The following is a 502,945-nucleotide window of genomic DNA, read 5'->3' on the forward strand; positions in this document are numbered from 1 at the left end:
CTGGTGTAAGATCAAGTGTCTGTTTCAAAAATAAGTTGGTTTTTAGTTAGTTACGTGATGCGGTGGTGTAACGTTATGATTGACAGCTGTGATTGACAGGTTCTCTGAGTGAAGTAGTCACCGAAGCACCAACGGACATTTTGTCTGGATCTTCGGAGGACTGAGGAGATTGTATACTTTATTTTAACAAGCCTCTTGTCGTACTGCAATCAATTTTTAAAAAAGTGTGCAGAATCCACTCTCCCTCAGTGCATTCGGCGAGAGTGAGGGCGGAGCGTTGATTACTTCCTGCTCACGACTGCGCAGGTCTGGTCCCGAGATCGCTACTGCGCAAACTCAAGCCCCAAGATGTCAGCGCCATATCGGGCTTCAGTTCTCATCAATGGAAGAGAGCGAAGGGGCGTCGTCCATCTTTTTTTACAGTCTATGGCTGAAACACAGCAACTAATCCCAAAGAATTTACAACGTTTTTAATGCAATATTTTGCTCATTATAATGTATGTATATATGGCAGTCCCAATCATAGTTATTAATGTTCTGCATTGAAGCTAATGATCATCACATATTGAGACTTTTAATTCGAAATCAAAGCTACAGCTAACACTGTCTGTAAAAGACAGACTTACAATCGGTTAAATGTACTGTTATGTTGATGAAATATTGAAAAAAATCAACTTTAGAAAACATGGGTGGTGATGAAGTAAAAAGATCCAGCACATTTAGATGGTACAAACTTTTGAACTGACTATGCATATTCCACACAGCCTCATTTTTGATTCACTTGGAATTAAATATGGCATCTACCCAGACTAAAGTTGCTTGACACGTGCTGAAAGGTTCCACACAAATTGTTAAGATCTCACTGAAATGACTAGATATCTTTGTAGGAAAATAATACAGCTTCTTATTTGTAATATTGAGATCTTTAAAAAAAATGCAGCTCTGATGTGGTAGCAAAAGTAGGAGTAACGTCACAACATTTATAGCTACCAACTGGAATATATTCTGTATAAGTTTATTTTTTCTGTAGAACATAAAAGAAGATATTTTGAAGAGTGTTTTTTTTTCATACAATTGAAGCTCATTTATGTTTTGTCTTGAAGATCCACATACAAACACTTTAAAGAGCAGAAGTGTGTCAGGAAAGGAGTGTCCCACGAATAAACACTCTGCAAAGCCTCCCCTGACACCATCCAAGCTGCAAGTTTTGAGAGGTAATCTGTTATTTCATTTATTCATTCATTCATTCATTCATTCATATACTTTATGTAGCCGTAGCCAATTTAGTAAAACGGTTTTACATTAGTTGATTACCTTTCTAAGTTTTACTAGTTGAAAAGTGACAAATTAATAATCTAAATTATTTATCTTTCAAGTCTGCTTCAGTGACTGGCTCAAACAAAAAGAACCCGAAAAAGGAGAAAGAGAAGCGGGAGAAGCAAGTGGGGAATTACATACCCCAAAAAATACAAGATGTCATAAAAAAAGAAAAGAAAAATGTAATGTAAAATGTATCTCTATAATTCTGTTATTGTTCTCCTTTAGTTACTATTATAGTTTTTAGCATTTTAATCATTTCAATTAATAATTTTGTACATTACTGTTAGCATATCAATGGGTTGTTTTAAGGGGCTGCAATATCAAATAAAAGGAATTTGTTTGAATTGTTTCCTGTGCTCCTGAAGATTATTTTAAGTATACTTGGAATTGTTTACATTATTTGTCACAACACACAGTGGCAGGAAAAATAGAGAAGACATAGAGTCAGCCAGTCTGACCAGCTAAAAACAGCCTGACCAGCTAAGCCCAACAATGACCAGCTAAAACCAGCTAAGCCCAACAATGACAAGCTAAGACCAGCCTGACCAGCTAAGCCCAACAATGACCAGCTAAAACCAGCTAAGCCCAACAATGACAAGCTAAGACCAGCCTGACCAGCTGAGACCAGCCTGACCAGCTAAAACCAGCCTGACCAGCTAAGACCAGCCTGACCAGCTAAGACCAGCCTGACCAGCTAAGACCAGCCTGACCAGCTAAGACCAGCTAAAACCAGCTAAGACCAGCCTGGCCAGCTAAAACCAGCTAAGCCCAACAATGACCAGCTAAAACCAGCTAAGCCCAACAATGACCAGCTAAAACCAGCTAAGCCCAACAATGACCAGCTAAGACCAGCCAGGCTGACCAGCTAAAACCAGCTAAGACCAGCCTGACCAGCTAAGACCAGCCAGGCTGACCAGCTTAGACCAGCCTGACCAGCTAAAAAAGTGTTCAAAACCCCTCTAAAACCAGCCTGATAAACCAGCTATGACCAGGCTGGGAGACCAGCCAAAACCAGCCTGACCAGCTTAGGCTGGTTTTAGCTGGATTTTTCAGCAGAGCTCTACCTGGCTCGACGTTCGTGGGATCTGAGGTACTCTTGTCACGTTCACATCACCCTGCATAGACCCAAAATGGATGTCAAACCTGCTCAACCGAGACTGCGTATCCGTAGTGGTGGTGTAAACTCGCTGAATATTCGCTCTTTGGAATACTCTCACCGCCCTAAGGCTGCGGTTTACTCAAATGCAAAAATGTCTCTGGTCAATAGTAGGTCAGTGTCTAACAAGACTTTCATTCTCAATGACTTTTTTTCTCGTCATAATTTGGACTTCCTGTTTTTAACCGAGACATGGATTAGTGCTGGAGTTGGCCAGTCGTCTGTTTTTAGTGAACTTTGTCCAACTAATTGTTCATTTATTAGCACGCCGAGGTGCGTTGGAAGAGGAGGTGGTGTGGCTCTTGTTTTTAGGAACACTTTTAAATTACAGACACTATCTGCAGGGAGTTTTTCCTCCTTTGAACTGCAATGTGTAATTGTAGAATCTACTATGTCATCATTGGTCTGTGCACTGATCTATAGGCCCCCTAAGCCAGACAAAGAGTTTATTACAGAATTCTCTGATTTTCTATCCCATTTTGTGTCACTGTATGATCGTCTCCTTATACTTGGTGACTTCAATATTCATGTCTGCTGTCCAGATAGACCTATGGTTAGCGAATTCTGTGATCTAATAGATGCCTTTGGCCTTACGCAACATATAGATAAAGCTACTCACAAGCTGGGACATACTCTTGATCTAATTTTATCTTATGGTTTTACTGTTGATAATATTATGATTGAGGAGGCCACTTTCTCTGATCATAAGACCATTATATTTGACATTACACTTTTTAGTCCTTTGCAAACTGTCAGAGTTCAGGACTGTTACTCTCGCCAGATACATCCTCTCACTGCAGTTCAGTTTTCTGATAGTTTTTTGAGTGAAAATGTTGCTTCTACTATTGCAACAGCGGCATCGTTCTCCTCTAGCACGGATGAATTAGTTACCCTTTTTCACTCATCTTGCTCTTCCATACTTGACTCTGTAGCACCTTTTATATACACTCGCCCCAAATTAAAATCTCATTACTGGTTAGATGAGGATACACGCTCTCTTAGGCGGGCTTGCCGTATAGCTGAACGGAAATGGAAAAAGGATCATCTTAATGTTTCATTTCAAATTTTTACATCTGCATTAGCTTCTTTTCAGGCAGCTGCAAAAATAGCCAGAGCAAAGCATCTTTCTGATTTGATCAGTAAACACACAAACAGACCAAAAATTGTATTCAGTACTATAAACTCTGTGATCAGCCCCTCAAATTCCCCAGTTGCTGATGCATCCACTGATGCTTGTGAGAAATTTCTTAAGTTTTTTACTAATAAAATTGAGAACTTTAGATCAGTGTTTACCCTCACCTCATCTGTTACTCCGCCTGGTTGCTCTGGTGCATTAGCTATTTTTAACCAATTTCAGCCCATCTCTCTCACTGAATTGAGAAATTTAGTTTCACATATGAAACTTACTACTTCATCTTGTGATTCTATTCCATCTTTTATTATAAAGGATGTTTTTGATGTTGTAGCGACAATGGCATCTGCTTTTCAAATTAGCGGATCATGTGATAAAAAGAAACACATCGTCTTTGTCCTTGCTGGTTAATAATTGCCCCACGAGGACCAATTTGCCAGCACCGACCTTCTCCCCAACTTTTACAGCCTCCTGGCATTCCAGAAGACACACACACACACACACACACACACACACACACACACACACACACACACTCGTGGACTTTCAACCAGAAACCCACCACGAGATGCAACTGAAGCACATTGCCATATATGGACTTCCACATAGTAAAATTTCATTTTACCATTCATTACAAATTTATAATTGAGGTGTGGTTTGCTAGAGTAAAATCTTTAATTCCGAAGATTCATTGAAAGAAAATCACTCCATAGTGTCTTGTAACTCGAACCTGGTCATAAACTTTTATGACCTCAAGACGGCATCTCATCCAGTTCCTCTTGTAAAGCCAACATTCCAAAACCTTAACATACATGGAACATTTCAGAGAAAACTCTTCAAATGTTTGATATGTATTCCTGTGTTTCTCAAGTGTCTTCACATACCATAACGGAAATACTGACCATTTTATTGTATGTTTAATCAAGCTTTATTCGTGTGTAATGATGCATATGAACATAATGTTATGTGTGTCCAATATCTACCTGTAATTCTTGGTATCTGTCTGACCGTCCTGTTTTAATTCAACCAGTCCCGCACATAGTAACACTGTATTGTAAGATGTATTGTTCCAAGTGTACAATCTTAAGAAGAAATATGAATTCTTTCTCTCATAAGACATATGGTGAAAGTAGGCGTTTTCTTCTTCACACAAAGAGAATTTTCCCGCGTCAGAAAAGACAATCTGATTCGCTGTCGTTCCAAAACAGGGCGTAAAACAGATGTCTGTTAAAAGGACGAGACCCCCACTTCTCGCTCTCTTCCCTCTCTGACTCCTCTCTTCCTTCTTCGATCTCCCTCTTCTCTCATCGATCCCGCTTGACCTCCTCCTCCTCCTTCTCCACGTGCAGCGCAGCGCTGCTCCGGTTGGACAGGCCCTCGCCTCGGCCTCTGGGACACATGGCCCGCGTCATGTAAAAGCCTGCCGTCTTAGAAACCAAGATTTCTAGCCTCTTCCGCACGGAAGACGAACTTCCTCGGTAATGTACATCCAGTGAGCCTTTAAACTTCGCGGCACCTGAAGACGCAACAGAAACAGGACACCATCCGCGCTGTCCTGCCAGTTTCAGCATCACCCGAACAAAAGACAAAATCGCAAGTATATTGAGTTGATAAAACTGCTTTCCAGGTTGTCTCGTGAATCTAGGTTTCTGTATGTAATAACTACTAGCTTTTCTTTCTTTCTTTCTTTCTTTCTTTCTTTCTTTCTTTCATTTCATGTTATCCTGATCACGTATTTTCTTGTTTGGTTAAATGTGTGTTTGTTTTATTGTTTGCATTTTTTTTTTACGTACGTTTATATTCGTAGCTCATATAATCTCTAGTTTTGCATTTATTAAAATTCATAAATACTCTTCACTGTCTCTGTATTTGAAAGCCCACCATTCTAAAGTCACTGAAACAAAAGATCTTAAGCTACAAGCTCGATATTAGACTACATTCAGTAGTTTTAATTAATAAACTCAGAAGGTTTGATGTCCGTGGCCAGGAGATAAAATTTTCTTGGAGTTTGTAAAGAGATACCCCTTCTTAACTGTGATAATCTCACCGTTATTCGCTGGACGAATAACGATTAGATCAGTTACAGAACGAGTTAATCTCAATAATTGATAAATTAAGTGTACATGCGACTTATGAATTATGACCATGAGTCATAAATATTAATATTCCCAAGATTCCCCATATTCTTGAGCTAATTCATATTTACCCAGAGTCGTATTCGTTACAATGTAGTTGGCCCATCCATTCAGGTCATTTTAAATTCATGTCTTGCATCTGGCACTGTCCCTACATGTTTTAAGCATGCGATTGTCCAACCCCTGCTTAAAAAACACAATCTTGATGGTAAATGTCTAAATAACTACCGTCCCATTTCTAAGCTTCCTTTTATTTCTAAAATTTTGGAAAAAGCTGTTTTGTCACAGCTGCTTCCCTTTTTGACCACCCATAACATACCTGAACCTTTCCAGTCAGGTTTTAGATCATTTCATAGCACTGAATCAGCTTTACTCAAAGTAACTAATGATTTGTTTCTCACACTAGATTCAGGTGATAATGCCATCTTGATATTACTGGATCTTAGTGCTGCTTTCGACACCGTTGATCACAACATCCTCCTTACTCGCCTTGATCAGCAGGTGGGCATTAGGGAGACCGCATTACTTTGGTTCAGTTCCTATCTCAAGGATAGGACTTTCTCAGTATCGATTGGCAAGTTCTCCTCATCCTCTGCTTCCGTTTCATACGGTGTCCCTCAGGGGTCCATCTTGGGTCCTATGCTTTTTAACCTGTATATGCTACCACTGGGTGATATCATAAGGAAGCACAACATCTCTTTTCACCTCTATGCGGATGACACACAGCTGTACCTGCCTTTAAAATCTCGGGATTCCATACATTCTCTCCTAGTCTGTCTTGATGACATTAAAAATTGGATGGCTAACAATTTTCTCCAGCTAAATGATGATAAGACAGAAGTCATCATTTTTGGTTCTCGCAAGGCAAGATGCACTGTGGAGCAAAATTTAGGCCACCTCACTCCATTCATCAAACCTTATGTCAGAAACTTGGGTGTCATCCTTGACTCAGAACTCTGCCTTAACAAACAGATTAGCTCAGTTGTCAAAAATAGTTTTTATCAGCTTAGAATGATTTCACGGATAAAGTCTTTTCTATCTTATAATGACCTTGAGAAAGTTATCCATGCCTTTATAACATCACGGCTGGATTATTGTAATTCTCTCTACCTCGGCCTCCCACAATCATCTCTTAGACGCTTGCAGCTGGTGCAAAACGCAGCAGCGCGCCTTTTAACTGGCACTAGGAAGCGTGAGCACATCACCCCAGTTCTGGCCTCCTTGCATTGGCTACCAGTTCACTTTAGGATTCAGTTTAAAGTTTTACTGTTTGTTTTAAAGGCACTTAATGGGCTCGCACCAACTTATGTCACTAACCTTGTACAGCCACATTCAGTACAAAGGTCATTACGATCGTCAAATAAAGGGCTCCTGTTTGTGCCGCGCTCACGGCTTAAACAGAAGGGTGATAGAGCTTTTGCAGTCACTGCTCCGCGTTTGTGGAACCAGCTCCCCCAGGATATTAGATCTGCCACCTCCATTGTTGCATTCAAATCTAAGTTAAAAACTCATTTTTATTCCCTGGCCTTTTTTGCTCCTTAAATTTGGCACTCCTGTTTGTTATCTGTATTTTCTGTGTTGTGTGCTTTTTTACTTTTTTATTTTTATGTTTCATACAATTGTGATTATTGGTGCTATGTGTTTTTATTCTAACTGTGCTTTTCTGGTCACTGATTGTACAGCACTTTGGTCAGCTTGCGCTGTGTGTAAATGTGCTTTATAAATTAAAATTACTTACTTACTTACTTACAAACAAAGCAAATGGATGTATAAACAAGCAGGTATTGTGTATTTGCATTTTTAATGAAAACTGACAAACTACAATGTAGAACACAAGTTTCTTATTTCAATATCATTTTTAAAAGGCTGTTTTTAAGTCGCAAAAAATTGTTAAATTCCATAACTAATCATAGACAATAATGTCTATGAAGCTGAATATGTGTATGCAACTTATTGTGCATAAACTGCAATAATCCCCTTTAATGTTCAAACTTACTTCTTGATTGTTATACAGTGGTCAAATGCGTACAGGCGTCATACTATTCCTGTGTGCATGGTTGCTGTTTTAATTAAATGCTTTTAAATAACACCAAATGAGTTATAAACAAATTTCAAGTGTTCTATTAATGGAACTGTGGACGGGAGCAGGACGAGGTCGAGGGACGTGAGAGACCAGTGCGTCGCGCATGTGCCGCTCATCAGTAATCACTCCACCGGTCTCATGCCGTCCTCTCACGTCCCTCGACCTCGTTCTGCTTGCCACAGGAACTTATATTTAAGCCCCGATTAAATTCTTGATCGAGACAAACGTGCTATGGAGGCTTGATGATAACATTAAATAATCTGCCATATTTAGCTTCCATAATGTGCACTATTACCAAACCACACAACCAATTCAAAGCAAATTGTACTTCAGATGGTCTAATTTCAGTTCATTTTTAGGGTTTCAGGTGGCCAGCCCATTGCAAGGATTTATGCATTCTATTTATTAAGAATTGCTTACCGAACTGTTAATATGTCATGAGTGTAAACGTTTCCTGATTATATATTATATCCTTTTATATTTTTCTGTTGTAGAATGCCAAGTACATCCCAGATTAAAAACATTTCCATATGACAAGATCATAAGGAATAGGATGTCAAAGGAAGTAAGATTGAACTCATTTTGAAAATGTTTGTCAGAAATGTATTACTTAGTAAAAGATTGAAACATAAGAATTTTTTTTTACATAATGTACATTTATTTGAAATGAGAATGAATCTGTGGCCTAGTAAGGGCATGGTACAGGCACGTTTATTTTTATTTTTTATTTTTTTTAGCATGATATTTAATTTAATGTGTGTGTGTGTGTGTGTGTGTGTGTGTGTGTGTGTGTGTGTGTGTGTGTGTGTGTGTGTGTGTGATGTTGCTTATGTTTCTTAAAGGGTGTCAAAGAGGTCAAAGTGAGATGGAAGCCGTGTTCAGGATGGTATGTATCACATATAACCTGTATAAGGGTGCACTATGGTAATTATACAAATGAGGTAAACCTGTTGTAAAAATCTAGGATATTTGTGTTTACATGTATTATAATAAACTTTTACTTATTCATTTTGATTGCCTAATACATCTTTCTTGCTTACATTTATGTATTTAAATGTCTTAACTGATTGCAAAAATATTTTTGCCCTTCAAAAAGTCAATCTTTTTTCAATAGTTACATGTCATAGCCTGTTCTGTAAATTTTTATATGATCTTTAATTTTTATTTTTACTGATTTGCAGTGGGATGAAATGGATGGACACCTGGGAGCCCTACAATCTTTTCTTCCAAGACTAAAATTTAGTTTAAATTTTATGTACCTAAGTTACTGTTTTAGTTTGCTGTTCTTGTTTTCTTATCTACATTTATTGCATGTAACTGTTTCTTTGCTGTTTTCTAATAAATCTAATAATCAATTGATTACTTTTCACTTTTTTACAAATCACTTTTATGGTAATTAATGTTGAATAAATTATCAAAACATTGGTACTGTGAGCCACCCCCCAATATATATATTTCCAATAAGTTCCTGTCGCCCGAAAAAGGGCGAAAACTTGAACGTTTCGAATTGTTTAATTTTTTTGCTTCATCGGATGGGGGTGAAACTTGGTGACTTTTGTTTTATTACCTATATGAACACACAAAAAAATCAAGGAGATGATTCTGATATGTTAAAGGGTCGTAAAAAAAAAAGTCACACTTAGCTTCCTCCCGCCCGAAAACGGGCGACATAGGAAATGAATGGGAAATACGAAAAAATAGGAAAACTCAGAGAAACTTTTGGTGGTACAAGCTACAGATCAGCAACTGTGCTGAAAAAAAGTGTACAGCAATGAAGGGGTGACACTCTAGAACATCAAGAGTGCAAATAAGACACCCTCCCCCCCCCACACACACACCTACACACACAAACACACACACACACAGAGAGAAATGAACTGGTAAGACTGAAACAGCAAATTTTGCCCCAAACTATATAAAAATGATATAATCATAATAACTCCAAAACTATAGCAAGGAGAGTCAAAAGGTAGGTATCGTTTGAAACTCTTTTTAAATTTTTTGAAAATATAAATTACATTACATTTGGACATTGTCCTGCCAAGAAACAGCGGATAAAAGACAATATATATATATAATTTTTATTATGATTTTGCATATCTTTCTTATTTGTCATGGAATAACTCAGGAAGGAAATAAGGTAGGAGGAAAATTCATTTTTAGTGAAGTCCCCCTACATGTTAGCTGCATCTGGATAAAAAGATAATTTTTGGACAAAGGAATCAAAAGTTACAGCATTTGCAAAAGAGATAGCCTTTTTGTACAGTCTTTGACACCCCCTCATGGGCAATTTTTTCTTCATGAAGAATATCTTGTCATAAAAGCAATAGATTATGTTAATTTTGGGCTCATTTTAATTGTAATAATATGCTGTAAAAAATGAAGTGCCATTTTCAATTATCTGAGAATGTTTCATGAGCTGTATGATGTTTTTGACACATTGCAGTACATTATTTTATAGATTATGAAAAAAAATTATATTTATCAGCAAATAACTCAGCAATACTTAAGAGTTTTTCAAAGTGGATACATTCACTATAAAGTTCAGACTCTAAGCTTTCAAATGACATCAACTTTGTGTTAATCAAGGCAAGATTTTTTAAAAATATGGTGAAGAATATTTTCGCAGCTAGGTGGCGCCTGCTGGCGGTACACTCGGTTTTAGAGGGATTACTCAGCACTCGTTAGGAGTTAATAAATGTAATTAGATGCATTAAAAAGCTGAGATCCTAAGCTTTAAAATGATATATAATTTGTGTTGTTCCATTCAGTGGTTGCTTAGTAATATTTTTTTTTCTTTCCGAATGGGAATAAATCAAATAAATAAATAAAAAAGCTATAGGCCGCCTATAGGCGGTTATAGGACATGACACAAATTAATACATTTTGAAGCCACTAGGTGGCGCTCTTCTCACTTGAAATTTTTTTTTTTTAAGGCCTGCACTCTATTTTGATGTGAAATGTTGCATTTATTGAAAAATAAAAAAAAATAAAAAAAATAAAAAATAATATATTAATTCTAATGGAAAAAATAGCTCATAAAAATTATATAATTAATGCAAAATATCATAAAAAATTCCAAAAATTCTAAATAATAATCAGAAAACATTATAGAACAAAAATATATTTGATTGGTTATCCTGGGAAAAAGTAAAGTAAGATTTTAAGGCTTCGCCCGTTTTCGGGCGGGAGGAAGCTAAGTGTGACTATAATACGAAGAAGCCCAGAAGGTTAAAACAGTCAAGTGAAAAAATAGTAATAAAATGTACAAATTGGCATGTCTAGAAGACAATATACTGCAGAGACTTCATGCACAGATCTATTTTGACATAACAGATTTTTTGTTGTTGTTTTTTGCCCTGCTCTTCACTGTCAATTCTCTTTAAAAAAAATAATAAGGCAGTGTGTACGTACAGCAGTAACAATACACCTTTTTTGTTACAATTGTTTTGTATTGAAGACAACATGTAGCGAACATGGCAGGGCATAAAATAGTACAATAAAAAAGTGTGGCATTATTGGTAACGGGATTAGAAAATTATATCATAATATTGAATTTGAATTTCGGATGAATTTACATATTTTTGTTTTATGTATTCAACATCTTGCCAGCAGTATTTCATAAATTAACTATAAGTAGTTATAACCCTATACCACCTGTCAAAATGATTGATGACTTCCGGTCCCGCCCCCTAGATATGACATCTGGTCCCCGCCCTTCCGGTTGTCCGTTGAGCTGTCCCGCCCTTTCTGGCTTGTATAGATATGGATATGTATTGTCATATCGAGCGTTCGATCACGCGTTTTGACAGTTTTATCTACCGCATATGTTGTTTTTATCTATTATCTTTCCGGCATATGTTGTTGTTATGGTTTGCCCTATTGTCCTAGTTAGTCGTAGATCATGTGGTTTTGACAGAAAGTTTTTGACCCTATTTGACCCTTTTTATCCTTAGATCATGTGGTTTTGACAGAAAGTTTGAAGACTGTGTCACACAACCATTATCTCTTGTGGACACAAGCTGGGTGTATTTTCTGTGTTTGTGTACTGGTCATTTTAGCAGTCCGTTTGACTTTACGATCTGTATTCGCTGAATCGGACATAAACACTGATATCTCTGCTACACAGACGTCCACCCTCACATTCCTGAGGTAACAGCAAAAGTGAGAAAAAAGAGAGTTGTCCCTAATCATGTTTTATATTTCACACAAATGATATACAATAATATCTTAGCAAAAATCTACTGAAACCATTTAATTCAGTTTTAGATAAACAAAAGAATAAAAAATCATATTACATAAACATTCCGTTCTTTAGGCCTATAAGTGTATAAAATAAAATAGCTATCTTGTTAATTTAACTAAAGTTGAAAACCATTCAGTTCTTTATAAAAGTATATAATGAAATGCTTATAAAATAAATATCTTATTGATCCAATTGTTTTTGATAAACAAAAGAATAAAAATCATATTACATAAAACATTCCGTTCTTTATATACATTAAAATGGTTATCTTGCTAATTTAACTAAAGTTGAAAAACATTCTGTTCTTTAAAAGTATATAAAAAAATAATAAAAAAAAAAATCTACTGAAATTTCAGTTTTAGATAAAAAAATAAAATTAATCTAAGTCTGCTGACTGAAGATTTCATGAAGCACCAGACAAATGGTATGTGTGTGTGTGTGTGTGTGTGTGTGTGTGTGTACGTGTGTCTGTGACAGGTTCCGGTAAATTAGTGTGCCGTCATCTTTCTGAATTTATTTCAAAACATAATCGTAAAAGTTTAAATATGATCTTTTAAAATTAAAAGACTGTTTAAATAAAATCTTTGAAGTTTGAATACATTCATATCTTCTATTTATCTTTTAGAAGATTACTGTAGTGATTTTGTTTAACGGTGACGGGTGACCAAAAGTATAATTGTTATTAAACAATGTCTGTCTGTTCAAAAACTTTAGATTGTAGAAAAACTGTACTTTTTAGTCGTCTTAAATCTCATTTATATGAAAAGATTCAATCAGCATTTTTTTGTCCATGCGGGGTTTCAATTTTTATGGTGGGGGCTTTCCATAGCTATAATTAATTTTGTACCGTACACCTAAACACAGAAAACTACATTTGTACATTTTCAAAATGAAATAAATAAACAAATCATTTAATATAATTTTGTGCACACACACGGTTCTAAAAAATGAACTAATCTCTATTTTAAATTAAATTATTATTAATAACATATGTTACTAAAATGTAAACAAAGTTTTAGCTAAATAAATATATAAACAAAAACACCTTACAGCCCCAGATCCTTCAGAGATAAACCACAGTGTGAACTGAAGCTTCAAGAAACAGGGTATCAGACCAGATGAGTCTCGGGGGACAATGTCACAATGTCAGTAAATCTAGTCTGCTAACGCCTTTCCAGAGTACATCCAGAGTTTATACTAAATTCATTTAAAAGCATAACCTTAAAAGTTTAAATCAAATCTTTAAAGTTTTATTAAAATCATATCTTATATTTATCTTCTAAGAAGACGTATGTATTATTTTTAATAAACAACGTCTGTTCAAAAACATTAGATTGTTGAAAAACTGTGCTTGGGCATCTTAGATCTTTTGTCCATACAACATGTTGTCAAAGTTTTGTTGTTGTGTTGTTTTTAAGAAATCCGAGGACTCCACATTGCTCTTATTTAGACTAAGTTGTATCATTTGCAAAATCACTGACACGGCATAAGTAAAGTTGGTCTTGAGCGAATATTTAATTTTACTCGTCTTAATTCAAAGTAAAAGATCATATCATTTTTACTTGCATCTCCCGAACTATCCTTAATCAGTGTGGAAACACACAGGGTGAAACCCTTTTCTGAGAATATCGGTTATCTACTCAAAATATATGTAGAAGTGTAAATCTGGTGTTTAAAATCTGTCTGGTGGCCGCATGAATAGACTTTGGGGAGAGCTGATGATACTATCTATAGCAGGAAGCATGCCCTTTGACCTCCTCGATTGTGGAGGCTTTTTTGTTTGTTTGTTTGTTTTTTGTTAAAGACCCAACTACAAGTTAGTTCTCCCAAAAGAATTTCTCCCATCTAGTGGTTCTCCCATCTACTCGCTTTTTCAAATGCGTGTTGCAACTGCGGTAGCCGTAATGTGTCAAGAAGCTATGACAACATGGCTTCCAATAGCACATCATTGAGTTTAACGATACATGTTCTACTGTTATGGCAGCTATATAATGATTTACACAACCAAGCAATGAAAAAAGCTTGTAATTTAGACCATACCTTTGACTTACCTGTCGAGAAGAAATCAGGCAACTTCCCTTTCAAAGTCTTTCTCCTTCATTAGCTCTTTCCACATGGGGAAAAGCTATCCCGATATTTATTTACATACCGATAAATTAAGTTTTAGCTTTTAGGCGATGAGGATTCCTTCTCCTGCATAACTATGATCCAGAATTATAATGTACTGTGCAGCCTTTTCAAATTTGTCTGGGGCAGTATCAACGTCTCTCATATGGTCTAGCGGTTAGGATTCCTGGTTTTCATCCAGGTGGCCCGGGTTTCGACTCCCGGTATGGGAAGACAATTTTTTTTACATTGTCAACAAAATTCAAGTTCATCAATAATCATTTTTAGTTATCCATAGTCTTGGAGGCCTACACGAACTGCAGAAACAAGCAGAAGATATGTAAAAACTCATAAATGCTGTTTCAGTACTGAATCATTTTCACAAATACAATTATATAGAATTCAGAAAATTTCACTATGGAATATTTACTTTATCATTTAGTACATCATCATTTAAACTTTTCATCTCATAATTATGACGCATAGTCATAATTTTAATTTAAACTTTTTGTCATAATTATTACTTAATTCAGAATTACAATTTTTGTCAATTACGCCTTTTTAACGTAACACTATTTTGATGGTCCTTTTGAATGTGCTGTTGACTATAGTAGTGTTGATGATGAAACGTCTTGAGTTAGGCTAGCGCTTTTTGTCCCTCTCTGTTATTATAGTGTTTCAAGATGGCGGAACGGCACGGAAGCCTCCTTGGACTTACCCGCCCCATGTAAATAAAGATAAGAAATGTTTCGCTTACGAGGATAAGTCAGATCATTGGCAGAGGTCATTTTACACCCATGAGGACATATTTTATGAATACAGACAATGATTTTAGCTAATAAAATACCATTTTTTTCAACGAGCGAATCTACACATGAGAGGCCTTCAGAAGTCATAACTTCAGGGGTCAACAGCTTAGGCCCGTTGGTTTAGGTATTTGTAAAAATCAAATACTGTATTACACTTTTCAAAGTTACAATAAAAAGACCTGTTGTGTTCTGACACAAGGCCATTAACTTGTTTTTATAAATGTATTTTGCTTATTTCTACAAATATCGGCCTGAAAATTGAAAAATCAGAAAAAGAAGAAAAAAACAGTGTTTTAAAATACAACTAAACCATGATAATGTTTAGTTTAGATGTTGATGACTAAGCTTCTGGCATATAGTGCAACCACGCAACAAGAAATCTAATATTGGTGTAATCTTTGCTAGGTCTCACTCACGACACACAACTTTGTAAATAAAACAAAATATCATTGTAGTCATTGTACTGTAATTTAACCATATTTTATTGATTAATATTATGGCTTCATGTTGATTTAAAGTTTTTAATTGTTATTAACTAATACCTTTATCTTTTAACATCCGGCACAAAATGAAAGAGATGTATTATTTGAAAAAAAAAAAAATAAAAAAAAAATGGAATGTTCACAATCACTATGTGTCAAAAACAGTATGCGTGTAAATAGTTGTGCTAAGTTCCACACCCTATGGACTAACTTTAAAAAACAAAACAAAAATACACATACATATATATATATATATATATATATATATATATATATATATATATATATATATATATATATATATATATAACATACACAAATCATTTCTTAACTAAGCAACTGCTTCTTAAATTATCAGACACTCACCGCACTGATGTTAACATCACCATATATTGTGTTTTCTACCATGATTGTAGTAACTATTGTCCCACCATTCTTCTGGGCAATTGTTAAGTTAAGCTGATTAGGGTTCTGAATTAATGGCTGTCCCAATGATGTAGAAATATTATGCTTTCGTCATTGTGGAAGGTTGTTAGGCTGTTGAACGTCACCATCTGTTAAAAAATGAACAATTAAATACACAACCAAAAACCATGTAAACATTATAGTAAAGCTTATTGAAGATTGAGAAACATATTGATTACTAACAAAGTAAATTATACAACTTTTCCTACGTTTGATATTCTTTTTTCTGATTTTTTTCACTATGGACTTGATCCTTTTTAATGCTGTTTTCTCTCCATATTTATTCTGTAGTTCCTCTACTGTGTCTTCCAACCTCCCTGTTGTTCCTCTCCAGCTGTGTTAACCAAAGACAAACAGTTAGAAGAATAAAATGTATGTACAATAGCAAAAATAAAGTTGGTCATTAGTTGTTAGGGTTAGATACACCTGTAGACACATTCATACACCCGTCCGCCTGTTTTCATTTAGCATACACCAGAGTTCAAACATTCACTTTTTCACTTTTTATTTATTACATCGAGAAAACATGAATACGACACACTGCACTTGGATGAATACATTTATTAGATTTATTTAATAATATTACCAGTTCCATATTATCTTTATTAAAAAATAAGGCAATAAATGATTTTATTTTTTAAATTTGACTGCATTCTTTACTTTTTGATTTATAAATTATAATAGACTGATGGGAAAAACATTATTTTGCAGTTACTTTTTTAAAATTTGTTTTATTATTCAACTATCTCTTTCTTTTTGTTAGATTTTATTAGTTGTAATTTTATATATAAACATTTAACTTTTAAAATAAATGTTTTACAACAACATCACCATCTTCCGCTATATTTGGGCCTCCATGCTCATCTATTTACAGTATATGATATTGGTGAAGGGGGCCAGCATGAATATATTTTTTAGGGGGCCCCCGAATTCTCTACGGCCCCGTTCACATCGCATCGTAAGCGCATAATATCACCTGCTCAAGTACGTCTTGACGAGTTTCTTCTGTATTAAACAGCGAATCTTCTCAGTCAGATCGTCGCAAGATCTCAGGAATCCTCTCACACTGCTTGTGTTCACGCGCTCCATCGCTAACGATTCAAACTTCCATAAAGCGCGCCAAAACAGCAGCGCGGAGATGTGACGTCATGTGTCGAGCGGGCGCTCGTAAAAAGCACATCTTTGCATTTCTTCTGAAACAACAATTTTTAACATCACTATCGCAACACTTATCGTATTGCCGGCTGGGATTGTAATGTTTTGTATGCCGTTTTCTTTACACTCACCCCGGATATCTGTTTCCTGCAGTTAGCTGTAATGTTAGTGAACTCTAGGTCTTCTCTTTGTTCATATACGACAGTATTCGCATGAATTGGCTTGATTTGATAAAATTATGTTTTAAACCATCATCTTCACTTGAGACATTTACATTATACCGTCCTAGTTTTTAAATAGCGCTAAAATGTATATTTTAACCCTTTATGCGGATATGCCGCACAAGGTTCTCTGTTCTCTGGTTCTGTGTTTTTAAAAATAAAGACAAGGATACCTCTTTCTATAAGCGACCCTTAAAATCTGTGCATACAACAAAACACGTGTAGGTGTACGATGATTTATCAGAAAATTACTTTTGTTTGAAGAAAAACTTAAATCAGCTGGTGCTTGATAACTATTGAAGTTATGATGATGCGATATTTATCACGTTTTCATTTTAACTCAATACTCTATGAACTTTAACATCTTGTTGGTCAAATTAACTAAAGCCTGCGCAAAATGTTTGTTGCGAACAATTCACCTATGCTGAGGCGAGAGGCGGACCCCAGTCGTTGTCATGATAAATATTTCAGGACATCGCACGATCTAGCTCTACTAGCCACAGACTGCTGTGCTACTGCAACAAAAGTTGAAAGTCCTGTTTGCCTGAACCTGACGCAAACTTCCGACCCAAAAACACAAGGCTTGGATAATTGTGCCGCAAGGACTCAGGAGATTCAAGGAACAGTCGGGACTATTCTGCACGAATTAAAAGACAAACCATTCATCGCCGCTAAGCTAGAAGAAATCAGCGCGAGACTTCTGGACAAACCCTGCGAGGAAATAGTGCACGACGTCGTTGATCTCTGGGAAGGTCTCTCGATCGTGAATGGAGAGTGACCAAGACCCCACCAGTATGGGTGCTGCCTGTAGCCTAAAGAGCTGTATGGAATTCATGTTTAAAGACCATTACAGACACCAGATGACCGAACTGATGAATAAGATTATTGCGGATGCATCCCACCCTGATACACCGTGTTATGAAACTGTGCGTGAGGCAAATCTCAAGAAAAATATGATACATATAAGAGGACTGGCTAATTCATGGGACGATTTGACGGACAAATGCGCTTATGGTACCGATCCGCCTGATGTAATGATAAAACAGGTTCTAGATATGATGTGTGAATCACAATCCCTACTAGGGTTCACCGATGTGCTGTGTACTTGTACGTATGTGGCGGATGTCTGTACCGAGCTGGTAAAGAATTCAAAAGAATATGACTCCGATGATGAGGATGATGCTGTTCAAATTGTCGAAGTGATTAAAAACGTTGAAAAAATTATCGAAATGTATGTCGATTACATCCTAGATCGTAACATGATGGCCTGCCGTGACTTTCTTTTCTGGTTAGACTATCAGTGATCCATTTTACTTAGACTATGCATGTAACATCGTTATATCTAATTTTACTATATTCCGTTTTGTACTAACATCATTATATTCAATTTTACTTAGATTTTGTTGTACTAACATTATTATTATTATATCCATGTATATTGTATTATAATCATTTTTACTATCTTCTATTATATCCATGTATATTGTATTATAATCATTTTTACTATCTTCTATTATATCCATTTTTACTTGTGTTATATTAACATCATTTATCCATGTTTACTTATATCATGTATCCTGTAACTTTTTTAATAAAAGATTGATTCAAACCACATGTACGCGTTATTCTTTTGCAGCGGTTGAAACGGCAGCATGTCGGAGCTCATGAAAAAGGCTTATTATACACCCTCCAACCCCGGCTCTTTAGGGGGTAAAAAACGATTAAAGGACGCCGTCTTAAAAGAAAGTGGGGTCCGTTTAAGCGATAAAAAGGTTTCAGAATGGCTGGCTGGTGAGGATGCTTACACATTACACAAAACAGCCCCTATAAAATACAAACGAAATAGAGTGGTTGTGTACGGGGTCGATACGCAGTTCCAGGCCGATCTAGTCGACATGATCGCCTACACCTAGGATAACGACGGTAATAAATATCTACTGACGTGCATAGACGTATTTAGCAAGTACGCGTGGACTCGCGAGGTCGCTAGAGCGTTCGAGTCTATACTCGAAGAGGGTCGTGTGCCACAGAAATTGCAGACGGATCAGGGGAAAGAATTTTTTAACAAACAATTTCAAGATGTAATGAAAAGGTACGACATTAATCATTTCGCTACCGCTACCGATTTGAAAACCAGCGTCGTAGAACGATTTAATAGAACGTTAAAGAGTCGTATGTGGAGATTTTTAACGGCTACAAATTCCCGACGATACATAGATGTTTTACAAGACATTATGCAGGGGTACAACACCAGCCATCACCGAAGTATCAGAATGAGACCCGGTTACATGGATATGTCTCACCAGCGCCCTCCGGCTTGTCACAATCTTGGCATGCGTCGGGAACAGGAACGCCTTGACACCTTTAAGAAATGGACTCCTGCTGCATTATCTCCGGCCGAGCTTGCCAAAGCTGGTTTCTACTACCTTGGCCAGGGCGACAGAGTGGCTTGCTTCAGTTGTGGAGGCCAGCTTAGCAACTGGGAACCGGGAGATCGTGCAGTATCAGAGCACCAGAGACATTACCCCAGCTGCCGTTTCGTTCGAGGTGACCGTGCAGATAATGTACCTTTATCTAGCCCTTTCAATGTATCAGCAATGCAACGGTGTGAAGAAAGGTTGCTCACATTTGTCTACTGGCCCTCAAGAATAACTGTTCGACCAGAACAATTGGCTAAGGCTGGTTTTTACTATGTTGGTCGTAATGTTGACGTGAAGTGCTTTTGTTGCGATGGTGTACTCGGATGTTGGGAGTCTGGTGATGATCCATGGGTAGAACATGCCAAGTGGTTTCCAAGATGTGAATACCTCTTGCAAGAAAAGGGCCAAGAGTTTGTTCATCAGATTCAAGTAAGATTGCCAAGACTATTTGAGCAGCTATTGACTAATGGAGACAGCGACTCAAGAGAATTTGTGAGAGAACAAGAGAACAATCCTGTGGTGAAGTCTGCTTTAGAGATGGAATTTGAGTGTGGCCCGACGCCCCAGACAAATGAAGCTGCATCCCCTAGTCAAGATCTTTCAGACTTGCCTATGGAGGAACAGTTAAAAAGACTTCAAGAGGAGCGCACATGCAAAGTTTGCATGGATAAGGAACTGAACATTGTCTTCATCCCCTGTGGTCACCTAGTTGTGTGCAAAGAATGTGCACCTTCTCTGCGCAAGTGCCCCATATGTAGAGGATTGGTCAAAGGCGCTGTACGTACTTTCCTATCCTAAAGTTTTCCTATCATTTGCATTTAACTTAATAAATAATAAAAACAAAGGAGAAGTTTATTATTTTCACTCAGTCCAGTAACAAAATTTGTTTAAACATTACACGTTTAAAACATATGGCTAAATTGTTCACCATAAGTTCTGTTACACACATTTAGAAAGTAGCTAGGATGCGCAGGCTTTAGTTAATTTGACCAACAAGATGTTAAAGTTCATAGAGTATTGAGTTAAAATGAAAACGTGATAAATATCGCATCATCATAACTTCAATAGTTATCAAGCACCAGCTGATTTAAGTTTTTCTTCAAACAAAAGTAATTTTCTGATAAATCATCGTACACCTACACGTGTTTTGTTGTATGCACAGATTTTAAGGGTCGCTTATAGAAAGAGGTATCCTTGTCTTTATTTTTAAAAACACAGAACCAGAGAACAGAGAACCTTGTGCGGCATATCCGCATAAAGGGTTAAAATATACATTTTAGCGCTATTTAAAAACTAGGACGGTATAATGTAAATGTCTCAAGTGAAGATGATGGTTTAAAACATAATTTTATCAAATCAAGCCAATTCATGCGAATACTGTCGTATATGAACAAAGAGAAGACCTAGAGTTCACTAACATTACAGCTAACTGCAGGAAACAGATATCCGGGGTGAGTGTAAAGAAAACGGCATACAAAACATTACAATCCCAGCCGGCAATACGATAAGTGTTGCGATAGTGATGTTAAAAATTGTTGTTTCAGAAGAAATGCAAAGATGTGCTTTTTACGAGCGCCCGCTCGACACATGACGTCACATCTCCGCGCTGCTGTTTTGGCGCGCTTTATGGAAGTTTGAATCGTTAGCGATGGAGCGCGTGAACACAAGCAGTGTGAGAGGATTCCTGAGATCTTGCGACGATCTGACTGAGAAGATTCGCTGTTTAATACAGAAGAAACTCGTCAAGACGTACTTGAGCAGGTGATATTATGCGCTTACGATGCGATGTGAACGGGGCCGTAGAGAATTCGGGGGCCCCCTAAAAAATATATTCATGCTGGCCCCCTTCACCAATATCATATACTGTAAATAGATGAGCATGGAGGCCCAAATATAGCGGAAGATGGTGATGTTGTTGTAAAACATTTATTTTAAAAGTTAAATGTTTATATATAAAATTACAACTAATAAAATCTAACAAAAAGAAAGAGATAGTTGAATAATAAAACAAATTTTAAAAAAGTAACTGCAAAATAATGTTTTTCCCATCAGTCTATTATAATTTATAAATCAAAAAGTAAAGAATGCAGTCAAATTTAAAAAATAAAATCATTTATTGCCTTATTTTTTAATAAAGATAATATGGAACTGGTAATATTATTAAATAAATCTAATAAATGTATTCATCCAAGTGCAGTGTGTCGTATTCATGTTTTCTCGATGTAATAAATAAAAAGTGAAAAAGTGAATGTTTGAACTCTGGTGTATGCTAAATGAAAACAGGCGGACGGGTGTATGAATGTGTCTACAGGTGTATCTAACCCTAACAACTAATGACCAACTTTATTTTTGCTATTGTACATACATTTTATTCTTCTAACTGTTTGTCTTTGGTTAACACAGCTGGAGAGGAACAACAGGGAGGTTGGAAGACACAGTAGAGGAACTACAGAATAAATATGGAGAGAAAACAGCATTAAAAAGGATCAAGTCCATAGTGAAAAAAATCAGAAAAAAGAATATCAAACGTAGGAAAAGTTGTATAATTTACTTTGTTAGTAATCAATATGTTTCTCAATCTTCAATAAGCTTTACTATAATGTTTACATGGTTTTTGGTTGTGTATTTAATTGTTCATTTTTTAACAGATGGTGACGTTCAACAGCCTAACAACCTTCCACAATGACGAAAGCATAATATTTCTACATCATTGGGACAGCCATTAATTCAGAACCCTAATCAGCTTAACTTAACAATTGCCCAGAAGAATGGTGGGACAATAGTTACTACAATCATGGTAGAAAACACAATATATGGTGATGTTAACATCAGTGCGGTGAGTGTCTGATAATTTAAGAAGCAGTTGCTTAGTTAAGAAATGATTTGTGTATGTTATATATATATATATATATATATATATATATATATATATATATATATATATATATATATATATATATATATATGTATGTGTATTTTTGTTTTGTTTTTTAAAGTTAGTCCATAGGGTGTGGAACTTAGCACAACTATTTACACGCATACTGTTTTTGACACATAGTGATTGTGAACATTCCATTTTTTTTTTATTTTTTTTTTTTTCAAATAATACATCTCTTTCATTTTGTGCCGGATGTTAAAAGATAAAGGTATTAGTTAATAACAATTAAAAACTTTAAATCAACATGAAGCCATAATATTAATCAATAAAATATGGTTAAATTACAGTACAATGACTACAATGATATTTTGTTTTATTTACAAAGTTGTGTGTCGTGAGTGAGACCTAGCAAAGATTACACCAATATTAGATTTCTTGTTGCGTGGTTGCACTATATGCCAGAAGCTTAGTCATCAACATCTAAACTAAACATTATCATGGTTTAGTTGTATTTTAAAACACTGTTTTTTTCTTCTTTTTCTGATTTTTCAATTTTCAGGCCGATATTTGTAGAAATAAGCAAAATACATTTATAAAAACAAGTTAATGGCCTTGTGTCAGAACACAACAGGTCTTTTTATTGTAACTTTGAAAAGTGTAATACAGTATTTGATTTTTACAAATACCTAAACCAACGGGCCTAAGCTGTTGACCCCTGAAGTTATGACTTCTGAAGGCCTCTCATGTGTAGATTCGCTCGTTGAAAAAAATGGTATTTTATTAGCTAAAATCATTGTCTGTATTCATAAAATATGTCCTCATGGGTGTAAAATGACCTCTGCCAATGATCTGACTTATCCTCGTAAGCGAAACATTTCTTATCTTTATTTACATGGGGCGGGTAAGTCCAAGGAGGCTTCCGTGCCGTTCCGCCATCTTGAAACACTATAATAACAGAGAGGGACAAAAAGCGCTAGCCTAACTCAAGACGTTTCATCATCAACACTACTATAGTCAACAGCACATTCAAAAGGACCATCAAAATAGTGTTACGTTAAAAAGGCGTAATTGACAAAAATTGTAATTCTGAATTAAGTAATAATTATGACAAAAAGTTTAAATTAAAATTATGACTATGCGTCATAATTATGAGATGAAAAGTTTAAATGATGATGTACTAAATGATAAAGTAAATATTCCATAGTGAAATTTTCTGAATTCTATATAATTGTATTTGTGAAAATGATTCAGTACTGAAACAGCATTTATGAGTTTTTACATATCTTCTGCTTGTTTCTGCAGTTCGTGTAGGCCTCCAAGACTATGGATAACTAAAAATGATTATTGATGAACTTGAATTTTGTTGACAATGTAAAAAAAATTGTCTTCCCATACCGGGAGTCGAAACCCGGGCCACCTGGATGAAAACCAGGAATCCTAACCGCTAGACCATATGAGAGACGTTGATACTGCCCCAGACAAATTTGAAAAGGCTGCACAGTACATTATAATTCTGGATCATAGTTATGCAGGAGAAGGAATCCTCATCGCCTAAAAGCTAAAACTTAATTTATCGGTATGTAAATAAATATCGGGATAGCTTTTCCCCATGTGGAAAGAGCTAATGAAGGAGAAAGACTTTGAAAGGGAAGTTGCCTGATTTCTTCTCGACAGGTAAGTCAAAGGTATGGTCTAAATTACAAGCTTTTTTCATTGCTTGGTTGTGTAAATCATTATATAGCTGCCATAACAGTAGAACATGTATCGTTAAACTCAATGATGTGCTATTGGAAGCCATGTTGTCATAGCTTCTTGACACATTACGGCTACCGCAGTTGCAACACGCATTTGAAAAAGCGAGTAGATGGGAGAACCACTAGATGGGAGAAATTCTTTTGGGAGAACTAACTTGTAGTTGGGTCTTTAACAAAAAACAAACAAACAAACAAAAAAGCCTCCACAATCGAGGAGGTCAAAGGGCATGCTTCCTGCTATAGATAGTATCATCAGCTCTCCCCAAAGTCTATTCATGCGGCCACCAGACAGATTTTAAACACCAGATTTACACTTCTACATATATTTTGAGTAGATAACCGATATTCTCAGAAAAGGGTTTCACCCTGTGTGTTTCCACACTGATTAAGGATAGTTCGGGAGATGCAAGTAAAAATGATATGATCTTTTACTTTGAATTAAGACGAGTAAAATTAAATATTCGCTCAAGACCAACTTTACTTATGCCGTGTCAGTGATTTTGCAAATGATACAACTTAGTCTAAATAAGAGCAATGTGGAGTCCTCGGATTTCTTAAAAACAACACAACAACAAAACTTTGACAACATGTTGTATGGACAAAAGATCTAAGATGCCCAAGCACAGTTTTTCAACAATCTAATGTTTTTGAACAGACGTTGTTTATTAAAAATAATACATACGTCTTCTTAGAAGATAAATATAAGATATGATTTTAATAAAACTTTAAAGATTTGATTTAAACTTTTAAGGTTATGCTTTTAAATGAATTTAGTATAAACTCTGGATGTACTCTGGAAAGGCGTTAGCAGACTAGATTTACTGACATTGTGACATTGTCCCCCGAGACTCATCTGGTCTGATACCCTGTTTCTTGAAGCTTCAGTTCACACTGTGGTTTATCTCTGAAGGATCTGGGGCTGTAAGGTGTTTTTGTTTATATATTTATTTAGCTAAAACTTTGTTTACATTTTAGTAACATATGTTATTAATAATAATTTAATTTAAAATAGAGATTAGTTCATTTTTTAGAACCGTGTGTGTGCACAAAATTATATTAAATGATTTGTTTATTTATTTCATTTTGAAAATGTACAAATGTAGTTTTCTGTGTTTAGGTGTACGGTACAAAATTAATTATAGCTATGGAAAGCCCCCACCATAAAAATTGAAACCCCGCATGGACAAAAAAATGCTGATTGAATCTTTTCATATAAATGAGATTTAAGACGACTAAAAAGTACAGTTTTTCTACAATCTAAAGTTTTTGAACAGACAGACATTGTTTAATAACAATTATACTTTTGGTCACCCGTCACCGTTAAACAAAATCACTACAGTAATCTTCTAAAAGATAAATAGAAGATATGAATGTATTCAAACTTCAAAGATTTTATTTAAACAGTCTTTTAATTTTAAAAGATCATATTTAAACTTTTACGATTATGTTTTGAAATAAATTCAGAAAGATGACGGCACACTAATTTACCGGAACCTGTCACAGACACACGTACACACACACACACACACACACACACACACACATACCATTTGTCTGGTGCTTCATGAAATCTTCAGTCAGCAGACTTAGATTAATTTTATTTTTTTATCTAAAACTGAAATTTCAGTAGATTTTTTTTTTTATTATTTTTTTATATACTTTTAAAGAACAGAATGTTTTTCAACTTTAGTTAAATTAGCAAGATAACCATTTTAATGTATATAAAGAACGGAATGTTTTATGTAATATGATTTTTATTCTTTTGTTTATCAAAAACAATTGGATCAATAAGATATTTATTTTATAAGCATTTCATTATATACTTTTATAAAGAACTGAATGGTTTTCAACTTTAGTTAAATTAACAAGATAGCTATTTTATTTTATACACTTATAGGCCTAAAGAACGGAATGTTTATGTAATATGATTTTTTATTCTTTTGTTTATCTAAAACTGAATTAAATGGTTTCAGTAGATTTTTGCTAAGATATTATTGTATATCATTTGTGTGAAATATAAAACATGATTAGGGACAACTCTCTTTTTTCTCACTTTTGCTGTTACCTCAGGAATGTGAGGGTGGACGTCTGTGTAGCAGAGATATCAGTGTTTATGTCCGATTCAGCGAATACAGATCGTAAAGTCAAACGGACTGCTAAAATGACCAGTACACAAACACAGAAAATACACCCAGCTTGTGTCCACAAGAGATAATGGTTGTGTGACACAGTCTTCAAACTTTCTGTCAAAACCACATGATCTAAGGATAAAAAGGGTCAAATAGGGTCAAAAACTTTCTGTCAAAACCACATGATCTACGACTAACTAGGACAATAGGGCAAACCATAACAACAACATATGCCGGAAAGATAATAGATAAAAACAACATATGCGGTAGATAAAACTGTCAAAACGCGTGATCGAACGCTCGATATGACAATACATATCCATATCTATACAAGCCAGAAAGGGCGGGACAGCTCAACGGACAACCGGAAGGGCGGGGACCAGATGTCATATCTAGGGGGCGGGACCGGAAGTCATCAATCATTTTGACAGGTGGTATAGGGTTATAACTACTACTATATATTCGAGATGTTTGTTAACAAACGTCTCGAACGTGATTCCGAGGTGTCACACGTAAAAACCTCTGATTGGCCATTGCGGTGATGGGCACAACATATATGTCTGTGATTGGCTACAATGTTCAACGCTGTAAAAAAACACACACACACACACACACACACACACACACACACACACACACACACACACACACACACACTCACGGTGTGGTGAGGTAAGGTGCGGGAGCCAATGCCAGCATATTGGGCTTAATGAATGGAAACAACCCGAACGGATGGCCAGTCTATTGCATGACAACACAGACAGACAAATAAACATTCACACTCTACATGGACAATTTAGTGTCTCCAGTGTCAAATGCAGGCCTACTACCCATGGTGGTACACCCTGCTACATATTTTCTGTCAGATATGCTACGTTTTTAAATATTTTTTTTCACTGTGTTATCGTAAATTTACATTCCAGCAGCTTTATCATGTTTTGATTTCAATCTTGCCACCTCTTACTCAATGGATAATTTCTTTTTAAATCTGGGTTTTCACTGCCTTTGAGGTTTCATTGGAATCCACAGGACCTGTTGAGGTCTTAAAGGGATACTCCACTTTAAAATGAAAATTCTGTCATCTGTCATACTCACCCTCAAGTTGTTTCAAACCTGTATGAATTTCTTTCTTCTGCTGAACAGAAAGGAAGATATTTAGAAGAGCATCAGTAACCAGACAGTTTCTGGTCTCATTGACTTCCATAGTAGGAAAAAAAATATACTATGGAAGTCAATGAGACCAGAAACTGTCTTGTTACTGATGCTCTTCTAAATATCTTCCTTTCTGTTCAGCAGAAGAAAGAAATTCATACAGGTTTGAAACAACATGAGGGTGAGTATATGATGACAGAATTTTCATTTTAAAGTGGAGTATCCCTTTAAAGCCATATTAAAATAAATTTTTGTTACAAAGTATGTTTTGCTGTTATTATTACGTCAGTAATACATTAAATTAACAATGGGGTGTAGCAATGTTGAGAGAAATTACTAATTTACAGAGATCCTAACCCTAACCCTAACCCTAAGCGTGACTGATTACACACTTCTATGAACTACAAATAGCAGCACCCTGTTTTCCTGTTCCATCTACGACTTAGGCGTATGGGTAATGTAGTTTAAAAGTTTAGTAATTAAATTAAATAAGTAGTATCTTTAATGAACAAAGGCGTGTTTAAGTATGTTCATTGTGCAAACCTCAATTACATATTTTAGAGGCAGGCCGGAATTTGTTATTTTACTGTGAGCACTTTTTAAAATGCCTTTATACCACCTTTCCATGTCTGAAAACTTTGACCAAATTTATTTAGTAAACATAGCATACATAGTTAGACTTGATTTACAGTCGTTTGAAATATGCCCTTTTTTTGCTCTTTCGGGGAGCGCTATGGGCCCCTGGGGTGTAAGGACAGTAAAACATGTGCATAAACATACACACATATTATCTTACATACATACATGCATAAATGCAGCCTTAATCATGGACAACGAACTGTGCTGAATCACATTTATATTGAATACTGTATTTTCTCTTTCCACCCTTTTCTATGCTTACATCAGGCTTGTATTAGTTGTTGATGGTGTTAGATTTTGGTGTATTTGGCCGAGCAGTGGTTTGGGTGGCTCACCAATGTATTCGATTTCTCCAATACATAAAATATGTAAGCTTGACCAGAGTTCTTGTGGGGCAGAAGAATTTATTGAAGGTTTGTAGTGTAGCAGTCCTTTAGCAGCGATGTTAGCATGTCGCCCTTCAACAATCTTAACCCAAAGTTCTGTCTGTTGAGACAGAACTTTATACATGAAGATAAAAGGGCTACAAACAAAAGAAAACTGTTAGGACCTCCCACAGGAGATCGATCTACACTGCAATGTACCTGAGCAATGTTGTTTCACACCTATCAGATTCTATGGGCCACTTGGTTCACACCTTTACAGACACTGTTTTCAGTTGATTAAATCTAAGTCACAATGTAGATGAATCTGATGACTGAAAATACAAAATCTTCCAATGGGTATAATGGGACTATCTGATGAAATACAGAAATATTTCACAAAAATGTTGTAAAAATAATAATACTAGTCTATAGACTAGCCAACAAATTATTATACAATTCATAGTTATAGCAGAAGGACGAATGAAATAAGCTTCTCCATTTATTTCTCAAGCAATGACTTTGGCCTGTGGAACAAGTGTTGGGCATCACTACTTTGCATCAGAAATCTTGCTTATATGCACTTTTCAGCCATTTGTCACTGTAACACATCACTAATTATGAGCAATGATAATATTTTGGGGTTTTGTCCCAAATGTCATTGATCTGACTAATAAAAAGATGGTCTCAGTAAGAGTCATGGTAAGGATTTGTTTGTAGTTTTTTTTATTAAATCAATAAAAAATTGGGGGGAAAAAAGAGCTCAGACAATCAATCCACATTTATTTATGTAACACATTTTAAAACACATGTCGGCCAAAGTGCTTTACATACCAGGACACATTCATACAATCTAGAATTATAAAACCAAATATAAGACAAATTAAAAAAAAATCACAAAATTAAGTGCAGTCAAATGTAATTTGTGTGTGAATATCCCAGTTTGTTTTGAGTATTGTATATATGTTCTGGAATACATTTTATTTCGTTTGGACAAGTAAAATAAGTGCCTTGAGTAACTATTAAGTGTCAAAATATGCACACTGAATGTAAACTCCATTACAGAATCTTAGACAGCTCCATTGATCTTACAGTTTTTCTCGATTGTTAACATAAATTTTCTGAAAGCATGCCTCATATTCTCAGAACTCTACACACAAATCCAAAAACACACACACAATGGGCAAAACCCCTCAATTCTCCTGCAAAATGAAACTTTACATTCAAAACAATGTTATTTCTTCTCAAAATGGTATTTTGTTTTCAAATGACACACACAAACCATCACATGAATAGACATTTATAAGAACCAGTTGAACACTGATGTGCTCAATGTAAAACACTATGATGAATGGAAAACACTTATTCTCCATTCATCATAATGACTTAGGCCTTTTTTTGTTCAGTGTTACACTTACTACAGACAGTACATACATAAGTGTGTTGTAAAATATCTGAGAATATTGTTTTTATACTCAGAACACACAAATACACGGTAACAAATATATTTAATTTTTTCCACAAAAACAATGTACACAGTGTACATCCCCAACCAACACGAAGTTGTACATACAGTGGACTACATGGTCTACAAAACAACAGAAGAATTTACTGTATACAGTTACAGTAAAAAAATTAAAAAAATCCGGGTGTTTGCCCATGTGATGAGTCAGTGTGCATATTTGAATGGCAGTGTGTTCCTTGTGAAAACAAGAGATTTTCTGCATGAAAATTGTGCCAAAAGCAGAGAATTGTGTGTAGTGTTTTGAAAAAAGTGTGTTTTAGAACTGAAATTTGAGTGTAAAGCAGGAACTGAGCTTGTAGTTCAGCAGAATTGGTTCAGGGGGTTGGCGAATGAGTTACATGTTGTGGTCATTGTGTCTCAAGTACCAGAAAATGTGTGTAAACAATCGAGAAAAACTGTAATCATCAAAGTAGTTTTTTTAGATGTAATATTAGCCGTATGGAATTTATAAGGTAATTGTTCAAAGACAACCCGGTCTGTTCCCAGACAAATCGTGATAGTGCCTTATTAAAGGTGGGGTATGTGATTCTCTTTTTTGGCCATTTTTTCAAAATCACTTGAAATCCTATTCCTAACCCACTTACAGCCACTGAGTTAGAAGCACTGAAATGAAAATTTTTGATTTTGCAAATCACATACCCCACCTTTAAGGAAAATCCTGTTCATCATCTGAGCTGTTGTCGCTTTCTGAGAACCCTTCCTCTTGCAAGTCATCTTCCTGGTCAAGCTTCTCTTCTTCAGACATCAAATCTTGTTGGCTGAAAATTTTTACATAGCCTGCCTTTACCAACTGCATTAAATGCCTAAGTTCATAATGTTTCTTTCGAACAATGCAGAGGAGACCTTTGCATGCAGTGTCAGACAGTGTTGGAAAAAGAGCTGAAAAACAAAAGGATACATTAAGAAAAAATACAATGCTATATACTGTATACACAAGCGCAAATAAATGTTTAAAGACTTTCTTACATTTTGAACTAATCTCATTAATCAGTGCTTCAAATTTGGACATCTTTTGTGTCAGGACTGTCCAGTGCTGTTTCATCTCCTTACAAATTAGACCTCTCTCTTCCTGAAGGCGTCTCACTGCCATCACCTTGTCAAACACCTTCCTTTTGGTGAGAAATGGAGCCAATTCTGAAATAAGGTTAACAAAAGAGTCATTATATACAGTGCCTGCTCATAAAAACAATGACATAGACTTGTCTTACAGAATAGTGCTATTCAATTTTGTTCCTGGTCAAGGTCTTCAGGATTGCTTGATTATTGCAGGCAGATGTGTTTGATTAGGGTTGGAACTGAACTCTGCTGGTTGTGGCTCTCTGGGAACATAACTGAATTGCCCTGTTATATAGAACATACCAGTACTGCAAGGGATTTGCCAAGGCCAAGCAACAGTCTCAGCTGTAAAAAAGTTTTCGACTGAGCCAAGCTGCTGGGATGGATCCGCTATGCTGTTGTATTCTTCCACTGCAGCAGCTAGCTTCTTCTTTTCCTCACTCCTTCTGAGTCGCAAAGAATGGCGTCGCTTGTTGCTATCTGAATTAAATAAAAAATAAAAAACATTACAGCATTACAGCACTTTTTTAGCTACAAAGAAATAAATGTATATACAATGTGACATCCAATGACATAATAGTTAAAAAATAACATGGTAAACTCCCAATGTTTGCGTTTCACTGTTTGACTGTACAGACGCTGTGTACGCCTTTTGATGCTGACTGTTAGTGCCTCTATTTCTTCTTGCAACCTTCTCGTATCACCACTCCCGTGTCGGTCATTTTCTACACAAGAAATTGCATAAAAGCAGCTTAATGTGTTACCTGCCAATAATAAGAATAATAACAAAGCAAATCAAAACAATACCTTCTGCCCATTGCTGTACATCTGAAACCCACTGATGAACAGTATCATCTTGAAGTGTTAGCTCTGTCTTCAATGCCTCCAAGGTGTGTTGCTGCACTTGAAGAGCCTTCTGAGTCTACAAAATACAAAGTCAACTTGAAAAAGTCCTGCATTTCATTTACAGGTGCAGTAAACAATTTCTATGAAACACTGGATATTTAAAATCAACTCAAACAAACACACCCCTCCCTTGATTGCTCTTTTTCCAGTAATATTCCCCTCTTTTGTAATGTTTCCCTCCCTCTTTTTCTCCCTCTCTTCTCCCCTATCATGAGTAGACACGGCCCCTACTACTGATTGACTTTGATTTACTTTTTACACCTTTAATTAAGATAGGAATAAATGAGTAAAACCTAAAAATCCCAACTGCAATATGTGACTGAGAAGAAAGTTATACCTTTGTATATCTGTTAACTAGAGCTTGTCCCAAATTGAGAACCTTACGCTTATTCCAGGACATGGCTTGCGTTGTAATCATGTCTGTTCTGCCTATAACATAAATATAAGAAAATGTAATGAGAGGTACGTATATAACAAAAGTCATTCTATATTATTCATACTTAATTCAACAAACCTGATTTTGACATGTATTTGCTTGTAACAGCAATTCTAGATAGGAAGCTGTTCACCTGCTCCACTTCCTCACCAATAGTTGACCCAGCTCCTTCCTGGTAGGCCCCACTGTACTTGACCTAACAAGTTTTTAAATCCGACAAAATCAACGCATTTAAAATTTGTGAATTTCTTCTTATTATTACATGTTTGAAACGCATGGCAATATACCTCACATTTCCAAGAGTGTGCTTTGGCATGCATCACAGACAGAAAAGGATGCATGTCCAGTAAAGACTGCAGCTCAGGGCACTGTTTAGACACACGTTGGAGATATGGGAAGTATTTGCAGGCTACATCTGAACAGAAAAATGTAATGCTCCCTTGTGACATATCTGCAAGTTTTTTCTGAAGAAAGAGTGGGTAAGCAAAAATTTCCCCTCGGAACATGTTTAAGGCCATAAGGAGAATGCCATGGCGACAGACAGCAATCTCTAATCCCTCCTCATCCAGTTTGCTGCTTGATTTCTTGGCCAATTCTTTTGCTGCTGTCCATTGTGATGCACCACACAGTCCTCTTCCCGACACCTAGATTATATAAATTATAAACATTTTAAAAAAGCTTAAAAGAGATGCTAAATAGACCACTCTAAATGTGACAGGACTTTACACATGATCAACAAAAAAGATTCAATATTTACAGAACATTCACATTAGCTTTTGTAAGATGAGTTTACAGATTTCTCAAAAATGATTAATGCTTTGAACAAACAAATCCATCTCACCATGTATTGTACATATTGACTGAGTTAACTGTTATATTATGGCCTTTAAAAAACTACACATTGACTGCTTCAATCCAAGCTAATTTTAAAACAATGAACACAAATATCTGAAGTAGTCATAATGTAAAAATGCACATAGCATGTTGTCAGAGGGCATCATATTTTATCTTCTGGATCTGTTTAATTATTTTCTAAGCAATACATTTAGTTTAAGGAATGTGTAAAATTGTTTGTGAAAAGCTGTAAAAGAAATTATCTAGTAATATCTGCCAACATAAATAAAAATGCTTACGTGATCATGCTAACATAAATAAAAATGCTTACGTGATCATTGTTGTTGCGGACAAAGTCCACAAAGTCAGACACCTCCACATCACTTTGTATAAAAATATGGTCAAATAATCCTCTTTTCTCTGTGCTATCGTGAAACACATCAAGAACGTATATTAACACATCATTCAAAATGAAGAAAATCACTTTATTTAAAAAAAGTACCTTGCTGTGTTTTTAAACCGATAGTGTTTGCGATTTCCGTCAACACATACAGCTAGCATGTCTGGAGTGCATGCTGGACAAGTGAAAAACTCCTCCTGGCACATCTTTTCCACTGCATATCTTGCTGCAACCCATTCATTAAAACTGCAGCTAAAGACATTGGCTGATATTTTTCCACTCTGCAAAATTAAGCACATGTAATACTGGTGTTTTACTGGGTAGAACATGTTTGATTATATGTAGCATTGAAAGCACTCATATTCTTTTAAATTAATCTCCAAAAGGTTAAAAGGATAATCATAAAGGATAGTTTAACTTTAACATCAGTTAAGGCTAGTGTACATAGCTGAATTGAGAATCATATTGTATATAATTTTCACTATATTCATTATCTTAGTTGTTAAATCTATACATGAAAAGGTTTCTACTACTTTCAAAGAAAATAGTCATTTTACTTGCCAGTGGTTAATGATAAATCAAATTTAAAAACAAATAAAATACTTACTCTACCAAAGAGAATTGTTTTCTCATCAAGCATTTTAACAAATGCTTGAAAAGACATCCCTGGTGATGCCATTTTCATCTCTTGAAATGAGACGAGCACATCTGTTGTGAACAGCATACTTGCAGGGATGTTGCCAGGCCAGTAACCACTCCTCTGAAGTTCTGACAAAGACGTCTCTCGTGAATGTCCACACGAAGCACAGGACAAGTGAGGCATGCTAAGGTTGTAACGGCCTACAGGAGTAATACAAGCTACATATAATTATTAGACAATAAGGAAATGGTAATAAATATTAGAAAAAATGTGATGCAAAAATCTTCCTTTCCATTCATAGTGATGAGGGTCATGGGCCTGCCTGAAGAAACAAGGACTGTCCCATTACTGCAATCACAAATATGGGCAGGTATTTCTACAGGCAGCAGTCGAACTGTGCAAAAAATAAGATATATTTAAAAACATCATATATTAAGAGCACAATAAAACAACAATACAACTAAGCATAACATTATCTTACCAAGATGTTTAACAGAAATTTGACCAGCTTCCTGGCAGAATCCTGTGGATGGAGGTAAGGGTTGTACAAAACCTGAGACAAGAGAATCCCGATTATGGAGAACAAAGAAGCTACCATGTCTTCTCTCATCACAATCGGCACAGAGGAAAGGGTAAGGGAGACAGTCCCTACAGCGCACAATAGCTGCATTTGATCTACACTGTTGGCAGGATGAGGAACTTGCATCCTCTCCTTTCAAAATGTTCTCCACAAGTGAAGATCTAGCTTCTTTCCATCTCTCCTCCCTCATTTCAGTTCTAATGGTCCAGTCATTGGATGCAGACCGAGGTTGATGATCTTGCATTGGCATAACATTATTATCAACTTCCTTAGTGTCCAACAGCCTCTTTAGCTCTTCAAGAATGGTATCTAAGTCAAATTAATAAACATATATTTAAAAAAAAATCAAGATTTACATCTAAAAGTATATAACTGTGTATGCACTTAAAAGTCTAATGATGGAATTATTCACATCTATATAAAAAAGTTAATTTTTAAATATGAAACACTAATCTATATTTTGCTTCAGTGTATACCAGCTGTCTCAGAGGCATTTGCAGGGCCACCCGTCAAGTCATCTTCTACAACAAGTGGACCTGCTAAAAAGAATTGTGAGAAAGAAATAAACAAAAAGAGATACACATACACTCAACATAATTTTGATGTAGCTAAACATTACCAGAAAGGTTGTTGTGGTCACTTCCTAGTCCTATTTACAAAACAGAAGCACAATTTCACATAATGTATATATATACAATTGCTTCTTAATATATACAGTATATATATGGAGTATGGATTCTGGACTCACATATGGAGAATTATATAGTATATATATCATTTTTATGAGCATATACAGTGAGTACCTTATACTTACGTTCTACAGTTGCCCTTCTGGCTCTTGGATATTTGTAAATTATTTCACCTTGGCTGTCCCTCTTTCTCCATTGAACAGTAGGGGGTGGGGGTAGAGGCTGCACATTGCTTTTGGACAGTCTTTCCTAAGAGCATAACAAAAGACTAGCCAAAAATTCAAGAAATATAATATCACTTAATGTCTTGTTAGGGTTAATAAATGCATACTATTGACCAATAAAGTAACAGTCATTGTGAAATTAATATTGTGACTTAATATAAAATCAACAGGACAATTTTAAGAAAATATACTAAACTCAATGCTTGTACAATAACTTTATTTTACCTCTCGAGCTTGTAAGTTTTCAAGGAGCTCATCAGTATTTCTCAACTCTTCTTCTAACTCAAAGTCCATCATGTGATTGTATATAGACACTTGACAGATAGAGAGATATTGATACACAGATCAAAACAGAGATAGACAGATAGAAAAGACACACAGACAGACAGACAGACAGACAGACAGATAGATAGATAAGCTCTTAAAAGTGCTGTTGGGTTCGTTATATAGCTGATAGATAGATAGATAGATAGATAGATAGATAGATAGATAGATAGATAGATAGATAGATAGATAGATAGATAGATAGATAGATAGATAGATAGATAGATAGATAGATAGATAGATAGATAAGCTCTTAAAAGTGCTGTTGGGATAGATAGATAGATAGATAGATAGATAGATAGATAGATAGATAGATAGATAGATAGATAGATAGATAGATAGATAGATAGATAGATAGATAGATAGATAGATAGATAGATAGAGTTCTTAAAAGTGATGTTGGGTTCGTTATAACCTATGGAAAAACATAGAAAGATATTACAAAAATAAAAAGATTTAATGTTCACATGCCATTGATTGTAAATAGTACTGATATATTATATAAGATAATACAGGTTATCTAAATTAATAAAAAATGTTAATGACAAGTTATTAGAGTTTTAACCAAATCTTCTTTTCATCTTAGTCGAAGTTTTAACATTCTTATTCATTTGAGTTAATTAGTCTATTATGGCAGTCTAACACAAATCCCAGGTCATAAAGTATCTGATAAACCCCAAATTATAAAGTATAAGCTAACATGCTAATGGACGTAGGCCACTATAGCAGCATATCATCAGGTATCATTAGCACCCGTCAATAGGTTTTAGGTATGGCTTTTATTCTTAATAAAAAATAAAATAAAATGAAATAATCACCTTAATCACCTTAAAGCTTGCCCCATGTTCTGTATTGTCTTTTCATCAGATTTTTAACACTCATAAAACATACAATGCTGTCACGCCAAACACACAGACACGCATTCCTGACTATGAACCGCTCATATTCTCATATTCATATCTTTTGGTGTTTACTCTAAACATATATAAATTTTAAGCCTCAGATGGTCCTCGGTCACTTCTGACCAAATAATTTTCTGTTTTGAATTTTTAGAAATCACAGCTTCATCAGAAGGTTATGATACTTGGTGACTTTAATGGCATTAGGTATGTGAATACAAAAAAAAAAAAAAATTGAGGTCATGATCCGAGCATGCTAAGTGGTCATAATTTTTTTTTTTGAAAATGATGTTGAGAGTCAGACACAAACGGTGTCAGTAAACAATGCTTTTGAATCAAATTGAAAACCAATATCTGAGAGAAGATCTGTTTCTTGTTAGAACAGTTCCTTAATTGCAAATGCATTCTCACTGTTTTGGAGCAAAGCTATTATTTCAGACATTTATAGTGGTTTATTCGTAAAATTTTCTTTAGAATTTTAACTATTTGAAAAATCTGTTAAAACTTTTTATATCTTGGTGCTGAGACAGAAAATAAAAAAAAGGTGTCCGTGACGGAGGGAAATTCTGTCACGCTGAAAACCGGTGCAACTGAAATCCAGAGAGAGGATGAAGTACTCTGGACATTTGGACCACAGGACATGGTCATCGCTCAAATACACAAAAAGGCCGGTAACATTTCGTATGCCGACGACGAGCGGTTCAGCAACAAACTGCAGCTGGACCAGCAGACTGGAGATCTGACCATCAGCGACATCAGGATCCGAATCTCTGGAGATTATCAGATGCAGATCACCGGCAGCAGAGCCAAAATCAAGAGATTCAAGGTTATTGTACGAGGTGTGTGTGAAATACTTCAAATACCCTACAGTGTTGTCTGTAAACGTGTTAATTTATTCATTTTACACTTCATTGGCATCTAAAGTGGGTTTTGATTTGTTCATCTGCACATATCAACATGCTTTGTTTCTATTTCTTATGAAATGAAGTGGACACACTGAAATTCACGGAGGGAGAGTCTGTCCATCTGCAGACTGGTATTACTGAAATACAGAAAGATGATCTTATTCTGAGGAAGTTTGAACCTAAAAACACCCTCATAGCCAAAGTAGATGGGCAAACCAATGAGACCAGCGTCTACGATGTTGAGGACGAGAGATTCAAAGACAGACTGGAGCTGGACAATCGAACTGGAGATCTCACCATCACAAACACCAAAAGCAGCGACTCTGGAGTTTACGAAGTACAGATGAAGAGCAGCAATAAAGCTTCATACAAGAAATTCAACATTCTTGTTTGGCGTGAGTAGCTCAAGATAATCACAGTATTGATAGTGCGGTTTACTTTCACATTCACATGTTTCTTTTATATGTTTCTCTCTCTTTGGCAGTGAATACGCTGAAATATACAGTTGGAGATTCTGTGACTCTACAAACTGGTGTTTCCGAACTGAAGAATGATGAGCGGATACTGTGGAAGTTTAGCGATAAAGAAACGTTCATAGCTGAACTCAACGCAGCCACCAATCAGGCCTTATTCTATGAAGGTCCTGATGGGAGATTCAGAGACAGATTACAGTTAAACCAGCGAACTGGAGATCTGACCATCAGGAACATCAGCAGAGCACATTCAGACGTTTATACACTACAAATCACCAGCAGCAAAAAGATCACATGCAAGAGATTCATGGTGATTGCCCACGGTGAGTGACACAATCATATTTAGCACTGTTTTGATGCTTTTAATGGTCTTAACACAGATTATTAATAGTTAAAGACACAAACAACTGAAAAAAACCAACCTGATCTCACGGGAAAACATAACTTTGTTACAAGGTGGCACATTTGTATGAATTCGTACAGTGTAAATCATACAAAAACATAAGCATGAAGGTCCACCCCTAACCCCATATCTTAACACTTGGGTGTAAGCAGATTGTACAAAAACGAACAAATTATATTGTATGTATTTATATGAATTAGCCACCAATTTGCCCAAAACGTAAAATAGTTACAAATTGTCATGAGTGTGTTGAAAAGACACACCCATGTTGAGAATTTGAAGATATTTGGGCTATAATTTAATCTGGTGGATAAAGCAAGGAATATAAGAAAATAAAGTCCACTACTAGAAGATGATCGACAGGCCATGTCTTCCCCCTCTTTACCCTTCTTTACTCAAACATCAGACTTTTTAACGCAGGAAAGAGGTGGCAACAGTTTACACAGGAATCTTGTGTAAAGAATAAAATGTTGGCTGAAATGTTGTTCCAGCTGACAGGAACGTTCTTAGAACTTTAGCTAACGTTCTGGCAAGGTTCTCTCAAAGTTCTTCCAGTAACATTAATAGAATGTTCGTTCAAATTGATCTGTTCTTCAATAATGTTCTCAAAATGTTAACATAAAAGCATTAATTATATATCATTCCATGGAATGTTTTTTTTTTTCTTAAGTTTTAGTTAGATGTTCATCTAACTTTTGTTAAAAATTATTTTACTTTGTTTCAGAATGTTTTAGAGAACATGCTCAAGTAACTCCCATAATGTTTGCAAAATTCTAAAATGGAATGTTCACTTAACTTTCACATTACCAAGAACAAATTACCTGAAGCCCTAAAATTATACTTTCTTTTCTGTTTTTGTCCAGAAAGCTTATATCATTTCATTTTTATAATATTTTCTATTTTCTTATGCAATTTTTTTTGGGAGATTTAAAAACTAGACATTATAAAATCATCTTTTGGTAAAGTTTGATCATTTTTAGTTTTAATTTTGAGCATTTGTTAGGTTTTTACATGTATACTGAAGCATTCCTCGCAATCCATTCATTCCTAAGGGGGTCATGGGAAGGATTTGTTACTTTTATTGTATAACAAACACATAAACTCCTCGAATCCAGTCACTTTTGTGTGTGTGTGTGTGTGTGTATTGGTGGTTCAAGTGCGACAAAAGTCCTAAGGGCTTGGACCACTGCGATGAACACTCAATTTTTTTTATTAATGAAGGAAAGATGAGGGTTTGAGAATATTAGCAAAACATTTCTAGAACATTTTTTTCTTTTTTATTATAGAAATACTGATTTTGATCATCCATGTTTGCTTAGATAAACAATTGAAATGTCGTTCCAAATCCAAACCAGTAAAGATTATTTATGTGGAACGCAGAAATCCATCACAATATTGAAGAAAATGTAAATATTGAAGAAAATGTATCCTCTTGACCTCCTAATTAATCAGCCATCAGTTCGTTTCAATGTTACTGTGGCTGTGAGGTCAGATCACCTGTTATAATGTCCATGTTTTTCTCTGTTATCTGGTGCTGCGACAAAATAAAGAGAAGACTGTGTTAGCGACAGAGGGAGATTCGGTCACGCTACACAACGAAACTGAAACACAAGATGATGATCTGATTCTGTGGCTGTTTGGAGCTGAAGACAGACTCATAGCTAAAAGAGAAACAAATAAAAGTGCCTGTACATATTATGGTGCTGAAGAGAAATTCAAGAACATATTGAATCTGTATCATCAAACTGGATCTCTGATCATAAGAAACAGCACAACTGAACATGCCGGAGTCTATAAACTACTGATCATCAGCAGCCGAGAGACTAAATACAAGAGATATAAAGTTACAATCTGTGGTGAGTAACATGGTGATCTTTTCTATTTTGGCTCTGTGTACAGACGCTCTGAAATGAACATATTGCTGTCACGTCTTGTTTTGGTTTTGTTTCGTGTCAGTCATGTTTCATGTCTTTGTCATGTGATTCCCTGTTAGTCATGTGATCCTGCCATGTGTTCCCTTGTCTGATGTGTCATGCTGTCATTGGTCCATTGTTTCATTGTTTCATTGTTCATAGGTATTGAGTGTTTTTGATCGGGTAAGTGTTAGGAATGCTTGGTTTTTAAACATGTTTATTGGCTGAACATTGACACTAAAGTAGCTGAGACATCAACCTTTTTAACCAGTATTCTTTGTTTTCTTACAGAGAGAGAAAGAAATACAGACAGTGTGGATGAGCAGGAGGGGATACGCTTAATATAAATATAACTGTGAATTTTTTGCACATTTTGTATGACATTATGTAAACAATTTTAGAGAATTTATAATTGACTATTTTAATTAGGTGCTTGTGAACATAACAAATGTGATCATAACTGAACTTGGTTCAAATGGTTAATCTATTTATTTTTTTATGTTATATATTTATGAATTTATTTTACTACAGTCCTTAACTTGTTAGTGTATGGACCTTATATGTACTAGCAGTGATTTGTTACTGTGTTATGTATTAGACAGTGCTATATTTCATATTGGCTGAATGCATGCATACTGACTGACTCTTGTCATTGGACAATGATTTATAATTGGTAATAGTATACGTTTTGATATTAATGAGGTTCTAATGAGTCTGGTTCGAGGTTTATTCCATGTCTGTTTTTTTTATGGTCTTGCTTTTTGTATTCCACTGCTTTTGTGTGTGTTCCTTGGATGAATGGCTTTTGTTTTATTCTCATTTCCAAGTCATTTGTATAAAATTCTGCTCAATTAATAAAAGTTCATATAATATATAGATACATACTGCTGGTATTAATATATTCATATCTGTTTGTAAACCACAATCTGATGAAGTCTTTTCTGGAAAGATAGCAAAAACTAAAATATTCTCTAGTTTAATTCAATAAAATAGTCAATAAATCCACCTTAAGGTACTGTCTAAATAACCATTATTTGTCCCTATTGACAGTGGATCTTTTTTGCCCACAAAATTTCCCCAAAATGTTGTTATTCCCTACAGACCTTTTTTTTAACCACTGAGCAAAACAATTTTGCCTACTTGATATTTTGCTCTCCTTAAATGTAAAAATTAATCTAAAAAACTAAATTTTTTGCGAACTCATTAATTAATAGAGGATTCCACTACGATGGACAGCATATTTTTATTGTTGTTGGTTTCTCAGAGAGCAATCAGTGACCAGACATTACTCATATTAGAAAAATAAATTTGTTTCAAATGGTCTGAAGGAGTTAATATGTCAAGGCCATAACGTATAAACAATTAAAATTTCCACTTAAAAAAATAACTTCAAATAGTTAAGTGCTGTAAAGTTTAAGTAAAGTTTATTGTAAATATTGTTTGCCATTGCAGATGTTAAAAGCTGATAAATGGAGGATGTTTTTCTTTCATCTTCTCAGTTTTCCACTTATCCAATGATCTGAAATGAACGAAATGGCACAAGAAATATGAAATAAAAACAGTATTATGAGATACAGTCATGACATTGATTGCTTGTTAGTTCCTTATGTAAAGTTTTATTATAATGATGATATAATTGCACTTACTCCATTAATCCAGCTGATGTAGGCAGACACACGAGTGAAGACTGTTGGCTTCTGGTAGGCATTACAGCCCTCTGATGACACAAAGCTGGTCACACCATGGACGACGTACTGACGGTTGACCTGACAGTTCAGAGGACCGCCAGAGTCACCCTAAAAACAACACAACAGGAGATTAGATAGACATTTTCCTGCAGTATGAAGCAGTTCATGGTATGTTTTCAGTCTTTTCTTACCTGGCATCCAGACAAGTTGCCGCCACCAGCGCACACCATGGAGTTCTTCACGGTGCTTCCCCACCAGTCACTACGAGTGCAGGTATTGTGGTCCATCACGTGCAGGAGGGCCTGTTTCAGATGAGAGGAGAATGGCCCACCAGCTAAATGAAGATCACATCCATGAGAGGAAAGAATCAGGAATGAGTTACATGCAAATGATTTCAGGCAATGTCAAAGCTATCTGAAGTGAAGTAAGTGAAAGCTGACTCTCAACGCGGCCCCAGCCGGTGATGTAACAGATGCTGTTGTGGGGCAGAACCTGTCCAGAGGGTGGAAGGGCGGCCACCTGTATGTATGGGTTCATATAGACACCAGAGGACAGACGCATAAGAGCGATATCATATCTGAAAAACAAAGAACACACATCACAGACTTTTTTTTTCACATTTCAAGAACATTTTATTCCGTGCTATAACTTTAGAATATATTTAATATGATCATGGATGTTGTGTTGATGATGTAAGTCCAGTTGGACTTGTTTAACAGTTCATGTAATGGACGAAGTCTGCTGGAAAGGTTTGGCATGAACTTTGCATGGTATGTTAACAGTCCTAGGAATTATCGCACCTGGCTTACGGTATTTGGAGATGGCGCATCCACGATAGCTTTTACCTTTGATGGTGCTTTTGTGAAGACCAGCACTGCCAATTACATGTCCTAGATACTCAATGGTGGGCTGGAAGAAGTCACATTTGTCTTTCATCACCCGAATGCCTTACTCTATTAGCCTTTATAGTGTAGCATTCAGGTTACCAAGATGATCCTCATCATCTTTTCCTGTGATTAACATATCATCGAGATAACACTGTACTCCATTCAATCCACTCAGAATCTGGTCCATGGCACGCTGGAGCCGAAGTTATGCCGAAAGGAAGCCTCTGATATCTGTACAGGCCCTTATGTGGCACGATGGTCAGCAGCCCTTGGGAAGCAGGATCGACATGCAGTTGGAGGTAAGCTTGACATAAGTCTGTCTTGCTGAATTTCTGGCGCCTGCTAATCCAGCAAAAAGATCTTCAATTAGTGGAAAGGGGTATTGTTCTACAGTTAAAACAGGGTTGACAGTAACCTTGAAATCGCCACAAATTCTGACTGATCCATCCTTCTTCAGTACAGGAACAATTGGCATGGCCCACTCTCTAACATTCACTTTCTTCAGTACGCCAGTTTTCTCCAGACGGTCTAGATCAGTTTCTACCTTAGGCATTATCGCGTAAGGAACTTTTAAGCACTTAGGTTCACTATCAGACTTAATGGCCAACATTACAGTGATGTCTTTCATGTTTCCCAATTCATCTCCAAACACCTCTGCATGCTTCCTCAGGATATGTTGTAGACTGGTAGACTCTTTCACCACTACATGTCCTTCCTGACAATTTAGCTTTATTTTCTCTAGCCATGATCGGCCCATCAGAGCTGTGTGACTGTGTGAAGTTTACCTTCTGTTTGTTTAGCTCTACAGCCACACCCATGACTCCTGAAAGAGGTACAACCTCACCTGTGTCAGCTTTGGTTCCTCGAGACAGAGATATGGCCACTTCTCTTGGCAAGTTGACTCCGCCATGAGTGATACAGGGGCTCCAGTGTCCACTAGGGGTGTGCAATTTCATACCGTCCATGATAATACTGGTATAAATTTTTACATGATAAAAAGGTGTCATTTGGCGATATCAATGATATAGGGACGCAATAACGTATGGCGCCTTTACATTCCCTAGCTCGCACAACGAAAACACATCTGAGAGTAAGAGCAGCATGTCAGCCTCGATGACGATTTAGGACCTAAAAAGGGTTCTACTTCAATAGAAAGGAAGTGGTTTGGTTCAAAGAGGTCAGACCTAACAAAGCATAATTTTATATACAGTATATTATACATTATATATTATATACATGTTGTAGTATATAAATATGGTATTTTTATAAATGTAAAATAACACTTGTTTAGTCCTGAGTCCTGACTAAATTAAACACATAGCCTATGTTTCTCTAGTATTTTTTAATACTAGTGTTAGACCTACCCAGAAACTATTTATTCCTCTTCATTTGTATGTTTATTATTTTGTAAAAAAAAAATTGCTACTTTTTTCAATTTAATTCAAAGATTGAAATCAAGCTTCCTTGTGTTGTGTAAACTCTTAACCAAAAAAACGTAAAAACACAATGAGTAAGCAAACATTTAGGTGAGATAAATGTAATAATAATAAAAAAATGTCTATATCGTCATAAATAGGCCTTGAAATATCCTGATATAAATTTGGAGGCTATATCACCCACCCCTAGTGTCCACTTGTATGGTAACAGCCTTTCCATCTAGCAGTGGCGTCACCCAGTAGCCATCATAATTTAAAGACACAGACATTACATATGAGTAGCCTATTCATTTTCATCAGATTCATCCTCTTGTTGTTTCCCTGTATATTCCACCTGATTTATGTTTTTCTTTTTGAATTTTCTTATATAGCTTTTCTTAAACTCCACAGGTTTAGCTGGATTTAATTTCTCATCTTGCTTTTTGTTTTGGCATGCACATTCAATATTACCTTTTTTTCCACAGTTTCTGCAGTCTTTGTCTTTGAACCAGCAATCTCAGGACAGTTAGTTTTTCTTCGTTTCTGATGTCGCAATACATCATACATTCATGAAATCATGCCTACCTTGTCTGTGGACATCGTTCATTCCAAAGCCGGTGCTAGATAAACAGCAAATTATTATTTACAACGGCGGTAATGGACAATTCGCTTCCAACCTGTAGGGGGATCGCAGAGGAATAGTTCTTATAGTGTTGCTTTAGCGAGTCGCTGTCAGCTGAATAACATGTACTTTTACAAGTTTCGCAGAGAGAGAAGAAAGTGTTAATCCTCGTCGCCAGTTTTGTTACATCTTTAAACGATGATCGTGCACTGCTTGAGTGATCACACTGACACAAGCATTTTCACATGGCAGCTTTACTGACTCGTTCACTATACAGGTGACACACTGAGTTGTTCTGCACATGTAAGCCTACAACAGGGAACCAATACGGAGTGTCATAAGGACAAAACATGCGACTTTAAGAATGCAATGCACAACACTTATACACCCTAAAAGTATTTACTCTTTTTGTGAAGAAAAAGTAGACACTTTTGAGTGTGTAGCATAAAGTAGACAAGCTTTGGGACATACTATCACGTCGTCATGGTTTGGATTCTCTCTGTCGCATCCTTTCACAGTGAACTGGCCTGTCAATCATCTTGTCAAAGATAAAATCCTTCACATTTCATTTAATTTCATTTCCAACCGTATCTGAGAGAAATGCAGTAGCGTGTTGATCTGCAGTCACGGGTCTTTCATGCAGGGACTCTACTCATATTAGTGCATAATGATGCATTTAAAAGTTAATGGCCACACAAATAAAAGTCTACATTGTTATTGCAGATGAAATATAACACGAATAGCATTACATAAATATTATTTTATCAGGTTAAACTTATTTTAGTCACTCAAACCTTTATCTTAACCTCCCACCGTCGTCGGATCTGCCATGTTTGATAGTTTTTAACACTTTTTACTCATGTTGTAGTTCCTCCTCCAAATCGCAATGGGTTGTGGGCAATATTAGCCTTCAGAGTGAACACAGATACACACTTCCAAAATCCACCAGAAATAGTAGACCGTCCAGGGACTTCTGGCATACTCTTTTTAACATACTATATGCTTTGGGACACACTTATTTTAATCTCACAAACTGTTTAGGATGGATAGTATGGACACTGAGATGCAGGGTTAGTTTTTAAATCAGGGGTGGTTCTAGGGTGAGTGGATATCCAGGGCTTAGCCCAGAGAAATCCATATGTGGGTATGGTATATGGGTAAAGGGATAAAACTTTAAAGGTGCAGTGTGGTGTCTAGTGGCGAGGACAGTTACGGTGGCCGACAGGAAAATATGTCGTCGTCTGAGACAGCAGAAAGTAGGCAGTTAAGCAATGAGGTTTCTTTACAAAGATAAATTAAGAAATTATGTTTACTTAATTATACAGTAAAACGATATGGTGAATATTATTGTAACTTGGTCATCATTGTTTCAGTGTTTTATTCACTGACTTTAGCTAGCTTCTTTGCACAAAGAACAACATAGTGACGAAACGCATTTGTCCATTTAGGGCCACTGTAGAAACATGTCAATGTAATGGGACCCGTGGTGTATGTAGATAGAAATGGCTCATTCTAAGGTAATAAAAACATAATGGTTCATTAAGATATTTATACACCACTGAAAGCATAGTTATGTATATGATGTTGCATTTCTGTCAACAAATTCTCCTAAATATTACACACAATGCACCTTTAAATAAAATGTTTTGAATTTGTTTGTTTTTACTTGTTTTTTTAAACAAGGTCAAATTTCCATCACCATTTTCGTCAGCAAAATATATGTATATTTTATTATAATCTTGTTTATTGAATTGTTGACACGGAAAGTCTGCCACAGACCATGCTAAGTACCAAAAATATAAAAGCTCTAAATGCAGTGGCGTCATGCCCATTCAAAGTGAGGGGGCACGTGCCCCCTCAGATTTTTCCTCGCTAATATTTTTTTTGTCACAACTTTATTCCTATTATGCTCCATAATATACCAGAGCCTATAACGACTCAAATGTATTCTTCTGGATGTGTAATAAATCGGTCAGCATCAGCCCGCCCCTTTTTCCTATGGTGTCTGTGTATCAAATAGCGCTACGCGCGTAGCGCTCTAGAATCTTTGCTGTGTATGTTCAAGCAACTCACTCGTCTCGCACGTTGAGCTGGCAATGTTTTACAGATGGTCTTGAAGTGGTAAGTGGGCAAAGCAACAAATCGGCATTGAATTAGTTATCGGATGATATTAAAAGGTAGTGGGATTATTTGTGGTTGGCCTGGAAATTTTAACTTGATCAAAAAGTTATGGATTTGATATTAGCTGCGAATTCAGAGCATTAACATAAGTTGTGTCAGTGTAACGTTATCGATAGCTAGCCTAGTCTAACCGTAAACTAGTTGGCTAACGTTACTGCCATACAAAGCCATAGTAACGTCATCTGATCGGTTTTGAAACATCTGTTCTGTTTTGTCTTGTCAAAGTCTCCAGCTGGTTCAATTGTTTTCAGCACTGAAATCTGTCAAACTTCTTTCAAAGTCCTTCATCACATATTAATATTAAAATAACTTAATTTCAGAGCACCACAAAGTCAGACCTCAGCACCTTTATGTACCTTTAATGTAAGATCGTTCTTAGGTCACATACCAATTTAAAATCATAACATAAAAACTGCAATGGTACTGTTTTTAAAATCATGTGTAGTAGGCCTAAGTGTACAGTAAGTGTGTGTGTAAACATGCTTTAATGAAGTAGACTTCAAAAGCTTTTGAATTTGAGCTTACAGTTCTTTCATCAACCTGTCTTTTACATAAACTTACAAAATAGATACTTTAACTTAGTCCTCAGATAGAGGAGGGTTGCTGCTAGCTCCGTTAAGGTATTTCTGTCCCTCCCAAACTGCATTGAAATGGTATGTTTAGCAGCCAGAATTTAAAAATTTTCAGGGGGAGAAACCCCCTGACCCCTCCTAACATGATCCATATCACCCGTCAGAAAACAATTGCAACGTCTCAGATTGTGCCCCCCCAGAATTTTGGCTTGCATGACGCCCCTGTCTAAATGCGTGTGTGTGTGTGTCCTATATAGACTGTGTTGCGCAACCGTTAACTGTTAGATGCTCAAAAACACAAATCAGACACAATTTAAAACCGAATAAGAAATATAATATTAAAAGTTTTAATATAAGATTAAAAGTTACAGATACCTGAAGCTGTTGTATATCTTGGCGTTTAAGTGATGGCTGGGGGTGTTTTACTTCCTTTTTTATATATAATTTTGAAATATCCATTTTAAATCTAGTAAAATACTATACACAAACTATAACAAACTGCCTGGCTCCAAAAGATCTAATCTCATTTGCAGGATCGTAAAGACGCTTAAAGGAGAACTCTGGTCAATTTTAACATTGAGCTCATTTTTTTGTAAATTTGGAGTGCTGTCAGTACAGAGAACAACGACAAAAATCGTTTTCATTTTTGTCTAGATTAACCCATGTTCACGCTGAAGGAATCACTCACATTGGCTGTGCACTTTTAATGACACATCAAGGATGTTAAGAGGCTAAAAGCAGGTTTAAAACTTGCCCCATTAAAGTCAACAGAGTGCAAATTTTAAAAAGAGGATAACATGGTGTAGGCAACACCGATTTTTGTCGTTGTTCTCTGTATTGACAGCACTCCAAATTTACAAAAAATTAGCTCAATGTTAAAATTGACCAGAGTTCTCCTTTAACTTCTCATCGATGGTTGGCCAGTTTACATGTCAGTCAGAAGGACTAGCCTCAGTGGGCGGTTCTTGTCGGGTTTGAATGACAACGTAATTTGACACTGTAGATGTGAGGTTGTAATATAAATTATTTTCATAAACTTGAAAACTCAGTGATGGTGCGTACAAGGCTTGGTAATAAAAACATTCAGGGCTTTATTAAATACATTCGGGGCTCTAGCAGCCCCCTTAACCCACCCCTATAGCACCGTCCCTGGTTTCAATAAAATCAGTTTTTGGAAAAACACGGAAGTTTTGAGTTTTGAAACGTACAGGGTATTTTTCGAACTATTAACTGTCAAAAGATCAAGGAAAATTGGAATTCTCAGTTTATGACCCCTTTAAATCTTCAGCTAATAAAAAAATGTCCATTACAAAGTAGAAAAAACTGCAATAATATACAGCTATACTATTTAAGTCCTCTAAAGTTATTTTGACTACAAAAACTCTAATTCAAGATGTCGCTAGTTACCGCTAGTGGAATGATACGAGAGATAGGCCTACGAAAATAGCACTGCAAATCAACGGAATAATATACAACGTTGCTATGGGTGAACAGGTGACAGTTGTTAATAGTAAATCTGTGACAGCTAAATGCTACGGTTGACCAATCACAATCAAGCATTTCAGTAAGCCGCAAAGAATTATCAATAAAGTTGACTGTGATGCTCACGTTAAATGGTCGAGACAGTAATATACATTAAAGTAACAATGTAACTTTTCAACCTTCATAATATATTTCCAAGACCCTTGTGATAGTACATCGACTTACAATAGGTTGAATGAGACGTCTGCCAGAGCCTGACGGGGTCTGTATCGCTTTTACTGGCACTATGTAACTTCGGGGTGCGGGTAGTAACCAGCGCTCAAAAAGAACTACAAAATTCGACTGCTTTACGGCATACGTCACTTTGCCCACCACTTCCTCAAATGTGGCCAACCAGCGCGTTTGTTTTCGTACGTCTGTTTTCGTCATGGCTGAAGCAGCAGCGAAACGTAAGAAGTCCAAGGTTTTGTCGGAGTAGAGTCGGAAGAGGAAAAGGGAGAGTGATAAACTGAAAGGCAGGACGAGGATCAATAGTGGTCGAGCGTTTGCTCGCTGGCGTTAGCTTATGGAGGAGGAGAGTTACCAGACCGATGCTGACTTGGCCGTCATGCTGTTGAACTAGTAAGTAACTGTAAATTGCTTGCATACTATCTTTAGTTTTTCTAATCTGTTGTCTGCCTGGCTACGTTACGGAAACTATCTGGTCCTCCATTTATTTATCTTCATGAATCAGCTAGTAGATGAGCGAATTATCAATCTGGTAGCTAGTAAACACTAACATGGTAGTTTTAGATGGTTAGGATGCTATCGCTATCATTCTCGTTCAGATTTGAGCACTGCAATCAACATGCAAATCGCAAATGTTTGAGTTAAAATGTTTAGTCTACTAAACATGTATAAATTATGAAAGGGGGAAGATTAATAATATTATCATTGCCCATATGAAAAAAACCTGCATGCTTCATATACAGTAACCGTAAATCATTTTACGACAGCGGTAATGGACAATTCCGCTTCCAACCTGTAGGGCGACCGCAGAGGAAAAGTTCCATGTTGTTGCTTTAAAGGTACTTACCTTAATATTAAAATAGTTTTTGTTGTTTGTGTTTCATTGTTTAATCAATACAGTCTAGTTTGTTGAGTTAAAAAATATAAGTGTATTGTAGATGTAGTCGTGTATAAATTGTGTATAATTGTCGCCAAAGTCATGTAACGTTACGTGTTGTATGTTATATACGCACCCAGAAGCCACATTGTTTCTGTTCCAGTTGGGGTGGATGACGATTTCACTGACCTCCAAGGACTTGGAGTACTGGTCAACGTTGTTGATGTTGTGGGCACCCAGGACAACACGCCAAGTTCTCGGGCTGCATAGAAAACAAGTTCAGAAACACATAGGTAAGAGTAAGAACAAATTACAACCAAAAATGTTTTGCAAACACACTGAATGTGTACTACATCTGCCGTCAAGAGGGCGACTTGTGCCAGCCATATGAACAGCTGCGCTTCAGATCAAGAATAGACCTTATTCACAGCAGCGCCATCTTTGATTTTTAATGGGAATGAAAGCGAGGCTTTGAGGGATAGACATTTATCTCTTAAGTCAGTGGGTTGTACTGTTATTTAATGTGTTTTTGGATTGTTCCGCTGATGAAACACTGGTGAAAAAATATTTTTCCAAGAAAATAACTGCAGTTCTTAAAGGGCTGGTGAATTACTGTCTCATGAATACTGAGTTGTTTACACTGTTAAAGAGTTGGATTCCCATGCTAAACATGGACAAAGTTTCAAAAATTAAATTGTACGTTTGAAGGAGTATTTCTGTGCCAAAAATTGTCCTTCCGGTTTGTCACAAGTTTCGGAACGTTTTTTTCGAGTATTGCTCTGTCTCACGTAAGAGAGGGTGGAATTTCCTTATATGGGTCCTAAGGGCACTTCTCCCGGGAGAACGCGGGCGCGCGCGCACTCGTAGACCAGACAGACAGTGCTCTGCCTACTCCGGTTATCTCTCTGTGTATATTTTAGGCAACGAAATATGTTATAAAACACCATACTAACTCTTTTCGGTTTCATTTAAAGAAATCTTAAACATTATAGCCACACAAATGTGGTTCAGGCAATGCGTATTGATCACTGCACATATCGTTTGCCTATTTATATATATATATATATATATATATATATATATATATATATATATATATATATATATATATAAAAAACACAAAACTGCCTCTTTTCGTTTTAAATATAATATAAAAATATTAAACATTTTAATATGGTCCAGGCAATATGTGCATTTGTACTGAACAACAGATGTTGCAGTAAACAACATTACAGATCATATTCGTTGTATTAAAATTTAAAATGACAAAACTCAACCCAGTCTCTTTTTGTTAAATTTCAGTTTTATAAATATTAGCTGTTATAAAAGTATAAGTAAAAGGTAAAGTTACAAGAAGCTATACAAATAAAGCTAATTCGGTCAAGCATACAAAGTCAGCGCTCGATCTAGTCTAACCATACAACATATGTTACAAGTCAAATATAGCTTAAAGTTATGAAACTTCCCCTCAGCCAAAACGATCGGCCAGGGAACAATTTATAGATTCACGAGACCAAAAATCGCCCGTTAGATATAGACAGGAGGAATTATATCTCATGTTTAACCACTACAGAGACGCCAGAGTCCGCGGCAAACCTAGCCAATGAAAGGCTGTTCCAGGCGGGGTGCATCGCGCTGAGAGCCGGGTCATCGCTGGATCTCACAAATGGATACAATTTTCATAAATCTTTATAAATAAACCACAGATTTGAGCTTTAAACAACTACATTCTCGCCTGAAAAACTCTTAAAACTACATTTCATGATACAGAAACAGTAGTATTATATGTCAAAAAAAATGGCGCTTCTTATGTTGTCATTCTCCGTGGCGCTGCACTGTCAGCTGTCAATCAAGCTGTCACCCAAAGTTAACCACGCCCTTATTGTCATATATTTTATATCTAAATACGATCTAAACCAGGGATAGCCAACTCCGGTCCTGGAGGGCCACTGTCCTGCAGAGTTTAGCTTCAGCCCTGATAAAAACTCACCTGCCTGTATCTATCTAGTAATCCTGAAAACACTGATTGCCTTGTTCAGGTGTGTTTAATTAGGGTTGGAGCTAAACTCTGCAGGACAGTGGCCCTCCAGGACCGGAGTTGGCTGAGTTAGAAAAAAATTCACCCCCCTCACAGTTGTCAGGCACTCGGACGCTATCGAAAAATACAATAAAAGTCCATGGGACCCACTTGTAAAAACATGAATTTATGCTGTGAAAACGGACATTTTAACATGGGGGCTATGGACATTTGCTCCCTTTTGGGACCTCCTTCTAGCGGATTTTCGATGTATTGCAGTTTTTCGCACTTCCGGGTAGGCTTCATTTTTCAGATCAGAATGTTGCCGCTTGTCATACTCATCGTGTGATCAGTCTCAGTTTATCAGATGTTTGTGTTGTTTCTTAACCATTTAGATGCAAAAACGTGATTTAATTACGTGTCAACGCAGTGGGCGGCGGTCATCACCCAATTCTTGCTAATCAGAGTCCCACCACAGGTATGATAGTAGTTGTTGGACAGGTACTGGAGAGAGACCTGAGAAAGGGACAGTGACTTAGTTAGAATTTGAAAATATGAAAGGATTATGAAATTCACTGGTATTTTAATATCTTAACGGGCGGATTGGATATTATTGATGTTGGAAAATCCAGTTATAATCAGCTTCAAGTTTTACTAGGTATAAAGCTATACATTTATGGCCATTATTGTGTTGCCAAGGTCAACCTGCTTTGTAGAGCACCATCTTGATCTTGTTAGTGGGATACCAACAAACCTTCTACCATATTTAGAAAAATAGCTTGACCACCTTAAGCAACCATGTCCATTTAGTTGTGGAAAACCACCGAAAAAAAACACCAAAAAACATTATTGAGTTTTTAAAGGATTTCTATTGAGTTAATGTAAAAACTGTCGTACCTGCCAGGGCCAGGAGTTGGGTTGTGCCACCTCTCCACCCACAACCCGCTCCTCAATGCTCTGATCCTCCATGTATCTGGGCTCAGCCAGCGCTGGACACACACAAAAAAAACACACTTAGACATAATAGGAGTGTAGTAATTTTGTAGTTTGAGGCCATATAGAGTGAGCTGAGTACATTCACATTTGTTAACTTGGTAAAATCAAAGTGATTTAGTGGTTTTAGAAAGAGAAAGGGCGTCTTACCCAGGGCGGCCAGCACACTCAACATCAAGATCCTCAGCATGTTTGCAGTCTGTCTGGTCTTTCTGCACTCTGAACTGTTCCATCGTCCATATATATGCCCACAGAAATTTGCAGCGCTGTACATAACAAGTGTTTACTCATGGCTGATGCCCACAGGTGTGTGAATCCCACAGATATCACCACTGCCAAGGCCAATGTTCCAGTTGCAGAATAAACTTGTTTAAAGGCTTGACCTGAGTTAGCTTTGAGTTAACATCTCAGCATCTCACAGTATCTCACTTTTGCACCTGATATAAAGTTCATGCATGGTTTAATGTGCATTTCTACATGTCATGTATTTTTTAAAAATAATCAAAAATAGACATTTAATTAGACATAATTTATAAAATTGTATTTGTATTTATTAATACAATTATTCATGTAAGTTTATTATTATAAATTCAGATTTTTCAATTTAATTAATAGAAGTTTAAGTTAAAGTCGACATGAACTCAAAATTGACCCTATTTACTTTGTTAGCACATATTACTAGCCTTGTGGTGAACAATTAATCCGTGCAAGTTAATACACCGAAAAAAAATTGTTTGCCGTGGCAATCTTTAATCAAAATCTGAAAAGTTACTTCCAGTCTGGAATGGCGTTTCTTTTCTGATGATGTCAGTTTGGCGGCTTGGGTTGAGATACACTTAACCACTCCTCAAACCGTTAGTCTGCTATGAGCAGAGATGGAGAGGAGGAGTGCTAGAGTAAAACCCTGCCCTCTGTTAAATTTGTGTAAAACCCTGCCCTCTGTTTCACTTGGAAATACGTCACAACAATGGAGAAAAGTCGTTTGCAACTTCCGGTTCATGGGGACTTTAAGCACTAAAAACAGATTTACCAAAAAAAAAAAAGGAAGAATTTTAACACTGAATGTTACAGTGTATAAAAGTAATTTGTCCTCAATTTATCCAATATTATGCAGGACATTACTGCACAGATTTATAAATAATGTCCTGCATAATATTGGATAAATTGAGGACAAATGAAAAACTCAATAATGTTTTTATATTTTTAAGTAAAGAATGTTGCATGAACTTAAATATTTAAGTACATATAACAAAGGTTTTCTTATTAACTTTAAGTAAAATTATTCCAAGTTGGGATTACTTAAAAAGTGTGATGCAAAAATGGTGCACATACATTTTAAGTAAATCCAACACGTATACATTTTAAGTAAATCCAACACGTATACATTTTAAGTAAATCCAACACATATACATTTTAAGTAAATCCAACACAGTGCAGGCCATGTGAGATCAAAATAAATCTTAGTTGTGTTAACTTAACATTTAAGCTCATTTATAAAAATAAGACAATTAAATGAATTAACATTTTTACTTAACATTTTTAACTTATTTTAGATCTTCAGCTATTGGTCTGCTTACTGCACTGCTTTCATTGTCTTAAAATAAATAAAACATGCAAATCACACACAATAAAGCATTTCACTTTATTTTTTTTGCCACAGGCTGCAAAGCCTGAAACCACACCATGAAATATACAACAACATATGGCAAATTGACATGGAAGTTCACTTACAACAGGTCACTTTTTCACCCTTTGCAACACTTAAAACATTTTCTGTTGAGCCACCTTTCATGATGATCCTCAATGTGAGCTGTTCCAGTTCCTCTTCGTTCCACGAGTATCCTTAAAACAAAAAAAAAACAGCAAATCTGCATTTACTTGCAACATCACCTGCTATTGTTCAGATTGTCGCGAAAAATACATTGCATTGAAAATACATTGTATTGAATCACAAAATTATTGAATCACATTAAGCAACTTTTCATGTTAAAAATACCCGTTTTCTAACCCATACATGCTTAAACAATTGCCTGATGGGCTGAATGAGCCCTTCTCTGATCACTGAGATTGTCTCTATAATCCTGTAAAGTAAAATAAATAAGAGGGATTCGGGCCGGAATTTTAGACTGGGCGTGACGTCATGCGCGTTCACGGCACGCTCACATAGCTATGTCTGGCAGGTTTGTGTATTCACCGGCATTCTCCATAGAAGATGGATTGTAAGAGACCTGCTTATAGTTCATTTCAAACACCAACGCAAACTCCACGTAAGATAAAAAAAGAAAACTTTTGTCCGTGAGCGTGCACACCTCTGGTTGCAGTTTCGCTTGCCGCCAGAGGGGGCATAGTTCTGCAAAAACTCAGAGACTTGCTTAATGCACCTTTAAATTGTAAAAGAAATTCACAATATTACAGTTTTTGCTGTATTTTGGATCAAATAAATTAAGCCTTGCGAACAGATGGAACTTCTTTTATAAACATTAAAAAAATCTTACTGGTTGTGTGTGTGTGTGTATATATATATCTATATAATTATTATTTTGTCTGTTGATCAAAAATCTATATAAAAATAAAAAAATAATAATTAAATGTTACAAATTAGTCCATTATTAAATGCCTATAAATATAAAAAATGAGTCTATTCAATAATATTGATTAAAATATATATATATATATATATATATATATATATATATATATATAAATAACTATAAGTTAATTAATGAAGACTTTTGTCCAGAGGTTTTGAATGAATCTCATTGAAAACATTTTAACAGTAACTACTGGAATAGCCTAACAATGTAATAGATCTTTACAATCTTTATTTGCATTTACTTATTTTGATAATAATTTCAAAGGTTTAATAGACAGTCGTCGTTGTCATTTAGGAATAATATTGTGCTTGAATCAAGATCGCCATTTTTTAATGATAAATAGTGCACACTATGGAGCTGTAGCCAATGTGTTTTCGAATTTTATATTTATACAGTACGTTAACGTTACCAAAAGTAACCCGCGCAAGGCCACAGGCCGCCCCCATTTCCCGCGATCCATAGAGAATATGGGAATATGTAAACATGCAAAGAACAACTTATATGCATATAAAATAAATGACAACTACATTTACTTAAAAAATACTGAAGTATAAGCTACGTGACAACTCGTTAATGTAAAGTACGAATTTCTCCGTGCGGGAGAGCGAGCCTCCCAATAACACCGTCTGAATAGTCATCTTAATGCAATCTTAATGCATACGTGCCAATGCAATGCATGGTCATATCCCACGAAATAAACAATAAATACTCTGACTACTATACACACTTATCCCTACATTCGATGGAAGCTCACTCGCTTAATAATTCAAATAAAATATAGCCTATAGCCTATGTTTTTGAATACTCGCACACAGTCACTCATTTCATAGGCTACATCAACTAATATGTCTACAAACGTTTTCATAAGTATTCGTAAGTAACACGTTTCTTGTTGAAAATTCATAGAAATTCTGAAATTCAGTTTAAAAGTTAATTTCTTGACCAAAAATGCAATAAACGAGTGTAGCCTACCTTAAGTGAAAAAAGTTAAGCTTACCTCTTTTCAGTGTCTTCATCACGTTGCGTTTCAGAAAATCTTCACCCACTAACACAATAAACAAGTGTTTAGCCTATTAATGTTAAAACGTCAAAATCTAATATTTTACTAAGTTTATAGAAAGTTAAGCTTACCTTTTCACCATCTTCATGTGCTTCACAAAATGGCTCCAATTTTTTGGCTGGAAAGGCATCACGGGAAATTGCATATCACGTGGCTCGTATAGTTACTTAAAATGTTATGCTAGATTTACTTAATTTTGACGCAGTTGTTATCGTAGTTGATTTGACTTGTGTTTTTTCATTTTATTTATGCATACATTTAAGTTCACCTGGTAACTTAAATTTTTGTGTTACACACACTATATATGTTAAGTAGAGGTTGAAAAGTTATGAATACTACGTTTTTTGTGTTTAATCTAATTACTTTTATAAGTAATGGTTGTTCAGCCAACGAAGCGTTTTTTAGAGTGTATAAATGTTGTATTTGTTAAAACCTATTGTTTTGTTTTAATATGTTACAGTATAGTATCACATAATTTAGGTGCATATCATCCTCTGTATAAAAAAAGATACTCTCTGGGCCCTATCTTACACCTGGCGCAATACAGCGCCAAGTGCGACACAAGTGTTTTTTGCTAGTTTCAGCTCACCGAGTTATCATTTTCACGTCCTGCGGCACGTTGTTTAAAGGGTAACTAAACCCTAAACCAACTTTTTTAAGTTAATGATCTGTAAGAATGGGGCTTTATTAGTGCTGTTCATTGATTCGAGTAACTTTTCTGACATTTGCGTATAAAGTGTTTTAATTCTACAATATATGGTGCTGCCCTCTTAAGGTTGAACGGTGGCTACTGCAGTTGAATTTTCCTTTTGGATGTTGCGGTGGCAGGTGACGTAAGCAGTGGCACGTGACGTAAGCAGGTTCCAGCTCACCACGCCCTTGGCACGAGCTTACCACGCCCTTGGCAGTATAAAAACCGTCATGTTTCTTCAGAACCACTGTAGCGAGTCAGGAGTTGGAATTGCGAGTATTGAAAACAATCAGGATAGTGTATTTTAGCATCTATTTAGCATAGCATTTATATAGTTATTTAGATTATTTCGTGTAGCCTAGGTAGTTAAGTAGCATAGTTGTTAGTGTAGTATTGTTAGAAGCATCCCAGCTAACACAAATACGTGACTGTTATGTAACTGCAACGTATAATCTGGTGACCAAACTTTCGTCGTGGCAAGTGAAATTCCTGGATTCGTTTCCACGACGTAACTTTGTAACATTGTCAGTAAAGGTGACATCGTGGCAACGTTGTGGATGGACAGTTGTGTTGGTAACCAGTTGGTCATTTTAGTTTTTAATAATATGGGCGGATACGCAGTGGTCTAATTTAACTTGTCCTCATTGGCCCAAAACTATTTTAGAGACTTTTTCAACGACATACAGTATGAACGATACAGACTCAGAATTAGGTTAATTCAGTTAATTTACTATAGAACAAAGCACAAACAGCAAAAACAGAATGCAAACAGGTTAAACATTTAAATGAACAAAAAAATCCTGTTGTTTTTACGGAAAAAAAACTGGCAGCTGTGGTTACCAGAACAATACTGTAAAAATCACATCAAACCGTAAACATACTTACGGAGTTACATGTAAATTTAACATTTTAAACATGTATATTTAACATTGGATTTCAGTAATATGATATAATGTTATACGACCTATTGAAGTATTAATATATGTTTTGTACCATAGTATTACACTTACAAACCAACAATCCCAACAGTAATGAGAGTTACATGATTAATCAAAGCTCATCACAAGTAGTACTTCCACAAGAAAGTTAATATTAATATGCAGAAGCTGCACAGTGTCATTCACACAAACATTAAACACCATAATGGTAACACACATGAAATTTAAAAAATACAATGAACATTAATTTAACAACATTAAATGTAACATAAACCCCTAATGTACATAACTGATTATAAAAAAACTAAGAAAACTATGATGAAATAGTTATTTCAACAAAAATACGTCAAATGTGAAGTGTCACGCAGGGAATTGTGGGAATGTCAATTTACGATTTTTCACTGTAAATTATACAATACTTGTTTTTTAAATTTAACGGTATTTTACAGTAAAATTACATTAAATGTACCATTAGATCTATCACAGTTATTTACCGTATATAGTACGGAAACTTTCTGTTAACCAATTAACAGTTTTTCACTGTAGCATTTTTACAGACGTTTACTGTTAAAATCACGATCATTTTTTACAGTGAAGATTTTCCCCAAAAGCTTGAACATCTAACTACTCCTACACGTCTTCATTTTGGTGGCCCTAATAACAAAGCAAGAATAAGAAAAGAAAAATGCAAGAAAAAAGAACAGTTGAGTGGTTTCCCATTTAACATTTAAATACACAAAGCAATTAGCACTGAAAGATAGAATCTGTATAAGCAGACAGTTTTGTTTAAAAATTGCTTGTATATTTTTCTAAACATTGTCACAAAGTTATGTTGTGGCAAGTGCATTATTTCCTTTTAAAATAATTTGATAACTTCATGACATGAATCACTATATTCTATAAAACCTCTTCTTTAAAAATCAAAATAAAATTCAAAATCTTTTTTTTTGTGTGTACATTTAATAATAATACATATTATTTTGTTTTTCTTCTTCTGCAGTCGTGATTACGATTTTCATTTTCTTTAAACTAGGAAACTAGGCCTATTTATGATGATTCCTGAAGGCAGCATTATACCCCAAAATGTCAGGTGATGGTGCAACTGTCCGAACAAATAAACAGATTAAGAAAACAATTTAAAATGGTGTCTTAATAATAACAAAATAAAAACTATGCCATCATTTTAGGTTTGAAGCCTTTCATATAATTGTTTTTAATAAATATCAGTAGTTTAAAAGCTGTTGAGATAATTGAGAAACTTTTGTCCAGCAATTTGTATATTCTCAAATGTTATTATGAATTTACCAGGTAATAACCGTAAACATGATAATGCATCGTCCAGAGGAGCCTAACTAAACTCTTTGGCAGAGTGAAAAAGTTTGTAGAGCTCTCTCAAATACAGATAAAAACTGCTAATTTCAAGTATACGGGTAGGTTGGTTGTACACTTTCCATGTCAGGTGGTACAACTAAAATACATAATTTTTTGTTGTACCACCTGACATGAAAACTTAAATTAGTTTAAACACTTTAAAATATCATTTAACATCTGAAAATTGTTTAAACACATTGTCTTCAAGAGTGTTGATGTCATTAGAAGTCTTCCCAAGTGAGGAACCGAACTGGAGCTGCTGTAATCTCTAGTGAACCTGCTGAGCATCCTAAGATAGAAACAAGGAGACAACAGGAGAAACATTAGCATTGCTGCTGTTCATATTATTTCAGGGAAAAGATGTTCATTTGCACTTTTTACTATTTCATCACATATAGTGCAAGATTATGAGATGTGCTAATTGAATGCTTGGCTAAAGAGATGTCTTTAATCTAGATTTAAATTAGGATAGTGTTTCTGGGTCCCAAACATTATCAGGAAGGATATTCTTACATTCTATTGAATTAATAAGAAATCATCTGATTTAAAAACATGGCCTAACAAGTCAGCATTTTAATATTTGCAATGAAAAAAAAAAAAAAAACTTACAATGCAAACATCCTAAACATTTCTGAGTATTATCAATGTTGAAAACAGTTGTGCTGATTAATCTTTTTGTGTAAACCAATGTAAAAGTTTAATCCATTTTCTTTTTTCTCTCTCCAGGATTCATTGTTAAATAGACCCAACGTATACACTACTGTTCAAAAGTTTGGGTTCAATAGATAAAAAAAAAAAAAAAAAAATCATATTTTTTTTTGTTCTTCCACTGTTTAAAGGCGGAGATCCTACACACCCAAATAATTACCGGCCCATTTCCAAGCTGTCAGTCTTGGCCAAAGTCCTTGAAACATTGGTCAGCAATCAATTAAAATAATTTCTGTCTGTTAATAATACCCTGTCTGATTTTCAATCTGGTTTTAGAAAACAACAACTACGGCAGCCCTAAAGGTACTAAATGATTTTATTGAATCTGTTGATAACAAGAAACACTGTGCAGCCTTATTCATTGATCTATCATAAAGCATTTGATACTGTTGATCATACTTTACTGATACAACGACTTGTCAGCATTGGATTATCTAAACATACAATCGGTTGGTTTAATAACTATCTTTCAAACAGAACTCAATGTGTACAGGCAGAAGGTTTTATCTCTGGTTCACTCAATGTCACTAAAGGTGTGCCACAGGGGTCAGTCCTTGGACCACTCCTATTTACTCTGTCTGTATATAAATAATATTGATCATAATGTAAAGTTTCACTATTACGCTGATGATACAGTCATATATAGTTCAGCATCCACACCCAATCTGGCTCTCTCTCAGTTACAGCTTGCATTTGATATTGTTCAGCGTAACTTATTTGAATTAAAATTTGTTTTAAATGTTGATAAAACAAAATTCATGTTGTTTTCTAAATCCAAATCAATCCCTCATATTAATCTTATGCCTGTTACTACATCCCAAGGTTCACAAATTGAGTTTGTGTCTCAGTATAGGTATCTGGGGATTTTAATTGATGATGCTCTCTCCTTTGGCCCTCATGTCCAGCAATTGGTGAAAAGATTGAAAGTAAAACTGGGTTTTTACTTTAGAATTAAATCATGTCTTTCCTTTGAGGCAAAAAGAGGCTTGTTGCAGCGACTTTTATGTCTGTACTGGACTACGGTGATGTTATATATATGCATGCATCTTCACAGTGTTTACATGCTTTAGACACTGTTTATTATGGTGCACTGAGGTTCATAACAAATCTTAAAACCCTCACTCATCATTGTGTGTTGTATGCTCGGGTTGGATGGTCTGCGTTGTCCATCCGAAGACAAAAACACTGGCATGTTTTTATTTACAAATCTATTCTCGGTTTTCTTCCTTCATATCTTTGTACATACATTTGTAAAAAGTATGCTTGTAGCTATAGCCTCCGGTCACAGGAATTATTATTACTGTCTGTTCCAGTGGCACGTGCAGAATTTGGAAAAAAGGCATTTAAATTTGCTGCTCCCTCTGCCTGGAATTGTTAACAAAGTACATTGAAACTGAAGAAACTGGTTTCGTTGGACACTTTTAAAGTATTTTTAAATGATTTGGAGAAGGAAACATCGGGCTGTAGATGTTTTAGCTAGCTATGTAGTGATATTGAAATTTGATTGGATTTGCTTGTGTGTGTATATGTGTATGTATTGTTGGATGTTTGTTAAACTCAAACGTGCTGTGTCTGTCAGTCTTGGCCAGGATGCTCTTGTAAAAGAGATTCTTAATCTCAATGTGCTTCTTTCCTGGTAAAATAAAGGTTATAATAATTTTATTCAGCAAGGATGCATTAAATTGACCAGAAGAGAGAGTAAAGAGCAGATAAATGCTGCTTTTTTCCTTTCATCCATCAAATAACCCTGAAAAACACAAACATATGAAGCAGCGCAGCTGTTTTCAACACTGATAATAATCATAAATGTTTCATCTATGTTTTTAGTTTTACTTATTCACTTATTCATATTGCTCATACAGTGTCACTTAAGTTTGGATGTCAAAACTTTCTTAAAATAAATAAAAAAAATAAATGTAAATGTAAATATGAGAATTAAAAAAATAAGAAAATAACAGCTGCATGGTGATATACAGTAGGTGACAAAATATTGTGATAAAATGGATATGAAGTTATTTAATGAGCTTCCTCACTTCACCTGTTTCCAACTTCTCTGGCAGCAGCTTTCTTCGGAAATGTTGAAGTCGTGGAGCTTCCCCTCTATTGCAGAAGGATTATTGTGTTGCTGCTGAAATCACAGAACTAGTTTTATCAGTTTGTGTTTACCATTGAGCTAGTTGCAGCCAATTTTCACACTCCATGTAAGTGACGTCATCGAGTACGTTTATGTTAAATAAATTAGCTCACTTCCAAACTAACTTATTTTTTACAAAACTATCAACACCTCTCATCTACCCATAAAATGTGATTAAAAAGCCTAAACTTTCATATCAAAGCTCCAGCTATGAAGTTAGCATAACGTTAACAGTTAACGTTACCTCTTCTGGAAACGGTTGAGATGCTAACGGACTTTTTCCTAAGACATTAACCATTCTATACCATTCTATTCTAAACCATTCTATAAAGAAAATATTCAACTGAAGCGTGTCAATTACAAGTAAGTGAAGTGTCAAGAACAGTTGTGTGTATTATTTGTGTGATTTTAGAGACTAATATCACCTGAAAGCAGTGAAAACAACAGCGAGAGACGGAGTTCTGCTGCTTTGTCAGTTGCAGTCAGTCGGTCGGTCGGTGACGTGCCGTTTCCATGGCAACTCATCTCCGCTCCAGCCTGCTGAAAAATCCAGCTAAAACCAGCCTAAGCTGGTTGGCTGGTTTTAGCTGGTTTAACCCTTGTATGGTGTTCGGGTCTGTTGGACCCGTTTTCATTTTTTATCACAAGAAAAATGATACAATTAATTATTTTTTCAAACTGAGACTCATTGGCCTTGGCTCATTTTCTGTGAGGAATATATATCAGAACACATTTTCAATAAAAACACACTGTACACCCCCCCTACACATTTATATTACACACATGATGTTCGGGTCCACTGGACCTGGGGCTGATAAAAGTGTGGAAATTGTAGGTCCTGTGTACCTTTACTCTGTCCTCCTCCTGTCAGGGCCTGCTGTTAGTGTGTGTGTGTTCTTGTATATGGTTTATGAGGACACAAATGTGTATAATGACATGGGTATTACAACGTAAACATGGTTTATGACGACATCTGTGTCCTCGTACTAAAACATACTAAATGGTGTTTTTTGAAATTCAAAAAATGCCAAAAGTTGTCTGTGATTGGTAGGTTTAGGGGTCGGGTTAGTGTAGGGGGATAGATTATCCAGTTTGTACAATAGAAAAACCATTATGCCTATGGAGAGTGACGGTACACCACATATCCGAGTGTGTGTGTGTGTGTGTGTGTGTGGGTGGGTGGGTGGGTGTTTTGTGTGTGTCTGTGTTGTGGGTGTGTGTATGTGTGTGCATGAGTGTGTGTGTGCATGTGTGTGAGAGAGAGATTGTGTGTAAGTGTGAAAGAGTGCAAGAGTGAGTTTTGTGTTTCTACTCCTGCCATTCCCACACGAGGTTGCAATTCTTAAATGTGATCTAACAAAGGTAAAGAGAAAATATTAACCATATATGCTGTTTATATTGCTTGTAATTGGGATGAAGTAAACATCTGTTGAGTATTTTTGATTGTGTTGAATTAAAAACTCAAAAACGCAGCGGGTCCACCAGACCCACGAACACTGGCTGCGTAACAAAAATATGAACACCACACAAGGGTTAAGCTGGAAGTAGCTGGTTTTAGCTGGTCTCTCAGCCTGACCAGCTAAAAAAAGTGTTCAAAACCCCTCTAAAACCAGCCTGATAAACCAGCTATGACCAGGCTGGGAGACCAGCCAAAACCAGCCTGACCAGCCTAGGCTGGTTTTAGCTGGATTTTTCAGCAGGGGTTTGAGGGCGACTCGAAGGTTCACGCGCACGCCCATTAAAACGTCAAAGCCACGCAACATTTACAAACATAAACATCTAGAATTATAACCTTACTTGAATAAAATGAACGTCTTTCAAACGTATGGAATACTAAACAAACAAACAATTGAAACAAATAAAATATTTCATAGAAATGCAGTCTGATAGATGGTAATGAAATTACGGTCCCGTTACGTTGCAGTTCCGTTGCCTACTAGTCATGAAATTACCAAGTTATTACGAATAGAGTACGTATCTGGAACGTTGTTGGTTATCTTTTAATGTACTTAGGACGTACTGACGATGTTGTGGTTTGGTAATATGATGGTAATGAAATTCCGAGCATACGACGTTGTAGTTACGTTGTCAGTTAGTAAAGTCATGACGTGACCAAAAAGTACGAATACATTAAGTAACTGTTACGTCGTGTGTTAGCTGGGATAACGTTAGTTAGTTATAGTATTGCATCAGTTAGGATAGCTTCAATTTAGCGTAGATTTATTTGTATTTACAGTGGTCAGGATGATACGCAGGTGTTGCTGGTTGCAACAGCACTGCTGGACTGCATAGCTTTCAATTTGGAAATTAGGCGCCAGTGCTGCATGCACTTGGCCTGGAAGACCGCGAGTTCCCGTCTAGAGCTGGAGTGTGCAAACTGCATTTTAGGCGGGATTGCTTCTCCAACGCGATAGAGGTGGAAATGGGCTTCTCCACACAGCTCGCACTGAAAAGCGACGCAGTGCCAAACGCTACTCCACCACCACAGTGGCGTCTTGAGGTGAGTAATCACAATTTATGGTTAGGCTAAAGTTAATCCTCTGGGGTCGACAAACGCTCCGGCGCATTTTGCTGGATTTTTTCACATAGCGGCAAAATATGAATATGCCTACTGGGGGCGCGCGCTATTGACATCAGCTCGATAAAACTCATCAGATGCATGTACTTTACGTCGTCTTGCGACCGTGTGAGGAATAATAATAACGTAATAGTAATAATCCAGAAATTTGTGAGTTAATTAACTAATTTATAAACATTTTAAAATCTCCTAAAATGACTGAATATAAGACTGTTATTGTAAACCATAAAACACACACACATATATATGTGTTTCTTGTTAGAACAGCTCCTTCATTGCAAATACATTCTCACTGTTTTGGAGCAAAGCTATTATTTCTGATGGGACTTCAAACATTTATAGTGGTTTATTCGTTAATTTTTCTTTAGAATTTTAACTATTTGAAAAATCTGTTAAAACTTTTTTTTATCTTGGTGCTGAGACAGAAAATAAAAAAACGGTGTCAGTGACGGAGGGAAATTCTGTCACGCTGAAAACCGGTGCAACTGAAATCCAGAGAGAGGATGAAGTACTCTGGACATTTGGACCGCAGGACATGGTCATCGCTCAAATACTCAAAAAGGCAGGTAACATGTCCTACGCCGCCGACGAGCAGTTCAGCGACAAACTGCAGCTGGACCAGCAGACTGGTGATCTGACCATCAGCAACATCAGGATCCGAATCTCTGGAGATTATCAGATGCAGATCACCGGCAGCAGAGCCAAAATCAAGAGATTCAAGGTTATTGTGCGAGGTGTGTGGGTATATTACTTCAAACACCCTACAGTGTTGTCTGTACACGTTCATTTTACACTTCATTGAGGTCTAAAGTGGGCTTTGAGTTGTTCATCTGCACATATCAACATGCTTTGTTTCTATATCTTTATTAAATGAAGTGGACAAACTGAAATTCACGGAGGGAGAGTCTGTCCATCTGCAGACTGGTATTACCGAAATACAGATTCTGTGGAAGTTTGAACCTAAAAACACCGTCATAGCCAAAGTAGATGGGCAAACCAATGAGACCAGCGTCTACGATGTTGAGGACGAGAGATTCAAAGACAGACTGGAGCTGGACAATCGAACTGGAGATCTCACCATCACAAACACCAAAAGCAGCGACTCTGGAGTTCACGAAGTACAGATGAAGAGCAGCAATAAAGCTTCATACAAACCAGCGAACTGGAGATCTGACCATCAGGAACATCAGCAGAGCACATTCAGACGTTTATACACTACAAATCACCATCGGCAAAAAGATCACATGCAAGAGATTCATGGTGATTGCCCACGGTGAGTAACGCAATCATATTTAGCACTGTTTTGACTTTTAATGGTCTTAACACAGATTATTAATAGTTAAAGACATAAACAACTGAAAAAAAACAACCTGATTGGGAAATATCACGGGATAACATAACGTTGTTACAAGGTGGCACATTTATATGAATTTGTACAGTGTAAATCATACAAAAACGTAAGCATGAAGGTCCACCCCTAACCCCATATCTTAACACTTGGGTGTAAACAGATTGTACAAAAAGGAACAAATTATATTGTATGTATTTATATGAATTAGCCACCAATTTGCCCAAAACGTAAAATAGTTACAAATTGTCATGAGTGTGTTGAAAAGACACACCCATGTTGAAAATTTGAAGATATTTGGGCTATAATTTAATTTGGTGGATAAAGCAAGGAATATAAGAAAATAAAGTGTACTACTAGAAGATGATCGACAGGCCATGTCTTCCCCCTCTTCCCCCTCTTTACTCAAACATCAGACTTTTTAACGCAGGAAAGAGGTGGCAACAGTTTACACAGGAATCTTTTGAAAAGAATAAAATGTTGGCTGAAATGTCGTTCCAGCTGACAGGAACGTTCTTAGAACTTTAGCTAACATTCTGGCAAAGTTCTCTCAAATTTCTTCCAGTAACATTAATAGAATGTTTGTTCATATTTATCTGTTCTTCAATAATGTTCTTAAAACGTTAACATAAAAGCATTAATTATATATCATTCATGGAATGTTTTTTTTTCTCAAGTTTTAGGTAGATGTTCGTCTAACTTTTAAAAAAAATTATTTTACTTTGTTTCAGAATGTTTTAGAGAACATTCTAAAGTAACTCCCATAATGTTTGCAAAATTCTAAAATGGAATGTTCCGTTAACTTTCACATTACCAAGAAAAAATTACCTGAAGCTCTTTCTTTTCTGTTTTTATCCAGAAAGCTTATATCATTTAATTTTTATAATATTTTCTATTTTCTCATGCAATTTTTTGGGGAGATTTAAAAATATATATATATTTAACTTTAAAGGTCCCATTCCATGGATTATTTTTATTATTTTATCATGTTTCCAGGGGTGCCCTTATAATGTTAGTATGTTTTTTAGATCAAATTTTTTTATAATTTAGAAATAAAAGGCATATTTCCTAGCCTGATTTCATTCCCTGGTTTGAACACTCTGTTTGAAGGGGCGTGTCTGCTGTGAGACTTCAGTGTAAACGCCCACTGCTGTTATTGGCTGACATGCTTGCATATGAAATATCTGCCATTACATGTGAAACTATCTGGAAAACTTTTACTATTACAGCTATTATACGTTTTTACTATTACAACTATCGGGATTAACGAATCGTGAGAAGTTTTTTAAGTATTTAGATCTATTTCAATCACATAAAAAATTGCAGTGAGCATTGAGCAGATGACAGCCTGTTGATCGTGTGAAAAAAGATCTTATCATTGCAACGCAGTTTCTGCACTCAATAATGATTTCACCAATGCAAACATGAGGCATATAAATACAGTAAGAGCTTCGTTGTGCAGTGTAACATTTCATAACGAGTTTTGGCAAGTGTCCAGATAAACTCGCGCTGTGTGATTGATTGACAGCTTGGACGACTGAGATCTTTGATCGCTTTCTGTATATTAATCACAGTTTAAGTAAGATTATTTTCATCCTACTAAGAGAAACGATGTTAAGTTGATCGCTACTTCCATAGTAAATCACTACTTACCGCTTGCTGGAATATATAGTTGAAATTGCCCCCTTCATCAGTATGAAACGCTGAGAGAAGCCTGCTTGATATTATCCCAGGTTAGAAAAACAGTCCGTGGTGATATGGACAGAGCAAACTAACAACTTCGAATTAAACTTTTGCGGTATCCGATTATAGATAAACATCAACCGTCTGTTGACATTTCGCCATCAATACGCCTGTGTTCCTGTGGGCGGAGCTTAGTCTAAACACGGTTCTGGTGATGTCACTAATGAAGGAAGTAGAGGGGTGTAGTCCAATCGAGCCGTTTTTTGTAGTCAACTTCTGTTAAATAAAATATCTCGCTTGGCATTGAACTTTGAGCGTTATAATTTTACAGATATTTATACTCTAACAACAACATTACACACTAACTAAACTTTGAAACATGGAATCGCATGCAACGGGACCTTTAAATTACTAGACATTATAAAATCATCTTTTGGTAAAGTTTGATCATTTTTAGTTTTAATTTTGAGCATTTGTTAGGTTTTTACATGTATACTGAAGCATTCCTCGCAATCCATTCATTCCTAAGGGGGTCATGGGAAGGATTTGTTTCTTTTTATTTTATTACAAGCACATAAACTACTCGAATCCAGTCACTTTTGTGTGTGTGTGTGTGTGTGTGTGTGTGTGTGTGTGTGTGTGTGTGTGTGTGTATTGGTGGTTCAAGTGCGACAAAGGTCCTAAGGGCTTGGACCACTGCGATGAACACTAATTTTTTTTTTTTTTTTTTTTTTTTTAATGAAGGAAAGATGAGGGTTTGGGAATATTAGCAAAACATTCCTAGAACATTTTTTTATTTTTCATTATAGAAACACTGATTTTGATCATCCAGGTTTGCTTAGATAAACAATTGAAATGTTGTTCCAAATCCAAACCTGTATAGATTTTTCATGTGGAACACAGAAATCCATCACAATATTGAAGAAAATGTAACCTCTTGACCTCCTAATTAATCAGCCATCAGTTTGTTTCAATGTTACTGTGGCAGTGAGGTCAGATCACCTGTTATAATTTCCATGTTTTTCTCTGTTATCTGGTGCTGCGACAAAATAAAGATAAAACTGTGTCAGCGGCAGAGGGAGATTCGGTCACACTACACAGCGAAACTGAAATACAAGATGATGATCTGATTCTGTGGCTGTTTGGAGCTGAAGACAGACTCATAGCTAAAAGAGAAACAAATGAAAGTGCCTGTACATATTATGGTGCCGAAGAGAAATTCAAAAACATATTTAGGGCCCTATCTTGCACCCAGCGCAATTGACTTTGTACACTGACGCATGTTTCATTCCTATTTTGCACCCGCGCAAAGCGCGCTTTTCCCTCCACAGAAGCACGTCGCTAAACTAGGGAATGAACTTGCACTCCCTGGGCGGTTCAGCGCAAAAAAGGAGGCGTGTTCAGGCGCAAACAATCCCTGGTGCTATTTTACTGTTCCATAAAACAATTGCGCCACTGGCCAGAAAAAACCTAGTCTAAAGTCAGTGGCGCGTTGCGCGTTGTTCATTATGCTATTTTAAGGGCGCATGCTTGACCATAATGTATAGCGTGCACAACGCGCATACACTTTGATTCTCTAATCTTCACAGAAGCAGCAGTTTTCATTTTTGCAAATCATATTATTACAAACGATAGATAGATAGATAGATAGATAGATAGATAGATAGATAGATAGATAGATAGATAGTCAGACAGACAGACAATTTATTATAAAAGCATACATCTAGCTTACACATTTACCCACATTATTATATGCCTGTTTAACCGAAGCTAATTTGGGTGCGTTTCTCCATCCCCAATGTCACTTCTCTCTCTTTTACGGCCGTGACGAGAGCGTTGCTCTGATCGGCTGTGAACCGCTCCTGGCAAATCCGCCGTTATAATAGCAATACGCCAAGGTAAAAGTGCATCTGCTCTTAAAGGGAATGTGAGATGATGCTCTGATTGGTTTATTTCACGTTACGCCCAAACCACACCTATGAATAATGAAGCTCTTCAGACCAACCCCTTTTAGATTTGCGTCAAGCGCAAGAGTCATTTATCCCGCCGGGAAAATAGCAACAGCGCCGAGACCCGCACACAAAGTTACTTGCGCTTTGCGCTTTGACACTTGCGTTTCAGATCGTTAAAATAGGGCCCTCTATCTGGATCATCAAACTGGATCTCTGATCATAAGAAACATCACAACTGAACATGCCGGAGTCTATAAACTACTGATCATCAGCAGCCGAGAGACTAAATACAAGAGATATAAAGTTACAATCGGTGGTGAGTAACATGGTGATCTTTTCTATTTCGGCTCTGTGTACAGACGCTCTGAAATGAACATATTGCTGTCACGTCTTATTTTTGGTTTTGTTTCATGCCAGTCATGTTTCATGTCTTTGTCATGTGATTCCCTGTTAGTCATGTGATCCTGCCATGTGTTCCCTTGTCTGATGTGTCATGCTGTCATTGGTCCATTGTTTCATTGTTCATAGGTGTCCTTTGTCTAGTCATTAGTCTGTATTTAAGCCCTCATGTTTGCCATGTGTCTTTGTCAAGTATTGTTTCCTGTAACCACTGTTTGGTAAGTGCCGTGTCCGTGCTTTTGTTTTCAGTTTGATCACGTTTTTGTAAATAAACTGCATTTGGGTTCTCAACAAGCTCACCTTCAGTGGACTACTTTACAATTGCAAGATTTAATTTTCTAAATTGTACACAAATGTGTCAATGTTCTCAATTCTTTACGGTTTGACACTCAACACTGTATTATTTTGAGTGTTTTTGATCGGGTAAGTGGTAGAAATGCTTGTTTTTTAAACATGTTTATTGGCTGAACATTGACACTAAAGTAGCTGTATATCAACCTTTTTAACCAGTCTTCTTTGTTTTCTTACAGAAAGAGAAAGAAATACAGACAGTGAGGATGAGCAGGAGGGTATACACTTAATATAAATATAACTGAATTTTTGCACATTTTGTATGACATTATGTAAACAATTTAAGAGAATTTATAATTATTTTAATTTGGTGCTTGTGAACTTAACACATGTGATCATAACTGAACTTGGTTCAAATGGTTAATCTATATATTTTTATGTTATATATTTATGAATTTATTTTACTACAGTCCTTAACTTGTTAGTGTATGGACCTTATATGTACTGTATAGCAGTGATTTGTTATTGTGTTATGTATTAGACAGTGCTATATTTCATATTGGCTGAATGCATTCATACTGCCTGACTCCTGACATTGGACAATGATTTATAATTGATAATAGTATACATTTTGATATTAATGAGGTTCTAATGAGTCTGATTCAAGGTTTATTCCATCTCTGTTTTTTATGGTCTTGCTTTTTCTGTATTCCACTGCTTTTTTGTGTGTGTCTTGGATGAATGGCTTTTGCTTAATTCTCATTTCCAAGTCATTTGTATAAAATTCTGCTCAATCAATAAAAGTTAATATAAGATATAGATATAAAATGCTAGTATTAATATCTTAATATCTGTTTGTAAACCACAATCTGATGAAGTCTTTTCTTTGAAGATAGCAAAAACTTAAATATTCTCTATTAATGAATTCAATCAAATTAAGTCACCTTAAGGTACAGTCAAAATAACCATTATTTGTCCTTATTGACAGTGGATCTTTTTTGTCCACAAAATTTCCCCAAAATGTTATTCCCTACAGACCCTACTTGATATTTTGCTCTTCTTAAATGTAAAAATGAATCTAAAAAACTACATTTTTGCAAACTCATTAATTAATAGATGTTTCCACTACGATGGACGGCATATTTTCATTGTTGTTGGTTTCTCAGGGACCAATCAGTGACCAGACATTACTCATATTAGAAAAATAAATTTGTTTCCAGTTGTCTGAAGGAGTTAATATGTCAAGACCATTACGTATAAACTATTTAAATTTCCACCTAAAAAAAAATTCAAATAGTCAAGTGCTCTACTAAATGTATGTATTGTTTTTTGATTAAACTGGATTAAACAAATCTTAACAATGTTTGAAAAGCAGCCCAAGATTAGATGTAAAGTTTATTGTAAATATTGTTTGCCATTGCAGATGTTAAAAGCTGATAAATGGAGGATGCTTTTCTTTCATCTTCTCAGTTTTTCCACTTATCCAATGATCTGAAATGAACGAAATGGCACAAGAAATATGAAATAAAAACAGTATTATAAGATACAGTCATGACATTGACTGCTTGTTAGATCCTTATGTAAAGCTTTATTTTAATGATGATATAATTGCACTTACTCCATTAATCCAGCTGATGTAGGCAGACACACGAGTGAAGACTGTTGGCTTCTGGTAGGCATTACAAGCCTCTGATGACACAAAGCTGGTCACACCATGGACGACGTACTGACGGTTGACCTGACAGTTCAGAGGACCGCCAGAGTCACCCTAAAAACAACACAACAGGAGATTAGATTAGACATTTTCCTGCAGTATGAAGCAGTTCATGATCTGTTTGACAGCCAGACTTTCTCACCTGGCATCCAGAAAAGCTGCCGCCACCAGCGCACACCATGGAGCTCTTCACGGTGCTTCCCCACCAGTCGCTACGAGTGCAGGTATTGTAGTCCATCACATGCAGGAGGGCCTGTTTCAGATGAGAGGAGAATGGCCCACCAGCTAAATGAAGATCACATCCATGAGAGGAAAGAATCAGGAATGAGTTACATGCAAATGATTTCAGGCAATGTCAAAGCTATCTGAAGTGAAGTAAGTGAAAGCTGACTCTCAACGCGGCCCCAGCCGGTGATGTAACAGATGCTGTTGTGGGGCAGAACCTGTCCAGAGGGTGGAAGGGCGGCCACCTGCGTGAATGGGGCCTGAGAGGCATCAGAGGACAGACGCATAAGAGCGATATCATATCTGAAAAGCAAAGAACACACATAACAGACTACAAGCACATTTAATTTCTTATACTAGGGGGCGCTATAACTTTAGTATATCTTTAATATGATCATGGATGTTGTGTTGATGATGTAAGTCCAGTTGGACTTGTTTAACAGTTCATGTAATGGACAAAGTCTGCTGGAAAGGTTTGGCATGAACTTTGCATGGTATGTTAACAGTCCAGGAATGATCGCACCTGGCTTACGTTATTTGGAGATGGCGCATCCACGATAGCATTTACCTTTGATGGTGCTTTTGTGAAGACCAGCATTGACAATTACATGTCCTAGATACTCAATGGTGGGCTGGAAGAAGTCACGTTTGTATTTCTTCTCCTGAATGCCTTACTCTTAGTCTTTGTAGTATTGCATGCAGGTTCCCGAGATTATCATCATCATCTTGATCATCGAGATAACACTGTACATGGAGATAAAAAATTTTGAGGCTATATCGCCCACCCCTAGTGTCCACGTGCATGGTAACAGCCTTTCCATCTAGCAGTGGCATCACCCAATCAGAATTTGAAGACACAGACATTACATATGAGTATTAATTTTCATCAGATTCATCCTCTTGTTGTTTCCCAGATTCATCCTCTTGTTGTTTCCCTGTATATTCCACCTGATTTATGTTTTTCTTTTTGAATTTTCTGACATAGCTTTTCTTAAACTTCACAGGTTTAGCTGGATTTAATCTTGCTTTTTGTTTTGGCACATTCAATATTCCCTTTTTTCCCATAGTTTCTGCAGTCTTTGTCTTTGAAGTTTGAACCAGCAATCTCAGGACATTTACCGAGGTGTCGAGATCGTGGGGGAAACCCATGTCATACAGAGTGTACACACCACAGACATCACACTACTCCTCCATTTATAAATATAAAGAGTATGGTTATGGGGAGATGCCGAAGGTGGAGGAGATGCTTGCGAGCTATCTCTCTCCAGCAACGGCATCTTCCTTGAAGGCTCCTTCACTTCCCTCTAAGCCAGTTAAATTTACATCATCACTGGTTCATAAATCGTATGCAGCTGCTGGTCAAGCTGCAGCGTGTCTGCATACGATGTCCCTTATGCAGGCTTATCAGGCTGAATTATTGGGTGATTTAGAGGAGGGCGGGGGAATTGGTCCTGACACGGTGGCCGAACTACGCAGAGCCACAGATCTGTCTCTCAGGGCCACCAAGGAGACCGCTAAATCAATCGGGCGGTCTATGCCCTGGTGGCCACTGAGAGGCATCTGTGGCTCAATCTGAGTGACATAAAGGATAAAGAAAAACACGTTCTCTTAGATGCTCCGGTCTCCACTGTTGGTTTGTTTGGTGATGCAGTTAACAGTGCGGTAGCTAAATCTCAAGAAGCTTCTAAACAGGCAGCTGCACTTAAAAAACTTCTCCCCTGCCGTTCTTTCTTTGAGGCTGCTGAGCGGGAGCAGCCTCACTCCTCTAAAAAGAGCACTGAACATCGTGCCACTCAAAAACAGAGAGTGTCCTCCCGTGCTCCCCCACAAAAATCTCGGGGACACGGAGGGCGCTCTCAAACCTAGCAGCCCTCGAGGGGTAAAACGGATCTGCGGACCGTTCTTACCGCCAAGAAGGCTGCTGGGAAAAAGTCCTGACGTCCGAGGGCTCAGGACAAATGAGGGTAGTCCCCCCCCCCCGAAGCAGAGCGGTCAACACCTCTTTTTACGGTGCCCGTCTCTCTTCGGTACCCTCAGGGGACCGTTCTGCCAACCCTGCCGCCTCCGGTGTTACAGGGCGCAGCGGTCTCCGGCGAGCACATATCTCAAGGACCACCCGGAAACGTAGTGGCCTCGGGATGCCCGCCCCCTCTGAGGAGGGTGTTAGAGCAGTCTGTTCGGTCGTTCCCTGCCGGTGCGCCGTTACAGGGCGACGAATTGACTACTCAACAACAAAATCCAGAAACCAGTCTCGAGAGGCTGGTACCTCTAGTAGAATATTTGACAACGTGGAAGCTACTGTCAAATGATTCTCGTTGGGTCCTGCAGACCGTGGAAAAAGGGTATCAGATACAATTCAAGAAACGCCCACCCCAGTTTATGGGGGTCCTGCCCACAGTGGTGGGCCCCGAGCAGGTTCTGGTTATGGAACAGGAAGTAAACACTCTGTTAGAGAAAGGGGCCATAGAATATGTACCTCCCTCCAACAGGGAAACCGGGTTTTACAGCCGGTACTTCATAGTTCCGAAAAAGGACGGGGGATTGCGTCCCATTTTAGATCTTCGAGTTCTGAACGAGTCAGTCATGCAGCTCAAGTTCAAAATGTTAACATTGAGACAGATCGTGCCACAGATCAGGTCCGAGGACTGGTTTGTCACGATAGACCTCAAGGTCGCATATTTCCATATTTCCATTCATCTGTGTCATTGGAAGTTCCTGAGGTTTGCTTTCGGGGGCAAAGCATACCAATATCTAGTACTTCCATTCGGCCTAGCTTTATCACCCCGCACTTTCACCAAATGTATGGATGCAGCTCTGGCGCCCCTGCGCCTCCAGGGTATTCGCATCATGAACTACATCGACGATTGGTTGATTTTGGTTGATTTGATCAGTTGGCGGATCAACATCGAGATGTTGTTCTCGCCCACATGAGAGAGTTGGGGTTATGGCTGAACGCCAAGAAGAGTGTGCTTTCTCCACTCCAGAGGACCACTTTCTTAGGCGTGGTTTGGGATTCAGTGTCGATGCAGGCGCGCCTGTCACCGCCACGTATATAGTCCATCCTTGCAGCTGTGAAAAGTGTAAAGCTAGGCCAGCTACTCACTGTCAAACAGTTCCAGAGACTGTTGGGTCTCATGGCAGCACCTTCCAACGTGATACCTTTTGGACTACTGCACATGAGGCCCCTGCAGTGGTGGCTCAGGACCAGAGGGTTTTCCCCGAGGGGCAACCCATTTCGCACAATCAAGGTCACGCGGCGATGCTTACGTGCCCTGGTTATGTGGAAGAAACCTTGGTTCCTGTCCCAGGGCCCAGTGTTGGGAGCTCCTTGTCGTCGCAAACTGCTAACGACGGATGCTTCCCTCACGGGTTGGGGAGCGATCCTGGAGGGTCGCTCATCTCAAGGTCTGTGGGAAGACTATCATCGTTCCTGGCATATCAATCGCCTAGAGATGTTAGCTGTCTTCCGGGCTCTGAGGAGCTTCATCACAGATCTCAGGGGACACCATGTGTTAGTGCATACGGACAACACGTCGGTAGTCGCCTATATCAACCACCAAGGGGGTTTGTATCCAATCTGGCACGCCATATCCTCTTGTGGTCCCAGGGGAAGTTGCTGTCACTCAGGGTAGCTTACATCCCCGGGGTCCAGAATATAGGAGCAGACACTCTGTCGAGACAGGGGCCGAGGCCCGGGGAATGGAGGCTCCACCCCGAGGTGGTGGAGCTGATATGGAGGGAGTTTGGCCAAGCACAAGTGGATCTGTTTGCGTCTCGAGAGACGTCTCACTGTCCACTTTGGTTCTCCCTCACGGATCCAGCTCCTCTGGGACTGGATGCTATGGTACAGGCGTGGCCGAGGCTACGTCTGTACGCCTTTCCCCCAGTTGCTCTGCTCCCGGGAGTTCTGGAGAGAGTTCGCAGGGACCGGGTTTGCCTGCTTCTTATAGCCCCGCGCTGGCCGGGCAGAGTATGGTTTCCCGATCTTGTGTCCCTCCTTGACGGGCATCCTCTGGAGCTTCCTGTCAGGAGGGACCTTCTGTCCCAAGCAGGGGGCTCAATATTTCACCCCCGCCCAGAACTGTGGAACCTGTGGGCTTGGCCTCTGAGGGGGCCCAGCTCATAGAGTCAGGTCTCTCAACTGAGGTTGTTGAGACCATTCTACAGTCCAGAGCTCCCTCCACGAGGAAACTTTATGCCCTGAAGTGGAGAGTCTTCACTTCTTGGTGTAGTGACCGTCGGTTGTCCCAGTTAACTGCCCAATTGGTACAGTGCTGGAGTTCCTGCAGGACTGGTTCACGGCAGGTCTGACCCCGTCCACTTTAAAGGTTTATGTGGCGGCCATAGGTGCTTACCACATTCCTTTGGGTGGAATGTCTGTGGGGAAAGACCCTTTGATATCTCGTTTCCTTCGTGGCACTTGGAGGCTGAGGCCTGCAGTTCGCTCTAGGGTGCCACCATAGGACTTGTCCATTGCGCTACAAGGCTTGTCCCTGGCCCCCTTTGAGCCCATTGAGGAGGTTCCTGAGAAGTTTCTAACTCTGAAAGCTCTTTTCCTTCTGGCTATTTCTTCTCTTAAGAGAATAGGGGATCTTCAAGCATTGTCGGTTGCTCCGTCATGCTTAGAATTTGCACCGGGTATGGTTAAAGCTTTTCTACATCCGAGACCGGGTTATATCCCCAAGGTCCCCACTAATGTGGTCAGACCTATTGTTCTGCAGGCCTTTTGTCCTCCTCCTTTTCAGAATGCGGACCAGGAGGCTAATAATTTGCTTTGCCCAGTTCGGGCGTTAGACGCTTATGTCCACAGAGCTGCCCTGTGGCGTAAAAGTGATCAGTTATTTGTATGCTTTGGGTCCCCTAACAAGGGAGGTCCGGTGTCTAAGCAAAGAATGAGCAAGTGGGTGGTCGAGGCTATCTCACTTACTTATGAGGCGGCTGGGCAGCCTTCTCCTTTGGCTGTCCGGTCGCACTCTACGAGGAGTATGGCGGCCTCTAAGGCCCTTATATCAGGAGTATTGTTACAGGACGTCTGTGATGCGGCAGGCTGGTCCTCACCGCACACGTTCGTCAGGTTCTACTCTCTGGATCTAGACTCTGCTCCAGGGTCTCATGTTTTGTCTTCCTAGTGCTGCTCACCAGATTTCACACAGGACAGACATTTGTAGCTATGGAGGCGTTGGTATAGACGTTCCCCATAGCGACAATCTCGACGCAACGCAAGTTCCCTTGAAAGGGAACGCCTCGGTTACGACTGTAACCTCGGTTCCCTGAAGAGGGAACGAGCGTTGCGTCGCCTTGCCATATCTCCTTCATGCCTGTCAGCACGACTTCAGACTTTATGAAGCTTTCGTTTTCTGTTTCGGGCCGGCTTTTATAGCTTCCTGGTACGTGATGTCACCCGCCTCTGACGTTCCGCCACACCATTGGACTGATTTTACATGTGCTTCAAGACATCATCACGCAAAGCGTTCCCCATAGCATCAATCTCGACGCAACGCTCGTTCCCTCTTCAGGGAACCGAGGTTACAGTCGTAACCGAGGTGTTTTTCTTCGTTTCTGATGTCGCAATCTTACATTCATGAAATCATGCAACATACTCTACCTTGTCTGTGGACATTGTTCATTCCAAAGCCAGTGCTAGATAAACAGCGAATGTGTGTGTGACAGTAGGCTGCAGGTGGCAATTATTTACAATGGCTGTAATGGACAATTCCGCTTCCATCCTGTAGGGGGATCGCAGAGGAAAAGTTCTTATAGTGTTGCTTTAACGAGTCGCTGTCAGCTGAATAACATGTACTTTTACAAGTTTTGCAGAGAGAGAAGAGAGTGTTAATCCTTACTATCTTAAGTAGGACTACACTGCAATGCATTCTGGGTAAAATAAGACACTTTTCAAAACAAAAAACATGGCGGATCGAGTAAGCGCATTCAACCGCTCAGTGCAGTTTACCCCAGCGGAAAATATGTGTTTGTTGGAGGACTATGAATGACGGAGTATGTTTTTATGCTTCCACTGTTCGATCGCACCTGTGCCATCTCTCTCTCTGACATACACACACACACATTCCAGCATTGCTATCTTGACATCGCAGCCTGTTATTATGCAGCGTTCACACCAAACACGAATAGAGTGTCAAATTCGCGTCTATCGCCTAGTTCGACGCTTGAACATTTTGAATCCATTCGCGCGTCCAAGGCGAATAGGACACGCGTATAAAGTGAGCGTTTGAAGCGAAATAGACTGGTGAACAGTCACGGTGTATTGCATTTCACGCAACGCCCGTGATGCTTGCCGCTTGCGTATGAAAGGGAGCGCGTCGATCGTTGCTCGCGTTGACCATATGTAACGGTCCTAACAGATACAAGGACATTTTACTTGGGAATGTAGTAACAAGAAGAAATGTTTAAATTATGAGCAATTTTCCCTTTTCTTTTGGCAGTTTGTAATGTAACTCATTGTTACTGCTGGTTGCCAAGGTAACAGAGTCTTAGACCTAAGTTAGCCTGGGGGTAAGGTGTCTAATTTTTTTGGTCTAAATTAAGTCAGTCTTTATTTTTGTGAAACAGTCTAACTTGCATTAGACTGTCTATGAGCAAATTTTAGACTTGTCTAACACTTATAGACCGGTCTAAAATAACTTGAAAAACCGGCCCCAGAGTACGGATTGTCATTAGGAGGACAAAACATGCAACTTTAAGAACGCAATACACAACACTTATACTACACCCTAAAAGTATTTACTCTTTTTGTGAAGATAAAGTAGATACTTTTGAGTGTGAAGATAAAGTAGTACTTTTGAGTGTGTATCAGAAAGTAGACAAGCTTTGGGACGTACTATCACGTTATCATAGCTTCTCTCTGTCGCATCCTTTCACAGAGTGAACTGGCCTGTCAATCATATTGTCAGAGATAAAATCCTCCACATTTCATTTAATTTCATTTCCAACTGTATCAGAGAGAAATGCAGTAGCGTGTTGATCTGCAGTCACGGGTCTTTCATGTAGAGACTTTCCTCATATTAATGCATAATGATGCATTTAAAAGTTAATGGCCACACAAATAAAAGTCCACATTGTTATTGCAGATGAAATATAACACGAATAGCATTACATAAATATTATTTTATCAGGATAAACTTATTATAGTCACTCAAACCTTTATCTTAACCTCCCACCGTCGTCGGATCTGCCATTTGATAGTTATTAACACTTTTTACTCATGTTGTAGTTCCTCCTCCAAATCACAATGGGTTGTGGGCAATATCAGAGAATGTCTAATATGAAGAGAATTGGCACTCTCTGGTTACTTCCGGTTTCTGGACTGGCTGCAGTAACACGTCTCTGTCCATGCGGGGGCGCTCGCAGGTGAGTGTCTATGGCGCTATACCCATCAAAATCCACCTTTCTCAGGATATAATTTTTTGTCTAGTAATTTGAATGTTGTATTCGAAAGGAGATGCAAAGAAATTACACATTGCTGGGTGTTCGATTTTTTAGATTCACTTATTTGCTTTACAAAGTCTTTTAAACTGTCAATGACGTCATACACATCGTATGACCAGAGATTCTGCTTTATGGCAATCCTTCAGTCACTTTGGTGCTTTCGTGCTCTGCACTTTCTTTTCTCTCGGGGGATCGACAACACAGCTGACACAGGTAAACACACGTGCTAGAAGAGTTTTTGTTTTGTTTGTTTCTGGTCCCACTTCGGATGCCACGATGCCACCAAGCGGTATCTCTGGTCGTAATCAGTCCTTCACTGACCAATCAGCATTCATTAGCAGAATGCTAGCTTGTTATGGGCAACGACAACTACACCTGTAAGAAATCGAAAGGACATAAGTACTCGTTCATTCAACTTTCAACCTATAATCCATGCTGAACTTGCAAAACCTACAATCAAATCTGAGATTTCTCAACGGCAATCGGGTGAAAGAGACAAATTTAGCCGTCTAGCCCTATAGACTACAATTCAGTCTGCCCTCGCCTGTGAGCGCCCCCAGTGGAACTCTGGTGGAACTACAACCACAATTCGGTACAATAGGACTTAACAGGAAGTACCAAGGCTCTCCGTAGATTTATCTTCAGGCCAACACTCCGTTCAGTGTTTTATTCGCTGACTTTAGCTAGCTTCTTTGCACGAAGAACAAAACAGTGACGAAACGCGTTTGTCCATTTAGGGCCACTGTAGAAACATGTCAATGTAAGGATACCCGTGGTGTATGATAGAAATGGCTCATTCTAAGGTAATTTCAAACATTAAGGTCTTTATAGACCACTGAAAGCATAGTTATGTGAAATTGTATTTCTGTCAACAAATGCTTCTAAATATTACACACAATGCACCTTTGAATAAAATGTTTTGAATTTGTTTGTTTTTAATTGTTTTTTAAATAAGGTAAAATTTAATTTGATTTTATTATTATCTTGTTTATTACCGTATATACCCGAATATAAGACGCCCTGAATATAAGACGACCCCTTGTCTTAATGGGTCACGTTTCAGTCACTAGTTCATATTAATTCCGTTGTTCTTTCTCCCTTTCCCCCGTGATTCTGTCTATATCGCGAATATAAGATGACCCCCCCCCCACACACACACACATTTTTCAGCCTATTTTTAGGACAAAAACCTTGTCTTATATTCGGGTATATACGGTAATTTATTGACATGAAAAGTCTGCCACAGTACTAAAAATATTGCGCAACCGTTAACTGTTAGATGCTCAAAAACACAAATCAGACATAATTTAAAACTGAATAAGAAACATTTTATTAAAAGGTTTAATATAAGATTAAAAGTTACAGAAACCTGAAGCTGTTGTATTTTTGGCGTTTAATTGCTGACTGGGGGTGTTTTACTTATATATATATATATATATATATATATATATATATATATATATATGTTTTATATAATTAAAACACCCCCAGCCAGCAATTAAACGCCAAAAATACAACAGCTTCAGGTTTCTGTAACTTTTAATCTTATATTTAAGCTTTTAATAAAATATTTCTTTTATATATATAATTTTTAAATATTAGTATTAGTATTATCAGAAAACACTCATTTTACCTGGTCAAAAACAGCTCTGTTTTCAGCACGCCGTTTAAGTGCATGTAATGAGCTTTGCTCACCCCACCCCTCTGTTCTGTGGGGCGTTTTGACACAACAACACACGTGGAGCGTTGCCTTGACAACAGTTGAGGGTATATTTTGAAGAATGGCAGCGGGAGTCTCTGAGGACACTGTGGAACCGTACCAATTTGAACCGAGGACACTGTGCCACCGTATCAATTTGAAACGGAGTCGGACACGGAACAAGATGACAGCCCCAAAGAAGTTTGATAATATAATTCCAGTAAACTATGGAGTGCCGCAGGGATCTGTGTTGGGCCCTCTGTTATTCTCAATATATTTGCTGCCACTTGGAAATATTATAAGGAAACATGGAATTAGTTTCCATTGTTATGCTGATGACACTCAAATATATATTTCATCACGGCCGGATGAAAACACTAAATTATCCAAATTGACAGAGTGTGTTAAAGATATAAAAGATTGGATGACGCGTAATTTTCTTTTATTAAATCCAGACAAGACAGAGGTAATACTTATCGGTTCAAAAAACCGCCCACAGAACCTCTCACAATACAACTTTGACATCGTAGGATGTCCTGTTACTTTATCCTCTACAGTAAAAGACCTAGGTGTTATACTCGACGGTAACCTGTCTTTTGAAAATCATATTTCGTATGTTACAAAAACAGCCTTTTTCCACCTTAGAAACATTGCTAAGCTACGTAATATGCTATCAGTTTCTGATGCAGAAAAGTTAGTTCATGCATTCATGACCTCGAGACTAGATTACTGTAATGCTTTATTAGCCGGTTGTCCTGCATCCTCAATAAACAAGCTACAGTTAGTCCAAAATGCAGCCGCTAGAGTTCTTACTAGATCAAGAAAATATGATCATATAACACCGATTTTATCATCACTTCATTGGCTACCTATAAAGTTCCGTATTAATTATAAGGTATTGCTACTGACTTATAAAGCCCTAAACGGCTTAGCTCCAGTCTATTTAACGGATCTTCTATCACCCTATAATCCATCGCGCTCTTTAAGATCAATAAATTCGAGGCTTTTGGTCATACCTAGGATATCCAGATCAACCAAAGGAGGGAGAGCATTTTCACATTTGGCTCCAAAACTCTGGAATAGCCTTCCTGATACTGTTCGTTGCTCGGACTCGCTCTCCCAGTTTAAAACTAGATTAAAGACGCATCTTTTCAGCCAGGCATTCATATAATATTGTTAATCTCACAGTTTCAAACTACAATCCGGCCTCTAGTTCATAAATGCCAGAGGAGAACTGGCCCCCGACTGAGCCTGGGTTCTCCCAAGGTTTTTTTTTCTCCATTAGGTCACCTGATGGAGTTTTAGGACACCATTAGGTCACTTGATGGAGTTTTTCGGTTCCTTGCCACTGTTGCCTTTGGCTTGCTCAGTTGGGGATATTTTGGGGATATTTAATTTTATTCTATCAATCAATAAATTCCACTAGAAACAAACTTTGTTGTATTATTTTATTATACTGTGAAGCTGCTTTGATACAATCTGTATTGTGAAAAGCGCTATACAAATATACTTGATTTGATTTGATTTGATAATTAAAGGGCACCTATTATGCCCCTTTTTACAAGATGTAATATTGGTCTTGGGTGTCCCTAGAATGTATTTGTGAAGTTTCAGCATAAAATACCCCACAGTTAATTTAATATAATTACGCCCTGCTTTAATCCGCCCTGCTGGACCCAGTTGATGAAGAGACTCCGGCAGAATACACAAATGAGAATGGACCAAGGCATCTCGGAATGGTTATTTGATACATTTATGTACATATAGAGTTTTAATCGCGTCCCCTTTGCAATTATGGAAGTGCAACACACACACACACACACACACATTGTGATAAGTTTCATGCAATTTTTTTAAACTATAAACACACAAATACTGTGATAACGTTTGCTAAGTAGAAACGAAATTATATTTAGGCGAGGGGTCCTGTTGCGTCATGTTGACATTACTTTTCGTACAGGTGCTTATGTGGAAAATGTGAGAAGATGGCTACAGAACCAGACAACAAATGCTGCAGGGAGATAGACATTTATATAGCCTACTGTCTATGGAGATAGAGCTGTATTAATTTATTTACATTTGTAATTGCTGCAAAAAATAATACGTGACATAAAACTGTCTGATGTTGTTTGTTGAGACATCCTATGCCGACGGCAATAAATAGCTTTAGACGCATTTGTTGTTGAACTGGCTGACATCGACTGAAATGACTATTTGCTCATAAATCATAAAATACACTTACTTCTTCTGGAGGTGACATTGGATGGTGAACAGTAGGCAACGATCCACACTTGAGGATTAACTGTTTGACCGTCGTTCGCTAAACGGTCAGTCAGAAAATGATTTGCGCAAACATAAACGTATTTACAGTAGGAAGTTTAAGTGGCGCCTTTTCTTCATAAATAAAATCCATCTGCTGTGTTTTCAGTGGCTCTGATGTCAGTGATCTAGAAGATCTCGCAAGTCAAGCGGAAGAGGCAGCTAGGAAAGGGGAGCAAGGAAAAGTCTACAAGATCACCAAAATAGTGAGTGGCAAACACAGACGAACAACCGAGGCACCAATAGTAGACAAAAAGGGTCAGCTATTGACAACTGAGTCGCAACAAGAAGCTCGATGGGCAGAGCACTTTCAGGAAGTGCTAAATTGACCACCACCCACAATAGAACCAGATGTCCAGCATGCAGAGAATGACCTGGAAATTAGCATTGAACCACCATCAAAGGAAGAAATTGTCTCAGCCATTAAATCCTTAAAAAAATGGAAAAGCCCCTGGCCAAGATAACCTGAATGCAGAGCTTTTCAAAGCAGACCCAGACCTCAACTCCAAAATACTTCAACCACTCTTCAAAACTATCTGGGAGGAAAAGGAAATACCTGATGACTCATTAAAAGGAATTATCATAAAGATACCAAAGAAGGGCAACTTGAGAGATTGTAACAAATGGCGCGGAATCACACTCCTATCGATACCAAGCAAAATCATGGCAAAAATCATTGAGCGGCGTCTTACAGAGGCAGTAGATAAGAAACTCAGGAATGAACAGGCAGGATTCTGTAAGGGGAGAGGGTGCATTGGCCAGATATTTGCACTTCGTAATATCATAGAACAATGCACAGAATGGCAGAGGCAAATGTACATCAATTTTATAGACTTTGAAAAGGCATTCGATAGTATACACCGATACGGCCTCTGGAACATCTTAAGGATGTATGGAATTCCACAACACATAGTGGACCTCATCAAGACCTTTTATGCCAACTTCAAGTGCCGGGTGGGAAACAGTAGCCTGGCATTCCAGGTAAAGACAGGAGTCAGACAAGGATGTGTAATGTCAGCATTGCTCTTCAACATTGTTATCGACTGGGTGATGCGCCGCACAACAGAAGACAAATCAAGAGGTATACGATGGACCATCTTCTAAACATTGGAAGACCTTGATTTTGCTGATGATCTGGCTCTAGTTTCACACACTCACCAACACATGCAAGAGAAAACATCATGTCTCAGCTACTTTGCACAGCAAGTTGGCCTGAAGATAAATCAGAGGAAATCTGAAGTAATGGTGCTAAACATCTGAATGGAGAAGCTCTACTAACAACAAATGAGTTCACCTATCTTGGGAGTACTGTAAGATATGATGGGGGTGCACACAATGACATTAAAAACAGAATCAACAAAGCCAGAAATGCATCCAGAATGCTAAACAACATATGGAAGTCTCAGCAGTATAGAACCAAGACAAAACTCAAATTATATCAGAGCTGCGTTCTATCCACCCTACTGTATGGCGCAGAATGCTGGAGAATGACAGCAAGTGACATATGCCAACTGTCAATCTTCCACACAAGGAGTCTGAGAAGAATCTGTCAGATTTTTTGGCCAAGCAAGATATCAAATGAGGATCTATTACAGTAACAAGTTGTCAACAAGACAGCATGGGTAGCATTGTAACAAAGCGGCGCTGGAACTGGATTGGCCATAGAGAGCAATACAGCATCCCAAGAGTAGCCCTTCATTGGACACCCGAAGGTATAGAAAGAGAGGACGACCAAAGATCACCTGGCGTTGTACAGTAGAGGAAGTAATGAAATCTATGAACCTGACATGGGGAGATGTCCAGAAAATAGCCCAGAATCGACCAGAGTGGAGGACCTTCGTTGCTGCCCTACATGCCAGAGGCATAATGGGCAGTAAGTATAAGTAAGATGTCAGTGAAGACTACTATGTCCATTCTTACATCCCAAAACAGAACACCTACATTTCTTATAGGAGATATTACCGGCTGTTGTTGAAACAATGGCGATGGTGTACAGATCACCAAGGGCGGGGTAACCACAGTGTCAAACAAACCACTTCGGTGCAACCACATTGCACCTAATCTGAGAACAGCTCATTCTGAGACAGTGCTTATGATTTATTGAGATTGTAAAAAAAACACTGGGTGGATTTTTATCATTCTAGGGTGGTTTTGCTCACACACTGCCAACACACATTTATGTTCAAACACCATGTAAAAGTGAATTTTGCATAATAGGTGCCCTTTAAGGCTTGAACAGGACGTTTCTGAATTGTTGGTTAATGTAATGCCACTTTGATCTATCTTTGTGTGTACTGGCAGGGTAGAGTAGTGAGATACGAACGCTAGCTGCTATGTGTTTACTGATGTATATGTTACTTCATTGACAGATTGATGTTACAGCTAATGGTCATGAAAACCTTTTTTCGGTAAATGTAGGCTTGTCAGTGATGCGTAACGTTATCTATGCAGTGTTAGGAACAACTGTCAGGGCTGAAGCACTGACATGAGGTCACGGCAGGAATGTTTCTAACAGTAGTTGAAGGACACCTAAGAATTTTGTGTTACCATTCATCTTCATGCAGTTATAACTGTTTTTTGACATCTTCTTAATCAGTAACAGGCACCGTTATAAACCATCTACAAAAGTAAGCTTAGTGTAGTATTACCACGTTAAATTTAACACCTGCGTACACAGTTTGTAATAACAAAATAACCATAACGCATTGTTCATTATAAACGTGGGATTATGAATTATATTGAGAACATCGTACATAGAAAACATGCCGTAATGTACCCTGAGTGTAAGCCTTAGCCGCATTCATTGTGAAGCGTGCAAGCGATTTGCAAAGATTAATATAAATATTAATATAAAGGTTAATAAAACGTTACACTCACTTCTTCTTCTGGAGGTGCAGCAGGAACACAAATAGTTGGTACCGATCCTTTTTTCAGGAGCAGCTTCTTAACAAAACCAGCTTTATACTGACCCTTGTTTATAAAGCAGTCTGGTGATAAATGATTCGCGCAAACATGAAAGCTTGATCGTGGGGAATATTCCCTTCAAAAACAAAACTCAGCCAATGCTTCTTCAGCGGATCGGATTTAGGAGCATCAAAATGACTGCTGTGTTCATTATTACACCCAAGAACAGAACACCACAATCGCTTAGACGCCATTCTGCTCCAGGGTATCAACAATGGCTGACTATGATGACAGCTCGCTCAGGGCTAGGGTGACCACCATCAAACCAACCAAATGTGGAATGATTATAAGTTTGTGTGGGACAATGTGGGACATGTTACCAACACTTAAACATAACCTGAAACTGTTATATAATGTTTATCTAACTTAATAAAAAAAACTATTATGCCTTTCAGCTGATAAAAATGCTTTGTTCTTCCAGAAAACACCATTACATCACAATGTAACATAACATGTCTTTATTTTACATGTCATTCAGGAGGCATCATGCAGATAACTATTTTTGAAACAGTTCTGACCAAGTCCAACTAAAATCCAACAAAATAAATAATGAACAAATAAAATATAAAACAAAATGAAATTAGACAATTGACAGTCTTATATATTAAGAATATATTAAACCAAAAACGTTCATATTTTTAGAAAGGATGTGAATCAAAACAACCACATCAGGCAACAAGTTGCTAAATTCTGTTCAATTAAAAAAAAATTATTTACCGAATTATCCATTTGTTTTCTGAAAGGGGACACATGGAACGAATCACGGTCCACATTTTTGATTGACAGCCGTCACAACCAACTAGTGACAGTGTTTACTCCTTTCCTTTCAACCATACATACAGTCGGCATCTAGTCATAGTTGGGGGCGTGGCGAGGGTGGAATCAGCGTGGGGGAAAACCATAGACTGTAAAAAATATGGACGTAGTGTCCGTGACGTCACCCGTAGGTTTCTGAAGAGCATTTTTGAAGCCTAAAGTGGGCGGAGCCGGCCGTCGCCATCTTGGCCTTGCGTCACTCTCGGATTACAGAAAATGGGCAGAGGGGGGGCATGAATGGAGCTGCCTGGCTGTCTGAAATCACCTAGCTGGACGTGATTGAGTTTTTAGTTCAGGCTGGGCATAGATATCATATATGTTTATATCTATGCAGGCTGGGGAGGTAATTCTATAACGTTATATGCAACTGACAGTACCAAGTCTGCGACTGTACAGGGCCTTGCGGTAAAGTGACAGTTGATGATGTAAAGCCAATTAAAAGTTCCTATTTTTGCCCTTCGAAATATTATAATAGTTAAAAGATATGGCTACATGTGAGACGGTATCGTGATTCTGTACTATTCTGCTAGTTGAAAATGTATAATGCAGGAACTCTTAATATTACTCTGAGAGAGTGTGTGAGACAGTGATTTATGTGCATACATGTCAGTCACTCTTTTTTATGGTCCGTCAGCGCGGCATCGCTCGTCAAGTTCTTAGAGAGATTATTCAGTCCATTTTAAATTCTGATTTTGGCCGCCTCTCAAATGGGTTAAACCATAGATATAACGTTATTGCCTATGAAGTTCAAGTAAATGCGCTAGAAAATCCGCGCTCATTCATGGATGTGCATTTATTGCATGGACGGAGAAAGCGCCGACACCTGCAGGATCTGACGGTAGCCTACATAAGCATAACCTATCTGTTCCGTGAGAGCAGTCGAACGAGCCTTTATTGACGTTTTTAAATCTGAAAACTCCAAAAAGCAACGAAATTGTCAGACATCCATTAGTGCATGTTCACAGAGGAAAACAACTGAAATACAGCGCTGGTTGTTCTCTCGAACGATACTCGACGACAACCTAATCCTAAGCCGTGGGCGAAGTAATGGGTGTATTAAATTGTATGAAATAATCCAGAAAAAACACGGCAGAGATGGCAAGTTCAGCAGCTAACATTTGCTGAGGTGAAGTGACGGCTAGTAAACAGACAAACAGCTAGCATTGACATCAGCGACAACCCACCTGTCACTCAAGTGGCCACACCCTTACAGTAATTATGCAGTACTTTAAATATTAATCAACTAAACGGATGAGTTATAAAAAATATGTCAAAATTCCACATGAATGGCAAAATTAGCTGTATAGACCAAAGCCAAATACAGACACCAGGCTGTAAACACGTTTTTTTCTGCTGTAAAATTTGGCATTTTAAAGTCTGCGTGAACCGGAAGTTGCAAACGACTTTTCTCCAGTGTTGTGACGTATATTTCCCAGTGAAAAGGAATATTGAACAGAGGGCAGGGTTTTACTCTAGCGCTCCTCCTCTCCATCTCTCGCTCATAACAGACTAACGGTTTGAGGGGAGTGGTTAAGCGTTTCCCAAACCAAGTCGTCAAACCTATGTCATCGGAGAAGGAACGCCATTCCAGACCGGAAGTAACTTTTCAGACTTTGATTAAAGATTACAACGGCAAACAATTTTTGTTCTGTGTATTAACTTGCACGGATTAATTGTTCACCACAAGACTAGTAATATGCGCTAACAAAGTAAATAGGGTTAATTTTGATTTCAGTTGGACTTTAACATGGGGGAGATACAGATTTGACTCACTTTTGACATCAGCCTCTAGCGGCCAGTCAACGAATTGCAGTTTAACTCACTTCCGTGTTGGTTTCAAGAGAGACGGGGATGTTGCCACTTGGGGAAAACACTGCGAACATCGTGTGCCGACCGGCAACGGTACATTGTAAAATGAACTGCAATAGGTTATGATAGCCCTCACTGATTCTTGGGAATTTGGATAAAACATGTCCCACGAAGAAAAGTGCTAATTCTGTTGGAAATTAATAACATTTTCATGATTAAAAAGAATCAAGGTTATAATCAGGGGGTCCTTTGCACATATGTAAGGTTATTTTATAGGTTTATTTTTAATTTGTATTAATTTAATGATTATATGCTGGCCCATTGCCTACAAAATCAGTTGTCCTCGGATAGGAGATAATCATTTCAACTTGATTAAAAAAAACAAAACATAATAATTAAATTGAAAAATACCTTCACCACATATAAGAGTACATAGTAAATATTGTTCAAACCTCACTGTTTGTAGTTTTTAATACATATTACAATTATTTTGTGGTTGCTCAAAATGTGTCCCACATATTCGTCACCACCGTCAGATATTTATAAAAAGCAATAAAATCAGGCAACTACAAGGTCAACTTAATTCCTGGGGACCCCATTTTCAAACCTTCAACTCTTCTGCATGCTTCAAGATCACTCAAGCTCCTGTAAGTTTGCTAATTTCTCTTAGACTTGTTCATATTTTTGGACACTGCTACTGTCACAACCATAACATGTCAACACCGTCTCTTTTGTATAAAACAATATTAGATTAGATTATGACATAAATGTATACTTTTTAAGAAGAGGTCTGAAGTAGATAGCAACAGAGGGAAAAAAAGATGGCTAATGTGAACAACTCATGCATATCATGTAAAAGAGTAGATTTTGTCACCACCGTCATACGTCACCACCATCAGGTTTTCTGTCTGACGGTGGTGACGTACAGTCTGACGGTGGTGACAAAAACCTCCAAATGGTCCTCAACGAAGGCTAGAATATAATTGTTGATCACAATAAATACCAATATGGCCTGTAATGTTTCATTAACCTTTTTTATATTTGTATTTATGTAATTCTCCCTATATTTCTTCCATACAGGCCTACACCGCATGCTACTATTAAGCAATATAGCACGAGTGAGAGTGAGGATGTTCGTGGATTTCCATGAACATCCTCACGAACGCGAGTTTCTCTAAAACGCCTTGGGAGTTTGCTTATGGTAGAGAAATGAACATTAAATTCACGTGAAACAGCTCTGCTGGACATTCCTGCAGTCAGCATGCCAATTGCAGGCTCCCACAAAACTTGCGACATCTGTTGGAATGTACTGTGTGATGAAACTGCCTTTTAGAGTGGCCTTTTATTGTGGCCAGCCTAAGGCACACCTGTGCAATAATCATGCTGTCTAATCAGCATCATGATATGCCACACCTGTGAGGTGGATGGATTATCTCGGCAAAGGAGAAGTGCTCACTAACACAGATTTAGACAGATTTGTGAACAATATTTGAGAGAAATAGGCTTTTTGTGTACATAGAAAAAGTCTGAGATCTTTGAGTTCAGCTCATGAAAAATGGGGGCAAAAACAAAAGTGTTGCGTTTATAATTTTGTTCAGTGTAATTATACCGGACCTAACTGCGGTATAACCATTGGTAACCTTCCCTCTCTCTCAATTCACTATTATGCCATGTTCATTTGGCTTACGTCATTTGGGATGCACATAGTGCACCTACTACCTACCTATATAGCACATACAATATCCCTTGTAGGCTATGCATCTCCCATGACTAAAACCAAATGAAAATGGCATGACAACATTTAACCAAATCTAACATTCACTGTAATCCCCCCCCCCAATTTCATAGTCATTACTTTAGGTCAACTTTGACTTTAAGTATTTTAGGAAGTTATGGCTAGGTAGCAGCTATCTGTGGAGGAGAAGAAACAGGGAATATTAAAAGAAGCGGAAGAATAGTAGAAGAATAATACACAGTGAATAATACACAGTGAGGAAGAGTTAAAGCAGAACTCAGCAACTCTAGTAATTTCTTCGCTGATCTTCACTTTTGTTGTTGCGTGTTTTCTCAAAGAGCTCCCCCTACAGCTGTGGGCCGTATATTTCACAACACAGTCGTAAAAAAAACTCACTTGAGGCACCCTCCTCCCCCTTTCTACCACTGCTCATGTGCATATGTTATTATCGTAGCCGGACAACTTTGTCGTGTGGAGCTATGTCTACCGAGGTGGGTAATACATCATACACAGTATCATATGGCATGTGTTTATGTCGAATTGCCGTAAAGCAGTTCGTGTTTCTCGCTTCTCGTTCTCGCTTCTCACAAGACTTCCAATTTCTATCTTGCCGGGACGGTAGTCCCCAAGTTGCAAGGTTGGTTTTCCGCATGGGAACGCTGGGGGGAGCGGGGAAAGTCACCAATATCACCAGAACAGGTTGTTTAACCATTCAAATTATTTCTAGACAGTTTTATTAAGTTAAAAGAGTTGCCAAGTTCTCCTTTAAAGGAGGAATACCTCAGAATGGAAAGGCAAAGATGGAAGAAGAGGGTGGAGGAAGGGAAGCTAAAAAAAAATAGCAATGACTTGAATGAAAGGGAAAAGAGAAGTCAGAGAAAGGCTTGGAAACATAGACAAAAAGTATCAAGAGAACGTAAGAGAAAGGGCTCAGATCACCTAGAAACTCCCCCAAACAGTCCGGTGGATCAGGCCATACACGATCCAACTCGGAGTAGGCAGGCTAAATGTTTATCACAGTGCTCAGGATTGCTATTTTTTGGACCAAATAGTTAAAAAGCAAGAAGCCATTGACTTGAGTTGTATAAATTTTGGAATTGTATGTTGTAATGAGGCCACTGTCACCACCGTCAGATTAGTGTCACCACCCTCAGTTCTAAAGTCACCACCGTCAGAGGGAGTTTTATTTGTTTTAAATGAATATGCTTACAATATGTTTCTTCAGTGCTGTTGAGTTATTAAAGTAATGGTATCTTTTAATACAAAAAATATGTTTGTTAAATAAAAAAACATAACTTTTTCTATTTAGGCTTAAAGTAAACGTTGTATGATGTTAGATCTTTTAAAGGAGTACACGTGAAACAGTATAAAACATGAAAAAAAGTGAATATTTAACACTTAACAGCAAATATGTGTACTAAGAATGCCAGATAATGATGTAAAAACTCTAAATACATATTAGACCAAATAAGTAAAAAATTATTTGCTTTTTATTGTGTCTGACGGTGTTGACAAAAACAAAGTAATAACTGGAAAAACGCCTATTTTATGAAAAAAATACAAAATGAGGAGGTTGCACCGATATATTGCTGAACAGCCAAGACCTTGGTCAATAATAATATATATTTAGATTTTGTAATTTTACTAACTTTTTATTTTCAAAATTAAAATCTGTTTTAGCCAAATTCCCAAGAATCAGTGCCCTTATTTAATTAAAAACTGGGTCAATGACCCAACCAAATGGCCGGAGGTGTCGTTTCCAGACATATTTTGTTATCTGGTTGAAACTCCAGGTAAGACATCGCAGCAGCTGTAGCGGTAACATTAGCCTATAACTCAATCAACTTATGTTGGATACTATAACTCCATAAAACCTTGTCACTTACCAGTTGTATGTATGCTTCACTCCAAACTATTAATCCTTTTGTAAAACGGTGATCAGTAGTATGAAGTTGCCGAAAGGGCTGTGCTGACAGTTACTGCAGTCTATCCATAGGTTCACAGCTCGTGTCATGAGCCTTCAGCTGATAACGCTAATGTAAATGAGACATCCCTTATGAAAAACAACTATAGGAATCTTGTAGTATTCTGGGACAAAATATTATAGTAATCCTATAGGAATACTATAGTATTTTGGGACATACTATAGAAGTACCATTGAGGTATTACAGAACATCAAAGAAGTATTATACACTACTATAGAAATCTTATTGGTTTACTATAGTTCTTTTTCATAAGGGATGTAGACAAAACTAGCCAACCACTGCCTAATACAAGTTTAACACCCACTACTATATCACACAGGGATCTGTGGCATGCAGAGGTGTAAACACAACTTCATTGATAAAATTATCCCACCATGCGCTGGTTCTTCCCGGGTTAACCCAAAACTGGCGCTCCATGTACGGTCGATACCGCCGCTGGACACGGGAATTATCACAGATTGCTCGAATGATAGCTTGCCTCCGGCACACGTATAGGCAGTTATAGCATTGTAAAATGCAGAATTTACTTGCACAAAAGCTGCTAGCAAAGATATACGCCATGACTGACGACACCCAATCATAGAGCCGAGCGTGAGCCTCTTCTACATCATCGTTTCTAAAGTCCTCCGTTTTGACCCGTCCACACTAACGCTAAATGCCCTCCGGAGACTCAAAATGAAAAACGGGTCGGCAGCGTTTCTAAACTTCTCCGTTTTGGGTCTGCGTTTTTGCCATTGTAGTGTGGACGGGAGGTGCAAACGTAGCAAAAGGTCTCCGTTTTTAAACGAAAACGCAGTAGTGTGGACGGGGCCTTAGATGCCATATAATTCATGTAATTGTTATAACTATTAGATGTGTGAATGAAACTGTGTACTGTTTCATATCAATGCTATCTTACGTACACAACTAGCAAGATGGCTGGAATTAAATCTGTGTAAAATGTTTCGTATTCTGATAATTAGAAAGCATGCCTAAACTGTTGCATCTGATCTCTAATTAAAGCTAGAGAAACGACACCCCCAGGGAAGACATGATTTACGACTTTGAAAACAAAGCAGCAGTCAGAACTCCCATTTCAGGTCGTCTCGTTCAGGTTATGTCTTATAAGTGCATAGAATCTTGAGATTTCATTATCTCACTCTTAAACTCATTCTTTCCAAACTCTTTCTTTCTTTCTTTCTTTCTTTCTTTCTTTCTTTCTTTCTTTCTTTCTTTCTTTCATTCTTTCTTTCTTTCTTTCTTTCTTTCTTTCTTTCTTTCTTTCTTTCTTTCTTTCTTTCTTTCGGCAACTTGTATGAATGTGTGCGTGTGTTTGTGTTAGATATTAGTTTTTTTTTGTGTTAGTAGCCTATATAATCAATAAAGTATTGTTTGCATTTGAAAAGAGAAGTATTACTTGTGTTATGTGCTAACGAATTTATTGTCTTGAACTTCAATCTAAGTTACATATGCTTTTACCATTGATTAATTTCTTAAGTTACAGTACTGTTAGCTGGATTTTTTTCATTTTATGACGGTTGTGTACAGACACTGCCAACACACATTTCAGTACAATCAACTTGTAAAAGTGCATGTACCATTATATGACCCCTTTAACTTCTCATTGATGGTTGGCCAGTTTACATGTCAGTCAGAAGGACTATATAGCCTCTGTGGGTGGTTTTTGTTGGGTTTGAATGACAACGTGAGTTGACACAGTAGATGTGAGAGAGCAAATCTGCGGTTCTAATATAAATTATTTTCATTAGCATTCGGGGCTCCAGTAGCCCCCTTAACCCACCCCTAGCACAGCCCCTGGTTTCAATAAAATCAGTTTTTGGAAAAAGGAAAAAGGACGTTTTGAGTTTTGAAACTTACAGGGTGTTTTTATGGTGTGAACTATTACCTGTCAAAAGATCAAGGAAAAAAATTATTCTCAGTTCATGACCCCTTTAAATCTTCAGCTAATAAAAGATTGTCCATTACAAAGTAAAAAAAAACTGCAATAATATACAGCTTTACTACTATTAAAGTGTTCTAAAGTTATTTTGACTACAAAAACTCTTACCCCTGGTTTCACAGACAGGGCTTAAGACTAGTCCTAGACTAAAATGTAAGTCTGAGCTGTTTCCACTGAAATAAACTTGCACTGACTGATCTTAAAAATATATCAGTGCCTTTTTAGTTTTAAGATGCACATCGGTAATGTTTTTTTCTAAGCATGTTTATAAAAATTACTTAAATGTCCTAATTGATCTATGGTCTAATCCTGGCTTAGTCTAAGCCCTGTCTGTGAAACCGGGCCTTATTCAAGATGTCGCTAGTTAGCGCTAGCGGAATGATACAAGAGATAGGCCTACGAAAATAGCACTGAAAACTGGGTGACAGTTATTAATAGTAAATCTGTGACTGCTAAATGCTGCGGTTGACCAATCACAATCAAGCATTTCAGAAAGCCGCAAAGAATTATCAATACAGTTGCGTGTGATGCACATGTTAAATGGTCGAGACAGTCATATACATTAAAGGTACTTACTTTATATAGTATTAAAATAGTATTGTTGTTTGTGTGTCATTGTATAATCGATACAGTCTAGTTTGTTGAGTAAAAAAATATAATTGTATTGTAGATGTAGTCGTGTATAAATTGTGTATAATTGACCAAAGTCATGTAACGTTACTTGTTGTATGTTATATATACGCACCCAGAAGCCACATCGTTTCTGTTCCAGCTGGGGTGGATGATGATTTCACTGACGTCCGAGTACCTGTGGTACTGTTCAATGTTGTTGAGGTCGTGGGCATTCAGGACAACACGCCAAGTTTTTGGGCTGCATATAAAACAAGTTCAGAAACACATAGGTAGAGTAAGAACAAATTACAACCAAAAATGTTTTGCAAACACACTGAATGTGTATTACATCTGCCGTCAGAGGGCGAATTGTGCCAGCCCTATGAACAGCTGCGCTTCAGATCAAGAATAGACCTTATTCACAGCAGCGCCATCTTTGATTTTTAATGGGAATGAAAGCGAGGCTTTGAGGGATAGACATTCATTTCTTCAGTCAGTGGGTTTTACTGTTATTTAATGTGTTTTTGGATTGTTCTGCTAAATATAAAAATATATTTCCAAGAAACTTAAAAAAAAACTCCACAGTCCAGACAACATGAACTGCATGTGGAAAATTATAAGTGATCTAAGTAGGAGCTTTATACAGATTTTTTACAGCAGATGCTATTGAAAACATGGTCTATTGCTCAGAGCCTTGCTTTTATACCTGTCATGGCGCTGCTTTGAATAAGGTCAACAGGTCTCAGCAGGACAGTAATGGGAGTTAGCCAATGGAGGGGTGTTTTATACCACGTTACCTGATTTGCCCCTGTCACAGTGACGGTAGGGTTTAGGGGTAAAGCGGATCATTTTTATTTCATGATTTTGAAACACCCACCAGTTTGAAAACAGCCACAAATTTAGAAACACACTTTTGTTCTGCAGAGACCTAAAACTCCTTCAGATTCATACTCATCATGTGATTAGTCTCAGTTTATCAGATGTTTGTGTTGTTTCGTAACCATTTAGATGCAAAAAACTTGGATTAATTACGTGTCAGCGCAGTGGGCAGCGGTCATCACCCAATACTTGCTAATCAGAGTCCCACCACAGGTATGATAGTAGTTGTTGCCGGACAGGTACTGGAGAGAGACCTGAGAAAGGGACAGTGATTTAGTTAGAATTTGAAAATATGAAAGGATTATGAAATTCACTAGTGGTATTTTAATATTTCCACATTAACGGGCGGATTGGATATTATTGATGTTGGAAAATCCAGTTATAATCAGCTTCAAGTTTTACTAGGTATAAAGCTATACATTTATGGCCATTATTGTGTTGCCTGGGTCAACTTGCTTTGTAGAGCACCATCTTGATCTTGTTAGTGGGACACCACCAACCTTTACTATATTTAGGAAAATAGCTCGACCACCTTAAGCTTAAGCAACCATGTCCATTTAGTTGTGGAAAACCACCACCAAAAAAACAAACAAAAACAAAACATAGTTATTGAGTTTTTAAAGGATTTGTATTGAGTTAATGTTAAAAAATGTCATACCTGCCAGGGCCAGGAGTGGGGTTCTGCCACCTCTCCACCCACAACCCGCTCCTCAGTGCTCTGATCCTCCATGTATCTGGGCTCAGCCAGCGCTGGACACACAAAAAAACACACTTAGACATATAGGAGTGTAGTAATTTTGTAGTTTGAGCCCAAATAGACTGAGCTGAGTACATTTACATTTGTTAACTTGGTAAATCGAAGTGATTTAGTGGTTTTCTCAACAGAAAAAGAGAGGCGTCTTACCCAGGGCGGCCAGCACACTCAACAACAAGATCCTCAGCATGTTTGCAGTCTGTCTGGTCTTTCTGCACTCTGAACTGTTCCATCGTCCATATATATGCCCACAGAAATTTGCAGCGCTGTACATAACAAGTGTTTACTCATGGCTGATGCCCACAGGTGTGTGAATCCCACAGATATCACCACTGCCAATGCCAATGTTCCAGTTGCAGAATAAACTTGTTTATCTAGTTTGGCCCAAAGGCTTGACCTGAGTTAGCTTTGAGTTAATGTCTCAGCATCTCACAGTATCTCTCTTTTGCAGCTGATATAAAGTTCATGCATGGTTTAATGTGCATTTCTACATGTCATGTATTTTTTTTAAAATTAATCAAAAATAGACATTTAATTAGACATAATTTATAAAATTGTATTTGTATTCATTAATATAATTATTCATGTTAATATATTATTATAAATTCAGATTTTTCAATTTAATTAATAGAAGTTTAAAGGTATAGCGGAGGATGTTTTACTTCCTGGTGGGTAGTGTATACTATTGGTCCTCCTAATTGTCAATCATTCTGGTGAATCAATCAAACTTTTCAAAAAGTGGAGAGGGCGGGTCTTATCTAAAATTTGGAAAGATCCTCCGCTATACCTTTAAGTTTAAACACTAAAAACAGATTTACAAAAAAAGGAAGAATTTTTATAATTAACACTGAATGTTACAGTGTATAATAGTAATTTGTCCTCAATTTATCCAATACTATGCAGGACATTTCTGCACAGAATCATAAATAATGTACATGAATAGTATAAATGTTGTATTTGTTAAAACCTATTGTTTTGTTTTAATGTTACAGTATCACATTGTTTAGGTGCATGTCATCCTCTGTATAAATACAGGATTACAATGTAAAAGATTAAAGATATGGTGGAATCTGGCTTGTCCGAGGAGATCCGCCCATCCGGCGAGATCCGCCCACAAAGTTACTTGCGTTTCGCATAAGATACTTGCGTTTCAGATCGTTAAAATAGGGCCCTCTATCTCTTTGTCCGTTGTAGCTTTACTGACTCTCATGTTGTAATCTACTTGTTTCTATGTGTTACTGTGACATGAAGTGAAGAAAGTGTCGGTGCTAGAGGGAGATGATGTTACCTTTGAGACTGAAAAACAGAAAAACGATCAGATACTGTGGCTGTCTGGAGATAAGGATGCTATCATAGCTTAAATCAAAAGAAGGACTGATGAGATCATTACATATGATGATCCTCTCCGGGGGATTGCCACTTTGTTGTGGTGGAGAGGCTTGTGTGCCCAGGTGAAAAAGAATTCTATTAAAAATATACTTTAATAAAGTGTACTAAGTATATTTTCTACATTTTGTACTATTTTCGTCAAATCCAAGTATAAGTGTATTCAATTATGTATTAACTTCAACTTAACATCTATTTGACTACACTTCAAGTGTAAATAGTATACTAAAATGGAACAACTTTTTTTAAACTTCAAGTGCACTAAAATACACTAATGAAAATTCATGAGCAATTAAGCACTTACAGTACAATTGCATTGTATCGCCATTCTAATGGAAATACACTTAAAAAGGCATTGCAGCGCAAATTATAGTTGTGTTTAAGTAAATTTTGTGCATACTGCTATCATACTTATAATTACTATAGCCTATGTTAATTTAGTATGCCTCTGTATTATTTCAAGTGATCCACAAATGCACTTCCTAACTATATTTAGTGCTTTTAAAGTGTCCCACTTTGACAATAATAATGTTTTTGAAGTGAAGTTCAATTACAACCTAAACATCATAGACACGTACTTACAGTGCAATGTTATTATAAGGTAGAAACAAATTTGTTTACAGTGTACTAAGATTACACTACAGATGAAGTGAAATCAGTGTACACTTTCAAAAATTATACTAACTCTGTATTACAAATAAACGTACACTAAATTACCACTATACATTTTTGTATTTTAACATATTTTATGAAAGTACTCACTAAAAATACACTCATTTTAGAGTGTACTGTATAAAGTGTACAGAAGTCACACTTCTAATGAAGTGAGATCATAGTACACTTTAAAAAAAGTATACTAACAATTAATTTCCAACAAATATACTTCCCATAAGTACACCGAATTGCCACTCTAAGTATGTCAAATGTAATATACTTAAAAATAAAAAACTTCTATACAATTTAAAAACTATTAACAACAAAGTACAGTACACTTACAAAAAAGTACATTTAAAAAATAATTTGTTTACTGGTAAATTAGTATACTTACTTTTTGGACTCTTAAGTTGAATTTAATTACATCTTTTTTGAAGTATACTTTTAAAAAAGTACTATTAAATACTTTATAAATAAAGCACAACAAGTAGAAGGATACTTGTTTTATACTTCATGTACTTCATTCATATTTCTAATACACTAAAGTATACTACTTTTTTTCCTGGGTGGTCCTGTGATCCCAAGAGCAATGCTGTCTGGAGCTATGCTCCTGGTAGGGCCAACCATGGTGGTAAGGTGAAGGGGAGGTCCCTAACAAAGAGCAATCCAACCAACCAAGAACTCAATGGTGGAACAGGCGAATTGTGATGGTTGGCCATATATTTTGGGTCCTGTTTTATTCAGTATCTATATGCTGCCTCTCGGGCAGATCATTCAGAAGTATGGCCTAAGCTATCATTGTTACGCAGACGACACCCAGATTTATATCAGCTCTCAACCTGATCTTAATTCTTCCTCTTCGATACTGTCTGATTGTTTGCTGGAAATCAAAGGGTGGATGAAACTCAATTTTTTAAAACTAAACTGCTCTAAAACGGAAGTCTTATTAATTGGAACTTCAGTGAATGTTGGTAAATGTAAGAATTTTAGAATCTCAGTTGACAATACCCAGCTGTCCCCTTCTGACCAGGTCCGTAATCTGGGTGTGATCTTTGATGCCCAGCTTACTTTTAATTCACATTTTAAAAATATAACGAAGGTGGCTTTTTTTCACCTGAGGAACATAGCACGTATCAGACCGTTTCTCTCTAGGCCTGATGCAGAGAGGCTTATCCATGCCTTTATCACATCGAGACATGATTATTGTAATTCTCTTTTTGTGGGTCTACCAGCAAACTCTATTAAGAGGTTGCAATATATCCAGAACTCGGCCGCACGCGTCTTGCACAGGCATCCTCTTTGGGAAACCCTAACATCCCGGCAGTGGCGGACTGGGACAATAATTCAGGCCGGGAATTTGACTCCACTGCCAGGCCACCTCTGCTGCTGCAGTCACCACCACCCTATTCATGTAATCTACTGGACTGATAAACTTGTAGGCTAACCCTATTAATGTAACAGGTAGACTACCAGATGCAATATAAATGAATAAAAAAATAACCCTTAAAAACTCACTAGGAATACACCATTTATACTAACAAACCAATGACAAATAGAAAATTGGCTTTTTAAAAGAGATAATAAGAGACACATTCACATGTTGAAATATTTACATTTTATGTATTTTCAGTGCTCAAAAGGGGTGGGCGATATGGCAAAAATATAATATCACGATTTTTTTCAGAAAAATCACGATTCACGATTTTATCACGATTCTTTTTTTAATGTTGGTTTTACTATTTTGTGACTGAGCATTACAGCCAAACTAATGTCCATATTTTAAAAACAAAGCCTTAGGTAACAAAATATAAAATAAAAAAGAATAGCAGACAGGGGCAAAGATATTTTTTTGTCATTTTCTTTGTTATTAAATATTAAGATCAAAGATACACATTACTCATACACAACTTAATATACAAATTAAATAAACAGTGCTTTATGTTTTCAGCTACAGTAGGTGTATTTAACAGTAGCATTGAAGAAAGTAATTAAAATAACAAAAATAACAAATATGAAAATAAAACAAAACATAGACTTCACTGTATAAATTATACATTAATACTTATTAAAGCTACTATTAAAAGTTATCAGTCAGGAGCAGTGAGTGATTTTCTCTTTGCATTTTGTTGTTTTATTAACATTAAAGGGATAGTTCTCCTAAAAATGCTATTTGTCATAACAAGTTGTTTTAAACTCGAATAAGTTTCTTTCTTTTGTTGAAAATAAAAGTTATTTGGAAGAATGTGGGTAACCAAACAGTTGATGTACCCCAGTGACTTCCATAGTATATTTTTCTCCTATGGAAGTCAATGGGGACCAGCTACTGTTTGGATAGCCACATTCTTCAAAATATTAATATTAGAAAAATATTAGAAAATATTAAAAGGAAATTAATACAGGTTTGTAATAACATTAGAGTGCGTAAATAATGAGATAATTTTTATTTTGGGGTGAACTATCCCTTTAAGGAGAATCGGCATCGTGTTTACTATTACTACTGTCTCTTTAAGAGTTGCGCGCGACGCGTCTATTATACACGCATTTGACAAGCAGATTTTCTCTCAATTTTCTCAAGTTTGCGTTCACTTTAGACATAACCGACTTTGTTTATGTAAACCTTGTGTGTATTTGACAGTGAACTTCACATGTACGCGCTGAGAAACGCACACGTTAGAACAGCGCATCAGCACGCAAATTAAATGTTTAACCAACAAGGCATTAAAGCACATGCAAATTATGAACTTTTGTAAACTGCAGTGTCCCGTTCCGCAGCGTGTACGTCGCGTTGTTCAGGATGTTGGGACAGAGGCGCCAGAACAGCAACTGATAGAATGCACGATTCTACGATATTTCTTCAAAAGCAGATCATGGAGACATTTTAATCGTCCACGATCAAAAATCGTCATATCGCACACCCCAATGCCAAATTATTATAAATATAATGTAAATGTAATCTTGACTGACCTGTTCCTTTACTGGCGAACATGGCTGGGATTTTGCAGCAGCTTGCTGCGTCTGCATTCGTAGTTGCACACCAGCCTATCACATGCCAGGGCAGCCAGGCTGATGGTCTGCACAGCGGCAGCCGGCAGGCCAGAACGACCGTCAGGCCACCGGGAAATGTCCCGGTGCTCCCGATGGCCAGTCCGCCCCTGCATCCCGGGTTTAAGTCCTATGGCGACCAGAAAGTGGCGATGGGGGCAGGATTGAGAGATCTGGAAGCCCCTAGTCATAAACTGGCACATTAGGTGGTGAGTGCTAGACTCAGTCGCTGGGCTCTTGGAACAAGGCAGAAAGAGCCATTTGGTAGCTGTACCCATGACTGAGCAGCCCTCTTTAGGATCCACTGTGCACACACCACATGGGGAAAGGGCTAGGAAAGGTGTGACACCTTTTGACCTTATTCAGAGGTCAACCTGCTTTGTAGACCACCATCTTGATCTTGTTAGTGGGACACCACCAACCTTTGACATATTTAGAAAAATAGCTTGACCACCTTAAGCTGGTACAACCATGTCCATTTAGTTGTGGAAAACCACCAAAAAAAGCATAGTTATTGAGTTTTTAAAGGATTTGTATTGAGTTAATGTTAAAAAAATGTCATACCTGACAGCTAGTGAGTCACTGTATTTGTTATAGCCTTCGAGTTGGACAAATCCAGAAAGTAAAGCTTGGCATTCTTACCCGTTCAATCTAAGAAATAATCAACTGGTAAAAAAAATGAATCGGTTATCAAAATAATTGTAAGTTGGTGCTCTAGTTATAACAAAAAAAAAAAATTTAGTTTTCATTATTGGTGTGTCAATTTTTTACATTTAAAATCGAAAGAACATGGGTTTTCAAATTGGGATCCAGGGGATCAATTAAGCCGATATAATTTTAGAAACCCCATGATGTCTTTATAACATCACATTTAATATGTATAAAGATGCATTAATACTATATAAGAGTAAAAGTAGACATGACATGAGTTGCATCGGTTACTGAACGTGCATTATCAGTTTTAGCTGAGTATATTAATGAGCTGATCTGAATCAGATGGTTTTGATTGAGGAGACATGCAGAATATACAGAACAGACAGAGAAACCCATAAAAATTACGTTTAACAGGTAGCCTAAGTTAAAATCAGTCAATGACCGTTTCTTTTATTTTTGATTTACCTAAACAGTAATATCACCTTTAAACATACACAAAAAAGATCAATGACAAACATTTTCCACTTTATATGCATATACGTATAAATGAGATATATTACTGATAGCGTCTGTCTACACTATTGTACAACCCATAAAAACATGAAAACAGTGTATGTTCTGATCATATCCAAAATTAAAAGGGTACAATTGTTAAGATAACAGAATTTAGCCTACATATTTGATATCCACACTTATGTTATCCAGGTGTATATCCACACGTACGTTATGCAGATGCAAAGTAAAGAATATTCTTTCTCAGCTACGTCGACATTTTCTCAGACAATGACATCTGACGCCTGAATACTATGGGATTTTGGCCAGACAGGTGGCAAGCGTATACACGTTAGTACACCACTCAGTTTGCTTAGCGATTTCAATGCTGTAAAAACAGTGGAAATGGTGGTAGACTTCAGGAAGAACCCACCACCATATACCCCCCACCATACTGCGTGACTCCCCAATCAATATACTGTGGACTCTTTCTGCTTCCTGGGAACTATCATCACCTAGGACCTCAAGTGGGCGCTGAACATTAACTCTCTGATCAACAAAGCTCATCAGCGGATGTACTTCTTGCGGCAGTTGAAGAAGTTTAACCTGCCGAAGACAACAATTGTGCACTTCTACACTTCCATCATCGAATCCATACTCACCTCCTCCCTCACCATCTGATACGCTGCCTGCCACCACTGCCTAAGATAAAAGTAGACTGAACCGTGTCATTCGCTCTGCTGAGAAGGTCATTTGCTGTAATTTGCCATCTCTTCAGGACCCGTACAATTCCTGGATTCTAAAGCGGGCAGTGAAGATTGTGGCTGATCTCTCTCACCCTGGACACAAACTTTTTGAGGCACTCCCTTCAGGCAGGAGACTGCGGTCCATCAAGACTAAAACCTCACGCCACAAAAAAACAGTTTCTTTCCATCGGCGAGCAACGACTGGCCTCATCAACACTGTTTCACACACATTACATTAATCGCAGACTACTCAGTCTGCTATGTTGTATATTCTTCAAAGTTCAAACTGTGACTTTTTGCACACATTACAGTAATGTACAATTAAATGCACAGTTAAATTGTAAAATAGATATCTATTTTTATTAATAATATTTATAGTCTTTGTTTTATTTATTTATTTTTATTATTATTATTATTATTATTATTATTATGCACCTCTGCACCAGGACAAATTCATACATGTTTGGCAATAAAATGATTCTGATTCTGAGTTGTTCATCTGCACATATCAACACGTTTTGTTTCTATTTCTTTATGAAATAAAGTGGACACACTGAAATTCACGGAGGGAGAGTCTGTCCATCTGCAGACTGGTATTGCTGAAATACAGAAAGATGATCTGAATCTGTGGAAGTTTGAACCTAAAAAGGCCCTCATAGCCAAAGTTGATGGGCAAACCAATGAGACCAGCGTCTACTATTTTGACGACGAGAGATTCAAAGACAGACTGGAGCTGGACAGTCGAACTGGAGATCTCACCATCACAAACACCAAAAGCAGCGACTCTGGAGTTTACGAAGGACAGATGAAGAGCAGCAATAAAGTTTCATACTAGAAATTCAACGTTCTTGTCTGGCGTGAGTAGCTCAGGATAATCACAGTATTGATAGTGTGGTTTACTTTCACATTCACATGTTTCTTCTATATGTTTCTCTCTCTTTGGTAGTGAATACACTGAAATATACAGTTGGAGATTCTGTGACTCTACAAACTGGTGTTTCCGAACTGAAGAATGATGAGCGGATACTGTGGAAGTTTAGCCATAAAGAAACGTTCATAGCTGAACTCAACGCAGCCACCAATCAGGCCTTATTCTATGAAGGTCCTGATGGGAGATTCAGAGACAGATTACAGTTAAACCAGCGAACTGGAGATCTGACTATCAGGAATATCAGCAGAGCACATTCAGATGTTTATACACTACAAAATCACCAGCGGCAAAAAGATCACATGCAAGAGATTCATCGTGATTGCCCACGGTGAGTAACGCAATCATATTTAGCACTGTTTTGATGCTTTTAAAAGATCACATGCAGGACTCGTTTATCGGACGATCGGAGCCTGTGGTTGTGCGTGAGGTTCAGAGATTCCGACTAGAGATAGTTGGGATCACCTCTACGCACGGCTTGGGCTCTGGAACCACACTCCTCAAGAGAGTATGGACTCTTCACCACTCTGGAGTTGCCCATGGTGAGAGGCGGCGGGCTGGTGTGGGTTTGCTTATAGCCCCCCAGCTCAGCCGCCATGTGTTGGAGTTCACCCCGGTGAACGAGAGGGTCGCTTCCCTACGCCTTCGGGTTGGGGATAGGTCTCTCACTGTCGTTTGTGTTTACGGGCCGAACGGCAGTGCAGAGTACCCGGCCTTCTTGGAGTCTCTGGGAGGGGTGCTGGAAAGTGCTCCGACTGGGGACTCTGTCGTTCTACTGGGGGACTTCAACACCCACGTGGGCAGCGACAGTGATACCTGGAGGGGCGTGATTGGGAGGAACGGCCCCCCTGATCTGAACCCGAGTGCTGTTCTGTTATTGGACTTCTGTGCTAGTTACAGCTTGTCCATAACGAACACCATGTTCAAGCATAAGGGTGTCCATAAGTGCACATGGCACCAGGACACCCTAGGCCGGAGGTTGATGATCGACTTTGTGGTCGTTTCATCCGACCTCTGGCCGTATGTCTTGGACACTCGGGTGAAGAGAGGGGCGGAGCTGTCAACTGATCACCACCTGGTGGTGAGTTGGATCCGATGGCGGGGGAGGAAGCTGGACAGACTCGGCAGACCCAAACGTACTGTGAGGGTCTGTTGGGAACGTTTGGCCGAATCTCCTGTCAGAGAGATCTTCAACTCCCACATCCGGCAGAGCTTCGAACAGATCACGAGGTAGTCTGGAGATATTGAGTCCGAGTGGACCATGTTCTCCACCTCCATTGTCAACGCAGCCACTCGGAGCTGTGGCCGTAAGGTCTCCGGTGCCTGTCGAGGCGGCAATCCCCGAACCCGGTGGTGGAAACCGGAAGTAAGGGATGCCGTCAAGCTGAAGAAGGAGTCCTATCGGGCCTGGCTGGCTTGTGGGACTCCTGAGGCAGCTGATGGGTACCGACGGGCGAAGCGGACTGCAGCCCGGGTGGTTGTGGAGGCAAAAACTCGGGCCTGGGAGGAGTTCAGTAAGACCATGTAGAAGGACTATCGGTTGGCCTCGAAGAGATTCTGGCAAACTGTCTGGCGCCTCAGGAGGGGGAAGCAGTGCCCTACCAACGCTGTTTACAGTGGAGGTGGGCAGCTGTTGACCTCGACTGGGGATATCACCGGACAGTGGAAGGAATACTTCGAGGATCTCCTGAATCCTGCCGTCACGTCTTCCATTGAGGAAGCAGAGGCTGAGGGCTCGGAGCCATCGGAGGCGGAATCGTCCTACGGAGGCGGACTCGTCCATCACCCAAGCTGAAGTCACTGAGGTAGTCAAGAAACTCCTCGGTGGCAAGGCACCGGGGGTGGATGAGATCCGCCCTGAGTACCTCAAGTCTCTGGATGTTGTGGGGCTGTCTTGGCTGACACGCCTCTGCAACATTGCGTGGCGGTCAGGGACAGTACCTTTGGACTGGCAGACCAGGGTGGTGGTCCCTCTTTTCAAGAAGGGGGATCGGAGGGTGTGCTCCAACTATAGGGGGATCACACTTCTCAGCCTCCCTGGGAAAGTCTATGCCAGGTTACTGGAGAGGACAATCCGGCCGATAGTAGAACCTCGGATTCAGGAGGAACAGTGTGGTTTTCGTCCCGGTCGTGTAACACTGGACCAGCTCTATACCCTCTACAGGGTGCTGGAGGGCTCATGGGAGTTTGCCCAACCAATCCACATGTGCTTTGTGGATTTGGAGAAGGCATTCGACTGTGTCCCTCGCGGCATCTTGTGGAGGGTGCTCTGGTAGTATGGGGTCCGGGGCCCTTTCCTAAGGGCTATCCGGTCCCTGTACGACCGGAGCAGGAGCTTGGTTCGTATTGCCAGCAGTAAGTCAGACTTGTTCCCGGTGCGTGTTGGACTCCGGCAGGGCTGCCCTTTGTCGCTGGTTCTGTTCATAATTTTTATGGACATAATTTCTAGGCACAGCCAGGGGCCGGAGGGGGTCAGGTTTGGGGACCACACGATTTCATCTCTGCTCTTTGCGGATGATGTTGTCGTGTTGGCCTCATCAAACCAGGACCTCCAGCATGCACAGTTTGCAGCCGAGTGTGAAGCGGCTGGGATGAGAATCAGTACCTCCAAATCCGAGGCCATGGTTCTCAGTCGGAAAAGGGTGGTTTGCCCGCTTCAGGTTGGTGGAGAGCTCCTGCCTCAAGTGGAGGAGTTCAAGTATCTTGGGGTCTTGTTCACGAGTGAGGGAAGGATGGAACGTGAGATTGACAGGCAGATCGGTGCAGCTTCTGCAGCAATGCGGTCCCTGTACCGGTCTGTCTTGGTGAAAAAGGAGCTGAGCCGCAAGGCGAAGCTCTTGATTTACCAGTCAATCTACGTTCCTACTTTTACCTATGGTCATGAGCTGTGGGTCATGACCGAAAGGACGAGATCCCGGATACAAGCGGCCGAAATGAGCTTTCTCCGCAGGGTGGCTGCGATCCCTTAGAGATAGGGTGAGAAGCTCGGTCACTCGGTAGGAGCTCAGAGTAGAGCCGCTGCTCCTCCACATCTAGAGGGGTCAGTTGAGGTCTTTTCCGGATGCCTCCTGGACGCCTTCCCGGGAATGTCCCACCGGGAGGAGACCCCGGGGAAGACCTAGGACAAGCTGGAGAGACTACGTCTCCCGGCTGGCCTGGGAACGCCTCGGTGTCCCCCCGGAAGAGCTGGAGGAAGTGTCTAGGGAGAGGGAAGTCTGGGCATCCCTGCTTAGACTGCTGCCCCCGCGACCCGGCCCCAGATAAGCGGTAGAAGATGGATGAATGGATGGATTGATGCTTTTAATATAAGAGATATAAAGTTTCAACCCATGTTGAGTAACATGGTGATCTTTTTTTCTTTATCTCTGTGTGCAGACACTCTGAAATGAACATATTGCAGTTTATTCAAATTAATTTAAATTGTTCAAGTTTAAAGTTAAAATATGTAACTCTTTTTGTTATAAAACACTTTATCCTTTCTCATCTTTATAGAGACAACGCCTACCAAGAGTCAATTTTAACTTTACGGTTTGACACTCAACACTGTATTATTTTGAGTGTTCTTTTGATCAGGTTTTTAAACATGGTTATTGGTTGCACAATTTTACATTTTACTACAGTCATGAACTTGTTAGTGTATGGACCTGTACTGTATTTGTTACTGTGTGTTTTGTATTAGACAGTGCTATATTTCTTATTGGCTGAAATCTGCCCGACTCTTGTCGATTGGACAACGATTTATAATTGGTAATAATTATTATCAGTTTAAATATTAATGAGGTTCTAATGAGTCTGCTTTGAGGTTTATTGCCTGTTTTTCTTTTTTTCTCTTTTTAGGGCCCAAGCCCTGAAAGGGCGAAGGCCCTATTGTTTTCGTAAGGATTATTTATTTTATTTTTTTCATTATTTTTTTTTTGCCTTTTTGCCACTTTTGGGGCCCTTAACATGCTCAAAAACTCTTGAAATTTTGCACACACGTCAGAACCTGCGGCCATCAGGGCCGGGCTGAAGCTGGTACCGGGGCGTGGCAGGGGGGCTCGACAGCGCCCCCTGGAATGGGGTCCGAAAACTTGGTCCATAAATCAAACACGCTTGCATGTAATAATATGAAACTCAGTACACATATAGATTTCATCGGGCCAAACAACTTACGTGCTCTAAGTTTTACAAAAGCCCAACAGGAAGTCGGTTATTATACGTTGTTTGGAAAACGCATACAATGGAATGTGAAATACTCCTCCTAGGGATTTCATCCGATCGCCACCAAACTCGGTGAGAATAAAGTCAAGACATTGAGGATCAATTCTTGCGAACAGATTTTTGATATCTCGAACGGTTTGGCCGTGGCGAGGAAACGAATTTATGGCGAATAATGGGACACAGGAAGTGTGTTATAACTTCTGCATACATTGACTGATCTTGATGAAACTTCAGCAGTGTATTCGTTGTAAAAGGCCGATCACATGGATGTGACTATTGTGAGTCAAAGTTATAGCGCCACCAACTGGCAGCAGGAAGTGTGTCACTTTCAAAATGCTTTGAAGTCACCCTCTTACTTTTACCCGATTTGCTTCAAACTTTATGTGTATAATGTAAACACACGGCAGATGTAGACCTGTGAAAGGATTATTGATATCTTAGATACTGTTGCCGTGGCAACGCATCAAATTTTAATATTCTTTTCGGATGCGTTTGAGACTCTTAGCATGCTTGAAATTGGATGAAACTCGACAGACACATAACACTTATTAGCCAGTAGACATGTGAAAAGTTTCAGAAACGGGCGTGGCAGGGGGGCTCAACAGCACCCTCTTGAACAGGGTCTGAAAACTTGGTCCATATATCAAACACGCTTGCATGAATTAATATGAAACTCGGTACACATATAGATTTCATCGGGCCGAACAACTTTCCCTCTGTCAAGTTTCACGCCAGCCCAACAGGAAGTCGGCTATTATGGGTTGTTTGGAAAACGCTTGCTGTGGAATGTGATGTACTCCTCCTAGAGAATTCATTCAATCACCTCCAAACTCAGTCAGCATGAAGTCAAGACATTGAGAATGCTAAATTGCGGACGGATTTTTGATATCTCGAACGGTTTGGCCGTGGCGAGGAAACAAATTTATGGCGAGAAAAGAGAGGAGACGAAGTGTTATAACTTCTGCATACATTAACTGATCTTGATGAAACTTTAGCAGTATGTTCGTGGTAAGAGGCCGATCAGATGGATGTAACTATTGTGAGTCAAAGTTATAGCGCCACCAACTGGCAGCAGGAAGTGTGTCATTTTCAACATGCGTTTGACAAAAGTGGGTGGGTTAGTTTTACCAACAGTTACAAAAATCAGTATATATATTGGTCTCACCGAGCCAGACAACTTTCTAATTTACAGTTATTAGCTCAGAGCAAAAGGAAGTCAGATATTTTGGTCTGAATGTGGATTTTTTGGATATTTCAGACTCTGAGTTTTTAGCTACTCTTCCTAACTGGTTTATTTTATTCACACCAAACTTTTTCAAAATGATAAAGATACATTAAAGATGCTAAATTGTGAACGGATATTAAACATCTCAAACGGTTTTGCTATAGTGATGGACTAAAGTAAAGTAACACTTAAAGCCTCATCTTCTAAAAATGTAATTAAACACCATTTATTTCTATATAAAAGTATAAAAATATCACAACTAAACCCATTTTATTCTTTTTTTTTTTTCAATTTAATAAATATTTATAAGTTTAAAAATAGTAATTGTACTATTCAGTCCCATAAAAGTCAAGTCATACATAGGGCTATACTGCCCTCTTGTGTTCAAAATCAGGTAGGCCTATTGTATCTACATAAAAATATACTAGGTTTGTGACGGTGAGAATATTTTACCACCGGTTAATCGACGTGTGACACCGCTGGAGGCTTTTGAATCGCCAACTTAAAAACGAAAGTAAAATATGTTCGTCCACACTGACATTGATAGTGGTTGAGCGAGCGTTTCAAATGAATTCCTATGGAAGTAGGAATTAACTGAAAAACGTTCACTCTGTTCTGCTCGTTCCTCGCCGTGGATGCGCACCGTTATGAATGCCCGTGCAGCCATGAGCATTTTAGTTTAATTTTAAAATTAGCGCCTTTCGGGGGGTGGATTGCTTGAAATTATTTTACAAAAGCACAATGTTGTGTTTTATTGCAACTGTACACAAATATAAGTTAACACTTTGCAGTTTGAATGTCGTCCTGTATAATGACGGAGTATGTTTTTATGTGTCCACTGTTCAATCGCGCCCACACCACACACACACACACCCACCCACACACACACTGTTTACTATCTTTGTGGGGACTCTCCATAGATTTAATGATTTTTATACTGTACAAACTGTATATTTTATCTCCTTACACTAACCCTACCCCTAAACCTACCCATCACTGAAAACTTTCTGCATTTTTACATTTCCAAAAAAAACTCATTCTGTATGATTTATAAGCTTGTTTACCCATGGGGACCTCTATTTAGGTCCCCACTGTGATACGAGTCCCCATGAGTCTGTGTGCATTCAGGTTAAAGTCCCCACCGGGATAGAAAAACATGAACACACACACACACACACACACACACACACACACTCCAGCATTGCAATCTTGACATTGCAGCCTGTTCATTATAGTCTTAATAAAATATAATAATAAAATGGTCAACCTAACATATAAAGATTACACTGCTCTAAATAGTCAGTAGTACAATTCGTACAATCACAGTAAGCACCGCTCCACTGTGAATTTTCCAAGCACATTTTTGCGCATGTGAAGAGGATAATTTTTCCCTTCGATATTGGAACGTGAGTGAAGTACAAAGCATATAATAAACAATAGTTTAGCATCCAAAAAAAGGTAATTATATATATATATATATATATATAAAATAGGGGGAAAAAGAATATATATATATATATATATATATATATATATATATATATATATATATATATATATATATATATTTATTTATTTATTTATTTTAAGTGACAAGACAAAGAATATTACTTGTCAGATATATATATATATTAGTGTAACTAAAGGCACTAGGGTGGCGGTGCCACCGGCTTGGGCCCGCAATCGCTGCTCGCAGCTATATTTTTATTTGTAATGGTCTTGCTTTTTGTATTCCACTGCTTTTTTTGTGTGGTCCTTGGCTTTTGTTTTATTCTCATTTCAAAATAATTTGTGAAAAGCCGCTCCTTAGGAGGGGGGCTATGTAATGATCACTAGTGAGAGTGCCCGGGATTACCATCAGAGGGTACTCCACCAGGACAATAACACACATCCACAGACTCCATTCCCCATAATCCTTAGTTCAGACTATCATTCATTATCACATTCACCTGTGTCTCATTACATTGTTTACCCTATAATAGCCTAGTTTTCACATTCATTCACTGCGAAGTCTTGATTAGTGCTTACTGCGATTCTGAGCGTTCTGTCTGTTATTCCCATGCTCTTGGTTTTGATCTCTGCCTGTCCTTGGATTTTCCTTTTTAGGCCTTTTTAGGCTTTCTGATTACCCGATGTTTTTGACATATTGCCCGTTTTCTGGCTTACGTCTTTGGATTACCCTCTGTTCAATAAAACTGCATTTGGATCCTCAACCTTCGTGTCTCAGAGCAGTATGTGACATAGGACACACATCTTTAAAATGATTCAAAAGCAGCCCAACATTAGATGTAAAGTTTATTGTAAATATTGTTTGCCATTGCAGATGTTAAGCAATGATAAATGGAGGATGTTTTTCTTTCATCTTCTCAGTTTTTCCCACTTATCCAATGATCTGAAATGAACAAAATGGCACAAGAAATATGAAATGAAAACAGAGTATTATAAGATCATGAAATTGATTGATTGTTAGTTCGTTATGTAAAGTTTTATTATAATCATGATATAATTGCACTTACTCCACTAATCCAGCTGCTGTAGGCAGACACACGAGTGAAGACTGTTGGTTTCTGGTAGGCATTACAACCCAATGATGACACAAAGCTGGCCACACCATGGATGACGTACTGACCGCTGACCTGACAGTTCAGAGGACCGCCAGAGTCACCCTAAAAACAGCACAACAGGAGACAAAATTAGACATTTTACTGCAGTATGAAATAGTTCATGATCTGTTTGCCAGCCAGTCTTTCTCACATTGCATCCAGACAAGCTGCCGCCACCAGCGCACACCATAGTGTTCTTCACGGTGCTTCCCCACCAGTCGCTACGAGAGCAGGTATTGTAGTCCACCACGGGCAGGTAGGCCTGTTTCAGCTGAGCGGAGAGTGACCCGCCAGCTAAATGATCACATCCATGAGAGGAAGGAATCAGGAATCAGTACATGCACATGATTTTAGGCAACGTCAAAGCTATCTGAAGTGAAACTGACTCTGAGTGAGGCCCCAGCCAGTGATGTAACAGTTGTTGTTGTGGGGCAGAACCTGTCCAGAGGGTGGAAGGGCGGCCAGCTGCACATACGTGTTCAGAGAGGCATCAGAGGAAAGACGCATAAGAGCGATGTCATATCTGGAAAATAAAGAACACACATCACAGTCTACAAGGCGCACTTCATTTCTCATACTAGGGGGCGCTATAACTTTAGAAAATCTTTAATATGATCATGGATGTTGTGTTGATGATGTAAGTCTGGGTAGTTATGCATGAAACTTATGTCAAAAACTCAATAGAGTCAAGTATGCTGCTTTGATATTATCTGTAATTGTAGATATACAGTAGTTGCATACGTAGCATTAAAGTTAAATGCGTAATTGTTGATAATATGATGTGTTTACTGTCATTAGTGCAAAAAATAAGGTAACACTTTATTTTAAGGTGACGTAATTACATGTTACTACATGTACTTTTATATTACTACTATATAATATAGTCCATATAGTAACTGTAAATTATGCATAATTACAAGTAACTAGGCCTAAACCAAACCCAGTAACGCTATATTTTACAGTGTCCTTGTTACATAATACATGTACTTGGTAATACTAACCCTAACAGTAAATTATGCATAATTACAAGCAAATAACCCTCAAACAAATCCTAATCCTACCCTAACCCTATAGTAAGTACATGTATGATGTAGTTGCTTAATATTACTCAGGACTTAAACATAATTTCACTGTATCAATCACGACTTGAAATATAGTCTAACCCCAAACCCTAACCCTAAGTAGTTAGTATAGTAGGCTACTTGTTTAAGTGAGTATGTACCATATGTGTGCTAATAATACTTGAGAAGATTATAAACCTTCATATATCAGGTCAATCGATCAGAAAATTCTAATAAACGACTCTGGGAGAGAGTTGACAAATTGAGATCAAGAAAACCATATAGGATATAATACATATATTTTCAAACTACAACCAAACAAAACAACCAAACAAACAAACAATAAAACATTAAATTGGAATGGCCATTCATAAACAAATGCGCAAAAAGACAATAAATTCATGTACGTCACAATGTCAACATGATCAGGCAATCATCTAATAACTACGACCAATATCAATGTAAGTACATAAGGTGTACATAACTACACCTTAAAGGACAAGTTCGGTATTTTACACTTAAAGCCCTGTTTACAGATCGTATCTGATGAAATAGAACGGTTAAGATTAAATTTTGGACAAATGCTCCTGTCCCGAGAATTTTAGGTTTATTTCGCTTTCCCCCCACCCCCACAATGGTTGTCTATGTGCACTGGAACATTCCTTCCTAAAACACATTAAACTTTCGTTTACAAAGACTTGAAACTCACCGAGTGGTCAGGGGTGTTCACTGATATGCTCACACAAAAATCGCTGAAAAAGATGCTTTCCAACAGGTGTTTTACCATTTGTTGTAAAACTGTGGACCTATTTTTCCCAACGTCTCACACCCGTAGATTCTTCCATTGAGAGCTTGAATAATAGACACTCCAGCCCAGTTGGTGGCGATAATGCACCTTTGCCAATTGCAAGCAAACCACTGGCATTTCATTGAATGCACAGAAGAAGCAGAAGAAGAAGCGGCGGAGTAATACCGTACCTCACACAGCTCTTTCAATACAACTCAATGGAGTTGGACAAAAACTACGATAAAACCTGTTGGAAAGCATCTTTTGCAGCGATTTTTGTGTGAGCATATCAGTGAACACCCCTGACCACTCGGTGAGTTTCACGTCTTTGTAAACGAAAGTTTAATGTGTTTTAGGAAGGAATGTTCCAGTGCACATAGACAACCATTGTGGGGGTGGGGGGGAAAGCGAAATAAACCTAAAATTCTCGGGACAGCAGCATTTGTCCAAAATTTAATCTTAACCGTTCTATTTCATCAGAAACGATCTGTAAACAGGGCTTTAAGTGTAAAATACCGAACTTGTCCTTTAAATAAAGTGTAACCAAAAATAAATAAATAATAAATAGAGAAGGTGGTCTGAATGAACTTTTAGTGGAGAACATAAAATATTGATCTGAGTTTTTTTTTTATCATTTTACCTGTGTTACTGTGTTAGGGTGGAATGGTGTTGGGTGTTGCCCAACGGTGTTAGGGTGTTGCCTTTGGCTTGCTCAGTTGGGGATATTTTGGGGATATTTAATTTTATTCTATCAATCAATAAATTCCACTAGAAACAAACTTTGTTGTATTTTTTTTATTTTAATACTGTGAAGCTGCTTTGATACAATCTGTATTGTGAAAAGCGCTATACAAATATACTTGATTTGATTTGATTTACTATTATCTTTAAATCTTCTGCTAATAAAAAGCAATACTATATTATACTACTACTACTTAAGTCCTCTAAATGTATTTTGAGTACAAAAACTTATGTCGCTTGTTAGCTAGTAGACCAATCACAATCGAGAATTACAGAAAGCCGCGAAGAATTATCAACACAGTTGAGTGTGCTGCGTACTGTGGTGGATTTTAATTAATCAACTTTAAATTAATCTAACTAATCTAAAATTAACTAACATTTGTTTTTCTTGCAGGAATAACAATCATATGCTTTTAGTGTGTCAAAACTCTTTGAGGAAAAACTTGTGACTTTGAGTATGTGTCTATGGGTAAAAATAACATAGTTTTGGGAAGTTAAACTAGACAGTCTGTTAGAACAAATTAAGTCATCGTTAAAACCTTGTGATAAGTAATCACAAGATCAGAGTTTGCTTTACCTAGTAACAGAGGGGTTTGCATATGAAGAACCAATCAAATAGTGGGGAAATTATGTAATGCAGCCTGACATTTATGCCATACCTCTATTCTATAAAAACTGTTGTATATGTGTTTTTCGGTGGGATTCTCAATGGAATTTGTCTGAGATCCTCCGGCCTTGCTTCTTGGGAGAGATTCCCTGAGAACTGCTCGGGAAGATCTCCTGGCCGTGATTAAAGCATTTAAAGGACATTTGCAGGTCTGTTTGTCAATTTATTCCTGCGCAGGAAGCTAGTTTAGGCAGGAAGCTAGTTTAGGTAGGAAGCTAGTTTAGGTAGGAAGCTAGTTTAGGGAGGAAAACTAGTTAGGAAATCGAGTCAGAAAAGCTGGTGATCTATAAAGTGGGGACGTCGGGGACGGGAACCAAAAGATAGAGCCAGGTAGTCCGGTGATCTATAAAGTGGGGACGTCAGGAACGAGACCCAAAAGATAGAGCCAGGTAGTCAGTTACAGGTGATCTATAAAGTGGGGACGTTGAGGACGAGACCCAAAAGATAGAGCCAGGTAAAAAGTATTTTAGGGAAAAATCCACGACAGTACTTTAAATGGTAGAGACAGTCATATATTACACTAAATGTATTTACTTTTTACATTCGTGTAAGATATGTTGAATCGGCTTGGCAATAGTATTGTTGTTTGTTTTTCTGTAAGTGTCGCCACAGTCGTGTATATGTTGTAAGTTATATACGCACCCAGAAGCCACATTGTTTCTGTTCCAGTTGGGGTGGATGATGACTTGACTGACGGTCATGTACTGCTCGCGACCCTCTTGGTTGTAGATGTCGTGGTCACCCAGGACAATACGCCAAGTTCTCGAGCTGCAGGAAACACGTTCAGAAACACACAAGTAGAGTGAGGAACAAGTGAACACTTTTTTATTGACGTCTTAAAGGCACGAAATTTCCATTGGCTAGTCAATGTTGGTCCTGATTAAATGCGAAAAATTGGCAAAATTAGAAGGGTTTTGATGGTCAACACACAGCTGTCTGAATACGAGTACAACCAAAAATGTTTTGCAAACACGTTGAAAGTGTATTACACCGACCGCCAGAGGGCGAACTGCACCAGTTCTATGAGGCGCGCTTCAGATCAAAACCTTATTCACAGCAGCGCTCTTTTGCTCTTTGAACAATCTTTGATTTTCAACGGGAATGAAAGCGAGGCAGTGAGGAATAGACATTCATCTCTTCAGTCAGAGGGTTGTACTGTTATTAAATGTGTGTTTGGATTGTTCTGCTGATGAACACAGCTTATATATATATATATATATATATATATATATATATATATATATATATATATATATATATATAAGCTAATATATATATTTAAAAGAGAAGAAAAAACTCTGGACAACAAGAACTGTGGAAAATTATAAGTGATCAAGGAACTTTATACATTTTTTTTACAGCGGATGCTATTGAAAACACGGTCTATTGCTCAGAGCCTTGCTTTTATACCTGTCATGGCGCTGCTTTGAACAAGGTTGACAGGTCTCAGCAGGACAGTAATGGGAGTTAGCCAATGGAGGGGTGTTTTCGACCTCGTTACCTGATTTGCCCCCGTCACAGTGACGGTAGGGTTTAGGGGTAAAGTGGATAATTTTCATTCCATGATTTAGAATCACCCACCAGTGACCAGTTTGAAAATGGCCACAAATTTAGAAACGCCCACTATTGTTCTGCAGAGACCTCAAACTCATTCAGATTCATACTCATCATGTGATCTGTCTCAGTTTATCAGATGTTTGTGTTGTTTCTTAACCATTTAGATACAAAAAAACGTGAATTCATTACGTATCAACGCAGTGGGCAGCGGTCATCACCCAATTCCTTCTGACCAGAGACCCACCACAGGTATGATGGTAGCTGCCGCCGGACAGGTACTGTAGAGAGATCTGAGAAAGGGACAGTGACTTAGTTATATGACAGGATTATGAATTTCAATATGAGTGGTATATAATTTAACTTGCTGATTGGATATTATTGATGTTGGAAAATCCAGTTATAACCAGCTTCAAGTTTTACTAGAAGCTATAAATCTATGGCCAATATTGTGGTGCCAAGGTCAAGCTGCTTTGTGGACCACCATCTTGATTGATTTTGTTAGTGGATCACCAACAAACCTTCTACCATATTTAGAAAAATAGCTTGACCACCTTAAGCTGGTACAACCATGTCCATTTAGTGGTGCAAAACCACCAAAAAAAACATAGTTAATCAGGGCTGCCAACTTTTGAGTTTAGCTTGGAGTAAGATTTATTTATTTTTTTGGCGAGGGGGGGGTATGTAAAAACAAATATTGCATCACAATAAGTGTAATTGTGATTGTCAAAACATTTGGTAACTAAATAGAATTTTATGTGACAACATGTTACAATGTTTACATTGTACAATGACTGGTAGGATACAGTTTTTATTATTGCTTGACAAAAATTAATCTAAAATTAATTAAAAAAAAAAATCTCACCTAATGCTGTAAACATAGAGGGCCCAATCTGCTGGTATTATTAAAGGTTAAAAATAACAAATTAAATTAAATATAATGACATTAAATATAATGAAATATAATTATTTAATGACATAAGTAAAAATATAATAAATATGTAATATAGTGCTCAGCAAAATCTCCTCTCTAGCTATTTTTTTCTATTCAATTAACATGCTATGGTCATTAAATGGCTTTCTGAGCTAAATGTAACGTTATGTGACATAATTCTTCTCCTGCTGTTATACTAACCTCTTTCCGTGGTTGAAAAACACTAATTGGTCGATATTATGTATACTTTCGGTAAGTTGTACTGCATCTTTAAATAAAAAAGTAACAGATGATCGAACCGAGCACTTGACTTCAACGTGCACTTGAACTGAGGCGCTCAGCGATCTGTCACGTCACATTTACAAGCGCCAAACGTATTTTTGTCTGAATTTCGTAATAAAATTGACGGAATCTAAGAGTTGAGAATTAGTTTAATATTAAAAGTACCTCTTTGCTCCGCAATTTTTCTGTGCGTGAGAAAATGGATGTGTGGCGTGAGAGCGTGTGAAAAGTGTCAATTGCTAAGTCTCACGCTCAATGCGTGAGAGTTGGCAGCCCTGAGTTAATAATAATAATAATAATAATAATAATGTGTTTATTTTATATAGCGCCTTTCAGGAAACTCAAGGTCGCTTTACAATAAAGTACAAGACCATGGAGTAGTTGCTGAGATTTCAAAGGATTTGTATTGAGTTAATGTTAAAAATGTCGTACCTGCCAGGGCCAGGAGTTGGGTGTTGCCACCTCTCCACCCACAACCCGCTCCTCAATGCTCTGATCCTCCATGTATCTGGGCTCAGCCACCGCTGGACACACACAAAAAAACACACTTAGACATAATAGGAGTGTAGTAATTTTGTAGTTTGAGCCCATATAGACTGAACTGAGTACATTCGCATTTGTTAACTTGGTAAAATCAAAGTGATTTAGTGGTTTTCTCAACAGAAAAAGAGAGGCGTCTTACCCAGGGCGGCCAGCACACTCAACAACAAGATCCTCAGCATGTTTGCAGTCTGTCTGGTCTTTCTGCACTCTGAACTGTTCCATCGTCCATATATATGCCCACAGAAATTTGCAGCGCTGTACATAACAAGTGTTTACTCATGGCTGATGCCCACAGGTGTGTGAATCCCACAGATATCACAACTACCAAGGCCAATGTTCCAGCTGCAGACTAAACTTTGTTAGGCACAAAGGCTTGACCTGAGTTAGCTTTTGAGTTAACATCTCAGCATCTCACAGTATCTCACTTTTGCACCTGATATAAAGTTCATGAATGGTTTAATGCGCTACATGTCATGTATTTTTTTTAAATGAATCAAAAATAGACATTTAATTAGACATAATTTATCAAATTTAATTTGTATTCATTATTAAAATTATTCATGTTAATATATTATTATAAATTCTGATTTTTCAATTTAATTAATAGAAGAAGTTTAAGTTTAAGCACTAAAAACAGATTTACAAAAAAAGGAAGAATTTTAATAGTTAACATTGAATGTTACAGTGTATAATAATAATTTGTCCTCAATTTATCCAATATTATGCAGGACATTACTGCACAGAATCATAAATAATGTACATGAATAGTATAAATGTTGTATTTGTTAAAACCTATTGTTTTGTTTTAATGTGTTACAGTATAGTATCACATAATATAGGTGCATATCATTCTCTCTCTGGGCCCTATCTTACACCTGGCGCAGTACAGCGGCAAGTGCGACACAAGTGTTTTTTGCTAGTTTTAGCTTACTCATTTTCTCGTCCTGCGCCACGTTGTTTAAACAGCAAATGCATTTGCGCCCATGGGCGTGCTGGTCTGAAAACGAGGTGTGTTAAGGCGCATTGTTGGTGCTTTGCTATTTTGAGGCAACTTAAATAGACTGCGGCATTGACCAACTGAAACCTGGTCTAAAGTCAATGGCGCAATATTTTTTTTGTTATTTAAAGAGCGCGTTAGTAATATGCACCTATAGACAGGTGAAAAACACACATACACTAATAATAATATGATAATAATAATCTACTTATTTCTATGCGTTACTGTGACATGAAGTGAAGAAAGTGTCAGTACTAGAGCGAGATGATGTACCCTCGAGACTGATTATGAAAAACAGAAAAACAATCAGATACTGTGGCTGTTTGGAGATAAAGATGCTCTCATAGCTGAAATCAAAAGAGGGACTGAAAAGATCATTACATATGATGATCCTCTCTGGGGTTTGCCACCTTGTTGTGGTGGAGAGGCTTGTGTGGTCCTGTGATCCCAAGAGCAATGCTGTCTGGAGCTATGCTCCTGGTAGGGCCAACCATGGTGGTAAGGTCAAGGGGAGGTCCCTAACAAAGAGCAATCCAACCAATCAAGACCTCAATGGTGGAACAAGTGTATTATGATGGCTGGCCATAGGGGAGCATCACAACGACTGGGAAGGAGGATGAAGGCTGCAGCAGAAAAGGGCCTCCAGTCATCTTGGACTCCACTGGATATGCCACATGCCACGGGATTCCGACCCAGATCTGTCAAAGACCATGTGGTGGATGTGTGAACCAGTCTCCGCACGTTAAACAAAATCACGCACAGGCATCCTCTTTGGGAAACCACCCTAACATCCCGGGTTTAAGTCCTATGGCGACCAGAAAGTGGCGATGGGGGCAGGATTGTGAGATCTGGAAGCCCCTAGTCAAAAACTGCCACATAAGGCGGTGAGTGCTAGATGCAGTTGCTGGGCTCTTGGAACAAGGCAGAAAGAGCCATTCGGTAGCTGTACCAACGACTGAGCAGCCCTCTTTAGGTTCCACTCTGCTCACCCCATGTTGCGACCGCAGCAATAACACAAGAGGGGACATAGACAACACAGCTCGTACAATAGGGGATTTATTACCAAAATGATATGGACATAATAATAGGAAAGTGAACCGGGGTAAGACACAACAAGAGAGCACACAGAACTGCCGCCGAACACCCAGCCCGCCACACAGATTTGGCCGCCTGGACCTCTTATGCCAAACATACAGGATCCACAGGTGCCGGCAATCAGTCCCTAATAAAACAAAAACACAACCTACTCACCCCATAGAGGACAAACAGATCATAACATAGAACAAACGAATCACAAATACCTGAATATGTAACACCCCACATGGGGAAGGGGCTAGAAAAGGTGCCCTAAAAATAACCTGCCTTAAACCTCCCGACTGGATTACCACGTCCACACCATTTGCGGTCAGAAACACAAAACTATGAACTTTGGAGCCTGGAATGGTCAAACACTGATGGATAGTACAAAACAGCATGAACCATGAACATGACAGACATAGGGGAAGAAAAATTTAAAACTGAAAATTAAAACAAACAACATTCATAAAAATAATAATTAAAAAAAAACCATACAAATTACTGATTATTAAAAGCAAGTGATAAAAATAGGTTTTCAGCCGTGACTTGAAAATTGAAAAGTCAGGTGTAGATCTAACATGAAAAGGCAAACTATTCCATAATGTAGGGGCGCAATAGCAAAGGTACAATGACCTCTTTGTTTTAGTCTGAACCGTGGGATAGAAAAAAAGGTTCCTGTGTCCCTGATCTAAGGCCTCTGGAAGGATTGTATTGCACTAAAAGTATCCAGGTATCCAGGGGGGAGCCAGGTTATTTAGGCACTTGTAAACAAATAAGAGAATTTTAAAATCAACCCTAAAGCGAACTGGCAGCCAGTGAAGTGATGCTAGAATTGGTTAATATGATCACGTTTGCTGAGACCTTTTAAAAGTCTCGCTGCAGCATTTTGGACTACCTGAAGACGTGCTAAAGTAGTGGAATTTATTCCATAGTATAAGGAATTACAATAATCTAATTGAGATGATAAAAATGCATGGATCACCCATTCAAAGGCTTGAGGACAAAGAAAAAAGGCTTTGACTTTACCTTTGGTCAGCAGACGAAGATGGAAAAAACACGATCTGACAACAGAATTTACTTGCTTATCAAGTTTCAAGTCACTATAGAAAAATACCAAGATTTTTCACACAGGTGTTCACAGGACAAAAAAGAGTAGGGTCCGAAATGGAGCCCAGAGGGACCCCCCAATGAAGGTGGGCAGCAGATGAGCCAAAACAGACAGAAAAGTTTCAATCTTTCAAATAAGAACTAAACCAATTTGGGACTGTTCCTTTCAGCTCAACATCATGTTCAGGTCTAGATAAAAGAATATCATGATCCACCATGTCAAAAGCCGAGCTAAGATCTAAAAGCATTAAAATAACAGAATCTCCAGCATCTGTTGTCAGATAGATGTCATTGAGAACCTTCAGTAGAGCTGATTCAGTGCTGTGGAGGGCTCGAAAACCAGACTGAAACTTCTCATATATAGAATGGAGGTTTAAATAAGAGTGGAGTTGATTTGATTAAACTTTTTCTAAAACTTTTGAAATAAAAGGGAAGTTAGAGATGGGCCTGTAATTATTAAGAACAGCAGGATCGAGATCTGGTTTCTTGATTGGAGGGACTACCAGAGCATGTTTGAGGTCAGCTGGAAAAATCCCCAGACTAGGTGATTTATTGACAATGGTAAGTAAGCTTTAGCCTGGCTCCACCCTCCATTTCCCTTCAGTACTACGTCTGGGATTCTGGTGTATTCTTTGGTTTTCTCTGGCCAAATTTTTGGTGGTCCAATCAGCGAACAGAGGGAGTGGCTGAGAACGATGACGTTGAGGTCGTGCGCTAGTTTGAGTTGTAGGGTTACGTCAGGATTTCAATAGTATCAAAAAGTAGCTTTGGCTTTTGCCTATACAGTATTTATCAGTGATTTGTGAAAAATACTGACATTTTGCTTTGTTAACTGCTTTTAACTTAACTTCTTAACTGCTCTCAGGACTTCATAGTGCACCTAATACACCTACGCTGCATAGTGCAAAAAATTTCCTTGTCAAACTGATAAATTGGCATCTGAATGATCTTTGTTGCAATTTCAAACCCTGATGTTTAAATTCACACAATTTTTCTAATCAAAGATCTTTTGTGTTATTTGTTGTGCTGTCACAAATGAAGCAAGGATGATTTTGGGGTAGGAGGAAAAGAATGTGACTCTAAACCCTGATACTAAAGTACAGAAAGATGATCCGATCATGTGGATGTTTGGAGATCAAGACAATCTCATCGCTCAACTGAGGCTGAACAAGAACTCTGGATCTCTGACCATCAGTAACATCACATCTGGACCTTATAATCTACAGATCATCAGCAGTGGGACATTGTACAAGAAATTCAGAGTTTTCAAGTGTTGTGAGTTGTCCTTCAGTTTAATTTTTCTAATAAAGATGAGGTCTTCGCAAATAATGCATTATTGCTAAAAAAAAAAAGATGCAAGATGTTGCCCTTACTACTCTAACAACAAACGTAATGAACACACAATGTATTAGGCCTGCAACAACTAGGCCTAATTGATGATAATCATAAACAAATTTGATATCAATTAATCGCATCTTCGGAATGTGCAGAAAACATCAGTCTGTCAAGTCACTTTACAGTAATGAATAATGCATTTCTATGGTCAAAACACATCTGAAATGCAACATGAAAATTATTTATATTCTATGCTTTAAACTAATGAAATAAGCATATCATTTGGTGTGGCTAGTCCCATCAGGCATTTTTACAGATACGTGTGTTGTTTAATGCATAAAGCATTTCCATTCTGCATAAAGGCTCGTCCTGACAGCTAGCTGTATTTGTTATTATAGCCTTCGAGTTGCACAATTTGTGCAAATCTTTGTTACAACCTTTGTTACACAAACTGAAGAATGACGATTGGATACTGTGGAAGTTTAGTGATAAAGAAACGTTCATACAGTAGCTGAACTCAACGCAGCCACCAATCAGGCCTTATTCTATGAAGGTCCTGATGGGAGATTCAGAGACAGATTACAGTTAAACCAGAGAACTGGAGATCTGACCATCAGGAATATCAGCAGAGCACATTCAGACGTTTATACACTACAAATCACCAGCGGCAAAAAGACCACATGCAAGAGATTCATGATTGCCCACTGTGAGTAACACAATCATATTTAGCACTGTTTTGATGCTTTTAATATAAGAGATTAATATAAATTGTTCAAGTTTTAAGTTAAATATGTAAATCTTTTTGTTATAAAACACTTTATCCTTTCTCAGCTTGCAACCTTTGTATGTAGAGACAACTATTAGTAAGCTTACCAGAGTCATTTTTAACTTTACGGTTTGACACGCAACACTGTATTATTTTGAGTGTTCTTTTGATCAGGTAGAAATGCTTGTAATTGGTTGCACATTGACAAGGAAGATATTTAGAAGAATATCAGTAACCAGACAGTTTCTGGTCTCATTGACTTCCATAGTATATTTTTTTCCTACTATGGAAGTCAATGGGATCAGAAACTGTCTGGTTACTGATATACTTCTAAATATCTTCCTTTCTGTTCAGCAGAAGAAAGAAATTCATACAGGTTTGAAACAACATGAGGGTGAGTATATGATGACAGAATTTTCATTTTAAAGTGGAGTATCCCTTTAATAGTAGATGTGACATCAAACTTTTTCTCCTATTCTTTGTTTTCTTACAGAGAGAGAAAGAAATACAGACAGAGGGGATGAGCAGGAGGGTAAAAGCTTAAATATATTATTTTTTCAACATATATTGAACATATAAAAATTCCAATTTTTTTATGAAGTTATGTAAACAATTTTAGAGAATTTATAATTATTTTAATTTGGTGCTGTGCACATAACAAATGTGATCATAACTGAACTTGGTTCAACTGGTTAATCTATATATTTTTTTATATTATATTTATGAATTTATTTTATTAGTCATTAACTTGATAGTGTATGGACCATAAATGTACTGTACTTATTACTGTGTGTTTTGTATTAGAGAGTGCAATATTTCTTATTGGCTGAAATCTGCCTGACTCTTGTCGATTGGACAATGATTTATAATTGGTAATATTAGGGCTGCACGATTAATCGTATTTTAATCGCGATAACGATATCTGCCTCTCTCGATTAATTTTTAAAAATCGTTGCGATATTTGCCCGCTCGTTTTTTATCCTGAAAACGCTTTTTTAATAGACATTTGCATTATCTTGCATTGTAAACAAGTCCCCACTAGCACTGATGTTTGTGGTTGCCAGATCTGAATAGCTTAAATCTCCCGAATTATCCAAACAGAGCTTTTCTCTTACATTTTATGCCCTCCGTGTTTTACTTAGTCGGTGCAATCTGGCAACCCTGCGCGCGCGCTCTACACTGCGGGAAAAGCACTGATCTCCACAGCGATATTCTGTTTGCTTGAAATTGTTATACAGCCAGTCTGTTTCTTCACAAGCCACTTGTGCTGTTTGTGTGACTAAATCTGTTTCTAAATGAGTTTCACTGTTCTATTTTTTGAAGTTTAAGTTTTTACCAGTTTTCAAGATGTGTCGTGAATCAGTTGAAAACAACAGCCACTGCCCGTTTTCAGTGTGTATCAACAAGTAAGTTAACGTTAGACTATTTTTCTCTGCAGTACGAATTTGCTGAGCGATCTGGATCTTTACTTTGTCTCATTTTCACCCGAAATGTGTCGCTTAGAAGATCTAATTTGAAGACGCATCACAAAACGCTTTAACGTTAAATCATGCCATTTGTATTGACTTGCTGTCTAAGGAAGTTATAGCAGTTGATTAAATAAAGTCTGATGGTTTGAAATTAACACCCGCCAAATGCGGCTAAAAATTAACTTTGGCGGGTATCTCTGTCAAATCACTGGCCAATTTGGCATGTTATTATGTTTAACGTTACTCACTTTGCTGGGGAAATTCGTGTAAACCAAATTTGCTTGGATTTTGCGCAAATACTTGTGCAAAACCGTTAACTGACTCTTCTCTTTCTATGTAGATTCTCAAATGAGAATAATCGTGAATAATTATCGCGATTATAATTTTGAGCAAAATAATCGTGATTATCATTTTAGCCATTATTGTGCAGCCCTAGGTAATATTATCAGTTTGAATATTAATGAGGTTCTAATGAGTCTGCTTCAAGGTTTATTGCCAGTCTGATTTTTTGTAATGGTCTTGCTTTTTGTATTCCACTGCTTTTTTGTGTGCTCCATGGATGAATGGCTTTTGTTTATCCTCATTTCAAAGTAATTTGTAAAAAAATATCTGTTCAATTAATAAATATTCATATAAGATAGATGTAATGCTGGTATTAATATCTTATATCTGTTTGTAAACCACAATCTGATGAAGTCTGTTCTGGAAAGATACAACTAAAATACTCTCAAGTTTAATTCAATAAAATACATTTTTAAGGTACAGTCAACATAACCACGATGATTGTTTTATAAGCAAAGCCCAGATCGACGGATTTGCAGATCGTAAGACACGAAACGAGCGGTTTGTGTGAGAAAACAAACATTATTTATATCGTTTTTACCTCTTATAACACAACCACGTCCAAGTCTAACATCTGAGGGCGCGGGCGCTTCCTGCTGTGTGACGTGTACGCAGACTGGTGCATAGATATATACACTAGATGTCGCATTAAAGACATTCGTTCCAATGAATTGCCGTAGCAAAGGCGACATCTAGTGTATATATCTATGCACCAGTCTTTTTCTGACCAAACATGCAGAAAAACACCTTTTACAAATCTATTGCAATTTTTTTTATTGAAAGTAAAATCTTTAAATGCAATTATCAAATCGTCTATTAAGATGATCAAGTGTCTATATGTTCTTTTATCAAATGTCAGGGTTGGTTTTGTTTGTTATATGGCTCAGCTAACAGTCCAGTAAGAGACTATTCATTTTAATTATACTGTGTAATTAAAATGTCTACAAATTAATTAAACTGATCAGATATCAGGTAAAACCCACAGACACTTGTTCATTGGTTCTCAGTGACTCCTCATGATTCATGGGTTGACAGCATAGACGGTTGACAGAGATCATCGCCCCCCAGTGGTGAACCATTGAAATTTCAAAGTGTTTCGAAACAGTTATGACATAATGAAGCCTTGTTTACTGAAATCATGTGACTTTGGCAGTTTGATACACGCACAAACCATTGATTCGGAACAAAAGATCTGTAAAGGTTTCGATGCTTCATGAAGCAGTGTTTTGAAATTGCCTTCACTACTGTTTACCTATGGAGGAATTATTGGGTCAGATTTAAAACTGAAAGTCTAAAACTAAAAGTCTTAAACGAAAACTAAAAGTCTAAATTTGAAACTAAAAGTCTAAGTCGAAAACTAAAAGTCTAAGTCGAAAATGAATTTGGTATTTAGGATTGGGCATTTGGTATTTAGGATTGGGCATTTGGTATTTAGGATAGGGCATTTTGTATTTAGGATTGGGCATTTGGTCATTTAGGATTTAGGATTGGGCATTTAGGGTCTTGGGGATGGCGAAATTGGGGATTTAGGATTGGGCATTTGAGGATTGAGGAGTGTATGCAAATAAGGAGGCGTGGCCCAAACAGGAGGCTGGTTTTGAAATGGCTGGTCCGCAGAGGCACCTTATGGACAGCAGAGGGAGCTCCCAGTGCTAAGGAGAATGAAACCAAACAGAGCGAGTGAGCAGGGCTGGAGCGAGGACTGTACTGTAAAAAGCTTCCCCGTACTTTTTGACAAGCATCCTCCTTGACAGGGCAGCCAGAGTTTCTTTGCAGCTCAAGTCGGCGGCGTTGGGAACGTACAGTTTTCTGATGCGTTGCATATTTTTTACTTGGTTGGTTGAATTCCAATGTAGAATGCGGTCTGTTATTTCTTGATAACAGACCGCTGCGTAGTATAACGTTAACACACCGTTGCCATGAAAAACAGAGCATGGCTATGGACGCGGAACAGACTATTTTCGTTAGCGGAAGCAATACAATCTTTTTAAATCAATAAACTCCTGTTTAAATCAATATTTTGTGTCAAATTATTTATGTATTTTGTAGGTAGCCATGTAATAAGGGAGATAATGTATAGCGAGGTGGTTGTTATAGCGAATAACAACCCCGACGACTGGCTGATTCAAGTTCAGCCTGTCGGGGTTGTTATTCGCTATACATTATCCCTTACATAAAGTACAGTCCTCGCTCCAGCCCTGCTCACTCGCTCTGTTTGGTTTCATTACAGTGCTCCTTAGCACTGGGAGCTCCCTCTGCTGTCCATAAGGTGCCTCTGCGCACCAGCCATTTCAAACCCAGCCTCCAGTATTTGGGCCACGCCTCCTTATTTGCATACATTCCTCAATCCTCAATCCTCAAATGCCCAATCCTAAATCCCCAAATTCCCAATCCTAAATCCTAAATGGCTAAATAATTAAATGCCCAATCCTAAATACCAAATTCCCAATCCTAAATCCCTAAATGCCCAATCCTAAATCCTAAATGACCAAATGCCCAATCCTAAATACAAAATGCCCTATCCTAAATACCAAATGCCCAATCCTAAATACCAAATGCCCAATCCTAAATACCAAATTAATTTTCAACTTAGACTTTTAGTTTTCGACTTAGACTTTTAGTTTCAAATTTAGACTTTTAGTTTTCGTTTAAGACTTTTAGTTTTAGACTTTTAGTTTTAAATCTGACCCAATAATCTCTCCATATTTACCCAGTGTTTTGACCTCTTGCCTGTTTTCAGATTATGTTTTTGGATTACCCTCTGTTCAATAAAACTGCATTTGGATGCCTCAACCTTCGTGTCTCAGAGCAGTATGACAGAAGACTTTGTCTCCAATGGATCCAGCAGTGCAAATCATTTGTTTGTGTCAAGGTAATCAGACCCTTGAGGACCACATCCAGGACTTCTTAAACATTGCAAATTTATCTGGCCTTCCTGAGAATGCTTTAGTTGACTTCTTTTGTTAAGGATTCAATGATTTTTACCTTACTAAGCTTATCTGTGATGGTCCTCGAGGATCACTGAGCAAGTTCGTGTAGGTTCCCTTCATTTGACTGGTTCCTCCTTCACTGTTGGGGAGGACATGTCCCCTAAACGTTTTTTTGGGGAGGGGCACCACACTCCAAGATCTAGTGTCCACGGAGCTTGGCCCACCACAGTCACCAACATGCCCAGGTCTGATGATTGCTAGTACTGTGTTTAGTGTACCTCACTGTCCTTTGGTTCCCACACCAGAACCTCTACGTCGTCTCTGCCAAGACTAAGTTTCTTCATGTTATGACTACCAAGCCTGGGCCTGTTCACAAGACGGCCACCCTTCCAGAGTCTCGTCCCGTCATGGCCGCCATTCCAGAGTCTCGTCCTGTCATGGCTGCCCCTACTCCTGTGTCTTCGGACAAGATGCCACGCCTAAGCCTTTGGAGAAAAAAGGCCACTGCTACGCCTGAGCCCTCAACCAAGATGGCTGCCGCCACTTCTGAGTCCTTGGAGGTTGCAGTGTTGACCATATGGGCCGCGACTGTCTTGTGTGTTTGGGCTGCACACACATTGGTTCCAACCTCTGACCGGCTTTCTGACCATCAGAGATGGTTCCGGCCCCAGAAGCTCTGCCCAATGCTGGCTCCAGCACAGCCTGCTCTGCCCCTGCGCCACGCCTAAGCCTTTGGAGAAAAAAGGCCACTGCTACGCCTGAGCCCTCAACCAAGATGGCTGCCGCCACTTCTGAGTCCTTGGAGGTTGCAGTGTTGACCATATGGGCTGCGACTGTCTTGTGTGTTTGGGCTGCACACACATTGGTTCCAACCTCTGACCGGCTTTCTGACCATCAGAGATGGTTCCGGCCCCAGAAGCTCTGCCCAATGCTGGCTCCAGCACAGCCTGCTCCGCCCCTGCGCCACCCTAGCCCCTGTACTACCTCCTCCTCTCCACAGACCTAGCCCTTCACCCTTCCCCCTGGTCCGCCTCCGCTCCACCTCCCTCCTGGACTTCTATTATTTTATTAGGAGCGTCTGGAAGCCGCTCCTTAGGAGGGGGGCTATGTAATGATCACCAGTGAGAGTGCCCGGGATTACCATCAGAGGGTACTCCACCAGGACAATACCACACATCCACAGACTCCATTCCCCATAATCCTTAGTTCAGACTATCATCCATTATCACATTCACCTGTGTCTCATTACATTGTTTAACTCACCCTATAATAGCCTGGTTTTCACATTCATTCCCTGTGAAGTCTTGTTTAGTGCTTGTTTAGTCTCTGAGTGTTCTGTCTGTTATTCCCATGTTCTTGGTTTTGATCTCTGCCTGTCCTTGGATTTTCCTTTTTAGGCCTTTTTAGGCTTTCTGATTACCCGATGTTTTTGACATATTGCCCGTTTTCTGGCTTACGTCTTTGGATTACCCTCTGTTCAATAAAACTGCATTTGGATCCTCAACCTTCATGTCTCAGAGCAGTATGTGACATAGGACACACATCTTTAAAATCATTCAAAAGCAGCCCAACATTAGATGTAAAGTTTATTGTAAATATTGTTTGCCATTGCAGATGTTAAGCGCTGATAAATGGAGGATGTTTTTCTTTCATCTTCTCAGTTTTTCCACTTATCCAATGATCTGAAATGAACAAAATGGCACAAGAAATATGAAATGAAAACAGAGTATTATAAGATACAGTCATGACATTGATTGCATGTTAGTTACTTATGCAAAATTGTATTATAATCATGATATAATTGCACTTACTCCACTAATCCAGCTGATGTAGGCAGACACACGAGTGAAGACGGTTGGCTTCTGGTAGGCATTACAACCCGATGATGACACAAAGCTGGTCACACCATGGACGACGTATTGACCACTGACCTGACAGTTCAGAGGACCGCCAGAGTCACCCTAAAAACAGCACAACAGGAGACAAAATTAGACATTTTCCTGCATTATGAAGCAGTTCATGATCTGTTTGACAGCCAGTCTTTCTCACCTGGCATCCAGACAAGCTGCCGCCACCAGCGCACACCATAGTGTTCTTCACGGTGCTTCCCCACCAGTCACTACGAGAGCAGGTACTGTGGTCCACCACGGGCAGGTAGGCCTGTTTCAGCTGAGCGGAGAGTGACCCACCAGCTAAATGAAGATCACATCCATGAGAGGAAGGAATCAGGAATGAGTACATGCAAATGATTTCAGGCAACGTCAAAGCTATCTGAAGTGAAACTGACTCTGAGTGCGGCCCCAGCCGGTGATGTAACAGTTGTTGTTGTGGGGCAGAACCTGTCCAGAGGGTGGGAGGGCGGCCAGCTGCACATACGTGTTCAGAGAGGCATCAGAGGACAGACGCATAAGAGCGATGTCATATCTGAAAAACAAAGAACACACATCACAGTCTACAAGGCGCACTTCATTTCTCATACTAGGGGGCGCTATAACTTTAGAAGATCTTTAAAGTCTGCGTAAACCGGAAGTTGCAAACGACTTTTCTCCAGTGTTGTGACGTATTTCCCAGTGAAACGGAATATTGAACAGAGGGCAGGGTTTTACTCTAGCACTCCTCCTCTCCATCTCTGCTCATAGCAGACTAACGGTTTGAGGGGAGTGGTTAAGCGTTTCCCAACCCAAGCCGTCAAACCTACATCATCAAAGAAGGAACGCCATTCCAGACCGGAAGTAACTTTTCAGACTTTGATTAAAGATTACGACGGCAAACAATTTTTTTCTGTGTATTAACTTGCACGGATTAATTGTTCACCACAAGACTAGTAATATGCGCTAACAAAGTAAATAGGGTCAATTTTGATTTCAGTTGGACTTTAATATGATCATGGATGTTGTGCTGATGATGTAAGTCCGGGTAGTTATGCATGAAACTGCATGAATGTCAAAAACTCATTAAAGTCAAGTATGCTGCTTTGATATTATCTGTAATTTTAAATATACAGTAGTTGCATGTGTAGCATTAAAGTTAAATGCATAATTGTTGATATATGATGTGTTTACTGTCATTAGTGCAAAAAATAAGTTAACACTTTATTTTAAGGTGACGTAATAACATGTTACTACATGTACTTTTATATTACTACTATATAATGTAGTCCATATAGTAAGAGTAAATTATGCATGTACAAGTACCTATACAAGTACCTAAACCAAACCCAGTAACGCTATATTTTACAGTGTCCTTGTTACATATAATACATGCACTTAGTAATACTAACCCTAACAGTAAATTATGCATAATTACAAGCAAATCCTAATCCTACCCTAACCCTATAGTAAGTAGGCTAAATGCAGTTGCTTAATATTACTCAGGACTTAAACATAATTACACTGTATCAATCACACCTTAAAATAAAGTGTTACCCCAAACCCTAACTAGTTAGTATAGTAGACTACTTGTTTAAGTGAGTACAATGTAACTACATCACCTTAAATAAAGTGTAACCAAAAATAAATAAATAAATAATAAATAAATAGAGAAGGTGGTCTGACTGAACCCTGAGTGGAGAATATAAAATATTGATCTGAGTTTTTTTTTTTTTTATAATTTTACCTGTATTACTATTATCCTTTAAATGTTCGCTAATAAAAAGCAATAAATTACTTAAGTCCTCTAAATGTATTTTGAGTACAAAAACTGATGACGCTTGTTAGCTAGTGGAGTGATACGAGAGAAAAGAAAATAGCACCAAAAATCAGCAGAATAATACACAACGTTGCTATGGTTGAACAGGTGACAGTTATTATTAGAAAATTTGTGACGCTAAATGCTGCCGTTGACCAATCACAATCGAGAATTTCAGAAAGCTGCGAAGAATTATCAATACAGTTGAGTGTGTTGCGTAGGCTACGTTAAATGGTCGAGACAGTCATATATAGCAGTAAATGTATTTACTTTTTAGTTTTACATTCGTGTAAGATATGTTTAATCGGCTTGGGAATAGTAGGCCTATGGTTGTTTGTTTTTCTGTAACTGTCGCCACAGTCGTGTATTTGTGTATGTTATACGCACCCAGAAGCCACACTGTTGCTGTTCCAGTTGGGGTGAATGTAGACTTGACTGACGGTCATGTACTGCTCGCGACCCTCGTGGTTGTAGATGTCGTGATCGCCCAGGACAACACGCCAAGTTCTCGAGCTGCAGGAAACACGTTCAGAAACACATAGGTAGAGTGAGGAACAAGCGAATACTTTTTATTGACGTCTTAAAGGCGCGAAATATTCATTGGCTAGTCAATGTCGGTCCTGATTAAATGCGAAAAATTGACAAAATTAGCAGAGATTTGATGAATCTCTTCATCTCTTCATTTGATGAATCTCTTCATCAGCTGTGATGAATCACAGCAGTCTGAATCGATACTACAACCAAAAATGTTTTGCAACCACGTTGAAAGTGTATTAGGCCTACATCTTCCGCCAGAGGGTGAATAGACATAACACTGCTAAAAACGTGGATTAATTACGTGTCAACGCAGTGGGCAGCGGTCATAACCCAATTCCTTCTGATCAGAGACCCACCACAGGTATGATAGTAGCTGCCGCCGGACAGGTACTGGAGAGAGATCTGAGAAAGGGACAGTGACTTAGTTATATGACAGGATTATGAATTTCAATATGAGTGGTATATAATTTAACTTGCTGATTGGATATTATTGATGTTGGAAAATCCAGTTATAACCAGCTTCAAGTTTTACTAGAAGCTATAAATGTATGGCCAATATTGTGGTGCCAAGGTCAAGCTGCTTTGTGGACCACCATCTTGGTTGATTTTGTTAGTGGATCACCAACAAACCTTCTACCATATTTAGAAAAATAGCTTGACCACCTTAAGCTGGCAACCATGTCATTTAGTTGTGGAAAACCACCAAAAAAAGACCATGGAGTAGTTATTGAGATTTCAAAGGATTTGTATATTGCGTTAATGTTAAAAATGTCGTACCTGCCAGGGCCAGGAGTTGGGTCTTGCCACCTCTCCACCCACAACCCGCTCCTCAATGCTCTGATCCTCCATGTATCTGGGCTCAGCCACCGCTGGACACACACACAAAAAAAACACACTTAGACATACTAGGAGTGTAGTAACTTTGTAGTTTGAGCCCATATAGACTGAGTACATTCACATTTGTTAACTTGGTAAATCGAAGTGATTTAGTGGTTTTCTCAACAGAAAGAGAGAGGCGTCTTACCCAGGGCGGCCAGCACACTCAACAACAAGATCCTCAGCATGTTTGCAGTCTGTCTGGTCTTTCTGCACTCTGAACTGTTCCATCGTCCATATATATGCCCACAGAAATTTGCAGCGCTGTACGGAACAGGTGTTTACTCATGGCTGATGCCCACAGGTGTGTGAATCCCACAGATATCACCACTGCCAAGGCCAATGTTCCAGCTGCAGAATAAACTTGTTTATCTTGTTAGGCACAAAGGCTTGACCTGCGTTAGCTTTGAGTTAACATCTCAGCATCTAACAGTATCTCTCTTTTGCAGCTGATATAAAGTTTATGCATGGTTTAATGTGCTACATGTCATGTATTATTTGAATTCATAAAAAATAGACATTTAATTAGATGTAATTTATTAAATTCATTAATACAATTATTAATGTTTAATATAAATTAATATTTGTTAATTTAATTAAAATGTATTTATATATATTTTTTGTCAACATCAGTATATTAATGTACTATTTATGTGAACCTATAAGGAACATATATATTTTAAGTAAGTTTCGAAAAGTATGAAATTCCAAATATATACAAAAACAAACCTACTATATGCAAAGTTCTATAATTGCATGCATAATAATTATTAAAGAATTATAAAAATGCTGTTTAAAGTTGTTTTAGTCGTTTAGCTTGTGTAGTTGTAGATGCAGCATGTTACACTTCAGAACTTGCAAATGAAAGTATTTCATGTCAACTGTTTATTTATTTATATAAAATATATTAAAACAAGTAAAAATTATAAAATATTTATAAAACAATAATTATTACTTTCTATAATTGTGTGTTTTTTTATATATTTTATTGCCATTTTATGTACTAGACATTTTTATCATGTAGCGTGGAAATATTTAAAATAATTTATAAGTAAATCTAAATAAGCTGTTTAAGTGATCAAGTTTTAATAAACTAGCGCTCTTAATATATGCTGACGGATCTGTTTTTTTTGTGAATCGTAGGGAGCGTGTTTGTAGGTTTAGTGCTGATATTGATAAGGAAATTGTGACCTCAGCATGATAAGACTTATATTTGTCTTTTCCAGGAGTTTTAGTCACAAATGTCACCTGTTGATTAGAATGAGGCGTTATATACACACGATCTCTTTTGCAAGATTTCTGCGCTCTATACCAAACTCTAAACACATTTACAGAGATACTATGATTTGATCTTCTTGAACATGTCACTATATCAGTGCTGAACTACTGTAAATAGGATTGATAACTTCATCTGTGTGAATGGTGTGCAGTGACAGTTTTCCTGTTGAACACTAGAGGGAGGCAGTGCACAGCAAACTGAAACCTGCAGACTGAACCAACTCTTCTAGAAACTTCCATGGTGTCACTCACTCTTCTGTTAACTTCTTTTCTTTTTCCATACTGAAGCAAACAGATAGATGGATGGATGGATGGATGGATGGATGGATGGATGGATGGATGGATGGATGGATGGATGGATAGATAGATAGATCTAGTATACAGGTACGCTACACTGATAGTGTTTTTTTAGTTGCTGACCTCAATGTGATGACGTGACCTTTCACCACGACTGAAAACATTTATTCTTCTCACCTCTAGTCTTCCTCTGAAAGGTCACACGCTGGTCACTGAAGTGCCTTCAAGAATAATCTGATCAGGTCGGACTGAATTGTTTATCTTATGTGTGTGTGTGTGTGTGTGTGTGTGTGTGTGTGTGTGACATACTTGTATGTAAACATGATTAAATAAATAAATATATGCATAAATACATTTATTGTACAACATTATGTAAATGTATATAACATGTAATACTTAAATATATAATTTATATATAAGTATATTAATAAAAAAAATAATATATAATAAATAAATATTAATGTCTGTGTATATATATAAGATTTATTCTATACATTTGTCTATGGTACGTTATGTAAATTTATAATATGTAAATTTGAATAAAAAATTAATAGATTTGTATTATTTAATATTTAATTTTCAAATATGTACATAATTGTGCATAAATATATTTTTATACAAATACAAAATGTTATAATAATTTTATAAAATGTTTATAATATTTAAATATATTACATATAATATTTAATATATAATCTTATTACATATATAGCCTATATACACATACATTTCTATAGATAGATATGGTGGATATAGATATGGTAAGATTTGTAATTTTATAATATGTAATATGAATTATTTTAATAACATATACATAATTGTGTATAAATATAACTTTAACATTATTGTTAATATATACACAATGCAATATTATATATATATATATATATATATATATATATATATATTCAGACACCTTGCTATCCTCACTTACATAAATTAACTATAGTGTCCTGCACCCATAGTAAAAAATATATCTGAATAATTTTTGGTTTGACTAATATATATGACATAACTTGAAAATATGATACAAATTATGACTTTGAACACTGTAACAATGGTTTTTGAACTATCTGATTCAACACATGACTTTCTCTTGTTGTTTCTTGCATGAATGTCTAACTCTTTGACATTGGCCCTGACTTTGGTTGTAGGTTAATTCAGTTCATTCCCAGCTCAGTCTTCATCCCAGAGCTCATAAAAACTCCTTTCACACCACTTCACCATGCAAACAGCGGCCGTTCAAACACGTGATCGCTCGCACAAAAGACCCGAGCACAATAGAAACACCAAATCACCTTTTATACTGTCACTAATTAAAGCAGAAGTCATTAAAGCGCCTGCGTTTGGATTATTCTCTTATCAGAGTCCATTAGAAAGATAGCCGTCCCGACTGGTAATTGATGCCAACATCAGGGCCTCTGGGCTGAGAGCAGGAGCGTCCCGTCCACGACTCCACACGATCATCCGTCGCTCTCACGACACCTCTGAGAGTCAAACGTGCGGATCTGATGCTTTAATTAAAGATGTTTGTTCACGATAGAATGTCATCACTTAATGAAGGGAGGATTTGAGCTCCCGCAAATGAGTTTGTGGGGTTTGAAAGTTAATGACTTGTTCTGATGAAATTCATGGGGGGGGCGTTCAGAACATTTCCAAGAGTTTACCATGTACGGAGAATGAAAAGAGTCTAGATTTAGTGAGAAGTTTGGTTCACATCAGATCCCAAGAAGTTTAAGTACATGAGTTGAGAGTTCTGCAGGAAAACGCAGATTCCTTTCATACTTTCAGTGTACGCCGTGTGAAACATCATGTTCAGATGTGGCTCTGATACTGGTGGGATTGAGATGATATTTTATTGGCGTTCTGGAAATGTATTTTGTAATCTCTTTGGTTCGTCTGCTGAAACATTTTTAAAGCTAAAACTTAAACTTAAAACTTAAAGGCTAAAAATAAAAGTCTCTTTTAAGAGAGTAGATGATTTGATTTGCTGTAGATATTTCAGAATTTTAGATGAAGAGAGATAGTAAATACCAGAGTGTAAATATCATGAATGTCTATTTGCAGATAGCTTCAAACCAGCTGGGAAAATGTGCTTTAACTTTTGAGTTATATCCAAGTTCTTTGTAGAGTATACAGATTATTAATAAAAAGCTGAATAAATATGAATGTATGTTATGCAAAATATATATTATTTTGCATAACATACATTCATATTTATTCAGCTTTTTATTTATATATTGATTATAAAATACATTTTGATCATATATTTTATAAAATTAAATATATTTATAAAACAAACCTTTATTATTGAATATTAAGTTGAAAGTTTTTGATAAAACGTGTATATATATATAGGAGGGACAGGAGGGACCTGTCTCTCTTTCAACCTGTCTCTCTCTCGGCCTGTCTTTCTTTCAACCTGTCTCTCTCTGAACTACTCTCTCTCGGCCTGTCTTTCTCTCAACCTGTCTCTCTCTCAACCTGTCTCTCTCTCGGCCTGTCTTTCTCTCAACCTGTCTCTCTCTGAACTACTCTCTCTTCCACCTCTCTCTCTACCTTTCTCTTTTTCAACCTCTCTCTCTCGGCCTGTCTCTCAACCTGTCTCTCTCTCAACCTCTATCTCTCGGCCTCTCTCTCTCTTCCACCTGTCTCTCTCTCAACCTTTCTCTGTCTCAGCCTGTCTCTCTCTCTGCCTTTCTCTCTCTCAACCTGTCTCTCTCTCAACTTCTCTCTCAGCCTCTCTCTCTTCCCACCTGTCTCTCTCTCTCTCTCTGCCTTTCTCTCTCTCAACCTGTCTCTCTCTCAACTTCTCTCTCTCAGCCTCTCTCTCTTCCACCTGTCTCTCTCTCTGCCTTTCTCTTTTTCAACCTGTGTCTCTCTCTCAGCCTGTCTCTCTTCCGCTGTGTCCTGTCGTCATGAGAGTGTCACCAGAGGCTGCTGTGTACCGGCACATCATCCAGTTTTCCATCAGATAACTGGAAACTTGACGCCACATCAGGAGCTTTTTTCATCACTGATAGCGCCTCGCTGTCTGGCGAGCTGCTAAGAACGCTGCAGGTCCCGCGGGGTTCGAGGATTCGCTCTCCATCTCACACACTCGCCGTGACCCCCGCGGACAGCGTCCCCTGTGCGCTCTGATGCAGGTACAGGTGAAAGCTCTCAGAGTGGACACACTCGTCACTGCGCGTCATGTCAACAGACGCGTGTTCCCCGAGAGACACGCCACATTCACAGAGGTCAAACACACTTCATGCTGCTTTATCCACAAACATATTTAATAATCCACCAAAGAATATATGGATTTATTTAAGGGGTATAACAATATATCGTGTCACAATATATTGCAATACAAAAATGCAACAAAACGTATAATGTGTATAAGTACACCCAAAATGAAAGTTTAAATTTAGCATCAAATATGGTAAACCCAGAAGGTCACACATTTGAGCTTCAAGCATTGCATATGTGTTTACCATAACTTTGCCTAAGCCTATTCAAGTCACATTTTAATGAACATACTTTTTGTTTATTATAAGAAGTAATGATTAGAAAAACCCTGCCATTTTAACTCTATTTGGCTTTGTATAAATTATTGTGAGAGGACTGTATTGTGAGATCAGAATTGTGTATTTGTGTGTTATTCATTGATTTAGAAACATTGCATTTAGGGTGATTTGAACAAATCCACAAGTATTAAACTTCTGCAACCAGCCAGAGCACCCTAGCAACCGCATAGCAACACTATAAAAACACTCAATACTCCTTAGCAACTGTAAAACGATGCCAGCAACTACTTGCAATGCTAGAGTGTGAGTTTGTAAACATCTAGTTATACATACAAATATTCAAGATTTTGACTCGCATCCAATTTGTGTGCAGTGCAGACAATCACACAGATTAGAGGCAACTCTTCATCAGAGGAATGTATCCACACTTTGGATGTGTGGATTTCAGAATGTGAGCTAGGCAACCCTGCATTTCCATAAATGATCTGAGCGAAGCTCCGGATGATGTTTTGATTGATTGGTGCTGGCTGATATTCGGGTGTGCAGTGTATTGACTTCTTTTTTGTTTTGTCTGTAGGTGGTCTTGAGTGATGTCACAGGTCAGGGTCATGTGACCATGTTGATGCGAGTCCGAGAGCAAGGTCTAGGCACCAGTCAGTGACCCTGAAACTGCTCGACAAAACTAATCAACAGATCCATCACATGCTGCAGAAACAAGAGATCGATCTATCAATCTGTCCATTTATCTATCTGTCTATCTGTCTATCTGTCTGTCTGTCTATCTGTCTGTCTTTCTGAATGTCTGCCTATCCCAGCTTTTAACAAGATTTTTATAGTTTGTCCTCATTTAATTAGTTAAGTAATTGGGTGTGTGTGTGTGATATCAATGTCCTCATGCATCCTGGCGCTGGTGAAAATTATCACGGGCCAATTTGCAACCTATAATTGCAATTAAACCACAACAGAGGCGATTGATAAGTGCATGCTAGCTAATATCAGCCTGTGTTTGCGCGCCACCTTGAGCTTTTCTCCAAACTGTCTTTCTCTTTATCTCTTGTCGCTCTCTTTCCGTGTCTTTTCTTTGTGAAACGGGTGAGAATGAGAGCTTTCTCTTTCTTTCTTTTCCGTGGGGACGTGACAGATGATCCAGAGGAGGCCGGAGTGGCTGATTGATCGTGGGAAGTCTTGAGCATTCATCTCTGTCGATGCCGTTCGGCCGATGGCCGCCTCTAAACCTCGCTCTCTCTCTTCAGCGCTGGGCTAAAAGGTAATTAAGAGCGGCCCTTCGCGCGGATCTATCAGTGTCAGAATGTGTCAGCGGCCGCGGAGGACTGCGGCCTGATTTGTTGTCCCACCCTCAACGGCACAGGCGATATTTTACATCATCATTTATTCAGGCTTTGCTGATGACACGGCCCTGCTTCGTGCTGATTTGTTTTGGAGAGACCAACTTCACGAGAACAACTCTTGCCTCAGGAAAGTTTTGTTGCTCTTAAATAGCTCATTAAAGTAAAATAAGAGTTGTGTTTTATTGAAGTATCAACTTTTTAAAAATGAAATGGCAGCTCAGATATTTGATCTTGAATGAGAAATATTCTAGTTCATATTGAGATCTTTGACTTTTTATTGCAGGTTTGCTGGCAATTCTGAGCAATGTCTGAAACCTCAATATCTCTTAATTGACTCTCAATGGAGTTTTATGGTTTGTCTGGTTGCACTTAGATTCTATATTTTAGTCCACTTATAAAAATTGACTGTTCACATTCTCTATTTTTGTTTAGGAAAAACAGACCAAAAATATTGATGACATCATCCTGCACTCAACATTTTTGTCCAATAAAATGGTCTTGTGAATGACATTGCCCCTCCCCCTAAATATGAAAGATGACCTGCCTCTGACTATAGCAATAACAACTAGAAAATTGTTTGTTGTTTGTCTTCATTGTGTAATTGTGAAGGAAGTTGCCTCGACTTTTCCCGACTTGTCCCTCGCTAACTTCCTGTTTCAAGGATAAGTATGTCAACTCCGAGAAGAAACATGCTCTTCATTTCATTTAGTCATTTGTGATTTTTCTTTCTGACAGGTAGGTCTTATCCTCTTGTTCTTCAGCCCCAAACCTGTCAAATGGCAAATTAATGTCTTACTGACAATGAGTTAGAAATGAGGTAATTATTCAGTGCTAGTTGACACTCATAACTTGTCAAATTGAATAAGTCGTCAAACTGGCAGATAAGGATAATACATCATTTTAAACTTTAATTATTTTCACTTGTTTACACGGAAAGTGTTTGCACGTAGAGTTAATCGCTGTTTTAGCTATTTGCATATGTATTCTTTCTGTTTAGAGATGTTTTGTTTTTCAATGTTATTAACGTCCTATTTATTGCCGCTATACATATAATTAATGAAAGACAGCAGAAGTTTTAATCATTAAAAAACACAAAAAGACAGCTCCTAATTGCAGTTTTGTCAACATATCGGCCATAATGTAAATTTTCCTGCAAGTTCCTGCTCCGAGTGCAGCTAAATAATTTAGCGCTGAATGAGGAGCGTCACTATCTTATGAGGCGTGAATATTAATGCCCGCGCATGCTGTGTTAATTAAGAAAACCAATTAATACATGCAGCTCAAATCCTGTAATAGACGACGTGTTTCTCACCCGTCCGGCCGGGAGATGTGAAAGGCTTGTGTATTCCGCTCCATAATCTTGACATTCAGGGAACCTTTGTTCTCTGAATCCATTGTGAATTATGTCAATCAAATTTAAACGGTGGCATTTTTGGCTGGAGTGTTTCGTCCGCGCGGTCTCCAGGTATCAACGTTCACCCACGCTTTTGACTGAAGGTGGAGTAACTTAACCTCATGTTTGCGTTCACAGTCTAGCGGACTGACGCTGAGCTAAACCTGTGGATTATTTCAGAGGCTGTTATCATTTTGAGTATTGAACACTTTTTCTAGTAAAGGTGAAGTCGGACAGAATGAGGCCTGTACTGTATTGATCGTGAAGCTTGGATATGAGCTGTGAATCAGGAAAGAAATCTTGTTCAGAATGTTAGCTGTCTGTGAGAAGATCACAGTGTGAAGACACTATGTATTTGATGGCACTTTCTATGAATTTTGTTTGTATTAAAGCTCCAATATGTAACAATTTTGTAATAAAATTTCTGAAAATAACTTGCACAGTGTGATATATTTCCTCCAGTTGTGTACTTACAATATCTCAAAAGTCTCCAAAGATTTTTTATTCCAGAGAAATTCCGATTTTAAATAACTGTCCGTCCCGGAAAAGAAATGTCGCCTCTCAGTGACACAATGTCCGCACTATCCTTTTTTTCCGGTGTGGACCATGTGATATTCCACCACACCGGAATATCACATGGTCAAATGCGGAAGTGGTGGTTATAGCGTTATAGCCATAGACTGTATGGTTATAGCTGTTATGGATCATGATTACTCTTTGGCGAGTATTGAAGTGCCAACAAAACGAAAGCGTCCATATTCGGATACAAACATGTGACAAACGGAGGAATAAAACCCGGATAACTATCGGCCAGGCGTTTTCGAGATGGAGAGAGCTGCGTGACAATCTTGGACTTGACAGAGACTCTGCTCTCGCGAGTGTATTGATAGACAGGTAAGCAAATAAAAATTTTTTTTATTGTACAAGTAAGTTATATTGCTCTTTGTACTTCGGTAAGGCTTTTTATCATGTGTGGTGACCGAGATTATGGCAGTACAATTAAATACAATCGGATATGTGTTGTTAAAAAAATATATTTAGTCATTACTTGCAAATGTTCGTTCAAATTTACTTTTAGACGATTGGTTTGAACACGTTAAACAACATGGCATTAACCATAAACATGTAAAACTGCACAACATTAACCCAACAAATCATTTGACAAATAGCTGTAAGTTGTAACGGGATAATATAGCATAACATTTCACGTTCCTTGCAGTTCATTAATTATGATGACATAAAATAATACGATCAGACATACAGGTAATACAAAAACGAATAAATTACCTCATCCGTGATCATGATTCATTAATTCCATTTAGATACATCGCTAGATGGTGAAAACGCATTAAAAATGACATCTCCCATCGTCACCTCCTTCATAGCGTCATCAAGCTTCGCCTTTGTTATTGTTGGAAACTGCGCCCTCTTGTGGTGAAAAAATATTACATATTGGAGCTTTAATATTAAACTTTTATATGTAGGCATATTTAATATTGACACTACGAGTGGTAAATGTACTGTTCATTTTCGACCAGGACATTTTTCGTTAAGTTTACAGAGAACACAAAACAATGCAATGCATTTAATATACAACCCGTTTAAAAAAATGGGCCTTATTTTTATAGACTTTTTCTAGAGTGTATGTGTATAATAGCAAAATAACAGGTTTTAAAATGTATTTATGACCCGATTTTGGAATCTTACTTAAATGAAATATGATAAATATTTAAAATAAAATAAAACCAATCATATATTATTTAGTTAACCTCCTGACAGACAAGCCACTAACAAGACTAACAAACTGGCATCTTTGAGTTTTATCTGTAGTTTCTTCATAATAAACTGCTGATTAAACTGCTTATTTAACCAATTTCACCCTTAATTGGCAAAACAAGCAATTATCCCAACACCAATCTTTGGTAAGTTCCAAATGTAATGTTTATCTTGCATTGAGTTAGTAAATTGATCCTGAATTCTAAATGGCTGCTATGCAAACATCAATGACAAAGTGCTCATTTTGCATTTAGGCGTCTTATTTTATTTGCAGAACATAAATAAATTAATTGATTTATATTTTTAGGAATTACTCGCTTGAAGAGTTGCAAATTGAAACGGAGCTGCACCTGAAAGAAATAATGACAAAAACACAATTCAGGAGGACAGAATGTGTGGTGCACATGGTGTTTCATTAAAATACCTTCATAATTCATCTCTCAGCACTTCAAACGCAAGACAAGCATGAAGTAATAATGAAAAAGCTAAGGTGAGTGAACCTTTGACTGTTACAGTGCTGTTTGTACAGCTTTAGTGAAAAACTAATGATGTTTCTCAAAGGGATGTTGGAAGTGGCGTAAGGTAAAGCCCTAGATTACTCTGATCAGACTTACACGGAAGAAGACACAAATTGCTTCCCAATTTCCCAATCCAACTGTAATAAAAAAAATCAAACCGGCAACAGTGGAATAATCGAGTACATTTCAACATTTCACAAAAGAGGTGTCTTTTGGACAACCTAAAAAGTCCCATACAGATCTGCTGTTGACAGTGATAGTGGCTCAAAGTGCAAATCTATGTGAGTTATCTCTCTTACTCATGAATTATATATATGTATGCGTGTGGGTTGTTAACCTACAGATGAACATTTCTCTGGCATGAACTAAGCGAGCAGTTGTGTCAAAGAGCTGAATGTGGAAAATCCCTGTGGGAGTCATTTAGGACATCCACACACTCAACCGCACCAGAAAGAAGAACCAACATTGGATCAAATAAAGATTTGATGCATTAGAAGTAACATTTAAGGATTTTGCTCTTTTTTTAAAGATCATCTACTGTACATTCTGGTTCTTTAAAAAAAAATAGAAACCACAACACTGATCTGAAAAACCAATAATGAAACATCAAGAATTGTATTAATCTCCAATGAACCACTAAACCAGTTTGGTTAATTTGGTCTTGTATTACTGCATCTCACACAATGTACTCTCTTGTATCTGTCACATTTTAATAGTGTTGTACGTTGAACAAAGCTTTAGTGTTGAGGCATTTGTGATCCAGGACATTCAAGACTCCCTGGGTTTAAGTTTCTCCCCCGAACCAAAATATATTAAAATGGCTTCCATTCTCCCAGAGACAAGCATGTCCTTGGGCAGTCTCTTGTCTTTGCTCCATGTCACACTGATCCCTGCAGGACCTCATTATAGCTAATCGTCCATCTGTCCATCCCTCAAGGGCCGGCCAACATTCTCTCAATTCTGGTCACTTGGCTTGCAATCGAAATGCCAAGACGACAGTCTTTTGGACATGCTTGCTGGCTTGTGGTTTGCCGAAGCTCGGGGTTACAACACAGTGGGGTCAACAGCCTTTTTGCTTCTTGGAATCCAGAAATTGCCACATGGATGCCAACCAGACACGACTTCATTCATCTCAGATCCTGTTCCCTGAGATCTGGCAGGCTGTGAAAGGCCACATCTGCTTGAATTCTCAGCGAGGAGCATATCAAAGACTTTGTGTACATCTTTTGTTTTTCAGAACTGGCTCTATTTTAAATAAATACTCACTACTATTACTCTTGCACTGGTTAGTGATTCGGAATGATAATTAGAGTTACTAGGCCAATGTAAATCAATGAAATCCCTGATTTAACTCAAGAATTTGATGAAATTGGTGTGCACCATCTTAAGATGCTTCTGACAAAATGTTATCAAAAGAAGTTTTGATTAATTTAATCGTTTAGCAAATAATGGTCCGAAATGTGTTTGGGTGTGGTCCATTATAGACTTTGGGGGAAAAAAACGCAATTTCTGACCAAGGAGCCATTTATTTCAAATATGAATAATAAACTCTGTGATACTAATGTTGTCCATTAGAAATTAAATCCTTTTAAGTCTAAGCATTGTGCATTAATTTTAATGGATGAAAGTTTCCTGATTTCCTTTTTGAGGTTAGTTTTCTCTTTGGGAACTATGTATTCTTGTAAAGTGTTTCATCCAACCCTAACTTAAAGTATCAGTTGAGATTCAAGATTGTTGACTTTGCAAGATACATTTGAATTTTGAGTAGCTTGTCAAACTTTTTGAGTCGTTTCCCCCAACTCTGATCTGAGTACACACGCTAACTGCTAGTCCACGTCTCCAACATCTTCTTTACTGGCAGTGTGCTTCAACTTAAATCTGCTCTGCTTGCAGTTTTTCCACTTTAGCTCAAGTGCTCGAGCTTATTTTGCGTACTGACAGTTTTTTCTTCTTCTGAAGATTATGGCTCTATAACTTCCCTGCGGTAAAAGATCACAAGTTTTGAGTAACCATGCTTTTAATAATCCATTTCCGGCCCCTTGACGATTCAGTTGATTTCTAGAGTCTATCTTCCATGGTATCCTGTCCTCATGTAGCTGCTGCTTCACTACTCTGTGGTGAAAGCTCCCAGGATGCCTTTGAGAAACTCTTTCCTTTTGCTATCAGCATCCTGTCACCTTCCTCACCTGCCTATCTTCGCTTTGGTGCACGAGCCATTTAATTTGTCGCACAGTGTATCTGTAGACATGCGTTATGGTGCAAGTAGAGCATGATGGGAACTGAAACAAGCTGCAAACAGATGTTTCTGGGAAGACCAGAGACGATCTGAGATACCTGGTTGCCTCATAAACCAAAACCTGTTCAGAATATGTGCTATCACATTAACTCTCCTAATTAAGTTTGATCAAAACTTTCATGGCCTCCAGTATATTTTGTTGTATGAATATCTGAAAATACAATAAAAGAAAGGACAGAGACTCTGCTTTTAAACAAAATAACAACGACAAAAACTTTTCTAGCTTCATGCATTCTTTTTAAATCAACAAGTCTCATTAAAAAAAGCCAAAAATGTGTTTTTGTCAAAGTCTAAGCCCTCTACCGTATAACAGTGAAAACATGGATTTGCTTACACAAAAAAAAAAAAAAAAAAAAAATTTAGTGGCAGGCATGAATTGGCAGGTTGAATGATTTTAAGGTTTTATTGGCGTTTTTGTGAGCATAATATCCAAACTTTACAAAAGTTGGCATACATGGACAACAGGAAATTATTAGGAAACATGCTAAATTGCATAACAATTTCCGACCAATGAGCCATTTATTTCAAATGTGAATAATAGATGGCTGCTGTTATACTAATGGTTTCCAGGAAATCATTTTAAATATAAGCATTTTGCATCGCTGAAAGTTTCCTGACTTCTTTTTAGAAGTAACTTTTCCCTTCGGCATCTTATAGCATGTGTTCTTGTAAGCCGTTTATCTTACAGTATCAGTGGAGATTCAAGGTTGTTGCAGTAAAAACTGCGTTTATTGGCTTTCTTAAAAATTGGTTTGCCATGAAAAACATGGCGTTGTGGATACTACATATACTCTGAGATATTTATAGCGAATGTGGAATTATATATCATAAAATCGAGCTTGATACTTGCTTAGAGTGTGTTTCAGGCCATAGGCACACATATGATATACACTCCTATAATGACACAGTACTTATTCAGCGACTCACGGGAATAACCCTTCACCTCACTTCAAGAGCCTGGTTTCATATTCCACATCCTCATGATGGATCAATAAACATCCAGATCATATTTAAACCTTTTTTATAGACTCCAAAGTGAACCAGGTCACAAACAGAGTCATACCTGGACAGTCCGTTTAAACCTCAGCTGAAGCTGTAAGGGGTTTTGCTTCAGTTCGTGGAGTTCATTCGAGTCCATTAACAGACTGACACCTAAGCGTGTCTCTGAAAGTTGATAATCAGCTGTGGGCCACATCATCACAGCTATTGATTCGGTCAGTGACAGCGACACCCAGCGTTAGCCAATACTGTCACAAACCTGGATTAAAATGCACTCTGTGTAATTTCATGGGTGGGTTCCCTTTCACCCCTCGGCTGTGAGTTTCTCAAATAATACTGATCAGTCTTTCCGAACATGCTCATTTATCACTCAAGCACCTCCTGGTCAGCAGGACTGTCAGTTCAGATATACATAATAACTGCACATCACTTTAGTTAGTTTCTGACATTCGTAGATGTATAGTGTGTATTTATTGTCCCTTCGAGGGCAATTTTTTATTGCATTATCTAAAGGAAATAAACAAGTAATTTACAGTGAAAGACATAGGAATAAGAATAAAATTATACATACAGGTATAAAAGATAATAATAATGACATAATGGAAATAATAATGTATAATACAAATTGCATAAAATATGCAACATAATAAGAGTAAGAATAACTAAAACATGTATTTTTGTTTTAATGTGAATTAATGCCTAAAATAACAAAACATAACAAAAGACAACAAGGTAGCTGAAAAATAAATAGCCAATAAAAAGTTGATATTAAAGAATAAAAGGTTAAAAAATATATAAAATACGCTAATAATAAAACATCTATAATAAAATATAGATGATGTATAATGATAGGCTACACCGAAATATCTCTCTCTCTCTCTCTCTCTCTCTCTCTTTTAAGAAATGGTCGGGTCATATAGACAGTGATGCTCAGACAGACAGTAGGGCACTTGGATGGAGGCTTCGTCGCAGTGTGCAGCGTTCAGCGTTCATTCCTGACGTGTCTGTCTACATCTAAACCAACCCACAGGACGGGACGGAAGGGGACTATATAACTTACAACCCGACACTTTATCTGATATGGATACGCACGCCGTGCTGCATTAATTAAAGAGGGGGACATTTTAGTGATGCCAACATCCAGAGAGCATCTGTGTTGCCGTTAACAGCGCGCGCGTGGTGAAGTTGGATTGCGGATCGCTTATTGTATCGAGCTTGAAACACGATCTGAGCCGTTTTGACACCGCGGATGTGCCTAGTGTTGAGAATAGATGTGAAGACATTCTCTTTACATCGAGCGATGCGTTTCAGTTGTCTATAACACCTTGTATGGATGTATGCAAATAAATGACAGTAGTTACAAGGGGAAGCGTTATAATCACGCTTGTTTTTCTGTAATTTGCGCTGAATCGACTGGACGGACAATGAATTGACGATACTCTCGCAACTAAGGAGTTATTTTATTGAAGATCCTGGGAACATCGGAGCTAATATATCTGTAACAATTCATATTATTGGTTGATTTCTTCAAACTGTTCTTTTATTGCTAATTTGAGTAGCTTAAATGCGATTAATGTGGTAATATATAACGTCACCGGTTTTATTCAAGTCAGAAATGTGATTTAATATGACCAAATCAACCTGAATATATCTTAGATCAACAAACGTAATTTTAGATCGGGTAGAAGTAGGTCCCATTTCACTTTACACTGCAGAAACTTGCTGAAACGCTGGATGAACATCGTGAAGATGTTGCATGGATTGTTGCAACTGCTTTCTGTCTACCAGGTTCATTTATGCACATGCTTGTAAAGATCAACTGACCATCTGAGGGCGTAACTTCCTCCAATCTTCTAAGTATCTCCTTCTGCTTCATTCAGAAATTTTTTAAACTTCAATAACCATGGATATTAAAACCGAGTCTGATGATAACCTGGACTGTGAGCAGCCCGCACCCATTGAAGTTTTTGCCAGCAGGTCCACGCTCCATGGCATCTCACATATGTTCAGTTATGAACGCCAGTACATCAAACGGTGCCTCTGGATCATCTTTTTCTTGGGGTCTTTTTCGTTCCTGGTGCTTGTTTGCGCTGACCGCATCAAGTTTTACTTTCAGTATCCTCATGTCACCAAGCTGGACGAGATCTCAGCACCAATGATGGCGTTTCCTGCCATCACCTTCTGCAACCTGAACTCTTTCCGCTTCGGCCGCGTGACGCGCAACGACCTGTACCACGCGGGCGAGCTGCTCGCGCTTTTAAACGGCAGGTGAGTTCTGTATCCTGTAAAACATTTTAAATGGAGAAAATTATAAGAAAATGACGAACATACAACGAGAAAACAAAGATTTTTCTCAAAATTGTTTGTCTTTTGAATCAGAAATTCATAATGCTAAATTGGATCCATGCGTGTTGTTGTTGACAGATATACCCTAGCACACATCACAGAGACATCTATTTGATGTATTTTTTAGAGTGTGCTCATCTGCAATATGTCTAAAGGACGTTTCCTGTCAGATGTAAATAGACGTTTAGAAAATGTCTTTAAGATGTTTATGATTTAGAATGTATGTAAAACTGACATCTTAAAGACGTCTATCAGATGCTAGTAAACAGCAGATGCTTTCCAGATGAAGTGATCAGACATCTTGCAGACGTACGTGTGCTATTCACAACTACAGTATCTCATCCATATATTTTTAGAACAATATTGAAAAACTAAAAAAGTGCACCAAGCAACATTTGTTATAGTTATAATGAATGGTCAGAAATTATTTCAAATGTTTGTTGCTACTGTCATTTTGTTTGTTTGTTTGTCACGAATTTGTGAAAATGGTCATGCACATAAATGTGTTCAGTCTATAGGTGCGTTTCACAAAGTGACATCACCAACTACTGGCCTGGCGTGAATAATACAGCATTTTAATTTTTTCCGCGGATCCTTGTGAACAGCGATTGTTTTGACAACGTTGTTTGTACGCGAAAAACGCAAAGGAAAAACTTTTCCGTTTTTAGTACTTTGTTGTCATGTAAAAGTGCCCTAAGTTTCAAAATTCAATTCAGAAAACATGTTATCATACGCTAATTCCAACAGAATATTGCACCTATGAACATAGCATTTTTTCCATTGTTATTAATTGACAATTTAGTTCCTTATTTGAGCTTTTTCTTAACTTTTCTATTGGATTTATGAGGACCGAGACATTGCAAGTTTAAGGACCTGCTTACATTACTTTTAAGTGGTTAAAGGTCATATTTTGAATATTATTATGCATAGATATGATGCAAAGTTTAAGGAATTTTGATATATGTGAACTAGGGTTGTGTTTCATCACATTTAATAAGGTTTGTCTCAACTCTGTCTTATAGAACACTTATAGAAAGTCTGAGAAAAAAGCAGTCTATCCTTTATTTATTTACTGTTGTTTATTTCATTTTTTAGCAGATTTTCTGAGCATGATGGCTTTGTGAAAGGTTAAAAGTTATATTTTGAATATGAAAACATCCTTTGTTGTTGACAGAGATAAATGATAGCTGTTTTATCTTAAGGTTTAAGTCAGTATGATTTTCTAAAGTCTGATTATTGTGTTTTAGAGTTTGACTGTTATCATACACTCTGAATCTGTATTTTAGCTTTAATGGGAGTTGAAAATGTAAGCTGTATACATTCTGCCTCATTGAAAATGAGAGGAGAGTTAGAGCGTTGACTTGAAAAATGTTTTCATCCCCTCCGGTGTTGAAAGCCCCGGCGAGGGCTGAAGAAGTGAATCATCATTGATTCGATGTAACTGATAACACCATGTGTTGTGCTTGTGGCGAATGTTCATCCATTAGAGAAGCAGAAGTTCTGCTCAGAGTTTGGATTCTTCTCTCAGGACTGCAGTCGGAGCCCATCCAGAACTCATTGAACACATCAGTGTCTCTATTGGCAGTACAATCTGTCTCATCGCTTTTCAATAACAACACATTTGGACGGAATGAATAATTGATGCCAGGTTTAGATTTTCGTTGAAAAGTCACGCTCGACTAATATTCGCTTTGCTAGATTACGTTTTGGACGTATATTGTATTTGAAGGCTTTCTGGTGTGATGTTTATCCTTGAATAAACAACTTGCATGTCAATGCCAGACTGAAACAACATACCTGTCCTTTGACATTTTGATTTGGTCTGTTAATATAAGCATTTAGAGACCTAAAATGAGCCAAGTTTAGGGAGTAAGCACAAGAGGGAGTGCAGATTTTGTTGTCTTGGTAAATTTAGGCACAGTTGAGATGTTTTGTGGAGACACATATTGAGATATTTTTCTCAGGAAAAACATAAGCTAGGGGATTTCAGCAAACATCTTCAGTTGCTCCCCATTTAACCTCACTGCTGTCCAAGAGAAACACCTGAAAGGTCTTAGTTGTGATTTCCTGAAACGATTTCATTGTTAGCTGAGTGAATTATATGACATTGAAGAATATTCTGAAGCACATCAGTCAGTCATTCACATCTTTTCCTCTACAAAGGCATCGCTTAGGAAATATGACTACAGATGGCACATAGCAACCAATTGGGAACCAAATCGCCATGGGAACTGTGAGAGCATCTATGCAAAGTTTCCACGACTAACTCCTCGCTTACAAACACAGCCAACAACGTTACTTAATGACCAATTTGCATACTATCCTTTCTAAACTGTATGCAAAATTAGAGTAAGTGAAATCCAAATCATAGTACATTGAATACAATATACAGAGTTGAGAGTACACCAGATTGTAAACTGCTTTTGCTGCTTGCCTTTTAGGTTGCAGTCAGTTGGTGAAGAATGTCAAGTATATAACCTGAAAAAGCAAGGTAAAAATGAATTTTAAGGCAGTGAATTTAGCTAGATTGATACTAATGCTTGCATGCAAACGCAAACCAAAAAGGGGTTTGTGGTATCAATTATTAGTAGCCCCTTTCACACATTAATCCCAGTAAATTACCATAAAATTACCAGAATGACTTTACCAGTAAATGTTTGTTTATGCTGTTCACACAAGCAATGGCGTTCTGTGGTATCAAGTATAAATAGCTACTTTTACATGCTGAAAAAAATATATATTTTTGCTGCTTGTTCAAATTGCTTAATTAAAATGAGCTTAAGCAACACAGTTGCTATACACTTAATTATTTTGTGTTTGATCTGCTTAAATATATGTAAAATCGAAGTTTACTTAATCCTTCTTGTGCTGGATTACATTAATGATTTATGTTGCATTAACTGAAACTGCGGTGCTTGTTAGTTCCCAGCATGCTTTGCATATGGCTGAATTAAGAGAGAATAAATGTTGAAATTAAGTGTTATTTTATGTGTTTTTGAGAAAATGAGAAAAGGGGAAGACTTGATAGTGTGTAATTGTGTTTAATGTTCAATTACATTGGAATTATTAGAACCATTTAAATTACACTGGGTTACCATTGTGGAGAAGAGAGGAGCATTTGGATAGGCTGTGCTGATTCAACATTGTTTAAATGTTTTAACTGAAGGAGAATGTAAATCTTAGCATTTAAGATGCTAACAAGTGCTATTGCTAGATAATAGTTGGTTATAGTATATGATTTCAATTGTGTGACACTAAAATAAGTGAAATTTTATTGGATGAATGAATATATTAATTTGAATACCTGAATCATATCAGAGAGCCTTTTAAAATTCACTTTGAGACTACTCAATCACTTAAAATGACTTAATTCCATGATGTTAAATTATGTTTAACTTAATTGGTTCACTTGGGACTGTACACTATCAAATCATGTAAATCCAACATACGTTTTTTTCAGTGTGGACACCTTTTGTTTAAATTTGTTTCATTCCAATTGGTGAATCCAAGCGTAGTGTTTATATGACAGCTAAATAAAGTGATCGGGTTGATGTGCGCGTTTACATGTCACAAGCTTCAAATCGGATTAGATTTTTTAACATCACTATTCTCCTATATGGCTGCTTTTCTTTGTTTTATGTGGCTGTGGCTAGTGGTTTTCCAAACTAGCCACTCAGCATTTTCACAGGCCACAATTTTGCCATCGATACGGGGAAAAACTGCCATATGGATATTTTTAATATTATCTTATAATTTGGCAGCTGGTATATTAGGCTGCTGTCACTTTAAGACCTGACGCACGGATCCATTATGCTGTTACACGTGCGTTTTCTTTCTCAACTGTTTATGTTCACTTTAGTGTTGTCAAAAAGTACCGAAATTTAAAAAAAATGTGCTTTACACCGATATGATGCTCCCATCATTTGAAAGCAGGCGTCTATCAGCGGACCGGTCCACTGTTAGACGTCTTGCTAGTGCTTTCAAATGCTCCCATTTCAAAACACTTTCAAACCCTTCCGTGTGCTCTCAAACGCTCCCGTGCGTTGATCATTGTAGCCAATCAGAAACATATCCGATGAGCACGTGAACACAATGGCCAATCAGAGGTGTTGACAGAGGCTAGTAGGAGTGACTGAGTGACACGCCACTGCTGAAATCCACCCACATTTGGCGGGTGTTAATGTCAAGTCTTGCAGCTAATGTAATGGCGTCGCAGAATCTCCCAGTACATTACAATATGCTCAAAACATATCTTCTTGTTACTTGTAAAGTATGTATTTTTGTTCTCGTTACTTGTAAAGTATGTATTTTTGTTCTCAAGTATGCGAATTGGGATGCAACCAGTATTCATGCTGTTGTTTGAAGATCTAACACTGCTCTTGATGTGGCCTCGAGTAAGATGCAGTGACAGCTCAGGCCGATAGTTATTGTGGCGTGACAGGCAGAACTTTCCTGCTTTATTCTCTCTGGGATTCATTAGCAGATGTCATCACGGCTCCATTGAGTCTATTAGAGAAGCTTCACTGACGATCACTTCACATTCACAAGCAAAGCAAAAGTGATGCTCTTAAATTTAATATGCCCTGAGCTTATCGTAGTCTGTCACATCTGAGCAGCGTTATATGTTAATGATTGCAGATACGCTTATATAAGAGTACAGTATCTCTATCTGCCCCCCCCCCCCCCACCCCCTTTTTTTAATTGTCGGCTTGGTGAAATTATTTTTTGAAAAACTGTAACCATAAGAATGAGTACCAGTAATTGTTACGGGTATTGTGTGTTTGTTTATGTTTTGAATGGGTTCGACGAGTTTTAGTTCAGTTTCCTGTGTTTCTCATTCATTTGGTTTTTATGTGCACCTGTTTTTCAGTTCGTTGATTGGTTTGTGTGTTTGTTTTGTTTAAGCTCTGTGTTTCTTTCAGTTTATTGTCTGTTCTCGTCGCTTTTACTTGGTTGTTCATGTTAATTAACTTAACGATTAGATTCTGCAGTTTTCTTATCTTTGACAGTAATGACAGTAATAGTGATTCTGTATTGTAGTGCATGTTATATATTTTTTTAAATAGTAGAAACTGTACACTATCTACAGTGCAGTGTACAGTATTGTAGTTTACACCCGACCTGGAAGAATCTGAATGTCAGTGAGTGACATTTGGTTCATCTAATTCTCATCAGTTCTATTTTCATCTCATTTTAAGATCTTTTAAAGACACTGACTCAAAGAACGTTAGATCTGTGTAATCTTCACAAGGCTAAGATGAGATCAGTTGATCTGCATTTCTTTCAGATTTTGTCTCTTTGTGGTGAGGTTAAACACCCAGAGCATTTCAATTTATTTATTTAATTGTTTGCTGACACACAATTAACTTACACCTATGTTAATTTCTGCTAATTTTATTGCTAAATCAGTTATATTCTTTCCACGTGCCGAGCTGAATATATTTAACAGGTGAATACTTAATGCCGGCAGCCTTGATGGAGCAGCTTTGAATATTGAAAAGTTCTGAGAATAAAAGGAAAAGAGAATATGTGAAATGACTTTGAGCGTGCAGAGACAGAAAGAGGACAGATTGCATGTTCAAGCTTGAGAGAAAGTCTGGGGTCTTTAAGACCCTAATAATTCTTTGTGCAAGTACGTGAGCGGAAAGGCTTTTGCTACGCTAGCTCAAATGCCCGTCATGTTGTGTTTTGAAATTTATTAAAATGCAATTTGTAACTCAACTTGAGTGCGTTTTCAGTGGTTTTCTTTTTCAGCTCAACTACTGCCATGGCAGAGCAACAGTTTGTTCAGGTGACAGTCTTACCGAACAAGTTAAAGTCAATTAAACTGTTGACATGTTTATGTCCAGCTACTAGAATATGAACTCTATTGCAGTGGTAGAGCCATCTGATTGGCCACCACAAAATTCAGTCTGATGCTTTTACAAACTGCTCTGAATCACAGGTTGAAGATCCAAATTTATTAGGGATATCCATAATCATAATCCAAATAACAGGCAGAATGTCAAAACCACAGGGCAAATCAAGATAGCAACAGAATTCAAGACATAGACATACAGGGAAATCCAGGGAAACAGGACTATGAGATGTGAAGTCCGTTTTCATACCATCAGTATCTATTTCTCTTCTTCTGTGCATGTCTCAGAACTGATGGACAACAGCAGGACACTGTTCGATTCCCTTCATCAGTCTGAGCTGTTACAAAATGCCTTTACAGCTTTGAATCACGTGAACACGTCCACCTGAACACATTCCCACAAACACATCTACTGTATGCACATAATTCGACTTCACCGGGGAAAAAAAGCAATTCCCCGTATACTGCGCTGGCAGGATATTTTTGGCCTATCGATCCAGCGTTCTGTTTTGCCTGAGGCTCAGTAAGAGAGAACCGCTGTACAACATATTAGAATGCCACTAGAACAATCTCAATTTTCCAGCACAAGAATCGCAAGCGCGACCCTCGCCCGTCAGCATGTTCTCACATTACACACTGCTGGGGGCTTTCCAAAACATCACCTGAAATCTTCTCGTCGACATTGTTTTTAACATGCTAACACTTTTATTTCTACACTCTTAGAAGAAAAAGTTACATTATGATCCTTTAAGGGTTCCTTCAGACGCATCATATATAGAACCTTTTATGAGGTCACATCATGGAATATAGTTTTAATTATTCAGTGTTAATTCATTCATTTTAATTACCGGTACATGTTTTTAATTAAGCATCTCGTAAACATACTAAAAACGAAAATTGAAATGACTTTATAAATCATTTAAGACATTTCATTTAAGACTTTAAAGTTGAGTTTAGAACTCCAATAAACCTTTTTTTCTAAGAGTGGTTGTTGAATTGAGCTGTGAATGTTTCCTGTTTACTTAACCATATAAAGCCTACTGTATCATATTTGATATGCACATTTCTCTAAATTATCAGCATGATATAAATATATTTAATCAAAAAAATTAAATAAATTTATTCGCCCACTAAAATTAGAAATAATCAAGGCCAATTGGGCGGAACAAATGTTTTTAACCAATCATATCAACAGCCACTTTTCACGATCCAATCAAATCCTAGATGAAATCGAGTCCCGCCCTTAATTATTTTACCTCAGATACGCATCACATTATGTAAGTTACATTTGTTGTTGATGCTGTTTCAGTTATCATTTCATAAATATTTATTAACGTTGCAACTACTTCTGGTTGTAGATTAGTATCCATTGCACTCTACATGCAAATATCGAAAATGTGCATAGTGTGGACATACTACATTGTGCAGAAATAGTATTGAACACTCTTAAAAATAAAGGTTCTTTATAGGCATCGGTGGTTCCATGTAGAACCTTTTACATCCATGGAAACTTTTCCACAGCACAAAAGTTTCTTTATAGCGGAAGAAGATTCTTTAGATTTTTAAAATGTTCTTCACACGAAGAACAAAAATAGTTCTCTTAACAGAAAGGTTCTTTGGAGAACCACAAATGGTTCTTTATGGGATCGCTGTGAAAACCCCTTTATGAAACGTTCAATTCTTAGAGTGACTACACTATTCTGAAGAACTTTCCCCTAGAATTTATATTTTACTAATATTTTAAATATGCAAATACGTATTGTCTGACTGGTTGCAGACCTCTGGCATTTCAAACAACCATTTGGTGTTTAAAAAGCAATTGTGGTCCGTGTAACTTCCTGTTGCCATGCGGCGAGAAACTGGTCGTGTGTCTGCTGCGAAAAGAGACGAGGCGTAGCGACCAGGAGCCGAGGGGCTTCAGAGGGATTGGAGGGCTGACAAGCGGAAGCAATTAACTCGTGTCTCATAAGCCATGTGATAAACAAGGATTTATCCCCATGTAATTAGCACTGTTTGTGAAACCACGCCGGTTCACTGTTGATACACAGGCCCAGCTATGCTCACCGGCTCCCTGTCATTTCGCGCCGTTGCGTCAGGGAAATGCTGTGATGCTTTGTGCCACTTCACAGCCTGGAAATGCCAACATTAATTCTGGGAGAGCTAAAGAGAGCCGGTGGAAGGACGGTTTCATGACTAAAGGGTCGTTTGTTGACAGACTGTGTGGATTCAGAGTTAAGCTGCATGAAAACTAACCAAGTATGTTGTGTTTTGAATACTAGTCCTCAGTATGATGGTGTGCTGGTTTCCCAGCAGACTATTAGCCAGATAAACAAGCAAACTTAAACAGCTAACTTAATAATCATTTTCTCTATATACTAATTCTGTATTATGCAGGTCATACAAGTAATTTGGTGATGTCAATTTGTAAAGAAAAAAGATGCTCCTGTGCACATATATATTCAAATACGCATACCTATAAACCAAACACGAGATATGCATGTGCCCTGAGTAAAGATCCTGAGTAAAATGACCATTGAATATTTTTATTATTATTTTTGTCTGTACAATGAAAGTCAATGGGGTCCAAAACCAACATGGGACCTCATTGACTTACACTGTTTTGCACTGTTTTAAAAACTATTCCTGACTTGTATAAATCAGCCTGGAAATGCATGGCTTTTTTGTAAAAGCAGATACTAATTGTTTGTGCGGATACTGTGTTTACATGCGGCACATGTGTTTACCGCTATAATGCGCAGCCAAACTGCATAATTGGAGAAATCTCTTCTCGGTTTATTTAAAACATGTTGATAAAATAACCACATTGTTGTCCGCTGTTCACTTTAAATCTCTTGGAGGACTTTCAAGACTTCCCAAACGGTTCATTCTCAGAGTTAATGCGCAACAACGGTGCATTTGTTACGGCGTGACGTTTAATCAAGCCGTGTCACCTCTCCCGTAATCTCCCGTAAGTCTGCTAGTGGAAAACTTAACGTTTATTCTGAGCATCTGTGGCACTGGGAGAGCGATGAGGAAGTTGCTCTGTCATTTGTTATACCATCTTTGGAAAATTAAAGTGCTTATGGCCTATAATCCAGTTGCGCCTTTCCCAACCCCACTTACAGAGCTTCACGCTGATTACTTTAGGGGGTTCTGGCAGGACAACATTAAAACTTTACACACACACACACACACACACACACACGCGCAGAACAGCTGCTGAGGGAGTAGACACAGCACCCTCTTAACTAAGTTGTTCGAATTTCTGGCGGCATCCGCTTCCTGATGGCGTCATCAAGATGTGAGCCTGAATGAAGTTAGCAAGTTAGCAAGATCAGGGGAAGGTGCAGGAGACTCGAAGATGAACCATGAACCTTCTCTCAGTGACTTGTATTAAGACACTACAGGCAAAACTACTGTGTTTTAATGCACTGGTAAAATGTGATATTTTGGGCTATTATATATTATATTATGCCTCTAATAACATGTCTTCTTTCAGGTGAGTGAAGAAAACATCCGAAATACACATTTAAGAATTTCTTTTATTACACCTTATCTGAAAATCTGGTTATTAACAGTATTTATTATTATTTTATTTTATTTTTATGGAAGCTCATTTCCACCACATTAGAAAACAAAATATGCTCTGGTTAATCACAATTATGACATAAAAGATTTTTTTTTTACTCATAATTATGACTTTTTTATCATAATTCCGACTTTTTAATCTTATAATTTAGATTTTTATGTCAAAATTTCAGCTTTTAGATCTTATATTTAAAAAAAAAAAAATCCCATAATTTACTTTTTATCTCAGAATTGGCTTATCTCTTAAGACTTTAACCCTCTGAGGTCGACAAACGCGCCGACGCGTTTTGCCGGATTTTCTCCACATTGTAGCACTATAAACTTAAATTACTCCATCATTTATGGTCATACAGAAAAAAGAAATATAAAAAAAGAATCTGTGATATTTCTCCTTTTGTATGTGTCCACTTACAATCAAATCAAAACATTGTGCTTTTGTAAAATAAAGAAAATAAACAGGGTGTGCTTTCTGCCTCTCCGTCGCGGTGAACTTTTTTTTCTTGAGCACGTCTATAAACTGAAACAAAACTCAGCGAATACTTGTCACACATTTATGAGCCATATACCTTTATAAACATTTAAGTGTGTACTTTTAAATGATCGGATTCAAAACGAAAACAAATATTCTCTGTTTAAGTAATTTGTATAAAACCAACAAGATGTCCAGCTTCTCAAACGCTTGCTCATTACAGTTAATTTGGCCACGCCTACTCGCGCAAAAGATATTCACATGCAAATCTCCACATGGAACGCGAACGCGCTCGTTACCTCAACAACAAAACACTTCACTTCACTTTTCGTCGAGTTTGAAAGACGTGCCTGAGCTTACATTGGATTTAGGCTACCTCAGAAGAAGAAGAACGCGATTTGAAGACAAGAAAGATAAGGTAAGAAATTCTTACATAGCCTAGTTTGTTATTGTTGCATAAATGTCACGTTGCAGCTGAACTGTTGCTAGATATATGGGGAATATTATAATATTTAGACCCGTGTTTACTGTGTTTGTGGATATCTGCTCAAACATAGATATGTTTATGGTAACCATAATGTTTTATATTTGAGAGTGATCGCGTTTGAATGTATCATATTTTGCAAGCGATCGCGTTTGAATGTATCATATTTTGCAAGCGATCGCGTTTGAATGTATCATATGTGTTTACTGTGTTTGTGGATATCTGCTCAAACATAGATATGTTTATGGTAACCATAATGTTTTATATTTGAGAGTGATCGCGTTTGAATGTATCATATTTTGCAAGCGATCGCGTTTGAATGTATCATATTTTGCAAGCGATCGCGTTTGAATGTATCATATTTTGCAAGCGATTGCGTTTGAATGTATCATATTTTGGATGAAAGCAAAACGCACCAAACGGCTTCATGTTTTTATTATTATCTCATTTCATATCATCATAACGGATGGAAACATTTGAAGTAACATGATAATCAATATATTTTTCTCTAGCTTCTTTTGGAAGATTTATAGGCTGCTATAGGTTATTTATTGTTATTATTATTTTATCCGCACTGCGCATATACCTTATGCCTACAAGGCACAACAAACCTGGTGTTCATTATATTATATATCGTTGGAAACGTGTGTGTGTGTGTGTATTCTGTGAATTTTAAAAAGGAATTTTAAAAAGCAATTTTAACCAGAAAAATCTAATATTTATTTCCAAAATCGTGCAGGCCTTTCTCTTGATATCAGTATGTTCACTTTTTTTTTTTTTCAGGTCCCAGATGCCACTGAGGACTTCAACATTCACATGAGTCTCAGTACGTGAACATGGTAAAGTGAAAATCTTGGAAATGAAAGGTATGTACAATGTTTTTAGGAATGGCACAAAGGTCTCTGTCTTTGAAGTGCTTTTTTGGCATTTGTTGTGTATCTTTGGATTATGTTGTGTTGTAAATAAATCCAAACAATTTAAAAGCCATTATTTTTTAAATCTCCTCATTTACAGTATTGTGCAAGGTTGCTCAGAATGATAGGGGCCTGATAGCTCCTAATAGGGCCGTTAGGGGAGGTTCTTTGTCTTTCTCAGGTGAGAAAAGCTTACATATTAATGAGCTCTCGCATAAGGCTTTTTCACACAAAACACGTCGTAAAATTTTTAAATCAATATATTGTCTTATCTGAATGAGCAGTCAGGGTGATTTTCACATAGTTTTGCAGCAAATATTCTAGGCTACGTCATACAATTTTCAAAAGTCTTGTGAAGAAATAATCAGTATGGGTTTCATGGCCTTATTTCAGTGAGAATTTTTTTTTGTATTTTCAAAAACCACGCATAAATGTCATTATCTCAAAACTACAAACTTTTACATACATGCTGCTGATATATTATTGTAGCAGAGTTTGTGCTGAATACAGTGTAATTAGACTTTAGCCATGAAAATGTCACAAGTAACAGAAATAACCAGAAATGTCAGAGCATGTCAGAACACCTCCAGGGCCCAGAAAACAGCTCAGACCTCAGAGGGTTAAGACATAATTTTGACTTTAATTTTTTTAAATTAAATAAATCCATAATTTCGAATTTTTAATCTTAGAATTTAGACTTAGAGTCATAATTTCAACATTTCATCTCTTAATTATGACTTAAAATGCCATAATTTTTACTTTTAATGTCATTTACCTGCATTTTTACTTACTTTTTATGTCAATTATGATTCGCCAGAGCATGATTTTCTTTTAAATGGTGGAAATGGGCTTTTATATTTTTGATTTATAGAGCGAAAAAAGAGATCCCACATCATCTCTGTAAAACCATTTAACCCTAATGTCAAATTGATAAGATAATGGATTATTTGTGTATTTAAACGTAACATTTCACAACCCTCTACAATGCAAGTAAATCACTCGTATATGCAAATGAACTTTCATTCTAGGCGACTACATAATGTCTATCATAGTCATTGGCTAATAAAATGTTAGATTTCACTTGCCAGTGTTTGAGTCGGAGGCTAGGCGAAGTATTTGACTGGAAAATAAATCTTTGCATGACCTCAAGGCTTTCTAATGAAACATAGCTACATGCTAAGCTATCAGTGTTGATGCAGAGACACTAGTTTTGAACTCCAGTGTCCCTCCGCTTTGTAAATAAGCATATTTTGAGTCTAACAGAGAGTAAAAGTGCTCTACTCACGCTCACAGGTAGGCCTCGCTCGTACGAGCGCTAAGCGAACTGCTCCCAGCAGGCATTTAATAAGAGAGCTGTAACAGGCTGCCGGTCGAAATTCAATATTCTCTAAAGGTGAATAAATCACGGACTGAAGGTCCGTGCCAGATCTCGATGTGTGCTTACTTAGAGTCTGAAAATATCCAGCCGTCAAAGGAGAGATGGTGAAGCCGGTGGTCTTAAATTGAGTTAACCTTGAGCTGTGGTCCACCTAACAGAGCTGTCCTTCTGTTATTAGCAAAGCCAGATATAAAAGGTGAGGGTAGCAGGTTCTTTGGTTAGCAGTGGTCACTCCTACGCTTGAGGAACCAGAGGATATTGCTGCAAATAATAAGGATATTAACCTTAACCTGAACCAGACCACCTGTCATCGTCTAAATCCTCCTGGTTTTGTGAGGTGCTAACAGTGTTTCTGGGAGAAGCTGGTAGGAAATCCTCACAGGATCATGTCCGAGGAACAGTTTTTCAATTTAGTTCTGGCTGTTTGCCACTTTTATCGAGAGCAGAGAGAGTGAGAAAGTATAGTGAGATGGGGAAAAAAACTTGTCATGGTTACGTTGTCAATCTTTCTTCTAATGCTCTTAAAATTGCACAGTGATTTTTTTTTACCAAACTTTAAAAAATTTCATGAAACCACCATAAAAGTACAATGGAATATATGATAGCTTTTAACAGACTGAAATTGTTGTTGTTAAAGGGATATTTCACCGCTGGAAAGATGAATGTGTTTTTAAATTGGGTCATTTATGTAGTAGAAATGTGAAATTATTTTAGAAGTTGGTGCCTTCTAGACTGAGAATAGCCATAAAATGTATTTTTGGCTCATGTGGATGAAAGACAACAACTCCCAGAATGCACTTGCTTCGCTGCTCATACAAGGCCACTCCCAAGCCACGCCTACCGGTTACAGAGGGCAGTATCAGAAGAAATGATACAACTAGGCTACTAGTTGGCTCGAAACTGAAAAGACGGCATTTTATCGTGAGTCTGTGTTGATGAATTAATTTAAATACTAGCGTTTTTTCCATTGAAATGGTGGTAAATTGCTTTGTACTGGGATGTACAGCCCAACCTATGTGCGGGTTGAAAACATACGGAACGAGCTCCTACTACTGGCTGTAGTCTCTCGCCTTTGGATAAAAAAGCCTCCGATGACGCTAAATGACGATTTTTGCGTCATCTGAGGTTTTTTTCCAAACACACAATACAGAAATCTCTGTAGTAAATCTCACAATACAGAATCTCCCAGAAATTCACAATTTACTTGGTTAATGGTTAATATATGTTTCTGGTCTTATTGTGACCAGAATGTTTCACCTGTTGTTTCAAATGTTATTTTAAAGAAAAAAAAAAAGTTTTAAAGAAATAATTTGGAAAAAAGTTTATCAAAATTAAATAACATTCCATTTCCAATGTTTAGTTAAATAACCTGTAGGCAGTTGAACTTAAATTAAAATGGCATGTGAACAAAGTTTTGTGTTGATTTGAAAAATGGCTGTCAGATTGGAATTATAATGATTTGGTTTGAAGGAGAAGATTAACAAGCCACTTATGAAATTCCAGCTAATGAGATCGACTTCAAGCTTGATGAATTCCCCAGCTAATTGACACTATTTGTCTGACTTGTGATGATTAACAGCAGGGGACTTCAACAGGAAGTTCCTTTTGTCATGTGGCGCCCCTGCCTTGCAATGAAAACAATAGATGTTCTCGTAGCGTCATGCATTAGTTGCGTACATGTGAAGCTGTGTGAGAACAAGAATATAGCAATGAAGACCAGGTAAACATCTGCTTTTTATAATGTGATGTTCGTTTTAATAGGATAAAACCAAGAAAACCAGTCGATAATAGAGCTAATAGTGCGATGTTGAATCAAATGGCAATATTTGTCTTGTACTTCATGATCTTTAAGTCTGTAATGTGTTTAATTCAGGCTGCCTGAAGCTCTGCATGAGATGTTTGTTGTTGAGATTAGCCGCCGTTATCCACATTGAAGATGTGATGATATGTCAAATACCTCAAATTACTTTTTAAACCCATCACACAAACCTAGTGGAAATTCTTTATACGTCACACTTTTATAATTCTCAGTTATATATAAACGCCCCCGATGTTTCTTCTTAAAGTCCTTAGGAGAAATAAAAATAGACACAGTAGTTGTAATACAGTAGTATAGAGGTATAAAACGAATGTGAAGAGCAGCTCAGATAATTTGCTCTTGGAAGAATTTGATGAACATATTCGTATTAATTCCAAATTACATGACAAAATTGTTAGTAGTTAAACCCATTACATCACAAATAAGGTAATATAATCTGACTACTTTTTGATTACTTTTGACCTAACTCATTTATCACATTGATTTGAACAGGATAATCTTGTACCATATCAATATAAAGTAAAAATAGAAAGAAAATATATAATAAATTCTTTATTATCAACAACATGCAGTGCATTAAATATATAAATATAAACATACCTCAGGGTTTCTCATGGATGGAACTGCAGAGGTTTGTGAGTTTAATGAAAAGCTATAAAGTAATTAAATCATATTTTTTAAATAAAACAATCAAAATAATACACTTACTAAAAAAGAGAACCGTGAACTTAATTTCATTATTGAACTAATTATTATTTAATATCTTAACGTATAATTATAACAATATGAATATAATTAATATTAATATACTGTATTAATATTATCTTAATTGTATTATTCAACACTTTAATTTGTAATTTTATGATTTATTTATTTAACATTTTTTTCCCCTAGTCCTAGGTCTAGCTTAGGGTGGGTGTTATGACCAAAATCTTACATCACGATAATGAGTAATTTTATTTCACCATAACGACATATATATCAAGATATATATTTATTTTTGCTTTTAAAATCAATATTTTTGATACCATTGAAATTTTATCATTCGTATCACCATTTTCAATATCATTTAATAGCCTACAAAAACTCTCAAGCTTACTCAAGACAAGTAAACAGTGATAAAGAAAGAGCAAAGAAAACAAACTAGGCCTACAATAGAACAAAGACACAAATTAAATAGACCTACTTGGAAAAACTTTAAGCACTATACTACATAAAATAAATAAAGTAATTAAATGTGTAAAAACTGTGTAATAAAATATACATGCATTCTTATTAAAGTTACAAGTGATAGTCAAGAGCTGTTTAAAAAAAAAAAAAAAAGATTAATGACAGCAGGTAAATTTGGATGCTGTCACTTTAAGACCGACTGCACGGATCCAATATACTCGTGCGTTTTCTTTCTAAACTTCACATAAATTACCGTGTTTACTTGCAAAGACACCGTCACTTTGGCAAAAAGCATTCAGTTTCTCAGAGAACGTGCGCATATACTGAAATGACTTCTCCTTTGCTGCTAAATCTCACTTAAACGTTTCAAAATCACTTGTTTTTTTAAACTGCAACTGCAAACGCTTTGTGCTTTCGTTTTTTTTTCATTTTTTTTTTCGTGACTGCACAGCACAGCAACGTCACGTGAGCGTAACCGCGATAGAGACAATAGTCCAAAATCTACTGGTTGATACATTTCTACCAGTATATTGGCCACTGCTATTGTGTATAGGTTAACCAATGATTTAGTCAGGAACGAGGAACTTCAGCAACATCCAACACTTGAGACTCTAATTTATGTACAAATTGCAGATTTGTCACTTTAAAATGTATGTATACATGTGTATATATATATATATATATATATATATATATATATATATATATAGATATATATATATATAACCATAGTGTGATTGTAAAACAAAAATGCACCCGTCTGAGGTCTGTGAGCACGGCAAGCGTTCAATGGAAGCCCGTCAAGTGCTCTTGTCCTGGTGGTCAGTGTGGACTGTGAACTGACAGCGGCACGGACTAAGAGGATAATGGCCTGGGAGTGAGATGGTGACACTTGCTGTGTGTGCTGTCATGCCTGTCTCTCTCGAGCCCGTCTGTCCTTCTGTCTCACCACCTCCATTAATCTTTTACTTTGTGCTCCAGCAGCGAGAGGAAACCTGCCTGACAGCTCGTCTTTGTGGCGAGAGGTTCGAGGAAAGAGCAACAGAAGGGTCTGACGGAAATGAAACCTGCTCCTTTAAACGGCTGTTTTTAGATGCATTCACTTATGTTTGCTGTCAAGAAACACCTTAGGCTATGCTAGTTACATGTTTCAATGACTAAAAATACAAGTAGCACATGTTTTAGTGTATCCAATTCTTATAATGTTGCAGTTAACTGATTTTCAGTGCAATATTTTAAATCATATCACAAGCAGTGGTTAAAGTGGGATTTGGCAGGTGGGGGAACCCTCAAATTTTGTGTAGGTGCAACAGGGAAAAATGACTCGCATGGGACAACATATTGAGTATCGTGGTATAGCAATACTTTTTTGGACAATAATTCATTACATTTATATAGCGCTTTTCTAGGCACTCAAAGCGCTTTACATAGAAGGGGGAATCTCCTCAACCACCACCAATGTGCAGCATCCACTTGGATGATGCGACGGCAGCCATATTGCGCCAGAACGCCCACCACACACCAGCTTACTGGTGGAGAGGAGACAGAGTGATGAAGCCAATCAGTATGTGGGGATGATTAGGAGGCCATGATGGACAGAGGCCACTGGGCAAATTTGGCCAGGATGCCGGGGTTACACCCCTACTCTTTCGAAAGACATCCTGGGATTTTTAATGACCACAGAGAGTCAGGACCTCGGTTTTACGTCTCATCCGAAGGACGTTGCTCTTTGACAGTATAGTGTCCCCGTCACTACACTGGGGCATTAGGACCCACACAGACCACAGGGTGAGCGCCCCCTGCTGGCCTCACTAACACCTCTTCCAGCAGCAACCTGGTTTTCTCAGGAGGTCTCCCATCCAGGTACTAACCAGGCTCAGCCCTGCTTAGCTTCAGTGGGCAACCAGTCTTGGGCTACAGGGTGACATGGCTGCTGGCTACAGGCCTGGCTGGACAGGATTGTCACTGTGGCACCAAGTATCACAATACTTATTTAATACTTATTTTAATGTTTTTATTTTTATTTTATATGTTCTACACTGATATGATGACGATACTATGTTAAAATTGCTGAACACCACGATATGGAACACAACCTTGTTTTGCACAATGTAAATTTAAACCTAAAAATGGGAAGTCCAAAATTGACTGAAATATGAGGTAGTTAGGGGGGTTCGGGGGTTCGGGGGCATGCTCCCCCGAGAAAATTTGGATTTCTCTGATCAAGATATGTGCAATTTAGGGCTTTTGAAGGACAAATTTTTTTTGATAAGAAATAGCTTTAAAACTTTGTCATTAGATTATTTGTCAATACCTGCTCTCTCCTCAACTTCATCTTTCTTTCGTTCTCCTTCTGGCCTAATTCTTCCCCTCCTAAAGCTGAACTTTGATAGTCTTTTCATTTTCGCCTGTGTCAGTGAAGAAAGTAAACAAAGGCTCAACTGATATTTATATGTTTTATGAATCAGTTAATTTACTCAAGGCTACCAGGAAAAGCTGTAGCCTAAGTCAGTATTGCCAATAGGAACCTTCTGCAAGCTTTGGAATTTGAAAACGTCTGTTTTTAAATATTAAAAGTAATTTTAAATAATACAAATTATAGTCTACGTTTAACGCAGTTGGTGGAATTGGCAGACGTTCCCTTAAGCATCATGCGCTGTGGAAAACGCGTCAAAGCATTCTCAGGTATAAATATAGCCTAATATAATAATATAATAATAAATAATAAAATATATTACAAGGGAAAACAAATGTCCAGCGAATATCGAACCTAAAACTAACTTTACCGCGCTAAACCACAGTGAGTGCATTCACGCATTAGTAACCGCTGGCGTTCAGCGGGGAGGGGAGGCGTGAACCGGTGTAGATGCACTAAAATCAGACAGGAGAACCGTGAGAACATAACGTCGGGAAGCGTGTTTGTGAAGGCGGGGCCAGGCTGTGATATTCAGTTTTGATTTGATGAATGATGAGAATCATTGAATTTGATGAGAATTATTTGATTTGATTTGAATCTATTTATTTATTAATTTATCTGAGGTGCCGGGACGCAGTTCCGGACCGTTCCGGCCCACTTTAACCCCTGATCACAATATCACAGGTATCACAGGTATTAGTGAGATGATTTTAGTATGCGGTAATGCTGTTCTTTGTGGAAGCAGCAATATGTTAATTGCGAGACTGACTGTGATATTGCAGTAGTCTTTGGTATGGAAGCTTTTTTCCGCCACAAAAAAAACAAAACAAAAAAAAAACGATAAATGCGATTTTTATCTCACAATTCTGGCTTTTTTTTCTTCCCAGAATTGCGATAAATGATAAAAATGTTATATAATCGAAATTGTGAGGAAAAAAGTCTGAATTGCAAGTTTACCTCCTTAATTTTTCAAATTCTGACTTTATATCTCACAATTCTGAGAACAAAAATCTTTAACATTTTTTTTTATTCCGTGGCGGAAACAAGCTTCCATAGTATGGCGAGAAGGACACTTGTTTTAAACAAATTTTAGAACGAAACAATTTTTTTTTTTTTTTTTTTTTTTTATGTAACTTAATGGGAATAAAAAGTTGTTTCAGTTTAATTTTGTTGACTGCGCATGCGTAACATTCTTTCGTTTATCTGTAACTGCCTAGCAACCACTCCTGAGGTAATACAACACGCTAGAGGGCCGAGACTCCTTTTTACCGCGATTATTTTACCCAAACTTCTTGTAGTCTGGTGGTAATGTCTTTCTCTCTTACTTCGGTGAAGTGAAACGTCGATGTAGGCTACAGATGTTGAAAATGCCATTTGTAGTGCTTTTAGAACATTCTCCTCACGGTTTAAAATCTCACGCAAATTGAGCATGTTGTTATAAGGAGATTTTAGTGCTGTAAATAATACCATGTCCTTTCAAGACTGCACTGTAATTGTCAGGATGTAAAATTATCTTGTAAATAATAAGATGATATGCTGTGCTATTTGTATGTAGTCATATTCAAAATATATTGATATTCGCTAGTATTTCAATTATTGATACAGTCAAACACTGAATACGTGGCCAGAAACCCACAGTGTCATGAAATTATTATATGCAGCTGCATATTTATATTTTAAAACAAACATAAACTAATTCCTTCATATGTGTTAACTTTAATACATTTTGCGTTCGAGAAAAACCCTTATTTTTTCTGATTCTCATCACGTTCTGTCAGTTCTGGAAGTTTTTAAGAAAAGGTCTGTCAGCAGTTTTAACTTTTTTTTTTTTTTTTTCATCACGGTTAAGGGCAGGAAAGTAGGAGTGCTATTAACCATGATGGCTTTACCATTGTAATACCACGGTACTTTTTTCTAAAGCCATTGCCATTGAGCATTCAATGCACTAAACTCAACAAGATTTTCTGATTGAAGCTTCTTATCTTATCAGGTATGAGATCCGGGATACACACATGGTGGAGGAGAGCGTCATGATGACCCTGAAAGATAAGGCGGACTTCTCCAGCTTCAAGCCTCGTCCCTTCAACATGCGCGAGTTCTACGATCGAACGGGCCACGACATTAAGGAAATGCTCCTGTCCTGCTACTTCAGAGGAGCCGAATGCAGTGCCGAAGACTTCACAGTGGTGAGCATGAACGCAATCTCTGTTTCAGGTGTTCTGAAGGACGAAATCCGATCGGTGGAGACTGGAATGATGGGGAAATTGTATTTATGTGTTTTCTAGGTACTTTGCATTTTGTCCTCCATGTAACTTATACACCAAAGGCAAAGTGTTCCAGAGCGAAGTGGACTTGTCATCTTTAGGTCACGCGTTGAGCTCGTACAGTCATTCTAAAGCGAGATCTGCTGCCTGGTAGAGATGGCGAGAGATTATTTTTACCCGTGGGGTCGTATCGATCTGATCCTCTGATAATACCGTGAAGAGGCCTCACTTAAAAGATTATTTTATTCCCCTGGTGATTCTAGGATAAGGTTTCTGAAATGGGTTTATTCATCATCTTGCTGTATGTGATTGATAACATCCGAAGAGGGAAAGCTTTTTTGCATTTTTTGTTTTTTTTAACTTGAAGAGCACAAGTATTTGTCTTTGCACCTGTAAAGTCCTCTATTTTGAGTGGATTTGGCAAAATGGCAATATGTTTTGTAGCACTTTGATCCACAATTGTTGATCTATTTGAAAGAGCCTTTATATAATTTTCTTTAATTATGTTAATGTTACGCTGACGAGAGATGAACACTCACATTTCACGATAACGATATCACGATTTGAGTTAGTGTTTGATTATTTTGTCTCTCAACATCAGAGCTTTAATGTAATAGTGGAAATTTACCAACTTAGCGTTGTTTGCTCAATTTAAAGGGATAGTTCACCCAAAAATGAGAATTAGTCCATAATTTACTCACCCTCAAGCCATCCTAGGTGTATATGACTTTCTTTTCTGAACACAATCAGAATTGAACAATAAAATATCCTGTCTCATCCAAGCTTTATAATGGCATATAAAGTGCATCCATCCATCATAAAAGTAATCCATATGGCTCCGGGGGGTTAATATAGGCCTTCTGAAGCGAAGCGATGCATTTTTGTTAGAAAAATATCCATATTTATAACTTTATAAACTATAATCACTGGTCTCCAGTAAGGGTGGTATGCGAGTTACCGGAAAGAGTGACCTCTGACCTGACGCATGACATAGGATGTAGGAGTATAGTGTAAGCTTAGGTGAGAGTAGATGCCTTACACGGTTCAAACTAATAGGGCTGGGCAGCAAACTCAAGATCCTCCTCGATTTAGGGTATGTTTAGACGACAACGATATGCTTAAAACGGAGAAGTTTTTCCTTTGAGTTTTCCGCGTACAGACGACACCATTGTCAAAACGATCCCCATTCACACGGATCCACGAAAATGACTAAAAATGCTGTATTCTGCTGCCAGGCCATTAGATGGCGATGAAACACTATAGACTGAACACGTAATACGCACGTGCATGACGTCATCGTCTTCAGAGATTCACGTTTTTGTTGTTTACACGGAGACCGTTTTCAAAAAACGTTTCAAAATGTGCGTTTTCAGGGACCCAAAACGCTGTTGTCGTGTCTTGTAAACAGCCCCTTAGACTTCTAGACCCCGAAATCCAGTGATTAGAATTTATAAAGTTTTAAAGATGGATATTTTTCTTACAAAAACGCATCGCTTTGCTTCAGAGGGCCTTTATTAACCCCTGGAGTCATCCAGCCAGGATATTTTTTTAATATAACTCATTGTGTTCGTCTGAAAGAAGAATGCCATATTCACCTAGGATGGCTTGAGGGTGAGTAAATTATCGGATAATATTTATTTTTGGGTGAACTAACCTTTTAACTCTTTGAGATCTATCGTCTCCTGTAAAGTCGACTGTCTTGAATGGATTTGGTGAAATGCCCGTTTGATTTGTAACACAATGATCTGTTAGCAACACTTTTGATTCATTCCAAAATTGAAAGATTGTTTAATCTAAAATTTAAGTTTTTACCATCCTGGTTATCATGAATAACTCTAATGGAAAAGTTTTTAAGGTGTGTTGTCTTCATAGATCAGTTTAAAGAGCTGTGCGAGGAACGTATTGATTATTGATAAGAGGCAATTAATTAGTGTTACGCTGACGAGATATGAACACTGACATTTACAAGTACTGCAGAAGATCTAAATGATATTACGATTGATTTAAAACAACTTCCAGTGTGAGAGAGTTTGTGCCCGGCCTCTCAACGTCTGAGCTTTAATGTAATAGTGGAAACTTACAAACTCAGCTTTCTTTGCTCGTAATTTAACGCTTTGAGAAACTCGTTTCATTCTAAGCAAAAATATGTCATGACTTTTTTTGCATTAGAGATGTTTTTTCTTTTCTAGTGGGAGTAGCTTTGACTGAATGTTCAACTCACTCAATTCAGCCACAACTTACTCCAGTATATAGTTTATTTAAGAAAAATTTATTTTTTCTTACATGATGTGCATGACTTTTTCTTTTTTTGGTTCATGAAAAACTGCTAAACAATTTGTTTTTCTAACTCATTTGAGCTGATGGTTAATTTATATAGTAACGTACATAATGACAGATATCTACTGAAATTTATGCAGGCAGGAACATCCTTTTAAGTAAATTAATTGCCGTTTCTAATGTATTAACAGATTTCAGATGCACAAAGTGCTAATTTTCAATGGTGTGTGTGTTTGAGATCCTTATAAGAACCTAAACCTGCTTTGATGACCTCATCCTCTTCGAGAATCATGTGACGGTCCAGATATGAGCTGCAGGACAGGGCTGTAGTGCGCTTGAGATGTTGGTGAGGGTTTGTGGCGTTTCCCTCAGTGGACCCATAAGCCCCAGCTGCTGTGTGTGAGCGCACACATGTACACAAGCTGCGTTGTGCTGATGTGAGTGTGTGTTTATGCTGATGCTGAACAGCTCAGCAGAGAGCAATAACACTGTATGATGAGACACACATGAGCAATGAAGCAGCTAAACTACCTTTACTTGACACGTCTGTGCGTGTGTGTGCGTGTGCACATGCACGCGTGTGTGTGCACCTACTTGACCATATTTTGGGGACAAATTTGTACCCAGAAGTGAGAGAAACCTGACAAAAACTCCCAAACCTCCTTTTGGGGATGTCTTCGTTTGCTTAAAAATGAAGTAAATAGTGCTGTTTTTTTTCTGGTGGGGATAGGATTTATGTGTAGGTTTAATTTAGGTTATAGCCTAGTATTTATAACTAGCTGACTATGCAATGTCTCCATTAAGATAGCTAAGTGTGTGTGTGTGTGTGTGTGTGTGTTTAAGATTAACGACAAAGCACTTGCTGTATGTCTGGCTATCCTTCAGTCTATCTGCCCTAATATCCATCCATCCATCCATCCATCCATCCATCCATCCATCCGTCCATCCATCCGTCCATCCATCCGTCCATCCATCCGTCCATCCATCCGTCTGTCCCTCCCTATACAGGTCTGTCCCTCTTTCTGTCTCTCTTTATCTAAATTTTTCTGTATTTTCTTTTGCTCTCATCTAAAAACATTCAAGTGCTATGTCATGTATCTCTTGGTAGTTCTTGTACCTTCTTGTAAAAAACGTCCGGTGCACTTTAATTACTCTCTCATTATAAGAAGCCACACAACACCAGAAGGGCTGTTTAGTGCAGGTTCCTTGAGCGAGAGAACACGGCGACCTATAAACAGACCCGAGTTCAGTCTGAGTTCAGGCGTTTGTTGATGATTGTTAATATAAATGCATCCGTCTCATCTCGACGCCTCAGTCCGCTGCTTCTGTGATAAAGAGTTTGAACTTCCAGAGCACAGAATTCCCTGCAGAACGTCCGCAGAAAGTTTCTTTAAACTAGTTACCATGAAAACAAACTTCACTTAATGCTCAAATCCCATAGAAGGAGAGAAGATTTCATTCACTAGAAAATATACACCCTGTGCAGTTCAATTCAGTATTTCCACTACACGTTTTACCTTTATCCCAGATTAACAGGCTATAGAAGGTCTCTCAATGCCACTCTAGCAATTTCGAATGCACCACCAAAATATCTCTCGTGACCATTTTAACCTCATGTTGTGGGTTTCTGAAAAGCCTTGGTTGTCTTTACATATTATGGATGGCTGCATTATTTTGTTATATTTTTAATGAGAAACCCTGCTTTTAGTGCACCATTAGGGTTGTCCTTAGTTGAAATCAAATTAATTACGTAATATTCCAGTTATTTACTCTAATTAATTGTGTATTAATCTGTGCTGAGAAAAGCTTCTAAATGAAGACTTAATGACATTATTGTGGCTGACCAGAATTGTTAAAATATACTACCAAATGTCAACATATTGTTATTGTTGGTCAGCTATTGTTTTTCAGGAAAATTGGGAAGAACACTTTTACGCAATTTAATCGGAGAAATGATTAACTGCATATTTCTTATTGCACTAAATTAACATGGAAAATCCCTGTGTTATTATTATATTAACATTTGCATGTCAAATTACAATTTGTGATTGATTTGTCACATTAATTAGCTTGCTTACTGTTAAGGAACATGTTGCATTATGCATGTTAAATTCAAACATTTATGAAAATCAGTAAGTATTTGATTCTTAAAATCAGTAGTAATTGATTCATAAATATAAATGAACAAAATATATTACTAGACCGTTTGTGTCATGAGTCTAGGCTGGAAATTACCATTTCTGTTTTTAATTTCCTCCCACTGTGAGTGAAATGTGTGCGAGGGTCTCAAATGTGCTGTTGTCTGCTAGTACCCTTCTTTTCTCATATCGTTTTTGGAAAGACGGATGTGTGAATGAGTGAGTGGGTGTATCCGCTCACGGCGTTATGGCTTTAAACCAGAGATTTCATGACTGTTCGTACACACACATCTTATTTTTTTGATATTCAGCCCAATATCAGCGCCTCGTGTGGGTGTTCCTGTAAAGGTGATGTGTTGCGCTGGTCCCTTTAGAGAATTACACTCTAATGTTCATGAATTCAGCATTAGAAGATTATGTGATTTCACTGAGGTCCTTTCTGCTACTTGACACATTTAGTATGCCTTCTGTCCTGGTAAAGTGCCATATTTAGCATTGTTTGCTAAGTCAAGCTAGCTCACCATTTTTGTTAGGGAACTATTAAAGTATGCATTTTGTATGTATGTAATTACTAGGGCTGGGTAAAAAATATCGATTTCTCGATTTTAATCGATTCTCATTTTTACGAAACGATATCGATTCTTAAATCCCAAGAATCGATTAGTCATCCTGTTTTCAGTGATGAATGAATGGAACATTGTTGCGCGCATTCCCATTCAATAAATCGCAATAATCTTTGTGCTTTGTTATTATTAATATGAAACAAAGTCTCAGATTTCAAATTACGTCCATTTTCTTATGAAATTCAAAAACATAAATACCGTTTTGGCGCTGTGGCGTGAGATCGCTCTGGCGCAGCTCAGCTCAAGAGAAGCAGCAACGCGGAGCGCACACAATCTTCTCTTCCGCCTTAATAATATCCGTTACAGCGCGAGATAAACATGAATGAGCATCTGAAAGTGTGTTAAAAGGTAGAGTACAACTTATCAAAAGTCCGTATCATGTCACATGGAATCGCTCAATCAGTGTTTCAACCATGGAAAGACGTTAGTAAACAATGTCATGTAACGTCACATTTACCTCAGAAAAACCATATCCAGTGACCATAAACTCGTTAGTCAGCTAGAAAAATTAGAGAGTAGCATTTTGTTAAATATATGCACCATATTACATATTCATTATAATTTTTAATGTTCTTCAATATTTAATGCATGTTTGAATAAATCTGGAAAGTTTTTTTTATGACAGCCTCCATTTAAATTTGTATATAATTTAATATAACTTTATTATTATAAAAATAAATAAGTGTATTTTAAGTGTTTGTATACAAATCAGTTATTTTTTTACCTTCAATATTATAGTAGGCTAATGAAGCCTATAGGCTACAACTGACTCCCATAGTTTACAATAGTTAAGAGATTTGTTTTCCTTGAGAAAAATTGCAATGTATTGTACCTGATATCCAAAATAATCGATATTGAATCGAATCGAATCGTAATCGAAATCGAATCGAATTGCAAGCTTGTGAATCGAAATCGAATCGAATTGTGAAATTTGTGTCAATACCCAGCCCTAGTAATTACTGTAGTCCTGTTTGCAACTCAACTGTTCTGACCAGTAAGCAACCACACTGAAGTTCTTGGCAACCACCCAAATATTTTCTAGCAACCTCATAGCACCATTTTAAAACACTCAAAACACCTTAGCAACCACTCTGCAATATAGCAACACCCCTGCAACCACCCAAACAAATGATCAACCCCATAACAATGGATTAAAACCACTCCGAGCAACTTGGCAACATAGCAATGTCCTAGCAACCAGCCAAACAAATGATCAACCGCATAACAATGCATTAAAACCACTCCGTGCACCTTGGCAACATAGCAACGCCCTAGCAACCACCCTAGTGTCAATGTGCTAACTTTTTAACAGCTAATTGCCACCATTTTCTTTAGAATATGTAAAAATCTAGTCATTTCTCCATGTTGTTTAGCTTAATTTAGTTCCAGAGACTGTTTTTTAGGCTCATTCCGGTCCTCCGCTTCCTCTCGCCTCTTTAGATGTTGCATTCCGACTGATGTATGTGGGTCTTATGAATACTAGATGTGATTGACGGACAATTCAACAGGGCTCAGCACTACACGCGTATGTGTTCCTGTTCGATCAAACCTGGCCGTCTTTCTTCAAACCTTTGATTTCTCTCTTTCTTTCCCTCTCTTGAAGCACTTTGATGTGAATGGACTCGATTGTTTTCCGATGGGGAAGAAAATAACACAAAGTTGCTCTGACCATATTGGAGGTTTTTTTTCTTTTCAGAGGGCGATTAACCTCCCTCTCAAACAGGAACGCAAGTCGGGAAATTGGAGGCCTTTTGTGAGTTTAAGGCAAAGCCGATTACTTTCACTTCCCAATAAACAGTATTTGCAACTGGCCTAAATTTACATTTTTATGCGCGACAGAGTGAAAAGATTCCCTGCTTTGCATAGTCAACAATTCCATCGTATTTTCAGAGCCAATCTCAAATACATTGTATTATCATAATCATCCAGGAGATTTTTGGACTTCCTGATCCAGTAAATAATCCCGTAAGGGTTTTTTTCCCCCTCAGACCTGCAGAACAGAACCATGAAAAAGATCAGTATTACTTATTCTTGTTTATTTTTATTTATTTATTTTCCGTCAAATAGAAGGAACTTTAATTTCTGCATCTGCAATCTGCTTTTTAGTTTTATGGCAAAATGTGCCGTTTATACTCATTATTGTGCTCCATTTCTTTATTTTTTATGAATAGCATGTTAAACTGTAAATTCAACGATAAATGGTCGTATGCTAGTGTTGTCACATGACCTCATTACTTTGCATAATTCAGTTAAATATATTAAATAAATGTAGCTTCATTTAATCCATCATGTTGAGCACATTGCATTGTGGGATACAATAATATGCTAGCATGCTTTTCCAAAATGATCCGACTGTAATTCCACAGAATCGTGCAGTTTCCTTTTAGTCTCTCTCTTTCTCTCATTTGTATGCGGCGTTTGATGGGAGGTGATATTTCATCTTCACTATGTCAGAGGGAAAATGGTAACGCTGGCGTCTCGGCCAAGAGGTCAGATGGTGATCGTGTCCTTTTGAGCAGACATGACCCCTGCTGCTCGTCGAGCCCGTAACCTGCTGCTAACATGCTCATGCTCTCCTTTACTGATCACACACGGTTATGTTACAGAAAGTGCAGATTTGAGCAGATGTGGATTGATATCAGTGGCCAATCTGTAGCTAATTTGCGTCTTTATGATAACGATCTCCTTCAGCAAAGCAGATTCAATCAGAGTTAAATTATCCGCAGTTATAATTAATGAATATATATATTGGCAAACTGCTCAGAGACGTATTAAACTCACTGGAGCTCGTACAACTCAATACGTTTGAACGTTCTTCAAACAGGCCTGTAATTAAGATGCATTTCAATAGTGAATCATTTTGGATTCATTTGTTCAGCTTGAAGTGAAACTTACAAATTATACAATTTGGGAGAATTCAGCTCTTTTTCAAAAGACAAAGAGCTGAATACTTTTTAATTTATTTCAGTTTTCGCAATTTTGAGTTTTTATTATTTTTATTCCTTTTTGCAAACATTTTTACTTTTTATTTTATTTTGAGTAATTTTAGTAAACTTAATTTTAGTGAGTTGCCAAGGCAACAGTTCTAATTTCAATAATTTCCAATAATCATAGTTGTTGATTTAAAATGATACACCTTTCATTGTTACAAATAAATACTTTGTTTTGGAACAGTTCACTTCAAAATAGCACCAAATATGGACATGGCTTAAGTCAGTGTTAATCTGGGGTGCGTTTCCCAAAACCATCGTTAGCCAACTATGTTCATAAGTTCCGTCGTTATCAGCATAGTTCAACGAGTCAGTGTTTCCCGAAACCATCGTTCTAACGAACATTCGCGAACAGCATCGCAACGTTGTGTAGTTGGAACGACAGCTCTTGACTGTGGTTAGAAGCATAGTTTCTAGTTTGCATGACATGTGGACTTAATAAATCCTTATCTTGAGCAAAATAAGCAAGCTGACATTCAGTACAACCTGTGTCTTTTATTTAGAATACATACAAATGTAATTTACGTCTTTTAGTTTGTCAAGAGATTCAAAGCACCGTTTTTGAAGAGTGCGCATGTGCGAACGTGCTCTACTATGTAAGAACGAGCCTATGATTGAAAAACTGAGAAATAACTGAGAAAAATTAGAAATAGTCCTCAGATGTCATGTCTGTAATTTATATTAATACATCTAGCGTTAATTCAATCTCAAACAGATTCATTAAAATAAGTTATTACTCCACCACGTGCGTGACGTCATAAACCAACGTGGTTGAACGACCACTTTGCGAAAATGCAGTTTCGGGAAACAGTCATGACTGGCCCTGTCCCAAATGGAACCCTAAGCACTCGCGGTCTTCCTCTGAGTCCGCACTTTCATGACGTAATGCCGCTTTGTCTGTCGGGAAGAAGTTTGCTGCGGAGCCCGCATCAGTGTGCATCAAGGGCGCAAATCGACCACATGGGGCGCTCGCGAGCACCCTTCTGAAATCTAAAAATGACAAATGGGACACACTGCGGTCTCACGGACTTAACGGACACGCGCACGCGGCACCCATTGTAAGTCCACAAGACCGAAAGTGCACATGAAGTGTGCCATTTGCGATAGGGCCACTCTTTCTCTCTCTCGCCCTCACCCTCATGCTGCGTTCACACCAAACGCGAATAGAGCGTCTGGCGCGAGTGATTTCAATGTTAAGTCAATGTAAAGACGTGTTTACGCGCATCTGGAGGTTCACTTCAAACTTTTGCTTTTGACGCGCGAATGAATTCAAAATGTTCAAGCGTCCAACTAGACGCGGTAGACGCGAATCCGACATTGAACGCTCCGAGCAAGCTGTGCTGTGGTAAACATGGAACTTTTCCTTGACATGAAATGGTAAATAATCAAACCAGTGGAAGCCTGCAGTGCATGAAACTGCTGTATCTAACCTACCTTATTCATGCAATATCTATTCAGTCAGTACAGTAGCCTACACTTTAGTAATGTTTGTTTCTGTTTAACGCTTCTTTCTGTTACCTGTCCCTGACCCCTCAGGCAGCGCGCCCTCGCAAAGCAGACAGCCGCACCTCTGCTTCCGCGGGCGTTTTTCCACATTCGAATATTAATTTTCACATTCGAAATTCTGTTTTTTAAAAATATTAGAATATATATTTGAATTTAGAATATTCGTTGACAGCCCTATCCTGTAGCCTATACCCCTGAAAAAATTTACTGAAAACAACTGAAAAACTGTTAACTGATGCATGAACCTAAACACAACTGAGAAAGCCTGAACACAAACAAAATGCCTCCAAAAAGAAAATAATCTCCATGTTTTCGGTGCTGATGCGTTGGTGACGCATGTAACATGTAAGGGTGCATGTTACATGTTGGTAACATGTAAGGGTTGTGCTGCCAATAAAGCACCTAAAAGCTGTCACAAAAAAATGGCAAAAGTAATGATTATGAATATGTCAAATATAGCAAGGAGACATTTGAATTGTTTACTTATAAACAAGTGTTTTCTGTGTCAGTGTCGGCTGCAAAGATGAAGTTGACGATGCTGACTCGCGATCTTCGCAGTAGTGAACGCGCCAGAGAGAAATGCACATTTCATATGGACTACATAAGCAGAGAACAGTCTGTTTTCTTTCGTTTTGAATTGTTCTGTTTAAAAGTAGACATTTCAAGCTTTCTATGTATGTCTCAGGTCTGTGAGGCAAGTAGGCTACCTTGTACACTGAGTTTAGGTTCATTTATGAGACAAGCTCCAGGTTCACACGCTGGCGCCTCCGTGTCCTGATTATCTATTTTCTACTATATTTACTTATTTATTAAATCCAGGCAATTGGTTGATGAAACATTGATTAAAATTAAGATACAATTAATACAAAACAAAATTAAATTTAAAGACAGACTTTGTGCTTTCTGTTTGAGGTCTCTGTGAAAGTTTTAAAACAGTCTTTTAGTGCCGCTTTCAGAGCGATCACGTCCATAACGTTGTTTTTCTTTGTGAAATAAATTTCTTAATAAATGCGACTTATAGTCCAGTGCGACTTATATATGTTTTTTTCCTCTTCATGACACATTTTTTGACTGATGCGACTTATAGTCCGGAAAATACAGTAAACATCCATATTATAACAATTATTGCAAATCAATTGGCCTAAATTAAAACACAGTCCAGTCTTCTTTCCAATATTGTTTTTAAGCGACTTACAAATGAGAACAATAGAAGCAGTTAAACTAACAGTAGGACAACAATATGCTAGTGCTATGACCCTTCTCAGTTTAATCCAACGCAGAATTTATTTTAATTTTTTTGTTATAGAACAGAATAGAATAGAGTAGTAGAGAAAGTGTTAGTATTACTGGATAAAGTGCTGGAAAACTGAGAACAAATGAGACGTGATTGAAGGATACAAACTAAATCTCAATGAGGGTGAAACTAAGGGAAAATTCCAATCGAAAGTGAGTATCCCTATGCCCTTCTCACTCCAAAGGGTGGAACAACACCATAAATAAATTAAATTACTTCCTTAAAGTGACCACTGCACGTTCCATTCGCTAACGGACCTGTGGAAGGGCCCTTTGTAAAAGGGATTCAGTTGTCAACTTCGTTTGTAACGCTCCTGCAAATGGCGTCCCCTTCCCGAAGTGCCCTTCAAGGGTGCAAAAACGCAGTTTGGAAAATTCAGTAAGAATAATCGTGACAAATTTGAGCACTAATTGAAATCTTGAATTTTCAAATGTTCAAAGTAAGTGACTGTTCACCCAAACTAGAAAATTCAGAAAATTCAAATTCAGAAAATTTGCAAGTGACACGTTGAATTAAACATAAAATTATCAAGTAGAATGACGGAAATAGTATATTAATGTAAAACGTACTCAAATAATCTGTTTTCTAAAAATTATATTCTGTGTTGGCACTGTTCTCAAGCGTCTGATTGGTTTAGCGTCCCCTCACAGTCGGTAGCCCCGCCCACTTGTACTTAGCACCTGAGATCGTTCTTATTGAGCCAGCTAATCCATTCCTTTCTCCACAGGACTCTAAGAACATTGATAATGGGCATGAATCAATGACATCTCTATGTCAGACACCTGCTGATGGCTTTAGCCTACACAGATCTTCTGCCACATGGTCTTCAGATTGTGTCTGGTTGTCTAAGCAGTACCCAGAATGCCCTGAAAACATTTGCATGCTTCAGCCTTGTGTCGCTAAGCATATTATCTGAAGTTCACATGAGCTCTTGAAGTTCTTGCGTGGCGTTCTGTGTCTTTAAATCCCTCCGGTGTCTTCATTGTCATTCAGGGCTCATCGGAGACCTCAGGGCTCATCGGAGACCTCAGCGCTTGGCTTTATGATTCCCTCAACTCGCTTCCAGGCCAGATCAATCAATTCTCCATTACTGTAGTGATCAATTAGATCCCGGCTGGTGAATTATAAATGCAGGGCTAATGAGGAACAGGGTCGTTAAGGGACGAGAGGGTCTGATGTTTTACATATGGGTACTCGCCTCGGTGAGGTTCAAGACAGCAGTGACCGCTGTGACAATATGCTGAGAAAAAAAAGCTATGTTTATTGCTCAGATGTTGCTTGGAGATTGTTTCGCTTCAGTATAAGATTTTTCTATTAAATTCCTTTGAAGAATTCCTTTGAACTGAATATGGAGAGAAGCTTAGATTAAAGAAATTTGAGTTCAAATCGACATTTTCAACTTTTGATAGATACTTTGGCATCTTAGTAAATCGCAGCACAGATTTTCTCAGGAGAAACATCTGAGAATTTTGCATACTACTTCATTTACAGTCTAAGAGAAACAGTTGAGAAATGAAAGCGATCTCATGTGTGACTTCTCTTCCATAATGGAGGCTGCATCTTATTAGTTTTGAGATTGATTCGTTAAGCAACGAGTGGAGCTGATTCAATATTTTTCTATGAAGGCATTGGTGATCAATAGGATGCAAAGCGTTTTATTAGTGTCTAATTATCTGTGGTGATCACTTAATTTGATTCAGTTTAACCACGGTAAATTGTCGACCCAAGGGTTCATGGGATATTGACTGAATCATCATACATCTCATCCTATGAGATTTCAGATTATTCTGTGCAGTTCTGTCATAATTTAAAGCCTGACTGCCTTCTCGTAATTGCTTATAATAGATTGATTTGTAAAAGTGCAAAGTACCACCACTGAATTTAATATTATATTTTACTCAAGTAGTGGGAGTGCAATCTGAATTGAATATGACAAGATTGCAAATAAGTACAATTATAAGACAATGTATTGAAAATGCATCTTTTATTGTGTTGTTTAAGCTCTCATACGGCTTAACCAGTGTAGCCAGATACATGAATGAATGATGACTGTTGTGAAACCTTTCAATGATTCAAAATGAATCTAATTGAGTGAGGATTTTTATTTATTTTGCTCTGTATGCAGGTTGCATCAATGGTGATGACAATTTACTGTATTTTTAAGGTAGTCATTTGATTAATTCACTTAAATGATTCGTTCAAAAACACTGTTCATTAAATAACAAAAATACAGTGACTGTCTTTATGAGTGAGTCATTTGATGTAATCATTCACACACAGTCATTAATTCATCCATTCAACTGATTTGATCAAAAATACGGAATCATTCTGGAATTAATTGAATGATTTGTCTTTATGAATGAGTTAAACAGATTCATCCAGAAACAAATCAAGTGACTGTCTTTATAAATGAGAAGCGAAAATCTAAATGCCCGCCCACTTCGTGGGTTCTGGTGCCGACCCTAAAAATGTGTGATTGAATCATTTCTTCAACCGATTTGTTCAAATTAATTCAAGAACACATCTATAGTGACTGTCTTTTGATTTAGTCATTGTTTTTTGAATGAATAGCTTTACTGAATTTTTCAGTTTTATTCAGAAAAAGAAATATTGACTGAAACACACAGATTCATTCATGAACAACTCAAGTGACAGTCTTCAGGTGTGAGTCATTGAATCATTCATTAAACCAATTAATAGAAAATCAATCGCTGATTTATTCAGGAAATAAAGAAGTGACTGTCTATATGAGTGAGCCATTCAATCATTTACTGGAACTAATCAATTGAGATTTTAAGAGAGGAAGTCAGTGAAGTCATTATTTATGGCACTGAATGAATTCTTCAGGTCATCGTGTTACCTTTTTGATAATTTTCCTGCCCTTGAAACCACTGTTCTTGTCTGCTGACATCATCAGTCGCTCTTATTATCCAACCTCGATTGGATTATATGGATATTGGATGAATTGGATATTATCCACACACCTATATTCAGATGCCGTTCACTTGCAGGCATCTTTTCTTCAGGCCTGCCACTGGTTCGTAGGCCGATGCTTCAAGTATTTCTGGCGAGCCGACAAAAGCGTACATCTGTTGGCGCAGTTCCTTGCCAGATGTCGTCTGTATCAGGCCTCGATACAATTCATATGGTCACAATATTGAATTCCCATCTCCGGCTGACTTTTCAGTGGCGGTTTTGCCCAGTGGGAATAAACCAGGTCTGCGCTGGCCTTTAAAACATTGTCAGATCCCTCCTGAGCATTTTACAACTCCCTGGCGTTTTTAATTAAGGCAGGAGCCGGGCGATCCAGGCCAGTGAAGACAAAATGCGATGACATGACGATCTGAGCAATCCGTTTAACTCCATAAATAATGACTTTGGCATCCGCTGGCCCTTAAAACTCTTGGTTTTTCAATGAAAACGAAGAGGGTTTGGGAATATGAAATGATCTTGAGCAGCTTATCCCTTAAAGAATCAATTATGAACGCTTTGGAGAAGATCAGAAGCGCTCGTCTGGGCTTTTCAGAGACAGGAAGTGTGCACTTGAAATGAGGAAGCTGATGCGTGTGCCGGGAACTTATCGTTGCTCTGGGGGGAGAGAGAGAGAGAGAGAGAAAGAATGAGAGAGGAAGTCGGGAGAGAACGTCCTGTGCATGATAAACAGGAATAATCCTGTAAGGAAACTCTTCTAATGTGACATTGACTTTCTGTGCCGGTGGTCAGAGCCATTTGTTTCAGATTGAAAGGATCATTATCCCAGTGTGATCTGTTAGGCAGTACAGCATCTGTAACTATTTACGATGTGTAAAACTGATGGGTTGTCTCATTGACTATGACTAGACAGTGACACATCAAGTGATTTAGTTTAAAATCTGTAAATCTCTTGACATTTTTTTTTATAGAGGAAGTGCTTTTCTATTACTCTAACCCATTACATTTCCAAAGTAACCATCCCAACACTGGTTATATTACAGTTTTTCATTTGGTTCTGTTCTGAAATGCATTTGTCAGTGATATAAGTATTTAAGAGTCTACACAGATTTGCAGATGGTGTAAAAGATGAATTTGTACAAAAAGAGTCTGGCTTTGCTCCTGATGATGGTGATAGTTTGTTCTCTCAGTTTGCTTGGCTCTTATCTCTCTTTTCCCTTTCTTCTGGTCTAAAACACGCTCCCTTATTTCAATGTTCCCATTCATTCTGAGTGCAAACTTTACATGTCGCACTTGGTGGGTGGTAAGAATGACCTTTGCTCAAGTACTCTGTGCCAAAAAGGTTTTTGGCAGCTGAGAAAGGATGTCTTAAGGCTGCTCAAGGCTGTACATTTAAAGAATAACACCTTTATTGTGGCTCTCTCAAAGTGTGTGAATAAGTCTCATCATTTTGTTTCAGATTAATTAAATTCTAACTCAAACTTGAGTGTAAAGGCCTTAAATGGGTCATGAACTGCATTTTTTTATTTAAAGGGGTGGTATAATGCCCTTTTCACACGATGTAAAATACGTCTCTGATGTGCCCAGAGTGTGTATGTGAAGTTTTAGCTCAAAAGGGTGAGGGTGAGCAAAAACACACCGTTTTGTGTCTGTTCCTTTAAATGCAAATGAGCTGCTGCTCCCGGCACAGAGGGCAGAGCTTCAACAGCTTGTGTCCTTTTATCTCACACAGACATTCACTGAACAGCCTTTTATGTTCAAACCGGAGTCAGACAATGATGGAGAGACTAAAGAAGAAGTGACAACATGTAGAAGCAACAGGATGTTTAGTTAATGTTTAGTTGGTTAGTTAATGAATTTATGTAGCTTATGTGTAGTTAACTTCTAGTCATTGAATAGCATATTCTGTCTTGATCATCTATAAATCATGTTCAGGGGGCGGGGTTTATGTAAATTTTAGGGTTGGTGATGTCACTAACCCTGGAGGAATGTTGTGGAGTCCCTACCAGCCGTTTGTTGTCGTCCTTAAAAAGTGATTTCTTTAAAAGCAAATATCTCCCTTTGCTTTGAACTTTGAGCATTGTAACTTTGCAGATGTTGTTTATGCTCAAAAAGCAACATTACAGACTAACTAAAGTTAGAAAAGTGAAATCATCATCAACCACCCCTTTAAAATGTGTTATGTTCTCTGAGGTCCACTTATAATATTATCAAGATTTTTACATCAAAAAACATCATAATAAAGGCTATCTGCTTCGAACTGTGTCTTGTTTAAAAAACATATCCACTGTAAATAAAGCGAACAAAGTGTCTTAGTGACGAGATCTGACTGGAACTTTCTTAAAGGCCCTGTACTCAATTTTGTTATCCCTTAAAATTCATTTTTGATCACCAATATTACAGATTTAAACATGTTTTTCCTGAAAAAAATTCTTCATGCCTTAAAATAGCTTGAGTGTAACTCTACACCCACTAGCTTCATTTAGTATATGCAGATAACTGAATATGCAAATGAGCCCCGCCTCCACTCACTCACCGCAGCTCACAGATCCACTCGTTGACGATCACAGATTAACCTGATTGGTTACTAGGTAGTTTGTGGCGTCAGAAACACCAGCGATTTCAAACCTTGTTTTTGAGAAAATCCTCAGCAATGGTGTTGACTTATGAATTTGCACATGGTTTGCCTTAAAGCATAAAAACACCACATAGACATAATATAGGCTTTAGGGGCTCTGTATAGAATGTGTTTTATTCGTTTTCAGTGGCTAAATTCAAAAATAGGCTTCGGGCACATTCCTAACTACAAGTATGACAATGTAATGTATTTGGTAAATAAATAAAATGGCCCGATGGTGGAAAAGCGGCTAAAGGTTTTGCTTTTACATGAATCTTTAGTGTTTTTCACAGTGTCGATCTTTGGCAAATGGCATTGAAACCAATGTGGGTATATTTGACCCTCTTCTTTACACAGCCAGAGGGTTAAACTGCCCATATTCAATTACATCTCAAACCTGCCCAGAAAAGCATAGTACGACAGGGAACTCAGTGTTTTCATTCACATAACCGCGGTCGTATTCACACATTTCCTTCAGCTACGAGCCGCTGCTTGTGTTGGATAAGGTGCGCTGGTTCTGGCTCACAGTCCTGTAATGGATCGCCCCCCCCCCCCCTGCCGTCCTGCAGGCCTTGATCCAGTGGCACAACCCCGGACCGCCTGCTGTGATGAGGCCGGCTCTAGAGGTTTCAGAGCTCCCGGTCCCAGGAAACGCCGCTCGCTCATCCGGAACCGCACCATCACTTCTGACATTTCAGTGGCGTCTGGAAACATGCGCTCTCAGGATTTGACTCGGTCTTGGCTTGTGTACCAGACTACAGAATGCGCGATATAGCATTGCCAAAGGGCGGAAGTGTACGAGCTGAAGAACACTTTGATCAAAGGGGTGAATAAATATAAATGATCCTGGCCTTTGTAGTGGCACCTGCAAAACGTAGATTGATTTTTTATGACTAAGTTGTTTACTGGATAAGGATTTTTTTTTTAATTATAGTTTTATAGATACGTTTTTAGAACATATTTTGAGCAAAAACAGCTCTCTATATTTATTAAATGCATGTAGTACATATTTTCTTTTTATAGACTTTTATAGACTATACACTTTTACAGAGCAATTTCAAGCGGAATATTTTAGAACACATTTTAAACGCAGCAGAACAATTATTTATTAATATACACAGTATATATTTATCAACCGCATTAAAACTCATTCAATAATGGTCATTTTTTAAATCTTAATATATTTAAAATGATTAAAATGTAATATATTTAAAAAAATATATATTTTAAATAAAAAAAATATATATTTTATTATATTTATATACATGTATATTTTGAAATTTCATGTAAACACTCAGCAATGGTTGATTTTTTTTTTAAATATAGATTTAAAAGCTATTTTATGTTTGTAATAAATACAAATACTGTTATGCTCAAAATAAGTTGTAAATATTTAATATAAAATTTGTATTAGATTTTACTTTTAACAATAAATGAAGTGCACTATAGAAAGAAAATTAGAAATTGTTTATAGTCACTATAAAAAGTTATAAATTAAGTCTGTAGAGAAGTATAAATTATTATTATTATTTTTCTGTTTATGTTTTGTATTTATGATTAGTAATTTCCATGGAAATCACAATTTATGAAATTCCTGGCTGTTTTTGCTGCTAGGAAATGAGTCATCTGTCTTCAGAAAAGGCATTTCATAAGTTGAATTGTGTGCTGCATATTAGAACAGAAAAGCCACGGCCAACAAACACGTTAAGCTTGGTGCACTTCTAAGAGACGCAGGTTCGAATTCAGTCTGACCGGTTTCCCTGTTTCTTTTTAAGTGTTCGGTCAAAGTGCTCTATTAATATAACCGAACAGAGAAACTAAATAGCTCGTGTTTGCCAGTTCAGCTCCACAGCCAGCGCTCCATATTAGCACTCCATAGCCTCTATTACCTGCAGTTAAACCGCTGGTGCTCCTCATTCCCGTCGCCCGTGGACCGCTGGAGCGTCTCTGCTCTGAACAGACACCAGGATACTAATTAGGGCCCCGGACGTGGTTGCCATGGCTCCTGGGTTGCCATGGCTCCGTGATGACATGCTCTCTGATGTACGGCGCAGTGATGCCACGGCAATGGAAATATCAAAACTGATCACAACCAAACGGCCGCTTAAAAGCTCCGTGTCACCCATCGAGAGAAACTCGGCTAATTGGCTCCTTGAGACGGGCACTAGAGGCAGTTATTAAGCTCATAGCATCTCTTTTGAAGAAATGAAACCGCACCGGGCTCGAGGTTTGTCTGGCAGGACGGGGAAGCCGCTTCCCAACATCTCCTGAACTTATGATGTTGTTATTATTAAACACATATCGCAACTTGATGTGCAGTTTGACATCAAGTGCATTCACATGCAGGATTATACAGTGATTACACTGTTAACTGTGCTTTGCTCACTTAAATGCCATATGTTTAACCTCAAAATTTATTTATTAATGTATTCACCTGTTACTGAACAACTTTTGATGTCAAAACATGGTAATTGATTTTTGATAGTTTTCTTTCACATTTTACACTCAATAACACTATAGACATTTTTACAAATATATGCAAATTAACCTTGTTTGCAAATAGAATTCTGTATGCAATTTAGCTTATTCTACACAGGAAATTCATACATTGTTAATTTATGTTTTATTTTTTAATTTGGCTTATTCTGCATATGAGAATCATACAAATAATTTTTATTTATATATTTACCATATTCTGCATATGAGGTCCATTAATTGTTGTTTATATATATAATTATTTTATTTAGCTTATTCTGCATAAAGTATATAGAGTTTGTTTTTATTACTGCATATGGGGTAATTAATTTATTTATTTATTCACTGTAAAAAATTTCTAACCCTCCCAAATCAAAAATTTCAAGTGACCGATAACATCTACATTTTTCAATTGGCCCAAGTGAAATTCTGTAAATTTAATTTTATAATTTACAGAATTTCACTTGGGCCAATTGAAAAATTTAGATGTTATTGGTCACTTGAAATTTTTGATTTGGGAGGGTTAGACATTTTTTACAGTGTTTATTTGAACTTAGTATTGCTTATTTTCTTTTTATTTTAGGTTAGTGTTTATATATTTTGTATTTGTTAGCTTAGTGATTACTTATTTCAGTATTTATTAATATATTTTAGGTTATTTATTATTATTATTATTATTATTATTATTCATATATATTAATAAATACTGAAATAAGTAAGAAATAATTTTTAAATTATTTTAACTTCATTTTTATTTTTTTGCTTATTGTTTATGTATTTGTTTTAACTTGCTATTTTTTATTTACTTTTAGTATTTAGCTTAGTGTTTATTTATTTATTCTGCATAGGAGGTCCATTAATTGTTGTTTATAGATTTATTTTATTTAGCTTATTCTGCATAAAGTTCATAGTTTGCTTTTATTTAATTGTCTTGCATAGGGGGTTCATTAAGTGGATTATTTTTTCTTCATTTATTTATTTTAGTTTAGTATTTATCTTTACTTTAGCTTTTTAAATAGTTTATTTACATTATAAATATTTTAATCTGCATTATATTAAATATAAATGCTAAATTATGTTCAGTTTTCATGTGTGGACACTTAGGGTATTTCTAAATGTTGAGTTTTTTAGCCTACATTATGTGTTAGCATGCATTGCTTTTAGTTCCCTTTCAAGGGAACTCGCGTTGCGTCGAGTTTGACGCTATGGGAACGCTTTGCGTGATGACGTCTTGAAGCACATGTAAAATCAGTCCAATGGTGTGGCGGAACGTCAGAGGCGGGTGACGTCACGTACCAGGAAGCTATAAAAGCCGGCCCGAAACAGAAAACGAAAGCTTTCTGAGTCTTCAGTTGCGCTCTGTGTGAAATCTGTCTGTATATTTGGTGTTGTCTGTCTATATCATATATATATATATTCAGTATGGCGAGCGAGCAGCAGTTTAGAGTGTGTGTCCATCCCTGCCCGCGTTATTTAACGGGAGGTGACACACACACTCTTTGTGTTGTTTGTTTGGGAGAGGAGCATGCCCAGTCAGCACTCGAGGGTGGTGACTGTGTGCATTGCTGTGCGCTTCCATTGCGGACGCTCCGATCCCGCTTGGCTCGGTTCAATCCCGACCACGTTCCCCAGGGCTCGGGTCCCGCCGCGGCTGAGGCTCGGCGGCGATCTCAGACCTGGGGTTCGCAAATGGATCTGTCAGTGGATGTTGAGACGGGCTCTGCCTTATCTCAGCCTCTTACTGACAGATCCAGTGCCTCTCGTCAGGGTGTGGAAGCACGCGCGGCGGTTTCTTCCCCCCCGATAGAGGCACCAGTACTGCAACTATCCAGCTCTGAGGAGTTGGATGTTGTGAGTATTGAAGCTGAGTCTGAGGATTCGCCACCTCAGTCTCATGCGTTTGAGGAACTGCTCGATGTCATTACTAGAGCTGTTGACAGACTGTCTATTGAGTGGCCAGAAGATAGGCAGGACGTTCGTTCGAAAAGTAAGCTCGACGAACGCTTCCTGCCATCTCGTGCGCAGCCCCAGCGCAGGAGCCTGCCGTTTTTCCCCGATCTCCACACCGAGGTGTCGAGATCGTGGGCGAAACCAGTGTCTCACAGAGTTTATACACCACAAACATCTCACTACTCCTCAATATCTAAATATAAAGAGTATGGTTATGGGGAGATGCCGAAGGTGGAAGAGACGCTTGCGGGCTATCTCTCTCCAGCTACGGCATCTTCTCTGAAAGCTCCTACACTTCCCTCTAAGCCAGTTAAAGTAACATCTTCCCTGGTTCATAAATCGTATGCAGCCGCTGGTCAAGCTGCAGCGTGTCTGCATACGATGTCCATTTTACAAGCCTATCAGGCTGAATTATTGGGGGATTTGGAGGAGGGCGGGGGAATTGGACCTGACACTGTGGCCGAACTTCGCAGAGCCACAGATTTGTCTCTCAGGGCCACCAAGGAGACCGCTAAATCTATCGGGCGGTCTATGGCAGCCCTGGTGGCCACTGAGAGGCATCTGTGGCTCAATCTAAGTGATATCAAGGATAAAGAAAAGCATGTTCTCTTAGATGCTCCGGTCTCCACTGTTGGTCTGTTTGGTGATGCAGTTAGTGTTGCGGTAGCAAAATCACAAGAAGCCGCTAAGCAAGCTGCTGCTCTCCAGAAACTTCTCCCCCGCCGTTCTTTCTATGAGGCTGCTGAGCGGGAGCAGCCTCACTCCTCTAGAAAGAGCGCTGAGCACCGCGCCACTCAGAAACAGAGCGTTTCCTCCCGTGCTCCCCCACAAAAATCTCGGGGACACGGAGGGCGCTCTCAAACCCAGCAGTCTTCGAGGGGTAAAACGGATCTGCGGACCGTTATTACCGCCAAGAAGGCTGCCGGGAAAAAGTCCTGATGTCTGAGGGCTCAGGACAAATGAGGGTAGTCCCCCCGAAGCAGAGCGGTTAACACCTCTTTTCACGGTGCCCGTCTCTCTTCGGTGCCCTCAGGGGACCGTTCTGCCAACCCTGCCGCCTCTGGCGTTACAGGGCGCAGCGGTCTCCGGCGAGCACATATCTCAAGGTCCACCCGGAAACGTAGTGGCCTCGGGATGCCCGCCCCCTCTGAGGAGGGTGCTAGAGCAGTCTGTTTGGTCGTTCCCTGCCGGTGCGCCGTTACAGGGCGACGAACCGACTGCTCAACAGCAGGAGAAAAATACGGTGCCGTCTCTCTTCGGTGCCCTCAGGGGACCGTTCTGCCAACCCTGCCGCCTCCGGCGTTACAGGGCGCAGCGGTCTCCGGCGAGCACATATCTCAAGGTCCACCCGGAAACGTAGTGGCCTCGGGATGCCCGCCCCCTCTGAGGAGGGTGCTAGAGCAGTCTGTTTGGTCGTTCCCTGCCGGTGCGCCGTTACAGGGCGACGAACCGACTACTCAACAGCAACAAAATCCAGAAACCAGTCTCGAGAGACTGGTACCTCTAGTAGAATCTTTGACAGCGTGGAAGCTACTGTCAAATGTTTCTCGTTGGGTCCTGCAGACCGTGGAAAAAGGGTATTAGATACAATTCTAGTAACGCCCACCGCGGTTTATGGGGGTCCTGCCCACAATGGTGGGCCCCGAGCAGGTTCTGGTTATGGAACAGGAAGTAAACACTCTGTTAGAGAAAGGGGCCATAGAATATGTACCTCCCTCCAACAGGGAAACCGGGTTTTACAGCCGGTACTTCATAGTTCCAAAGTAGGACGGGGGATTGCGTCCCATTTTAGGTCTTCGAGTTGTCATGCAGCTCAAGTTCAAAATGTTAACATTGAGACAATCGTGCCACAGATTAGTCCGAGGACTGGTTTGTCACGATAGACCTCAAGGACGCATATTTCCGTCCGTCCGTGTCATTGGAAGTTCCTGAGGTTTGCTTTCGGGGGCAAAGCATACCAATATCGAGTTCTTCCATTCGGCCTGGCTTTATCACCCCGCACTTTCACCAAATGCGTGGATGCAGCTCTGGCGCCTCTGCGCCTCCGGGGTATTCGCATCACGAACTACATCGACGATTGGTTGATTTTAGCTCAGTCGCATTAGATGGCGGTTCAACATCGAGATGTTGTTCTCGCCCATATGAAAGAGTTGGGGTTACGGCTGAACGCCAAGAAGAGTGTGCTTCTCTATTTTAGAGGACCACTTTTTTAGGCGTGGTTTGGGATTCAGTGTCGATGCAGGCGCGCCTGTCATCGCCACGCTTCGATCCTGGCAGCTGTGAGAAGTGTAAAGCTAGGCCAGCTACTCACTGTCAAACAGTTCCAGAGACTGTTGGGTCTCATGGCAGCAGCTTCCAACGGGATACCTTTTGGACTGCTGCACATGAGGCCCCTGCAGTGGTGGCTCAGGACCAGAGGGTTTTTCCCCGAGGGGCAACCCATTTCGCACAATCAAGGTCACGCGGTGATGCCTACGTGCCTTGGTTATGTGGAAGAAACCTTGGTTCCTGTCCCAGGGCCCAGTGCTGGGAGCTCCTTGTCGTCGCAAACTGCTAACGACGGATGCTTCCCTCACGGGTTGGGGAGCGATCCTGTGGGTCGCTCATCTCAAGGTCTGTGGGAAGACCATCATCGTTCCTGGCATTCTATAGCCTAGAGATGTAAGCTGTCTTCCGGGCTCTGAGGAGCTTTATCACAGGTCTCAGGGGACACCATGTGTAGTACATACGGACAACACGTCGGTAGTCGCCTATATCAAGGGGGTTTGCGCTGGCACGCCATATCCTCTTGTGGTCCCAGGGGAAGTTGCTGTCACTCAAGGCAGCCTACATCCCCGGGGTCCAGAATATAGGAGCAGACACTCTGTCGAGACAGGGGCCGAGGCCCGGGGAATGGTGGCTCCACCCCCGAGGTGGTGGAGCTGATATGGAAATTATAAGTGGGTCTGTTTGCGTCTCGAGAGACGTCTCACTGTCCACTTTGGTTCTCCCTCACGCATCCAGCTCCTTTGGACTGGATGCTATGGTGCAGACGTGGCCGAGGCTACGTCTGTACGCTTTTCCCCCAGTTGCTCTGCTCCCGGGAGTTCTGGAGAGAGTTCGCAGGGACCGGGTTTGCCTGCTTCTTATAGCCCCGCGCTGGCCGGGCAGAGTATGGTTTCCCGATCTTGTGTCGCTCCTCGACGGGCCTCCTCTGGAGCTACCCGTCAGGAGGGACCTTCTGTCCCAGGCGGAGGGCTCGATATTTCACCCCCGCCCAGAACTGTGGAACCTGTGGGCTTGGCCTCTGAGGGGGCCCAGCTCATAGAGTCAGGTCTCTCAACTGAGGTTGTTGAGACCATTCTACAGTCCAGAGCTCCCTCCACGAGGAAACTTTATGCCCTGAACTGGAGAGTATTCACCTCTTTGTGTAGTGACCGTCGGTTGGATCCAGTCAACTGCCCAATTGGTACAGTTCTGGAGTTCCTGCAGGACCGGTTCACTGCAGGTCTGACCCCGTCCACTTTAAAGGTTTATGTGGCGGCCGTAGGTGCTTACCACAGTCCTTTGGGTGGAATGTCTGTGGGGAAAGACCCCTTTGGTATCTCGTTTCCCTCGTGGCACTTGGAGGTCCTCCTCCCTTTCGAAATCGGACCAGGAGGCTAATAATTTGCTTTGCCCTGTTCGGGCGTTAGACGCGTATGTCCACAGAGCTGCCCTGTGGCGTAAAAGTGACATTTGCTCCCCTAACAAGGGAGGTCCAGTGTCTAAGCAAAGGATGAGCAGTGGGTGGTTGAGACTATCTCACTTGCTTATGAGGCGGCTGGACAGCCTTCTCCTTTGGCTGTCCGGTCGCACTCTACGAGGAGTATGGCGGCCTCTAAGGCCCTTATATCAGGAGTTTCGTTACAGGACGTTTGTGATGCGGCAGGCTGGTCCTCACCGCACACTTTCGTCAGGTTCTACTCTCTGGATCTAGACTCTGCTCCAGGGTCTCATGTTTTGTCTTCCTAGTGCTGCTCACCAGATTTCACACAGGACAGACATTTGTAGCTATGGAGGCGTTGGTATAGACGTTCCCATAGCGTCAAACTCGACGCAACGCGAGTTCCCTTGAAAGGGAACGCCTCGGTTACGACTGTAACCTCGGTTCCCTGAAGAGGGAACGAGCGTTGCGTCACCTTGCCATATCTCCTTCATGCCTGTCAACACGACTTCAGACTTTACGAAGCTTTCGTTTTCTGTTTCGGGCCGGCTTTTATAGCTTCCTGGTACGTGACGTCACCCGCCTCTGACGTTCCGCCACACCATTGGACTGATTTTACATGTGCTTCAAGACGTCATCACGCAAAGCGTTCCCATAGCGTCAAACTCGACGCAACGCTCGTTCCCTCTTCAGGGAACCGAGGTTACAGTCGTAACCGAGGCGTTTTCCTCTTTTGCCTCTTTACAGCACATAATGCCGGTCCTGATGCGCTTCTGATCTGAAACAAATGATCATCACATCTCTGATGGCTGTCAGCTACTTCACTAGTGGCAGGATTGCTTTTTCTGCTTGAAGAATTTAGATAAATGAGACGCATTACATCCGTTCTTTAGCGTCACACTTCCTGAGAATGACACGTAAACTGGTGATGATCAGAAGAAGATTCTTCCTAGAAGAAAAAGTCCGAATTGAGAGTTATAAACTCGGAACTGTGAGATATAAGATCGCAATTGCGATGGAAAAAGCTTCCATAACAATTCAATCAAAACATCTTTCAAATACATTTTTTCCTTGTTGGAAATCGTGTTTAACCCAATATGTCACATTATGCTAATAAAATAAGTAATTTAGTGCTGTACATGACCTGAATTATGCAGCTAACATCCTAGTTTTTATTCCAACTTATTTCTCTTCCAGTCCGCACACTTTTGTCCCTTTAGAAGCCACATTTCTGGCTAATCAAATTAATGTTTGTAGTGATAACGCGTCTTTTATTCGACCTCTGCTCTCGCTGCGAGTCTTCTGCTTTCTTCTGCTCTTATCTCTGCTCTCCATGGATATTTGTGAGCGCAGAGCGAGGAGAGAAATGCAAAAGCCCCAGAAATCACTTAAGTGCACACTTTCATACCCGACGCTTTTTATTTGGCCTCTCGGTTTGTGGTGACAGTGGTCGGCGGGGTCTGAGCGGAGCGCATGAATGACTTTATTTACCGTCGCCGTGTTTGTGGGCAACAGAAATGAAAGCGTAATATGCCGGGCCGGGGAAAAGCGCTGACCTGCTGCTAACTCAGGACTAAAGCACTCTGGCTGCTATCGCTCCCTGTCCTCTCACTATATCTGGGCCTGTGAGGGTAAATAGCTTGTTTAGTCCATTCAGTTCAGGCTAAATGAGCAATTTCAGAGCGGCTAATAAGTTGTTTCGTGTTTCTCAATGTGTGATTGCATGGTGTTTCTACTGCAAAGCAAAACTTTAGTTTTTATTAGCGGGGGAAACTGCCTAAACACCTCCACAGAACTTTTTGTTTTTAATTAACAAAAATAAAACTTCTAGACTGTGTGTGTGGGGGTGTTTTTTAAAGGAGAACTCCGGTCAATTTTAACATTGAGCCCATTTTTTTGTACATTGGAGTGCTGTCAATACAGAGAACAACGACAAAAATCTATGTTGCCTACACCGTGTTATCCTCTTTTTAAAATTTGCACCCTGTTGATTTCAATGGGGCAAGTTTTAAACCTGCTTTTAGCCTCTTAACATCCTTGATGTGTCATTACAAGTGCACAGGTCATGTGAGTGATTCCTTCAGAGTGAACACGAGTGAATCTGACTGCAGTAGATGTGAAAGATATGAATAAAAATTAAGTTATTTCAGCCAGCGCTCATACCTGTATTTACATCCTGTTTTCGGTCGAAGTCTAATCGATTGTCGAGTTCTCCACTGTTGCTTAGTTACTGTTGTATTACATATTTATTAAATGTTTAATTTAGTTTTTCCACGGCAATAGTATATAAACTGATAAAGTTTAGTAGACTGATTTCAGATGATTATTGAGTCTCCAGCAAGAGTCTCCTTTCCTGCCAGACCTGTTTTCTCTATTGTGTTTTAAATGATTGAAAAGATTCTCACCTTTCGGAGCCCAGACGTTGAATCGTTAGGTTGATTGACTTTCACCTTTTGTCTGGGATGGCTCTTGGAATTGGAGTTCCTGGCCAGTATCAGCATGTGAATAGTTATGCTGATTCAATGGGACTGGTAGTGCTCTCAGAGTAGGGTGTGTTCCCACTTCATTTGCATGCTTTGTTCAGAGTCTCCACCTCTATGTAATCCCTCCCCCTTTGAATGTATATAACTATAATGCATACTGTATTAGAGTTAGATCATGTTGGAAGTACTACAGCAACGTACAGTGGAGTTCTCAATAAAGAATAACTTCCGTTGAACCTATGATCACGTGCGTGAACTCGACAATCGCCTACTGTGGACTTCGACCAAAAACAGGAAGTAAATACAGGTATGAGCTCAATGTTAAAATTGACCGGAGTTCTTCTTTAACTCATGAACAACCAGACAGTATTTCAAGTGAATAAAAGTGAATAAAGTTACAAATTAGCATTTTTAACATTGCTTTAAAAAAGTCAACATGTAGGCAGGCATTTGAGAATAAATACTTATTTTATTATAAATATTTTAATATAATAATAATAATAATAATTGTTATAAATTATAAATACTATTTCATTAAATATTTATATAAATATATTATTTATATTATTATTATCGTAAATAAGTTGTATGAAGAATAAGAATATATATAGTATAGCACATCATAGGCTGACAACTAAGATTTAATAAAATTATAGTACTAATTTTATATATATATTATATATATATTATTATAATTTATTATTTTTATTATTATTTATTTATATATATTAAATTTAAAAAATAATAATAATTAGTACTATAATTTTATAAAATCTTTGTTGACAGCCTATGATGTTCTTATCTTATTTTATTTAAATTGATTGTTATTATTTTTATTATTATTTTTATTAATTGCTATTATAAATACTATTTCATTCAATTTTATATAATATATCATATCACTCATTTATTTATAATAAAAATAAAGTGAGAATTATAATTATTATAAATATATTTATATTTATTAATTAGTGTTATTAATGTATAAAATCTGAATTGACTACCTATGATGTTCACTTATTGTATTTACATGTATTATTCTTATTCTTAATTGCTATTATAAATTATAAATTCTATTTCATTAAATATTTTTATATTAATATATCAATATGTATTAGTATATGTATTATTATTAACGTAAATAGTGTATTATTATTATTACTATCAATAAAAATAATCAGAATTATTATAAATATATTTTATTATTAATAGTAGTATAAATTGATAAAATCTTAATTAACTGTCTATGATGTTTACTTATTTAATTTAAAAATAAAAAGTACATGTTTAAGTTTGAACATTTTTATATACGAGTGAAAAAGTGAATTGCTTATATATTAAGACCAATGACTCTTGTTTGATTCAAAGTGATTCCCCAACCGATTCAACTGATTGATTGAAAAGAGCCGCACCTGTTGAGCAGTTCGTTGATGAATTGGATCGCATGTTGCGCTGCCTTCATTTTCACTGACTGTCAGCGATGGCAGCACTAGTTTACATGTTTACATGTTTCTTTGTGCCTTTCTCATCACATACGATTCACAAGCTCACAATATGTTATTTTCCCTCCATAACCATATCTTGATATTAAATTGGCAGGTTTATCTGGTTACCTGTGCTCTGTTGTTCCGTTTCTCTATAGACCGTATATTTCATGCTTGTTGGACGAGAACAGCAACAGCTCTGACATGTGTGTGTGTGTGTGTTTTCTAATATAAGAAAGTAATGCTGTATTAAAGTTGGTCTGACAGTCACAATAGATGTTCCTCGCCGAGGTTACAAATCACTGCGAGCGAGTGGGCGGCACAGAGCTGCTCCCTCAAATAAAATGACTTCTGCTTCTCGTTGGTTTCTCAAATATCGCTGCAACACCACTTCTAATGACAATATGTGCATTTGTTTATCTATGGAAAGCAGATGATGTTGGTCTGATGGGCTTATTTTTGTATGGTCTTATCTCAGATGTGAGAAATTGGTTTTGTTGGAGGGAAATGTTGCTGAAAAATCTAAACCGGTTAAAAAATGAAGACAATAGTTGATATAGAAGCAGCACAGAGTTTGTGCTTGTGTCCATATTTCTCCAAACAGGACATTATTTGTGTACGGTAAATGTAAATTTAAGACTAATGCACAGATCCAACACACTGATACCGATACACATCTCTCTACTGTTTACGTTCCCTTAAGCCATAACCGACTATGTTTACTAGGATACTCGCCGAGATGTGCATTGTTTGACATTATTTTGAGTGAATTTGTCTGTTCATGCGCAAGAAGATGTGAAAGAGAACTCAATTCAGTATTTGCGTTTACTTTACGACTTCAGTATACTTTTCACTCAGTGTGCGAGTAACAAATTGAGCACCATTTCACATCATCTTGAGGCTGAACATTTAAATTGGCAAGGCTTTTGTGACAATACAGCGCTGGCCTGTGAGCGTCGTCCACATTTGTTTACATTCATGTTCTCCCAACAATGCATTGTTAGAAATCATAAAAAAAGGTTTTATACACTCGCCAATTTTTACTTGCATTTGGCGCTTGCCGAGTGTTAATTTAGGACCCGTTTACAAATAGCCTATCATATGTGTATTGATTGCTTAATGTTATATATTTAAATTTGTTTTAATCGATTAAAAAAAAGCCAGCTTGTGATTGTTTATTTCTAGCTATGCTTCAGTTTTTTACAATACCACTGCTGTAATGTGTAAAATAGTTTTGCTATACTCAAATGATCCATGTTTTTTACCTATACAGTAGGACATTACTTTTAGGAGACACTACGGTCATAGCAAAATGACGAGTTTGATGCCAGTCTTGCTAAGCACGTTAGCTAACGTTTCTTCCGCTGTGTTCCTGCTGTTATGACTTCAAGAATGATCTCTCTCATACTCTGGGCTGTAATATTGCGTCTCAGAAAGCAGATAAGTCCTGCAGTGAATGTGTCCCACAGGAGGCGTTAGTGCTGCTGATGCAGAGGGATTGTGGCGAGTTCACTTTATCTGTGTTTACAAAAGTGTGACGCCTCAGGAGTGAGTTTTAAAGAGCCGAAGCGCCGCAGGAACAGCCTAGATCTCCTCTTTTCTCTGATGCATCCGGGTTGAGATGGAGGAAGGGCTTGAAAAATACTTTCCCCCCAATGAACACGTGCTTTTTACGTTGAAAAACTTAGGAGCGCAATTAAAAACTTTAGGGGTGCAATGAAAATTGAGCAAATAATGAGTTTTTCATTAATAAAGGGATACAATGAGCCATTTGCCAGCATAATGATTTATTAACCCTCTGAGGTCTGAGCTGTTTTCTGGGCCCTGGAGGTGTTCTGACATGCTCTGACATTTCTGGTTATATCTGTTACTTGTGACATTTTCATGGCTAAAGTCTAATTACACTGTATTCAGCACAAACTCTGCTACAATAATATATCAACAGCATGTATGTAAAAGTTTGTAGTTTTGAGATAATGACATTTATGCATGGTTTTTGAAAATACAAAAAAAAATTCTCACTGAAATAAGGCCATGAAACCCATACTGATTATTTCTTCACAAGACTTTTGAAAATTGTATGACGTAGCCTAGAATATTTGCTGCAAAACTATGTGAAAATCACCCTGACTGCTCATTCAGATAAGACAATATATTGATTTAAAATTTTTACGACGTGTTTTGTGTGAAAAAGCCTTATGCGAGAGCTCATTAATATGTAAGCTTTTCTCACCTGAGAAAGACAAAGAACCTCCCCTAATGGCCCTATTAGGAGCTATCAGGCCCCTATCATTCTGAGCAACCTTGCACAATACTGTAAATGAGGAGATTTAAAAAAGAATGGCTTTTAAATTGTTTGGATTTATTTACAACACAACATAATCCAAAGATACACAACAAATGCCAAAAAAGCACTTCAAAGACAGAGACCTTTGTGCCATTCCTAAAAACACTGTACATACCTTTCATTTCCAAGATTTTCACTTTACCATGTTCACGTACTGAGACTCATGTGAATGTTGAAGTCCTCAGTGGCATCTGGGACCTGAAAAAAAAAAGTGAACATACTGATATCAAGAGAAAGGCCTGCACGATTTTGGAAATAAATATTAGATTTTTCTGGTTAAAATTGCTTTTTAAAATTCCTTTTTAAAATTCACAGAATACACACACACACACACACACACACACACACGTTTCCAACGATATATAATATAATGAACACCAGGTTTGTTGTGCCTTGTAGGCATAAGGTATATGCGCAGTGCGGATAAAATAATAATAACAATAAATAACCTATAGCAGCCTATAAATCTTCCAAAAGATTTCAGTAACAACTAAGCTAGAGAAAAATATATTGATTATCATGTTACTTCAAATGTTTCCATCCGTTATGATGATATGAAATGAGATAATAATAAAAACATGAAGCCGTTTGGTGCGTTTTGCTTTCATCCAAAATATGATACATTCAAACGCGATCGCTTGCAAAATATGATACATTCAAACGCGATCACGCTCAAATATAAAACATTATGGTTACCATAAACATATCTATGTTTGAGCAGATATCCACAAACACAGTAAACACGGGTCTAAATATTATAATATTCCCCATATATCTAGCAACAGTTCAACTGCAACGTGACATTTATGCAACAATAACAAACTAGGCTATGTAAGAATTTCTTACCTTATCTTTCTTGTCTTCAGATCGCGTTCTTCTTCTTCTGAGGTAGCCTAAATCCAATGTAAGCTCAGGCACGTCTTTCAAACTCGACGAAAAGTGAAGTGAAGTGTTTTGTTGTTGAGGTAACGAGCGCGTTCGCGTTCCATGTGGAGATTTGCATGTGAATATCTTTTGCGCGAGTAGGCGTGGCCAAATTAACTGTAATGAGCAAGCGTTTGAGAAGCTGGACATCTTGTTGGTTTTATACAAATTACGTAAACAGAGAATATTTGTTTTCGTTTTGAATCCGATTATTTAAAAGTACACACTTAAATGTTTATAAAGGTATATGGCTCATAAATGTGTGACAAGTATTCGCTGAGTTTTGTTTCAGTTTATAGACGTGCTCAAGAAAAAAAAGTTCACCGCGACGGAGAGGCAGAACGCACACCCTGTTTATTTTCTTTATTTTACAAAAGCACAATGTTTTGGTTTGATTGTAAGTGGACACATACAAAAGGAGAAATATCACAGATTCTTTTTTTAGATTTCTTTTTTCTGTATGACTATAAATGACTGAGTAATTTAAGTTTATAGTGCTACAATGTGGAGAAAATCCAGCAAAACGCGCCCGCGCGTTTGTCGACCTCAGAGGGTTAAAATATCAAAAGTACATTTGGTTTTTAAATTCTTCTTCAAACTGTATTTAATAATTATCTAATTATTTTTAGGCCTACTTAAACTGTGTTCTTCTGTGTTCTTCCTATTACAGGGAAGTCCAGAGAGAAGCTACAAGAGTTTGTTGGATTAAATGTCAGAGCCAAATATTGTGTATACCATTAATAACCAGGGGAGCAAAAAAAAAAAAAAAAAAGTATTCATTGATTGTGAGCCTGTGGAACACCTCTGCGTTTTAACTTTGAAGGTGCAGCACTCATATTTATTTGATGAAATCATAGCCTTTTGAAGTTTAATTACATCAGGCTGTATCATGATTCCCATTTTTTTTCCCATCCTCAAATTTAAGACCTCCTTAAAGACCTCTGTTATAACATTTAAAGACACCATGAAATGAAAAATCGTATTTTTTATGGAATTATTGTATTTATTAAAGATGATTTATTACTTTTTTTTATTCATGTGCCTCGTAATCTTTGATTCAAATATCTTCCCCTCCCTCTTGCAGCGACACCTCTTCTCTTCTCTGATGACGTCACTGTCACTGGCAACCTGTCACTCACGAGATCCACCAATAGCAAACCACAACCATCCAAGAGTGCAACAATCGGGTTCCGGAAGTGAAATATTTTAGATTTTTAACAATAACTTCTAAATCTTTGAAGACAGCGTAGCGTTACTGAGAGCAACAAGGTTGTTAATTGATGGTATTTTGCTTCTGTTCAAGCCGCCAGCCCGTATTATTTCAACTTAGTTTTAAAATAATCGTGTTTAACATTGAATTAGTGGTGAAAGACTACATTACCCATGATGCTGTACAAAATTCCACCAATTAGAGAGTTTAAACGAGCAAAATGTGACAAAAGATCTCTTTACCTCCATCCACTCCCATGAAGCACTGCAAGTAATCGATTTGACATATTTGAATATGTATAAATATTTTTCAGAAAAACTTCAAATATAGTGTTTTTATATATAATCAAAAAAAATTAATTAATAGTTTCATATTTCGACGGTTTCTATTTTGATTGTTGTTTGCAATGCTTAATTGGATTGTAGTTATTTTCATCACTAAAGCTGTTAAGTTCACAGTCTTGTACCTTTGCCTTTTTGTCCAATTTCAATTTCAATTTTTTTTTTTGCCTCAAATCAAAGTTTGTAATGTTGATTCACCTAATAGCTGGTTGGCTTGGCTCATGGCTTAAAACATTTTAACTAAGACCTTTTTAAAATCCCCATGGAAGAAATTAAGAGAAAAAATACCTCGGAACGAACACTGCTTAAAAGTTGGGCGGCCACTAATGCACTCTTAGCCTGGATGCCAGCCGAACTTAGACCCGCCCACAATATTTTTAGGTCGGGAAGTTCGGTCTGGACTCGATTCGTTGTGGAGCTATTATGCCTGAACAAAAGCTGTTCGGACCAATCAAATTGTCAGGGCGGGCTTTATACGATGATGGACAGATGATCAACAATAACGTAATCATCCACATCACCAACGAGCACTTGGGTTGAATTCGTTTACAACAAAGATGACTGCCGCTGGAGAATTGAGAGTTCACACTTACAAATAAGTCAGATAGAATAAATGCATATTTGGCGTGCTGTCCGAGGAGAGGGCGGGCTCAGTATTCGGCCCGAACACAAAGTACTCCCCCTGTGGAAGAACAGGACAAGAGTGAGTGGAGGGATGCTGAAAACTCTCAAGGAAAGTTAGGGGAGTTGACAGTGAATAAATATATGCTTCCTCTCATGCTGATAGGGTAGACGGTAATTGTGTGATGACAAGTTGATTGGATTGATTATTTGAACGTGCTCCTCCCGAACTTTGTTCATGAAACATCATGTGTAGATTCCGCCATCGCGTCTGTTATAGAAGATATCGACAGCGCATTAATTTGAAAAAGGGAACAGAGAACCGCGATCAAGTTGTTTGTCGATCGGAAAGATGAATGAAGAACATACGTCACTTACTCCGTTGCTCTGATTGGTTGTAGGTCTATCCAATTGAGTGTAGAGGCATTTTCCTTCCCGGTTTCGGTTGAAACACGCCCCATAATCAGCCCAATGGAGCAGTATCAGACTCACATTCTGACTAGAGTCTGAGTATGACGATGTCAGGCTAATGCACTCTATTAATTCCCCATGAACCAAATCAAGCCCCGTCCTACATGTGTTCTTGTTCCAGAATCCATTTCACTTTGATATATGTCCCAATAAGGAAGAAAGACAATCGCAACATCCGTTTCATGCTGATTTTAAGATATTTAAGCTGTTTATGTCCTTAAATTTCATAAAATTGATTTTTTTTTAGCCATTTTAGACGGTAGCTATTGACTTTCATAGTAGGAAAAAAAATCCTATTGAAGTCAATGGCTGCCTGCCTGGTTACCAGAATTCTTCACAATATATATTTTTTGTGTTCAACAGAAGAAAGAAACTCATACAGGCTTGGAACAACTTGAGGGTGAGTAAATGATGACAGAATATTCATTTTTGGGTAAACTATCCCTTTAAGGAACTCACTTAGACTTTCGCACACATCTATATTTAGTCGCAAACGTAAGTGAAACGATGGCATTGTCGAGCCCTGGGAGGATGCGAGGCTTCTTAAAGATGTCGTGACATGGTTCACTGTAAGAACTTATATTTTCAGAAGTAGACCTAAAGAATAATGAACCAGAGCAGGAACACAAGGTACTCTCAAACTTGAACGTTTGTCTTGAAATCCGAGTGTTGGCAGGGAATACCAATCTGTCATCGATGTGCCCTTCCCCGTCCGCTCAAATGGGCTTCATTTCCATCTTTAAGCCTGTCAGCGTGGCCCGCCGACCTGTCCCATAAATACTGTGCCGCTAAACGGCTGCATGACTTGCATATTTAATCTAAGTAATGCTCAACCGCATTTATGCAGATGTAAACGTTCATGTGACATCAGATCAACATATATTTCTCTACTATGGAGGTTAATTTTGAGTTTATTTAGCCGTATTGGATATGCAGCTGAACTCTTGACTCCTCCAGATGATCGAGACAGATCAGAGATGTCATATGCAAATATATTCATGAACCCTCAAGTGAGTCAATGACGCATTTGTGCGCGTTTCTCTCATCGCCGTTGCAGATGTGGGGCGCGGAAGGTCACGGCTATGATTGTTTATGATATTCCTTGGGTAAAAACACATGGAGGCGTGTTGGCGAAATGGACCAAATCCGTGTCTTGGCATCATTTCTTGCACTAGATCTTGCTACTGTCCGGGTCAAAGTGCAAATCAACCGTCACAGATGAAGCAAATAAATGCAGATTGCTTTTCTGAGGCAAGAAGATGAAACAGAGACAGCAGAAGAGGCCTTAGTTGTTGTTTTTTTTGTCCATGTTTTAGCGAGTTTATATAATGTCACTCTACGTAACTCCGCCCACAGTGAAATTGCACTGTGAAGTTTCACTCAACTCATTATGTTCTTGATTGAGTTTCACAAAAACATGTCTGGGTCATATTTGACCCTAAAATGTATTAAATGAATAAATATAATATTTATGATTAATAAATATAATGTTAATACCCTTATATAGATTAATAAATAAAAAACTAATGTAAAAATAATAAATGTTGATTTAACTGTAAAGCATTTATACATAATTGATATATGTATCTGGTTTAAAGAGTAAAATGTTTTGAATTTGACACCCTTTTGCAGTAATGATAGTCTAATAATGTCACACTCCAAAATAATATATTTACTGTATCTTTTACCCTTAAAAAAAGTGACTAATATATATATATATTTTGCATATTTTAAATATCATTGCACTTTGAGGTTATAGGTATTTATCTATTATGTTTTTATGTGACCCAGACATGTTTCATGAGATTTACCCTGTTAAACATCAAATATGTCCCCATTCCAGCTCTCTTGAAGTAATGCATCTAAATGAACAATATACTGTAGCATCAGTGTCACAAAACGTCTCACCTTGATGGCATATCTTTCATCTTTGTACGCAGCTCTTTATAGATTGAGGCTGGAATGACGTGGATAAGATAGTTTGTGCTGTTTTAAAGGAGGCCGCATGTTGACTCGACACACTTCCCTCGATGTCCTTGGCTGCGGTCGAGTGGTCCGTTCCAGCAGGGTCGGGCCGCCTGCAGTCATCTTCACATGCTCGTTTCCGGCAGAGATGCAAATAACGCCACGGGCACCTGCTGTGGGGACTCGACAGCCGTCCCGAGACCAGCGACAGATCAAATATCCAGCCTCCGTCTACAGTGAGCTGGGGATTGTCGCTGTGGTGTGGAGAAAAGCCACTGCTCTGTGAGGGAAGTAGTGTTTTTTTTGTTTTTTTAGATAAATTAGTAATAAATCAAACCGCCTGACATCAAAGACTAATACGTTTGGTTCAAACTTTACTAAAGCACAGCTTTTCAACAAAGCTGTGATGGTGGCTTGGGCCACAGCGTCTATGTACTTTGATTTCAAATACACCTTTTTCTAGAGCGATGAAGAGGCAGAGGACTCTAAATTTGCAGCGTTTTTTTTTTTTTTAGGTTAAATTGAACAATAATGCTTTTTAAGATAATAAAATTATAATGTGGATCATTATTTGATTCTCATTACTGATTAAAATCATCCAGCACAAATCTACTAATTATTATTTCAGATTGAATTCAATAGGACACATACTACAATGTATACATTTTATTTATTTATTTATTTTACAATATAAAATTATTTATTTTAGAAATATATATATTTTTTAAATATACATTTTTATTTAAAAATATTAAATTGTATGTTAAAAATATTTATTTATGTATTTATTTTACAAATATAAAATTACTTTAAAATATACATTTTTATTAAAAATATAACATTTGAAAAATGCATTTATATATATATATATATATATATATATATATATATATATATATATATATATTTACTTAGATTTATATTTTATTTATATTTATTTTACAATATAAAATTATATATTTTACAAATATAAAAAATAATTAAAAAATATATATTTAAAAAACATAGAATTTTATTTAAAAATATAAAATTGTATTTAGAAAATTAAAAATATTTATTTTAAAATATACATTTTTATTTTAAAATGTTATTACTAAATTAATTAAATACAATTATTAATAAAATTTTAAAAATAATTAATTAATTTTAAAATACTACAATGTAAAACAAATATTTAGTTAAAAAATATGCAATTGTATTTTAAAATTATTTCTTTATTTTAAATATATACATTTATATAGATATAAAATATAAAAATATAATATACAAATGTAAAAAAAAATTCACAGTGACAGGCTCATTATGGCACTGAATTATTATATTATTATGTATATATATACACTGTTTATTATCTGAGTACATTGGAAGTATGTGGGGAAGAGTTGTTATTAAGCACACATGGTGTTAGATGGCTATCGCAGGGGTTTGAGGGTTTAACCAGTGAGGTTATAATAACTTTCTGTGCATGCTATGCCTGTAAATGCAGTGAAGGCAGAAAGTCCTGAAGTGGAACTTGAGATTAGAGCGACTGAAACAGCCTGACTGAGCACAGTAATGACGAACTGACCCATGATAAACGGCCTGGAGTTTGTTTGGACTAATGCAACAAACTCCATTTAGTGGCTCCCCAAGGAAATTAGCATGCAATTTTGTTTTTCTCTTCATAACCGGTGAGAAATAATTCATTATTATACACGTAAAGATGCTGCAGGACAAAACGTAATCCTGGAATAAGTAAAGGCCCGTTCACACCAAGAACGATAAATATATACAACTATAACAATAACTATCCTAGCGTCCACACCAGCAGACGATATCGTTCTGTTTATTCTGTTTTATCGTCTGCTGCTCGAGCTCTTTAAAGCAGGATGGATTCTGATTGGCGGTCAATGTTTTTATCGCTCATCAGCTGGAAAAAATCATTCTAAAAGTGATTCCAACAATATTGTCTAATTTTAGTTCAAGTTTAAGCAACGTTTATCGTTTATCACTGAATGGTGGTTAGAACCCTTTCAAAGCAGAAAGCCACAAAGTTTTATGTGAGTTATTGTGTTCTAGAAAGAATAATCGCCATGATTTACAGCATTTTCCCCTAGACCCTTTATTTGGTTGTACTACTAGTTACAGCTAGTTATTTATTTGTTTGTTTTATTATTTTTATTTATTTTTATTTACATTGATTTTATGCTATTTTATTTAATATAGCTATTTTACAATTTCTATTTTATATCATCCAAAAAGAGTTATTTTACTAATGTAGTTTCCAATACGGTTATTTTGATCTAAAATACCCCTGATCTTAGTGAAATCACTGTAACATATGGCTTATTTCTTTTATAATGGTTAAAAGCAGTGATATTTTGACAAACCTGGGTTAAAGTTGGCCTTCACCTTATAAAGAGTGTTAATCCAGACTGTCGTATAGTGTGACAGTCCAAATGTCGCTCCTTTCTGCTAATTTACATCTGACGCCTCTGGCTCTTTTTTAAAATTCTCTCAGTGTTCCTCTTCCCGTCCTTCCCGTCGAGCTCTGCCAAATGACACGGCGATAAAAGTTTGACGGCGTAATAAAAGGCCATCAGAAGTGAGGCCAGAAGCACAGAAGCCATGCGGTCGCACATCAAAATCATGTTTTTAATGATAGATCGCAGAAGACATTTAAAAGCAGTCAGTGTCAAATTAGCGGTGATGGAAAACGCCCGCGCCCCGCGTTTGCCGCCATATCCGTATGAAATTTCCCCCAAACACCTGAACCTCTGTACCTGATATAGGTCTCATCTGTACAGTACACCCCACGATTGGCAGATTAGTTTGTGGGCCTATTTCTGGCAGCGATGGGACGTGGGTAAAGCCCTGCACACCAGAGGATCATTAATACACAGCCAGCTGCCGAAGATATCGAGCGGAAGAGCTATCCAGTCGACACCGTGCACCCAACACCCGCGTCGATAGCACATCCTCGAAGCACTCGCGGGACACATGACTCTCTTCCTCGTGGCAGACGCTCTATGGAAGGCAATTAAACACCTCAGATAGTGCTGGCAAAACAAGAGCGTTTCCAATGAATGTTGCCATTAATGATCGGCCACGCGAGGGGTCGATTACGGCCTCAGCGCCCGCACCAATCTAGCATGACACGTTTGATTATTGATCGAGGATGGCGTGAGGTATCCCTCTTTAAGAATTAATGAGTTAATGGGCGCTGTGCAAATCCACTGCTTACGGTGCCGTTTCTGTTAGATTGCTCTTCAGGATGTGTCTGGTGGATAAATATAATATTATGGAAACCTCAGCCTTTGGGATTAGCTCTTCACCGACTGCACTGTCTTTAGGCAGACTGTGTTTGGGAATAATCAATGATGGAGGGCGTTTATCTCCTTTGCATGTAGATTGCATTTTGATTTTGAATGGGGATGACTTTGAATGACATGGTTGGGTTGTGTCACTGGCCTTGTGCTAGTGTACCTGTCCTTCAGTACACCATTTTGTGATGTACATTTATTCATTATGTAAGCATCTACTCTTACTATATTTATAGCATGTAAACTGCACATGATATGCAAATTTGAAACTTTAAACTAGACTGAAAATAACGAGAAACAGTCATAGAGTGAAACTAGCGCAAACTGAATTGAAATAAATGGAATAAACTAAATTTAAAGTGCAAAAAGTATTATACATTTGAAAGTCAAATCTGACTTATTTTTGGTACCTTTTTCTAGACCTAATATTTTATCAGAGTGCTTGATTTCTTTTATTGTACTTGTTTTAAATAACTAATTAATTAATCAATTTATGCTGTTTGGATCCTGTTTATTATTTTACATTATTTATATTATTATATTATTATTTTTTTTCTGTATATTTTTATTTTATGCATTTTTTCCATTTATGAATATATATTAATAAATAATTAAATAATATAAATATTTGTTTATATTTTTATATACTATATTCTTTTAAACATAAAAAGTGTTTACATTCAGTTTGGATCATATTTTTTGCATTAATTAAATATTTAGATTTTATATATATAAATTGATTCAATATTTTTAATTTCTATTTATTTATTTTTCATTTTAAACATTTTAAATATTTTAAATATTTTTTTTTTTTTTTATTGTAATTTTGTTTTTTAAAATGAAAACAATTTAATTTAAACATGCATGTAATGATGTAATGAAAGCAGTTTTATCCTACTACTGCCTGAGGTGTTTATTGTTGCATAATATACGCTATTATTTCTCTCTAAACATATCCTGTGAGTTTTCCAGAACGGGTTCCATCCACAGAATAACTTGTGGATGGTGGGATGTCTCGAGTTTAGAGAGGTCACGCTTCACTTTGGTTCACTTTTCCTGGTAATGACCTCTATCACGGTATCTGAAGCCCATCCAGCACCATGAACCCAGACATGAAGGTGCAGCTTCCATCAACCAGAGTGTATCATTACTGCAAAATTACATGACATCTTCCTGTATGACCGTTTCCCACGCGGGCGGCTCTGTTTGTTCTGAATGCTTTTGATGTTTACAATCTTCATTCACAAGACCGGAGAAACTGGGTCGACGTGTAATCACGGCGGATCTGCTCTCTCGTCTCTTGCATTCAATGTCTCTTTGTACTCGTTCCGCACCTGACGTGAGAACCGCGGTGAGTGCAATCAGTTAGCGGCCACCTTTTCTTTTTAATCAATCAAAGCAGTAGGTTTCCTCACAATGAGATGTAGTTCAGTCCACATTAAGTATGACAGACCTTTAGGGGTCTTGAATTCTTTGATTTGTATGGCGTATACTGTGGGCCAACTCTTCAAGCATCACAATTAAAGGTCAAGCTATGTTTAATCTCGAAAGAAAGAGAACAAAATGAAGACTTTATACCTGCCGCTTGCTCATAAGTGCAATATTAATACAGTTAGCTTCACAGCAGTCAATGTCATGATGAGGTGAGAATTAGCACACTAGTTTGCCTCCCTATGAGTTCTATTATAACTTCCGACTGATAATTATACGCAGTCAAGACTTCAAGAACCGGAGATCGAGCCTGCTCCCTTTTTTCCCCAGCGTGATTCTATCTACGGAGCTTCACATGCACATCCCCGGCCTTACAATGTCCTTTTGTGTCACACGGGCCAGACGGGCGTAGAGATAGCCCCGGTGTTAATTAATCAGAGACAACGAGACGACCGAAATTCGCACATATATTTACGACGTTCATATTCACTCCACCCCAATTCCCTCTTTAATACAGATAGAGGGATTTAGAGAAAGTTTCACGGCCCTAGAGTTGATGAGCGCTCGTGAGGAGATAAAACACGCGGCGGTACATAAATTAGAGCCGCTGACTCCCTGCTAAGCCTCCAGCTTTGCCCCCTCCTAAATCAGAGAGCAGCTGAGGACCTTCAGCGCTTGATCATGCGCGAGATGCGTCCGCAATAATATCCAGCCTATCAGTCTTGTTCCGCCGACCTCATTATTGCCAAAGGGCCGTCAGATGCCTTAGTTGTCCGTCAAGCGAGCGCTTTGATATTCATGCATTGGGACGCGATTGCCATGCGGCGGACGGCGCCAGGTCCAGGTCCTTCGTTTCTCATTTAGCTCGGGCCAACACGACTAACCCCTTTCGGTACCCCTCAGATGGGGCAGCGAGACTGTTAATTCATTCCTTTCATGTCGACCTGGACAGCAGCGAGAAGGCGCTTGACTTTCTGCTTTTATCCACACATCGGATCCGCGAGCATTCCCAGAGTCCCTTGCAAAAGCGACTTGAAGGATCCAAATTTAAGAATATGTTTAAGATCTGCTGATCTTACTTCCTTACATAACATCACATGAAAAACTAAGGTGAATTACACTGTATTGGGCATTCAAGGTGAACATGATGGCATCAATTTACTGATCAGAAGTCAGCTTTAAGTCAGCTGTCTAAACATTGTAATAGTCAGGGGTTTTGTTAGTCTTTGATCTTCCAACTAAGTGTTGAACTGTGTGTGTGAAGGTTACATAGTCTTAGCTCTCGTGACCATTTGTTTTTATACCATTTGGGGAGCTCAGTTGGGGGTAATTGCCTCTATTGTCTTTAGCAGTAGTCATCCCTAAAGGCTGTGTATAAGTTCAGCACCTTTAGGGACAGCCCACTAAAATGCCTATAAAGAAACCATGTAAAGTTACGTTAGTCAGACTGATTTGGGAAGAACTGCAGCCGCGTCAACGCGAAGTCCTCAATAAAGAATAACTTTGTTTGAACGTGATCCCCAACGTCTCCTGGTCTCTTGCTTCGACGAAGAAAAAGTTTTCAACAGACTGCTAGTCTGGGTTTTTGTGACCGACGAGGGCTTTTGTTTGAGTTTAAAATGCTGTCGATGTAGGCACGTGCCGTGTAAATCCAGGGAGGGACCCGCTCCGAAAGCCATGTGGAGAATCCAGATGCCTGAGCAATACTAACAAGATAAGGCTCTATTTTAACAAAACAAAATATCCATCTGTTTCTACTGATACAAAATAAAATACAATGTAGTTCACATTAGTCACACTTTAGATTAGGGTTCTATTCTCACTATTAACTAACTATTAACTATGACTTTTTCCCCAATAAACTCCTAATTACTTCCTATTAATAGTTAGTTAGGTAGTTGTTAAGTTTAGGTATTGGGTAGGATTAAGGGATATTGAATAGGTTCATGCAGAATAAGGCATTAATATGTGCTTTACAAGTACTAATAAACTGCCAATATCCTAATAATATGCATGCTAATAAGCAAGTACTTAATAGTGAGACTTGTACCCTAAACTAAAGTGTTTATAAATTAATTTATCAACTAACTCGTCACAGAGACTCACGATAAAGTGCCGTCTTTTCAGTTTCGAGTCAACTAGTAGCCTAGTTGTATCATTTCTTCCGATACTGCCCTCTGTAACCGGTAGGCGTGGCTTGGGAGTGGCCTCGTAGGGCACAGAAGCAAGTGCATTCTGGGAGTTGTTGTCTTTCATCCATATGAGCTAAAAATAAATTTTCTGGCTTTTCTCAGTCTAGAAGGCAGCAACTTCTAAAATAATTTCACATTTCTACTACATAAATGACACAATTTAATACACATTCATCTTTCCAGCGGTGAAATATCCCTTTAAGTATGCAAGATGAGGATTAGTTCATCCCAGTTCAGAGTATATTGAAAATAGTATGTCTTGTGTTGCTTTTCTAGTGGATTTTTTAAAGCTTTTTTGACATGTCTTTCAGGAATTGTTGTGCTTAATCACGCCGAAAAATGTGGGGAAATGACCCGAGCAGGACGAGGCCACATCCCTGATATATTCCCAATACTGGTCTTCTAGGTACATACTCAAGTACATACTTTCCAGTTACTGCTTCTTTATGTACTTTTCACTCTCGACGGTATAACTATGCAAATATGAATTTAGCAGTAGTTAGCTGTTTTTCCACCAACAACTGTTTTGTGTAGTTTTAGCACATTGCTATCCTGTTGTTAAGGTATTCTCGTGGTTGCCAGGCTTCTATGCAGTTGCCAATATCCTGTTGCTAGGATGTTTTAGGTGGTTTCTAGGGTATTCTGGGTCACTGTGAATCAGTCACTTTAATTGCGTTTATGCATTTTGATAAGGTTCAGATGTGGAAACATCTTGGGCGGTTGTCATCCAGGGACCCTGATTTACTTCATTTGGCTGCTGAAGTGCACACTGGTCCTGCGGATATGAGAGGGTCCTGCTCTGCTCGACATCACAGGAGAGTCTGTGTTCATAAACCATACATTCGACTTCTGCTGAAGGGAAATTAAGTCGGCCTGACACTGTCGTACAGTATCTGGCTGCTGTTTTAAAGACATCTGGAGATACAATTAAAAATGTGTTTAACCAAAAAATTATTTTCAATCTTTAGCAGTCACGCTTTTAATTTCCACAGTGAAAAAGAGTACCACTGACTGCATAAATACTGAGAAGTGCATTATGGGTGTTGTAGTTCCAGTTGATGTACTGTAATGAGAAACCGGGGTGACTTAATTAAATTAGTTTTTTGTTGTGAGTGATAGTTTTACAGACTGCTTGTGTGATTTATGTCGCAGAGATGGGATTGAATTTCACACATGACTTTACTGGGACGCATGGGGCGTAATTACTCACCTAATCGCCTGTGAGCGGCAGGAAAAAAAACTGCAAACGGCTGAAAATGTGGCCAGTGTGTCCCAGAGGACTCTGGTGAAAAACAGAGTGGTAACTAGTGTGCGAGAGAAAATGAGTTCTACAGACAGAGGGTAATGATGGCTTCAGTGTGGCAGTTTCACGTCTGTTTCAGAGCTGCAGACTGCAACCAAATGGTCGCATTTTCCAAACATCTCTCCTGCTGGTGCGATTAAATTTTGTTAGAGGTCGCACTGGTTCCACCACCATGTTGCCCAACTGATAAGAGCTGCCATTTCTGTTGCATATAAGAAACATAACAGAATTATGTTATGAACCACAGATATCAGAACAAACAGCGCTGACGTGGAAACCAGGCAAAACATTATGCCATGAACAAACAAGCTATTGAAGGCTTTTCAATCCACAAATCATCAACATTCACGATGGATTTAATGTAGCAATGCTTATTGTAACCATGGTATTGTGGCAGAAATAGTCAAATGTTTTATTCATCTCAGAATTCATACAACCTTTTTAGAGTGAAATTCAAGCACTTTTCAAAGGATTTCAAGTGCTTCACACTTTTTCCAGAACTTCAAACCTCAAAATATTATCCAATTTTAATGTTATTTTTAATGATGATTTGTAAAACTAAAAGTTTAAAGTTGTAGGGAAACTAACACTTTGTGGCAAACAAGCACTTTTATTTAAAAATACATGAAATTACCATTATAACCAGTAAATGGTGGCAAAGGAGCACTCATTGACTGATTAGTCATTTCAGCTCCCTAACATATGGAGAAAAATGTAGGAAGTCACAAAGTCTCTTGAAAACTAAAAACTACACAGAAAGCAAGTAAAGAGTGCTCCTTTTATAATCACTGAAGCTGTCGGTCAGTTCAGTATGATACTATATAGAACAACAATGGTACATTTATTAAGAGTAGAATATTTAAATTCTCACATTAAAATTAGGTTTTAGCACATTACTTTTGTTAATGATTAAATTAACTTTATACATTTTTCCCCAGTGCTAACAAATCAGGTGCTGGCACCACAATCCACAGAACTTAGTGGCACCGGTGCTACTGTTCTCAAGTGTTAGTCTGGAGTGTGGCAAAAGGGCTGTCGGCCAAAGATGCGCTCGGCTGAATTCAGTGTCTTTGGGAAATTGTACAAAGCTTGAGATCTTTCCAAACCCATAATCAGACCAGCTGTGTCAATCAATTGGCCAATTCAGACACATTTTCTTGATCATTTTAAAAAGGACGCTGAACAATTCAACACTTTTAGACTTCCATGTCAGATTCTATGTTGTTAATACTGTTTTTTTTAGCCATTGCTAGTAAAAATTTAATAGATTTAGTGTTAAGAAGAGCTGCACGATTAATCATTTAAAGATAGTGATACCAATTCAAACACACAGTCTCATTCCTAAATGACAACGATTTGTCTCTGTCTATTAAATCTTTGACAAAATCACAAAAGAACATTCAGATCTGCATTGGCACTGAGCTAGAGAGAGCAGTTGTCATGTATATGTATGAAACATCTTCACAAACAGTCTTTTCAACCACGCTGTATCATTATCTCTGTGTTACAAAAATTCAAATTATTACAGAAGTACTGAGTGACTTAAATGTATAGAATGTAAGAGAATTTTTCTAAAACACTGATTCATCCAGTAATCAATCAAACAAGTATAAGTGAGTCATTGAATCATTCACTCCAACTGATTTTTTAAATAATTCATTCAAATTAATTAATCATTTTAAGGTGGAGATGAAGTAGTCAGTCAAGTTTACATTATTTAATAAACTGATTTCCACTTTAATTAAAAAAATATATAACAAACACGATTAATGTAACCATTTTAAAGAAAAGGGGATGTTTTGTTATAGCTTTTGGAGCAAGGGTGCCACCATCTTGCAATACCACAGCGAGTGACGTCACAGGGTTGGTTGTCTTGCCTGAGGTACATAGATATAGGACTGACAGGGAAACTTAAAGACAGAGACATTTAAAGATGGAAACTGGAAATCATAAGTCAAAAGGAGGGGCACTACTGTATTGCTCATGGTTGTTGAAATTATTTTTTACAGCGTTAAAGCAAATGGCAAAAAAAGATAACTAAAACGGATAACGTAACGTCACTGCTTCACTGGCTAGCGGCGCTGAAAAGGAAGAACCCTTTAATGGGCGCTGATGTCATAAGTATGCAGTGAACATTTTTTGGAGGAAGATTACAGTGAGAAAAATACCTTTGATTCGGGCAATTTAGTCATTCACTGCACCAACAAACTTAGGCATGAAGTTGCTCCATGTGCTCTATCGACCGCACAGCACTTGCCACTGCGTTCACGAATCACTCACTCATCACACTATTGTTTACTCTAGGCCTATAGTTATTTATATATGTGATTTGGCAAAAGATTTGTGAAAAGTTGCTTTAATTCATTAAAAATATATATATTTTTTACAGTGCATAGGAAAACAGCACTGCGTCAATGCACTGATTTGAACTGTTTATCAGAGTGGATGAAGGAAAGAAACATCCTGTTATTATTTCGTTCTACTAAATAATGACCCTGCAGCTGATTGTGACATTTATAGCCTTACAGTAAAGGGATTTGTGGTTTTTGATGTCACTTTGAATTATAGAAGTGGCAAATTGACGGCACCTTGCCGTATCGGCTCAAATGCGTAATCAATTACGGGCTCAACATTCCTTTCAAGTTTGTCTTCCTCCATTTAAGAACAATAATAATATGTTCAAACAGTAAAGAAATGCTTATATTAAGCTGGTCGTACACGGTTTAGTTTTTTTCACTCTGAGAAACGTGCTTGATATGTACCTCAGGCAAGACATTGAAGACTACCAACCCTGTGACGTCTCACGCTGTGGTGTTGCAAGATGGCGGCACCCTTGCTCCAAAAGCTATAACGAAACATCCCTTTTTCTTTAAAATGGTTACATTAATCTTGTTTGTTATACATTTTGTTATATATTAGAGTGAAAATCAGTTTACTAAATAATGCAAACTTGACTGACTGCTTCATTTCCATTTTAACCCTCTGGAGTCTGAGCTGTTTTCTGGGCCCTGGAGGTGTTCTGACATGCTCTGACATTTGTGCTTTTTTCAGTTATTTATAAACATGTTAATGGCAAAGGTGTAAATTCACTCTATATAGCACAAACAGGGCTACCAAAATATCTGATCAACATGCATGTATATGTTTGAATTTTTAAGAGAATAATGTTTATGCGTGGTTATTGGAAAAAATAAAAATGAAAGTTGCAGAAATAAGGCCACAAAACACATACTAAATATGTGGCAATAAGACTTTTGACTAAAGGATATCATCGCCTATAGTTTTTTCTTCAAATTTATGTGAAAATAGTCTTGCTTTATCGTTCACATAAAACCATACATTGATTTAAATTGATGTAAAACAGGTTTTGCTTGGAAAGCCAATATGCGAGGGGGGCGTGAACGAGGAGTGGTTTACACCTTGTCCCACCCACTCTGCATAATGAGCCATTCACTCAGGTGTGACAACTGACTGAGCCACAATGCAAGGACCATTTAATATTTTGCTTACATCTATCTTGTAAATATGTTTTGCTATTTTATTAAAAAGGTTACAATTACAACAATAATTACAATTTCAACAATATTTCAAGTGTACTCTTTCTTTGTAAAAAAAAAGATTATAGGCCTACATTTTATCTATGTATTCATTACTTTGAATATAGCCAACATTGGAACAGCTAACATCTTAGTTGATGACTTTATTTTTGACAAAAAATAGTAGGCTATTTTATATATAGAAATTGCTCAACAAAAGCTTATTTGACGAGGCAGTATATTCTACAGTAAAAACTGTACCCAAATCTACTAAACAAAATGTTGTCTTTCATATTTCACCTGACTGTAACGTTGTTTTCATGAAATACGCTTACACACGCTTAAAATGATGATAATTAAGTGTAAAGATAGGTATTACTGAAAATATTTGGTGTTTGGGGTGAGGATTGGGGTTGATCCATTTATAAAGTAGCTGTTTTTTATTTATTTTTTCTGATGTGCACAAATAAGCGACAGGTATCATAAGATTTTCTTCTCCATGTTCCTTTTTTTCTATTCTTTTATTCGTTCATGCATGTAATAAAGCTTTCTGTAAATATATTTCACATTTTTTAGACATGTGAGGCGAGTAGGCACTGGTCTGGTTGATGATCTCCAGTTCAAGCACCTTATGTTGTGATTGCTAGCCTATCTTTACTTTAAATCCAGGAAATTTGTTAATGAAAAAATTATTAAAATTAAGATACAATTGATACAAAACGAAATTCGTTTTAAAGAAAGGATTTGTACTTTTTTTAGAGCGCTCGCGTCCATAATGGAGAACTGTCACGTAATACTGTTTTTTGCCAGCTGTGGTAAACAGCGCGCATCTATGCCGTTCATTCATTCATAAACAGAAACCCGAGAAGGAAAAACTTACTAGTATTCCTCAGCTCGTATTCCTCATATTCCTCATTATTCCTCACAGCGCTGCGTTGTAAACAAGTAATGTTCTGAATAAACTTGTGTTTTGGTTTTCTCGAGCTGATGGGGGGGCGTTCACAGGATTGCGTGGATTACCTCAGCCATTTGCGTTTGAATAGCACGCGCTCTCCGTGGGCGGAGTCACATTACATTTGAATTAGCTCTAATGAGGTCGACTGGAATCGCTCTCTTTTAATACAGATTTCACAAGATGAGAATATTTGTTTTTTATATAAATTACTTCATTAAAAAGAAGAGAATTCAAGCTTCATGCCTGTGTGTCTGAATGCCTGTTTGACTGAGTATTCGCTTTGTTATTGTTCATTTTCGGACGCGTTTCAGAATGGACTACACGGACACTCGCTTCGTGTTTATTTTTCTTTATTTGGCAAAAAGCACAACACTATGTTTTTATTGTGAGTATACACAAAAATAATACACATTTAACAGAATCGATTGATGTATGAAACTTGTTTTATAAAATCAAAGTCAAAAGAGAATTTCGGGTCTCAATCAACTCATAAGAAAAAAAAGCCAGCAGATCACGCCGGCGTGATCTCAGACCCCTGAGGGTTAAATAGACTGCAGCAATTAACATTTTGTCAGAACCTTTTGTAAATGACATGTTATTTTGTTCTTGAAACTTTAAGGGCCCTATCTTGCACCCAGCGCAATTGACTTTGTACACCGACGCATGTATCATTCCTATTTTGCAACCGTGCAAAGCGCGCTTTTCCCTCCACAAAAGCACGTCGCTAAACTAGGGAATGAACTTGCGCTCCCTGGGCGGTTCAGCGCAAAAAAGGAGGCGTGTTCCGGCGCAAACGTTCCTTCATGCTATTTTGCAGGTTTAGAAAACAATTGCGCCACTAACCAGGAAAAAATAGTTTAAAGTCAGTGGCGGGTTGCGCATGTTATTCATATGCTATTTTAAGGGCGCATGCTTGGCCATAATCAATGTAGCGTGTGCACAACGCGCATACACTTTGATTCTCTCATCTACACAGAAGCAGCAGTTTTCATTTTTGCAAATCATATATTATTACGATAGATAGATATATAGATAGATAGATAGATAGATAGACAATTTGTTATAAAAGCATACATCTAGCTTACACATTTACCCAAATTATCATACGCCTTTTTAACCGAAGTTAATTTGGGTGGGTTTCTCCATCCCCAACGTCCCTGACGAGAGCGTTGCTCTCCTCGGCTGTGAACCGCTCCTGGCGCGCGCCTGGCAAATCTGCCGTTATTAATGGAATCCGCTTTAGAACAAAGCGCGCCTGCTCTTAAAGGGAATGTGAGATGTCGCTCTGATTGGTTTATTTCACGATACGCCCAAACCACACCTATGAATAATGAAGCTACTTCAGACCAACCCTTTTCAGATTTGCGCCTGGCGCAAGAGTCATTTATCCCGCTGGGAAAATAGCAACAGCGCCAAGACCCGCCCACAAAGTTACTTGCGCTTTGCGCTTTGACACTTGCGTTTCAGATCGTTAAAATAGGGCCCTAAGTCTCTTAGTGTTAGATCCTCTTCCTTTTAGTGTATGATGCCCAGTTTCTTCTCTGTAAATATTTACAAAGTTGTCAAGTGTATGATGCATCACAGCAAAATCCCCAGAGTTAAATTAACTCTGCTCAGAAAACATTTGGTCCCTCTCTAAAGAGAGTTAAAATAACTCTGAATCAGAGTTAAAGTTAATGAGATATTTAAGTGATTAATTAAGTGATGATTGGGCATTAATGATGAACACCTGCTGTCAACAAGCAGAATCACTGAATGAAAGAGATTCAATAAGAACAGAGAAAAATAGAAACACAAGAAGATGAAATCAAATGAGGACAAAAGACATTAAATCTGTGAAGATCTCAGCAGAGGAGGATTAAACAACACCATAAACAGCATTACCAGCTTCACTTATTACTAACCAGATTGACTTTATTTCTGTCAGACGTCTACAAAAGGTTTTTTGAGAATTAACCCTCTGGGGTCTAAGGTGTTTTTGGGGCCCTTGGGATGTTTTGACATGCCCTGACATTTGTGCTTTTTTCAGTTATTTATAAACATGATAATGGCAAAGGTGTAAATTCACTCTATATAGAACAAACAGGGCTACCATAATATGTGAGCATCATGTATGTAGATGTTTGTATTTTTAAGAGAATAATGTTTATGCGTGGTTATTGAAAAAAATAAAAATGAAAGTTGCTGAAATAAGACCACAAAACTCATACTAAATATGTGTCCACAAGACTTTTGACTAATGGATGTTGTCGCTTCGAGTTCTGGCTTCAAAATTATGTGAAAATAGTCTTGCTTTATCGTTCACATAAAACAATACATTGATTTAAATTGTGTAAGACAGGTTTTGCTTGGAAAGCCAATATGCGAGGGGGGCGTGAACGAGGAGTGGTTTACACCTGAGAATACAATGTCCCACCCATTATGCGTAATGACTCTGCATAATGAGCCATTCATTCAGGTGTGACACTGACTGAGCCAAGAATGAATGCAAGGACAAAAGATATATTTAGAAGAAGACATATATTGACCATTTAAGATTTTGCTTACATCTATCTTGTAAATATGTTTTGCTATTTTATTAAAAAAAGGTTACAATTACATCAATAATTACAATTTCAACAATATTTCAAGTGTACTCTTTCTTTGTAAAAAATGATTATGGGCCTACATTTATTCATTAGTTTGAATATAGCCAACATTGGAACAGCTAACATCTTAGTTATATAGTATATAACATATGAGCAGAAATTGCTAAACAAAAGCTTATTTGATGTGGCAGTATATTCTACAGTAAAAACTGTACCCAAATCTAGTCAACAAAATGTTGTCTTTCATATTTCGTCTGACTGTAACGTTGTTTTTATGAAATATTAGGGCATATAAATGTTAATTTGCAGTTTAATACGTTGCTTATACAAATAGCCTACATTTTATTTCAACATATTTCAGTCGATTTTTACTCATCTCAGTATAGCAATACAGTTTGCTAAAACATCATCATTCATTCACACACAGAAACGCGATTTAAATTTAAACTGTCTTTTTGCGAGCTGTGGTAAACAGTGCGCATCTCTGCCGTTCATTCATTCACAAACAGAAACGCGATTCACTTGAGAAGGAAAAAAAACTTACTACAGTATTCCTCAGCTCAGTCGGATCCCTTGCTCCTCGAAATACCCGCACTTCTGAGGTACATTTTCCATTATTATTATTCCTCACAGCGCTGCGAGACGGTGTAAGTTAAACAAGTAGGCTACAATGATCTGATTAAACTTGTGTTTTCTCGAGCTGATATGGGGGCGTTCACAGGTTTGCGTGGATTGCCTCAGTCATTTGCGTTTGAATAGCGCGCGCTCTCCGTGGGCGGGGTCACATTAAAAATAATTAGATGAGATGAGAATGACTGACATCTCGCTCTTTTCTTACAGATTACATGAACTGAGAATATTTGTTTTTTATATATATTACTATATATATATTACTATACTATATTACTTCATTTAAAAGAAGAGAATTCAAGCTTCATGCCTGTGTGTCTGTCTGCCTGATTGACTGAGTATTCGCTGAGTTATTGTTCATTTTCGGACGCGTTTCAGAATGGACTACACTGACAGAGAGAAGGCAGAACTCGCTTCGTGTTTATTTTTCTTTATTTGGCAAAAAGCACAACACTTTGTTTTTATTGTGAGTATACACAAAAATAATACACATTTAACAGAATCGATTGATGTATGAAACTTGTTTGTAAAATCAAAGTCAAAAGAGTATTTCGGGTCTCAATTCAACTGATAAGGAAAAAAGCGAGCAGATCACGCCGGCGTGATTGCCGACCTCAGAGGGTTAACAGAGGTTTAGATGTTGACGATTTATTGAAAATCTTTGTTCACCATTATGTCGATAAGTGTTTCCTTTAGTTGGGCAGTTTGACTCTTAGCTTTTTTTTATGAGACTGTGGTTTTTGTAACAGTTTTTACCAAAACATGTAATTTGCTACAAAGAAAGCCAGAAACAAAGATGAGCCAGTGATACAGTTTCCAGCAACAAAAAGTAGAATAAGGCACTTATCTCATCACTGTCCAAAAGTGGTTATGTGATGTTATAGATTATATTCCCTAACAATTCTCTCTTGCCACAGATCGGACTCTGAATTTTGTTTTTTTAAATACATAAAGGACATTTTTTTAAAGACACAGACATCAAGGATCAGCATATGAATCTCAACAATGGTGACATGCTTCTGTCACGATACACACACAGGGAAAAGGTAGATCCAATCGCAATATTTATTGGGTAATCCGTAATTCGTAAATCCAGTCCAGGCAAGGGTCAAAACCATACAGGCAATCCAAAACAAGAACAAAACAAGAAACAAAACAAGAAACAAAACAAGAAACAGACCTCAGGAAGTGTTGTAACATTAAACAAGGACTCCGTGACAAACACTGAAACAACCAGGGTATATATACACAGATACTAATGAGGTGACGGGAAACAGCTGTGTGCAATGATACAATGAGTGACAGAACAGGATGATGGGAAATGTAGTAAGAGTAAATGACACCGTGGGGAAAAAGGACCTCTAGTAGTGACCCAGGGAAACACAAACCAGACACTGTGACAGCTTCATGCCACAATGCATGCTGGGAGCCACAATAGTATAAAACGCATGGCTCCCAGGATGCATTGCGGCATGAAACATGTCACCATTGTTGAGATTCATATGCTGATTCATGACGTCTGTGTCTTAAAAAAAAAAAAAAAAATTCCCTCTATGTATTTTTAAAATAAAAAATTGAATGTCCAATCTGTGGCAAGAGATTATTGTTGGTGAATATAATCTATTATCATCAAATAACCACTGATGAGATGGGTGCATTATTCTATTTTTTGTTGTTGAAAACTATATCACCTGACCATTTTTTATTCTGGCTTTCTTTGCAACAAATTACATGCTATTGTAAAAACTGTTACAAAAATCACAAACTCAAAAAAAACTAAAAAAACTAAATGTCAAACTGCCCAACTAAAGGAAACACTGGTCACCACAATGGTGACCAAACATTTTCAATAAATCATCAACATCTAAACCTCTGTTAATTCTCAATAAGAACTTCTGTAGACATCTGACAGAAATAAAGTCAGTCTGGTTAGTAATAAGTTAAGCTGGTAATGCTGTTTGTGGAGTTGTTTAATCCTCTTCTGCTGAGATCTTCACAGATTTAATGTCTTCCTTTGTCTTCAGTTGATTTCATCCTAGGCTGTGGCTAGAAGTCAGTTGTAGTTCTTGTGTTTCTCTTTTTCTCTGTTCTTATTGAATCTCTTTCATTTAGTGATTCTGCTTGTTGACAGCAGGTGTTCATCATTAATGCCAATCATCACTTAATTAATCACTTAAGTATCTCATTAACTTTAACTCTGATTCAGAGTTATTTTAACTCTCTGTAGAGAGGGACCAAATGCTCTCTGAGCAGAGTTAATTTAACTCTGGGGATTTTGCTGTGTACTTTTTTTATAATGAAGTGTTTAAAATGTTTTTGTTTTTTTTCAAAGTAGTGTAGTGTATTCCAGCCTTAAGGTGTTTTTAGCACATTGTTATATTTGAATGTGTGCATTGAGATAATCAAATACATAATCAGAAGTCAGTTACAGTAAACAAAGGTGTATTTCATTGCAACAGTACAGTGGAGAAAGTGTATTTTTTTATGTTTATTGTCCCATACTTTTTACTGCCCTGATAGTACCAATGATATTATCTTCATAATGGCCCTGAAAAAGATTGGTCATTACCATCCAAGCACCGAGCCTCATTAAAATGAGTGAGCGGGACGATGATGGCATCACCGAGGGTCTTCAAGAAACACAATCAGGACTCGCCTGGGCTGACGGTAATTGAAGTGACCTATAGGCTTAGAGAGTTTGTGTAGATGGGATCGTTGTTTTGTCACGTTTTGAGAGTGCGAGTCTAGACTGCTCCACTTCAGCCTCTTATTTCAGTTGTAATTTTTCTGTGAAACCTCATTTTTTGCCATAATAGCTTCAATGTGTTTCTTGCCTGGATGATGATTGTGGATAGAACAAGGCCATTTGTGCAGATCCAAATTGACGTACATGATTTCGACGGGGAAACAGATATACTGGGATGTATCAGTTATGATTAATGTGTTTATAGGACTTTAGAGAATTGCAACCCGAGCTTTGTTTTTAATCTGTGGCTTTTTGTCTTTCAGCCAAAGCAGATGGTTGTGTTTATGTTTTAATAGGTTTGAATATGGGCACAATAAATGATTCACAAGATGTCAGTCTTCTGTTCAGTATATCTGAATCCAACAACTGCTACCGTGTATGTTAACATATGGCCCGTGAGATTTGAATGAACAGTCATTTTAAAACATTGAACAGTATATATATAAAAATAAGAAACTACTAATAATACTTCTTTTCTATGCCTTTGCTTGGGTGTTTTGTGTGGTTGCTAGGCTGCTAATGTATTGTTAAACACATTGAACTTAAAAATATTGAAAGATTGAACATAATTATTAATAAAATAGATTAATAATAATAATTCAGTTCAATTGTAAATTAATCTGAATTCATGAACTGAATGTATGTAGTTACTAGGGTGTATTTTGGGTGGTTGTCAAGCTATAATGAAGTTGCTAGGGTATTCTGAGTGGTAGTCAACTTGCTATGTGGTTGCCACGCTGCTATGTAGTTACTAGGGTGTATTCTGGGTGGTTGCCACACTGCTGTGTAGTTACTATGGTGTTTCGTGTTGTTTCTGGGGTGTTCTGGGTGGCTGTCAACCTGCTATGTGGTAACTAGGTGTTTAGTGTGGTTGCCAGGCTACTATGAGATTGTAGTTTACACTATTTTGGCTGGTTGTCAAGCTGCTATGTGGTTACTAGGGTGTCTGTGTGGTTACTAGGGTATTCTCGCTGGTTGTCAAGCTGCTTTGTGGTTACTAGAATGTTTGTGTGGTTGCTAGGGTGTTCTGGGTGGTTGCCAGGGTAGTATGGGATTGTAGTTTACACTATTTTGGCTGGTTGTCAAGCTGCTATGTGGTTACTAGGGTTTTTGTGTGGTAACTAGGGTATTCTGGATGGTTGTCAAGCTGCTTTGTGGTTACTAGAATGTTTGTGTGGTTGCTAGGCTGTTCTGGGTGGTTGCCAGGCTACTATGAGATTGTAGTTTACACTATTTCGGGTGGTTGTCAAGCCTCTATGTGGTTGTTAGGGTGTTCTGTGTGGTTGCCAGGCTACTATGAGATTGTATGTGATGCGTACGGAGTGTTGTAGTTTCTCAGTTCCCTCAGGACGGAGAGCGGCCTTTCAGGAAGTGACATCAGCCGACAGTGACCCACAAACGGCAGTGTCATATTGCTGACCGTAAGCGCTCACACCTTTGAAAGTGTTACGGATCTGACAGATATCTGAGAGCGGGACTGGACTGTTCTTCAGTGTGTTTTGAGGGGATTGGACGGAGGCAGAGTTGGCAGAACCTGTGGGAGCGCTGAACGCTGACCGCAGCACTTTAAACTAGATTTATGAGCGCCTAACGTCATTAACATGCACGGGACTCTTCCCTGTAGTGGAGAGGCTTCTGAAACCGCAGATCAGATGCAGAAAATCACTCTCCGTCCGTCAAACGTTATTTATACGCACATAAAAACAAGAGGAGACACTCGACTAGAACAATAGTGCCACAGTCCCGTGTGAACGGCACAATGCGACTCTTTCCGTCTCTGTCTCTGGTGTAATTGTGATCTGTGTGCCGTTTGACTCTCCATGGGAAGAGAGCTTGACGGCGTGACCTTTCCCAGCAGCAGCAGTCATTACGCCACAGTGTTGTTAAGCCATCAGTTCTCTGCTGTTGATGGTATTAGTGTTGTTCTGCCTGTGAGTTAAGGTCACATTCATAATGAGTGATAAATAAAACCTACCCAGCACAACTATGAACAATAACTCACTGTGCAGCAGCAGTTTATATTTTTAGCATTGTTGAATTTGCTTCATTTTTAAGATCATCGGCAAAAATCTCTGTCTGAAATAGACTTTGTCTATTACGTTATGTTATACTATACTGTGTATTTAGGTAATACACAATATATAAACTCTTTTTTGGTTTTACTTTGTTTTGATTGTCCCTTTAACACATTATGTTGACAACTAATGTTAGAATAAGTTGACATGTAGTTGAAAAGTTACTTATAGTTAGTAGAACGTCTGTTGGGGAACATCACAATAAAGAGTTAGCAGATATTGAGCAGAAAGTCTAATACTCTAATGAGAGTAAGTTGACATGTAGTCAACAGAATGTTTAAAAGGGACCATCAAAATAAAGTGTAACTTTTTTATATAAATTATTTTAAAAACTTTTTTTTTTTTTGCTCAAATACGGTAGAAAAAAACACCTTAATATTGTTATAAGGACAAAAATTTATGTTTTTATTAGAAATAATCTAGCATCGGCAGGTGTTTGAATCAGTGTTTTATTTTTTAGAATTATTTATATCATTGTTATTATTTTGAAAAAGCTGTTGTTGTTTTTTTGTTTGTTTGTTTGTTTTCAGTTTTTATTTTAAGTTGTTTCATTTTTGGTCATTTTATTATGCTTTTTTGTCATATTTTCTAAATATTACTAGTTAGGTTTATTTTAGTTTTAGTTCCGTTTTAGTTTCTTCAGCTTATTTCAGTGAAAAGTTAAATAAAAATAAGAATATTTTATTTTATTATTTTTAGTTCAATAGTTGTATTTGTTTTAGTTGATAATAAAAACCCTGGTTTGAATGGCTCTACTATTATTTAGATGCCATTTGTATTTTGTCTATTTTTATTAAAATTTAATTATTTGAATAAATGTATTTGATTATTGTTTGTCAAATTGTTTTCACATCATTATAATCACAAAATCACTAGATTCAGTATAAGTATATTCTATTCTATTCTATTCTACTCTACTCTACTCTACTCTACTCTACTCTACTCTGTGGTGTGTAGTTCCACAGGAGCAGAGATGTGGTTCCTGCGTGTCATTGATGGATGACAGGGAATCTTCTGGATGTTTTCAGCGTGGGGGTCAGTGATCTGCAGAAGGTTCTAGATCAGCAGTCTGAATCTTTATTTCCTTTCTCTGAGGGTCTGTTGGGTCTGTGTGGGTTTGGTCATTGCTTTCATCATCTTCCCCTGTAGTCAGGGGGGGGGGGTTTGTGCGTGTGTGTTTTCAGCACGTGTCCTTTGGGATGAATCCTTGTGGGCATTTTACATTAAAGTACGGTAGATTGCGCCAGACCGCCGCGCGCACACCCTCCGCATCATCCATTTCTTGCCTTTGCTCCTTTCTTTCTGTCAAAACGCAACGTCCCACGGGGCAAAAAAAGAAAGATTAAACAGAGTGAGGAAATAATTGAGAAAAAATGGGGAGGGGGGAGAGAAATAGTGGAAGTTATTATATTAAAACTTGAAAGAGAAATGTAAGAGATGTGCAGCGTCAAATTCTTGCGATGAATTTCACACCAAGGCCGAATTTATTATCATGAGAACTTCATTCAGAGACAAATATGTGAAATTCTCACATTGAACTGAGGAACACTAAGATATGAAGGACAAAAACTAGCACGTTTTAGCACAGATATGGTACAATAAGGCAGCTAAATATTGTTATACAAAAATGACATTTTTTAATAGACATTATTCATTCAACATTGGCAGGTGTTTTGATTGATTCATTTTTGATTAGATACTATATTTTTGATATAGACTGAACACGTAATACACATGCGCATGACGTCACTGTTTTCACAAATTTGCGTTTTTATGGAGTTTACACTGAGGCGATAAAAGGTATCGTTTTCAAAAATATGCACTTTCAAAGCCTGTTTTCAAAAGTTTTTGTTTTCAAGCCCCCAAAATGCTGTTGTTGTGTAAATGAACGGGCAAAGTTGATAACGGTGTCGTGTAAACGTCTCCTCAGAGAGGTCAAAGTTCACAGACCAGGAACTAAATGCGTTCAAAATGCTTCTTTTTACAAAAGCAAATAGACCTACAAGGAAGGCAGGAAGGCAGTTGTATTTAAATCTTTAAATCTATGCATTACAACCCCCCCAATATTTATACGATGATCACATGAAAAATATGCAGACCCAAACTTCAACCCCCCCAATGTTCAAACCAAATCTACACCCTTGCAAGCAGTACAAGGATAGTCCACCCAAAACATCATTTACTCTCCTTCATGCCATCCCAGATGTATATGACTTTCTTCTTGACATAAACATAGACAAAGATATTTAAGGAAATAATCCATCTCTGTGAGTCCGTAATACAAGTGGATTGTAACCCATGTACGTAAGATTTTTAATAGTTAAAACAGTTTACATTATTAGTATTTCTTTTATCTAGCCTATTGTTTGACTTCAGAAGGCATTGATTCATCCACTGAGGTTGCATGGATTACCGTCACGCTCACTGTGTGTGGTTTAAAGCGTCTTTAGGACTCGCAGAGATGGATTACTTTCCTTAAAATCTTAATTCGTGTTTATTAGTAGAAAGAAAGTAAAATGCATCTGGGACAGCATGAGGGTGAGTAAAATAAGAGAGAATTGTATTTTTGGGTGAACTATCCCCTCAACATTCATATGCTGTTGGTTTGCTAATCCAAGATCGGAACTGGACAGAAACGTGAACTGGATAGCAAGTGAGGGACCGAGATGAGCTGCAATGAAGCTGAAAGACATTCAAATGTGTGTCTTCCACATTTTACTTCCAAAATTTGACATAAAACAGGATATTTTTTTAAACTTTCCAAGCTTCAGGAGAATACATAAGGTTGTCCAAACATACACTACAGGTCAAAAATTGGGAATGATTGAGATTTTTGAGAAACACTTTAGACATTTTACTAACTACAAGTAATTTTGCAACTACATGTCAACTTACTCTCATTAGAGGTTACTCTCATTAGGGTTAGATGTTATGGTTTGGGTTAGTAGAATAAGTTGACATGTAGTTGCAATGTTACTTGTAGTTAGTAGAATGTCTTTTGGCAGACCATCAGAATAAAGTGTTAGCAGATGTTAAGCAGACAGTCTTATACTCTAATAAGAGTTTGATGACATGTAGTTGCAAAGTTACTTGTATTTAGTGAAATGTCAGTGGAGGAACCACAAAATAAAGAGCTGATGTTAAGCAGACAGTCTACTAATACTCTAATAAGAGTTAGTTGACATGTAGTTGAAAAGTTACTTGTTGTTAGTAGAATGTCTAAAGTGGACCATCGAAATAAAGTGTTTTTATTACCGTTTTCTAGTCTTTTATGCTCATCAAGGCTCACAAAACATTCCTTTAAGCGCTAGTGTATTTGGATTGGTGTGCTCATGAACAATCACTCTGTATTTTGCTCCACAGCGAAGTGATTGTATCCATTCAAGAGCTCATCCAAACCCTCGCAAGGTCCTTTTTCATTTCCCAACAAGAGCCGAGTCCCTGTTCAAAGGCCTGAGAAGTCAAAGCTCAATAACCTCATATTCTCAAAACAACTGGATTACACATGGCACCGGTTTCTCGGGGTTATAAGCGCCCCACACTTTTCTCACCCGCTACAGATACATCTTCATTTCCAGCTTCTAGCTATTTTTACCCATCCTCAACTCTCGCTGTTGGATCCCTGTACAATTACTCTCATCTGAAGGATTGTGGCCGTGGCTTTATTGCTTTTTAAGTATTGAGGAATGTGCGAGGATGGAGCTTCGTTCGGGAATAGAGGTCTAGACGGAGGCATCACCTCTCATATTGCATACTTATATTGCCATCTGTGCCTCGAGTTATCAAACGCCAACGAGAAAGACTACAGACCCCTAGTCTAAGTAGACAGCATATTTAATTTGAGGCGAGTGAAAACAAGACCATGGGGGGTGGAAGTACAGTCCGTTCAATATGCCGGACTATTTTAAGGTCCTAAGGGCCTTTTGAAACCATTAGTAGTTTTATTTATGTTATGTTATGTAATATTGTGAATTAGGCAAAAGAGAAAATAAATTTAACCTGAGGCAATTATCAAACACACTTTCCTAAAATGTTCGTGTTGACTGGCTTTGGGAAGTCTAATTCATTTTATAGAATCAGTTGGTTCAGTGTGTGGGTTGTATAAAAACATGATATAAATGACTTGAATCAAGTAAATGATTCAAGAATCAAATAAATAATTTGCAATTAACTAAATGAATGAAGGAATCCATGAATAATTTATGTATATTTCTTTTTCTTTTTTTCTGTTTCCTATTTTAGTGTAAATTTGTGTTAAGATTTTGAGCTGCACTAGAAGGAAGAAACAAATATTTATAATATTCATATTTTTAAGTAGCTTTTATTTTTATATTTTTTTGTTTTCATGTTAATTTTAGTTTAATTTTTAGTAATTTTGTTGTGTGCTTTTGTCCTCTGTTTTTTTTAAAAATTTGTTTAGTTTAATTTTTAGTTTTAGTTTAATTTATTTCCAGTTATTAATGTTATTGCTTCAATTTAAACTAAACAAGAAATGTTGCCTTTTATTATTATTTTTTATTTTTATTTTATTTTATTTATTTAAAATATTTCACATTTATTTATATTTGAAATAATACAATTAATTAATTAACAATATAATTAATTATAGATTTTTTATATTTTATAAAATGTTAAATATTTGACCAAATATGCCAAATGTTATATATTTAAAAAATATATTGCTCTTTATATATATATAACCTTTTTCTGTTCCTACCTTCTCGTGCAGCAACTGTTTCTTCAGTTCCAAAGCTTGACGGGGGTTTAACTATAATTATGAGTAGCGTATAGCTTGGCAAACATCAGATTGAGAGTAGCTGCACCAGTTTGTGCTCAATCAGATCGAATCCTCAGTGTCGCTACGCCTGGAGGACTTTAAGAGGGTCGTTAAGGAGAGGAGGAGGTGCGCGCTAATGAATGAAGATGTATTTTAATTAGCTTCGTTCGCAGCTCATGGCTGAAACCGAGAGGTGCATTTCTGTTTCCCAAGAGCCCTCAAACAGAGAAACAAGCCATGAATCCTGGGCCAGATCTGTGTGTCCTCGCCACTAGCGTTCTCTGCGGTTCCTCTCGAGCGTGGAGGACAGGCACCAGGAGAAGGGAACGTCGGGAGATGGACGAGTGCCAGACAAACACAATGTGGCCTGAACAAATGGAAGAGTGGCTGAGGACAGCAGCATGTTTTCTCCTTCAGTTTGTCTTCTGCTCTCCGTGTGTCTCTCTCTCACTCCATTCATCCATCAAGAGGGGGGAGAAAAATGGATGCAATCTCTTTCTTATCTATTTCTCACCGCTTTTCTCCGTCACCTTCACACATTTGACAAAATGCTCATCTCAGATGTGAAGAAATCAAGGAAAAGACAAACACACTGATGGTTCGCCGTCCTAGCCTGAACTGAACGTGTGAATGATCCACGTCTGGCATTTCATATGTTCTTTGTTGCACTAAATTGTGTTCAATATTTTTAAATACTCCTAATGTATGAAGGAAAACACAATTATTAGACAATAGAAAGACACAAATATATTATATATGTATATTAAAATGCATATAATGATAAAAAACTAAATGTACTTTATATATTATATTATATTATATTATATTATATCATATTTTATTATATAATATTTCTTATTTAATAGTGTTCACAAAGTTTTTTGTAGTCTATTTTTTTATTTGCATTGCTATGTGGTTGCTAGGGTGTTCTGGATGGTTGCCAGGGCATTGGTAAAAGACACTAAGTGTTTTGTTGCTGTGAGGTTGCTGTGGTTGCTAGGGTATTGCTGTGTGGTAGTTATGGTGTTGTGGTAGTTGCTAGGGTATTGCCATGCAGTAGCTGTGGTGTTGTGGTGGTTGCTAGGGTATAGCTATGTAGTAGCTGTGGTGTTGTGGTGGTTGCTAGGGTATGGCTATGTAGTAGCTATGGTGTTGTGGTGGTTGCTTGTGGTGGTTGCTAGGGTATGGCTATGTAGTAGCTATGGTGTTGTGGTGGTTGCTAGGGTATGGCTATGTAGTAGCTGTGGTGTTGTGGTGGTTGCTAGGGTATGGCTATGCAGTTGCTGTAGTGGTTGCTAGGGTATGGCTATGCAGTTGCTGTGGTGGTTGCTAGGGTATGGCTATGCAGTTGCTGTAGTGGTTGCTAGGGCATGGCTATGCAGTTGCTGTAGTGTTGTGAGTGTTTAAACACCACACTTACTCCAGTAGTGTAGAGTATCATCAGTCGTGCTGTTCCTCACAGTGATCTGATCAAACTTCTGACTCTATATGATTCTGCTCTTCTGCCTGCTGGGATAGTCAACCACACACTGAAGTTTGGACTTCATCTTCACATCTGACTAAATCTAATTCAAAAGAGGCCAAATTCAAAGCGACCGATTGAAAATCTCTCCAGTCTGGCCTTGTACATCTTTAACCAGATGATGAAACGCCATGAAAACCGGCCACCTCATTTTCCACTTAATGCATTTTGACATGGATATGCAGTGCGAGAAACTTTGAAGATCATGTCAAGTGTCTTGAGGAAACTTTCTCCATTCTTTATAATCATCTCCTTTATTCTCTTATGTCTCTTTTACATTCTTTGAATTAGAATGGAAAGTGTTTCTCTTCTGTTGAAGTTGGAAATGACTGTTCACACTTTAAAATTGACTTTAAAATAGACTGTACCTGTAATGAACTAGTGGAATATTCATGTGTACTGAGTTTATTAATTTCATTAATTCAAACTCTTGTTGTTGTTATTATTATTATTTTTTGTACTGTATTTATTACTATTAAAAGGGATTCATATTTATAGTTTGTATAATACTTTAATATATTATTAATAAATTAAATATTTGAGTAATATTCAGTTTGTTTATTATTAAATGATAATTAGGGGTTCAAGCATGAAATGCTGAAACCCTATTGTAATTGTAAGGATTCGTAAAACGCATCGTGCAGGACAAACCGTAAGGCCTAGAGACTTGAAACCTGGCCAGATGGTAGGCCTCAATTTGGGGACAACCTATCAGAGTATGACCCCGATTGGCCCATAGGTGGCGCTACAGCGACCAAAAGTTCAAAATCGCTCATAACTCTTAGACCGTTTGTCCCAGGATCAAGTGTCTTATATTGTTGGAATCCTTGGCTCAAGGCGGACAAAATGGCTATCTCCGATTTGTTCGCCCTTCAGGCGCCAATTTCAAGTAAATTGCATTTTTTTGAAAAACCTATTTTTGCAAACTTCTCCTAGGTTTTTGGCCCTATCGGAACCAAACCACTGCAAGAATATTCTCTGGAGTCTGACAATCAATAATCATCCAAAAAATTCAAAATTTCAATTAACGGTCGATAAGGGGAACCAAAATATTTGATGGCACCAGGGCCACTTTTACTAAAACGGTTATAAATTGTGAACGGAAAGAGATTTTTTTGCTAAACTTGGGATACATCTTCCTGAGCTCAACCTGAGATCACTTGAAAACAATCGCAACAATTGGCCACTTGGTGGCACTATAAAACGGTTATAACTTGTGAACAGAAAGAGATATTTTCGCAAAACTTGGGACACATGTTCATGAGCTCATTCTGAGGTCACGTGAAAAAAAATCATGACAATTGGCCACTTGGTGGCACTATAAAATGGTTATAACTTGTGAGCGGAAAGAGATATTTTCGCTAAACTTGGCACACGTTCATAAGCTCAATCTGAGTTGACATGAAAAAAATCGTGACAATTGGCCACTTGGTGGCGCTATAACAGTGAAAAAAATCATGAAAATAGCTATAAGCGCACCCAACTGTTAGTCTACTGAAAATTGGCATGCAGTGTCTTTGTCCAGGGTGCCATGATAGTCTATGAGAACATTGGTGTATCTCAAAAAACTCAGTATACGTCATTGGCACAATGCCTTGAAGGAGCCTTAGAAGTTTCAAGCCAGTGTTTTTTCACAGGAGTGACCTCCTAAGACTCCTGAATCCTTGCAGAGTCCAACAATACCAAACATGCCAGGTTTCGCCTTATGGTTTTTGTAAGTGTCATTTAGAGCTTTAAAAAATTGTGTTTATCTTCAAAGCCGTTAGTCCGATCGAGACAACAACAAAAAAACACAGGAAATTTGAAAACATAGGTAAATAGCTAAACAATAACGCCAAAATGTTAAAATTATGATAGGAACTGACAAAAAAATGAATTAAATCCAATCAATTTCACCCATGGATCATTTTGATGCTCTCACATGTTTGAAACAAACAATGATGGATTGTCATGAAATTTGTTTTGAATTGGGACTGGCGAATCCCCGTCCATACTGTCAATGACCATTCGCAAAGACCCGCCCACTTTAGTTACTGTTGCTATGTCTGACAAGTGACGCCACTCTCACACCACACCAAGTTCTCACGCAGTGAAAAATACATTGCGGATCAGAGAGGAGACTGCGCGCTGACAGACAAGTACTTTTGATATGAAACAAATGGCGCTTTTCCACTACAGCCAGCTCGGCTCGGCTCGACTTGACTCGGCTTTGTTTGGTTTTCCACTGTGTAAAAGTTGTACCTGTATCTGCTTCCAGGTACTTTTTTTCGTACCACCTCCGGCGAGGTTCGAAGTGAGCTGGGGCAAGCTGAGGCGATACTAAAATGTGACGTGAAAACACGGCAGACTGCTGATTGGTCAGAGAGAATCGTCACTATTCACTGCGTCATCATTGCACGAGTATCCTGAATAAAAAACAGCAAAAACAAAAACATCCAAAAACAGCATACACTCGATTTCCTCCATTGTCCATTGTGTGTGGCAGCGGATGTATCTTGCGTAGAAGATTAAGTCACGGCAGTTTCCTGCGGCGTCGCTATGACGACCAGGTACTATTGTGGAGGTACTATCTGCAATGGAAAACGGAGCGAAAAGCGAGCCGAGTCGAGTCGAGTCGAGTTGAGTTGAACTGGTACTGGTAATGGAAAAGCTCCAAAAGTCTCACCTTTCAAATGTAGTCATTTTTTAGAGACATTTAAACAATAAATACCGCTTTGTGACTCTTTAATGTGTCTGACAGATTGCTGTAGACTCAATGTTCAGTTAAAGCTGCTCGTGAACCGATCATCTCTTCCTTCTAGTTAATTTATAGCATTAAAATAAACATGAATGAACATAAAAGGAATGTTGTTTTAAAGTGCTAAGACGTCAGTACACTTTGTTTTTCAAATTTAAATCCTCCAAAGTTAATCTACTAACTGACTGCTTTGTGGGACAAAATGGCGGATTATGATTAGTCAGATCACCTGTCAATCAAACTCCCTGCGAAGGGTCAATTGAGAATGCCCGTGCGCACAATCCTGATCTAATCGACAACTTTGCAGTTGCACATAGGAAAGCCCGGAAAATCCCGCTATAATGTAAGAGAGCATCTTTTTTATGTATTTGGACCTAGGCCTAACAATGTGTTATGGTGCGCTGTCACCAGTGTTTTTTTTTTGTTTTTGTTTTTGGTGAGCATAGGCTCCTCCTGATTTTGTTAGTCATCTCATCTCTTATATGCTGTGTATGATCGTATCCTGCCCTATTCATGGTAGCCTACTCGCGGACATTGCGTCACCAATGTCATCAATTGCGTCATCAAGGGGCCCGCCTTGATAATCCTACTTAAGTGCCCGGTGTTGGCTCGTTACGCCACTGAATATAATTGTCTAAACTCCTTATCAAAATTACATGTTTACAACAAATTTGACACATATATATAGGCACACTTTGAGTACTACTAATAAAAGTGGTGGAGATCAGGCAAGACTGTAAGAAGACTCAGCCAAAAAGGTGCTATAACTGTAAAAACGCTTTAAAACCATATATTTCCTATGGCAAACTGCATGTATTGGCTGTAAATTGACTTTTTCATCTATGATGGCAGTTGTTAAATGCTTGCTAAATAAAACGTAATGTCTTTTGATGCTTGTGTGCTTAAAGGCCTTAACTGCTTGAACCCTGATGAATGCTGCTTGCAGCTTTAATTATTATTATTATTTTAAAATCCACATTTAATTCCATTTTTTTTCTTGGTCTTCATAATTTTCTCTGACTTTGTAGTATTATTAAAATTAAATGATTGAAATTGACTATTTAAATGTATTTATATATACATACATAGCATATATATATATATATATATATATATACAGTGAGGAAAATAAGTATTTGAACACCCTGCTATTTTGCAAGTTCTCCCACTTGGAAATCATGGAGGGGTCTGAAATTGTCATCGTAGGTGCATGTCCACTGTGAGAGACATAATCTAAAAAAAAAAAAAATCCAGAAATCACAATATATACAGCTGCAAATAAGTATTTGAACACCTGTCTATCAGCTAGAATTCTGACCCTCAAAGACCTGTTAGTCTGCCTTTAAAATGTCCATCTCCACTCCATTTATTATCCTAAATTAGATGCACCTGTTTGAGGTCGTTAGCTGCATAAAGACACCTGTCCACCCCATACAATCAGTAAGAATCCAACTACTAACATGGCCAAGACCAAAGAGCTGTCCAAAGACACTAGAGACAAAATGGTACACCTCCACAAGGCTGGAAAGGGCTACGGGGAAATTGCCAAGCAGCTTGGTGAAAAAAGGTCCACTGTTGGAGCAATCATTAGAAAATGGAAGAAGCTAAACATGACTGTCAATCTCCCTCGGACTGGGGCTCCATGCAAGATCTCACCTCATGGGGTCTCAATGATCCTAAGAAAGGTGAGAAATCAGCCCAGAACTACACGGGAGGAGCTGGTCAATGACCTGAAAAGAGCTGGGACCACCGTTTCCAAGGTTACTGTTGGTAATACACTAAGACGTCATGGTTTGAAATCATGCATGGCACGGAAGGTTCCCCTGCTTAAACCAGCACATGTCAAGGCCCGTCTTAAGTTTGCCAATGACCATTTGGATGATCCAGAGGAGTCATGGGAGAAAGTCATGTGGTCAGATGAGACCAAAATAGAACTGTTTGGTCATAATTCCACTAAACGTGTTTGGAGGAAGAAGAATGAGGAGTACCATCCCAAGAACACCATCCCTACTGTGAAGCATGGGGGTGGTAGCATCATTCTTTGGGGGTGTTTTTCTGCACATGGGACAGGGCGACTGCACTGTATTAAGGAGAGGATGACCGGGGCCATGTATTGCGAGATTTTGGGGAACAACCTCCTTCCCTCAGTTAGAGCATTGAAGATGGGTCGAGGCTGGGTCTTCCAACATGACAATGACCTGAAGCACACAGCCAGGATAACCAAGGAGTGGCTCTGTAAGAAGCATATCAAGGTTCTGGCGTGGCCTAGCCAGTCTCCAGACCTAAACCCAATAGAGAATCTTTGGAGGGAGCTCAAACTCCGTGTTTCTCAGCGACAGCCCAGAAACCTGACTGATCTGGAGAAGATCTGTGTGGAGGAGTGGGCCAAAATCCCTCCTGCAGTGTGTGCAAACCTGGTGAAAAACTACAGGAAACGTTTGACCTCTGTAATTGCAAACAAAGGCTACTGTACCAAATATTAACATTGATTTTCTCAGGTGTTCAAATACTTATTTGCAGCTGTATCATACAAATAAATAGTTAAAAAATCATACATTGTGATTTCTGGATATTTTTTTTTAGATTATGTCTCTCACAGTGGACATGCACCTATGATGACAATTTCAGACCCCTCCATGATTTCTAAGTGGGAGAACTTGCAAAATAGCAGGGTGTTCAAATACTTATTTTCCTCACTGTATATATATATATATATATATATATATATATATATATATATATATATATATAATTGTTATAATAACTTGTTGTTATTATTATTATTATTTTATAACATGCTATTGTTATGCTACCGATTATTATTTATTAAAAGTAATTAAAATATCCAGTAATTATATTGTATAATTGAGTAAATATCCAATCAGTGTTTATTATTAAATATTGTTGCTAGTATTACTATTATTATTCAAATAACACGTTATTCCAATAATTTTACAAATACAACTTCTGATTTTAATAATGTATTAGTAAATGTTGAAATAATGCTGTAGACGTGCAGTTCATTATTGGTTCATGTTAACTAAAGTAGTTAACTAATGAAACCTTATTGCAAAGTGTTAACAATAATTTTAATAATATTATAGTAGTCATGGATTGACTCAGTCAAGAAATTTTCAGTCAGAAATCATACTTGTACTGTATTTCATGCATAATGTGGCGTCTCTCTCCTGCCTGAGATGCTCGAGTGAGGGCCAAACACACACACACACACTCTCACAGGACTGTGTGAAATATTTGTCATTTGATTTGATGGCGTCAGATGGACATATTTGAAAGCAGCTCAGCGTCTGTAACCTGTTCTGTGCTCCGCTGCGCCTCAGCGCTCCTCTGATGATCTCTACTTTAAACTCAGAGAGAGGGAACTTTATAAACGCTTGGGAAGAAGGGATGAATAGTCCAGACGCTCCGTAATTCTCAACTCCATCAGCCTTTCCTTATCGCACCTGAAAAGAGTGCTCACACACACACACCTACACACCTGTGCGGCCGAGGTGAGTGTTTAATGGAGCCTTACCGGGACAACGAGCAGCTGTGTCAATGCGATAACGGGATGCTGACCCCGACATAGAGCGTCTAACCCGGGCCAGTCTTTCACAAAGACCCTGACAGAGAGACTGAGGGACAGCTGGTAGAACACGCATGTAAAGGAATCAGTTTAAAGGGATAGTTTTCCTCCACTTTCTTCCGTAGTGCTGAAAAGGAGATATTTTGACTAATGCTCATGCTGCTCTTCTCCATACAGTGAATGTCAATGGAGACTAGTTATTTTAATATCATTGAGATACTCTTATAGTTTTTAGTAATATTTTAGATTTTTAACTTTAATAAATAACTATATTTTTAACAGCATTTCTTTTTTTAAACTGTCATTTTTATTTTTTTAAATATATTTATATATATTTTTTTGTAACTTTTATTGTAGTATAAAGTAGCTAAATGAAAATGAGAAATAAAATTAACTTAATTTTTTTATATTTATTTTTTTCTTTTAACTTTTATTTTAAGCATGGCTGAATATGAAACTTTAAAAAATCATTGCTTTTTATTTGACATTACTTTTAATTAAATTAAATTTAAAAAGTTCTAAAATAACTAAAACTGTATAGACATAAAAATGACAAAATATATATTATTAGTATAATTGCAAACATTATATATTGGATTATGACCACTAAGTTTATTTATAAATATTATTATTACAAAACTTAATTCTTTAACTTGATTCATTAACAGAAGCTACAATTTATATAAATTATACTAAAATATCACTGATTTTAAGTAACTGAATTTTATTGTTTTAGTTTTGTTTTAGTGAACTATAATAAACCTGTGCTGAGCTCCTAAAACTACCATGAAAGCACCATAAGAAGAAGAAGAAAGTGATGTGTTTGTAGAGAGAAAGCATGTTCATAACTGAGGTGAAGGAAGGTCCAGCGCTGCTAATAACACTAATGTCTCTGTGGCTCCAGCTGTCATGTTGAAGAGCGATGGCTTCATTCATCAGTGTTTATAACAGATGCACAGACACAGCAGTGTGTGTGTGTGTGTGTGTGTGTGTGTGTGTGTGTGTGTGTGTGTGTGTGTGTGAGTGAGTGAGTGTGAGGAACACAACAACAGATGATCTTCAGGACTGTTGCAGCAGTGAGTGTGTGAGTGTGAGGAACACAACAACAGATGATCTTCAGGTGTTGCAGCAGTGAGTAAGTGAGTGTGAAGAACACAACAGATGATCTTCAGATGTTGCAGCAGTGAGTGTGTGAGTGTGAGGAACACAACAACAGGTGATCGTCAGGTGTTGCAGCAGTGAGTGTGTGAGTGTGAAGAACACAACAGATGATCTTCAGGTGTTGCAGCAGTGAGTGTGTGAGTGTGAAGAACACATCATCAGATGATCTTCAGGACTGTTGCAGCAGTGCGTGTGTGAGTGTGAGGAACACAACAACAGATGATCTTCAGGACTGTTGCAGCAGTGAGTGTGTGAGTGTGAGGAACACAACAACAGATGACCTTCAGGACTGTTGCAGCAGTGAGTGTGTGAGTGTGAGGAACACAACAACAGATGATCTTCAGGACTGTTGCAGCAGTGCGTGTGTGAGTGTGAGGAACACAACAACAGATGATCTTCAGGACTGTTGCAGCAGTGCGTGTGTGAGTGTGAGGAACACAACAACAGATGATCTTCAGGACTGTTGCAGCAGTGAGTGTGTGAGTGTGAGGAACACAACAACAGATGATCTTCAGGACTGTTGCAGCAGTGAGTGTGTGAGTGTGAAGAACACATCATCAGATGATCTTCAGGACTGTTGCAGCAGTGAGTGTGTGAGTGTGAGGAACACAACAACAGATGATCTTCAGGACTGTTGCAGCAGTGAGTGTGTGAGTGTGAGGAACACAACAACAGATGATCTTCAGGACTGTTGCAGCAGTGCGTGTGTGAGTGTGAAGAACACATCATCAGATGATCTTCAGGACTGTTGCAGCAGTGCGTGTGTGAGTGTGAGGAACACAACAACAGATGATCTTCAGGACTGTTGCAGCAGTGCGTGTGTGAGTGTGAGGAACACAACAACAGATGATCTTCAGGACTGTTGCAGCAGTGAGTGTGTGAGTGTGAGGAACACAACAACAGATGACCTTCAGGTGTTGCAGCAGTGAGTGTGTGAGTGAGGAACACAACAACAGATGATCTTCAGGAGATGCAGCAGTGAGTGTGAGAGTGTGAGGAACACAACAACAGATGATCTTCAGGAGATGCAGCAGTGAGTGTGAGGAACACAACAACAGATGATCTTCAGGTGTTGCAGCAGTGAGTGTGAGGAACACAACATCAGATGATCTTCAGGACTGTTGCAGCAGTGAGTGTGTGTGTGTGAGGAACACATCATCAGATGATCTTCAGGACTGTTGCAGCAGTGAGTGTGTGTGTGTGAGGAACACATCATCAGATGATCTTCAGGTGTTGCAGCAGTGAGTGTGTGAGTGTGAGGAACACATCATCAGATGATCTTCAGGACTGTTGCAGCAGTGAGTGTGTGAGTGTGAGGAACACAACAACAGATGATCTTCAGGGTGTTGCAGCAGTGAGTGTGTGAGTGTGAGGAACACATCATCAGATGATCTTCAGGACTGTTGCAGCAGTGAGTGTGTGAGTGTGAGGAACACAACAACAGATGATCTTCAGGTGTTGCAGCAGTGAGTGTGTGAGTGTGAGGAACACAACAACAGATGATCTTCAGGTGTTGCAGCAGTGAGTGTGTGAGTGTGAGGAACACAACAACAGATGATCTTCAGGACTGTTGCAGCAGTGAGTGTGTGAGTGTGAGGAACACAACAACAGATGATCTTCAGGTGTTGCAGCAGTGAGTGTGTGAGTGTGAGGAACACAACAACAGATGATCTTCAGGTGTTGCAGCAGTGAGTGTGTGAGTGTGAGGAACACAACAACAGATGATCTTCAGGACTGTTGCAGCAGTGAGTGTGTGAGTGTGAGGAACACAACAACAGATGATCTTCAGGTGTTGCAGCAGTGAGTGTGAGAGTGTGAGGAACACATCATCAGATGATCTTCAGGACTGTTGCAGCAGTGAGTGTGTGAGTGTGAGGAACACAACAACAGATGATCTTCAGGTGTTGCAGCAGTGAGTGTGTGAGTGTGAGGAACACATCATCAGATGATCTTCAGGACTGTTGCAGCAGTGAGTGTGTGAGTGTGAGGAACACAACAACATATGATCTTCAGGACTAATGCAGCAGTGAGTGTGTGAGTGTGAGGAACACAACAACATATGATCTTCAGGACTGATGCAGCAGTGAGTGTGTGAGTGTGAGGAACACAACAACAGATGATCTTCAGGACTAATGCAGCAGTGAGTGTGTGAGTGTGAGGAACACAACAACAGATGATCTTCAGGACTGATGCAGCAGTGAGTGTGAGGAATACAACAGTCCCCACTGATCTTCAGATGTTGCTATGCAAACGTGTGTCAGATTATAAACAGGCTGTTCAGTTATAATCCATCCCTTCTTCCTTCCTTCCCTCCCTTGCTTCTTTCCTTATTTTCCTTCTCTCCTCCCTGCCTTCTTCTTTTCTTATCTATTTATAATTTTCTGTTACTTCATTTTAATTATTAATTTTACACTTTTTTCTTTCAATTAATCAATCCTTTTTAATAAAATTAATACTTTTTTCTCCTTTTATTTGTTCTTTTGTGTTACTATTTTCTTTAATCTATTTAGTTTACTACTTTGCTTTTTACCTTAATTCCTTAGTTTACTCTTTATTTTAGTCTTGTTTTTTTGTTTTTTTAAATTGCTCTTTTATTCATAAACTTTGTTCTTTTATTTTTTCATCTGTTCATTCGATCTTTATCAATAATTTTCCACCAATTTTTACCTTATTAGTTCTTTTTCTTTTCCTACTTATTTCGTTCCTTCTTTTACAAAAACAGTAGCGTCAATCAATAGTAGAGCAAACATCTCATCATGTTCGGCTCATTTTTTTCTTTTGCCCTTTGCTGACTCATCCTCTTCCAAGTAGCGAGGGAGTGAAAAAGAAAGCAAGGGAGGAGGATGAAGAGACGGAGGTAGAGGAGAGAAATGCCAGAAGGTCAGTGCTAGGCTCGTTAAAAACAGGCTAAGTTTCCTAACGTGTACAGATGACGTGGAAGAGAAAGACGGCCAGTGGCACAGCCCACAATCATCACAATAAATAACACAGCAGGAACAACAACAACAACAACTCACAGAAGGAAATTGGTTGGGAAACAACGCTGAAAAATTGACCAAACTTGATCAAAGATGTGTGTGCGAATTTACGTGCAGCTTTCCTGCGATCACGCCTCGAGGCGCTCGGGGAAATGTGCTGCGGTTGATGGATGCTGCTCTTACCTGATTCACTTCAACAGGCTGAAGAGATCACAGTGCAGTAAACACACACACACGAGTGCACACTCAAGTACACACAGTAAACAGGTTTAGAGCAACTCTCAACATATACACAGCGTGCAACAGTGCACTTCCTGTGAAGAGGATCCGGCATCTGTGGGTTTGCATCATGTCACCTTTTTAGAAGAAATCATTAGTTCTGTTTAAATCAATCATCACTAGTAGTAGTTAAGGTTGGGTATCGAGAACCGGTTCCATTTTAGAACCAGTTCCAAATATCCAAGAACCGGGATTCGATAAGACGCGTGCATTTCGATTTGGTTTAACGATTCCTGTGTTCGAATTTTAATGTGATTTTAACCCATTCAAGCGCAAGAAGACCCGCACACTGTTTTCTGTGCTGCACACACATTCAAAACATGCGAACAGAAAGCCACTTCTCATACTGAATAGTGCGCGATACTGAACTGAGTTCTCTTCCGCATCTTTTTGCACTTGAACGGACAAATACACATATAAATTTCAAATGTCCTCGTAAACACAGTCAGTTATGTCTTAACTGAACGTAAACAGTTGAAAAAGAAAACATGTTACAGTATATTGGATCCATTCATGCAGCTCTTAAAGTGACAGCAGCCTAAAATTCCTGCTGCCATTTCTGCTCTGTAAGCAAATTATATGATCAATAATTTGACAACATATGTTTTTACATTGCTTTAAAATAAGTCAAGCAATTTTCAATTTTTTTTAAAAATGAGTTATACAAGATTCAACTATTTTTTTAAGTCAGTTTAATGTAATTTAAGTTGAAATGACTTAAACATTCAAGGTGATTGTACTTAATTTAAGACGGCAACTTTTTTTACAGTGTTTAATCAAACAACAAAAGACAAAGAGAATATTCACTCATTCTTGACTGAATAACTTTTGTGACTATATTTGCAATGTATATTTTATTTATAAAGTGCAGTGTTATTTTACATTTGATTACAGTTTCTGGACCTGAAAACCTGAAAATCTAAAAACATTGTTTATTTCAATCACGGGACGGCCGGATCCGTCGGGTCTCAGGGTTCGGGCTCTGTCCCGGGATATCTGATGGGGTTCTGGAGAACGGACTGAAGCGGCAGCGGAAAAAATGTGCAATTGCACAAATAAATACAACTAAACAAATATATATATTTGTTTAGTTGTATTTATTTGTGCAATTGCACATTTTTTGTTTGCTCTTTTTTAATTAATGAGTGTTTACTTTTACTTAGGACTATAGAAATCAGTTTTATAATAATAGTTTTAAGAATAGTGAAAGTTAAAATCAAGAATCAAATGTCCCGATTAGTTCTTCCTGCAACTTGTTGGGTAGATAAAGTTGTTTTATTGGTATTATCATGTAGTGCCAGTAGAGATTTGACTTTTATTTCTCTGCTAAGTTCAACTTGTTCTAATGAGATGTTAAAAATGGAAAGTGAGAGAAGTGGAGGCGGCTTTTATCTGCCGCTCGGCGAACGATTGGAAATTTGCTCATTATGCAGCTCTGCAAATAAGGAAGTGGAACATGTAGCTGTAATTATACATCGGAGAGGGACAGCGAGTCATTACCTCGGCTGCAAGAAACAACGCCGACGTTTCTAATCTCAGAGATTTTCTATCGTTATTGTCAGACGGGCTGGTGGCAGAGCGTTGACAGCTCGACGAATCAAGCCTCCGGGAAACTGTTGAGTTAGAGCTTATGTCTGTTTGGACAGAATTTAATTGACAAACTCATTTATCTTCTGTTATTCTTTCAGATGGTTTTTCTGCCGTTGTTTCCCAAATTCTCTTCACGCATTTCTGTTTTTCTATATGTCTTGTGGTTTTCCGTCTTGACCCTCGGGAAGGACTACATAGCTGCTAACGCACTACAGCGAAATAAAATTAGCCCATTTATTCCCAATCGCCAAGACACGGACAGGAACATTGTTTGACATTACAGCAGATCTGATTAAGGCCACAAGGCAGGGTGATCTGATGGTCTCGTCAGCTCACTACAATCTTAAGAGCATATTACCTTCTAGAAAACATAACTGTGTCCGAATTACCCGATCAATGTGCTCTGGGAAACATAGCAGTCGATGACAATAACATCACAGGAAATGAGTGTGAGACTCTGATCTAGTTCTGACAGCTCAGCGGGCGCCAACGCTAGGCGTCTGAATTGAGCGGTGGCTCGTTTGCCTCACAACGCACTTGTTAAGTTGGATGATGGCTAATATTCCCTGACGTTTGCTAAACATCTATGTGTTTGCCTCCAGAGACCCCTGATGAAACTTTTATTGTGCATATCTTGCTCGATCATCACTCAGGAAACTCTCAGATGGGTTTCATTGAAGTACTGACTTTTTTCTCTCTTGATATTTCATCACACAGTAGGTGTATGTAGCACATATAATATGGTTTGATGAGTAATTCTGGAGCTCATATCGAAATCTCATGCCCTGTTTACACCTGGTATTAATTTGTCCACTTTCAATCACTTCCGTCCTGATTTCTTCGAGGGGAGGGTAAATGTATGTTTTTTTCAGGTCTTTTGATCTAATGGACAAAATAAGCGCATGCAATTTACATATGGATGTGAAAGGAGACGACAGAAAAACATACGGAGAGCAGCAACTTTTGTTTCTGCTCTGACAGATGCAAGACCAGCCGAACGCTATGAGTTAGAAAAGGTTAGAAAATCAGTTAGAAATCAGGAATGGTGAGAGAACATTGTGCTTGGTACGCTTTTCATCTTCAAACCAAACTTACAAAGTTTACAAAGCCAACAAAGTTTAAATCCGGTCTGGTTAGAGCGCTTCCCATAATGTTTAGGCATTAGGTCAATAGGCGGAGAGTAGATGGTCTTTTGTGGCTGTTTGAACACATTCTCCAGTCAAATGTGTTTTTGACTACCTCTGGAAGTGGTTAAAAGTGGACAAACTCAAAACGTTTTAGACCCAGTTTACACCTGTATTTTGCGCTGTCCTCATCAATTCTTGATAACCAGGTGTAAACGGGGCCTCAGAATTCTGATAGCAACTTCTGAGCTCAATTTGAGATTTCTTCTTAAATTCTGGTGGAGACACATGTGAGAATATTATATTTTCTTCAAAGTAAAGTACTAGAACCATAACAACCACCTAGAACACCCTATAATCTGCATAGCAACAACCCATTTGATTACTGAAGTGTTACTTTCTTTAACCAATGGGAGACTTTAACAATGGGAGTCTTTAACTACAGGTTGTCTACTTTTTAATCTTATTGCTGTCTAGGAGAAACATGGCACATTTGTGATTTTTCTGTCCTACAGGGTCACGTCACAACCAGATTTAGACCGCAACGCGTCAAACTAACAGCAACAAGCTAGCAATACATAATGTCCAGTTCAGCTCGATGTTTCTCATGTTTTCCCCTTAAGACCCTTGTGTGCCACGTTTGTCCATCAGGTCCGTTTTAATCTGAAGGCGGCAGGCGGCCTGATAAAATGTAATTACCGTCAGCCGCCCAGAGCTTGTGCATGTCACCAGCTTATCTGAGCCTCTCGCGCTCTGCTGCCGCTTCAGTCCGTTCTCCAGAACCCCATCAGATATCCCGGGACAGAGCCCGAACCCTGAGACCCGACGGATCCAGCCGTCCCGTCTCCGCTCTGCTCGTGAGTTACGACTTCTATTGCAGACTTTATCCCGTGTCTCCGTCAACGTCCAATTTCTTTTTGCCGTCCTTTGAGCGAAACAAAGTTGGATTAAGGAGAGCGCCAAGTGAATTCGCTGGAGGTTTCCATGTCTAAAGACCTTTATTAGCCTCAATCTAGGATTTAATTGCTCACTGCCCCATGCAACTACAAACCATTAAAAGAAAATTAAGACTTGGTGATTAAACAGTCGCTAGTCTCTGTCCTTTTTCTCATAGATTTTCCCATAATGCTTTGAGGTGAGATTAACTGGGACGTCTGCTATTCCATTTGACCATTTCTTTCTTTCTTTCTTTCTTTCTTTCTTTCTTTCTTTCTTTCTTTCTTTCTTTCTTTCTTTCTTTCTTTCTTTCTTTCTTTTCCTAATTTAAAGAAATAACTCACCTAAAAATCACTTGTTAAGGGTTCTCATGTTGTCCCAAAACGTTAATCTTTTATTTCAGTCAATCACAAAATGAAAAAGTTATGTTGAAATGTAATTGGCTCTAATACAAGACATGCATCATAAGCCAAATCATTTAATTTATTTAGTTAGTTAGAGGAATCAGAACCAAATGATGCTAAATACACAACTAAGTGTAGTTGCTGTGTTTGTTTTAATATCAACATTATTACATGTATTATTTAGTGTTATAGTTAATAATAATTATTTACCTCTAAAAAGAGTGTTGTAGTGTTGTTTTAAATGTATTTATTATTATTATTATTATTATTATTTAATTTATTAAATTCTCATTTGGCAGTGTGATTGCATTTTCCCCCAAAATGTTTAGGGAAAATTGCTAAAACAATCCTTAAAGCAACCGGAATCATTATGAGGAATTAGAACATGATACGTTAAATTCTTCATGTTTCTTGTGTGGTCACGATAACATTCTTCAAAGTCTCTCCTTTTGTGTTGCACAGTAGAAATAAACCCTATGGGTTTAGAACGACATATCTAACCGTATTCAGGTACTCAAGAGTGTTTCAGAAGGTGCTCAAGCACTCAGAACAAATTTCCCATCATCTTGAAGCTGAAATTACGTCTCAGACACACATGCTCAATTCGTCACGGCTGATCTGTGACGAAGTGTATAACAAAACTACAAATCTTTGAAATAATTTGACTGTGACACTTTCTAAAACAAGAAATGTCCTCGGAGCTCTCGGGAGACGGGTTATAATTATGCAGTCATAACAACAGCGATCGCAGCATGAAGTTAGCATAAAAAGTCCAACTGAAAAGCCCACTTAATTTGTGGAATGGAGGCGGAGAAGCCCATTCGTTATTTAAAGCACTAAATGTCAATTACATGGATCCTTAACATTTATGATGTGCTGGCCTGTCTAATACTGGAGTTTCCTGCCCCAAACGCCGCCTCGCATCTATACATAGTAACCTTTCACTTGAGCACCGTTACACTTGCAGCAAGTCTGTTTGAAAACAGGAACAGCAGGGATTAAGTGCAGAATGCAGAGAAGATAGAAAGTGTTTCCCTTTATAAAACAGCTGGTAAAGTTTTTCACTCCTCTCTGGAAGTGTAGTTGCTCATGTCGAGGATAATCCGTAGCGACTCAGCTATGTTAGAGCCTTCATCCAGTCGGACTCGTCGCTGGAGGTCATCTCATGTCAAATGTCTTGTCAAACGTCTGAGGGTGCAGAGCTGTAGAGGAAAGGACAACTGACCCTGACAATATGGGAAGATGCTAATGCTTCTGTTTTGTACATTTAGTTTCCAAGCAGCTCCACCTATCACACACGAGCGAGGTTGGTTTTTGTTCAGTCTGACAAGTTTGATGTGAAAGAACTTTTGTCTGTGGTTTTTCACTTTCGGTGTGAATAGTCTTAAAGTCCACCCTGGGAATCAGTGTGTAACATGTACAATAACTGTTGCCTTTTTTGCCTTTGTCGTCATTGGCTTTTGGCTTGGTTAGTTGGGGACATTTAATTTAATATTCAACAGTATTATTGATCTGCCTGCATTGACACCATTACATGAGAACTGAACTGAGCTGGACGATGACATCATGGTTTTCTCCCTTATTTACAACAAAAATGAAACATCACTGAACTTACTTAAGCTGTAATGTGACTATTTTGTTCTGGAAACAAACTTTTTTGCATTATTTTCCTGTTATCTCTTTAAAGCTGCTTTGAAACAATCTGTATTGTAAAAAGCACTATATAAATAAAGGTGACTTGACTTGACTACAATATCCACACGTACCTACCGACGTGTAGCAGGGGCTGACGGCTATGCTAGCCACGCCATCTGGCTAATCTGCTTCTGCTGCGCTAAGATGCAACGCAGGCAGGAAGTGTGGAAAATGCAGATGCTAACGTTTACAGAGACACAAACAGGAGAGGCGGCAGACTGGCCGCTCACGTTCGCTACAGGCCGTTTAAGCTGTTCTTTCATGCCTGTTGTGGCGGCAGCAGGACACAAGCGTCTGTAGTGTTAATTAACTGCGAGATCTGTGAGTTCACTCTGATTGGCTGTAGCTCTGAGAGGAAGCCAGCCGAAACCTCCTAAACCTGAATCCTCCATTGAGCCCCGGGAGACTAATTGTGTGAAGGATGTGTTTGTGAGTCGAGATGAAAAGGAAAATGCACGTATTTGTGCACTGAAGAGTTCTGAACTGAAAATAGACTGCGGATGTATTCTTGTGTTTGAAAACAGATAGATAGAGCTGTGGTTTTAAACTTTTTTATTTGACTCGCTGTTATAATGCAATGCTTGTTGCGGGACACACGCATATGATTTTGGTAACACTTTTCAGGATGGTTTTATTAGTTAACATTAGTTGACTACATTAGTTAACTTGAACAAAGAATGAACAATACTTCTACAGCATTTATTATTATCTTAGTTACAGGTGTAATATAAGTTATTCAACCCCCACTGCAAATCAGGTTTATTGGCAAAATTTACAGACTTACAGCGGTTTGCAATACAAGAGTAATTGAAATAGCCCAACACAACAAAGGTTTTAAGTGTTTTCCTCAAATTCATCTGAAAATGCAACTTTAATTGCTTCTGCAGTCTCAAAATTATTCAACCCCCTGAATAGAATCACTCACAACAGCACAAATCTGCAAAACAGGTGTTGTTTCAAGCACACCTGATGCAGCTAATCAAGGGCTTCATCAGTTGCACCAGGTGTGCTTGAGCTAGAACACATGAAATATCTGAACTGGCTAGGTTTGTTGAGTGTCACGTTTGACTGCATGTTAGAAATATGGCAAAAGAATGGTCCAAAAATTTAAGAGAAGATATCATCGTCCTTCACAAACATGGAACAGGATACGAACAGATAGCGAAGCCACTAAATGTTCATAGAGACACCGTTGGAAACAGGTTACCAACATTTTTAAAGAGTAAAGATACTTTATTATTTTATTTTAAAATAATGGTTGTGTGTGTGGGGGGGGTGTGGGTTAGTGTCTATTTGGCAATGCGATCTCAAATGTGCTTTCTTTGTTTTCATTATGAAACGTAGGGTAATTTGTCATCATTTTACGGCTCTTTAACTGTAAGCTTTCAACTGTAAGAAACAGTAAAAATCCTCATGTGTTTGACTGACTGTCCCACTTTTCCCCAGAGATCCGTGGAACTCCACGAGCACGTCAGCGGAGCGTCGGCTCTGCCAATCCGTTATCTCGCAGGCATCAGTCAGCGCAGTTAATGGCTGCTGCTTTCCTTACATCCACACAACCACCCGAGTTTCTATCTGACAGTCTCCTGTCACATCTGCCAAACGCACCCGTCTCATTTACATGCGTCCAGCAGCCACTTACTGTTCATCTGAGCGCTAGCACTGAGGTGAATTACTGCGACATGATTTACAATGACTTCTCAATTAGAGAGCAAACTGAGAATGTGACCAATACAAGAGCAGCAGATGTTGATTCCAGTGATGTGGGAGTCAAATCTCAAGTGTCTCCATGAGCATCTGCTGCGACACACCTGAGCTCCGTGTGAACGTCACTCACATCGGGTACTCTGTGCGAGGAGAACTCAAGTACTGCAGTGGATAGTGTGCTGATCTGGGCTAGTTTGTATGCAGCGTTTGTAGGTTCATGACAGGTCGGTCGAGTATAGTGCTGCATTCGGGTTCTGATTTACATAGTGATTCAGATTCTTGAATGATTCCATACTTGTGTCCCAAATGACGCAATATGCACTTACGTATGCACTACTCAACCGTGTACTGTATGAATTTTATCAGGTTATTTTGTCATTCAACATCGAAGTCTTTTATGGTACTAAATTATATTTATGCAGTAGTTATAATCCATTTATTCACTTTTTGAGCATGGACCTGAAAATTAAATTTCCAAATTAAACAGGTAATGAATCTTTATTGCTTTGGAGCACAGACTTCAGTTTGGTCTCTTTTTAAAGATGGCACATGGCAGATTATTGCTGAAGTCAAAAGAGTATAAAAAAGTAAACTTAATAATAATAATAATAAATATGTACATGTATTGTTATGAAAAATGCACAAAAATGTTTTTTTATATGTAATATATTTTCCAAAACACGTTTTACTCTAAAACTGAGAAAATCAAAGCCATAAATCTAAACAAATTTGCAATACCAAATGTTTCCACTAGATGAAATGTGTCTCCTGTTCATTTCCAATGTGTTAATTTTTGACCACGAAAACTACAAGTGTGACTATTTTTTCTGGGCCATTTAACCTTTTTTTCTGTTCACTGTTCACACAGCAAGTGCCAAAACCTTTACCAAGTTTCGTACCATGAAGTAAAAAATTAAAAAATTAAACATTTTCGAAGATTGGTTCTAATATGCTATTTTCGTTTACATGTTTTTACAATTTTAATTGTTACAACAAAAGCTCTTAAGTTATTTGGTAATTAAAATTTAGTTATTTGCAGTTATTTTCGAGTTAGACGTGATTTTTGATTGATTCATTAAACAGAACTGGCTCATGTTATTCATTGGTGAATCAGACTACACTTATTGTGCTGTATGTTTGTTTTTTTGCATTATATTGATATTGTATTCTTAATTTTAATCGATTTACACAGTTTTATGAAACCATAATTGCCAAAAACTACAATCTTTAAATGCGTCCAGCAACATGCTCTTTATGGCAATCACGTTAGCATAAAGAGCATTTTCTTTGATTCTGAAGCCTCTTCGTCACACACTCTGTTTTGCATTTTGGATAGCCTTGTGTGGCATACAGACACCTTTTTGGTGATTTTATATAATTATTTTAAATTAAATAAATATTTTAACCGGTATAACACCCACATTTAAACTAATGGCAATTAGCAGTGCAAGAGTTTTATAGTATTTCTCAATTCGAATCAGTGGAAGAAAGACATTAAAGGAACCATACGTCATAAAACATTCGGTTTTAGTTTTCTTTTTTTAGATGGAACCGGTTCTGAATCAAATCCGGTTGTGGTTCTTGATTATCATCCACCAGACAGCTGCATATGCACACAGTGCCCTTTAGCGGCGATGGTAATGAAATCTCACATCTCTTGCGTGTCGGTCCGTTGAGGCTCAACAATAGAGAGTAATGAAAAATCAATGATGGAATAAGTGGGAGATAAACAGTCTAAATTATTTAGCGCTGGTCCGTTTTAATATCCAGCGCTCTTCAAGATGATAAAATGTGCTCCCGGGGCAGAAGCTCCTGCCGAGAAGATTTATTTCCACAAACCGAACCTCTACCAAACCGCCAGATAACTAGCTAACACAAGTGGCTGAGTCAGTAATGTTAACCCGCGCGACCCTCAGACGCTGTAACTGTTTACAAGTTCTTCCTTCTGAAAGGTCAACACCAATCCGGCCTGTGCTAGCCTGTGAGTATCGGACAGGTCAAGGACGCTAAAACACATTTCACAAACATGCTCAGCTCTATTTTCAGCACACGGTTGCAGGAGAAATCACGTTTACCAGTGTTTGTTAAACAATCAGGCATTGGGAAGCGAACATGCTGATGTTGTCAGCAAACAGAGTGTTTACTCAAGGGTACGGCAGCGTGTGTTTGAGATGGGACTTAGAATAGAAGATTCTCTTTCATAAAAACATCACAAGGTCTTGTTTTTGTTTTATCCTGACAATATGAAAGGAAGTAAGATGGAGATCAAGCACAACATTCTTACATGGACTCACTTTATAGCAACGTCTGATCATGGACAGCAGGTAAAGACGGTGCTGAATACAAATAATAACTAACAAATAATTGTGCAGTGGATGTTTCAAAGGAGCCAAAGAACTGAGAGTCTTTTTGACAGAGTCTTTTATATGTGAATCAGGCTTTATTTTTCATGATGTCTATGTAATTGCTGAAAGAGGAGGGATATAAGCAGAAACATATTATTGATGAGGGCATTTTAGTTTACATTGATGTTTATTATTGATATTACGGAAAAGTAATTCAAAAATCTATTAAAAAAACATGCTTATGTCAGTTTCCCCAGTAATTGTACACCTACACTCTAAATGCTGGGTTGTTTTAACCCAAGTTTGAGTCAAATTTTTACTTTTTTAAAAATTAACACTTTTTTAAAGTGGTGCCTTTTTTTGTATCATGATTAACACCTTAAAAAACATCAGTTTTCCTCAGACCTTTCCCACATACTCTCTCGAACTGGCGTCTGTGTCACTGTCTCAATCCTAGGGTGTGAGTTGGTGAAGGTTTTGTCTGTTTGAAAGATGACGTATAGCTGATGCTATAAGATGATGCTATAGATGTTTGGGCATGTTACAGGACAGATGGAAACATGTGTTTACACCTGCATGCTCGGTGTACAGTCATAAAAGATGCACAGCTCTAATCTTAGCATTAGTGTCAATATTGTTTGTGTGTGTTAATGCGTGTAAGCATGACATGGCAAATCTTCTCAGTTTCTCTTTTATCTTTTAGCAAGATGCACATGCAGATTCTCACACATCAAGATTAAATCAGAAGAGATTTGCAATGCATCACTGGCAAACCCACACTAAGATGATTGTATTGATTTATATAGTGTAACTATAAGAAATACATTTTTCAGGAAGGATCAAGGATGAAATAAATTGATCAAAAGTGACAGTAAAGACACTTATGTTACAAAAGATTTATATCTCAAATATAAGCTGTTCTTTTGAACTTTCTATTAATCAAAGAATTCTGAAAAAAAGTATCACAGTTACAGTTTCCACAAAAATATGAAGCAGAATGATTTCTGAAGGATCATGTGACACTGAAGACTGGAGTAATGATGCTGAAAATTCAGCTTTGATCACAGGAATAAATTATATTTTAACATATACTCACATAGAAAACAGTTCTTTAAAATCATAACAATATTTCACAATATTACGTTTTTTACTGTATTTTTGATCAAATAAAGGCAGCCTTGGTGAGCAAAGAGACTTCTTTCAAAAACAAAAAAAACTAACCTTTTGAACAGTTAAGTGTATATATATACTGTATATATTACTATATATATATATATATATGTATATATATATATGTATATATATATATATATATATATATATATATATGCTAAAAATGAATTCAGTTAAGTTGATCTCTCATTTTAACTTAATTTTTTGATTTTTGCTATTTGTTTATTCCTGGAATTCTTAGCATATCAAACAATAGAATTTCGTAAAATGTGTAAAAATAAATGTCATTTAAATTGATATATTCAAAGTTTTTAAAAAAAGATGAAAAACTTATTTTACACAATAAATTAGAATCATAAATGTATATACAGATCAAATGAATTCAAATGATCTGTTTCTCTTTATCAAATTCTCCAATTAATTAACCCCCTCATTGCCGGTGATGTCAAATTGCTCATATAAATAAATGAGGCCCCAGACTCTGTGTTACACACTGTGTTGAAATGAATGAATCCGCAGCAGCATTGATTACCAGCGCCGCGTGTTCTGACGCGTCCGACTGGGACTTCAGCGGAATATAAAACGCCCTCAGATGGAGCGACTCGCTAATAAGAAGCTAAAGGAAAGCAATTTAATCCAGAAGGTGACCCTGCTTAGCTGTGCTTACTGCTACAATAATGAGCATTTTTAGAGAGGTGAAGGTGTCCAGGCCCGCTGACCGTTTTACCAGTTTGGCCCCAATTATACTCGCGGCGCCCCACTCGTAAACCCCATCACACGCATCGCTCGCGTAATCTCCGCGCGCCCCTTTCATTCCCCTCTCGTTTCTCTGAGCTCAGCAGATTATGTAATTTGATTTACTTCAGCGGTACACGCCGAAGGCCTGTGGATATTTGCAGACATGAACGCACAGTCGCAGAGACTAATGGTCATTAGTTAGCGGAAAATAACCCAATCAAAGCGGCCCGCGGCCCGCTGCCCACTGGCTGTGTTTGATGAATATTAGCTAAACTCGTGGAATCATCCTGGACTCCATCCCGGAGATGTTCCCGCATGACCCGCGTCGTTTATCTCGCATGCCTCTTCTGTTATTGAACGTATGTTTGGATTATGTCTGCAAATATGACACGCTGCTATCTTAATTGAGCCGCATTTATCAGCATGTAAACATGTAGATATTAAACGAATGTGAAAGCAGTCTAGCGGCCTTGCCACGGATTCAGTCATGAGGTATTATTTAAAGGCTTAATAATGGTTTGTGTATCCCAGTTTAATATGCGGAATCACTGTAAGTAATTATTTTATAGTTTAATAGCCTATCAAAACATTTACTGTATCTGTTTTTTGAGCTGCCTGAATGTCAGTTTTCACTCTTAAATTTAGGCACTATTTTGTTAATTTCAATCAATTTATAACTAATTTTATCAATGAAAATAACATATTAATTTATTATATGTTATTTATAATATTAATAAGGTGTAAAATTTTTGTAACCACATTTTGCACTCTTCAGCAAAATTTTATACATTTTTCATGTTTCAGAGAGACTTTTGTTTACAAGAAGTTACTCTTGAGTATTTTACATTTATAGACGCAGTATTGCAGTTACATTCTCCGAGCAGCAGTGATGTCTTGTCTTTGAATGAATCTGTGTTGTTGAACAAATCATGTGAGTGATTGATTGATTGACTAACTTATAAAGACGGTAGGTGTGTTTGTGCAGACACATCGGTGTATGACTTCAGATTACAGTGAGAGCAGTTGGAAAGTTCACACCGGTCTGTGCAGTGACGCTTTAACTCAAACACACTTGTTTTGTTTTTGAAGAAATCTGTGTGTTTGAATTAATCGGTTAAAATGAATGATTCAGTCATAAAGTTTGCCACTTGGGCTGCATTTAAGTCCAATTGTTATGCCCTTCCCTCGCTAACATTCCTCCGTCTCACTCGGATCTGTGTCATTGCTTACGTTGCACGAATGCCCAGTACTGGCCACGTGTTTAAATGGATCACTTAATCACTTGGAATCTGCAATGGAGTTGATTTATTATCTCTTTTTTTTTGTTCTTATGAATTTGTTTATGCACCATTCCATTGTCCTTGTATGTGTGCTTGGGCTGTTAAAAAAATAAATATAAACAAATATTTAATATGAATATATTTATAATAAATATAAAAAAATACACAAATGAAAATAATAATACAATAAACTATAACTGTGTTCGAAAAACAGTCTTAATACAATACAATTTAATACAAGTATTAAATATGGTTAAATGTCAAATAACTCCAATATCATACACTAGAGTTGTGTGAGGTGGGGCAAATTAAGCACAATCTGTTGTGACATCACACTCGTGTTTCATTGTGGTCTATGGATCTGCCTGAAGTGTACATGTAGAGTAGACTCATTCCCAATCGAGGGTTTGAGGGTGTGTCCAAATCAACTTCCCTCGCCCACTTGATGAGGTTTATTGCTCCTCAAAACGATTCCCCCGAGGGGAAGTGCTTAGGGAAGTTTGCGAGTGTATGTCTAAAAGTGGAGTTAAACGCATTCATATTTTTTTACTTAATGAATCAGTGTGTTTGAATGAATGAATTGAACAAATGACTCATTGGCTCAAATGAATTGTTTAAGTGAATCTTTCAAATGATTCAGTCATTTATCGTGGCTACTGGTGTAACAATGTAGTCTCACTGAAAATCAATTCTTCCAACTTTTTCTTCTCATTTTTTCATCAACAGTATGTTCTCAGTAAAATCATTTTATTATGAAAATACCTTTGCCAACAAACAGTTTTGTCAGTAATTCGTTGGCGACTGGCCCATCATTAGCAGAAATGGCACAAGAAATGGAGTGTGTTTGCAATGGGGAAAATGTAGTGGTTTCTAATAATGGTCGCTACGCCCCTGAAGTCAAGACAAACACACATCTCTGCTAGCATGTCATTGTGCATCCCCTGCTGACAGATAATGAAGGCGAGTAGGTTAGCGTAAACAGCCACGAGTCTCTTTAATGACACACTGTTGCTTTGCCATTTGCGGTCTTGGTGTCTATTTTTCCATTCGAAAGCCATCTTCACCCGACAGCCGCTTGCGTGAACTCTTTGAAGTTAGCAACAGACCTTTTTTCAAACCTAACCTTGAGCTTTGTGCCTGGATAGCACTCCCGTTTGGCTGTAATTTGATGGTCTGAAGAGGTAGATTACAGGACGGTGTATGTGTGGGTTTAGACAGGTTGTACGGTTTGTTAAAGAATGTCTTTGGTAGCGTTTAGCGTGGTGATTTTTTTTTTTAGCCCACTAAGCATAGCTATCTCAGGAGTTAACACATTTGCAGCTTTATTTGTTTGTGCCATGTAATAAATAGCCTGTGTCTTAATAGTAAGGTTTACTCTAATCCATTAGCATGTTACTTTAAGCTAATAGTTTAAAACGCTGTTGTTGTTTATGCCGCTCTGTAGCTCTGCTCCAAAACCTATGGTTAGCATATAGCTAATTCCAATTTGGTTGATTGCATTTTGCTAGCTAATGACTTGACTAACAATTGTTTTCTATTAATTTGACATCACGTTGGTAAGCTAACCACAAAGCATTGAATTTGTATGTATTTTTATATTTGTTAAAAACTTTTATAAATAAACTTATTTAAATAAAAAGATTTTATAATTTACATATTTTAGTTATAGAACCTTATTTTATATTTGAAAATATTAACATAAATTATTAATCAAATACATTTATTGTATGATTTGAAATGGTCAATTTTTAATAAGTATATTGACTGAAAGTTTCTCTCAACAACCTCTAATTTGGATTTACTTTGCCGGTGCATTCTGCAATTTATTTTCTTTATTGTGGATATTTATTATATATTCAATTTTCTCTAATTTTTACAGTTTGTCTTTTTAATGTAAGTAATTAAGTGTTAGTTTTCACTCTATTGTTGGTACTGTCAGGTTTTTTCCCCCCAGTATTTTAGGGCTGCAAAAGTTAATTCCAAGGTTAACTCAAATTTTTTTGTTAATTTTCAAATATTAATATATTTGAAATGGTCAGCATTGAATGAAATAGTTCCGCTCAACTTGCCTTGCCATCTTGGATAATTTTTCCACTATCGCAATGCATTCTGGGATTTCTTTAAAGGTCACATGTGATGCTGCCTTCTACTTTGGTCAAAATGAGCTTTCTTAGAAGGCAAAAGGATGCCATCTATGTAGGCAGCTGACTAGGTTATGAAACAGAGTTAATACGCTCACTAGTGCTATATATGTTCGCAGAGGTGTCTGGTCTAATGTGGCATGTCTTGACCTGCGATTCGCAGTGTTGTCAAACACCCCGTAGCACCAGTGAGATCAGCGGCAGTGGTGGACATCCTCTGTACAGCATTACTGTAGCGGCCCCTGAGGGCCAAAGCACACCGGCGCTTGCTTAATGAGCTCTGACAGCAGCAGGAGCACAGCGGTCGGCTCCGAGAGCCTCTCAGAGCCCCACAAAACCAACTTTCCACTCACAGCGAGACGAGGGATGGCAGGAAAGATGGAGAAAGTGAGGGAAATGACAGTTCCGTCAAGGGGACAGGCTGTTGGAGATGATCAGGCACAAAATACACACACACACACACACACACACACACTTTCCTCGAAGCTCCCCTGTAGCAATGGCCACATGCTGCACCCAGCTGCCTGATCTCCAGCATTCCTCGCTCTCCTGCAGCCTTCAAGATGTGTTCCCAAACACTGGGTAATATCAGCACACACACTCACAGCGCATAACCTTCAATAAGAGCTTGTTCTTTAACAGTCTCGCTTAGGTAAAACACAATGAGGCCTTGGGGCACCAACACACACACACACACACGTGGTGTATCTGGCTGGGCGCCTGGAATCTAACATACCCTAATGTTCCTGTTTTCTTATAGACAGTGTGGGTATAGAGAAGACTCTTGGGCTTGTTGATGAATTAAAGGAATAAGTCACCTACAAATGAAAGTTCTGTCGTCATTCTGTGTGGCTTTCTTTCTACTGTGGAATACAGAAGATGTTTAGCAGAATGTTCACGCTGCTCTCTTCCAAACTATGAAAACAGACTGTCAGAATGGTCTGTTCATCACAAAATTATAATTTTCACTTCAGAATCCTTTAAATATAGTACATGACTGATGGCTACTTTTATGATGTTATGGTGCTTAAAAAACAAATATTTTGAAAAGTACAAAACACTGTCATGGTCAGCTTTAGTTTTTTTGTTTTGTTTTTTTTACAGTTTGTTTACTATTTGTTTTAGTTTTTAAATTAAATTTTTTTTGTTTGTTTTTTTGCTAGGAGAAAAACAGTTGACTGGTATCATTTATTATTGCTGTCTAGTGGTATTTTCTTGTTTAATGCACAAGTTGTGAAAAAGTTATATAATATACAATATATCAAAAACTAAACTTAATTTGTTGCCATTTTAATTAGTTCTGGAGTCATGAAAATGTAGTTTAGTTAAGTTTGTTTTTCCCTATATATGTTGGTTTTTATTTATTTCAGATAACCAAAGGAAAAAAATAATAATTACAAAAAGAGTTGCATAAAATTTCTCACAACAAAATAATTGGTGGATGGGCCTCCAAAATAACAAAAATGGCAATTTTCAGAGATATCCACTTAACTCATGTAAAGTTATTATCTAACTTGGATTATAGCATACAAGTCAAATATTCTACTGTTATGATATGATAATGGTGCTTTGTTTGTTGCCCTTTACTTTAATAGTGTTGAAAAGAGCAACTTGCACATAGCGTCTTTTTGTGTTGCATGGATGAAAATCATTCATAGGGGTTTGTAAAGAAAATAAGGGTGAGTAAATGATAACAGAACCTCTTTTTATCATTATTTTGGGCTGAACTGTTCCTCTAAGAGGGTGAGAGGTGTTGAAAGTATGAGGGCGAATGATCGATGTGTTCTGTGGGCTACGATCGGCCGATTACGATGATGAACGTTTCAGGCAGTGATTCAACACCCCGCACCTGCTCTCGCTGCCCGGTCATGTGATCACAGCTGCGGATGAGGTCACAACGCACAAGATCCCACCTGAGCCAGGGAAAACCTCAGGTGTTATTTCAAGTGCTTCCTCGACGCCTCTCACTTCTTTCATGTGTTACTTATAAACTTTTCGTCCCTACAGATTCCACCTTTCACTTGTTATTTCACGTCTGATGTTCTTACTTGTACCAAACACTTTCTTGGCAGTAGCCCGCCGATATGTGTCCTAATTTTAAACCATCATGGGGATGTATTGTCTACCACCTGAGCAGATACCGAACCCTCCGGTGGTCCCCTGGGAGCCTGATTCATCCCCAGAGTGGATGAATGGGGCGTTTTGATGGAAAAGAAAGCATTGATGGAGCAGAAGGTGGGCTCAGAGGACGTTCTCTGGCTCGCCGTCCTGACAAATGCAATTTTGGGTTTGACAGTCACATTATTCCCTTGGGCGGTTGGAGGGCTGGAAGTGCGATGTGTTGCGGGAGTTGGAAGTGCACATGTTTTCCTAAGAAACCTCCTGCTTTACCTGCCATCTGTTTGGCAAAAACACTCCTCTTGAGTTGCAGATGCCGCCTGTATCCTGTTCCCCCCCATCATCCTGCTGAGACTTTGCTTCTCAGAGCGCCGTCTCCGCACGGCTGCACGCGCAAATGAGTTGTGAAGTCATCCTAACAAGACGTGACGGTAAAGGTAATGAATTCTTCCGTCCTGCGCGCCTCACTCTCGTTTGCATAGCCTCCACCCTCATCGGGCTTAAGCCCCTTTTCACGGCCAAACCACACATTGCCAGCATGTGACGGGACTTTGCTAGATGCTTTCACCTCCGATCAGGTTTGATTCCTCTTGGTCCGATTCCCAATACAATCGCAAAGTTCAGAAGACTCTTGTAAAAAAAAAATAATGGTAGCAAGAAGCAAGCTGTTAGCATAGGTATAAGCCAGTTTGTAGTAATCTCTGCAAACTCTCTCTTTCTCTCTCTCTCTCTCTCTCTCTCTCTCTCTCTCTCTGTATATATAAATATACTGATTATATGATTTGATGATATTTTTAATGTTTGAAACACCAGTTCAAAGAACTTCCAGAACTTTTAGGAAGTTTTTCCCTCTTGTCCTTTTGAAGGAAAAGTTCCTCAGTTTCTTACAAGCGTCTTGTCTTAGACAGTCAGTGTTCGTTCAGATAATTTTCTGCGTAATCACCTTCTGTTCTCTAAAACATCTCGTCCTGCTTCTTGCACCTAAGGAACACACAGAAACATGATGGAATGCTTTTAGCACACAAGTCATCTATTATTTTGTGGTGTTTGACTTTTTCAAGGTGTTTTTATGATATATTTTTTTTAATATATATTAGTGAGGGTTTCTCATTAGAACCCCCCTCCCCCATTTTGTGGTTATTGCTATTTTTTACATTTTTATGGTGTATTTGTCATTATTATTTTTTTGGTACAGTAACACTTTATTTTGATGGTCCCTTTTGAAAATGCTGTTGACTATAAGTAACTTTGCAACTACATGTCAACTAACTCTCATTAGATTAGACTCTAATCATTAGAGTATAAGTAGACTTTCTGCTTAATATCTGCAAACTCTTTATTGTGATGCTCCTCCAACAGACGTTCTACTAACTATTAGTAACTTTGCAACTACATGTCAAATTATTCTAACCCTGCCAGTCTACTTATACTCTACTAACACTCTAAGGAGAGTTAGTAGACATGTAGGTGCAATGTTACTTATAGTCAACAGAATGTGTTAAAGGGACCATCAAAATAAAGTGAAACCAATTCACGAGTTCACACTTACAAATAAGTCAGATAGAATAAATGCGTATTTGGCGTACTGTCCGAGGAGAGGGCTCCGGGCTCGGTATTCGGCCCGAACCCAGAGTACTCCCCCCGTATAACAAGCCAAGAGTGAGGAGTCGGGGTGGTGGAGGGATGCTGAAAACTGTCAAGGAATGTTAGGTGAGTTGACAGTGAATATATATATATATGCTTCCTCTTATGCTGATAGTGTAGACATGGTAATTGTTTGATGACGAGTTGATTGATTGATTATTTGAACGTGCTCCTCCCGAATATTGTTTATAAAACATCATTTAATTTTTGTTGTGATGTTTCTGAAATATCTCTTCTACCTGATTATAATGCAGCCCTGCAATCATGTTTCTGACAGGCCAAATAAAATGTACCAAACTATCAGAGTCCAATTTGAAGTCTGAGAGTAATTGTTTATTGTAAATGTCAAATGTTTTTGATGGCTGTAGTTTACAGATGATTTATATAGACACGTAACGTCTCTCAGAGTTACTGTCAGACTGCTAGCATGCGCGGTGAAGCACAGCACGCCGTCAACACGTCTTGAAACTGAACTCCTCGACCTGTCCCTGCTGAATTTTGAACAGTAATTGTAAATATTTTAGGCACGTTACGCATCCCATCTGACATTCCCTGAAGGAGCTGATCAATTCCGTGCTGTTATGAATTATGAAGAAGCTGAAAGGTGTAAGAGCATGAATATGTTTGCTGATAGCTTCATCTGGGCCCGCGAGGAGCCGATCAGCGCTGGAGGAGAGATTTAACGGCTGTATAATTTCACCCACGCACAAAACAAACAAAAGATGCAGAATCATTCCCACGGGATGTTTAGCGGATGCGTTGAGTTTTTCCGTGCGCTGGCATTTATCTCGCCACGATGTGATAAAAGCCCATTCGTCACTTATTATTTCATGGCTGAAGTCATGCCGTTAGCGCAGATGGATTGATGCTATCAGAGTACGACTGACAGCTATGTTTCCTGAATGTTCTGCCTTTATCTCAGAAAGTTACGCTTGCTGAATATTACACAATACTTGTACCGTTCATACCGAGATTGCTGAATGTTGCACTTTCGCTGCTCAAGAGGACTAGTTAAATTTCACCTTTATCTCAGATGATTCTCTTTAACTTCCTTTGGAGAAATAAAACTGTAGACACTTGTTTCCACCTCAGATTCAAAATATTTTAAAAACAACATAACTTTAAAAATTTGCTGTTAATTTCTCATAATTTTCTCACAATTAACTATTTTATATCACACAATGAGACTTGCATTTGCTACTTTATTGTAGTTTAAACAAGGTGACTTTACTTTTTGCAATTGCTACTTTATTTAACTTAAAGGACAATTCCGGTGAAAAATGAACCTAGGGGTAATTAACACATGGTTACTGAGTCGATCGTTCCCTGGGATGCGTTTTCATGAAAATCGAATGTAAAGAGTTTTATCTTTAAAAACAGATTAGCTCATAACACTAGTATATGGGGCACAGAGTAAGTAAAAGTACATCGCTAGTTAATACCACTAACAAGGCTCAAAATAGCCTCACACTAACACGGTAACATAATGAGGGTCCTTACATACAAACCGAAGCATTGAGAACTTTGTAAGTGTACAGACAGTTTAATAAGAAGATACTTTATAAAGACAGTACATTACGCGTTTACAGACGTCATCTTGGAAATCTCGACTAATCGAGTCACGAACGCCGTGCTAAGTGAGCTGGTCGATAGGAATTATGCATAGTGAAATCTAACGTAGCACGGCATTCGTGGCTCGACTAGTCAAGACTGTTTTCCAAGATGTCTGTCTGTAAACGCGTAATGTACTGTCTTTATAAAGTATCTTCTTATTAAACTGTCTGTACACTTACAAAGTTCTCAATGCTTCGGTTTGCATGTAGGGACCCTCATTATGTTACCGTGTTAGTGTGAGGCTATTTTGAGCCTTGTTAGTGGTATTAACTAGCGATTTACTTTAACTTACTCTGTGCCCCATATACTAGCGTTATAAGCTAATCTGTTTTTAAAGATAAAACTCTTTACATTCGATTTTCATGAAAACGCATCCCAGGGAACGATCGACTCAGTAACCATGTGTTAATTACCCCTAGGTTCATTTTTCACCGGAATTGTCCTTTAAGTGTTACATTATTTCTCAGATTTGTGATTTTATCTCTCATAATAAAACTTTATTTCACAGGTGATAATAATTTTGAATCAACTTAAAATGATTCAGATTTGTGACTATATCTCACAATGCGACTTTATATCTCACAAAGAAAACTTTATATCTTTATCTCTCATAAGTGTTACGTTAATTCTCAGACTTGTGATTTTATCTCTGATAATGAGACTTTATATCTCACAATTGCTACTTTATTTCTCATAATCGTTACGTTATTTCTCAGATTTGTGACTTTATCTCTCATAATGCAACTATGTCTCACCATTGCTACTTTATTTGTCATAAGCAGTTTATTTTTTCTTAATTTTCACTTTATCTCCAGGGTTTGAGAACATCTGAGATATCATAATATATTGTGAGAAATATGAGGTCATATTGAGATCTTTTCATTATAGATTTTGGTTTTTAAAAGTCTCTTCCCCCTCATTCCACCTCATCTCTGATGTGGAGAAACAATTGAGAATTCATTTGTGAGTGAGAATTCATTCATTTCTTTCCTATAAGTTAGTTGTTGCCTGTGATTTGGCAGCATGTGAATGTGCAACTAGTTGTCGGCGAGAGAAACCTGTTGGCGCGCGCGGTGCTGCGAGAAGTAAATGAAGCAAATGGAGACGCATCAAGGCAGTTGTGTTCAATAATGAGCTTCCACTGGGGCCGTTCGGTTAAGAAACAACAGCTGTAAGACACATAGCCTCACATTCAGACTCGCAATCCAATCAAAGAGGCATTTTGCAGGTTGAGGTGAACGTAGACGCCTGCCTTCCCATCATTCCTCACTCGGGCGTCCCAGGGGCGAGAGTCTCGCTCTCCGACGGTCCAGACGTAATGTGAAGAGCGAGTGTGAAGTCAAATTGACTTAAAAGTAAAAGTTGATTTTCCGTAGATTTGAAGCATTAGAGATGTCAGGTTGGGATAAGCCCAAACATTCCCCCGCATCGCCGGAGAGCTGGAGCGGCTCATTATCCTGTTTTTCCGTACCTCAGGCCTGTCTGTTTACGCCGATAAGACTTCATTCTCCTCAATCTGGCAGGGGGATCTCCATCAAAAACACTCGGGGAACTGTATTGATGGTTGGGAGAGATTATGGATGCGGCCGCTCCGGTGAACTGACAAGTCATTTTGTACCCAGGGGCCCCTGGCTCGCCGCTCAATGTTTTGTTTTTGATCCGAAAGCCTGGATAAGAAATACACAGCTGCAGCTGGGGAATGTTGGAGGTTTGTTGTCTTTCCTACTTTGAAGATTGAGTTAAGATTCAGAGAAACAGAAACAGAGGTCGCGTCCAGTGAGAGAGACTTGAACTCGCGGCCCAAGAAACGGAGGCGGGCGTCTGAACCAGACGGTCTTCAGTCCAGCTCTGCAGCACAAGTCTCAGACGAGCTCATAAATGTACAATCTGGATCTTACAGTCTTCATGTTTTGTGTGATAAGCAGAGTTATTCTAAATACACCAGAGCCCTGCACGGGCCAAAAACTCCAGCCCCTAACCCAGTTCTGGCCCGTGGTTTTCAAGCCCTACCCGGCCCCAGCCCGACAACGGCTGCAATTTTTCAGCCCGGGTCCAGACGGGCTTGCAGACCTCTAAAATACACCGCTTGAGGGAAACTTTATAAGTGTGAAACTCTATTTGCACATAGATTTACTTTATATAAATATGCTAAATAAGTAACTACACTCAAAATAAATGTTTCAGAAACTTTAAATGTGTTAATCGGCAGTTTATCAAATTATTAAATGATTAGTGATTAATAATTATTTAATGATTCTAATGTAAAAGTATATTTTGTATACGTGTGTTGTTTAGTCAGCTGGTGTTCATCCTGATAATTTCCTGTAGATATCACCTTTCTTTTTCTTATTCTGGGGTTGCTCGCTTCTGCTCTCTAGGACATTATGCAGCTGTTATCAAAGCCATCTTTCTGCTTTCTGCTCCACTGTAGAAATGTGAAATTATTTCTAATTATGAGTAATGAAAATATATGGTGACTTGGTGAGGCCCCTCGTTACATGTAACAGGGACCTATTATATAATAATAATATAAGTCTCAGGTGTCTCCAGAATGTGTCTGTGAAGCTCAAAATACCCCACAGATCATTTATTATAGCAGGGATGGGGAACGTCGGTCCTGGAGGGCCGCTGTCCTGCAGAGTTTAGTTCCAACCCTAATCAAACACACCTGAACAAGCTAATCAATGTCTTCAGGATCAATAAGGCTACAGGCGGTGAGTTTTTTTCAGGGTTGGAGCTAAACTCTGCTGGACAGCGTCCCTCTAGCGTTCCCCATCTCTGTATTATAGCATGCTCTAAATGCTCCTATTTGGGTGGGGAGCAAAAACACCCTGTTTTGTGTGTGTATCTTTAAATGTAAATGAGCTGCTACTCCCTGCCCCCTTTCCAGAAGAGGGCGGTGCCTAGCTTGTGCTTCAGATACTCCAGCAACAACAAAACTGGAGAACCTCACGCAGCAAATATGTCAATTATTGTAAAAAAATATGTGAAAAATAATTGTCAATACCGGTGTTCTGCCTTATATTACTGATGGAGAGAATCAAGAAGAAGTAACTTTTAGAATGCAACAGGATGTTTCTGAATGGTTAGTTGATGAATTTATGTAGTGTAGTTGTTGTAGAGTTAACTTTATTAAAGTTATCGATTAGCATGTTGTGTCATGAATGATCATCTATAAATTGTTGCACAGAGGTTGCAACATGTGTCGATGTGCTGGCCTTTGAAAATAAACATTCCACTCTTAGTACAAGTCTCTTATCTTTACAGACAGCATACACTGTTTAAAAAGTCAATTACCTGACTGTATTGTGCATAATAAATGTGCTTTAATGAACTCTACAGATGTTGAGCGTTTTCCGGGTTAAAAATAACAACATGGCTATGGTCTCTGTGAATATAGTCAGAGAGAATGCTAACTTTTGCCACATTAGCTATACAACGTGCTAGCAAGCACATTCAGAAAGGCGATTTGCAAACATTCACAAAATAAAAAGTGCGATACTTGCGTGTTCTGGATATGAAGTTGGATCACGAACAGTTGGTGTCAATATCGTTGAGCAGTACATTTTGTGCTAATCCAGCGTTGAACTGACACTCGTTTGAGAAGCAGTCTGGTGTAAAATGATGGTGTCTGGTTTAAAATGTAAAATGTTTGATGTCACCTGTTGTGGGCGGGGCTTGTGATGTCATAGTAGGGAGAGAACTGGACCAGCTCGTTTTGAGACACAGTTTCTGATTTATGGGGATTATAAAAAAGAAGTGGGTGGGTTTTTACCATTATAGGGTAGTTGTTTATGCACACGTTGGCAGAGCCGGACAGTAATGGAGTACATTTACTTGAGTACAGTACTTAAGTACAATTTTGAGGGATCTGTACTTTACTCGAGTATCATTTTTGGGGAGTACTCATGACTTTACTCAAGTACATTTGAGAGGCAAATATTGTACTCTTTACTCCACTACATTTCTATCCATAACTGTGAGTACCCGTTACTTCTAAAAATAAAAAAATAAAAAAAAAAAAGGAAAAAAGAAACATCTCGGAAACCCTCAATTTGTTGTTTCCCTCTCAAATGTGATTGGATTGTGCAGGCGCCACTGATTGGGACAGCCTATCAGCAATCACCTTCAGCTTTCCGCCAAAGTCAACTCCATGGTCAGATTTAGATAAGAGACGAAACCATGGACGAAACAATGGATGAAGGTCCATCCCGGGAGTATTTTTTTTCCCAGGATGGTAGGGGAAGACTCATGAATATTCATTAGGGAAGTCATCCCTGATTGGTCTTAACCCCAGTGACGGGTAGGTTTAGGGGCGGGGTTAGGGAGGTCATAAGACCCCCAGTGACGGGTAGGTTTAGGGGTGGGGTTAGGGGTAGGTCATCAGACCAATCAGGGATGACTTCCCTAATGAATATACATGAGTCTTCCCCTACCATCCTGGGAAAAAAAATATCGCATCCCGAACCCGTGGCCCCACCTCGCCAGACTATTTCAATTTTCTGAACAAGTTAATGATAGTTTTTGCTTCAAGTGTTTGCTGTGTTTACCAATGTAAGCACTGTGGCAGTAGTAATGCAATATTTAGAAAATGTACTCTTGTACTCTTGATACTCAAGTACTTTTAAAAACAAGTACTTTAGTACTTTTACTTAAGTAGACATCTGACTGTAGTACTTTTACTTGTACTTGAGTAAAATTTAGCAAGGGGTATCTGTACTTTTACTCAAGTAATGAAGCTGTGTACTCTGTCCGCCTCTGCACGTTGGACAGAAATCAGTGTTCAAACCCCATGTACAAGTGAATTTTGTATAATAGGTCCCATTTAATGAAGGTTGGGGCCTCCTGTCCACTTCTTAAGACCACCCCCATAAAGATAACTTTTGCTAATTGTCCGGTCATCAGCTGCACTTTGGAAGGAAATTCGAATCATTTGAAAGTCATCAGTAGCTTGATGCTTTGCATTGAGTTCGATATGCTGGAAAACACTGACGTGAAAGGGCCTTTAGGCAAAACTTTTCTTTCTGTGGACAGTTGTGTATGAAAGACCCAGTTAAATGGCTCCAGACTGCATTAGCTAATTTGAAGCATTTTGAAATGCACAACTCTGCCTTGATGGGATGAGTGCACTTTTTAGGGGATGTTTTAAACCATTAAAATAACCGCCAATAAAACGTTATATAAGAACAGGGTTAAACCGGGTTAATTCTGCATGTCTCTGTGGATCTGAAGAGCAGTAGGTGTTAGTTTTTTCCGCTAAAGCTGCTAATTGCCAGCCCTTACCTCCAACGGTACTACACGGCTAGCAGTGGCACAACACAGTTCGTTTTTTCGCTCATTTCCCCTCATAGCCTGCCCTGAAATATTTTCCGGGCTCCTTCGCCAGCCGTGGGTGATTTATGTGTTTATGGCCATTACTGACGTTGAGTAATCCATTTTGTTTTTTTCCTGCTCTTGCTCTCCTGGCAGCGTCACGTCGCTCCCTGAGGAATATCAATTACCCGGGTCCGTTTAACTCCTAGTTTTCCAAGTCCTCTACCGAAATGGACAGACTGTGGCAGTGGCTGGAAGGTATCCAGTCTTTTTTGCCAATGTTTAGCCTGAAAATGTATAAGCCAGAGGTGCAGAGACTCAAATATTTTCTTTATTGATTACTAGCAGAAAATATTGGTATTAGCATACTAATATTTTAAAACGCAAATTTTCTCATCATTAACTATTTGTAGTGCTTTCACATTAGATGCAAAAATAAATGATCATTGCTGAATTTTTTGACCTAATAAGCCAAAACATAAATTTATAAATAAGCAGTGTCTTGAAAAATAGCGGCTAATGGGCCGCGAATGTCTTGCGTTGAGTATCTTTAGATTAAACTTCACATTAAATATTCATTTCCAGGTTTAATGGAAAGCAACTGTCATGAATCATGTGAAATGTGGTTTTCACAGTGTATTTTATGCTATCTATGTGGGAAATCAAGATGGATTAGAGCTTATAGACATAGCACGCCAATCGTAATCGGACCATTAACTCGTTTTTAGATGATTTCAAGTCAGTACGTGATCTTTAAATGAGGTGAACAGGTGATTTGTTAAACGGTTGAACAACTTTTTACCTGAGCGGGAGCGTTTCGGGGTGTCAGCTGTGTTTAGGCCGCGGGGCGATGACACGGTCGTGGCAAGTCTCTGCTAAATTGGGCATGGCAGCAAAACACGACTCCACTTGGATCTGTCAGCGGATCTCCCCAGGATATGGTTTAATGACTGGCGAATGTTTATGGCAGTGCTGCTCTCTGCTCATTTTCTAACGGAGGGGATTTGCTCACCTTTAGCATTTTATCAGCCCCTTCATGTTCATGCACACTTACCAGTATGCATTTGGGGGTTTTTTTAGATGTGGAAAAGTGGATTGAGAAGATAAGAGATCCATTATGTTCAGAAAACATCTGTGAACCCTTTGCATGTTTTTTTTAGTGAATAGCTTGGCTAAGGGAATTATGCTTTTAGCTATCAATAAGACAGTAGTACTCTAAGGATGCATAGATAGAAAATCTGTTGCGTAATTATAGAAAATTTAAACATTAAATGGCTAATATTAAAATTATATAATAGTTTGTCTAAATAAATGAAAATAATGTATTGTTCAAAAATGGGTATTCGTTCTCAGATTTGCTAACGATTACATTTAACGGTGTTATTAAATTATGTTTTTAAAGATTGACTATGTAAGCGTTAGATGCCGAGAAAGACGATAAGAGACTAATTCTGTTGAGTCATGCTCTGTAGCTCCGCCCCAAGATGAAATCTCATTGGTCAAAATCTTGTCAAAAATAATGTTTTGATTGGCTCTGACTGAGTTCTTGGTGGTTGCTGTGCAGTTCAAAGTGCATTTTGATATTATCTGCGTCCCAATTCAGAGGCTGCATCCTTCAAAGGCCATGAAGATTGGAACAAGTGTTAAATGGGACGGTCTAGCTTACGGAGGATTGTTCTTGTCGTAGCTGTAACAACTGTGACAGCTGTCGTTGATGAGTGGCAGTAACATTTGGACTAGACTTTTTTTATTTTTTTATTTTAAACTGTCTGAAAAGTGAGTTCACAAACTTTCTAAATATGTTCACCATGGTCAATTTCTATATACGATAAAGGATATAAAATATATATAACAGATACAATTCAACAATTGAACTGCTTGAAAGTTTTTTTATTTTTACATTTGTATCATTAGATATTTGAGTAAGTTGAAACTTAAATTTCCTTCCAAAACAAATCCTGCCATCACTGGCGTGCAATGAACCCTGGGACAGGCAAGGCTGCGAAAGTATCCATCTGTTATCCATCCATCTGAAGGATGCATTTGGAGGCCACATTTGAAGGAGCCTTTAAATAGAGTAGTGCATGTATGACGTCACTTTGTAGGCCAACCGGCAGTTCGCATCATGCTGGTTCCCTCTTCAAAAACCCAATAGGATTTTCCCATAGGCTTTTGGATTATTGCTAAAAACAAGCTCTGTGATCCAGGGCCGTTTGAAGGAATTTGGGGGCCCCAAGCAAAATGGACATGGAGGGCCCCCCCGTCCCCCACCCCACGCACGCATGCACGCACGCAAAGCCTACAGGAACCACAGCATAGCCATATAGTTCACCCACACTTTATATAAATAAAAACTGTTTACAGTGCAAATACTGCTGTTGCATATACTGTGCTTAAAATTTGAACATTTTCAACAATTGAACATTTGCAGTAACCTTGAAGTAACTGTTCAAGATCCATTGGTAACTTATAAAAGTAATGTCATATTTGCATAAACTGTCACTACCGTATCCCGTTACATACAAAATAAGCTATGAAAAAATCATGTTCCTCTGCCTCTTTCTGGTTAAATAATGTTTTTAGATGGGTTACAAAGTATTTATTAAGTAAAAAGACTGTTTGCTAACAGTTAAATGACAATTAACTAAAGATTAAATAACTAACAATTTACCATATATTAATGATGGTTATAAAGTGTTACCGAAAATGTATGTTAGCATTTCCATATTTTGATATTAGGAGGGAAGCTGCTTTCACAACTACCAATGCTTAAAAACATCCCAAGCTAATGTTTGATGCACGGAATTTATTGTGTGGTTTTCCTAACCCCCATTTGGTAAATAGATTATCACGGTGGAATAGTTAGTATAGCATGCTATGCCACTTTAATCAAAACCTATTACAAAGCTATAGCAATGTCATGTCATTAAATACGATAAACGGTGATTCTGGAACAGATCTGCTTCTTCCTTATCCCGTTAAAAAACATATTATAGTATGTAACCATATTCTGTCCGTTCGAAAAAAAAGTTGCACTAACTGTTCGTTACAAGCAGCATTTGCCGTCAGGCAGACAGCTAACATAAACATATTTTTGCTAGCCTACCTGCTGCAAAATAGACAAGTAGAGCTATTTTATGCAGTGTAATTTATCACTTACTATCTTGTTTTACCGTTCTCTTCTTTCTTTTCTTTCTTTTCTGGCTTCCTGAAGCATAATTCCGCTTCATGATGACTGCCGAGGAGGTTTTGTATTTTGCCGGCAGCAGAGATCATGTGGTTGGCTGGCTGCTGTCAGCGACTACTGAGAGGGGCCCCCTTGAGGGGGATCCCGATAACAGTGTCATTGCACTTTACTGCATTGACTATCAAAGGGGCGCTCACACAGTTTGTCATTGCATTTTATTCTTAACCAGTCGTTGTCTTGGGGCCCCAGGCCAGCTCGGGGCCCCAAGCAATTGCTTGGTTTGCTTGCCTTGTCGCGACGGGCCTGCTGTGATCAACAGAAGTTTATGATACATGCATGGTTTGTCCATAAAGATAAATTTTACAGACAAACACAACTCTTATGAATTTTGAAGCTGAAATGCAGTCGCCAGAAGTAAAAAGCTAAAAGTAGGCTATAAACTAACTACACCATGGTCCCACGAGTTCAACGTCACCACCACTAAGCTTCCGACAACTCTTTCAGTGATTATCTAAAAACTTTTTCCCAGAACATTTGAGTTAGAGTAGTTTATAAAAGCACAATTATAAATATAACGATTCTGTAAAAGCAGACTAAGTTTACCTGTTCGGCGTGATGACATTTAATCTCCTCGACAGCCTCTGTAGTCCCATTTAGACACTTGTTAGCAACCGCCTTTTTTGAGACACGGAAGAGCTTTCAAAAAATCACGAGTGGGTTAATACTGTAATTTCATGTCGTAGAATAAAAACGTGAAAGTGTCTTGAGCTTGTGTTCACCACAGACCTTATTTCAGCCATTCAACCAAAATCCGATAAAAAAAAAAACGCATTGACTTTGGGACGATGGAACCAGAAGTGCTAAAATGCTAACTCGATTCCGTTTTGGCCTACAAAGTGATGTCATACCTGCACTACTCTATAGGACAGCCTTCGTTGTGATGCAGTCGGCCTTCAAAGGAAGCAGCCTCTGAATTGGGACACAGCTATTGTGTCACATCACACAGCCTTTTCTCTTTTGGTGAAGGCAGAAAAATAGTCGCTCGAAACATCATGGCAGATTAGGAGCCCACGATTCCTCCATTTTGATGTACAGTATGTGTGTAGGTTCAAGCGGTGTAGTTTTACTGTTTCATACATCAAACAACAAGTCAACTGCCAATCAGAGACTCCCGTTGAGTTTCCCTGCTCAAATGACCTCTGAACAACTTCTAGTCTTGATTCTCTGTCAGTGATCATTTCCCGCTCTCATCTGTCTTCACTTTCACGTGTTGACCTTGTTTCGTACGTGTGCTCTCACTTGGCGAAAGAAAAGGATCCTGGGAAACCGATTTTTGAATTGATTTCATCCCCGGTCCACTGATGTTTTGCAAAGCTAGCTCACATCTCTGCTAATCTCTTCTTCTTAACGGACTGTATCCTTGTGGTTGACTGACACCTCAAACACTTCAGGATGTGCTGTAGGCCTCTGACTGAATGAACTGAGTCAAAGATGAGGCGTTTGGGAATCCGTCCAAATTCTGCTAATTACTTTTGCAATTGATTTAATCATTAACGAGACTGCATGAAAGTTTCAACTGTTTATCTCTTGTTTGTTTCTGGATGTTTTGGCAGTGAAGACGAAGATGCGAATCATTCTGTTCTCTGAAGAGTCATTTGTTGTTCTCTCTGATAATGGCGAATCTTAATTGTTCATTTTTGTTAATTACAATGGTGCCGCTAATTCGGTCTCATTTACAGTTGGTAATAAAGGGACATGTCTACAGGGACAACGAGAAAGGTGCGTTGTCATAATTAGTGAAATCCATCACACACTTTCATCGTGTGCTGTTCATTCCAGATGCTGGGGGATACAAAATTGAGCAACATCGTAAATATCACAGTGAATTTAATGTTTTTATATAATAGCATCTTATATTTAGGATTCTCTTAGAGTTGGTCAGTTCGAAATCAAGTGAATCAGTGCTGTCTGTCTGAGTTAATCGATTCAGTGATTCATTTGTGTTATCACTAAAGTTGTCTGGGAACAAAATCTGTTTGATAGCAAATATGTAAATGTTAGTATATTGAATGATAAAACATACTAAAATTATAGTATTTTATAATATATTTTATATTATTTAAAAAAAGAATAATTCCAGTATTTTTAACTATTTCCTTCAGCCCTAATATGTTAAAAGCTCATAAGCTCGTCAGATGCAGCTTTATACATTATTGCATCATTTGTCTTGTAAACTAAAGCCGTGTTATGTACGTGTCTGACCTGAGCTGCACTAATAAGAGTGTTTACAGTGTGTTCTGTTGAAAGCTCATCATCACACAGCGCGGGTGTAAATTAAAGCCCCGCTTTCCTCCGTGAGCACCTTATGATGGGAATTGATCTGCTTTAAAGACCCAGGTGGAGAGAGAGAGAGGAGTTGGCAGAGAAGAATTTGATTATCAGCAGTAAAAATTTGTGTGAAGTGGCAGATTTTAATGGTGTGAGACTTGGATGTGGAGGGCAGACGGCCGTCACTGCGGGATAGATCAGACAACGTGACCAGCTATGCAAAATGAGTTCAAATGTTCCACAGTTTATGATGCGACACATTACCTGTATCCCTAAATTCAAAAACATAATATTAAGTACTTTAAAATTATACATTGTTTCTGTTCACAAACACACTTTTGAAGCCATTATGAAGCTCACTGGGTCGGAACTGCTGGGATGTGTCTAGGAATAGTTGCTATGCGGTTGCTGGGTTGTTCTGGGTGATTTCTAGGCTAGGGGTTTCTGGATGGTTCCTACTGTGTTTATATTGTATTCTAGCTGGCTATTGGATGGTTGCTAGGCTGTTCTGGTTGGTTGCTTGCTGTGCTTTTTTTTACTTGCTTCTAAATAGATGCTAGCGGATAAACTTATTATGCTGGCTTGAGAAAGTCAACATACTGCTGTGCTATTTAAACTTAAAGGTATTATTCTTCTGAGGCTAAATTTTTTTTTGTTTTAATGAGTTTTCAGAATTTCTTACTAGAGTTTTAAAGCGACAACCACAAAACTCGGGTAAGACCTTCAGACTGCTCTGACTCGGTTGCCATTACGGTTTTCCTGAAAACGATGACCAAAACTCTGAAAAATCACACTTTATGACTGTAAGGCCGATTATGAAGGCCGTTTAAAATTTGCTCCAGTCATTGGAAACAGCCTGTAAGTGTGTTCAGTTCCGTCTGTGAATGTTTCTGCTAGTTTTTAAGTGTGTCCCCAGCATTAGACTTACATTAAAGTGTGTATGTCTGGTTAATTTTTTTTTTAGATATATTAAATAAGGTTTAGATGTCTGAGTGAAAATGTAATTATCATTAATTATTACTGTAATTGCCCTACAGTAAGCTTTATAGCCATTTCTGTCAAGATCATATTTTTAAAACGCAGCTGAGCTGTGATGTCAGAAGAGGGAGACATGTCAAAAAAGTTCTATTCAAGTATGGAGAGTTTTGAGTCTGAGGAGATCCAAAATCCCCCTCAAACCTACGATGGCCCACAGCCATACAATTTTGAGCCTCCCAGGCGTGAGACAGATGAGGAGCCAAACAGAAATTTAAATAATTCCTATCGAAGAAACATAAATATCTGGTGTGAAGAGAACCAGTGGAGAGTTGGTCAGGTGTCTTGGTAAGTATAGGCATAACTTAGAGGTGGAACACTACATGTATTCGTATTGAACCGACACGGTACGGGCGTCACGGTTCGGTGCATACACGGAGAATACACGGTATAAAAATAAATAAAACTCGCGTGCAAATTAACTAATGCGGAACTACTGTTAGATATGCGGGTTATTTAGGGACACCTAATCTGTAGCTCCGCCTTAGCTCTGAAGCTCCGTGGCTATACAGGCTGCAATGTCAAGATTGCAATGCTGGAATATGTTGGTTGGTGTGTGTGTGTGTGTGCGAGAGAGAGAGAGATAGAGAGAGAGAGAGAGAGAGAGAGAGAGAGAGAGAGAGAGAGAGAGAGAGAGAGAGAGAGAACAGTGGAAACATAAAAACATACCTTATCGTTTTGATTCATAGGTGTCTATGTGAAAAAGTGGACTCTGTGACCCATAGTAGGAAAAAAATATACTATGGAAGTCAATGGGACCCAAAAATTGTCTGGTTACTGATATTCTTCTAAATATCTTCCTTTCTGTTCAGCAGAAGGAAGAAATTCATACAGGTTTGAAACAACATGAGGGTGAGTAAATGATGACAGACTTTTAATTTTAAAGTGAACTTCTCCTTTAACCTGACATACACACTTTAACAGAAGTTTCAAATGAGCCAAGACTGTTAAAACTCCAACTGTCAGAATTCAAATCTAAACACTAGGGGTGGGCTATATAACCAAATTCTTATGTAAGGAATAATTGACGACAGGCCGTTGAATTATTAGAAAAATAATGCACACCCGAGGTGGTAATGCGGTCACGACGCGAAGCGGAGTGGCCGTTACACCTCGGTGTGCATTATTTTTCTAATAATTCAACGGCCTGAAGTCAATTATTCCGCTTATACTACAGTTACCACACCTCGAAACATTGTTCAGATTATGTATTTCAAGACGTTTGTAAAGTTTTTGTCATTAAAACGCTCTTGTATGTAGGACTAATTTCTTACGCATCTAATCCCATGCCTCCGTTGCTAATTCCAAAACGTCATTTTAGAGTTAGTAACAGAGGTTTGAGCCACTGATAGCAGACTAATGCTGGGGACACACGACTAGCTGACACATTCTCTGACTGTTTAAACACCGACTTTGAACACAGACTGAACGCGCTGAACACGCGTTTGGGCATGATCAGTCATAAGTATCAAATTACATTCATAACCGGCCTTAAAGTGTGTCCCCGGCTTTATGCAGTTATTAATGCAGTTATTAGAGAGAGATGTTGCAATAATGAGACAGAAAAGCATGTGCGTCAATATTATTATTTATTCATTTAATTCGTTTTAATTAATTTGTTCATTCTTTTTTTTTTCATTGACAGATGACAGTAGACTATAGCCAAATAAATGAAACACAAAGCCCTTTTAACAAGTGGGCCTATCAATAATTATTTATTTGTTATTATCTGCAATAAAAATCCGTACTGCAGGACTATCCATTTATTTAGCCTATATTCAGTTTAATTTTCTATTGATTATAATATAGATAGGACTATATACATTATATATTAATATTAAACTGCATGTTTCTATTGATTGTGAAGCTAGACATTGAAAATTGCAGATCAAGCGCATGGGGCTAAATGCTTTTTCTTGTTATGAATTGTATCCTATTTTCCGTTATTACAGTTAACTACGCGAAGTGATATGGAACTGTAATGCGGTCAAGACCTGCCTGGAACTACTTTAGCCGTGCGTTTCCCTGAAAATAATGCACACCTTAGAACGTTCGTCAACCAATCAGATTCAAGCATTCAACGGCCCTGTAGTATAATTCACGATATGTGACCCACAACCAGTCACATGGGTACGTACATTTTTTGAAATTGAGATTTTTACGTCACATAAAAGCTGAATAAATAAGCTTTGGTTTGGATAGGACAATATTTGGGCGAGATACAACTATTTGAAAATCTGGAATCTGAGGGTGCAAAAAAATCGAAACATTGAGAAAATCATCCTTAAAATTGTCCATTTATGTTCGCGATTATATGTTTTAAATTTACGGTAGGAAATTTACAAAATATCTTCATGGAACATGATCTTTACCTAATATCCTAATGATTTTTGGCATAAAAGAAAAATCGATAATTTTGCCCCATCCAATGTATTGTTGGCTATTGCCATAAATATACCTGTGCGACATGTGACTGGTTTTGTGATCCAGGGTCGCATATGAGACATTTTAAATCATGATAATGAAATATATCACAATATAGTTATTTTTATCTCATTTCTGTTATTAAAAATAAGAAAAAGAAGCAAATTACAGTACAATATAACAAAAATATGAATAAAAAAAATTATTTTTTTTCATGTTTTTTTTTCCAGGTTTATTTCACATGTATTTAGAATTAGTATAGATATGTAATAATCAAATGTAAAAATAATAATAATAATTCCATTGTCTTCACTGTATGATTTAAATATAAATGTATTTTTATTAAAGCTAAAAAAAAGTATTCAGTCAAGAGCAGTAAGTTAATTTCTCTTTTGTTTGATTCACATTAATGGCACAGATAGCTTTATTAAGCTGCTGTCACTTTAAGACCTAGTTTTAACTACTTTTTGAACCATATTCTTATTTTTTAACTCTTAGATATTTGTAAATGTAAAATCTGTGCAAATCTATAATAAAGTATTTTTAAAAAACGCCAAAAAAACAATATTAATAGTGATCAAACATTAGCTATAAAACTGTGTTCAAAAAGTTGACCCCTCTGAAAGTCAGTGTATGATTCACACAGTCTGTGGGGACGTTACAGCGCACGGCTCAGCGTGTGTGAAACCAGAATGGGCTTAATTTACCGCACGGATCAAACACACTCAGCGTTCAGCGCGATCCGTCTGATGTCAGTAGGCGGAACACATTAGCAAATGAGAGCAAATTAATTTGCTGCCTGTGAATAGCCTGGCGTTCGGCGGGGTAAATCTTGCCGCTCTCCCTAATGTAGTTACCAAACTCTCGCCTGAAGCGCTTGTCATATTATGTGACAAAACAAATAGATTAGGACTGGGACTGTCCCTGGAGCCGAGGGGCGGCGGGATACTTAAAGGGATAGTTCACCCAAAAATTAAAATTCTGTCATAATTTACTCACCCTCGCGTTGTTACGAACCTGTATGAGTTTCTTCTGCTGAACACAAAAGAAGATATTTTGAAGAATGTCAGCAACCAAAAAGTTGATAGACCCCATTGACTTTCTTTTTTTTTTTTTATATACCAAGGAAGTCAATGGGGTCCATCAACTTTTTGGTTACTGACATTATTCACAATAACTTATTTTGTGTTCAGCAGAAGAAACTCATACAGGATTGGAACAACTTGAGGGTGAATAAATGATGACAGAATTTTAATTTGATTTTCAGAGGGGAGAACTACCCCTTTAAACAGCCAAAGAGGTGAAGCCTCCTGATGGGACATGGAAACAAACTAGTTTTGGGTTTTGAAGATTTTAAGTATTTGCGGGGTGAATTTAGTGTCATTTTTGAATTGGGAAATTAGGTAGTTTTCATTTCCTTTTATCAAAATTGTCTGTTTTGACTTGGAATTCCATATTTTCACTGTTATATAGTAGGGGGGCGCTATTACGCATCTTCTGAAAGAGTAGAGAATCCATGCTTATTTAAAGGGGTCATCATGACATGAGAAACCAAATTTGCCTTGATCTTTTGGTATATAAGAGATCTTTGTACCATTAAAACTTCCTGCAAGTTTCATAGCTTAAGACGCCCTCCCCATTATAAACGAAGCATTTATTTAATCAAGCTCTAATTACAGCTCGTTGGGGATCCATGGTAAGAAGTGACGTCACGGTATGAAGTGATGTACCGGTCGTTTGCATATGACCGCCTCCAGCGCAAGACAACTACGTCTCATTTCTCATCATCGCATCGTTGTCACACCCACAGGTGTTCAGTCGACGTGCAGCGAGTGGGTCTGTTTACAAGAAGATTGCGATGCCACGCAGATGTGCTGTTCCTGGCTGTGGACAAACTAAATGTTTGAATACGCTGCCGAACGATCCAGGCGTCAGGGAAAAATGGATGCAGTTTATTTTTTGTGGACGTCCCAGTCATGGCAGTGTTAATTTAAAGCTACACTGTGTGATATTTTCCCCCATCTAGCGGTGAAATTGTATATAACTACCCAGTGAATATTAGTTTCTGTTCCTTTCAATTTCGAGGGCGTTTTAACTCCTACGGTGGCCGTATTATTCCAAGATTAACATGGCTTCCAGTTCAACTTCGTCCAATTGCGCCTTTAAAACTATCACCTGTGATCCGTCGCAGCACAGATTTATGCTACAAGGTAAACAATACTTTTTCACCATTGACGTGAGGAAAAGTAACGCAAGTTATACTAGAGGTCGTTCTGGCGTTATGCACAACCATGCTATGGTTAGACAAGCAACTATAAAACTTCGAATTTACACAAATAGGCTGAATTACCTGTCGAGAAGAAAGCAGGCAACTTCGGCGTCCGTTTTAAAATCTTTGCTCCTCATGAGCTCTTTCCATCTGGGAAAAGTTACTCCAGTATTGACTTTGGTCTTGCTGATTTGCCTGTCGCGTTGATGTTTTAATTCTCTCTTTCGCTTCCTTGGTGACTCTGCTACATGTCCTCGAAAATAGGCGTGATCCTCCATCAGCAATCTTTCAAATCTGCCGGCAGTCGTGAGTAATCTCCCCCTTGCATTCGTCTCTGTGTCACTGAGTGTAAAGCGCGAAAGGCGAAGCTTGAATTTACAGGTATGTCCCTCTTTGGCTAATGTAGTTTCAAGATGGAGGGGCAACATGGCAACCGGCATTCGAACCCCTCACCCGTATGTACTTTCAATGGCAGATTATAAACTTACGAGAATACTTTATTACTTGAAAGAAGTAAATATACATTAATGAGCACATATATTTTTTAAAGAACTAAGTGTTTTTTGCTAAGAATCAACTAAAAAAAATTACACAGTGTAGCTTTAAGTGTGTGTTCTCTACATTTAAAGGATGACTGTTTTGAGAACAAATCGCAGTATGATGCTGGCTTTGGCAGAAAACTTTTGTGTAAAGATCAGGCTGTTCCGACTAATCGGGGTCCCAACGATGCCGCAAACTGTAAGTAATGTATTTCATCTTAAAACTATTTTTAGCCAATGACGTTCGTCAATCATAACAGTGGGCGTTAACACTCTTAAACGGGAAACACCCCCAAAACAGACTGTTTGAATCCGAGGATGAGAAACAGGGTGGGAAAAGGTCATAAATCACTAAAAATTTTAAGTTTTTTGTCCAAAAAACTATAGTAATACTATAATTGCACCTAAGGGAACATAATAAAGCAAAAACAAAAACCATGTCATGACCCCTTTAAAATGTAATATTAAATCTTTTTTTTAATTTAATTTTCAATATTATTTTCAATATTTTGGAAAATCTTTTTTTTTTTTGTAGTTACACCAAAATAAAAATGGATCTAGTTTTCATATGTTTGCATTTTTCTAAGATTTTTCCACACGATATAATCCAATATAATCGTCCTGACACAGCATACATAGTATTCGTCTCTTTTCCGGGTGTCATCATATAGCTATCAGTCAACATTCATCTCTTTCATGTGCTCCCTCGACTTCCTGTAGAGGTGCAGATATTAGCGGTGCAGCTGAACACCGGCAAACGACTTTGACAAACAGTCTTTCTGAAGCATGCGGCGCTGAGCAAATCTCCCAGAGAGATCCTCTCACATTCGCGAAGGCGTTTGCCGGCGGGGGAAAGTCTTGTAGGCAAACACAACTCTAGCAGGGGGCAACTGACATGACAGGAGGACATAATGGAGTCACACAGGACATAATCATAGTTTTGGCAGCCCCGCTGCTGAGGTGATGTGAAGTGTAGCATGAACGTCAGGTGTGGACTCCCTTCATTTAAATCTTTTACGTGTGAATTTTGAGTATCTGTTTTTGTTGGAATGTCTTTGTGGTTTTTGTTTTGTCCATACAATAAAAGTAAATGGGGTCCAATCAATGTTGTTTTGGACCCCATTGACTTTCATTGTATGGACAAAAATAGCAAGAGTCCTTCAAAATATCATCATTTGTGTTTCGCAGAAGAAAGCAAGCCATATTTGAAATGTGAGGGTGCACAATCATGGCATAATCTTCCTTTTTGGGTGAAATCTGTAGGAGTGTCCACGCCATGTCGGGATTACTGTAATTACAAGATTCTGATTTGTAAAAAGCTTTCTCGTCCTCATAGAATTATAGCTTGTAAACTCTGAATTACCTGAGGTACCAAGTGACAGTTGCACCACCTGACCGATGCATTGAGTGTTACCATAGAACACATAATTTCGAGGACGTGAACGGATCCGAGTATAACGTCACGTGTTGTCATCTCATAATTACGACATGACGTGAATGCAGCGTGTACCTTTAAGAAAGTTTCATTAGAAACATTCACATACATTTTTTTTTTTTTTTTTTTGTCTTTGACAAACTTTGATGAATTGCATGTTCTAGCTGCAATTTCTCCTAGGTAAATGCTGTGACGTCATGTTAAAACATCCAAAATTGCAGTAACCCTGGCATTAGGAAATTTGCTGGATACTTTATGTATTGTTGTGTTATATACCATTTTATTCCGAAGATTTCAACATGTAAACGCAACATGACAATTCATAGTGTATCACAATTGATGTCAGCACATTAACAAATGACCCGCCCAAAAACTGTCACATAACAGCTATTTAGTATTGAACAATTTAGTGGAGGAATGTCATAGGCAAAGAAGTAATTTGCATACTTAAAGGTACAGTAAAATTAAAATGCAGTCTTTGTCCTTTTTTTAAGCAGTTCCAACAGGATGTCACTTTTTTTAAATCAAAATTTCCAGAATTTTGCTGAGAATTTATGAGAATTTACAATTATTAATGTTTTTTAATAATTAGGATACCACATTTACCATTTTATGTACTATAGATGTACAGTAGTAAAAAAAAAAAAAAAAGCCAACATAAAGCCTAATTTAATTTTGACAACAGATTATGCAAGATTTAAAAAAAAAAAAAAAAAAAAACCTTGGAGGGATGGTTTAAGGTTGAACATTGACATTTAAAATTGAATTATGACTGTTTTGGTACAGGAAATGCCATGTGGACATCAAGGGAAAAAATAAAGTGCTATGAAAGTGTAGAATGTGTCCCCCTCAGCACGGATTTGAAGAAGTTGATTGGATTGAGGTCATTGCACTGATAAGAGTAAAACGAGGATAAATGCAAGAGCAGGACATTCAGGTGCAGCTTGGTTATCGTCCTTAGCGTGCAAGATAACAGCCTTTTGAAGCGTCTAGACTTCAGAATAATAACCATCGCCATCATTCTGCCGTGTTAAATAGGCTTCATTCTCATCCACACAGCCGAAGGCCGGCAGAAAGAAAGTTTAAGCTGTGCTTTAGCGAGGCTAATCGAACTAGCTCCTCTACAGCCTTGGCTGCCTTTCCTAGAGCACTTTGTGTTTTTTCCCCTCTCATTTCGCTCCGTGTGAACTTGCCCTTTTCGGATGCCCTATTGGAAATCATTGAGCATTATTTTAAGATCACGACCTACTGTTTGTGTGGATTTGTGTACGTGTTTGTGTGAAAGAGTCTATAACCAAGAGTTACTTGACGTCTGCGCTAGCATGAATCCTTTGTGAGCATTCTCCTGCTATTAGCGGCAGCGTACGCCACACAAAAGAGCAGAACCCACTTGAAAACCAAGGTTGAACTTCAAAAACACTTGGCACTATCAAACACTATCAAACACCAGACATGTTGCAAACACTAGTTAGTGGCCTGGCCGTCTGCTGTCTACATGTGAAACGCTAGTTAGCTGTTCGCCTAAAGCTAATTAGTTTGAAAGGCTAATGGCTCGTTTGCCGAGATCAATGCTTGCATGCCTCTGGGAAAACTCAGATTCTCATATCCTGTCACACTTCTTTCTGCTTTCATGTGCCTTCTCTCATGTTATTCCCAATAGCACAATGCTGAGTCAATTAGCTGTGAGATATTTGAATTAGCCTAGTATTTCTCGTCCGCTGATGTTAAGTTGATTGTTGTTTGAGTACAGAGGCTTATTGTGTTTGAACAAATGTTGGCAGCAGGTAAAAATTAGACAAACTATCCCTAATTATCATAAAGACACATAACAAATGCAGATAGTGGGTACAACTTTGGGTAAGACTTTGATATTGGGTAAGACGTTTTGGGTGAAAGTTTGTATTTTGATTATCCAAATTATTTTTCAGCAAAGTGGCACATTAATATAAAAGTATTAATATAAAAGAGTGTGAGTTTATCAGCCGTTTTACGTCTTAGAACATGATTCATCCAATCAGGTCCCATCAGAGTCAATTTAGATTTCAAGTAGAACTTTTTCAGAATGTTCATCATTTAGATTTTAGCATTAAGCAAAAAACTTTGGCAAGCTAAATTTCCGTCCATCGGTTTTGAGGTTTTAGCTGCCCTCATGAGACCCAACTTGAGCTAAAATCTGGACGTCAAAACATGCACAGTATCATGGAACACTTTAATGAAAACCTCATTTACTTTCAATCAGACAAACCTCCGCCGAGCAGGACGCCACCCCATCATGAGCTCCATTACCTCCTGCACAACAGCCTCCCTGCTCACAACATCAGCATTCGCTCTCCTGATAAGAAAGAGTCTTAATGGGGCTCCTCACATCAGGCTATTTATCTTGTCGCCGAGTCTGTCATTAGACGCAAGATGGAATTGTACGTTCTCCATATTAGACAGGTGGAAAGCTTTTAACGGATCCATTTTGTGCTGATCTCTAATTGCTAAGTGACATGCTGATCAGAAATCGTAATATCCAAAACAAACAAACAAACAAACAAACAAACAAACAAAAAACACTAAATACAAAAAGCTATGAGATCATGAAATGGTAAAATAAGAGTCTCTTAACCAACATGACTGTAATCATTGGTGCTTGCCAAGTCACAATTACTCTTTGTAGATGATAAAATAGGTGGGAAAATCCCATAGACAAGAGAGATCACATCCAGAGAAGTCTTTTCACACACTATAGTAAGAAACCACCTAGAACACCCTAGCAACCACTTAGAACATCTTAACAACCACATATCAACAACCTAGAATACCTTAACGACTATATAGCAACCCCCTAGCAATGACCCAGAAGATCATTGCAACTGCCAGGCAACCACCCAAGCAACTGCATAACAAAGCATTGGTAACACTCAAAACACCATTGGCAACCACCCAGAACACATAGCAACACTTACCAACCAGAACACCTTGCAACTGCATATCAATTATCTGGCAACCACATAGCAACACACTAACAACCTCTCTAAACACTTCAGCAATTGCATAGCAACACCCTGGTAACTACTCAGAAAACCATAGCAGCCACTTAGAACCATGCAGCAAACAACTCAGAACACCTTGGCAGCTACATAGCAATTCCCTGGCAACCACACACAACATCTTAGCAACCACATATACATTTCCTGCAAACCACCTATAACACCTTTGTGACTGCATAGCAACCTCCTAGCAACGACCCAGAACATCATAGCACCTGCCAAACAACTCACAAACAACCACTCAAAGCAATTAAGCAACTGCATAGTAAAGCCTTGGCAACACTCAAAACACCACAGCAACCTCCCAGAACACATAGCAACACTAACCAACCAGAAAACCTTGGCAACTGCATAGCAATGCCCTGGCAACCACATAGCAACACACTAAAATCCACTCAAAACACCCCAGTAATTGCATAGTAACAACCTAGTAACCACCCAGACACTATAGCATCCACTTAGAAATATGCAGCAAATCAACTAAGAATACATTGGGAACTGCATAGCAACAGAAAATTACTAAGAACACTTTAGCAGCCGCAATGCCATGGCAATGACCCAGAACACCCTAGCAACTGCCTAGCAACAGAATACCATAGCCACCACCTAGCCACATACCAGCGGACTTTTGGTTAAAATACATAAAAACACCTTAGCAACACACTAACAGCCACTCAGAACAACTTCGAAACTGCATAGCAACACCCTGGAAACCACTGTGGCATCATGGCGGTGAGTTTTACATGAGCAAACTCATATTTGCTTAAGATTTTTCTGTATCTTCAAATCCAAAGCGGTCAATCCCGAACCTTACAAGGGAAGACGTGCAGATCTCCTACAGTGGGATTCTGGGTAGTGGAATGGCATTTGTGTTGATCCATCATGATCCTGTGATATTTGTCAGATGAAATTGCTCCATGTGTTCTTAAAGACAGCACACACAAATGCTGGTGTTATTGATCTAGACGAGCGCACTGTGTTTATTCCAAATGTTTGTGAGCGCTTCAACAGCCGCTTGAGTTTGATAAATAGATCTGTAAACGCAGGCTATAATTTAACTGTTGAAAATGCCATCAGCGCTGCGGATCCTCCGGATCTCTGCCTTTAGGAAGACGAGGAGGAAGATTCAAATTAATTTTTAAATATCTAATTTGAATTTTTACATTCGCAGACAAACAACAAATGAATTATACATGTTAGCAATATACTGCATCAAGTGTATAGAGCGGGTACGAGAATATAACTAATTAATGCTCTGATTCCAATAATCTTGCGTTTGTAATAACAAAAGCAGCATAATGTTTTCATGAATAGTATGAAGGTGAAGTGCTTGTGTATGTGCAGTCATGCTGATTCTCATTTCAGTTTCAGTGCTTTCCAGCACAGTAGAGACGGTCGAGGAAGGTGAGGTCGTGTGTGCGTAACCTCAGTGCACAAGAACGTGCCGCGCCACCAAAACAACTTATTTAAAGTGGTGCGGGACCCTCGCGGCCCCACAACAGCTGTCTTAATAATCATATCGTTCCTCTCGTCCCTGGTCCCCGCTTGTTTGTGTTGGTATTGTTTTTGCGGTGTGCGATAATGCCTCTTTTGTCCTGTGTTGTTTCTGTAAATGCAGTGGACTGATATCATGTTTATTTTTTTATGATTATTCAAAGTGCTTTAAAGGAGCAATATGAAGAAAGTCACGAAGTATCTTTATTCACAAAGTATGAATACATTTATTAAACTTCTTGATTCATTGCTCTTTCATTCACAATGTTATACTTGACTTTTGTCCTAATATAAATATATAAATTACATGTATATTACATATTATTTTTTTTAAAAATACTATTTTATTTTAATATTTGAATCCACTTGACTTGACTTTTGTCTTTGAAAAATTAAATTATTAATATTAATTATTATAATTCTTTTCACTTTAATATGTATATAGGCTATATATGTATGTGTATGTATATGTATATATATATATATATATGTGTATGTGTGTATATATATATATACACAGTGCCCTCCACAATTATTGGCACCCCTGTTTAAGATGTGGTCGAGGACTTCTAAAAATTCTCCTTTTTTTTTTAAACAACATAGAACCCAAATGCAAAAAAAGAGAAAAGTCCAACCTTTTATTTAAGTACATTACTTTGGTGGTAAAAAAAAATCTTGAAATCACGTCTCCCACAATTATTGGCACCCCTGATGTTAATACTTTGTACAACCCCCTTTTGCCAACAAGACAGCACTTAATCTCCTCCTATAACATTTCACAAGATTGGAGAACACAGAGAGTGGGATCTTTGACCATTCTTCTTTGCACAATCTTTCTAGATCATCCAGTGTCCTGGGTCCTCTCTTATGCACTATCCGCTTTAGCTCGCCCCACAGGTTTTCGATTGTGTTGAGGTCTGGGGACTGAGATGGCCATGGGAGGACCTTGAGTTTGTGACTGCTGAACAATTTTTGTGTAGATTTTGCCACATGTTTTGGATCATTATCCTGCTGAAAGACCCAATGACGAGCCATCTTCAGCTTTCTGGCAGAGGCCATCAGGTTTTTATTTAAAATGTCCTGGTAGTTCAAAGCGTTCATAATGCCATGCACCCTAACAAGGTTCCCAGGGCTTTTGGAAGAGAAACAGGCCCACAGCATCACAGATCCTCCACCATACTTCACGGTGGGCATGAGGTGCTTTTCGGCATACTCATCTTTTGTTTTACGCCAGACCCACTTAGAGTGTTTGTTGCCAAAAAGCTCAATCTTAGTCTCATCTGACCAAAGCACACGATCCCAGTTGAAGTCCCAGTGCCGCTTAGCAAACTCCAGATGTTTACGTTTGTGAGTGTTAGTGAGAAAAGGCTTTTTCCTTGCATGCCTCCCAAACAGCTTGTTGGCATGTAGAGAGCGTCTGATGGTTGTTTTGGAGACTTTGTGACCCCAAGATGCCACTCTTTGATGCAATTCTGTGACAGTGAGCTTAGGACTTTTTTTTACTTCTCTTACCATCCTTCTCACTGTGCGTTGTGGCAAGATAAACTTGGGACCTCTTCCAGCCTTGTTTGTCACTGTTCCAGTTGTTTTAAACTTCTTAATGATTCCTCTGACTGTAGATACGGGCAAGGTAAAGGGACACTCCACCTCTGGAAAGATGAATGTGTATTTAAATTGGGTCATTTATGTAGAAGAAATGTGAAATTATTTTTGAATTTGGAGCTTTCTAGACTGAGAAAAGCCAGAAAATGTATTTTTGGCTCATGTGGATGAAAGACAGCAACTCCCAGAATGCACTTGCTTCGCTGCTCTACGAGGCCACTCCCAAGCCACGCCTACCGGTTAGAGAGCAGTTGTAAACAATAAAGCTAAGCTAAGTTACTAGTAGTCTCCGTGAGTCTGCCCGGGTTTTTGAGATCGCATATCGCACAAAATGTCCGGGATTCGGCTTTTGCGTTCTACAGTCGACATTCATTGTGTTTACTGTGGCGAGCAGGACGAGACTGAGGGCCGCGGGAGAACGACGCGAGGCCGGTGGTGTGATTACTGATGACCGACACCTGTGAGGCACTGGTCTCATATCTCTCAGGGAGGAGTGGGTATTTTCTTAGCAATGGTAAAACGCACATCAACCGATCACGCCACCGGCCTCGCGTCTTTCTCCCGCGCCCATCAGTCTCGTCCTGCTCGCCACAGTAAACATGATGAATGGCGACTGTAGAACGCAAAAGCCGGTGGCGTGATTACTGATGAGCAGCGCCTGTGAGACGCGCCGGTCTCGTGGGCTATCTCTCACGGAGGAGCGGGTATTTTCTTAGCAATGGTAAAACGCACATCAACGATCACTTGTTTAGCGTTCATGTAAACACTACATTCAGATTCACCAATCGGAATAAATTCAGTTAGATTGAAACAAAAGGTGTGCGTGTAAACAATGAATGGCGACCGTAGAAAGCAAAGCCGAATCCCGGACATTTTGGACGATCTCGACGGCCGGACATGCAGGTTTCTGCCGGTGAAATCAAACGCACTGGCACTGATCTGTGATAGGTCTGTTAGCGCATTAGGTCCAACCCCCTATGGGCGGGTTTGAAAGGGTGGGAACTAGTGCTTGTAGTCTCAACAGAAATCCCCCCCTCTTACACTTCCTCCTACAATGACGCAAAATGACGATTTTTGCGTCATTGTAGGAGGAAGTGTAAAGAGGTAAATACAGATTTCTCTCGTCTCATGGGAAAATGAGAAAATGTTGCACGACCATTCAATTGTATGACTGGGTTTTTAACATTACAAAGCTTAATGCAAATTTGGGTGGAGTGTTCCTTTAAGGCGAGTGGCTATTTTCTTGTAGCCATTGCCTGACTTAGGAAGGTCGACACACATCTGCCTTACTTGAATGGTGTGTTCTCTTCACTTTGCCATGTTGACAACTGGGTAAGAGAATTAGGCCTCTGTGTCATGTCATATTTATACCCCAGGGAAACAGGAAGTCATGAATTACTAATTAAAAGTTCCTAGATACCCTGACCAACTTTAGCAACTACAGAAAAATATATTTTTTAAAAAATCAATTAAATTTTTCAGCGGAATTGTTAGGGGTGCCAATAATTGTGGGACACATGATTTCAAGTTTTTTTTTTTTCTAAATGTGTGATTTTTTTTTTTTTTTACCACCAAAGTAATGTACTTAAATGAAGGGTTGGATTTTTCTCTTTTTTTGCATTTGGGTTCTGTTGTTTAAAAAAAAAGGAGAATTTTTAGAAGTCCACGACCACATCTTAAACAGGGGTGCCAATAATTGTGGAGGGCACTGTATACACACACATATATACATATATAGCCTATATAAGTCATACAGTATACTGTGTATATATATATACTGTATATCATTTATTAATATAATATATATTTATAAATTATTACATTTTCTTTTAAATTATTTATTTAATTTTAGATTTTTATTTTTATATTTTAATCTATCTTTAGCTTACATTAAATATTTAAAAAAACATATTTAATTTTTTTTATTTAAGTGTACATTTTCATTTGAACATTTTCATAAATCTTAAAAAAATAATAATTTTCAAAATTTTCATTTGAATTAATTTTTACATTTATTTATTAAATTTTACATTTTCATTTTAATATTTTTAATCAACCTTTACTTTCATGAACATTTAAAATTAAATATTTTATTTACATTATTTATTTATTTTAAATATATTTATTAAATTTTACATTTTCATTTTAATATTTTAATCCATCTTTACATTCATTGTTCTTTCACAATGATTCAAGACCCTTGTCTTAAATATAACTGGCACTGCTTATAATTAGCATCATTATAATGTAAATTACAGATTCATATTTATCAATATGCTACAGTTTTCCAAGTATCAGACTGCTTTACTGCCACAACCAACAGGCTCATATTTCTATTTGCGGTTCTCGTAGTTTAGTGCTCGTTAATTCCAGCACTTGTGGTTGTGCCAGCTGGTTTCATGTTTTATTTTGGATTCGTGCCACCCGAGACCAGCCGGTCTCATTAATTCAGTTTCCATAAACATTTGCAGGTTTCCTGGTGTTAAATAATGTGATTAGTGCCCAGTAGGCCAATTCAGATGTTAGCCACAGAGTGGACGTCATTTTCTCACAGCAGTCGTTGAATCAAATCACATACGTGTGAATGTGTGTGTGTGCATCCACATGACCATAGTAATGGGTCTTCATGCGTTTTCCCCTGCTGCCAGTATCCATGGTAACGACAGGTCTATCATCACTGACGGTTGAGAGGGTCTTGAGTGGAAATGAGGGACCATCTCCATGCGCTTCAGATGACATACCCGCCCTCAAGGCACAGAGTCGCCGTACGGCAACATATCTACTGCCCCCTAGTGTCTGAAGAAGATAGTGCTTGCGTTTGTTGTAGACCTAAATGAGAGGATGACCACAAGTATGAGAAATACCAATAATGGTGCTTGACTCAGCAAATAAAACTTGGTAAATAGCAAGAAATTACAGTTTTGTTTTCAGTGCGCTGTTCCTTTAAATCACTCTTTGATTCCGTACGTTCCCTCAAGAGTGAGGGCAGATTGAATGGAGCGTGGAGAAACCTGTTGAGGAGCACTGGAGAAGACTTGGGAAATATATACGAGCATGTTGAGAATTCATTCTCAGAGGAAGCTTCAGGCAATCAGACTGATTGCATTTTCAAGTGTTGTGGGTCGACATGGGGGAACGTGTTTGGCAGGGGGTCCGGATGCTTCACACGCTGAGCTCTGCTGCCATCTGTTGGAGGATGATGGCACTGGGCAGCGCTTGGATGGTGACTGAATGCATGGCCTTTGTTTTTATTGGACTTCGGTCTAAAACAATGGCCAGTTTTGAAATGGTCATTTAAATGACCTGCAACTATCCATTGTTGAAGCTACTTTGAGTCTCTAGTTTTTCATGCTAAAAACTGTTTATAATTTAAAATAGCAAAATTACAGTAAAGCTACTTTTTGGTGAAGCAGCTAGCCATTGCACTACAAGCTACAGTACTAACAAAAAATAGCTGTCTACTCAAAAGTGAAAGTTTACTGTAGTTGTAGCTACTGTAAATTATGAGTAGGCAGTTTGAAGAAAAAGTTTTTAAAGGTTTTTTAAGTTTTCAAAACCAGTTGTTCTGCATCTCAATTAGAGTGGCAACATATTTAAAAAAAAAAAAAAAAACATTATTTATTAGCCATTGTATTTGTGTTTTAACTTCCTGCTTATTTACTAAAGCTACATATGAAAGCAAGGGACATACTAGAAGAATGATAGATAATTACTAAAGATGCACCGATATGACATTTCTCTGCCAATACGATAGCCGATTATTCAGAATAATATCTACTGATAGTTTGATTTACTTAAGGAAAAATATCTCTCCCAAATAATGCTGTAAACTATACTGGGAACTCTCTCATTTGGTACATTACTATAATATTAAAGGTTACAATTAACAACAGATGTAATATATTCAACTGCTATTTATTTTCAGATATAATAATTTCTCTTAAATGAAAACTGAAATGTTTGTATACAACTCAGTTTTCATAAAGGCTTATCTTCATGACAAATTTATTCAAACATATATAATTTCCAGTAAATAAAAATAGTGTTTTTTATTGCTAACTAAAGAACTGTGAACATCGGATAACTTTCCTAAATGTAACATTACGTGACATATTGTTCACAAGCTGTTTTATTGACGTCTTCCTGCGATTGAAAAAAAAGATTGAGACATGATACAGATTTTGGTAAGTTGTACTGTATCTTTCAGCATACCTTCTGATATTCATGCATGTTTTTCAAGCTATTGTAATAAAGTGGAAGAAAAGACAGCAGTCTGCCATGTAATTTAAGAGCCTCAAAACGGCATTTATTGTTTGAATTTCGTGATAAAATGGACTGAATTTGAAAGATGAGACTTTGTTTTTTTATCAGAAGTAACAGCATAAAGCTCATTGCGATTATTAGATGGGAGGCGTCCTACAAATAAGAAATGAGGACTTGGCAACCCCGGCTTGAACTACGGGTGATTCATAGGATCAAATATAGCCTGCTTTTATATAGCTATTTTTTAACTGTTAATGCATTTTTCGACAGCCCTTAATTCAACATAAGAGAGATTTTCTTCACACACAGAATGAGTTCCAGTCTCAGCCTGTTTTTCCGCACCCTTTTGATTGACAGGATATAATCGTCCCTGTTCATTGGCTGTTTTTAAACAATCAGACGATGACTTAAAGTGAAAATAATAGCTTTTAATTATTGACCAATACATCGGTGCATCTCTAATAATTACCTCAAACACCACCACCACAACCCCCAACCCCCCACATTTAAAAAATAAAATAAAAATCATGCTAAAATACTGCTTTGTTGGAAAATATAACTTGTTAATGGAAACACAACACTATTTGGAAAACATTCTCGCTACAGTAACTTTTATTTAAGTTTGATTTTATAAATATTCCCGACAAGAGTCATTCTTGCTCCATTGCGTCTAAACCACAAAGTTAATTTCACCCTTAAGGAGTTTAGTTAAAGTCTGTTGAATTCTGTCATTTCCTCCTGTCAAACAAAAGAAAGAAAAACTCGATCAATAGAGCAGCTGTGCAACAAGACACTGTATTTTAAAGACAGACGGCAGTGCTCAAAATAATGCCTCCGTTTTGCTTCCAAATAGTGTGCTTTGAAAATAAATCGAATGAATGCTTGACTCTATTCTGCCAGAATCAGTCTAGGATAGAAAAACAAGCAGCTAATCACGAGGGGTCTTATTTATGCCATTTCTATGTAAATTTCTTAATTTGAACAAATAAATCCATTCTTATGCAAATTGTCCCATTGAAATGAACACAAAATGTTTGTAAGTTCTATGTATTTGAAATGACACCAGAGTTGATTCTGCTCAAGTTCCATGAACTGTGATGATAGCATTGATTAGTACGTGCTAATTTCCTTTTAATTGCATGAGCTGTTTTCAACAGGAATTTTAGTAAAGCGATTGCATGCTAGATAATAAATAAGCACACTCGCATCATGAAAGTGTGCAGGTTTGCGTTCGTGTGCTTTAGGCTTTCATGCATGGCGTCGTACAGTATCTGAGCCACCGCCACACACACACCATGATGCATGCATGTTGATATATTGGCTTTTCTCGAAACTCTAGAGTGTTTATTTATGAGCTGATAAAGCTGGGGCGGTGACACATTCAGTATATTCAGTTTATCAAAGCATGACGGCTGCTGTGCTTTTTATCACCTAGGAAAAAATCCCATGACTCTGCATCTGGATGCATGAAGCAGATATTATGTGATATAAACGACCCCGGATTATTAACGTGAGGGCATGAATGCGCAGTGAAATGCGATCTGGCGCTGACATCAGATGCAGGTTGCAATGGGAGTATTCCCTGTCCGAGGGAGGGAGTTTGGGGCCATGAAGTGCATAACATCCCAACAGCACCATTCCTCTTCAGATTCCTGTCCCGTTGCAGATGGAGAGACAGATTGCAGGGGATGTCAGAGCGCTCAACACCATTTCTGAAGAGAACAGTGATGTTTTCCCATTCATAGTGTCTGGATTGGCATTTTTTGGGGTTGACGATTCATCTAGAATGTCCTCCAAAGTGACTTTTTAAGTGTAACCAAACACCTTTTTTTGTGTTCTTCATTTCAATATTGACCAGTTTTGGGTTTAACACCATGGTACGAATCACATGCACCATCTCCTTCAGCACAGACAACGAGCCGGACGGCCGCTCGCACCAAGACGGCTTCGACGACCACTACAAGCGAGTGGCGTGGACGAGAGATGGCGAGCATCCCAAGTACCAGGAGGAAGGCGAGGATGTGGATGAGTACGATGGGCCGGAAGAAGAAGAGGCACCCGACATCAGCCTCACCACTTTTTTTGGCGGCTGCTCCCTCCACGGCGGCAACCACGTCTTTGTGCAGGACAAGCTAAGCTTCCGCCGGGTCATGTGGACGGTGGTCTTCCTGCTGGCGATCTCCCTGTTCCTCAAGCAGGTGGTGGACCGCATCATCTATTACCTGCAGTACGACTACATCACCCTGCTGGATGAGCGCAATGCCAAGAACATGATATTCCCCGCCATCACGCTCTGCAACTTCAACACGTTCCGGCGCTCGCAGCTGAGCTACAGCGACCTGCTCTTCATGGGGCCTCTGCTGGGATACGAGGACAACATGGCGCCGGGAATCCCTCTGGCCCCGGAGCCCGACAGGCAAGGGTCTCGATTCAGCCTCCCGGAGTTCTTCAACCGGACCCGTCACCGCATGGACGATATGCTGCTGGAGTGCAACTTCGCTGGGAAGGAGTGCGGCCCAGAACACTGGAGAGAGGTAGGACAGTCGTCCGGATAGACTCGTATTAAGTAGGAGTCGAGTTTTGGGCCCCCTCCGGCACTCAATCCATTCTCGGTGTGTTATTGTTAGGGCGGCTGACTTTATTTGTGAGAAGATAAATGGACTCGGCGCACTTGAGGCGTCAGAAAAGATGAATAGGTGTTCTCACTGTATCTAACAGGAATCAGAAGCCATTCATTCTTTGTGTTCAGCGTTGCAAATGAAAACAGCATCTCAGACCCCCATTATTACCCTTTGACTGCTCATGATTGATAATTATACGCTGTAGCTTGCTTTTGTATAACACATCGGTCTGTTTCAAGGCCACTCGGGGGATTTTTTTTTTTACCTCTAGACTTGCTGTTGAAGTTTCGGGAGTGTGGAAATTTATCTCTGGCAAGACGTGTTTGCATAGAATAATGACCATGTTATTTTGCATTGTTCTGTAGGCTCGTGGATAGAGTATCCTTATTCATAATTTGCAAAATACAACCCAATATAATTTGAGAAAGAAATTGTCTTTAATATCATACTATTTTTATAGTTATTTTATCATTTATTTTTGTATTTTATTGGTGCTGTTTAAAATGATTATTCACGATTAATCGCATCTTACATAAAAGTTTCTTTATATAGATATATATATATATATATATATATATAAATACACAAACATATTACATAATTTTTCAATATTGATTATTTTTTGTTATAAAGACCGGTTGTTATAAAAATGGGGTTTTATAGATAAAAAAATGCATCTGCATTATTAAACTGTAAGAAGCTCCCTTGCAGTAAACTCATCATATTTGAAGGTGTTTGTCATCAAAGCATTTCAAAACATATCGCTGTATCGTTTTTCCCTCAAGAGCGTGTCTGAGTTTGGAGCTAATCCCTTTATGTTGATGAAAAGAGGGCTGCCTGTCTGTGAAATAGGCATTTTGTTTGTCATTGTTGCTGATCTCTAGGTTTCTAGCCTGCGCTCATGCCATTCGTGATCTCCCGCGAGTCGAGCTCTTATTGAGCTGAGTGAATTATGTGGTGCTCCGCCGTAAAGGCCAAGAATATATCTGGTAGCGCTTATTGAAGAATCGGTTTAGAGCTCTTAAGTATATTTAGTCTCCTGCCTGGTAAGTGCATGTGGGGTTTTAAACGCCGCCGGCCGCGCTCTGATAATGAATGTTTATTATCTGATGCCTCCGGTGGGATGTATTATCAACTTACTTAAAAGGTGCAGAACGGATGATCTGCCCTATGCACACAAACAAAGCATCCCACAAGCATAAATGCATGGTATCTGGATTATATACTCCACATTTAATGGTTCAACTAGCGTATCAGCTCATATTAGCCAGCTTAGTCAGTTAATGCTAGTGTTCTTTGCTAATCACAACCTTGTTTGCTAATCATTCTTGCGACACTAAGAATGTGAGTTCACTGTTTGTGAGTCTCCATCGATTGACAGATATTTAGAGGAGCGCTTGGGCGGGTCGATATGAGGTGAGGCTGTACCAAGCAGACGGGCAGCTCATCTTTCCGTCTCGGGGCAGAATTCGAGTCCCACTTCCTCCAGCTCCATTAGACGAGGATCTTTTTTCACCTCCAGAGCACAAGCTCTAGTTTCGCCATTCTGCATGCCCAGTCGTGCAGTCAAGTAGGCAACTACTCGGGTCATTAAGTGCAGCGGATTACGTTAGTAAAAAACATCCATTATCTATTGGTAATAGTGTAGTGATGTATGAAGTACAGCTCACCAAGCAGCCTAGCAGATTTCTGTTGGTTAATGTAGTGAATTCGTATCACCAACTGAACCAGTTGTGAAAACTGAATGAGGAAATCTTTCACCCTCACACCGTGTTCTAACCAGACGTGAATATATATATAAACGCAACAAAATCAATCAAAAATTATAGCCAATCAGAAGAGTTTGTGGGCGGAGTCTCTCTGCAAGCACACTGCACTCACAACCAAATGGATCAGTACCAAAGTCCCTTTCAGGCAAGACATTTCATGTGGCGGCCATCTTTTCAGTCATGCAAGTATAGCTCCTATCTCCTGTCTCTTTGAATGGCCAAAGCTTACAGTTAAAATTCATATTTGAAATCACCAATGAAATCTGACGACAACTCTATCATAAATATGGTTTCTTCTTCCCTATAACTTTCTCCAATTCGTAGTAATATGTCTTTCTATATCTAAAGTTTATGATAATTTCTCAATCAAATCACACCATTTTAATTTTATTAAAAATACAGTACTGACTGAAGCGATTTTTGTCACTGAATACACTTGTTTTTTTGTTTTGTTTTTTACATTGAGTTCACAGTTTGAATGCTCGTTTCCGTTCATATAATTTTATATAATTCCTAATATCTGAGGTAAATTATCCATTGTAGCTTTCAGTATGGATATAAAGGGCACACAAAATGACATTCAAAGCATATAAACCATACCTGAGGTTATCATTACCCGCTGATCAGGACATGGTGTCACACGAAATTCCTGATTGCCTGGATTCCTATTGAAATTACTGGATTGCACCCCTGAAAATTTGCAGAAGAATTGTAAATGTGACTATTAGCAATTAGCAATTTACTTAAACCTCGTTCAGACTGTCAGTCCAAATCCGATTTTTTTTCATATCCGATTAAAATCCGAATCTAGATTTAGCAAGTTTAGCAATTTTTACAAATCCATTTCGAACTACATTCATATGTGGTTTGAAATTCTATTCAAATCGCATTTCTGGATATATATTTAAAGTGTGGCATGGGACACACAAATCGGATCTGAACAGTTGCGCTGAATAATGTGGACAGTCAATAATTTTAGATCAGATTCCAATAGTGCTGTAGCGGTGCGTCGATGACGTCGACGCGTCGACGTCAAAATTACGTCGACGTCATATTTTTTGCGTCGACGCTTCTTTATTTATTTATTTATTTATTTTTTACCATTCCCGGAGGTACAGCTCGCCACACACACACCGCCCGCCCTGTTATTCTGTCATGTTTTCTCCCTTTCTTTCCAAACCGCGACAAACGCCAGTCTCCTTTCTCTGCAGAATGTGATAAATCCGCTCAACCAATCACAGCGCACCATTCCACGCATTGTAAACAGTAACGGTGGCGCTTTGAATACACCCGGCATCCTAGTTTTCCTTATCTACTTTGCACTTTTTGATCAACAAACAAACAAAAAAATGAATACATTTGACGGCATTGATGAACCTGTGGTGGATTCTGCCGTAGGGAAGAAACGTAAGCCATCGAAATCTAATCATTTACGTGAGGAGATTAAGAAGATGAGGCACGCGGGAGGAAGAGAAATGCCGACTGTTGCTTGTTCTCACACGACAGCGTCAAACTTATGTCGAATGCTGACACGTGAACCCCAGGGGATCTTTTAAAAAACGTTAAATTCTTGTACTCAGTCAACGAAAACCGAGAAGGACCAAGCCATTTTACAGCTGATCGCCGTCAAAAAAATTTCAGAAGGTATTTCTTAGCGATGGCTGATTGAATGTAGCCTATGTTTAGTCCAGTACGTGCTAACTATAAGATTAGTATTGACCGAGTTCAGAGGCTGTCATGTGGATCAACTTACTTTGTTGTGTATTTTCAACAGTTTCAATATGAAAAATAACTTTTATATTGATTCCATGGATTTATTGCATTTTTAAAAAAAATGTGTCATGAATTTATTGCATTTTTGGGAAAAAATAATCTGTTTTTATAATAAATCTTTGAAAATCAAAATCTGGATTTGAATTATTTATGTTATTATAACCTAAAGATGCTATGTGAAAGTTTGAAACAGAAAATAGTGGTTTTAATCTTGCCACTTTCTTGGTAAAGAAAATAAATTTTTTACTCAAATTAATCAAAATGGATTTATCACGTTTATACTATATTATTCAGAAGTAAACATTGTAGCTGACAGTGTGTTTATGTCAGAATGTTTATTTTTTAAACCACAACCTTCTAAGTGCTTCTTTTACTGATATATTTAACAATATATTTTGCATTTTTCATCCAAACAACGTCAAACTTGGCACTGCACTTACTCGTGCCCAGACAGCTGTCGAGTTTGAAATCCATCGGAGTAACGGTTCGAGAGATATGCGAATAACAGACAGGATAAGTAATTCAAATTAGTCGTTAGATTAGTCGACTAATCGATAAAATAATCGCCCGACTAATCGTTTAATAAATAATCGTTTACCCCAGCCCTAGATTCCAATCGGATTTGGACTGACAGTGTGAACGTAGCCTTAGTGATCAAGTTTTATATTTTCACCTGATGGACTATACAATCCCACAGACTTTAATTAAAAAGGGACTCAAGCCATATATAAACTCTAGGACTGGCCCTTTTTTGGCCTAGCAACCACCCACAACACCCTAGCAACCAAATAGCATAGTTTTGCAAGGGCAAACAGTAGTTTTCTTTAGAAAATGTTCATATGTAGTTCCTCTCAGATGGATTTCTGATGGTGTACTATTCTTGCTGAAGATCTAAACTGCTGAATTGGGCTAGAAAAAAAGACTATCAAATTAAATACAGTTAATTATAGATGTGGAATCAATAAGTGGGTTGTCATTTAAGACTCTTCGAGATAAAAGCGTGGTCTAGACTTTATCTGAAGCTGTATTTGCTGTCTTAAGCGTTAAGAAATGTCTGCTAGTGTTCAATTTGACCTTGAGTGTATAATCTTAACTTGATCTTGATGGTTTATCTGAGGATTGGCACTGATGACAGCAGCTCATCCAATATTAACCAGGCCAGAAAGCACATTTCACAGCAGCTTCTCTCCAGCTCTGGCTCCGGTCCCTTCATAAATCTCAGAGACGCTTACGCAGGGCTCTTGGAAATGCTAATTCATCGCACGGCTATTTAACGATGATGACAGCTATCGCACTGAAAGCTTCCAGTGTTTGACCAGAGGTTTTGTTGGCATGTATGTGTGTAAGTGTGGAGGTGTGGAAATTCTTCCTTTAAAGACTTCATAGGACTGTCAATCGATTTGATTTAAAAAAAAAAATCAAATTAATTGCATGAGTTCCTAGAATGTTGCTATGTAGTTGCTAGTGTGTTCTGAGTGGTTCCTAAAGTATTGTTATGTGGTTGCTAGGGTGTTCTGGGTGGTTGTAAGAGTGTTTCTATGTGGTTGCTAGGGTGTTCTGGGTAGTTTCTAGGGTGTTGGTATCTAGTTGCTAGGATATTTCCCTGAGTGTTGCTTTGCAGTTGTTAGTATGTTCTGGGAGGTGCTAGGGTGTTGCTATGCAGTTATTTGGGTGTTTTCCCAAGTTTTGCTTTGCGGTTGCCATTGTGTTCTGGGTAGTTGCTGGGTAGTGCTTTGGGGTTGCTAGGGTGTACTGGTTAGTTGCTAGAGTGTTGCTATATGTTGCTATAAGTTTTTTGTTTTTGTTTTTTGGGGGTGGGGGGGTTTAACAAGTGTTGCTTTGCGGTTGCAAGTGTGTTCCGGGTAGTTGCTAAGGTGTTGCTATGCAGTTGCTAAAGTGTTTTGGGTGGTTACCAGAGTGCTGGTATGTGGTTTCTAGGGTGTTTCACCAAGTGTGGCTTTGCATTATTAGGGTGCATTGGGTGATTGCCAGAATATTGCTATGCGGTTGTGTGTTGGTTTGCGGTTGCTAGTGTGTTCTAGGTAATTGCTAGGGTGTTGCTATGCAGTTGCTAGGGTTTTTTCCTAAGTGTTGCTGTGCCGCTGCTAGGGAGTTCTGTGCGGTTGCATGAGTGTTGCTGTGCAGTTACTAGAGTGATCTGGGTAGTTGCCAGGTTACTGCTATGCGGTTGCTAGTGAGTCTTAGTTGATTGCTAGGTGCAGGAACAGTTGGATGCCAAAGTTTTATATTTAGGATAAGTAGTTTGTTCAAGTCACTCTGTACTCAATTGTGATAGTGATGCTTCAGTAAACAACACTAAGGGAACTAGAAATTAATTTTTGTTCATGCATAAGTCTCTCATTTTATATGGCTTGGAGTTTGGTTCCAGCGAAGTTTCCTTTGAATGTGTCTGATGTCACTGTTGCTGTCTGAACAATAGAGGGCACCAGAACGCAGCGAATAACACTTACTCAACAGATTCAGACTCCTTCAGTCCAGTGAGCAATGAGCTCCATCAAAAAATAACATGCATTTACAAAAGGAAGAGTCAAGTTCATTTGTTTTATGAATATGAGCTTGTGAAGCCCAATAAAACATTTAAAGCAACAGCCTGGCTCAAGGCAGCCACAACATCTACTTTGGTTCAGGATGAACCAATTTGAATTTTTGAAGTTGACAGCATATTCAAGTCAACATGAAATGACACAATTTCTTTCTTAATATTGTTTCTTGTCTTAATATACTTAATTCCCTTAGTGCACATTATTCTAAAGAAAAAAGGGTTTGTTGTAAAAATAAGCTGTAAATTCTAATCAAATCAAATAACTTTGGCTCTGAAACTACTTTCATTTTTAGATGATATCATCAAAATCTTAGTTTTTAACTTTTTTGTTTTTATATATTTTATATTACTTTTTATAATGCCTGGTTCATGTAAGTTTATATATTTTTATATACAGTTTAATAGCCTGTCAATTTATTGTATATAAGTCCCATCCATATTTTTTACTTTTATATATTTTATATTGTTTTTATATTTACTTTTTCATAATGACTAGTTCATGTAAGTTATATATAAATATTTATATTTTTATATTTAATTTGTATATCACCATTTTATGTTGACCTTAGAGTGACGAAACATTTTGTCTGCTGAATGATTTATAGAAGATGGATTTTCATCCTCGGTATTTTCACAAGATATTTGAAAGTTCAAGTGCAACAAAGTATGGTTCAGGTGAGTCGAGCTGGCGTACATGTCAGTCTGCAGCACAAAACTCTGCACAAAGTACCTTTCTGCGACTTTCATGCCCACACTTGTTCAGAATAGTGTTGTGATGAATGTAACTCGGCTTTGTTTACCGTGGTAAAGTCGGAGGTGTGAGGATGATCTCCATCACCAATGGCAACACATTGAAAGTGAGTAATTGTGTTCTCAGGGTCTGGAGCAAGCCGCGCTCCAACATATCTTAGACAACTGACTACTGAGAGCTCTGATTCACTGTGTGTTTTCATACCTGCAATAAGGGAAGCCAGAGACGCCAGACGACTTATTTCAGTGATGGTTGTGTAGCATTATCTCAAAGACAATCAACAATTAACCTACACTCAGCCTGCTATGACGTCCTTCAGAGGTGTATAGATGCGTGAAAAAGTTCTCCAGTGAATCAGATGCTTCCAGCTGTTCTCTACAGATCTTATTCACATCCATATCTCAATTAAATGTTCAATTGAGTCATATTATTAATTTAAAGGTGAAGTATGTAGTTCCTGCAACACTAGTGGCACCTGGTGGAATTACAAAAACAAAGCATAATTTGCAAACGCCCCTTTGGCACATCGCGCCTCCCCCAACTCAAACATCACAAACACAGCTCTTACTGGAGCTTGTGAAGGCATGTCCAAACAGGTAAAAGTAGACTCGTTTCAATACAAGTGTCAACATATTATTAGGAATACTTTTAGCTTTGTAGCTATTTATCATGAGTAAGCAATTGAGTAGACTAAACTCTGTCTAGAGCTAACGCAAGCCTCTAGCTTATAATAAAACCCATCAAAGTATCTGACATGACTTGCCACAACTGTTTGAGGCCGAGTTAATATTATAAACTGGTACATTTATCTTTCTGAACAGGAGCTTGATGATGCTGTATGGTATTGAAGCGTCCATTGTAGCGCAATGCCCCATTCGCTTTGATGCCTTCATGATCTGTTTAATCTTTGAAGGTCTAAATGCAGTGAATTTTGGCTTACACTCAGGCCTTGTCCACACGGACACGGGTATTTTTATAACCGTGACTTTTTTTACGCGGTTCGGCCGTTCGTCCACACGGAAACGCAGTATCAGGTCACTGAAACATTTTTGAAAACCCCTGCCAGGGTGAGGATTTTCAGAAACGCCGGTTGCAGTGTTGTCATGTAGACAGTAAAACCGGGGTTTTTGCTTCTGATTCAGGCTTCTGATTGGCCAACATGGCTTTACGATCGCCGCCTGCTGGTGCGGAATGCTCTTGACAGTGCGTGATAGCGCGTTTTTGCATTTTCATGAAGGCGGAGATTTCTTTTAAACCGAACGTGTGGACGGGATTTTTTTTAAAACGCAGGAGGAAAAACTCCGGTTATAAAAATACCCGTGTCCGTGTGGACTAGGCCTCAATGAATCAATGGCTTTTCCCATGTAATGTGTCAGCCATGGTCCCACAGCGGCTAAGCACCCTCTGGCTCCGCCCCTACAGTAGCCACGCCCCAAACTCTCACGTTCAGCTGGAAAGAGATTGACACATCTGAGCGGTCCTCTCTCAATGGTTATATGTTGCCCGAAAGGCTCAATGTTTACACTTTTGGGGGACATAAAACCATGAATGGCATACTAATAGTAGTCAATGAGCCCTAAACTGGGATTGAAAAGTGTATTTAAACATAAAAATTCTTGCATACCTGTACCTCACTTTTAAGGCAAGACACTACAGGTTAATAGGGTAAAACATTAACTAATATAAATCACCATACTTTCCTCAGCTGACCAATCACAGTCCATTACAGCAATTGTTTTGTATTACAAGTTTTCTGAAATGTTATGTTTAAGTATGCAAATAAGGCATTTTCTAATTAAATGTGCACTAATTTGCATATATTTCCATAACTGAAATCTAAACATTGGATAAAACCAGGTTCAATAATTGTTTTCCAGATAGGAATAATGCTTTAAAGTTTGGGGTATCTAAAGCTGCTGAAAAAAAAACTCAACCTTTTAAGATATGTATTGTACTTGAAATCTACCGATGCAAATAAAGTGTAATAAAATAAATATATAAATGTGTATTTTAGATGTTTTCTGACCAGTGCATGAAAAAACAATGGGTTTACATGTAGTGTCTTGCCTTAATTGGAGCTTGAGTGCTGTCCAAGATGTTAAAATATGGGCCAAAATATTGGAAAGTAGAAAACGGGCTCTAAAAATGAAAAGTGAAATGGTGTAAAGAGGGTGTAAATCCCATAAATGGATCCAATTAGAAGGAGCGTGATGTATGGGCCCGACCTGACCCCGAATTGTGCCAATAAGAACTTATCACGGCTAATTGGCTCGTTACTTAATCACTAATGGCTTCTTAATGTTATAATCCGTCATATTGAGTAAAGAAGGCCATCTGAAAACGGTAGGATTTGTGGTGTTTGGGTTCAGGATGTGAAAGTTTCACGTTTTTTAACTCACCTTTGAAGCGATTCACACTTGGCCGCGTTACACAGTTCAGCTGCTCCTAATTGAGTCAGATCTGAAGGTTAAATCAATTGTGGAGAGCCAGAGAGCCTTGAATCATATAGTATCTGAGAGATTCCAGGTGTCTGATTATACCTTAAAGGTCACAGAAGCATGTCTATGTGTATAGATGTGTTTTTGTAGCTCATTCATACTTGTATACTTGCTTCTGATACATATTACACACAGAAATGGCAAGCATTTGTAAAAATCACAGGCTCCAATCAGATTGTGCACAGGTTTACATGAATTTGCTGGAAAACTAAATTGTTTTAAAAGAACCAGGATGATTGTGAGGAAGAACTAGTTTTTTGACTAATTGTAAATTTTTATATAAGTTTAAAGAGTTATTTGGAGGCATTAAGTAGTAGATTCTGTTTGTCTGTGCAATAACTGGTATTTAACACTTTTTGATGGACATTTTTATTCCAATTTAGCCTTTGAGGAATTTCAGGAATGCATCATTCTTAGGATAATAATTGTATTTATTTATCTGTTTGTTTGGTATATTGTTGAATTTATTTTGCTCTGTGAAGTGCCTTGAGTGCTTTAAAAGCACTACATGCAGTTTATATTTAAGTATTTTATCATTTTACTCCATTACATTTATGTTATGAGTTAAAGCCTGACTCATTAACCACTGGCTGATCTGTTTGTAACGGCATGTTAAATGCTTGTATTTTATAAGCTCGCAGCTCAGAAGTGAAGCAGACATTCTGGAGGGAATGAGATAGTTCTCAATAAAATGCTGGAGTGAAATTCAATTTAAAGGGCCCTTGGATGGAAGTGAACAGGATAAGTAAAGGAAGAGATTCAGATATGAGGTCAAGCAGGTGTTGAAGTCTCTCTGACACACACACAAGTGTGTGTTTCCTGCAGTGTGAAGTCGACACGTCCTGACTCATTACTCTTGCTCTATGTGTCTGACAACCACAGTTATCCGCTTTTCCTTCACACACACACACACACACACACACACACACACACACACACACACACAGACACAGACACACACACACACACACACACACACTGAGGTGTACCTGGAGCTGTATTAATAGACCCTGGACAGACTCTCTGTGATGCAGACAGCAGGAAAGAGAAGTACAGCTTCCTAGATGAGTTCAGATGCTTTGTGTTGATGGGTGAATCTATATGTATTTTTATATATTTATATTTGAAGACCTCTGATGCAAAAGCCACCTCTGTCAAAAATGAGATAATAATATTGAGTGAATGCTCTCCCCACATAGTACACATTCATCAAATACTTTCACTTCAAACTCACTAAATCCCAGCCTCAGCCCATTCAGAAATGCTGGTACTTGGGTAGAAACCTATGCATAGGAGCCTGATAAAAATGTTAATATTAAACATAAACTTTAGACGGACTTAGAGGCTTTTGCATCTGAAGTCTATAGTTTATAGTTTATTTTATATATATATATATATATATATATATATATATATATATATATATATATATATATATATATATATATATATATATATATATATATATATATATATATATATATTATATATAATAAACTGTTTATATTATAAAACAAATGTCCAGATCCATTAGTGATGAGGTATTGGAGCAGAAATGTACTTAATTTTCATGAAAATAACTGTGATCGTGATGCAAAATATTGTAGTATTTTTGTTTGCTCTAGTTTGCGTCCTAATCTAGTGGTGTAATACAGAGGACCTGTCTCTCTCCTCCCATTCATAGTGAAAACACTTGAAAGAGTTGTTTTCAACCAGGTATCAAAAGCACATCAACCTATCACAGGGGTACCTCAAGGCTCAGTTCTTGGACCGCTCCTCTTCTCCATATACACTACATTGTTGGGGCCTATTATTCAGGCACTGAGTTTCTTCAACCATATGCTGATGACACACAGTTTTAGTTTTCATTTCTATCAGACGAAAGGTAAAGTTTTATTTCCATTCTGCTTCAGTACACCTGCATATGTATTTTCAAGTGATCATTGTTTAATTAGTGTTGGAACTAAAGTATGCAGGACAGTGGGTTCCCAGGAGCAGGACTGAATACATCTGGTCTAAAAACCTGGCATTGTATATTAGGAGTATTGTTGGCACTTTAACAAATTGCTTTTTTTTCCTCTTTTGTAAGTCGCTTTAGAAAACATTGTCTGCTTAATGCATAAGTGTAAATGTTTGGGGTGAAATATGACCTTCAAAACATTATTTCATTCACCATGATATTTTAAATCTGTATTTGTAAAGCTGATCTGTGTCCTTGTGAGCAACAATCTTCTTTTAAAGGAATCTTTCATGTTGAATCGAATAAGTTTGATGCTTTAAATTTTGATGTTATTTTACATGATGGCATATTCGTACATTGTGAATACTATAAGGTAATATCTACAGAACCTTCTCATTTAGTCATTCATTTTGATGAAATATGGTTTTCATTTTAACATCAAAGTCTGACTTGAGATTCATTTTTGCTCCACAGAAATTAAACCTAAACAACCTTTCGGCGTGACTTTGGAAATGAATCAGGCGCCATTATTGTGTCTTGTTTCAAAGACAATTTTGAGATCAAACAAACTTAAATAATTACTCCTCATGAGGCAGAAGAGGAGACGACGGAAATCAGTGATGTTCAGACGGTCACCTGAGGTGAAAAATAAAATTGAGTTTAAATGTAAGAATGGCTCTGACTGAGAATATTGCATCTAAGGGCAAGACTTTGATGTCCCGCTGTTCTGAAAAACTGACAAGATAGACTGCTGGGAAATCTGACCTGTAGCAGGGTTGTGTTGAAAATAGCTGTTTATCTTTATGATGCTCTCAGGGAATTCTGGGAAAATGACAGTGTTAATTACTGTAGAGATTGTTTCTGGAGATGTTTTCATTCTCATGCATGGGCATTGTTTTAAAGGTTAGTCATGTGAACAAGATTCATATCCGCAGTGAGCTGGAGCAGCTGGCCCATGCAGAAGGGTTCAGTTCAACACGTCTGAGAGTCATTTCAGACCCGCCTCACTAACACACACTGACTCGCCTGATGGCGCTTTTTCCTTGGCTGCATCCGAAATCGCATATTTAGTATGTCAAGTCAAGTCACCTTCATTTATATAGTGCTTTTAACAATATAGATTGTTTTAAAGCAGCTTTACGGTGATAATAGGAAATCAAAGCAACAGAGATTGTTTGTCTTTACAGCAGCTCTAGAATAAGTCATTGTCCAGCTAATGTTAGTTTTTGATTGATTCACTTCTGTTGCAAAGATCACCTATTAACGTAGGGGCCGCTTACACGACACCGTTTTAACTGAAAACAGAAAACTTTTAATGTGTTCTTCTGGCTGTTCATTTGCATGACAACAGTGTTTGGTGGCTCGAGAACGCAAACCTTGAAATAGGTTCCAAGGTGCAAGTTTTAAATTTTTTTGAAAAACGTTATCTCCATGTACACTTCAAAAACCCGAATCTGTGAAAACGGTGATGGCGTGCACATGCATATTACGTGTTCAGTCTATAGGTATGCATGTTTGAATATATATATGTGCACAGGCACGTAGTCTTTCTTTACAAATTGACCTCACCAAATTACTTGTCTGGCCTGCAAAATACATAATTTTTAGTTGCTTCTGCGTATCCATGCAAACTGGAATCATTTTGATATGTGACGAGTGTAGTATGATCAAGAAAAGAGTAGAGTAGATTACATTCACACTACACACATTCATACTATACAGTGAGGAAAATAAGTATTTGAACACCCTGCTATTTTGCAAGTTCTCCCACTTAGAAATCATGGAGGGGTCTGAAATTGTCATCATAGGTGCATGTCCACTGTGAGAGACATAATCTAAAAAAAAAAATCCAGAAATCACAATGTATGATTTTTTAACTATTTATTTGTATGATACAGCTGCAAATAAGTATTTGAACACCTGAGAAAATCAATGTTAATATTTGGTACAGTAGCCTTTGTTTGCAATTACAGAGGTCAAACGTTTCCTGTAGTTTTTCACCAGTTTTGCACACACTGCAGGAGGGATTTTGGCCCACTCCTCCACACAGATCTTCTCTAGATCAGTCAGGTTTCTGGGCTGTCGCTGAGAAACACGGAGTTTGAGCTCCCTCCAAAGATTCTCTATTGGGTTTAGGTCTGGAGACTGGCTAGGCCACGCCAGAACCTTGATATGCTTCTTACAGAGCCACTCCTTGGTTATCCTGGCTGTGTGCTTCGGGTCATTGTCATGTTGGAAGACCCAGCCTCGACCCATCTTCAGTGCTCTAACTGAGGGAAGGAGGAAGATTCCCCAAAATCTCGCAATACATGGCCCCGGTCATCCTCTCCTTAATACAGTGCAGTCGCCCTGTCCCATGTGCAGAAAAACACCCCCAAAGCATGATGCTACCACCCCCATGCTTCACAGTAGGGACGGTGTTCTTGGGATGGTACTCCTCATTCTTCTTCCTCCAAACACGTTTAGTGGAATTATGACCAAAAAGTTCTATTTTGGTCTCATCTGACCACATGACTTTCTCCCATGACTCCTCTGGATCATCCAAATAGTCATTGGCAAACTTAAGACGGGCCTTGACATGTGCTGGTTTAAGCAGGGTAACCTTCCGTGCCATGCATGATTTCAAACCATGACGTCTTAGTGTATTACCAACAGTAACCTTGGAAACGGTGGTCCCAGCTCTTTTCAGGTCATTGACCAGCTCCTCTCGTGTAGTTCTGGGCTGATTTCTCACCTTTCTTAGGATCATTGAGACCCCACAAGGTGAGATCTTGCATGGAGCCCCAGTCCGAGGGAGACTGACAGTCATGTTTAGCTTCTTCCATTTTCTAATGATTGCTCCAACAGTGGACCTTTTTTCACCAAGCTGCTTGGCAATTTCCCCGTAGCCCTTTCCAGCCTTGTGGAGGTGTACAATTTTGTCTCTAGTGTCTTTGGACAGCTCTTTGGTCTTGGCCATGTTAGTAGTTGGATTCTTACTGATTGTATGGGGTGTCTTTATGCAGCTAACGACCTCAAACAGGTGCATCTAATTTAGGATAATAAATGGAGTGGAGGTGGACATTTTAAAGGCAGACTAACAGGTCTTTGAGGGTCAGAATTCTAGCTGATAGACAGGTGTTCAAATACTTATTTGCAGCTGTATCATACAAATAAATAGTTAAAAAATCATATATTGTGATTTCTGGATTTTTTTTTTTTAGATTATGTCTCTCACAGTGGACATGCACCTACGATGACAATTTCAGACCCCTCCATGATTTCCAAGTGGGAGAACTTGCAAAATAGCAGGGTGTTCAAATACTTATTTTCCTCACTGTATAGAACAGACTTATTTAGCAGTTATTAAAAATAAGTACCTACTCATAAGTATGCAATTTCGGATACATCCCTTGTTTCTCAATTATCTGGCTGTGTTTCAAAATTCTCAGTTTCCCAAGGTGCCTAGCTAGACAGCGTTTATGTTGTGCATCACAAATATTTGGTTCCTTTCATAACGTTAGATTGTTTCATGTGATATTTCACCAGACGTCTTTTGTGATGTTGTAATGGGCATAATCGTCCTAGTTAGGCAACATTGAACGTTCTTTTTGCAGCATTTCAGTGTTGTTTTTGTGGAGTTTTTATTCTCTATACTTGAAAAATACAATTTCTCTCTTGATTCGTTTTGAACATTCATGTTTGTTTCAGGTCAAATGTGTTCGACATCCTTTCTCTGTGAATTCAACGTTTTGAATGTACCTTCAGTTGTAGAATTTGAACATTATGTGTCTGTTTGACATTTTGAACATTCTTTTATCTGGATTTTTTTTAACATGCTTCCTCTTGAATCAAACATTTTGAGAGATCTTTCTCTTTAATCTTTTTTTTTTTTTTTTTTTTTTTGCCAATTTAAGCATTTTGAAGAAAGAAAATGCCATTTGATAATTTTTCCCCCTGAACATTTTAAATGTCTTTTCAATTTAAATGTAATTAAACAACAAAAAAAAAATTGTCTATCTGAATGTTTTGGACATTCTTTCTCGTGCATTTAATCATTTGAATTTCTGATTCAAACATTTTGAACATTTTTGTTCTTCAGATTTCCCCCCCCTCTGAATTCAAACCGTTTGGTCATTTCTTTCTCGATTAAAAATTTTTCATTGTCATTTTTTTTTTTTTTACCCTTGACCTTGGAACGTTTAGAACATAAATTCTCTTGAATCTATTAATTTGAATTTCTATCTTCTGATTCGTGAACATGATTTTTTTCTTCAGTTGTTTTGAATGTTCTTTTAATTCTGTTAAAGGGGTCATATAATGGTACATGCACTTTTACAAGTTGATTGTACTGAAATGTGTGTTGGCAGTGCCTGTACACAACCATCATATAATGATAAAAATCCATCCAATGTTTATTTTTTTTTATCTCCTTATATGTTTTCGCGTCTTAAATTGAGCCGTCTGACCGTGTGACGTCACACGGTCGGACACCCCTCCCACGATTGTTAATTGACAGCAGTGTTTCAACACAGACCCGCCCTGAGCGAGCTGTCATCATAGTCTGCCATTGTTGATACGCTGGAGCAAAATGGCGTCTAAGCGATTGTGGTGTTCTGTTCTTGGGTGTAATAAGGAACACAGCAGTCATTTTGATGTTCCTAAATCCGAACCGCTGAAGACGCAGTGGCTGAGTTTTGTTTTCGAAGGGAATATTACCCACGATCAACGTCAATGCTTTCATGTTTGAGCGAATCATTTCTCACCAGACTGCTTTATAAACGAGGGTCAGTATAAAGCTAAAGTAAAAGGTTTTTCATGACCATTAGCTGTAACATCAATCTGTCAATGAACTAACATATACATCAGTAAACACATAGCGTTCGTATCTCACTACTCTACCCTGCCAGTACATACAAAGATAGACCAAAGTGACATTACGTTAACCAACCATTCAGAAACGTCCTGTTCGAGCCTTAATTGTCGAACTTCTTTGGGGCCGTCATCTTGTTCCGGGTCCGACTCAAGTTCAAATTGATACGGTTGCACAGATGTGTCCTCAGAGACTCCCGCTGCCATTCTTTCTCCAAAATATACCCTCAACTGTTGTCAAGGCAACACTCCACGTGTGTTGTCTCAAAACGCCCCACAGAACAGAGGGGCGGGGTGAGCAAAGCTCATTATCATTTAAAGACACATGCACTTAAACGGCGTACTGAAAACAGAGCTGTTTTTGACCAGGTAAAATTAGTGTTTTCTTACAATACTAATGAAAATGTTTAATTAAAGTACAGGGTGGGCCATTTATATGGATACACCATAATAACATGGGAATGGTTGGTGATATTAAAGTCCTGTTTGTGGCACATTAGTATATATTAGTACACACCACCCATCTTGAGGAGTTTGCCCCCTCACATATACTAATGTGCCACAAACAGGACTTTAATATCACCAACCATTCCCATGTTATTACGGTGTATCCATATAAATGGCCCACCCTGTATATTACCAACTTTTCATTTAGACCCTAAAGAATCATATTAACTTGTACAAAAATGGCATTATATGACCCCTTTAATATCATTGCTGTCTTGAGATTTTAAAGAGATCACATCTACAGATTTAGCCAAATATTATAAACTAGTATCACAGCTGGTTTGACAGTCCTGTTTTTTACTTAACATTCTGCATACTAAACCCAGACCTCAGACACTACTAGTGTATGCTGTATAGGCTATCAGCACCAAGGCTGAAGACAAGTGTCCTCTTCGGAGAGTCTGCAGCTGTGGAAGGAGACGACGATAATAGAGATAATTCAGTTCTGACAATGGCAGATGGGCTTCAGTTTTATTGAAAGAATGGTGAATGAGAGGAGGCGAAAGAGAGAGAAATACATAAATAAAAAAACTAGACAATGCAGCAGTGGATGAGAAGAGAGAGAGAGAGAGAGCGAGAGAGAGAGTGAGAGTGAGAGTGAGAGAGAGAGAGAGAGAGAGAGAGAGAGAGAGAGAGAGAGAGACAGAGACTTTTTCTCTAAACAGTAATGAGCTGCACTTTAACATTCATCAGGAAAGATAAAAATGTGCCTCAGGAGAAGAACGGTCATGACATTTGAAAAATTTTCATGAGAAATCATGATCAAACTATTTGAAAGATTTGCGTTTCAAGAAAGATGCGGTTATAGTTGGGGGGAAAAAACATTCTAGATGTTTGAATCAGAAGAGGGAACATTCAAAACATAAGAAGAATGTTTGAAAACAGGAAAAATCAGGAAAAAATACATTCAAGATGTTAAAGGGGTCATATAATGCCATTTTTGTACAAGTTAATATGATTCTTTAGCGTCTAAATGAAAAGTTTGTAATATACTTTAATTAAAAATTCTCATTAGTATTGTAAGAAAACACTCATTTTACCTGGTCAAAAACAGCTCTGTTTTCAGCACGCCGTTTAAGTGCATGTGTCTTTAAATGATAATGAGCTTTGCTCACCCCGCCCCTCTGTTCTGTGGGGCGTTTTGAGACAACACACGTGGAGTGTTGCCTTGAGAACCGTTGAGGGTATATTTTGGAGAAAGAATGGCAGCAGGAGTCTCTGAGGAAACATCTGTGCAACCATATCAATTTGAACCGGAGATAGACCCGGAACAAGATGACGGCCCCAAAGAAGTTCGACAATTAAGGCTCGAACAGGACGTTTCTGAATGGTTGGTTAATGTAATGTCACTTTGATCTATCTTTGGATGTACTGGCAGGGTAGAGTAGTGAGATATGAACGCTATGTGTTTACTGATGTATACGTTAGTTCATTGACAGATTGATGTTACAGCTAATGGTCATGAAAAACCTTTTACTTTAGCTTTATACTGACCCTTGTTTATAAAGCAGTCTGGTGAGAAATGATTCGCTCAAACATGAAAGCATTGACTTTGATCGTGGGTAATATTCCCTTCGAAAACAAAACTCAGCCACTGCGTCTTCAGCGGTTCGGATTTAGGAACATCAAAATGACTGCTGTGTTCCTTATTACACCCAAGAACAGAACACCACAATCGCTTAGATGCCATTCTGCTCCAGCGTATCAACAATGGCGAACTATGATGACAGCTCGCTCAGGGCGGGTCTGTGTTGAAACGCTGCTGTCAATTAACAATCGTGGGAGGGGTGTCCGACCGTGTGACGTCACACGGTCAGACGGCACGATTTGAGACGGGAAAACATATAAGGAGATAAAAAAAAATAATAAAAAAAAACATTGGATGGATTTTTATCATTATATGATGGTTGTGTACAGGCACTGCCAACACACATTTCAGTACAATCGACTTGAAAAAGTGCATGTACCATTATATGACCCCTTTAACAATCAAATGGAGATTTTACTCAAGTCTCTTCCCTCTCAGATTTTAACTAAAAAAAAAAGATCAAATAATCTTACATGTGTAAAACATTTTTTTAATATAATTTATTAAATATTTGTAAATATTTCTCTTCAGTAGAATGAGATCTCAAAAATATCTCAAATTGGGATCAAATGCGCCAAATATGCAATCAAAACTCAAGATCTCAATATGAACTAAATTTTTCATCAAACTGCTCTCTAGTTTTCTGGCTCTGTACTCTTACACTGTACAGTTCGAAGTTGTAAATAAAACTACTCCATTAAACTACTCCAAAATGACTTAGTAAAATCTGTTGACTTCAGCTATCTTTGCCAATGGTGACAGTTCAAAAATGGGAAAAAGCACTTCTTGTGTTTTTTTGCCCAAAGTTTGCATGCCTGTAACTCATGAAGTATTAAAGATATATTAATATCATTTTAGATTCAAATTCTTAAAAAATATATATATATTGGTGTCTTAATTTTTAAGGCACAATATGGATAATTCTCAGAGATATGGGGATCTCAATGTGGCTCCATGTTTAAATTTCTTTAAGTCTACCGATTTTCTATACATAGCTAAACCAATGCATATTAAATATCATCAACTTCTAATCAAAACTGCACTTAAATGTATTTATTTTTTTGTCAGGATGGTACATACATACATTCATACATACATACATACTGTATGGCATTAGATTTTAAAGAATAACAACCGAATGTCTTTGAAATTTCAGTCAATAGCATTTTAAACAATGGCACTCAAAATTTTGAACTGAATGTTATTGCAACCATGTATAAATGAATGAAAATGCATATTTTTCAATTAAAGAGAACTTAGAGAATTAGTATAAAATAAATAAAACTACTCATATAAAAAACAACATTTTGGAATTGAAAATGTAAGTCGCATTTCAATAGATGAAGAAATCAATCTTCATCAAATTTAATTTCCCTCAAGAAATACAGAATCTTCCATTCAGGCAAGAAGAGCTTTACTTTGACTGAAGAAATCAATGAGCTCTTGTTGTAATGTTGGAAGGAGCTGTATTGCTGTCGTGCTTTTTGTTTTCCCTTTGTTCACCATGAAATAAACCACTCTAGAGCACATCATGGCTATTTTGGGCTGCAAATGATTCTTCCCATCAAATGCTGTCTCAGTTGTGGCTTTGTCATGGTTCGAGTCTCTTCCTAAACCCATTGGCCATCTCTGCTAGACTTCAGTATCACTCAGCTAACACACTGATGGAAATTAACCATGGTTTTAATATAGTAAAAACTGCCTACCATTTGAATAACCGCAGTTTTACTGCAAATACCATGGTTAAACTAGGTTAGTGTAGCAAAACCATGGTTAATTTGTGGTTATCAGGGCTTAACTATAGTAACCATGTTTTATTAGTAGTAAAACCATGGTTAATTTTGAGTAGCAGAGATTGGTACCTCAAACATTCTGAATTGTAGGAGTTTTTAACATCATGGGCCCTATCTTGCACCCAGCGCAATTGACTTTGTACACCAACGCATGTATCATTCCTATTTTGCACCTGCGCACAGCGGACTTTTTCCTCCACAGACGGACGTCGGTAAATTAGGGAATGAATTTGCGCTCCCGGGGGCGGTTCAGCGAAAAGAGGAGGCGTGTTCCGGTGCAAACGTTCCCTGGTGCTATTTTGAAGGTTTAGAATACAATTCCACCACTGACCAGGAAAACCCTAGTCTAAAGTCAGTGGCGCGTTGCGCATGTTATTCATATGCTATTTTAAGGGCGCATGCTTGGCCATAATCAATGTAGCGTGTGCACAACACGCATACACTTTGCTTATCTCATCTAGCCTACACTGACACAGCAGTTCTCATTTTTAGAAAACCATACATTATTACAAGGAACAATATTAACACACGAGGGAAATCATTGTTGTGTCCATGAAGATAAAATGAAAAAATAGGCATAAATCTAGCCTACACATTTACCCAAATTATTTTACGCCTTTTTAACCGAAGCTAATTTGGGTGTGTTTTTCCCATCCCCATACAATGTCACTTCTCTGTCTTTTACGGCCCTGATGAGAACATCGGTCTCCTCGGCTGTGAACCGCTCCTGGCGTGCGCCGGGCAAATCCGCCGTTATAATAGCAATCCACCATGGAACAAGCGCGCCTGCTCTTAAAGGGAATGTGAGATGTCGCTCTGATTGGTTTATTTCACATTACTCCCAAACCACACCTATGAGTAATGAAGCTACTTCAGACCAACACATTTTAGATTTGCGTCGGGCGCAAGAGTCATTTATCCCGCCGGTATAATAGCAACAGCGCCCAAGACCTGCCCACAAAGTTACTTGCGTTTCGCGCTTGATACTTGCGTTTCAGATCGTTAAAATAGGGCCCTATATGTTCTGGTTTGTACCGAATCAGACATTCTAGAGTCATTTTCAATGTTAAAGGGTTAGTTCACCCAAAAACGAAAATTCTGGCAGTAATGACTCACCCTCATGTTATTCCAACCCCATAAGACTTTTGTTCATCTTCGGAACACAAATTAAGATATTTTTTATTAAATCTGAGAGCTGGATCACTCCCCATAGGCTTATATGGGATCGAAACTTGCCGGCCCAGAAAGTTAGAAAATACAATGTTTAAAATAGTCCAGTTGACTACAGTGGCTCAACCATAAGTTTATCAAGCGACGAGAATACTTTTTGTGTGCAAAAAAAACAATAAAACAATAAAAATAACGACTTTATTCAACTATTCATTTTCTTCTGTGTGGGCCTCTGAGTGAGTTCACGTAGTGTAACAGCGCAGCGCTTCTGTGTTGTACGTCAGCACGTAGGCTCACTATTGGCCGACGCTGGTCATGTGTGTGATGCGTGTGACGTACAGCGTTCGTTTTTGCAAAGGCAAAAAGGCGTTTTTGCTTACCCTCAAAAAGTGACAACTTTAACATGCTATGTAAAAATATCTGTGGGGTATTTTGAGCTAAAACATCACACACACACTCTGGGGACTTCAGAGATTTATTTTACATCTTGTGAAAAGGGCATTATACCACCCCTTTAATCAAAAATATCTTAATTTGTGTTCCGAAGATGAACAAAAGTCTTACTTACGGGGTTGGAACAACATGAGGGTGAGTAATTACTGACATAATATTTGGGTGAACTAACCCTCTAAAGTACCCTTTTGTATCCCAGTGCAATGTTGTGTAAAGAATACGACTTTTTCAGGGTCATGCGGTTGCCTTTCAATCGTCATTGAGAGGGTCCACTTTTGGACCTAGACTACTGAAGCATTTTATACACAATTCAAAGCATTTAGTTTTTATTTCAGGCCAAAGGAGATGTACTATCACCCTTTCTTACAAAATAGCAGTGCATACCCATTTAAGAGGCTTGCATCAACCTTCTAGATTTTTTTTTTCAATCTTCACCAATATGATGAAATATTTTTCCAATCTTTTAACCCATTTCATTATCTAAAAGAAAACATTGTTCGTTTGCAGCAGCAAACTGTGTGGAGTTTTTCTCCAAAAAACAAACAAACAACAACAACACAGTTTCCTTGTATTAAATTGGTCTTTGACGCCAAGCCTGCAGACCAAGTTTTAGCCGAATACTAATTTGCGTCTTCATCTGGGTGTTGATGTAGCTCAGTGTGTGCTTGTCCCCATGGCGGAGCTGCATCCTCTTTGATGAAGACGCTTGTAAAAAGCATCTGTGACTGTCGAACATGTGGGTGTGCAATGACGAACTGCCACTGGGGTCCCATTCCAACTGCATATGTCTCAGAAAAATCATTGCTATTCCTTCTGCCTGAGTGACAGAATTTCTGAATTCCAGAATTCACTGAAAAGTGACACAAAAAAAAAACTTTTTCAAGATAAAAACACAATTCTTAATTGTTTATTCATAATTTTAACATTTCTAAATCCAATCTATATAATTATAAACAATAGAGTGGTACCTGAATGACATTTTTGTAGGTCAAAACGAAAGTCAGTATTACCCTTGTTCCCTCAAAGGATTTTTCCATTTTATTTTGGATTATTGCAGAAAATAAGGTATGCGACTAACAAAAGCTTATGATTCTTACATGTTTTTTTCATCGTGATAATCTTGACAAATTTGACAAAAACCCATTAAAATAGAAAAACTGTCTTTTTGGATGATGAAACCGCAAGTGCTAAAATGCTCGTTTTCAGGTTTTAGCCTGCAAAAATACATCATCCCTGCATCACTCTCTAAATATATTTTGCATAGTTTATTACAATATTTACTAAACTGAATTAAGTAAATTATTTAAAAATATTTATCTTTAAAGGTGCTCTAAGTGATGTCACGTGTTTTTTAGGCCAAAACATTTTTTGTCACATACAGCAAATATCTCCTCACTATCCGCTAGCTGCCTGTCCCCTGAACACACTGTAAAAAAACGCAGTCTCTGTAGACAGCCCAGGCTCCACAAACGGCAACAAAAACAAACTGGCCCAGCCTGGACCACGAAACATAACAAACAGTGTTCCAGCCAATAACCGACAAGAATGATTTGGGGATGGGGGTTGGGGGGTTAGTGCGCGTGCACATGAAGAGGGATGTGGGGAGTGGAGGAGAGAGAAGCATGAAGAGGGAAGCTAGCTAGAGGAGAGATGTCCTAACAACGACTAACGTTAAAATTTATATTCTTGAGAATTACGATATGGCCGACACACGACCAAAGAGACGACGTTCCGATGAACAGATAACAAAAAATATGGAAAAGGAGAAGGAACGTGCAAAGTCCCGAATTTACATCAGAAAAGCGTTCAAAAGGTGGTGAGAACTCCGCTGGCAGAAGGGCTTCCAATCCGACATTCAGGAGGCTCTGTTTTTGCTGGACAGGTGTGTAAATCCAGTTTGGTTTTTCTAAATGGTTCATGACTGTTTCAGGAAGCACGGAAGGGAGGGGGAGGGGACGGGATGAGGAGGAGGGAAGGTCGAGCTAGCCTCCGTTTTGTTTGACAATACTTTGAACGTCAACAAGAAGTGACGTCACCCAACATCGCTTAGAGCACCTATAACAAATCTTCTTCTAAGTATCAAGAAATGTAATTTGTGCGTACTTACAGCGTACATCACAATCTGTTCTCTTTCAAAATAACTTGTTAATTGTTTTCATGAGCCTGAAATTCTCTTTGTCATTAAAAACCTCTTTTTGGCACATATTTAATGTGACTTTGAAATTAAATGTCAAATGTGAATCGTAACGCCTCCACTGTAATTTATTTGTGACATTCATAGCTCCTCGCGTATATTTTTTCCCTCAATAAAAGAAAGGACAAACGGAAGAGACACACAGTGCTTTAATGTCCACAGATCCACCCACCAACATTCACTTCACATAAGACCGAACGCATCCAGGTGTTTACAGGTTTATTTTGGCACAGCGTTCTGGTCAATACTGTCCTCTGTTATGTAAACATTTGGACAAGCACCCTTTGTGAGGCATCTCAGAGCCTGCCAGTGAAAAAAAGGGTTATTGACTTTGAACACATTGTTAAGGTAAGTAGGCCATGACCTGCGGGCCGGGCATTATGCCCACTTTTGCCTGTTTGACTTACAGCCCAAACTTAAGAACAAGCCCACTTACTGTCTAACAGGGACGGAGGGTGTAATTATTGGTCTGAATGATGCATTGTACAACATTTAGCTAATTAAAAATGAACCTTATTTTGATAGTAGAGTGAATGTGCTGATGTTAACGTAAGTATGCCTGTGATAGGTGCTATTTTCGATGATATGCTCCATGAATATATTAACAAACTGACACTTCACTGTCACACTGAATTCATTTAGAGACAAATCACCTGCTGCCATTTCATGAATGCATGTTTGCTTTCAGAATGACCTAATCTAAGATTATAATTAAAATATATATAATTATATTTCATGCACATAGATCATTTACAAAAAGCATTATAATTTATCATCAGTATTATGCATAATGCTAAATTTTTGATTCAAATGTGGCAATGTTTTTTTTTATTTTGTCATCTTATGGGTCAAAATAAATCACTCGTGGTTAATTATCATATAAATACGTCATTTTTCTTCAAATAAAATGGAAAAAGGGAGAACCACTACAATAAGAAAGTTAAGTGAAGTAAAAGACAGCAGAGGATGCACGCGCTCACAGAGGAACAGAGCAGAGCGCGCGCGGAAGGGACGAGGCTCGCGCTGTTGCAAAACGAGCGGTACAAATACTCCCCGGTGAATTACTTAAACTGAATTTATGAAAATTGAACTTCTTAAAGTGCAGAATAGATTTACAGTGTGACAGAACCGCAAGAGCACATGACGCGAGGAAAATGTGGCGCCGTATCCTTTTCTGGCAACAGTTGAGACTTTTGTACGGGCTATATTTCGCTTCACTGAGAGGGAAAATATGGAGAAATAGCATTTTACCGTCCTCATTTTATACAGCGCTGTATTTCAAACAGTTCTGATGAATCTGCAGATTCCTTTCCCGAGCGAACCGTCTCAGGAACAGAACCGCGCGATGATTACTCGTTTTGGAGAGCACTGGAACGTTTAACGCGTCGCTTCTGAGGTAAAACTGCGCGTCAAACGTTCTCCAAAATGTGCCAAGGCGACGCCGCACCTAAACAACGCACGGAAGGATTTCTGAAAGAAGCCGGCAAGCTCTTCTTAAAGCACTCGACCTTTCATGGATTAAGACATGTCTTTCTGAGCGGCTCGTACCCGCGCAGAGTCGCGTGGCTGCTGGCGTTTTTGACTGCGTTGGCGCTTCTTCTCACTTGGTCCTCCAACCGGGTCCGATACCTGCTCTCGTCGCCGGTGTACACCAAGGCGCAGATGGTTTACGCTAAACACCTCGTATTTCCCGCCGTGACGATTTGCAACCAGAACATCATACTGCCGCGGCGTATGAAAAAACCGGACATCTTTAGCGCGGGACGGTGGCTCGGGCTTTTCGGGAAAAATTGGCAGGTGTCCGCTGCGGTTCGAGACGCGCTCGCGTCGCACGATGACGGAACTAGTAGTGAGCCTCCCTGGTCACCGTTATCTCGCATACTGGACTTCAACCACTTTTTGCCCCCTCCTCGAGACTCTCAGCCCTCTATGAGGCAGTTATTGGACCGTCTGGGGCATCAGCTTGAGGAGATGTTACTTTATTGTCGATTTCAAGGGAAGCTGTGCGGACCGCGCGACTTTAGCACCGTAAGTTTGTTCATTCAACTTTAGGATAAAAACGATGAAAGAATCGTAAATGGAAGCGTTCTGTTAGAGATGTTTTTTCTTTATCTTGCAGTTGTTTAATTAAAAGTAAGGATTTGTTCACAATAGCATACTTCCATATTTCTCGTAGCCTACTATTTTTGGAGTAGCCTAGCCTATGCATATTGTATCTTATGTGCACCACGCAAATTTGAGCATTTTTCAACTAATGTAATACAATGGTAATTTGTGTGCAGCTACTGTGGGGTGGGGGTAGCGCAATGGATAAGACACATGCCTTTGGTGTGAGAGACCTGGGTTCGAATCCACTGTGAGACACCAATGTGTCCCTGAGCAAGACACTTAACCCCTAGTTGCTCCAGAGGCGTGCGACCTCTGACATATAGCAATTGTAAGTCGCTTTGGATAAAAGCGTCGGCTAAATGAATAAATGTAAATAAATGTAAATAGCCACTGCCTCTTGACCTTCCATGTCCATTGTAGGCTAACTAAGTGCAAGTAATTTCAGCTGCAATTTTAATATATTTTTTGACTCTGTATACAGACTTGGAAGATAAACAGTATACTGCATGTTGCCTACTACTTAAAAAAATAGTAAACGACACATACTCTGGTTCACGTTACATGGAGTTTATATAGTAATTGTAACTATAAATTACTCATAATTACATGTAACTAACCCTAAACTAAACTTAATCTTAATCCTAACCCTATAGTAAGAAGACTACATGTAGTTAATTAATATTACTCAGTACTTAAATGTAGAATTACACTGTAACAAGAACACCTTAAATTAAAGTGAACCCGGTTATTTTAAGGTGACAGTTACATTGTACTTGCTCAAATAGTACTGAGTAATAATAACTATGTGGGGTGGGGGTAGCGCAATGGATAAGACACATGCCTTTGGTCAATGTCGCTATGATTAGAGTTTGGTTTGGGGTTAGTTACTTGTAGTTATGTACAATTTAGGCTACTATTATTTCTCTAAGTACATGTAGCAACATGTAACTGTGTCACCTTAAAATAAAGTTTGGTAACACTTTATTTTACTGTGTCCTTGTTACATATGTTACATGTACTTACAATTGTAATAACAGTAAATTATGCATAATTACATGCAACCAAATCTTAATTCCACCATATCCCTATAGTAAGTACATGCGGTTGCTTAAAATTACTCAGTACTTAAATATATAATTAAACTGTAACAATGACACCTTAAAATAAAGTGTAACCTAAAGTATTACCAATACTCTTACTGCTTTATATATTGTGTACTTTGGACAGTATATGTGAAATTTCCATGTGTCCAAAATGTGTAGTATACAAGAGCACATTGCATGAAAAAATGGATCCCACATAATGCACTTGACCTTTTAATTTCCGGAGTGACAAATGTCGTGACATTGTCGACTGCATTTGAAACATCTCCACAATTTGGTCAGCATGCCAGATGTTTCAGACGTTTTTACACAAAATTGAAATTAACTAATTTTTGAGACGATGAATGTCGCTCACTGGATTAAACACACAAAATAAAAAGATCACATGACAATGTTTGAAATATTTTATCATTGCACTCTCTCCTCTCATGCTACTTTTAAAAATAGTAGGCAAATACATTATCTTCTGCACTGTATTCAGTAGAACGTATGGTAGTGTTCTACATGGCCTCAGTCTTGACCGCATTTATCTAGGTGACTGCTTGGTTTTAAGATCGCTTTATATGCGCAATTATATTTATGTCAGTAAACAAATACAATGCCGCTCTAGTGTCATGTTGAACACATTTAACAATGTGACTCCCGGGATATCATGCTTGATATATTGCATCAGGAGGCCCTCAGCATCCCAAGAGCCTTATCTGCAATCTCCTCGCGTCCAGGTCGCACGTAATTTAGCTAAATGTATGCAGCACGTCGTATTTGCTGTAGAAATTATGATCCGTCATTTTGACGAGGGCAATGCCCCGTGAATATCTTTATTCTTCGTTCTGCATAATGATTGCATTGCAAGTATGTGAGGAAAAAAATGAGGAGACACAGTCAAGGTGTGTATTTGGGAAATTATGACTGGGTTTATGTGGCTCGTTACTTTTTGACACTTCAATTTTGCATTATTTTTTTAGGGGAATTGCTGGTGTTCAGCATGAATCATTTGCCTGTTAGGCTTAAAGCATTTTTGCTTGATTTGTAGTTCAGCATCAATGCAGCTGCTGTGGTAAAAGGCCACTTTCCCTATGGGCTTGTTTCTATTTAGTCAATACACACACACTATTTTAAACGTCTACGTGTAGACAAAACGTTTGCTTTGTAATTCCACTTTTCTTTCCCCTGTTCACACATGAGCAGAGTCACTTTGTCTAGTTCAATTGCAGCACCTCTGCATGAGTCAGTCTCAAGGGTCTATACAGATACGCTTTCATTTAAATTGCATCTATCTTGTACTATCAGCACACTGGAGTCTGAGATTGAAGCGCCAGTCGAGCTTGAAGTAAACTGTAATTATTCTAACACTGTTCTCAACCACTCTGCATTTCTTCTCGCTGTAAAGGAAAATGTATTTTCAAACAGAACAGCGCTCTGTTTTAAGTGCACACTATTGGTAAGAAGGGATTGTAAGTGAGTTTGATGAGTCAGCTGATGTGATGGATTTTAGGCCCTGTTTACACCTGGTATTAAGGATTGTTTTCGTCAATCTGATCTTTAAGCTAAATACAGGTGTAAAATGGGGTCTAAAACGCTTTGAGCTTGTCCACTTTCGACCACTTCCAGAGGTAATCGAAAACACATTAGACTGGATTGCTTTGGTAGTGTGAACTCTCATGTGGTCGAATGCGTTCAAACAGCCACAAAATACGTCTACTCTCCGCCGACTAACCTAATGCATGAACATTATGGGAAGCACACTAGCCAGATAACTTTATCGGCTGGAGACCCAAGTTTGGTCTAAAGAGGAAAAGCGTACCAAGCACAATGTTCTCTCACCATTCCTGATTTCTAACACACACTCACAGCGTCCGGCTGGTATTGCGTCTGTCAGAGCGGAAACTAAAGCTGATGATCTCTGTTTGTTTTTCTGTCGTCTCTTTTCACATCCATGTGTAAATTGCATGAGCTTATTTCATCCATTAGATCGAAAGATCTGAAAAAGCCCATACATTTACCTGTCCATAGACCCTCTCCTTGAAGAAATCAGGACTGAAGTGGTTGAAAGTGGACAAAAGAGACGGGTTAAAACACAAGGTGTAAACGGGAATGTGTCTCTGTCGTGATCCGATCGACCAAAACACATCTCAATACCAGGTGTAAACAAGGCCTTAGGTTTGTTCCATTCAGATGTTTCCTTACTGGTGAGAGGTTTGGGTGTGTTACTTGACCAAAAGATTTTATGACAATTCATTGGTTAAAGGGGGTTAAAAATTAATATTGTGTTATGCTATATTGTGTAATGTTGTGTATTGTGTTATGTAATATGAATACTTGTTTATTATTGATGTATCTACCTTAAAGGAGACATATCATGCTTTTAAATCGTTCCTTTTTACATATAAATCATACATTTGTGGTCTATATAAAGCGGAATTGCAATGCTTGGGTCTGAATTCCTCATTATTATAGCTCCACAGGCCACTTTTCTACCCCTTTTCTGATGTGTGTCTGAGAGCAACTCGTTTTGGTGCGGTCTTTTTAAATGCAAATGAGACACTTCATACCCCGCCCCCTCTCCAGGTTGCAGAGGTGACACTCGGTTCAACGCCACCCCGTTCGGCCATTTTTTGTAGATTGATAGCAGAGATACGATTATCTAGCGGCACAGAAACTTTTGGACATCCAAGATTTGTGTCAACACAGAAAACATTTCATCATTGGATAGTTTTTTCGTTTTATTAAAGTGTCGTTTTATGTCAGCTTAATGCCCGGAACGCTTTTCAGAAAAGATAAGGCAACTTATTTAGCACAATTCACACGGTAATTCAGGAAAAAAATATCTCGGAATGCTCCACATGAAACTTTGGTCTTCCGACCTTTTCCACCCTGTCGATTTATTTTGATTAATATGTGCGAGGGAGAGAGAGCAAGACAGCGCCTAGTTTGGAGACGGTGAAGTCTTGTTTACACTTTCGCCTGGCTCGGAAGAGAGAGAGAGCGCACGCGCAACCGGGTCTCTCTCTCTGCTCGTTCTTTCAGTTAAACATGCGCCCTGACACAAGCGCAGCAGTTCATCTACATTACTCAGTGATCAAATAAGACATTGGCAGGACAAAAAAATTGCTTTGGCGGGCGCTAAAACAAGTTCAATGCAGGAAAAACCCTGTTGTTGCTGAAGTAGTTATCCTTGAAGTGCTTCGCGTTCACGCACACAAAAATGACTTTACCCACAGATGTGGGTACATTTCCGTGAAAAATAAAACTCAACCAGGCACTTTGAAGAGGTTCTGATGCTGGGAGACGGTGTAATGAAGCGTGTGGGTTACTACATCCAACAACCGAACATTTTAACTTACCCTCTCGTAACTTCTGCATCCTTGAGCTTGGACTACAAAATCACAGCGAGAAATAAAAATGGAGGAGTGCTCGAAGTGTTGGGCCAGGAGTCGATGTCCTTATTTGGCAGTTCCGCTGCAAATACTGTGACGTCATTGTTCAAAAAACGTAATAGAGAATAGAAAAATCGGAACAGGTTGCAAAATGTGACCAAAACAGTATATAAAGATATCAACGAAGCACCTGAAGAGACTAATTTAAACTTTTCTGTACTTCTAAACACTCCAAATATACAACAAAATGCATTTAAGGGCTAAAAAAGTGGATTTAGCATGATATGTCCCCTTTAAGATGAAACCTTTACTCAAAGTGTCTAAAAATGATTACATAGCCTACTTTTAATGAATTATTCATAGTGTTCTCTCACCCTCATGTTTTCTGACGTATCTCTAGTTGTAATTTTAATATGAAAACATTTTGCTTTGCATTCCTCAGTTTTTCAAATGAGAGATGATTTGGATGAGGATGGACATCTCAAGGGAAAAGCCGCTACTGTGCTGCAGGTGGATTGAATCATATTGAGAATCAATAAGCCTTTGGCTCTAAAGGTTGGAGTCCAGTGTGGAGACCTATCTGAGAGACTGACCTGAGATGACATTGAGAGATTGGAGCCTGTGTTTCTGTCCACAGGCAGACCACTAACAGATAAATCGTAACCCCTTTAGCAGGCCTGGTGGTCCTAAATTGGCCATATTACCTCTCTATTACATCACTGAGTCTGCTGTCGATGTGTGCGACAGCCGTCAATAGAGGAGCCGGTATTGATTTTTGTGGCCAACTTTAGTTGAGGCACACCCTGTGGCCATCTTTGTGCCAGTATTGATTGCTGTCAGACCAGGAACACTAACCTCTCAAACATAACAAACACTTAAGCTTTTAAGATCAAACCCTCACACAGCTACCTGGAGACCAAGGGCTCTTCCGACTGAAGCTTTAGTCTGAATACTTTAAAATAATTCTGTTGCATCCTCATGTGGTTCCAAACCCCCAAAATGCACCATAAAAGTAGTCCATATGGCTTTTACACTATATTCAAAATCTTTTAAAGCCATAAGATGGATTTGTTTGCATTACGACAGCCATAGATGGTTATTTAATCATTTCCATTAATTAAGGGCTTAAAATTGGGTCTTTTCTTGAGGCAAAACTATATTTCATGCAACGTGAGCAGAACAGATTTGTGTAATTTGTTCGTAAAAACATACTAAGTTAAACTGTCATGTTCAATTGAGTGGTTTGCATATTCTGCCCACATTTTATGACTGAAGATTGTCTGATTTGGAAAGCATGTGACACGTTCAACAGCTTGACTTTGGCATCAATGTTACTGTATAATTGAGTCGTTTTCTGATTCAGCAGCCTTGATCTGATCCGTTGTGAAAGCGCAGAGCCATCGCACTTCTGAAGCCACCAGCTGCGGCAAAACGGACAGTGAGTTGTGCAGCTTATTAGACACGCAAGCTTTGCAATCAAAGTCTTTTGACAACTCTGACAAACAGCTTTAGGTTGCTAGGAGCTCGCCATGGTGCGCGGGCAGCCCTCGAGCGGGCGGCACAGTGCCATTTGGGTCTCAGTGAATTATTCATTTCAGAAGGCGCAACTATCATTGCGCTGATCTTGATCAGTACTGATGGGTATATCAGTCACACTCGCGAGACACCGCACCGCGTCTTCTTCAGCAGTCTCACTTCTATCATGGTGAAGTGGAAGCTAATAGTGACGTATCGTCTTCTATTTCTGGCCCTGCTGTGTAAGGTGGATTGTGAAATTGCTTTGTGGAGTTGCAGGCATGTGGAAGAAAGCATTAAATAAATAAATACTTTTTTTTTTTCGTGTCTCGGGGTGCAATAAAAAAAACAATGTGCAATTTTAAAATCACTCTTTCACAATTCATATTTCATGATAGACTTTTTCATAGTTTCTGCCTCCTTTTGTGTTGATAAATGTGTTGGGTTTTTAGAGTGGTTATTAAAATACTGCCACCTATAATGGAACAGATTATGTTTCACCTTGTACAATATTTCCTTTTACATGCATTTTGTTATATGTATAAGCTCTCACACACACACACACACACACACACGTACACGTGTAAAGCATATAAGTATATAAAACTAGTAATCTTTTACAATAAGTTTGTTAACACAATAGTTGACATTAACAATGAAGAAAACTAAGCATTTGTTAATCTTGATTAATTCATACAAATACTATTATTTATTAATATTAAAAGTTGTACAGTAGTGACTAATAATGAATAAATGCTGTAAAAATGCTAAAACATTTGTTGTTAGTTTATGATACCTAATACAGTTTTACATAGTACAAAATACTGGTTTAATTTATTAATACAGTTTTATTGCAGACAAATCAAGCGTAGGTCACATCAGTGGAGTACCCTCCATCCCCAGCTCCCCCTTTCAACCACAGTCATTTTTGTTGGTTCTGTTTTGTTCACCCTAAGGGGGTTATCGTTGCGCTCCCTGCTCTTATACATGCTTTCTTAACCAGAACAGAACCATACCGCCAATCAATACTGAATGCTAATTGTCAATCATCTTTGACGATAGTGGTTCTGACGGAAAAATATTATGGATTTATGGAAAGAAGTTAATTCTTTTGAATTAGCTTGCATAACATTCATTCACTTCTTAAATCTTTCCCTGCCATTGACGGAAATTTCCGGCTTTCTGTGTTTTCACTGTTATATGGTAGGGGGTGCTATGACACATATTCTGAAAGATTACTGAATCTCCTGATCAAAACACAGGCGAAGGCGAAGGAGAAGAAGCAGAAACAAGCGCTATCATATGTAATCATATGCATACGTAAAATAACGTGATCATCATATCAAACAGCATATAAATCCAAACTTCCTAACGTTACTGAATAAAATGTTGACTAGGGCTGTGAAGCTCTGGGGGTGTTGATGGACTCAATCTACTCCATTTGTGTTTTGATCATCATTCTGAATCCGATCTGGATGTTGTCTTTGTCAAAAAAAAAAAAAAAAATTCTGAAAATGTTGCTTTGAACTAACCCACTTTCAAGTGTTGATAGAAATAAGAATGCATGAAGCTACAATAAAATGTTTTGTGTGTGTGTTGAAAAGCAGAGGGTCTGTTCTTTCTTTTGATGTATTGCATATTCAGCTATTCATACAACATTCTGGGGGCTCTGACATTTTTGTGAAAATGATTTTAAAAAATGGTGGCGGTGAAAGAGTTAAGAACAGGGTTCCCACGGGTCCTTGGAATCCTTGAAAGTTTGTGAATCTGAAAAAAATATATATTCAAGTCCCTGGAAAGTTTTTGAAAATAAACATACATAGATACGGGTCCTTGAAAGTGCTTGAATTTATTTTGTGGAAGATGCTTTCTGGGAAAAAATCATATTATTTCTGATTTCGCCAAAACTTTGTGGCCTATGCATACTAGCTTGCTTGATTTACGTTAGTTACGCGCATTTACGCATTATGTTAAGTGTTTCCCGCATGAGGTACTTTGTGTTGTACGTTGACATGACGTTCACGCTTGGACACAACAAATGTGTCCCCACATTAAGTCCTTGAATTTGAGGGTATTGGACCTGGAAAGACCTTGTAAGGTCCTTGAATTTGAAGTTAACCAAGGTGTGGGAACCCTGTAAGAAGATGTGACCATCTTCATTGCATTTTAAAGTACTCATGGCTTTACGCAGACTAGATTTAATTTTCAAAGAAACCGCTGATTAAGGTTGTGAGTTCTCCGAGTCTTTGAACAGCGTGTGCCAACTGACAGCATCCTACTGGGACTTCAGAGCGTTTCGCTCCCTCAAACTCCCCTCAGCGTCCAGAAAGTTTTAAAGCCGTTTCATTTTTCATAAAGTCCCGTTACAAAGGGCAGAAATGATGATGTATTATTGATGTCTTCATTCCCAGTGGGGGCTGTTCTCTTGTATTAAAGCAACAGAGACACACAAGATGCTTTCGCACTAAAAATTTAACGCACCTTAGAGCTCCGTTTGAGTGCATTACTTATTTGGTAGTGTTGTTTTGGTGAAGCATCACCAGTACTGTTGCTCTTATTTAGGGTTTAGTGATGTGTTCAAACCCTTAACATAAAGTAATTTAAGTTCGCCTTTTATGAATGCTGACAAATAAACTAGTGAATTTCTATCCTCAAAATAACTCAAAAATACTCCAGTCAGGCACATACAGTGTGTTCCTGACTCATTTTCCTTGTAGAGCGGCTTGTGAAGCCTTTTGGCTATTGTAAACATTTTCAAAGCACATTCTTTTGAAATACCGAGCAGGCATCCGCACTCAATGGACCGACGGCCTCGTTGAGGAAACTTCATTGTGAAGTTTCTCAGAAAAACTCCACAACACTTCCACTAGCATCGACTCTCCTGGGTCCCAAGGTCAACGCCGCCGTAACCAACTACTCGTGTTGCCACTGTTACCACAGCAACTTGTCTTGGCAACAGCCTTGCTTAGGTTTGCTAAATGCTTCATAGGCTGTTATCTCATCAGGAGTAGTTTAGATGTTGAAGAAGCTCTGGAGCACTTATTATCGGTAATGGTAAAAGGAAATAATTGCTCTGATGCATTTAAACATGTTTGTTTGGAAGAGGCAAGAGCTTTTAAAAGCATTTTTGTGGATGTTCTTTTTGGGCATCATATGTGCTTTTTGAACGTTCAAATCAATTCTTTAACTTTGTTTGTTGGCCAAAATGCTGTCTAGGTAAGCAGCTCTCAAGTTTTTGAGATATGGCCTATAATCACCCAAAAATTTAAATTCTGTCATCATTTACTCATCCTCAAGTTGTTCCAAACCTGTATGAATTTCTTTCATCTGCTGAACACAAAATAAGATATTTTGAAGAATATAGGTAACCAAACAGTTGATGGACCCCATTGACTTCCATAGTATGGAAAAATATATATTATGGAAGTCAATGGGGTCCATCAACTATTTGGTTACCTGTATTCTACAAAATATCTTATTTTGTGTTCAGCAGACGAAAGAAATTCATACAGGTTTGGAACAACTTGAGGATGAGTAAATGTTGACCGAATTGTTTTGGGTGAACTCCCTTTAACTGATCTATCACTTGCCCAACTGGGACAGTGCTAGAGTTTTTGATCATGAATTTTCATTTGGGTAAAATGATCTAGCGTTGGTTTTGTTGAATGACTTGCTGTTTTGCCATGTATGCCATCATTTTACAACACATGATTAAAGTTCTCCGTCGCTACGACGGATTTCCGTTAATTGCAGCAAGTCTATGACGGAAGTCAATATGGTTCCAGTCTGTCCTTAATGTCTTAAATTCACTTTTCATAATTTTAAGGCCGTAAATAGGCTTTCATTTCTCAAATAGTGTAATAAATGTCTTAAAGGCAGGGTAGGTAGGACTATATAAAAATAAAAGATCCAAATTTGTTAAAACTTTCTATATATATCAATACATAATTAAAATGTAAGTACTCTGAAAAAAGAGTATAAAAATCAAGTGACTCTAGACCGTTTAATCTGTATTAAACACAGCTCATTATTTCGATTCGGGACGAATCAAAGGATTGGCTTAGGCGACTGTCACTCTCTCTCGCAACCATGGCAACCACCCTTTTGCCACGGGATCTGCCCACTTGCGCGCGCACGTTTGATTTGAGGAATTCGAGAGGCACGGAACCTAGGAATAGCAAAACAATGGCAGAGAAAGAGCAATCAAAATTCACATTACCGGCATGCAGTTAGTGAAGGCAAACAAGGCAAAAAAAGAAGACAGTACAAGAAAAGGTAATGAACAAAAAGTCTTTGGATAATCAAAGAAATAAAACGCGTGTCAATATCATCGTGGCTTTCCAGCGACCACCCCGTCCTCAGCCTCTACTTCCTCGGACCCTAGTTGCACGCCACGGCCTCTTGCACGACCTCCTCTGCTTCGCCCTAAAATTATTTTTTATTTTACAAAAGGACATTTTACAAACCTACATTTTGCGCATGTGCTCCTGCATGCACTTTTCCAGTCACAACACAGCAATCAAAGGAGGACGCGCTGAAAACTGTAATGCTGTTCTCTTCCTTCATAACTCGTACTGAGAATGTTTGAGTTGCAGAGGAATTTGTGACTGTTTCACCTGTTCAACCACATCAAAGTTTCGTAATTAGTAAGTCCGTGCTTTTTCTCTTTTTGTTCTTATGTGCTGAAGGGCTGCTGTGCCTTGGTGAAACGATGTTTGTACGTGAAGAGCTCTTTTCCAAAACGCCATAAACCTAAAAAGCTGCCTCAAAGAACCAGCAAAAGTAATGATTATGAATGTGTAAAATATTGCAATAAGACATTTTAATTGTTTATTAATTTCTGTGTCGGCTGCAAAGATGAAGTTGACGATATTTGACTCGCGATCTTCGCAGTAGGCTAGTGAACGCATGCACCGGAGAAATGCACATTTATTAGGCTACATAGTTTTATTTTGTTTTGGATGGTTTTGTTTAGAACCAGATTTCTGTAAATATATTCCACATTTTTTAGGCCTGTGAGGCGAGGCTACGGTTCGGTTCACGATGATATAATCTCCAGTTCAAGCACCTTATGTTGTGATTGATAGCCTATATTTACTTTATGTATTTAATCCAGGAATGAAAATATTAATGAATTAATGAAAAAAAAAATATATTAAAATTAAGATACAATTAATACAAAACGAAATTCGTTTTAAAGAAAGGCTTTGTGCTTTCTGTTTTGAGGTCTCTGTTAAAGTTTGAAAGTCTTAGTGCAGCTTTCAGAGCGCTCGCGTCCATAATGGAGAACTGTCAAGTAATATTGTTTTTTCTTCATAAATGCAAACACGAAAAATAAAAGACAAAAACTTTTTTAAAAAGACAAACCATAAATTTAGAAAAAAAAAAAAAAAAGATGGATTTATAGCGTTTTGGGGGAAAAATGAATGGATTTATACCGTTTTGAAAATGTTATTTTTTTTTTTACTTTGAATTGATCATCAACCATATTGTTGTTTGATTTAATAATCACTGTTGCAAGAAGTGCCTAGTTAAGTATTTTTGTTGTTTTTTTTGTAAGTGGAAAAAGTAGGGGCTGCCACAGATTCTGTTTAGTTAGCTCCTTTATTGTTTTTTTCTATAGCCTAGTATAATATAGGTCAAATGCAGCAAGTCAAAAGACCAACTGGACCTTCTTTGCCAGTTTGCTCACATTTCTTTGAAGGATGGCAAAAATATCGCCTGAATATCAATATCTAGATATTGGAAAAAAATATCGAGATATTCATTTTTGTCAATATCTCCCACCCCTACATGCAGAACACCATATATGTTATGAATCTTACACGAAATTCATCTTCATCACAATATTACTGATGGTAATGTAAAAAAGTGTATCAATGCAACCTGTTTTTAGCTTATATAACTAGCTCGTTAGCGAATCAAAAAATATATATTTTAAATTTACCAATATCAATATGCTAGCTTGATAGTGAGTACTAAAATACATCTTATTTGTTTATATTCATAAGCAATTAGCGTTAGATTTTTTTATTACATGTGATTCTGACATGATGTCACTACATGCACTGTGCTCCTTCCTCTCTGCTTGTCTCAGGTAAATAATGCGTCTTCAGCTCAGCGGTTGGAGTCGCGCGTTCATGTGTTTTGGGGGCGTGGCTTTGGAAGGAGCCCAGAAGGGAGGGGGTGGAGTGAATGGAAATAATGAACTGTCTTTAAAACAGTCCTGAGAGGTCTACAGACACTCGATTTTTATACTTTCTTTTTCAGAGTACTTACATTTTAATTATGTATTGATATGTACATAAAGTTTAAACAAATTTGAAAAAGAATTTTTTTAGACCATTCCTACCTACCCTGCCTTTAATTTTAGTTTGAATAGGTCTTAAATTAAGGAAAGACGAGGTGTATTCACCCTGCTGAGGGGGATGTGATCAAAGCCTGGAGTGGAGAAAAAGCACGTTCCTCTCTCCACTCTAAGCATTCTGTATTCACTTCTCTCATGGTCCACTCCGGGTTTTCAATTACCGCTCACGGAAAGTGCATGTCGGTACAGTTGAGCGCTGAGGTAGAACTATATTTCAGTTACCATGGAGACACTTATAATGCAGGTAGGGCTGGGTGATATATCGATATAAAAATATATATCGATATATTTTTGAAATGCGATATGGAATTAGACCATATCGCACATATCGATATAGACTAGTTCAAATTTGCGCTGTGATCCTTGCTCCCCGCTCCTCCTTCCACTCTGCGTGCGTGTTTAGAGCATGTTATGTTATGAGAGGCGAATCATGACTACTTCAGAAAACCCAGCACAATAGGAACTACTAGGCAGTGACATAAGCGTACGCTGAAATAAAGTCTTTCACCTCAGAAAAACGGACTTTCTTGTCCTGTCAGCCGTTATACTGTTCTCGTAGCGCACACTCAATTGCAGTTTCCATGTTTCATTAACAGTTATTGTTAATATTGTGTATTCACCATGGTAACTGTCGTTTCAATATTAACCCCCAAATGCCACTATTTTTTATATTTTTAAATGACTGTAGTGGCTCATACCAACATTGTATTAACAAAAACTAGTTTGGGACTGCTATTTAATAGCTTTAGCATAGGCCTAATGTTTATTTATTAGTACTAGTCTTTACTATTAGTCATATTCTTACAATTTATGTTAAGTAAAGGGGAAAAGTACGGAGCCCCTAAAGGGACGTGGTGGTGGAAAAAAATTAGGATGGGAGAAAAAAAATTGTTTCAAATCTTTTGTGTTGAAAAAAATTGTTTTCACAACTTTTGCGTTCCCCCGAGAAACTTTGCGTTCCCACGCAAAACTTTTGCGTTCCCTCGCAAAGATATTTGCGTTCCCACGCAAAACCTGTTTTGAGCTCGGACAGACACTTCCTAGACAACCTAGACAACGAGCTACAACCCAATTATCATCAAAACAAGCTTTTATAATATAGGCTAAATGGATCTCTATGAGCAGGTGGCTGAGAGACAAGTTCAAAGGGACCGTCTGCAAAGTGCAATATAACCCAAAAACGACTACAGCATCAACTCATAGTCAAAAATAGTCATTGACTTCAATGTTACAAACTGTAGTGCCACCCAATTCAGTTTACATATCAATGGTGACCCACTGGTCATACTACACTGCTTTTGCACATTTTATTATGAAAAATATTCAATAACTTCACTGTAACACACCAAATTTAGTTCACACATCACCGCTCTAATGTTGGTTATAGGCCTACAACACTTAGTTTGGGAAGAAATTGCACATAAAAAATAAGTAGGCCTATTCTTTACACAAATTATATTGGTACTGTACGCAGCTTTTGCATTATATTTGCTTACTGAATTTGATGGCATCACTGTATAACAGTGTGAAGTTATTTATAATATATTTTCTAAAAAGGGTGAAGTTATTGATTTTATTTCATAATAAATAATTATAAAAATGATGCATTTTTTTAAATCAAACTATGTAGTATAACCAGCAGGAGAGCAGTGATGTGTGAACTGAATTTGGTGACAGTACAGTGTGATCACAGTGAAGCTATTGAATATGTTCAATAATATAAAATGTGCAGAAGGTTTTGGGGATTTGCACTTTACAGACAGCCCCTTATTTGGACTTGTCTCTCATTCGTCTGGTTAGAGACAAATTAATATTATAAAGCTCGTTTTGAGGAGAATTGGGTTGTAGCTCGTTGTCTGGGTTACTGTGATTGTAAATATGTGTTGTTTGTGCTTTAACAACGTTTAGCTCAAGAATAGGGACGTTCGAATAGCCTATGTGAATATTGCCCGCTTCACTGAACTCCTTGAGTTAAGCACTGACCGCATGTCTTTATATTTGAGTCCAAGTTCAAACACTATGAAACGCTCCATTAACGTACGGAGCTCTGAAACACTGCCAGTGGGACATTAAACAGGAAGTGTCTGTCCGAGCTCAAAACAGGTTTTGCATGGGAACGCAAATATCTTTGCGAGGGAACGCAAAAGTTTTGCGAGGGAACGCAAAGTTTCTCGGGGAAACGCAAAAGATTTGATTTTTTTTTTTTATCCCAACCTAAAAAAAATTCCACCACCACGTCCCTTTAGGGGCTCCGTAGAAAAGTACTTGTGTGTGTTAACAAATTTTGTGTAAACATGTGTTATAATTTGCCTATATATAATATTTTCCCCTTTACTTAACGAAAGTTTAAGTAAAGGGGAAGGCTTAGCGAAATGGGGGAAGAATGGCAAGCCTTTTAGTTCGTGGACTAAAAAAATCTAACAGCCAGGTACGTGTCTTTGCACAGTATGTCACAGGAGACTTCAATATGGCAATAATGGTAAAAAAGTGCTAGGTCACCATCAATCAGAAGCTAGTCACAATGCTGCCGTTTGTGCTCTACAGTAGCCTACATGCTCCCTGCCTGGTTTTCAGAGATTAAAATAGCTTTTAAAATACACCTACTGGCAATATTAAAGCGGTTTAAAACGTCTCCCCTTAAAACGCTATTGGTCTCGACTATGTAAAAAGTTAAAGGAATATGACTTGGCCTAAAAAAAAATTTCAGTCAGAAGAATTTTTTTCATTTTAATCCCTGCATGTGTTTATGAATATATTTCTGTCTTAATTATAATACTGATACTATAAAATATGATTTGTACGTGTGTACAGTCAGTGTTATATAATTAACACAAATAAATACATTTACCATTTATTTCATTTAAAAAAAAAAAGAAAAGTGTTGTGGGTTTGTTTTGTTAATGGGCCTTGTGCCGCTAATTCTGAACATGATTATTTTACTGTATGATTCATTGCAATGCGTCAGTTTCGGCATTTTTTTAAAAGCATGTTTGAAAAATGTCAGTCATTGACTCAAGGATGTCTAGAATCTCATAGAAACTCAGTTCAGTCTCAGAAGAGAATCTGTATCTCTCTTTTCTTTTTTTTTGTCCTCGCCAGGATGTGTAAAATGCTCCATCTGTGCATTAGCTGAATCAACCATTCATCTGTCTGTCTGCAGCATTTCATCACACACAAACTGATATCTGACACATCTTTCAATGTCTTTGAGAGGTTTCTATCTCAAAGAGAAAGCTGTCTGTAACACGTTGCATTTCTTTCACATTGATTTCATTCCCTGGAGAGCTGCTGCCATTTTCTTTTGTTACTATGTTTTCTAAAGATGTGGCCGTTTCATTTTCTCCTAACTAAAATTTCTCGTATTTGTCCACGATGGAAATCAGGTGGTCCCGCAGGGAGGTTGTGTTTCTGAGACGCCACACTCTCCATATCCTGCTGTCTGTGATCTGATTAGATGTCCATTAGTTCAGTTTCAATTAAGACTGGCAGCATGAGCACCTCTGCCAGAAAGTAGACTACGTCTCCAGTTAGAGATGCTCTATAATTAATCAAACCATTTCCTGAAACCTGACTTAAAAGCGGGAAGTGCAACTGAGTCATTCCTGTTGTGAAGTACCTTTGAACTTTAATGAATATACTTCAGTTGGCAATTAAGATGAATAAAAGGCTTTTATAAATTGAACACCTCAACTGTATTACTTTTTATTTATAATAATTCCACATTTATTGACAAGCATTTGATGAATTTATGTGGCTGTGATCACTAGAAAATCTTTAAACGGAATTCTGTCTATTGCTTGCTTTTGACGAGTGAGAAAAGTGGGTTACACTTTATTTTAAGGTGTCGTTGTTACGGTGTAATTAGACATTCAAGTGCTGAGTAATATTAAGCAACTACATGTACTATGTAGGGTAGGATTAGGGTTTGGTTCAGGGTTAGTTGCATGTTATTATGCATCATTTATAGTTATTACTATAGTAACTACATGTAACATATGTAACAATGACACTGTAAAATAAAGTGTTACCGAAAAGTGTAACAGACAAAAAAATGTATCCATCATTGCTAAACAATTGTCTCTGTTTATTTCAGATCTTCACACGCTATGGAAAATGCTACACCTTCAACTCGGGACAGGACGGACGGCCACTGCTGGTCACTATGAAGGGAGGGATGGGTAATGGCCTGGAGCTGATGCTGGACATCCAGCAGGACGAGTACCTGCCCGTGTGGGGAGAAACCGGTACGACTCACTAACCCCAGTAATCTCATGTGTCTTCTCTGTTTTAGATGAGAGCCCATCATACTGGCCGGCACAAATGTAAACAATTGCCTCATTTGTGTCTGTTTTTACATCTCCTAAAGAACTGTAGAAGAGATGAAGTTAATACTTACATTGCATCTAGGTGGAACCATTATTTCCCCTGAAGAATGAAAGACCTTTCTTTAGGGCTGTCATGATTCCTTGATTAAATTTGAGTACTTTTTAAATACCTCGATTGCAATTTACAATTTTGTAAATTTTGTAAATTGCAATTTTGTCGAGTTACCTGGCAAAATACCAGAAGTAGCACATTCCACAGACGAACCGCATTATTAGACCGTTTTGTAAGGCTGCACGATGTATTAAAAACATTTAAAAACCATACTATAACATAGTGCCATTGTGAATTCACAACGGCTGTGATTCAATTAAATAAAAATATGTGCTGCAGGTTTAAAATTAAATTATTTGCATGCGTGTAGGTTAAGTGTGTCTCAGAACAGCTCCGTTCACAGTAATTGCTGCTTATCATTTACATGCGTGGAGCGTCTCAAACTCCATCTCTGCTTATGCTGTGAGTTAAGTTGGCTTATACGCCAAAATAACGTTTATCTGGGAACACAATATGCACCACTTCATCAAATTTGTAACATAAATAATTTATAAACCTACAGTATGCCAACACAGGAGAATACATCAGTGTATTAAAGATGCTGTAGTGGCTGTAGTATTACTTTCGTAAAAATTTGGCCAAAATTTGAAGGATTTCATTGCTGTAAAGTGTAACAACAACAGACTCCCTCTACAGGCACATTTGTTATAATACATAATGCACATAAGATGATTGTTTGTATTATGTATATTATGTATTTTAACAGTGTTGCTCTATAAAACCATACGATTACTTGCTTTTGATACATTACTTGAACCAAATATTATTGCCTCATTTTTATTATATGTGTATTTTATGTCATTTTAAAGGCTTAGCTCTTTGCTTAGGTTAATTTTATTACCACAAATAATACCTGATTAATCGCCAAAATAATTGACCTATTACTCTTAATAAAATAACAGTTAGTGTCAGCCCTAATCTTTTTCAGATCTTTATCCATCAGATCAACAGTTCTCTAGTTTTACACTTCTGATTCACCAAGAGAAATTCACACTAAAATGATTCCAGCTGAAACTCTTGGGAATACACTCATTCTTCCAGGCAGATTTGCATAAAAGCTGTCTAAACGTCAATAATCTCTTTATGAGGGTTTAGTTTAGGATTAATCTTTGTTTGCTAGACTGGCCTTCTGACTTTAATATTAAGCAAAAAGGTCAAACTGAACGGACTGTGAATGAACTGTTAAATGATGTTGCAAAGCTCACCGCAAGGGACAGAATTAATGCAAATCAATGAAAATACTGGCATAGACACACAAAAACACTTGCACATTAGCTGTGTTCCAAAACATAGTGTAAATCCCCTAAATAGATAGCTCCCTTTTTAGGCAGTTTCCTTACTGAAATAAAAACTGGTTTGAAACGCTCGACTAGAGTTTATTGTTAGTGTGTTGCTAATATTGAAACAAATATAGGCAAAATAATATTTTTTTATTAGATTAAACCATTTTATGCCTTAAAGTTCCTCTGTAGTCAATCATTTTATCCCTTAAAACTCACCTTTAATCACAAAAATGACATATTTAAAAGTTTTTTCCCTGAAAAAAATCTGTTATGCCTTAAAATAGCTTGAATGTAACTCTACACCCTTGCCTCATTTATCATACGCGGTTCTCTGAATATGCAAATGAGCCCCGCCTCCACTCACTCACCGCAGCTCAGAGATCCACTCGTTGATGATCACACATTGATCTGATTGGTTACAAGGTAGTTTGTGACGTCTGAAACAACAGCGATTTCAAACCGCGTTTTTGAGACTGTCTTTTTTCACTGCAGTTTGAAGGAGGAAATACTCAGCAATGGTGTTGACTTATGAATTTGCACATGGTTTGTCTTAAAGCACATTAAAAACACCACATAGACATATAAACAACATTAAAAGCTTGATTTTCACCACAGGGGGACTTTAATTCAAAAGGGGACCTATTATGCAAAATTCACTTTTGAATGGTGTTTGGACATAAATGTGTGTTGGCAGTGTGTGTACACAACCACCCTAAAGTGATAAAAATCCACTCACTCCTTTTTTTTTAAATCCCCATAAATCATAAGCAGTTCTCTCCAAACGACCCGTTTTCAGAATGTGGCTTTAGTGACATCACTAAAGCCACAGGCCCCGCCCACGAGTGTTGACTGACACTGCCCTTATAACTTAGACCCGCCCTGATCGAGTTCACTGCGAGTTGTACACATCAGCCATTGCTGCAGCAATGCACTCACGAGAAGCGTCGAAGCATCTCCCAAGCGTTGAAGGTGTTGTAGCTGGATGTATTCATTCACATAGCTCTCTCTATTTACTCTTGAAATCTGCCAGCCACTGAAGACGAGGTGGATTCATTTTGTTTTCAAAGAAAATGCTCCCTTAACTCTACAGAAATTTATGTAAGTTACTTATGCACTTCTTATACTGTTTACTCAGCTCTAACAGTGATTTTCTGAAGAAAAACTGATGCTTCATCTTTTGTGTGACATACAGTAAACTTTATTAAACTCATCAGTATATTTTGTGTCTTCATTCAGACAATTAGATCGTCAGACGGAGTCCTACAGCAGGCTTGCATTAATAGTGTATACAAGCAATGCCAAATAGGTTATAATCGTAATTAAACTAAACTATACCTGTTCCAACATATATTCTCTGACTCTGTAGGCATTTTTATGGTCAAAATGGACACCATTACTGTGACTGTCTGTTTTATTATTATCATCCCTGTTCTGGCTCTGATCGCGGATGCTTAGGCTCCGCCCCCTGTGCCGTGAACCAGCCGCTCATTAGCATTAAAAGAGAAGCACTAAAACAGTGCTTTTTTTTCACAGACCCCAAAAATTATGATTTAAACGTACTGTAAATAAAATTCTGTTGGGTATTTTGAGCTAAAACTTCACATACACACTCTGGGGACATCAGAGACTTATTTTACATCTTGTGAAAAGGGGCATAATAGGTCCCCTTTAAAGAAACAAAGATCAAGGATTTGGCCAAAATTAGGCATCTTAAAAGGTTCCATAATTAGGGTAGATTGTCTTTTTCATTAGATTAAATAATTTGTATTAATACTTTTCAGTAAGCGAAGTGGACTTTTGTCTTGGCTTGTCCGCCATGTTGAATTGTTTTTCACTGAGCTTTTTACAGTTTATTCTGGGATAATAAAACAGGTGATGTTGCCTTAAAGAAAGAAAGACAAACAATTTGGCCAAAATTAGGTATCTTAGAAGGATTCATAACTATGCCTATGACTTCTTAAAATGCTGTCTATGTAGGTAGGGAGCTCACTTTTGGAACAGAGCTCTTGACATAAAACGACAATAAAAACCAGATCAACACTCAGCAGAACAGTTTATCAGACTGAGCCTTAAATAAAACGAACAAGTACAACACTGCAGTGAACAACAACAAGTGACGTTGGATATGTTTGCCGGCTGAAGGTCAGAATGCTGCGAGGAGAAAACGTCTGTGACCTTTCCAGTAAAGTTCAGTCGGTTTCGAGCACTCATGATTCAGAAAGTGACGTCAGGCTGGATCCTATTGATCAGAAAATGGCAAATATACAAACACACGTTACATCTGCAATTCCGCAAGCCAATTACATGTGACGCAACACGTCCAGTGAAACTCGCTCGCGTCTGTCTCTCAGTGGGACCCATTTAACAACTTCACACCACTGTAATTGAAAAGAGAGAGGGGGTAGATGAGAAACCCTGCACACCTGCCTCTGTCACCACCCGACATTTACCGAGATTGTTTTTATAATGCTGTGATTTCCCAAAGAGTTCTGCTCGCGCTCCTTCAAATTTCTCCACACGGCAGGTGCACTCTGAGGTCTCAGATATCTAATCACATCCTGCAAGCAGCTCTCTGGTTACTCGGGTGAGAGCTGTCCTGAAATCTTCTCCACTGCTGACTGGATTTCACCGTAATTACAGAGCAGCTGTCTCGATGTCCTGATAATGCTACGCTCCTTCAGATACACTGCACTGCTTCCTCTCTAAGGCTTTTCACTCTGCACTTAACCCGGGGTTAATGTCTTTTTAACCCTGAGTTAATACACGGGTCACACTTTTAACCCTGGGTTATGAAGCGCTGCTAACCTTGAATTAGACACCAAAGAGGTACAACATGAAACAATGCACTGCTAGAATGTTTTGGCCAGACGTTTAGCGTCAGAAAATCAATCATAAACTGGCTATTGCTTGCCTAATTAAATATTCATGAGCTTTATATAGTCACAACAACTTACATTCATTTTTTTTTAAGTTTCAGCATCTGATGAAAATAGTTTAAACTGTTGAACGAGTGGAGTCAAGTCTTGATTTTGCATCAACTTGGCTTTGTTTTAAGTTTTTCAAAATGCTAAAACTTTTTAATGGTTTAAATGGTCTCAGGCCTGGTTTCACAGACAGGGCTTAGATTAAGCCAGGATTAGGCCTTAGTTAAAATAGGACATTTAAGTAGCTTTTATAAATGTGCCTTAGAAAAAAACATTACTGGTGTACATCTTGAGACAACTCAATGGCACTTAAATATTTTAAGATACGTCAAGATGCTTTCAGTTAAAACAGCTTTTAGTCTGAGACTAGACTTAAGCCTTGTATGTAAAACTGGGCATCAGACTTCGACTTCACCAAATGTTGCGACCTTTCCTCAAATTGTTATTAAATCAGGTTGAAAGCTCCTCTTGTCATGTACTTGTCCAATCTTGTAATCTAGTATGCACATAAGAACGTTTCCCCAGGGTGTACAGTGTAAAATCTTGAAGCCTGACTAGTCAAGATTAATTACAAACACAGAATTGAGTTTAGCAAAGCCTGCTATTGACTGTAAACTGAGTTCATTCTGTCTGCTGGATGATTCTCTCTCTAGATCATCTGGTAATATACAATTCATTAACCAGGGCATCTGTGAGTTTACTGTGTTCGGCTGAATAATTTCCCCAATGTTCTTCTGTTGGTGGTGTAATGATGAGTAAGCAGATGTTTAAAAGGGAAAAATGGCAATAAAACAGGTGGGAGACGTCTGAAACTCCTCTGTGTAGATGATGTTTGGAAACTGCATTTGTAACAATAGTCATTAGCAGTGTCACATGTGGGCCGATTTGTTGACAGAATGAAAATCCAGCAGGCTGTGGAAGAACGCCAGCGTTTCGATAGTATAATGCTGATTTAAAGCATTTAAATGAGGCTGGTTAGTGTCAAACGCAGCCTATAATCTGCGCTAACACCCTCAAAAGTGTTTGCTCAGCTGTCCATAGAGAAACCTGAAGATTATTCCTGTTTACAGTCTGTGGGTGACACATGGATAAATGTCGAAATATTACAGACGTCAAGCGGTTTGAAATATCTTGAGACTTGTCTGGTTTCCTGCCAACTTGTTTTTGGTTTGTTTTCTTTTACATTGTCTATTGTCTTTTCTCATTTTGAAAATTGTTGATTTCCTGTTTGCTAATTTGTATTGTGCATATAAACTGCGCCTGCAATTTTCTCTTGTTTAGAGCTGAATGTTTAAACTCAACCTTATTTGTTGCTTTATGCACAATGTTTTATCTCAATCACTACATATTGTTATGATCTTACACGCTGTTTTTATTCATATTGGATGTGGGACATTTCTACTTTGAATGGTCATGTGGTAGAAGAATTTCTACTTATTTGATGCTTTTTTTAAACTTCCCAATGGTCTCCTAATATTTGCAAACGTCCCTGGTTGAATATTGAATGTTTAAACTTGCATTATTGCATTGTTTTATTGCTATAGTCACATTGTTATGTCATGGTTTTGTAGAAGTCATGTTTTTTGGGGGGTTCTTAGTTTGGATTTAGTTTGGTAGTCACACCACTGACTTTCTTCAAACAATCTTCTTTTACTTTTTCAATAAAAAAGACTCTTGGGTTTTACTTGAGTCTGTTTGATGCTGTGATCTAAACTAAAAGAGCAGACCATCTGATCTGATATCATCTGTTCTTCTGAGACACCTGCGTTGAGTACATGTCTCAGTCTTCATGTCTCATTTTCTCTCTCTCTCAGATGAGACGTCGTTCGAGGCGGGAATCAAAGTCCAGATCCACACGCAGGATGAACCGCCTTTCATCGATCAGCTGGGATTCGGAGTGGCTCCAGGCTTCCAGACGTTCGTGTCCTGCCAAGAACAGCGGGTACCAAATGATTGTTCTTTTTGTCAATTTCTCAGTTGCTGGACTCGTCTCAAAGCGCACAGGCCGCCGATTGTGTCAGTCTGTTGTTTTAGTGCTTGGTTTTGGTTTCTACAGCAGCTTGTTTTTATTCATTTATTTGTTTGTTTCTGAATGCATTAATGTGAAGTAGCACGACTCTTATTTTGATGCAAATTAAGGAGTTTTCAACCCAAATTCTCAAATTTTCCTTATATTTTATGAAAAGTATTCATATATAATGGCAGTAGTTGTTATAAGGTTATTTTTGAGAATAACAAGACCTATTGTGGTAATTAATGAGAATTTTTCCAATTTTAGTAGTGAGATCTGCCTAATTGTAATGAATTAAGTCAAATGCAAAATCTCATGCTCATAAAATAGGCGTAATTTTCACTATTCAAAACATAGTTTCCTGTTTTTTTGTTTGTTTATGAGGTCAGATAGGATGTGGACAGCTTTGTGAGATTCACCCAAGAAGAAATTTGGTCTCCCACCACCACAAGCATGATTTGATTTTCAAATGAGAGCAAACGGCCGACACAGGTCGACCCTGCTGTCTGGAAAAGATCTTATTTATTTATAGGATTCACAGAATCCATGTATAATTTTCATGGTAAGGCCACGTCATAAAATAAAAACAGCAGCTTTGTTTCTGTGAGTGAAAGAAAGAGGTGAAATCCAGGCATACAGTATGTGATCAATAAATGAGCGTCAAAGAGACGGGCAGAAGATCTGACTCGCTGCAGACAGACAGAAAGCTGGTTGATATGCACAGACGGCTCCCTGCTCCTTGTAATTGGAGGTCAGTGCATCTCCCATGTGTGGTGGATTGATTTCAGTAACATTTCCCCTCATTTATTTTCCTCTTACACAAAGATCAAGTCTGCTTCTCCAGATGCATCACCAAGATTCAATGTCAGTGGCTTTTACAGGATTAGCATCCATCTCTGTCTGTCACTCTCGTCATGGTTCACACAGTCAGCGTTTAGCATTGACAGCCGTATTTACTAATGGATGTGGCGCGCAGATTGCCCTGGGCCAACAGGAGCAGATCGAATAATGTCTGCATGGACATCTGAGTTAACTTAAGTCAATCCACTTCAATTACTCAAATAATGCCTGTAACCCTACAGACAGATAACCATTAGAGAGATCTATTATTTCAGGGCCCCTAGAATCTTCACCACCTTTCGCCCCGCCAGCGACGGCCCTGCTTAACAGAAATTATGTGTTGTTCTAAATCCACACATTGTTGTATCCACACAATAATGCTATTTTTATTTAATTTTTTTTAAAAATATTATTATTTTTTACCAACTTCAATGATATTTACAAAAAACGTTAACTAGTTACAACTAACACATTTTAGCTGGATTTAATTAGGCAGAAATATATTTATTAATATAGTCAATAATCGTCTCCCTTAAAACTCATCTTTGATCTCCAAATTGACATATTGAAACGTTTTTTTTTTCCTGAGAAAAAAAAATCTTCATGCCTTAAAATAGTTTGGATGCAACTCTACACCCTTGCTTCATTTAGTATACGCAGATAACTGAATATGCAAATGAGCCCCGCCTCCACTCACTCACACCAGCTCAGACATTCTCTCGGCACTCTTACTGAGGTAAACGCTGCACAATGATATCGCTCTTTACAACGTCGGACACATGACTGTAATTAATATGATTAGCCTTTTGCTTAATTATGTTCTCAAACAGCTAATAATGTGTTGCTAATGTTATACAAACTATGTTCCCGTTCGTCATCTCAGAGTCAGACAGCTGCCTTCTAAACAATCATCAGAAACGCTTTGAACAACTCAGAACTTCAGTGGAAAAAGGCATACAGTTCATCATAACATCGTAAAATACATAATTCACCCACTATATTGCTGAATCGAACCGATTTTTCATATCAACAGAAAATATACCGGCATAACCTGGCTTTCTTTTGAGACTCCCCTGCTAGTTCGCTCTTAATGATTTGCTAAACACTTCAAACCGCGTTTTTGACACTGTCTTTGGTTCACTGCGTTTTAAAGAGAAAATAATTAGCAATGGTGTTGACTTATGAATTTGCACGTTTTGATATATTAAGCATATTAAAAACACCACATAGACATATATAAACAACATTAAAAACTTGATTTTCACCACAGGATGGAAAATCTTTTAAGTCCTTTTTTTCCACTGAGCCGTGGCATTCTGTGATTGGATACATGCCAAAACAAGGTGTCTTCGAAGGCAGCACAATGATGCCGCCTGTCTTTTTGAACAGCGCTCATGTTGAAAACCACCCTATAATACCCTGAAATGCTGCCTCTTTTGCCAGCTCACAAGGTTTCAGAGCGAAGTCAACATGTCAGGTGCTGTCGGTAGAGCTTGCGTCGTTTTGAATCTGAAACATTGCCTAAAGGCTTTATGTAGGTTGAGGGGTGAAATCATATGCAGTGGCGTTATGTAAAGCATTAGCTCATCTAAGCTTTTGTGTCTGGAGTTTGTGTGTGTATTTTTATCGCATATGCAGCATTTGTTTATGGTGTGTGTGTGTGTGTGCATTTCCTAAGCTGATAGTGAGGTGTCTTCAGGGATTATAGAGTTGTCCAAAGCTGAGTGAGCTGCCTACCTAGACATTATTTTAAGGTGTATGCAAAGGCTGTTCCAAAATGTTAGCCTTAGTTGGCCTATCTTAATCCAACCTTTTAAGATAAAGGCAGCATCAAATAATGCATTTTTATGAGCTCAGTTTGAAAAATTGAGAGAAATGCCAATACCGTCTATATCCACCTTATTTTGCAATGCGGAAGCAAGATATTTTCTGTGAATGTACAAGACTTCCAATTCATTTGCTGCTATAGGTAAATAACTAGAATACCAAAGTGCAATAAACAGTAAAACTATTTGCGCTACGATCTAGTGAGTTTATGATCATACTAAATTAAAATATGATAACAACTACCAGTTTGCAATATCATGCAGCATAATGTCTTTAATTTAATAAAAATAGTTGTACTTGTGAATTTTTATGCTCATTAGATTGTTAAACTGTTAGCAACATGGTAACATCGGAAGCAATTGTGATTGAGTTTCACTTACACACTTCATGTGAGGAGCAATATTTGATGTACAGCTGCTGTGTAATGTGATTGCACTTTACATAATTATATTTATAAGTAATTCACCTAAGATAAAAATAGTAATTCACTATTGCCTTGTCTTTCTTCCTGTCGTGTAGCTGACGTATCTTCCTCCTCCGTGGGGCGACTGCAAGTCTACGCCCATGGACTCGGAGTTCTTCAGCACATACAGCATCACCGCCTGCCGCATCGACTGCGAGACGCGCTATCTGGTGGAGAACTGCAACTGCCGCATGGTGCACATGCCCGGTAAACACACACACACACACACACACACATGAAGAAATCCATCAACAGATCTATTACACAACGCACATATCTGGCGCCCCAAAAGATTCACATCAAATTTTAAAATCTAAGCACAAATATTCAAAGTTCATCATTTTGGTTTTATTCTGCATCCCGATTCTCGGTTAAACCATCTGAAAATCTTTAACTAGAATAAAATACCTAGTTTTACGTTTGAGACGAAATTTCATCTCTCAAAGGCTCCTTTTTCTTTTGGTACCTCTCTATTTTAGTGTGTTCTTGCCACCAGTGAAGTAAATTAATGTCTCACATTTTGTGGCTTGTTATTCCTTTTCAGAATGAAATGTTTTCGAGCCGTTGCTTTTTTAAGCCTGTGATGATTTTAAACCCTCGCTGTGCTCCTAAAGCTGTTTAGCACGTCTTGCTTTAATTCTAGTTGCTAGTTTTCGGCTTACTGAAAGTAAGAGGATTTCGACTTCAGCGAGTAGAAAACCATAATTTCATGCAGCCCTGTTAGAAACCAGCACCCCACTGAGCTCTGAACGTCTGTTTGAAATACAGCCCTCTGATCATCTCTAAAGACTTTGTCATTAACAAGATCTGAACTGTGTCAAACAGTGATTTGCTGTATCTTAAATGGTGTGACAAAACTAGAACGCTCCAGTTATAGCCTAATCAACAAAGCTGTCTACACTGCAAGCGGACAACGTTGTTAGACCGTTTATTGTAGCTAGAGATTTGAAGCCAACTTTATTCATTTTGACAACTTTTTTGATAAGCAAACTAGTTTATTATTACGGGAACGCTCTAATCTTGTCACCTCAGTTGCTTACGTTGTCTAGACATGTTTCCCTTTCAGCATCTCTTCGACGGTATGAGCTCTTTTCCTCGCTTCTCACTGCTAGAGTCCTTGAGCTATTCGAGGAAGCTTCAAGACCTGAATAAATAAAATTAATTAAAAGAGGAAATCAGATTTCTGAAGAGTGGTTCGGCGCTAACAACGGCGTGATGGACGGAGACACGTTTTAATTAACAGACAGACAGAGAGCCGCTTCATTTCACCTTTAGCCAGAACATTGTGTTCTTCCCTCTCTGCGGCACACCTTTTGTTCTTTATCTTCAACATTTCTTTAAGGGTGAATCACAGAAAAAACATTTTCAGGTCTTATTTATAAAGCATAAAATGAGAAAGTACTTTATGCATGAAGAAAATGAAGCCTGCTTTAGCATTTTAAAGATCTTTTTTCGTTATAGTAACTGTTATTTGCATAACAATTAAGCACATTTCTCATCACTGTAATGAGTCTGGACATTTTACTTTAGGGTTTGTTTGTAATTCCCATTATTCTTAATGATGCTTATCATTAGATTCTCATTACTGTTATAAAGTCATGAAAATTCTCTTTTGTCTCTATATTGACATCAGCATAAATTAAAGGCAGCACACAAATACTTCTATGGTATGTAAACTATAACTTTTTCTTGAGACAAAAAAACATCAGTAATGTATATTTTGCCTGAAGAAAATATAAATTGTAGAAATCTGTCATTATAATTTGTAGTTTTTTTTAAAAAGGAATTTTGTAATGTCTAATTTATGCTTAATTATAATAAATTAATCACTGTGTCCCGACAAGATGATTTTCATAACTTTATTACAGTGATTGGAATTTAATGAAAATCATAATTTAAAGTAATAATAATGACAAGCAAACTTGAAGTAAATGTCCACACTCAATACAGTAATGAGATTTTGAGGGGGGGAAATGTGCTTAATTATTATCAAATGCAAATTGCAAAAGAATGACCCTAAAATAGGCTTAATTTGCTTAATGCAAAATATGATTTATTTTGATTTGGGGGTTAAATATGACCTGTCCTTGGCAGACTTCATGGTATAAAGATGATAAAATTAAAATGATATTTTACTGTTGCTGTTTCTGAGAGTCTTCTTCACATATAGACTCTGTCTCTCTGTCTTTAGGAGACGCTCCATATTGCACCCCGGAGCAGTATAAGGAATGTGCGGATCCAGCTCTAGGTAAGAAATCTGCAGAAACCTTTCAGTCTAGAGGCCGATTTTCTTCGTTGAACCCATCCGGTCCTCATTACAGATAGCTGAACCTGAGGCCACGATGGGACAGCTCGATTTATGACCCCTCCTAACCTCAACATCCACTTCCCCAGGCCTTTTTATACTTCTTCGTCTGTCCCATTGTTTTTCATTCAAGTTAAGAGAAATGTTCTTTCTCTTTCTCTGGCTCTAGATTTTCTGGTGGAGAGAGACAATGATTACTGCGTGTGCGAGACGCCGTGCAACATGACGCGCTATGGCAAAGAGCTGTCCTTTGTCAAGATCCCCAGCAAAGCCTCCGCCAAATACCTGGCCAAGAAGTACAACAAGTCGGAGCAGTACATTGCGTGAGTCTTGCTTGTCTCTGTAAAGCTAATTAGATTATGCACCGTTTGTCCATGTTAACAAACAATTTCAAAAAACTTGTAATACATTTTTTGTTTGTCTTGATGTAAGTAATCAACTCAGTAATTTTCATGGTGATATCTAAAGGTTAAAATTTTTACCCTATTCACGTGAGAAAAAGAATGAATAGGCGTATGAATAGGCTATATTTGGGTCTTTTTCGAAACTTTCCCCTAATGGGATACTTCGGGGCTTTTTTCCCTTATGCAGGACATATTGAGGATACAAAATCAGTTGAGTTTGCTTCTGTTGCAATTTGTTCAACCTTTTTCCATAAAATGACTGGACTATATTGTCAATGAACCGACTCGGCCCTCGGATATGACGTCACTTCCACACTTCAAGCGTTCTGGTATGTTTTGCGCGTCCGAGTCGGAGAAAAAACATGCAGGCAGTGATACGGACGCAGTAAGGTATTGCAGTAATACGTTTAAATCGTCATTTAAACAACCAAATCGGTCCAAAAACAATGAAAACAATTCATACTTACAAGTCACACAGGGCGCAGCCATTTTGGATTCCGTATCGGAATTCTTGCTTGGTGTCCTCACTTGTTGTCCGACTTCCGAGCTGTGAAATCCGAGGATAGGGGGCGCGTTGGTGTGTGTTGCTAGGCAACGTCTGTCTTCCTAGTCAGATCTCTGACACGGATAAATAATAGAACGCACCATTATTCCTCAACTGTTTATGTTCAGTTAACATAACCAACAGTGTTTAAGGGAATACTCACCAAGCTGGGCATTTTGACATATTTCTGTGTGTATTTAACCTTTTAGACTCGAACCTGAAGTTCACTTTGCTTGTCCGTGTTCCACTCTGTCTCTGAGCGCACGCACAGAAAGCCGCTTGGGGATTAGTATAACTTTCAAAGCTTAATGCAGTTCATTAACTCTTTTTATTATCGAGCACACCCTGCAGTGTAGCAACAGTGTAGCAATCAGATATTTGACGAAAATCACTGATCTAGCTGATTTGGACGTCAGGTTTTGGCTTTTAGGGATAAACGAAAGAGCACTGCAGTGAAGGAAAGAAATGCATTAAAATCTTGCTATCGTTGCTGTAGGGTTGCAGTCATTACAATGTCTCTGCTCTCTGCAAAGATGTTGTAAATTTGTGTCCTTTTCAGACTCCTGGCAGAACTGCCAGACCGGTGAATGAGGTGAAGCAATTTTAGCTGCTCAGAAAAATTATCTCACAAGTTTTGCGTCATCTGATCAGCCTTTATAGAGACCACGGATCAAAATATATGAAGCTATTATCGGCCGATAACGACTGGCACTCGATCAGTCGGAGGAGCACCCTTAATATTTACTTGAAAGCATAATCAAGAAAACTACTTATTTTCAGAGAATATATCTTTAAGTACATTTTTCTGCCCTCATTGGCAAATGTTTTTCTTTCGTTTCCTTCTTAAGCATAAATTAAATTTAGTGAAGTTTATATGTGTGATTTTGGTTGTTTGTGATGCCCTAAATGTTTCACCTCGCATGTTTAATCATCCAGACTGGCAGCTGTTTAGCGCCTCATCCGTAATTAACCGGGATCTTTGTCTGCCATCACACACAATCCAGACAGCCAATCATCCAACAGCTCAAAACCCCGGGAACAGCATGGCAGACGTGTAGCACATCACTGCCTTGACAAACACTCTAATAAATGTCAGGAAATATCTCCACATCCGCAACCATCTGGAACAACACGAATCCTAATTACGTTTACAGAGCGAGGTCAAGAAAGTTGCTCCACTTGGTTTGCTTCTGTGTTTTCAACAGGCAATTATACTAGTGTGGAGTGTTGATTTACATACTAAGATGTTACAATTTAATGTCAACATTGTATTTCTGAATATGTTTCTTAATATGAAAATTTGTGTTCCAAAATTTGCATCAAACTAGAATGACTTTCCTTTTCAGCCGATGCGTTAACTACTACTTTGAAGCAATGGGTTGTGCCATTTCATTTGTGAAATTATTGTCAGCCTGAATGTATAAAACAGTGACAATCAAAACTTTCATGAAACCCTTTTCTTATATTTGTGTGAAATAAATGGAGAGGAACTATTATTTGCAGTATTTTGCATTTAGAAATGAAACGAGAAGTCGTGTGGAACCAGTTATAAATGATTTCTAGTATTTTACATTCAGAACGGGAAAAGAGAAGTTGAGGAACCGAAGAACTTGGGGGAATTTAATCTTCTGAACACTACGGATGAATGCCTCTATTTAGTTTCCTGCTTGTTCCCAAAGATATTGATGACTTTGGAGTGAAATGGCTCAAAATCAGATCTCTGCCATGGTTTCTTAAATTTAGGAAATGAATCATACGGAATCTTAGATCTGCCATCTCATCTACAGTAATAGGGTTATGTATTAATCTAAAGCAGGGAGACTGATGCTTTGAACCCAAATGATGTAATCTCTGGGTTTTAAAGGAGGAAGATGGTGTTTTTAATGCTTGGCTTTTAAGTAGCACTTCATTAGCATCCGTCGATAAACCTGTTCCAAAAGCACCATTAAGGCTAACCTTTTTAGTGTTTTTGGCTTCCAGGTATCTTTGAAATGCTTGGGCAAACACTCATGAAATAACTGCAGCTGTCGTCTGAAGCTTAATTAAACTTTCAATATGTAGTCAGTGAGGATTTTTTTTTTTTAACTTTCACACCATGTGCAGTGAAAAAGTGTAGAAAATGTTCTTAAAGTGGAGACACCCCAGGTGAATAGAAAAAAATAATAATGGATATCAGCATGAAACTTTCCCAGTTGATTACTGGCATTAAGACAAATATCTTTTGTATTACAAGTTTTTAGAATAGTTATGTTTAAATATGCAAATTAGGTCACATATCATTAAATATGCGCTAATTTGCATATGAAGAGTTCAGATGCAAAAGCCTCTAAGTGCCATCTGAAATTTTCTTCTAGAATGATCATTTTTATGAAGCTTGTATATTTAAGTTCAGTTATTTCACTTAAATGGCAATGAAAATTACCTATTAATTGTCAGATTAAATGTCAGATGGCACTTAGAGGTTTTTGCATCTGAACTCTTCATGTATTTCCAGAAGAGAAATCTGAACATTGGATTAAGCCAGATTCAAAATTCTTGTTTCATTTTGTTGACATATTAGAGGTTTTTACAGAGGGGATTTTGGATATCTCTTTTTATCACTCCATTAATCAGAAAAAACAAAACTGTAAACAGCCATAAAAAATTACATTTTTGCCCCGTTTTTAGGTATAAAATCTGAATGATATATGAACAAACCCCTCTGTAAAAACCTTAAGAATATAGATAGGAATACAACTGGAAAGTTTGGTGTATGTAAGTGCTGCTGAAGTGGAGATTTCTGGCTCAGAGTATGAGAAAAAAAAAACATTTTGAGAAAATGGCCTTTAAAATTGATAAAAATTTACTTAAAAATTTCGCTTTTAGAGTTAAATGCCCCATTGTAGATAGGAATACAACTGGAAAGTTTGGTGTATGTAAGTGCTGCTGAAGTTTAGATTTCTGGCTCAGAGTATGAGAAAAAACTCATTTTGAGAAAATGGCCTTTAAAATTGATAAAAATTGACTTTAAAATTTCGCTTTTAGAGTTAAATGCCCCATTGTAGATAGGAATAAAACTGGAAAGTTTGGTGTATGTAAGTGCTGCTGAAGTTGAGATTTCTGGCTCAGAGTATGAGAAAAAACCCATTTTGAGAAAATGGCCTTTAAAATTGATAAAAATTGACTTTAAAATTTCGCTTTTACAGTTAAATGCCCCATTGTACTTTCACGATTGGTTGCTGATAAAAAGGAAATTACCACATTTGGATCTGACAACATTGTACAGGAGAGAGAGAGCTTTCTAACGGTGAATGTGATGACAGGGTGCAGACAGCGATCACGGAGCAGCATGTTGATTTAGGAGAAATCTACAGACGCAAATAGAAAAGGTGGAGTAAAATAAAGACCTAAATGTGTATGTTGGACTTTTTTTCACCACAAGTCTGAAAGAAGACATGTTATTGAAGACAAATAGCCCAAAATCTCAAAATTGACCAGTGAAAAAAAAAATGTTTTTGCCTGCCGTGTCTCGCCTTAATAAAAACTCAATTTATTTTTGTTAAGAAGTAGAGTGCATTCTAACTATATGATGTAAACTCTGAAGTGCCATGGCTTGATGGTGCAAAACCTAACAGAGGCAATCAGATTCAACTCCAGCTGTGTCTAAAATAGCCCCAGGTCTCCGCTGGCTGGGCTCCAACCAGCTGCTTACAGCAGTGGCCGATAAGAGAAAGAAATGCTGTGAAATTGGCAGAGATTGTGGATCGATGCTTGGAGGGATGGTGTCAAGGATTGGGAGGGTTGTGGAAGTAAATTCAGTTGAGTAGTCCTCACCTTTCCCTTCTGTTCTGCCCTTTAGAGAAAACATCATGGTGTTGGATATCTTCTTCGAGGCCCTGAACTACGAGACCATCGAGCAGAAGAAAGCCTACGAGTTAGCCGGCCTTCTTGGTGAGCGGCAATTTTCCCAGACGTCAAGAGAATAATTGGATTCCTTGACATTTTCAGTGGCTATTTCACTGTGAAAATATAATTGTTTACAAAAATAGCTCTCCCAATAGATGTTTAACTTTTAAGAAAGTCAAAGCTACTTATTTTGACTCTAGACACTTTAAAGTATTTGAACATCAAAAAATTTCACGCAGCAGCTTGTGATTTTAGCATTAATTCACACACTATGGGGCTGTTTACACAACACCACGTTCAACTAAAAATGTAAAAAACATAATGGCCCTCATTTATCAAAAGTGCGTACACCAAATTTCCAGCGTACACCTGGCGTACACCCAAAACCACGGTGACTTTGAGATTTATCAATATGGACGTTGGCGTACGGCACGCTCAAATCCTACGCCAGCTCAGGAGGTGGTGTACGCACGTTTTGAGTTAGTGCGGAAATGCGCAGAAAACCAATTCCTAACACCACAAAACGCACTGACAAACTAAAAGATATGATATATTATGACCCACTGTAAAAAAAAAACCCAATATATTAATTATAAACTTCAGTGTTTATTTTTGTGCAACATGGACTTCAATGTTTAATTTGTGTGACTTTACCAAAGCATTTGATTTGTAGGCATATGTATTCCTTCAGTTGCGAGCCTGTGCGCTTTACCTGACGTTTCAAGCTTTGTCTATACTTTCGCCTGTCTCCGCAGCGCGAGTCTCCGCAGACTGCGCGCGCACCTCCCCAAACGGACGAGTTATACTCTATAGGCTACTCGACGCGCTCGCCATCGTACTATTCTTTGAAACAATGGTTAGGCCAGTTTTCTGTTTCATTTAAAAACTGTGGCAGATTGCCTCATATACAACATGTTGAAGAGATAAATTATGCACTGATCAAAATAAAAATGACATTCTTCTTCTTTTAAATAATAATAATAATAATACAAATAATAATAATAACGACATTCTTCTTCTAAATAACAATAAGCGTCATTAATAATAAAAATCATAATAAGAAGAAGAATATTACAAATTGTCATGCAATTATTAATGTGAATGAATGGTACTCCACATCACATCATCATCACTATTGTACACCCCAATACATGTGAGGTGATACGAAATTAAATGCTAATTGTTTCAAAACACGCGCTGTAAAATAATGCATTGTGATAGGTAATTTGCTCATCCAAGTTTATCTTCTTTGCCGTCTTCCGTGTGTCCATGGCGTAAAATGAGGGCGTGGGGGAAGCGGAGACTTGAATATATAGGGGCATGTTATTCTAATGACGATCGTTTTCAGCCGCGGCATTTATCAAAGGCAGGTATTGCGTACACCTGGATTTCAAAGGTACGCACAGCTTCATAAATCAGGCGGTGAGAGGAGTGTAAGCATAATCTTACGCCAACATATACGCCTTTTTCTACGCAAGAATGATAAATGAGGGCCAATGTGTTTCGGCTGTTCGTTTACATGACAACAGCGTTTTGAGTGCCTGAAAATGCTAACTTTTGAAAACGTTTTTCAAAGTGCAAGTTTTTGAAAATGGTCTCTGTGTTAACAACAAAAACGGGCATCTCTGAAGACGATGACGTCATGCACATGCGTATTTAAGTGTTCAGTCTATAGTGTTTCATCGCCATCTAATGGCCTGGTAGCAGAAAACAGCGTTTTTAGTAGTTTTCGCGAATCCGTGTGAATCGGGATCGTTTTGACAATGTATGTCAAAACATTGACATATGTCATTGACATGACAATGTCTGTACGAGGAAAACTCAAAGGAAAAACTTCTCCGTTTTAAGCATATCGTTGTCGTGTAAACGTCTCCTATATTTTACAAAGCTTGTAAAGTGTGTTGAGCTGACTAATGACTGAGCTAAATGGTTTCAGGTGACATTGGAGGACAGATGGGGCTGTTTATCGGGGCCAGTATCTTAACCGTCCTGGAGCTCTTTGACTATCTGTATGAGGTAAGACCTCCATGACTCAAATCCAAACCTGCACCTGTTATTTCTTCTTTTTTCTAAGTATTATCGAGAAATATTTACCCTGAAACTTCACGGTTGTGAAAATTTCACTCACTCACAATAGCATTATATTCTCCTCTCCTCTGTAATTGTGTCTTATTTGACCTTCACAAAAGCAGTGCTCTCTAAACAATGGAGCTTTCTTCCACTCTAGACCCTTTGCCACAATCTGAATCTGAATAAACGGAGTGTAAATATATTATTATTTACCAAGCCTTTGCCTATGATGTGATTGCTTCTGAGTTATCAATACCCTGAAGGCGAGGGTTGGAATTATCTCTTGATTGGGAAAATTGTCGTCGGATCTGATAAGAGGTGATTCAGCAGGTAAGCAAGCAGAGCAGAAGCAGAAGCAAACTACTAGAATTATATTCAAAGCGAGCTGCGGATTCAGTGTTGTCGGCAGATGCAGTGCCTCAGGCATTACGAAGAAATCATTTTAGTGTGCATGCACACACTCTGTCATTAGCATCTTAATCAACCTGCCGTCTGCAAAGATGTCGACAGATATTGTCCTCTGATTTTGTTTACGATGATTGATAACCATTGGTCTCATCTGCAGAAGTATTACACACTTGGGTGGGCGATGTTGCGTAACAAATACTGCGATATTATTCCTCCTATTGATGATTTTCAACTCTGGCAATGCCAGGAGAGCTATTTTTCTTGTTTGTTGTCTCGGGTGCTCCTTGGGTATCTCTGTATGGCAGTGATTGATAACAGATCATGTGACCTTTTACAGGAAGTGCTGACTTGAACCTCTATGCTAAAAACTCAGTTTATATATTTATGTATTTGTATCTACTTTGAGCATACAGCCAAAAATATTGAAAAATACCTGTGCATTGTGAGTCATAAATCATCATAGTATTCATGATTTTTCTTAATGTTATATCAAAATCTTTTGTGAAACGCCCAGTACTGCTACGCACCAAATCATATGACTGGGAAAACAGGGAGGAGATGCAGGGAGAGCTATTTTTCTTGTCGGTTGTCTCTGGCATATCCTTGGGTATCTTTGTATGGCAGTGATTGATAACAGATCATGTGACCTTTTATAGGAAGTGCTAACTTGCACCGCTGCATATTAGCCTGTGGAAAAAAAAGAAAAGGCACAAGCCTTAAAGATTTTTCTGCTGGAAGAGACAGATTGAGATGTGAAAGGCATAGTTCACCCAAAAATGAAAAACCTGCCATAATTTACTTACCCTAACGTTGTTTGAACTTATTTTTCTTCAGTAGAATGCAGCAAAGTTTAGCGGAAGCGTTTCCACTGGGGAAACTTGGGGATGTTTTTTGTTTTTTTCAGAATAAGAGAGATAAAAGATGTAAACAGTCCATTATACTTATTTTATTCTGACCAAAATCACAGATTATATTGATGATGTTGATGTACAAGCCTTTCAGGTGAACTTGAAGGTCATGACTAAGGTCTGGGATCAAGTCTTCTGAAGCACTATGATCGTTTTGCTCATTTATTTAGCAATTGACAAATTTGACTGATTTATCATTCCAGAATAGAAGCTTTCAGTTGGGAATCCTTTACCCAAAACCATTCTTGTGGTAAAATATACATGAACCGTACAATGCTCCACAGCTTTGATAGATTGACACTCAGTGTAAAAAATTCCCTTGAGTCTGTTCAGGCTCAACGGCAGGCTCTAAGTATTACCAGTGACATTAGGACACAGATGGAAGACAACCTGTCAGATATGGCAGGTGGAAACTGGTGTCGTTTGCAGGAAATGAGGCACAAATACTGTCAGTTCCAGGACTTGTGTTTGTATAATCTGGCTGGATCAAACTGAAACAATACATCATCCATCCATCGTGTTATTCTGTGTGTCAGGAGGAGGCCCTCATGGGGAATGGGGGGAAATGCCCCAGTTACAAGCTCAGATCTGCGTCTTCATATTGTTTCTGTCTGTTTCTAGAAAAGCAACGTTTGGGGACAGAAGAAAGTGTCGACTTCCTGGAAAATGTTTATTTTGAATGTCTTGCATCTACGAACCCACAAGTGTTTAGTTGGATACATCCCTGTCATCCACATTCAGCTTATTCTCACATGGGATGTTTTTCTATGGTTATATTTGGATGAATATTTGTTTACATGCTGATTTGCTTCAGATTTTTTGTTATTCTTTTTTTCTGAAATTGTTTATCCTTAAGTAAATCTGTCAAGAAGATTAAAACCTTCAAAAACGCTTTATCAACTGCTCTCCTCATGACCATCTACAGACAGCAGATACCATAGTGTGAACTGAACAGCAGTTTGCTTTCTCTCTTCGCAGGTGATCAAGTTCAAACTGTGTCGCTGCGCCAAGAAGAAACACCAGCGGAGAGACAACAATGAGCGAGGAGCTGTTCTCAGCCTGGACGACGTGAAGCGTCACGTCAGTAACTATCACACCAGTATCTGTGCTGACCGATAAACTCATACTAACACACAATAAAGACTATTTCGGAATAGCATACTGGCATACTCCCATACAGAAAAAAAAAATATTGAAATATATTTTAAAGTGTCAAAAATATAGGTAAAATATAAAATATATTTGCATTGTTGTTCACTTATATTTATCATTTTTAAATATATTCTGAAATATAACAAAATATATGATGTTAAGTGTGAAATATATTTACATTTATAACATGTAATGTAAAATATATGACAAAATATATGGTCATAAAATGTTTAGCTTGCTAAAGAAGGGTCGAAAATGTATTTTGATCATAGTAATTCTGCTACCTTTTCCCCAATACACAACAGTAGGCTACCATATTTCACTACTGTATTATGACACACAGCTGTAATAAATACTGTACTTACATTTAAATGACTGCAATGTAAAATGACAGATAGTTGCTTTCCTAGGACTATTAGGCCATATTAGGTGGCACGTACCTAACAGTAAATGCAATTATTAGATTTATTGTTTTATTGACATCTTTCCTGAAGTCATTTAAATATTGAAAATATGCACAATATTTATGATGCAAGTATAACAGTGACACTCCAACAGTGAAGTGCACTTAAACAATAGATAGAACTCAGTGTCTAACACTGCATACACACACTATTAAATAACTGTATTCAATTCTGTAAAAATAATTCAAACAATAGTATTTCAACCTTCCTAAAATAATTGGCTAAGTCATTTTTTGACAAAAATGATTTTTTTGCATAAGTCATCTCCTCGATGCTGGCCACCTCTGGTAAAATCCCCACATCCCCACATCCTCAGTTGAACAGATCATGCAGTTCTACCCCTGTAGTGTAATGGCCTATGTCCGTTTTATTTGGCCTAAGTCAAAAGATTTTACAAGCAATTTTAAAATTTTAAAAGGCAATTTTACAAGCTTTTCAAGATGGGAGCTGCATCAAGAAGAACGAACCTCTGAAGTTATTTTTCGGGTTTTTTTGTGTTTTCTGAGAAACCTGAAAAATGACTTAGGCAATTATTTTAGGAAGGTGACGAACAATATATGCATTTTTTGTACATTTATATAAAATATATACATTTACAATATATACATTATATACACATATACATCCAATACAATATTTCAAAAAATATTTCAGATGAAACAATTTGCAAAAGTTAAAACATATATGAACATACATGTTGTTAGTAAATATATTGACATAAATATATTCACATATTTAACTAAAATATATTTTCAAAAAAATAAAAAAAATATTTACATATATTTAACTAAAATATATTTATTGGGAAATTTATTTACTGTATATTCTGAAAATATATTTCAAATATATTTCTTTTGTGTATGGGCTACTCTACCATTTATGCAATATTCAGTATGTATATCAGTATGTGCACAATATGCAGTTTTTAATTTTTTTTAAATGCAGTTACAACAGAGCAGATGCTGCCCACAATGCAATGCGCTCAACTTGACCTTCCATTGCCAGTGTGATGATTGAACTAGTAGTATCAACTGTGTTTTAGCATCATCTTGAGTCATTGTTTGATTGGACTGACAAAAGTTCAGGCATTTTTATACAAAATTGAATTTGAAATTTATTTTCATTGCCGGAGATGGCACCTTACATATGCACAAATGAGGTTATGTTTGAAATAGTTATTGCTCCACACTTTACAGGGCTTGACATTAACTTTTCTTCTCACCATCCACTGTGGCTAGTGGTTTTCCAAAGTCACTAGACACTCAGCATTTACACTGGCCAAAATTTTGACACTGATTAGGGGAAAAAAACAGCCATATAGATATTTTTTTATAGTATCTCATTATTTGGGCTGCTGTCACTTTAAGACATGACGCACGGATTCATTATGCTGTTACACATGCGTTTTCTCTCCCAACTGTTTACATTCATTTAAAATATAACTGACTGTGTTTATGTGAATCCTCATCATGACCGGCATTTTGACATTATTTTGTGTGTATTTGACTGTTTAATTGCAATAAGCAGCAAAAAAATAAAATTTACTGCTGAGAGGCGGTTTTATGCGCACACACTTTAGGTATGAGAACAAAATCTGCAGGAATGAGTAAAATGATGCGCAATCCCACACCAAACTTCAAGCCTTGTAACACCAACAATATTCATCCGGAGCAAATTGAACGAGTGAGTGAGAAGAGATGGGTTTGTGTGTCACTGTTAGAGAGATGAGAAATTGAGAAAGCACAGTGCCATATCAGCTGTCTATTCTGTGGAAAATGAGTTTTGGAAGCGTTTCAGATATTTCAGTATCAAAATGTATTATTGAAAATATTTTTGGCACTACATTGCACTTTATCCAAGTTTATTATTTCAGAGACCACCTTAGACGACCTCAATTAAAAAATGTGTATATATGTAAAAAATGCGGGTGTTATTGTCAAGCTCTGAGACTGTGTAATGCTTTATGTACTACTTTCAAAACAATAATAGGTAGTATTCAGTTTATACTGTGCAGTTTCTCATGATCTTTTTCCTCTCAGGCACCCTGTGACAACCTTCGTACCCCGTCAAACTACCCAGCCAACATGCTACCTCACCATCCTGGCCAGGGCAACTTCGAGGATTTCACTTGCTGAGCTTAAAGCCAGAGCAGCCTGTCTGACAGAGAACAACCAAAGCCGATCGCATCAGTACGGACTCCATTCACAACCGGACATTACAGAGAAACCTTCTGGATCTGCTACACACGGGAAAACCACCATGTCCTGAGATACAACCTGACTTCGGAGGAACGGTACCAATCAACAAAGTATATTTTCACTAACACGTTACATGGAAATGTGCAAAACTTTTGATGTTTTTTGAAGAATTTAAAGGAAATACTGCCTCAAAAACAAAACTCCTTGAAGCCTCGTAAATGTGGAGCGATTTCCCCACGCCAAATTACACATAATGTGAATCGGACATCGAATAGCTTCTCGCAGCTGGACCCTGATGCCTTTTTGTGTACATAGTGACGGCTCTAAACTGTCTTCAGACCAGTGGCTTATGTAGATCAGTAGATAAATATAGCGCTTATTCACTGTATGTAGCCTCATTGCTGGATCGATTCTGCCTCAGTGTATCTCACGAGTATGTAACTTCCCGAACATGGTGACCATTACATGCGTCATGGGGGGGGTCATACGGGACGCTGGAGGGTTCGGGTCCCATATAACATTGTGTTACAGGTCTCATCTTGTAAATGCATGCTGGTCGTCCTGTGCATGTTTTTATTTTTATTTAGATTTCATTATTACTATCGCCAAGCTTGCCTCAATTATATACAGGTGTTGGAAGATGGTGTAAAGTGTGTATATATGTGCAGGTTTTGCTGTTCTTGTGGGGATGAAATTTCTCCGTGACCCCAGAAGAATAGCAAGCTGTCAAAAGCACCTTGTGAGAACATCTCTACAAGGATACGACGTTTCAAAGAGAAACGAACCAATGTATAAATTCATATCTAAAAATGCCAAAAAGTTTTATTTTTAGGTTTAGGATTAGTCTAGTATTTGACAAACAAACAATAGATGTGAATGGAAAGTCCTCAAAAGGATACAGTGGCCCCAAAAGATTGTAACACTCGAGTTACTCTTACAAATGAGTGAGAATAGTTGTGTTAGAAAGCAATTGCACGTCTCAAATGCTGCAGGATTGTTTTCTCTTTACTCATGTTCACGTTCCTTTTTTTCTTGCTGTCTTTCAATCAGCAGGTGTTTTTTAGTGGATTCTCCTGAAGTTCTTCATTTTCACACTGTTTGCTCTTTCCTCTATCTTTTAACTCTTTCCCCACCAGCGTTTTTTTGGGGGGGGTTTTGCCAGCCATTTTCACAAAATTTTCATGGCCCCCAGAATATTTTGTTGTATGAATATCTGAACATGCAATATATCAAAAGAACAGGCCCTCTGCTTTTAAACAACAACAAAACTTTTTATTTTGGCTTCATGGATTCAGTTTAATAAAAAAGCAACATTTTGAGCAAAAAGCTGAGAAAATCGCATTTTTGTCTAAGACTATCAATAGCCGCGTTTCCATTACCCTACAAATTGCGCAAATTGAAATTGCGAATTGAAAATACACCCAATGGAAACACGTCAATTTCGCAAAAAACTTCCATTTATCGCAAAAAAGTTTTTACGCTCGTATGAGGTGGTTTTTCAGGCAATTCGAAAAAGAAATATTTCGCAAAACTGCAATGGAAACAGTTTTTGAGCATTTTTGACGCGGTATATTTGGACAGAATACGAGACAGAGTTCTTTATTAAATTCATAAAAGACAAAAGAATTACAGGAATACTGGATTCTAAACCTCAAATAAATGCCACAATTAAGACCTTGAAGCAGATATGAGAGAGAAACACCCAGAAACACCTCAAATGTGCCGCTCACAAGTATAATAAGGGTCGTTCCTTACCATTAATGCTTTGAAAACACACATACATCTCCTTCGATTAATAATAATGGCTAGTGCAGTGGCTGGGATATAGTACATAAACCTACCAACGTCCGTTGCCATGTTTTTTGGAATAATTTTACTTATCGCGAGAGGAAAAAATGAAGTTTTAGTCGCATAACATCGGTTAATGGAAACGCCATCATTTCGCAATAGTTTTTTGTTGACATTTAGAAAAAATCGCAAAAGTTTTGCGCAAATCTGTAATGGAAACGCCACTAGTGATGATCAAAACACAGATGGAGTAGATCGAGTCCATCACCACCCCCAGAGCTTCACAGTCCTATAGATCGTCATGAGTTAACATTTCATTCAGTAACATTAGACAGTTTTGATTTAAATGCTGTTTATTGTTGATGATCACGTTATTTTACATTTGCATATGATTACATATAATATCGCTTGTTTCTGCATCTTTCTTTCATGTGTTTTGATCGGGACATTCAGTAATCTTTCATAAGATGTGTAATAGCGCCCCCTACCGAATAACAGTGAAAACACGGACAGCCAAAAAGATTCTATCACTGGAGTGGAAAGAGTTAACACCATCTTTCCTTTTATTGTTTAAAGGTCCCGTATTATGCCCCTTTTCACAAGATGTAAAATAACTCTCTGATGTCCCCAGAGTGTGTATGTGAAGTTTCAGCTCAAAATACCCAACAGATCATTTTTTACAGCATGTTTAAATTGTCATTTTTTGGGGCACAGAAAAACGCGCTGTTTTAGTGTGTGCCCTTTAAATGCAAATAAGCTGCTGCTGGACGACCCAGGGGGCGGAGCTTCATGAGCTCGCGCTCAGTCTGTCAGGACAATTTCATCTCACGGAATGATGATAATATCAGAAACTCTCAGTAACGGTGTTCATTTCGAGTCGGACAATAATGCCTACAGAGTCAGAGTGCTGTATAGAGATGAAACAGGTATAGTTTAGTAGTTTAATTACGGTTATTGTAACGTATTTGTCATCTGCTTGTATGTATCCATTATTTATTATTAATAGCCTACAAGTCTGCTGTCTGAATGATGATCAAACATATACTGATGAGTTTAATAAAGTTTATTGTACATCACACAAAAGATGAAGCGTCAGTTTTACTTCAGAAAATCACCGTAAGAGCTGAGTAAACACAGTAAGTTATAAGAAGTGCGCAAGTACATAAACGAATTTCGGTAGAGTTGAGGGAGCATTCCTGTGGGCGGAGGTTAGTCAAAAAACGGTTCTAGTGACATCATTAAAGCAGGAAGTAGAGGGATGTAGTCCAAACGAGCCGTTCATTGTAGGCGACTTCTGTTAAATAAAATATCTCGCTTGGCATTGAACTTTGAGCTTTATAATTTTACAGATATTATTTATGCTCTAACAGCAACATTACACACTAACTAAAGTTTGAAACATGGGATCACGAAGAACGGGACCTTTAAGAAACAAACTTACTTTTTATCAAATGTTTTGACACTTGCTTTGATATTTTGTGGCCAATGAAATAAATATTCAGACATTTGTAAGTATGACTCAAGTGGCCAAACACTTTTAGGGCTACTGTATGAATACATGATTGTTTATGTGTGCATGAAGGTGTGACTGAACATGAATGTATGTGACGAATCTTTCATCATTTGCGTGATATTGCTGGTCTGTTTCTGGACGAAAACCTTCCCAGGATCAAGAATGTAACAAACCAAAGAGTTTGTATTGCTAGGTGGACCAGACCGATCACTCGTACGACATACCAGTATTCTAGTTGTGTGTGCGTGTGTGTGCATGTATGTGTGTTTGTTCATGTGAGACTGTTATTCTTCTGTCTTTATTTTGATTGTTAATGAAAATTGAACTGTGCATTTAACAAATTATTATTGTTTATTTGAATTCTGTACTTGCGAGACGTATTTGTTAATGTCGCGAACTTCATATCAAAGCACAAATAAGACCACCGAAATGTAAAGGTGATGCTAAAGAATGATAAAATATTCTTATCAGTGTTATCATGATAATCAGCAGATTCATTATTACTCTGTTAAACTTTGCTTTGTTTTTTGTTTTTTTTTACTACAAACATACATATTGCCTGATAGTGCAGTCGGCAGATAATAGGCTGTTCTATTTATCTATGAAGGAATAATAAATATCATTCATAATTTTACTAACGTCTCACTGTTATTTCATTCAGCTTTGAGGGGGATGTCAAATGACTGTTCATGTTTAACATCAGATTATAATCATAATTCTTCAGGATTCATTTATGTTTGTGAATTATACTAGACTGCAACCTCACTTTAGCCATGATGCTTTAGATTCAAAAGCGGAGAAGCACTTTCACAGTTTTTTAGTACAATCTTTCGCTTACTTAAGCAGAAGAACGCAGACCTTCAAGAACTGTTAGCAAAACCGGACATCATGGAAATTATTCAGCTGCCGGATACTTTAAATTTTTTTTAATAAAAATGGTTTTGAATTACAAGTAGTTCCCAATTCCCAGCCTTAATGTTCACTTATCTCAAAACTATTCATGAATTCAAACAGCAGGTAGAATTAATTTTGAACCTACATTATGGAAAGTAGAAACAGGAAGATGAAAGATGAAGGTAATGTTCATGGGCATCAGACGGTATCAGGATGCAGTTTACGAGTGGATGAGCTGAAAGATCAAACCCAAGAGGAATAAGAGAAACATCCAAGCGTGAGACATCCATCAAGATCATCAGAGGACTCTACTCAGGAAGATGTGTATTAAAGTAGCACACTGGCATCAGAGCCGTGATTTAATATAAATAACAGACTGTATTTTCCCAATGTCACCCGCAAGGACTGGATCGGTCCTCGTGGTGGTCCAGCACATGCTCTGTTTGTTTAAAGGAAGTGGAGAACATCGCACATGATTGATGAATGTCATTTCCTGCTGTGGTCTCCGCGCTGAAGTGCAGATGCAGGGAAGACTGCCAACGACACAACCGGCAGCGCATCCTGATGAGGATCCTGTAGTGGAACACTAGTGCCTTTGAGACGTTCCTCCTTGTCCTCCAAACGCATCAAATACATGCATTTTGAAAGATGCATTTATTCTTGCTTCACTACAGCTGCTGCTCTCGTGAATGCACAATTTGTTTGCTTTAGAACCAACTTCTTAAGGCTGCATCAAATTCACATAGATTTCGTGCATCATACAATATGCTAAAGGTATCCTTGTACAACTAATATCTAAGAATACCATAGTACAAAAAAGCCATGGTTCCAAGTCCATAAAAACACAATAATATCATGGTAAAAAAAGGGGTTCTCTCCAATGTGGAACAACAGTGCCTTCCTCTAGGCGAAATGTCACACGCTTTATAATTTGTGATAGAAATGTCTACATAATTGAGTAGACTGACACTAATGTCCTTGTCACCTGATTGGTGCTCCGTTCCTATAAAGTATGATTGCATTAGCTGTGTCACTTAATTTTTCAGATCATCTGAAACTGTGAATTGGAAGTAGGCTACCCTACAAGCCTCATCACACTGGTACTCGCTCATCGAAAATGAGTTACTATTCATTTTCCCATAATGCAACTGTCGGGAGTTTCTGCCCTTGTGCCATTTTATCCTGTCAGATCTCGTGGCGCAATTAGAAGCTGCAGCCGTTTGTCGCTGATAAGCGTGTCATCACGCTCTTTGAGAGGATTAATAATAACCCCAGAGACTCGCGCGGTTTAACCGGGTCGACTGGAGAGGCCTTCATTTGCATTCATGCCGGTTTTGCATATATCCAGCATCTTGAAGCATATGTCACCGATTGCACATCCGATTCATCAATAATCAATTTGTGGAGAAGGACGCTGCGATATCATGATTCATGACTGGCCTCAAGATGATAAAACTAAAAATTATTTCGCTTTGTTTACAGGCAGAAAAATTTGTAGTTTGTATGTTTTACCACTAGTAGCCCTGCATCATCCCTGGGATGGTGTGAAGGCAGGTATAAGTTACTCACAGTTGAGTGAATTGAATCTGACCTGACATAAAAATATCTCTTATGTAATCTATAGCTCTATTATTCGATATGAGTGAAAAAAATACATTACCAGGCCAGCAATAATGACCAGAATTAATAACGGCTATTATTCTGAGGATAAACATTGATGGCACAATAACATCTATGAATGATGTGTTTTTCAAATGAGAGGTGAGTGCGCTTATCTCGTAATTTGCACAAACAAATAATCTAGGAAAAAAGGGATTGTGGATCTGTCACTGTAGTTTTATTGTATGTGATTTATAGCCGTTTTCAATATACAGAAATAAATAACTAGATTATATCAGCTGGAATCTCATATTTTGTTATTGTGACAACAGCCTATATACATGGCATGATGAAATCTTTCATTGAGTTTGATAAGCTATCAACAAACTACAATGTCTCAGATAACTGATATTTGACTTTCATTCACTTTAACACTGTTAGCAACCTTTTGTCAATCATTGAAAATTTTGCATATCTTATGAGAAATCTCCTGGCCTGTTGCCAGTAGAGCGGCTTCATTTTTTGACTGAAATGTAGATAGCTTTGACTTCGAAACCAAGTGAGAGCTTTAACCGAAAATATTTACTTTGATTTTGGTGAATCTTGATAATAAATGGTCTGTTAAACAGCCATATGAAGGTATATTTGACGTTCATATTCGTGTTTGTTGATCATAAGGGTGGGTGGCAAGCAGTCCACATGTTATAGTACAAACCCTCTCAGCATTTAAAGAAAACCTGCTAATGCTTTCTAATATCTTGTTCTCTCCGAATATGAAGGCTCATTAACAATAAAACATCTTCTTCATAATAGAAGGGAGAATAAGCCTAATGAAGACCTTTTGACACCTAAACTGAAGGCGACTGAAATGTAAAGCCAACTCTTTGTTTTCTAATGAGATGAAGCAGACGTTCTGTTCCTGGTTCATATACGTGCTGCAACTAATTGCACGAAATTAGCTTGACTTTATTCCTGTCAGCACAATGCAATTAATAAAACCTTTCAAGTGGCTGCGAAAGGAAACATTCACGTTCATAATGATGACAAACATGCTTATCCGTGATAAACTGATCTGAAAGATACCCAGAAACTAGAAATATTAGGGAATTTTACAAATGTGTAAGGTCATTTTCTGTAGTCTCCATGGAAACATTTGACCAGTAATGCATCACACCTCATACACATATATTAGCACAGCAAATTAAGGAATTGATTTTAGAGTGCGCTAATGGGAAAGAGTTTAATGATATCATCAGAGTGTGTGTGTGATCAATGATGTGTGACTTACAGGAAGCTGCTCGGCCCTTTTAATCAACCTCAGTGAGTGCTTATGAACCACTTTGTGTGTGTATAAATCTGTGCATTAGGATGAAAGCCCAAAATGTCAAAATGAAGGACTTAAAGAGAGAGATGCTCGACTTTTACCTGGATCTAATCTTATTCTGATGCCCACTAAAGTGGACAGAAGCCATTTGAACTATTCAGAGTGATGTTTCATTCATGTCACCACATAGATGGCGACCTTTGACCCTTTCTCGTAATTCTCTATATCTGTTTTGTTTTTATGTTGTGTTTTTATTTATAACAACCAAAATGCATGAGGTTGACCAACGTGACGAAGCACCAAGTAATACGAAAATAATGTTCATGCTTTATTTTGATATCAGAGTTGTTGTAAACATCGTGTAAGCCTTATTTATGGGTGTTTGTCTCCCTCTTTTGGATATAATGTGAATTTATACACATCCATTTGGGCCAAATGCTCACTTTTGTATTATTCATTTTTGTTGTATAAAGTTTGTAGGCTATATGTTTTTAATTACTTACAACCCAGCAGTCATTGTTTTTGGAGCCTACTTCCCTTACGAAAACCGACCATGGTTTTACTACAAAACCACAAATGAACGTGGTTTCGCTGAACTAACTAAAACTGTTGTTATACAAGTGATAATCAATCCGCCAAAAAAACATGGTTACTACCATTTTTACTATTATTAAACCATTTAATTATTTAACAAAACCACATTAAAGCCTTTCCTCGCTGTTAACCGCTATATCCATAAAATATAAAATGTTTATTATTAATAAACATAATCATATTATAACTAAAATGCATTTTTATGTTCATATTTTTTAATAGAAATATTGATCAGATAATATTCTTCAGATGTCGTCAGTGAGAAGGCGGGATCTCTTCACATCTCGCGAGACTCGCGTCAATGCTCATCGTTGATGCTCTTCAACTCTCGCGATACTCGTTCACTTCACACCGGTGGTGCTCTTGTCTGTTTGCGGCTCGCGGAGAAGATGGCGGCGCGTAGTGGTTTTCAGCCTGCGACACCCGGAGGCGGCGGAGCCCCATTAGGACCTGGGCCACCAGTAGCCGGTGCAGGGCCCGGTATGGGTCCCGGAACGCCCTCAGGACGGATGGGACCCGGCGGCCCGCAGAACCATATGTATCGATCCCCGATGCCCGGATACCCGGTAAGGCGCGAGGAGAACAAAGAAGCAGCCAAACCTAAACGGAGGGGTTTTGTTTTAATGTTTGTAACCCGGATTCGTGTGGTTATTCAATGCACCAAACATTCTGAATCTTTTGAAATTAATTAAAAGTGTGCAAATCAGATTATTTTGTATTGATTTGCGCGCGCGCTGTGATATGTCACTGCAAAGCATCAAACTTCATATGCTTCTGATTAATAAACCAGATGAGAATATTTTTGTAAGTTTAACTTCAAATGTACAAAAAGAAAAGCTCTCATCATTGAATTTTGATGATGGAAGGAGAGTCTCCGCATAAATACTGGGGTTTGTGTGTTGGTGGGGCCTACAAGAGCATCATCCAGATGGGTTTCGCTGCATTGATGGCCAGTGTGTTTATGTTGATGTTAATATACATTATATATGATTTATGCATGCTGTGTGCATGAGACGACCCGTGGAAATGTTTCTGTTTTGAGTTTTTCCAGCTGAATACATTTGTTTTTTAATATACTATCAGCAAACAATTTAAAGGGATAGTTCACCTAAAAATGTAAATTATCCCATACTTTACTTAACCTCAAGCCATCCTATGTGTAGCCTTTGACTTTATTCTTTCAGTCGCACACAATCAGAATTATATTATAAAATATTCCAGATTTATAATGGGAGGGAATGATAACTTACCCTTGCTTTTGAAGCCCCCCAAAAACACACATCTGTCCATAAAATCCCTAAGGCTCACTTCTAAGATGGATGGATGTGCTTTTTTGGGCTTCAAAATCAAGGTATACCATTCACTCCCTTAATAAATCTTGGAAGAGCCAGGATATTTTTCACCGATTTTGTTGTGGATGAAAGAAGAAAGTCATACACACCTAGGATGGCTTCAGGGTGAAATATTTGGGTGAACTAGCCTAACTCAGTAAATAGTTTAATTGAAAAAAAGAAATGTTCTCAGCATGATTTAACGTGTTCCTAAGAGCATCTTAAGCTTCACTGACCATCTGTATAAAGAGTATGCTGATTAGCGACACTTATTTGACTAATTTTGCTTTATTGTGACTTAAGCTACTTTTCGGCCCACTAAAATGGTGTTGTGTCAATTACAAACAATCGCCAGTTTTACAATTAGTTTGAAATATGTGGAGAATTTGTGCTGACTGCGTCTTGCATTCAAGGATGGAAGGTTTTGTTTTGCTGTTTTTCTTGTTTGTGTACGTCCTTCAGTAAAACCTTGAATACTTTGGAGAAAAACATAGGCTATTTTTCTCATTTTTCCCACAATTAATTTTTTTTTTTGCAATATGCATTCTCCACATGTTTGAGTTGAGATTCAAGGTTGTTTATTGATTCACTTAACCCTCTATGGTATGCATTATGTTCTAACCATGAAATCTTTTTTTCAAACAAGTTTCTATTACATGAAATTGCTTCAATCATACAAATCAAAAAAGATTTTTCGGGGGGGTACTTGGGAAACATTGCCAAATGGCAACGCTGTTCCACAATGGAAAATGGTCAAAAAAGTTGTTTTTCTTTAAAAAAAATAAAAATAAATTAGAAATGTATAGATTTATATACTTGGAACTCATGCAAACCAAAAATAAGTAGATTCCTATCATTTAATTCCTATCATTCCTAATCATTTGGCTAACTCATCCTCACTCTCATCACATGGAAGAGCTCACTCTGCACTCTTCTCATTCCCCTTCCCGTAAAATATTACTGTATTCGTTTTCTGAAAAGAAGAAATCAATTTTTTATTTATATATAAATACAACTTTACTACAATAAACACTTCAAAGAAATAATTAACTGCAATCATATTGTTGATGCTGCAATCTATAAAAAATCCCATTACTGCAATTCCACTGTGGTACAGCTTTGCATATGGAAAAATTTTCTCAATTTTCTTATCAAAGGTGCTATAAAAATCCCCCTTGAGAAGAGATGTTTAGAAATGAGGTTAACAGAGCAATTTTTGGAGCACTTCAACAGGTGATGAGGGTGACGGTGGGAAAGAGAGTTTTGGAGGGACGTTCAAATGTCATGTGACTTAAAAACAGCACATCATTGGCTACCTTAAGGCCTGCCTTTTAATTCCCATGGTGCAATATGTTGTTTGTTTTTCTGAATAACAAGGAAATTAGTATAAATTAATTGTTGCCATACGACAAAGCAGTGCCATAAAGGGTTAAAAGAATAAACACACTGCAGAGGAATGATTTGAGCATTTTAATCTGCACTTGATAAAATGGACTCGACAGCTTGTGCACTTTTAAGTGCCCTTTTCCAGCATAAATAGACTCCAGCGTTCTGCTCTTGACATTTACAACAAGAGGTGAACCGTCTGAGAGAACAAATGAGAAATGCTGCATTTTCACATAGGGGTTTCCCATTGTTACCCCAATACAAAATCCACTCGTTTAACATTCAAGTGAAATTACATTGAAATAGCATTTCATGGTCTTCGCCCATTTGGATAACTGTCCTTCATTCCTACATTTGCAGAGACCAGGAATGCCTCCAGCCAGCCGTATGACCCCTCAGGGACCCTCCATGGGGCCTCCAGGTTACGGGGCCAGTCCTGTGTCCCGCCCCGGCATGCCAGTCATGGACCCGTCCCGCAAGCGACCGGCGCCAAATCAGATCCAGCAGGTCCAGCAACAGAATCGCAACCAGCAGTAAGTCCAGTTAACACCTCAATTAATTAATTAAACCTAATGATTTAGTTAACTTCAGTTAAGTAACTGAAATCACTTGAAGTGCTTAATTGGACACATTGCTCTTCCTAATGGTGCTGTTTTTCATTCTAGTGCCAAGAAGAAGAAAATGGCAGATAAAATCCTACCTCAAAGAGTAAGTAGCCATGAAATCTGATATTTTGAACTCCTCTAATAAGTCTGAATGGTCTTAAACCATTCAAGATGTAAAACTAGTGGCATGATTTGTGCAGTTCAAGTGCTTGATAAACACCAGGTTGTTTGCAAAACTCATTTGGCTTGCTTTTTTTTTTCTGTATACTTTTTCTTCCAATGCAAATAAGAAAAAACCTTTGCCTCAATAAGAAATGAGCTAAAAATAACTAAAGATGTGGCTGATTGTGATAAAAACAGCTCAATGTGGTTTAAAAAGCTGTTTTAGATCATGTTGATTTTCTCTTTGGCTTGATTTTTAGATCAGAGAACTTGTTCCTGAGTCTCAGGCGTACATGGACCTGCTGGCGTTTGAGAGGAAGCTCGACCAGACCATCATGCGCAAACGACTCGATATTCAAGAAGCTCTCAAGAGACCCATCAAGGTACATGCAGATTATTTACCACCGTTGTTCTGGATATATTTAGGTCATTTGACTCCTTTAGAAGAACAAAAAATGCGTCTGTGCTTCCATCATTTATGTGCTTGAACTACATTTGATTGAAAGGTGTCACTCAACTTCTGTTTGTTCTGTGCAGCAAAAAAGAAAACTACGGATATTTATCTCCAACACCTTCAATCCTGCCAAACCGGATGCAGAGGACGGCGAGGGGACCGTTGCATCTTGGGAGCTGCGTGTGGAGGGACGACTTCTTGAAGACGTAAGCGAGGCTCTTTATTGACATTGTAGAAGTACAAGGTTATTTCTGCAAACTCTTAATTAGGGATGCACCGATCCACATTTTTTCACTTCCGATCTGATCCCGATACCTGATTTTTGATATCGGCCGATACCGATACTATTCCGATACCAGAGCTGTGTTTGCTTTAATATTGTTGTTATCATTATTGTTTATTTTATATGATGCTGAAATAAACTTCTCTAAACAGGCAAGTATGATAGCTGCTACGTGTTATGCATTGCTTTTGTCCCAAAAGGCAACTTGAGGCAATAGTATAAGGTCAGAAAAGTCAGTCAGAAAAACAGGAAATAACAGGAAAAATCCCATTCTGGAAACAAATATGCAACTGTAAGGGTTTCAAATTGATTGTCATTTCAATATGTATTACATTCCCAAAATGTCAAATACTTGAGTCTTGAATATAAGAAAAGTGCAAGTGTAAACATCTTACACACACTTTCTGAAGGGTAATCTTCGTTCCGATGCGGTAACTCTCTTGATTAATGCTCGATCAACATCAGCAGCTTGCAAACAGACAAGCGGATTTCACCTCAGACGCGCGTCAATTTCGCACTGGACGCGTGAATGGATTCAAAATATTCAAGCGTCCAACTAGACGCGGTAGACGCGAATTTGCCCCGCACGTGGTGCTTTTTTAAATGTTTGATTGTGTTCGTTGTATTGTACGATGTGAGGGAGCTTAAAGAGCTCTGAATTACGGCTTTTCAAACATTGCATTTTGCTGTCTTGCTCTGACTGCGGTGTTTCCTGTGTGAAGTATTATTTACACAAAGCGGACATGCTGGCTAGCTGCAAACTGCGGAATGGATTTCCTGAGCGGGGGCGTCTCATCATAACTCTGTGTCTCATTGAGCCGCACCTCTGTTCAGGAAATCCATTCCGCTGTTTGCAGCCAGCTAACAGACTCGCCGGCGGGAATCACTTTTGGAGTCATTTCAGCAGACAATGTTAAAGCGCAGACAGACATGACTCATGGATATCGGATATCTCCGCAGGTTGGATCGGGAAAATCCGATACGTGAATTACGATGGTATCGGTCCCGATACCGATACTGGATCGGATCGGCCCCATCCCTACTCTTAATGTTTATTTCTCCTCCTCAGACTGCTGTGTCCAAGTATGAAGCCACCAAGCAGAAGAGGAAGTTTTCTTCTTTTTTCAAGTCTTTAGTGATCGAGTTGGATAAAGACTTGTATGGACCTGACAATCATTTGGTGGAGGTGAGAGGAAGAATAGTGCATTTCTCAACTGTAGTACTTACCACTAGATCCTATTTGTTGCCACTTTTGTGCCAATTGTCAGTTATTGAAGTGTCTTTGTCTGTATTTCAGTGGCACCGAACAGCCACGACTCAGGAGACCGACGGATTTCAGGTGAAGAGGCCCGGAGATGTTGGGGTCCGCTGTACTGTACTGCTCATGCTGGACTACCAGGTGATGACAAACACGTACTGTGTACTAAGTATGCTATTCCAAACACACCCTTGTTGATCCTGAGAAACCACCAGCAGGTGGTGCCACTTCACATTGATAAATGTCTCTACAGGATGATATTTTCTTTAGATTTCCTTTTCATTCAGTAGTATTTTGAGTGAATGTGACTAATGGGACAAATCGATCTCTTTCAAGCCCCCTCAGTTTAAGTTGGACCCCAGGCTGGCCCGGTTGCTGGGGATCCACACTCAGACCCGACCCGTGATCATTCAGGCTCTGTGGCAGTACGTGAAGACCCACAAACTCCAGGACCCTCATGAACGAGAGTTCATCAACTGTGACAAATACCTCCAGCAGGTAATAAAGGCTGTGGAGTTTGTCTTTTGATGCTTTTAACAATGTAATCATAGGCCGTTTGATGACAGTAACATCATGTGAGTTGCTGAATGTAGTCTTATACTGGAAATGCCCACTTAGGAAAATTGACCATCTGAGCCAATGGAAAGCTCCAAATAGTTAGTTGAAGCGGCATGTCAATTTTGTATGACTTCAGGAAGTTGTACAAAAGCTAGTCGTTTGCAGTGGAACTTATTTCTGTTTGATTGGATCAAGTTAATGCTAGTATAAATGCTCTAACCAGGATAGTATCTGCAATACTGATGCTTAAAATCTATTTTAAGAAATAATGGTTGGTTCTTCTAGTTCTTCTAAACACAGAAGATGACCTTTTATTGTCACATTTGTCAGATATAAAATATCTTTTCGAAAGAAAGATGAATTTCTGATCCGGATGGCTTTCGAACAGTTTCTAAAGAATAACTGTCAGTTCTTCTCATTCTAGATCTTTGAACCCGGTAATTGGTGGTTCTCCTCCTAGATAGTTGATGGTTTTTCTCGGTCTAGATCTTTAGAATAGTTATTGAAATAGTTTTAATAGTTGGTTCTCCTCCTCCTAGATCTTTGAGACCCAGTAATTGTTGGTTCTCCTCGTTCTAGATATTTTAAACCCATTTATTGCTGGTTGTTTTTGTTCTACATCTTTGAAACCCAATAGTTGTAATTTCTCCTCGTTCTAGATCTTTGAAACCCAATAATTGCTGGTTCTCCTCATTTTCAGATCTTTGAAACCCAGAGGATGAAGTTCTCTGAGATCCCTCAGCGGCTGCATGCACTACTGATGCCCCCCGAGCCAATCATCATCAACCACGTCATAAGGTAACAGCCGGCAATGTTATGTTACTCAAAATCATTGCTGCTTCCTCATCTGTGATGCAACATCTGAACATCCGTTTGTGTCTCAGCGTGGATCCCAACGACCAGAAGAAGACGGCGTGCTACGATATAGACGTGGAGGTGGACGACACCCTGAAGACCCAGATGAATTCTTTCCTGCTGTCCACTGCCAGTCAGCAGGAGATCGCAGGCCTCGACAACAAGGTACGAAAGTTTCGCATGTGGCCGAAAGCCTCCAAAGTTAGGTCTTTGTTCTGGTTGGATAAACAGTCCTCAAAGTGTTCGGCACATCACCACAGGGGAGACCGCTTCTGTTCTCGTTCACTCTAAAGATCAGCGCTGTTGCTTTGTGGCACATCCTGTGCTTGTCCTCTGCATATCAAAGTGACTCTTGGCAACACGCAGGTCTGAATGTTTTCTAGCGGTTATGTTGCGGATAAAAGACAGGGAGTGGTCCAGGAAAAAGGTCCTGGTTTCCATCAGCTCTGTCATGTTTAATTTTAATATCCCTCTCTGTTTGCCGAGTCTTTAGTAGTCTAGTAACCACTTCAGGGACAGCAACCGGACTCACCGTGGTTACAATGTTGCCACGGTTACTCCATGCTTGACATAATCATGGTTTTCAGCTTGAGCGATTGCGAATTGGTTCAGTCAGTAAGATAAATTAGCTGTGAGTGAAAGTTCACTTCCTTTAATTTCCTCTTTGAAAGTTTATACAGCCCAACATTCATGTAAAGAGTTTTAATGTTGATTTTCTGATTTCAAATATTCTAATACATTTTGATTCGTTTAAAAAAAATATATATTTTGCCAATTATGCTATCAAGAATTTGCGTTATATATTGGAATGATATTGGTCACCCTGCTCTATAAATACAGGTATCAGGCATTGGGAAAACCCATATTGGCAACCACTAGTGTCTATAAGCTTTGATTTCTTATCGGATTTGACTAAATTGTGCTGTGAACTTTCGCACATACATTTGCCAATTTTTTTGTTGTTCCCCTTTGGCCCAGTTTGCTCACCAGTCAGTTTGCAACAGTCTAAATCTCTGTCCTTCACAGTCAGTGGTTGAACTTTGTGTTCTGTGACATTTTATGTTGATGAAAGATCAGACTACAATAAAACCTTGATGTTAGGCAAGATTGAGTGTGATTGCTCTTATACTGCCATTCAGTAACAAAGTTTACATTAGACTACACATCCAAAGTAGTGAAGCAGAACTGTTGTTTAATTAAAATGTTAAATATGATCCCTCACACATGTTTGCTTGTTCCCTCAGATCCATGAGACCATCGAAACCATTAACCAGCTGAAGACTCAAAGGGAGTTCATGTTGAGCTTCGCACGAGACCCGCAGGGCTTCATCAATGACTGGCTCCAGTCGCAGTGCAGAGACTTGAAGGTGAGAACAAATACTGTGCACTTCATATACCATGCTTTTGTGGACATGTGAAGTTGGAAGTTCCAGTTTATTTCATACATCCTGCAGGGTTCATAAATGCTAAATTTGCTAGTCGGAAGAGGTTGTTTAACCTTCGCCCTAAACTGTGGTCTTTCTCCATCTGTATGTTTGCTCAGCTCAGTGTTGGTTAGTGGACTGACTGGACTTGTAATGACTTTGGGGGTTGGGAAGGTGTTTCAGTGGCAATTGTATGGGATGCTGAATTTCTAAAAGGCTAGGGAAAATAAAGCTTGGATCCATTTGCTCAAGCGCAATTTATCAGTCTAAAAATGCACCATCTGTTGGAAAGCAGTTGCATGTATTTCCTTGGGATTGAATATTGCGACAAGTTTCTGAAAGTCGGTTACTCCAGACAAAAGTCATTAATCAGTAACCGCTGCATCTCATTCTGCTGATGTCTGAATCCTGTGTCCTTGCAGACGATGACGGATGTGGTAGGAAACCCGGAGGAGGAGAGGAGAGCCGAGTTCTACTTCCAGCCTTGGGCTCAGGAGGCCGTGTGCCGCTATTTCTATTCAAAGGTGACGCTTTACAATGCAGTTTTCTTATTTAGTCACTGTGAAATATTGTTTGATATCTCAAAGGTTACATGAAACATCACTCTCCTTTTATTAACATTTCTCACATATTCTCATTCTCTCAGGTTCAGCAAAGGAGACAGGAGCTGGAACAGGCTCTTGGCATTCGAAACACATAAGCAAGCTTCCGGCTGCTACGACACAGGACCGGAGGGGTTTCTGGGTAGTGAATTTCCTGCTGCTCTGTACTGCAGATGCTGATCACTACAGTTATATTACAGTTTATCTTGTGCTGTCCTGCTGTAGCTGCCCAGGAATGACCCCTCATACAGAAATGACCTTATTTTTGTTGTGACTCTGAACTAACACCCCTTGAAATTGTGCTGTCACCCTTGCTTTTACCTGATTTGAAATGCTGTCATTTTGGAAAATGTAGTTTTCTGACCAAACTGACAGACTTTGTTGGATATTTTTTATTAATAACATAACTAAGTTCCAAACAGAAGTCATGTGGATGCTCTTAGACATGCTAATGTTTGAGCCCATTTTCCGCTGTCCTTATTAGCAAATCAACAACAGTTACTTTTTGGAGGGGTCATTGTTTGTTATTTTCAAACTTATCGATATTGTCTTTGATTATTTTAATGTTCTCATGATATGAACTTAATGAAGATCTAGTCTAGTTAAGCATAGATGACGGATAATGATGTAGTTTAGTACCTCAGCTTTGTGAATTATTCGGAGGAAGTTCCTTGAACATGTCCGTTGGCGTTGAAGGCTCACTGATTAACGTTTTCTGCAATGCTCAGTAAATAAGACTTTTTCAGAACTCATCTGTTTAATAGTCGTTTTAGATTCACAAGAATAGATGTACTGCTGATTGACCTGTATGATTATAGATCTTTCGGTCACAAGCTTCGTCCTGAACTGTAAAGTACTTCCACTCCAACCTCTCTGTGATATGTATTAATATATTTGGAGAATTGCCTTTATGATTTAATGGTTGATTTTGATTAATTTGTATCACTATAGTCGACTTGTCAGTCTGAAAGAACATGAAAAACCTGCCAATGCAAGTACTAACTGGCCATGGCAACCCACATAACATGTCTGGGAAAACTGTCAAGTGTTTTAATATTTCATAGATGCGCTGCAAATAGGCCATGGGTTCTTCCACTCAAGTAATTCAAAGCGTTTAGAAGTCAAGTGCTAAAGACTTTAACATTTTTTGTAGTTTAAGTTTTAACTATATTTTGTTGTTTTTCCTAAAGTCATGCATTTGCTTTGATTTTATATCTTTACAATCTTGTTTTTCGTTATTTTCTTTAATGGACCAAATGTTGTATTTCTCTATTAGCCATATGTGTTATAATAAAGATTATCTTGTATTGATGCTCACATCAGTGTCAAGTGTAATTCGCTGCACTCTCAATCTTTTTCCTGAGGTGATGCAATATACGAAATCTGATGATTTATAAGGAGCTTTGTCTTTTGGTACCCTAAAGACCTTTTGAATTCAAAAATTGTGATGTCATTCAACTAAAGCTAATCAATTACTAAAATGGTGTGTAAATTTCATCTGTCGACGTTATAGTCAAACTTTTAGCAATTGCTAATATCCACTGAGTAACTTTGGCGCCCTTAAATTTTAAATTTCTGAAACATTTCACCACAAACATGTCCAATATAGTCTTTAAAGGGAAACATTTCTATTTTGATTATAAAATACAGCAGTTATTAATGATAATATGCCTACTTGCGTCTCGTCGAAATGTTGCTGTGTTTACCTCAGGAGTCTCGCGAGTTACGCGAGGTCCCGTATTTAATCGAGTTTTGAGATTACGAAAATGTTAACAAACGCTGTTGACACGTTTCTTGTGTAATAGATAATTAGCTTAACCTTTGCAGTTTCAAGTCTTATCCAGGTTTTAACCTTAACCTCATTTAAAAACCTGCGAAATTCCCAACCAATACGACTGATAGTTTATAATAATAATAAATCATCGGATCTTTTGGTAAGTGGTCAGTCCTGCCTTGATGTATGAGAAGAAATGAGCCAATGCGCGTTAAGGGGAGTGAGGCGCGTTCACGGGCTATTTAAAAGCGCGCCCACAAGATTCGCTCCGGTCCGTCAGCGGCTCTCAAACACACCGAAGTCCTTCAGCCAGTCCAGCCGGGGCAGACACGCAGAATGGCGGCCAAGAAACTCTGCATTATCGGCTCTGGCAACTGGTTCGTGACATTTACACTGCGTGATTGTTTTACACTGCCTTTTGCTCTTTCGTGTTTTACAGTAATAATGAAAACCTACTGGGGGTGTTTTTGGCTGAAGTATATTTCTAAGCAGCCTGTTTTTATTTCTATTTTAGGAAGTTTATTAAATGCGGTATATGTTACAGGGCTTCCCTCAGCGTATCAAGTGTAAACCAGGAACACTTAACGTAATATTTCAGTAATATTATTAGCAGAGATGTTATGTTGGAATTTAGATTTCGAGAATTATATTATATAGTCTAATAATATATAGTTGTATATAGGCTATAATGTTTGTATTGTATAATATCCACAATGTGCATTGTTTGGCTTGCTGTAGTTGCTGAAGCAATATTTGCTGAGTAATGATTGACCCGGTGTCCAGTAAGCAAAAGAAAAGGCAGCAGTTTTATTTTTCTGACCCATAAACTTCAGCCTGTTGGCCTTGCAGTTGCAGATACTGATGCAAAGCTATAATAAGATATGCACGGGATTATTATTATCCATAATTAGTACCTTAATTGCATGATTTCATGCTTCCAGTGCTAGGTTTTTTTTTTTTTCTTCTTTTTTTAACTATTGCAGCCACAAAATTTTTTTTTTGAATACTATGGTATTACTATAATAGTAGTTCCCAAAAACCAATGGTAAATAATACAATAATGTTTACCACTTCAGCACCTGACACCTGTTGCAACAAAGTTAAGAGCTGTTCTGTGGTTTTAGAGAATGTGTTACAGTAATTCTTCTGTTAATGAAGCCCTCAGTAGACGTGCAGCTGTCATTACAGATCCAGCATCAGTATTGAGCGCTAGCTTATCCATTACAGTTTATCTGTAATGTTAAAGCAAAGGTCTTTCATTTCCTCAGGGGTTCTGCCATTGCCAAGATAGTGGGTGCCAATGCAGCAAAATACAACACGTTTGACAGCACGGTGAACATGTGGGTGTTTGAGGAGATGATCAACGGACGCAAACTTACCGAAATCATCAACACCGAACACGAGAACGTCAAATACCTGCCCGGACACAAGCTGCCACCCAATGTGGTGAGAACGCAAAGCGTCTCCAAAATCCTTGAACTCTGCCATTATTGCCATTTACATTTCAACAATGACTCTGATTGGTGGATAATTTAGTACTTCTCTGGAAATTTGCCAATTATACAGTGAAGCTGCATGAGAAGTTATGATATGAAAAGAAGCATCTCTTTGCAACAAACTTGAAAAAAATCGAGCACAAAAGTAGTCTTTGATGAAGAAAAGTTTAATAAACACAGTGATAAATTCTTCAGGTGGCGGTTCCAGAGCTGTTGGATGCAGTCAAGGGCGCAGATATCCTCATCTTTGTCATCCCACACCAGTTTGTGGCCCGAGTCTGTGAGACCATCAAGGGTCACATCAAGACAGACGCTGTGGGAATGTCCCTCATAAAGGTGAGTTTTCTTATATGCATTTCTTACTCTATGAAGTTTACTTTGAGTTTGTATGTGGACCTACAGCGCTGCAATATCACTGTGTGTGTTTCGTAAGGGTGTGGATGAGGGTCCTGACGGGCTGAAACTGATCTCTGATGTCATTAGTGAAAAACTAGGCATCACCATGACCGTGCTGATGGGAGCCAATCTGGCCAATGAGGTCGCTGACGAGAAATTCTGTGAAACTACCATCGGTAAGTACACAGAAATGGAAACATTGACTGTAGCTCTTACGCTGTTAATAATATGTTTGTTTTTTTTTTCTTGATTATTTAATATTCAAATGTTGTATATAATATGAATGAGCCCCGAAATGGACAAATAGATGGGGAGAATAAATGGGAGGAAAAGTAGATGGGAGGAAAAATTGAGTTCTCTCGCAAATGTTTTGCGTTCCCCCGAGAAACTTTGCGTTTACTTGAAAAGAACACAAACATTTCTTGGGGGAACACAAAAGTTTTGCAAGCGAATGCAAAGGTTTTGCGAGCAAATGCAAAGTTTCTCGGGGGAACACAAAGGTCTTGCAAGGGGACGCAAAGGTTTTGTGAGCTAACGCAAAGTTTTCGGAGGAACACAAAGGTTTTTGCGAGAGAACGCACAGTTTCTCGGGGAACAGAGGTTTTGAAACTGAACAGAAAGGTTTTGAGAGGGAACACAAAGTTTCTTGGAGGAACACAAAGGTTTTGCGAGCGAATGCAAAGTTTCTCGGGGAACAGAGGTTTTGAAACTGAACACAAAGGTTTTGCGAGCGAATGCAAAGTTTCTCGGGGAACACAAAGGTTTTGCAAGGGGACGCAAAGTTTTCGAAGGAACACGAAGGTTTTTGCGAGGGAACGCACAATTTCTCGGGGAACAGAGGTTTTGTAACTGAACACAAAGGTTTTGAGAGGGAACGCAAAGTTTCTCGGAGGAACACAAAGGTTTTGCAAGGGGACGCAAAGGTTTTGTGAGCAAATGCAAAGTTTTCGGAGGAACACAAAGGTTTTTGCGAGCGAACGCAAAGTTTCTCGGAGGAACTCGAAGGTTTTGCGAGCGAACCTAAAGTTTCTCGGGCGAACTCAAAGGTTTTGCGAGCGAACCTAAAGTTTCTCGGACGAACTTAAAGGTTTTGTGAGCGAACACAGTTTCTCGGGGGAACGCAAAGGTTTTGCGAGGGAACTAAAATTTTCTCGGTGAACACAAAGATTTTGCAGAGGAACATAAAGGTTTTGCAAGGGAACGCAAAGTTTCTCGGGGGGAAAGGAGAGGTTTTGCAACTGAACACAAAGTTTCTCGGGGGGAACAAAGGTTTTGCGGACGAATGCAAATTTTCTCAGGGAAACACAAAAGCATTGCATTTTTTTCCCTCCCGTCTCTTTAGACATCAACCATGTCACTTTAGGGGCTCCATAATATGGACAAATTAAATGTCGGATATCATTTTGACCAGATATTTTTATTTCAAAACATTTTATATACAAACATGTGTTTTAGTCTACATAGGTATTTAAAATTGACAATCATTCACATTTTACAGATTTTCGTCATTACCATGACAAGACCCAAAAATGTTGCTGAAATGACTTTTAAAATTGTGTTATGGTAATGATAGAGAAGGACAATGTGCCCAAATATGGTACTATAACTATAACTGTAGTATGTAATCAGCCACTTTTTTAAAATAAATAATAATAATCTTGTTTTCAGGGTGTAAAAGCAAAGCTCACGGGCCGCTGCTGAAGGAACTGATGCAAACACAAAACTTCCGCGTGACGGTGGTGGAGGAGGCTGATGTTGTGGAGATCTGTGGAGCGTTAAAGGTAAACGTTCATCCATTCCTTCTACTGCTGTTCCTGAAGCATTTAGCTGTGTTGAAGTCAAGAAATTATTGTTTTATTGATGTGTGTTAATTGTAGAACATTGTCGCTGTGGGCGCTGGTTTCTGTGACGGTCTAAACTTCGGTGACAACACCAAGGCCGCTGTGATCCGCCTGGGTTTGATGGAGATGATTGCCTTCGCTCGGTTATTCTGCACAGCCAGTCCGGTTTCTCCCGCCACATTTCTGGAGAGCTGTGGTGTCGCCGACCTCATCACCACCTGCTACGGAGGACGCAACCGCAAAATTGGAGAAGCGTTCGCTAAAACGGGAAAAGTATGTTTGGTCCTCATGTTTAAATGTTACCTTACTGTTCATTTACATCATTAAATATTTATGTTCGTTGTCAGTCTATCGAGGAGCTTGAGAAGGAAATGCTGAACGGCCAGAAACTTCAAGGTCCGGCAACCGCAGCAGAAGTTCATCGGATCCTCAAACACAAAAACCTAGTGGAAAAGTAACTATCCTTAGGTTTTTCACAGTATAGAAAGCATTTCTGTCTCTTTTTTATTGTTGATGTTCTGTTTCTCTACAGGTTTCCCTTGTTTAATGCGGTTTATCAGATCTGTTTCCATAGTCATCCGGTCAAAGAGTTCATCACCTGCCTACAGAATCATCCAGAACACATGTAAATGTCCATTATGGCTGTTTTAGTTGTGTTTCAATAACTCCATAAGAGTGTCTAAATGTTGTAAATTATCAGTAAGAATAACATTTTATTTTGGGTAAATAGCATTGTAAAGGAAGTTTGTCCTGTTTTAAAGTCCTACACTATCGCAAAATATTTTTTAACATTTCTTATTCTGTAATTTTGCAGCCAATAATGAGAAAGTGCCTTAAATGCTTGAGCCCTAAAAAAATCTTCTTTTCTGGAAAACACAAAGAATTTCATGTAATATGTGTTCATGTAAGAAGTGCCATAAAAACATATTTCATTCACATTTTGTGTCTTGCACCTGTAAGCAAGTTAGACATATTTGAGTTTGCTATCAGAAATGACTGGGGATGAAGCTAACATCGAATCCTTCAGTCCAGTGTGTCTCTGTACATTGATATCTCTTTCTAACACACACGGATGAATGTGACCTTTACTTTCTAAACTCTCTCTCTGACGCACAACATGTTCACCTTTAACATTTCAGGGGTTCAACCTTTGACCTTTTCTTGAGAGCAAGCAACTCCTTAAAGAAACACAGAACGATGCCTTTTAATTTTTAATGTTTTCAAACTGGACTGATCTAAACTGCACTGCAGAACATATCTTATATTTACTGCACAACAGATATTAAAGAAAATGATGTCTTGCGTGATTGTACTGTTTTGATTTGCTGTTAGAACCTTATCAGGTCCATTTTTAAAACGATCTTTTCATATACCAGATGTGAAAGGTCAGTCTTAGTTTTGGCAGTGTGTCATTATTATTGGTTCTCTAGCGGTTCCTCTGTTAGAACAGCAGAATCTATTTATAGCGAACTCTATCAGTAAAACTAGAGCTATTTTTGTAAAGGTAATTTTCTGCTTTCGACACTAGAGAGCGATGATGTGCTTCTCTACATGTATGCATTGCCCTTTAATATTCAGTTAAATTCATTAAGTAACACTTTACTCTGCAAAGGTGGTACAGAAGCACTTCTGAAGTGACATTTAATGCTGCTCACATGTGGCATAAATTTGCATTTACATATCAAATAACATAACTTTTTGATATGGGGCTGATGTGTGTCAGAGCAGACATTTAGTCAGGCAATTTAAATGCTGCATTACATCTGCGAGCAGGCACAGAGCAGCCTTACAGCGTTTCCCTTGAGAAGTTTAAAATGTTTAAATCGACTCAGGAATGTTTTCATTGTGGCCTGTTGTGATATTAGATAAAATATGATTGAGATTATTTCTGTCATCTTCACGTTCACATCATGTGACCGATATCTGTCACCACAAACACATGCTTTTCAGATTTATCAATTAAATCAATATCAGGCAAATGATGATCAAAGTAGAACGATGTAAATATCAGCTAGACATATTGGTAATTGAATCGGTTATCTGATGATCTCTAATAATAACTCCATATTACATATTCAGGTCTTTCTTCAGAGTTCATTGTTGTTGCTGTTTCTGTTCTGGCTTCGGCTGCTGCTATTGGAAGCTCCAAGAAAGAAGAAAATGTGAGCATTACATTTATGATTTAACAAGATGAAAAATTTGAGAATTATTGTGTGGAAAATAGTCGTTAAAAGATTTGAAAATGTGTATTTTTTACTCTAATTAAGTGTTTAGTTGAGTTTGGTATTGTTCAAAAGGGCAGTGGAATGAAGTGCAGTGATCAGGTGAGAAACTACGAAGCAAAAAAAGAAGAAATAAGTTTTCAAAATGTTTATTTGTTTTATGTGGTATGCGTGTGCATGACGTCATCGTACGTCATCTACGTACATGGAGACTGTTTTCAAAAACTTGCACTTTGAAACCCGTTTTCAAAAGTTTGCGTTTTCAGGCACCCAAACCCCTGTTGTTGTGTAAACGAACAGACAAAACGCATACATTTTTTACGTTTTTAGTTAAACACCCCTTACTCGCTTCACTATAGTGAAATAGTGTCGTGATACCAAGATTTCAGTAATCAGTATTAGCCTAAATTTCACCTCAACTCCAATTTCAACTAATTCCAACTCAAACTAGTTCATTTTGAAGTAATTTAAATAAAAAATAATAATTAGACCAAATACTTTATACTAAATTAGACCAAATACTTCCCAAAAGACAGAGTAAAATACCAATACAAAGATACAACTCGCCTGCAGTAGAATAAAACAAATATTGTGTCTAAAATAACACAATATAAACTTATTATTTAAAGAACTGTTGTATAAAATCAGTATCATTAACTGATTACTTGTGTGATAAAACTCAAATATATCATGATGTAAATAAGGGACAAAAACAGGGGCATTGTGTCTCATATCTTGAACTTTAGGGGCGTTTGACACATTATATAAATAAGCACAAAACAAAAGTAAAAGCGGCAGCCCCTCATGGTAGACTATAGTCCAGGCCTGGTCCTCTCTCGTCCTTCACTGTAATCGTTCCTCCTTTTATGCTTCCAAAGCTCCTTGTCCTGCTTGCCACAGTATTTACTATTTAATATTGGCATCTTGACAACATTAGAGAGGAACATGCCTTATGAAGATACAATATGCTATTGCTACTGCTGTGCCATTGATCTAACTTTCAATCTCAGGAACTGAACCTGTAAAAACTGCACTGAAAGACACTGTGGAGAAAAGCAGCAACAAAATGGCAAATACATTTTATATATATTAGGATCCATAAGTGTTACTGACTGCTGAATAAGCTTTTTAAAACACCCAAGATGTAGATGAGTTTGTTTCTTCACCAGAACAGATTTGAAGAAATTTAGCATTACATCCCTTGAATGGTCCAAACAGCTGATAAAAACATCACAATAATACACAACACGACTCCAGTCCATAAATTAACATATTTGAAGTGAAAAATCTGCTTGTTTGTAAGTAACAAATCCATCATTGTTATATAATGAGAAAAAACTACAAGGTACTACAAACATGGCACAGGAAACAGGAACAAAACTTCAACATAAAAGTCCAGGGACAAAATCAGGTACATGTTACAAATAATTAGGTTTTTATTATTATTATTGTTTACTTTAAACCTGTTCCTTATCTATAATAACTCATAAAATTCTCCAGAGTAAAATATTCTGATGAAGAAACAAACTACATCTTGACCTGACGGGGGAGTACATTTTAAGCAAATTTTCATTTTTTGGGTGAACTTTTCCTTTAACGTGTGTTTACTGGTAAAACAGCAATATGCATTTAATCATATATGTATTATAATATGCATGCATATGTATTATACTCTTGAGATGTTTGCTACATAATTTAGAAGTGTTTTTTATTTGTGTAAATTCAATCATGCTGTCTTGTTGACAATTTGTATACTTCAGTTATGTAAAAGGGTGTATTTAGGGTAGCCTACTAAAAAAAAATATATATATATATATATATATAGCCTATATGTGACCCTGGATCACAAAACCAGTCACATGTCACACGGGTATATTTGTGGCAATAGCCAACAATACATTGTATGGGTCAAAATTATCGATTTTTCTTTTATGCCAAAAATCATTAGGATATAAAGTAAAGATCATGTTCCAAGAAGATATTTAGTAAATTTCCTACTGTAAATATATAAAACATTTATTTTTGTGAGTGAATGCAGCACAATCGCGAACATAAATGAACAACTTTAAAGGAGATTTTCTCAATGTTTAGATTTTTTTGCACCCTCAGATTCCAGATTTTCAATAGTTGTATCTCGACCAAATATTGTCATATCATAACAAAAAATACATCAATGGAAATATTATTTATTCAGCTTTCAGATGATGTATAAATCTCAATTTCAAAAAATTGACCCATGTGACTGGTTTTGTGGTCCAGGGTCACATATATGTATGTATATATATATATATATATATATATATATATATATATATATATATGTATATTTTTATGATTACTCTTATTTTTATACAATAAAAAAAAACTTACAACCACAACGATATGTAGTTACTTTGTACACTTTATATATATATATTTTATTTTATTTAGGCCTATACTTTGTTATTCACACAAATTAAGCTAAAAAAATCAACCCGATCATTCAAAACATTGAAATTTACACTATGAGTTGCGAATAAGCAATATATATAAAAGCTATATGTATGAATTTATAAAATAAATCCAACATTATGTTACCACAGCACTGCACAAACAGAACTCGAAAAAGACTTTTGTTTGTATGCAGATCAAGCTACCTTTAGCAAAGGCAAGTCTACAATCTTTAGCCATAAAACCATAATGGCTAATGCTAACGCTAGGCTGTGGCAGGCGGTGTGGTGAGAAATCGAGTCCACTCAAGAATACACCTTATTTTTCACGCAAGAGTGGGCGCCACTATTTTTAAAATATAATATAATATAGCAGGCTATTATAATATATTATAATAAATATTTATTCCACTTATTATATAATTATTTATATATTATATAATTATTAATATAAATACCACTTCTGCTAATTGTATTGTGAACCCATAGTTTTACGTCAACTTTGTAGTTTTGACTGGCTAACTAACTTTTAATATGATTAATCATAATCATAATTTTAATCATAATAGCTGGTTCAAACATAAAAAAATACCTGCAAGATATTTGTTTTGACCATAACCCATGCTCCAGAACTGAATGTGGATGTGGAGCACCCCATGATCTGCACGCTGAAGCTCAGCTTTGGTTAAAAGCATCATTGTAATGTGTAATGATTGTCAAATAGTTAACAGTGCATCTGTTTCACTAACCATTCTATTTTGAGTTCTTTGCACTCACATGCTTACTGTGTGACACAATGCAGTACGCCTACATGTGAAATGGTGCATGTTAAATAATATTAAGTTTCTAAATGCAGCAGTAGTATTTCTCTTGTGTGTATTTGAGAGACACATTTGTGAGAAACTGGCAAAATGTCCATTCGTTTGCTCTTTCCACTTAGTTAATGTGGTAGGCCTACTCATGGAAGATCATCCCTTTAATAGGAATCCCTTAATCCCTTATCAAAGTCTGTTTATTGTGTGTAGTTTTGTTAGTTCTTATTTTATGTTGACTCAACAAGCTTTGCTACGAAAATTCCTATGTACTTGTACTAGCTGGTACTGTAATGGCAATTATTTCTAATTAAATTGAAATAAATCACTGATTTATTCTGTTAAATGATGTTGTCATCAGACTATCATATGAATATGCTGATATATAGATATGAAAATACTGATATTTATTATTATTTTAATAAAGGCCTATTTTCTGTCCAATTGTTGTGTTACTTTAAACAAAAGTGTGGTTATTTAATTGGCTTGTTTTTATTTATTTATTGAGATTCAGTAACATTATTGAATTTAATTAAAAGTTTAATAATAATACAATTATATAAAAAAAACTAATTTAAAATAAGAAATTATTAATTATTTTCTGGAAGGGAAATATATGTGAATATTTCAGCAGGATGAATGTATGAGATGTTAACACCCTCAGTTTGGAAATGCACAACTCACGAACGTACTCAGCGTATTATTTAAGAAGTCTGAAGGACCTTCATCTTGCCGCATCAGTCTCACCCATGCTTTCCTCGATTCTTTTCGTGTCAGGAAACCGTGAAAACTGAGGCAAGTATGTCGTTGTTTATAATTAGAGCAGCCAGGCACTGTCGAAAGGATTAGGACCGAAAGTGATGCACTGCTTCACGTAGGCTACCGGATATAGGAAGTGTGTTATAGCCTAGTGAAAGTGAAATAACGGCGTGTTGATTAATGCAGAGGAACAACAGTTCACTTTTACTTTACTGAATCTACGTTCATTGAAAATGAAGAATTGCTCTGTTTTTGTCGTTGTTGTGTTCTTGTTCGTTGCTGTTGTTGTGTGGAAGGTGAGGCTACATTGTTACTTTTTATTTTCCGGTCCACAACTAACGACAAAGTTTCCTATCAGCTCTATTAGCTGATTGATATTTGACTGATATTTATTTATTTATTTATTTATTGTATTTTGCTCCATGTTTGTCTTTTTCTGGTGGACGATATATCTACGGACCCTTCGCATGGAGTTTGCTTGACAGGCGATCTGACCAATCATAATCCGCCATTTTTGAAATACGGTGTTTACTATTATTTTATTGTCTTTCCGCGGTTAAAACAACATTCCTTCTTATGTTCATTCATGTTTATTTGATGCTATAATTTAACTAGAAGGAAGAGATGACCGGTGCACGATCTGTCAGACACATTAAAGAGCCACAAAACGCTATTTATTGTTTAAATTTCTTTAGAAAATGACCAAATTTGAAAGTTGAGACTTTGTTTCATATCAAAAGTAACCTGTTCTGTCCTGTCCGTCAGCACGTTGTCAGTGTCCTCTTTGCTCCGCGATGAACACGGTGTGGCGTGGCTTGCCGGGCATAGCAACAGTAACTAAAGGTGGCTGGTCTTTGCGAACGGTCAATTCCCAGCCCAGCTCAGCTTCAAAGGCGTGAATGTAAACTAGATTTGTTTATATTCTGCTGAAATTAACGAAATGACTTGGAAAAAAGATTCGTTGATTTTGCTGAACGAGATTCCGAGTCAATATGACCATATCTTCCCGCTACTAGAGAATATTATGGCCAAAAAATAGAAAATATGTCCTTGTAAATGCTTAGGTGCAGCGACTTGGTATAAAAACATCTAAAAGTAACATGGCTTCATACCGTGAGTAAATGTTGTATGATACCAGTGCATGTGCAGATGTAGGCCTACATGTAGTGTGAGTCACTTTGGATTAGAGTGTAAATGAAAACATGTTATTTAAGTGTGAGACTGAAACAGTAAAAATAATAATGATAAAAAACGTTCCATTGTATCATAATGTTTTGGAAAATGGCACAATTTCCTGAAGTATTATTGTGGGTAATCCACAAAAAAATGTGTTGTATTAAGTTCATTAAGTTGTATAAGATTATCCATAATATTCATGTATGTCTGTCTGATGAGCGAACTGTAAATCAACGATGTTCTTCTGCTGTTTGTTTGCATGTTATATTATGCATCAACTTAAGCCATATCTTTATGATCTGTTGAAGAACATTTTCACAGCTCTATTTGGCATTTTTGTTTGGCTTATGTTAATTGTTTCTTCTTCAGGTGGATGTCAGTGAAGTCTCAGTGTCAGCGATGGAGGGAGATTCAGTCACTCTACACACTGGTGTTAAAACAAACAAACAAGACAGAATTATATGGTATTTTAAGAAGACCACTCACATTGCTCAAATCAATGGAGATCTCAGGGATGTCTGTACACATGATCAGTGTAAAGAAAGATTCAGAGACAGACTGAAGCTGGATCATCAGACTGGATCTCTGACCATCACAAACATCAACCCCACAGACTCTGGAGAATATAATCTAGAGACCGTCATTATCAGGGACAGCGTCACTAGTCAAACAATCTTCAGTGTTTCTGTACAGGGTGAGTCATTATGTTTAAAAATCAAGTCTTGTACAATCAAATCACATCAATAATCTGTTTAGTGATATTTTTGAAGTGACATTCAGAGTTTTACTCTCTTTACCTGTATATTATTATACACATACAGCATAGTTTCTCGTCATATATCATATCACCTTCTATTATCACTTGTTTAAATGCATCTATTATTTCATAGTGTTTTTTTTTCACCAGAAAGTAAAAAATAATAATAATAATAATAAAACTGATAAAAATATGTTTATGAGCGCTCATTTTAGACAAATGTTGCTTTTCAGACTGAATGTCAAGATAGAGCATAAGCAATTGTCATTATATCCACAGATATTTCAGGTTGTGTAGTTTATTGTTTCAGTAAAAAGATCCCCAGCAGCTGTTTTTTTTTTTTTTTTTTTTGTTACAGGTGTTTCTGCTGCTGAACGAGATGAAATAAAAAGCAAGTCCGTGAAGAGGGGAGAATCTGTTACTTTAGATCCCGGTGTAACAAAAAACACAAATGATTCAATGACGTGGTATTATAATGACATTGTCATCGCTGAAATCAGTGGAGATCAGAGGAAGATCTGTGAAGATGTTCGGTGTAAAAAGGGATTCAGTGACAGACTGAAGCTGGATCATCAGACTGGATCTCTGATCATCACAGACACCAGAAGCAAAGACTCTGGAGATTATAAACTAAAAGTCAGCAGCATCACATACAGCATCATTAGGAGCTTCAGTGTTTCTGTCGATGGTGGTGAGTATCATTTAGTCATTCACTGCACTGATGCTGCTTGAGCAGTTTTAGAAAACAGTTTGAACGTTTTCAATCGACCCACTAAATGTTTTCATCGAGGTCTGTTTAACAAAGTCTTCTTCACATGCACATCAAATGACAGTTGTCACAACAAACAAGTGCTGCAAGTCCAATGTTATTAACATGAAAAATGTATAAAATAGTCGGTGTTCTGTGTTGATGTTTCCAGTTGATCTCACAGTGCTGTGATACTATTTTAGCTACTGTTCTTCAAAAACCACCAGATGCCGCCATTTATCAGTTAATTTAGTATCATAAAACATGACCAAAGTAAAAAAAAAAAGTTTAAATATAAGTCAAAGATATTGGTAAAGTTAATAATGACTGTCTCTTTATTGTTTCTGATTCAGGTTTGTGTCCAGCTGTTATAGCAGGAATATGTGCTGCTGTTGCTGCTGTTGTTTTGCTGATCGTTGCTGCAGCTGCTGGTTTAAATTACTGCCTAGCAAGAAGAAAAGGTGAGTGTAACAAAGATGATTTAAAGGGCAATATTGCAAAATAAATATTTAACTGTTTATGAAAATACCATATCAAAAGTTAATGCAGGATTTAAAAAAAAAATACAAGACATGAGGGCACACATTTGGTAGAAAAAGTGACGTTTCCTTGTTGGTTTAAAAAAAATTTTTTTTATTTATTTCAATATCGTGTTGTATTACGTCACATGAGGGAGTCGCTTGCCGGGCTCTGCGTTTGCTCAGTGCATAGTAGGTTGGTATTCAGTGTTAGGGGTTAACAGTTTAGGACCCATGGACCAGATGTTTGAAAAGATGACCCGGAGTCAGAATTATAAAAAATTGAAGAAAAGTTTTACTGAAGATAGTTTGCAGTTTCATCAGCAGAAGTCAGCTTCAGGACCCACACAGGAGTTCGTAGGCCGCCCTGCTTACAGTTACAAAGATCACAGCAGTTATACCATTTCCAAAGTCTAAGCTACGTCATTGCTTACAGGCTGAATGATTCTGATTGGCTAAGAAATTGATAAACAGTAATTTCCCACACATATTCAGATAGACAGAAGCATATCTCCATAGATTATGCCGCTGACACTCAGACCCTGAAGTTAGGCACGTCGTGACCTTCCAGGTCGCCGATTTGGGTCGCTGGGTGCCAGCATGTCCCGAACAACAACTCAGTCAATCTCCAACAATGCCAGTGATTCCTTAACCTGTAAGTAAGAAGACTAACACACACACCAACACACATCTTTTCCAAGGCTGGATTTGGCCAGGCTCTAACTATAAACAGGAGTCTCGTCTCAAAACATCAAGATAACAAGTTCTTTCTCTCAGGATAGGACACTTTAGTCTAAATGGAAACTATAGGCTTTAACTGTCAAATGGTCCCTTAAACTATAGACTTCAATGACCCCTATGTGTTTTAACATGTTGAAGACCTTTCTCAAACACAAAACCAGTCCCTATTTAATTTCTGGAAGCCGGAATAAATAGGCAAGCATTGTTACTGCATTCAAATATCAAATACAAACATTAATGAATATATGAAAAGAACATTTCAGTAATCACACTGGTAACTTCTATAACAAAGTAAAATCTCCAGAGAAGTCATTCAACTCATTTGATATTAAGAAGGAAAAGTATTGATTGATACCTTGATTATAATCACTCATTACATATACATTGAAGCAGCAGTGGATTCCATACACCCCCTTCATCAGTAAGAGTGGTCGAGATTCAGTGCGTTTTTGGTAGTTATTCTATTTCAATTGATCAAAAGTTGAAATTCTCAAATGATTGTGTTTGTGGAGGTTGGCCAAACTCCAGCCTGTCAGGACATCGAGTCCACAGGTTTCCGAACATGAAAAGGGACTTCCGTGCCTGGGTGCATTTTGTGCAGGTGAATATTGTGATCTGAGAATAGTGTTACATATCGTCAGCTAACGTGGATATATCTATAACCTAACACTAGGGTGGCCATTTACATAACACCAAAAAGGAGGACTCTTTGCGGCATTTAGTGAGGCAAGAATAATTGCATAGGACTCTGGTGTACTCGCAACTACAATACAATTTTGTCTATTATATCGGTGGTATCATGATACAGTGATTCTGAAATAGCCTACTCTATTCATTGCCAGACTATTTGATCCACGATATATCTTGATGTTGCCCTATGTGTAACAGAAGAGGCAAAAAAGTGTTTGTTCACAGTATTTGTATTTATTCAAGACATTGTGATTTCTGTTTCAAAAACTGACCACTGAGATGAACCTGTCTTGCAAAGTGCACAGTGCCAGACAACATAACATTTCTGGACTTCTGGAAATAAAAGAAATACATAAATAAAAAAATAATGAATGCGAAAAATAAATAAATACACATTTCAATTCTTAACAAAGAAGTTCACCCTCTGCAGAAGCTCAGGCGACAACAGCACCTCTAGGGTCATCATGGCCAAATTCGTGCTCTTCCATTGCAAATCCATTCCGGATTAAATGAGGTCTGACGTTTCGGCATGTTAACGTTATGATATGACATAGCCAGCACGTGGACTCCACGTCGTGGAGGCTTGTTTACGTTTTTACCCAATGATATATCAGATATTTATTTGACACCGCTTTCAGCCAATCATTTGTTTGACCAGAGATCTTACGGCATTAGACGCTATGCTGCTGCTTCCTTATAAAAATTTTAGAGCAGGTTTTTTTGGCCGATTCAGCGCAACTCCAAAAAGGACGACAGAAATTAGTGTCCGACTTGAGGCTGCGCCGGACGCCGGACAGGGGGTTTAAAATCTGGACTGTCCGGCCAAAATCCAGACGTATGGCCACCCTGCCTAACACTGGTCTCTCACTAAGACACCTGTCCTGTTGTCCTCACACCACAACTCAATTTGTCTTTGACCGTTGTTTTGTCTAATCCTGTTCCTGCTCTCTTGGCTACATAGCAGGTTAATAATTACCTTATATGGCTGAGGTCCATCATACGAGTAAACGTTTACAGCAAACATTTATCCTCCGCATCCGAACTATAATTGCGATCCATTGTTTTCCTATTGTTTAAATTGATCGCACTCCCTCCCGTTTCGTCACTTCCGGCTGGGCATTTTTCAGATGCGGAAGTAAAATTCTCTCACAAATACGACTCCGGAAACCCTAAATAGCGTATTTATAAGAATGTATTTAAAGAAAATCAAGTCCCTGCATTATTTTTCTGTACATTGATTCACTGGGGATTCTATCCTGCAATATGCCATAAATAAGATGGAAATATGTTTTTTCTCTAACCAAAGATTTGTGTGTTTAATTGAGTTTGTTTTTATTCTTCATAAAGGTATCAGGACGAAGCACAATGATCAGGTAAGATACTATGAGCACTGACTGTGTCTGACTACAAAAACAGATTCAGATCTGAGAGTTGATTTAATGTTTGTGTTTGACATGGTTTGATTCAGAAATCATTGCATAGAAATATGTAATCATTGCAAAAATAAATGACTTCTCTAGACAGCGGTGCTCTCATACTCTATTAACTTATAGTAAATACATTTTATATAATTAGGATCATGTATTGAATGTATTATTTTCATAATTATATTTATTTACCATAGGGTGCAGGTGAAAAAGACGTACTGTAAAATTTATTAAATGCATTATAGAATATTTGTATTGTATTCAAGGACTCTCAATTACATTTTTAATACATTTAATAGTACGTCTTTTTCACCTGGGTGATATGACGCTGGTCTAGGATCAGGATGTAACGTTTCTTACAACAGAACTTCACAGGTTAATGAGCTAGTATTGATATTCTTACTTGCTCTTCTAAAGTTGTACTTTCTGTTTACTCCAAAATAAACTAAATGACAAATAAAACAGCAAGTACAACTTTAGAAGAGCATGTATAAATATTAATACTATCTCATTAATACTTGCCAGTACAATATTTCAAGCATTTAGATTTGCAGGTTGTTTTGGAAAGATGGATTCTTTTAAGAAATGTGAAGAGAAACATCCTGCATTTAAGATGTTTGATATTTCGTAATTCCAAGTCTTTGTGTAAATCAAACATCAGTGCTGCTTGTTTCTTTTACCTTCTGTGAATCGTGTTGTTTTTTTGTTTTGTGTTTTTTAATACAGGCAAATGGTGTTGATGACCCGTCCCCTGTTCAAAATGGCACTCCACTGATGAAGACTATCAGTGACTCGTCACCTAATCAGACTGAGACACCAACATAACATTATTTTTTTATATTTTTTAATATTTTATAATTTTTTATATATTTTTTATATTTTTTTATTATTTTGATACTTCCATTTAAAGACAACTTGAAGAGAAGAAGGAAAACTGACATCGCTCACAGAAATAGTGTCATGATACCACAATTTCAGTAATTGGTAACAATGCTAGTGAAATTTAACCTTGACACAAATTTTAACTGCGTGAGAACATGGTGTGGCGTGAGAGCGGCGTGGCTTGTTGGACATAGCAACAGTAACTAAAGGGGCCGGGTCTTTGTGAACGGTCAATTGGATTCAGGTATGGGGAACGTGAGGGCCAGTCAATGGCATCAGTGCCTTCGTCATCTAAAAACTGCCTACACACACTCCAGCCACATGACTGTATATTATCATGCACCAGGAGGAACCCAGTGCACCAGCATAGGGTGTGACAATGGCTTTGAGGATTTCATCCCAGTACTTAGCACCAGTAAGGGAACCATTGGCAAACACGTGGAGGTCTTCCTAGACCGTTACTGACCCACCGCCAAACCGGTCATGCTGGATGATGTTGCAAGCAGCATAACGTTCCCCACGGCATCTCCAGACTCTTTTTCTGTACTTTATGTTAAAGTTTATGAAGTATTTTATGTTTGTTTAACGTTTAAAGGTTCAAATCCATTAAGGGATAATCTCAGGAACTGAACCTGTAAAAACTGCACTGAACACTGTGGAGAAAAGCAGCAACAAAATGACAAATATGTGTTTTTGTGTGTTATATTATGTTCCATAACTGTTACTGACCGTTGCATTTTCAAGCCTTTTACTGGTATTAAGCATCTGAAGGGTTTGATCACACGTGTACAGCAATATGCATTTTGTAGTATAATGTATAGATTTGTTTTCTTCGTTAAATGTGCAAAAGTGAATTTTTTTGTGTGTTATTTTTGGTAATTGTTTTCAGATAAGTAATTTCAAAGTCATGGCTTAAGTATTGTTATAGGCCAAACTTGTCACGAAAACCTCACAACCTCAGCTGCCAAATAGTCCAGACTAGGAAAACGTGATTTTGCATTTAGCCCAAATAAACTGTATTATTTTCTGTGTGATAAAGATATATATTTTTTTATAAATAGTATATATTTATACATATTATGATCAAATATATTGTATATTTTGTATAAATTGTATATTGCGAGACTAACCAACAAAACAACCCCCTGCCCCAAAAAAAATTTGTATGGTGACATTTGTTTTATGGTGGGAACCCCCCATAAGACTTGATTCAATTCGAGCACTGGATAAAGTGCTATTAAAACAGATCTGATTCACTCGTAACAGCTGAAGTCTTTTAATCTAATCTTTTGTATTTTCAAAAACATCATTTTATGATGCTGTTAGGCAAATAATTTAGGCAGTACGTTAGTAAAAATAGTAGCCTAATAATGTTTTAGCTGTATATTTTGGAAAATCTTGCAGTGGATCAAAAATAACAAAATTCTGTATCAGTAAAACAACGAAGAATGAGTTTAATGGTAATTTAATACGATTTATAACTTGTTTTTTCTTTTCTTTTTTTAAATACAAAAAGTGGCGCACTCATACAAGTACAGCTCGCTGCATCCTGCGGTGGACGTCCAACCCGGCCCACATCCAAGTGTGACGTTAGAAGCCACGCCCATCCAAGTGTGACGTCGGAAGCCTCGCCCATGTCCAAATACGGCACGTGACTCGATTTGTTGTACGCATGCGCAAAATGGCGCTGCTTCCTGTCGGAAATATATTTACGGTTGTTATCATAGTTATTGGTTTATAATAAAGATGAGGTTATTGGTGTAGAGGTGTGATGCAACAGATTATTGGTCCAGTTAAATTGTGACGCTTTGGCAAGCTTGGAATGGTCTAATTCACAATTACTCCCTCAACAGCTGTATTAGACAATACGTTACCTCTGCATTGCTCACTGGTTTTGTAAGTTAATGACATGGTAGTACAAGTAAACAATGTACCTTAAAATGATATTTTTGTATTTCTCTTGTATTTCTGTTACACAAATGGTAATCAATAATCATGGTTTTGCTATAATAAACGTATAAGGGAGCATCTATACTTAAACTAAAACGAGTTTTTGTCACTTTCTTAATTATATGTAGGCTACTCCAAACTGCACTTATAGTTACCCCTTCTAAATAAAAAAAAATGTGGTTATAGAAATATTGCATTTTTACAACCAAATTAAGAATTCACTTATTAGTTAATGCCTGTTATAGCAAATGACTTTGAAATCAAATAATAGAACAGCAGAATGGAATTTATGTAAACCTTAAGTTAAAGAACCAATATGGTGAAACTTGAAAAATTAGAATATCGTGCAAAAGTTCATTTATTTCAGTAATTCAACTAAAAGCTGATACTAATATATAATATAGTCTCATTACATGCAAAGTGAGATATTTCAAGCCTTTATGTGTTATAAATTTGATGATTATGGCTTACAGCTATGTTGAATTACTGAAATAAATGATCTTTTGCACAATATTCTAATACATAAAAACCAGTTAATCTCTCGCTTCCCCTTCTGTACAGGTTTTATGAGTTTAACATATCAAAATATAACATCAGAATATCATCATAGTTCAAAATATCTTGGTCACAAATTAATATTTTAATTTAATATTTTGTGTTAATACATCAAGTTTACTAGCCTGACTTCGTCATACTCATATTCTAGTCAGAATGTGAGTCTGATACTGCTCCATTAAGCTTTGATTATGGGGCGTGTTTCAACCGAACCAGGAAAGAAAATTCCTCTGCACTCAATTGGATAGGCCTACAGCCAATCACAGCAACAGAGTAAGTGACGTATGTTTTTCATTCATGTTTCCGATGGACAAATGCCTTGATCGCGGTTCTCTGTTCCTCTTTTAAAATGAATGCGCTGTCGATATCTTCTATAACAGACGCGATGACGCGAATCTACACGTTTCGTAAACAAAGTTCGGGAAAAGCACGTTCAAATAATCAATCCAACCAACTTGTCAAACGATTACCATGTCTACACTATCAGCATGAGAGGAAGCATATATATTCACTCTGTCAACTCACCTAACATTCCTTGACAGTTTTCAGCATCCCTCCACTCACTCACTCTCGGCTTGTTCTTCCACAGCCTGGAATACGGGGAGAGTGTGTTCGGGCCGAATACCGAGCCCGCCCTCTCCTCAGACAGCACCCCAAATATGCATTTATTCTATCTGATTTATTTGTAAGTGTGAAATCTAAATTCTCCAGAGGCAGTCATCTTTTATTTTACTGTCTATGCATCTTTGTTGTAAACGAATTCAACCCAAGCGCTCGTTGATGACGTGGATGATTACGTTACTGTTGCTGTCCATCATCGATTAAAGCCCGCCCTGCCGGCAATTTGATTGGCTCGGCCTTCTGGAAGCCGAGCATAATTACTCCTGAATGGATCGAGTCCAGACCGAACTTCCCGTCCAAAAAATGTTGTGGGCGGGGTTCGGGCTGGCACCCAGGCTACAAGTTTACACACATGGGTCTAAAATGACCCATCTATGCAAGCATGATAACTTTTTCTTAAAATAACCAATGTCACAGTTGTTCAGAGAAACACATTCACTATACTACTTGAAATCAATAGTATATTCCTGCACAATCGGAGGCTGCAGCTCGTTTATATACTGTCTATGCTGCAGCTTTAAGACCCCGGTAACAGGACCCTAGTTTTTTGTGACAGCGCCACCTGCCGAACTGGATGATATAGCAATTTGGGCATGGGCGTGGTGGCTTCTGACGTCACACTTGGATGTGGCCGGGTTGGACGTCCACCGCAGGATGCAGCGAGCTGAACTGATGTGTGTATTCCTCCAGAGGGCGCTCGACGTCAAATTGAATGAAACGGTGAGACTTGACCGGAGTGAGAAAACTTTGTCAAAGCAAAGGCAGGCAGATACAATTAAATGGCAAATGTATAGCAGCATTAAAGTAAGATATGTGTGTCATATCTGAGGAAAATATAACAATTAAATCTCAAAGAGGATTTTAAAAACTCTGACGATGAAAAATGCAAAGAGAGAGTTTATGTTTTCAAGCTTCAATGTTCAGGCAGGAGCTGCAATATTAAGAGAGTCGGATCTGAACAGCATTATCATTAACACAATTAATAAACAATAATAACGCCAACAAGACAGGTAAGGTCATTTAACTTTTCGCGTAGACTACACATGGTATGAAGAAACTGTTACTTCTGTTTGTGATAAAAATCGCGCCAAAATTCCACTTTGGAAGATATAAAGGGACAATCACATACGTGAGATATATTTCACAGACGTTCATTTTCCACTGTTTTTAGCGTTAATTTAAAATGAGGCAAATTTAGCTCTACATTTTAAATCGCTCAGCTATAGCCTACCCCTGCATAGTGCAAATAGCCGCCAGAATGTTCTTGTCACCACAAAAAACAACAACAACAAAATTATGACATGCTGTATGGCATGACTTTTAGAAAAATCTTTCACCCCATTTTTTGGGAGCTTGGTGGTCCCTGATAAGGTGTTTGGTGTTTTAAGCCCCCAATGGCGCCTTCCAGGCAGCGAGGGGATGGGTAGGTTTAAGGTTGAGGGTAGGGTTAGCTGCCTCTAAGGAGCCATTGGGGGCTTAAAACACCATCAAGCCCCTGATAATATATCCATCATAAAATGTGCCCCCACCTGTGAATGTGAAGTCTGCTTCCCCCTACACCGTTCTTGCACAAGGTGGCGTTAAATGACCATGTTGAGCGCTTACTCTCAGCTTTTACCATGTCATGATTAGGGTTTTGATATCCCATCCAATCGTGCCACAACACTGTAAAAAATTTCTAACCCTCCCAAATCAAAAATTTCAAGTGACCAATAACATCTACATTTTTCAATTGGCCCAAGTGAAATTCTGTAAATTTCAATTGGCCCAAGTGAAAATCTGTAAATTTTATTTAATAATTTACAGAATTTCACTTGGGCCAATTGAAAAATGTAGATGTTATCGGTCACTTGAAATTTTTGATTTGGGAGGGTTAGAATTTTTTTACAGTGAACCTAATTATATTAATGCCATGGTTTTCAAATTCCTGCTATTCAAATAACACACCCATGTGGTTGTTTTCTCATAATCAGCCCTACAATGTTTGTCTGCATCGTACCAAAGCTGGTTCTCAGGTTTAGTCCCCAAAAACGTATTTTTTGTCAAAAACAGGCACTTTTTGTGACTTTCACACAGTGCAATTGGCATGACCAGGTTTTCACATGTCACCCAGTTTAATTCTACATAGGCTGGTTTAGGTTTATTTTTAAATATCCCTAAAATGAATGCATACAGGTTCAAACCTTTAAGCCAAAAACCATTGTGGACCGGATTTTGGTTATCCTCATTATTCCATCTATTTTGGCTTATTCTGTATTTTGCGCCCACCGGTGCAGACCTACCACTACATCCCTTGTTATTTATCCTAACATCTATATTCATAATTATATATTATATTCTCTAAACTATTTATTCCCAGCCATGAGTTCTTGACTACAGGGACAACCTGTTTTGTCAAACAATCCCATTCATCTACTCGTGACTTGCAGAATTGGACTATTCCATATTCTATACACATGTAGACTAGACGTCAGGTTAGTGATGTCAGAAAGATTATAGACCAAGCCCCTTAGCTTAACATGCGTCTGGTTATATCCTTTAAGGATATTCCATCTTAACCTCGTTTTATTATTAACAACCTTATTTCCGTAAAGAGCTGGCCCCTTTGTAGCACAAATATTTTTTGTACCCGTACAGTTTCAAAATGATTTATGATCTATATCTCCAATGAACCCTTTAAAAATAACTCATCATTTTGGAGCCATACTTTTCGCCACCGAAATTCACAGTTTGTTTATAACAAATTTTTCAACCTCATTTGTTTTATTGTCTATAGTTATGCCTGAACATATTATTAATAAAGTTACTACCAGTACAGCCAGTAACGACAACAGCAACAGCCCTAAGTCGCTCCGGTCCTAACGCAACTTTTGGTACTTCCTCTTTAGCCTGTTTCCTGGTTTCACCATCCTGCTGCTGAAAAACACAAAAAGACACAGAAAAACATACCAACCTAAACTTTCCCTAACTGTCTTCTGAACCAGTTGGTCACTCTGCTCAGTGAGTTAGGTTTAGGAATAGATCTGGTCACTTTGACTCTTTCTATCGATTTTCCTATCCCAAGGTAATCAGATGTTGTCGTTAAATATACTTTGAACGGCCACAGTTCAGTTTCCTTTTCTGAGCCAAATTCAAACAGACATTTACATCGATAGTCTGGCGTTATAATTTATTTGCTTTTGGTGTACTGTGGAGTGGGTAAAACTGTTTTTAATGGCAGGCTAGCAACTCTAAAAACTGCTGGGTTGTGTTAACCCAATTTTGGGTCAAATATGGTCTCACCCAACGTTGGGTTAAAAATTCAATTTAAAAATGGACAAACCCAGCCGTTGGTTTACATTTTTAATGTAACCAATGCAATTTGTCCATTTTTAAATTGCATTTTTGTCCATTTTTGATTTTGTCCAAAATGCAATTTGTCCATTTTTAAATTGCATTTTTTAACCCAACGTTGGGTGAGACCATATTTGACCCAAAATTGGGTTAACACAACCCAGCAGTTTTTAGAGCACCGGCGAACTATATAACTGGAAGGACTGGATGAAAAATGTTGAAAACTGTCTCCACTGATAAAAAACACCCAGGCTAACTTGGAAATGAGGTCCGATGTCCAAAATCCTGAACTACCCCTTTAACATCACCTTTCTACATTCAGGGCAATTCATTTAATGGCCTGAAGTAACTACCCAAGTTATCTTCTTCCATGCACTTTTGGAGACAGTGGTGAGCATTCGAATGGTACTGGGGTATTGATTTTGATAGTTATTGTTTACTAAGATTCTGCTTATTAAATTAATAATAATAATCCCAGATGAGCCTTCATGTGGTGAGATCTGGTATTTATCTCATCTCCCGAAGAACCCCTAGTATCGAAGTAGGTGGTCTTTTGCTGTCAGGTCAGAATAGGATTAAATCCTCACTAGCTTGTTTAGCCTATACAAGTAAATCTAGGTGTGTCCCTACACTCACATTGACAACTAGGCCTATTGATCAAATTCATGTATTTGCGGAATTATCAACTTTACGTGGGTTGTACAACCCCAGATCAGAAAAAGTTGGGACACTGTACAAATTGTGAGTAAAAAAGGAATGGAATAATTTACAAATCTCATAAACTTATATTTTATTCACAATAGAATATAGATAACATATCAAATGTTGAAAGTGAGACATTTTGAAATGTCATGCCAAATATTGGCTCATTTTGGATTTCATGAGAGCTACACATTCCAAAAAAGTTGGGACAGGTAGCAATAAGAGGCCGGAAAAGTTAAATGTACATATAAGGAACAGCTGGAGGACCAATTTGCAACTTATTAGGTCAATTGGCAACATGATTGGGTATAAAAAGAGCCTCTCAGAGTGGCAGTGTCTCTCAGAAGTCAAGATGGGCAGAGGATCACCAATTCCCCCAATGCTGTGGCGAAAAATAGTGAAGCAATATCAGAAAGGAGTTTCTCAGAGAAAAATTGCAAAGAGTTTGAAGTTATCATCATCTACAGTGCATAATATCATCCAAAGATTCAGAGAATCTGGAACAATCTCTGTGCGTAAGGGTCAAGGCCGGAAAACCATACTGGATGCCCGTGATCTTCGGGCCCTTAGACGGCACTGCATCACATACAGGAATGCTACTGTAATGGAAATCACAACATGGGCTCAGGAATACTTCCAGAAAACATTGTCGGTGAACACAATCCACCATTCGCCGTTGCCAGCTAAAACTCTATAGGTCAAAAAAGAAGCCATATCTAAACAGGATCTAGAAGCGCAGGCTCATTAAAAATGGACTGTGGCAAAGTGGAAAACTGTTCTGTGGTCAGTTCTTTTTGGAAAACTGGGACACCATGTCATCCAGACTAAAGAGGACAAGGACAACCCAAGTTGTTATCAGCGCTCAGTTCAGAAGCCTGCATCTCTGAAGGTATGGGGTTGCATGAGTGCCTGTGGCATGGGCAGCTTACACATCTGGAAAAGCACCATCAGTGCTTAAAGGTATATCCAAGTTCTAAAACAACATATGCTCCCATCCAGACGTCGTCTCTTTCAGGGAAGACCTTGCATTTTCCAACATGACAATGCCAGACCATATACTGCATCAATTACAATATCATGGCTGCGTAGAAGAAGGATCCGGGTACTGAAATGGCCAGCCTGCAGTCCAGATCTTTCACTCATAGAAAACATTTGGTGCATCATAAAGAGGAAGATGCAACAAAGAAGACCTAAGACAGTTGAGCAACTAGAAGCCTAAGGGGAAAAAAAGCATTGCAGTAAATCATGCTGATTAAATCCAACGATCGCTTATCATATCTTATCAAACCGTGCAAATTATAGAAGAGCAGTTATTTTGTACAAACAAATAACAATCATAGTGCTATGAAATAAACGGTGTATGAACGGAATCCCTGTTATGCATAAACATGTTATAATATAACATAATATAAACATCTTACAACAGGAAAATTTTCACTTTACCGATCTGATTCAGATCCAATACTTGACAATGGAGGAGGCGGGTTTGATTTTCTTGGAGTAGAGGTGAATTGCTCCCTCTCATAGCTAACACAAAATAATTCATATTTACCATAATAGCAAAACGAGAAAGGCACAACAAAGGAAACTCCATAAATGTGTAAATTAAACGAACAAGTGCGCTACTCTTACATAATTGAACTATTGAACTGTCTTACCTGTCTAGCATAAAAAAAGCCGTCTCTGCGTCCGTTTTGAACCCCTTTAAAACACGGAGTTCACGCCATCTTTCAAAAGCCCTGCCGATGTTTATCCTTGTTTTTGCATGGGCCCGTTTGCAGTCTCTTTTTTTCTCTAGCCACTCCAAAGTCCGAAGTCTTTTGGGTTTTACAACTGGTGAATCTCCAGTTGTCACTGGTGATTGTCATTTGAAACATTCTGGATCCGCTGTAAGTTTAATTATTTCAAGTGCTGTGAGAAAAGGCTATAGGCTAAATCTACACCTCGAACATCCTCATACGCAACATAGCCTACTAGCCGGGACTCCTTCTTTATGTGGACAGATGTGACGTAATGACGCAAAGACATGCTCGAATTTCCCGCGGAAATCCACCAGTACCACTGGAATTAAAATCATTATTAAAAGCTAACTGATTTGAATCGAGCTAAGGCAAGCAGATAGTTTTGAACACTGGCTGGTTATGTTTTTTTTTTATTATTATTATTATTATTTTGGATAATTTTTAACACAAAAAAAGTTATGGACTGCAGCTTTAATAAACTGAACTGGAACTGAGCTAAACTGAGCTAATTTCTCCCCAGGGATGCACACGACATCAAAATAAAAAATGCAACAACTAAAAGTCAAAAAGCAGTCATATTTATACGGAACTGGGTTACATTGTTCCTATGCAATTTCTTGTTTTTTTTTTTTTTTTCCCAGAGGAACTAAATCATGTGACATCAACCTTCTATTGCCTCAGTCAAGGAGGCTTCCGGTAACGACATTGTTTCCCATATCTGGGCATTCTTCGTCCTTTCCGTCTTGGGCCTCTGTGTAAGTGTGTGCGTGTATATGTATCTGGAAGTGTATTTGTAGGTTCATAATATCTTTCAAAATTAAAATAATTCCAAACACTAGTGTTACATAATCCCGCTCTTATTCATGCAAATGTTTTTAAACCATTCATGCACGACAAGACAAAAAAGAGCTCGCTGCCTGTGAATGTCCTGACTGTGACACACAGAAAGACTCGCGCTGATATCGTGCATGCGCACAAGACAGCCCAGAATAGAGTTCTCTTTCGCGCTTGAACGAACAATAACACACACAATTATGCCAAAATGTCTTTTTGTTGAGTATCTTCATAACATAAGAGCAGTCTTATGATGAACATGAAGAAGAGTTGTGACTCGTGAGAGAATGAGGTGCGTGTGAGGCCGCGTCTCTGTCAGTAGCGGCTGGCCTTAAAGGGACAGGACACAGTAGCCACTAATTATCTCTGTCGTTAAAGTTAATCAAAGAACAAAGGGAACAGAGAAAAACACTCACTGCTCTTGACTAAATAACTTTTGTAACTTTAATAAGGATTAGTCTATATATCATTTATAATTAATGCAGCGCAGACTGTTTGATAACTTTATTCAATTTCTGCATACCTGTTAGACAGGAAGGGCACAGGTAAATATGATTCTGTTTTAATGTACCCAAGTGTACCTAAAATAAAAAGAGTTTATTATACAGGTTTGTAGCTCTTAATTTCTTTTTATTAATTAACCACTTGTAAACTTATGTTCACTTTTTTTTCTTTTTATAAATATAGGATTTGTATTTAATTCATTGAGTCAAGTCGAAATCGAATTTAGAATCGAAATCGAATCGAGAATCGAAATCGAATCGAGAGCTTGCGAATCGAAATTGAATCGAATTGTAACATCTGAATCGATACCCAGCCCTAATGATGAATAACATTGTGAAGAGTCTCTGCTGATGATAAGAACAGGCAGATGAACGAACAGGCGGATTAATGAAGATATATCGAGTAGCCGAGGAAGAAACATAGAGAGGAAACAAGACTGATCAAAGAGCATATTCTCCCTATTCAACTCACCGTAGACAGTGAGACTAACATTTTTGCTCATGTTTTTGTTGATCCGTAGTTCATAAACTCCAGTTTGTGATGGTCAGAGATCCAGTCTGATGATCCAGCTTCAGTCTGTCTCTGAATCTCTCAACACCACATTCATCAAGAGTGAATTTATCATGTTAACATTGATTTTAGCTACTAAACTGTTTTCAATTACAGACACCCAGGATCAGACCATTATCATTCATTTCATCATCCGAGTGTAGAGTCACAGAATCTCCCTCCATCACTGACACTGACTCGATTTCATCTGCATCACCACACAGAACAGAGAACAAAAAGAAAAAGGGTTTGTCAAAGATTAAGACTTTATAATCACTTTGTGATTTTTTATTTTTTATTAATAATAACATTTTTGTAGTGGTTAAAATATACAACTGACATTTAACCCACCATAGACAATAAGAACCCTTCTTCATACATGTGGAATGTAGTCCAGAAATGTTTCTGGTGTTTGTTGATGCTCAGAGATCCAGTCTGATGATCCAGAATCAACCTTTCTTTGAATTTCCCATTAAGAAAATCATCATATTCAGTGAATATGCTACTCTTTACATTTATTTCAGCTATATTCAACTCTTTTCAGCTTCAAACTCACTCTGAATCTGAACATCATCCATTATTTCAGTAAGACCAGAGTTTAGAGTGACTGAATCTCCCTCCATCGCTAACTTCATTTCACCTTTAACACCAAACACACCTGAAGAACAGAGAGTTTGTCGAAGATAAAAGCTTTAAAATGACTTGATGTTGGTTTGATGAAGCCTTCACTAAAATACTTTTTATCATTTAAATGTAAAGTGAAGAACATTCTGCTGCAGTACAAAGACAAAATATGATAAATAAAAATAAATTGTTCAAATAAAATATTAGTGTGGTATTACTCTTATAGCATTTATATATTAAGTTTTTGTTCCATATAAAAATCAGTGTTTAGACCTGAATTCAAAATTGATCTCACAGTAAAATCCCAGTTTAATCATTTACACTTGAGAATAGTGTGTAGTTAAGAAACATTTTCTTCATCGGTTCACTGAAAACCCCATGATAGTGATGCTTAAAATATCAGAAAACACTCAGATTGATCTGAAACAAGACTGACCTGTGACATTTTCAAATGAATTCTGGCCCTGTATGAAAACTAAGAGCAGAAGAGTGAGATGTTGCATGAGTGTTGGATTAGATATCCGTTTCTGTTGAACCTCGTGTTAAAAGAGTCCTTATGGGAAAACTCATTATATTAATGTACATTTTTCAGTACATTAATAAAAAATAATGTTTTAGCTGTATAAATGATGGTTTTCTCCAGAAAATCTTGCAGAGATACAAATATAATTAAAAAAAAACTGTTTTAGTGAAGAATAAGCTTAATAGTAACATAATAATTTATAAATAATGTTTTATTAATGTAAAGCTTTTTGTGGCGCACTGCTGAACTTGTTAAAATATGTATAACGTGTGTATTCCTCCAGGAGACGTGGCTCGACTTATAAAATATGTAGAGACTCTTGAACCTCTTGAAGAGTGAGAAAACTTTATTGATAAAGGCAAGAAAAATACATATGACAAATGGAGAGCGGTAGTAAAGTGAGATCTGTGTGTCTCTATTCATTTGTTTTACATGTCTGAGTGTAGCGGATTTCACCCAGCACCACAAAAGAACCACCGACACCAGGCTCTTCGGGGATCACTGCAGTTTATTAAAGACAGGACAGGGATTAATACACTCAACACACTCTCAGTTCTGTGGTCTCTGTCTCGCTCAAATCCAAAGCTGTTCTGAGCATTTACTAATAAAGCATTAACAAAACACTCTTTTTGTTTGTTTTCTTTCATAACATACATCACAAATTACATATAGGCTAACACATCTCAGACACATATTCAAATCAAGACTATATATATATATATATATATATATATATATATATATATATATATATATATAAAATAAATGCATATAATAAAATGTTCAATGTATATATTTGATACTTTGAAAATACATATAAATATGTTTCAATCTAACATTACAATGACATATGATCGTATAGTGGTATTTTCTCTGTTGCAATATTACATACCTGCAGTTTATTAAAGACAGGACAGGGATGAATAGGCTACACTCAACACACTCTCAGTTCTGTGGTCTCTGTGAGGAGTGTGAAAAGATAGAAAAGTGAACCCCTGCCCCCATTAACACCGTAACTGCATCTGCTATTCACTATTTCCAGTACACACGTTACTACAAATACAACATTTTTGACATATAAAGACAATATACTTCGACAAAGTTAACTGCATGATATTATTTGAGCGTAATCCACCCTTTTTAGTAATATTTATGAACTATATTACTTTAGAAACCTGCCGTTCAAAATGGCGCGCGGGCGGCAATTTGAACCAACATATTAAGAGCTAATTAACACAAAACTCAGAATATGCACAAAAATATTAATATTCCAGCACACTAAGTGACTCATTCCATCATTAAAACACATCATCCACCGATATTGGTCGCCATTTTTACTTAATTTCTTAAATTTAAACACTTTACTTCAGAGCTCATTTATAACATACCTGTCTCGCTCAAATCCAAAGCTGTTCTGAGCAATGAGCATTGAGCGAGACGCGATTGGATGACTCGGCAGTGGAAATGACGTCACTCAACTATAAAACTTAATACAGAATTTTAAAACAAAAACGTACATTTTTCCTAGATTCTGTATAGGATACAAACAGTAAAACGTGTCCAGAAACACAAAAATAAAATAGAAATAGATTTTATTTATTTCTGGGAGAAAGGAAAAAGGTTTGCTGGAACGATCAAACTCTAAAACACTACATGAGGAAACAATAAAGCCCTTCAAATTGTTTTTAAAAATATCAAGACACTGACAATGCAAAGGGAGAGCACAAGCTTGAGTAATAAACTACATTTATAAGGACAAAAACACTAGAAAAACAAGAAATGCATTTGAAGAACATCTGATGTTCAGCGTGCTGCTTTAGATTTCAATACTTTCTGAAAAAGATGAACATAAAGCCATAAATCGAACAAATATTTATGCAAACAGTTGTCTCAACAGTTTGTGAGAAATTACATCATCAGTTAGGTACCGGATGTGTGAATATGTGCTTGATCTTCTCTCTGGATCTTATCTCATAAACCAGAACAATGACAGTAGCCACGCCCACCAGAGCAGAGAGGACCAATCGGATCACAGCTTCAGTAGGACCACAACAGTGGACAGAGTCTGAGGAATAAAAACATCAAACTGAGATCAGATCAGTCATTAAATGTTAATATCAGCACTGACTTCAACTAAGATCATCAGTGCTGTGGTACCTGCACATGTGTGACAGAGTGTGTTGATGTCCAGATGTGTGGTCTGGTTGCTGATGGGATTGTTCAGCACACAGCTGTAGGTGTTTTTATCCTGATATTCCACCTCCAGAGGGAGAGAGAGACTGATGCTGAGATCACACACACTGATGCTGGACAATACACTGATTCCTTTGTACCAGGAGAGAGTCACATCACTCACATTCAACACCGATGAACACAACAATAAACAATTTGACGACGATGATGATGATGATGATGAACAAGTGTGACTAAATATGACAGGAACAGGAAGACGAGCTGGAAAACATGAGAGAATAAGGAGAAATCTGAACAAATACAAAGTTATGTTATGAAACTCTAGATGGCACAGTCTGATTGGTCCTTAATTAAATCCACATTATTTTCTATAGGGTACAGATGATTGGTTATTGCTGTATCTGCTCAAACTTAAAATACTTGGTCAGCATTTGCATTAGCAGTGCAGCGCTCTTTCAGAAACCCTCCACCTTCACTGCTGCAGGTTACTCATGTCCGCTATATACAGCAGCAGCATATCTTGCTCACAGCACACGACACGTGTGTGTTTGCTCTGCAGCAGCAGAAATAACCAAATCTAATCAACAATCTGATTTTCGGTTCAATGTGTTGAGTGAGTGTTTATACAGTCTGTCATCTCAAACTATAAAATAAGAAAACATATGACTGGTGCTGAGCCAAAGACGGATGCGCTCTGCACTTGTCAAATCACAGTGTTTTCAACCACATAATGTTTCTTTTAGGTTTCAGACATTTAAATACACATAGGTACAAGAAAAAAACATTTAGTAGTTTTTACAAGAAAAAAACGGTAGTTTGTAAAATACACTGATGTTGATGGAAGCGGCAATAATAATAATTTCAGTTTGACAACATGTTTTATTCACATTCTAATGTGAATAAAATTTACGTGTGAAAAGGTTAATAAATGAGAATATATTTGAAGGAAAGGACAACCCAGATCCGGCCCACATCTGGTACACGTTGATTCCACATATACCAGATGTGGGCCGGATCTGGGCCGACACTATGTTGCTGTCTGGGAAATGATTTCTACTCACCATACACAGAAACATTGAATGTTTTTGATGATGATGGTGATGATGATAATGGTGATAATGATTTTGCTCTTATATGAAGTTTATAGATTCCAGCCTGTTCAGTTGTGATGTTTGTGATGGTCAGAGATCCAGTTTGATTGTCCAGCTTCAGTCTGTCTCTGAATCTCCCATCAGTGAAAGCTAGTGTTTCTTTTTCAGACTCCCACAGTATGCCATTTTCACGTAGGCCTATTTCCGTAAGCCCAGGGTTTAAAGTGACTGAATCTCCCTCCGACACTGACACTGACTTCATCTTATCTGCATCACCAAACACACATGGAGAACAAACAGGAACAGGGTTTGTCACAGATTAACTTTTAAATAACTTTATGATTGTTTGAGAAAGTAAATAGTTTGAAATTTAAAATTAATAAAAATATTTAACTCACAGTTGATAGTGAGACTGAAATCTATGCTCATTGGTCGGTTGGTGGTACGTACTTCATAATCTCCACCATGTTCAGTTGTGATGTTTGTGATGGTCAGAGATCTAGTTTGATTGTCCACCTTCAGTCTGTCTCTGAATCTCCCATCAGCAACATCATCATATACAGTGATGCTGTCATTATTTACATTTATTTCAGCTAGTAAATATTTCCCAAACCGCCACCGAATTTGATCTACATTCTTTATTGCATTCCTATGAATGTTTAGAGTGACCGAATCTCCCTCCATCTCTGACATTTGTAAAAATGATGTACCACCAAACACACCTGGAGAACAGAGAGAGAGTTTGTCACAGATTAAAGCTTTAAATAACTTGATTTCGGTTTGATGAAGCTTCACTAAAATACTTAAATTCTTTGAATCTGAAGTGAATAACATTCTGCAGCAGTATGAACAGAAAACATGCTGAATGAAATGTGTAATACTTAATTAAAACATAATTTCACATGGACCAGAAACTAAATAAAAAGACACGTTTACTAGATAAGAGTAATGTCACACTTAAACAAATGCTGTTGGGTATTTTAGCTTCATACTTATTTAATATATCCCTATAAATGAGTTTAGACCTGAATCAAAACTTTAAAAATCTTGAGAACTGATACTTATACTTGAGAATAACAGTCAATGTTAAGCATCTCTGACTAATTTCACCAGAAATTAAAACAGAAGCAACTGAAGCCTTAAAAACTCACCATCCAGATGCCATAAACAGAACAAAAATAATTTGAGAAACATTTTCTTCATCGGTTCACTGAAAACCCTATGACAGCGATTATTAAAATGTCTGATAACACTCCGACTGATCGGAAACACGACTGAACTGTGATATTTATCTGGTTCAATCTTCTCTCAACAGGTTTCAACCTCCGTCACAGTTTCCTTCATCAGAGGAAGTCATGAAAATAAAGCTGTTGCTGATCTTATATTTTCAACTGAATTCTGGCCCTGTATTAGTAGAGTAAAACGTTGCATGAGTGTTGCATTAGATCCATATCTACTGGTGTTTTATTTTATGTTGTGAGGGTCAATCCTATTTGACCTCTGACCCTTATTTGACAGCACTTTATTTCAGTGTAAAGATGTTTTGTGTGGAGTAGAAGATTAAAAGGTTCATATTAGCAGCAGAGATGATGGACAAATGCTTCACAAACTAGTTGACACACAGACGACACACATCCAGACCACATTTCTGTACAGATAAAACAAAGAGGAAACCCATTGCAGCGTCCAATTAGGTTTGAGTTCGTGTCTGAGATCTCAGGCTTTTGATTGCAGACTTTGTTATCTTGGTGAATCTGAGCAAAATAACTCTTGAAGCACATGTGAGTTTACCTTGGTCTTTTCTTCTGGGGAAACGGAGAAGCGTAGAGGCCTGGATCAATGTTTTCTCAAATTCATGTTAAGTTATGATGGGCTTACACACAATAGGCTAATTCTAATATTGTACCTGTAATGGTAACAAAAGTTGGGAAAAAATAAACTGAAATGATTCATCTTTTTAGTGCACGGACATCTCCAACATGACAACAAAGTCTGTGAAGTTCCGAGCGCCTCCTGCTGGATGAACCGTCGAGAGGAGAAACACTGTCACAACACCATGATGTGTGTGTAGTAAACAGACAGACAAAGATTCAGAAGAAGATAATTGCAATACTAAGTTTAATCCAACACAGAGTTGAGACACACATCTAACGTGAACGAGACCGAACAGAGAATGAATGTGAGGGTACAACAATTAGGAGCACAAACAAGACTAATAAATTAAACACAGCTGAAACCAATGTAAACAAATGAGAAGCGGGAAAACTGAACAAAGGAATTCACAAGCTGTGATGATGACGCGCTTCTACAGTTATTAACATCATACATTTATCAAAAAATGTACGTTTATAACACACTACTTTGTGCAATATTTTCTTGGCATTAATAGCCAACATAAGTAAAAACTGCTGCTAGTGCAATACAGCTGGTGAGGGAGTAACGGAGAATTTGAAATCTTTCTCTCTTCATGTTTCTGGAAAACGGAAAGTTTCTTTGTTCATGTAAGTGCCATGAATACAGATTTCATTCACTCATGGTGTATTGCACTACATGTTCACCTTTAACATTTTAGAGGTTCAACCTGTGAACCTTTGAATTTGTAAACTGGACTGAGAGCTCCACTGCACAACACATTTATTAAATGCAACAGATATTAGAGACAAAGTTTGATGACAAGGACCACATCTATTTAAAGCACACTCTGGTAAAAAAAATAAAAATAGCTCTATTTATAACAATTTTCTGCTTTAAACACTAGAGAGCGATGATGTGCCAAAATATCCACCAGAACATATTGAAAAGACCTTTGATTCTGGATGCTATACTACGGAGCCCCCCTAGTCCCACTTTGGCAAAAAAAAAATTATTATAACTATCTTGTGGCCTCAAGATAGTATCTCGTGGCCTCAAGATAGTATCTCGTGGCCACGAGAAAGTGAGTTTTTTCAAGGCGAACGTTTTGTTAATGTTTCCATGGCGACGCGTCACGCGATTGACCGCAGCCACAATAATACTGTATGACAGAAGTGTCGCTTTTATTTCGCTTTTCCTTTTTTATTCAAAATATTCACAAACTTGCTTACCATGTCATCAACTAGCCTATCTGATATTCCGATTCTCACATACGTTTAAGTGAGTGTGTTTAGTCGTTTAAAAACCTTTATAATTAATCTTGATCTATAATAACATGATGGGCGCTGCAATGTTGTCCGTCGGATTTACAGCACGTGAATTCATCAGTTTCTCCTGAAATAAATGCAAGAAAGTGGCCGGTGAACTGAGAAGAATAGAGTAAACTTTATTGTTCCTTGTCTTGCACTATGTTTGTCTAATATGAATAACACATGTCGGCAAATTATATTTGAATAGATTGTTATTGCTGCTTCCACAGACATCAGTGTGTTTTACAAACTCCAAATGTATTGTTTTACTCGTGCTTATGTGTATTTAAATATCTGAAACCAAAAATAAACATTATGAAGTTGAAAAACTGCTTAGTTGTGATGACAGCGCTGAACGCGTCCGACTCTGGCTCGTTTAAAAACCTTAAATAATCTTGATCTATAGGCCTAACATGAGATGGGCGCTGCAATGTTGTCCTGTCAGTCGGATTTACAGCACGTAAATTCATCTGTTTCTCCCGAAATAAATGCAAGAAAGTGGCCGGTGAACTGAGAAGAATAGAGTAAACCTTATAGTTCCTTGTCTTGCACTATGTTTGTCTAATATGAATAACACATGTCGGCAAATTATATTTGAATAGATTGTTATTGCTGCTTCACAGACATCAGTGTGTTTTACAAACTCCAAATGTATTGTTTTACTCGTGCGTATGTGTATTTAAATATCTGAAACCAAAAATAAACATTATGAAGTTGAAAAAACTGCTTAGTTGTGATATATGACAGCGCTGAAGTCTGAACGCGTCCGACTCTGGCTCAGCGCCAGCCAATGCGCGAAAGCAGTTTGAATCTGGCAGCACTGAACATTCTAAATGTGGCGCCGTAGGCTACTCTCAGGGGCTAGTTGATGACATGGTAAGCAAGTTTGTGAATATTTTGAATAAAAAAGGAAAAGCGAAATAAAAGCGACACATCTGTCATACAGTATTATTGTGGCTGCGGTGTATCCATAGACTGTAAAAAATATGGACAAAGCGTCTGTGACGTCACCCATAGACTTTCTGAAGAACGGTTTTGAAGCCGTTTATGGGGGGTATGGGCGGCGCCATCTTGGGAAATCTTGGGAAATCCTAACCCCGCCCACCTTCCGACGCAGCGCGCGTCACTCAGCTCGCTCTGCTTCTCCGGTTATCTCTGTGTATATTTTAGGCAACGAAATATGTTATAAAACACCATAGGCTACTAACTCTTTTCGTTTTCATTTAAAGAAATCTTAAACATTAGGCCTATAGCCACACAAATGTGGTTCAGGCAACGCGTATTGATTATATTCACTGCACAACGTTTGCCTATTTATAAAAAAACAAAATATAAAACACAAACCTGCCTCTTTTCGTTTTAAATATAATATAAAAATATTAAACATTTTAATATGGTCCAGGCAATATGTGCATTTGTACTAAACAACAGATTTTGCAGTAAACAACATTATAGATCATCTTCGTTGTATTAACATTTAAAATGACAAAACTCAACCCAGTCTCTTTTTGTTAAATTTCAGTTTGATCAATATTAGCCATTATAAAAGTATAAGTAAAAGGTATAAGAAGCTATACAAATAAAGCAAACAATTAAGTCAAACATACAAAGTCAGCACTCTAGTCTAACCATACAACGGTAAAGTTAAATAGCTTATAAAGTTATGAAACTTCCCCTCAGCCAGAACAATTGGCCAGGGAACAAGTTATAGATTCACAAAACCAAAAATCACCCGTTAGATATAGCCTACACAAGACGAATTATACCTCATGTTTAACCACTACAGAGACGCCAGGGTCAGCGGCGAACGACTAGCCGAGGAAAAGCTGTTGCAGGCGGGGTACATGCGCCGCTGTTTCTCAATTCCAAGAACGCAGAGAACGGACTTGTGTTCTCGTGGAGACCGGTCTTGCCAAGCTTCCTTGGAAGAACGAACTCGGAACCGGCCGCAATGACTTCTGGGACACCAGGCGAGTACTAGCTCAAGTCTGCATTCGATGCATCCTCGGTATCAAGAACACATCCGGGTTCTTTCATGCGTCCTCTGTACTTGCGTTCTTGAGAATTGGGTCTGAACTTCGATGGTTAATGATGACGTAAAACGAGAACACAAGGACGCAAGATCGCTGAAGAACGCATATTGAGAAACACCCAGTATCTTGAGGCCACGAGTTAGTATCTTGACGCCACGAGTTACTATCTTGAGGCCACGAGTTACTATCTTGAGGCCACGAGATATACTATCTTGAGGCCACGAGTTAGTATCTTGAGGCCACGAGATACTATCTTGAGGCCACGAGTTACTATCTTGAGGCCGAGTTACTATCTTGAGGCCACGAGATACTATCTTGAGGCCACAAGATAGTTATAATAATTTTTTTTTTGCCGAAGTGGGACTAGGGGTGCTCCGTATACTATACTATTTATGAACCACCAAATTAAATTAATACAGAGCCAAAAAAAAACAAAAAAAAACCTGATTGTTAGATTGTGACTCTGTTATAATACCACCACAAAATTCTCATCCTTTCTTTCACTCAAGAATGTATGGGCCCATTAAAAATGAGTCAGGAACTTGGAGACAATTCTCAGTTCACAAAACTTCTTCAGCTTTATTTTCTGCACGTTTGCTTTTATACATTGTTAAGGGGTGGTGTAGCAATCGTCCAAACACACACATACATACATGGAAAGTACATTGGATAAAAAGTGATGTGTAAAGGAACAAGAACAACTCCTCCCTTGTACAAGGTCAGCTAGTTTACACAGAACGGAGAGAGGAATCTTAAAAGGTGAAAAGAACCATCCTAGAACTTTCCCTGCAAGTTATTTTTAGGTTTTGTTTTTATAGCCATGTAAACTAATTGTGCAATGACCAATACAGAAAATAAAAATACAAAATATATTATATATAAAAATATTTTTTACAAAAATAAATTGTTCAAATAAAATATTAGTGTAGTATTACGCTTATAGCATTTATATAAGTTTTTGTTCCATATAAAAATCAGTGTTTAGACCTGAATTCAAAATTGATCTCACAGTAAAATCACAGTTTAATCATTTACACATGAGACTAGTGAGAATAGTGTAGTTAAGAAACATTTTCTTCATCGGTTCACTGAAAACCCCATGATAGTGATGCTAAAAATGTCAGAAAACACTCAGATTGATCTGAAACACGACTGAACTGTGACACTTTCAAATGAATTCTGTAATGTTACTGTAAATGTAATAAAACATGGAGAGACTCTTGAACCTCAGAGTGAGAAAACTTTATTGATAAAGGCAAGAAAAATACATATGACAAATGGAGAGCGGTAGTAAAGTGAGATCTGTGTGTCTTTATTCATTTGTTTTACATGTCTGAGGGAAATATAAACAATAAAGCCCTTCAAATTGTTTTTAAAAATATCAAGACACTGAAAATGCAAAGGGAGAGCAAACAGTAAAACGTGTCCAGAAACACAAAAATAAAATAGAAATAGATTTTATATATTTCTGGGAGAAAGGAAAAAAGTTTGCTGGAACGATCAAACTCTAAAACACTACATGAGGGAAATATAAACAATAAAGCCCTTCAAATTGTTTTTAAAAATATCAAGACACTGAAATGCAAAGGGAGAGCACAAGCTTGAGTAATAAACTACATTTAAAAGGACAAAATCACTAGAACAACAAGAAATGCACTTGAAGAACATCTGATGTTCAGCGTGCTGCTTTAGATTTCAATACTTCCTGAAAAAGATGAACATATTAAGACATAAATGGAACAAATATTTATGCAAAAACAGTTTGTGAGAAACGACATCATCAGTTAGGTACCTGATGTGTGAATATGTGCTTGATCTCGTTCAGCTCTTCTGGATCTGATGTCATAAACCAGGACAATGACAGTAGCCACGCCCACCAGAGCAGAGAGGACCAATCGGATCACAGCTTCAGTAGGACCACAACAGTGGACAGAGCCTGAGGAATAAAAACATCAAACTGAGATCAGATCAGTCATTAAACGCTAATATCAGCACTGACTCAGTGCATATCGTCAGTGCTGTGGTACCTGCACATGTGTGACAGAGTGTGTTGATGTCCAGATGTGTGGTCTGGTTGCTGATGGGATTGTTCAGCACACAGCTGTAGGTGTTTTTATCCTGATATTCCACCTCCAGAGGTAGAGAGAGACTGATGCTGAGATCACACACACTGATGCTGGACAATACACTGATTCCTTTGTACCAGGAGAGAGTCGCATCACACACTTTCAACACTGATGAACACACCAATGAACAATTTGACGAAGAACATTGTGAAGAGTTACTGATGATGACAGGAACAGGCAGACGAGCTGGAAAACATGTGAGAATAAGGAGAAATTCTGGTTCTGTTATGAAACTCTAGATGGCACAGTCTGATTGAAATCACATGATTCTCTATAGGGCACAGATGATTGGTTCCTGCTGTATCTGCTCAAACTTCAAATACTTGGTCATCATTTGCTTTAGCAGTGCGGCGGTCTTTCAGAAACCCTCCACCTTCCCCAGCTCCACCTGTATAGATCTGCTTCAGGTAACTCATGTACTACAGCAGCAGCATATCTTGCTCACAGCACACGACACGTGTGTGTTTGCTCTGCAGCAGCAGAAATAACCAAATCTAATCAACAATCTGATTTTTGGTTCAATGTAATGATTGAGTGTTTATACGGTCTGTCATCTCAAACTATAAAATAAGAAAACATATGACTGGTGCTGAGCCAAAGACGGATGCGCTCTGCACTTGTCAAATCACAGTGTTTTCAACCACATAATGTTTCTTTTAGGTTTCAGACATTTAAATACACATAGGTACAAGAAAAAACATTTAGTAGTTTTTACAAGATAATCATACAGTTTACAAAACAGTTTGTAAAATACACTGATGTTGATGGAAGCGGCAATTATAATAATTTCAGTTTGACAACAAGTTTTATTTACATTCTAATGTGAATAAAATGTACTTGTGAAAAGGTTAATAAATGAGAATATATTTGAAGGAAAGGACAACCCAGATATGGCCCACATCTGGTACACGTGGATTCAACATATACCAGATGTGGGCCGGATCTGGGCCGACACTATGTTGATGTCTGGGAAATGATTTCTACTCACCATACACAGAAACATTGAATGTTTTTGATGATGATGATGATGGTAATAATGATTCTGTTCTAGTTATATGAAGTTTATAGACTCCAGCATGTTCAGTTGTGATGTTTGTGATGGTCAGAGATCCAGTTTGATTGTCCAGCTTCAGTCTGTCTCTGAATCTCCCATCAGTGAAAGCTAGTGTTTCTGTTTCAGACTCCCACTCTATGTGATTTTCACGTAGGCCTATTTCCGTAAGCCCAGGGTTTAAAGTGACTGAATCTCCCTCCGACACTGACACTGACTTCATCTTATCTGCATCACCAAACACACATGGAGAACAAACAGGAACAGGGTTTGTCACAGATTAACTTTTAAATAAAGTTATGATTGTTTGAGAAAGTAAATAGTTTGAAATTTAAAATAAATAATATCATAAAACAACAGAATAGAGTAAAATGGTGTGTGGATATTATATGGAGTGATTAAAAAATAAAAAGGTGAAACAAATATTTAACTCACAGCTGATAGTGAGAATGAAAATTATTTTCATTTGTCGGTTGGTATGTAGTTCATAATCTCCAGCCTGTTCAGTTGTGATGTTTGTGATGGTCAGAGATCCAGTTTGATCGTCCACCTTCAGTCTGTCTCTGAATCTCCCATCAGCAACATCATCATATACAGTGATGCTGTCATTATTTACATTTATTTCAGCTAGTAAATAATTTCCAAACCACCACCAAATTTGACTTCCATCCTTCATTACATTAATACCAATGTTTAGAGTGACCGAATCTCCCTCCATCTCTGACATTGGTAAAACTCCTAAAGCACCAAACACACCTGAAGAACAGATAGAGAGTTTGTCACAGATTAAAGATTTAAATAACTTTATTTTGGTGAAGCTTCATCAAAACGAAATCCTTTAATTCTATGAATCTGAAGTGAACAACATTCTGCAGCAAAAATAAACATAAAACATGAATGAAATGTGAAATACTATATAATTTTACATGGACCAGAAACTAAATCAAAAGAGACACTTTTACTTAGATAAGAGAAATGTCACACTTAAACGAATGCTGTTGGGTATTGAGATTCATATTTAACATATCCCTAAAAAAATTGTTTAGACCTGAATCAAAACTTTAAAAATCAATAACTTATACTTGAGAATAACAGTCAATGTTAAGCATCTCTGACTAATTTCACCAATAATGTATCACATATTACTAAAACAGAAGCAACTGAAGCCTTAAAAACATTTGAAACTCACCATCCAGACGCCACAAACAGAACAAAAATAATTTGAGAAACATTTTCTTCATCGGTTCACTGAAAACCCTATGATAGTGAGCCTTAAAATGTCTGATGACACTCCGACTGATCGGAAACACGACTGAACTGTGATATTTAGCTGGTTTAATCATCTCTCAAAAATGTTCAACCCCTGTCATAGTTTCCTTCATCAGAGGAAGTCATGAAAATAAAGTTGTTGCTGATCTTATTTTCTTTGAATTCTGGCCCTGTATTGGTTGAGTGAAATGTTGCATGAGTTTTAGATCCATATCTGGGCCCGCATGTATAAAACTTCTAAGAATTACTCTTACGAATTGCCTTAAAGGGTCATTTCACCCGTGGAGACATGAATGTGTATTGAAAGTGGGTCATTTATGTAGAAGAAATGTGAAATTATTTTTGAATTTGGAGCTTTCTAGACTGAGAAAAGCCAGAAAATGTATTTTTGGCTTATGTGGATGAAAGACAACAACTCCCAGAATGCACTTGCTTCGCTGCCCTACAAGGCCACTCCCAAGCCACGCCTACCGGTAAGACAGCGCAGTTGAAAACAAAAACATCAAGGCAAGGCTAGGCTATGAGTGAGTCTCCGTGACGAGTTTGCCCAAAATGTCCGGGATTCGGCTTTTGCGTTCTACAGTCGCCATTCATCATGTTTACTGTGGCGAGCAGGACGAGGCTGAGGGGCGCGGGAGAACGGCGCGAGGCCGGTGGCGTGATTACCGACGACCGACACCTGTGAGGCACTGTTCTCGTATCTCGCACGGAGGAGCAGGTATTTTCTTAGCAATGGTAAAACACACATCAACCGATCACGCTACCGGCCTCGCGTCTTTCTCCCGCGGCGCTAGCCTCGTCCTGCTCCCTGTATTACTGTGATTACTGATGAGCGCGCCTGTGAGATGCACCGGCTATCTCTCACGGAGGTGCGGGTATTTTCTTAGCAATGTAAAACGCAAATCAACCGATCACTTGTTTAGCATTCATGTAAACATTACATTCAGATTCACCAATCGGGGTGAATTCAGTTAGATTGAAACAAAAGGTGAGCATGTAAACAATGAATGGCGACTGCAGAAAGCAAAAGCTGAATCCCGGACATTTTTGTCGATCTCGACGGCCGGACATGTCTGGGAAATAGAGTAACCCCTACTACTCAGCTTTCTTCGTCCCTGTTTTCTGCAGGTTTCTGCCGTTGAAATCAAACGCACTGGCACTGATCTGTGATAGGTCTGTTAGCGCATTAGGTCCAACCCCCTATGGGCGGGTTTGAAAGGGTGGATCTAGTGCTTGTAGTCTTAACAGAAATCCCCCCCTCTTACACTTCCTCCTACAATGACGCAAAATGACGATTTTTGCGTCATTGTAGGAGGAAGTGTAAAGAGGTAAATACAGATTTCTCTCGTCTCGGGGGAAAATGAAAAAATGTTGCATGACCATTCAATAGTATGACTGGGTTTCTAACAATGCAAAGCTTAATGCAAATGGGTGAAGTGTCCCTTTAAGCTTTGACTTAAGTGTCAAAAAATTCTTAGTAAAAAGTAGGACTTCTCTAAGAGTAGGAGACTTTTATAAAGAAGCTAAAAGCAACTTTCAGTAAAGTCTAAGACTCCTATACTGACTGAAGTGGGACTGAACTAAGGACTACAAGGATGTCAACCCAAAATGTCCGCCCTCAACCTCTGAATCAGCCAATAGTGAACCTGCAACAGTGAGGTCACTGCAGCATGACATCATTTATGTAATTATAATAAAATAATTTAATTAAGACACTGAAACTTTAATATTTCAATTTATTTTTTTATTATTTTAATGTTTATTTTTGATCATTGATGCTGTGGGGCAAATGGTCAGATTCACCCTTTATTCAAATAGTATATTCAAAATGTGTTAAAGATGCTGTAAGCTTATTGTGTAGTTGTGCCTGGAGTCAATTGTGTATTTGTGATAACACAATGAAACATTCCAAATTGTACAGACATCATTTTTAGCCAGGCTGTCAAAGAAATTATAAACGCATGAAAAAAAAAACCAAAGAGGACAATGAAATATTAATAACTGACTATGTTGCAGACAATGTATGATTGTTTTTTCTCCTGTGAGCTTTTTCTAAAACCTGTAGCTGTAGTTTGCCCTTTTTTGTCACTTAATATTCAACAATATTATTGATCTATCTGCATTGAAACCATTATGAGAATTGAACTGAGCTGGACGATAGATAAATGAACTAAATAGATAACTAATGGTTTTTTACAATGGAAATGAAAGCTTTGGCGTAAGTTCTGTCAGGAAGACTAAATTGTTATGTCACTTACCTTCTCATCTATCCAATCATGTTCTAATACTTGTAGTATAAAAGATTGTTACTTACACATGTCTGAGTTTGCAGATGCTGATGCCTACATTCCTCATAATTTGATGGTTTAAGCAAACCCTTGTAGGGTCATAAAAAAAAATAAACAAACCAGTTCAGTTTTCACTTTTGGCCACTACTGTATATTTGGTGTGGTCAGTGCCACAATAGTGCTATTCAAGAGCCTGCTGGACTGTGGACTGAAGGGCCCGAGTCATCACAGGTGCACTGCTGCAATTTTCCAGTCACCAAAAATATAATTATTACTTTCATTTAATGTCATTGCTATACAATTTCTTAAAGGTAAGTTACAAAAAGAATACCTTGATGATTAAAGTTTTTTATCGTTTGATCAACATTATCATCATTTAACTCCAATACATCATATTTTCGTTTAAAACGTGCGTGGCCGCCTCCTCTCTGCTGCCATCCTAACTAGGTTTGGAGACCTCTCCAGCTCTATTAAATAATTTACAACCTGGGACCAAGTCTTAACACTTAGGAACCTTTATGAATCACACGTATTCTTAAGTTTAGGAATAAGAGTAAAATTACTTAGAATTTTGACAGACTTGAGACTTAAATTTTACTCTGAGTGGCTTTATACGTACGGCCCCTGGTGTTTTATTTTATGTTGTGCGCATCAAATCTGTTTGACCTCTGACCCTTATTTGGCAGCACTTTATTCAGTGTAAAGATGTTTTGTATGGAGTAGAAGATTAAAAGGTTCATATTAGCAGCAAAAAAGATGGACAAATGCTTCACAAACTAGTGACACAGAGAGAGAAAAAACATCCAGCAGAAGCTGTTTATCCACCCAACAGATAAAACCACATTTCTGTACAGATAAAACAAAGAGGAAACCCATTGCAGCGTCCAACTAGGTTTGAGTTTGTGTTTGAGATCTCAGGCTTTTGATTACAGACTTTGTTATCTTGGTGAATCTGAGCAAAATAACTGTTAAAGCACATGTGAGTTTACCTTGGTCTTTTCTTCTGGGGAAACTGAGAAGCATAGAGGCCTGGGCTGCGTTTCCCAAAAGCATCGTAAGCCTAAGTTGATACGTAAAAACGATCGTACGACTGATCTTAATATTACGGTCTGTTTCCCAAAAGCATCGTAGCTTAAGTAGCACTTGAAAATCTTCGTAGATCTACGAGTGCTCTGGAGTAATCGTACATCCCCAAGTGCATCGTAAGAAGACAGATTTATGAGGACACCTGCAGGACAACCGGCAGATTACACCTTTAACTTTATTCAAATGCAATGTGATTATAACATAAGGTTTTGATTGTACTTTATTGTACACTTTATTACTATTTTTTGTTGTTGGTTAAATTAATGTATAAATTAAATAATTAAAAAGGTCAGAAAACAAAACAAAAAAATAGAAATAATTTAATCTAATAATTTTAATCAAAATTAAATGAATGAACAAAAAAATAAATAAAATAAATCCTTTAAATCTGTAAAAAATTACATCTTTGTTTCGCTCTATCTCCTCTAAAAGGACATTAACTTCATCTTTTTGAAAGGTATCTTTTCTTTTCTTTTCTTTTTTTTTTTTGTTCAGCCATTTTGTTCTCGCGCGTTCATGTTAAGTGCATTTTTGGGAAACGCTCGTGGAATTGCTGCGAGCGTTCATAACCTTGCACATAGAAAGCGCTCTTAAGAGTTATCGGGAAACCCGGCCCTGGTCCGGATCAATGTTATCTCAAATTCATGTTAAGTTATGATGGGCTTACACACAATAGGCTAATTCTAATATTGTACCTGTAGCCTAATGGTAACAAAAATTGGGAAAAAAATAAGCTGAAATGATTAATCTTTTTAGTGCATGGACATCTCCAACATGACATCAAAGTCTGTAAAGTTCCGAGCGCCTCCTGCTGGATGAGCCGTCGAGAGGAGAAACACTGTCACAACACCAAGATGTGTATGTAGCAAACAGACAGACGAAGATTCAGAAGAAGATAATTGCAATACTAAGTTTAATCCAATACAGAGTTGAGACACACATCTAACGTGAACGAGACCGAACAGAGAATGAATGTGAGGGTACAACAATGAGGAGCACAAACGAGACTAATAAATTAAACAGCTGAAACCAATGTAAACAAATGAGAAGCGGGAAAACTGAACAAAGGAATTCACAAGCTGTGATGATGACGCGCTTCTACAGTTATTAACATCATACATTTATCAAAAAATGTACGTTTATAACACACTATACTTTGTGCAGTATTTCCTTGGCATTAAATTAGCCAACATAAGTAAAAACTGCTGCTAGTGCAATCCAGCTGGCAAGGGAGTAATGGAGAATTTGAAATCTTTCTCTCTTCATGTTTCTGGAAAACGGAAAGTTTCTTTGTTCATGTAAGTGCCATGAATACAGATTTCATTCACTCGTGTCTTGCACTAGGGGTGGATTGCCCTAATGTGGGACATTTTTTGATGTGAAGACAATTTATGACTGGACAGTTCAAAGGTTATATGATTTTGTTCACATGACACTACAGCTTTGGCTTTCCCATAGTTTCAGTGACATTCATTAGTTTGGGGAAGAGCCACACCAACTGGAGCTTAGGTGTCCCACATTAGGCAGTGTCCCACATTAGGGCAATCCACCTACATGTTCATGTTAAACATTTTAGAGGTTCAACCTGTAAACTTTTGGCTAATGTGTAAAGTGGACTGATAGCTCCACTGCAAAACACATTTATTAAATGCAACAGATATTAGAGACAAAGTTTGATGACTATAACAAGGACCATATCAAATCCAAAGCATCTATAAAGCTCAGTGTAGGCCTATAAATAGCACTATTCATAGATAGGCAATTTTCTGCTTTAAACACTAGAGAGATGATGTGCCAAAATATCCAGCAGAGCATAGTGAAAAGAACTTGTGATGCGTTTCAATTCGCCTACTTATACCACGCCCTAAAAGTAGCCTATTTACTCTTTTTGTGAAGAAAAAGTAGATACTTTTGAGTGTGTAGCAGAAGAGTAGAGAAGCTTTGGGGCATACTATCACATCATACAATTGCGTCTTTAACGGTTGCTCTCTGTTGCTTAGTTACACGCATCCTGTCACAAACTGACCTCATCTTGTCAAAGATAACATCCTCCACATTTAATTTCTGCATAAGCACTTTGATCTGCAGTCGCGGGTCTTTCTTTCATGCAGAGAACTCTCCTTATTAATGCATTATTAATGATGCTATTAACTTAATGATGCTGAGTTAATGGCTAAACGGATCTTTATAAAGTCCACATTGTTATTGCAGATGAAATATAACACGGATAACATAAAAAAAAATATAATAAAAAAAAAAAATATATATATATATATAGCCTATAATTATTATTATTATTTATTTTTTTAATCAGGAAAACTTTGATTAGTCACTCAAGCCTTTATCTAAACCTCTCACCGTCGGTCTCGCATATCCGACATGTTTTGTTGTTTTTTGACACTTTTTACTTGTGTTTGTAGTTCCTCCTCAAAAGCGAAGTGGATTGTAAGTAATATTAGCCTTTAGAGTGAGCATGAATCCACACTTCGAAAATACACCGGGAATAGTAGACCATCTGGGTACTTCTGGCATACTCTTTTCAACTATGCTTTTGGACACACTTATTTTAATCTCATATACTGTTTTGGATGGATAGCCTAGTATGGACATTGAGACGCAGGGGCTGGATGCTACTGTTTATTAACCACCAAATTAAAGGGATGGTTCGGAGTAATTTCAACCTATAGGGTCCTTTGCACCATGATCTCAAACCAAAATTCTCATCCCTTCTTTCACTCAAGAATGTATGGGCCCATTAAAAAGAGTCAGGAACTTGGAGACGATTCTCCATTCACAAAACTTCTTCAGCTTTATTTTCTGCACGTTGGCTTATACGTTGTCAAGGGGTGATGTAGCAATCGTCCAATGAGAATATACATTACATCATATAGAATGTAAGACGAAGAGAAAAACAAGTCCATCTACAAATGTGTCCAAATGTCTTGGAAGCAGATTTCCTTAGACAAATCCAGATCTCCTATATGGGCTGGTTTCCAAGAACCACACACACACACACACATATATATATATATAGAAAGTACATTGGATAAAAAGTGATGTGTAAAGGAACAAGAACAACTCCTCCCTTGTACAAGGTCAGCTAGTTTACACAGACCGGAGAGAGGAATCTTAAAAGGTGGGACAGACAGAAAAGTCAGGCTGAGAGGTTTATTTTACACAGATGAAATAAAAAGATGTGATAAGAGCAAAAACAAAAGAGAGACAGAAGAAACATCCTGGCAGAGAATAAATGTGAACAAAACCAAAAGCTGTGAGTCAGGGATCGTATGAGCTTTAACATCAGTTTCGGTGGATAAATACAGTGTTTGATCATCGCTTTTTGGGAACATTTTCATACACAGCGTCCGTCTTTGATTTCTGCAAGGAAACACAAACTCAATCAGGAACTTAGTGACTTTTTCAACCGTTAAATCATCAAACAGTAGAAGTTGTGCAGGTTTGTAGTCTCTGCTCTGAGAATGACTGTCTTTCACACTAAAGCAACAGCAGAGACACTTGTTGCAGAACATCTACAAAGAAAGCAATGTCTGCTAAAGCTGCATCTCAGCTCAGATAATGATGAACCGCAGAGACACTGCAGATCGAGGACACACTTCAGCACAGGTGACATGAGGAACAACTTTATTTTTTTACTTTCCAGTGAAATTCTAATGGTATAAAATGAGTGTGAATTATTTATAGTTCAAAATGTTTACAAATATGATTTTAAACAAATGATGGTTTAAATTAGTAGGCCACAGACACATCACAGGCTGGCTTTGATGTAGCCTAACTAATGCATCAAAATCATAAAACCTAATTAATGATTAAGTCAAAAATAGAACAAACGTGTGCAATCTAGTTCAGTCCAATTATACACTATGGCGTCAATTTGATGCCAAATACATTGCGATCACAGAATTATACACTATGGCGTCAATTATACACTATGGCGTCAATTTGATGCCAAATACATTGCGATCACAGCTTTGGGGCATACTATCACATCATACAATTGCGTCTTTAACGGTTGCTCTCTGTTGCTTAGTTACACGCATCCTGTCACAAACTGACCTCATCTTGTCAAAGATAACATCCTCCACATTTAATTTCTGCATAAGCACTTTGATCTGCAGTCGCGGGTCTTTCTTTCATGCAGAGAACTCTCCTTATTAATGCATTATTAATGATGCTATTAACTTAATGATGCTGAGTTAATGGCTAAACGGATCTTTATAAAGTCCACATTGTTATTGCAGATGAAATATAACACGGATAACATAAAAAAATATATAATAAAAAAAAAATATATATATATATATATAGCCTATAATTATTATTATTATTTATTTTTTTAATCAGGAAAACTTTGATTAGTCACTCAAGCCTTTATCTAAACCTCTCACCGTCGGTCTCGCATATCCGACATGTTTTGTTGTTTTTTGACACTTTTTACTTGTGTTTGTAGTTCCTCCTCAAAAGCGAAGTGGATTGTAAGTAATATTAGCCTTTAGAGTGAGCATGAATCCACACTTCGAAAATACACCGGGAATAGTAGACCATCTGGGTACTTCTGGCATACTCTTTTCAACTATGCTTTTGGACACACTTATTTTAATCTCATATACTGTTTTGGATGGATAGCCTAGTATGGACATTGAGACGCAGGGGCTGGATGCTACTGTTTATTAACCACCAAATTAAAGGGATGGTTCGGAGTAATTTCAACCTATAGGGTCCTTTGCACCATGATCTCAAACCAAAATTCTCATCCCTTCTTTCACTCAAGAATGTATGGGCCCATTAAAAAGAGTCAGGAACTTGGAGACGATTCTCCATTCACAAAACTTCTTCAGCTTTATTTTCTGCACGTTGGCTTATACGTTGTCAAGGGGTGATGTAGCAATCGTCCAATGAGAATATACATTACATCATATAGAATGTAAGACGAAGAGAAAAACAAGTCCATCTACAAATGTGTCCAAATGTCTTGGAAGCAGATTTCCTTAGACAAATCCAGATCTCCTATATGGGCTGGTTTCCAAGAACCACACACACACACACACATATATATATATATAGAAAGTACATTGGATAAAAAGTGATGTGTAAAGGAACAAGAACAACTCCTCCCTTGTACAAGGTCAGCTAGTTTACACAGACCGGAGAGAGGAATCTTAAAAGGTGGGACAGACAGAAAAGTCAGGCTGAGAGGTTTATTTTACACAGATGAAATAAAAAGATGTGATAAGAGCAAAAACAAAAGAGAGACAGAAGAAACATCCTGGCAGAGAATAAATGTGAACTGCACGTTGGCTTATACGTTGTCAAGGGGTGATGTAGCAATCGTCCAATGAGAATATACATTACATCATATAGAATGTAAGACGAAGAGAAAAACAAGTCCATCTACAAATGTGTCCAAATGTCTTGGAAGCAGATTTCCTTAGACAAATCCAGATCTCCTATATGGGCTGGTTTCCAAGAACCACACACACACACACACATATATATATATATAGAAAGTACATTGGATAAAAAGTGATGTGTAAAGGAACAAGAACAACTCCTCCCTTGTACAAGGTCAGCTAGTTTACACAGACCGGAGAGAGGAATCTTAAAAGGTGGGACAGACAGAAAAGTCAGGCTGAGAGGTTTATTTTACACAGATGAAATAAAAAGATGTGATAAGAGCAAAAACAAAAGAGAGACAGAAGAAACATCCTGGCAGAGAATAAATGTGAACAAAACCAAAAGCTGTGAGTCAGGGATCGTATGAGCTTTAACATCAGTTTCGGTGGATAAATACAGTGTTTGATCATCGCTTTTTGGGAACATTTTCATACACAGCGTCCGTCTTTGATTTCTGCAAGGAAACACAAACTCAATCAGGAACTTAGTGACTTTTTCAACCGTTAAATCATCAAACAGTAGAAGTTGTGCAGGTTTGTAGTCTCTGCTCTGAGAATGACTGTCTTTCACACTAAAGCAACAGCAGAGACACTTGTTGCAGAACATCTACAAAGAAAGCAATGTCTGCTAAAGCTGCATCTCAGCTCAGATAATGATGAACCGCAGAGACACTGCAGATCGAGGACACACTTCAGCACAGGTGACATGAGGAACAACTTTATTTTTTTACTTTCCAGTGAAATTCTAATGGTATAAAATGAGTGTGAATTATTTATAGTTCAAAATGTTTACAAATATGATTTTAAACAAATGATGGTTTAAATTAGTAGGCCACAGACACATCACAGGCTGGCTTTGATGTAGCCTAACTAATGCATCAAAATCATAAAACCTAATTAATGATTAAGTCAAAAATAGAACAAACGTGTGCAATCTAGTTCAGTCCAATTATACACTATGGCGTCAATTTGATGCCAAATACATTGCGATCACAGAATTAAAAGTAATCAACTTATGACGAAAGTATTTAGCCTACAAAAATATTTTAAAACAAAATGATCAGAATTGCAAGCAAAATAATGTTTTCTAGTTGGATAATTATCTGTTTTTTACTCTCTCTGACACTTTTTTCACTGTACTTTTATTTTCTTTCTACTCGCTTTGTTTTTCTCTTCACTTCCAAACGTCACGCTCTGAGTTTCACGCAGAACAGCCCAGTTCCAGCACACAACATTCCCACTTGGTCAGTTTTTGGGAACCAAATAAGGTAGGTTATTTTTCTGTAACCAAAAACTAACCTTCACAGAACGTAGCAGGGAGGCTTTTTTTTTTTTTTTTTTGTATAAACCTAAAAATAACTTTCAGGGAAAGTTCTGGGAAGGCTCTTTTTAGGTTTTATTTTTAACCATGTAAACTAATTGTGCAATTGACCAATACAGAGGCTATTCTAATGCTTAAATGTGTAATCTTTCATAAACAATCTGTATTTGGCAGAATAACATCTCTAAAATTCGTTTAATACAGCTTTTAATAAAATGTAGAAATTAGTCAAAACGCATTATAATCTGCACCCGATTCTCAGCATGTGCTTTTCTTCAACAGAAAGAAAGACATAGTTTGTAGCACTGATTATTGCAGTCTATCCATCCGTCTTTCATGCCACTATACTGTCCTATAAGGCAAAAGACCTTAACTCGCTATAGAGTGTGGGATTGAGAATTTTTAGTTGTCCAGCCAAATTAATTATAGGTAGGATACTGGACATCTGGCAATTGGGACAGCCTCCGTCGTACCGCGGTGATGCAACCGGCCTTCGAATGCGGCCTTTAAAGGGTGCAGCCTCTGAATTGGGATGCAGCAACAGAACGGGGGAATGTGGACAGCTGGCCGAACTCAGATCATAGCAAGACATGTTATGAGCTGATCCAGTATCTACTATGGCAGTGGTTCTTAACTCCAGTCCTCAGGACACTGCTCTGCACATTTTATATGTCTGCCTTATTTAAAACACCTGATTCAGATCATTTTCATTTCTTATTTTCATTTCTTATTTTTATTGCTCCATGGTAAAACACAAAACATTTCATTTTCTTCTTTAGATAGTTAAATTCCCATGTGCAAAAGGGAACAGAAAGAAGATAAAATCTTATAATATCTGTCCCCTATTCCAACAAACAAAATAACCTTTCTTAAGCAGCTTACATCCAAAATTACATTGACAACAAACAACGTTGCACTTTATTTTAAGGTGTAATTGTTACAGTGTAATTATATATTTAAATACTGTGTAATATTAATTAACTACATGTACTAACATATGTAATAAGCACACTGTAAAAATGTTACCTATTACTGTTTTTGAAAATAAAATTATACATATATATACATTTTAAATGCATTTTATGTTTTAATATTTTTTGGGGGGTAATTAAAGTCCTAATTACTTCCTATTAATAGTTAGTAAGGTAGTTTAGGTATTGGCTAGGATTAAGGATTATTCATGATATATGCTTTATATAAGTACTTATAAGAAACTAGTTATCAGTGAGAATTGGACCCTAAACTAAAGTGTTACCAATTATAGTTTTGTGCTTGATTTGAAATGAGAATAGCCCTGCACAATGGAAAAACTGCCCGTTAGCAGTGACACAAAGGTGCAAAAAGTACATGCATACAGATAGCATAAAAACTTTGCTTTGATCTGCTGACACGTCTGTTCACTGATCATCTGCAAACTTCAATCAGTAAGCTTCAATCAGACTGACTGCAACAGTCCATAATGGTCTTACCTTTTGTCGTGTTGTTGGTTTACACAAAGCTGAATCAGTTCCGTCTTCCTCCCGTGACTGGACTGCATTAGCAATAATCACAGGCTTGTTAAAATGACAAACTTGCTTAATGTGTGTGTGTGTGTGTGTGTGGTAGTCAAAAGTTTGGAAACTTCAGGTTTTTATTTATTTATTTATTTTTATTGCAGAAATACATTTGTATGTATTACAATGTATGTATTTGTATTTGTATTGTATTTGTATTTGTTTAATACGTACAAATACATTTGTATTTCTGGAAAAGTCAGTTTTATTAGGTTGATTGAATATAATTAAATAAAGTTGTAACAAAAACGTAAAAAATCATGTTACTTTTGCTCATTTTAATTAATTAGACTGAAATTAAAATACTTTTTTGAGTGTTCCAGAAATCATTCAAATATGCCGATTTGATACTCAGTTATTATCACTGTTGGAAACAGTTGTGCTGCTTAATATTTCTATGGAACCTGTGATACTTTTTCAGGATTCATTGATGAATAAAAAGTTCAAAAGAACAGCATTTATTCAAAATAGAAAAATCTTTTCTAACAAAATAAATATTTAAAGCAATTCATCCTGTCTGAATAAAAGTATTAATTTCTTTCAAAAAAGAAAGAAAAAAATTACTGACCCCAAACTTTTGAACAGTAGTTTATATCGTTACAAAATATTTCTATTTTGAAAAAAATGCTGGTTTGTTTTTAACATTTTATTAACCAAAGAATCCTAAAAAAAGTATCACAGGTTATAATAAATCTTAAGCAGCACGACTGTTTCCAACATTGATAATAATAAATCATTATGATTTCTGAAGGATCATGTGACACTGAAGACTGGAATAATGATGCTGAAAATTCAGCTTTGCATCACAGAAATAAATTATATTTTAAAGTATATTAAAATAGAAAAATCATTATTTTAAATTGTAATAATATTTCACAATATTATTATTTGTTTCCGTATGTTTATCAAATAAATGCAGGCTGAATGAGCATATGAGACTTCTTCCAAAAACATTAAAATAGTAATGTTTTGACCGGTACTATATGCTGTATGTGTGTGTGTTCATATATATGTTTCAAAAGCATTAACTGTAGTTAATATTTGTAGGTAATAACGGAATTCCTGACCTGTTTTTCTACATTTCCTGCAGATGCAGAAGATCACGACTATAACAACAATCATCAGAGATCCAGCAGAAGAGATCAGGACGATGTAAAACCAGAGCAGGTCCTGATCTATAGTGGACAAAATGAATCTGTCAGTCTGATCGCAAACAGAACTGAGAGATAATGCTGATAAGTATTTTTGTGTCAAAATGATCAGTTCAGTAAATAATCACTAATATTCACCATTATCATACCTGAATGTGTGTGACAGAGTGTGTTGATGTCCAGATGTGTGGTCTGGTTGCTGATGGGATTGTTCAGCACACAGCTGTAGGTGTTTTTATCCTGATATTCCACCTCCAGAGGTAGAGAGAGACTGATGCTGAGATCACACACACTGATGCTGGACAATACACTGATTCCTGCGTACCAGGAGAGAGTCACATCACGCACATTCAACACTGAACACACCAGTGAACAATTCTGGTGTGATGAAGAAAGATTTTGAGAATAATCTCGGGTAATGTTAGGAGTGGGAAGAGGAGCTGGAAATATGAATATATGAAAATATCCAGATATGGTGAAAAGGAAGGCAATAATCTCTGTTCCCATATTACCCATTTCCCAATGTTCTATCAAAGTTAAATGCAGAGAAGCGTCTGGTCTCAGCAGGAATCAGCTCATCCGTAAGGGGTTCTGAGTCTGGACTGAACCGTTTGTTGACGGGTCTCCCCCCCAAAGCTGCTTTATATTCAGCAGGGAGGGCTCTGGCTACTAACCTTTTCAACAGCTGACCAATAGCTTTTTGTTTTCACATTAACTACCCACGACACCACACACACTCGCATACACACACACCCACCCAAACATCACTCTGCAAGAATCATTTTAAGAGAGTCTGCAAAGATGCTGGAGGTCAGGAGGTGAGTACATAAAAGATGGGTGTTATTGGAAGGGCCTGAAAAGTCAATGGTCAGATACCATTAAAAATGGCGTTTATCGCGTTTTGGAACCAAACTCTTCAAATGCTTCATGCTGCAGTTTATGCTGGGTACCAACAATCAAAACTCACCCACATCTCCCAGCATGCATTGCAGCATTTATAAATTATGTAGCTAAATTGTTTGACTAATATTCTTTGATTCTTAATATTTACTTTTGCTGTTTTTGTTGTGAATTTTTAGCTTGTTTTGTGTTCAGAGTTGATCTGTTTATCAGAATTTTTTTTTTTGTGTGTCAACATTGTTGAGATTCATACAATGATTCTTTACGTCTTAGTAATGTTATAGATGAAAACCTTTTGTGCATTAAATGTTTTTAAAATACTGCATTGAATTTGATTATCATGACAATGCTGGATCTCATACTTGAGTCACATGGACAAAATAATGAATGATACAAAATTAATAACACATCCCCTATATAACAAGAGCACTAGACTCTGAATGAGATCAGTGACTTAAGCCACTACATGATGATTATGTCATCATCAATAGCCTGCATCACCTGATCACATTTTCTGTTGTCTTTTCTAGCCAAAAACACACAGTTAGACATTTACTGACATAATAATAATTGACTACCAAATAAACTAAATTTAAAAACAAAAAGTATGACTTTATTTAGAGAGCAAGTAAGTCTAGCAATACTGTTTATTTCAATAGTCCTCTTTACACATTCTAAGTAACTATGTCAAATAAATCAGTAATTTGTAACTACATGTCAACTATCAATTCAGTGAGGTTAGGGTTAGAATAAATTGACATGTACTTGCAAAGTTACTAATAGTTAGTAGAGTGTCTGAAAGTGGACTATTGAAATAGTGTTATCGTAATTAATTTTTTGTATATTACTAATACTTGCCTGTAGTTCAAGCACTTCAGATGTACAGGTTAAAAATGAATTTTCAACTGCAAAATTGCATTTTTTTAAGAGAAAATCACACATTTAACCCTCAGAGAGTCTTCGGTCACTTCTGACCGAATAATTTTCTGTTTTGAATTTTTAAAAATCACAGCTTCATCGGAAGGTTATGATACTTGGTGACTTTTATGGCATTAGGTATGTGAATACAAAAAAAATTGAGGTCATGATCCGAGCATGCTAAGTGGTCGTAAAAAAAATAGTCACACTCGTGGTCTTCGGTCAAAAATGACCCCCATAGGAAATAAATGGGAAATTGACAAAAACACAAAAATTCTCTACAAATCGGCCACGATGCAGAAAAAAAGTGCTCAGCAATGAAGGGGTGAAACTCTAAAACATCAAGAGTGAAAAATATAACATAATTAATATATATATATATATATATATATATATATATATATATATATATATATATATATATATATATATAATTATTAAAATTATTAAAATAATAATTAATAAAATGTTATAAACCTTGGCAAAAAGTATTATTTGAGAATTTCTAAAAAAATACATTCAATCCACATCTTAAAAGTAAGTAATTTGTTCCAAAAACAACTAGAATTCACAAGCATCTCCATTTAGAGCTATACAGGCATCTAGTGGTAAACCCATGCAATAACATGATTTATTTCATTTTATGTTTAATAAATTGATTTTTTTTTCTTTTTTTTTTCTGAAAGCCTAGTCTCTATTTTAACCGAAAATACTGTATAAAAAAAAATTGTGAAAAAATTGAAAAAAAAAAAATTAATCATTATTTTCAATGGCAAAAAATGGACTATAAATAATGCATAAATATTAATAAGTTCAATCAAATTGTCTCAAAATACTAAATTAAAAAGAATAAATATTATAGAACAAAAATAAATTGCATTGGTTTTTACTGGGATGGAGGAAGTTTCATTTTTAGGTGTCCGGTCACTTCTGACCGGGAAGGCACTGAGTGTGACTGCTAAACGAAGACTCTCTGAGGGTTAATAGAAAGTAAGCAAAACATCCCACATTTAAGACATTTGGTTAATTTTTGTAAATAAAATTTGGTTAAATTTACAATCATGCATTCCTCAAATGTCATGAGTATTTTTGTGTCTTTATCATCAGTCCTGTTCGTTTCTTTTATTTTGTGTGTGTGTTTCTCTTACAGGTGGATGGTGCTAAAGACTCATCACCTGATCAGAATGACACTCTATTGATGAAGACTATCAATGAATCTCCACCTAATCAGACAATGAAACGATAATGTAACACCATTTATTATGTTGAGACTTACACACTCACAGAGAAATATTGTCATGATACCAAGATTTCAGTAGTCATATTAGCGCCAGTCAAATTTCACCTCAACACCAATTTCAACTAATTCCAATTCAAAAATTCAATTTCAAGTAATTTTAAAAAATGTAGAACGAATATGTTTTAAATGATGTAAACATTGCTTCCTGAAAGAAAGAGTAAAATAGCAATAAAAGATACAACTCACCTGCAGTAGAATAAAAGAACGCTTGAGGATTTCCAATATCACTTTAGCATTTTTGTTTATTAAAAATAATAAAGTGATTCAGACAGGAACAGTTTCTTTTCATGCTGTTATCATTAATAACAGTGGGATTTACACTGCAGGATCATTTATGACTGAATAAAGGCTGTCAAGCGATTCAAACTTTTAATCTAATTAATTAATGTAATTAATTGCAAACAAACCAAACGTGGCTGAGAAATTCCCTCCAAAGATATTTTAAAGTCAATTTTGTATAAAGCATCAAATAGACATTACTAAAAAGAAGCTTCAGAAATAAATATTTTTGGGTGATATGTGGAAAAACTATTTTTTAAAAGTGAAATTATACTCTAAATAAGAAACTAAAATTGCTAGAAGGTGGTGGTTAATGTCTTAAAGATTAAGCCATCAAGTCAATCATTCATTCATAAATGGCTCTCTTTATGAATGATCCATTGAATCATTGGTTCACCCGATTCTTTCAAAATACGGATTCAGAAATGAAACGTCGCTGTGTTGCTCGAGATAAACAATTCTCCTTTGTCTTTGTTTTTGTTGGTAAAACTGAGCAAAACATATAGTCTAAACACAATATAAACTTCTTATTTATTAAACTGTTGTATAAAATAAGTAGGGCATTTCCACTCTTGCTATATTCCTTCATTAAGATATACATTTTGGTCAAGAAATGTCATACAGAAAGAAAAGCGCTCTTCATAAAGTACCTGTTTTTTGTTTGACTTTGTGGTTGAAGTTTAAAGGTTCAAACCCAGCAAGGGTCACCATTGTGTCCTTGATCAAACTTTCAGTCTCAGGAACTGAACCTGTAAAAACTGCACTGAAAGACAATGTGGAGAAAAGCAGCAACAAAATGACAAATACATTTTTTATATATTAGGATCCATAAGTGTTACTGACTGCTGAATAAGCTTTTTAAGACATCCAAGATGTAGATGAGTTTGTTTCTTCACCAGAACAGATTTGGAGACATTTAGCATTAAATCCCTTGAATGATCCAAACAGCTGATAAAAACATCACAATAATACACAACACGACTCCAGTCCATAAGTTAACATATTCTAAAGTGAAAAATCTGCTTGTTTGTAAGTAACAAATCCATCATTGTTATCTAATGAGAAAAAAAAAACTACAAGGTACTACAAACATGGCACAGGAAACAGGAACAAAACTTCAACATAAAAGTCCAGGGACAAATTTTTTTTATTGTTTACTTTAAACCTGTTCCTTATCTATAATAACACATAAAATTCTCCAGAGTAAAATATTCTGATGAAGAAACAAACTACAGCTTGACCTGAGGGGGAGTACATTTTAAGCAAATTTTCATTTTTGGGTGAACTTTTCCTTTAACGTGTGTTTACTGTTAAAACAGCAATATGCATTTAATCATATATGTATTATAATATGCATGCATATGTATTATACTCTTGAGATGTTTGCTACATGATTTAGAAGTGTTTTTTATTTGTGTAAATTCAATCATGCTGTCTTGTTGAAAACTTGTATACTTCAGTTATGTAAAATGGTTTATTTACGGTACTTAAAGAAAAAATATATATATATTTTTATGATTACTCTTATTTTTATACAATATAAAAACTTACAACCACAACGATATGTAGTTACTTTGTACACTTTATATATATATTTTTTTATATAGGCCTATGCTTTGTTATTCACACAAACTAAGCTAAAAAAATCAAACCGATCATTCAAAACATTGAAATTAACACTATGAGTTGCGAATAAGCAATATATATAAAAGCTATATGTATAAAATAATTTATAAAATAAATGCAGCACTATGTTACCACAGCACTGCACAAACAGAACCCGAAAAAGACTTTTGTTTGTACGCTGATCAAGCTACCTTTACCAAAGGCAAGCCTGCAATCTTTAGCCATAAAAGCATAATGGCTCATGCTAACGCTAGGCTGTGGCAGGCGGTGTGGTGAGAAATTGAGTCCACTCCAGCAAAAAGTATACACCTTATTTTTCATATATATTATAAGAAATATTTCTGGTATGCCACTTCCGCTAATCATATATTGTGAACAGGTAGTTTTACGTCAACTTTGTAATTTTGACTGGCTAACTAACTTTTAATATGGACTACAGACAGACTTGCGCAGTTAGGGTGTGTCATAATAGCTGGTGTGCCAAATAGGTTCATACATTAAAAAAAATACCTGCAAGATATTTGTTTTGACCATAACCCACGCTCCAGACCTGAATGTGGATGTGGAGCACCCCATGATCTGCACACTGCAAGAAGCTCGGCTTTGGTTAAAAGCATTATTGTAATGTGTAATGATTTAGTCAAATATTTAACAGTGCATCTGTTTCACTAACCATTCTATTTTGAGTTTGCACACATGCTTACTGTGTGACACAATGCAGTAGGCCTACGTGTGAAATGGTGAATGTAAATAATATCATTAAGGTTCTAAATGCAGTAGTAGTTTATGTATTTCTCTTGTGTGTATTTGAGAGACACATTTGTGAGAAACTGGCAAAATGTCCATTTGTTTGCTCTTTCCACTTCGTTAATGGCAGAACCACGGAAGATCATCCCTTTAATAGGGATCCCTTCTCAAAGTCTATTTCTTGTGTGTAGTGTTAGTTCTTCTTTTATGTTGACTCAACGAGCTTTGCTACAAAAATGTACTTGTACTAGCTGTACTGAAATGGCAAATAAAACTTAAACTCAACAACTCAATATTTGGCCCCTTCTTTATGATAGAAATGTTACAGCCACTGTAATTTCTTGAAATTAAAATCAAATTAAATTGAAATAAATCACTGATTTATTCTGTTACATGATGTTGTCCTCAGACCATCACATGAATATGTTGATATATAGATATGAAAATATTGATATTTATTATTATTTTAATAAAGGCCTATTTTCTGTCAAATGTTTGTGTTACTTTAAACAAAAAAGTGTGGTTATTTTATCGGCTTGTTTTTATTTATTTATTCAGATTCAGTAACATTATTGAATTAAATTAAATTAAATACAATTATACAAAAAAAACTAATTTAAAACAAGAAATTATTAATTATTTTCTGGAAGGGAAATATATGTGAATATTTCAGCAGGATGAATGTATGAGATGTAAACAAACACCCTCAGTTTGGAAATGCACAACTCACGAACGTACTCAGCGTATTTTAGAAGTCTGAAGGACCTTCATCCTGCCGCATCAGTCTCACCCATGCTTTCCTTGATTATTTTCGTGTCAGGAAACCGTGAAAACTGAGGCAAGGAGGTCGTTGTTTATAATTAGAGCAGCCAGGCACTGTCGAAAGGATTAGGACCGAAAGTAGGCCTAGTGATGCACTGCTTCACGTACCGGATATAGGAAGTGTGATAGTGAAAGTGAAATAACGGCGTGTTAATTTATGCAGAGGAACAACAGTTCACTTTTACTTTACTGAATCTACGTTCATTGAAAATGAAGATTTACTCTGTTTTTGTCGTTGTTGTGTTCTTGTTCGTTGTTGTTGTTGTGTGGAGGGTAAGTTACACGTTACTTTTTATTTTCCGGTCCTCAACTAACGACAAAGTTTCCTATCAGCTCTATTAGCTTTATTTGACGGATATTTATTTATTTATTGTATTTTGCTCCATGTTTGTATTTTTCTGGTGAACAATAAATATCAACGACTAACCGGACGTAATTGACCCTTCGCAGGGAGTTTGATTGATGGCGAATCATGCTAGACTAGATTAACGGAGGAGGATTTGAACTTGAAAAACGGTGTTTACTGACATCTTTCCGCGGTTAAAAGAACATTCCTTCTTATGTTCGTTCATTTTTATTTGATGCTATAAATTAACTAGAAGGAAGAGATGATCGGTTCACGAGCAGCTTTAACTGAGGCTCTACAGCGATCTGTCAGACACAAGAGCTACAAAACGCTATTTATTGTTTACATTTCTTTAGAAAATGACCAAATTTGAAAGGTGAGACTTTGTTTCATATCAAAAGTAACATGTTCTGTCCTGTCCGTCAGCGCGTTGTCAGTGTTCTCTTTGCTCCGCCATGTAGTAGCTATTTTTCACTGTGTGAGAACATCATGGTGTGGCGTAGAGCGGCGTGGCTTGCCGGACATAGCAACAGTAAGTAACTAAAGGGTCTTTGCGAACGGTCAATTCCCAGCCCAGCCCAGCCCAGCTTCAGGCGTAAATGAAAACTAGATTTGTTTATATTCTGCTGAAATTAACGAAATGACTTGGAAAAAAGATTTTGCTGAACGAGATTCAAAGATCCGAGTCAGTAAAATGACCCTATTCTGCTACTAGAAAATATTATGGCCAAAATATAGAAAATATGTCCTTGTAAATGCTTAGGTGCAGCGACTTGGTATAAAAACATCCAAGTAGCATGGCTTCATAGTACCGTGAGTAAATGATGTGATACCAGTGCATATACTGTTCAGATGTAGGCCTACATTGAATGTAGTGTGAGTCACTTTGGAGTGTAAATGAAAACGTTATTTAAGTGTGAGATTGAAACTGTAAAAACGATAATGATAAAAAACATTCCATTGTATCATAATTTCAATGTAGGCTAATTTATAATTTATGTAATTTATTTAATTGTCAATGTAACAATGTAATTTCCATTGTAGCACAATTTCCTTAAGTATTATTGTCGGTAATCCTCATAATATTAATGTGTTGTATGAAGTTCATTAAGTTGTATAAGATTATCCATGATATTCATGTATTTTTGTCTGATGAGCGAATGTGTAAATCAACGATGTTCTTCTGCTGTTTGTTTGCATTTTATATTATGCGTCAAGAAGACATATCTCTGTGATCTGTAGAGGAACATTTTCACAGCACTATTTTGCATTTTTGTTTGGCTTATGTTAATTGTTTCTTCTTCAGGTGGATGTCAGTGAAGTCTCAGTGTCAGCGATGGAGGGGGATTCAGTCACTCTACTCACTGGTGTTAAAACAAACCAAGAAGACAGAATTAAATGGTATTTTAATGACACTCGCATCGCTCATATCAATGGAGATCTCAGTGATGTCTGTACAGATGTTCAGTGTAAAGAGAGATTCAGAGACAGACTGAAGCTGGATCATCAGACTGGATCTCTGACCATCACAAACACCAGAACCACAGACACTGGAGAATATAAACTACAGATCGTCATTATCAGGGACAGCGTCACTAGTCAAAATACCTTCAGTGTTTCTGTAAATGGTGAGTCTTTATGTTTAATATCAAGTCTTGTACATTTAAATTACATAATCTGTTTAGTGATATTTTTGAAGTGACATTCAGATTTGTACTCTCTTTACCTGTATATTAATACACCTACAGCATAGTTTCTTATCTCAGATAACCTTCTATTATCGCTTGTTTAAATGCATCTATTATTTCCTACTCAGTGTTCAATCAAACTCAGTGTGAAATCCAAAGTGCAGAGGGATTAAAGTAAAAAAAAAAAAAAATGAATATGTTCATAAGCACACATTTTAGACAAATGTTGCTTTTCAGACTGAATGTCAAGATAGAGCATAAGCAATTGTCATTATATCCACAGATATTTCAGGTTGTGTATTTTATTGTGTCAGTAAAAAGATCCCCAGCAGCGTTTTTTTTTGTTTTGTTTTTTTGTTACAGGTGCTGCTGAACGAGATGAAATAAAAAGCAAGTCCGTGAAGAGGGGAGAATCTGTTACTTTAGATCCTGGTGTAACAAAAAACACAAATGATTCAATGACGTGGTATTATAATGACATTGTCATCGCTGAAATCAGTGGAGATCAGAGGAAGATCTGTGAAGATGTTCGGTGTAAAAAGGGATTCAGTGACAGACTGAAGCTGGATCATCAGACTGGATCTCTGATCATCACAGACACCAGAAGCAAAGACTCTGGAGATTATAAACTAAAAGTCAGCAGCATCACATACAGCATCATTAGGAGCTTCAGTGTTACTGTCGCTGGTGGTGAGTATCATTTAGTCATTCACTGCACTGATGCTGCTTGAGCAGTTTTAGAAAACAGTTTGAAAGTTTTCAATCGATGCACTAAATGTTTTCATCGAGGTCGGTTTGACAAAGTCTTCTTCACATGCACATCAAGTGACAATTGTCACAACAAACAAGTGCTGTTTGCAATTCCAATGTTATTAACATGAAAAATGTATAAAATAGTCAGTGTTCTGTGCTGATGTTTCCAGTTGATCTCACAGTGCTGTGATACTATTTTAGCTACTGTTCTTCAAAAACCACCAGATGCCGCCATTTATCAGTTAATTTAGTATCATAAAACATGACCAAAGTAAAAAAAAGTTTAAATATAAGTAACAAAAATATTGGTAAAGTTAATAATGACTGTCTCTTTATTGTTTCTGATTCAGGTTTGTGTACAGCTGTTATAGCAGGAATATGTGCTGCTGTTGCTGCAGTTGTTTTGCTGATCGTTGCTGCAGCTGCTGGTTTAAATTACTGCCTAGCAAGAAGAAAAGGTGAATGTAACAAAGATGATTTAAAGGGCAATATTGCAAAATAAATATTTAACTGTTTATGAAAATACCATATCAAAAGTTAATGCAGGATTTAAAAAAAATTACAAGACACGAGGGCACACATTTGGTAGAAAAAGTGACGTTTCCTTGTTGGTTTAAAAAAAATTTTTTTTATTTATTTCAATATCGTGTTGTATTACGTCACATGAGGGAGTCGCTTGCCGGGCTCTGCGTTTGCTCAGTGCATACTAGGTTGGTATTCAGTAAGAGCGGTCGAGATTCAGTGTGTTTTTGGTAGTTATTCTATTTCAATTGATCAAAAGTTGAAATTGGCCAAACTCCAGCCTGTCAGGACATCGAGTCCACAGGTTTCCGATCATGAAAAGGGACTTCCGTGCCTGGGTGTGTTTTGTGCAGGTGAATATTGTGATCTGAGAATAGTGTTACATATCGTCAGCTAACGTGGATATATCTATAACCTAACACTAGGGTGGCCATTTCCATAACACCAAAAAGGAGGACACTTTGCGGCATTTAGTGAGGCAAGAATAATTGCATAGGACTCTGGTGTACAATACAATTTTGTCCATCATATCGATGGTATCATGATACAGTGATTCTGAAATAGCCTACTCTATTCATTGCCAGACTATTTCAGCCAATCATTTGTTTGACCAGAGATCTTACGGCATTAGACACTATGCTGCTGCGTCCTTATAAAGATTTTAGAGTAGGTTTTTTTGGCCGATTCAGCGCAACTCCAAAAAGGAGGACAAATGAGTGTCCGACTTGAGGCTGCGCCAGACGCCGGACAGGGGGTTTAAAATCCGGACTGTCCGGCCAAAATCCAGACGTATGGCCACCCTGCCTAACACTGGTCTCTCACTAAGACACCTGTCCTGTTGTCCTCACACCACAACTCAATTTGTCTCCTCTGACCGTTGTTTTGTCTAATCCTGTTCCTGCTCTCTTGGCTACAAAGCAGGTTAATAATTACCTTATATGGCTGAGGTCCGTCATACGAGTAAACGTTTACAGCAAACATTTATCCTCAGCATCCGAACTATAATTATGATCCATTGGTTTCCTATTGTTTGAATTGACCGCACTCCCTCCCGTTTCGTCACTTCCGGCTGGGCATTTTTCTGATGCTGAAGTAAAATTCCCTCACAAATACGACTCCGGAAACCCTAAATAGCGTATTTATAAGAATATATTTAAAGAAAATCTAGTTCCTACATTATTCTTCTATTGATACTTTGCAGTCACGTGATATCTGGCGGGCAACAAACGCGGTTAGTGCATCCAATCGCACAACAACTATATGGCATGTCGTGTACACCTCAAAACACCAACTTGTGTATATTAAAACTGGCAACGTCCTGGCAAGATCCTTGATTAGTTTACTGGTTTTCGTTGCTAGAGAATGACGTTCTTGCCCGCCAGCCAGTACAACTGACGTCAAGTGCAAAGTATCAATACATTGATTCACTGGGGGTTCTATCCTGCAATGCCATAAATAAGATGGAAATATGTTTTTTCTCTAACCAAAGATTTGTGTGTTTAATTGAGTTTGTTTTTATTCTTCATAAAGGTATCAGGACGACGCACAATGATCAGGTAAGATATATGAGCACTGACTGTGTCTGGCTACAAAAACAGATTCAGATCTAAGAGTTGATTTAATGTTTGTGTTTGACATGGTTTGATTCAGAAATCATTGCATAGAAATATGTAATCATTGCAAAAATAAATGACTTATCTAGACAGCGCTGCTCTCTCTATTAACTTATAGTAAATACATTTTATATAATTAGGATCATGTACTGAATGTATTATTTTCATAATTATATTTATTTACCATAGGCTGCAGGTGAAAAAGACGTACTGTAAAATTTATTAAATGCATTATAGTATATTTGTATTGTATTAAAAACACTCTCAAGTACATTTTTTATACATTTAATAGTACGTCTTTTTCACCTGGGTGATATGACACTGGTCTAGGATCAGGATGTAACGTAAACGTTTCTTACAACAGAACTTCACAGGTTAATGAGCTAGTATTGATATTCTTACTTGCTCTTCTAAAGTTGTACTTTCTGTTTATTCCAAAATAAACTAAATGACAAATAATATGAAAACAACAAGTACAACTTTAGAAGAGCAAGTAAGAATATCAATACTATCTCATTAATACTTGCCAGTACAATATTTCAAGCATTTAGATTTGCAGGTTGTTTTGGAAAGATGGATTCTTTTAATAAATGTGAAGAGAAACATCCTGCATTTAAGATGTTTGATATTTCGTAATTCCAAGTCTTTGTGTAAATCAAACATCAATGCTGCTTGTTTCTTTTACCTTCTGTGAATCGTGTTTTTTTTTTTTTTTTTTTTTTTTTTAATACAGGCAAATGGTGTTGAAGACCCGTCCCCTGTTCAAAATGGCACTCCACTGATGAAGACTATCAGTGACTCGTCACCTAATCAGACTGAGACACCAACATAACATTATTTTTAAATATTTTTAAATATTTTATTATTTTTTAATATTTTTTAAATATTTTCTAATTATTTTGATACTTCCATTTAAAGGTACAATATGCAAGAATTTTGCATTAAAATATCCCATAATCTCAAGGCCAGTGTTATATATTTTGTTAAGTTGATTACTTACAATATCCCAAATTTTTCCAACTATTTTTAAATCGTGAGAAAATTGAGATTTTAACCAAGGAAACGGGGCGTTAGAGCAGGGGTGAGCTGGGAGTCGCTAGTCAATTGCGTCATATCCGCGTTACCCTCGGTTTCCGCTCGTACTGCGTGGAGTCCTGGACAAATGCGGAAGTTGTAGTTGTCAAGCAACTAACTTTTGCTTGTTTCTTGCAGTCGTTATGGAACACAATTATTCTTTACCGATTGCAGCTGGTTCTGTCGACAAGGCATGCTTAATTTTATATTTTCCAAATGTAGCATTCGGTAATAGTTATGTTTATGTAAGGGAAGTATTATTGCTTTAGATTTGTGTTTAGTTTATTGACATTGTTTATCACGTCTGGTGTTTATGGCCATGTAAATAAATATAGCATGTGTTATACATAAAGATTAATCAGTATTTTGTCAAATGATGTGGGTATGTTCGAATGTTCTTTTACAACAGTTGTTTAGAACACGTAAAACTGCGCAGTGTTATCACAACAATGAATTCGACATACAGTAACATCTATGATAACCAATTTAGTATTAAACCTTACTTTTCTTGCGGTTAATTCATTTTAATGAAATAAAAGTGTGATGAGGTTCAAGAGTCAGGAAGGAAGAAGACAGGGGTCGGCGTGACTGGGACTTGTACTTTATTAAAATAAAGCAAAACAAACAAAAATCGCGCACAACGCGCATTCACCGTGGCAACCACGACGGCACAAAACAGTTCAAAAATGAGAGCTCGGATCCACCGGTTTTCTTTCTCTGCGTTTAATTTTCTCTTCCGTCTCTCTCTCTCGTTCCAGCGCGCGGCTTAAAAGCGGTCTCTCCACGCCGATCACTGCAATAAGATGCAGGTGTTCGTCCTTTGCACTTGACCTACTTGCTCGTCTCCTCTCTCTCCCATTACAGACCGCGCTGAACCACGCCCTCCTCGCCACAAAAAGCATGTCATTATAAAAAAAGAACTTAGCCTCATCCATGAACATGATTTTTCGATTCCCATCTGACTGATTTACATCCACGGTGGAGTTTAAAACGACAGTTCCCATCATTCCACGCTCCTTCACATCGTCATCAAGCTACGCCGTTGTTGTTGTTTGGAATGTAGCGCCCTCTAGAGGCCAAAAATTCTTGCATATTGTAGCTTTAAAGACAACTTGAAGAGAAGAAGGAAAACTCACATCGCTCACAGAAATAGTGTCATGATACCACAATTTCAGTAATTGGTAACAATGCTAGTGAAATTTAACCTTGACACCAATTTTAACTGCGTGAGAACATGGTGTGGCGTGAGAGCGGCATGGCTTGTTGGACATAGCAACAGTAACTAAAGGGGCCGGGTCTTTGCGAACGGTCAATTGGATTCAGGTATGGGGAACGTGAGGGCCAGTCAGTGGCATCAGTGCCTTCGTCATCTAAAAACTGCCTACACACACTCCAGCCACATGACTGTATATTATCATGCACCAGGAGGAACCCAGTGCACCAGCATAGGGTGTGACATTGGCTTTGAGGATTTCATCCCAGTACCTAGCACCAGTAAGGGAACCATTGGCAAACACGTGGAGGTCTTCCCAGACCGTTACTGACCCACCGCCAAACCGGTCATGCTGGATGATGTTGCAAGCAGCATAACGTTCCCCACGGCATCTCCAGACTCTTTTTCTGTACTTTATGTTAAAGTTTATGAAGTATTTTGTATATGTTTGTTTAACGTTTAAAGGTTCAAATCCATTAAGGGATAATCCATGAAATATCACTCACTATTGAGTCCTTGATCAAACTCTGAATCTCAGGAACTGAACCTGTAAAAACTGTACTGAACACTGTGGAGAAAAGCAGCAACAAAATGACAAATATGTGTTTTTGTGTGTTATATTATGTTCCATAACTGTTACTGACCGTTGCATTTTCAAGCCTTTTACTGGTATTAAGCATCTGAAGGGATGATCACACGTGTACAGCAATATGCATTTTGTAGTATAATGTATAGATTTTTTTTCTTCGTTAAATGTGCAAAAGTTAATTTTTTTGTGTGTTATTTTTGGTAATTGTTTTCAGATAAGTAATTTCAAAGTCATGGCTTAAGTATTGTTATCGGCCAAACCTGTCACGAAAACCTCACAACCTCAGCTGCCAAATAGTCCAAATTGACTAGGAAAACGTGCTTTTGCATTTAGCCCAAATAAACTCTATTATTTTCTGTGTGATAACGTTTTTTTTTTTATAAATAGTATATATTTATGCATATTATGATCAAATGTATTGTATATTTTGTATAAATTGTATATTGCGAGACTAACCAACAAAACAACCCCCTGCCAAAAAAATTTTTGTATGGTGACATTTGTTTTAATGGTGGGGACCCCCCATAAGACTTGATTCAATTCGAGCACTGGATAAAGTGCTATTAAAACAGATCTGATTCACTCGTAACAGATGAAGTCATTTAATCTAATCTTTTGTATTTTTAAAAACATCATTTTATGATGCTGTTACTGTTAGGCAAATAATTTACGTTAGTAAAAATAGCCTAATAATGTTTTAGCTGTATATTTTGGAAAATCTTACAGTGGATAAAAAATAACAAAATTCTGTATCAGTAAAACAACGAAAAATGAGTTTAATGGTAATTTAATACGATTTATAACTTTTTTTTTTTTATATACAAAAAGTGGCGCACTCATAGGCGCACTGCTGAAATTATGTGTGTATTCCTCCAGAGGGCGCTCGACGTCAAATTGAATGAAACGGTGAGACTTGACCGGAGTGAGAAAACTTTTAAACTTCTACAATTAAATGGCAAATGTATAGCAGCATTAAAGTAAGATATGTGTGTCATATCTGAGGAAAATATAACAATTAAATCTCAAAGAGGATTTTAAAAACTCTGACGATGAAAAATGCAAAGAGAGAGTTTATGTTTTCAAGCTTCAATGTTCAGGCAGGAGCTGCAATATTAAGAGAGTCGGATCTGAACACCATTATCATTAACACACTTAATAAACAATAATAACGCCAACAAGACAGGTAAGGTCATTTAACTTTTTGCGTAGACTAGGCTACACATGGTATGAAGAAACTTTCTGTTCTGTTTGTGATAAAAATCGCGCCAAAATTCCACTTTGGAAGATATAAAGGGAAAATCACACACGTGAGATACATTTCACAGACGTTCATTTTCCACTGTTTTTAGCGTTAATTTAAAATGAGGCAAATTTAGCTCTACATTTTTAATCGCTCAGCTATAGCCTACCCCTGCATAGTGCAAATAGCCGCCAGAATTTTCTTGTCACCACAAAAAACAACAACAACAAAATTATGACATACTAACCCTGTATGGCATGACTTTTAGAAAAAATCTTTCACCCCATTTTTTGGGAGCTTGGGGGTCCCTGATAAGGTGTTTGGTGTTTTAAGCCCCCAATGGCGCCTTCCAGGCAGCGAGGGGATGGGTAGGTTTAAGGTTGAGGGTAGGGTTAGCTGCCTCTAAGGAGCCATTGGGGGCTTAAAACACCATCGAGCCCCTGATAATATATCCATCATAAAATGAGCTGGCCCCTTTGTAGCACAAATATTTTTTGTACCCGTACAGTTTCAAAATGATTTATGATCTATATCTCCAATGAACCCTTTAAAAATAACTCATCATTTTGGAGCCATACTTTTCGCCACCGAAATTCACAGTTTGTTTATAACAAATTTTTCAACCTCATTTGTTTTATTGTCTATAGTTATGCCTGAACATATTATTAATAAAGTTACTACCAGTACAGCCAGTAACGACAACAGCAACAGCCATAAGTCGCTCCGGTCCTAATGCAACTTTTGGTACTTCCTCTTTAGCCTGTTTCCTGGTTTCACCATCCTGCTGCTGAAAAACACAAAAAGACACAGAAAAACATACCAACCTAAACTTTCCCTAACTGTCTTCTGAACCAGTTGGTCACTCTGCTCAGTGAGTTAGGTTTAGGAATAGATCTGGTCACTTTGACTCTTTCTATCGATTTTCCTATCCCAAGGTAATCAGATGTTGTCGTTAAATATACTTTGAACGGCCACAGTTCAGTTTCCTTTTCTGAGCCAAATTCAAACAGACATTTACATCGATAGTCTGGCGTTATAATTTATTTGCTTTTGGTGTACTGTGGAGTGGGTAAAACTGTTTTTAATGGCAGGCTAGCAGATACCATTGACTCACTCTAGCCTAGCACCGGCGAACTATATAACTGGAAGGACTGGATGAAAAATGTTGAAAACTGTCTCCACTGATAAATAACACCCAGGCTAACTTGGAAATGAGGTCCGATGTCCAAAATCCTGAACTACCCCTTTAACATCACCTTTCTACATTCAGGGCAATTAATTTAATGGCCTGATATTTCATTTTTAGATGAAATATAAAAACATGCAGGCCCATCTGCTGACAGTATTTCGCAACATACGTTGTTGAAGGGTGATTCAGTTTGTCATACAGTTCCTGCAGCAAGTTCCTCTCGCTTTTATTGATAACCGCACGTATCCGAATGTATTGGTCAATTGGTCAATGGCTGCAGGCGTTTTCTGAACAGTGTGGCTTGACTGATGCAATACTCTGATGCAATATTCGGTTTCACAATCTTATTATTCTCACTTATGCTTCTCCATAATTCAGCTTGCACCAATGGATTACTTTTAGCGTTATAGAAATTATTCTGTTCCCATCTGTCCAGGTTTTCTACAATACCCAGATACCCATTCGCTATCAGTCACCAACACACAGTCTATATGGTTATTATTTTTCATGTGCAACATTGCCTTTTCCACTGCTGTAACCTCAGCTTCCTGTGCACTAGTAGGTTCTTTTCAGGTCGACTGTTGTCATCCATCTGATTTTACTACTATGATCTTTTTCAACCATTTCTCCAATTAAGGTCACATCTTTTAAAGACATTAAATTGGAGCTATCTATTATGCAACCTATTCCTTCCCAGATATATCTATCTCTGGTCACTGGTTTCATTTCATTACTGAAACCATAAACACGATATTTACCTTCCAGTTTTATAGGTCCGTTATAGACTTCCGTTACACTAGTTACATTTGCGACGTTATCTAACATACATTTTATTCCCTTATATTGGACATATAAATCTTACTCTTCATCTTCCTGTACTATGTCAGAGGCAATAGTCACTTTCCTGGGGTTATACTTCCCTATTTCTTGTTTTCTCTAGCAGTTTTATCGCTTTTTACTTGGAGAGTCTATTCTGGTTTCAGTTCTGCTTTTTTGTTTCGTTTATTCTTGTAGGCTTGTTTCTGCTCTTCAGTCAGTTTTGCCCATTTTTTAGGTTCTATATATGTAGTTCCTTTTTAGTCTTCTTAGCTGGCCTAACCTGAGGTTTGAACTTTTGATATAAAGTTTTAGGATATTCACTCCTAGCTGTCCTACCCTCATTTCTATCCTTTGATTTACTTTTAGATTTCTGATAGACAGTTTTTCGTTTGATTCTATCCCCCTCTAATTGGTTTATCTTTGTTTTGGCCTGAGCTTTCTCTGGTCCTAATTCGTCTCACAGTTTCCCTGTCATATACCCCTTTTCCACCAAAAAAGAACTGGTTCGGAACTGGTGCTGGTTCAAAGTTGGTTCAACTTGCGAACCTTCTCAGAACCTGTTTGTTTTTCCACTGACTAGAGAGCCCAGCGAACGACGTCGTTACATCACTGTGTACTTTGCCATAGGCTACGTCTTAGCTTTCCTAGAAACGCTTGCGCCAAATTCAAGCATAACAATTACAATGGTGGACTACATCGTCTTTCTGCAAATGTTTCTCCTGGCTTTGCGATCCTAAATTGGGGTTAGAAGAAGACGTTTAGAACACATTTGTGCTGATCGCCTGGATTACTATAGATGGAGGTTACGCTTGAGAAGAAGTTCGACAATAACCCCGCCCCCAGCCCCCGACGTAAGCATGACGTGGTAAAAGAACGGTTCTAGTCCAGCAAAGAGTTGGTGCCGCTTTGGAACCAATTTTCCTGGCCGAGAACCGGCTCTTTGGCTGTTGAAACACAAAGAACTGGTTCGCGAGTAGGCACCGGCTCCGAACCGGCACCAGCACTGCCTTGGTGGAAAAGGGGTTATATAGGGCTGTGAATTTAGACATTTAGGACCAGTCGGTTTCTATGGCTAGCCTTTTTAGTCTAGCTAACACTTTTCCATCTGTCCACCCTTGGGTGGCTTTCTCTGAAAGGTATGGCCAAAAGCCTCTGGTTTTTACTATTTCTATCTTTTTCCTAAACTCAGCTTCCTTATTTATACCTATCCCTTGGGAGTGGTGTGCATTAAGGATTTCTAGTCTCATGGATATTCCTGTTTGATATTTTATTATTTGTTCTACCAGGCTAGTTGAGGCACCTAGGGTTTTCCCCAGATCATCTACCATTTTTGCCTTAAGCATATTGTTATCTTTTGCCCCTTGGAATTTCATATTCTGTAGGAGCTGGATGGCAGTGATACTGTCTCCCTTAGCCTGTCTAGCTGGACCTCGCCTAGGTTTAGAGACTACTTCTACTTCTTCTGATTCAGATTCTGTTTGCGTCCTTCTCCTACCCTGCCTGAATATATCAGCTAGGATGAACAAATCTATTTGTGGTTTAACTGACAAGGGCTTTTTATGGGGCGCCTGCTTTCTTCCTCTTTATCAGAGTCTGAGCTGTCTGAGCTGGAGGGAGAATCAGAAGGTTCTCCTCCCCTTTCTACTTCTTGTCTATACTCTTCCCTTGCTAAGTCTTCCTCACTAAAAGGGGAAGTTGATGCTTCCTTTTTTCTTTTAGGTGAAGCAGCTTTCTGCGTTTTTCTTGGAACTTTACCCTGGGGGGGTGGGCTTGCTATGCGTGGCCTCCCATAGTTTCCACATGTCTCTGATCATTGGTTCATATTTATCTTTTGTATAGTCTTCTAATAAAATATAACACAGTGCTTTTTGTATGCGATCTAGCTGTTCTGCTAACATGTAATATTTAGCTTTTTTGCTGGTTCCCGGCGTATCCAGGATCTCATCAGTGGTAAGTCCACAAACAAGCTGCATTATTTTCTGCCCTGGTCCCCTGAGTGCTGCTGAATGTGAATTCAGTGGACTAAACACATGACCAGGGTAGGTTAGAAATGTTCTACCTCCCAGGGTATTATTTTCTCTTTTATGCGAGCTGCTTTTACGTTCATTGGACTGACTTCTGGATTTTTTTGTATTAACCCTACTTCTGCGAGGTATTTCCTCATCTTCGGTATCTTCTGAGCCTGAACTATGATTAGGCTCTTTATTTATCTGCACTCTGGGTTTATTATCGTTTAACTTTCTCCCTGTTGAAGCTTGGTACGGTTTAAACCCTATCTCTCTCATTTTCCATGATTCTCTCTCTCTAGTTAAGGGACTGAATGAGATTGCCATGAGATTGCTTTGTTTGGGAATAGCTCCCAGGTAGTGGGGTGCGATTAAATATTCCTCGCCAGGATAGCCATAGTCGCACCCTGTTGCTCCCTGATCGGTCTGATCTGATGGCGTGGGTGATACGGCCGTGACTAAAGCGTCTGGGTATGGAATACCATTTCTATTTACCACTCTGTTAGTTCCTCTAATAAGCGGCGCGGTGACATTGTTGTCACCCATTTCTACTGTAACCTTATCGCCTGGTCTTTTTGTGGCAACTCCCCTGACCAGCGGTCCTAATCCATCCGAAATGGATGTATATATAGTACTGTCAACGATTAGGAATTCTCTTTCTTTGAATCTTCCTGCTTCGTTTAGTAGCCTATTTAGTTTATCTTGTGGGAGGAGAGTGATATTAGTTATTTTATCCATGACTGTGCATCGATCTGCTCCTACCTGGGAACAATTTAAAATAGTCCATGTAATGGAGTATTTAAGGTAATCATCTCTGGGTTTTGAGGGTTTGTTTAGGTACTCTGCGGTCCTTCAGTGCTGTCATCAAGAATGATTACCTTTAGCATGCTTAACTCTAAATCAAAACTATTCTCAGGCGTCCCTGAGACAGCTTTAGGGTTAGAAGGGAAGTAACTACCCAAGTTATCTTCTTCCATACACTTTTGGAGACAGTGGTGAGCGTTCGAATGGTACTGGGGTATTGATTTTGATAATTATTGTTTACTAGGATTCTTCTTATTAAATTAATAATAATAATCCCGGACGAGCCCTCATGTGGTGAGATCTGGTATTTATCTCATCTCCTGAAGGACCCCTAGTATCGAAGTAGGTGGTCTTTTGCTGTCAGGTCAGAATAGGATTAAATCCTCACTAGCTTGTTTAGCCTATACCATTCAATCTAGGTGTGTCCCTACACCTTCGTGAAACAATAACAATCATTGACAACTATGCCTATTGATCAAATTCATGCTTACCCTCCAGCAGAATCTTTCCTGGATCCTTCATTATCCTTGGTCTTGCAAGATATACTATAATGCTCTTTCTATTACTTGTAGAATTGTCTTTGTAAGCTGAAGTAAAATTGAACAGTATTTGTCTTTATAAAATAAAAATGTATTGAACAAAAGATAAAAATACTGGTTACACAGTGATTAATAGTTGTAGCAAAATATTAAAAGGTTACAGGTTATAATACTTCAGCTTATCCAATCTCAACAGGGCAGTCCTGTATGAGTGGAAAATTACTTTACTTTATCTTTATTGTCCCCAGGGGGAAATTCTTTTCCACAGCACTGCACTTGTTTAACACACACAACATAATCAATATAATACAAATAGACATAATACAAAGAGAGAAAAAAAGAAAAAAAAAAGTCAAGTAACACTCAACGATGTCAGTTATTGAGGTATGTAATGGTTGCGGGAATCAGGCTTCTTCCAAAGCGAGCCCTCCTGCACCTCAGAGTCCTGTACCTACGCCCTGAGGACAGTGGGGCTAGAAACTCATTAAGTGGATGTGTGGAGTCCTGTTCTATTGAAATTGCAATGCGTGTGATAGCTCTATTATTAAGTTCTATGAGGTTAAGTGTTGGAAGACCTATGACTTTCGAAGCAATATTAGACACCTTTGTAAGTTTGGTCCGGTTTTTAACAGAAAGCATGTTGAAAAAACAGACAGAACAATACAATAAGATTGGCTGAATGATGCTTTGATAAAGTAGCAATAACAATCGAGGAAAGACGTTTAGTCCTTTGAGTTTTCGAATGACTGACATTCTTTGGTGACTTCTCTTCTGAATGTCCATAATGTGCTGATCAAAGGTAAGTTTGTTGTCCATTGTTACTCCAAGATATATGAAACTGTCCACTATTTCAACTGTTTGATTATGAATAACAATAGGATGCTGTGGTGAAGATGGACTGACTATCAGCTCTTTTGTCTTGCTAATATTAAGATTCAGATAGTTATCCTCACACCACTGGACAAAGTTCATAACAGTGGTGTGATAGTCCATAACGGAGTTGTTATCTCTGAGCAGGGCAAGAATAGCTGTGTCATCTGAATATTTTAAATATTTGATGCTGGATAATGGACTGATGTTGTCGTTTGTGTAAAGTGTATACAAAAAAGGACTTAAAACACAGCCCTGCGGTGCTCCAGTGTTGATGATGAGAGCAGAAGATGTAATTGAGCCCATCCGTACTACTTGTTGCCTGTTGCTAAGGAAATTGTGTATAAAATGAATCAGCCGAGTAGAGATGTTGAGGTGATACAACTTTTGGATCATCAGGTGTCTTTGGATGGAATTAAAAGCAGAGCTGAAGTCCACAAAGAGTATTCGGGCAAAATTGCCATGGAATCCAGGTGCTGAAGGAGGAGATGCAGCAGACAGGCTACAGCATCCTCTGTGCCCCTTTTAGCCTTATAGGCAAATTGAAGGGGTTCCAGTTGTGGGTTAACAGCTGGCAAGATGGTTTTCAGCAGCAGCCTCTCCAGGCATTTCATAATTATAGATGTAAGGGCGCAACAGGTCGGTAGTGGTTAAGCTCCATGGGCCGTGGCCTTTTGGGGACCGGAATTATAATGGATTTTTCCATATGAGAGGTATGGTGGCAGTGAAATAAGCCTCACTGAAAAGTAAGTAGAAAATAGATGAAAGCTCCTGAGCGCAATTCTTCAGCACCTGTGCAGAGATCCTGTCGGGACCCGGGGCCTTGCCCAGCTTGCATCTTCTGAGCTGACACCTCACATCCTCCAAACTGAAGGGTGGTGGTTCATCAGGATCTGGAGGAGGGAGGGATCTTAAAATAATTTCACATTCAGTTGAGAAATCCTGCTTGTCAAAACGAGCATAGAAAGCATTGAGTTCTTTTACAAATAGTGCTCGATCCGCTACAGTATCTACACATGAGGTATTTCTGGATTCACATCCTGTTAGTGTCCGAACTGTCTGAAACGCTTGTTTTGTATTCATATTGGAAAATTCATTTTCCAGTCTGTCCTTGTATTTCAGTTTTGCCCTGAATATTTCATTCTTGATATTGTGGGTTGCCAGTTTCAGGCCAACCCAATTCTTCTTTCTGAAGGCTTTATGTTTTTCTTTGAGACATTGTTTTATTTGAGGGGTAATCCATGGCTTGGAGTTGGGATATCTCCTTACTGTTTTAACAGGTATACACGTACTAATACAAAAGTTTATATAGTCAGTAATAACAGAAACTTTATCATTCAAATTCCCATCAAAAATGTCCCAATCGGTACATGCCAAGGAGCCCTGTAAGCAGGTGATAGCATCCCCTGACCACTGTGGGGCGCTGTAGTGTTGTGGTCTGTGTCGTTTCAGTTGTTGTTTATACAGCGGGAGTAGAGAGACGATGTTATGATCAGCTGCTCCCAGTGGTGGATAGGAACACGTACGAAATGCATCAGTTACATTACCATAACACATATCCAAGATGTTTGCCCGCCTAGTGGGGATATCCACATACTGTTGGAATGATGGCAACACACAGTCCAGCTTGCAGTTATTAAAGTCCCCCAGAATGAACTTGTCGTTAGCATCCCCGGCTATAAGCTCAGCTGCTGTGTTGATGTTAGCGCTGGGGGCAACGTAAACACAGCTGACCACAACAACAGGGAATTCCCGAGGCAAATAGTAGGGGCGAAGGGACACAGTTAGTATCTCCAGGTCGGCTGTGCATGACTTGTGGTGTACTTTGATATTATTACACCACCTGTTGTTAATGTACAGGCATACCCCGCTGCCACGCGTCTTCCCCGATTGCTCGGTTCCGTCTGCCCTGATTATTGTGAAATTGTCCAGACTGACTTCTGCATCCGAGATTGACTGGTCTAGCCATGTTTCTGACAGGGCTATGATACAAATATCCCTGAAGGCCCTTTCCAGTTTACACCTGGCATGTAACAAATCCATTTTATTGCAAAGTGAACGTACATTTGATAGATGGAGGGGAGAGGAGGTTTAAATGGACGTTTCCTAATTCTGCAGCGAATACCCCCACGTCTTCCTCTTTTCCTTGGCCGAAGCTCCGGTGGTAAAACCACATCAGGCTTGATGTTACACAGCAATGAGGACCGATGTAGTAAGAGCACATCACGGCTATAGGTAAGTAACGTGTTACAAGAGTCTGTTGGGCAATAATGGTAATTGCCTTGTAACGAGGAATCATTGTTCATCCAGCCAAGTGTAACTTAACATAAAAATAATTCTAATTAAAGTAAATCAAAGGAAATAAATCAAACTGAGTCAAACAAAGTACAGACCGTGCTGTCGCAGTAGAGCATGCACCATCATCATCACCGAGGCTCATACACAGGCTATTTACCTTGTAAGCAGTTCAAGCAATAGAGGTAAAAAATAACTTTTTACAGCAGAGCAATTACAGCAAAAAGAATTTCAGTTTAAAATGCAGTACGTAGTTTTTCATCTTTGTCACCATCTCTGTTTGAAATCTGCAAATTGCAGTTATTTGCGGAATAATCAACTTTACGTGGGTTGTACATCGGCATGAATCCAATGTTTTGAGGAGAGTGTGTGGCTGTCAATCACCGCGCCAGTGTGGATACAGGCATTCAGAATCACAGATTATACTTTTTGGAAGTATGACCAATATTAGAATTTTCAACGGAAAATGACGTCTGAACAAGTAAGTAACATCCACTTTTGTTCTGATCAACTAAGGGAAAAAAAGCATTGCAGTAAATCGCGGTGATTAAATCTAACGATCGCTTATCATATCATGTCTAACCGTGCAAATCATAGAAGAGCAGTTATCAAACAAATAACAATCAAATTGCTATGAAATAAACGGTGTATGAATGGAATCCCTGTTATGCATAAACGTGTTATAATATAACATAATATAAACATCTTACGACAGGAAAATGTTCACTTTACCGATCTGATTCAGATCCAATACTTGACAACGGAGGAGGCGGGTTTGATTTTCTTGGAGTAGAGGTGAATTGCTCCCTCTCATAGCTAGCACAAAATAATTCATATTACCATAATAGCAAAACAAGAAAGGCACAACAAAGGAAACTCTGTAACTGTGTAAATTAAGCGAACAAGTGCGCTACTCTTACGTAATTGAACTATTGAACTGTCTTACCTGTCTAGCAAAAAAAAAAAAAAAAGCCATCTCTGCGTCCGTTTTGAACCCCTTTAAAACACGGAGTTCACGCCATCTTTCAAAAGCCCTGCCGATGTTTATCCTTGTTTTTGCATGGACCCGTTTGCAGTCTCTTTTTTTCTCTAGCCACTCCGAAGTCCGAAGTCTTTTGGGTTTTACAACTGGTGAATCTCCAGTTGTCACTGGTGATTGTCATTTGAAACATTCTGGATCCGCTATAAGTTTAATTATTTCAAGTGCTGTGAGAAAAGGCTATAAATCTACACCTCGAACATCCTCACACGCAATATAGCCTATTAGCCGGGACTCCTTCTTTATGTGGACAGATGTGACGTAATGACGCAAAGACATGCTCGAATTTCCCATGGAAATCCACCAGTACCACTGGAATTAAAATCATTATTAAAAGCTAAACGATTTGAATCGAGCTAAGGCAAGCAGATAGTTTTGAACACTGGCTGGTTATGTTTATTATTATTATTATTATTATTATTATTATTTTGGATAATTTTTAACACAAAAAAGTTACGGACTGCAGCTTTAATAAACTGAACAGGAAGAGAGCTAATTTCTCCCCAGGGATGCACACGACATCAAAATAAAAAATGCAACAACTAAAAGTCAAAAAGCAGTCATATTTAGGCTATACGGAACTGGGTTACATTGTTCCTATGCAATGTCTTTTTTTTTTTTTTTTTTTTTTTAGAGGAACTAAATCATGTGACATCAACCTTCTATTACCTCAGTCAAGGAGGCTTCCGGTTTCCCATATCTGGGCATTCTTCGTCCTTTCCGTCTTGTGCGCTTCGGGCCTCTGTGTAAGTTTGTGCGTGTATATGTATCTGGAAGTGTATTTGTAGGTTCATAATATCTTTCAAAATTCAAATAACTCCCAGCACTAGTATTACATAATCCCGCTCTTATGAATGCAAATGTTTTTAAACCATTCATGCACGACAAGACAAAAAAGAGCTCGCTGCCTGTGAATGTCCTGACTGTGACACACAGAAAGACTCGCGCTGATATAGTGTGTGCGCCAGGGACGTGCACAGGAATTTTGAGGGGCAGTTGCTCTGACCTGAAAAAAGGGCACCCCTGAAAAAACTCACAGGCTATATGAAGGACTGAGAATAACAGGGTCTTTATTACAATATATATACACAAAGAAGTAAAACACTGAAATACAGCACGCAATCACCTTAACTAGCCTACTACTAATAATAACACAGATTTTATCAATATAATGCCACTAACGATTCTGATTATTGATCCGATTCTTTAACGATTCTTCTTGATAGCACTGTGTGGAAAAATGTAGTAATACGCTTTTTAAAAAACAAATGGTTTTATTTATTTTAAAGCTTAAGCTTGAGTAAGCAAACTGTACTTTTTATGTTATTTATGTAATAAATAGAACCTTATTGTAATGTGTTACTGATTAGTTATACACCGATTCAGACGTCTACTGAGTTCACTGTTGGAAAGATCAGTTGTTTTAACTATTCATTAAAATAAATCGGTTCAATGGAGTCATTAGTTCGCGTATTGGACGTGTCATGCGCGTTGTGTGATTATCCCAGCAGTTAGGACATGGTCATGGACATTCAAGATTTCTGTCAACACAGAAAACATTTCATCACTGGATAGTTTTTTTTTTTTTCCTTTTCGTTTTATTAAAGTGTTGTTTTATGCCAGCTGAATGTCCGGAACGCTTTTCAGAGAAGATAAGGCAACTTATTTAGCACAATTCACACCCAGCGGTATTTCAGGAAAAAAATGCCCCACATGAAACTTTTGGTCTTCCGACCTTTTACCACCGTGTCGATTTATTTTGATTAATATGTGCGAGGGAGAGAGAGCAAGACAGCGCTTAGTTTGGAGACGGTGTCTTGTTTACACTTTCGCCTGTCTCCGAAGAGAGAGAGTGCGCGCGCGCGACCGGGTGTCTCTCTCTCTCTCTCTTTCTCTCTCTCTCTCTGCTTGTTCCTGTCACAAGCGCAGCAGTTCATCTACATTACTCACCGATCAAATAAGACTTTGGCGGGACAAAAAATCAATTTGGCGGGCGCTAAAACAAGTTCAATGCAGGAAAATTCATGCGTGAATTTAACTGAGTAGTAGCCTATGCATGACCATGCACTTGCACAAATGCGACCACATCAAATTTTAACTCGCACATTCTCAAAAAATGGTCGCAGTCTGGAACCCTGATGATGATCGTTCGTTTGTTATACATCACAAACTCACCTTTTCCGACAACCGCGACAATCTCCTTAGGTCCGCTCATGCAGGCTCAGCTCATGTGCCGGTCGCGTGCAGCGCTGCAGCCACGTAAACAGAGTTTGCCCTTCCCCTACTGACTTTCACTTTCGGTGCCCTAATGGAAGTGAATGAGGCTTTGCGGTTTTTTAAAAAAAAAATTTTTTTTATCTAGGCCTACGTGAAATTCTGCCTCCATTGTACTTTTTATTTATTTAATTTTTCCCCCTCGGAAGGGCAAAGTGAGTCGAGAAGGGCATATGGGCAGTTGCCCGGGCAACCTGAGCAACCCCCCTGTGCACGTCCCTGGTGTGCGCACAAGACAGCCCAGAACAGAGTTCTCTTTCGCGCTTGAACGAACAATAACACACACAATTATGCCAAAATGTCTTTTTGTTGAGTATCTTCATAACATAAGAGCAGTCTTATGATGAACGTGAAGAAGAGTTGTGACTCGTGAGAGAATGAGGCGCGTGAGATCCGCATCTCTGACAGCAGCGGCTGGTCTTAAAGTCCGCGTGAACCGGAAGTTGCAAACGACTTTTCTCCAGTGCTGTGATGTATTTCCCAGTGAAAAGGAATATTGAACAGAGGGCAGGGTTTTACTCTAGCGCTCCTCCTCTCCATCTCTCGCTCATTACAGACTAACGGTTTGAGGGGAGTGGTTAAGCGTTTCCCAAACCAAGCCGTCAAACCTACGTCATCAGGGAAGGTCCTCCAATGCAGAGGGGAGGGGCATTTTCAGATTTTGATTAAAGATTACGAAGCCAAAAAAATGTGGTAACCCTTTATTTTACAGTCCCCTAATTACTAGGTATTTACCTAGTAAATACATGGTAAGTTATAGTTGGTTATTGGTAATTACCACAGGTAACAAGTATGTAAATGCAGAGAAACTACAAACTAATTACTAGGTATTTACCTGGTAAATACATGGTAAGTTATAGTTGTTTATTGGTAATTACCACAGGTAACAAGTATGTAAATGCAGAGAAACTACAAACTAATTACTAGGTATTTACCTGGTAAGCATATGGTAAATTATAGTATTTTAGTGTGTAATTACTTAAGGTGATTAGTATGCAATTACAGAGAAACTACCAGGGAAAAAAACACCACTGTTAAATATCAACTCAACAAAGTACTGTGTACTTGTTACCTGTTTAGGTTGGTAATAACTCCGATTTAATTGTGTACTTCCTCAGAATGTAGGCAGACTATTTTTAGAAACACCTCCAGTATTACTCATCAATTCAAGTTAGGTTTGTAGTTATCCTAGGGTTATGTTGGTAACAGTCCATGTTTATTTATTACTATCTTGAAATTAAGACGGTAGTTTCCAATAAATTACCTTGTCTTACATAGTTGTTGTTCATTGCTACACCCATTTATAGAGGGTTTATCAAATAATTTACCTTACACTTACCTGGTAACTACCCCGCAGGAACAGTTTTCCCTAATGTCATGGCACATCTTAAATACTGGGTATGTTCTTGCAAATGTTTTTACAATTTACTCAGTAAGTAAAGTGCAACTGTACTGTAAAATGAAGCCTTGTTTATTTCCATGGTATTACCGGAATTGTACCATATAACTTGATCATTCCCTTTTCCATATAGTCACACTTTTTTACCTCATATGTCCTGCAACGTTACCAAGGAAAACATGACAATTTACTCAGTAAGTAAAGTGAAACTACTGTAAAATGAAGCCTTGTTTATTTCCATGGTATTACCTGAATTGTACCATATCATTCCCTTTTCCATAGTCACATTTTTATTTATTTGTTTTCCTAGTATGTCCTGCAACGTTACCAAGGAAAACATGACAATTTACTCAGTAAGTAAAGTGCAATGTACTGTAAAATGAAGCCTTGTTTATTTCCATGGTATTACCGGAATTGTACCATATAACCTGATAATTCCCCTTTTCCATATAGTCACAATTTTTTTTACCTCATATGTCCTGCAACGTTACCAAGGAAAACATGACAATTTACTCAGTAAGTAAAGTGAAACTGTACTGTAAAATGAAGCCTTGTTTATTTCCATGGTATTACCGGAATTGTACCATATCATTCCCTTTTCCATAGTCACATTTTTATTTATTTGTTTTCCTAGTATGTCCTGCAACGTTACCAAGGAAAACATGACAATTTTCTTGGTAAGTAAAGTGTAACTGTACTGTAAAATGAAGCCTTGTTTATTTCCATGGTATTACCAGAATTTATTCTTACTTCTCCATTTCAAATATAGTTTGGCACTAAATACTTGGGGTTTCGAGTCTGACGACAACACGAGGGCGTGGTTTGTTCGCAAGGTCATGGAGCATGCGCAGTTTACTTTGTTTGCTCCGGGAATACCGCGAAACGACGGAGTAACATTACTGACATAACATTAATATTAATGACTTTACTGCTTTAATGCTTAACGGTTTGTTTAAATATTCTCTTTTTGATCAAATGTCTCATCAAATGTTTACTGGTGTTTTAGTCGTTGTAAGATTCTGCCGTTTTAACTATTTTGAATAATTGTAAGTTAGACTGAAACGTTATTAACGTTACATATTGACAATTGGGAATAATGTTTTATACTATGCTAGGTGTCTTGTTCGAGATGCTTGTCTCGTATATTATTGTTAATATAGTCATTATAATAGAATTATTGAAGACTTACTTAAAAACCACATATAATGTAACGTTAGGCTATGCTATGGTAAGAAGAATCTGTTATCACATTGTTAGCCTATGTTTTTTAGGCCTTCTGATTTGTGTGCATTATGGCAGACCAGACCATAATTACTCCAGGTAAGAATTACCATAGAATATGCTATTTCAAGTTAAAAACTTTCTTCAAAAGTACCGTGTTCTCCCTAGTCCTTATTTACAGATTACCTTACTAAATCTTTTGCCACAGAATGGCTCCCTGATTGTTTTAATGTACTGAACATTTCAAAAACCCATGTGTCTGGCTTCATCACCAACAAAGCTGACCTCAACACTGTGCTAGAATGCCACAAGAGAGAAACTCTGACATCTTTCATTGCTTGGTAAGAATGAGAATAAGAGATGTTTTGGCTGCTTGTAGAGAACTGAAGGATTATTATTACAATTTCTCGTCTTTAAGTGCTTGCTTTTATTTGTAGGTCTGATGATAAAAGAAAGAAAGAAAAGGGGCCGCATCGTCTGGTTTGGCAGGTGGAAGATTTTTTTGAGGATGTACCTCTTGCTGTCACAAACAGAGTAATTCATTGCTGTCAGCATGGAAATCCACGAAAGAATTGCAAAACTCAGGAGGTAAGATTCAGGGGATTTCTTTTTTCATTTAGGGTAACTAATGCACAATTTCGAAAAGCATACTTTTCTGTTAACACTTTTGCATATATTTCAGCTCTTTTCAGAGGATGAGCATATATATTCCGGCAAAAGGAAGATAATGTACATTCAAACGACCAAAAAAGTTGGGTGCACAGCCAACATGATGGAAAACAGAAGTGCAATATATACTTTTGTATTATTTTGGTGCTATTATGCACAGCAGAGTGAATGACACGTGGATCTATAGGTTGTGTGAAGGCAGCTTTCTGCTACTTGCAAACAGACTCTTTTATAGAGATGGCTAATTGCAAGCCATTCATTTGCCACTCTGAATGCACACACTGTGAAAATCATCGTCAGTATCATGATCATGTGTTTTGACGTCGTCACTTAACTTCCAGTTACTTTACTTCCTGAACAAGTGTGCACCAAGTAGTTGCTTTCACATTCCCGTGAATCACGCCACAGTTCCATTGCTACCAAACTCAGACCACCTCCTACAGGTAGTCTCTGGTTCGATACCCTTTTTATGACTGATATCACATTACCAATTTTTCATTGAAAAAAACTTAAATGAAATTTAAGTCCTTAAACTGGCTCAAACTGAGCGTCGAGTCTGAGGAGGGTTGTCCGACTCCAGTTCAAATTGAACACCTCTACTGAGAGTTTCTGATATTTTTAGTGCGTCCTCCTGACTGAGGAGTATAAACTCTTGAAGCGCCGCCCTCTTCTTGAAAGTTGTAAAGGGATAAACACAGAAACGGCAAGCTAATTTTTTGGCAAAAAAACTAATTTGAGCTATAACTTCATTTACACACTCTGGGGATATCAGAGACTTATTTAACATCTCCTAAAAAGGGGCATAATAGGTCCCCTTTAAGTTGAACTAGGCCACATTAGAAATACTCATTTTTACCTTGTAAATAATTGAATGTATTCCACTTATTTACTCAGGAAGTATATGGCTGTGAGGTACACAAAGACGAAAGAATTGGGAGGATTCTGGAGAAATGGTGGTCTCTGCTCTGCATCACAAAAAGATGGAAACAATTGTGGAGCCTTTGTATTACTGGTAAGGCATTACAAAGCTTCATAGCCAGAGCTTCTCTTTTTGTAAGAATTTTTTTAAATACTAATTTTTTAGAATTTTTTTAAATACATAAATGAATCCTTTTATGTGGCATTCAATATTTTAAATTTATCTGTCCAGAATGCTCTTGCCCTGACCAGAGGTATCAGTCCCAGCCAACTGACACAACGCCATGCAGTGGAAATGAGGAAGTTTGTGTGCCACAAACTCAAGCAAAATGCATTATGCTAATATTTGTACTCTTCTTTCCCCGAATGCTTTTCCTACCTTTTGCTGGTTTAAAAGGATGGCGTGTTCATTCATGCTTTCTCTTCGGAGCGGATTTGAACTCTGTAGTGAACTGAGCTCTTTGTAGTGAAATGAGTTTTCTGTAGTGAACTGAGCTGAGCTCTTTGTAGTGAAATGAGTTTTCTGTAGTGAACTGAGCTGAGCTCTTTGTAGCGCAATGAGTTTTCTGTAGTGAACTGAGCTGAGCTCTTTGTAGCGCAATGAGTTTTCTGTAGTGATTCTAGTTCTTGTGTATTTCTCTGCCGAACTGAGTTGTGTGCTATGTGCTTTGTTCTTTGTATTGTGTTGTCTACCTTTTCATTTGCTCGGAGGTATATTATATTTACCGGTAAATATAAATATTTTATAAATAACACTTTTCTTAAATATATGCATGTGTGTGTATTTATATATACAAAATAATTATACACAGTGCGCACATTATTTTGGATGTGATTTATTGCCCATTTTATTTATTTATTTATTTATTGTAAACATATTTTTCCCTTAAATATGTTGGTTCCCTTGCATATTGTAAATAAATCGTTTGTTTGCAATTCAGTAAAAAAATGTGTCATTGCTTTGTACACCTAACCTGGTAATGACAGGTGTTTTTGTATGTTTTTATCTAAGCCAACAGATGTGATTGAGTCATGTCTATTTTTAAACTGCTCTAGAAACTTTACTTTTGCATGAACAGTACTTTTAATGTAGCTAAACGGGAATACAATGTTAATATAGTTAACATGTATTACTAATTTTATTACAATATCACTAAAATAGGTCTGACATCACACCAGTGAAATATAATTTCATCTCAAATTACACTGAAAAATGTAAGCTGTGTTGAAGTCAATGTCTACCAACATTCTTGTTAAACAGAAGAACAAGTTTAGAACAACTTGAAGGTGAGTAAATAAAATAAATAAATACTTTTATTCAGCAAAGATGCATTACAATTATCAGAAGTTACAGTAGAGACATTTATAATGTTACAAAAGATTCTATTTCAAATAAATTAAATTTTCTATTCATCAATAAAAATAAATAAATCATACACAACAGTTTTCAAGATTGATAATAAGTACTGTTTTTGAGCATCAAATTAGCATTAGAATGATTACAAATCTTACCGATCCCAAAACTTTTGAATGGCTGTGTGTGTGTGTGTGTGTGAAACATAAAACGTACACAACGTGGGCCTTGACACCAAGCAACCGTGTCAGGTGTTTTGATCTTTAGATTATTGCCAATACGCGAAAAAATAAATAAATACGTTTAAAATTATGATATCATTCGTGCTTGAACTGAGTGAAAATGAAACTTAAGAAACGAGGGCTTCTGCGCGATCATGACGCTTTTACAACTAATTAATGTTTTAAGTTTGCGGTATTCCCGGAGCAAGTAAACTGCGCATGCTCCATGACCTTGCGAACAAACCACGCCCTCGTGTTGTCGTCAGACTCGAAACCCCAAGTATTTAGTGCCAGCCAAACTATATTTGAAATGGAGAAGCGCGCGCGCCTTCACACAGAGCGAAGCCGGATTAACATTTTCATGGATTAATCATTTAAATTCTGCTCTGTAAATTACCTCATTCAAAATTATTATATACTGAAAGAGAGGACTGTGACTGCAACACATCGTCATGTGAACGACTTTTGGTACCGGTTTTGACATTTTCGCAATAAATAAATTATTGTGATTACACGTAGCCTATGTTGTTTTTCTTCATAACTGTAGCCTATGTAGTTTTCTATCTTTGAAAATTACGTGTTAATACTACGTATTAACAATGAGACCAGGCTGGAATGTTTTAGTTAAGTTGCAGAACACACGGTAAAAGTTTGTGATTTCAAAAATGTTTAAGCAGTAGCAAGGACGTGGTAAGAGTCTGGTAATACCATGGAAATAAACAAGGCTTCCTTTTACAGTACAGTTGCACTTTACTTACTGAGTAAATTGTCATGTTTTCCTTGGTAACGTTGCAGGACATATGAGGTAAAATAAAAAAAATATGTGACTATGGAAAAGGGAATGATATGGTACAATTCCGGTAATACCATGGAAATAAACAAGGCTTCATTTTACAGTACAGTTTCACTTTACTTACTGAGTAAATTGTCATGTTTTCCTTGGTAACGTTGCAGGACATATGAGGTAAAAAAATTTGACTATATGGAAAAGGGAATGATATGGTACAATTCCGGTAATACCATGGACATAAACAAGGCTTCATTTTACAGTACAGTTTCACTTTACTTACTGAGTAAATTTTCATGTTTTCCTTGGTAACGTTGCAGGACATATGAGGTAAAATAAAAATAAAAATGTGACTATGGAAAAGGGAATGATATGGTACAATTCCGGTAATACCATGGAAATAAACAAGGCTTCATTTTACAGTACAGTTTCACTTTACTTACTGAGTAAATTGTCATGTTTTCCTTGGTAACGTTGCAGGACATACGAGGTAAAAAAATGTGACTATATGGAAAAGGGAATGATCAAGTTATGGTACAATTCCGGTAATACCATGGAAATAAACAAGGCTTCATTTTACAGTACAGTTGCACTTTACTTACCGAGTAAATTGTAAAAACATCTGCAAGAACATACCCAGTATTTAAGATGTGCCATGACATTATGAAAAACTGTTCCTGCGGGGTAGTTACCAGGTAAGTGTAAGGTAAATTATTTGATAAACCCTCTATAAATGGGTGTAGCAATGAACAACAACTATGTAAGACAAGGTCATTTATTGGAAACTACGTCTTAATTTCAAGATAGTAATAAATAAACATGGACTGTTACCAACATAACCCTAGGATAACTACAAACCTAACTTGAATTGATGAGTAATACTGGAGGTGTTTCTAAAAATTGGCTGCCTACATTCTGAGGAAGTACACAATTAAATCGGAGTTATTACCAACCTAAACAGGTAACAAGTACACAGTACTTTGTTGAGTTGATATTTAACAGTGGTGTTTTTTTCCCTGGTAGTTTCTCTGTAATTGCATACTAATCACCTTAAGTAATTACACACTAAAATACTATAATTTACCATATGCTTACCAGGTAAATACCTAGTAATTAGTTTGTAGTTTCTCTGCATTTACATACTTGTTACCTGTGGTAATTACCAATAAACAACTATAACTTACCATGTATTTACTAGGTAAATACCTAGTAATTAGGGGACTGTAAAATAAAGGGTTACCAAAAATGTTTTCTGTGTTTTAACTTGCACGGATTAATTGTTCACCACAAGACTAGTAATATGCGCTAACAAAGTAAATAGGGTCCATTTTGATTTCAGTTGGACTTTAAAGGGACAGGACACAGTAGCCACTAATTATATCTGTCGTTAAAGTTAATCAAAGAACAAAGGGAACAGAGAAAAACACTCACTGCTCTTGACTAAAGAACTTTTGTAACTTTAATAAGATTAGTCATAATTTATCATTTATAATTTATAATTAATGCAGTGCAGACTGTTTGATAACTTTATTTAATTTCTGCATATGTCCTACCTGTTAGACAGGAAGGGCACAGGTAAATATGATTCTGTTTTAATGTACCCAAGTGTACCTAAAATAAAAAGAGTTTAATATACAGGTTTGTAGCTCTTAATTTATTTTTATTAATTAACCACTTGTAAACTTATGTTCACTTTTTTCTTTTTCTTTTTATAAATATGGAATTTGTATTCAATATATATTCATTGAGTCGAATCGAAATCGAATTTAGAATCGAAATCGAATCGAGAACCAAAATCGAATCGAATTGAGAGCTTGCGAATCGAAATCGAATCGAATTGTAACATCTGAATCGATACCCAGCCCTAATGATGAATAACATTGTGAAGAGTCTCTGCTGATGACAGGAACAGGCAGATGAATGAACAGACGGATGAATGAAGATATATCGAGTAGCCGAGGAAGAAACATAGAGAGGAACCAAGACTGATCAAAGAGCATATTCTCCCTATTCAACTCACCGTAGACAGTGAGACTCACATTTTTGCTCATGTTTTTGTTGATCCGTAGTTCATAAACTCCAGAGTCTGTGTTTGTGATAGTCAGAGATCCAGTCTGATGATCCAGCTTCAGTCTGTCTCTGAATCTCACAACACCACATTCATCAAGAGTGAATTTATCATTAGGGCCCAAGCCCTGAAAGGGCGAAGGCCCTATTGTTTCCGTAAGGATTTTTTTTTTTTGCCACTTTTGGGGCCCTTAACATGCTCAAAAACTCTTGAAATTTTGCACACACGTCAGAACCTGCGGCCATCAGGGCCGGGCTGAAGCTGGTACCGGGGCGTGGCAGAGGGGCTCGACAGCGCCCCCTGGAATGGGGTCCGAAAACTTGGTCCATAAATCAAACACGCTTGCATGTAATAATATGAAACTCAGTACACATATAGATCTCATCGGGCCAAACAACTTTCATGCTCTAAGTTTTACAAAAGCCCAACAGGAAGTCGGTTATTATACGTTGTTTGGAAAACGCATACAATGGAATGTGAAATACTCCTCCTAGGGATTTCATCCGATCACCACCAAACTCGGTGTGAATGAAGTCAAGACATTGAGGATGAATTCTTGCGAACAGATTTTTGATATCTCGAACGGTTTGGCCGTGGCGAGGAAACGAATTTATGGCGAATAATGGGACACAGGAAGTGTGTTATAACTTCTGCATACATTATCTGATCTTGATGAAACTTCCGCAGTGTGTTCGTTGTAAGAGGCCGATCACATGGATGTGACTATTGTGAGTCAAAGTTATAGCGCCACCAACTGGCTGCAGGAAGTGTGTCACTTTCTAAATGCTTTTGACAAAAGTGAAGGGGTTAATTTTATGTACAGTCACAAAAATCAGTACGTATATTGGTCTCATCGAGCCGGACAAATTTCTCATTTACAGTTATTAGCTCTGACCAACAGGAAGTCAGATATTTTGGTTTGAATGTGGATTTCTTTGCAAAATCAGCCTCTGTATTTTTACCCACTCCTCTTAAGTGGTTTATATATTTTTTTGTTACATTTATTATATATATGTGATGCGATCTGGGAAAACCCACCACATGGTGAAATTTTACCTATTACAGGTTTTGATATCATATGGATGCTGGTATCAAGCCCTTTCCAAATCTGTTTTTATTTTTATCATAGCTTGTTGGTAGCAGAAGTTATGTTTATCTGAAGTCGGCCGATCTCTATGATTTTCTGGAACGGAATTTTGAGAAAAACAGGTTTAAATAACTGTCACCGTTGAGACGCGTCCATCTCGCGATTGTTATGAAACTGCGTGACGTTATAGTTTAAACAGGATTGGCGCGAAATGCGCACTATACACATTCACTGTACATGTATGTGGTTTATTTTAAAGGTAAACTATCTTTGTAGTGTTACGAGACGGACAGGTGTATGGGATATACGGCGATTGTTTTGTTTTTTTCACCTCTGCCGGGCGTTAATGGTCGCATAGAATGCATTAAAGAAAGAGTATTTTCAGCTTGACACTATAAATCGCTGTTTTTCTGCACTAAACAAGGGAATTTTGCCAAGATATTTTCAGAGATAAGAGAAAAGATGTTATAGAATAATAATTTAATGGAAAAAAAAATTTGACAAAAAAACTGACATTCAAACTATTTTGGAAATTACTGAAAACGGCCCAGCGCGACATCCGACGGGTTTTCCCAGATCGCATCACATATATATATATATATATATAGATTCTGAATGTTAAAAATGCTAAAATCTAAAATTAATGTTAAAAATATAGCTGCGAGCAGCGATTGCGGGCCCAAGCCGGTGGCACCGCCACCCTGGTGCCTTTAGTTACACTAAAGCCACCGGGGTGGCGGTGTCACCGGCTTGGGCCCTCCATCGCTGCTCGCAGCTATATTTTTAACATTGATTTTAGCTACTAAACTGTTTTCAATTACAGACACCCATAGGATCAGATCATTATCATTCATTTCATCATCCATGTGTAGAGTCACAGAATCTCCCTCCATCACTGACACTGACTCGATTTCATCTGCATCACCACACAGAACAGAGAACAAAAAGAAAAAGGGTTTGTCAAAGATTAAGACTTTAAAATCACTTTATGATTAAAAAAAAAAAGTGTGTGTGTGTTTTTTTATTAATAACATTTTTGTAGTGGTTAAAATATACAACAACTGACATTTAACCCACCATAGACAATAAGAATCAAACCCTTCTTCATTAATGTGGAATGTAGTCCAGAAATGTTTCTGGTGTTTGTGATGCTCAGAGATCCAGTCTGATGATCCAGAATCAACCTCTCTTTGAATTTCCCATTAAAGGGATAGTTCACTCAAAAATGAAAATTGTCCCATCACTTACTCAACCTTGTGTTGTTTTAAACCTGTGTGAGTTTCTTTCTTCTGCTGAACACAAAAGAAGATATTTTGAAGAATGTCGGTAACCAAACAGTTGATGGACCCCATTGACTTCCATAGTGGGAAAAAAAAATGCTATGGAAGTCAATGGGGTCCATCAACTGTCTGGTTACTGACATTCTTCAAAATATCTTCTTTTGTGTTCAACAGAAGAAAGAAACCCATACAGGTTTAGAACAACACGAGGTTGAGTAAGTGATGACACAATTTTCATTTTGAGTGAACTATCCCTTTAAGAAAATCAATGTTTGTATTCCTCCAGGAGACGCGGCTCGACATATTAAATGTAATAAAACATGAAGAGACTCTTGAACCTCAGAGTGAGAAAACTTTATTGATAAAGGCAAGAAAAATACATATGACAAATGGAGAGCGGTAGTAGTAAAGTGAGATCTGTGTGTCTCTTTATAATATAAACAATAATATATATAATATAAACAATAAAGCCCTTCAAATTGTAGGCTATTTAAAAATATCAAGACACTGAAATGCAAAGGGAGAGCACAAGCTTGAGTAATAAACTACATTTATATGGACAAAAAAACTAGAAAAACAAGAAATACATTTGAAGAACACCTGATGTTCAGCCAAGCGGTAAGGAAGTCGACCGGAAGTTGAAGCCGGCCGCGTGCCACCATCTTGTAGCAGAACTTCACCTGCTGTTAGCATTCCATTGACTCCCATTCATTTTGGCGTCACTTTGACAGCGAATAACTTTACATCTGAGGCGTTTGAAGACTCCATTTGTCCATTATTTATTTCTAAAGAAACACGACAATGTATAAAATGCTCCATTACCTTGTATCTTACGTTATGGCCCCGTAGAAGCAGTTTTTGTAAAAGTAGGCTAACGATTGCGTCATAACCACGCGACTCTTTGTCGCACAGTAGAGAGATTACCGTATGGACAGGAGGAGAAGCTTGCGGGCAATCGGGGGGACGTGGAGGCAAAATGACAAAATAATTAATCAGAATACCTACTAAAAGTTTCTCCTGCTGCTAGCTCATGGACAGCTCCTACTCACACTCTCCGTCTCTGCAAGTTTCGGAAGGGAATGATTCAGATTTCTCATGCCACAGCCACTAGAAGACAGACGGTTGCTCACGTCACATCTACGTCGTCAAGCTCTGTTTGAGTCTGCGCGTCAGGAACGGAAGTCCTAAAAAATCGCTAAAAATGGGCTTCACTTGTCTCAGTTGAGTTCCAATGAGATGGCTCTGTCCACTTCTTATACTGTCTATGTGTTCAGCGTGCTGCTTTAGATTTCAATACTTCCTGAAAAAGATGAAAATATAAAGCCATAAATCGAACAAATATTTATGCAAAAACAGTTTGTGAGAAATGACATCATCAGTTAGGTACCTGATGTGTGAATATGTGCTTGATCTTGTTCAGCTCTTCTGGATCTGATCTCATAAACCAGAACAATGACAGTAGCCACACCCACCAGAGCAGAGAGGACCAATCGGATCACAGCTTCAGTAGGACCACAACAGTGGACAGAGCCTGAGGAATAAAAACATCAAACTGAGATCAGATCAGTCATTAAACGCTAATATCAGCACTGACTTCAACTAATATCATCAGTGCTGTGGTACCTGCACATGTGTGACAGAGTGTGTTGATGTCCAGATGTGTGGTCTGGTTGCTGATGGGATTGTTCAGCACACAGCTGTAGGTGTTTTTATCCTGATATTCCACCTCCAGAGGTAGAGAGAGACTGATGCTGAGATCACACACACTGATGCTGGACAATACACTGATTCCTTTGTACCAGGAGAGAGTCACATCACGCACATTCAACACTGATGAACACAACAATGAACAATTTGACGATGATGATGATGATGATGATGATGAACAAGTGTGACTAAATATGACAGGAACAGGCAGACGAGCTGTAAAACATGAGAGAATAAGGAGAAATCTGAACAAATACAAAGTTTTGTTATGAAACTCTAGATGGCACAGTCTGATTGGTCCTTAATTAAATCCACATTATTCTCTATAGGGTACAGATGATTGGTTCCTGCTGTATCTGCTCAAACTTCAAATACTTGGTCAGCATTTGCATTAGCAGTGTGGCGCTCTTTCAGAAACCCTCCGCCTTCCCCAGCTCCACCTGTATAGATCTGCTGCAGGTAACTCATGTACGCTATATGCAGCAGCATATCTTGCTCACAGCACACGACACGTGTGTGTTTGCTCTGCAGCAGCAGAAATAACCAAATATAATCAACAATCTTATTTTCGGTTCAGTGTGTTGAGTGAGTGTTTATACGGTCGGTCATCTCAAACTATAAAATAAGAAAACGTGACTGGTGCTGAGCCAAAGACAGATACGCTCTGCACTTGTCAAATCACAGTGTTTTCAACCACATAATGTTTCTTTTAGGTTTCAGACATTTAAATACACATACAGTAGGTACAAGAAAAAAACATTTAGTAGTTTTTACAAGATAAACATGTTAATAAAACATGTAAAATACACTGATGTTAAAGCGGCAATAATGATCATTTGAGTTTGACAACATGTTTTATTCACATTCTAATGTGAATAAAATGTACTTGTGAAAAGGTTAATAAATGAGAATATATTTGAAGGAAAGGACAACCCAGATCCGGCCCACATCTGGTACACGTGGATTCCACATATACCAGATGTAGGACGGATCTGGGCCGACACTGTGTTGCTGTCTGAGAAATGATTTCTACTCACCATACACAGAAACATTGAATGTTTTTGATGATGGTGATGGTAAAAATGATTCTGCTCTAGTTATATGAAGTTTATAGATCCCAGCCTGTTCAGTTGTGATGTTTGTGATGGTCAGAGATCCAGTTTGATTGTCCAGCTTCAGTCTGTCTCTGAATCTCCCATCAGTGAAAGCTAGCCTTTCTGTTTCAGAATCCCACTCTATGTGATTTTCACGTAGGCCTATTTCCGTAAGCCCAGGGTTTAAAGTGACTGAATCTCCCTCCGACACTGACACTGACTTCACCTTATCTGCATCACCAAACACACATGGAGAACAAACAGGAACAGGGTTTGTCACAGATTAACTTTTAAATAACTTTATGATTGTTTGAGAAAGTAAATAGTTTGAAATTTAAAATGAATAATATCATAAAACAACAGAATAGATTAAAATGGTGTGTGGATATTATATGGAGTGATTAAAAAATAAAAAGGTGAAAAAAAATATTTAACTCACAGTTGATAGTGAGACTGAAATCTATGCTCATTGGTCGGTTGGTGGTACGTACTTCATAATCTCCACCATGTTCAGTTGTGATGTTTGTGATGGTCAGAGATCTAGTTTGATTGTCCACCTTCAGTCTGTCTCTGAATCTCCCATCAGCAACATCATCATATACAGTGATGCTGTCATTATTTACATTTATTTCAGCTAGTAAATATTTCCCAAACCGCCACCGAATTTGATCTACATTCTTTATTGCATTCTTACGAATGTTTAGAGTGACCGAATCTCCCTCCATCTCTGACATTTGTAAAAATGATGTACCACCAAACACACCTGGAGAACAGAGAGAGTTTGTCACAGATTAAAGCTTTAAATAACTTGATTTCGGTTTGATGAAGCTTCACTAAATTACTTAAATTCTTTCAATCTGAAGTGAATAACATTCTGCAGCAGTATAAACAGAAAACATGCTGAATGAAATGTGTAATATTTAATTAAAACATAATTTCACATGGACCAGAAACTACATAAAAAGACACGTTTACTAGATAAGAGTAATGTCACACTTAAACGAATGCTGTTGGGTATTTTAGCTTCATACTTATTTAATATATCCCTATAAATGAGTTTATACCTGAATCAAAACTTTAAAAATCTTGAGAACTGATACTTATACTTGAGAATAACAGTCAATGTTAAGCATCTCTGACTAATTTCACCAGAAATTAAAACAGAAGCAACTGAAGCCTTAAAAACTCACCATCCAGATGCCATAAACAGAACAAAAATAATTTGAGAAACATTTTCTTCATCGGTTCACTGAAAACCCTATGACAGCGATTATTAAAATGTCTGATAACACTCCGACTGATCGGAAACACGACTGAACTGTGATATTTATCTGGTTCAATCTTCTCTCAACAGGTTTCAACCTCCGACACAGTTTCCTTCATCAGAGGAAGTCATGAAAATAAAGCTGTTGCTCATCTTATATTTTCAACTGAATTCTGGCCCTGTATTAGTAGAGTAAAACGTTGCATGAGTGTTGCATTAGATCCATATCTACTGGTGTTTTATTTTATGTTGTGAGGGTCAATCCTATTTGACCTCTGACCCTTATTTGACAGCACTTTATTTCAGTGTAAAGATGTTTTGTGTGGAGTAGAAGATTAAAAGGTTCATATTAGCAGCAGAGATGATGGACAAATGCATCACAAACTAGTTGACACACAGACGACACACATCCAGACCACATTTCTGTACAGTTAAAACAAAGAGGAAACCCATTGCAGCGTCCAATTAGGTTTGAGTTCGTGTCTGAGATCTCAGGCTTTTGATTGCAGACTTTGTTATCTTGGTGAATCTGAGCAAAATAACTCTTGAAGCACATGTGAGTTTACCTTGGTCTTTTCTTCTGGGGAAACGGAGAAGCGTAGAGGCCTGGATCAATGTTTTCTCAAATTCATGTTAAGTTATGATGGGCTTACACACAATAGGCTAATTATAATATTGTACCTGTAATGGTAACAAAAGTTGGGAAAAAATAAACTGAAATGATTCATCTTTTTAGTGCACGGACATCTCCAACATGACAACAAAGTCTGTGAAGTTCCGAGCGCCTCCTGCTGGATGAACCGTCGAGAGGAGAAACACTGTCACAACACCAGGATGTGTGTGTAGTAAACAGACAGACAAAGATTCAGAAGAAGATAATTGCAATACTAAGTTTAATCCAACACAGAGTTGAGACACACATCTAACGTGAACGAGACCAAACAGAGAATGAATGTGAGGGTACAACAATTAGGAGCACAAACAAGACTAATAAATTAAACACAGCTGAAACCAATGTAAACAAATGAGAAGCGGGAAAACGTACTCGGTTACTAACGTAACCTCGGTTCTCTCTAGAGAGAGGAACGAGTACTGCGTAGAATACGCTAGGGGAAAATCCTTTTCCACGAGAATACTGAAGCCAAAAAATTATCCTTTAATTTTGTATTAATGTAAAACGCGTTGCGGCAGCATACAGACATAGGCGAGGCAGCTCGCGCGCCTATTGGCTGGTCTGCTGGCAACTGCTTAAGCCTATCGAGCGAGACCTAGAGTGATGTCAGACCACTTGATTTTTCATCTCTTCAGCGAAGCTCTCACATCGCTGGATCACGAGGAAGCAAGCATCGTTTGAGGCTTCGCGCCCTCTGCGTCACGTCCCGCCGAGACGGGCGTGGCTTAGGTCTATAAATACCGCTCGCAGGCATTATTTCTCTGGTTTTTCATAGTCGAAGCAACCAGAGCGCGTGCAGGCACGGCAGGATACGCAGTACTCGTTCCTCTCTCTAGAGAGAACCGAGGTTACGTTAGTAACCGAGTACGTTCTCTTACGAGAGATACTCTCGTACTGCGTAGAATACGCTAGGGGAACCTACTGTAAAACGCCGTGCGTGCTGGGATCTGATACCATAGACCCAAGGGCGACAGCCCGGAGTTCATACAGTACATAATCACCCAGGGGACTCACAGGGAATCCTGGAAGAGAGGGGGGTTAGCCACTATCTTCCTTATAGCAGCATAGAGCAAGGATTGCAATACTCAATAGCTGCATAACTGACAGCGCCAGTTATGAGATTTTGGCCATACTAGACCGACAGTAGTCTGGCCTGTAGTGCGGGAACCTCTAGGTTGTAAAACCTTATAAATGTAGACGGAGAGGCCCAGCCTGCCGCCATACAAATATCTTGCAAGGCAATCCCACTTGACCATGCCCACGATGAAGCCATGTTTCTCGTGGAGTGCGCTTTGACACCCAGCGGGCACTGCATGCCCTTGGTTGTGTAAGCTAGCGCTATTGCGTCCACTACCCATCTGGATAGGGTCTGTTTCGAAGCGGCTAGTCCCTTAGAACGCCCGCTGAACGAAACAAAGAGCTGCTCCGTCTGTCTGAAAACAGACGAGCGAGACACATAAGCTCTTAACGCCCTGACTGGGCAAAGGGAGCTTTCGTCCATATTTCCTTCAGTGACCGGCAGGGCAGACAGGGAAATGACCTGTGCTCTGAACGGTGTATTGAGGGATTTAGGAACATAACCGTGCTTAGGTTTGAGTATAACTCTAGAGTCATTCGGCCCAAATTCCATGCACGTCGCGCTTACTGAGAGCGCGTGTAAGTCCCCTATACGCTTCACTGAAGCGAGAGCCAGAAGAAACGCCGTCTTGAAAGACAGGTGTTTAAGATCAATCTTCTGCAAGGGCTCAAATGGATGACCTTTCATGGCTTCCAGTACCGTAGAAAGGTCCCATATAGGGACTGTGGGAGGTCTGGGAGGATTCAGTCTCTTAGCTCCTCGAAGGAAGCGAATGACTAAATCGCTCCTTCCAATAGACTGGCCGAGCGTGGTCGAAGAGAACACTGCTATGGCCGCTACATAGACTTTGAGCGTGGAAGGGGACCTGCCCTTATCCAACAGCTCCTGTAGGAAGGAGAGAACCTCCGTCACACCGCAATGCAGGGGTGACACACCACGAGCTGTGCACCAGCTAGAGAACACTGACCATTTTGAGGCATAGAGACGTCGCGTAGACGGAGCTCTGGCCTGTGTGATAGTGTTTAACACTCCCTGTGGGAGGTCAGCGGGTACCCGTTGATGGCCCACACATGGAGGGACCACAGCTCTGGGTGAGGATGCCAAATCGAGCCGTTGGCTTGAGAGAGGAGATCCCTCCTCAGAGGCACTGGCCACGGGGCGGTGCTCGCTAACTGCATCACAATTGGGAACCAAGGTTGGCTCATCCAAAGTGGGGCTACAAGCAGCACTGAGCATCCTTCTTCCCTGACCCGTTCTACCACCTGAGTCAGGAGGGAGACGGGGGGAAAAGCGTAGAGAGGACGGCGAGGCCACTCGTGGGTCAGCGCGTCCTTGCTCTTCGAGAAAAATTCTGGACAGTGAGCGTTTTCTTGAGACGCGAACAGGTCTACTTCCGCTCTGCCGAATTTCTTCCACAGCAGCTGGACTGTCTGTGGGTGCAAAGACCATTCTCCTGTCGGAACCTGGTTCCTGGACAGTCTGTCTGGTCCTATATTTAGGAGCCCTGGCACGTGCGCTGCTCTCAGCGAGAGCAGATTGCTGCGGGCCCATATCAGGAGGCGTCTGGTTAGCCTGTACAGAGTCAGGGACCTGAGGCCGCCCTGGCGATTTATGTAGGACACCACTGAGACGTTGTCTGAACGTATTAGCACGTGGTGTCCCTTTATGAGGGGACAAAAGCGCGTGAGCGCTTTGCTCACTGCCAACATTTCGAGGCAGTTGATATGTAAGAGCTTCTCCTGCTTTGACCATTGGCCAAAAAGCGGTCTGCCCTCGAGCAGCGCTCCCCATCCCGAGGTGGATGCGTCCGTGGACACCACCATCACTCTCGAGGAAGTCCCCAGGCTTACACCTGATTGGTACCAGTCTTTTGCCTCCCAAGGTTTCAAAGTTGCAATGCATGCTTGATTGACCTTAACGCGAAGCCGACCGGAGGCCCACGCTGTGCGTGGTACTCTCTTTCTGAGCCAGAACTGCAGTGGGCGCATGCGCAGAAGGCCCAACTGGAGAACTGAAGATGCTGAGGCCATCAGACCGAGCATCCTTTGAAAGGCTTTGAGAGGGACTATCGCGCCGCAGCGGAACGAGCCGGCTGCGCGCCGAATGTCCAGTGTGCGCTGAGATGACAGGCGTGCTGTCATTAGCAGCGAGTTCAGCTCTATTCCCAGAAAAGATATAATCTGTCTGGGGAAAAGCGAGCTCTTTTCCCAGTTCACTGTGAGACCGAGATTCTCGAGGTGATCGAGTAAAATGGTCCTGTGCTCTACGAGCTCTGAGTGAGATTGGGCTAGAATCAGCCAGTCGTCCAGATAGTTCAGCACTCGTATGCCCCGTAATCTGAGGGGTGCGAGCGCTGCGTCCATGCACTTCGTAAATGTACGGGGTGCCAGGGACAAGCCGAAAGGCAGGACTGTGTACTGATATGCCTGGCCCTCGAAGGCGAATCTCAAAAATCGCCTGTGACGTGACGCTATCTGTATTTGAAAATACGTGTCCTTTAGATCTATTGACACAAACCAGTCCCCCTGGCGGACATGTGCGAGGATTTTTCTGGTTGTGAGCATCCTGAACTGGCGCTTCATAAGCGCTCTGTTCAGCTGCCGCAGATCTAGTATGGGTCTGAGACCCCCGTCTTTTTTGGGCACCAGGAAGTATCTGCTGTAAAGCCCCCCTTCGCTTTGAGCTTGAGATAGGGGTTCTATAGCCCCTTTGCTCAACAGTTTCAAAATCTCGGCTCGAAGTAGATGAGCTACTTTCGATTCTACCGTGGTCTCGACGCGCGCCATGAAGCGGCGAGGGCGTCGGCGAAACTGCAGCGAATAGCCTTCTTTTATGATGTTCAGCACCCATCTCGAAACCCCGGGAAGCTTTTCCCACGCAGGTGCGCGAGTAGCTAGGGGCTGGATGCGAAGCACGCTCTGATCGGCTCGCGATACAGCGGCTTTTGTGTGCTGTGACATAAGCGTCGCGCTCATGACATCTGAGGCAGGGGGCGCGCTGATAACAGCGGGCAGAATGCCCGCGCTCGACTCCTCCGCAGTGTTTAGCTGAGAGGAGGAGGGCTGGGCTAGTTTCATGTCTGTGTGTGGGCGTGGGCGCAGAGCAGCGGGCACATACACCACCTTTACAGCATTGCTCGCGTGAGCAGAGCATATGCATACTTGTCCTGTGTTTACAGGGACCGTGAGACATGTGGGAAGTAGCGTTTGTGGGCACTGGGTAGTGGGCACTTTTGCTACATTTGAAGCGCAATCGATCTGAGTCGATTTTATGTGCGCGGGCCCTGTGTGAAGGGCTGTGCTTGTGTGTAGGAATGGGCACTGAGTAGTGGGCATTTTTTCTACACATGAAACACCGTCGGCCGTGGCCGGGACACCAGAAAATACACTCTTTAAGGGATTTATCTGGGTAGCCGTAAAAACGGCTTTTGTGTGCAGGCAAGCGGGTAATGGAACCGGCTTGTTGGCTGCTAAATACGCTGGACCAGTCACATTTCCTGGAACTGGACGAGCGGCAAGCTTTGGTGGAAGTCCGGCCGCAGCGGGACTTGGACACCGTCGCTTTCCTAGGCGTGCTAGGACGATTTCGGGGCCTCTGGCTTCAACGCAATCTTCTGCCGCGGGCCACGCGGGGCGGGGCGGCGGCCGGATGAGCGAGAGCGCGGTCTCGAGCTCTGGGTTTGGCGGCGTTGAGAAGAGGAGGCGGCGGGCGGAGGCTTAGGCTGTGAGCTCTGAGCAGACGGTTTCGCACGGCCTGCTGCAGAACCGGAGCGCTTCGGGAGGAAGTGCTTCATGGCCTGGGTCACTTTCTGCACCTCAGCGAACCTATCAGCGAAATCTTTGACCGAGGTTCCGAAGAGGCCGGCAGGGGAAAGCGGCGCGTCGAGGAACGCGGTGCGTTCTGACTCAGTCATGTCAGAGAGCGTAAGCCACAGATGTCCCTCAGACACGGTGAGCGAGGCCATGCTCCGTCCAATGGCCTGTGCTGCTGACTTGGTGGCGCGAAGAGCGAAGTCTGTAGCGCTCCTCAAGTCCGGCACGCAGATTGCGTCAGGTCCTCTCTCGTCCAGCTGGCGGAGGAGATCGGCCTGGTATATCTGAAGCGTGGCCATAGTGTGCAACGCTGACGCGGCCTGCCCGGCGGCGGAGAAAGCGCGGCGGAGCAGGGCTGACGTCGTGCGGCAGGCTTTTGAGGGCAGCGCCATCTTAGCACGCCGTCCAGCAGAGGGCGGGCATAAGTGCGCTGCAATAGCCTCTTCGACCGGCGGTAGGGAGTGGTAGCCTCTGTTCTTTGCGTCGTCGACAGCGGAGAACGCCAAAGAGACAGAGGATCGTGTCCTGGCCGAAAAGGGGAGCCCCAAGACTTAGCGACTTCTTCATGAAGCTCAGGAAGAAAGGGCGCTGGCTTGGATGCAGGTGAAACGCGCTCCCCAGGCAGGAAGTAGCCATCCAGCCGGTTGTGAGCAGGCTGCTCAGGCGTAATCCACTCGAGGCCGAGGCTTGCCGAGGCCTGAGTGAGCACGCGCATGAGCTCCGCCTCAATGCTCGCTCTCTTTCCCGTAGAAGCACGGGCAGGGGGGGCGGGATCCTCAGAGCTCGCCCAATCCTCACTGCCTGATGCTATGAGAGAGCAGGAATCCCCCTCTCGTAGCAGCGCGTCGATCTCATCAGCGTCATCGACAGAAGCGGCGGCAGACCGCGGCCGCTGTCCGTCCGGAAGTGAAGCTGATGAAACCGGAGAAGCAGGCGGGCGCACCGGCGAGCTTTGACGGCTGAGAGAGGGCTCCGGGATTCGCTGAGCGCGGCGCTTTTTACGGCGCGGCACAACAGCAGGTGTGGGCGCAGTCTCGTTGAACAGTGCCAAGCGAGTCCTCAGAGTCGCTAATGGCAACAGCTCGCAGAGATGGCAGCCGCCATCAGCGAGCGCGAGAGCTGCATGTTCTTGACCCAGACAGGAAGCGCAGATGACATGGCGGTCCCCGTCGCTGAGTGTGGCTTTGCACGAGCCACAAGCAGGCATCTTGAAAAAGACGCAGCTCTTTTAGATAGTGTGAGTCGCGCCGGCGAACACACACACACACAGTGCAATAAAGGATATGGGCGCTGGATAGCGCAGCAGGAAGGCGATGAAGGCGGCGCGGCCAGCAGCTTCGTCGACTCGTCCCGCTGAGGTGCTTCTTCAACAGCGCGGCTTCTTCTCGGATCCAGCGATGTGAGTTGCTTCGCTGAAGGATGAAAAATCAGAGAAATAATGCCTGCGAGCGGTATTTATAGACCTAAGCCACGCCCGTCTCGGCGGGACGTGACCCAGAGGGCGCGAAGCGCCCTCATTGGGTCTGACGTCACTCTAGGTCTCGCTCGATAGGCTTAAGCAGTTGCCAGCAGACCAGCCAATAGGCGCGGGAGCTGCCTCGCCTATGTCTGTATGCTGCCGCAACGCGTTTTACATTAATACAAAATTAAAGGATAATTTTTTGGCTTCAGTATTCTCGTGGAAAAGGATTTTCCCCTAGCGTATTCTACGCAGTACGAGAGTATCTCTCGTAAGAGAACTGAACAAAGGAATTCACAAGCTGTGATGATGACGCGCTTCTACAGTTATTAACATCATACATTTATCAAAAAATGTACGTTTATAACACACTACTTTGTGCAATATTTTCTTGGCATTATAGCCAACATAAGTAAAAACTGCTGCTAGTGCAATACAGCTGGTGAGGGAGTAACGGAGAATTTGAAATCTTTCTCTCTTCATGTTTCTGGAAAACAGAAAGTTTCTTTGTTCATGTAAGTGCCATTAATACAGATTTCATTCACTCATGTGTATTGCACTACATGTTCACCTTTAACATTTTAGAGGTTCAACCTGTGAACCTTTGACTAATGTTTGTAAACTGGACTGAGAGCTCCACTGCACAACACATTTATTAAATGCAACAGATATTAGAGACAAAGTTTGATGACAAGGACCACATCTATTTAAAGCACACTCTGGTAAAAAAATAAAAATAGCACTATTTATAACAATTTTCTGCTTTAAACACTAGAGAGCGATGATGTGCCAAAATATCCACCAGAACATATTGAAAAGACCTTTGATTCTGGATGCTATACGGAGCCCCCCTAGTCCCACTTTGGCAAAAAAAAAATTATTATAACTATCTTGTGGCCTCAAGATAGTATCTCGTGGCCTCAAGATAGTATCTCGTGGCCTCAAGATACTAACTTGTGGCCTCAAGATAACTCGTGGCCTCAAGATAGTATATCTCGTGGCCTCAAGATAGTAACTCGTGGCCACGAGAAAGTGAGTTTTTTCAAGGCGAACGGTTAATGTTAATGTTTCCATGGCGACGCGTCACGCGATTGACCGCAGCCACAATTATGACAGATGTGTCGCTTTTATTTCGCTTTTCCTTTTTTATTCAAAATATTCACAAACTTGCTTACCATGTCATCAACTAGCCTATCTGATATTCCGATTCTCACATACGTGTAAGTGAGTGTGTTTAGTCGTTTAAAAACCTTTATAAATAATCTTTATCTATAATAACACGATGGGCGCTGCAATGTTGTCCGTCGGATTTACAGCACGTGAATTCATCAGTTTCTCCTGAAATAAATGCAAGAAAGTGGCCGGTGAACTGAGAAGAATACACTCTAAAAAGAGATGTGTTAAAAAACAACACACAGCATGTGTTGATGGTATTTTGACACATGTTGTGTATATTTTTAACACACAATGTGTGTTCAAGTGTAACTCTGGATAGAATAGCACTGGATGGAGGAGAGTTTGTGTTTATGAAAAAAAATTATAGGTATATTTTATATGGTATCCCATAAAATGCTCTAAAATAAATAAAGCAATACATTCAAATAAATAAATTAAATCTTAATTCATGAAAACTTAAAGATTAACGGGTGTTTTTTGGTAGCCAATCACATCATGCCTCTTTTTCAATGTCTTTTTCAAATGCTGCTTTCACGTGTTATTAATAACCAGATTAACTTTATTTCTGTCAGACTCTACAGAAGCTCTTATTGAGAATTAACAGGTTTTGGTGTTGACGATTCATTGAATGTTTCATTTAAAGTCACCAGAATCGTGATTAGTGTCAGCTTTATTTGGGCTCTTGACCTTTAACTCTTTAACATTCGTTTTCTGTGATTGCTGTAAATGTGTAAATAATCATGAGAAAAATATGTTTAGATGATAATATTATCACCATGGATATGTAGTGTTGTTAAGCTCAGCAAGAGTTCAATATTTATAAGATTAATGTAATATTTAAAAGATGACTTTTAAAAGGATTAGCATATTACAATTAGCTTAAAATTAGTTTTTAAATGTACAGTGCATACAGGACTTTACAGTCTATGGTATCAAGCAGACATCAAGAATCAGCGTATGAATCTCAACAATGGTGACAAACATAAAGCTTCATGCCGCAATGCATGCTGGGTGCCACCATAGTACAAATCTCATCCATGACTCCCAGCATGCATTGCGGCATGGAGCTTTTTGTTTATCACCATTGTTGAGATTCATACGCTGATTCTTGATGTCTGTATTTGTCTAGTTTCTGCTGCAGATTAAAATTTTTAGAAAACATTTTTTATTATGATGGATAGCATGATGTAGTGTCACAAGATTGTTATAACTAGCAAATAAATAAATTAAATGCACACCATCCATATACTCAAAGACTTGATCAGATCAGCACTTGTTGATTATGACATCATCAAGAAACATCTGATCATATTTTCTCTCACCATAACAAATGTAGGCCTATTTTATTAAAATACAGTTAAAGCAGCCAGAGAAAAACTAAAAGAAGAGTAAAGGGTCAAGAGCTCAAATAAAGGAGCCATTAATCACGATTCTGGTGACTTCAAATAAAACATTCAATGAAACATCAACATCTAAACCTCAGTTAATTCTCAATAAGAGCTTGTCTATGTAGATTCATGATGTCTAAACCATCCAAATGTTCAAACAAACTCTTTATTAAATGTCACTGGACTCCATAAACACAAGTTAACAATACGTTTCAGTGTTCATCCAAACACTCAGTTGTAAAAACACAGGAAGTAACTCTGGCAAATACACACCGACTACAGTCACATGTGACACATATCTGACACAAGTTGTGTAACTATAACACATTAGTGTGTAAAAGGTTTCAACACACTCCCTGTGTTAAGAACAATAACACACTGGTTGAGTTAAAAGTAACACAAAATGTGTTGTCCTTAACTAGACACACAGGTGTGTTAAGATATAACACAGGTTGTGTTGTTTTTAACACATCCGTTTTAAGAGTGTAGAGTAAACTTTATAGTTCCTTGTCTTGCACTATGTTTGTCTAATATGAATAACACATGTCGGCAAATTATATTTGAATAGATTGTTATTGCTGCTTCCACAGACATCAGTGTGTTTTACAAACTCCAAATGTATTGTTTTACTCGTGCTTATGTGTATTTAAATAGCCTATCTGAAACCAAAAATAAACATTATGAAGTTGAAAAACTGCTTAGTTGTGATGACAGCGCTGAACGCGTCCGACTCTGGCTCGTTTAAAAACCTTTATAAATAATCTTGATCTATAATAACATGAGATGGGCGCTGCAATGTTGTCCTGTCAGTCGGATTTACAGCACGTAAATTCATCAGTTTCTCCCGAAATAAATGCAAGAAAGTGGCCGGTGAACTGAGAAGAATAGAGTAGCCTAAACTTTATAGTTCCTTGTCTTGCACTATGTTTGTCTAATATGAATAACACATGTCGGCAAATTATATTTGAGTAGATTCCCAGCAAACACATTTACGTTGTGGCAACGTCTCTGGCACGTTGCATTTCTGCTATGGCAACGTCGCTGTATACGTGCTCGCAACATTGTAACAACGTAGAATTGTAAGACGTGACAGGGCTGTAGCAACGTTGTTGCGCGACATCCAGCAACTGAGAGACGACGTTCTGACAATATTTTTATATGGTGTATTTTGTTAGATAATTATATACTTTTTATAATTTATTGTTTATCTATATTATTTAATGGGGCTATCAACACCTGCAAGTGTAGCCTACACTTTAAAGAGTAAAAATGACAGAAGGTTTCGTTAATTCAACTTTATTAAAATTGCATATAATCAAATTGCACTTCCAAAAGTCATACATTCAGTCATACAAAAAAACATAAAAATGAACGAATACACATTTATTTTAAGTGTAATAAATAAAACATGAAAAGCAAAGGCAGATCAGAACATTTAATGAACAAAACCGGGTCTGTATGGCAGACAGTAGCCGAGCAGGTGTCACCGGGGAAACATATCCACAAATCCAGAGGAGCAAAGAAACGAATGAGACTAAATAGCGGAAAAATCAAACGAAAAACTAAACAATGCGAGCGATGCTTCATTAACCACATTAGAAATTAAAGCTGTAGGTTGTGTTTGATAGCTGAGGTAACTGTTAGGTTAAACGCAATACTCACGTGTCCTTGCTCGATGATGAATGAGAACACAATGAGCCCAACAACAGGTGGTTGGAATTTAAAAGGCTGATTTTCCCGCTTCAGGGCAGTGACGAGTACATTATGTAGTCCAGTGGTTGTCAGGACACCCTAGGCACAACCTTAAGCAATGGCCCTGAACGATGGTTTAATGTCAACATTGTGACAACGCTGTAACAACTTCACCACACAACCTAGTAATAGCAACCTTTTGGCCATGTTGTTAAAACGTTGTTAGAAGGTTGGCTACGTTGTGCCAACGTTCTGTGTTTGCTGGGTTGTTATTGCTGCTTCACAGACATCAGTGTGTTTTACAAACTCCAAATGTATTGTTTTACTCGTGCTTATGTGTATTTAAATATCTGAAACCAAAAATAAACATTATGAAGTTGAAAAAACTGCTTAGTTGTGATAGGCTATATGACAGCGCTGAACGCGTCCGACTCTGGCTCAGCGCCAGCCAATGCGCGAAAGCACAGTTTGAATCTGGCAGCACTGAACAACATTCTAAATGTGGCGCCGTACTCTCAGGGGCTAGTTGATGACATGGTAAGCAAGTTTGTGAATATTTTGAATAAAAAAGGAAAAGCGAAATAAAAGCGACACATCTGTCATACAGTATTATTGTGGCTGCGGTGTATCCATAGACTGTAAAAAATATGGACAAAGCGTCTGTGACGTCACCCATAGACTTTCTGAAGAACGGTTTTGAACATAGACAGTAAAAGAAATGGACACAGCGACCCCATTGGATTCAACGGAGACAAAGTGAAGCCCATTAGAAACTTTTACTTCCTGGGGGTCCAGCGTACTGCGCAGACTCAAACTGAGCTCGACGACGTAGATGTGACGTGAGCAAACCGTCTGTCTTCTAGTGGCTGTGCCAAGATCAATCTGAATCATTACCTTCCGAAACTCGCAGAGACGGAGAGCGTGAGTAGGAGCTGTCCATGATCTTGGAGCAGGAGAAACTTTTTGTAGGTGTTCTGATTAATTACTTTGTCATTTTGCCTCGACGTCCTCCCGATTGCCCGCGAGCTTCTCTTCCTGTCCATAGGCCTACGGTAATTTCCTACTGTGCGACAGAGAGTCGCGTGGCTGTGACGCAATCGTTAGCCTACTTTTACAAAAACTGCTTCTACAGGGCCATAACGTAAGCTACAAGGTAATGGAGCCTTTTATACATTTTCGTGTTTCTTTAGAAATAAATAATGGACAAATGGAGTCTTTAAACGCCTCAGATGTGAAGTTATTCGCTGTCAAAGTGACGCCAAAATGAATGGTAGTCAATGGGATGCTAACTGCAGGTGGGGTTCCGTTAGCCAATGGCGGCGTCCGGGGGTGCTTCAAAATAATACAAATCGCTGCACCCTTGGTTTTGAAGCCGTTTATGGGGGGTATGGGCGGCGCCATCTTGGGAAATCTTGGGAAATCCTAACCCCGCCCACCTTCTGACGCAGCGCGCGTCACTCAGCTCGCTCTGCTACTCCGGTTATCTCTGTGTATATTTTAGGCAACGAAATATGTTATAAAACACCATACTAACTCTTTTCATTTTCATTTAAAGAAATCTTAAACATTATAGCCACACAAATGTGGTTCAGGCAACGCGTATTGATTATATTCACTGCACATAACGTTTGCCTATTTATAAAAAAAACAAAATATAAAACACAAACCTGCCTCTTTTCGTTTTAAATAATAATAATATAAAAATATTAAACATTTTAATATGGTCCAGGCAATATGTGCATTTGTACTAAACAACAGATTTTGCAGTAAACAACATTATAGATCATCTTCGTTGTATTAACATTTAAAATGACAAAACTCAACCCAGTCTCTTTTTGTTAAATTTCAGTTTTATCAATATTAGCCATTAAAAAAGTATAAGTAAAAGGTATAAGAAGCTATACAAATAAAGCAAACAATTCAGTCAAACATACAAAGTCAGCACTCTAGTCTAACCATACAACGGTAAAGTTAAATAGCTTATAAAGTTATGAAACTTCCCCTCAGCCAGAACGATTGGCCAGGGAACAAGTTATAGATTCACAAAACCAAAAATCGCCCGTTAGATATAGCCTACACAAGACGAATTATACCTCATGTTTAACCACTAGACGCCAGGGTCAGCGGCGAACGACTAGCCGAGGAAAAACTGTTGCAGGCGGGGTACATGCGCCGAGTGCCCGGTCATCATCGCTGGATCCAACAACTGGATCAAATTTTCATAAATCTTTAAATAAACCACAGATTTGAGCTTTAAACAACTACATTCTCGCCTTAAAAACTCTTAAAACTACATTTCATGATACAGAAACAGTAGTATTATATTTCAAATGTGTTAAAAAATGGCGCTTCTTATGTTGTCATTCTCCAGTTGGCGCAGCCTAAGCTGTCAATCAAGCTGTCAATCAAAGTTAACCACGCCCTTATTTGTCATACATTTTATATCTAAATACTATCTAAACTAACGAGTTAGAAAAAAATTCACTACCCTCGCCGTTGTCAGGCACTCGGAACCTATCGAAAAATACAATAAAAGTCCATGGGACCAACCTGTAAAAACATGAATTTATGCTGTGAAAACGGACATTTTAACATGGGGGCTATGGACATTTGCTCCCTTTTGGGACCTTCCCCTAGCGGATTTTCGATGTATTGCAGTTTTTCGCACTTCCGGGTAGGCTTCATTTTTCAGATGAGAATGTTGCCCCTTGGGTGTATCGCGTGACGCGTCGCCATGGAAACATTAAAAGGAACATTCGCCTTGAAAAAAACTTACTTTCTCGTGGCCACGAGTTAGTATCTTGAGGCCACGAGTTAGTGGCTGTTTCTCAATTCCAAGAACGCAGAGAACGGACTTGTGTTCTCGTGGAGACCGGTCTTGCCAAGCTTCCTTGGAAGAACGAACTCGGAACCGGCCGCAATGACTTCTGGGACACCAGGCGAGTACTAGCTCAAGTCTGCATTCGATGCATCCTCGGTATCAAGAACACATCCGGGTTCTTTCATGCGTCCTCTGTACTTGCGTTCTTGAGAATTGGGTCTGAACTTCGATGGTTAATGATGACGTAAAACGAGAACACAAGGACGCAAGATTGCTGAAGAACGCATATTGAGAAACACCCAGTATCTTGAGGCCACGAGTTAGTATCTTGACGCCACGAGTTACTATCTTGAGGCCACGAGTTACTATCTTGAGGCCACGAGTTACTATCTTGAGGCCACGAGTTACTATCTTGAGGCCACGAGTTACTATCTTGACGCCACGAGTTACTATCTTGAGGCCACGAGATATACTATCTTGAGGCCACGAGTTAGTATCTTGAGGCCACGAGATACTATCTTGAGGCCACGAGTTACTATCTTGAGGCCACGAGTTACTATCTTGAGGCCACGAGTTACTATCTTGAGGCCACGAGTTACTATCTTGAGGCCACAAGATAGTTATAATTATTTTTTTTTGCCGAAGTGGGACTAGGGGTGCTCCGTATACTATACTATTTATGAACCACCAAATTAAATTAATACAGAGCCAAAAAAAAAAAAAAAAGAACAAGAACAACTCCTCCCTTGTACAAGGTCAGCTAGTTTACACAGAACGGAGAGAGGAATCTTAAAAGGTGAAAAGAACCATCCCAGAACTTTCCCTGCAAGTTATTTTTAGGTTTTGTTTTTATAACCATGTAAACTAATTGTGCAATGACCAATACAGAAAATAAAAATAAAAAATATATTATATATAAAAATATTTTTTACAAAAATAAATTGTTCTAATAAAATATTAGTGTAGTATTACTCTTATAGCATTTATATAAGTTTTTGTTCCATATAAAAATCAGAGTTTAGACCTGAATTCAAAATTGATCTCACAGTAAAATCACAGTTTAATCATTTACACATGAGAATAGTGTATAGTTAAGAAACATTTTCTTCATCGGTTCACTATCAAAACCCCATGATAGTGATGCTAAAAATGTCAGAAAACACTCAGATTGATCTGAAACACGACTGAACTGTGACACTTTCAAATGAATTCTGTAATGTTACTGTAAATGTAATAAAACATGGAGAGACTCTTGAACCTCAGAGTGAGAAAACTTTATTGATAAAGGCAAGAAAAATACATATGACAAATGGAGAGCGGTAGTAAAGTGAGATCTGTGTGTCTTTATTCATTTGTTTTACATGTCTGAGGGAAATATAAACAATAAAGCCCTTCAAATTGTTTTTAAAAATATCAAGACACTGAAAATGCAAAGGGAGAGCAAACAGTAAAACGTGTCCAGAAACACAAAAATAAAATAGAAATAGATTTTATATATTTCTGGGAGAAAGGAAAAAAGTTTGCTGGAACGATCAAACTCTAAAACACTACATGAGGGAAATATAAACAATAAAGCCCTTCAAATTGTTTTTAAAAATATCAAGACACTGAAATGCAAAGGGAGAGCACAAGCTTGAGTAATAAACTACATTTAAAAGGACAAAATCACTAGAACAACAAGAAATACACTTGAAGAACATCTGATGTTCAGCGTGCTGCTTTAGATTTCAATACTTCCTGAAAAAGATGAACATATTAAGACATAAATGGAACAAATATTTATGCAAAAACAGTTTGTGAGAAATGACATCATCAGTTAGGTACCTGATGTGTGAATATGTGCTTGATCTTGTTCAGCTCTTCTGGATCTGATCTCATAAACCAGAACAATGACAGTAGCCACGCCCACCAGAGCAGAGAGGACCAATCGGATCACAGCTTCAGTAGGACCACAACAGTGGCCTGAGTCTGAGGAATAAAAACATCAAACTGAGATCAGATCAGTCATTAAACGCTAATATCAGCACTGACTCAGTGCATATCGTCAGTGCTGTGGTACCTGCACATGTGTGACAGAGTGTGTTGATGTCCAGATGTGTGGTCTGGTTGCTGATGGGATTGTTCAGCACACAGCTGTAGGTGTTTTTATCCTGATATTCCACCTCCAGAGGTAGAGAGAGACTGATGCTGAGATCACACACACTGATGCTGGACAATACACTCATTCCTTTGTACCAGGAGAGAGTCGCATCACACACTTTCAACACTGATGAACACACCAATGAACAATTTGACGAAGAACATTGTGAAGAGTTACTGATGATGACAGGAACAGGCAGACGAGCTGGAAAACATGTGAGAATAAGGAGAAATTCTGGTTCTGTTATGAAACTCTAGATGGCACAGTCTGATTGAAATCACATGATTCTCTATAGGGCACAGATGATTGGTTCCTGCTGTATCTGCTCAAACTTCAAATACTTGGTCATCATTTGCTTTAGCAGTGCGGCGGTCTTTCAGAAACCCTCCACCTTCCCCAGCTCCACCTGTATAGATCTGCTTCAGGTAACTCATGTACTACAGCAGCAGCATATCTTGCTCACAGCACACGACACGTGTGTGTTTGCTCTGCAGCAGCAGAAATAACCAAATCTAATCAACAATCTGATTTTTGGTTCAATGTAATGATTGAGTGTTTATACGGTCTGTCATCTCAAACTATAAAATAAGAAAACATATGACTGGTGCTGAGCCAAAGACGGATGCGCTCTGCACTTGTCAAATCACAGTGTTTTCAACCACATAATGTTTCTTTTAGGTTTCAGACATTTAAATACACATACAGTAGGTACAAGAAAAAACATTTAGTAGTTTTTACAAGATAATCATACAGTTTACAAAACAGTTTGTAAAATACACTGATGTTGATGGAAGCGGCAATTATAATAATTTCAGTTTGACAACAAGTTTTATTTACATTCTAATGTGAATAAAATGTACTTGTGAAAAGGTTAATAAATGAGAATATATTTGAAGGAAAGGACAACCCAGATCCGGCCCACATCTGGTACACGTGGATTCCACATATACCAGATGTGGGCCGGATCTGGGCCGACACTATGTTGCTGTCTGGGAAATGATTTCTACTCACCATACACAGAAACATTGAATGTTTTTGATGATGGTGATGGTAAAAATGATTCTGTTCTAGTTATATGAAGTTTATAGACTCCAGCATGTTCAGTTGTGATGTTTGTGATGGTCAGAGATCCAGTTTGATTGTCCAGCTTCAGTCTGTCTCTGAATCTCCCATCAGTGAAAGCTAGCCTTTCTGTTTCAGACTCCCACTCTATGTGATTTTCACGTAGGCCTATTTCAGTAAGCCCAGGGTTTAAAGTGACTGAATCTCCCTCCGACACTGACACTGACTTCACCTTATCTGCATCACCAAACACACATGGAGAACAAACAGGAACAGGGTTTGTCACAGATTAACTTTTAAATAAAGTTATGATTGTTTGAGAAAGTAAATAGTTTGAAATTTAAAATAAATAATATCATAAAACAACAGAATAGAGTAAATTGGTGTGTGGATATTATATGGAGTGATTAAAAAATAAAAAGGTGAAACAAATATTTAACTCACAGCTGATAGTGAGAATGAAAATTATTTTCATTTGTCGGTTGGTATGTACTTCATAATCTCCAGCATGTTCAGTTGTGATGTTTGTGATGGTCAGAGATCCAGTTTGATTGTCCACCTTCAGTCTGTCTCTGAATCTCCCATCAGCAACATCATCATATACAGTGATGCTGTCATTATTTACATTTATTTCAGCTAGTAAATATTTTCCAAACCGCCACCGAATTTGACTTCCATCCTTCATTACATTAATACCAATCTTTAGAGTGACCGAATCTCCCTCCATCTCTGACATTGGTAAAACTCCTAAAGCACCAAACACACCTGAAGAACAGATAGAGAGTTTGTCACAGATTAAAGATTTAAATAACTTTATTTTGGTGAAGCTTCATCAAAACGAAATCCTTTAATTTTATGAATCTGAAGTGAACAACATTCTGCAGCAAAAATAAACATAAAACATGAATGAAATGTGAAATACTATATAATTTTACATGGACCAGAAACTAAATCAAAAGAGACACTTTTACTTAGATAAGAGAAATGTCACACTTAAACGAATGCTGTTGGGTATTGAGATTCATATTTAACATATCCCTAAAAAAATTGTTTAGACCTGAATCAAAACTTTAAAAATCAATAACTTATACTTGAGAATAACAGTCAATGTTAATCATCTCTGACTAATTTCACCAATAATGTATTACATAGTACTAAAACAGAAGCAACTGAAGCCTTAAAAACATTTGAAACTCACCATCCAGACGCCACAAACAAAACAAAAATAATTTGAGAAACATTTTCTTCATCGGTTCACTGAAAACCCTACGATAGTGAGCCTTAAAATATCTGATGACACTCCGACTGATCGGAAACACGACTGAACTGTGATATTTAGCTGGTTTAATCGTCTCTCAAAAAGTTTCAGCATAGTTTCCTTCATCAGAGGAAGTCATGAAAATAAAGCTGTTGCTGATCTTATTTTCTTTGAATTCTGGCCCTGTATTGGTTGAGTGAAATGTTGCATGAGATTTAGATCCATATCTGGGCCCGCATGTATAAAACTTCTAAGAATTACTCTTACGAATTGCCTTAAGCTTTGACTTAAGTGTCAAAAAATTCTTAGTAAAAAGTAGGACTTCTCTAAGAGTAGGAGACTTTTATAAAGAAGCTAAAAGCAACTTTCAGTAAAGTCTAAGACTCCTAAGTACTGACTGAAGTGGGACTGAACTAAGGACTACAAGGATGTCAACCCAAAATGGCCGCCCTCAACCTCTGAATCAGCCAATAGTGAACCTACAACAGTGAGGTCACTGCAGCATGACATCATTTAATGTAATTATAATAAAATAATTTAATTAAGACACTGAAACTTTAATATTTCAATTTATTTTTTTATTATTTTAATGTTTATTTTTGATCATTGATGCTGTGGGGCAGAGGAAAATGGTCAGATTCACCCTTTATTCAAATAGTATTCAAAATGTGTTAAAGATGCTGTAAGCTTATTGTGTAGTTGTGCCTGGAGTCAATTGTTTATTTGTGATAACACAATGAAACATTCCAAATTGTACAGACATCATTTTTAGCCAGGCTGTCAAAGAAATTATAAACGCATGAAAAAAAACAAAAGAGGACAATGAAATATTAATAACTGACTATGTTACAGACAATGTATGATTTTTTTCTCCTGTGAGCTTTTTAGTTTTTCTAAAACCTGTAGCTGTAGTTTGCCATTTTTTGTCACTTAATATTCAACAATATTATTGATCTATCTGCATTGAAACCATTATATGAGAATTGAACTGAGCTGGACGATAGATAGATAAATGAACTAAATAGATAATTAATGATTTTTTACAATGGAAATGAAAGCTTTAGCGTAAGTTCTGTCAGGAAGACTAAATTGTAATGTCACTTATTACCTTCTCATCTATCAATCATGTTCTAATACTTGTAGTATAAAAGATTGTTACTTACACATGTCTGAGTTTGCAGATGCTGACGCCTGCATTCAAAAATTCATACATTGTTAGGTCATTTTGCCTCCCGAGTCTTTCTGGTAGAAATGAATCAACACTGAACTTACTTAAGCTGGACAATGACACTGTTTTCTTCTAGAGCTGCTATACAGCCAAGACTAACTTTGTTGCATTATTTTCCTGTTATCTCTGTAAAGCTGCTTTGAAACAATCTGTATTGTACAAAGCACTGAAAAAAGAAATAAAGGTGACTTGAAATAATTTTGTTAGATAAATACCTTCACTAAGTTTAGTGTTTTGTTTTTCCCTCATATTTTAAAATATTAAAAATATATAAATATAAAATATTTTCCTCATAATTTGATGGTTTAAGCAAACTTGTAGGGTCATAAAAAAAAATAAACCAGTTCAGTTTTCACTTTTGGCCACTACTGTATATTTGGTGTGGTCAGTGCCACAACAGTGCTATTTAAGAGCCTGCTGGACTGTGGACTGAAGGGGCCGAGTCATCACAGGTGCACTGCTGCATTTTTCCAGTCACCAAAAATATAATTATTACTTTCATTTAATTTCATTGCTATACAATTTCTTAAAGGTAAGTTATAAAAAGAATACCTTGATGATTAAACTTTTTTATCGTTTGATCAACATTATCATCATTTAACTCCAATACATCATATTTTTGTTGAAAAGTGTGTGGCCGCCTCCTCTGCTGCCATCCTAACTAGGTTTGGAGACCTCTCCAGCTCTATTAAATAATTTACAACCTGAGACCAAGTCTTGGGAACCTTTATGAATCACACTTATTCTTAAGTTTAGGAATAAGAGTAAAATGACTTAGAATTTTGACAGACTTGAGACTTAAATTTTACTCTGAGTGGCTTTATACGTACGGCCCCTGGTGTTTTATTTTATGTTATACGCATCAAATCTGTTTGACCTCTGACCCTTATTTGGCAGCAGTTTATTCAGTGTAAAGATGTTTTGTATGGAGTAGAAGATTAAAAGGTTCATTTTAACAGCAAAAAAGATGGACAAATGCTTCACAAACTAGTGACACAGAGAGAGAGAAAACATCCAGCAGAAGCTGTTTATCCACCCAACAGATAAAACCACATTTCTGTACAGATAAAACAAAGAGGAAACCCATTGCAGCGTCCAATTAGGTTTGAGTTTGTGTTTGAGATCTCAGGCTTTTGATTGCAGACTTTGTTATCTTGGTGAATCTGAGCAAAATAACTCTTGAATCACATGTGAGTTTACCTTGTCTTTTCTTCTGGGGAAACAGAGAAGCGTAGAGGCCTGAATTTATGTTTTCTCAAATTCATGTTAAGTTATGATGGGCATACACACAATAGGCTAATTAGGGCCCGAGCACCGATGATGTGAGGACCCTCTTGGAACTGCTCTGTTTATTCTAATATTGTACCTGTAATGGTAACAAAAGTTGGGATAAAATAAACTGAAATTATTCATAATTTTAGTGCATGGACATCTCCAACATGACAACAAAGTCTGTGAAGTTCCGAGCGCCTCCTGCTGGATGAGCCGTCGAGAGGAGAAACACTGTCACAACACCAGGATAAGTGTGTAGCAAACAGACAGACGAAGGTTCAGAAGAAGATAATTGCAATACTAAGTATACGTTGTACACACTATACTTTGTACCACATTTCCTTGGCATTAACTTAGCCGAAGTAAAAACTGCTGCTAGTGCAATCCAGCTGGTGAGGGAGTACTAGAGAATTTGAAATCTTTCTCTTCATGTGTCTGGAAAACGGAAAGTTTCTTTGTTCATGTAAGTGCCATGAATACAGATTTCATTCACTCATGGTGTATTGCACTACATGTTCACCTTAAACATTTTAAGAGGTTCAACCTGTGAACTTTTGGCTAATGTGTAATGGACTGAGTGTTCCACTCCACTGCAAAACACATTTATTAAATGCAACAGATATTATAGAGACAAAGTTTGATGACTACAAGGACCATATCAAATGTAAAGCATCTATAAAGCTCAGTGTATAAATAGCACTATTCATAGATTCATACATTTTCTGCTTTAAACATTAGAGAGCGATGATGCGCCAAAATATCCAGCAGAGCATAAGTTTAGTGAAAAGAACTTATGCTGCGTTTCAATTCGCCTACTTATACCACGCCCTAAAAGTAGCCTACAGTATTTACTCTTTTTGTGAAGAAAAAGTAGATATTGAGTGTGTAGCAGAAGAGTAGAGAAGCTTTGGGACAGGCTACTATCACATAATACAATTGCGTCTTTAACGGTTGCTCTCTGTCGCTTAGTTACACGCATCCTGTCACGCAAACTGACCTTTCAATCATATTGTCAAAGATAAAATCCTCCACATTTCATTTCCTACCATATCGGAGAGAAATGCATAAGCAGTTTGATCTGCAGTCGCGGGTGTTTCATGCAGAGAACTCTCCTCATATTAATGCATTATTAAAGATGCTATTAACTTAATGATGCTAAGTTAATGGCTAAACGGATCTTTATAAAAGTCCACATCGTTATTGCAGATGAAAAAAAAAATATATATATATATATAATTATTATTATTTATTTATTTATTAAATTTTTTTATCAGGTAAACTTTGATTAGTCATTCAAACCTTTATCTAAACCTCTCACCGTCGGTCGCGCATATCCGACATGTTTTGTAGGTTTTTTTTTTAAACACTTTTTACTCATGTTTGTAGTTCCTCCTCCAAAGCGCAGTGGGTTGTGGGCAATATTAGCCTTTAGAGTGAGCACGAATCCACACTTCGAAAATACACCGGGAATAGTAGACCATCTGGGGACTTCTTCTGGCATACTCTTTTCAACATACTATGCATTTGGACACACTTA

At 38.0% G+C, this 502,945-nt stretch overlaps 16 protein-coding genes and 2 long non-coding RNA genes across 28 annotated transcripts in view; 10 read left to right on the forward strand and 8 right to left on the reverse strand.

Annotated features, from left to right (window-relative positions):
- Nucleotides 1-1,669, forward strand: part of LOC311085791 — an 8,200-nt gene extending 6,531 nt beyond the window's left edge. For 4 of the 6 annotated variants that reach the window (XR_014606944.1, XR_014606945.1, XR_014606947.1 and 1 more), the window contains 2 exons: nucleotides 1,104-1,214; nucleotides 1,377-1,654. This is a non-coding gene — a long non-coding RNA (uncharacterized lncRNA). Of the gene's footprint in view, nucleotides 1-1,103; nucleotides 1,215-1,376 lie in introns of all 6 variants that reach the window. The other 2 variants (XR_014606943.1, XR_014606946.1) reach the window with 2 other exon arrangements.
- Nucleotides 1-9,185, forward strand: part of LOC311085179 (uncharacterized protein) — a gene marked incomplete at its 5' end in the record, with an annotated part of 22,534 nt that extends 13,349 nt beyond the window's left edge. The window contains 4 exons of the mRNA XM_084117613.1: nucleotides 7,498-7,524; nucleotides 8,321-8,391; nucleotides 8,669-8,712; nucleotides 9,008-9,185. Of these exons, the coding sequence (XP_083973739.1) occupies nucleotides 7,498-7,524; nucleotides 8,321-8,391; nucleotides 8,669-8,712; nucleotides 9,008-9,062 (197 nt within the window). The 3' untranslated portion in view covers nucleotides 9,063-9,185. The remainder of the gene's footprint in view (nucleotides 1-7,497; nucleotides 7,525-8,320; nucleotides 8,392-8,668; nucleotides 8,713-9,007) is intronic.
- The window catches only part of LOC311085769 (elastase-1-like), a 262,685-nt gene extending 208,575 nt beyond the window's left edge, over nucleotides 1-54,110 (reverse strand). The window contains exons 1-8 of one of the 2 annotated variants that reach the window (XM_084118398.1): nucleotides 53,964-54,110; nucleotides 53,718-53,809; nucleotides 53,239-53,336; nucleotides 50,940-51,065; nucleotides 42,980-43,116; nucleotides 42,731-42,873; nucleotides 42,498-42,647; nucleotides 42,234-42,370 (exon numbers count right to left, since the gene is read on the reverse strand). In XM_084118398.1, coding sequence (XP_083974524.1) covers nucleotides 42,359-42,370; nucleotides 42,498-42,647; nucleotides 42,731-42,873; nucleotides 42,980-43,116; nucleotides 50,940-51,065; nucleotides 53,239-53,336; nucleotides 53,718-53,809; nucleotides 53,964-54,087 — 882 coding nt within the window. In that variant the 5' untranslated portion in view covers nucleotides 54,088-54,110 and the 3' untranslated portion in view covers nucleotides 42,234-42,358. Of the gene's footprint in view, nucleotides 1-42,233; nucleotides 42,371-42,497; nucleotides 42,648-42,730; nucleotides 42,874-42,979; nucleotides 43,117-50,939; nucleotides 51,066-53,238; nucleotides 53,337-53,717; nucleotides 53,810-53,963 lie in introns of those variants that run through there. The other variant, XM_084118397.1, reaches the window with a different exon arrangement.
- On the reverse strand, nucleotides 30,297-36,365 carry LOC311085745 (uncharacterized protein). Its single transcript, XM_084118346.1, has 15 exons — nucleotides 36,160-36,365; nucleotides 35,836-35,978; nucleotides 35,641-35,670; nucleotides 34,923-34,994; nucleotides 34,409-34,835; nucleotides 33,904-34,082; nucleotides 33,733-33,826; nucleotides 32,855-33,211; nucleotides 32,646-32,763; nucleotides 32,469-32,560; nucleotides 32,033-32,147; nucleotides 31,846-31,950; nucleotides 31,529-31,705; nucleotides 31,136-31,303; nucleotides 30,297-31,048 (listed from the first exon to the last, which is right to left on the reverse strand). Exons 5-15 carry the CDS (start codon nucleotides 34,622-34,624, stop codon nucleotides 30,816-30,818), a joined length of 1,854 nt encoding a protein of 617 aa, XP_083974472.1. The 5' UTR covers nucleotides 34,625-34,835; nucleotides 34,923-34,994; nucleotides 35,641-35,670; nucleotides 35,836-35,978; nucleotides 36,160-36,365; the 3' UTR covers nucleotides 30,297-30,815.
- On the forward strand, nucleotides 37,684-38,866 carry LOC311085180 (uncharacterized protein; the record flags this gene model as incomplete). The annotated part of the gene is made up of 3 exons (XM_084117614.1): nucleotides 37,684-37,996; nucleotides 38,146-38,457; nucleotides 38,547-38,866. Exons 1-3 carry the CDS (start codon nucleotides 37,798-37,800, stop codon nucleotides 38,864-38,866), a joined length of 831 nt encoding a protein of 276 aa, XP_083973740.1. The 5' UTR covers nucleotides 37,684-37,797.
- An 18,749-nt stretch (nucleotides 54,111-72,859) lies between the features above and the next one.
- LOC311085897 (transmembrane protease serine 9-like) lies at nucleotides 72,860-136,354 on the reverse strand. Its single transcript, XM_084118516.1, has 17 exons — nucleotides 136,227-136,354; nucleotides 135,980-136,071; nucleotides 135,504-135,604; nucleotides 135,053-135,178; nucleotides 133,266-133,402; nucleotides 133,028-133,170; nucleotides 132,790-132,939; nucleotides 131,607-131,776; nucleotides 131,257-131,437; nucleotides 121,095-121,218; nucleotides 120,845-120,936; nucleotides 119,389-119,489; nucleotides 118,285-118,410; nucleotides 114,773-114,909; nucleotides 114,538-114,680; nucleotides 114,300-114,449; nucleotides 72,860-73,051 (listed from the first exon to the last, which is right to left on the reverse strand). The coding sequence occupies exons 1-17, from the start codon at nucleotides 136,264-136,266 to the stop codon at nucleotides 73,040-73,042; spliced, it is 2,025 nt and encodes a 674-aa protein (XP_083974642.1). The 5' UTR covers nucleotides 136,267-136,354; the 3' UTR covers nucleotides 72,860-73,039.
- LOC311085801 lies at nucleotides 126,605-128,346 on the forward strand. The gene is made up of 2 exons (XR_014606960.1): nucleotides 126,605-127,109; nucleotides 128,143-128,346. It is a non-coding gene; the product is annotated as an uncharacterized lncRNA (long non-coding RNA).
- A 14,094-nt stretch (nucleotides 136,355-150,448) lies between the features above and the next one.
- On the forward strand, nucleotides 150,449-368,781 carry asic1b (acid-sensing (proton-gated) ion channel 1b). Of its 5 annotated transcripts, none has more exons than XM_084118348.1 (11): nucleotides 150,449-151,761; nucleotides 171,925-172,120; nucleotides 340,817-340,967; nucleotides 347,182-347,309; nucleotides 350,565-350,715; nucleotides 352,700-352,756; nucleotides 352,983-353,136; nucleotides 357,600-357,691; nucleotides 359,583-359,662; nucleotides 362,011-362,112; nucleotides 364,688-368,781. In XM_084118348.1, the coding sequence occupies exons 1-11, from the start codon at nucleotides 151,397-151,399 to the stop codon at nucleotides 364,781-364,783; spliced, it is 1,572 nt and encodes a 523-aa protein (XP_083974474.1). In that variant the 5' UTR covers nucleotides 150,449-151,396; the 3' UTR covers nucleotides 364,784-368,781. The 5 variants fall into 5 exon arrangements, with proteins under 5 accessions (XP_083974474.1, XP_083974476.1, XP_083974477.1 ...); XM_084118350.1 differs by lacking the exon at nucleotides 150,449-151,761 and adding an exon at nucleotides 166,128-166,249; XM_084118351.1 differs by lacking the exons at nucleotides 150,449-151,761; nucleotides 171,925-172,120 and adding an exon at nucleotides 321,850-321,940.
- A 4,098-nt stretch (nucleotides 368,782-372,879) lies between these two features.
- smarcd1 (SWI/SNF related BAF chromatin remodeling complex subunit D1) lies at nucleotides 372,880-382,793 on the forward strand. Its single transcript, XM_084118352.1, has 13 exons — nucleotides 372,880-373,124; nucleotides 375,636-375,808; nucleotides 375,941-375,983; nucleotides 376,303-376,425; nucleotides 376,580-376,702; nucleotides 377,849-377,965; nucleotides 378,077-378,178; nucleotides 378,374-378,535; nucleotides 379,296-379,393; nucleotides 379,480-379,615; nucleotides 380,695-380,817; nucleotides 381,297-381,398; nucleotides 381,521-382,793. Exons 1-13 carry the CDS (start codon nucleotides 372,948-372,950, stop codon nucleotides 381,572-381,574), a joined length of 1,533 nt encoding a protein of 510 aa, XP_083974478.1. The 5' UTR covers nucleotides 372,880-372,947; the 3' UTR covers nucleotides 381,575-382,793.
- Nucleotides 382,794-383,467: 674 nt separating this feature from the next.
- gpd1b (glycerol-3-phosphate dehydrogenase 1b) lies at nucleotides 383,468-388,290 on the forward strand. Its single transcript, XM_084116744.1, has 9 exons — nucleotides 383,468-383,627; nucleotides 384,519-384,696; nucleotides 384,942-385,082; nucleotides 385,180-385,318; nucleotides 386,811-386,923; nucleotides 387,020-387,256; nucleotides 387,331-387,437; nucleotides 387,516-387,608; nucleotides 388,123-388,290. Exons 1-9 carry the CDS (start codon nucleotides 383,587-383,589, stop codon nucleotides 388,196-388,198), a joined length of 1,125 nt encoding a protein of 374 aa, XP_083972870.1. The 5' UTR covers nucleotides 383,468-383,586; the 3' UTR covers nucleotides 388,199-388,290.
- A 5,002-nt stretch (nucleotides 388,291-393,292) lies between these two features.
- Nucleotides 393,293-401,407, forward strand: LOC311085763 (uncharacterized protein). The gene is made up of 6 exons (XM_084118389.1): nucleotides 393,293-393,501; nucleotides 394,751-395,075; nucleotides 395,497-395,829; nucleotides 396,240-396,347; nucleotides 399,183-399,208; nucleotides 399,989-401,407. Exons 1-6 carry the CDS (start codon nucleotides 393,439-393,441, stop codon nucleotides 400,085-400,087), a joined length of 954 nt encoding a protein of 317 aa, XP_083974515.1. The 5' UTR covers nucleotides 393,293-393,438; the 3' UTR covers nucleotides 400,088-401,407.
- Nucleotides 401,408-413,750: 12,343 nt separating this feature from the next.
- LOC311085408 (uncharacterized protein) lies at nucleotides 413,751-416,666 on the reverse strand. Its single transcript, XM_084117916.1, has 6 exons — nucleotides 416,517-416,666; nucleotides 415,764-416,087; nucleotides 415,336-415,632; nucleotides 414,239-414,535; nucleotides 414,010-414,146; nucleotides 413,751-413,914 (listed from the first exon to the last, which is right to left on the reverse strand). The coding sequence occupies exons 1-6, from the start codon at nucleotides 416,566-416,568 to the stop codon at nucleotides 413,885-413,887; spliced, it is 1,137 nt and encodes a 378-aa protein (XP_083974042.1). The 5' UTR covers nucleotides 416,569-416,666; the 3' UTR covers nucleotides 413,751-413,884.
- Nucleotides 416,667-422,000: 5,334 nt separating this feature from the next.
- On the reverse strand, nucleotides 422,001-424,221 carry LOC311085898 (uncharacterized protein). The gene is made up of 4 exons (XM_084118517.1): nucleotides 423,674-424,221; nucleotides 422,587-422,871; nucleotides 422,352-422,495; nucleotides 422,001-422,264 (listed from the first exon to the last, which is right to left on the reverse strand). Exons 1-4 carry the CDS (start codon nucleotides 423,957-423,959, stop codon nucleotides 422,248-422,250), a joined length of 732 nt encoding a protein of 243 aa, XP_083974643.1. The 5' UTR covers nucleotides 423,960-424,221; the 3' UTR covers nucleotides 422,001-422,247.
- A 9,661-nt stretch (nucleotides 424,222-433,882) lies between these two features.
- LOC311085899 (uncharacterized protein) lies at nucleotides 433,883-438,331 on the reverse strand (the record flags this gene model as incomplete). Its single annotated transcript, XM_084118518.1, has 4 exons — nucleotides 433,883-434,245; nucleotides 436,581-436,642; nucleotides 437,732-437,839; nucleotides 437,965-438,331. The coding sequence occupies 4 exons, from the start codon at nucleotides 438,329-438,331 to the stop codon at nucleotides 434,198-434,200; spliced, it is 585 nt and encodes a 194-aa protein (XP_083974644.1). The 3' UTR covers nucleotides 433,883-434,197.
- A 6,186-nt stretch (nucleotides 438,332-444,517) lies between these two features.
- LOC311085764 (uncharacterized protein) lies at nucleotides 444,518-452,565 on the forward strand. The gene is made up of 6 exons (XM_084118390.1): nucleotides 444,518-444,680; nucleotides 446,060-446,381; nucleotides 446,805-447,131; nucleotides 447,545-447,652; nucleotides 449,247-449,272; nucleotides 450,063-452,565. Exons 1-6 carry the CDS (start codon nucleotides 444,618-444,620, stop codon nucleotides 450,159-450,161), a joined length of 945 nt encoding a protein of 314 aa, XP_083974516.1. The 5' UTR covers nucleotides 444,518-444,617; the 3' UTR covers nucleotides 450,162-452,565.
- A 14,957-nt stretch (nucleotides 452,566-467,522) lies between these two features.
- Nucleotides 467,523-470,427, forward strand: LOC311085785 (uncharacterized protein). Its single transcript, XM_084118418.1, has 6 exons — nucleotides 467,523-467,625; nucleotides 467,951-467,999; nucleotides 468,109-468,241; nucleotides 468,338-468,488; nucleotides 469,464-469,581; nucleotides 469,720-470,427. The coding sequence occupies exons 2-6, from the start codon at nucleotides 467,972-467,974 to the stop codon at nucleotides 469,941-469,943; spliced, it is 654 nt and encodes a 217-aa protein (XP_083974544.1). The 5' UTR covers nucleotides 467,523-467,625; nucleotides 467,951-467,971; the 3' UTR covers nucleotides 469,944-470,427.
- Nucleotides 470,428-476,611: 6,184 nt separating this feature from the next.
- LOC311085757 (SLAM family member 5-like) lies at nucleotides 476,612-480,393 on the reverse strand. The gene is made up of 6 exons (XM_084118377.1): nucleotides 480,276-480,393; nucleotides 479,525-479,848; nucleotides 479,029-479,316; nucleotides 477,908-478,207; nucleotides 477,672-477,815; nucleotides 476,612-477,584 (listed from the first exon to the last, which is right to left on the reverse strand). Exons 1-6 carry the CDS (start codon nucleotides 480,325-480,327, stop codon nucleotides 477,568-477,570), a joined length of 1,125 nt encoding a protein of 374 aa, XP_083974503.1. The 5' UTR covers nucleotides 480,328-480,393; the 3' UTR covers nucleotides 476,612-477,567.
- A 15,371-nt stretch (nucleotides 480,394-495,764) lies between these two features.
- LOC311085789 (uncharacterized protein) lies at nucleotides 495,765-496,784 on the reverse strand. Its single transcript, XM_084118423.1, has 3 exons — nucleotides 496,508-496,784; nucleotides 496,273-496,416; nucleotides 495,765-496,185 (listed from the first exon to the last, which is right to left on the reverse strand). The coding sequence occupies exons 1-3, from the start codon at nucleotides 496,671-496,673 to the stop codon at nucleotides 496,169-496,171; spliced, it is 327 nt and encodes a 108-aa protein (XP_083974549.1). The 5' UTR covers nucleotides 496,674-496,784; the 3' UTR covers nucleotides 495,765-496,168.
- Nucleotides 496,785-502,945: the final 6,161 nt, after the last annotated feature.

Source organism: Abramis brama (genome assembly GCF_963993115.1).
Source record: "Abramis brama genome assembly, chromosome: 6".
NCBI classification, from domain to species: domain Eukaryota; kingdom Metazoa; phylum Chordata; class Actinopteri; order Cypriniformes; family Leuciscidae; genus Abramis; species Abramis brama.

Bases quoted from the DNA above. Each gene is read 5' to 3' on its own strand.
- LOC311085745 (XM_084118346.1), bottom strand. From the start codon at position 34,624: ATGCCTCACTTGTCCTGTGCTTCGTGTGGACATTCACGAGAGACGTCT. The intron at 32,561-32,645 runs GTTTGTTGAATT...TTTATGTTATAG, and splicing joins CAAATACATGTCAAAATCAG to GCAGAACAGACATGATTACA. The intron at 32,148-32,468 runs GTATAACTTTCT...TGTATTTTGTAG, and splicing joins TAGTTAACAGATATACAAAG to ACTCAGAAGGCTCTTCAAGT.
- LOC311085897 (XM_084118516.1), bottom strand. From the start codon at position 136,266: ATGCTGAGGATCTTGTTGTTGAGTGTGCTGGCCGCCCTGG. The intron at 131,777-132,789 runs GTAAGTGCAATT...GCAACCTCCAAG, and splicing joins ACATCAGCTGGATTAGTGGA to GACTCAGAAGTGGCGGCAGC. The intron at 120,937-121,094 runs GTAAGACGCCTC...GTGTGTGTCCAG, and splicing joins GAGTGTGCTGGCCGCCCTGG to CGGTGGCTGAGCCCAGATAC.
- asic1b (XM_084118347.1), top strand. From the start codon at position 323,678: ATGTGCCAAGGCGACGCCGCACCTAAACAACGCACGGAAGGATTTCTG. The intron at 350,716-352,699 runs GTAAACACACAC...CTCTGTCTTTAG, and splicing joins CCGCATGGTGCACATGCCCG to GAGACGCTCCATATTGCACC. The intron at 352,757-352,982 runs GTAAGAAATCTG...CTCTGGCTCTAG, and splicing joins ATGTGCGGATCCAGCTCTAG to ATTTTCTGGTGGAGAGAGAC.
- smarcd1 (XM_084118352.1), top strand. From the start codon at position 372,948: ATGGCGGCGCGTAGTGGTTTTCAGCCTGCGACACCCGGAGGCGGCGGA. The intron at 375,809-375,940 runs GTAAGTCCAGTT...TTTTCATTCTAG, and splicing joins CAACAGAATCGCAACCAGCA to TGCCAAGAAGAAGAAAATGG. The intron at 379,394-379,479 runs GTAACAGCCGGC...TTTGTGTCTCAG, and splicing joins ATCATCAACCACGTCATAAG to CGTGGATCCCAACGACCAGA.
- gpd1b (XM_084116744.1), top strand. From the start codon at position 383,587: ATGGCGGCCAAGAAACTCTGCATTATCGGCTCTGGCAACTG. The intron at 384,697-384,941 runs GTGAGAACGCAA...TAAATTCTTCAG, and splicing joins ACAAGCTGCCACCCAATGTG to GTGGCGGTTCCAGAGCTGTT. The intron at 387,609-388,122 runs GTAAATGTCCAT...TTAACATTTCAG, and splicing joins CAGAATCATCCAGAACACAT to GGGTTCAACCTTTGACCTTT.
- LOC311085763 (XM_084118389.1), top strand. From the start codon at position 393,439: ATGAAGAATTGCTCTGTTTTTGTCGTTGTTGTGTTCTTGTTCGTTGCT. The intron at 395,830-396,239 runs GTGAGTATCATT...TTTCTGATTCAG, and splicing joins CAGTGTTTCTGTCGATGGTG to GTTTGTGTCCAGCTGTTATA. The intron at 396,348-399,182 runs GTGAGTGTAACA...TTCTTCATAAAG, and splicing joins CTGCCTAGCAAGAAGAAAAG to GTATCAGGACGAAGCACAAT.
- LOC311085408 (XM_084117916.1), bottom strand. From the start codon at position 416,568: ATGAAGAAAATGTTTCTCAAATTATTTTTGTTCTGTTTATGGCATCTG. The intron at 416,088-416,516 runs GTGAGTTTTTAA...TCTGTTCTCCAG, and splicing joins CTGTTTATGGCATCTGGATG to GTGTGTTTGGTGGTACATCA. The intron at 414,147-414,238 runs GTACCACAGCAC...TTTATTCCTCAG, and splicing joins ACTCTGTCACACATGTGCAG to ACTCTGTCCACTGTTGTGGT.
- LOC311085898 (XM_084118517.1), bottom strand. From the start codon at position 423,959: ATGAAGTCAGTGTCAGTGTCGGAGGGAGATTCAGTCACTTTAAACCCT. The intron at 422,872-423,673 runs GTGAGTAGAAAT...CATGTTTTCCAG, and splicing joins ATTCAATGTTTCTGTGTATG to CTCGTCTGCCTGTTCCTGTC. The intron at 422,496-422,586 runs GTACCACAGCAC...TTTATTCCTCAG, and splicing joins ACTCTGTCACACATGTGCAG to GCTCTGTCCACTGTTGTGGT.
- LOC311085764 (XM_084118390.1), top strand. From the start codon at position 444,618: ATGAAGATTTACTCTGTTTTTGTCGTTGTTGTGTTCTTGTTCGTTGTT. The intron at 446,382-446,804 runs GTGAGTCTTTAT...TTTTTGTTACAG, and splicing joins CTTCAGTGTTTCTGTAAATG to GTGCTGCTGAACGAGATGAA. The intron at 449,273-450,062 runs GTAAGATATATG...TTTTTAATACAG, and splicing joins GGACGACGCACAATGATCAG to GCAAATGGTGTTGAAGACCC.
- LOC311085785 (XM_084118418.1), top strand. From the start codon at position 467,972: ATGGCAGACCAGACCATAATTACTCCAG. The intron at 468,242-468,337 runs GTAAGAATGAGA...TTTTATTTGTAG, and splicing joins CTGACATCTTTCATTGCTTG to GTCTGATGATAAAAGAAAGA. The intron at 469,582-469,719 runs GTAAGGCATTAC...TTATCTGTCCAG, and splicing joins GTGGAGCCTTTGTATTACTG to AATGCTCTTGCCCTGACCAG.
- LOC311085757 (XM_084118377.1), bottom strand. From the start codon at position 480,327: ATGAAGAAAATGTTTCTCAAATTATTTTTGTTCTGTTTATGGCATCTG. The intron at 478,208-479,028 runs GTGAGTAGAAAT...CATGTTTTACAG, and splicing joins ATTCAATGTTTCTGTGTATG to CTCGTCTGCCTGTTCCTGTC. The intron at 477,816-477,907 runs GTACCACAGCAC...TTTATTCCTCAG, and splicing joins ACTCTGTCACACATGTGCAG to GCTCTGTCCACTGTTGTGGT.
- LOC311085789 (XM_084118423.1), bottom strand. From the start codon at position 496,673: ATGAGTGTATTGTCCAGCATCAGTGTGTGTGATCTCAGCATCAGTCTC. The intron at 496,417-496,507 runs GTACCACAGCAC...TTTATTCCTCAG, and splicing joins ACTCTGTCACACATGTGCAG to ACTCAGGCCACTGTTGTGGT.